This window comes from Bos indicus, chromosome X (genome assembly GCF_029378745.1).
Source record: "Bos indicus isolate NIAB-ARS_2022 breed Sahiwal x Tharparkar chromosome X, NIAB-ARS_B.indTharparkar_mat_pri_1.0, whole genome shotgun sequence".
In the NCBI taxonomy this organism is placed as follows: domain Eukaryota; kingdom Metazoa; phylum Chordata; class Mammalia; order Artiodactyla; family Bovidae; genus Bos; species Bos indicus.
The window spans coordinates 82,189,356-82,687,893 of NC_091789.1; the positions used below are offsets into that span (position 1 = coordinate 82,189,356).

The 498,538-nt window shown below is 39.9% G+C and overlaps 3 protein-coding genes, 1 non-coding gene and 2 pseudogenes across 6 annotated transcripts; 2 read left to right on the top strand and 4 right to left on the bottom strand.

Moving 5' to 3' along the window:
• Window positions 1-28,769: 28,769 nt before the first annotated feature.
• Window positions 28,770-28,875, bottom strand: LOC139181855 (U6 spliceosomal RNA). The gene has a single exon (XR_011565583.1). It is a non-coding gene; the product is annotated as a U6 spliceosomal RNA (small nuclear RNA).
• Window positions 28,876-72,883: 44,008 nt separating this feature from the next.
• Window positions 72,884-96,769, top strand: RLIM (ring finger protein, LIM domain interacting). 3 transcript variants are annotated; one of them, XM_019955997.2, is made up of 5 exons: window positions 72,884-73,108; window positions 74,923-74,983; window positions 87,461-87,653; window positions 88,503-88,586; window positions 89,805-96,769. In XM_019955997.2, the coding sequence occupies exons 3-5, from the start codon at window positions 87,485-87,487 to the stop codon at window positions 91,385-91,387; spliced, it is 1,836 nt and encodes a 611-aa protein (XP_019811556.1). In that variant the 5' UTR covers window positions 72,884-73,108; window positions 74,923-74,983; window positions 87,461-87,484; the 3' UTR covers window positions 91,388-96,769. The 3 variants fall into 3 exon arrangements, with proteins under 3 accessions (XP_019811556.1, XP_019811558.1, XP_019811557.1); XM_019955998.2 differs by lacking the exon at window positions 72,884-73,108 and adding an exon at window positions 73,133-73,328; XM_019955999.2 differs by lacking the exon at window positions 74,923-74,983.
• A 27,062-nt stretch (window positions 96,770-123,831) lies between these two features.
• Window positions 123,832-256,078, bottom strand: SLC16A2 (solute carrier family 16 member 2). Its single transcript, XM_019956352.2, has 6 exons — window positions 255,504-256,078; window positions 142,195-142,339; window positions 138,005-138,455; window positions 136,872-137,015; window positions 128,025-128,253; window positions 123,832-126,399 (listed from the first exon to the last, which is right to left on the bottom strand). The coding sequence occupies exons 1-6, from the start codon at window positions 255,919-255,921 to the stop codon at window positions 126,179-126,181; spliced, it is 1,608 nt and encodes a 535-aa protein (XP_019811911.2). The 5' UTR covers window positions 255,922-256,078; the 3' UTR covers window positions 123,832-126,178.
• On the bottom strand, window positions 160,689-160,803 carry LOC139181753 (5S ribosomal RNA; annotated as a pseudogene).
• A 1,588-nt stretch (window positions 256,079-257,666) lies between the features above and the next one.
• LOC109554856 (neurabin-2-like) lies at window positions 257,667-399,424 on the top strand (annotated as a pseudogene).
• An 18,219-nt stretch (window positions 399,425-417,643) lies between these two features.
• On the bottom strand, window positions 417,644-418,635 carry ZCCHC13 (zinc finger CCHC-type containing 13). Its single transcript, XM_019956486.2, has one exon. It carries the CDS (start codon window positions 418,331-418,333, stop codon window positions 417,818-417,820), a length of 516 nt encoding a protein of 171 aa, XP_019812045.2. The 5' UTR covers window positions 418,334-418,635; the 3' UTR covers window positions 417,644-417,817.
• Window positions 418,636-498,538: the final 79,903 nt, after the last annotated feature.

The window sequence follows — 498,538 nt, forward strand, 5'->3', positions numbered from 1 at the left end:
TGAGAGAAAGCTTGAGATGCTCTACTGGGATTCCTGTAGCACTGATTAGAGTTTGCTGCCTACAGAGTTTTGAATGTACTAGTCCTTAATTTAATTTCCATAAAACTGAATGCACCTCTTTAGTAAGTTACTGATTTATGGTGCTAAATAAAATGATTATCCCCATTTTTTCTCCTCTCCCAAGCCCCTTACACATTTAAGAAAATTTAAAAGTGTTAAAGGCCCTTTTTATGAATGTAACCTAAGTTTCTGTTTGACATATGACACTGCAACTTTAAAATGTTAGGAAATTATTTGCCTTTTTCTTTTAGAGTTAAACTTTATAAATAATCTGTAGAGTCAATCGAAGAATAAAGCTTAGGGATCACTCTTAAGACGCCTACAAAATCTTGTATATTTTTAAGTGTGCCAATTTGTAACATATTTTGTAAGTGTATATTTTTCTTAGAAAAGTGCTGTGAAGTGTCTGTATGTGAGAATTTTCCTTTTTCTGCACCACTAGGTGCTAATAAAAGGATATTTACTTCAAAGTTTCTGGTTTTAGAAACCACAATACAAAGAAAAAATACACTTTTGTTGGGAATTTTGTAACACAAAACATGTTGTGAACGAGTGTAGTGATATTGTGCAAAAGAAAATGAACATTTGTGAGCTTCTTGCTGTTTTATAGATTTTCTTGTAAATTATTCTTGTAACACCTCTGGTTTTGTTGTTCTTGTTGCAAAGGTTTTAAATATTTGTGATTGAGTGTATGGTGAAACTGTCATAATGTTACTTAGCTGAGTTTTGTTATTGTTTATGGAATAAATAAAAAAGAAAAGTTTAAAATACTGCTTTAGAATCATATGTAACAGAAACCAACCATTTCTAATTAAATTCTATGTCCCAAATAAAAAGTTCTTCATTGTCTAGATCAATGTTTCTCAAACTGTCTGTGATGAAGGACCAATGTTTTCCTCCAATCCATTAAAAACTAATACTATTATAAAACACAATAAGAGTGAATTTTTAAAAGTAAAATTTAAAACGATATGCAAAATAAAAGCTCTAATATATTCAATTCAATATGTAAAATTACATTTCAAAACAAACATAACATAGGAGAAAAGGAAAGAATTGCAAAAAATTGGTACCATATTTGAGACAAGTCCACTGTGTGTGAAAGTTGCTTAGTCGTGTCCAACTCTTTGTGACCCCATGGACTATACACACAGTCCATGGAATTCTCTAGGCCAGAATACTGGAGTGTGTAGCCTTTCCCTTCTCCAGGGGATCTTCCCAACCCAGGGATCGAACCTAGGTCTCCTGCATTGTAGGTGGATTCTTTACTAGCTGAGCCACAAGGGAAGCCTAAGAATACTAGAATGGGCAGCCTATCCCTTCTCCAGTGGATCTTCCCAACCCAGGAATCAAACAGTGATCTCCTACATTACAGGCAGATTATTTATCAACTGAGCTATCAGGGAACCCCAACAAGTCTATTGATCAATGACAAATTGCCATCTAAGGTTCTAACCATGCTTTGAGTAACACTTTGAATAGGAATAGGAGTATCACCATCATCTGAGAACTCACCAGGAATGATGAATTCCAGGCTCTACAACAATTCTACTGAATCAGAATCTCAATTTTAACAAGATTCCTAGGTGATTTGTGTTCATGTTAAAATTTGAGGAGCACTGGGTAAGTTCTGTGCAGAGGGGTTTTTCTACCCCTTGAGTTGGGGAATCATTTTCTAATGTGTCTAGTCTTCAAAGGAACAAATGACGTCCTTATTTTCTGATCCAGATGGATTTTACAGAGATACAGTCGTCTCAACGTGTCAAAGCTGTTTATTGGAAAGTAATACACGTTAATTTGCCTGGTACCCAAAAGATATCAGATTTTTCATAATTCTTTTAAACTGAGACTTTCTTAAGTTCTTGTCCCACGGTGCTCAGTATATTAATATTGGCTATGTCTAGAAAACGACTTTGCTTCCAAGTGCCCAGTCCATGTGAGCCACCTATGAGAGCCTAGAGCTCTGGATAACCACAAGGTCATTGTGGCACATACAGCCAACAGCCACTTCATTGGTTTTAAATATACTCAAGGAAATTGTGAAAAAAAAATGTGTATGAGAAAGTGACCCTCTATTCTCACTTAAGGATCTCATCCACTTCTACCACTTGAACTATCACTTAGATTCCCTCAAATCTCTCCTGCATTCCCATCCTATATTTCCAGTTGTAGGCTGGTTATATCCACTTGGACATTCTACAAATTCTTCAGACTTATGTATTCAAGATCATTTCATTATCCATATATCCACTGAGTATGTTCTTGCTCAGTGAATGGTGCTGCCATTCATCTAGTTAGTGACCCAAGCCAGAGAGCAAGGTTCACTAGCAATTCTTTTCTCTTCTATCCTCATATCCAATTGGCCACTCTCAATTCTCCTGCCTTTCTATCCCCCTGCTCAGTGACACTGCATTAATTCAAGCTTTCATGGTATTTCACCTGGACTATTGCAACATTGTCTTAATTCAATGGTTTCCAGACTTAGATTTCAGATTTGGGAAATTTTTAAATAAGGAAAAAGAGACGGAGGGGGAGTCTTTATAGTTACCAACTTTTTATTTTGGTAAGTAAAGACATTTAAAATAAAACTAGTCATTATCAATTCACAGAAGATCATTTTAACACCAAAAGACAATCAGGCAATCCTTTATTTAAATGCACTATATTGTCTTTTTTCTCTTCATCAGAACTATGAAAGACTGAAACCAAGGTCCCAAGCCATTGCTTTAAAGAACAAAAAGAGATTTTGAGATTCCATACCAAGGAAGTGGGGGAGGATAGAGAATGAGGGGCAGAGTAAGTAAAGCCCCCACAATTGGGCCCCTCTAATATTCTGAGTCTTTGCTTTTCCCAATTCCTATGAGTTTCCTATGTGATGGATATCACAAATGTATATTCTTCATTCTATGCAGGATTCAGAGGTGTATTCTGGTGACTATGGCCCTAGAGAAAGATTCCTCTTGAACTAAACTAATGGCATGATTGTTGTGAATAAGTGGTTCTATTCTTTTCCCAGTGATTTCACATCCTTTTCTTCCCAACTCCTGATCAAAGTTGGGACAGTACCAGAGCTCATGGGGAAGATGGCAAGTCCTTTGTCTAAAGACATTTGATACATCTTGTAGTTGAGCTTTTAATGGACTTAATTTGGGGGAGAGTGATAATCACACTCCTTTTATACAGTATTCTATTTAAACTAATTGGAGCTGTAGTTAATACATATTTCAGGCCACATACCACTTTAAGAATCTAATGAAATCAATGGGCCTTTGCCCCCTGAAAATGAACATACTCAAAAGTTTTCATAGAATTTCAGAGGATTCACAGGTTAGGAACTCCCATATTAGGGGCATGAATTCTCCAAAATATCTTCCCCACAGTATAATGGAGTTTTAGTCTATCTCCTCCTCTGCACTGATGCAAGATAATAGCTATTATTTATTGTCTATTATGTGCAAAGCACTTTAATGAATTAATATTTCTCACAACAACTCTGCAAAAGAGGCATTTTCTCCATTTTACATTTAAGAAAATTGGAACATGGAGAGGTATAGTAAACTTCCTCAAGATCATACAATGAATAGTCTTTAAAGATTTTTCACCCAAGCTGACAACGCACTCTGTGCTTGTCCCATCCAAGCCCATGTCTCTAACTCAAGACATTTATTTCTAGCATAAACTGTATTGCCTATACCACTTCAAAAATATGATTATAAGTATTAATACTGAAAATTATTCAATAAATATTCAGCTATGCCACATATTGTGCTAGATAGTAAAAAAAGAAAAGTTTAAATACACTTGACCCTTGAAAAACATAAATTTGAACTGTGCAGGTCCCCTTATATCCAGACTTTCTTCAGTAGGAGATACTACAGTACTATAGGGTCTGAGATTGGTTGAGTCCACAAATGCAGAACTGAAGATACAGAGTGCCCACTGTAAAGTTACATGTGGATTTTCAATGGGGCAGAGGGTCAGTTCCTCAAGCCCTGTGTCAACTGCATAAAGGACATGCCTTGCCTTCTAGGAGCTCACATATACAGCAGAGATATAATTTAATAAGAAAAACACCCACTGGTCAGTCTAATACTGTCACATATAGTTACTACAGGTATATACTTCAGAGATATTGCAGGCTTAGTTCCAGACCACTACAATAAAGCAAATATCACACTAAAGCAAGTCACATGAATGTTTTGGCTTCTCAGTGCATATAAGTTATGTTTAACTATACTGCAGTCTATTTCAAGTGTCCAATAGCATTATGTCTACCAAAAAAAGTACATATCTTAATTTTAAAATACTTTATTGCTAAAAAAAAAAAAAGTGCTAACCATCACCTGAGCCTTCAGTGAGTCATAAGAGTAACAATAATGATCACAGATCACCATAACAAATATAATAATGAAAAGGGTTGAAATATTGCAAGAATTACCAAAATGTGACACAGAGACATGAAGTGAACAAATGCTATTGGGAAAATTGTGCCGATAGACTTACTCTATGCAGGATTGCCCCAACTCTTCAATTTGCAAAAAATGCAGTATCTTCCAAGTAAGCTGAATAAAATGAGATCTACCTATAGTGATTTGCTGTGCTTAAGTACCTGAGCGGGGGGTGTGGGGAACCTTCCATTCATTGTTATGGAGGAAATAATGTCACAAAATGCCACTCCCAGTAATCAATATCTAATCTTCCACTCTACCCCCTATTTTGGAATCAGTTGAGAATGAGCCTAGATCCATTTAATAATTGCGAAATTTGTGATAAGTTACTTTGATAGCTCTGTATCCCAGAGTGTCTGCTTAAACAAAAAACAAACTAGTATAACAAGATTCGGAGAAGGCAATGGCACCCCACTCCAGTACTCTTGCCTGGCAAATCCCATGGACGGAGGAGCCTGGTAGGCTGCAGTCCATGGGGTCGCTAGCAGTCAGACACGACTGAGCGACTTCACTTTCACTTTTCACTTTCATGCATTGGAGAAGGAAATGGCAACCCACTCCAGTGTTCTTGCCTGGAGAATCCCAGGGACGGTGGAGCCTGTTGGGCTGCTGTCTCTGGGGTCGTACAGAGTTGGACAAGACTGAAGTGATTTAGCAGCAGCAGCATAACAAGATTATTGTTCCCATAGACTTATTGTGGATTAAAGATCACACTTGTGAAGTCTTGGAACCAAGTGGGCAGTCAGGTAATACTTATCACTTGCTATTGTTTAACAGGTATGTATAGGTGTTTTTTTTTTTTTTTAATTTTATTTTATTTTTAAACTTTACATAATTGTATTAGTTTTGCCAAATATCAAAATGAATCCATCACAGGTATACATGTGCTCCCCATCCTGAACCCTCCTCCCTCCTCCCTCCCCATACCATCCCTCTGGGTCGTCCCAGTGCACTAGCCCCAAGCATCCAGTATCGTGCATTGAACCTGGACTGGCATCTCATTTCATACATGATATTTCACATGCTTCAATGCCATTCTCCCAAATCTTCCCACCCTCTCCCTCTGCAACAGAGTCCATAAGACTGTTCTATACATCAGTGTCTCTTTTGCTGTCTCGTACACAGGGTTATTGTTATCATCTTTCTAAATTCCATATATATGCATTAGTATACTGTATTGGTGTTTTTCCTTCTGGCTTACTTCACTCTGTAAAATAGGCTCCAGTTTCATCCACCTCATTAGAACTGATTCAAATGTATTATTTTTAATGGCTGAGTAATACTCCATTGTGTATATGTACCACAGCTTTCTTATCCATTCATCTGCTGATGGACATCTAGGTTGCTTCCATGTCCTGGCTATTATAAACAGTGCTGCGATGAACATTGGGGTACACGTGTCTCTTTCCCTTCTGGTTTCCTCAGTGTGTAAGCCCAGCAGTGGGATTGCTGGATCATAAGGCAGTTCTATTTCCAGTTTTTTAAGGAATCTCCACACTGTTCTCCATAGTGGCTGTACTAGTTTGCATTCCCACCAACAGTGTAAGAGGGTTCCCTTTCCTCCACACCCTCTCCAACATTTATTATTTGTAGACTTTTGGATCGCAGCCATTCTGACTGGTGTGAAATGGTACCTCATAGTGGTCTTGATTTGCATTTCTCTGATAATGAGTGATGTTGAGCATCTTTTCATGTGTTTGTTAGCCATCTGTATGTCTTCTTTGGAGAAATGTCTATTTAGTTCTTTGGCCCATTTTTTGATTGGGTCATTTATTTTTCTGGAGTTGAGCTGTAGGAGTTGCTTGTATATTTTTGAGATTAGTTGTTTGTCAGTTGCTTCATTTGCTATTATTTTCTCCCATTCTGAAGGCTGCCTTTTCACCTTGCTGATAGTTTCCTTTGATGTGCAGAAGCTTTTAAGGTTAATTAGGTCCCATTTGTTTATTTTTGCTTTTATTTCCGATATTCTGGGAGGTGGGTCATAGAGGATCCTGCTGTGATGTATGTCAGAGAGTGTTTTGCCTATGTTCTCCTCTAGGAGTTTTATAGTTTCTGGTCTTATGTTTAGATCTTTAATCCATTTTGAGTTTATTTTTGTGTATGGTGTTAGAAAGTGTTCTAGTTTCATTCTTTTACAAGTGGTTGACCAGTTTTCCCAGCACCACTTGTTAAAGAGATTGTCTTTAATCCATTGTATATTCTTGCCTCCTTTGTCAAAGATAAGGTGTCCATATGTGCGTGGATTTATCTCTGGGCTTTCTATTTTGTTCCATTGATCTATATTTCTTAAAAGTTCTTATTTTGGATTCTTAGAAATCACTCCAACGTCTTACCCTCAAGTATTTGTCTTTTTATTAGGCTAAAAACTAAGAAAATTAGTAAACTAGCTCAAAAAACTTTTGATCTTTATTTGGAGAAAGATGCCACTTTAAAGATGAAATTGAAAGAGTCATTATATTAAACATAATAATATGTTTTATAATTGCATATGTGTAATAGTTCTGTCAGAGTTAATTTATTATCAGTAGCAGAATGAAGTAGTTAAATGTTATAAATTACTAATCAAGATACCTTGGTTCTCTTCCTGGTTTTGCCACTAAATTCAGTGTAAGAACTTAGACAAGTCACTTCCCTTCTTGGCCTCCATTTTCCATCTGGAAAATGAAGAAGTTGGGTTAGATGGCTTAGCATTTAAGAGCATGGAGTGTGAAGTAGAATGCCTGGAATTGAATTCAGTATTCCCTTCTTGTTAACAGTAAGGCTTACCTCAATTTCTCTATCAGTAAAATGGGAATAATTATGGTGCCAATCTCACAGAATTTGGGAAATGAGATAGCTATTAAAAACAGCACATTTGAATCACTTCTAATGAGGTGGATGAAACTGGAGCCTATTATACAGAGTGAAGTAAGTTAGAAAGAAAAACACCAATACAGTATATTAACACATATATATGGAATTTAGAAAGATGGTAATGATGACCCTATATGCGAGACAGCAAAAAAGACACAGATATAAAGAACAGATTTTTGGACTCTGTGGGAAAAGGCAAGCATGGAATGATATAGCATTGAAACATGTATATTATCATATGTAAAATAGATGACCAATACAAGTTCGATGCATGAAACAGGATGCTCAAAGCCAGTGCATTGGGACAACCCAGAAGGATTGGATGGGGAGGGAGGTGGGAGAGGGGTTTAGGATGGGGGACACATGTACACTGGTGGCTGATTCATGTAAACGTATGGCAAAAACCACCACCATATTGTAAATTAATTAGCCTCCAATTAAAATAAATAAATTAATTTTAAAAAGGAATTTAAAATAGTGGCTGGTACATATATAGGATACTTCATACATATCAGCTATTATTATATTGAGCTGCTGTGGCAAAATTAAAGATTACTGAAGCAACTATGGATACTTGTTCATTAATCAATTAAACAAATTATTTTGAGCACCTACTATGCCCTAGGAACTAGGCTAGGTACTGAGAATACTGATGGTGAGCAAAATTGGACTTTGACTTTCTCCTCATAAAACTTACACTAGTTTTTAAAAATCACTTTAATTATGATCATATGATTTCAAACTGATATAAGAGCTCTGAAGGAAAGGAACATAGTTTTATGAGAACCACTAATAAAGAAACCTGACCTGATACTTGGACTTGCACACCAAGGATAAGTAGGATTGACCTAGGTGAAGAGGAATATGGAAATGAGAGTAGGGAACTTCCCAGAAATACCACATACAAAGATCCTTTGGCAGAGAGAAATGTGCAGTACTTTAGGAGCTAGAAGACAGCTAGTATGGCTGGAAAGGAGTAGAGAGATGAGATCAGAGAGCAATGCTTCATGTTTTCCAATTTGATGACATTTTATAGGAATTTTAATTATGAAAATTTGAGATAGTACAATACAAAATATTGAGAGTTTGACGATGTGCAGCTTTTGAAATAGTTCAAATTTAAAAATTATCAGAAAGACCATAATTAGCTTCAAAATGGGCAAGTATGTGAAATAATCTGTTATGCTACTGTAACATTTTTATATTATTTTAGCCATTAAATAGAAATTATTTCCATCTTTAGTCAGAATTATACCAACTTTGAATTAACCACCCTTTCATGAACACACACATAAAATGAAGACATACCTCACATTGTCTTTGGGTTTGATCTTTTTTTAGATCCCACATACAAGTGCCCACTGGCTATTGTAAACAACACTGCCATGAACATTGAGGTGCATGTATATCTCCAAATTAGCACTTTAAAATATATATATATATATATATATATATATATATATATATATATACCCAGGAATGGAATTGGTAAATCAAATGGTCATTCTATTTTTCTATTTTGAGGAACTTCCATACTGTTTTCCGCAATGGCCACACCAATTCATAATCCCACCAACAGTGTACAAGGGTTCTCTTTTCTCCATATTCTTGAAGACATTTCTTGCTTGTGGATTTTACGATGATAGCCATTCTGACAGGTGTGAGGTGGTAGCCCATTATGGTTTGGATCTGTATTTCTCTGATGGTTAACAAAGTTGAGCATCTTTTCATATGGCTGTTGACCATCTGTATATCTTCTTTGGAAAAATGTCTATTCAGGTCTTCTACCCATTTTTTAACCTTAGAGTTAGCACTCTAATATATTTTTAGTTTTTTTTTTTAATTGGAGGATAATTGTTTAACAGTGTTCTGTTGGTTTCTGCCATATGACAATGTGAATCAGCCGTAAGTATATGCCTCCCTCCCACTCTCCCTTAATCCCACCCCTCTAGGTGATCACAGAGCACAGGACAGGGCTGCCTGTGTTATACAGCAGCTTTCCATTAGCTATTTTACATATAGTAGTATGTACATATGTCAATGCTACTCTCCTGACTTGTCCCACTCTTTCCTTCTGCTGCTGTGTCTGCAAGACTGTCCTCTATGTCTGCATCTCCATTCCCCCCTGCAAATATGTTCATCAGTACCATTTTTTCTAGATTCCATATATATACATTAACATACAGTGTTTGTTTTTCTCTTTCTGATTTACTTCACTCTGTATAATACGCTCTAGGTTCATCCCCCTCATTTCAACTTACTTAAATTCATTCCTTTTTACAGCTGAGTAAATATTCCATTGTATATGTGTACATTGTATATGTATACGTTTTTATCCATTCATGTCGATGGACATCTAGGTTGCTTCCATGTCCTGGTGATTGCAAATAGTGGTACAATGGACATTGGGATACATATGTCTTTTTGAATTATGATTTTCTCCAGGGTATATACCCAGTAGTGGGCTTTCAGGGTCATATGATAGTTTTATTCCTAGTTTTTGCCCATTTTTTCATTTGGTTGTTTGATTTTTTTGATATTGAGTTGTATGAACTGTTTATATGTGTTGTATTAATATATTAACCCCTATAGGTCATATAATTTACAAATGTTTTTTCCCACTCAGTAGATTGCCTTTTTGTTTTGTCAATAGTTTTCTTTTCTGTGCAAAAGCTTTTAAGTGTAATTAGGTCCCATTTGTTATTTTTGCTTTTATTTCTCTTGCTTTAGGAGACAGATCAAAAAATTATTGTAATGATTTATGTCAAAGAGTGATCCACCTATGTTTTCTTCTAAGAGTTTTATGATTTCAGGTTTTCAGTTCAGTTCAGTTCAGTTGCTCAGTTGTGTCTGACTCTGCAACCCCATGAACTGTAGCATGCCAGGCCTCCTTGTCCATCACCAACTCCCAAACTCATGTCCATTGAGTTGGTGATACCATCCAACCATCTCATCCTCTGTCGTCCCCTTCTCCTCCTGCCTTCAATCTTTCCCAGCATCAGGGTCTTTGCAAATGAGTCAGCTCTTCGCATCAGGTGGCCAAAGTATTGGAGTTTTGACTTCAACATCAGTCCCTCCAATAAACACTCAGGACTGATCTCCTTTAGGATGGACTGGCTGGATCTCCTTGCAGTCGAAGGGACTCTCAAGAGTCTTCTCCAACACCACAGTTCAAAAGCATCAAGTCTTTGGTGCTCAGCTTTCTTTATAGTCCAACTCTCACATCCATACATGACTGATGGAAAAACCATAGCCTTGACTAGAGGGACCTTTGTTGACAAAGTAATATCTCTGCTTTTTAATATGCTGTTTAGGTTGGCCATAACTTTCCTTCCAAGGAGCAAGCATCTTTTAATTTCATGGCTGCAATCACCATCTGCAGTGATTTTGAGTCCAAAAAAATAAAGTCAGCCACTGTTTCCACTGTTTCCCCATCTATTTGCCATGAAGTGATGGGACTGGATGCCATGATGTTAGTTTTCTGAATGTTGAGCTTTAAGCCAACTTTTTCACTCTCCTCTTTCACTTTCATCAAGAGGCTCTTAGTTTCAGGTTTTACATTTAGGTATTTATTTTTAGTTTATTTTTGTACATGGTGTGAGGAAATATTGTAATTTTTTTTTTACATGTAACTGTCCAATTTTCCCACTACCATGTACCAAAGAGACTGTCTTTTCTCCATTGTATATTCTTGCATCCTTTGTCATAGACTAATTGATCATAGTGTGTGGGTTTATTTCTGGGCTGTCAAGTCTGTTCCATTAATCTATGTGTTTGTTTTGTGCCAGCACTATGTGGTTTGATTACTGTAGCTTTGTAGTATGATCTGACTTCTGGGAACATAATACTTCTAACCTAGTTCTTTTTTCTCAAGGTTACTTTGGCAATTGGGGTTTTTTGTGGTTCTATATGAACTTCAGGATTATTTGTTCTAGTTCTGTGAAAAATGTCATGGATATTTTGATAGAATTGCATTAAATCTGTTTGTTGCCCTGGGTAGTATGGACATTTTAACAATATTAATTCTTCTGATTCAAGGGATACCTTTCCATATCTTTGTATCAACTTCAGTTTCCTTCATCAGTATTTTATAGTTTTGAGAGTGTAGGTCTCTCCTTAACACAATTATAAATGGAATTGTTTTCTTGCTTTCTCTTTCTGATAGTTCATTATTGGTATATAGAAAAGCAACAGATTTTTCTGTGTTAATTGCATCTTTCAACTTTTCTAAATTCATTTATTAGTTCTAGTAGTTTTCTGATGGAGTCTTTGGGGTTTTCTGTATGTAGTATCATGTCATCTGCAAATGGTGTCAGTTTTTCTTCTTTTGCAATTTTGATACCTTTTATTTCTATTACTTGTCTAATTCCTTTCCACTTAGCAGTTCATTCCACAGTTTATTTCTCTATGCATTAATCATAAACAGAAAAGAGAAACCAGGCCCTTTCTTCAGTACTTTGCTTGGAAATCTCAACTAAATCTCCAACTTTACTACTTGCAAGTTTACTTTCTGTCCAAAGTCAGAACATGATTCAGACAAGCTTTTTGATGCTTTATAACGACAATCACCTTTCCTTCAGTGTTCAATAACTTGTTCATTATTTCCTTCTGATTCCTTACAAGAAGTACCTTTAATGTTCATATTACTACCAACTGTCTATTCAATGCAATCTAGATTGTTTTTTTTTTAAATCAAGCACTTCAAAATTCCTCCAACCTCTATCTATTACCCAATTTCAAAGCCATTTCTACATATTTAGGTAATTTTTACTGCAGCACCCCACTTCCCACTACCAAAATCTGTATCAGTTTCCTAAGGCACAGTAACAAAGTACCACAAATTGTGTGGCTTATGAAAACAAAAATGTAATATCTAACAGTTCTTTTTTTTAATATAAATTTACTTATTTTAATTGGCAGCTAATTACTTTACAATATTGTATTGGTTTTGCCATACATCAACATGAATCCACCACGGGTGTACACGTGTTCCCCATCCTGAATCCCCCTCCCACCTCTATCCCCATACCATCCCTCTGGGTCATCCCAGTGCACCAGCCCCAAGCTTCCTGTATCATGCATCAAAACTGGACTGGCGATCTAACAGTTCTGAAGGCAGGGACATGCTCCAAAATCAAGGTGTTGGCAGGGACATGCTCCTTCTGAAACCTAAGGGAGAGAATCCTTCCTTTCCTCTCCCTAGTTATTGGTGATTTGTTGACAATCTTTGGCAATACTTGGCAATACATGTAGCTGTTAAGTGCTTCAATCCCTGCTGTCATCATTATGTGGAGCTTTCCTTGTGTGTGTCTCTGTTTCTCTGTCTCTTCTATTTTTATAAGGACACCAGTCATATTGGATTAAGGGTCCAGCCTACTCTGGTATGGCCTCATCTGCAATGACCCTATTTCTGAATAGGGTCACACTCTGAGGAGCTAAGTGGTATTATTTTAACATATCTTTTGAGGAAGCACAATTCAACGCATATCAGACATGATGACTGAAACAAAAAATTAAGACTCCATCTGATACTCAAAACAATAATATTTTAAAATTAGGAGGCTACAAGAACCTAAATGGAAGTAAGATTTCCACATTACAATTGAGATGTGATATCACCAGACTGTAATAAGTCGTGTATGGATAGTGTAATATCCAGAGCAACCACTAAGAAAGCTATAGAAAATAATACACCCCAGAGAACTACACATAAATAAATATAAAATTGTAAAAATTGGTCAAATAACCACAGGAAGGCAATAAGAGAAAGACAGTGGAATAAAAAACAGTGGAAATGAACAGGAAATAAAGAATAAAATGATAAACTTAAGTATTAACAAATTAATGATCATCTTAAATTTAAATGGTCTAAACACATTTAAATGGTCTAAACTATTCAAAAGGCAAAGATTGGGCAAGTAAATTAAAAATAAAATAAAATACAGCCCAACTATGTACTGGTTATAAGAAACTCACTTCAACTTTAATGATATAGATGAGTCGGGGGAAAAGAGATGGAGAGAGATATACCATGTAAACATAAATTAAAAAGAGCAGAAGTGCCTACATAATGTCAGATAAAGTATACTTCAGAGAAAAGACTATTACTAGATACAAATAAAACCTTTAAATAGAATAAAAAGGTAAATCCACCCAGATTTAATAATCCTAAATGTGTACACATCAAAAACCTAAGTCCAAGAATTCACAAAGCAAAAATTTATAGAGCCAAAATACGAAATAGACAAATCAACCATTAGAAACTCCCATATCTCACTCTCAGCAACTGATAGATCTACTTACTACACAGAAAGTCAGTAAGGATATAGAAGTACCCATCAACCAACAGTATCTAATTAGGATATATAAGACACCCCACCCAAAAATAGCAGAAATTTTTTAAGAGCTTATGGAACATTCATCAGGCTTCCCTGATAGCTCAGTTGGTAGAGAATCTGCCTGCAATGCAGGAGACCCTGGTTTGATTCCTGGGTTGGGAAGATCTGCTGGAGAAGGGATAGGCTACCCACTCCAGTATTCTTTGGCTTCCCTGGCTCAGCTGGTAAAGACTCTGACTGCAATGCAGGAGACCTGGGTGCAATCCCTGGGTTCGGAACATCCCCTAGAGAAGGGAAAGTCTACCCACTCCAGTATTCTGGCCTGGAGAATTCTATGGACTGTATAGTCCATGGGGTCACAAAGAGTCAGACAGGACTGAGCAACTTGCACTTCATTATGGAACATTTATCAAGGTAGACCATACCATGAAACAAACTTCAATAAATTTAAAAGAATTGAAATCCTACAGAATGTGTTCTCTGACCGCAATGGAGTCAAACTTGAAGTCAATAATAGAAAGACAGGGAAATCATGAAATGTGGAAATAAGACTTCTAAATAATTCATCAGTCAAAAAGGAAGTCTTGAAAGGAAAAAAAAATAGCTAAATGTAAATGGAAATACAAAATACCAAAATATGTGCAATGGCAGTTAAAGTGCTAAGAGGGAAATTTATAGCACTAACTGCTTACATTGGAAAACAGGAAAGGTCTCAGAGCAGTAATCCTACTTCTAACTCAAGAAACTAGAAAAAGAAAAGCAAAACAAAGCCAGAGTAAGAAGGAAGGAAATAATAAAGAGCCAAAATCAACAATATTGAAAACCTGAGCAAAATCTAGGTAAGAGAAAAGATCAATAAAACTGAATCTATATTGCACTTGAAAATATGCAGGTTATTTTCAAATATCTATTTTTTAATTAAATTTATTTATTTTTAAATGAAACACATATAAATATTTTTAATGATAAAAGGTACAATTCACAAAAGAGATGGACATCATAAACCATTAGACACCTAACAAAGAAACAAAGATACATAAAGCAAAAATCAGAAGAAATATCAGGGAAAAGCAAAAATCTATAATCATAGTGAGACATATTAACATTTCTCTGAGAATACTTTATCAAGTGCAGAAAAACAAGAATAGGAGGATCTTGAATTATGTCACTAATACTTTAAAAATAATAGATTTCTATTTAACTAATTTATATTAATCATATGCTACACAAATATATTTAAAATTTTGTATCTCATACATTGTTATTAGATTTCCATAGGACATTTAGAAAAACTGATGAAAAGATAAGCATTACTAAATTTCAAAAAATAGAATTATTTTTTGTGTGTGATACAGTTTTATATATAAGCACATATATTATTTTTGAAATTACTTTTCATTGACTATAGTTCCCTGTGTTAGACAGTAAATCTTTGTTGTTTGTTGCACATCTGTTTTATTAATTAGAAATCTGGCATTCTATTTATATTAAGTCAAACAAGTGGAATCAAAATGTCATAAAATTTTTAGCTAGGCAAAAATTCATAAGTTTTCTGAAATACATATATTATACACATTATGTATATATGTATACAAGAGCTTTTCTACTATGTGTGATAAAGGCTTGAGAAAGAACATCAAAAAAAAGAAGATATGGGGAAATTGGAAAGCATAAACTAAATGAAATGGGAGCACTGAATGTGAAATAGAAAAAGTGAAACAAACCAGATAAAAGTAAAAGATCCTCATAGAGTCCAGTTGTTTTTAAACATGACTGCTCATTAGGAACGTATCTGGAGTGCTGGTGAATAAAATGCAATTCCTGGGCATTTGTATTTTTCAAAAAATTCCAAGATGATTCTGATATACATCTAGATTTTTAAAAGTGATTACAGGTTTTTCTATTAAATGGTAGTTTTGGTCATATAGAGTTCTATTCTTTTTCTGTTAACCAACACAATGGTATTAAGTGAGTAATAGTTACCTAATCACAATAGTAAATGATGTTTATCAGTTTTCACAATCAATAACCAGACAAAAAATTAAAGATGATTACAATTGAAAGCCATAACGGGAATGTGACTAACCTAACAATATAAAACAATTACTTACAATTTTGGGGGTCAAGCAGAGTGATGTGGAAGTACATACATGCACATGTTTTCATCTGCTCAGCCAGTCTATGTCTTTTGGTCAGAGCATTTAGTTCATTTACATTTAAGGTTATTATCCATATGTATGATCCTATTATCATTTTCTTAATTGTTTTGGGTTTATTTTCTGTAGGTAGGGTTTTTCCTTCTCTTGTTTTCTGCCTAGAGAAGTTCCTTTAGCATTTATTGTAAAGCTGATTTGGTGGTGCTGAATTCTCTTAACTTTTGCTTGTCTGGAAAGCTTTTGATTTCTCCATCAAATCTGAAGGAGAATCTTGCTGGGTAGAGTATTCTTGGTTGTAGGTTCTTCTCTTTCATCACTTTAAATATATCATGCCATTCCCTTCTGGCTTGTAGAGTTTCTGTTGGGAAATCAGCTGATAGCCTGATGGGGGTTCCCTTGTATATTGTCATTTTCCCCTTGTTGCTTTTAATATTTTATCTCTGTCTTTAATTTTTGTCAGTTTGATTACTATGTGTCTTTGTGTGTTCCTCCTTGGGTTTATCCTGCCTGGGACTATCTGTGCTTCCTGGACTTGGTTGACTGTTTCCTTTCCCATGGTATGGAATTTTTCAGCTATGATCTCTTCAAGTATTTTCTCAGGTCCTTTCTCTCTTTCTTATCCTTCTGGGACCCCTATAATGTAGGGGACAGCACTTAATGTTGCCCCAGAGGTCTCTTAGGCTGTCTTAATTTCTTTTAATCATTTTTTCTACTTTCTGTTCTGCTGCAGTGATTTCCACCATTCTGTCCTCCAGGTCATTTATCAGTGCCTCTGCTTCAGTTATTCTGCTATGGATTCCCTCTAGTGTACTATTCATCTGTTTGTTTGTTCTTTAGTTCTTATAGGTTTTTGGTAAACATTTCTTGCATCTTCCCCATTGTTTTCCTGAGATCCTGAATCATCACTATCATTATTCTGAATTCTTTTTCTGGAAGGTTGCCTATCTCCACTTCAATTAGTTGTTTTTCTGGGCTTTTAACTTGTCCCTTCATCTGGGACATAACTTTCTGCTTTTTCATGCTGATAACTTTCTGTAATGTGATTTTTGTTTTAGTTGTTGTGAGACTGTGGTTGTTCTTGTTTCTTCTGTCTGCTCTCTGATGGAGAAGGCTAAGTGGCTTGTGTAAGCTTCTTGATGGGAGGGACTGCTAGTGGGAAAAACTGGGTCTTGCCTTAGTAAAGTTTTAATCCAATTATCTGCTCATGTGTGGGGTTGCACTCCTTCCCTGGTAGTGTTTTGACCATAAGTGACCCAGACCTCGGGTCTACCGGCTCTGTGGTTGGGTTAATGGTGACCTCCAAGAGAGTTTACACCATGGGGGATATTTCAGGACTGCTGCTGCTCGTGCCCCCATCCCTCTGGTGAGCCTCTGCCCACCCACACTTTCACAGGAAACCCTCCAACACTAGCAGGTAGTTTCTGTTCATTCTCCTGTGGGGTCACTGTTCCTTTCCTCTGAGTCTTGGTGCATGCAAGGTTTTGTTTGTGCCCTCCAAGACTGAAATGTCTGTTTCCCCTAGTCCTGTGGAAGTCTTGTAATCAAATCCCACTGGCCTTCAAGGTCAGATTCCCTGGGGATTCTCAGTCCTTTTGTCAGATTCCCAGGCTGGGAAGTCTTACATGGGATTCAGAACCTTCACAACGGTGGGAGAACTTCTTTGGTATTATTGTTCTCCAGTTTGTGGGTCACCCACCTGGTGGGTATGGGATTTGATTTTATTGTGATTGTGCCCCTCCAACCATCTTGCTGCAGTTTCTTCTTTGTCTTTGAACATGGGGTATACTTTTTTGGTGAGTTCCAGTGTTGATGGTTGTTCAACAGCTAGTTGTGATTTTGGTGCTCTTGCAGGAGGAGATGAGCGCATATCCTTCTATTCTGCCATCTTGAACCAGAATGGTTATTTTCAAATATCTTTTGATATTGATTCCTAACATAACTCCACAGTGATAAGAGAACAGACTCTATAGTTTCAATACCTTTAGACCATGAAACTTTTGCACCTTGTTTCATGTCCCTGGATATGTTCCAGTGTTTCCTGGTTTATACTCTATGGGGACTTGAATAGAATTTGTATCCTGTGGTTGTGTGAAAATTGTTTAAATATTAATTATGTTGAATTGGTTCATAGTGCTTTTCAGATCTGTATCTTCCTACTTTTCTGTCTATTCATTCTATTAATTGAGTTTGATATTGAATCTCCAATGAAAAATCTTAACTTATCTACTTAAAAAATAATTATAATATATTGTGGAACTATAAAAAAAACTGTGAATCTACACTATCTAAAAATAAAACTTTAATAATTAAAAATAATAAAGAAATAATTTTAAACGGTAAAAAGGCATAAACTATTATTGGAAACATAAATGATACTCAAATGCCACCTTTCCTAAACATCTTATTTAAAATCACACCTGCACAATTACATCAGTCAGGGTTCCCCAGGGAAATATAATATATATGTTTATATATATATAATTTTATTTTAAGGAATTAGAACATGTGATCATGTGATTGTGACTGTGGGGCCTGGCAAATCTGAAATCTGTAGACCAGGCCAGCAGGCTGCAAACTCAAGAAGAGTTGATGCTGCAGTCTTGAGTGGGATCTAGGGCAAATCCCGCAGGATGGAAATTAGGCAGAATGCAACACCTCAGCCTTGAGGCAGAATTTCTTCCTCCAGGAAATCTCAGTTTTTTCTCTTATATCCTACAACTAATTGATGAAGCTCACTCACATTATCAAATGTAATCTTTACTTCAAGTCAACTGATTGCATATTTTAACTACATCTAGCATACACCATCACCTATGTAAGTGCTTGATTAAATAACTGGATACAATAAACTAGCCAAGTTGATACATAAAATGAACTATCACAGTCCCACTCTTGTCCAATGGGTATCCATACACATATCTCTAAATAAATACAATAACAAAGTCATTTACAACTGAAAAATGTGCTAACTTTTTCACCATAAGAGTATGCAAAGTCTTTGAATCACTCCTCTCCTTGATATCCTGTAACTCAAATACTATGATGTAAATTTAATTATCGTTAATGCATCTCATGTTCTATGAGGAGATAATGGAGGGAGAAAGGCATTTGACATAAATATACACCCAAATATATTCATAAAAATAAGGATTATGTATTATAACAATTATAGCCATTTTTCCTGCAACTGGTCACATGGTCATAACTGGTGTTCATAACTACCTCATTCCACTTCTTAGTCCATATTCCTTTTGACCTTGGCAAGCACCTTAGCTGACTGTGGTTCTATGCCTGATGAAGCCATTCAAACCTTCGTTCCTGAAAGGTTTAAGCCATTAGTAGTCCCACCGAATTGAGTTATTATAGCTTTACATTGATTTTAATCACAAGAATAGTAGTATTAAGAGATGGATGCCTTAAGGAACCTAATGTATTCCATACAAGCTCTTCCTTACCTCCATTGTGTTGTAGAGTTCAGTTTCTCCTTAGTAATTAGGATCAATCACTTTAGCCAATAAAGTATCTCCCTTCATTGTCTGTTGATTCAAAGGCATGAGGAGCCCAAAGTGGCAAGGTGACACTCTTAACTACAAATACAATGAAGTCACTGTTGTGTCTCCTGGTGGAAGCATTCCAGTCTTTGGAACTAAGACCTGTAGATCTGCAGAGTATAAGGCTGCAGAAACAGAAAGCCAAATTTATGCTATTGGATAACTATGGTAATAATAGTGGTGCCACTCCCATTTCCACCCCTTGGGTCCTAGACCCATAAATTTTGGCTATAGGAGGAACAGTACCATGTATTGGATGCTGATTTAAGGTATGTACAAATTCCTGGAGAACATGCCTCAGCCCTGCAAATATTGTCACCCAGATGGTACTGTAATTGAGCCTTCATACAGCCATTCCATGGTTCTATCAATGCAGCTGCTTCAGGATGAGGGGAAACATGGTAAGACTAGTGAATTCCATGAGCATGGCCCTGTTGCCACACTTCAAGTACTATGAAATGAGATCCATGATCAGAAGCAATGCTGTTTGAAATACATGGTAGTGGGTAAGGTATTCTGTAAGTCCACAGAGTGTATTTTGGGCAGAAGAACTGAATGGTGGGAAGACAAGTCCATATCTAATGCATTTGTTCCAGTAAAACTAAAGGGCTGTCCCCTCTATGATAGAGGTGGTCAAATGTATTAATAAGCCACCTGCCACCAAATAACTGGCTTGATCACCCCTGGAAATTGTGTCTGATCAGAGACAAAGCAATGGTTTCTGCTGCTAACAGACTGAGCACTGAGCAGTGGGTGGAGACAAGTTGTCCTTGATGAGTGGAACTTGATGTTTCTAAGCCCATGCATAAATTCCATGCCTATCACCATGGTCACTTTGTTCATGAGTCTCTTGAGCAATGACAGGAGTGGCTGAGGAAAGTGGCTCATGGCTATCCAGGGAACAGATCATCTTATCCACTTGATTATAAAAATCCTCCTCTGCTGATGTCACTCTTTGGTGAGCATTCACATTGGATGCAAATATCCAGTTTTGTGAAGGGTTTTGCCCATTCAAAGAGGCATACCCACATACGTCTTCCCTGGACCTCTTCATCACCAATTTTCCAATCATGTTCCTTCCAAGCCCCTGCTTACCCATCTAAATCATTGGCTACAGTCTATGAATTGGTATATATACACTCATACCTCTGACCATTTCTGTTTCAAAGTAAAAATGAACAAGCATGTTCACTGCTCAAAGTTCTGAACACTGGAAAGATTTCACTTCATCACTGTCCTTCAGGGATGTCCCACAAAGAGGTTGTAGTGGTGGAACAGTCTACTTTTAAGTGTTGCATGCATTTCAAGCAGAACCATCTTGATATGCATGTATATCAAGCAGGCCCAAGTTTTCTCTTCTTCAGTCAACTGATTATAGAGAACTCCCCATGAGGCAATAGATATAGATTGAGAGAAAGGAGGTAATATAGGACTTCCCTGGTGGCTCAGATGGTAAAGCGTCTGCCTACAATGTGGGAGACCCGGGTTCGAGCCTTGGGTGGGGAAGATCCCCTGGAGAAGGAAATGGCAATCCACTCCAGTACTATTGCCTGGAAAATCCCATGGACAGAGGAGCCTGGTAGGCTACAGTCTATGGGATTGCAAAGGGTCAGACACGACTGAGCGACTTCACTTTCACTTTCATAGAAGTAGTAGGGGCCATAAGCATTTGAGACATTTATTTATTTTATTTACCTGTGCCTTCAGAGCCTGCTAAAGCATAATTTTATATACCACTTCTATTTGCTAGTGGAGTGCCAGTGTGCATAGCCAACATTATGGGTTTGTGTGGGAATCAATATCCACTTCATGATGAGCATCTCAGGTCTCATAGTAATTTTGTGGCTCATGGTTAAGTGTTCAGTCTCGACTAAAGCCCAATAGCAAGCAGCTAAAAGCTATTTCTCCAAAGGAGAGTGGTTATCTGCAGAGGCTCGCAGGGTTTTGCTTCAAAATCCTAAGTGCATACACTATGATTGACTTATAAGGTCCTACCAAAGGCCCCAAATAGAATCCCTATCTGCCACTGACAAATACCACTTCAAGTGACACTGGATCTGCTAGATCATATGGCCCAGTGGCAGAGCTGTTTGTACAGCAGCCTGAACTTGTTGCAAAGCTTTCTCTTCTTCTGGGCTCCATGCAGAGATAGTGGTTTTTTAGATCACTTGGTAAATGGATCAGAGTAGCACATCCAAATGAGAAACATAACTTCAAAATCCAAAAAGTCCCACTTGGCATTTGGTCTATATTTTGGTTGTAGGAGGGGTCAGATGCAGCAACTTAGCCATCCTAGGGATATCTTCACATAACACCATTGAGCCCCTAGAAGTTTCACTGAGATAGAAGGCTCCAGAATTTTGTAGGATTTATATCCCACCCTCTGACACATAAATGTCTTTCCAGTAAGTTTAGAGTGGTTTCCACTTCTGGCTCACCAGGTCCAATCAGCACAATGTCATCAATGTAATGAAGTAGTATGGTGTCTTATAGAAGTAAAAGGCAAAGTAAAAGATCTCTATAAAGTATGAAAATTAGGAGTAGAGCAATGGATATACTTGCAACAAGACAGTACTGCTGCTTTGGAAGTTGAAAGCAAACTGCTTCTGGTGGTATTTACTAACAGGCATTGATAAAAGGCATTTGACAGATCAACAACTGAAATATCCCCAGATACCAAGGGATATATTAGTTTTCTCAAGCAAAGAAACCACATCTGGAATAGCAACAGCAATTGGTCTCAACATCTGGTTAAAGTTATGGTAATCCTTTGTCATTTTCTAAGGCACATCTGTCTTTTACATAAGCCAAATAGGCAAACTAAATGTGGGTGTGGTGGTAATTAACACCCCTTCATCTTTCAAGTCATTAATGGTGGCACTAATCTCTGCAGTTCCTCTAGGAATGTGGTGTTGCTTTTGGTTTCCTATTTTTCTGGTAGAAGCAGTTCTAGTGGTTTCCTCTTGGCCTTTCCTACCATAATAGACTTCACTACATAGGTTAGGGAACCAATGAAAGGATTATGCCAGTTACTGACTATATCTGTTCCAACTATGCATTCCAGATCAGAAAAATAACCACAAGACAGATTTGAGGAACCACTGTGTCCACTGTGAGATGGACCTGAGCTATCCATTATCACTTGACTTGCATGAGCCTTACTCTGACTAGTGGAGTATACTGTTCTTTTGGTTCTCCTAGAATTAATGTCATTTCAGAGCTCATGATCAATAATTCCTGAAAGTCTGATTATTTATTTTTCCCCAGCGCCTTCTTTACCACTGTAAATAGAGTCATTAATGTATTTAAACCTAATAGATTAGAGAAGCAATTCCAGAAACTCCAGAACCAACTCATAAAACTTATCCTTGGGAGTTCCCTGGTGATCCAGTGGTTAAGACTCTATGCTTCCACTACAGGGGACACAGGTTCCATCCTGGTCAGGGAACTGAGATCCCATGTGCTGTGTGGCATGGCCAAAACAACAACAATAATAAAAATGAAAATTTATCCTTAAGATTCTGTCTTCTCAAGCCAAACTGTACATTTGTCATGGTTCTTCAGATAAACAGAACAAATAGGACATAATATATATATATATATATATATATATATATATATAATTATATACAATGCATTAATATATTTATAGTAAGACATTTATCTTTAGGAACTGGCTCACACAATTGCAGGGACTGTCAGTCATAAATCCATAAAGCAGGTCATCAGGCAGGAAACTGCAAGAAGTGATGCTGCAATCTTGAGGTAGAATTCTTTCTCCTCCAAGAAACTTCAGGTTTTCTCTTAAGACTTTCAACTGATTGGTGAGGTCCACCCACATTATTTAGGGCTTCCCAGGTGGCTCAGTGGTGAAGAATACACCTGTCAATGCAGGAGATACAATTTCAATCCCTGGGTCAGGAAGATCCCCTAGAGAAGGAAATGACAACCCACTCCAGTATTCTTGCCTGGAAAATGTCATGGACAGAGGAACCCGGCAGGCTAGAATTTCTGTTATTGCATCTTTTCTCATACAGAACTGAGCAACTGAGCATACACGCAAGCCCCCACATTAATTAGGGTAATCTTTAAGTCAACTAATTGTAGATGTTAACCACATCTGTAAAATACCCTCACAGCAACATCTAGGTTAGTTCTATTAAAAAACTGGGTAGTATAGCCTAGCCAAGTTAACAATTAAGATTAACCACCATTGCACTCTATATTCACTTTCCCAGTCTTATTTTTTTCTAATTTATCTGATATAACACATTCTGTATTTTCTTTAGATATTTTGAGTTTTGTCTATCTCCCCCAACTTCAATGTACTCTTCAGAATGCAGGAGATTTTGTCTTCTTTGTTCTCTCTTGTAACACAGCTCCTAGAATAGCGTCTGGCATATATTGTGGAGTAAATAAATATTTGTGCACTGAACTAACTGCTATTCAGAAAGTGAGTCATATTCAGTAAAATTGAAAATATGTACAAACCAGTGGTTATCAGTGGGGAGAAGTAAGCAGTGGGGGGAGCAATATAGGGATAAAGGATTAAGAGGTACAAACTATTGGGCATAAAATAAGCTACATGGATATGATGAACAACACCAGGAATATAACCAATATTTTATAATAACTATAAATAGAATATAACCTTTAAAATTGTGAATCACTATATTGTCCCTCTGTAACATATAACACATTATGATCAATAATAATTCGATTTAAAAATAGGATTAAAATGATCTGAAGCAAGTATAAAAAATGTCAACATTCAGTTAAGTCTAGCTAATAAAAACATGGGTGTCTGATTTTTTGTCCTTTTGTGTATTTGAGCTAATAACTGGTAATAAAAATATAATGGTAGATAATGTCCAGTTTCAAATGGCAACAATAAAAACCCTCAGGACGTAAAAATATGAAACTTAAAAGATCTGTATGAAGAAATCTTTTATATACTTTTGACAATCACAGAGTCTTCAATTTTCTGTTACTGGATGGGACTACTCATAGTACAAAGATGTTCTTTCTTGTATGTATTACTATATAAGTTTAATCTGACCTTTTAAAGACAACAATAGAATTTTTTGAAACTGAAAAACTGATTCTTAAGCTAATATAAAGAAAAGCTCATATCAAGAAAAGTAAGAAAAATTCTGGAAAAAATACTAATGAGGAGGAAATTGGTCTTATGAGATATTAAAGTATATTATAAAGATACAGAAATTAAAAGAGCTGTGTGGTACTGATATATGAATTAAATGCCCAAATCTTACCTCATCTATGACTTTTCTCTATTCTGCTCTAACTTCCTATTCTAAGCCACTGTTATCTCTCACCTAGATTACTACAATATCCTTACTCCCTACTTGCACCCTGCACACTACCCCACCATACAGTCCATTCTCCACACAGCAGCCAAAATGATCTTTTGAAAGCATAGACTATGTCATTCCTCTGCTAGAAACCATGAAGAGATAGTCACATCAGTGGAAAAAAGAGTTTAGAAATAGGTTCAAATACATAAAAGAGATTGATATATGATAAAGGTAAAATTTCCTATTTACCTTTTTTTATTATTTATTATTTAATTATAATAAATTATATTATATTATAATATTATTTATTTATTTATTATTTAATAAATGGTGTTGGGACAACTAACTAGTCATTTTAAAAAATAAAATGGGTTCCTGGATTCACTCTTCTCCCTAAAAAGGAGTTTTTGAATGTTATATTAAAAAATGGAACCTTATAAAACTAATTTACTACCTTGTGTGGGAAGGAACAGGTAGTGACTGTGTGGGAGTACCATGGATACTGTCCATGTTCTATTTATTGATCTGGATGCTGGTTACAGGGAAGTATTCAGTTTACAAAAATTCACTGAACTACATTTATGACATGTGATAATAATCACTTTTATGTACATTATATTTAATAAAATTTTAAAATAAGGAAAATAATGAAGTTACCAGAGAAAAGATTGATGAATTTGACTACATAAAAATCATGGGCTTTATTTCCTACATGCGAAAAATGCTATAAATAAAATCAAAAGGCACATGAGAAACTGGGGAATAGTTTGTAACACATATAACAAACAATTTCCTTAATATATAGTTAATAAGGGAAATTACCAAAATTGCTTAATAGAAAAATGGGCAAGGGAATCCCCCAATACTCCAGTTAGGACTCAGCACATTCACTGTCAAGAGCCTGGAACTAGGTTGGGTAACTAGAATCCCAAAGTCTCCAACAAAAAGAAAGAAAGAAAAATGGACAAAATATATGTTAATACTCATAGTAAAATATACAAATAAGTTTTCTTTAAAACTTTTTATTTTGTATCGGAGTATAGCCCATTAACAATGTTGTGATAGTTTCAGACGAACAACAAAGAGACTCAGTCATGCATATGCATGTTTCCATTCTCCCTCAAACTCCCCACCCATCCAGCCTGCCACCTAGCATTGAGCAGAGTTCCCTGTGTTATACAGTAGGCCCTTGTTGGTCATCCATTTTAAATGTAGCAATGTGTACGTGTCCATCCCAAACTCCCTCCCTTCCCCTCTTTCCCTTCCCCCAGCAACCACAAGTTTGTTCTCTAAGTCTGTGAGTCTGTTTCTCTTTCATAAATTGTTTGTTTGTATTAATTTTTTAGATTCCACACATAAGCCATGTCATATAATGTTTGTCTTTCTGTCTGGTTTACTTCGCTCGGTATAACACTTCCTAGGTGTATCCATTTGCTGCAAGTGGTATTGCTTCATTCTTTTTATGGCTGAGTTATATTTCTCTAACTCTGTTTTTCTTTCTCAAGATTGCTTTGGCCATTCAGGGTCTGTTGTGTCACCAAACAAATTTAAAAAATTTTTGTTCTAGTTCTGTGAAAAATGCCATTAGCAATTTGATAGGCATTGCATTGACTCTCTATATTGCCTTGGGTAGTATAGTCATTTTGAAAATATTCATTCTTCCAATCCATGAATATGATATATCTTTCCCTCTGTTTGTGTCTTATTCGATTACTTTCATTAGCATCTTACAGTTTCCAGAGTATGGGTCTTTTGTATTCTTCAGCAGGTTTATTCCTAGGTATTTTATTCTTTTTGATGATTAAATGGTTTTTATTTTTCAACTTGTTGATGTAGTGTACCACATTGATTGATTTGTGGATATTGAGAAATCCTTGCATCCCTGGTATAAATCCTACTTGATCATGGTATATGGTCTTTTTAACGTATTGTTGGATTCAAAACATTAGTAATGTGCAAAGGATTTTTGCATCTATGTTCATCAGGGATATTGGCCTGTAATTTTCTTCTTTTGTGTGTGGCATCTTTGGCTAGTTTTGGTATCAGCATGATGGTAGCCTCACAGAATACATTTGGAAGTTTTCCTTCTCTGCAATATTTTGGAACAGTTCCAGAAGGATAGGTGTTAGTTCTCTAAATGCTTCATAGAATTCACCTGTGAAGCCATCAGGTCCTGGACTTTGGTTTTTGGGGAGTTTTTCATCACAGCTTCAATTCAGTGCTTGTGATTGGTCTTTTCATATTTTCTGTTTCTTCCTGGTTCAGTCTTGGGATACTGTATCTTTCTAAGAATTTGTCCATTTCTTCCAGGTTGTCCATTTTATTGGCATACAATTGCTTTCTTATGTTGTTTTGTATTTTTGTGGTGCAAGTTGTAATTTCTGCTTTTTTGTTTCTAATTTTATTGATTTGGGCCCTCTCCCTTTTTTTCCTGATGAGTCCGGCTAAAGGTTTATAAATTGTTTGTCTTTTTAATGAAGCAACTTTTAGTTTCATTGATCTTTGCAATTGTTTTCTATGCCTCTATTACATCCATTTCTGCTCTGATCTTTATGATTTCTTTTCTTTCACTATCTTTAGGTTTGTTTTTGTTCTTCTTTGTCTAGTTGTTTTAGGTGTAAGGTTAGATTATCTATTAGAGATTTTTCTTGTTTCTTGAGGTAAGATTGTATTGTTATAAACTTTTCTCTTAGAATTGCTTTTGCTGAATCCCATAGATTTTGGACTGTTGTGCTTTCATTTACAAATATAAATGAAAATTACATTTTCATTTCCATTTGTCTATAGGTGTTTTCTGATTTTCTCTTTGATTTTGTCACTGATCCATTGCTAGTTTAGTAGTATAGTTTACTTGCCACGTATTTGTGTACATATGTGTGTGTGTGTGTCACCCCATGAACTGTAGATGCCAACCTCCTCTGTCCCTGGGATTTCCCAGGTAGGAATACTTGAGTGGGATGTCATTTTATTCTCCAGGGGGTCCTCCCAACCCAGAGGTTGAATCTGAGTCACATTGACAGGCAGATTCTTTACCGCTGAGCCATTTCATGAATCATAGCCTTATCATATCAAAGGGGCTTGTGTAACTCAAAAAAGCTATGAACCATGCTTCTCAGGGCCACCCAAGATGGATGGTTGAAAACGAAGAGTTCTGACAAAACATGGCTCACTGGAGAAGGAAACCACTCTAGTATTCTTGCCTGGAGAACACTTTGGATAGTATGAAAAGCAAAAAGATATTACACTGGAAGGTGAGCCCTCCAGGTCAGAAGGTGTCCAATATGCTACTGGGGAAGAGTGAAGGACAATTACTAATAGCTCCAGTAAGACTGAAGCAGCTGGGCCAAAGTGGGAAAAACACTCAACTGTGGATGTGTCTGGTGGTGAAAGTAAAGTCTGATGCTATAAAGAACAATATTGCTTAAGAAACTGAAACGTTAGGTCCATGAATCAACGTAAATTGGATGTAGTCAACCAGGAGATGGCAAGGTTGAGTATCAACATCTTAGGAATCAGTGAACTAAAATGAACAGGAATGTGTTCAATTCCTGGGTTGGGAAGATCCCCCGGAGAAGAGCATAGGCAACCCACTCCAGTATTCTCACCTGGAGAACACTGGACAGAAGAGCCTGCTGAGCTACAGTCCATGGGGTTGCAAAGAGTTGGACACCATTGAGTGACTAACACTTACCTACTTACCAATCTAATGGCAAAAAGTGAATAGGAACTAAAGAGTCTCTTTTTAAAATTTTATTTTTAATTGAAGGGTACTTGGTTAAAAATATTGTGTTGGTTTCTGCCATACACCAACATGAATCAGTCATAGGTATACATATGTGCCCTCTCTCTTAAAACTTCCTCCCACTTTCCACCCCATTCCACCACTCTTAGGTTGTCACAGAGCCCTGGTTTGAGTTTCCTGAGTCATATAGCAAATTCCCACTATCTACTTTACATATGGTAGTAGATATTTTTCCATGCTACTCTCTCCATTTATCCTACCCTTTCCTTCCCCCACGCTGTGTCCACAAGTCTGTTCTCTATGTCTAAAAATATGGAATGCTTCAGAAATTTGCGTGTCATCCTTGCACAGGGGCCATGCTAATCTTCTCTGTACATTCCAAATTTAGTATTTGTGCTGCCAAAGTGAACACTAAAGACCCTCTTGATGAGGGTGAAAGAGGAGAGTGAAAAGCTGGCTTGAAACTCAACATTTAAAAAATTAAGATCATGGCATCCATCCCATCATGTCATGGCAAACATAAGGGGAAAATGTGGAAACAGTGACAGATTTTATTTTCTTCAGCTCCAAAATCACTGCAGATGTTGACTGCAGCTATGAAATTAAAAGATGCTTGCTCCTTGGAAGGAAAGCTATGTCAAACCAGACATCTGTACATGACTACTGGAAAAACCATAGCTTTGACTATATAGACCTTTTTTATTTATTTTGTTTTTATTTTCATTATTCCAGGAGGTGCTTCAAAAAAGATCTTACTGTGATTTATGTCAAAGAGTGTTTTTCCTATGTTTTCCTCTAAGAGTTTTATAGTATCTGGTCTTACATTTGTTGTTGTTGCTGTTGTTCAATCACTAAGTCATGTCTGACTCTTTGTGACCCCATGGACTGCAGCAAGCCAGGCTTCTCTGTCCTTCACTATCTCCTGGAGTTTGCTCATGCTCATGTCCACTGAGTCAGTGATACCATCCAACCATCTCACCCTCTGTTGCCCACTTCTCCTCCTGTCCTCAATCTTTCCCATCATCAGGATCTTTTCCAGTGAGTCATCTCTTCCCATCAGGTGGCCAAAGTATTGGAGCTTCAGCTTCAGCATCAGTCCCTTCAATGAATATTCAGGGTTGATTTCCTTTAGGATTGACTGATTTGATCTCCTTGAAGTCTAAGGGACTCTCAAGAGTCTTATCCAGAGCCACAGTTTGAAAGCATCAATTCTTGGGAAAGCATCAATTCCTTGGTGCTCAGCCTTCTTTATGGTCCAATTTTCACATCTGTACATGACTACTGGAAAAACCATAGCTTTGACTATGCAGGCCTTTTTAGGTCTTTAATCCATTTTGAGTTTATTTTTATGTATGGTGCTAGGTAGTGTTCTAATTTCATTCTTTTACATGTAGCTATCCAGATTTAACAGCCCCACTTATTGAAGATACTCTCTTTTTTCCATTGTTTATTCTTGCCTCCTTTGTTATAGATTAGGTGACCATAGGTACATGGGTTTATCTCTGGGCTTTCTATCCTGTACTATTGATTTATATTTCTGTTTTTGTGCCAGTACCATACTGTTTTGATTACTATAGCTTTTTAGTATAATTTGAAGTTGGGGAGCCTGTTTCTTCCTGCTCCATTTTTCTTAAGAGTACTTTGACTCTTGGAGTCTTTTGTGTTTCCATACAAATTGTAAAAAAAAAAAAATTGTTCTAATTCTGTAAAGAATGCCATTGGTAATTTGATAAGAATTACATTTAATCTGTAGATTTCTTTGGGTAATATATTCATTTTCACTATATTGATTCTTCCAGTCCAAGAACATGGTTTATTTCTCCATCCATCTGTGTCCTCTTTGATTTCTTTCATTGGAGTATTATAATTTTATAAGTATAGATCTTTTGCTTCCTTAGGTAGATTTATTCCTAGGCATTTTTGTTGTTGTTGTGATGGTAAATGGGATTGTTTCCTTAATTTCTCTTTCTGCCTTTTTGTTAGTGTATAGGAATGCAAGAGATTTCATGCATTAGTTTTGTATCCTGCAAGTTTACCAAATTCACTGATTATATCCAATAGTTTTCTGGTGGAATATTTAGGATTTTCTATGTATAATAACATGTCATCTGCAAACAGTGACAGTTTATGTGTCTTTTCTTTGGACATATCCTTTCTCTTTAATACAATGGAATTATTTTGGATACCATAGTTTGTTTCCCCCTTTTTTATTCTGTCCCTCTGTCATGACTGTAAACTGAACTTTAGTGGGAGACAATTAGGCCTTTAAGTGTTTATAGTTGGTGCCATCTGCCCATATTATGTTGCTGCTTACCTTATTCTGTGTGACTTAGAGCCATACTTCTAAGGCTCTCTTTCCTGTTTCATAAGTTTGTGAATCCATTCTGGCTATCCCTCAGGTATACCATGATCCTTGTTGTTGATTTCGAAGACCCAAAGGATGGTAGACTTTGTTAGAAACCAAATCAAGAAGTGTGAAAGCCTTAAATACATGGAAGAATATGGCAGCTTTTACAATTAAGGTTGCAGGGGTGGAGGCTACAGTGAAATAAATTACCAAAAATTCAAAAGAAAAAGTCAGAACAAAAAAGCAATACACTAAAAGACACTGTGGCAGTTAATGCCTTGGCTTTGAGAATCTGGTTGGCACAGCAACAGCCTAAAGACGTTGGCAGCAGGCAGAGAAAGTACAGCATGTTGTAAATGAACAGAGAATCACAGCCTAGGAGACCATTTTAGATTTAGAAATGTCAGAAAGCAAACCATAGGTTTATCAGGAAATGAAGATTGAGAAGGCTTTGGTCAAATTTGGCTTACATGAAAAGGAAAAGAAGGATAACCCCGCCCCCCAAATGTCCCCAGGCCTAAAAGCTTTTTTGGTATAGAGTAGGAAAAAGGAGGGTATATGCTCTATTACTAGGTCAAGGAAGATAACTCAGGTCAAAGAGATTTAACAGAAAAAGAAAGATGAGAGTAAACTGGAATGACCTCTCATTGCCCCTCCTCTTCCCACAAACTATCCCAGGCCCAGAAAACTATTGATGAGTCCTCTGAGTATTACAGACAAAGTGTCATTAATAAGAGCAGATTATAGTCCTTCTCATGACAGATTACAAAATATTCAGGAAAAAAAATCAAGAGAGAAAGACCACAAGAGTGGCAAAGGATACTTCAGGCATTATTTAGTGAATTTCAGGAGACACCACTTGTGATTGGGGAAGCAGGTATAGTTTGGAGCAAAGAGGAAGATGCCCATAACACTTAGAGAGTTAGAGCTCTAAGGGAAGAGGAGAAAAGATGAAATCACTAAACTAGGATTTCAATATGTATGGATCTGGTGTAGGTTAGATATTGGAATGATGCAAAGATATCAGCTGAAAGAAATTCTTCTATTCATGGATGTGAAGATGGATAAGGTAGTTTTATTTGAACTATGAATGCTTTCTGCAGACTTAGAACTTCTTTTCTTCTTTTTAATATTTATTTATTTTTAGCTGTGCTGGGTCTTCATTGTTGCACCCAGGCTTTGTCTAGTTGCAGTGAGTGGGGACTACTCTTAGTTGCAGTTCATAGGCTTCTCACTGTAGTGGCTTCTCTTATTGCAGAGTATGGGCTCTAGGGTGCACGGGCTCAGTAGTTGTGGTGCTGGGTTCAGTAGTTGTGGCTTGTGGGCTCAATAGTGCTGGCTCGGTAGTTGTGGCATATGGGCTTACTTGCTCTATGGCATGTGGGCTCTTCCTGGAGCAGGGATCGAACCTGTATCCCCTGCACTGGGAGGCACACTCTTAATCACTCCACCAGGGAAGCCCCTAGAACTTCTTTTCTTTACAGTTCTTACTGTGGGAGGAATCCCCTAAGGTAAAGCCTGGAGTATGTTAAGAAAACAAATGTCTAAAACACAAAAGAAAGAGAAGGAAAAGGAAAGACAAAAGACAATAAGGTCCCACAAATAGTGTTAGCATTATGCATGGTAGGGAATGTACAGAACCTTAAGAAATAAATCAGGGAGAAATAGAAGGAAATAGAAATAGAAGCATATGCTACTACTTCTGGGGGTAGAGTGCAAAAGAATGTTATACTACAAGTTATTTAAAAACCAAAGGGAACTCAAGGTTTCAGGAAAGAAGACATGACAGCAGATACACTGGTACTCACTGAGTGGGTGAGTGCCTTTGGAAGTTACCAACAGCAGCCACTTGGGTTTAGGAATTTGTCGAGGGTGCTTCCCTTATTGGGTCATTTGTGAGAACAAGGGATGAACCTTCCTTAAAAGGCAGGTTTTGTAGTCTGAAGGAACCTGGAGCAGAGAGTGGTAACAACAGTCACTGTGACATAGAGCAAAATCCTCGGTATCTTGCTGGGGACAGAGATGTATATATAGATGAGCAAGAGATGGATACTGTGAAGACTGTTAGGCCATACATTTCACTCAGAGAGCTATCTTTTATAAATGTAAGGTACCTTCTCATAACTGGAGGAGGGTATGGCAATCCACTCCAGTATTCTTGCACAGAGAATTCCATGGACAGAGGAACCTGGGATCATAAAGTGTCGGACATGACTAAAGCGACTTAGCATGCACCTTCTCAAACAGGAAGTAGATGAGATTGTTAAGAATACAAGAGTCAAAGGGAAATGAAAATGAAAATACAGTTGACCCTTGAACAACACAAGGTTTAGGGGCACCAACACTCCCCTCAGTCAAAAAAACATGTAAATTTACAGCTGGAACCAATTCCTTATCCATGGTTCTACATCTTTGGATTCAACCACCCTTGGATTGTATCATGTACTATATGCATGCATGCATGCTAAGTTGCTTCAGTCGTGTCCAACTCTTTGCAACCCCATGAACTGTAGCCTGCAAGGCTCCTCTGTCCATGGGATTCTTCAGTTAAGAATACTGGAGTAGGTTGCCATGCCCTCCTCCAGGGATCTTCCCAACCCAGGGATCAAATCACCATCTCTTACATTGGCAGGTGGATTCTTTGCCCACTGAGCCACCTGGGAAGCCCATCAGGTACTATATCAGATCAGATCAGATCAGTCATTCAGTCATGTCCGACTCTTTGCGACCCCATGAGTCGCAGCACGCCAGGCCTCCCTGTCCATCATCAACTCCCGGAGTTCACTCAGACTCATGTCCATCGAGTCAGTGATGCCATCCAGCCATCTCATCCTCTGTTGTCCCCCTTCTCCTCTTGTCCCCAATCCCTCCCAGCACCAGAGTCTTTTCCAATGAGTCAACTCTTCGCATGAGGTGGCCAAAGTACTGGAGTTTCAGCTTTAGCATCATTCCTTCCAAAGAAATCCCAGGGCTGATCTCCTTCAGAATGGACTGGTTGGATCTCCTTGCCATCCAAAGGACTCTCAAGAGTTTTCTCCAACACCACAGTTCAAAAGCATCAATTCTTCGGTGCTCAGCCTTCTTCACAGTCCAACTCTCACATCCATACATGACCACAGGAAAAACCATAGCCTTGACTAGACGAGCCTTTGTTGGCAAAGTAATGTCTCTGCTTTTCAATATGCTATCTAGGTTGGTCATAACTTTCCTTCCAAGGAGTAAGCATCTTTTAATTTCATGGCTGCAGTCACCATCTGCAGTGATTTTGGAGCCCAGAAAAATAAATTCTGACATTGTTTCCACTGTTTCCCCATCTATTTCCCATGAAGTGATGGGACCAGATGCCATGATCTTCATTTTCTGAATGTTGAGCTTTAAGCCAACTTTTTCACTCTCCACTTTCACTTTCATCAAGAGGCTTTTTAGTTCCCCTTCACTTTCTGCCATAAAGGTGGTGTCATCTGCATATCTGAGGTTATTGATATTTCTCCCGGCAATCTTGATCCCAGCTTGTGTTTCTTCCAGTCCAGCATTTACTCCTTTTCCTATTTGGAACCAGTCTGTTGTTCCATGTCCAGTTCTAACTGTTGCTTCCTGACCTGCATACAAATTTCTCGAGGCAGATCAGGTGGTCTGGTATTCCCATCTCTTTCAAAATTTTCCACAGTTTCTTGTGATCCACACAGTCAAAGGCTTTGGCATAGTCAATGAAGCAGAAATAGATGTTTTTCTGGAACTCTCTTGCTTTTTCCATGATCCAGCGGATGTTGGCAAAATGATCTCTGGTTCCTCTGCCTTTTCTAAAACCAGCTTGAACATCAGGAAGTTCATGGTTCACATATTGCTGAAGCCTGGCTTGGAGAATTTTGAGCATTACTTTACTAGTGTGTGAGATGAGTGCAATTGTGCGGTAGTTTCAGCATTCTTTGGCATTGCCTTTCTTTGGGATTGGAATGAAAACTGACTTTTTCCAGTCCTGTGGCCACTGCTGAGTTTTCCAAATTTGCTGGCATATTGAGTGCAGCACTTTCACAGCATCATCTTTCAGGATTTGGAAACTATATAGTACATGATAAATATTTATTTTTAAAAAACCATATATAAATGAGCTCATGCAATTCAAACCTGTGTTATTCAAAAGTTAACTGTATTTTAAATATGTATGATGGATAATGAAAAAAAGGGGGGGGGCTTAGAAAGGATGTAGAAACTTGAGGGACCACTACAATGAATGTAATACTAAAAGAAGACAGAATGTGAGCCTGTTAAAACTTGTATTCTTAAGATCCAATTAGAGAAAATTTCCATCTATAAAAGAATTAGGACCATCTGATTCCCATGCTCTTATGGGGGCATCCACATATTGTACAGTTTCTTCTCACATAGTGACAGTTAAGCACAAAGTGAGAATAAAGAAAAGGATCACAGCTTCCTCACCTCTACTACCTCCCTCCAGAGGACCTAGTAATTTGATTGGATCCCTTGAGCTATGTTTGCTAGTGTGTTTAGGCTGGTCACTATGGATGAAAAGATCTTTCTCTTTAGTGCTTTTTTTTTTTTTGCCATTCAGAGATATTAAAACACTAAGCCAGAGTCTCCTGGGTGCCCAACCACCTTGCTTTCCTGTGTCCTTCACTTGATATTTCATGTAGTTAAGAGTTCTTATCAATTCAATGGTCAATTACTAAGGTTAAGACTTGGCAGGAGAATGTGAAGTCCTTTTTGGACCCTGAGCTGAGGTTATTTACTGAAACCTAGCTTTACAGAGAGCCCTGTACCAAAGTACTGGGCACTAACTCCACTAATCACAAAGTAATGTTTTAATTTCTATTTATCTTTGCACCCTGTGTTTATCTTTCCTTTATGACCTTTGCATGGGTTAAGTCATATTCCTGAATCCCTGCCTGTAACACCAAATTACTATCATAAAAAATCTTTTTTTTTTTTTTTTTTTTGCTGAGGGCAGTCATTTATTGTAGCAATATCTTAGAGACAATGCATATGTCTAATATCAAGATATTGGTTGAGTAATTTATGGTTACTCATACCTAGTTATGCAGCAATTTAATTTCTTTTTTTTTTTTTCATGGGAACTCTGTATTGTTGTCTCAATTTTCCGGTATTCTATTTTTTTTTTCTTTAATAGAAAATTATTTAATTAGTATACATGTGTTCCCCATCCTGAACCCTCCTCCCTCCTCCCTCCCCACACCATCCCTGTTAGTACCTAGCAGGCAGGACTTATGGGATTGGGACTTATAGGACTGACCACATCCAACAGGATATGATCAAGAAACAGACTAGAAGTTAAATGAGGTTGGTCCCTGGAACCATCATCGCTAATACTTTATTTTATGATCTCTAGTTAAAACTTGCCATAGAATCCTTTTCATCTGTAGTTCACTCTTTTTATGACCAGCTCCATCTAAAAGCCCCTGTATCAATGAAATCCTGGTGGAAATGAAGTTAGCTTATTATCATTAAGCTGGTCAATCATTTGGGGTTGGAGGGACAAAGTTAATTTCTCAGTAACTGGAAATAATGCTGCCTTTCTTTCATATGTCTACTGTTTCTTGTGGCCTCTTGCTGTAGAGATGACAAGTGACTTATTTCTTTTTATATATTTCTCCATACTTCCCAAATTTTCCAAACTGTATGCTTACCACTTTGATAATCAGGGAAAAGAAAAAAAAAGGAAAGAGGATTCCATAAATTTAAGAAATTGAATCAGAAGGGAAAAAGAAAGTTGCCTTTACCCATAATTCCAGTCTGGTCTTAGAAATAAAACTCATATCCCTCAGGGGAGAATGTCAGTATTGAAATTCCATGATAAGGGATGATGTTCATCATAACAAATGATAAATAATATACTATTTGCTCATTTAATTCTCATTTTGTCTTTAAATCTCAATGTGTCTTTAAATCATTTTTTATTCCTCCTAAAACAACCGTTTGCTGTCTCAAAGGGTAAATATTCTCTGAAAAACAAAACCAATTATTAAATTATATCTTAGTATCACTCAGTCTTGATTGCCCTTTTTATAGGTGATTGGGTTAGGTAAAAAGTATTTTCAAATATCTTGTATGCCCTTAAGGCAAAACATGGCCATTAAAAGGTTGGTGAAAAATCTCAGATACTGATAAGGTACAGGGCCCTGATAATGTCAGAGTATAAAATAGGAATACTAACATTTTTGGAGGATAGTTGCTTTACAATGTTGTGTTGGTTTCTTCTGTATGATAAAGTGAATCAGCTATAAGTATGTGTGTGTGTGTGTATGTATATATGTATGTATGTATGTATGTATGTGTATATATATATATATATATATATATATATATATATATCCTCCCTGTTGTGCCTCCCTCCCTCTAACCCTAGCATCTTAATAGAGCAAGACTGATTCATTTTCAAAAAAAGAGATTTGATGTCTAGGAGTTAAAAAAAAAAGCTTTTTAGAATTTATTCTATGAACATGGGCAGTATATATATTTAGATGGCATCAGAGTAAATAATACCCAATATAAATTTGAAGGGCTTTGTTAGTCTGGCTAAGAATTGGTTAGTCTACATTGCATCCCTAGAAGACAGAGTCTCTGAGGTGGCCTCCAGATTCTTCAACTGAGTTTTGTCTTACACCAAGTAGAGATGAAGCAGCCCTGGTTCTCATCATTAAAGGCAAGATGGGCTCTCTGGTTTTTATGAGGGTCTGGGATATGGGCTGCCTTGTTTTTTCAATCACCTAAAATTTTATTTTATGTCTACAGTTGAATCAGCACTGATATATACAGTCATATAACCACCACCCCAATCAAGATACAGAATTTCCCTAAATTGCTGCAGGCCTCATGATGGTCAATTTCCAGTGCTACAAAGCTATTGCTGTTTTCTGTAACTGTTGGTTAGTTTAATCTTTTCTAGAATTTCAGTATGTGAAATCATTCAGTATATACTGTTTTGTTTGACTTCTTTAAATCAACAGATAGCTTTTGAGATTCAGCCAAACTAGTAAATGCATTTGTGTTCATACTTTTTAAAAGCAGCTTTATTGGAGTATTATTTACATACCATGAAATAAATAAACAATGGTATATCCTTTCAGTGGAATACTATAAAGCAATAAAAAATACTGAATTAAGAGGAGAGGTAATGTGCCAAGTACCTCATGCCACAATTCTGAAAACCTAGCTTTATCTTGCTGCACATTTCATTTGTGTGTGTGTATGATGTTAAGTAGAGGTCATGGTTTGCCTTTTTCCCATACAGATATCCAATTACTCCAGCACTATTTATTGAAAATCCTATCAGTTCTCAATTGAATTGCCCTTGTACTTTTGTAAAAAAATCAGTTGAGAGAAGATATTGGCAAATCACATATTCAGTAAAGAATATATAACTAATTTTCTCAACTTAATAATAAACAAAGAACTCAGGGTTTTTTATTTTTAATGGGCCAAAGACTTGAACAGATTCTTCACCAAAGAAGATATACAGTTGGCAGCACATACAATAAAATCTACTAAATATTGGTTTTAAAAACAGTGAGAATCTCAAGTTCAATGACAGAAGCTCCACTGCAGACAGATGCATCCAAGAAGATGAAGATTTTCCCCAGGAGGGGTGGGCAACCAGCATTTCTTCTTGTCCCAAGACCTATTTTGAAGCTCTGTTTCATCTAAGCATGGTTGAGAGGATTGTGGCTCCCTTCCTCTAGCCAGCTCTAAATCATAGTATGGAAGCTCCAACCTAGGCCTGTCAGGTCAAAAACACTTGTCCCCAGCCACCCTCACTCCAGCTGACTTATAGGCTATTTTCCACAGCAAGAGAGGCCAAGACACACTGTGCTTGTAAAGTAGGTGTTTCATTCTGAAACAGACCGCTGATCCCAGTTCCAGCTCTGGAGCAGTGATACAGATATTTTCCCCAGGGAGAAAGGTGATCCATAAGAACAGTGAATTCTGATGCTCTCCCCAGGGGAACTGAGTTTATTGAAACATAGTATGGGGAAGTTCAAGCCAAAGGGTGCTTTTGAAATGCTGGAGATTTTGGTAGTAAGCAAAGAAGAGGCTAGTAGCTTCATGAGAATAAGCAAAACTAATCATAGACCAATTTACTAGAGAGAATGAGGGAAAGAAATAAGAAAAGTCCTCCTGTAGTCAGAACAAAACTCAAAGGCTGGCCTCAAAACCTACCTCTACAAAGGGGCACAAATTTAATTGGATTGGACTGAGGAGCAATATATGACACAGGGCAATCTCAAAAGCAGCAGGGTAATTACTTGGCAATTACTGATTCCTAATAACTCTGTGTGTTACCAGCAGAGGTAGATAGCTTAACAGAGACATCAGAGAAAGAGAAAAAAAGATCTCTGCTAAAACCACTGTCATCTCAGGGTGACTGCATGCATGCCCAAAGCTGTGCTTTTTGAGAAATGACATTAATGGGGAACTGCACACTATAGGGGAAATAGACTTCATTAAAATAGTCTATCCATATCACTAAACAAAGAAGCAAACAACAACAATAAACCCTGAGTAAGGGAGGGTCAGTACACAAAGCTGCTATAATTAGACATGCAAAAAAGGGAAAACAGGAAATATAACTCATACATGGGTTTTTCCCATACATGGGAAAAAAAGAAGAAACTGAAACTGCCAGTGAGAGGGCCTAGATATCAGTTGAGAAGACGAATATTTCAGAATTGGTATTATAGTAAATATATTTAAAGAATTATATAAAACTTTACTTAAAAAATTAAAGAAAGGTGTGATGACAATGTTTCTCTTTTTGAAGTTTTAATTTAACTTTTAAAATAAATTTATTTATTTTAATTGGAGGCTAATTACAATATTGTATTGGTTTTGCCATACATTGACATGAATCCGCCACGGGTGTACATGTGTTCCCCATCCTGAACCCTCCTCCCACCTCCCTCCCCATCCCATCCCTCTGCACCAGTCATCCCAGTGCACCAGCCCCAAGAATCCTGTATCATGCATTGAACCTGGACTGGTGATTCATTTCACATATGATAATACACATGTTTCAATGCCATTCTCCCAAATCTTCCCACCCTCGCCCTCTCCCACCGAGTCCAAAAGACTGTTCTATACATCTTTGTCTCTTTTGCTGGATGACAATGTTTCAATAAAAAGAAAATATCATTAAAAATATAAATTAGTTTTAAAAATCAAAATTCTGGAGTTTAAAAGTATAATAACAAAATTAAAAATTCACTATAAGAGATCTAGTAGGCTTCAAAGAGTGGACTTGAATTAGCAGAAGAAAAAAATGGTGAACTTGAAAATAGATCAATAGAGATTATGCAGTCTTCATAATAAAGAGAAAAAAGAATAAAGAAATGTTAACAGAGCCTCAGAGATGTGTACAACATTAAATGCCCCAAAATATGCACAAAGAGAATATCAGAAGGAGAAGAGAGAAGAAAAGGAGCAGAAAAATATTCAAATAAATAATGGCTGAAAATTTCTGAGTTTTGACGGAACACATTAATCTACAATCTAAGAAGCTCAAAGAACTGCAAGTAGAATAAATGCAGAAATCAATACCAAGACACATCATGGTAAAAATATTAAAAGACAAAGACAAAATCTTGAGAGCGGCAAGAGAAAAATGACTCCTCACATGTAGGGAACCCCAGTAAGATGAACAGGTGACTACTAATCAAAAAGCATCGAAAGTAGAAGGGGAGAGTAGAATAATATATTCAAAGAGCTGAAAGAAAAATTCTGTCAGTCAGTAATCATATATCCAGTAAAGCTGTCTTATAAGAATGAAAGCTAAATAAAAACATTCCCAAATAAGCAAGAGCTGAGAGAATTTGTTGCTAGCAGACCTACCTTATAAGAAATACTCAGAAAAATTCTTCAGACAGGAAGCAAGTGACCTCAGGAAAAAATAACTGGTCTGAATATCTCTTGTGACTGTAGATACAAAATCCTCAAAAACAAAACAAAACAAAACAAAACAAAACAAAACAAAACCCCTAGCAACTGAAAATTGGAATCCAGTGATATGTAGAAAGGATTATTTACCACAACCAAGAACCAAGTAGGACTTACCCCAAGAAATGAAAGTTTGCTTTAAATATGAGAATTAATCAATGTAAAATACTGTATTAATAAAACAAAGGACAAAACTACATGATCCTTTGAACTGGTATGGAAAAGCATTTGACAAAATCCAACACACTTTCATGACAAAAAAAAAAAAAACACAAACATCCAACTCATTATAAGCAGGAGATTCCTCAGTCTGATAGAGAATATCTACAAAAGTACCCATAGGTACTATTGTACATGATAGTGGAAGACCAAAAGATATCCCTCTAAGGTAAGGATCAAGACAAGGATGTCCCTTTTGTCATTTCAATGGAACATTGTACTGGAATTTCTAGCCAGGACAATTAGGCAAGAAAATTAAATAATAGACATGCAGACTGAAAAGGAAGAAGCAAAACTAACTCCATTTGCAGATGACACAATCTTGTATATAGAAAATACTAAAGAATCTCAAAAAAGAGAGGAAAAGAAAAGAAAAACCTATTCAAATGAATAAATGAGTTAAGCAATGTTGCAGGTCAATATACAAAACCACTGTATTTCTCTACATTAGGAACGGACAATCTGAAAATGAAGTTAAGAAAACAATTCTTGTTACAATAGCATCAAAATAAATAAAATACTTAGAAATAAATTTAACAAGAAAATGCAAGACTTGTAAAATGAAAACTACAAAATGTTGTTGAAAGGAATTAAATAAGACCTAAATATAGTAAGACATCCAATATTTCTGAATTAAGACTTAAATATTAAGTGGCAGTGCTCAAATTGACCATATTGCAGAAATTGACAAGCGAATCCTAAAATGTATGTGGCTGTTCAAGGGATTCACCATAGTCAAAATAATCTTGAAAAAAGGACAAAGTTGGAACACTCACTTTCCTAATTTCAAAACCTACTACAAACTTACAGTAGAGTAATCAAGACAGTGTGGTACTAGCATAAAGTTAAATAGATAGATCAACTGAGTAGAATTGAATGTCCAGAAATAAACTCTCAAATGTATGGATAGATGCTTTTTGACATGCAATCCAAGATAATTCAATTGGGGGAAAATACGTCTTTTCAACAAATAAATTTGGACTACTAGATATACACATGCAAAAGAATGAAGTTAGAGCCTTTCCTCACACCATACACAAAAAATAACTCAAAATGAATGAAAGAGCTAAATGTGGGAGATAAACCAATAAAGCTCTTAGAGAAAAATAGGAGTAAATCTTTGTGACTGTGAGTTCAAAATTGGTTTCTTAGATGTGACACGAAAAGCACAAGCAACAAAGGGAAAAATAGATAATTAAGACAACAAAATTAAAAATTCCTCTGCTTCAAAGGACATAATTTAGAAAATGAAAAGATCTACCTAAATAATGGGATTAAATATTTGCAAATCATATATATCTGATAAGGAACTGTACCCAGATATATAAAGGACCTTTTACAACTCAACAACAAATCAATTAAGAAACAGACAAATAATCTGAATAGATATTTCTCCAAAAGAGACATACAAATAGGTGATACACACAGGAAAAGTTGGTCGACATCTTTAGTTTTCAGGGAAATGTTAATAAAAACCACAGTGAGATACTGTATATCAACCACTAGGAATTCTATAGCAAAAAAAAAAAAGGTGGACAAGTGTTGGTGAGGATGTATAGAAATCTGAACCTTCATATATTTCTGTTGGGAATGTAAAATGATGTGGACACTTGGGAAAATTATTTGGCAGCTTTACATGCAGAGCACATCATGCAAAATGCTGGGCGGGATGAATCACAAGCTGGAATCAAGATTTCTGGGAAAAATAACATCAATCTCAGATATGCAAATAGTGCCACTCAGTCCATTCTAAAAGAGATCAGTCCTGGGTGTTCTTTGGAAGGAATGATGCTAAAGCTGAAACTCCAATACTTTGGCCACCTCATGCGCAGAGTTAACTCATTGGAAAAGATTCTGATGCTGGGAGGGATTGGGGGCAGGAGGAGAAGGGGACGACAGAGGATGAGATGGCTGGATGGCATCACCAACTTGATGGACGTGAGTTTGAGTGAACTCCGGGAGCTGGTGATGGACAGGGAGGCCTGGCGTGCTGCAATTCATGGAGTCGCAAAGAGTTGGACATGACTGAGCGACTGAACTGAACTGAATTGAATAGTAGAAAGTGAAGTTGAACTAAAGAGCCTCTTGATGAGGGCAAAAGAGGAGAGTGAAAAAGCTGGCTTAAAACTCAACATTCAAAAAATTAAGATCATGGCATCCGGTCTCATCACTTCATGGCAAATAGAAGGGGTAATAGTGGAAACAGTGGCAGATTTTATTTTCTTGGGGTGCAAAATCACTGGAGACAGTGACTGCAGCCATGAAATTAAAAGATGCTTGCTCCTTGGAAAAAAAGCTATGACAAACCCAGACAGCATATGAAAAAGCAGAGACATAACTTTGCTGACAAAGATCCATATATATAGTCAAAGCTATGGTTTTTCCAGTAGTCATGTATGGATGTGAGAGTTGGACCATAAAGAAGGCTGAGCTCCAAATAATGGATACTTTTGAATTGTGGTGCTGGAGAAGACTCTTGAGAGTCCCTTGGACAGCAAGGAGATCAAACCAGTCAATCATAAAGGAAATCAACTCTGAATATTCATTGGAAGGACTGATGCTGAAGCTGAAGCTCCAGTACTTTGGCCACCTGATGCAAAGATCTGACTCACTGGAAAAGACCCTGGTGATGGGAAAGACTGAGGGCAGGAGAAGAAAGGAGCAACAGAGGATGAGATGGCTGAATGGCATCAACGACTCTGTGGACATGAGTTTGAGCAAACTTTGGGAGAAAGAGAAGGACAGGGAAGCCTAGCATGCTGCAGTCCATGGGATGGTAAAGAGTTGGACATGGCAGTGACTGAACAACAAAAACAACAAAAAGTAAAACAAAGGAATACCATCTGAACTGCCATTTCCAAGAGAAACTAAGCATATGCTGACGAAAAATATCTACACAATGTTCACAGTAGCATTATTCATAATAGTGGGAAAAAATGAAAACACCTATATTGTCTATCAACTGAAAAATGGATACATAATATGTAGTACATCTATACAATAGAATATTGTTCAGCTACAGAAATTGATAAAGTGCTGTATAAAGTCAGGGAGCCTGAAACCTCCAGCTCCATGTTTCTTTTTCAGTATTGCTTTGGCCGGCTTCCTTGGTGGCTCAGTAGTAAAAAATCCACCTGCCAGTGCAGGAGAGGCAAGAGACTTGGGTTCAATCCTTGATCCAGGAAGATTCCACATTCCACAGAGCAACTAAGCCTGTGTGCCACGACTATTGAGCCTGTGCCCTAAAGCCTTGGAACCACAACTACTGAAGCCCGAGCACCCTAGAGCCTGTGCTGTGCAACAAGAGGAGCCACTGCAATGAGAAGCCCTCGCACAACGGCTAGAGAGTAACACCCACTTGCCTCTACTAGAGAACGCCCACACAGCAACGAAGAACCAGCACAGCCATAAATAAATTAAAATTAAAAAAAAAAAAAAAAGATTGCTTTGACTATTCGGGTTCTTTCGTGTCTCCATACAGATTTTGAAATTTTTTGTTCTATTTCTGTGAAAAATGTCATTGGTAATTTGATAGGGATTGTGTTGAATGAACTTGTAGATGCCTTGTGAAAGTGAAAGTTAGTTGCACAGTCCTGTCCAACTCTTTGCGATTCCATGGACTGCAGCCTGTCCTGCTCCTCTGTCCATGGAATTCTCCAGGCAAGAGTACTGAAGTGGGTTGCCATTTCCTTCTCCAGGGGATCTTCCTGATCCAGGGATTAAACCCAGGACTCCCTCATTGCATGTGGATTCTTTACCAACTGAGCCACAAGGGAAGACCTGATTCCTTGTAGACTGCTTGGGTGCATCTATGCATGCTCAGTCACTTCAGTTGTGCCCGACTCTTTGCAACCCTATGGAATGTAGCCTGCCAGGCTCCTCTGTCCATGGTATTCTCTAGGCAAGAATACTGGAGTGGGTTGCCATGCCCTCCTCTAGGGGATCTTCCTCATCCAGGGATTGAACTCAAGTCTCCTGCATCTCCTGTATTGCAGGCAGATTCTTTACTACTGAGTCATGGGTTAGAAGTCCAGATTGCCTTGGGTAGTATAGTCATTTTGACAATATTGAGTCTTCCAATCCATGAACATGGTATATCTTTCCATCTGTTTATGTCTTCTTCGATTTCTTTCATTAGTATCATATAATTTTCAGAGTACAAGTCTTTTGTCTCCTTACGTAGGTTTATTACTAGGTATTTTATTCTTTTTGATGCCATGGTAAATGGAATTGCTTCTTGAATTTCTCTTTCTGATCTTTAGTTTTTAGTATATAGAAATGCAACACAGTTATCAAAACAGTATGGTACTGGCACAAAAACAGAAATACAGATCAATGGAACAGGATAGAAAACCCAGAAATAAGCCCATGCACCTCAATTTTAATCTGTGACAAAGGAGGTGAGACTATGCAATGTTGGAAAGACAATCTCTTCAACAAATGGTGCTGGGAAAATTGGACAGCCACATGTAAGATAAAAAAAAAAAAAAGAAATTAGGTCACTCCTTAACTCCATACACAAAAATAAGTTTAAAATGGATTAAAGACCTAAATGTTAGACCAGACACTATAAAACTCCTAGAGAAAAAATGCTACTAGAGGAAAACATAGGCGAAACTCTCTCTGACATAAATGACAGCAACATATTTTTTAAACCACCTCCTAGAATAACGGAAATAAGAGCAAAAATAAACAAATGGGACCTACCTAAACTCAAAAGCTTTTGCACAGCAAAGGAAACAGTAAACAAAAGACAACCCACAGATTGGGAGAAAATATTTGCAAGTGATGTAACTGATAAGGGATTAGTCTCCAAAATTTACAAACAGCTTATGACAATTAATAGTATGAAAACAAACAACCCACTCAAAAAATGGGCAGAAGATCTGAATAGACATTTCTCTAAAGAGGACATACACAAGAATAGGCCATTCTTTTTAATGACTGAGTAATATTCCTATATACACCACATCTTTATCCACTGTTCATAGCCAATAGGCACATGAAAAGGTGTTTAAAATTGCTAGTTATTAGAGAAACGCAAATCAAAACTACAATGAGATATCAACACAGCCAGAATGGCTATCAAAAAACCCACAAACAACAATGCTGGAGAGGGTATGGAGAGAAGGGAACCCTCCTGCACTGTTGGTGGGACTGTAAATTGGTACAGCCACTATGGAAAACAGTATGGAGGTTCCTTAAAAAAACTAAAAATAGAGCTACCATATGACCCTGCAATCCCACTCCTGGGCATATATCCAGAGAAAAACATGGCCCAAAAAGATACATACACCCCAGTGTTCATTGCTGCACTGTTTACAAGAGCCAAGATATGTAAACAGCCTAAATGTCCATCAACAGAGGAATGGATAAATGGATAAAGAAGATGTGATGTATGTTTGTATGTATATGTATGTGTGTATATATATATGCTGCTACTGCTGCTAAGTCGCTTCAGTCGTGTCCGACTCTATGCGACCCCATAGACGGCAGCCCACCAGGCTCCCCTGTCCCTTGGATTCTCCAGGCAAGAACACTGGAATGGGTTGAGATATATATATATATATATATACACACACATATATACATATATATATATATATAATGTAATATTACTCAGCCATTAAAAAGAATGAAATAAGGCCTTTGCAGCAGCATGGATGGACATAGAGAGTGTCATATTGAGTGAAGTAAGTCAGATAGAGAAGGAGAAATATCATATGACATCCCTTATATGTGGAATCTAAAAAGAGATGATACAAATGAACTTACAAAACAGACTCACAGACTTAGAAAATGAACTCATGGTTGCTGGAGGCAAGGGATAGTTAAGGACTTTTGGAAGGTCATGTACACACTGCTATATTTTAAATGGTTAACCAACAAAAACCTACTGCATAGCACATGGAACTCTGCTCAATGTTCTATGCCAGTCTGGATGGGAGGGGAGTTTATGGGAGAATAGATACATGTATATGTATGGCTGAGTCCCTTCACTGTTCACCTGAAACCATCACAACATTGTTAATCAGTTATACCCCAGTATAAAATGTTTTTTGTGCTTAAAGAAAAGTAAAAATAAAATTAGGATAAATGATAAAGTGCTGACGCATGCTACAAAATGGATGGACCTGGAAAACATGCTAAATGAAAGAATCCAGTCATGAAAGACCATGTGTTGTAGGATTCCATGTACATTAAATGAGCAAGCAAATCCATGAAAACAGAAAGCAGATTAATGTTTGCCTAAGGCTGGAAAAAGGGAATGAGAGGAAAGTAGGAGGGAACATGCTAATTGGTATGAGGATATTTTATTGGGGTGATAAAAATGTTCTGGAATTAGTGGTGAAGGTTGCACAACTTTGTTAATGTACTAAAAACTACTGAAACTAAAAACTACTAAAAGGGTGAATTTTATGGTATGTGAATTTTATCTCAAGCTATTAAGAACACATACATAAAATGAAGTGTCAATTGTGGTAGGCTAAATAATGCTTCCTCTCCCACAATTTGCCTATGTCATAATCCCTGAAACCTGTGACTGTTATCTAACATTGTAAAAGGTGCTTTCCAGATACAAGCAAGTCAAGGATCTTGAGCTGGGGAGATCATCCAAGATTATCTGTATGGACCCAAAATAACCACCAGAATCCTGTTTAGGGAGAAGCTGGAGTATCTGTTGAAAGAAGGGGATGTGACAACAGAAACAAAGATTGGAATGATAAGCTTTGGAGATGGAGAAAAAGGCCAGGCATGAGCCAAGGAATGTAGGTGGCCTCTAGAAGATGGAAAAGGCAAGGGAAAGGAGTTTCTCTTGCAGTTTCCAGAAGGAAAACAGTCTGTCTTGTGCTTTGATTTTAGTCTTATGATACTCATTTCAAACTTCAGGCTTTCAGAATTGTACAATAAATAAATTTCTGCTGTTTTAAGGCATTAAATCCATGTTAGTTTGTACAGCAGCAATAGGAAAATAATATAACATTTCATAGCCAATAGATAAATAAATGGCTAAAACAAAAAATGTTAACCACACTAAATGTTTTTTATTGAAGAATAGCTGATGTACAATGTTATGTTTCAGGTGTACAACATAGTAATTCACAATTTTTAAAGGTTATACTCCATTTATAGTTATTATAAAATATTGCCTATATTTCCCATATTGTACAATATATCCTTGTAGCTTAATTATTTTATCATAGTAGCTTGCAGCTTTTAATCCCCTACCCCTAACTGGCCCCTCCCACCTTCCTTCTCTCCACTTGTAACCACTAGTTTGTTCTCTATATCTGTGAGTCTGCTTCATTTTTGTTATATTCAATAGTTTCTTTTAGTTTTAAAATTTCATATATAAGTGATATAACACAGTATTTTCTTTCTGTGTCTGATTTATTTCACTTAGTGTAATACCCTTCAAGTCCTCAATGTTGTTGCAAATGCAAAATTTCATCCTTTTTATGACTGAGTAGTATTCCATATATACTGAGTTGGTCAATATACATATCGCATTTTTTTTGGACTGAGGTGGTTTTTAAAACAAAAATACAATTGTTTTACAATGCTGTGTTAGTTTTAGCAAAGTGATCAGTTACACACACACACACACACACACACATATATATATATATATATTTGAGATTCTTTTACCATGGAGTTTATTACAAACTATTAAGCATAGTACCCTGTGCTATACAGTAAGTTCTTTTTGGTTATCTGTTTTATATATAGTAAAGTGTATAAGTCAGTCCCAAACTCCTTATTTATCCCTCTCCCTTCCTCAACTTTTATAAATTTTATTTATTTATCTGTGTTGGGTATTTGTTGCTGTGAGTGAGCTTTTTTTAGTTGCAGCAAGTGGGGGCTATACTCTATTTGCTGTGCATAGGCTTCTCTTTGCAGTGACTTTTCTTGTTGTGGAGCATGGGCTCTAGAGCACGTGGGCTTCAATAGTTGTGGTGCATAGGCTCAGCAGTTGTGGTTCGTGGGCTCTAGAGCACAGGCTCAGTGGTTATGGTGCACAGGCTTAGTTCCTCCATAGCATGTGGGATCTTTCCAGACCAGGGATTGAACCTGTGTCCCCTGAATTGGCAGATGGATTCTTAACCACTGGATCCCAGGGAAGTTCCCCGCTTCCCCTTTGATAAACATATTTGTTTTCTATGTTTATGAGTCTGTTTCTGCTTTGTATAGAAACTCATTCATACCAATTTTTTTACATTCCACATATAAGTGATGTAATATGATATTTGTCTTTCTCTGGCTTACTTCACCTAGTATGATAATCTCTAGGTCCATCCATATTGCTGCAAATGGCATTATTTCATTCTTTTTCTAGCTGAATAATATTCTATTAAATGATTATACCACACCTTCTTTATCCATTCCTGTTGATGGATATTTAGGTTGCTTGCATGTCTTGGCTATTGTAAATAGTGTTGCAATGAACACTGAGGTGCGTGTATCTTTTCAAATTATAGTGTTGTCTGGATATATGCCCAGGAGTGGGATTGCAAGATCATATAGCAGCTCTGTTTTAAGTTTTTTAAAGAAACTCCACACTGTTCTCTGGGGCTTCCCTTGTGGCTCAGTGGTAAAGAATCTGCCTGCAATGCAGGAGACGCAGGAGGAATGGGTTAGATCTCTAGGTCGAGTTAGATGCCCTAGAGTTAGATTGGTTAGATGCCCTGGAGGAGGGAATGCCAACCCACTCCAGTATTCTTGCCAGGAAAATCCCATGGACAGAGGGGCCTGGCAGGCTACAGTCCATGGGGTTGCAAAGAGTCAGACACAACTGAAACAACTGAGCACAAACACAGCACACACACACACAGTTCTTTACAGTATATCACATCTTCTTTATCCATTCATCTGTTGATGGACATTTAGATTGTTTCCATATATTGGCAATAGTGAATAACTAATGCTGCTATGAACATTTGGGTGCATTTATCTTTTCAAACTAGTGTTGTTTTTGTTGTTGTTGTCTTTTAAGATATATACTCAGGGGTGGAATTGATTGTTGGGTTAAATGGTAGTTCTGGGCTTCCCTGGTAGCTCAGCTGGTAAAGAATTCGCCTACAATACAGGAGATCCTAGTTCGATTCCTGGGTCAGGAAGATTCCCTGGAGGAGGACATGGCAACCCACCCCAGTGTTCTAGCTTGGAGAATCCCCATGGACAGAGGAGCCTGGTGGGCTACATACAGTCCACGGAGACACAAAGAGTTGGACACGACTGAGTGACTAAGCACCACACAGCATGGTAGTTCTATTTTTAGTTTTTTGAGAAACCTTCATACTGCTTTCCACAATGGCTGTACCAGTTTACATTCCCTCCAACTGTGAATGAAGGTATCCTTTGCTCCACATTTTTGTTCTTTTTGCTGATAGCCCTTCTGACAGGTATAAGGTGATAGTTCATGTGATTTTGATTTGCATTTCCCTGATAATTAGTGATGTTGAGCATCTTTTCACGTGATTATTAGCCATCTGCAATTCCTCTTTGGAAAAATGTCTATTTGGGTCTTCTGCTCATTTTTAAATTGGGTTTGTTTTTGATAATGAATTGTATGATGGATATATGCTGGATATTAACCTCTTATATATCATATACTTTGCATAAGTCTCCCATTCAGTAGATTGTCTTTTTTTTTTTTTTGGCAATAGTTTCCTTTGTTGTGCAAAAGCTTCAAATTCTCCCACACTCTGGGAGGTAGTGCAGAACAGAGAAGCCTGGTGTGCTGCAGTCCATGGGGTCACAAAGAATCAGACATGTTCAGTCGCTCAGTCGTGTCCGACTCTTTGCGACCCCATTGACTGCAGCATGCCAGGTTTCCCTGTCCATCACCAACTCCTGAAGCTTGCTCAAACTCATGTCCATCAAGTCGGTGATTCCATCCCACCATCGTCCCCTTCTCCACCTGCTGTCAAACTTTCCCAGCATCACCGTCTTTTCCAGTGAGTCAGCTCTTCGCATCAGGTGGCCAAAATATTGGAGCTTCAGCTTTAGCATCAGTCCTTCCAATGAATATTCAGGATTGATTTCTTTTAGGATTGACTGGTTAGATCTCCTTGCAGTCCAAGGGACTCTCAAGAGTCTTCTCCAACACCACAGTTCAAAAGCATCAATTTTTCGGTGCTCAGCTTTCTTTATGGTCCAACTCTCACATCCATACATGACTACTAGAAAAACAATAGCTTTGACTGGATGGACCTCTGTTGGCAAAGTAATGTCTCTGCTTTTTAATATGCATTCTAGATTGATCATAGCTTTTCTTCCAAGGAGCAAACGTCTTTTAATTTCATGGCTGCAATCACCATCTGCAGTGATTTTAGAGCCCCCCAAAAATAAAGTCTGTCACTGTTTCCATTGTTTCCCCATCTATTTGCCATGAAGTCATGGGACCGGATGCCATGATCTTGGTTTTCTGAATGTTGAGTTTCAAGCGAACTTTTCCACTCTCCTCTTTCACTTTCATCTAGAGGCTCTTTAGTTCTTCACTTTCTGCCATAAGGGTGGTGTCATCTGAGTATCTGAGGTTATTGATATTTCTCCTGGCAACCTTCATTCCAGCTTGTGCTTCATCCAGCCTGGCATTTGGCATGATATACTCTGCATATAAGTTAAATAAGCAGGGTGACAATATATAACCTTGGAATACTCCTTTCCCTATTCAGAACCAGTCTATTGTTCCATGTCCAGTTCTAACTGTTGCTTCTTGACCTGCATACAGGTTTCTCAGGAGGCAGGTAAGGCGGTTTGGTATTCCCATCTCTTGGAGAATTTTCCACAATTTGTTGTGATCTACACAGTCAAATGCTTTGGTGTAGTCAACAAAGCAGAAGCAGATGTTTTTCTGGAACTCTCTTGCTTTTTCAATGATCCAACAAATGTTGGCCATTTGATCTCTGGTTTCTCTGCCTTTTCTAAATCCAGCTTGAACATCTGGAAGTTCTCAATTCACATACTGTTTAAGCCTGGCTTGGAGAATCTTGAGCATTACTTTGCTAGCATGTGAGATGAGTGCAATTGTGTGGTAGTTTGAACATTCTTTGGCATTGCCTTCTTTGCGATTGGAATGAAAACTGACTTTTTTCAATACTGTGGCCACTGCTGAGTTTTCCAAATTTGCTGGCATATTGAGCACAGCACTTTCACAGCATCATCTTTTAGGATTTGAAATAGCTCAACTGGAATTCCATCACCTCCGCTAGCTTTGTTCGTAGCAGTGCTTCCTAAGGCCCACTTGACTTCACATTCCAGGATCTCTGGCTCTAGGTGAGTGATCACACCATTGTGGTTATCTGAGTCATAAAGATCTTTTTTGTATAGTTTTTCTGTGTATTCTTGCCACCTCTTGTTAATATCTTCTGCTGAACAACAACGTATTAAAGTAGTAATCCTTGTGTCAATCTTTTCTCAACAAAATATTTTTAATAAAATAAATTTAAATGACTGATATAACATAGCTCTACCTCTGGACCATTCTCAGGATTATGAGAATGACCTGCTTCTTTTTATTTTGCACCCAATGAACAGCAGTTATATCAGGGTAACTGCCTGTTTGTGTTAACTCCTCCTCGTCCTCCTGATATTTAATTCTCATTTAAGTTAGCTTTATGTTTCTCAAGCTGAACTCTGGGTTCCCTAAGAAGAATTATTTGTTTCTTTGAATTTAGAGTGGAAACAATATCCTAATAATCAAAACATAAGGCAAGTCTTTGATAAATTCAAATATGTTAAGATTAAGGATTTCTATTCAATATGAAGTTCCATGCAGAAAACTAAAAGAGAGATGATAAGGTTAGATAAAAAATTTCAATGTCTGAAACTGATGAAGGAATACCTGAAGTACACAAGAACTGGCAAATCAACAAAAAGTCAGCAACTTCATGTTCTATATCTTGACTGTGCTATTGATTGGTTACATGACAGTGTACATTGACAAAACTCTATACACTGAAAAGTGCAAATTTCACTGTGTGTAAACTATAACTAAATAAGCTTATTTTTAAAGTAAAAAGATCAGCAACTTTAGTACAAAAAGAGGCAAATGATATTTATAAGCAATTTACATAACAGAAAGCCCAGAAGACTAATAAAGCATATGTAGATATACTGAAGCTCATTTGTAATCAGATAGATGTAAATTTTAAAAACAATGAAATATCACTTTGTACCTATTAAACTGATAAAAATGAGAAAGTAGGGTCATGCCAAATGCTGGGGGAGACCTTCTCATGAAGGTAAGAGTGTCGGTTTGTACTGTCACTCTGAAGAATTAACTGGCAGGCAGTTAAATTTGCATGTCCCATGACCCAGCATTTTTCTCCTGAGTTGGTATCCCAGATTCTTACATGGGTTCATGCAGAGTTATGTTCACTGTAGTACAGTTCGTGGTAGTGGGAAGCTGAAGATGTTAGGAGAGTGAATACAGCAGACAAAAGCCATATGTTAGATGTACACATAGAAACATGAATGGAACTTTTAAATAATGTTAAGGAAGAAATGAGATATAGAACAGAATGCCACTAACATCAACCGAAAAAATATTCATATACACATTTTGCAAGAATACCTATAAGTGAAAAGATACACACTAAACTAAAGATACACACTAAACAAGACCAGGAGCTGACTGTGGCTCAGATTATGAACTTCTTATTGCCAAATTCAGACGTAAATTGAAGAAAGTATGGGAAAACCACTAGACCATTCAGGTATGACCTAAATCAAATCCCTTATGATTATACAGTGGAAGTGAGAAATAGATTTAAGGGCCTAGATCTGATAGATAGAGTGCCTGATGAACTATGGACTGAGGTTCATGACATTGTACAGGAGACAGAGATCAAGACCATCCCCATGGAAAAGAAATGCAAAAAAGCACAATGCCTGTCTAGGGAGGCCTTACAAATAGCTGTGAAAAGAAAAGAAGCAAAAAACAAAGGAGAAAAGGAAAGATATAAGCATCTGAATGCAGAGTTCCAAAGAATAGCAAGAAGAGATAAGAAAGCCTTCCTCAGCGATCAATGCAAAGAAATAGAGGAAAACAACAGAATGGGAAAGACTAGAGATCTCTTCAAGAAAATTAGAGACACCAAGGAAACATTTCATGCAAAGATGGGCTCGATAAAGGACACAAATGGTATGGATCTAACAGAAGCAGAAGATATTAAGAAGAGGTGGCAAGAATACACAGAAGAACTGTACAAAAAAGATCTTCACCACCCAGATAATCATGATGGTGTGATCCCTCACCTAGAGCCAGACATCCTGGAATGTCAAGTCAAGTGGGTCTTTGAAAGCATCACTACAAACAAAGCTAGTGGAGGTGATGCAATGCCAGTTGAGCTATTTCAAATCCTGAAAGATGATGCTGTCAAAGTGCTACACTCAATATGCCAGCAAATTTGGAAAACTCAGCAGTGGCCACAGGACTGGAAAAGGTCAGTATTCATTCCAACCCCAAAGAAAGGCAATGCCAAAGAATGCTCAAACTACCGCACAATTGCACTCATGTCACACGCTAGTAAAGTAATGCTCAAAATTCTCCAAGCCAGGCTTCAGCAATATGTGAACCGTGAACTTCCAGATGTTCAAGCTGGTTTTAGAAAAGGCAGCGGATCCAGAGATCAAATTGCCAACATCCACTGGAACACTGAGAGAACAAGAGAGTTCCAGATAAACATCTATTTCTGCTTCATTGACTATGCCAAAGCCTTTGACTGTGTGGATCACAATAAACTGTGGAAAATTCTGAAAGAGATGGGAATACCAGACCACCTGACCTGCCTCTTGAGAAACCTGTATGCAGGTCAGGCAGCAACAGTTAGAACTGGACATGAAACAACAGACTGGTTCCAAATAGGAAAAGGAGTACATCAAGGCTATATATTGTCACCCTGCTTATTTAACTTCTATGCAGGGTACATCATGAGAAACGCTGGGCTGAAAGAAGCACAAGCTGGAGTCAAGATTGCTGGGAGAAATATCAATAACCTCAGATATGCAGATGACACCACCCTTATGGCAGAAAGTGAAGAGGAACTAAAAAGCCTCTTGATGAAAGTGAATGAGTAGAGTGAAAAAGTTGGTTTAAAGCTCAACATTCAGAAAACAAAGATAATGGCATGTGGTCCCATGACTTCATGGCAAATAGATGGGGAAACAATGGAAACAGTGTCAGACTTTATTTTTTTGGGCTCCAAAATCACTGCAGATGTTGACTGCAGCCATGAAATTAAAAGATGCTTACTCCTTGGAAGGAAAGTTATGACCAACCTAGACGGCATATTCAGAAGTAGAGACATTATTTGTCAACAAAGGTCCGTCTAGTCAAGGCTATGGTTTTTCCTGTGGTCATGTATGGATGTGAGAGTTGGACTGTGAAGAAAGCTGAGTGTCGAAGAATTGATGCTTTTGAACTGTGGTGTTGGAGAAGACTCTTGAGAGTCCCATGGACTGCAAGGAGATCCAACCAGTCCATTCTAAAGGAGATCAGTCCTGGGTGTTCTTTGGAAGGAAGGATGCTAAAGCTGAAACTCCAGTACTTTTCCACCTCATGCGAAGAGTTGACTCATTGGAAAAGACCCTGATGCTGGGAGGGATTGGGGGCAGGAGGAGAAGGGGACGACAGAGGATGAGATGGTTGGATGGCATCACCGACTCGATGGAGGTGGGTTTGGGTGAACTCCGGGAGTTGGTGATGGACAGGGAGGCCTGGCGAGCTGCGATTCATGGGGTTGCAAAGAGTCGGACACAACTGAACTGAACTGAACTGAAACTAAAGTTATGATAATTGTATATGGAGAGTGGGAAAGTGAAACAGGAGTCTTATATGAGGATGAAGAGGAATAAACAAGGAATGGGCATTGGCTAGACCAATGACAACATGGAAACAAAATAACAGAATTTAAAAATATTCAGCCAGGAGGCAATAAAAGTAGCCAGTGTGCAGATTTCTACAAAGAACTGCAAAGGCCAGATTTCTGACTCTTCCAAAATCTGTAGGATAATTAACAAAAAAGGCAAAGTGAGTGGCTCAGCCTAGAAACTGAACTGCTAAAGAAAAATATCTAGAACTGATGCTCAGTGGTCACTTTTAGACAATCTCTCTTTTCAAGGGTCTGCTCCCTACAACTGGTCACACATTATATGATGGACTATATTTTGAAAGTTCATTTATACACAATTTAACACTACCAAGCATTTTAAAAATATGACTTCTCTAGAGTCACTTATTTATTTATCGGGTGAAACTCAGGATGAGTCACTAAATTAGAGGCTGTGAGTATATTCTATAAGGGTACAGACCTTGCTGTGGTATAGAAGTTTCACAGGACAAGGATGTGAGTGGGACCATAGCATCGCATTAGGAATGTGTTGCTTATAAACCTGTAATTCTCACTGACTCCTGTGCCAGTTCCCATGTTTTCATCAAAAGGGTACCCTCTGTATCTCCCCACAAAATGTCTGGTTGAGGGGTCTCAAAGTGGATTAGGGTTTTAATTATTCACAAATTAACACTTTGGTTAATTTGAAAGAGGAGTACATCTGGGTCACATGAGACCTCACTAGTGCTCTCTGCTATTAAATCTTTGCTGAATGTAGGTATCCTACTGCCAGGTTTTGGGTGTGTGAGACTTATAGGGCTTGCTGATGAACAGAAAGAATATAAGGTCTGCTGAGTAGCACTTTGGATTTTCATAGGGACATTTTATACCTTGACAGTGCATTAAATATGTAAGAAGACAGTGGTATTAGTGTGTCCCCCAGATACAGCCTCCAATGGGTTAACACTGTTGTTGTTCAGCCTCCCAGTCATGTCCGACTCTCTGTGACCCCATGGACTGCAGCATACCAGGCCACCACCTCCTGAAGTTTGCCCAGATTCATGTCCATTGCATCGGTGATGCCATCCAGCCTTCTCACCCTCTGACGACCTCTTCTCCTTCTGCCCTCAATCTTTTCCAGCATCAGGGACTTTTCTAATGAGTCAGCTGTTCACATCAGGTGACCAAAATACTAGAGCTTCAGCTTCAGCATCAGTCCTTCCAATGAGTAATCAGGGTTGATTTTCCTTAAGATCGACTGGTTTGATCTCCCTGCTGTCCAAGGGACTCTCAGGAGTCTTCTCCAGCATCACAGTTCAAAGGCATTAATTCTTCGGTGCTCTGCCATCTTTACAGTCCAGCTCTCACAACCATATGTGACCACTGGAAAGACCATAGCCTTGACTATACGGACTTTTGTCGGCAGAGTAATGTCTCTTCTAGGCAACACACTGTCTAGGTTTGTCATAGCTTTCTTGCCAAGAAGCAATCGTCTTCTGATTTCACGGCTGCTGTCACCCTCCGCAGTGATTTTAAAGCCCAGGAAGAGGAAATCTGAAACTTTGTCAAATCCCTATTTGCCATGCAGTAATGGGGCCAGATGCCATGATCTTAGTTTTTTTTAATATTTAGTTTTAAGCCAGCTCTTTCACTCTCTTCCTTCACCCTCATCAGAGGCTCTTTATTTCCTCTTCACTTTCTGCCATGAGAGTGATATCATCTGCATTATCTGAAGCTGTTGATGTTTCTCCTGCCTATCTTGATTCCAGCTTGTAACTCATCCAGCCCTGCATTTCTTATGATGTGCTCAGTGTATAGATTAAACAAACGGGGTGACAGCAGACTGCCCTGTCGTACTCCTTTCTCAATCCTGAACCAATCAGTTGGTTCCATACAGGGTTCTAACTGTTACTTCTTGACCCACATACAGGTTTCGCAGGGGACAGGTAAAATCGTCTGGTATTCCCATCTCTTTAAGACCTTTCCACAGTTTGTTATGATCCACACAGTCAAAGGCTTTAGTGTAGTCCATGAAACTGAGGTAGATGTATCTGGGCTGTAACTCAGATGCAGCCTCTAATGGGTTAACGTAATGAGGCAGTATAAATTCACAGATGGTCCATCTGCTCAGATTTCTAAACTCCCACCTCTGTAGTCACCACTTCCCTGTGTAAAAACATCCTACAAGAGATTTCAGAATCAATAATTCTCTATCAGAGGATTAAAGAAAGCAGAAGTACTACCCAGTTACCAGCTGTGTCTCTGAGGAAAGGCCTGGGCCATGATTAGGCCCCAACCCAAGTACTAGGCTCAGCTACAGCTATAATTAAGGATAAACCACAATCTACCTTTAAAATGTCTGTCACATTCCAAGCCTTCCTTGCACAGCCATAACTATTAAAAAAAAAATCAAATCATCAAGGACTCAAATTGGGTCTTTATTCTGTCCTATTTCTAAGGTTAAATGTATAAATCCTTAAGCTCTGCTATCTGATTCTGCAGAACTTTAAGAAATCTTTTAAAATAATTTAGTGGTTTTAGGGATTTTAATATTAATTCTCTCTTGGGCACCTGCTGATAACCTAAAGCACAAACTTTGTACTCTTGTCTCAGTTTTGATATGGAATATGGAGTTTTGGCGATGAGAAATGAAATGTGACTAAAGACACATACACCTGTCCTGCTTACCAGCTTCCCAACAGCTCAAAGCCCATATCACTTCAGCTGATTTAACACTTGCTTATAACTAGGAGCCCAGAGTGGGTACAGATAGCCCACTTACAGCTGGAGTTTTATTTAAATATTACAAATAAAATGCCCAGATAGACTCATTAGTAGAATTATAGAAAACTGGAACTAGAGCAAATATTATCCAAAGTGAGATAGCACACACAAAAAAATAACTGCTTGGGCTAAAACTGACAAGCTTCACTGGTATGCCCCCCAAATCTTTAATGGTCACTTTGTACTCTTAGCTTGGCAAGTATTTTCTTTTCCCAACATATGGTGAAAAGTCAGTAGAATTATGGCACTTAAAAAACAAACAACAAAAAAAACCCTGTCACTATTCATCTCATTATTGATGAGAAAGAAGTTGGCATATTTACACATGCCCACATAGGTACACAGACTTATATGTATGCACATGCATGAATGCAGTTAGTCAACATTTATTGAATGCAGAACTCTATATAGCAGGAAGAACCAAGGGAAATTACAAAAAAAACCACACACCTAATCTCTGCCCACATGATAGTTATACTCTAATAGACAATTTGAGATGCACAGGAAGATGAACAAAAATTGATTACTCTAGAGATAAAAACCTTTCTCTTCCATAACATTTACTTTTTCTTCCCTTCCGAGTACAAAAGTAATACATGTTTCTTGTAAAAACTTGGGGAAATAATCACCTGTAATGCCAGTATCCAGAAATATGTATGTATACATTTAAATATATATCCTTCCAGGCTTGTTTTTCCTGTGCTTATAAAATGTCTTTAAAGACTACATATGGTATGATTCCAACTATATTACATTCTGGAAAAGGAAAAACTATGGAGATAATAACAGGATAAGTGGTTTCCAGAGGTTGAGGGAGAAGGATGGAGGGATGAATAGAGCACAGAGAAGTCAGAGCACAGAGAATTTCAGGGAGTGAAAACACTGTTTATGATGCTATAACAATGGATACATGTCATTATACATTTATCCAAAACCACAGCCTGTACAACATGAGAAGTGAATCCTAATGTAAACTATGCACTTCAGGTGATAATGATGTGTCAGTTCCAGTTCATCAATTATAACAAAAGTACCACTCTGGTGAGTGATGTTGAAGTGGGAAAGGTTAGCCATGTGTGCAGACAGGGGGGTATATGGGAAAGATTTATATCGTCCCCTAATTTTCCTATGAAACTAAAACTTCTCCAAAAAAGTAAACTCTTTTTTTTTTTTTTAAACTCTTTTAAAAGCTTGTTTTACAGAAACAAAATCACAGACATAGAGAGCAGACTGGTGGTTGACAAGGGGGAGGGGGTTATGGGAGGGTTGGAGTGGGAGGTTGGAGTTAGTAGATATAGGCTTTTATATGTAGAATGGATAAGCAGCAGGGTCCTACTGTATGGCACAGAGAACTATGTTCATATCTTATGATAAAGCATAATGGAAAAGAATTTTTTTAAAAAATGTATAGGACTTCCCTGGTGGTCCAATAGTTAAGACTTCATGTTACCAATGCAGGGGGCATGGGTTCGATCCCTGGTTGGGAAAGATCCCGCATGTCATGTGGCATGGCCAAAAAGAAGAAAAAAGAATATATATGTGTGTGTGTGTGTATCTAACTGAATCATTTTGTTGTACAGCAGTAATTAACATAACATTGTTAAATACTTCAATACTTCAATAAAAAATTGTTTTAAATGTCTTTAAAACAAAATAGAATCATATTACGCATACCTTGCTATGAAATGATTTTTTTACCTGACATTATGTCACAAAGTTTTGCACGTCAATAATATTTCATAATAAAGTATGCCATAATTTATTAACAAATATCATAATTCACAACAATGTGAACATACTTAACACTACTAAACTGTACACTTAAAAATAGTTAAGATGGTTAAAATAACTTTAAAAACAAACCAAAAAACCCTAATTATTGAAGAGAGGGTACTTTAATTTTTCATTATTATGAATAATTTCATAGTGAACAATCTTTGAGTGTTATTTTGGTGCATGAAAATTGGTGCAGAAAATTTGGTGCAGAAAAATTCCTAGATTAGAACTGCTAAGCTAAAGGGTATGTGAAAAAATAGAAATATCTTTATTGTTTTTCCTAATTTTAAAAATAATTTGTGCTTGTCATTTTTTTTTCAGAAAATGTCCAAAAATATAAAAAAACAAAACAAAACAAAACTTACTTTTAATTCCAGCATCCAGAGACAAAGACTATTAATATTTTGGAGACTATCTAGGCTTTTTCTTTGAATATATAACTATATATATTTTAAAATAAGCATATTGTATTTGGTAACCTGGATTTTCATATTATAACATATCATGTGTCTTTCCATACCAATAAATAGGCATAATCATATTTCATTCTTGAAATATATTTCACTGTACAAGTGTACCATAATTTTTGTAACCAAACCGTATCTCTGAATATTTTGTTTCTAGTTTTGCATTATTATTAACAGTGTTTTCTGAGAATTCTACAACTTTGTGCACTTATGTGATTATTTCCTCAAGATAAATTTCTAAATGCAGAATTGCTAAGTAAAAGTATTTGTAAGGTCTGGGGGATATAATGTCGAATTTTACTTCAAAAAGGATGGACTAATGTATACTTTCACTAATTGCATGTTTCACTTTTTTTCAGGAGTTTCATTTTTTATACATAAAATGGTTTCATCCATACAGATATTATTTTTCTACCATTTTGTGCAAAGTTAATTGTCTCAAAATCACTGATTAAAAAGTAGTCTGTCATTCAGTTGATTTGAAATTCCATCTTTATCAGATATTTACTTGGAATATTTGCATATGGCTCAGGCTGTCTATACCCCCTACCCCAAACTTGTATCTGGCACTACTTTGAAATTCTCTTAATAAAATAATGTAATAAGAATATATCTGATTTGATTCCAATTAAATTCTTACTTAGGTACTGAAGTCTACAGAATTAACCTTGTCTGCAGTCACTGTGATTTGACAAATACCATCAAGCACTTCCATATGAAAATATCTTCCCCATCAACTTATTATTTCTCCCCCAAAAGACCTCTCTTTCAGTTATTCCAAAGTTCCCTAACAGGTTGCACATTCAAATTACTTATCTGGACTCCACCTTAGTTCTACTGGAATCAGACTCACCAGGGTAGGCTCTGGCCCCAATGATTTGGAGGTTTGGCAATCATAGGTTTCTAGAAAAAAGATAACAGTTATTTCAAGAAGGCAAGAGTTAAAACCCGTATGTATTATCTGGAGAGAATCTCTTCTAATCCTTCCCCTATGTTATAAATTGTCTTATTCAATTTGAGCTAATTATCCCCTTGGAATAGGCCACTAGAGGCTTGAGCCCTGAAAGGAAAAATATAGAACCGGCTTTTAATTTGGAAGGGAAGGAAGGAACATAATGCAGTAATAGCATCTGGACAGCATTGGGTTCCAGGCTAGGAATACCAGTCCATAGACAAAGTTTCTCTTGCTTATGTTAGTCAGCATATTAAATGCAATCAGCATGATCTTAGGTGATATTCAGGTGAACACTGTTTTACTAATTATGTACTGATTTTTCTGATTTTCTTCCATTTATAACAAGTGACACTGGTTTTCCATTTATAATAGTGATACAAAATATCTTTTAAATAAACATACATTTTAAAAGGTGGATAAGTTTAAAGGAAAACATCACTGATAGTAAGGGGATATAATAAACTTTTGACTATGACTAGAAATAACTGAAGTTCGCTAAACTCTGACAACGAGATTCCTGGGATAGATGGTTGGAAATTTAGTTAGGGAGGAATGCCAAAGGGAAAACTAAAATGAACTTGTTTGTCTGGCAAGCTTTGCTCATGGTTAGAGCTAATACCAACTGTATTGGTGTCTTTTCGGTAGGTTCCTTACCTCATCTCGTGCTGACTTTTACTATATTTACTCAATGGGCAACATGAACCAGTCAAACTGTACAATTCCAACTCTACACCAAGGGCAAGTGACCAGTCCAGCTACACTGCTGCCTAAGTCTGATATTCTGTTTATGACTTTAGGATTCTTGCTCAACCAAGCCCTGGAGCAAAGAAGCAGGTGAGCACTGGTCAGGCCTTCTTGAAGTCAGAGACTGCACTCTTTCTGTAGGTATTTCCAGGAGCTTTATGTCCTGCCAAAAAAAAAAATAAAAAACAAACAAACAAAACCCACAAACACACACAAAACAAGGAATTAACCTAAGCCAAAGAAATATGTGACTACCTGATTTCTGCGATTATCTGTGAGGGCGGGGTGGAGGGAGCTGAAAACTTTTATTTGAAAAGACCATTCCCATTCAATATCTTTAGTATTGTAAGATATATAGACCTTTGGGGAATATGATTTCCAGCAAAGTTAGGTTTTCTGTCTTTTCAATCATCTTTAAGAACACATTTTTTAATGTATTCTTCACTTGATCTCTGGTTTAGGAGCTTGGAGATCTGGGTTGTTAGAAGCAGCATGCACTTACACATAGTACAAATCTATCTTCATTATTTACCAGCTGTGTGATCTCATGCAAATTTTGGTTTTGCTGCTTTAAGCTTCATTTCCCTCAACTATAAAATGCTCATAACATCTCTTAAGATTTTTTTGGTAAAAGTTAAATGAGATAATGTGCATAATGTTCTTGGCACATATTAGGGACACAGTATTGTTTTAACTAAAGCCCATCTTCCAAACACTTCTCTGCAGATAACCTGCATCTGAATCTCCTAGAGAGTTTCTTTAAAATGAAGATTCCTTGGATAAAGATGTGATATATATATATACATATATATATATATATACATACATACACACACACACACACATACATATAATGGAATATTATTCAGCCATAAAAAGGAATGAAATTGTGCCATTTGCAGAGATGTGGATGGACCTAGAGACTGTCATACAGAGTGAAGTAAGTCAGAAAGAGAAAAACAAATATCGTATAATATCACTTATATGTGGAATCTAGAAAAATGATATAGATGAACTTATTTGCAAAACAGAAATAGAGACACAGATGTAGAGAACAAACATATGGATATCAAGGGGGAAGGTGGGGTAGGATGAATTGGGAGATTGGGATTGACATATATACACTACTATGTATTAATCTGATATAGATAACTAATGAGAACCTACTGTATAGCATAGGGAACTCTACTTAATGCTCTGTGGTGACCTAAATGGGAAGGAAATTTTAAAAAAGAGGGGATATATGTATATATATAGTTGATTCACTTTGCTGTATAGCAGTAACTAACACAATTATTGGAGTATGGTTGTAAATTCCAATAAAAATTAATAATAAATAAAATGCAAAGTAATAAAATGAAGATTCTTGGGTTCTATCCTAAAATTTCTGAATCAGATTATTAGAGTGAGGCCTAGGAATCTGTATTTTATCTAAGTGCCCCTCCAAACTCTCCTTCTGGGTTTGAGATATAAAGGCTTTGTGAGGAAAAACAAGTCTGCACTTGGTTTTTTATTTCTCAGTGAGTCTGGAGGGGAGAGGAGGTCTTTTGGAAGCTGGCACTTTTCAAAGTGCTGAGAAGGAGAGATCTTTCTATGAATAGACTGCGAAAGCAGGGGAGTGTGTTAATATTGAGTGTGCAGTCCCAGAGGGCTCCGTCAAAAGTGTTGGGAGGCTGTAAAACTGGACAGGTAGTAGTAGAAGTGTATTTATACCTGATCTCTATGGAAATGAAAGTTTAAATGGGTGTAGGACCAGATGAGCTTGAAGCTTTCATGATGACTGAAGAGGACAGAGATAAGCATGGACAGTCATCTCTCTAAACAGAAACTTGGTATAAAGTTGCTTGATGCCAGGGAAAGTGCATAGTCAGCTTCATCTATTTAAAATATTTAGTTAATTGCCATTTTAAATAATTGACCAAGTATTTATTAAAATAGATTAATAATTGGAGATAAGATGAGTATTTCTTCCCTAAATCCAAGCTTTCTGTCTTCTCTCTGCTATATTGCACTTGATTTGTTATAAGAAGATCAGTTCCTGGTTGTTTCTGGCATGAGCTGGAAAACTGCCCTGTGCTTTCTAAACCAGAACATCTGAAACACTGATATTTCAGTACATAAGATGCTTGATATTGCTTCCTTAGGCAGGTTATTTTTTATATCCCCCAAAAGCATAGAATGGAAAGGAAACTGTTTAGTTGTTGCTGTAATAGCTGGGGGAAAAAGATAAACAGTGAGTCTACTGAGTTACCCCACTACTAATGTAATTAACCAGGCATTGGTACATATTTTATTTCTACTATGTTTGAATATTTGCAATAACACTTCTTATTTTTTTTCTAGAGTATATTTTACTGGAGGAGAACAACCTCAGTTAATTAACTTACAGGGCATTGATTGGAGAAATCATACACATCACTATATACCTTTTCAAAGAGATGAACTGAGTTTTAGAGCAACTAGGTCTTAAATAGCAGTGCTGGTATAAACATGGCATTGTGCTGCTAGGAATGAAACCAATTGTAATCTTTTTAACTAGTCTAAGTCGAATATACAAGATGTTCTTAAGGTTTTTAGGTTAAAAATATCTTCCACAGATGGTAAGGAATAAAAGGGATTTACTCTTACACTTTTTGTGCTTTACTCTCTAATCTTTCATTTATTTTTAAGACCTCAAACACTCTATAAATACAAACTTGTGGCTGACTTCCTAAAAAGTGTTGCTGGGGCCCCTATAATGGAACCAACAGATCAGCTTTAGCTTCCACATATTGGCACAAAATGACTGCAGATTAAATATATCCTCCCAGGATGCCTTTCTTCTAGATTGTGAACTTCCTCAAGATAGAGACTATATCTTTTATATATGTAGCCCCAAGACATAGCACAGTGCCATGGCACACAACAAATACTGTTGAATGAAAGACTTAACTGAATCAATGAATAAATGAATGAATGAGCTCAGCTGTCTCTTCCCATCCTGTTGCCCCTTTCTCAGGGCAAACTGAAGAAAACATTTAAAATCCATTCATGTTTTGAATATTATTATGAACTCCTAAAGGAATGAACTTAAGCAAAATGGAAGTGCTAAGAAGCACATATTGGTTTTCTGGTTAATTGATTTTGTCCAGTAATTCCTGTGCAAAAAAATTTAACAAAGACATTAGAGGCAGTATCCAAACTAAATAAATAGATATTTGGGAGGATGCCACAAAGCCTGTTGAATTTCTTAAAAATAAAGGAGTTTGGACTCTTTAAATAGTAAATAAATCCACTATAAAGAAAATACAAAAAATAAAAAAAATTAACACATAGCAGCCATAAAGATTGCTTTTAAGTAATCTTTTTAAAACTCTTCAACAACTTCCCATTGCTCTGAGGATAAGATCCAAAATCTCTAATTTGGACCACAAGCTAATTCATTGATTTGGGCTTCCCTGGTGGCTTAGACTGTAAAGAATCTGCTTGCAATGTGGGAGACATGGGTTCAATCCTTGGGTTGGGAAGATCCCCTGGAGGAGGGGATGGCAACCCACTCAGATGGACACAACTGAGCAACTAAGCACAGTACAGCAATTCATTGATTCAGTCCAGAAATACTGATGAATGTCTATTATGTATTTCAGGCTTGGAAAATACAGTGGTGAAGGAGTTGGGCTAAGCCTCAGTTCCCACAGAACTTTATACTGGGAGTGGGCCAGTGGGAAGACTGACAGACTATAAACATAGAAATACAATCAGTAAACATCATAAGCAAATAGACAAGATAAATTCCAGTGTGATGAGTGCTATGAAGAAAACAGAATGATTTTCTAGAGAAAACAAGCTATTCTTTCAGTTTCCTAGTCTCTATTTTCTGACCCCAGGTAATTGGTATAGGTTATTCACTCCCTCGGGGCTCCTCCCTTACCGTCCTTCCCTCTTTAACCATCATTTTTCCTTCAGCTCAAGTCGGAGCTAAAAATGGCAACTTTTCTGGGTTAAATGTTCCTTTTACATATCCCTCCTATTGTACCCATATCTCCTTTGTAATGTTTATTCAGTTCATTTCAGTCACTCAGTCGTGTCCAACTCTTTGCGACCCCATGAATCGCAGCGTGCCAGGCCTCCCTGTCCATCACCAACTCCCGGAGTTCACTCAGACTCACGTCCATCAAGTCAGTGATGCCATCCAGCCATCTCATCCTCTGTCGTCCCCTTCTCCTCCTGCCCCCAATTCCCCCAGCATCAGAGTCTTTTCCAGTGAGTCAACTCTTCGCATGAGGTGGCCAAAATACTGGAGTTTCAGCTTTAGCATCATTCCTTCCAAAGAAATCCCAGGGCTGATCTCCTTCAGAATGGACTGGTCGGATCTCCTTGCAGTCCAAGGGACTCTCAAGAGTCTTCTCCAACACCACAGTTCAAAAGCATCAATTCTTCGGTGCTCAGCCTTCTTCACAGTCCAACTCTCACATCCATACATGACCACAGGAAAAACCATAGCCTTGACTAGACAAACCTTTGTTGTCAAAGTAATGTCTCTGCTTTTGAATATGCTATCTAGGTTGGTCATAACTTTCCTTCCAAGGAGTAAGCGTCTTTTGATTTCATGGCTGAAGTCACCATCTGCAGTGATTTTGGAGCCCCCAAAAATAAAATCTGACACTGTTTCCACTGTTTCCCCATCTATTTCCCATGAAGTGATGGGACCAGATGCCACGATCTTCATTTTCTGAATGCTGAGCTTTAAGCCAACTTTTTCACTCTCCACTTTTACTTTCATCAAGAGGCTTTTTAGTTCCTCTTCACTTTCTGCCATAAGGGTGGTGTCACCTGCATATCTGAAGTTATTGATATTTCTCCCGGCAATCTTGATTCCAGCTTGTGTTTCTTCCAATCCAGCGTTTCTCATGATGTATTCTGCATATAAGTTAAATAAGCAGGGTGACAATATACAGCCTTGATGTACTCCTTTTCCTATTTGGAACCAGTCTGTTGTTCCATGTCCAGTTCTAACTGTTGCTTCCTGACCTGCATACAGATTTCTCAAGAGGCAGGTCAGGTGGTCTGGTATTCCCATCTCTTTCAGAATTTTTCACAGTTTATTGTGATCCACACAGTCAAGGGCTTTGGCATAGTCAATAAAGCAGAAATAGATGTTTTTCTGGAACTTTCATTACATTTATAAGTATTTGGTCAATGTCAGTCTTGCCACAAGGGCAGGGACTTGTGGTTTGTCATTCACTGATCTATTCCCAGCCACCATTTTATATCTGGGAAATATAGCAGATGGTCAGTCTACCATAGACGATCATCATATAGTAGATGATCAATACATTTTGCTGAATAAATGAACAGAAGGAAAATTGTAATATTCTTTTATTTTTCTCTGTTAAGGAAGTGATAAAAATTATGTGAACATCACACAAATGTAAAAAACACATGAGAGAGATGTAATTAGGCTGAAGAGAAACTCAATAAGAATTATTCAGTGGTTGCTTACTTGGGTTCTAGTGTGGCACTGAATGCCATCATGGGATAAACTGTTTTGAGAATTCATTTCCTAGATGTTGGAAGTAAGCACTCTATGGCTTATAAAAACTTGAAAGAATACACAGGGGAAAGAGAAGAAAGAAAGAAAGAAGAGAGTAGACTTGTTGAAACATGGAAGGAATAAGTAGTTGGGGAGATATTCATTTTTGTTTTTTTTCCAGATTCAAACAGACTTTTCTTTCAAAATAAAAATTGCCCCTCTCCCAATACCAAGTAATATATGCATATTGTAAATATTCAAGACAAAACAGAAAGAGGTAAAGAAGTCAAAATGACTAAGAATCCTTTCATTTTATTTGCATGCATACTCTAGACTTTTTTCTATGTATATATACAGGTATCTTAATATAAAAATACAATATGTACTATTTTACAGATTCAGATCAGATGAGATCAGTTGCTCAGTCGTGTCCGACTCTTTGCAACCCCATGAATCGCAGCACGCCAGGCCTCCCTGTCCATCACCACCTCCCGGAGTTCACTCAGACTCACGTCCATCAAGTCAGTGATGCCATCCAGCCATCTCATCCTCTGTCGTCCCCTTCTCCTCCTGCCCCCAATCCCTCCCAGCATCAGAGTCTTTTCCAATGAGTCAACTCTTCGCATGAGGTGGCCAAAGTACTGGAGTTTCAGCTTGAGCATCATTCCTTCCAAAGAAATCCCAGGGCTGATCTCCTTCAGAATGGATTGGTTGGATCTCCTTGCAGTCCAAGGGACTCTCAAGAGTTTTCTCCAACACCACAGTTCAAAAGCATCAATTCTTCGGCGCTCAACCTTCTTCACAGTCCAACTCTCACATCCATACATGACCACAGGAAAAACCATAGCCTTGACTAGACAAACCTTTGTTGTCAAAGTAATGTCTCTGCTTTTGAATATGCTATCTAGGTTGGTCATAACTTTCCTTCCAAGGAGTACGCGTCTTTTGATTTCATGGCTGAAGTCACCATCTGCAGTGATTTTGGAGCCCAAAAAAATAAAGTCTGACACTGTTTCCACTGTTTCCCCATCTATTTCCCATGAAGTGATGGGACCGGATGCCATGATCTTCGTTTTCTGAATGTTGAGCTTTAAGCCAACTTTTTCACTCTCCACTTTCACTTTCATCAAGAGGCTTTTTAGTTCCTCTTCACTTTCTGCCATAAGGGTGGTGTCATCTGCATATCTGAGGTTATTGATATTTGTCCTTGCAATCTTGATTATATCTTTGCTTCGTCTAGCCCAGCATTTTATAAGATGTACACTGCATATAAGTTAAATAAGCAGAGTGACAATATACAGCCCTTTTGTACTCCTTTTCCAATTTTGAACAGATTGCCTTTCTATTTAAAAACATATTTCCAGATCTATCCATTTTTTTAGCTACTCATTTCTAATAGCTATGTAGTAGTCCATTATGTGGATGTACTGTATTTAACTAATTACTGTTGAATAGTTATTTTTCTGATTTTTCAGTATTTCAATACTATACAATTAATCAAGATTAACATCTTTATATATTTAATAGGTACATTTTTGCAAACTTGTCCACTTATTTTCCTTAAAATAAATTTCTATATGTGGACTTGTTGGTCAAACAATATGGATGTTGAGGCTTTTGATACATGTTGCCAGATTACCTTAAAATGGCTGTATCAGTTTGTACCAATAGCATACAAGTGTGCCCATTTCATACTATCTTCATCCACACTTAATATTATAAAATGTTTAATCTTTGACATTCTGCTAGGGAAAAAAAGGTATCGTTTTTATTTCTGATTACTCGTGAGGTTGATTACTCACTCTGATTACTATTATTGTTATGTTTATCAGCCAAATGTTTTCTCCTTCTTTGAACTGAATTCATGTCTTTTGCATATTTTTTAATTGGAGCACTTACCTTTAAAAACATTTATAATAGCACTTCATAGACTACAGATCTTCCTCAATTTATGATGGGATTATGTCCCCAAAAAATCCATCCTAAGTAGAAAATATCCTAAGTGGAAAATGCATCTGATGCACATAACCTACCAAACAGCATAGTTTAACCTAGACTACCTCAAACATGCTCAGATAATTTACATTAGCCTACAATTCGGCAAAATCATCTAACAAAAATCTATTTTATCATAAAGTGATGAATATCTCATGTCATTTATTGAATACTGAAATACAGAATGGTTGTGCGGGTACAGAATTGTTACCAGTATCTGGGTTATTAACCCTCAAGATGTGGTTGACTGGGAACTGCAGCTCACTGCTGCTGCCCAGCATTACCAGCATATCACTGCCCAGCATATCGCTAGCCCAGAAAAAGACCAAAATTCAAAATTTGAAGTACTGAATAAGTATCACTTTATACTATCTTACAGTGAAAAAAATTGTTTAAGTCGAACCATTATAAACTGGGCACTGTCTGTAGTAATATTAGCCATACATGCTTATCATATATTTATCATATATGCAGCATTTTTGCCAATTTCCCTTTTTATTATAAACCAGTACTAATCCTTAGCTATCATATTGAAATTATTTTTCTCAGTGTATCATTTGTCTTTTAATTTTATTAACGTTGTGTGTTGATATTCAGAAGCTTTCATTTATGAAGTTATATTTAACGATAATTCCTTTTGTGGATTTTGTGTCATATTTAGAAAGTCCTTCTACATCCCCAAAGCTATGGACATATACACTTACGTTTTCTACTTCTTTTATGATCTTATATTTTACATTAAGCCATGTTTGTCTGAAGAATATGTCAAGGAGTGGCTAATGTTATTGCCATAATCTCAATATCAAGCTTAACAGCAATTGCTGGCCACTGAAGAATTCACTTTACACTAGGTAAAAGTTCTAGTATATGATTATGTAATATAAGACACAGGCTGAGTAGAGACACAGTATCTAATCCACATTCCCATACTGTCAAAAACGGTAATATTAATATGCTTGAAGGTTGAGCAGGTAAGTATGAGGGATATTGTTGTAACTGCTTGGAATGAAATACATGTCTGGGTGATGAAATGGCCATCATGCTGAGGCTGGCACTCTCTCAAATAATATTTGAGGGCCTACTATGAGCTTGTTGGGGATATAACAGTGAACAAGAGGCTTACTATTAAGGGGGTGGGCGTAAACAAATATTTTCAGATGAATTTCTTTAAAGAAAAGTAAGCTGGGAAGTGGATGTTGTTGGTGTTGGGTTGCTAAGTCGTGTCCAGCTCTTTGAGACCCCATGGACTGGAGCCCACGAGTCCCCCATCCATGAGATTTCCCCAGAAAGAAAACTGGAGTCAGTTGCCATTTCCTTCTCCAGGGGAATGTTCCTGACCCAGGGATGGAACATGTGTCTCCTGTGTCGGCAGGTAGATTCTTGGCCATTAAGCCACCAGGGAAGCCCAGTAAGGGCATGGGGGAAGTTGTAATTTCAGATAGGGTGGTTAGGGAAGTGTTTTCTGGGGAGACGACAATTGAGAAAAGGTTTGGGTGATGAGAGCAAAGATATGAAGAGGAAAATGCCAGCCTAAGTAAAGTTTTAGAGATGGGAACAAGTTTAGAGCACTGGAAGAATACTAAGAAAGCCAGTGTAGCTGGACTGTTACCTGAAAACACAGAAAACAGAAAAATGAGAAAAGAAACGAGATAACACCCTAAAACTGTGGTTGTTTTTCTTAACTGTGAAAACCAGAGTTGTTGCTTGCTAGCTCATACTGTACCTTCTTTCATGCATTACTATCTAAGAAAGGCCTTCCTTGGTGGTGGTGGTGGTGGTTTAGTCGCTAAGTCATGTCCGACTCTTGGCGACCCTGTGGACTGTAGCCCGCCAGGCTCCTCTGTCTATGGGATTTTCCAGGCAAGGATACTGGAGTGGATTGCCATTTCCTTCTCCAGGGGATCTTCTTGAACCAGGAATCGAACCCAGGTCTCCTGCGTTGCAAGCAGATTCTTTACCGACTGACCTACGAGGGAAGCCCATGTAGTTGTTTTTCTTAACTGTGAAAACGAGAGTTGTTGCTTGCTAGCTCATACTGTACCTTCTTTCATGCATTACTATCTAAGAAAGGCCTTCCTTAACCGCCCTTAGATTCCAACGTTATCAGATTTTCCCACCCTTTTACAAACACCGCCCCTTCTCAAGAAATTCAGAATTACCGTCTGAGAGAGGCCACCTCGGACCACTCTTTAAAACTGCAATTCCCATTTGCCGCCACCGGGCTCTCTCCCACCCACCTTCCCTCGCCTTATTTTTCTCCCTAGCATTTATCATTAATTTTATATACTATATATATAATTATTGTCCCTCCCCCCAAGAATATAAAGATACACAAGAACTGGGATTTTGGCCTGCTTTAATTTGCGCTGTATCCCCAAAATCTATACTAGTGTTTGACACCCACAGTTGGCATTCGATAAATGTATTCGAATAAAAGTAGGATGCTGTATTAACCGGTCCTGACTGTGTGAATCGACGTCAGGTGAGACTAATATCGCGTTTCTCACTCTCTGAAAAGGGCTTCCAGCAGTCATACGGTGACGTCCTCCAGTTTTCAAAATGGGAAAGGTTCTCACAGTTCTCAGAACGCGAATTTCTCGCCACAATTCAAAATGGCGGAGGAGGGTGGGGCCTGTCACATGGTGGGCGGCACAACAGCTTTCCTTTTCCAGGCCGCGGCCCGCCCTGCCGCGTCGTCAGCCGGCCACCTCCTCCTCTCACCGAGGGTTTTTCGAGGAATCGCCTGGGATTGGATAATCGGCTGGGAGTGGATAATCGGCTGCGGCTGCGGGGCCAGGACGCGGCATCATCACTTCCTGTTGTGGGCAGGCGTTTCCTGTCGCTGCTTGGTAACAATGGGGAAGATAATGGCTGCCTGAGCAACGTCTCGGAGCAGGCGCTGGACTAGAGGCGGGTCTCGACCAGCGACTCATCGGAGGCGGGCTTGAGAACTGCGGCAGGGGAGGCGCGCAGGAGCCCCGGCGGCGGTGGCGGCGGCGGCGGCGGCCGAACCGACCGAGTCGGATCCCGACACCAAAACCGAGTAAGTGAAGCCTTGGGAAACGGATGGAGAGCGAGAGGAAGACAGCGAAGACCCATCTGCTGCTTTCTCTCAAAATGGCCTGACTGGTGCATCGTGGTGGAGGCTCAGCGCCGCCTCCGGACCCCAGGCACCGGTTGCTGTGGGGGGCTCCGTGGCGTAGTCTCCGCTGCCATTTTAGTTGGGTGTATAGTCGACAGGCTTTTTGAAGAAGGGGAAGGAGGTAGGTAGTACTTCCTCTCCGTGGCCGCGCGAGCCGCAGCTGGGGCCCTCCAAAACCTTAAGAATTTGGGGGAGGCGATTTTCGAGTGTTGGCCTCAGGCATGAGAATCTTTGATCGTCTCAGGTTTTCTTCTCCCCAGTTCTCTGGAGACTTCCTTCTCCTCATCCTCCTCCTCCCCCTTTCTTTTACATGGCGGGCTTGGGTTTAGGAAATGGGGAAAAAATCAGGCTGCTCTAAGTTAGATGCTGGGAACTCTTGGGCCTTTAGATTTCCCAGGATTTGCAAAACCCCATTTTGAGCCTTCTGCTTCTACAGGGCACTATCAATTAGGCGCCCCCTGAGGCCACGATGACATCTTCCCTGAGGATCTAAGACAAATGTGGTTTACTCCCTTGCTTGAATAACCCTGGCGTTTCCTTTGCCAGATACCACTGCACGGATTCCCCCCAAAAGGGAGGGAAAAGCCGTTGCGTGTTTGTTATTTTTCCCTGGCTGAGGGTGGGAATTGGGCCAAATGATTTTGAAGTTAATTTCCGTTCAATCCGTGCACAACCCAACCCCTCCCCCCTCAAAAAATGCCTTAGGGTCTCGGCTTCTGCGGGCGGTACCTGCCACGTACGCCATAGCTTTAGTAACTAGTATTAACCGGTTGGGCTTCTGCTTCCTGAATACTCCGTCCCTTTTTCCCTTATGCTGATTAATTTCAAGATGGAGGAGACAGCCACGTTCCTTCCCTAGACAGTTTCACCATACTTATTCCACAGGTTAGTCCGGGAATCTGAGGCCTAGCAGGCTTGTCTATTTAGGTCGTTCTTTCGTTTTGCAGAAAGAGGAAGCATTTATATTAGGTTGTCATTCAGTCATAGCAAGGCCCCACAATAATTATTTTTTTGCTGGAAATAAGGAGTCCGCATTTCCTGAATCAGAATTAACCGCAGTGGCTTTGGATGATTGAAAGGAGGAAGAAATAAACTACTTTTAGTCATTTTTTAAAAAATTCTTGTCATTATTGAAGACAAAATACACTTATCACCCCATCAGGTATATTATGTCCCTCCTGTATGACTTGAGAGCAGGCAGGCACAGTTATCGCTGCCCCAGAATCAGTTTTCTAAGTTGTAGAAATAAAATATCCAGGAAGCCCAATCTAAATATTTTTTAAATTTTGTTTTAGGATACTCTTCTCTTACTGAAAAAGTGTTTTTCTTTAGCCTAAGATGTCCTGATGATTTTTCATACTTTAGTTCCTGCCTTAGGCTAGTGTAATGTACCGAATAAGTTCTTGAAAGTAACTGTGAGAATCTGAAAATAATTACTGATCTGATGCGTAAAAGTCCATTTTAAGTAAGGTTATATTAAAAGGTAGATGGGTTGTCAGCCTTTAAAAGATATCTTCTATCTAACATATAAGATTGTTGGTTCCCTCTGACCTTCTTAGTCTCACCAAGTATCCTAATACTAATGTGGAATTAGGTTGATTATGGCGGGTGTGTATCTAAAATACATAGGATATGTAATTTTTAGGATGTGTCTGTTACAAAGAAAATGTCTATCTTATAAAAGAGGAAGAATAATGGATTCTTTTTTTTTCTAGAGCAGAGAGTGAAGAAAACTAAAATCCAGTTTATTGTATACAATACTATGTCATAAGTCAGGTAATTTTATTTTTTGTTGCGTCTCCTGATGATTTATGTGTAGAATGCATGTTTTAAAATATTTATTCTGTTTTGGGGGCCCTGTAATTGAATGGGCTTCTTTGATATATGTTAGTTGGTGTCGGGCGTTCTTAATGGTCAGAATGGGTGTTTTTCACTGGGAATTCAAAGGGTAGTGTTTCTGAGTAGCTGGAACCTCATTAGTGCTCTGTCAGTTTTCTTTTAAAATAATGTCTGAAATTTGCCAGTACCTGTATAGAACAGAAAGAACAAAATAGAAATTTGCTTCCTTTAATCACTGTTGGAATGGGATGAGTATAAATAAATAGTATTTAAATGTTTATTGAATAACTAAATGAACTAACAGTAGACTATATTACAGGAATATAATCTCAAGTTATTTTGTGTGACATTTGATATTTTTGCTTCAAGATCCGAGAAGTCATAATATATAATACTCTAATTGATATCAACCTCTTTCATCATCGTTGTTAAGATAACCACATAATTTATTGCCCTAGCTACGATGCTTTTAAGAAAAAAAGGAACATTATTTTCCTGGACAACAGGTGCAAACCAAGATTGTCCCATGCAAACTAGGATGGGTAATTAGCCTAAATTCATAATTAATTTGTATTGAATACTTATGTGTTAGGTCCTGTGCTTCACATGTGTGATTTTGTAATCCTTACAGCCAAGCTTCATGAGGATGTTACCTGTTTTACAGAGTGAGACTCAGAGGAGAGATTAGATAATTTGTTCTCTATTAAATAATTTGCTCAAAAAGCTAATAAGTGGTAGGAACCCCCATTTTAACCCAGGTCTGTCTGATGCCAAAATCAATAAACTTTTATGTCCTTAGAATTGTTATTAGATCAGAAATGCAAAAAAAAATGAAAGGTTGTAATAAAAAAAATCTATAGGTTAAGTTGCATCAAAAACTTCTGTTAACACTCAAAGGAAATTTGCTTTATGAAGCAAGTAAGACTTATCTAACGATTGCACTCTCTTTTTCAGTCTGTCAGGGTTCTTTGTTTCAGCTGTTACTGCCTGTAATATAATTTGATAAACAATTTAAAATTAGAAGTGGTTTTAAGAAGTAGCTTAATAATGAAGTGATATCTAGAAGTGTTAGGCTGGTTGGATATATTTTTCATGTTAGTGAACATGAGGCCTTATATACAGTAGATCAAATGGGACATTTGCATTTATCAAATTACAATGTGTGTATAAACATTTTGTAATACAGACATTTCCAAACCTTATAGCCCATTGATTTTTAAAAGTATCCAGTTTACATGATCCTTTGACATTTTGATACCCAGTGTAAGAAAGCAATAACACTTCTATTTTTTTTTTTTCATTTTTTTGAAATAGAAGTTTCCCAGATAATAAAGCAGTTTATTTTAGAGGTAAAAATCTTGACAATCTTAAACAGTTTGGGAGTATATTTGTGAACTTGTGGTTTTGCTCCTGAAATAGATACTTGATGTTTTTGCTGTACATAGTCTTACATTTTGGGTTTCCCTGGTGGCTCAGTGGTAAAAAAAAAATCTGCCTGCCAGTGAAGGAGAAGTGGTTCAATGCCTGGGTCTGGAAGATCCCCTGGAGAAGGAAATGCCCACTCCAGTATTCTTGCCTTGGAAATCCCATGGACAGGGGATCCTGGCGGGCTGCAGTCCATGGGGTTGCAAAAGAGTCGGACATGTCTTAGAGACTGAACAACAAATTCTTGTATTTTAGTGCTTCAACTCAAGGGTTTAATTTCATTAGTCAAAATATCACATATATATGTTTGGAAGACTAGTATCTGTAGATAATGCATGTGTGTATATAGATTTGTGGACTTACTGCAGTAATTTCACAGCAGCAGTTTGGACTGCTATTACAGTATTTATGTGATGATGAACATAATCCATTCTGTGGTGGGAAGGAGATATTTGTGTTCAGTGTTTTCAGATTTTTCTGAAATGAAAAATAGTCTTCTTTCCTCTTGCTCTACATTTGATTGTGTGAAGAAAGGGTTTAACTCGTAATTACATTTTTCATTTTGTATTGACCAAAGTTCCTGTTAGTGTCAGTTACATTTGAGGTCACCTTATCATTTATCCAAACTGGGACACTTTTAAGAGTGAAAGAAGGCCATATTAATAATCACTATAGGACAGCAGTTGTAGACTGCTACTCATATGGACAAACTGGGTATATATGGTCACCTTTGTCATCATTTCTCTGTAGGAGCACTGGTTCAGAAATCACAGTTGTCAATGTGTTTGGTTCTGTAACACAAAATTATTTTCCTCAGACAATATAGGAGTCATTTGTGTAGATGATATTTTTCAGTCACATGATTTTAAAATAGTTCATTTTTGGTGGGAAACTTATATCTTAAAAAATAGTACTTTATTTACTAACACCAGAATTGCCAGTAATCAATGACTTTTGCATTAAAACATTTTAAAAATAAGTGCATGAGCCTTTTGGGTTTTTGAGTAGAATTGAGTTAGTGTGCATAAGACCAAATTCTAATTTAGTGGCATAGCTTAATAGTAAAAGAACATGAACTGGGTAATCGAAGATTAAATTCCCTGTCTTAAGTACTTAAGTGAATCGAAATGTCATAATGGGTTCCTTTTTAAACTAACTTGTTCCTGTGAATTGGCAGCATTTGGCTTGGTCTCCATCCTTGGATTTGTTGACGTTCTTAATATTCTTTTGATTTAACTGTTTTAGAAGGTTGTTGTCATTAGAATTGTTTGTAAGCTGCACAATTCCTGCCTAGAGATTAAACACGTGCTGAATCCTTTTTTTTTCCTGATGTCCTTTTCAAGTGATAGAGAATACAAGAGACACTGTATTCAATGTCTCTTGAATTTTGCCATGCAGATACTTTATAATCTCATACTGCTCTAGTAGTATCAGCAGTGGCAGAAGTTTTAGTACCATCCTCCAATAGGCCAATAATGGAAATAAATTGTGTGGCTGGTGAGAGGTACTGTGCAGTAAGGCAGTGAAACATAAAGCCTACCCTATTTTTTAAAGAGGAATGCTTTGTATTTGTTTTTTAAAAATAAGATAGTCATAAAAAGAGAAGTGTACGAGTGAAGTAGCAGTGAGAAAAGCACAGCTTTTAAGCTTACATCCTAGTTATTCATGTTTCTTGACCTTTATTTTTCCAGCCTATATTGTAATGTGATGTGGGTTATATCATAGTCTGGATTCATAGAATTGGAAAGGTATCTTGTAGATAGTTTAATCCAGTACACTAATACTGATGGAGATCCTGAGATGCAAAAGGTTAAATAATTGGCCAAATTCACGTAGTTAATCTTACAGCCAAGACTAGAACCTAGTATCTTCTCTTTTTTCGTTTTCACAGAGCTGAATTCCACCCTGCTACTCAGTCAACCTTTGATTTGTTGGCTGCAAAAGCTGTAAAGTTTTAATCATTCTGTATAGGAAAAATTCCCAACACTTCTGGTAACTACATACACAATGGTATTTTATATCCAGACCTCAAATTCAGTAGTTCTTTGTGACTTGGCTTTTTTTGTTGTTTTTAACTATATTAAGTATTTTTCATTTTGATGATGGTATTATTGACCTGACATTTTCTTTATACACAAGGCTTGCCTGTCATTAATTCTCATATGCTCTACGAGGTTCTTAATGAAGAAAGAAACTCTGTTGCAAACAGAAAACAGAATAATGCCTGCCCTTTTTTCAGTATGACACATTTTTATGTTGATACCTATGATTTTTTTTTTTTGGTGTGTTGTACTTTAGGACACTATTGAATTTTGAAGCTTGTTTGAACACATCCAAAAGGTGACAATGCCCAAGATAACTTCAGTAGTTGGTTGACATTAGGTTATCTTGATTCCTCCCTCCTGTACTTCCTGATTTTTAAAAGAAGTGATTTCTTCCAGACTTAATGGATGTGGTCTATTTTAAAATTGATACCCCTACAACCTTTTGAATTTCAGAATTCATTTTTTTATGTCTTTTTTTAACTCTATATTTTGGTGCCTTAAATCTTAATTGATGGAGTATGTCCATTGAATATAGTATGTGTGCTTACATTTAGCACCAGGTCTCCTGACCCATTAATACTGAACAGTATGTTTTAAGTGACTTTTTGCCCTAACAAAACAAAAATACATGTTTTAAAGATTACTGTACGTGGGTTAGGAGAATTAAATACTTATAGCAGTGGTCAGAAACGTGCATAATTTATATTAATATATGATAATTACTATAGAAGAATTGAAATCACTAAAAATGCTTTAAAATTCTCAAGGTGAATAAAATCTGCTTTAAACACCCTAATTATAGAATAAATCTCAAGTTTGGTTTTCTTGCTGGCTTTTCCTCCCCAGAATTAAATTTACCTGACACAGTCATACAGTTACTGACCAGATGAGTAGTTTTTGAAATGACTGGGCAAATTTTCTAATTTGGCTACTTACTTTCCAGGACTGGATTTGGCTGTATTGGCACACAGTACCCTGAAAGAAATAAGGTTAATAACCTATGCTATGCATCTGAGGGGCAACTGTATTTAAAACAAAAATACTAAAAGTTGACTTGTTTAAAAAGAAGCCCTGCTGGGTTCATACTGCTTATAAAAGATATTTTGTCCTTTTGGAAGTTTTCATACCAGAAGTGAACATGAGCTAAGTGAAAGTAATGAAGTTGCTCAGTCATGTCCAACTCTTTGTGACCCTATGGACTGCAGCCTGCCAGGCTCCTCTGTCCATGCCTCAGGCAAGAATACTGGATAGGGTTGCCATTTCCTTCTCCAGAGGATCTTCCCAACCTAGGGATCGAACCCGGGTCTCCCACATTGCAGAGACTCTTTGCCACCAGGGAAACCCCAAACATCAACTAAAAAGCTGATAGTGAGGTTGAATACATTGGACATGCCTGTTAGGATTGAAGGAATGTATTTTTAAGGTATATGGTCTTAGGATATATTGGGATGCAGTTGACCATTTATTGAAAAGTTGACTGGATTTGGAATCAGGAGACCTGGATTTAATTGCTGGCTCTTTCCATTGACTAGCCTCATGGCCTTTGGTAAATGACTTCCTCTCTCTGTGCTTCTGTTTCCTATCTGTAAAATAGAGTTTGTGATTCCTACTTCATAGAATTGTTGGAAGGCTTAAATGAAATATAGGTGAAAGGGCTGTATGAAAAGGGCAATGGATATTACTTTTAACTAGGAAGAGACCTAAGTGATTTAAGAACAGTTACACATTTTTTCTCTTATGTTTTATTGGTTAAGTTTTCCATTAAAATATTTAAGTTTAAAATTGATGATAACCGTCTATTTAATCCAAAATTTCTGACTGTGCACATGAATATTATAACTCAGTATAAGGTAACTGAATGAAAAGATTTAAAATTTTCTCATTTATGATGATAGAAGGAGCCCAGGGGGTATGGGGATTCTTTTTTTCTCATACCACAGAGTAGAATCTAGAGACCCATTTTATTAACATGATCTTTTCACACCAAAATGGAGAGAGATCTGTATTTGATCATTTGAACTGCAGTCTCCTGACATCTTTGGCATGTTTTAACTTTCCGAACTTGTGATTTAGAATTATTACATTTTTTCATTTTTTTTTACTGCTTAGGTAGTGAAGGCACTGCTTAAAATGAGACCAGACTCACTGGGTGTATTTGTTCGTAAGATGATTTTACAAGGCATTTGAAGGCATTGCTTACATTCAGGATTTCCTTTTTTTTTTTTTTCCAAAATGTAATTAACTTCTAGTCCAGTGGACCTTGGCAGGTGTTAAAGCTGTAACTCTCTAAAGCTGTAACATCTGTCTTGCCAGTGCTGGAATCTCTTGACTTCCACTCCCAACCCAGGCAAATGCAGAATAAAGCAGAAAGAATGAATGCTTTGGGCAAAAGTAGGGAACCACGTAGGCTTTTTCTCTCCCTGTGCCTTAATCAACTGCAAGAAACGAACAGCATTTTAAATGGAAATCTATACCTTAGCAAAAAACATGGTGTGTTCTGTTTAATGAAGCCTTGCCAGTTTGATTGCAATTTTGAAATAAATGAGTGTGTTGCAAGGATGCCATGTAGGGAAAATAATTTCCTTTATTTTCTCTGGTGTAGGCAGGGGGAAGGGAGAGCAGCATGTTACTATGGAAGTAATAGTAATTTGGATTTGTTTACATGTTACTTTGTGTGTCTCATTGTTAAAATTTCGAATTGAAAAATAAACTAAAATAAAAATCCCTCTTGAATAGAATAACCCAACTTCTAAACTCATCAGGCAGGAGCTATTTAGGATTTAGCAGTCTCCAAAATCACAGTGTTGAGAGGGTTTTAAATAGAGGTATGGTGTTTTTTTTTTTTTTTTTTTTGGTCTCTAGTTTCCATGTAGGAAATATTAGAATTTTTAGGTCAAGAGTGAACTTGAAGATTGGTGATTGTAATTAAGAATCATCTATTCCATGTGTTTTTGTAGAGTATTCACTATTATCTTCCCTAGTGGCTCAGATGGTAAAGAGAGTGTTTGCAATGCAGGAGACCCAGGTTTGATCCCTGGGTGCGGAAGATCCCCTGGAGAAGGGAATGGCAACCCACTCCAGTATTCTTGCCTGGAAAATCCCGTGGATGGAGGAGCCTGACGGGCCCCAATCCATGGGGTCACAGAGAGTCGGATATGACTGAGTGACTAACACTCACCTCACCCTCACCATTATTATTTTACTTTTGAAAAGCATAAAGGGGATTCATAAATAGTGGGTTTATAGAGCAGAAACAATATATTGGGAACACTTTAGAGCTGTTTCCGTATGTGGAGTTTCTCTACCTTACGAACAAATTCTTTAAAGCTGCATGCATTGTCCGATATGGTAACCTCTAAGCACATGTGGCTACTGGACACTTGAAATGTCATTAATTAACTGGAACTGAACTTTTACTTTTCTTTCATTTTAATTACGCTAAATAAACAATGTAAATTTTTTCCATTAAACATGACTTTTGTTTCATTAGGACCATATTTCACTTTAACCATTGAAAATTTAGCATCCAATTTGAGATGTGCTGTAAGTATAAAATAACATACCAAATTTCTGAGACTTAGAATTTTAAAAAAGAATATAATACATCTCAATAATTTTTATATTGATAATATGTTGAAATGATCTTTTGGATCTGTTGGGTAAATAAGATATTAATAAAATTAGTATTTCAAAAATATAAAAGACCTTGTGAGGCAGGAAGTGACACTAGTGGCACAGGCAAATGCTGTGTGCAGAGACAGTTGAAAATAATTGCTACCTGAGGTAGTCAGTCATAGCTTCTTAGGTGGTAAGATTTCATTGAACCTTGAGGGGTGAGTGAAATGGGGAGAGACTAAATGGAGGGCTGAAGGGAGAGTATTAGAAGTGTGAAGGTAGTAAAGTACAAGATGTGTTGGAGGGAAAGGATGGGGCAATATAAAGTGGATTGGTCTTGTTAAGAAAATGTTATAACAAAATTGTGTCACTGGGAATATGTGGCTTAGTATGACCCTAGACCCAGAATAAGGAAACCGAGGGACTGTCTATCCTTAATGACATTTTAGTCCAAAGGGTCTTTTGAAATCAGTCTGTTCAAGCTCCTACCTAATATCTAGCCTCTACTTGAATACTTCCAGAAATTGGTAGTAGCTTACTTCAAGAGACGGGTTGCATCTCTACTTTTGGACAGTCTTTATTTGTTTCACTATTAAAAGACAAGAATTATTTGCTTCATATTTTTTCCAACTCTAGGCTCTAATTTGACCCTGTGGTTTGCTCTCTTATATGTTATAACTCCAAATATTTGAAGGTGGTAATCGTGTCCATTTTTAGTGTTGTCTTTGGGCATTTTCAAGTAATTCAGCCATTTATTTTATGGTATTCCCTGGCTTCTCACCATCTTAGTCACTCTAGATATTTTCTCGTGTTTGTCAGTGTCCTTTTGGATATATTTTTAATGTTTCAAATACTCCACATATAGTCTGAACAGCAAGTAGCATTGACACTACTACCTATTTTTATCTGAATACTGTGACCTAGGAAAGATTTGTCAACCTGTGACTCCAAGGTTTCTTAACGGTCAAGTGAAACATGCTTTTAACTGAGCTTTTGTTGACTAAAAACTTCAGGTCATCTTCATATTGCCAGGACAGGTCTCCCTGTCCCCATCAGCTTGATAACCCTTAAAGTGTTTAAAGTAGCACATTTACCATCATTTTTGTTGATTTCCACTCATTCTCACAGCCTACTGAGAATTCAGGATTTGTTTTTTTATTATATACATCTTTATTACCAACTGCCAGCATTGAGTTGTCTATAGATTTGGCTGGCATGTCTTTGACTTGGTTCTTTTCAAAATGCTTAAGACTGGGCTCTTTGCAGGTTAACATTGCTCCATAATCTTTTGAGAGTGGTATTCAGAAACTGTGAATCTGTTAAATTGTATTGTCATCAAGCTCCTTGCTACTCAAACTGATTCTAGGATTAGCAGCATCAGCATTACGTTAAGGCTTATTTAAAATGCATGCTCTCAGGCCTCACCCCCAACCTACTGAATCAGAACCTGTATTTTTACAAGATTTCCAGGTGGTTCGTTTGTATGTTGGAAGTTTGAGAAGCATGGATCTAGCCTATATTTCTCCATAAAATAGGATGCAAAAACTTTTCAGACTCTGGACAAAAACCAAGCCAGGCGTTTCAGCAGTATTATCCTGATGCCTCTATCAAAAGTTTCTCAACCCTGACTGTGCAGTGGAATTACCTGTGGAATTTTTAAAATGTCGCTGTCTGATTGGCCCCAGAGAAAGCTCCTCAGGTGATTTTAATGTGAGAATCTTGTAAAGCAAGTTCTGTGTGAAAGAAGACTATGTAATGCAAATGAGGTTAATTTGACAGTGAATTCCACTTGTGAACATGTTTTTCTACATGTTTGCAATATATCTGATAGTCTATAGCAGAATTCCATGCGCTCCCCCTCCCCAGGTTTTGTGCCAGATTTTGCTGTGTTAAAGTTTATAGACGTCACTTTCTTTGCAGATTAAGATCATCTGGTATCCCCTGTTCTCTGATTTCTCAAAGACTGGAAATTTTGCAGTTTGGATTTTGTTTTGTTTTTTTGAGAAACTTGGTTTTTTCCACTACTTTCAGTTGGAAGATGATTCTCCTTGCTGTATAAGATAGAAGTTGAGTGCCTCTACCTACCATCTTCTATTAATATACCATCTGTATCAGAGGCTTAGTGAAAGATCTCATTCTTATTTCAGATTTGTTTTTCAAAGCCATTTAAAAGCTCTTTCCCATACTTTTGAAAGTTTCTGTTCCTTGTGGGCTTTAACCTCTGACGCTATTTTTAAGGCTTTGTGCCATTCTTGTAACAGTCCTTGGTATGTGATTTTTCTGTTATCTTTGGTTCCTGTCCTTCAAATGTCAGAACTTATCAGAAATTTTTGCCTTCTTTGAAAGCTTTGCATTCTTAAAGCCTTTCAACCCTACTGAGCTTTCAGTTTTTAGAAATTTTCAGAACTATTTATTAATCAATTCCTTCATAAGTGGAATTGATCCTTTCATGTTACTACTATTCAGAATATTAACTGCTTAATATTAGCCTAGTGTGATTTTCTTTGGTTTGGGAAATTATGGCTGGACTTTCTTTGTGCTTTTCTGTATTTTTTTTTAATTAACTGTGTGCTATTTATTACCAATACTAAGTTGTAGAAAATTTTGGCTTGTTTTTTTTCATTGCCTGGTCCATATAACGTTAATGGGTGTTTTATTTAACCTATTGACTTCTAGTCTTATAGTTTCAAGTTATTTAAAAAACAGCATCTTTCAGAAATTTATATAGTTTAGTCTTACCAAAATTAAGAAATCTTAGTTACGAAATTAGGAAACTCCAAAAAATATTAAGGTCTTTCTCCCTTTCCCTTTCCTTGAGATAATTCATCTTGTTTGTTTAAAGAATGATAGACTAGTTCTAAGAATAATGATCTAAGAAAAACAGTGGAGAGCCAGATGTGCCCATGTATAGACTAAAATTTGTTTAGACTCATCAGATAGGTAGACAGTCTTCTTTGTTTTTTTAATATCTGAAAGATGGCTTGTTTTTATTTTTCTCTAGTATTGACATAAACATCCAGATACTTCGTGTTTTGTGTGTGGGATTAAATCGTAGTACCAACATAGATTACTACTTTTCCATAAATCAGATTTTCACATGTTTCTGAGTTAACTTTTGTCATTGTGAACTTGAGTCAATCTGGGGTTGGAAGGAAAAGAATATACTATATATTTCCTAGGGCTGTACAAATAGTGAGTGAGAATTAAGTTTTGGCTAGTTTTATGTACTATCCAGAGTAGGGGTTGACAAACTTTTTCTGTAAAAGGCCAGATAGTAATTTTTTTTTCACTTTGCTAATTAGAATTGAACATATTACGTAGTTATTTATATAAAAACAGAGAAGCCAAATTTCCACAAAGTTTCTCTTGATGTAATAATAAATGAGTACAGTGTTTTATAATACAGGTCTACTAATGAGAAGAATGGTATTCCTTTTGGTAGGATAACATTTTGCTAAATTGGGGCTAAACATTCTTTATCATCAGAATCATTTGCAGATGTCCATTTAGTGTTTTCTGATTTGAAATGAGATTTTACATATTTCGTCGTTGAAAATACCTTCACACATTAAGTATGCTGTCTAATCAATATACAAACATATAATTTTAATTGTAAATTTGCCTGACTCAATATATTTTTGCTCTATGCATATTTTTTTTTAACCACCATTTCAGTTGTAACACATCTTCACAGATTCCACCTCAGGTTGTGCTGAATTAGTGTTTCTCAGCTTCTTTGAAAATGATATCACCTGTAGTTAGTTGTTCCATGCAAACTATTCATAGAGACTACTGCTTTAGTCACTTCAAACTCCTCAAATAACTTGACTCCTTGAATAAGCAACTGAATAGTATCAGTTATATTTGTCAACTCCTCAAGAACCAAAGGGAACTACTCATTTGCTTCCTTGTTTTTCACTTGATGATTGATATATCCCAGTATTGTCATTTTTTGAGCACCTGTTCTCATTAAAAGGCTAATAATCTTAAACCAGTTAATTTTCTGTGGACTATTTGTTTAGCTTCTGCAGTCAAATGCAATTTAGTTAACACAGCATTGATAAATGTCTTTCCTTGCTTAGCCAACAAATGAGCCACTTAGAAACTTACTCTGGTTGAAGCTTCATTTTTTATTTTTATGAGGAAATATTTTGTGATATTTGTTTTAAATTTTCTAGTTTTTCAGACCATAGCCTTCCTGTGAATTGGAAATACTATGATGAGTGCTTAGTCTAATAATATTAATGTATATTTTATTATTTTAGCACAGTTTCAGTGTCATTGCATTATAAATAAAATATTTGCCATCTACTCTAATAAAATAATCCATACTCCACTGTGCCTTTAGAGATGGTATTCAGTGTTCATCAAGTTTTACTGGAATACAGCTGTACACATTCATTTACATATTGTCTGTGGGCTGCTTTCTTCCTATAATGGCAGAGTTGAGTAGTTGTGACAGAGACTATGTGGCACCGTCACTGCTTTGCACTGGTGGTCTGTGCACTGCAAGTCACGGTGATGCAATTATAACTTTACAGCATTTCAAGTGCCATGCTCATACTGTAACATTTTTCTAAATTACCAGTGCACACTCATCGTATTAAATGGAGAAAGTGGGCTTGACCATTAGCATTTTTAGAACTTCTGTTCTACATGGCATATCTCTGTGAGAGGCAGTAGAGCATAGAGAAACCTGAATTCAGATTGTCCGGGTTCAGCTTCTGGCCCTGTCACTTGTTAGTTGTGTAACCCTGATCAAGTTATATAACCTCTCTATACTTTAGTTTCTTCATCTGTAAAAAGGAATAACAACAACAACAGTGTTTGTGCACAGTGTCATTGTGAGGACTAAAAAACAAAAGCAATTATAGTGCCAAGAATTCAGTGAGCTGCTTGGGTCTAACCTTGTTGAATACACACCGTTCAATTCTTGCTACACTGCTGAATTCTTACCTGTATTTCTCTAACCAAACTTTTCTCTGGACAGGTAGCTAAGAATTTATTTATTGGATCTCATATAATTTTCACACATCACAAAATATTCTCTTAGAAAAACATTTAAAAGTGTAATAATCATTCTTAGATCTCAAGGAAAAAAATAGTCACCAGGGCTAAGTTTGGTCCATGGGCCATGGTTTGCCAACCCCTGACCTAGTCTTTTCCTAGTATGACAGTGCTTTTCAGTGTTTGTATTAGGAAGTTTCCATTCATAGGGGTCTTAAAATTCATGTCTCAAACTGAATTCTGGATTTTCACATAATTAAAACTGTTATATAGAAGATATACTGACTTTTGTTTTCAAGAGTGATCTCCTTTCTCCTTTTAGATAATTTTCCACTTGTTCATCAAGATGGAAAGCTCAGATTGTAACGATAAAGGAAGTGGTGATCAGTCTGCAGCACAGCGCAGAAGTCAGATGGACCGATTGGATCGGGAAGAAGCTTTCTATCAATTTGTAAATAACCTCAGTGAAGAAGATTATAGGCTTATGAGGGATAACAATTTGCTAGGCACCCCAGGTATGCAATGTGTAGTTTAAAGATTTACATATATATAAATTGCTGGTCTTTAAAAAAACAACTGTTTTTTTAAAAAAATGTTTTGTTTACCATTGTGAAGTATGATTTTAATACCAGGGATAGAGAATGAAATTTACTGCTGTACTTGCTACTTGATTTTGTTCACTCATATTTGCAATTATCCTATGTCAGGATTTATAGCAAGGAATTATATTATGAGTTTATAGTAAGCTGAATTGAAAAGAGTGGAGCTGAACAATCTTTTTGTTATTTATCTTTATTTAACTACTAGACAGTGGTCTGGAAGAGCTAATAGGAACTTTGGTTCTTAGGACAGACTTAACTCTGTTTTGTCATCTCTCATTCTCTGAATATGTCCCAATCATAATCAACCAGAGCTAGCCTTGGGTGAAATAGTCAGTTATTCAGAAATTTGTGCTTGGTTATTCTTTTTTGCCTCATTAGGTCCCACTTGATTCTAGTTAAAATTCATTATATCACTTCCTCCTCATTTCTGTTTAATTCTATTAACGTTTGAGCAGTTGCTTAAATTTTAAAAGGTAAGGTGTTAGCATGGTTATTATATTAACAAATCATCTCACTCACTCTGAGTTTCTTTGTCTTAAATGCAGATAATATCTGTCTCCCAGAGTTGCATTTTTAAAGAACGAGATATTGTATGCAAAAGCATATTGTAAACTGGAAAGGAATACAAATAAATATAAGTTGTAATGTCATGCTCTCAAATAGGTGAATTTTACTCAGGTTCCTACTCTTCGGTTGTCATCTCAGATGGATAAGTCATTGGATTTTATTTATAACTTCGCAAACATTTTAAACTGTTTTCAGGTGAAAGTACTGAGGAAGAGTTGCTGAGGAGACTACAACAAATTAAAGAGGGCCCACCACCACAAAACTCAGATGAAAATAGAGGTAAGTTTTTCTTGGGAGAGGGGTGTAAAGGATGAAATGGATAAGGAGCTTCCTAATGATAAATGTCAGCCAAAGATAATCCAAATCAGTAGCACAAATTAATTTGGTGTTAAGTAACTGCTCATAAAAAGAACTGGCATTTTCTTGATATTTGGTGAGAATGTTAACTTTTTTTTTCCCTGTTTCACCTGTGGGATTTTTTTGAGTGTTAATTGGGATATAGGAATTATATATAATGTGATCTTAAATGTGTCTTAAATGTGATCATTTTTCTTGATTTTCCACCTTCATTGAAATTTCCCTGTACCCACTGAATTATTCCTTCCTTATAAACCTGATTTCCTTACCAGCAGAAAGGTTGCATTCTCTAATCTAGTGCTTCTCACTGGGGTATAATGTCTGGAGACATTTTTGGTTGGGAGTTTGCTGTTTGCTCTAGTGGGTGGAGGTAAGGGATGCTGCTAAACATCCTAAAATGCACAGCACAGCCCCCACAACAATGAATTATTTGGCTCAAAATGTAAATAGTTGCACTGTTAAGAAATCTTGTTCTTCCCTCAGGTCTGGTGTTTCTCCTTCAGTGTGAAATATGATAACAGGTTGTTGAATGTGCTGTATATGTACTGTGCTAGGTTCAGACTCTTTACTTGTTCTGATCTCTGATTTCATGTTAATTTAAAATCTTGGTAACATGAAGAAGTAACCTATAAATCTTGTTTATATTTTTGCAATGTCTAAAGCAGTCCTGTAGTTTTTAAATGTCCTGTATTATCCAAGGCACTTAAGTCAAGAGCCCAAAGAAATGTTGTAGACTAATAAAAATCTAACCCAAAAAATGTAATTTGAACTAAAATACTAGCCCTGTACCTTAACTGGTGTTTTACCTTATTTGATTATGTTAATGTTTTGACAGTGGACTGAAAAATGTCTTCTGACAGTCCCCAGTGGTACACTAGGCTCTGTATACAATGCTAAAAATAGACTTCTTCCCAATTCCCTTTTTTGAAAAATGCTTTAAATTTCTCTAGAATTAGCCTGCTGTTTTAAAATGGAATTGAAAGTTTCCTGCTTTTACTTGCCAATCAGTGCAGTATAGTTTAAAAAAAATCTGTAAATTGAAATTTGTTCAGAATGTTTTTCTGTTAATAATATGACGTTTCAGAGTATGATTTCTTATTTTTAATAGTTCCTTTTCACCCCTCCCTTTTTAAAAAACAGGTGGAGACTCTTCAGATGATGTATCTAATGGTGACTCTATAATAGACTGGCTTAACTCAGTCAGACAAACTGGAAATACGACAAGAAGTGGGCAAAGAGGAAACCAATCTTGGAGAGCAGTGAGCCGGACTAATCCAAACAGTGGTGATTTCAGATTCAGTTTAGAGATCAATGTTAACCGTAATAATGGGAGCCAAAATCCAGAGAACGAAAATGAACCATCTGCAAGACGTTCTAGTGGAGAAAGTATGGACAACAACAGCCAAAGACAAATGGAAAATCCACGATCTGAAACAACATCTGCAAGGCCACCCAGATCAGAACGAAATTCAACTGAAGCATTAACAGGAGAAGCCCCACCTACCAGAGGTCAGAGAAGGGCAAGAAGTAGGAGCCCAGACCATCGGAGAACCCGAGCAAGAGCTGAAAGAAGTAGATCACCTCTACATCCAATGAGTGAAATTCCACGAAGATCTCATCATAGTATCTCATCTCAGACTTTTGAGCATCCTTTGGTAAATGAGACTGAAGGAAGTTCTAGAACCCGGCACCACGTGACATTAAGACAGCAAATAAGTGGACCTGACTTACTAACTAGAGGTCTTTTTGCAGCTTCTGGAACAAGAAATGCCTCACAAGGAGCAGGATCTTCAGACACAACTGGCAATGGTGAATCTACAGGATCAGGCCAGAGACCTCCAACCATAGTCCTTGATCTTCAAGTAAGAAGAGTTCGTCCTGGAGAATATCGGCAGAGAGATAGCATAGCTAGCAGAACTCGGTCAAGGTCTCAGACACCAAACAACACCGTCACTTATGAAAGTGAACGAGGAGGTTTTAGGCGTACGTTTTCACGTTCTGAGCGAGCAGGTGTGAGAACCTATGTCAGTACCATCAGAATTCCAATTCGTAGAATCTTAAATACTGGTTTAAGTGAGACTACATCTGTTGCAATTCAGACCATGTTAAGGCAGATAATGACAGGTTTTGGTGAGTTAAGCTACTTTATGTACAGTGATAGTGATTCAGAGCCTAGTGGCTCAGTCTCGAGTCGAAATATGGAAAGGTCAGAGTCACGGAATGGAAGAGGGGGTTCTGGTGGTAGTAGCAGTTCTGGTTCAAGTTCCAGTTCGAGTCCTAGTTCCAGTTCCAATGGTGAAAGTTCAGAGACTAGCTCAGAGGTATTTGAAGGCAGTAATGAAGGAAGCTCATCATCAGGCTCATCAGGTGCCAGGCGAGAGGGTCGACACAGGGCCCCAGTAACATTTGATGAAAGTGGCTCTCTGCCCTTCCTTAGTCTCGCTCAGTTTTTCCTCTTAAATGAGGATGATGATGACCAACCTAGAGGACTCACCAAAGAACAGATTGACAACTTGGCAATGAGAAGTTTTGGTGAAAACGATGCATTAAAAACCTGTAGTGTTTGCATTACAGAATACACAGAAGGCAACAAACTTCGTAAACTACCTTGTTCCCATGAGTACCATGTCCACTGCATCGATCGCTGGTTATCTGAGAATTCTACTTGTCCTATTTGTCGCAGAGCAGTCTTAGCTTCTGGTAACAGAGAAAGTATTGTGTGATTAAGGTCTGAACTCTCAGCTATGTATCTGGTATAGTGATGGGCAAACAGGAATCACTTGCTTTCTGTCCACTTTTTGAGTGGTGCTTAAATGTAAAGTAGCAACCAGAATTGAGTCATTGCTTTCTGAATGAGTCATTGTCCTTTCTCTAATTTCTGTTCCCAAAAAAAGGAAATATTTAAAAAGCAACATGTTAGGACGTAAAAATCTGACTTCAGTATCAGTAATTGTTATTACTGATGATTTATCATGTATTGTCAGTTTCTCCTTTGTTATCTTAAAAGGTCTGCCTTAGCAATGACTCTTACCTGTTTTCATATTGATCTTTAAAGTTTCATATGCCATAGGAAAGAGGGGTGAAGGAAATTCCCAGTTTAGACTCAGTTACAGTACATGTTTCCTAAGTGACTGCTTAAAGCTATACCGTTCCCAGTTATTAGTTGGCACACATTCAGCTACATTCTGAATATCATTTGTTCACCTTTCAGACAAGGTGATATTGGACTTATCAGTGTAAATAACACTAAGATTAGGATCTTCTAAGTGTATAACTGTCTTCTAAGCCCATCACTGTGGCACACTGTAGAGTGAGCTTATAGTTTAATTGAGATATTTATCTTGTGGAAATATTAAAAAAAAAAGCCTATGCTTGTGTAAGTGAAAAATCACATTCATTTGTTTAAAAATGTAAAGCTATTTTGTAGAGGCTCAGTACTTTTTCCAATGCACTGTTGTATTAATGCATTAAAAATTGTAAAGTACCATGCTTAGAAATGAAAAAACTGCTTTTTGTGAGCCAACATAGTAAAAAAAAAAAGAAAACACACCAAACAAAGTACAAAGCTGCTTTTGTAAGTGTGTAGATGTAAGAGCAGAACATATCTATAATATTTAATGTATGTGAACAGCTACTGTGACCTGCAAAGGAAAGGACAGAGTATGGATTTAGGCAGGAAATGAAAGAGGGAGTATAGAGAAAACTGCTTGGAAGAACTTAAACTTTTCATGAAGACAGTAATTCCACAGATCCTTGGCACAGTATTCTACTTGAGCAGATGAAGCAAATTTGGCAGAGTTTTGGTTTAAGAAAAACAAACCACTACCCCCTAGCACAAGTTACATTGATGTTTTTGCAAGTTTGCTTCTCAAAAAAAAAAATGGAGGAAAGAGACTGTAAACCACTTATTTAGCATAAGAAGTGAAGTTGGCACAGATGAGTATACTAGTAGGAAAGTCTCAAATTTGCATTGTTTTTGGTATTTGTTATTCAAGGTACCAGTGCACACTTGTTACTATCTCTAATACAGACCTAATATCTCATATCTAAAGACAAGATGAAGAACTAAGGGAGTTTTATTTTTTGTGGAAAGTGAGTCGTGTTGGGTTATTTGAAATTCAGATTTTAATTGTGCTGCCCATATTTGAAGATGAGAAGGCTGACTCACAATCTATGGGATATGCACTTTATGTTGTTTCCTTAGCTTTGTGAAGAACCCCAGTACTCTTGCCGACTTTCTTTTGAGGCTGGTTGGGGTTAGGATTAGTCTCACTGTGGAGGACTGTCTTTTTCTGGGAAACGCTAGTGGGCCCAAAGAGGGATTGAACACATCCTTGGCTCTTAACAAAGTGAGCTGATACCCAGGTATATGTAGTCAGATGCTCTACACAATAAATAAGTCTGCTTTAGGAATTATCTGGCTACCTTAAGTGTTACCAACTCAGCTGTAAAGATTATTTCAAAGCTCATTCTTTTATATTTTCCTCTGGCTTTCAATCCTACCTAAGTATCAAGGAAATTGTAAATATGGTAGTTGTTTACTAAGGATATGTACTGCTCTTGCAAGAAAATAATGTCCAAACAAAGCTTCACTTATTTTTTTTTAATATAAGCAGATTTTACTGTTTATGGCGCTTATGTAATACATTTTATCTTTCTAAAAAAATTGTCCATGTAAAAGTCAGGATTTGTTTATATTTGTGAGCCTCCTTGTATCCTTTACTAAGGGTGTAATCTACAGTTTTCAGATCTGCAGGGTAGTCCTGATTGGCTAAAAACAAACTCATTTTCCTCTTGGTATAAAATGTCCCATTATAATAGGGGTGTTCATTTTAAATAGTTTAAAAACAACTGCATCACATTCTAAGCATAAAAGAAAGTTATTAACAGGTACCTTCCTAACCTCCCAAGATGTATTATTACTCATTTGTGAAGTATTAAGAGGTAACTCATGCAGAATGCTGGTTATGAATGTAGATACTGAAGCTATTCATAAACACTGGAAATAGAATTTTAAGTTTTTAGCCTTCAATGCACATATTGGACATGTGCATGTGAAAACCTTTTTCAATAGCACTCATTAATTTCCATTGGACTGTGTAGAATGGATACAAATATTTTAGTGGAATTTGCTACTTGATTATTTTTTTTTGCAAGGTCCATGACCAATATGTACTTACTAGTATGGACATTGAAGACAAGGTCATTTGTAGGTGTCAGATGTACAATGGAGAACAAAAATCTTTTTTCCCACCTGCATCCAAACAACTGTTCTCTTGAGGGAGCATTTTCTTGCAAAAGACTTTACATTTCATTTTGTACCTTTGCACTTTTTCTTTATTACAGAAAGGTTCTGTCTTGAGGACCTAGTTTGAACTTCATGCAATAATAGGAACAAGAAAAAACAATGTTGGGGCATTACATTGTTCAAAGCATAGGGAAAAAGTACTAAAAATGAAATTTCTTGATTATTTCAGATTATTTTAAAAAATTCATTTACTAGTCTGAAACGTTTGAGGTGTTTAACTGCAAGCAGCTGACGTGATTGAGATTTATTAGTACTAAAAACAAAATTGAACAAGTTAGCTTTAAAGTTTGCAGACTTTAGCAACACTAGAAGATCAACCAAATTGTTAATTTGGAATATTTGCTCTAAAAAGAGCACATTAGTTATACCTTAGTGGTGGTAATGGAGGGTGGGGATTGAGAAAAGTGTTCATGTTAGTGTTGGAGTATAAGTAATCAATTGTATAAACAATTACAAAAAAACATTTAGCACCAGGATTGTGTGTGTGTGTATACATGAAATCTCTAAAAACATGATCGTGGGAGTTCATCCAAAATTTAAGGTTAGGAAACTGTTACAAGTGTTACCTCAAGTAATCCCCGCCCCCCGCCCCCTGCCAAAAACATGTTCTTTCCCTGCCAAGTATTCTCTCCTAATGTCAATGTCTCAAATTATTTTTATGAAGGGTTATCACTTAATATGCTTTGTATTTAATCACCTGCTTCTCAGATGTCCATGACATGAAATGGGGCAGCATCAGCCCTAACTTTTCAGCAGTTCTCAAAATACCCACATAATAGGAAAGTGAATGTTGCAAAATGCTTTTTTTAAAAGCCATTTTTACAGCTTGGTAGAATGCAGTGGCACCTTGTGGTTGTTTTTGATACTTTCAAAGATGGAGGATATTTTTATTCCCCCCTTTACTCCACCCCTTTTCTTTGCTGTTTGTGAAAAAGAAATATTTGTAATCTGCCTTATTTGAGTTTTTAAGTTTTACTGGCTTCCCTGTCAAATATATTACCAATACTAAATACATAGAAGCCACATTTGCAGGCACTTTTGTCTTATAATACTGTGCTGATTGCTACTTACTAAAGTATACTGTACCTTAGTAATGCAAGAGATTGATAAGGCACATGTTCAAATGTCAGGCATTTATTTTCCCTTAATATAATTCTTTAGTATGTGTAATATTCAATAATGGCTTCCCTGGTAGCTCTGTTGATAAAGAATCCGCCTGCAATGCAGGAGACCCAGGTTTGATCCCTGGATGGGGAAGATCCTTGGAGAAGGCAATGGCAACCCACTCCAGTATTCTTACCTGGAAAATCCTGTTGACTATTCAATAATTGTTATTCAGCAATATTCAGTAACTTGTAATTCATTAACAAGTAAATTGTTCACTTTTGAAAAAACATTTGAAAATGTAAATCAACTTATGCTTCATTTGGAAAGTTAAAATGCAAGGTCCAAGTAACTAGTATTTCATTTTTAAATTAGATTTTTAGAAAGCAGCTAAGAAACAGCTATGAGTTATATACCTACCCTTTACATTTTTAGCATTCTGAAAAGAGTGCTTAACTGGAACATTACTAAAATAGGAATATTGGAACAAGTAAGCAATCTCACTTGATTTGAGTAACTCCATTTTGTATCTAAAATGCAGTATATTTGAGTTGATGGAATGTTCAAGGAATAACAACAGTTTTATATCAGTTTTATGATTACTTTCATGTCTACATAGGTGTTCTAATTCAAATTTCAAGAAAATAGGCACACCCTCCCAACAGTCTCAAAATCACCAAAATACTTATTTTTGGTTAGGATTTGTTTACTAAAGACCCCCAGGCTTAGATTGACTGATATCTGAAAGATAGGCAGTGAAAGTGAACCCCATAATGAATGACTGTGCCTAGTTATTTCAGGGTTCCTCTATCAGTTCCTCATATTGCAGATTTTTCTTAATACCAAGATATGGCTGAACCAGCTGCCCAGCCATAACTCTTTTCAATGCCCCTTTGCTAACATTCTTTGAACTGAGTGATTTGTATGTGTTTTAACGTCCAATGTTTGGATTTTACCTCTTTATAGCTCCATTTGTTCCTGGTGCTGCTTTTAAAGATGTAGGGCCATGTGATCCAGTATCAAGTTGAGTAGGTACGCAATTGGCCTGATTATGTATCTGTGCCTGTTTTGTCTTCTCCCAAGAAGAGCTGCTTTGGTATAGATGTTTACTTAGATTCAGATAAAGAACTGGGCAGCGGTTTTGGAAAGCTTTCTGAAGCCTATAAGAATCTAAAGGGATATGGAGGGGGAACAGTAACAAAGGCGGCCTTTATGTCTTTCAAGATGAAGCACATAAATGTATGTTCTGTAAAGACTATAGTGATTGTTACACCAGGGCTTCCTGACCTCTGGGAGAGACTTTCAGAAAAGCAGAAAGGAGCACAAAAGTGAAATGAATTTGGTTGTCTTACTTTATCTGGTTTCTCATTTTCTTTCAATTTAAAGCTGAACATAACACCCTTTTCCAATATCTATCCAGCAGACTCCTGGTTGGGAAGCCCTGTATTAAACTTTGAGAATGTACCCAGTTTCCTTTTTTTTTTTTTTTTTTTGTACAGTGCTTTCTTTACACCTGCTAAAAATTAACTTGTTTAAAGCAAAACAAGACCTTGAAAGGTCAGTCATATTAAAGCTGGTTTGATTATTAATAGTTATCTTTTAGGAAGAAGCTTTTTCCCTATGTAAGATGTCATACTGCAGATTTAAAATATAGACTATCAATAAAATGCATGAAGTGATCATTTGTGCTTGATCATCTCTCCTTGGGTTTTTCTTTTAAAAGAGGAATCTGATAAAGATTCTGTTGCTTCACACCAATGTCAGATAGACATGGTTTTAAAAATCATGTAGAATTAGAGTGCAACCTTGATTTTGATTCCCCTCACTGTTTGAGTGTGGGCAGGTACTGGTTTATGAAATATAACTTCTGTCCTGTATTGTGTAATGGCTTAATCTTTCAGTGGTAAAATAAAAGATTAAAGTCTATTCGTATATAAGAATCCTGGAAACATTTGTGTAAGTGACATTTTAAGTAGGTGCATCTTTGATGTTTCTTGTATTACTATTGACCTGATGATTCCCTTGCTTGACCTCTGTAAGTATAAAGATTTGTCTAGGTATGCATATGTACTCAGACAGCTTTTGTCTTCCATTCCTACTTCCAGCCTTGCACACATGTTGCTTAAACCCCTAAAAGTCTTTGTTTCTAAGCAAGTCATCACATTCGGATATGTGGATTTGACTGCCCCTTGATACTGGTATTCATTTAACTAATGGTGACTTTTATCATAGCTTCATTTCTTCTAGTGCCTAACTACAGAACCCTATCATTGGCATAGGAATACGGTTCCTTGGAATAATTTTGGAGTGGTCAATGCTACTTTGCCTGATACCCTCCCAGGGTTTTACTTTTAGTGTTGTTCATGATTCTGTTTGTAGCTCAAGAATGCCACTGAAAAGTTCATATTCTAGATAACAAAGTAAGCCAGTACACAGGCATCTTATTGAGGGAAATTTAATGAAAAGGACCATTACCTAGAACAGAGAACCTGGTAGATTAGAGTGGATTATAAACTATGTTGTTACGAGAGCTTCCTTCATAGCTCAGTAGAGAATCCGCCTGCAATGCAGGAGACGCTGGTTTGATCCCTGGGTTGGGTAGATCTGCTGGAGAAGGGATAGGCTACCCACTCCAGTATTCTTGGGCTTCCTTGTGGCTCAGCTGGTAGAGAATCTACCCACTCTAGTATTCTGGCCTGGAGAATTCCATCGACTGTGTAGTCCATGGGGGTCACAAAGAGTTGGACACAACTGAGTAACTTTCACTTTCTTATTGTTAATGATCATTTAAAAAACAGGAAAGCTAGGGTCCAGTTTCTTTGAAGTCTTTAAATTCATTCAATGTTTAGACTGTGCAAATGGATTACGGATAGCTATGATATTTTCTGACTGCTGTAAGGTATTTTATTAAGTGTTATAAATTAATCCTCACATTGATTCTGAGGTATATTATTGCCACTCTATTTGATAATTTGCCCAAGGTCACATAGTGGCAGAGTATTTCCAAGTCAGATCTGATTTGAGAGCTTATTTTCACATTGTACTCTTAATTCTGCTGCCATAATACAGTCCCTAATTAGTTTTTTAAAATACTTGTCTCAAGTCCTAAGTATACCTAGAGTATACTTATGAGATATCATTTCTTAGAACAAACATTGGGGAAGTTTGCCAAGGAAAATTTAAAGGGCAAATCTGAGGAGGATTAAAGATCACATAGTGTAAATTCTGTAAATCACTTTGGGCACTGTGAGTATCAAGGGATTTCATTTCCAAAAGTTTGGAAGGAGGCAGGAATGTGTTTTACAAATTTTAATGTTAATGGTCATCTCAGTCTCATTAAATGTGCTCTTGGCCCTAGTTACAACGATTTGAAATAGGAAATGACTGGGAAAAAATTGCAGCCTTTTCTCTTAGTATGCCAACTACTTGATTGGCATCAAAGTCAATGCCCTTTGAAGTTGCTTTGGGCAACCACAGGCATTCAAAGAATGTCATTGTTGCTCAGAAGATATTTGGAACTTGTGAGCAACTGAGAGAAGCAGCCCTTATTCAGGTTTGTTCATGTTACTTCTATCCTTGAGATGAATCTTGGCTGTTTTGAAGAATTCTTTTTCTCCATGGAGATTTGCTACCAATAAGCAAATTCAGAAGAATACTATATGTACTCTGAAAGCAACCATGAACATGGCATTTCGAGTACTAGATTTAGACTAAGTTGCTGCCGAGGTGAGTGCTTTAAAATTATGATCACGTCTCACTCAACATTTAAACATGGAGAAATAGGATCCCTACTCACAGTTCAGTTCAGTCACTCAGTCGTGTCTGACTCTGTGACCCTATGACTGCAGCATGCCAGGTCTCCCTGTCCATCACCAACTCCCAGAATTTACTCAAAACTCGTGTCCATTGAGTTGGTGATGCCATCCAACCATCTCATCCTCTGTCATCCCCTTCTGCCCTCAATCTTTCCCAGCATCAGGGTCTTTTCAAATGAGTCAGCTCTTTGCATCAGGTGGCCAAAGTATTGGAGTTTCAGCTTCAACATCACTCCTTCCAATGAATATTCAGGACTGATTTTCTTTAGGATGGACTGGTTGTATCTCCTTGCAGTCCAAGGGACTCTCAAGAGTCTTCTCCAAAACCATAGTTCAAAAGCATCAATTCTTTGGTGCTCGGCTTTTCTTTATAGTCCCAACTCTCAAATCCATACATGACGACTGGAAAAACCATAGCCTTGACTAGACAGAACTTTGTTGGCAAAGTAATGTCTCTGATTTTTAATATGCTGTCTAGGTTGGTCATAGCTTTTCTTCCAGTGAGCAAGCATCTTTTAATTTCATGGGTGCAGTCACCATCTGCAGTGACTTTGGAGCCCCCCCCCCCAAAATAAAGTCTGTCACTGTTTCCACCATCTCCCCATCTATTTGCCATGAAGTGATAGGACCATATGCCATGATCTTAGTTTTCTGATCGTTGAGTTTTAAGCCAACTTTTTCACTCTCCTCTCACTTTCATCAAGAGGCTCTTTTGTTCTTCGCTTTCTGCCGTATGGGTGGTGTCATCCACATATCTGAGGTTATTGATATTTCTCCCAGCAATCTTGATGCCAGCTTGTGCTTCATCCAGCCTGGGATTTTCGATGATGTACTCTGCATATAAGTTAACTAAGCAGGGTGACAGTATGCAGCCTTGACATAATCCTTTCCCGATTTGGAACCAGTCTGTTGTTCCATGTACAGTTCTAACTTGCTTCCTACCTGCATACAGATTTCTCAGGAGGCAGGTTGGGTGGTCTGGTATTCCCATCTCTTGAAGAATTTTCCACAGTTTCTTGTGATCCACACAGTCAAAGGCTTTGGCATAGTCAATAAAGCAGAAATAGATGTTTTTCTGGAACTCTCTTGCCTTTCTGATGATCCAGTGGATGTTGGCAATTTGATCTCTGGTTCCTCTGCCTTTTCTAAATCCAGCTTGAACATCTGGAGAATTTTGAGCATTACTTTGCTAGAGTGTGAGATTAGTGTAATTGTGCAGGAGTTTGAGCATTCTTTGGCATTGCCTTTCTTTGGAACTGTAATGAAAACTGACCTTTTCCAGTCCTGTGGCCACTGCTGAGTTTTCCAAATTTGCTGGCATATTGAGTGCAGCACTTTCACAGCATCATCTTTCAGGATTTGAAATAGCTCAACTGGAATTCCATCACCCCCACCAGCTTTGTTCATAGTGATGCTTCCTAAGGCCCACTTGATTTTGCATCCCAGGATGTCTGGCTCTAGGTGAGTGATCACACCTTCATGATTATCTGGGTGATGAAGATCTTTTTTGTATAGATCTTCCATGTATTCTTGCCACCTCTTCTTAATATCTTCTGCTTCTGTTAGGTCCATACCGTTTCTGTCCTTTATTGTGCCCATCTTTGCATGAAATGTTCCCTCGATATCTCTAATTTTCTTGAAGAGCTCTCTAGTCTTTCCCATTCTATTGTTTTCCTCTTTGAATTGATCACTGAGGAAAGCTTTCTTATCTCTCCTTGCTATTCTTTGGAACTCTGCATTCAAATGGGTATATCTTTCCTTTTCTCCTTTGGCTTTCACTTCTTTTTGGAGAAGGCAATGGCACCCCACTCCAGTACTCTTGGCTGGAAAATCCCATGGACGGAGGACCCTGGTAGGTTGCAGTCCATGGGGTCGTGAAGAGTCGGACATGACTGAGCGACTTCACTTCACTTTTCACTTTCATGCATTGGAGAAGGAAATAGCAACCCACTCCAGTGTTCTTGCCTGGGGAATCCCAGGGACGGGGGAGCCTGGTAGGCTGCAGTCCATGGGGTCGCTAAGAGTCAGACACGACTGAGCAACTTCACTTTCACTTCTTTTCACAGCTATTTGTAAGGCCTCCTCAGACAACCATTTTGCCTTTTTGCATTTCTTTTCCTTGGGGATGGTCTTGATCCCTGCCTCCTATACAATATCAGGAACCTCTGTCCATAGTTCTTCAGGGACTCTATCAGATCTAATCCCTTGAATATATTTCTCACTTCCACTTCTACTCTGAAAGCAACCAAGAACATGGCATTTCAAGTACTAGATTTAGAATAAGGAAATTGCTGCCGAGGTGAGTGCTTTAAAATAATGATCACGTCTCATTCAACATTTAAACGCGGAGAAATAGGATCCCTACTCACAAGAAGCAGGTATTTCAATGGGGAAACGTGAAGTATTACAAAAACCTTAAAAGATACACATAGCATAATTATCCATCCCCATGGCAAATGGTGTTAGAGGGGAGCATTGAGGAGTAATGGAGTGAACAAGGGCCCATCTGAATTTAGAGTTTGTTTCCTCAGCTAATAGATAAATGTATGTTGTGCTCCCACTATGTACTAGGGATTGTGCTGGTCCGAGGTTTCTCTTCCCCTTGTTTTTGGCGGACCCAAAGCCTCTGAAATATTGTTGAATTTCTCAGTGGATAAGCTGACTGATGCAAAAAATGCAGTTTCCCCTATCTATACCAAATGTTCTAGAATAGTGCTGTCTAGTGGGAATAAAATGCAAGTCACATGTAATTTTAAAATCTGTAGCAGCTACATTGTTGTTGTTTAGTTGCTAAGTCATGTCCAACTTTGACCCCATGGACTGTAGCCCGCCCAGCTTCTCTGTCCATGAGATTTCTCAGGTAAGAATACTAGAGTGGGTTGCCATTTCCCTCTCCAGGGGATCTTCCTGACCCAGGGATTGAACCCATGTCTCCTGCATCGGCAGGCAGATTCTTTACCACTGAGCCACCTAGGAAGCTCCATCAGCCATGTTACAAAAGGAATAAAGATAATAGTTGCAATTAATGTTAATACTTTTATTTCACCCATTAAATAAAAATATTTAAATGTGATCCATATAAAAAGTAAGATACTTACATTGGGTTTTTTTCATAGTGAATCTTCAAAATCTGGTATTTTACACTTACAGTATGTCTCATTTTGGACAAGGCACATTCCAAATGCTCAACAGCAACAAGTGGCTAGTGGCTACCATATTGAACAGTGCAGTTCTAGAACAATATGGGAGAGATTGATTAAAGTGCAAATGGTGTTAAGTTTTAAAAGTTCACCTGTAGATATGCACACTTCATCTGCTCATCTACACTACCTTAGAACTAAACAGACATTATGCTGCTAATTGTGTATCAAAACTGTGGCTTAGAATGTCTATCCAAGCTTACAAAACTACCATCTTTCTTCTCCCCTTCTAGGGTTAAAAGAATACACTGCCTACCAAAGCTTGGACATTAATAATTAGCAAAATGGACTTCCCCTGGTGGTCCAGTGGTTAAGACTGAGCTTCCACTGCAGGGAGCATGGGTTCAGTCCTTGGTGGGGAACTAAGATCATGCATCCAACATGCCACATGCCACGCAATAAGAAAAAAAGTTTGAGATAAAATATTTAAACAATTAGCAAAAGACTGTAGCTGGTTGAGGGCTCTTATGATTAAAAGTTAGAGAGGCCCATCACAACTATAGTATTACATAGCAGCTAATAAACAGCAGTTGTTACATTTACTACATTTACTTATTGCAGAATAAGCACCCAAAGTTTCATGTACTTCTCTTAGTTATGTTAAAGTAATACAAATAATTTCCAAGGAGTGCTCTGTCCTCTGCATGGGTGACAAACCTATCTACAGCTCTTGAATCAGACTGCTTATTTGGAAGAAGCCAGAGGAGCACATCATTCAGCTTCTTTCAGGATCTTAGGTGTAGCCCCTCTAGATTAAAGGTGAAAATTAAGGAAGAGTCACTCTGTTTTGTCTTGGCCCTGCCCTTCCTGGGAGAAGGAAAAGAACGGAAGAGTGAGGCTCTGTTAACAAAGTACAGATTATTCCTAAGGAGAGACCAACTTGGCAACTAAGCCCAAATTCTGCCCTCCTGTTCAAATTAAAAAGAAAACATCCCTAATAATACTATCTTCTCCAGCATCTGAGTTAATCCCTTTTCTCCACATGTGAGGACCTGTAGCGTCTGTATTTTTAAACAGGAAAATCATTCAGCCTTATCTACTAAGTAGGAGTATATCCCAAGATTCATTTCAGCACTATTACCTAACAGCCCTTGTGCAGATATTGACTTCGCAGGTGGTGCAGTGGGAAAGAATCTGCCTGCCAGTGCAAGACGGTCCCTGGGTCAGGAAGATCCCCTAGTGGAGGAAATGCCAACCTGCTCCAGTATTCTTGCCTGGAGAATCCCGTGGACAGAGGAGCCTGACAGAGTCCATGGGGTTGCAAAGAATCAGACATGACTGAGCACAGCACAGCAGCATTATACAGATATAGGCCCTTTCTCCATTATTTTTTAAGTCTGAGGTCAAAATCACTTGGGGAAAAAGATGGAGAAGCCATTCTTGTTCTTTCTTTCCATCCCACCCCAAAATGTTCCCTTCAGTTCACGCTATTGGTACATTTGATTTTGAATACCTTATAAGTTAACTGTCCAGCATATATTAACTGTGCCTGGAGTAGACCTTATTTTCTGTTTAAAATGCCAGTGTATAAATCAGCCTAGAAACTTGAGTGGGCAAGATTCCTGACCCTGACATCTTCGGATGACCTGAAATATCTACACACAACTGTTACAGAGAGGTACTGGGGAACCCACTCCACACCGTGACTTATAGCACCCACCCTCCAATCACCAGTATTGTATACACACTTTGATTTCACTGAAAGGTTAATGTAAAGTGTCAGCATAGGCCTAAAAGGGAAAGGGAAGGAGAAATGGATATGGATTGAAGAACTGATAAATTCAGTTCAGTTCAGTTGCTCAGTCGTGTCCTACTCTTTGCCACCCCATGAACCGCAGCATGCCAGGCCTCCCTGTCCATCACCAACTCCCGGAGTTCACCCAAACCCATGTCCATCGAGTCGGTGATGCCATCCAACCATCTCGTCCTCTTTCGTCCCCTTCTCCTCCTGCCCTCAATCTTTCCCAGCATCAGGGTCTTTGCAAATGAGTCAGCTCTTCGCATCAGGTGGCCAAAGTATTGGAGTTTCAGCTTCAACATCACTCCTTCCAATGAACATCCAGGACTGATCTCCTTTAGGATGGACTGGTTGGATCTCCTTGCAGTCCAAGGGACTCTCAAGAGTCTTCTCCAACACCACAGTTCAAAAGCATCAATTCTTTGGTGCTCAGCTTTCTTCACAGCCCAACTCTCACATCCATACATGACCACAGGAAAAACCATAGCCTTGACTAGATGGACCTTTGTTGGTAAAGTAATGTCTCTGGTTTTGAATATGCTGTCTAGGTTGGTCATAACTTTCCTTCCAAGGAGTAAGCGTCTTTTAATTTCATGGCTGCAATCACAATATGCAGTGATTTTGGAGCCCAGAAAAATAAAGTCTGCCACTGTTTCGTCTGTTTCCCCATCTATTTGCCATGAAGTGATGGGACTGGATGCCATGATCTTAGTTTTCTGAATGTTGAGCTTTAAACCAACTTTTTCACTCTCCTCTTTCACTTTCATCAAGAGGCTCTTTAGTTCCTCTTCACTTTCTGCCATAAGGGTGGTGTCATCTGCATATCTGAGGTTATTGATATTTCTCCCGGCAATCTTGATTCCAGCTTGTGCTTCTACCAGTCCAGCGTTTCTCATGATGTACTCTGCCTATAAGTTAAATAAGCAGGGTGACAATATACAGCCTTGACGTACTCCTTTTCCTATTTGGAACCAGTCTGTTTTTCCATGTCCAGTTCTAACTGTTGCTTCCTGACCTGCATATAGGTTTCTCAAGAGGCAAGTCAGGTGGTCTGGTATTCTCATCTCTTTCAGAGTTTTCCACAGTTTATTGTGATCCACACAGTCAAAGGCTTTGGCATATAAAGCAGAAATAAATGTTTTTCTGGAACTCTCTTGCTTTTTCCATGATCCAGCGGATGTTGGCAATTTGATCTCTGGTTACTCTGCCTTTTCTAAAACCAGCTTGAACATCTGGAAGTTCATGGTTCACATATTGCTGAAGCCTAGATGTGTTGAATACCTACCTCTTTATTGACCACTGAACTAAGCCTTTTTCCCCCTACACTTCCCCTCTTATTTGATACAACAATTGGGGGGGCAATTGAATACTTTCATTTCATGACTGAAATAGAACCATGGGTTAAATAATTTGCTCCAGGTCCCACTGCTAGTACTGATTGTCAATTTTTTTTTTTTTATTGGCATCTATATCGCAAGTACCATTCTAAGTGTAAAGGATACAATGGTGAACAAGACAAAGGCCCTTGCCTTCATGGAACTTACATTTTATTAGGGAGGGGCAGATACATTCATAAACGTAAGTGAAGACAATGACTAAATGCTGGGGAAAAATTAAATTGTATGATGTGATTGTGACTGAGATGGAATAGGGTGTTTGGAGAAGACCTCTCTGAGGAGGTGATACAAACCAATACCTGAATGAAGAGGATTAGGGTTATTCCAGTCCCAGAAAATGAGCTCTGCTCATTATTTGGAGGGAGGAAAAGGAGCAATGTTGGAGGATGGAAACCTGTAACAGATGAGTAAGGGACAATTCTTGAGGGTTTTATAGCCCAGGGAAGGAAGATAGGATTTTATTCTGAGATGAGAAGCTGTTGGAGTCTTGATCATGGGAGTGAAGTGTTCTGATTTTAACTCCTAAGTGGCAAAATCAAAGACAGACCTGACTCTAGCTTGCCTGCATGTTCCATAATACCACGTAAGACTCTCTCTTCCCTGCCCCTTTACTTCCAAGTGTAAGTGCTGGAAAAACTAAGTCCATACTACCCTGTTGAAGTACATTATGCTTTTGATTTCTCTTTCTAGATTTCTTTGTTTTCCTAACAATGTGGCTTTTATGTTATTTTATTCTAATCTGATTCAAATGAGTGTTTTCTGCCATCACTGAGAAATTCTCAAGTAATAGAACCCAATGCCACAAATACAGTGTAACAAGCTCTTCTCGCTGAAAACTAGGCTAACGTTGCTCTGTTTTTCTTTGCTAGTACCTGTAGGGGGCAGGGTTGTCCATATAATGAGCCAAAGAGAAATCTGAGTTTTAAATGTTTGTGTAGGCTAAATTCAACAAGCTCAGGTGAATCTAGTAAATTTAACATACATTTATGGATTAGCTAATATGCCTTGGCATATTACGATTGACAGTCTCTCAGTTCAGCTGTCTGCATCTAGGCAGGTCTAAATTTAAACCATCCCAAGAGAATTGGTAGCTTAAAAATTGGGGACTCTGGATTGAAAGATTCCAGCTATTTATTGGACATAGGTCCCTAACCTAACCATGAGAAAAGGGGTCCCAACCTCAGTGTACAAGTTACTAGTTCATCTTCTGGGTTTCAGATATAGTGCCAAAGGAAAGGAAGTTCTGGACTATAGCATAGGAAAGAAGCCAAAATACACAGAAATTGGGTAGTTTTCTACTCGTTATGGTGACATAAATTGCTTCATTAGTCTAGTTGGTAGATCCATGTTGTAGTCCTATTACCTCATCTCTCTGCCATCACTAGTTGTTGGGATGGGTCTAACGGTGACTTCATAGCCATATTCCTCCTGGACCCAGCCAAGTCCAGAGAGATTTAGGGCTGTAGGTGAGTGCGCATGGAGCCTGGCTCACTTGCAGAGGTATCTCCTCAGATTAAGCAACAAGTTTTGGGAAGAGGCCCTAGTTCAATTTCTGGTTCTAACCTTGACCTAAGTTTATGTGACAAAGGACACTGCAAATAGCATATTTGACATGGACCCTAGTCCTGTGCAAGAAAGACACTTGGCTAGGAATTTTACCTCCTGGCAGCTTTTGCCCCACTGAAACTTCCCTCTATCTTGGCTCCTTCAGAAGAATCTATTCACCTGGAGATCCAACTGAATAATTATAATTCAGTTCAGTTCAGTTCAGTCGCTCAGTCATGTCCGACTCTGCGACCCCATGAATTGCAGCACGCCAGGCCTCCCTGTCCATCACCAACTCCCGGAGTTCACTCAGACTCACGTCCATCGAGTCAGTCATGCCATTCAGCCATCTCATCCTCTGTCGTCCCCTTCTCCTCCTGCCCCCAATCCCTCCCAGCATCAGGGTCCTTTCCAATGAGTCAACTCTTCTCATGATGTGGCCAAAGTACTGGAGTTTCAGCTTTATCATCATTCCTTCCAAAGAACACCCAGGACTGATCTCCTTTAGGATGGACTGGTTGGATCTCCTTGCAGTCCAAGGGACTCTCAAGAGTCTTCTCCAACACCACAGTTCAAAAGCATCAATTCTTCGGTGCTCAGCTTTCTTCACAGTCCAACTCTCACATCCATACATGACCACTGGGAAAACCATAGCCTTGACTAGATGGACCTTTGTTGGCATTTCTGGATAAATACACATGGCCCTAGGAACTTTAAAAGGCAATACAAGTGTTCAGGCCCTTACTGACAATGAGGAGCAATGATCCTATTGAGCAAATGGCCCATGAGAGAGGTGATTTGAGGACTTAAAGGTGTAGTGAAAAGAACCTGTGTTTAAGAGCCAGTTAGATTCATACGCTTCTTACAAGCTGTGTGCTTTTAGATGATACATCTTCTCTGAGTCTCAATCTTCCTTTCTGCAAAGCAGGGATAATGATGCCTAACTTTGTTGGGAAGCTTAACAATCACATAGGTAAATTCCCTAGTATTTTAATGGGAGAGACATTCCATTGAGTTATTAATAGCATGGGAGAGGTGGCTGAGCCAACCTCCAATGACTGTGAAATCTGTACATTTAATTTTGAGACATTTATAAAATGTTGAGCTGTGGCCTGGAAAACAACTTCAATAAAGAAGAATGCATCTGCCCAGTATTCTTTGGATGCTCAAAAAAACAAAACAAAACAAAATAAAAACCTAGGTGTGTGTGAGAGAGATGGGCAGGGGACAGATACAGTTGTTCTAGAATGAGATGGGACCTGTCCATTGTGAGACACTAGGGGGATAAAGGCTTCCCTGGTAGCTCAGTTGGTAAAGAATCTGCCTGCAATGCAGGAGACCCTGGTTAGATTCCTGGGTCTGGAAGATCCCCTGGAGGAAGTCATGGCAACCCACTCCAGTATTCTTCCCTGGAGAATCCCCATGGAGAGGAGCCTGGGGGGCTACAGTCCATGGGGTGGCAAAGAGTCAGACACGACTGATCAACTTTAACTTTCACTTTCAGGGGGAGAAAAGCCCATGTTACAGGTACCAGGTAAACCAGGATTACACCTAATTGCCTGTGAAGCAACAAGTCAATGGCTAGAGATTTGTTGTTATGGCAACTTCTTATTTTTGCTTATTCACCACCTAGCCACTATTTACAGGCTACAGCAGGGTCTGGATAGGCAAAGAATTAGATACACCAGGTGCAAAACTAATGAACAATAAAACCCCCACAAGCTAAAAAAACAACCAGGGAGTTCCCTAGTGGCCCAGTGGTTAGGACTCTGTGCTCTCACTGTGGAAGGGCACAGGTTCAATTCCTTGTCAGGGACCTAAAATCCTGCAAACCGAGGGCAGAGCAGCAAAAAAAAAAAAAAAAAAAAAAAATCTGCTGGTAAAATAGGAAAAGTGGCAAAACTTGCATTCTTCTTTTAAAATTTCCATGTGAGTCAACAAGGATTCCACATGTGCTGTGTGATACTAAAAAAGAAATCTTTGCTACAGTTGTAAAAGGGTCAGGAACATCCCCCGGAGAAGGAAATGGCAACCCAGTCCAGTATTCTTATCTGGAGAATGCCCTGGACAGAGGAGACTGGCAGGCTACAGTTCACGGGGTTGCAAAGAGTTAGACACAACTGAGAACACATGACATCAAATAAGTATACAATGATATCTCATTATGATCTTAGTTTATATTTCCCTAATGCAAGAAATGTTAAACATCTTTTCATGTGACTATTTGCCAAATGTATATCCTCTTTGATGAAATATCTCTTCACACTTTTTGCCTATTTTCAATTAGAAATTTTTTCTATTGAGTTTTATTTACATATTCTGGATATGAGTTCTTTGTTAGCTGTGTGGTTTGTAAATTTTTTCTCCCAGTGTGTAGCTTGTCTCTTCATCCTCTTAAGAGTCTTCTGCAGAATAAGTTTTTACTTTTCATAAAGTCCAATTTATCAATTTTTCCCTCTGGATTGTGTTTTTTATGTCATGTGTAAGAAACTCCTCTCCAAGCTCTAGGTCCTGAAGATTTTCTCCTATGTTTTCTTCTAAAAGTGTTATAGTTTTGAAGTTTACATTTAAGTCTATGATCCAAATATTTAGTAGGTTTTTTTTTTTTGCCTATAGATGTCCAATTGCTCTGACATTATTTGTTAAACAGATTATAAATTGCTTTTGCACATTTGTCAGAAATCAGTTGATCACACTTGTGTGGAACTATGTCAAGGTTTTCTATTCTATTCAATTGATCTATATAACTAGCCTACATAGCTAATGCTACACACTTGTGATTACTATAGCTATATAATGTCTTGAAATCAGAGGTAGTGATTCTTCTCACTTTGTTATTGTTTTTCAAAGAAGTTATTTTAATTCCTTTACCTTTCCATGTACATTTTAGAATAATCTTGTCCATTTTTCCAAAAAGTAATCTTGTTAGGATTTTGATAGAAATTGAGTTAAAACTATCAGTTTGGGGAAAATAGACATCTTTACTGTGTTGAGTCTTCCAATCCATGAACAGACTATGCCTTTTGATTTTTTTTTTTTAGCTCTTCTTTCAACAGCATTTTGACATTTTCAGCATACAGATACAGTACATGTTTCATTAAATGTATACCTAAGTATTTACTTTTCTTTGTTGTTGTTCTGTTCTGTCGTGTCGGACTCTTTGTGACTCCATGGACTGCAGTATGCCAGGCTTCCCTGTCCTTCACTATCTCCTGGAGTTTGCTCAGACTCATGTCTTTTGAGTCAGTGATGCCATCTCATCCTCTGTCACCCGCTTCTCCTGCCGTCAATCTCTCCAGGCATCAAGGTCTTTTCCAATGAGTCAGTTCTTCACATATGTTACCAAAGTATTGGAGCTTCAGCTTCAGCATCAAACTTTCCAATGAATATTCAGCGTTGATTTCCTTTAAGACTGAGTAGTTTGATCTCCTTGTAGTCCAAGGGCATCTCAAGAGTCTTCTCCAGCACCACAGTTCAAATGTATCAATTCTTCAATGTTCAGCCTTCTTTATGATCCAACTCTCACATCCATACATGACTACTGGAAAAAACCATAGCTTTGACTATACAGACCTTTATCAGCAAAGTGGTGCCTCTGCTTTTTAATGCACTGTCTAGATTTGTCATAGCTTTTCTTCCAAGGAGCAAGTGTCTTTTAATTTCATGGCTGCAGTCACCATCTGTAGTGATTTTGGAGCCCCCCCAAATAAAATCTGTTGCTGTTTCCACTTTCCCCCCATCTATTTGCCATGAAGTGATGGGACCAGATGCCATGATCTTAGTTTTTTAAATGTTGAGTTTTAAGCCAGCTTTTTCCCTGTTTTCTTTGTAATGATTGTAAATACTACTGTTTTCAACTTCAATGTCTGCATCTTCATTGATAGTATTAATATATAGAAATGTGATTGATTTATGTATGTTGGTCTTATCTACCATGCTGTTGCTGTACATATTAGTTCTGTAAGATTTTCATAGATTCCTTGGGATTTTCTATGTAGACAATCCTGTTATCTGCAAATACAATTTTGTTTCATTCTTTCCAATCTGTATACATTTTTTCCTTGTTTTATTGCAGTGTCTAGAATTTCCAGTACTATGTTAAATAGCAGTGGTGAGAATGGGCATCTTTACCTTTTTCCTGATATTAGCGGGAAGGCATAGAATATTTCCTTGTAAGTTTGATGTTGATTGTAGATGATCGTCATCAAATTGAATTAGTTCCCTTCCATTCTTAACTTTTGGAGAGCTCATAATCATGAATTACTGTTGGATTTTGTCAAATGCTTTTTCTGCACCAACTGATATTATCATGATTTTTCATCTTTAATTTATTGGTATGGTACATTATATTGATTGAATTTCAAACATGGAAATAGCATTATATTTGTGGAATGAATCCCATTTGGGCATGGTGTACAATTCTTTATATTATTGGATTTGGCTTGCTAATATTTTGTTGAGGAATTTTGCATCTATATTCATAAGGGAAACTGGTATATAGCTTTCATTTTTGGTTATTGTCTTTGGTTTTATTATCAGGGTAATGCTGGCCTCTTAAAATCAGTTGGGGAGTGGTTTTCATCTTAAGTTTTCTGGAAGAGAATGTGTAAAATTGCTGTTAATTCTTGTTTGGGTGTTGGGCAAAATTTTCCAATGAATCCATGTAGAATTTTCTTTTAGAGGAGTGTTTAAATTACAAATTCAATTTCTTTAATAGTATTATTCAAGTAGTATATTTCCTTTTGATTGAATTCTATTTTTTGGTTTTGTTTTGATTGAATTCTTGATTGAGTTCTTGTGGGGTTTGAGGAGTTATTGACATTATAAGTGGAAAGTTGTTCAAGTATTCCATTATTACCTTTTTAACAGCTGTGTGGTCTGTAATATCCTGTTTCATTTCAGATATTGGTGATTTAGATTGTCTCTCTTTGTATTCAATCTTACTAGAAGTTTATAAATATTATTGATGTGTTCAAAGAGCTTTCTGTTTTATTGATTTTATCTATTGTTTTCCTATTTTTCAATTTTATTGATTTCTGTGTTTTCTTTCCTTCCTTCTGCTTTCTTTGAGTTTATTTCACACTTCTCTTTCTAGTTTCTTGAGGTAGGAACTTAGATTATTGATTTGAGACCATTCCTAATTTATAAGATAAGCAATAAGTGCTATAAACTTCCCTCTCAATACTGCTTCAGCTCTGTCCCATGTATTTTGATGTGTTTTATTTTAACTTTCATTCAGTTGTCTGTATTTTTTAAAATTCTCTTTGAGACTTCCTCTTTGATCTATGCATGGTTAAGAAGTTTGTTGTTTAATTTCTACTTGTTTAGAGATTTTCCTGTTGTCTTTCTGATTATGATTTCTACTTTGATTCCATTACACTGGGAAAACACATTATGTATGATTTCAATTATTTTAAATTTGTTGAAGTTGGTTTTATGGCTTGAATATTGTCTATTTTGGTATATGTTCCATGAGTGCTTGAAAAGAATGTGTATTCTGCTGTTGTGATGTAGAGTGCTTTTAAAAGTTGATTAGATCTTACTGGTTGATGGCATTTTTAATTCTTCTATGTCCTTACTGATTTTTCTGTTTAGTTTTTCCTATCAGTTTTTGAGATACAGTGTTGGAGTTTGCAACTATAATATTTATTTCCCTTTTACTTTCTCAGCTTTTGCTTCAACAGTTTAGGATTGCTATATCTTCTTGGTAGACTAACCCTTTTATCATTATGTTTTGTCTTTTTCTCTTTTGATAATTTTACTTGGACTGACATCTACTGATATACTTTTTCCCATCCTTTTACTTTCAACCTACCTATCATTATATATTTGAGATGAGTTGTGTCATTTAAAAAATAACTCTAATCTGCTAGCTGGTTAGCTCAGTTGATTAGAGCATGGTGCTAAGAAATCCACTCTGCTAATCTCTATAATGCTGCTGCTAAGTCGCTTCAGTCATGTCTGGCTCTGTGCGGCCCCATAGACGGCAGCCCACCAGGCTCCTCCATCCCTGGAATTCTCCAGGCAAGAATATTGAAGTGGGTTCCCATTTCCTTCTCCAATGCATGCATACATGCTAGGTCACTTCAGTCATGTCCAACTCTATGTGACCCCATGGACAGCAGCCCACCAGGCTCCTCTGTCCACAAGACTCTCCAGGCAAGAGTACTGGAGTAGGTTGCCATTTCCTTCTCTGCTAATCTCTATAGTTGATGTGTTTACACCATTTATATTTCATATAATTATTGAAATATTATGGCCTAGGTCTGAGATTCATTGTTTGTTTTCTGTTTTTTCCCTCTGTATTTTATTTATCACATTTATTCCTGCCTTCCTGTGGGTTATAATTCTATTTGATTTTTGAGAATATCTGTTTGCATTGCTTCTTTAATGGTTGATGTGAGTATTACATTATATATGCATAACTTATCACAGTCAATTGGCATCAGTATTTTACCAGTTTCAGTGAAGTGTAGAAACCTTACCTCCTTTTTTGTCTTTTCACTCTCTCCCATTTATAATATTGTCTTAAATGATTTATCTACATACACTGAGAGCCACATCAGATATTATTATAATTTTTGCTTCAATTGTTAAATAATTTATTTTATTTTTTAAAACATAATTTAGAAAAACTGAAGATGATATGAGAAACCTGTTGTATTTACTTATTTTTTGCTCTTTTCATTGTACTTCCTTCCTTCCTGACATTTCAGATTTCTTCTTTTGTCACTTCTTTTCTATGGGAAGAGTTTCCTTGACCATTCTTTTAGGGTAGTTCTGCTGGCAACAAATTTTCTTAGTTTTCTGTCATCTGAGAATATCTTGAGTTCTTTTTAATTACTCAAGAATTTTTTCTGGATATACAATTCTGAGTTGATAGTTCTTTTTCTTTCAGTACTTGAAAAAATTTATGACTTCTTTTATCTCCCCACCATGGTTTTGGATGAGAAATGTACTGCCATTCTAATTGTTTTTTCTCCTATAATTATGGTATCATTTTTCTCTTACTGCTTTCAAGATCTTTTTTTGCTTGTGTTTAGTTTTCACATTTGATATGATGTATTTTAGCATAGATTTCTTTGAGTTTCTCCTGTTTGGGGTTTGCTCAGTTTCTTGAACCTGTAAGAATATGTCATTTACCCAATCTGGGGAGTTTTCAGTCATTAAATAATGACTTTGAAAACTTTTTCAGCCCCACCTACTTTCTCTTCTCCTTCTGGAATTCTGATTACATGAATATTAGATCTTTGATGTAGTTTCAGCAGGCCTCCTCTGGCAGTGCGCCAGTGAGAGAAAGGGTACACTGCATCATTACTGTCAAGTTGAGGTATTAACAGAAGTCCAGGTTTCCACTGGGCCTTCATTGATATGCAGATGCTGAAGGGCTTATCATTACTGCTTTTGGGGGTTCATTTCAGGCACCCACTAGGCTTCCTCTGATACTGCATGGCTTCAAGGGACAGGGATGCCTCATTACTATTTCCCACATTTTTCTGTCTGACTGGGATGAAAATCTGGACTCTATATTTGGCTTTCTGTGACACCACCATGGTGATGGAAGGGAGTGGTGCTTTGTTATAGCATGATGAAGGTGGAAATCTAGACTTTCCACTTTGCCTTTTCTGGCTGTGGTGGGGCCACAATTTTTCCAAAGGTGTTTGACTGTAGTAGAACAGTCATTATACAAAAATTTTCTATCTTTCTAGACTGTTGCTTTCCTAATTTTTTGGCTAGAGAGAAAAAAAAATTCATCAGGCTTTTTGTGTCATGCCCATTGCCATTTATGGGTTTCTAGCTTCTCCATCACCAACTCTGGGATATTAAGGCAAAACGGAAACCTGCAGCACTCACTTCAAGTGAATCACCCCTCAGGTTCTTCCTCAGGTTCTTCACTCCTACCTGGTCTGTGTTCTCTCCAACTTTCAGAGTCATCTTAGGTTTTATTTATATACGTGCTGTGCTTATTTGCTCAGTCGTGTCCAACTCTTTGCGACTCCATGGACTGTAGCCCGCCAGGTTTCTCTGTCCATGGGGATTCTCCAGGCAAGAATACTGGAGTGGGTTGCCATGCCCTGCTCCAGGGGATCTTCCAAAACCAGGGATTGAACCCAGGCCTTCAGCATTGCAGGCGGATTCTTTACCAACTGAGCCACCAGGGAAGCCCTTTTTTATGTATAATACCCAGCAATTAAGCTGTTCTTCACTGGAGGAATAGGGAAAACCAGACCCAGAAATTTTAGTAGTCTTTGAGGTACCTCTGTAAATCCCCCAAAGAGTCACAGAGTATAGTATGAAAATTACTAGATCAGAAGCTCTCCACCATTTCACTTCTGATCTTTGGGTCTTTGATTTCCTCATGGTAGAACAGTCCTTAACTGTGTTGATCAAGGACTGTGAAGAAAGTACTTGGTTGACTAGAAATAGGGAATTAAGTTAAGTTTGTTTATAGCCCCTGTGTTCTATCATTATAATGTTTAAGGTGCTTCTGAAGTTTACTAGTTACAACTATGTACACAGCTACTGAACTGGAACTAGCTTTGCCTAGAACTTGACTTTCTATGAAACTTGCCTTTCTTTGATTTCCAGGCCCAGTCATTGTGGTTGACAGGTGAGTCCTAACCTTGAAGGGATCTGATTTGGATGCTTGAAGCTATTTACCCTGAAGGAAAGGCTTAGGCTAGGATTTATCAGGATCTGGGAATTTAGAGCCCACCAAAAATATGGTACTGAGAGGTGGACGCTGCTGGATAACAAAACGCTCTCTTGCAGATACAGGGAATCCCTCAGCTGGGGGCAGGGGAGATGAGAAGTAGGGTAAAGGCCACAGTTGCTGAGAGGCATATATAGGACAAGTCCAGCTCACACTCACAAGTCCACCTCCACAAACCACTGAGGTTTGTGGTCAGGTTTTTAGGCATGTTCTCCACTTTTCCTTTCCCTGGGTGCTACCTTGTGAGCTCCCTTACTCTTAATTGCAGGATATTTGCTACCCCTGCTCCACTCCTGTCCACCCTGAATCCCCTGACTATAGATTGGCAAAGTACTAGAAGTTGAGAAGACAGGGAGCCTCTGAGCTAGTTGTGCTGACTACTTAGACACATTAATCCTTTTCCAAGAAAGCAAGGACTCCCACGAACAGATCCTTGCCTCCTATTCCCTCATAACTAGACCAGACAAAGGGTCCTTTAGGGGTCTATGGGAAGTTAGAAAGGCCATGGAAATTAGCCCTCACTGATGATAATTTTATTGAATAATAAGAGAAAGAATGAAGGAGTAAGGTATAGGAGAGCTGTTTGGAGTTTTATCCCATTTTGACCCGTTCATGGATCACAGCCTTGTCATGGAAAAGGGGCTTGTGTAATTCAATGAAGCTATGAGCCCTGCTGTACAGGGTCATCAAAGATGGATGGGTCATAGTGAAGAGTTCTGACAAGACGTGAGCCACTGTAGGAGGAAATGGCAGCCCACTCCAGTATTCTTGCCATGAAAACTCCATGAACACTATGAAAAGGCCAAAAGATATGACATGGGAAGATGAACACCCCACCACCCCCCAATTTGGAAGCTGTCTGGTTTGTTACTGTGGATGAGTAGAGGGCAACTACTAATAGTTCCAGAATTAATGAAGTGGCTGGGCCAAAGCAGAAACTATGCTCAGCTGTGGATGTGTCTGGTGGTGAAAGTAAAGTCCGATGCTGTAAAGAACAACATTGTATAGGAATCTGGAATTAGGTCCATGAATCAAGGTAAACTGAATGTAGTCAAGAAGGAAATGGAAAAGAGTGAACATTGACATCTTAGGAATCAGCGAGCTAAAATGGACCAGAAGGGTGAGTTTCATTCAGATGACCATTATATCTACTACTGTGGGCAAGAATCCCTTAGAAGAAATGGAGTAGCCCTCATAGTCAACAAAAGAGTCCAAAATGCAGAACTTGGGTGCAATTGCAAAAATGGCAGAATGATCTGGGTTCCTTTCCAAGACAAACCATTCAACATCACAGTAATCCAAGTCTATGCCCCAACCACTGACGCTGAAGAAGCCAAGGTTGACCAGTTCTATGAAGACCTACAAGACCTTCTAGAACTAACATCAAAATAAAGGGAGGGTTGTCCTTTTCATCATAGGGGACTGGAATCCAAAGTAGGAAGTCAAGAGATACCCAGAATAACAGCCAAGTTTGGCCTTAGAGTACAAAATAAAGCAGGGCAAAGGCTAACAGAATTTTATCAAGAGAACACGCTGTTCATAGCAAAGAACATTTTCCAATAAATCAAGAGATGACTCTACACATGGACATCACCAGATGGTCAATACCAAAATCAGCTTGATTATGTTCTTTGCAGCTGGAGACAGAGAAGCTCTATACAGTCAGCAAAAATAAAACCTGGAGCTGACTGTGGCTCAGGTCCTTATTGCAAAATTCAGGCTTAAATTGAAGGAAGTAGGGAAACTCACTAGCCCATTCTGGTATGACCTAAATCAAATCCCTTCTGATTATACAGTGGAGGTGACAAATAGATCCAAGGGATTAGATATGGTAGACAGAGTGCCAAAAGAACTGTGGACTATGAGAACTAAGAACTATGTTTGTAACATTGTACAGGAGGCAGTGACCAAAACCATCCCAAAGAAAAAGAAATGTAAGAAAACAAAATAGTTGTCTGAGCAAGCTTTGGTGGCTCAGTAGGTAAAGAATCTGCCTGCAATGCTGGAGATGCAGGAGACCCAGGTTTGATCCTTGGGTTGGGAAGATCCTCTGCAGGATGGCATGGCACCCCAATTCAGTATTCTTGCCTGGAGAATCCCATGGAAAGAAGAGCCTGGCAGGCTACACTGCATTGGGTAAAAAAGAGTTGGACACAACTGAGTGACTGAGCACAAGGAGGGTTTACAAACAGCTAAGGAAAGAAGAGAAGTAAAAGGCGAGGGAGAAAGAGAAAGATATACCCAACTGAATGAAGAGTTTCAGAGAATAACAAGGAGAAATAAGAAGGCCTTCTTAAATGAACAATGCAAATAAATAGAGGAAAACAATAGAATGGGAAAGACTAGAGATCTCTTCAAGAAAATTAGAGACATCAAAGGAACATTTCATGCAAAGATGGGCAAGATAAAGGACAGAAGCAGTAAGGACCTATTAATAACAGAAGCAGAAGAGATTGAGAAGAACTGGCAATAATACACAGAAGAACTATACAAGAAAGGTCTTAATGACCTGGATAACCACGATGGTGTGGTCACTCACCTAGAGCCAGACATCCTGGATTGTGAAGTCAAGTGGGCATTAGGAAGTACTACTCTGAACAAAGCTAGTGGACATGATGGGATTCCAGCTGAGATATTTAAAACCCTAAAAGATGATGCTGTTACAGTGGTGCACTCAATGTGCAATCAAATTTGGAACACTCAGCAGTGGCCACAGGACTGGAAAAGGTGAGTTTCATTCCAATCCCAGAGAAGGACAATGCCAAAGAATACTCACACTACCATACAATTGCCTTCATTTCATATGCTAGCAATATTATGCTCAAAATCCTTCAAGCTTGGCTCCTGCAGTCTGTGAACTGAGAGATTCCAGATGTACAAGCTAGTTTTGAAGAGGTAGAGGACCAGAAATCAAATTGCCAGTACTTGTTGGATTGTGGAGAAAGCAAGGGAGTTTCAGAGTCAAGAAAGATTGACTATGCTAAAGCCTTTGACTCTGTGGATCACAAACTGGAAAATTCTTAAAGAGATGGGAGTATGAGACCACTTTACCTGTCACCTGAAAAACCTGTGTGCAGGTCAAGAAGCAACAGTTGGAACTGGACATGGAACAACTGACTGGTTTAAAATTGGGAAAGGAGTACGTCAAGGCTGTGTATTGTCACCCTGCTTATTTAACTTATATGCAGAGTACATCATGAGAAACACTGGGCTGGATGAGTCACAAACTAGAATCAAGATTGCAGGGAGAAGTATCTGCAACCTCAGATATGCAGATGATACCACTCTAATGGCAGAAAGTGAAGAGGAGCTAAAGAGCCTCTTGATGAGGGTGAAAGAGGAGAGTGAAAAATCTGGCTTAAAACTATATTCAAAAAACTAAGATCATGGCATCTGGTCCCATCACTTCATGGCAAATAGAAGGGGAAAAAGTGGAAGCAGTGACCGATTTTATTTTCCTGGGCTCCAAAATCACTGCAGATGGTGACTGCAGCCATGAAATTAAGGGATGCTTGCTCCTCCGAAGGAAAGCTATGACAAAGCTAGACAGCATATTAAAAAGCAGAGACATTACTTTCCTGATAAAGGTCCATATAGTGAAATCTATGTTTTTTCCAGTAGTCATGTACAGATGTAAGAGTTGGACTGTAAAGAAGGTTGAGTGGTGAAGAAATGATGCTTTCACATTGTGATGCTGGAGAAGACTCTTGAGAGTCCCTTGGACTGCAAGGAGATCAAATTAGTCAATTATAAAGGAAATCAGTCCCAAATATTCATTGGAAGGACTGATGCTGAAGCTGATGCTCCAATCCTTTGGCCACCTGATGCAAAGAACTGACTCATTGGAAAAGACCCTGATGCTTCGAAAGATGCAAGGCAGGAGGAGAAGGGGACAACAAAGGATGAGAAGGTTGGATGGCATCCCCAATTCAATGGACGTGAGTTTGAGCAAATTCCAGGAGATAGTGGAAGACAGAGGAGACTGGTGTGCTGCAGTCCATGGGGTCACAAAGAGTTGGACACAACTTAACGACTGAACAACAACAACAAACAATTTTGAGCAAAGAGGAACCCAGAAGACAATACTGTGCACCCCCAGGGAAAGGAAAATCAGAGATTCCTAATTCCTCTTCCACATTCTCCTCCCTGTCCCATTCCCTCCAAAAGAGAGGCTGGGATATGTGGTTAGGACTCTGGCTCAGCTTTTGCTGCTTTCTATGCCTTTATCCTGAGATAAGCCTCGTGAGAGGCTGTAGTGCCACTCACTACCCAGTGCCTTCCTTGAAGGGTAGATTGGGCCTGGGGAACATCAGGTACTAACTCCAGGAGTAGCAAGCAGGCTTTCTGAGAAGTCAAGGGAAAAGAAAGACTTGCTTACTTCCATACTTTCTCTGAGGTGCAGTGGAAAGAGCCTTGGAGAAGGAGTTTGAAAACTGGGATTCAGTTTTTTCCGGGGCTTACTTTCCCTATCTGTAAAACAGACACAGGAGTAGCTGCCTTCCAGTGTTGGGGGGAGGGTCAGGTGTGATGAGAGATATAGGAGCACCTATGACCTGTAAACTGCTCCTCCTAACAGGTGAAGATGCCCTATTATCATTAAAGTGTCCTCAGTGTCCAAATATGCTGGGGGAAGGCTCTTGTGTTCTTGGAGCTCAAGGATGAAAGGAGTGTGTCCGTGCACATGTATGTGGGAGGTCTTGGACTGACAGGAGGAATCTCTGGCCTTTATAGGCTTTAAGGCAGAAGAATCTGCAAGGCTGGGCCTCAGAAGACTCCATCTTGGGGAGAGAAAGGATGTATGTGCATGTGTGTGGGAGGGCAGTGGAGATGGTTGCCCTGGCCCCCTCTTTCACCCCTTCTTAGGCAACCAGCTGAAGGAAGTAGGTTGTTGGAGAGTAAGGTGGAGGAGTGTTGGGTGGGGAACAAATTGAGGGGGCAGGTCTTAAAGTTAACCTGTTCCATTCCTGGTGATCTGTCCAGGTTTTAAGGAGGGTTCTGAACCCTAGGAAATCCTGCTAGTTCACCTGTGTGAGCCTAGGGCATCTGGTGGGTGCTCACCTTCATCTTGAGTAGGATCTGGGGACACTGTTTTGGGAGAGCCGGCCTGAATTAAGAGCTTTGATCAGCCAGTGTGGTTGTCCCTTGGGGGTTCTGGGACAACTTTTATGGGGACAGCCAACCCAGGGTTGGAGGTTGGAGAGAAGAGAGAGGAGGATAGCTGCTCTGGGCCAGAGCAGAGCATTTTCTGAAGGTAGTTCTTGCTTCTAGTCTCCTCATACTGGCAGGCCTCCTGCCTGGAATCTCTTGCATGTGAACATGCTAAGTCACTTCAGTCATGTCCAACTCTTTGCAACCCTATGGACTACAGCCTGACAGGCTCCTCTGTCCATGGAATTTTCCAGGGAAATACTGGAGTGGATTGCCCATTTCCTCCTCCATGGGATCTTCCCAACCCAGGGATGGAAGCACATCTCTTATGTCTCCCGAATTGGTAGGTGGTTCTTTACCACCAGCACCACCTGGGATGCCCTTAGGTCCTTGCTAGTTGCAGGTTGACCCCACCATCAGGACCTTGGGGACAGATCTGGTAGGGAGCCGCTGGGGTGGGGGGCTTGTTATTGGATGGCCCAGACAGAATCACCTCCAGGTTTCTCGACCCAAAGCTTGATGGGGGCGACAATGCTGCAATCCCTGGTGGTGGTGGCCCGGGCAGGGCAGTGGGAGTGGGGTACTGAGGAGGAGCTGAGGTCAGGACATGCCCAGCTGCTGTCTATCCATCTGGCTCCCCAGACAGTTGGCAGGGCCCGGAGTTGGGCCCTCCCACCTTCTTTCCCACCCTCTTCCTCTGAGAGGGAAGACTTGGTTTTCCTGGATGGGTCTGATTCCCATTTGAGTAGCAGGAGCAGATGCGTTTCAGTTGGCACGTCTCCCGGGTTCCGATGCCTTCCAGACAGGGAAATGGATGGAAAGCCACGGAGGGGGAAGAACCACCCACCACCCTGCTTAAAGTGACCCGAAGTCAGTGGGAGGACCAGGAGAGCAGCCAGGGCCGGTGAGCTGCCCCCCACCCAAGCCCCATCTCCATCCTCAGGCATTCTCCAAGTTGGAGTGGGCATGGGGATCTGGCGGGAAATGGTGCCGGCTAGCACTCACATCTGCAGATCCCACGGCCCAGTCCCCAGTCGTTGCGAGGGCAGTGTAGGGTGGGTGTGTGTTGGGGAAAGTAGGGTAGTGGTCGCCCCGCCCCTTTCTAGTTCCCCATCTCTGGGGCAGGTGGGACAGGGGAATGAGGAGGCCCTGGGCCAGGGTTGTCGGACAGCCGAAGTCAGACCCCCATGTCGACTGGCCAGCAGGAACACCCATGAGTTAGCTCTGTCCTTCTCTCCCTCCAGCTGGACGTGGGTTGACACTTGTTAGTCGTGAGCAATGGACTAATTTTATCTCGCCCCGGCTCAGCAAGAAACCAACGCTGAGGAGAGTGTAGTTCTTCTGAGAGGTTCTGGCCGGGGGAGGCCAGTCTTAGGGCAAAAGGGAGGGGGAAATGCTGAGGCCTCCATCCCGGAAGGGGCGTGGTGGCCCCTGCCTGTGCCAAAGGCTTTAAGGTCCATAGGCTCCAGGCACTGGGATCCAGAAGAGGAAAAGGCATCTTGGAAAGCAGGTAGTTCAAATTCCTTCTTGTGTTTCTTCTCTTTTTTCTCCACTTCTGTTCCTTTCATTCGCGAAATCCCTGGGTTCTAACAAAATGCCTGTCAAAGCAGGTCCCTAGAAAATATTACTGCAATGATTTGAAAACCAGGCATGGAACTTTGCTTCTTGTGACCACTAGAGAGAGCTGAAACGCAAGATTTGAAAGGCCTTCTAAAGTAAAGCCTTCTCAATGCCTGCAGAAGTTGGGTATTTAATCCCTTTTCTTATTCTTCTGGAGTCTCCTCTACATTTCAGCTTATTAGAATTTGAACTTGCTTCAAAGGCTGTGGTTCAAACCAGCACCCACGCTATCTAAGCACCAGCTGTCAGAGACCAGGGTTTTGCTGGAGGACCTGTAGTTCCTGTTAGCTGGCCTGCTCTGCTGCTGTGAAGAGGCAGGGAACTGCTGGTTGCCTCTTCAGACACGAAAAGGCTTTGAAATCTAATGATCCTGAGTGATCAAACACAGACTAGGGCCTTGGAGCTCCTAGAGGAGGGATCGAGGGGGCAGCAGACCTTGGGTGGGAGAGCCTGGGGCCAGGCAGCAGAACAGGGTAATTAGTCTCAGTGGGAAGAGATGAGGCTGGTGGCTTGAGGATGCCTGCACTGAGTCAGGGGAGAAACAATAGCCAAGAGCTGGGTGGTAAACCACCTTCTTGCAAAGGAAACCAGTCCCTTCCACTCCTATCCTGTCCAGTGTATAGCCACAGGGAGATTGGCTTTATTTGTATGTCTTGGGTTGCTGAGGCTAGAAGGGCAATAGGTGGGACCAGCTCTCCAAGGCTAAGGCTGCATGAAAGTCTGGAATGGCTTGAGAAGAGAGAATTCCAAAAGTGTATGTCAGTTGGAAGTGAGAGTTAATTGTGAAAAAATGGGCTATGCTAAAAGTCAGATTTGGCTCAGATTTCATTTTTGCTTGGAGCTGGTCCTGCCAACACTCATTTGCAGATGGGTTCGATATGTACTTGTTGAATGAAGTGGGCAAGTTATTTCCCCCTCCTTGTGTCAGATTCTTCATCTGTGAAATGAGAGGTTTGGACTGGACTGGAAGTCAGTGACCTGAGTTCAAAGTTTCAACCTACTCTGTCACTGATTTTCTGTGTGAACCTGCTGCAGTGCCTTTTATCCAGACATTAGTGTCCCCAGTTAAATTCAATGCAGAGTATGAACAACAGACATTCTAAGGTTATACTTTGTCATTGCTATAGATCTCTCTTCTGTGTTACCCTCAATTTTAGGCTGCTGCTTGGTTATATAACCCAACTATACTAGTCACTTCAAGTTACCCCATCAATAACAAGGGAGAAGAAAAGGGGCTTACACTGGATTATTGGCAAGGTCTTTGATAGTTTTCAACACGGCATTCTTGTAACAAGGTGGTAGCTTTGGTGGGACCTCTACTCCAACCCAGCCACTAACCATGTTCTCATTTTGTGAAGTAAACACTTTTTCACTTCAGAGCTCCCTAAAAATCCAATCCTAGTTGGATTAGTTCACCCAACTTCAAACCCCTATATAGCTCCTTCTCCAATTTCTGCTCTCACAAAATATAGACCCTGGCAGAAATTTGATGTGAAATGATTTCAGTTCTGAAGTTAAACTTCTGCTGTTAACCAGATTAGGACTATTTCACCAGTGTAGGCAACATACACACCAAAGCTGGATTTTTAGATTTGTTTATTTTGTTCCAAACCTTTTGAGTATTTAAATGTCCCAGATCTCAAGCTCCCAAGTTTTGTTCATTCTCCTTGATTTAACTGTAGTGCATAAGAAGCCGCATCTTACCCTAAATATTAATACTGTGCTGCTTTCACCAACCAACATTCTCCCCAAAAGTGCACAAGCACACACATGCACATGTACATGTGTGGAAGAAGTAAACTGACACCTTGCCATGTTATATGACACCTGATAGAGCAGATTTGTGACCCATGGATGTCTTTCCTTCATCTGGAGAGAAGTGGGTGGCAGCCTGATTCTTAAGAGCTGTCCACACCGTGAGCAACAAAAGAGGCCCTGCAGAACTGCCCTCAGGTGACTTGGTGGGGGTGGGCAGGGAAGAATGGAATCAGGAGCTTTGTTGCTCCAATATTTTCAGTGTCTTCTTCTGGGAGTTACAAAGCTCCTGGGGGCCAGCTTGTCCTGTTCTACTGCTGTTTGGGATAACAGGGTAGTAATTAGGCAGGCCCCTTCATGTTCACAGAGCCAAGAACCAATGGGTTTTCCTTTGGGGAGTTGATAAGAGCTGGACTGGGACCAATGGAGGGGGCTCCAGAGTTTGGCCTTGAATGAAGTCATCAGAGGCCAACCATGCCCCAGCTGCCTGTCTGTAACGGAAAAACTCATGGGTGGGGACCACTGTCTTCTTTGGAGCTCCTCAGGGGCAACCTAATCCTCCTGGCCCTGGGATGGCTCTGGCTCGGAATAGCAAGTCACTGTTAGCTCTAAGTGACAGCCAAAGTGCCTGGTGAGAAGATTAGGGTAACAGGAATACAACAGAAAAAGACCTAGAATGGGAGAGACACAAAGAGGCTGAATGAAGAAAGTGGGTGAGCTCCTAATAAGGTGAGTTGTGCTAGCTGGACACAGCCTGGCTGGAAATTCTTTTCAGCAAGAGTGCCAGCCAGAGCCTAGGCATAGGGAAGCACCTGGCACCTACTTCAGAGGATGAAGATGGTCCAGAGTCTATCTTCCCTGGCACCTTTAATTCCCACTAACTGAGTGGTCCAGGATGCCCAGCATGGGGGACACATTGGGTAGTAAAGGCTGTGATGGTTTGCTCTTCCTAAAAGAAGTTTTCCAACCCTATGTGCAGCTGCTGCCTCTACATTTGGGGGATCCAGGTTGGAAATACGATTTTCCCTCAAACAGTTCTTTTCCTGGCTTGGCCCAGGTGAAAATGTTGACCTGTCATGAATAATGAGCGATGGAGGAATTGGTCCTTCCCCAGGTCAATAATTATTGCCCCTCCCCCACCATGCCATTCCCCCTGTCATCAGTCTCCCTCTGCCTCCTGAGATGAGAGGAATTTCTTCACATTTTGACAGGTGGATATAAGGATGGGGAGCTGAGGCAACCTGCAGGTTAATGCATTAGCCCAGAAAATCTGTAAAAATCAGTGAATGGAACTTTATAGTGTTTAAGGTCCCTTTCCTATGTGATATTCTATTATTCCAGTTGATTATAGGAGCTTGAGCCAAACGGTGAGATGTGGCTCAGCCTGAGATGAGTTGAATTGATGCTAGTGTTAGGGGAGGGTTGGGCCAAGATGAGGGTTGATTGTTCCAGGGTCTGGGTCCCTCCTTTCTTCAAGCTCCCATTAGTCTATGACAGTTATGAAAAGAAATAGAGGTGAATGAGAAGGGAAAAGAGGCAGTGGAGGAATAAAAGGAGGAAGGAAAGAAGGAGGCAGACTGTTAACTAACCTTATGATGGAGAGACTCCCTATACACTTGTAAAATGATGTCACCCACACCTCTTGGGAAGCCACAGCCCTCAGAGACACTGAGGCTAAACAAGATTCCTTGTGTCATTTTACCTCTATGCCCTTTCTGCCACACCTCTCAATGCTTCCTAAGGAAAGATGTCAAGGAATTCCTCAGCACCCAGAGATTTAGATCTTCCCACCAGGCTCCTGGGGATACAGTAGCACCTTTGGCAGCTGCTTTTAGTGGGTGACTAACAAGCTGGGCCAGGAATTCCCATCCTTCTCCTCCCCCAAGAGTTACAAAGTTTATGGAGAGGTTCCAAAGGCCAGGGGGTGATCCCAAGCTTTCCTAAAGCCTGGAAGGAGACGACCCTGGCAAGTTTAAAGGCATTCATGGGGAGAATTTGGTTAATAAGTTTGGAACACCTGGAGCTTTGGCTCCAAGGGGATGGTCAGGTGGCTGAAATGCTGTGTGTGCAGGTTTGGGAACAAGTGTGCTGGTGGCAAAAATGTAAATGCCGAGCAGGGCAAGGTGAAGGGAAAGGTTTGGGGAGGAGCACACGATGGCAAATAAAAGGCATTAGATTGGTTCCTCAGGGGTAGAGGAGCCCGGCAGCAGCTCTCCATTGGGGTCTGGGTCAGGGGTCAGCATCTTATCCTTGCTGGAATCCCTTTGCTCTTTCTTGAACATCCTTTGATGCATCAGAGGGACGAACAAGAGGATTACTGCCCCAACGATTGGGGGTACACCGGCAAAGTAGAAGGCCACATGATAGTCCCCAAAACAGTTGCGGAGGAGGCCTGAAAAGTTAACAGAGACAAGTCAAGTTTAGCTTTGCTCTACTATACAAAGATGTTCTCTGCTTCTTTTAGAAGCCATCAAAATGCCTATCCAGAGAATCTTGGCCTGTACTGCCTTGACCTGGGAGCCCAACTCAGTTTAAACACTCCTTGATGGAAGACACAAAACCTCTATTACAAAGACAAGCAGCTCCTCCCTGAGCCACTGAGACTGTAGGCTCTTGAGGCAAATGCTTATTATGAAAGAGGCAAATGAAACTTCTCAAAGTTCTCCATTTTTTACTTTCATAAGCTACAGTTAACTTCTAGTCACTCCAAGGTATGGAGATAGGTATGGAGGGAGGCTATTTTAAAAGAACACAGAAGATGACCAAGACTTGTCTTGGTTCACAGCGATACACCTTCTCACACCCAACTTAGGCTAGAGTGTTCTTATGTAATAATTCAGCCAAGTTCCCTTTTTCCCTTTCTTTGAAGTGCCCATTTGCCCTAAGAGGAGGCTAGGGTTAGGGTTAGGGTTAGGGTATAGGTGTGTCTTTCCTTCAAGTTACAGATATGGTTGGCCCCTCTGGGTTCTTCTAGGTTGCCAGTGTGGTGAATGTGTTTGGCATGGTACATGGAGTCTTCTCTGCTCACCTCCAGAAGCTAATGTGGGATACCTCATAGGGAGGTTGAGCCCAGAAACAGTACTAATGAAAGGCAGGTAGGTCCTGGGGCTGCTTAGGAGGTAAGCAAGTGGAAAGAGATATGGGTTCTGGGATCCACATTTGGAATCAGGAGTTAGGTAAAGGCTCGCCTCCCCCAGTGGACAGTGTGGCCATTGTACAATGGCCTGAGTAGGAGCCTTTGTCACTGTAATGCAGTACAACCAGTGCCCTCACAACACCTGGCACTGAACTGGTATTCAAGGAATAATTGTTGAGTTAGCCTAGTTGGCTAGCTTAAGAGACACTATCCCATGAATCAATATTTGCAATAAATCATAAAGAGAGGAAATGATGTCTCTTATTAGTTTTCTTTGTTTCTTGTGTTCTCTAGGGTACAAACCATGCCCTCCTTGGAAGTAGAAAGAGAAATTAGGAGTGCTGAAAGATGGCAAGCCAACACTTTGCCTGTTGCCTGCTATAAGTGAGCTTCATTGGTCCAGTCTTGAGTTGTGGTCTTAATTAAATGTTTTCTACAGGCTCAGTTCAGAAGTTGGTAGGGGAAGGAGGGATGTCTCTAAGTATTAATAAAACCAGGGCCCACTTTTGTTTCTCTTCCTGCTCAACTACCTTGAAAATAATTACTTGCTTGTGAAGACAGAGAGAGAGAGAGAAGATTTGGGTTCAATAGAATGGTCAGAAGGCCAAACCCATTATTCTCTCTGCCCTCCTGGAATCAGCCATGCTGTCTACAATAAAAACTCACAGCCATGAAATGCCCATCCCCTCAAATGAATCCATGCACATATACTGTGCTTAGTCTCTTTCATCAATAGTGGTAAGAGGTTTCATGCACTCTGATGAGACTACTTGAAGAGAGAAGAGGGAGAAAGGGACTTTAAGCAGAGGCAATTAGGAGGGCTAGGTCCCAAGGAAAACAGGACTCCCCCACTCATGCTCTCCCTGCAATGTTAAACTCACCTGCAATGGGGGGTCCAGCAATCATTGGCAGGGCCATCATACCCAGGAGGTAGCCAATGGCCTGTGAGGCCTGCATTGGGCCCACCAGCTCAAATGCGATGGGGGCCATGATGGTGATGAAGAAGCCATCGCACAGGCCCAGGAAGAGGCAGACAACGATGAGGCCCCCGAAGCCCCGGCAGAGGGGAATCATCATGGACATCAGGCCCAGGAGCAAGAAGGAGATGACCTAAAGGAACAACAGCCTGAGGTCATGTTGTGCTTGCCCATGAAGCCCACATAGTAAATCACATCTCCTTCTCAGGGCCTTATTTATACAGTCTGTAAAATGGGGCAAAGTGTTAGTTGCTCAGTTGTGTCCCACTCTTTGTGACCCCCATGGACTGTAGCCCACCAGGCTCCTCTGTCCATGGAATTCTCCAGGCAAGAATACTGGAGTGGGTAGCCATTCCCTTCTCCAGGGGATCTTCCAAACCCAGGGATTGGACCCATGTCTCCCACATTGCAGGCGGGAGATTCTTCAGCATCTGAGCCACCAGGGAAGCCCATGAAAAATGGGACAAGGGGATGTCAACAGAAAGCCCAGTGGACTAAATAGTTACTTAAGTTCCTTCTAAGTCATTTAGAAGGACTTAGAATTCAAAGTTTTAAAGAGAGCCCCTATTTAACGTTGATTGTCAAGATTTTTAAAAGAAAGGACATGGCCCCTGTCCTCAAGAAGATGTCTTTTGACTAGACTCTGAGATAAAGGGAATTGCTGTTTCTGCTTTCTGATCCTGTGTTTGTCTGCCACAGGCATCAGGGTCTGGAACCAGACCATGCTGGTGTTTTCATATCCAAGTTAGATTTAGGAAGAGGAAGGGGAGGAAGTGAGGATGACTTGAATAATGATTAGATGGGGGCATGAATGGAAGGCACAGCTTCCTGAAATGGGGAAGGATCCAGTGCCCATTTTTGTGGGAGACTGCCAAAAGCAGTTTTCTAAAAGAAAACACCTTAGTATTAGGGAGACCACCAGGAGGTTCACCCAGGTTCTTTAGGTTTTAGGACATGGGACACACCACCATCTCAGATGCTCAAGGCAGTGTGGCTCTGGGGGCTTCTGGATTTGTCTGAGCACCCTGCCAAGGCAACAAAGGGGGCTCTAAGGAGAAGCAGGGCACTCAGAGGAGGTCTAGGGAGCCTGAAGCCAGCCTCGGGGACACTGACTTAGCCACTGGGCTTTCCTTGGGCTGAGTAAAATGACTCTGAAGTAATAAAGCTGCCTTTCCAGTGGTTGGTTTTTCCCTCTCAGTAGAGAGAAGGGCCACTGGAAACAACTGGTTTTTTAAAAAATAATTAGTTAATTTAAAATATGTATTTATTTTTAATTGAAGGATAATTGCTTTACAATATTGTGTTGGTTTCTGGCATACATCTACATGGAATCAACCACAGGTATACAAATGTCCCCTCCCTCTTGAAACTCTCTCCCACCTCCCACCCCATCTCACCCCTTTAGACTGTCACACAGCCCCGAACTGAGTTTCCTGAGTCATACAGTAAATCCGCCCCAGCTGTCTATTTTACATATGGTACTATATATGTTTCCATGCTACTCTCTCCATCCATTCCACCCTCTCCTTCCCATCCTCCCCATGTCTACAAGTAGGTTTTCTATGTCTGCACCTCCAGTGCTGCCCTGCAAAGAGATTCATCAGTACCATCTTTCTAGATTCCATACATATGCATTAACATATGATGTTTTTCTCTTTCTGACTTCACTATAATAGGCTCTAGGTTCATCCACCTCATTAGAACCAACTCAAGTGCATTCCTTTTTTGGGACTGAGTAATAATCCATTGTTTATATGTACCACAACTTCCTTATCCATTCATCTGTCGATGGACATCTAGGTTGCTTCCATGCCTAGCTATTGTAAATAGTGTTGCAATGGACATTGGGGTACATGTGTCTTTTTCAATTATGGTTTCCTCAGGGTATATGCCCAGTAGTGGGATTATTGGGTCATGCTGCTGCTGCTAAGTCACTTCACTCGTGTCCAACTCTTTGCAACCTATGGACCATAGCCCGCCAGGCTTCTCTATCCATGGGATTCTTCAGACAAGAATACTGGAGTGGGTTGCCATGCCCTCTTCCAGGGGACCTTCCCAACCCAGGGATTGAACTCACATCTCTTACATCTCCTGCATTGGCAGACGAGTTCTTTACCACTGGTGCCACCTGGGAAGCCCTTCCTTTGCTGTGCAAAAGCTTTCAAGTTTAATTAGGTCCCACTTGCTTATTTTTGTTTTTATTTCCATTACTCTGGGAGGTGGGACATAGATCTTGCCATGATTTATGTCATAAAACGTTGTGCCTGTGTTTTCCTCTAAGAGCTTTATAGTTTCTCATCTTACATTTAGGTCTTTAATCCATTTTGAGTTTATCTTTGTGTATGATGTTAAGAATTGATGCTTTTGAACTGTGGTGTTGGAGAAGACTCTTGAGAGTCCCTTGGACTGCAAGGAGATCCAACCAGTCCATTCTGAAGGAGATCAGCCCTGGGTGTTCTTTGGAAGGAATGATGCTAAAGCTGAAACTCCAGTACTTTGGCCACCTCATGCGAAGAGTGGACTCACTGGAAAAGACTCTGATGCTGGGAGGGATTGGGGGCAGGAGGAGAAGGGGAAGACAGAGGATGAGATGGCTGGATGGCATCACCGTGATGTTAAGTAGTGTTCTAATTTCATTCTTTTACATGTAGCTGTCCACTTTTCCCAGCATTTCTTATTGAAGAGACTATCTTTTCTCCATTGTATATTCTTGCCTCCTTTGTCAAAGATAAGGTGCCCGTAGGTATGTGGGTTTATCTCTGGGCTTTCTATCTTGTTCCATTGGTTGATATTTCTGTTTTTGTGCCAGTACCAAACTGTTATAATGATGGTAGCTTTGTAGTATAGTCTGAAGTCAGTACAGTTGATTCCTCCAGTTCCATTCTTTCTCAAGATTACTTTAGCTATTCGGGATCTTTTCCCTACAAATTGTGAAATTTTTTGTTCTAGTTCTATGAAAGATACCATTGGTAATTTGATAGGGATTACATTGAATCTGTAGACTGCTTTTGGTAATATAGTTATTTTCACAATATTGATTCTTTCAACCCAGGAACATGGAATATCTCTTCATCTGTTTATGTCATTTTTTTTTTCATCAGTCATATAGTTTCCTGTATACAGCTCTTTTGGCTCCTTGTGTGTGTGTGTGTGTGTGTGTGTGTGTGTGTAGCTCAGTCATGTCTGACTCTTTGCGATCCTATGAACTGTAGCCTGCCAGGCTCCTCTGTCCAAAGTATTCTCCAGGCAAGAATACTGGAGTGGGTTGCCATTTCCTTCTCCATTTGTCTCCTTAGGTAGATTTATTCTTAGGTATTTTATTCTTCTTGGTTGCAGTGGTAAATGGGATTGATTCCTTAATTTCACTTTCTGATTTTTCATTGTTAGTGTATAGGAATGCAAATTATTTCTGTGTATTGATTTTGTATCCTGTGACTTTACTAAATTCACTTATTAGCTCTAGTAATTTTCTGATAGTATATTTAGGGTTTTATATCTATAGTTTCACATCATCTGTGAACAGTGAGAGTTTTACCTCTTCTTTTCCAATCTAGATTCCTTTTATTTCTTTTTCTTCTCTGAGCGTGATAGCTAGGACTTCCAAAACTATGTTGAATAATAGTGGTGAGATTGGGCACCCTTGTGTTGTTCCTGATCTTATAGGGAATGCTTTCAGTTTCCTACCATTGAGAATAATGTTTGCTGTGGGTTTCTTGTATATGGCCTCCTCAGAAATGTAGATGACACCATCCTCATGGCAGAAAGTGAAGAACTAAAGAGCCTATTGATGAAAGTGAAAGAGTTAAAAAGTTGGCTTAAAACTCAACATTCAAAAAACTAAGATCATGGCATCCAGTCCCATCACTTCATGGCAAACAGATGTGGAAACAATGAAAACAGTGACAGACTTTATTTTTTCGGCTCCAAAATCACTGCAGATGGTGACTGCAGCCATGAAATTAAAAGATGTTTGATCCTTGGGAGAAAAGCTATGACCAACCTAGACAGCATATTAAAAACCAGAGACATTACTTTGCTGACAAAGGTCTGTCTAGACAAGGCTATAGTTTTTCCAGTAGTCATGTATGGATGTGACAGTTGGACTATAAAGAAAGCTGAGCACTGAAGAATTAATGCTTTTAAACTGTGGAGTTGGAGAAGACTCTTGAGAGTCCCTTGGACTGCAAGGAGATCAAACCAGTCAATCTTAAAGGAAATCAGTCCTGAATATTAATTGGAAGGACTGATGCTGAAGCTGAAGCTCCAATACTTTGGCCACCTGGTGCAAAGAACTGACTCATTGGAAAAGACCCCGATGCTGAGAAAGATTGACAGCAGGAGGAGAAGGGGACACAAGAGGATGAGATGGTTGGATGGCCTCACCAACTCGGTGGGCATGAGTTTGAGCAAGCTCTGGGAGTTGGTGATTGACAGGGAAGCCTGGCGTGCTGCAGTCCATGGGGTCACAAAGAGTTGGACATGACTGAGTGACTGAACTGAACTAATGTTGAGGTAGGTTTCTCCTATGTCCATTTTTAAAGAATTTTAATCATAAGTGGGTGCTGAGTTTTGTTGAAAGCTTTTTCTGCACCTATTGAGATTATCATATGGCTTTTACCTTTCAATTTGTTAATATGGCATATTGCATTGATTGATTTTCATATATAGATGAATCCTTGCATCCGTGGGATAAAACTGACTTGATCATGGTGTATGATCTTTTTAATGTGTTGTTGGATTCTGTTTGCTAGAATTTTGTTGAGGATTTTTGCATCTATGTTCATCAATGATATTGGCCAGTAATTTTCTTTTTTGTGTGTGTGATGTCTTTATCTGGTTTTGGTATCAGGGTGATGGTGGCCTCATAGAATGAGTTTGGAAGTATTCCTTCCTCTGTAATTTTTCAGAAGAATTTGGAAAGAATAGGCATTAGCTCTTCTCTAAATATTGGATAGAATTCACCTGTGATGCCATCTGGCCCTGGTCTTTTGTTTTTGGGGAGAGTTTTGATCACAGTTTTGATTTCAGTGCTTGTGAGTGGCTTCCTCATAATTTCTGTTTCTTCCTGGTCAGTCTTGGAAGGTTGAATTTTTCTAAGAATCTGTCCATTTCTTCCAGGTTGTCCATTTTATGGGCAAATAGTTCATAAAACTCTTGTATGATCCTTTGTGTTTCTGTGATGTCTGTTGCAATTTCTTTTTCATTTCTAATTTTGTTGGTTTGATTCATTTCCCTTTATCTTGATGAGTCTGGCTAGTCGTTTGTCAATTTTGTATATCTTCTCAAAGAACCAGCTTTTAGTTTTATTAATCTTTACTATTGTTTCCTTCATTTCTTTTTTGTTTATTTCTGCTTTAATCTTTGATTTCTTTACTTGTACTAACTTGGGTTTTTTTGTTCTTTTTCTAGTTGTTTTACGTGTAAAGTTAGGCCTGGCGTGCTGTGATTCATGGGGTCACAAAGAGTTGGACACGACTGAGCAACTGAACTGAACTGAACTGAGGCCTCCCTGTCCATCACCAACTCCCGGAGTTCACTCAAACTCACGTCCATCGAGTCGGTGATGCCATCCAGCCATTTCATCCTGTCGTCCCCTTTTCCTCCTGCCCCCAATCCCTCCCAGCATCAGAGTCTTTTCCAATGAGTCCACTCTTCACATGAGGTGGCCAAAGTACTGGAGTTTCAGCTTTAGCATCATTCCTTCCAAAGAACACCCAGGGCTGATCTCCTTCAGAATGGACTGGTTGGATCTCCTTGCAGTCCAAGGGACTCTCAAGAGTCTTCTCCAACACCACAGTTCAAAAGCATCAATTCTTCAGTGCTCAGCTTTCTTCACAGTCCAACTCTCACATCCATACATGACCACTGGAAAAACCATAGCCTTGACTAGATGGACCTTTGTTGGCAAAATAATGTCTCTGCTTTTGAATATGCTATCTAGGTTGGTCATAACTTTCTTTCCAAGGAGTAAGCATCTTTTAATTTCATGGCTGCAATCATCATCTGCAGTGATTTTGGAGCCCCCCCAAAATAAATTCTGACACTGTTTCCACTGTTTCCCCATCTATTTGCCATGAAGTGATGGGACCAGATGCTATGATCTTAGTTTTCTGAATGTTGAGCTTTAAGCCAACTTTGTCACTCTTCTTTCACTTTCATCAAGAGGCTCTTTAGTTCTTCACTTTCTGCCATGAGGGTGGTGTCATCTGCATATCTGAGGTTATTGATATTTCTCCCGGCAATCTTGATTCCAGCTTGTGCTTCTTCCAGCCCAGCGTTTCTCATGATGTACTCTGCATATAAGTTAACTGGTGGCAATTACTATCTATTGTATCTAGCTGCCTCTTAATATCCTCCATGAGGCTTTGCCAAGGTTTGGAAATTAAAAATCCCTCTTGGAACAAAGAAACAGGTTTCAAGATTTGACCCAAAGTGAGGTTGTCCAGCAAGTTGTCACTATTTGCTTTCCAACAGACTGTCCAGGGGCTTTACACCAGACACATGTGCCTCTCTGTCAGTAGTAGGAGCCAGAAGGTCTAGTGGATGACTTTTCTGAACCTGAAGCTATGTACACTACTTTCCTCTCCCAGACCTGTACTCCTGCTCTGACCCAGGGAGAAAGGGAGGCAAATTCTTGTGAGCAGCTCAAGAGGAAGAAGTTCATTCATTGTTTCATGCCCTCAGCCTAAGACACTTACCAGCACAATGTGTTTGAACAAATCACTTTCCCTCTCTGGGCCTCAGTTCCTCAGTTTATAAAATGAGGAATTTGGGACTATGAGTTGATGAAGATATGTTTCAGCTTTAAAGCTCCAAGATTATTTTTTTAAGTGGCAAAACTGGGTCAACTAAGAGTGAGAAAAGGGAGAGAATGTTGGATAGGTAGGGGAAATGGACAGCAGAAGCACTGAGCCATAAGCCTAGTACTGTTTCTGACTGGTTATTGCCTCTTCCTCCCTTGGAACAATAGAAAACAAGAGCTGCTTGGGCTCTACCTCTCTCCTAGGGAATATGTTGAGAAATTAACTATATGGGTAGGCAAAGGCTACTTCCACTCCTCAAGATAAAGCCCTGGCCCAATGCTAACTCGGAGAAGGCAATGGCAACCCACTCCAGTGTTCTTGCCTGGAGAATCCCAGGGACGGGGGAGCCTGGTGGGCTGCCATCTATGGGGTCGCACAGAGTCGGACACGACTGAAGCGACTTAGCAGCAGAAGCAATGCTAACTTACCCTGATTTCCAGCACCCTTTGGCCACAATGGGGACATGTGGAAGAAGCTGGGAAAGCCACACATAGTCCTATACAAAAAGCCACCCAGGTAAGGTCTTGCTGATATTGGCACAGGAAATTAAATTTTCATAATTGGTTTATCTCAATCACAGGCTTTTGGTTTGACCTTGGTCAAGTCACTTATCATGTCTGGGACTTGGTTCTGCCATCCATCACTTAGGGTAAAGCAGAATATGAAAAGAATGCTACATAGGAATTCAGCTCTGCCATGACTATCTGAGTCTTTTCCTTGGTTTCTCCATCACTGTAATGAGAGGTTGGATTGGATGGACCATAATGGCGCCCCTAAGCTCTGACAAAGCAGATTCACCAGCTCTTGCAAATCTAACACAAAGTTAAAAACAATAGGAAACCTTATTCATATCCTCATCCAAGATATATGAGGGTATTTAGGAAAAGAGTTGGGGCTATCAGAAGACAGAGAAATCCCTGCTGTGTGTAGTCAGGGCCTCTTAGAAGTGCTTTCAGGACATCTCCAGTAGAGTCATAATTCAACCACCTTCCTAATGGATTCCTTATGACCCATATGTTATCTGGGGCTGCTGTTACTCCTCCATAGGGTTCCACACTTGAGTACCTTCTGGTACACTTGCTACCTCTGCTGTAGCAAGAAGCATGGGCCAGGTCAGAAAGACAATATTGTTATCCAGTAGATAAAGACAGCTTGAGCAGTAGTCTGTATTCAAGCCAGACCAGAGCCTAGTTCACACAGAAAGTGGCCTCTCAAGCATGGATACTGCCCACAATATGAGGCTACCTGTGTCACTTTGAGAAAGAATATGAGTTTGCATAGTTAAAACATTTTTTACTTCTCAAAGCCTGGTCACATCTTTATTTCTTTTGATCCTCACCTGTGAGGTGAGATAGGAAGGAAAGAATTATTCTCATTGTACAGAAGAGGAAAGTGAGACCTGGAGAGGGCAAGTGAGGTCTGGCCTTTTCTGGCACTTTTTTTGTGTCCATCAAGAGGATGGCATTTGAGAGCCAGTGTTTGATGCCAAGTAGTTCTGGAGGTATAAGAAATGATGCACTTGGGCCTAGAAGAGAGAGACATTGGGCCACAGAGTACTACAGATGCCTAAGACCCTCCAAGAAAGAGTAAGGTGCCAATGAGTTCAGTCCTCAAGGCAGGCAACATCTAATTCCTGGCTTCAGTTTCCCTCTCTCAGATGGTAGAACTTCTATAAATAAATATTTTCTTTGAAAGTGTTCTTAGAGTTTCCATTTACAGTGGCTGCTCTCACTAGATCCTTATTCCATCTTGAGGAAGGAGCAGAACAGGGATGATGACCTTCACTTGAAACCTAGGGAAACTGAGGCTTTGAGACTTTAATTGATTTCCCATGTTACATAGCAAGCTGTGTCAGATATACCCTACCATTATATCCCAAAGGCTGGAGATAACCTAGCATCATGTGGAAGGCTGTTCTGTCCAGAGTAGACAGGGTGGTCACACTCACCTGCAAGTAGATCTTCTTAAGTCCAGGAATGGAGTCACTGACACGGCCTGACACAAGGCGCCCAAGGCCTGAGGTAGCCCCAATACACACCAAGAGCACCCAGGTCTGCTTGATTTCCAAGAATTCCTCTTCCACATACTTCATCTGAAAAGCATAACACCAGGCCCCCAGGATAAGAGGAAGAAGAAGATCTGACTGGTTAATTGTTGGCATACCCAGAATCCTCTACTGCTTACTTCCCTGGAACATAACAAGAGTGATTTCTCCTGCAGCCCCCTCCCCTGTAGCCTTAGCTCCAGAACCAGCTCTCTGGTTGTTTCCAACAGCTTAAAAGGCTGCATATCCCTTGGCTCTCTGGATTTTGGGCTTCTGAGCAACAGCTCAGTGGACAGTGCGTATCTCTAAGCCTCTTCCAAGCCTTGGCAGGACAGAATACAGCTTTAACAACTGAAAAAAATCTAGGAGTTCCTTTATTGTCTCCCCATTCCCTGACCCAGAACTGACAGCCTAGGGTAACAACAGGTCACCAAGGGAGAAGGATCCATCAGCTTCCAGGTAACACTCCAAAACTATGTTTTAAGAAACACAATGTCTGTGGAAGATAGCAGCTGGAAACAACCAACATTTCTATGATCATGTAAGTTGGGTAGATGCTGGTTAAACAAAGCTTAATAGAGTTTTTTACTGTATTTAGGGATCTTTTGGTACCTTTATAAGATTGTTACACATTATGAAGGTAGACAGATCTAGTATACATTATTTCCTAAACAAAATTACTTGACTACAAACACCAGCATTCCTTAAGACACTCTCTTAGAAAACCCTATTGTTGGTTCATCTAGGGGCAGTCTCCTGTATTTCAGTGATGCTTATCTTCTCTTGAGCATCCATCTAGATTTATCAGTAGGGGAAACCATAGGCATAGGCCTTTCCCTAAGGAACGTCCTCCATTTCCCACTGAGGTCTTCTCTCAGCCTGTGCTGTTTCCTACTCTCCAAATACCTCTTTTGTCTTTTTTCAAAGATCCTAGCTCTGCCCTTTCAATGTCCTCTGCTTCTACCCTCTGAACTTCAGGCAGATTACAGGCAGCTTTTTGGGGTCAGGTAGGGTAGACCCACCCTGGTATTTCTCACCAGGTGTACATAGGGAACGAAGTAGCCAAGGGCAGCAGCAGCGATCCCGAAGGCCCAGATGCGGTAGGTACGTTGGCGGAACACTCGCATGTTGAAGTACTTCCTGAGCTGAGCCAGAAAGCGTTGGCACAGGGTGTGGACACCTCTCTTGCTTGGGGTGTCTTGCGAGCTCGGCAGGAGGGGTCGGTAGGTGAGTGAAAGCAGCGTAAGAATAAACATAAAGGTACTCAGCACCTGGAAGGTTTGAGCGAGCTTGATCTTAGCCCCCAGTGTTTTGATGAGGAGGGGGAAGGATATGGAGAAGATGCTACTCCCAGCAGACACCACACCATTGGCCAGACCCAGACGGCGTTGGAAGTAATGGCCCAGGATGACGAGAGATGGCTGAAAGGCGAAGGAACAGCCACAACCAAAGAGAATCCCATAGGTGAAGTAACGCAGGCTTAGTGAGCTGTGGGAGAGACACCAAGAGCTATTCTCAGAGGCCTGACCAGCAATTTACCTGCCCTTCTCGGCTTCTCCCCCCCCCCCCCCGCCCCACCAACCAAGATCTATATCCCCCACCCTTAACCCACAGCCCCAGTTACTGCTGACCCTCAGAATAGACAAGAAATAGAACCTTCTGATCCCCATTTTATAGATAGGGAGACAGAGTTTCAGAGAAGTAATTTACCCAAGGTAGCATACTGGGTGCTTCCCTGGTAGCTCAGCTGGTAAAGAATCCACCTGCAATGCAGGAAACCCTGGTTTGATTCCTGGGTTGGGAAGATCCCCTGGAGAAGGGATAGGCTACCCACTCCAGTATTCTTGGGCTTCTCTGGTGGCTCAGATGGTAAAGAATCTGCTTACAATGAGGGAGACCTGGGTTTGATCCTTGGGTTGGGAAGATCCCCTGGAGGAGGGCATGGCAACCCACTTCAGTATTCTTGTGTGGAGAATCCCCATGGACAGAGGGGCCTGGTGGGCTACAGTTCATGGGGTTACAAAGAGTTGGACATGACTGAGAGACTAAGCACAGCACAGCATAACTGGGGATGAGCAAAGCTTGGACTTGTCTCTAGGCCTGTGTGACTCTAGTTTGAATTATAGGGCCCCATCAGCACTATTCAAAAGAAAGCCACAACTATCCTATGCAAAGTCTAGATGAGGGGCTACAAGAGTAAATTAGTGGCTTAGAGAGAACAGTTTCACTGCTCATCTAGACAACATAGGTAGGGTGGTAACTAAAGCTTTATCCCAAGTAACAAGAAAATTCTGCAAGAAGCCAAGATTCTGGATGTTTGAGACCCTCCATGGTACTTTTCAGTGTCTTTCTCCATGCTCAGGGCCCTTAATATTTCAGAGAGTGGTTGGTGGTATCCTCAGAGATACTCCTTCCCCAACCATGCCCATGGTCTGGATATCCCCAAACCCTTTACTCCAGGCCCTAAATAATCTCCATAGGGATCCTAAGATAAGGAGTTCCTTTAACTTCTGAAGCCTGGCTCCTGTTCCTGGACATTATATGGACTAGTTTCCCAGAGTAGCTTGGCTACTTGGTGGGAAATGGGACCTCAAAAAAGTTATTGGCCTGTCCAAGTAGGACAAGTTCTGGCTAAAACTCTTAGGCTCTGCTTTGGCCATAAGCTTCTATAACAGAAGGCAAAGTATCAGAATGGAAAAGGCTATGGGAAGGTCAGCTTGGCTGGCCATCTGCCATCAGATGACACTGGCATAAACTAGTAAAAAAATGTGTTTTCTTTTTGATACTTCCACATATTTTGCAATACTTTTTATCTGGCCACTTAATAACATAGTGCTTCCCATGGTCAGGCAGTTCCTCTTCATGAATAGACTAGTCCTCATACTAAAGGACTGGACCTATGGCACAGAGATGAAGTGGTGCTAGCTCTCATGACTCTAAGACAATCACCATCATCATTGCTTTCCATCTATTTGCATTCATTGGGTATGAGCAAGGGCTTTGGTTTCAAAAGGGTTGCCTCTGCTTAGAACACATAGCTAAGCCAATTGCTCCTCTTCTGTCAAATTCCTTGGGGCTTCCTTCCATTAGAATAGAGGTACCCTTTGGGATTGACCCAAGCTAGGGGCCTTGCTAAGGGAAATGCATTATGAAGGTCTGAAGCAGACATTCAGGGAGGGGGCCAGTGGGAGTAAAGCATGGGATTCTATTCAGGGAGCTGTGTAGTGGATCTATTTCTACCTGCACCCTGAGGCAGGAGGCCCCTGAGTAGGCTTGCTAAAGCCCTGCTCAAACTTCGCCCCATCTCACACCACCCAAAGGAACTCAGAGCCCTGATTTAGACACAACAGGAGAGATGACTTGGAATTCTAGCCATAAACAGAACCATATTCCACTGGATGTGAGGCCATCCAGAAAGTTTCTTGGCTCTAAAGATGTTCTTACAGAAAGGGCAAAGGGAGTGGGGGAGGAGCTTAAGGGCTGGGGAACAGTGTGCCTAAAGAAGAATGCCAGGAGAAAGCACATATGAGCTCTTTCCCCTCCTGTAACTGAGCTCATGTGGATTGGAAAGAAAATGGGATCCGTATGTTGCTAATTTGTTTACACTTTGCTCTGCTTGGCCTTAAAAACAGGCCGCTGCTGAGTAGCACTGAGGCTGGAGCTGCTTCTGAGGCCTAACTCCTTCCCACAAGAAGCAGGCACCAGCCTGCTGAGGGCAAATGAGGCCGGCCACCAGAGGGGTCCTGAAAAGATTTGGAGCTGCAGCCCTGGGAGGGCTGAGCAGATTACAGACAGGATGTGGTTTTCCCTGCCTCTGTTCCAATTGGATAGAACCAAGCCAAGAAACTATTGCAGGCCAGACCCAAGCTCTGCTGGAGGGTAGACTGGGCAGCCAGAAATGCTCAAGTCATAAAGTGGGCTCAATCTCACAGGGCCCAGTTGTGGCAGAACACGATTATCATTCTCTGCTGTGAGTGGATCCTTAGGCCTAGAGTGCATAACTATGGTCCTCTGGGAAGCCAAGCTCAGAAAACAGGTCTCTGACAAGTTAGCCATGTCTCCAGGTCAGCATTCTCCTACACCCGGAGATTGGAAGTAGGTGGTACCATAACTTCCAAAGTGTCTTTGGCAGAAAATTATTGGAGTTCTTTTGGAAAGCCATATTCCTCAAGCTGTGGTGGAGTGTTTTGCCTTCTCCCCTCTCCTACAGATATGCTTCTGGAGAGCAGCAGAGATAAGGAGAATATGAACTTGTAACCTACTGCTTGCCAGACACTGACCGAATTCTGCCAGTGGGATCTATGGGACCAGAATTTGAGTTTACCAAGTTTAGGTCTAGTTGGATAGCTGGGTGTTGGGTCTGTATCTCAGTGAGGGATGCTGCTGAATATCCTTTCTCATGCCCAAGATGTGAATCTTTATCTGTCCCAAACTGTCCTAACATTTGTTGTTGTTTAGTCGCTAAGTCATGTCCAACTCTTTGCTACCCCATGGACTGCAGCAAACCAGGCTTCCCTGTCCTTCACTATCTCTTGGAGTTTGCTCAAACTCATGTCCATTGAGTTGGTGATGCTATCTAACCATCTCAAGAACCCACTGCCACCCTCTTTTCTTTTTGCTTTCCATCTTTCCCAGTGTCAGGGTCTTTTCATTGCCATGCAGAAATGGAAAAGGATCAGAAATGCCAAACAGCCCTGGGCTCAGCTGACCTCTTTTTCAGCATAAGATTACCCAAGAATCCTCTAATGGTAGGTGTTCACATGGTCTTACTCTAGATTTTCATCCCTAGGAGGGCAGTTGAGGTCATGAGATGTGTGGCATATTGAAGGGAAATAGAATGGCAGAGTGGAAGACACACCTGAAAAGACCTGATCTAATTTCATGTTGTAGATATAAAAATTGAGGCCCAGAGAGGGAAATGATACTCATCAATTGTTCCATTGCCATTCAGTGGCCAAAATTGAACCTGGGCTCAGTTGTATGAATGCCCAAGCTTAAGCTTCTCTTACCACTTTGGAAATCTTGAGTCCTCTTTGGGTATATTCCCTACCAATATGTCCTTGGGGACTCTACTTAGATAAATCCCATTGAACAATAATTACTGGGAGCAAGGTATTTGAAGACCCTACATGGAAAAGGCCACAGGGGATTCTGTAATGAAAAGAGTGTCTCCATTTGAGACCCAGAAAAAAGCCAAGGGCAAATGGCCAGCAATTCCTAGACTTACCTGGTGAAGGAGCTGGTATGGAGGCCAATGAAAGCAACAGCAGCCCCTGCAGTTGCTGTGATTCGGCAGCCCAAACGATCAGTGAATATACTCACAATGGGAGAACAGAAGAAGATCATTCCCATTGACAGGGCTCCTACCCATGCTGCAGAGAAAAGAAGCACAAAGACATCTTAGTTTAATGTGGTACCTGGTGGTGCATCTGGTATGTCAGTTCTTCTCTGACCTTTCACAGGGGGCATTGTGTTGGCCTGCACTGCCAGCCTGTTAGTCCCTAATGGCCAGAGAGGTTAGGCAATTTTCAAAGTTCCTGTAACAAGGCAATGTGAGAACCAGGGGTCTAGTTCATAAGCATACCCAGAACTTCAAAGCTGGGGCAAGAGGCCTTTAAAGATCAAGTCTGTGGTAGAGATGTCTAGCTAGCTACCACACAGCTGCACTACATTTCTTAGCCTGTTTCCTGTGGCTATTTGGTATGACCATGTTACAGAATTCTGACCAATAGAATGTGGGTAAAAAGGACACATACCACTTCTGGGTTTGGACCATAAAAAGACTCCCATGATGTTTCTGTTTTCTTGGGGGCCATAATGGCAGTGACCTTGGATGCCATGTATTAAGACTGGAAGAACTGCCATCAGTTCTGTCTGGGACCCTGAATGGAGTAGAGTTCCTCCTTTCTCTCCAGTCTGGAACCCTTGCCCTGAACGTTACCTAAGAATTAAACTTCTTTTCCTTTAAGATACTGAATTTTCGAGGGCTATTTGTTATAGCAGTTAAATAAACACAAACTAAGACAAAGAGATTCCTCTACTACCATTTTATTGATAAAGAAACAAGTCTAGAAATGTGAAGGGACTTGCCAAATATCACATAGCAAGTTAAGTGGCAGAGCTGGGCCTCAGACCTAACTCTCATTTCTACTCCAATGTTCATTGTATTATATCTCTAATTAGGATTAATGAAGCTCCCATCATTGGAAGTGTGTAAGAGGCTAGATATAAAACAGGGGATTCAACCACTGGTGTCAGATTTGGACTAGCCAGCATTTCAGGCTTCCTTCCAGGGATACTAAGCCAGATTTATAGCCTTAGGCACTAGGCTACTTGGTTTCAGTGCCAAGGAACATGAAAGTTAATTAAGCCTTTAGAAGCTTAGGTAAGATTTGTCTTGGTCACTGGAACAGTCCTATGAAAATGCTAAGACTAAGGAGTAAGGAAGGCCACAGACAAAGGCCTCCTGGAATTGACACAGGGCAGGTTCAGGAGTCACACAAAGATTTATAAGGACACTGTACAAGAGAGTCATATAACCCTCCTGCTGAAATTCTTCATCAGAGCCCATGTTTGGCAAATCCCTGGGATGACCCAGAGGGATGGTATGGGGAGGGAGGTGGGAGGGAGGTTCAGGATGGGGAACACATGTACACCCGTGGCGGAATCATGTCAATGTATGGCAAAACCAATACAATATTGTAATTAGCCTCCAATTAAAATAAATAAATTTATATCTAAAAAGTAAAAAAAAAAAAAAAAGAAAAGAAGAGTTTACTCTGTTTATAAAGGCTCTTAAGTGCTTGTAACAATCCTCAACAGGGAGGAAGAGATTTGCCCTTTTACTTAGATTCTTGCTCAGCCATCAGAAAGAAAGCCCAAGCTTTTTTTTGTTTGAAGGCTGTTACCAAGTTTCATTGTGAGCCTCTCTTTTCTAGGCTAAATAATCTTAGTTTCCCTAACTTTTCTTCTTAGCTTTAATTCCTAATTCTGTAATTCCTTTGAGAGCTCTCCTCTGAGTATGTTCCAAGTCTTCATCATCATCAAAGAGTATTCACTGAGTGTCACCCGAACAGCAAGCCAGGCCAGCTTCTGGCTCTCTTGGATTGTGCAGCCCCAGAAGGGCCAGAGGAGTACAATCTGAGGTTAGACAAGTCTACTGTCTGTGTCTCTTACCTCAGTACCTAATAGGTTGTTCAGATCTCCACTGGGAATCTTTATTTTGCTAGGGGTGCCATCTTAAGTCTTAGTGGCTGGCTCCAAAAGCACTGGACTGAGACAGCAGGAGACCTGAACTCTCATCAAAGTTTTACCTTACACCTTTCAGTTTCACCTCTTATCAGCTATGGGACCTTGAGCAAGTCACACAGCACTCCTCTAATCCTCAGTCTTCTCATTTATAAAATGGGGATTGAAATTCTCCACATGCCTTCTTTAAAGTTTTTTTTAATGTAATGATTATCAAATGTGATCATATGTATGAGAGCTTTGTAGATATCAATAATCACACCATATATAAAAATTAATACAAATGGATCAAGTAAAACAACATTTTTAGAAGCGAGTATAGGGGAAAATCTTTCTAGCCTTTAGTTAGGCAAAGATTTCATAATTACCAAAAGTATGATCCATTAAAAAATCAACACTAGACTTCATCAAGATGTAAAACTTCTGCTCTTTGAAAAATACTGTTATGAACATGAAAGGGCAAGCCACAGACTGAGAAAAATATTTATGACACACTTGTCTTATAAAAGTCTGGTATCCAGAGTACAAGTGTGAGTTGACACTCATAACTCAGTAAGAAGACAGCAAACAATCCAGTTTAAAATATGGGCAAAAGATTTGAACAGACATTTTACACACACACAAATGCATGACATGAATAGCAATTGAGTACATGAAAAGATGCTCAATATTATTAATCATTCAAGAAATGCATGTTAAAACCAATACCCCTGTATAACCACTAAAAAAGCTTTTTTTTTTTTAAAAAAAAAAATGACAATACCTAGTACTGGTGAGGATGTAGAGGAACTGGAAATCTCATACAATGCTGATGGGAATGTAAAAATGGTATACCTGCTTTGGAAAACAGTTTGGCAGCTTCTTAAAAGTTAAACATACAATTACCCTATTATCCTGAAATCAGTCTCTTGGGTACTTAGCCAAGATAAAAAAAAAATTATATTCATAAAAAAACCTGTACCTAGATGTTTTTGAAGATTTTTCATAACTGCCAAAATGTGTCAATAACTCAAAATGTATTTCAACTGATGAATGGATAAATAAGTGAATATACATTAATATAGTGGAATACAACTCTGCAATAAACAGTAATAAACTACTGATACATGAAATGACTAGAACAATTATCAAAGGCATTATGCTAAGTGAAAAGAAGCCAGACACAAATGATTCCATTTATATGTAATTCCAAAAAAGGCAAAACTGTGTAGTCAAACAGATCAGTGAATGCCAGGAGGAAGGGTGAGGGGAAATGACTCATTATAGAGGAGTATGGGGGAACTTTTTGGGGTAATGAAATGGAGTGATGAAATGTTATATATCTTGACTGTAAGTAGTGGTATTCTTTTGTCAAAATTCATAGAATTGAGCATATAAAGAGTGACTATTACCATATGTAAATCATACCTCAATAAATCTGTTATAGAAAAAAGAGAAGAGCAAAAGGGGCAGAGAAGCAAGAAGTGTGAGTGGGTGATCTCATTTATGATATATGTATTTTTAATCTGGCCAGATTTAAAAAAAAATAGTTCAAATGTATTGAACAAAAACGAAAAATTAGTTAAATTTGGTAAATTATCTTACTCATATTTTATCAACTACAACTCACCATTATCTGGCCCTTCTGAAAATATCTAAAATACAATGAAAACTGATGATGATTGGGCTTTAAAGTATCTTTTGCACAGCCAAAGAAAGTTTAAATTACATTGGATATAGCTTTTTATGTTAATGACATATATTCATCATTATGATATCATATAGAATATTTTCACTGCTGTAAAAACTCATGCTCTGCCTATTCATCCCTATTCCCCTCCAAACCTCTGGCAAACACTAATCTTTTTACTGTCTTCATAGTGTTGCCTTTTCCAGAATTTTATATAATTGGAATCATATAGTAAATAGTCTCTTCAGATTGGCTTCTTTTACTTTCATACATTTAAATTTCCCCTATACCAAAACCTGACAAAGATGCCACAAAAAAGAAAACTACAGGCCAATATCACTGATGAACATAGATTCAAAAATCCTTAACAAAATTCTAGCAAACAGAATCCAACAACATATTAAAAAGATCATACATCATGACCAAGTGGGCTTTATCCCAGGGATGCGAGGATTCTTCAATATCCACAAATCAATCAACATAATATGCCACATTAACAAATTGAAAAATAAAAACCATATGATTATCTCAATAGATGAAGAGAAAGCCTTCGACAAAATTCAACATCCATTTATGATTAAAAAAAAAAAAAAAAACCCTCAAGAAATCAGGAATAGAAGGAACATTCCTCAACACAATACAAGCTATATATGATAAACCCACAGCAAACATTATCCTCAATGGTGAAAAATTGAAAGCATTTCCCCTAAAGTCAGGAATAAGACAAAGGTGGCCACTCTCACCATTACTATTCAACATAGTTTTGGCAGTTTTGGCCACAGCAATCAGAGCAGAAAAAGAAATAAAAGGAATCCAGATTGGCAAAGAAGAAGTAAAACTTTCATTGTTTGCAGATGACATGATCCTCTACATAGAAAACCCTAAAGACTCCACCAGAAAATTACTAGAGCTAATCAATGAATATAGTAAATTCGCAGCATATAAAATCAACACACAGAAATCCCTTGCATTCCTATACACCAACAATGAGAAAACAGAAAGATAAATTAAGGAAACAATTCCATTTACCATTGCAATGAAAAGAATAAAATACTTAGGAATATATCTACCTAAAGAAACAAAAGACCTATATATAGAAAACTATAAAACACAGGTGAAAGAAATCAAAGAGGACACAAGTAGATGGAGAAATATACCATGTTCATGGATCGGAAGAATCAATATAGTGAAAATGAGTATACTACCCAAAGCAATCTATAGATTCAATGCAATCCCTACCAAGCTACCAATGGTATTTTTCACAGAACTAGAACAATTAATTTCACAATTTGTATGGAGATACAAAAAAACCTCAAATATCCAAAGCAATCTTGAGAAAGAAGAATGGAACTGGAGGAAACAACCTGCTTGACTTCAGGCTCTACTACAAATCCACAGTCATCAAGACAGTATAGTACTGATTCAAAGAAATATAGATCAATGGAACAAAATAGAAAGCCCAGAGATAAATTGATGTACCTATGGACACCTTATCTTTGACAAAGGAGGCAAGAATATACAATGGAGAAAAGACAATGTCTTTAACAAGTGGTGCTGGGAAAACTGGTCAACCACTTGTAAAAGAATGAAACTAGAACACTTTCTAACACCATACACAAAAATTAACTCAAAATGGATTAAAGATCTAAATGCAAGACCAGAAACTATAAAACTCCTAGAGGAACACATAGGCAAAACACTCTCTGACATAAATCACAGCAGGATCCTCTATGAACCACCTCCCAGAATATTGGAAATAAAAGCAAAAATAAATAAATGGGACCTAATTAAACTTAAAAGCTTTTGCACAACAAAGAAAATTATAAGCAAGGTGGAAAAAAAAAAAAAAACCTTCAGAATGGGAAAAAATAATAGCAAACGAAGCAGCTGACAAAGAATTAATCTCAAAAATATACATGCAACTCCTGCAGCTCAATTCCAGGAAAATAAATGACCCAATCAAAAAATGGGCCAAAGAACTAAACAGACATTTCTCCAAAGAAGACATACAGATGGCTAACAAACACATGAAAAGATGCTCAACATCACTCATTATCAGAGAAATGCAAATCAAAACCACAATGAGGTACCATTTTATGCCAGTCAGAATGGCTGCTATCCAAAAGTCTACAAGCAATAAATGCTGGAGAGGGTGTGGAGAAAAGGGAACCCTCTTACACTGTTGGTGGGAATGCAAACTAGTACAGCCACTATGGAGAACAGTGTGGAGATTCCTTTAAAAACTGGAAATAGAACTGCCATATGACCCAGCAATCCCACTGCTGGGCATACACACCGAGGAAACCAGAATTGAAAGAGACATGTGTACCCCAATGTTCATCACAGAACTGTTTATAATAGCCAGGACATGGAAGCAACCTAGATGTCCATCAGCAGATGAATGGATAAGAAAGCTGTGGTACATGTACACAATGGAGTATTACTCAGCCATTAAAAAGAATACATTTGAATCAGTCCTAATGAGGTGGATGAAACTGGAACCTATTATACAGAGTGAAGTAAGCCAGTAAGAAAAACACCAATACAGTATAATAATGCATATATATGGAATTTAGAAAGATGGTAATGATAGCCTTGTATGAGAGACAGAAAAGAGACACAGATGTATAGAACAGTCTTTTGGACTGTGTAGGAGAGGGCGAGGCTGATATGGTTTGGGAGAATGGCATTGAAACATGTATATTATCATATGTGAAATGAATCACCAGTCCAGGTTCGATGCATGATACAGGGTACTCGGGGCTGGTGCACTGGGATGACCTAGAGGGATGCTATGGGGAGGGAGGTGGGAGAGGGGGTTCAGGATGGGGAACACGTGTACACCCGTGGTGGATTCATGTCGACGTATGGCAAAACCACTACAATATTGTAAAGTAATTAGCCTCCAATTAAAATAAATAAATTTATATTAAAATAAATAAATAAATTTCCCCCATGTATTTTCATGACTTGAAAGATTTTTTTTCATCACTGAATAATATTTCTTTGTCTAGATGTACCACAGTTTATTTATTAACTCACTCCCTGAAGGAATCTTGGTTGCTTCTACATTTTGGCAAATTATGAATATAGCTGCTATAAATAGATGTGTATAAATTTTTGTGTTGATGTATGTTCTTGACTCATTTGGTTAAACACTAAGGAGCATGCTAAATTGTATGTTTAGATTTGGAAGAAATTGCCAAGCTTTCTTCCAAAGTGGCTGTACTATTTTGCATTCCCAAAAACAATGAGTGAGAGTTCTTGTTGCTCTACATCCTTACCAGCATTTGGTGGTGTCAGTGTCCTAGATTTTGGTCATTCTGATAGATATGTAGTGGCATCTCATTGCTTTCATTTGTATTTTCTTTTTTTAATATAAATTTATTTATTTTAATTGGAGGCTAATTACTTTACAATATTGTGTTGGTTTTGCCATACATCAACATGAATCCACCACGAGTGTACACGTGTTCCCCATCCTGAACCCCCCTCCCACGTCCCTTCCCATACCATCCCTCTGGGTCATCCCAGTACACCAGGCCCAAGCATCATGTATCATGCATCGAACCTGGACTGGCGATTCGTTTCAGATATGATATTATACATGTTTCAATGCCATTCTCCCAAATCATCCCACCCTCGCCCTCTCCCACAGAGTCCATTTTCTTGATGACATATAGCATTGTGTATCTTTTAATATGTTTATTTGTCATCTATATATTTTCTTTGATGAGCTGTCTGTTAACGTCTTTGGGCCATTTTTTTTTTTTAACTGGGTTGATCATTTTCTCATTGCTGAGTCTCAGGAGGTCTTTGTACATTTTGGATAACAGTCCTTTATCAGATATGTCTTTTGCAAATATTTTCTCTCCATCTGTGGCTTAGCTTCTCATTCTCTTGACATTGTCTTTTGCAGAGCAGAAGTTTTAAATTTTGATGAAGTCTGGTTATTTCTTTCATGGATTACGACTTGGTCTTGAACCTAAAAAGCTGTAATCAAACCCATGGTCATCGAAGTTTACCCTAAGTTATCTTCTAGGAGTTTTAGAGTTTTGTGCTTTATATTTAAGGGCTTCCCTAGTGGCTCTGATGGTAAAGAATCTGCCTGCAATGTCTCCTGGAGAAGGGAATGGCCACCCACTCCAGTATTCTTGCCTGGAGAATTCCATGGACAGAGGAGCCTGGCAGGCTATAGTCCATGGGATTGCAAAGAGTCAGACATGACTGAGCAACTAACACTTTCACTTTCAAAGAACTAAACAGTGTTTATACTATAATAGTATTTCATGAAAGATATAAATTGAGTCATATAATCTGTGACTTTTTGAAACTGGCTTTTTCACCCAGCATGATTCCCTGGAGATATATATTTGAAGTTACTTGTAGACAGCTTATGGTTGGGGTATTTTTTTTCCTGCCAATCTCTGTTTTTTATTTAATGTATTTAGACCATTTGCAAGGACAATCATTGATTTGTGAGAGTTGGACCATAAGGAAGGTTGAGTGATGAAGAATTGATGCTTTTGAATTGTGGTGCTGGAGAAGACTCTTGAGAGTCCCTTGGACTGCAATATCAAACCAGTCAATCCTAAAGGAAATCAACCCTGAATACTCATTGGAAGGACTGATGCTGAAGCTGAAGCTCCAATACTTTGGCCATCTGATGTGAAGAGCCAACTCACTGGAAAAGACCCTGATGCTGGGAAAGATTGAAGACAAAAGGAGAAGCGGGCAGCAGAGGATGAGATGGCTAGAAACATTACTGACTCAATGGACATGAATTTGAGCAAAGTCTAGGAGAGAGTGGAGGACAGAGGAACCTGATGTGACAGAGTTCATGAGGTTGCAGAGAGTTCTTTCTTCCTTCTTGATGATCCAAGATTCCATTTTCTATTGTTTCCTTTCTGTTTGGAGAAATTCCTTTGGCCATTCTTTAAAGGTAGGTCTGCTGGTGGCCATTCCTTAAAGGTAGGTCTGCTGGTGACAAATTCTCTTGGTATTCATTCATTTGAAAATGCCTAGATTTCCTCCTCCTTTCCTGAAGCACAGTTTGACTGGATATGCAATTCCGAGTTGACAGTTTTTTCTTTTAGAGCTTGAAAAATGTTTTATCACTTCTTACTTCTGCCCTCTGTGTTTTGTTTTGTTTTGTTTATGAGAAATCCACTATCATTTGATGGCTTTTCCCTTAATTAGGGTATCACTTCTCTCTCAATATTTTCAAAATTAGTGTGTGTTTATATTTCAGAACTTTGACTCTGATGTGTTTTGGCATAGATTTCTTTGAGTTCATCCTCTTTGTAGTTCATTAGCTTCTTAATACTGTAGGTTTGTCTTTTGTCAAATTTGGGAGATTTTCAGCCATTATTTCTCTGAGTAATTTTTCAGCTGCACCTTCTTTCTCCTCTCCATCCAGCACTCTTATGATGACAGGAACATTACATCTTTTGTTATAGGACCACAGTTCTCTGATGCTCTGTTCATTTTTTAAAAATTTATTTCCCCCTCTTGTTCACATTAGATTATTTTATTGTTCTATCTTCAAGTTTACTCATTCTTTCCTCTGCCCTCTCCATTATTTAATGGAACTCATCCAGTGAAATTTTTAAAATTATCATTATTTCAGTTCTATGTTTTAGTTCTAAAATTTCCATTGTTTCTTCTTTATATTCTCTATTTAGTTGCTGAGACTTAGTATTGTTTCACTCATCTCAAGTATGATTGTAATTGCTTATTAAAGCATTTTAATAGTGGGTGCTTTAAAATGCTTGTCATGAACAAAATTTATATTTAAAATGTTTGTCAAATAATTTCAACATCTGTGTCATCTTAGTGTTGGTGGCAGTTAATTTTCTTTTCTCATTGAAGTTGAGATTTTCTTAATCTTTGGTGTGACAAGTGGTTTATCTGTTGTACCTTGGGCATTTTGAATATCATAAGGCTTCATGTCTTACTTAAACCTTGTGTTTTAGTAGGCCTACTATGACAGTGTGCCAGCAAGGTATCTCCTCATTATTTCTAGATAGGGTGGAAGAGATGGGGATGGAAGTCCAGGTTCCCTGCTTAGCCTCCATGGATACCATGGGGAGGATAGGTGCATTGTTATGGTGAGCAGGGGTTGGTGTTCAAGATCCCCACTTGTCTTCCTCTGATACTTAACTGGTTGTGAGAGGTAAGAGTCTTTTCTTATTATTTTCCATGTTGCTTCAACGGATCGTATACTGAGTGATGCTAAATGTCCTAGTTTCCTACTTGGCATTCACTGACACCATCTTTGTACCTCTTCAGAAGTGGGGGGAGAACTGGAGGTTACAGTCTAGCAAGGGTGAATGTCCAGTCTCCCTGCATGGTCTCCACTGACACAGTGTTTTAGGAATAGGCCTTGTTGCCACTAAGAGGGAATGAAATTTCTGGCTCCCTACTCAGTTTTCTCTAATACTACCTTGGAATGGTAGAGGGACAGATTAGGGCACCTTGTTACAACTGGGTGACTTTATAAGTCGAGTTTCCTTATTAGGCCTTTTTGGTAAAGGTCAGAAGAGACACATTTTTCCCCATGGTGTTTGGTTGGAGTAGAGTGGCTATTGTCTAAAACTTTTCTGTCTTGCTAGGCTGCTCCTTTCTTGGTCTTTTGGTTAGAGAAATCAGGATTTTCTTGGTGCTCATTTTATCTGTCCGTATTGGCATTTCCCAGTTGTAAGTTTCCTCAGCTCCCTGTATAAGATATATGAGGCAAAAAAAACCAAAACCAAAAACAAAACACAGTTAATTCACCACTGTGTTGTTCCTTGAGTCTTGAGATACTTAGTCCATCAGCTTTCTTCTCTTTACCTTTCAGTCTTCTTATATGTGTTTTATATTTAATGGCCAGTGCTTTTAGCCACACTTCATGGGAGGTATAATAGGGAAAATTACTTTGATATAGCTTTTGATGCTAAACGTACATTTTAAAATGAAGCTATTCATCTGTTTAACAGTTATTTAACATCCTCTCTGGCCCAAACACATAGCTATCCTACAGCACTGAGGGTGCTAAATAAGTGACATAAGGTCTTTGTGGTCAAGGATCTCACAGTAGAATAGGGGATACTTTTTACATAGAGCATTCCCTGGGTCAGGAAAAATCCCTGGAGGAGGAAATGGCAGCCCACTCTAGTATTCTTTTCAGGAAAATCCCATGGACAGAAGAGCCTGCTGGGCTACAGTTCATGGGGTTGCAAAGAGTCACATATGACTGTGCACCCACGCATGCACAAAAATGTATAAATCACATGGTTTAAGACCAGAATAAAATTTTTATTTGAAGATTTTCAGAGAGGTCAGACATTCTAAGTGAAAAGAAAAGTTGCTAGATTAAGGATGTATGTGTATGTGCTCAGTCACTCAGTCATGTCCAACTCTTTGTGACCACATGGACTGTAGCCTGCCAGGCTCCTCTGTCCATGGGATTTCCCAGGCAAAAATTCTGGAGTGGGTTGCCATTTCTTACTCCAGGGGATCCTCCTGATCCAGAGACTGAACCTGTGTCTCCTGCATTGGCGGTTGAGTTCTTTACCACTGAGTTGCCAGGGAAGCCCCTCAACTTCTAGTGTGTGTGTACATGCTAAGTTGCTTCAGTCGTGTCCGACTCTTTGAGACCCTGTGGATGGTAGCCCACCAGGTTCCTCTGTCTATGGGATTCTCCAGGCATGAATACTAGAATAGGTTGCCATGCCCTCTTCCAGCAGATCTTCCTGACACAGGGATCGAACCCACACCTCATTATGTTTCCTGCATTGGTAGGCAGGTTATTTACCACTAGCACCACCTAGGAAGCCACCAATTTCTAGTACCAATTCTAAAAAAGTACATACATATGCTCACCATAGTTCTAAAAAATGTGAAATCCTTGTATTACCAATAGATGCAGGGAACTTCACATTGCATTCTTGAAGAGGCAGAATTCCATTTGCAAGAGGGCCATCTAGTCCTTCTGCCTTGAATGGAACAGCTCCCTCCCTGCCCTCATGGTTCAGAGTACAGGGACCACAGGATGGGCTTTCTGAGCCACACACAGCACATGGTGAATCCTCAATACACGGTTGGCTTGCCATGAAGGAAAGAAACATCACACACACACAGCCCAAGCACCCAATGAGGAGGGGCAGGGCAGCAGGGAACAAGAATGTGGCTAACTGGAGAGAAATGAAACAGAGCAGAACTGCAGGATCACCTGCTCAGCTCCCGAAGGCATGATAGGACAAGCCATGACAGGAGGGTCAGACTGGTCCTTAGGGGCAAGGGAAGAACCATCTCAGTGGCCTGGAGATGACAAATCTTTTCCTTGGCTAAGAACATATGAGTCAGGGGCTCAAGCATCCCAAGGATGTTCAAGGCTGGACAAGGTCCTTCTTATCCCCTTGGGGCACCTACTGAGAGCCAACAGGACAAGAAGGCCACCTGAAAACCAGGCTGACAGTGCTCACCCCATTGCCACATAGCTGGGTCTCCTTTCCTCCTCAGAACAGTCTATCCTAAGCCCTCATGCCCCAAGTAATTCAACCAAAGAAGCAGTCCTGGAAGGGAGCAATGGCCCCAGGAGAAAACCCAGCTTGTGCCAGCCCCAGGATGCACTAATGACTATGCCCATTCCAAATCCTGAAAGATGATGCTGTGAAAGTGCTGCACTCAATATGCCAGCAAATTTGGAAAACTCGGCAGTGGCCACAGGACTGGAAAATGTCAGTTTTCATTCCAATCCCAAAGAAAGGCAATGCCAAAGAATGCTCAAACTACTGCACAATTGCACTCATTTCACATGCTAGTAAAGTAATGCTTAAAATTCTCCAAGCCAGGCTTCAGCTATATGTGAACCGTGAACTTCCTGATGTTCAAGCTGGTTTTAGAAAAGGCAGAGGAACCAGAGATCAAATTGCCAACATCCGCTGGATCATGGAAAAAGCAAGAGAGTTCCAGAAAAACATTTATTTCTGCTTTATTGACTATGCCAAAGCCTTTGACTGTGTGGATCACAAGAAACTGTGGAAAATTCTGAAAGAGATGGGAATACCAGACCACCTGATCTGCCTCTTGAGAAATTTGTATGCAGGTCAGGAAGCAACAGTTAGAACTGGACATGGAACAACAGACTGGTTCCAAATCGGGAAAGGAGTTTGTCAAGGCTGTATATTGTCACCCTGTTTATTTAACTTATATGCAGAGAACATCATGAGAAATGCTGGACTGGAAGAAACACAAGCTGGAATTAAGATTGCTGGGAGAAATATCAATAACCTTAGATATGCAGATGACACCACTCTTATGGCAGAAAGTGAAGAGGAACTAAAAAGCCTCTTGATGAAGGTGAAAGTGGAAAGTGAAAAAGTTGGCTTAAAGCTCAACATTCAAAAAATGAAGATCTGGTCCCATCACTTCATGGCAAATAGATGGGGAAACAGTGGAAACAGTGTCAGAGTTTATTTTTTGGGCTCCAAAATCACTGCAGATGGTGACTGCAACCATGAAATTAAAAGACGCTTACTCCTTGGAAGAAAAGTTATGACCAACCTAGATAGCACATTGAAAAGCAGAGACATTACTTTGCCAGCAAAGGTTCGTCTAGTCAAGGCTATGGTTTTTCCTGTGGTCATGTACGGATGTGAGAGTTGGACTGTGAAGAAGGCTGAGTGCTGAAGAATTGATGCTTTTGAACTGTGGTGTTGGAGAAGACTCTTGCGAGTCCCTTGGACTGCAAGGAGATCCAACCAGTCCATTCTGAAGGAGATCAGCCCTGGGATTTCTTTAGAAGGAATGACGCTAAAGCTGAAACTCCAGTACTTTGGCCACCTCATGTGAGGAGTTGACTCATTGGAAAAGACTCTGATGCTGGGAGGGATTGGGGGCAGGAGGAGAAGGGGATGACAGAGAATGAGATGGCTGGATGGCATCACTGACTCGATGGACATGAGTCTGAGTGAACTCCAGGAGTTGGTGATGGACAGGGAGGCCTGGCATGCTGCTATTCATGGGGTCGCAAAGAGTCCGACAAGACTGAGCGACTGATCTGATCTGATCTGATGTCCTTCCCTGGTTGCCCACCATGAAGAATCCTCTGCAGGATACTGTGACACAGTGGCCTCTGTCTCCACATGTCTCCTCCTTCTCTTGCTCACTACTGGATCTCTCTGTCTCAGGAGATCTCCCCACAAGTGATCAAGAGAACATACTCTCCCCCAAGTTCACCCCATAGCCAGGCGCTTGCTCGGACAATGGCTTACTAAGAAGGAAGGGGCAGGGATCTTGGGCCACTTCTGTCCCCCAACTTGGCCACCCACCCATCCTGGATGAGGCAGGAAAATGATACCAGACTCCATGCCCCTTAGTCTTTCACAGAGCTTGGAGGGGTAAAAAATGTAGCTGTGATTTGAGCTCCCAGAAATGGAGACCACATGAAATGTTTGTGGAGAACACAGCCAGAGGACCTACAGCACCATCAACACAGACCAGAGCTCTGGATAGCTGACTCCCCAGAGAATGGATGACAGCAAACATAACTTAATCAGAGGCAGAAGACTCACTCAGGCCCCCAGTGACATGCCTGGGAGAGATATGCCCACCTTCTCCTGGCCACGAGTGCAGTCAGATGCACTCAGCACAGCAGACAGGGGAAGGGCCGCCAGATAAAAAAGGTAATTTAATAGCTAGATTAATGACTGAAGAAAAATAGCATAATTGTTAGCAAGAAAAGTTATCAGAGGAAATTTTATAAGCAAAAAACAATCAAGGGATGACTATATTTAAAAAAAAGAACCAATAGTGATAATACAAATAATGATAATTATAACCGTGCTGATGATAAAAGAGTGCTATCAGTTATTCTTTATCTTTCTTGCACTTAGTTTCCTTTTTTGGAAAATACAAGACATGTAGAGGTTTTCTAGAATGCTTGACAGTCCTTGAATCAAAGCTAGAGAGTTTTTTTGTCCCACATATTACCCCTGGGCTTTCCTGGTGGCTCAGACAGGAAGAATCTGCCTGCAATGCAGGAGACTTGTGTTCAGTCCCTGAGTTGGGGAGATCCCCTGGAGAAAGGAATGGCAACCCACTCCAGTATTCTTGCCTGGAGAATTCCATGGACGGAGGAGCCTGGTGGGTTTACAGTCCATGTGGTCACAAAGAGTCGGACACAACTGAGCAACTCACACACACACATATTACCCTTGCTCTCATGAGGTAGACAAAGAAGTATTTTTGATGAAGTAGTTGAGATGTGGGAGAGTTCAAAGGGTGAAAAATAAATTTTAATGGGAGATATAGAGGGTCATTATAAAAAGGGTCTTTATATTTATAAAGGGTCATTTATAAAGAGGGTCTTTATAAAAAGACTTGGCAAAATCAGAGATAACACCCCACAGTGTTCTATTAGGCAGAAAGCATTTTTTTCCAGTGAGCAACTGTCCTAAGTGCTAAGCAAGTGCCTAATTTCTGACTAATAAACTTTCTGTACAACGTAGCCCAGGACTTTAAGGATTAAATATGTACAAACCTATCATTCACAATTTTCTGCCAATGAGTCCCAGAGTTCTCTTCAGCTTCAAGTACTACCCTTAAGTGAGTTAAGTACTCCCAAAAAGTTGGCCCCCAAAAGCTCTGTACCTGAAGTGAATACAATGTCTGTATTCATTAGGCACTCCCTCTTTTTTTCCTCTAAGCACCCATTGCCAGCTGGGTTTCTGTTGAGCCTGGGCAGTGCAAAAGCAGAACCCTGGCCTCTCCAGCTCCATTCTGGACCTATTGGCCCTCAAGTTTCCTTATATTCAAAGTCTTTTCACTCAAGTGCCCAATTAGTGCTCTGGCTCCTTACCCAGGCTCACAGGCTAAAGTCTTTGAAATACAGGGAGGCTGCTCAGAAAAGAACTCTAATGTGAGACCAGATTCCCCACTCCTTGGCTGCCAAAAGCCAAACTCTCTGAGCTCTCCCTCTGAGTTGGAAAGGGGGAGAGGGTATTCTAAGAGCCAAACTCTCCAAATAAATTACAGGCTTTCACAAATTCCTGTTACTGTGAGGGAACTAACAAAAGCTCAAATGAGGGAATGATGGAGCAAGGCCAAAGAAAAGGCAAAGCTGGGTAAGGGTGGATGAGAGAGAAAGGTGAAGGGGGGTGACATGAGGGCAAAGCTGTCCCCATTTAAGAGCCCCTGCTTCAGGACAAGGTGAACAGTATGATGAAAGACTAGCAAACAGTATTAGGAGGCCACACTCTGAGGCTTGCTTAGTACCCAATTTCTTAGTACTCAGTTACTGTAGTACCCAATGCTAAGCGGAGAAAATGTCACTATGAATTGGAGTCTCTGTTGCCAGAAATATTCCTGCTTCTGCCCCATCTCCACTGTTATTTAGAGTCCCAAGAACATAGTAAAGAGACTAAACCTAGTTGTGATAAGTGAGCCTAGTAGGAATGGCATAGATAGGGCATGGGGACCATGTGGGGTTGGTGGCAGGTAGCTCAGGACTGTGCTGATGGTATGCTGGCACATCTAGCCAGGTGATCAGCACACCTTAGTAAGATGACTGAAAGCACTGGTGGAATACATTTAAAAGGATGCAAATAAAAGCACTTTAGGGATCAGCTAGGGTGCTGTAAAGAAAAAAATGCAACACTTTGGTCTTCCTTAGGGAATGAGATGGCAGGAGCCCTGCCCATCATTCTCTCTGTGGCTGACTAGAGAGTGACCTTCAACTGAGCTTCATTTTCTGTTTCTTTAGCCTTGTACAGAGCTTAGAGTTAAGTGCTAGGTAGCTATTTTTCCAGGGAATAAATGTAATGCTCTTGTTCAGGAAAGCTGATTCCAAACCTTTTTCCATATTCTGATAAACATTATATTGAGAAGCTTTTACTTCCAGCTTTCAGCCTATCTAAGTCCATTTACTTTGATAGCTACTCACCATCCACTGTGTCTAGAACTCTTCTCCAGATCTGTAACAAGCCTTTATTTAAAAATCCCATAAGTGTTTTCATATTTGTCCTGGCATTTTTTATTTTTTCTCTTCGTTAGAATGTGATAATGTTTTTCTTGGTTGGCACAGCAGTACTGGAAAACATTCTTTTCCAAGCATTCATCATCTAAACAAACCCCATTTTTAACCTTCCACACTTTGTCTTAAAACATGCCAACTTTGATGGGCTACCTACTTTTGAATGTCAAAACTTGTAAAGTCAAATAATCACTGAAAACATAAGTTGTCTTACTACCCTCTTATTACTGTATTTAACCTCCTTCTCTGTGCTGCTGCTGTTTATTTACTTCCATTTTTGGAATCAGAAGATCTAGAAATCAAGTTTCTAATTTTACAAATAGACTGAAGCCCGGAGAGACTCACTTGGAAGTACCCACATAAGGTCTGAAAAGGCAGTCTTTCTAACTTCTGTCTCAGTCCTTAAGGGATGACAGGTTTTACTTAATGTCTTATGGCTACTGATTTGGCAACCACTGGTGTAGGACAGTGGTCAGTTATCTACTCTAATGGCTAATGTATATGAGTGGTGGTTCTTAAACCCAAATCATCAGTGCTTTAGAGGAACTACAGACTGAAACAGTTTCATCAGTTTTATCTGAGGGGGCTGGTTAGCACCTAGAAACTCTGATTATCAGACATGAATTCACCTGATAGAGTATGGAAAGGAGGCAGGAGTCAGTAACAGAAAATAAGGAGACAGAGAGATGCACATATCTAAAATGTGAAGATTGACGGTAAGCATCTTACTAGAACTGCAAAGTGTTAAAAATGAAAGGGCCCTCAAGAATCATAGAGGGCATGTATGGCAAAACCAATACAATATTGTAAAGTAACTAGCCTCCAATTAAAATAAATAAATTTATATTTTAAAAAAAAGAATCATAGACGGTTAACCAAGATGGCTTCACTGGTGAATTACAAACATTTAAGGAAGAAATAATAATAAGCCAACACAAACTCTTACAAAAAATAAAACAGGAGGCAATACTTTACAACTCATTCTATGAGCCCAGTGTTAACCTAATACCATAACCAGATAAAGACATCACAAGAAAGAAAACTTCAAATGAATTATCCCTCATAAACACAGTTGTAAAATTCTTAACAACATTTTAGTAAATTGAATCCAACAATATATAAAAAGGATAAAAATAATGACCAAGTGATATTTATTCCAGAAATAAGACAAGAAGAAATAGAAGACATACAGATTATAAATAAGAGCAACATAGTTTTACAACTATCTCTATCTACAGACAATATGATTGTCTATCTAGAAAACTTTAGAGACTAATAAAAAGCTACTATTAGTAGAAGTAATAAATGAGTTAAACAAGTTCACAAGGTATAATACAAAAAACAATTGTATTTCTATATATTAGCAATGAATAATTAAAAATTGAAGTAAAAATGCCATTTACAATACCATCAGAAACTTGAAATACTTATGGATAAATTTGATGAAAATAATGGACACACTTGTGGAAAATTTGACCTCTACAGTGAAAATTATAGAATTTTGATGAGCTAAATTGAATAAGACCTAAATAAATGAAGGGATATATTTTTTTCATACATCAGAAGACTTAATATTGTTCATATATTAATTCTCCCCCAATTTGTCTTATAGACACAATACAATCCCAATCAAAATCCCAGCAAAGTTTTTTTTTTCATAGAATCTGGCACTGATTCTCATATTAATTTGTAAATGTAAAGGATATATAATTGCAAACATAATTTTTACATTGAAGAACAAATTTGGAAGATATATAATGAGTTGATTTTAAGACTTTTTTTTTTTTTTTTAACCCGGTATTCCCAGGCGGTCTCCCATCCAAGTACTAACCAGGCCTGACCCTGCTTAGCTTCCGAGATCAGACGAGATCAGGCGCGTTCAGGGTGGTATGGCCGTAGACCGATTTTAAGACTTACTATAAAATTACAGCAATTAAGACATTATGGTATGGGCATAAAGATAGACATATTGTTCAATGGAACATAACAGAGTCCAAAAATGAGCCCACACATATATGGCCAGTTGATTTTCAATTAAAAATGTCAAAATAACTCAATAGGGAAGGATAGTATTTTTCAACAAATGGTACTGAATCAACTGAATATTCACACAGAAAAGAACAAAGTTGAACTAATATCTCACACCATACTCAAAAATTAACTCAAATTGGATAATAGACCTAAATGTAACATTAAAACTATAAAACTTCTAGAAAACATAGGATAAAATCATAGTGAACTTTGGTTAGACAAAGATTTCTTAAATAGAGCATGAAGATCACAAAGTATAAAAATAAATAAAATTGACTTTATCAAAATTTTTAAATTTATTCTTCAAATATACTTAAAAAAATTTTATTGCAAGATATTTGCCTTACAATATTGTGCTGGTTCAAATATACTTTTGAGAGAATTAAAAAACAAGCTACAGACTGGGAGAAAATATTTGGCAAAAATATATCTGATAAAGGAGGATTTATTTCCAGAGTTCATGAGAATAATTTCTTATTTTCAAAAACAAGAAAATAAAGAATCTGACTGAAAATAAGCAAAAAGATTTGAACTGACAGTTTTCCAAAGAGTGGTAAACAAACACATGAAAAAAATGCTCAACATCATTAGTCATTAGGGAAATACAAGTTAAAACCTAATGAGATGCCAATACACACCCATTAAAACATGTAACATTTTTTAAATTGACCATACCAAGTGTTAGTGAGGATTTGGAACAACTGGAACTCTCATAGTTGCTAGGACTGTAAAGTGGTGCAATAACTTTGGAAAACAGTTTAGAAATTCCTCAACTGGTTAAATATAGAGTTACAATGACTCAGCAACCCTCCAAAATGAAAGCATATGTGCACATCAAGACTTGTACATAAATATTTGTAGCAACTATATTTGTAATAGTAAAAAAACCTAGAAGCAATCATGTCCGTCAATATGTAAATAGATAAACACATTGTGGTATATCCACATCGAGAAATGGCACTCAGCAAGAAAAAGGGATGAACTACAGATATATGCAACAGGTTGGGTGAAACTCAAAACAACTGTAGTGAGCACAAGAAGGCGAATTTTAAAATGTCTACTTTTTATTCCATTTATATAAAAATATCTAGAAAATACATATTAATCCATAGTGATAGAAAGAAGAGCAATAGTTGCCTGTAGTTAGGAACAGGATTTTGGAGGATGATAGATATGCTCATTATCCTGAATATGGTAATAGATTAATGATGTATACATATATCAAAACTTCTCATTTTACACATTTTAAATGTGAGTTGTTTATTGTATGTCAATTATACCTGAAGAAAGCTATTCAAAATAAAGTAACATTTCCTTACTTTTAAAAACAGCTGCATATTTTCACAATTGAAAAATTGGAAAAACAAAGAAGGAAGGCAAAAAGAACTCCATAATCCCAATCACTTGAAGACAAGTATTTTTACCTTGATATGTATTCCTCCAGATTTTTCTATGTATATATATCTATATAATTGTTTCAAAGACAATATATATAGTACATGTGACTTATAAGCTGCTTTTAAATTTTTAAATATGTTTTGGAAACCTTTCCATGTTAATAAAATTTAACACCATCTCAAAATAAATAATGGAAGGAAAGAAGGAAGGTAAGAAGGTTGGAAAGAACAAACCAATGATACATGCAACAACATGGATGAATCTCAAAATAATTTTGTTGAGTTTTGTTGGCTTGAAACAATTTTGTTGGCTTGAAAGAAGCCAGAGCTTACCAAAAAATACATATCATATGACTCTAGCTATGCAAAACTGTAAAAACTACAGACTAATTTATAGTGAGAGAAAGCATATTAGTGGTTGCCTAGGGAAGGACAAAAAGTAGAGTGGGAGAGAGATAAAGAGACACAAGACAACTTTTGGGGGTGATGGGTATGTCCATTACTTTGATCATAGTGATGGTTTCATGAGTGTGTACACAGGTCAAAACTTGTCAAACTGTATCTTTGAAATATATGCACTTTACTGTATATTAATTCTTTCTTAATAAAGCTTTAAAAAACCATTAATGGGGAAATCAAGGCTCAGAGAGGACATAAACTATTCAGGAAGACATAGTAGGTCCGTTGCTGCTGCTGCTAAGTCGCTTCAGTCGTGTCCGACTCTGTGCGACCCCATAGACGGCAGCCCACCAGGCTCCTCTGTCCCTGGGATTCTCCAGACAAGAATATTGGAGTGGGTTGCCATTTCCTTCTCCAATGCATGAAAGTGAAAGTGAAGTCGCTCAGTCGTGGCTGACTCTTAGCGACCCCATGGACTGTAGCCTACCAGCTGAGCCAGAACTAAAACCCCTATCTTTGGACTCCTAACCTAGTGCTCCTTCCACTGTACCACAATGCCCAACAGGCCTCCAATGATCTGTCCAACCACCAGGCAAAAGCAGCAGGGATCAGATGGCTGACTTTCTAATCTTTGCTTTCAAGAATCATCAGCGCCTCTATCCTGCATCGAACCTGAACTGGCGATTCGTTTCTTATATGATATTATACATGTTTCAGTGCCATTCTCCCAAATCATCCCCCCCACCCCTACAGAGTCCAAAAGACTGTTATATACATCAGTGTCTCTTTTGCTGTCTCACATACAGGGTTATCATTACCATCTTTCTAAATTCCATATATAGGGATGGTATGGGGAGGGAGGTGGGAGGGGGGTTCAGGATTGGGAACACGTGTACACCCGTGGTGGATTCATGTTGATGTATGGCAAAACCAATACAATATTGTAAAGTAATTAGCCTCTAATTAAAATAAATAAATTAAAAAAAAAAAGAATCATCAGTGCCTTTGCAGAGCCAGAACAAGAAACAAATGCTGAAATGATGAGCTACTTCCAGCCCTGAGACTGAAACTAGATAGGGCTCTGCCCTCAGCTTTGAGAACACTCTTGAGCTAAGGAGGTAGCCAGTTTAGGTAGTTCCTTTGAGTAGGCAGGTGATAGCTCTGTGTCCAGAAGCAGCTCTCCCCATACTTGCAGTCCAGTAATTAGTAAGGAAACCTTGGATGGTAAGCCTGAGACATATGACAGGGTAATCAATCAACAGAAGTCTGGCTGATAGGATCAATAATTTTTTGATCCTCAAATCTGAGATAAACACTAATGTTAGTGACACAGTTAGGGACCTCCTGCTATGGCTTCAAGGATGTATGAAGGCCACAGTAAATCTCACTCCTGAGATTAGTCCATGTTCCTGCCTCTGAACAGGAATCTGCTGACAATCCCTAGCACTGCTGGATTCCTTATTAGAGCAGAGAGACGGGAGGTAGAGAAGATGGCAGAGGGAGGCACTGGGGAAACATGGTAGAACCCATTTTTCAATGTAAAGTACCTTTTCCAAGAATACTGACCCTTTCTATTGAGTATTTTATAAAAGAGATGGAGAAAATAAGGAAAAGAACAGAGGAAGAAAAATTAAGTTCCTGCATGCCACAAGTGGTTGGTAACCTTCTTCCCAACTGAGAAATTTCCTATAGCTTCAACCTGGCCATCCTGGAACCAGGCTGGGACCTGTACCACTACAAGGAAGATTCTGGAATGGATTACTCTTTCTATAATGTATAGGTTAAGAGTACAGTCTCTGAAGTCAAATAGACATGGGTTTAAGAACAAGATCTACTTACTTGCTGGTTGATGTTGAGCAACTTTCTTCATATCTCTAAGCCTCAATTTCCTCATCTGGAAAATAGATATTATAAAAGTGCCAACTACTGCCTGGATGGGAAGGCAGTTTGGGGGAGAATGGATACATGTATATGTATGGCTGAGTCCCTTTGCTGTTTACCTAGAACTATCAAAACATTGTTAATTGGCTATACTCCAACACAAAATAAAAAGTTTTTTTTAAAGTGCCAACTAAATGTTTGTTTTGTGAAGATTAAGTGAGGTACTATAAAATACCTGACATGAATAAACACATGAAAAGATGCTCAATATTGCTCATTATTAGAGAAATGCAAATAAAAACTATAATGAGATATCACCTCACATTGGTCAGAATATCCATCATCAAAAATTCTACAAACAATAAATGCTGGAGAGGGTGTGGAGAAAAGGGAACCCTCTTGCACTGTTGGTGGGAATGTAAATTGTTACAGCCACTATGGAAAACAGTATGAAGATTCTTTAAAAACTAGGAATAAAACCACCAAATCACCCAGCAATCCCACTACTAGGCATATACCCTGAGGAAACCAAAATTGAAAAAGACACGTATACACCAATGTTTATTGCAGTTCTATTTACAATAGCTAGGACATAGAAGCAACCTAGATGTCATCAACAGATGAATGCATAAAGAAGCTGTGGTACATATATGCAATGGAATATTACTTAGCCATAAAAAGGCACACATTTGAGTCAGTCCTAATCAGGTGAATGAACCTAGAGCCTATTATACAGAGTGAAGTAAGAAAGAGAAAAGCAATTATCATATATTAATGCATATATATGGAATCTAGAAAGATGGTACTGATGAACCTGTTTGCAGAGCAACAGTGGAGACACAGACATTGAGAACAGATTTATGCACATGGCTGGTCGGGGGGAGGAAGGAGAATGTGGGATGCATGGAGAGAGTAACATGGAAACATATGTTACCATATATAAAATAGATTGCCAATGGGAATTTTCTGTATGACTCAAGGAACTCAAATTGGGGGTAACAACCTAGAAAGGTAGGATGGGGAGGGAGGCGGGAGGGATATTCAAGTGGGAGGGGACATGTGTAAATCTACGGCTGATTCGTGTTGATGTTTGGTAGAAACCAACACAATACTGTAAAGCAATTATCCTTCAATTAACAATAAATTAATTAAAAAAGAGAGACCTGTCATGTACTAATAGAAATTAAATAGTGTCCTAGAGACAGCAGATGAAGACAGTCACTTCTCTCAGGCTGCTACTGAAGGGAATCCCACACCCAGACACATATATCTCTTCTTTAACCAGCCCAGATTTATTGAATGGTCATTATGCAACTGATCCTTGTGTGTGGAAGTTAATGACTGCTCAGAGCAGTGAGTCTTCATGGCATCCCATGGGTTCCAGCACACTCCAAAATTTGAAATGCAGCAGCAGCAACTAAAAGCCAGACCCTCAGCAGAGTTTCAAATCTCCTCTTCTAATTCAGTCTGCCAGGAGGAATAAATCATCATAATGGCAAGGATAGGTATGTAGGAGGGAAAGGAAATAGCCCTTCATGCCACCACTGAGCAAGCCAGATCTCACATACTCAGGATAAACCTCTTGGCAGCAAGAGGACCTAACACCTTTGTGTTTTAATTGCAATATCACCTCACTTTTGAAAAGTCCTTTTATGTTCCAAACCCTTTTCCAGCACTTATATCATTACATCCTCACAGCAAGTATATAATAACCTGATATAGATAAGCCAGCAAATGTCCTCCCCCAAGTCTTCCTTTTCTTCATAGTAGTAGTAGTAATAGCTGACACTTGTATAGTACTTACTATGTGGCAGGCACTAGGTTAAATTCCTTATGTATATTAGCTATGTCATCTCATTTAATCTTCATAACAACCTCATCAAGTGAATACTGTTAGTGCGCCCATTTACTTTCCCTGGTGGCTCAGACAGTAAAGAATCCATCTGCAATGCAGGAGACCTGGGTTTGATCCCTAGGTTGGGAAGATCCCCTGGAGGAGGGCATGGCAACCCACTCCAGTATTCTTGCCTGGAGAATCCTCATGGACAGAGGAGCTTTGTGGTCTATGGTCCATGGGGTCACAGAGTCGGACAAGACTGATCTACTAAGCACAAATAAGTAAACAGACCAAAAGGGATTTGGTGACTAGACTAGCACATTGCTAGTAAGTGGTAGAGCTGGGACACCAACCCAGGTCTATCTGACTTTAAAGCCCTTGCTCTTAGCTACTATGCTAAGGTACATAACCCTATTTTACAAAAGGAAGAAAATGAAGCCAGAGAGCTTGAGTGGCTTGCCCAAGGACACAAAACAAGCTAGTAATAGAAAGGGGCCTAATTTGGGCCTTCTGACCCTCAGCCTAGTGTTCACTCCCTTATTCACTTCCCAGCCATTGGCACTACATTGCAGGCACCCTGTGGTCACCATATACTTGGAATGCCACAGATCAGGTGAACATGCCATCTATCAGCAAGGTCAGAGTTTAATCTTTCATTGTTTCATGGTACCTGATCTATAGATGAGGTAACCAAGGTGCAAAGAAAGCAAATAACTTGCCCCAGATTTCCTGCTGTACCAGGAGCAGAGAAATTCCTTGAAGTTCTTAACTCTCAAGTCTGGGCTTGTTTCACTTGAATACCTATGTGTGTGCCCACAAGGCAGCAAGGAAAGCACTGTGGGTCAAAAGAGAATCAGATAAAAGAAAGCCAATATACTCCCTGTTTCCTTTTAACTGGATATGTGGAGCTCTCAGGGTTTGGACAAAGATCGCTGACACATAAATGAGGTTACTGAAGAGAATGGCAGGGGTTTGAAGGGATAGGACAAGAGAAGTTAAAAAAAAATCATATAATTTGGGTAGAGGTAGAGGGTAATGTTAGGGTCTTGAAGGCTTGGAGTTTCTTTTTGTAGAGGCTCTGAGTTGGTGGTGCTAATGGTAAAGAACCTGCCTGCCAGTGCAGGAGACATAAGAGATGCAGGTTCAGTCTCTGGGTCTGGAAGATCCCCTGGAGGAGGGCACGGCAACCCACTCTAGTATTCTTGCCTGGAGAATCCCACGGACAGAGAAGCCTGGTGGGCTGCAGGCCATAGGGTTGCAAAGAATTGGCCATGAAAAGCAACTTAGCACGCACGCATGTGTTATCTCTAAAGAGGGTATGGAGCGGACAGGAATACAGGCAGAGTTACAAGCACATTTCTATCCTGGTCTTCAGTCATGAAATGAACACTGTCAAAGAACCTGCCAGGGTTTTGGCTTCATACCAGAGCCTGAAGTGGCTATGAAGCAATTCAAGCCAAAGGTCTAGCCAATCCAAGTAGGAAGCTAATACACATATAAAGGGAGCTTGTCCAGTGATCCCAAATACCAGCCTGAGGACCATACTTGTCTGGCTGCATATAGCACCATCTAGGTAATTCAAGGGCACTGTCGAGTTTGGGAAGCTCTGGATTGGCTCAACTAGTAGTGTTCAGTGTCAGGGACCACATTGTGGGAAATGGTCAGAAGGACAACTTGGCAGGAGCTGTCATTCAGAAAACATCTCCAATGTAGACCCTATTAATCTTGTAATTGTCTTGTGAATGACATACATTGATTGCCTTGTATTTATGTGATGCATGTTGAAATGTTAGTTGTTAAAGGTAAATATTTCAAAACTTAGACAATTTCTGATAGCATATTTTGACAATTCCTTGTTTAAGAGTACCCAGAGACCCTCACAGGATGGATGTCTTGAACATTTCTCCAGCCCTGAGTGTGGAGAGCTTTGAATGGCAGGGTCGGGAAAAGGACCTGAATCTTTAGGTAAAGGAGACCCCTCACACAGTTGAAATGAAATGTTCAAAAGATAACTGTGGTAAAGTAATTAGCTTCCAATTAAAACAAATAAATTAATTTAAAAAAGATAACTGTGGTCATTGTGGCCATAAGAGTATGGAGGAAGGATTGGAAACCACCACTGATGAGGCCAATGTCAGAATTTTTTAGGGATGGTAGGAAGGAGCTTAAACTGGAGACCTGCCAATAAGAACAGACTTAAGACTGAATCACATACACAAGAGTTCAAAACAGCAACACTTAGTATTCATCAAAACCAACCTTCTCACTTTTATTGTTATGTTATGCTGTGCTCAGTCATGTTCGACTCTTTGTGACCATATGGACTGTAGCTGCCAGGCTCTTCTGTCCATGGGAGTTTCCAGGTAAAAACCAACATTCTTATTTTACACATGGAGAAACTGAGGCCCAGAGAAATTAAATGTATCACCCAAAGTCACTAATTTGTTAGAGCTTCAGGTAACATGTTATATATTTCTAGTACACAAGTGAAGTGAAGTGAAAGTCGCTCAGTCATGTCTGACTCTTTGTGACCCCATGGACTATACAGTCCATGGAATTCTCCAGGCCAGAATACTGGAGTGGGTAGCCTTTCCCTTCTCCAGGGCATCTTTCCAACCCAGGGATCAAACCCAGGTCTCCCGCATTGCAGGCAAATTCTTTACCAGCTGAGCCACAGGGGAAGCCCAAGAATACTGGAGTGGGTAGTCTATTCCTTCTCTAGCAGATCTTCCCAACCCAGGAATTGAACTGGAGTCTCCTGCATTGCAGGCAGATTCTTTACTGACTGAGCTATCAGGGAAGCCCTTCTAGTACACAAAGACTTAAGATATTAAAGAGACAGGATAGAGGAGAGAGCTGAGGAGGACTCCAAGGTTTCAAGTACGTACCTCTATCCCAGACAGTGCTTGGACCCAGGACCCTCCCACCCTATGGAAGATGAATAAGATTTCAGGGAACACTTCAAAGGAAATGGCTGAGGGCCTATCCCCAAGGGGATTTTCCATGAAGTGGGCTAAGGGTTGGTCTGGGCTCTGGGTTAGGATCCACACCTGATGGGTTATGGTGGAGCAGCAGGTATCTGTAAAACCCAGGCTACCCAGCTTCCACTGCAACCTGTTCCACTCTTCTATGTAGGTGGTATTCCCCAAAGGCCATGTAGGGGCAGGATGAACAAGCTAGGAAACACCAAAGTGAAGAGGAGCAGGAGCTATTTGTTGAGACATGTACTCCTTGGAGAGAGTAGCCTGATGCCAAGACAAACTCCTCCAAAAATAAATATGGTACATAAAAGACTAATTATGAGTTTGGACTTTGGGATTTAGTAGGAGAGAAATGACTCTGTTCAGCATGAACAGAGCAGTGCCAGTTGGCAGCAGGTGAACATGAAAGGTCAGGGTGGGAAGTGGTGTCTCCAGTACCCTTCAGCAGCTTCCTCTGTATGGAAAGTGATGCTTATCTAGGGGGAGACAGTTTTACAAAGTTGCTTTCACTAGAAACTGAAACAAAACAGAGCCAGAGCAGAGATGGAGCCCACCAGAGATGGCAGCAACTGCACTGGGTTCTTCCCTCCTGCCCTACTTGCCCAAAGGGCTTCAAACATATCCTCTCCAACCTTCTTCCTCAACTGGCTTGTGTTGTTGTCATCAGTGGCCATGAAAAATTTCTTCACCATCAGCCCTGGGAATAGTAGCCCTCTTACTCCTCCCACTCTGAGTTGGATATTCTCTGAGTTATCTGCCCAGCCCAGGCAAATACTATCTCCAACATGGCACAGGTGGAAGCCAGGTAGCTATTCTATACACAGCCTAGGCCTTTCTGGTGAGACACATTAAAGAATACTCTGACAATTAATGCCCAGCTATAGCTTCATCATTACCTTCTGTATAACTTCATACAATTAACCCCTTAAAATTAATTTTCCTACTCTGTAAAGTGGGGGTAATGGTAGTCATATTATAAGGTTATTAAAAGGACTATATAAAATAATACATATGACTGTCACTCTGTCTCCCCTAAAGAAAATAGAAGAAAATGTATATAAGGGAGAGCAGAATTGCCTCTTTCTCATTGGATATAAAGCATCTTGAAAAGCTGTTGCCAGGCCTCTGGACCTGACAGGACCCTATAACTCTTTACCTGAACTGTATTGGGCTGAAATAAGAGATAAAGATCCTAAAATCATCCATTGAATCTTCTTAAAACTGTTCCTAGAGACAAGATAGCAGAGTAAAAGGACATGAGCTTACTTTTCTCATAGAAATACCAAAATCAAAATTAACTGAACAACAATCAACAAAAAATGCTGAAAGCTACCAAAAAAGATACTCTATATCCAAAGAAGAAGCCACAATAAGATGGTAAGAGGGGTTCCAGTGCAATTAAATCAAATCCAATACACACCAGGTGGGTGAGTCACAAACTGGAAAATAATTATTTCACAGAAGTTCTCTCACAGGAGTGAAAGTTCTGAGCCCCACATCAGGCTTCCCAGCAATGAGAGGAAGAACCCCCAGAGAATCTAGCTTTGAAGTTCAGTGGGGTTTGATGGCAGGAATTCCAAAGGACTAGGGGAAACAGAAACTCCACTCTTGAAGGGAACACACAGGGTCTCATGTATACCAGGACCCAGGGGAAAAAGCGGTGACTTCATAAGAGACTGGGCCAGGCTTACCTGCTAGTATTGGAGGGTCTTCTGTGTAGGTAAGGGGTGGCTGTGGCTCACTGTGGGAACAAGGACACTAGTGGTGACAATTCTAGGCAGTACTCATTAGCATAAGCCCTCTTGGAAGCTGCCATTTATTCACCAAGATGTGACCCCACACAACAGCTTGTAGGCACCAGTGCTGGGATGTCTCAGGCCAAAAAACAAACAGGGCAGGAACACAGCCACACCTATCAGCACACACTATGCTTAAAGTCTTCCTGAGCACACAGCTGCCTGATAAACAACTCCTGACAAGGTTTCTACTCACTAGAGGGACAAGACCTAGCTCCACCCACCATGTGCAGGCAGTCACCATTCCCACCTACCAGGAAGCCTACACAAGCCCCTGTTCCAACCTCACTTACCAGGAGGCAGACACCAGAAGCAAAAGGAACTACAGTCTTGTAGCCTGTGGTAAGGAGATCACAAACACAGAAAGTTAGACCAAAGTAGATGACAAAAAAATATGTTGCTGAAGAATGATCAAAATAAAAACCCAGAAAAAACAATCACAAAAGACTATAGGAGACTACTGCAAGGAATTATATGCCAATAAAATGGACAACTTGGAAGAAATGGACAAATTCCTAGAAAAGTATAACGTTCCAAAACTGAACCAGGAAGAAATAGAAAATCTTAACAGACCCATCACAAGTGTGGAAATCGAAAATGTAATAAAAAATCTTCCAACAAATAAAAGCCCAGGACCAGATGGCTTCACAGGTGAATTCTACCAAAAAATTAGAGAAGAGCTAACACCTATCTTACTGAAACTCTTCCAGAAAATTGCAGAGGAAGGTAAACTCTCAAACTCATTCTATGAGGCCACCATCACCCTAATACCAAAAGCAGACAAAGATGCCACAAAAAAAGAAAACTACAGGCCAATATCACCGATGAACATAGATGCAAAAATCCTCAGCAAAATTGTAGCAAACAGAATCCAACAACATATTAAGAAAATCACACATCATGACCAAGTGGGCATCTCTTCCAGGGATGCAAGGATTCTTTAATATTTGCAAATCAATCAATGTCATATACCATATTAACAAACTGAAAGATAAAAACCATATGATTATCTCAATAGATGGAGAGAAAGCCCTTGACAAAATTCAACACCCATTTATGATTAAAAAAAAAAAAAAAACCTCTCCAGGAAGCAGGGATAGAAGGAACATACGTCAACATAAGAAAAGCCATATATGACAAACCCAGAGCAAACATTATCCTCAATAGTGAAAAGCTGAAAGCATTTCTGTAAAAACAGGAACAAGACAAGGGTGCCCACTCTCACCACTACTATTCAACATAATTTTGGAAGACCTAGCCATCGTAATCAGAGAAGAAAAAGAAATAAAACCAAATTGGAAAAGAAGTAGAACTCTCACTGTTTGCAGATGACATAATCCTCTAATAAATATAGTAAAGTTGCAGGATATAAAATTAACACACAGAAATCCCTTGCATTCCTATACACTAACAATGAAAAAACAGAAAGAGAAATTAAGGACACAATCTCATTCACCATTGCAATGAAAAGAATAAAATACTGAGGAATAAATTTACCTAAAGAAACAAAATATATATATATATATATATATATATATATAAAACTATAAAACACTGATGAAAGGAATCAAAGATGACACAAATAGTTGGAGAAATACATCATGTTAATGGATTGGAAGAATCAATATAGTGAAAATGAGTATACTACCCAAAGCAATCTATAGATTCAATGCAATCCCTATCAAGCTACCAATAGTATTTTTCACAGAACAAGAACAAATAATTTCACAATTTGTATGGAAGTACAAAAAACCTCAAATAGCCAAAGCAATCTTGAGAAAGAAGAATGGAACTTGAGGAATCAACCTTCCTGACTTCAGACTATACTACAAATCCACAGTCATCAAGACAGTATGGTACTGGGACAAAGACAGAAATATAGATCAATGGAACAAATAGAAAGCCCAGAGATAAATCCATGCACCTATGGACATCATATCTTTGACAAAGGAGGCAAAAATACACAATGGAGAAAAGACAATCTCTTTAACAAGTGGTGTTGGGAAAACTGGTCAATCACATGTGAAAGAATGAAACTAGAACACTTTCTAACACCATACACAAAAACAAACTCAAAATGGATTAAAGATCTAAATGTAAGACCAGAAACTATAAAACTCTTAGAGGAAAACATAGGCAAAACACTCTCTGACATAAATCACAGCAAGATCCTCTATGACCCACCTACCAGAGTAATGGAAATAAAAACAAAAATAAACAAATGGGACCTAATTAAACCTAAAAGCTTTTGCACAAAGAAGGAAACTATAAGCAAGGTAAAAAGGCAGCCTTCAGAATGGGAAAAAATTAACAGCAAATGAAGCAACTGACAAAGAATTAATGTCAAAAATACACAAGCAGCTCATGCAGCTCCATACCAGAAAAATGAAAAACCCAATCAAAAAGTGGGCCAAAGAATGAAACAGACATTTCTCCAAAGAAGACATATAGATGGCCAATAAACACATGAAAAGATCCTCAACATCATTCATTATTCAGTTTAGTTCAGTTGCTCAGTCGTGTCCGACTGTTTGCGACCCCATGAATTGCAGCATGCCAGGCCTCCCTGTCCATCACCAACTCATTATTGCTACTGCTGCTGCTAAGTCGCTTTAGTCATGTCCGACTCTGTGCGACCCCATAGACGGCAGCCCACCAGGCTCCCCCGTCCCTGGGATTCTCCAGGCAAGAACACTGGAGTGGGTTGCCATTTCCTCCTCCAATGCATGAAAGTGAAAAGTGAAGTGAAGTCGCTCAGTCGTGTCTGACTCTTCACGACCCCATGGACTGCAGCCTACCAGGCTCTTCTGTCCATGGGACTTTCCAGGCAAGAGTACTGGAGTGGGTTGCCATTGCCTTCTCTGAACTCATTATTAGAGAAATGCAAATCAAAACCACAATGAGGTGTCATATCACACCGGTCAGAATGGCCACCAGCAAAAATTCTACAAACAATAAATGCTGGAGAGGGTGTGGAAAAATGCAAACTAGTACAGCCACTGTGGAGAACAGTGTGGAGATTCCTTAAAAACTGGAAATAGAACTGTTACATGACCCAGCAATCCCACTGCTGAGCATACATGCTGAGGAAACCAGAATTGAGATACATGTACCCCAATGTTCATTGCAGCACTGTTTACAGACCTCAGAGACCTCTGGGACAACATTAAATACACCAACATTCACATTGTAGGGGTCCCCAAGGAGAAGAGAGAGAGAAAAGGCCTGACAAAATATTTAAAGAGATAATGACCAAAAACTTGACTAACACAGGAAAGGAAACTGTGACTGAAATCTAGGAAGCACAGAGAGTCCCAGGCAGGATAAACCAGGGAGGAATCTGCTGAGACACATAATAATCAAACTGACAAAAACTATAGACAAAGAAGAATACTAAAAGCAACAAGGAAAAAGAAACAAATATCATACAAGGAAATTCCAATAAGGTTACCAGCAGATTTCTCACCAGAAACTGCAGGTAAGAAGGTAGTGGCACAATATACTCAAAATGATGAAAGAGAAGAACCTATAACCAGAAGAATTCTAACAGGCAAGATTCTCATTCAGATTTGATGGAGAAATCAAAAGGTTTACAGACAAGCAAATGCTTAGATAATTCAGCACCACCAAGCTCCTGGGCATATATCTGGATAAAACCTGGTTTGAAAAAATACATGCACCCCAGTGTTCATTGCAGTGTTGTTTACAATAGCCAAGACATGTAAACTACATAAATGTCCCTTGACAGATAAATGGAAAAAGAAGGTGTGGTACATCGATACAATAGAATATTACTCATCCATAAAAAGAATGAAATAATGCCATTTCCAGGAAAATTGATGGATCTGGAGATTGTCTTACTAAGTGAAGAAAGACAGAGAAAGGTAAATATCATATCATTTCACATATATATGGAATTCTAAAAAATGATACAAATTGGATTTCCCTGGTGGTCCAGAAGGCAATGGGACCCCACACCAGTACTCTTGCCTGGAAAATCCCATGGACGGAGGAGCCTGGAAGGCTGCAGTCCATGGGGTTGCTAAGAGTCGGGCACGACAGAGCGACTTCATTTTCACTTTTCACTTTCCTGCATTGGAGAAAGAAATGGCAACCCACTCCAGTGTTCTTGCCTGGAGAATCCCAGGGACAGGGGAGCCTGGTGGGCTGCCGTCTATGGGGTCACACAGAGTCGGACACGACTGAAGCAATTTAGCAGCAGTAGCAGCAGCCAGTGGCTAAGACTCCACATGGCCGATGCAGACAGCCCAGGTCCGATCCATGATCAGAGAACTAGCTTCTACATGCTGTAACTCAGACCTGGTACAGTCAAATAAATGAATAAAATAAATATAAAAAATGATACAGATGATCTTATTTATAAAACAGAAATAGACTTACAGAATTAGAGAATGAACTTGTGGTCAGTGGCGGGGAGTGGTGAAGGAACAGACAGATTGGGAGTTTGGAATCAACATGTACATATTGCTTAAAAAAAGGAAAAATTAAAATAAAAAATAATATAATGCATATGAAGTAAAGTGGATGGTATGTAAAGAAGAGGAATGCTTAATTTATCATCCATACTATGCCAATTTTCACATGAAATTTTAATTTCAATAATAACAATGGAACAACATCTATAAATTATGACATCCAGTTATTCTATTTACAAAGGTTAGGTATTACTAAGAAAAGAGTTTCATTGTGCAGATGATCACTGGGGGACACTGAGAAAATGACTCTAGAATTTATCTATCTGTGAAATAGAATAAATAAAGTACAGGCTCAGAATTATATCAATGTTTATATTGATGTTTGTATTGACGTTTTGATGTTTATATTGATATACTGATGTTTATAATTGATCTTTTCAGATTCATCAGGATTGTACATTTTACTTCAGAATATTTAAAATTTAAAGCACTGGTTTAAATTACCAATAACTAAGTAAAATAGAGACTTTCAGCTTTCTGATCACTATACAAACAGCAAGTGCCCTGTGTTCCCTGGGTCTCAGTTTGCAGCTCTTAGAAATAAAGGGCTAGATGCCACCACACCTATGCTTCCTCTCTTATTCCAAAGTCTGACAGGGGTGGGGCACAGCATGGGGGCCAGAGGGAAGGTGTGGCCCCCCAAAGGACTGAAGACCCACAGGGATCATTGTTTTTCATGGACACAGGCCCCACATCAGGGTCAGTGGCAAAGATAGATCATCTCGACAGAGTCTGTGGGAGTGGGCCCCAGGGACCAAAGGGCCCTTCATCTTGTTTCCAGAACACATACAGCTTCTCAATACCTCAGTACTTATGAAACAGCCTGGAAACCAGAAGACTCGGAGGTCAAACAGCAGGGATGACTAGGCAGGTAAAATTAGGTGTTTTCTTATTTTTTTCCCTGAAAGTTAATCATCTCTGTGTGTCCCTGAGCTCAGTAAGTAAAGAATCCACTGGACATTTTCCCATATTTTCCCCTCTTCTTTCCTGTGTCACTTCCCCCCCCCCACCAACCCCCCCCGGCCCCCCCCCACACACACACACTCCCACATACATAGGAGAAGAGCAGCAGGGATGGAGAAAAGGGGCAGCCTTGTTTTCTACCCATTATGTCAATTGTCAAGGTCGATGGAAGCTAAATTGCAAACACAGGTTTGAAGAAGGAAATATCTCAGCCCTCTGCAAGAGGTAAGGGGTGGGGGACTGGGAAGGAAACTTTTTTCAGAACAGTTGAACTATTGCCATTCTTGGAGGCCTTGCAACCCACACTTGGCATCACAAAAGCCAGCAAGGGGAAGGGCACCCTGCTAATATGCAACTTCTGCTCAGAAGAGCTACTGAAGGCTCAACAGTGAGCTTGGGGGTCCCAGGCCACTACTTTGAGAACCTCTGGTCTGATGAAGGGGAGCCTCACCTCTTCTCCAAGCCCCAGAAGTTGCCCGGTTATCACTGACATGACAAAATGTTCCAGAGGGTCATCTTCAGCCTTGACCATGTCTGCCTGGCCTGAAGAGAGGAGACCAAGCCTCCCCAAGGCTACCTTCCCAATCAACCAGAATTGACTGTTCCAGAAATGGGCACAGGCAGCCGGGAAAGGGCCTGCAGCACAGGATGGTCCCTGAGCCCCTGAGCCCCTGAGGTGGGCTCCGCTGGATTCCCACTGCCCCTGGGGTGGGGCAGTTCCCTGGGTTGGACTCTCCTCTGGAGCACTTGCCCACCTGGCTAGGCTGCAAGCTCTGAGAGGGCAGGACCACATCCCACTTGTTCACTGTTCAGTTCCCAGTCACTCGGGTCACTATTTGTTGAATAAAAGAAGTAGCTAGGATACTCAGTGGCTCCTGGTGGGTAGTCAAGTTAGAGTCCCAGCTCAGGCACTTGGGAGAGTGAGGTGCTTATGACCTCTTTATGACTTATGTAGTGTGCACGCATGCATGTGTGCATGTGAGTGTGTCCTGTATTTGCCCAGGAGAACCCAGGAGCTTCCTGAGGGTGAGTGTCATAAACTAGTTTTAGTTCATGCCACAACTCTGCTCCTTAGGGGGCTGGCTCTCCACTTCACCATCAGCCACCCTGCCCAGGAAAGATCCCTCCTGAGGAGGTCCCCAGCTCTTTCCTACCCCAAGCTCCTCCCTGTCCCTGCTCTGTGTGGCCTTGGACAAGTCCCTGTTTCCTTATCTGGAAAGTGAGGATGTTGGGCTACATTAAGGGCAAGGAGCCACTTGGTGCCACAATTGCTCATCTCCATGATGTCTGAACACTGCTGCTTCCTGAATACCTCGGGGATTGGGAGCAGAGCCTTGAGGGTTCTAGAGCTCACTCTCCTACCATTGAGACCGAGTTGTGATGGAAATGGCTGTCACTGCCCAGGTACTTCTGGGTCAATCAAGAAGCTTAGCTCGATCCAGACCTCGGCCAGACAAATGAGGTTCAGAGACAGTAGGACACAGGCAGGAAGACCCTCTTGACTGTAAACATAATTAAAACCAGCAATCATTTACTGAGGAATGTTGTGGGTCTCCCTTTCCTGGAGATCACAGAAACATGGAAGCTAATGGGCCCCTGGAGATGGACGGGTGCAGCCCCCTCATTGTATAGATGAGGAAGCTCAGGCCTCCAGGGAGGAAGTAGCCCGCCCAGGGTCATGGAGCAGCGTAGAGAAAGAGCAGAGACCCAGACCTGTGACCAGGGCTCTCTGGCAAGAGCCAGTTTCATGACTCCAGACTGAGAGGCTTCCTGCAACTGCAGGGCAGCCCAGGCGAATCTCTGGAGTGTATTCTCTGCACACATGAAGACTTCCTGAGGTCTCGAGGGTAAATGACCTATGGGAGGGAGGAGTGAGGCCAGAGGCGTCTGTCTTCTTGATGCCCAAGTCCAGGCTGCTCCCTAGACAATCCCTTTCCTTCTCTGCAGGCAAGAGAGACCCCCTAACACTATGGAGTATATCTGATGGCTGCTCCAGCCTGGGATCCGGGATGTCCCCTCAAAGCCTCGCCTGTACATCCAGCCCACTCACCCTCCAGAAGGCCCTTCACTCAGGCAGGCAGTCAGTCAGTCAGCTGCCCTGTGGGGAGCACCTTCCAAATGACTGTGGGTGAGGCTCAGCTGGGGCAGGTCACATATATCCAGAACCAACATCCCTGTACTTGGCGTGCTTCTGGGTGAGGGAGAAACTGAGGTCCCTGCACCCAAGGGCAGACACCTGGGAACAGAGAGAAATGGGCCAGGGTGGTCAGAGGAGGTGGGAATGTGTCAGTCTTTGACATATTCTGGGTGGGACCTGGACTAGGAGGTGGGCGCAGTGTGGAGGCCTTCCCTACGTCTGGAGGCAGGACGGGTGGAGTGGCAGGACGTGGTTGTTAGGAGTTTAGGCTCCTGATGTGAGTTACCAGCCTGGCCTAGTGCCTCAGTAGCTGGGTGACCTTGAGTTCTTCATTTCATCACTTTGAATCTCAAGATTTGGGAATTAATAATGCCTCACATAACTCAAGGCAGAGCTCACAGGAGGCCTCCTGGGAAGAGCCCGGAGTTAGTGGTTTGCAGGGTAATTTCGCTTCCTTGTGATTTCAGCATACTGTTTGGACACAGTTGGGACCCAGAGTTGGTATAAAGATTATTTTAGCTGAAGACATTTGTGATTTGATAAACAACAGGGTAAAAAGCCTTTTTTGAGCTTCCTTTATCTGACTAAAAGCAGCAACTTCTAGGAAATGAAGCTGCCAAAAATTCCTTCTCGGGATCCACTTCTGGAAGGTAGAATAAAGTCTACTCCAAATTTTTTCTCTGAGTAACTTTGCGGCCCTGAAAAAGAAAGATCACTCACACCTATATAGACAAACATTACAGCCTTTCCTATCAAGTGTTTGTTTTCCTGAATATCCATGTATGTTTCCAAAAATCATTTATATTCCTGGCAAGGACCTTTCTCCCCCATTTCATCTAGTAAGTTGGCATGTAAGCCCCAAATTCCAACCACACCTTTGAGTTATCATCACTGAGTTCTTCTGTGTATATGGAAGTTGCACATGTAAATAAACTCTGGGGTGTTTTTTTTTTTCCCTCCTGTCAGTCTGTCTTTTACCAGTTTTCACTCACAGGGCCTCTGTGCTAAACCTAAGAGAGTAGAAGAAAAGGTTTTCCTCCCCCAAAATATTCACAAAGGGTAACCTCTAGATTTCTGTGTCCTTTTTTTAGATCTTGACTCAAGTAAACTGTGAAAAAAAAACAACAGTCAACACCTCATGATATTGATGAGGTGCTTGAACTTTGAACACTGCCTGGATATTTGATGACATTATGGAATTATTAATTACTTTAGGTGTTGTAATGACATTGTAGTTCTGTTAAAAGAGAGTTCTCATGTTTCAAAGCTACATACTGAAATGCAGATTCAATGATATGATATCTGGCCAGGGGTTGCTAATTATTGATGCTGGGTGATGTCCACAGGAGTTTCATTATGCTATTCTACTTGTATATAGGCTTGAAATTTTCCACCACAAAAAGCTTTTCATATGAAATAGAAAAGGGTGGATCAAGGAGATGTTTACCCAAATGTGGCTTAGCTGCCTGCCTTTGGAAGCGTTTTCATTATAGGGAACAACAATCACAAATTTAAGAAAAGCCTGGTATCTGTTTTGTGAGCAACAGTGACATATGACTAGAGACTGATTTCACCCCCTCACTTCAGCCCCCTCACTAGGCAGCATCTGTGCTGCTCCCCTCAGCCTGTGGCAGCCCAGTTTGGTTGCCAGGCGATAGAAGCCAGAAGCCCTTTTCTTGGGAGAGAGAAAAGGGAAAGGGAGGGAGAGAAGCAAGGAGTGGGGGAAGGTAGAAAGAAGTTGCCCAGAGGAAAGCTTGTCCCTGCCTAGCAGCCTGGCCCAGGGGGAGAGATGGGGGCAGGGTCTCTTGTTGGATGCTGGTTTCCCACAGCTCTCACTTTCCATGGTTTATTCTTGGGGGCAGCCTTATCATCAGAGCTTGAGGCTCCACAAAAGCAGGATAGGGGTGGGGTGGGTGCACATGTGCACCTCCTGCAAAGATTAGGGAGATCTGTGATTAAGTAAGATACCAGTTAGCACCCACTCAGAGTCAGAAATTTCAGACAGGCCTCCTCTGGGGGGATGTTCCTGAACTCTTACTGAGTTAAAAACAATCCTGGGAAAGCAGCTTGTCAAATGGAAATTCTGCACTGGTGATCACCCTCTGTTGGGGCCATTCCAGAAGGCAGGAGGGCAGGAGGCTTCCTCTTTGGGGTGGAGAAATCTGTCTTCTCTGTCCTTTGGGGAGAGAAGGCAGAAGCCTCTGGTGCTGCACAGTGGCCTGGCAGTCTCAAGGACGCTGACTGTGTTGGGGACCCCTGAGTTCTGATGTTGATTCAGACCCACCTCTCACTGGAAAGCTGTGTGGGCCTGAGCCCATCTCTGAGTCTCAGTTTCCTGATTTTTAGAAGCCTTGAGTGTGGAACCCTGCCTCCCTTCAGGCTTAGATGGGCTGGGATTACAATGCACTCCCCACCCCCAATTCCTGGGCAGGAATTGCTCTTACCTGGGGTGGGGTGAAAGGCGCCTGGCCCTCTCTACTTCCACCTACCAGGCCAGACTGGAAGAACCAACATAGCCAGCACCCTCTGAGAGACAGAGGGAGGGCCTTTCCTAGAGCCACCTTGCTGTGATCATGAGCTACTTCCTGCTGGCCTGGAAGGTGGGATTCAGAGAAGCTCTAGGCAGGTGGGATGGGGGGTGAGGTCAAGCAGCTGCCCGGGAGATCAGCCTTTCAAGACCCAGCATCTGAGAAGGCTGGCTATACTCAATGAGAAAGACATCAGGGAGGCAGCAGTCAGGAGCTGAGCAGGCGCAGGGCCCAGACAGCCCCTTTTCTCTGCAGCATCTTTGTGGCTCCTAGTTGCTAGGAGAAGGCTCTTCCGTTGCTAAGCAACTGAAGCCTGGTGGATTAACACCGATTTTCTGAGCTCACTGGAAGGGGAGGGAGAGAAGGTGCAATGCAGATGCCCTGGGGAAGTTCATTCCTGTCTCCAACCTTTGTTGGTGGATGTGAGTGGAGGTGAAGGGACCGATGAGATGCAGCTGGGAGCTGATCTCTAGGGAGAAGGTCGAGGGTGGGGCAGCTGGGGGCAGCCTATGCCTCAGGTATTCATTATAAAGACCAAAAACCAGAGTGAAACTGGCAATTAAATGCCAATTAGAGGACTAATGAATGCTAATACTGTTCCTTTTTGAAACCCCAGAAAAGGCCTGCAGTCCCTGGGGTGTTTCTGAGCCACCTAACCAGGCCAGATGGGATTGGGCAAGCTTTGTCCTCCAAAGATGTGGGGATTGGAGCATTTTAGGGTCCATGGGCCCCCAACAGTCCTGGGTTCCTACCTCCTGGTGAATGACAGAAGCCCCTCAACACACTGCCCTCTGCTTAGGTAATAACCCCCAGGTGACAGGGAGCTACTTCTTCCTGCAACAGCCCTTTCTGTAGCTTTCCCTTAGAAAGTGTTTTGCCCGACATGGCCCAAGTCTGTCTTCCTGTGGCTCTTTCCTGCAGGGGCCAAGGGTGTTATCCCAATCTGCTTTGCTGCAGGGACCTGTAGCCTCTCTCCTCTGTAAGGCCTACCTCTTACTCTTGCCACTACTCAGGGGACAGAATGGCTAGGGCCTCACCACGACTTGGTGCTTTCTGATTCCCCACCCTCAACCTGGTCTTTAGCCTCCTTAAGGAAGAAGCTACTAGGATGGACAAATTTACAAGGGGGTCCTGGATCCAATTCTTGTCCCAGGGTTCAGGCTTCTCCCACTATCTTGCTGAGATGAGATCTTGGGTCAGAAAGAAAAGAGTCTTTGTGTTTGTGTGTGTGTGTGTGTGTGTGTGTGTGTGTGTGTGTGTGTGTGTGTGTATGAGTGAGAGAGAGAAAGACACGTAGGAGGGTGTTTACAAACTTAAAAGAAAGGGTTCTAGTTCAAAAATGGTGGTGTGTGGATCCATTTTCTAGGGGAAAAGCCATAATTGGTACAATTCCTTAAATTTTATTAAGGAGCTGTTCTAATGACATATAACAAATGGAGAAGTATTTATTCAAAATACCATAACAAATCTTCGTAAGAACAGCAATAGCCCATGCAATTTGGGCCATGATTTACTCCCATCTCTGCCTTCTCCTGCTCAGTGTAATACAAGCTCTATTCCAGGTGACTGTGGCCACTAATAGGGAGCTCTGTCTTTCTCCAGGTCCCAGTATTGGTCTCCAGTGTGACTCCTGGAATTATAGGATACAGTTACTTCTCATCCCTCCCTCAGCTCTGTGTTATAAAATCTTTGTTCCAGACAAGCAGAGCCAGGAGGACTGAGGAGCCTTTCTGCCACTCAGCTCTTACTGGTATTGTGAGAGCTCTACTCCAGGCATGGCACCAAGAACATTGTCTCTAATTACCTCTGCCCTCAGTTCAGTTCAGTCACTCAGTCGTGTCTGACTCTTCCGGACCCCATGGACCACAGCACACCAGGCCTCCCTGTCCATTACCAACTCGCAGAGTTTACTCAAACTCATCTCCATTGAGTCGGTGATGCCATCCAACCATCTCATCCTCTGTCGTCCCCTTTTCCTCCTGTCCTCAATCTTTCCCAGCATCAGGGTCTTTTTAAATGAGTCAGCTCTTTGCATGAGGTGGCCAAAGTATTGGAGTTTCAGCTTTAGCATCAGTCCTTCCAAAGAACACCCAGGACTGATCTCCTTTCGGATGGACTGGTTGGATCTCCTTGCAGTCCAAGGGACTCGCAAGAGTCTTCTCCAACACCACAGTTCAAAAGCATCAATTCTTCAGTGCTCAGCTTTCTTTATAGTCCAACTCTCATATCCATACATGACCAATGGAAAAACCACAGCCTTGACTAGACAGACCTTTGTTGGCAAAGTAATGTCTCTGCTTTTTAATATGCTATCTAGGTCAGTCAGAACTTTCCTTCCAAGGAGTAAGCATCTTTTAATTTCATGGCTGCAGTCACCATCTGCAGTGATTTTGGAGCCCCCAAAATAAAGTCATCCACTGTTTCCACTGTTTCCCCATCTATTTGCCATGAAGTGATGGGACCAGATGCCATGATCTTAGTTTTCTGAATGTTGAGCTTTAAGCCAACTTTTTGACTCTCCTCTTTCACTTTCATCAAGAGGCTCTTTAGTTCTTCTTCACTTTCTGCCATAAGGGTGGTGTCATCTGCATATCTGAGGTTATTGATATTTCTCCTGGCAATCTTGATTCCAACTTGTGCTTCCCCCAGCCCAGCGTTTCTCATGATGTACTCTGCATATAAGTTAAATAAGCAGGGTGACAATATATACCCTTGATGTACTCCTTTTCCTATTTGGAACCAGTCTGTTGTTCCATGTCCAGTTCTAACTGTTGTTTCCTGTCCTGAATACAGATTTCTCAACCTCTGGTCCTAGTTCACTCATAAGTTGTAGGTTCCATGCTAGGAAAGACAAGTCAGAAAAATCAGGATCTACCATCTTGCCTAGCACCCTTCTCATAGAGTAATGGCACTCTGTGAATGTGGGATCCTCTCTCTACCTCGAGCTCAAGTACAATAAAGCAGAAGTTCAACCCAGAAGAAAGAAAGTATTTGAAGACTGGAAAGCCTCTTTAGCTCTCCCTAAAGGAAATAACTTTATCTAGAAAAAAGATTGGAAAAATTTTTGCTTTGTCAGAAATAATTTAGGTCTTGGTGATAAGCAATTAAGAAGGTCTAAGGGCTTCAGAATTTTTAGTAGGGGACTGTAAAATAGTAGACCAGCTAGAAGTTTAAAAGAGAGAATCAGGGAAAGAACTAAGAAGAACTATTCTAGAGTCTGAGCAAGCCTCAAAGACTGATAACACTTTACCCCTGCAATGGAGCAGCAGATTTAATTGGATCGGATTGTGGAATGACTTATGCCCACAGGCATCATTAAAAAAACAATAATGAAATTAAGGAGTAATTAGTAGAGGCTAATAGCTGGGTATGATACCACTAACTAGAGTTACATTACTCAGAAGCTAAATGGGGATCTCAGTGGAAGAAACAGAGTCCATTTGAAATCACAATAATCACTGGCTGCGACTTTAGAGGTTGTATAATGTAGGGAATAGACTTCACCAACCTCGTCCATAAAAGTCAGTAACAGTAGCTAGAGTTGCTACGGTATATTATCTGACTTGTTATATATATCTAGTTTTCAGCAAAAAGCTATGAAACATGCACAATTACAAAACAGGAAATTGTAACCCATAAACTGGAAAGAGATATTAGGCAATAAAACTGTCTTGAGGGGGCCAAATGTTAGACTTAGAAGATAAATCAGCTGTTATAAACATTTCCAAAGAACTGAAGGAAATAATACTTAAAGAAAAGAATGCATAACGATAATATCTCATCACAAAGAGAATATCAATAAACAGAAAATTTTTAAAAGAACCAAATAAAAATTCTGGAGTTGAAAAGTATTATAAGTGAAATGAAAAATTCAATAAGGAGCTGATCCATGTTGGTTTATGGCAGAAACCAACACAATATTGTAAAGTGATTATTCTCCAATTAAAAATAAATTAATTAAAAAATAAGGAGCTCAACAGTAGATTTGAGATGGCAGAAGAAAAGAATCAGAAAATTTGAAGGTAGATCAATGTATATATTATGCAAATTGAAAAAGGCTGAGAACATAGAATGAAGAAAAATGAACAGCCTCAGAGAAATGTGGGACACCAATAAGCTCACCAATACATATGCAGTGAGATTTTAGACTACATGGTGGCTCAGATAGTGAAGAATCTGCCTGCAATGCAGGAGACCCAGGTTTCATCCCTGGGTCAGGAAAGAATACTCAAAAATAATGAAAACTACTCAAATTTGGAGAAACCATTAATCTACATATCTAAGAAGCTCTACAAATAACAATAGGATAAGCACAAGGAGGGATACCCCAGAGACATCATAGTCAAAATGTTGAAAGCCAAAAACAAAGGGAAATCTTGAAAGGAGCAAGAGAAAAATGACTCATCATGGAGAAGAAAAACGCTACAAGCTTAATGGCTAACTTCTACTAAATAGAATAGAGGTCAGAAGGCAACAGGATGACATATTCAAAATGATGAAAGAGAAAACCTGTCAACCAAAAATATTTGCTACAGAATGTCCAGAATAGGCAAAATCCATATAGATAGAAAGTATATTACTGTTCACCAGGGGCTGGGGAATGAAGAGGTTGGGAAGAGATTGCTACTAGGAACAGTCTTCTTGGGGGTGATAAAAATATTCAGAAATTAGAAAGTAGAAATGGTTGGAAAACATTGAAAATATACCAAAAACACCAAATTGTACACTTTAAAAGGACAAATGTTATGGTATGTGAATTTTTATCTCAACAAAGGATTAAAAGAAAACAAAATCTCAAATCATGAACCTAATTTTCCAGCTAAAGGAACTAGAAAAGAAGAGCCAACTAAACACATAGCATGCAGAAGGAAGGCAATATTTAAGACTAGAACAGAAATAAATAAAAGAGAGAATTAAAAATGGAGAAAAACAATGAAACCACAAGTTGATTCTTTGAAATATCTACAAAATTGGCAATCCTTTAACCAAATTGATCAGAACAACAAAACAGAAAATTTTCATTAGTAAAATTAAGTACAAAGAGGGGCTATCACTACAGCCATACAGAAATAAAGGAGTACAAGTGGTTGCACCCATGAAATTAAAAGATGCTTACTCTTTGGAAGGAAAGTTATGACCAACCTAGATAGCATATTAAAAAGCAGAGACATTACTTTGCTAACAAAGGTCCATCTAGTCAAGGTTATGGTTTTTCCAGTGGTCATGCATGGATGTGGGAGTTGGTCTGTGAAGAAAGCTGAGAGCCGAAGAATTGATGCTTTTGAACTGTGGTGTTGGAGAAGACTCTTGAGAGTCCCTTGGACTGCAAGGAGATCCAACCAGTCCATCCTAAAGGAGATCAGTCCTGGGTGTTCTTTGGAAGGACTGGTGCTAAAGCTGAAACTCCAGTACTTTGGCCACCTCATGTAAAGAGTTGACTCATTGGAAAAGACTCTGATGCTGGGAGCGATTGGGGGGCAGGAGGAGAAGGGGACGACAGAGGATAAGATGGCTGGATGGCATCACCAACTCGATGGACATGAGTTTGGGTGAACTCCGGGACTTCGTGATGGACAGGAGGCCTGGTGCACTGCAGCTCATGGGGTCCGGAAGAGTCAGACACGACTGAGTGACTGAACTGAACTGAACTGAAGTGAATACCGTCAATAGCTGTGTGACACTAAATTAGACAACTTAGATGAAATAGACAAAGTCATACAAACCAAAAACTACCAAAATTATTGCAAGAAGAAACAAAGCACCTGAAGAGAAATATAACAAAAGATTGAATTAGTAACTGAAACACTTTTCACTCTATCAAAAATAAAAAATCCAAACCAAATGCCTTTACTAATGAATTGTGTCAAACATTAGAGAATTAATACCAATCTTCCCTTCACAATAGGGAAGAACATTTCTCAACTCATGAGGCCAGTATTATCCTGATATCAAAGCAAGCAAAAGCCTTCACAAGAGAAGAAAACTGTAGTTTTATCTCTTATGAATATAAATGTAAAAGTCTCAATGAACCGCTGCTGCTGCTGCTAAGTCACTTCAGTCGTGTCCGACTCTGTGTGACTCCATAGACGGCAGCCCACCAGGCTCCCCCGTCCCTGGGATTCTCCAGGCAAGAACACTGGAGTGGGTTGCCATTTCCTTCTCCAATGCATGAAAGTGAAAAGTGAAAGTGAAGTCACTCAGTCGTGTCCGACTCTTCGAGACCCCATGGACTGCAGCCTACCAGGCTCCTCCGTCCATGGGACTTTCCAGGCAAGAGTGCTGGAATGGGTTGCCATTGCCTTCTTCGAGTAAAACCCCTACATCACACCAAATATAAAATTACCTCAAAATGAAGCATAGTCTTAAATGTAAGAACTAAAACTATAAAACTCTTAGAAGAAGGCACAAAAGTAAATCTTCATGACCTTAGACTAGGCAATGGTTTCTTGCTTGTTACAACAATGAAAGCACAAGCAACAAAAGAAAACAGTAGATAAATTGAACTTCATGAAAATTAAGAATAATTTTTGGTTATATACTCAAAATAATTTTAAACAGGGATTTGAACAGATATTTGTATACTTATGTTCAAAGCTGAAAGGTGAAAACAACCCAAATATCAATTAATGGATGAGTGGATAAACAAAATGTGATATATACAAACATAGACTATTATTCAACCTTAGAAAGGAAAGAAATTCTGACATATGCTACAACATGGATGAACCTTGAAGACATTATGCTAAGTTAAATGAGTTTAAAAAGGACAAATATTGTATAATTTCTCTTATAATAAATTACATAGAGTAATCAAATACATAGACACAGAAAGTAGAATGTTGGTTGCCAGGGGGTCATAGGAGGATAAAATGGGAAGTTATTATTTAATGAGTATAGAGTTTCAGTTTGGGAAAATAACAAAGTTCTGGATATGGGTGGTGGTGATGATTGCACAACAATGTGAATGTACTTAATACCACTGAAGCATATGCTTAAAATGGTAGGTTTTATTATGTATATTTTACCACAATAAAATATTAAAACTTTTATGCTTCAAAGGCCACCAGCAAGAAAGTGAAAAGACAACCAACACGATAGGATAAAATATTTACATATTATTTATCTGAAAAGGGTTGAGTATCCAGAATTTATAAAGAACAGTTACAATTCAACATTAATATCCTAACAAGTAATAAAAAGCTGAACAAACTGAAAAATCAACAACTCTTCTTATATTCATTAGAGAAGTGAAGTCACAGGGCAAAGTACTATACTAAAATTATACTAAAAAATTACAAAGCATACTTAAAAGCCAAAACAGAGTTTAAAGAGACAGAGAGAGCATCAGAACCAGACAAGATATGGCTGGGGTGTTGGAATTATCAGACCAAGAATTTGTAACAACTATGATTAACATGGTAAGGGCTCTAATGGATAAGGTAGACAATATACAGGAACAGATGGGCAATGTACACAGAGAGAAGAAAATCCTAAGAAAATAAAAAAGATATACTAGAGATAAAAAAAAAAATAGTGTAACCTAAATGAAGAATGCCTTTAATAGTCTCATTAGTAGATTGGACATGGATGAGGAAAGTCAGTGAGATTGAGAGTATGTCCATCAGATCAGATCAGTTGCTCAGTCGTGTCCGACTCTGTGACCCCATGAATCGCAGCACGCCAGGCCTCCCTGTCCATCACCAACTCCCGGAGTTCACTGAGACTCACGTCCATCGAGTCAGTGATGCCATCCAGCCATCTCATCCTCTGTCGTCCCCTTCTCCTCCTGCTCCCACTCCCTCCCAGCATCAGAGTCTTTTCCAATGAGTCAACTCTTCGCATGAGGTGGCCAAAATACTGGAGTTTCAGCTTTAGCATCATTTCTTCCAAATAAATCCCAGGGCTGATCTCCTTTAGAATGGACTGGTTGGATCTCCTTGCAGTCCCAGGGACTCTCAAGAGTCTTCTCCAACACCACAGTTCAAAAGCACCAATTCTTTGGCGCTCAGCCTTCTTCACAGTCTAACTCTCACATCCGTACATGATCACAGGAAAACCATAGCCTTGACTATAACCTTTGTTGGCAAAGTAATGTCTCTGCTTTTGAATATGCTATCTAGGTTGGTCATAAGTATATCAATAGAAACTTCCAAAATTGAAAAGCAAAGAAAAAGAAACTGGAAAAAATGGAACAGAATATCTATAAACTTTGGGACAACTATAAAAGATGTAACATATACATAATGGGAATACCAGAAGGAGACAAAAGCAAGAAAGGAACAGAAAAAATATTTGAAGCAAAAAGGACTAAGAATTTCCCCAATTAATGTCAGACACCAAATCATAGATCCAAGAAACTCAGAGAACACAAAACATAATAAATGCTCCAAAATAATACCTGGGAATATCATATTCAAACTGTAAAAAACAAAGATAAAGAAAAAATCTTGAAAGAAATTATCCTACCTAAAGAAAAGTAAAGATAAGAATTATATCTGGATTCTACTCAGAAGTCATGTAAGCAACATGAGAGTGGGATGAAATATTTAACATGTTAAGAGAAAAAAACTCACCAACTTGAAATTTTGTATCATGGGAAATTAACTTCCAAAAGTAAAGGAGAAATACTTTCTCAGATAAAAATTGTAAAGTAATTAGCGTATAATTAAAATAAATAAATTTAAATTAAAAAAAATTGAGAGAATTTGTTGCCAGTGAACCTGCCATGCAAAAAAATCTTAGAAGAAGTGTTTCAGAGAGAAGGAAAATAATATAGGTCAGAACTTCTGATCTACATAAAGAAAGAAAGAGAATTGGAGAGGAGATGAGTTAAAACTTTTATTTTTTTTATTTTTAATTGATCTAACAGATCAATATTTTTTGCTCAAGATAATAATAGTAACAGTTTCAATACTTAATATATAAGTGAAATAAATGACAGCAATGGCAGAAGGGGCAGGAAGGAAGAATTAGGATTATTTTGTTTTTATAAGATACTTACACTACTAATGAGGCAGTATAGTGTTATATAAAAGGGGACATGGATTAGTTGTGAATGTATATCGCAAACTCTAGGGCAACCACTAGAAAAAGTAAAAAAAAAAAAGTATAATTTATCTGCTATGAAAAGAGAGAAAATGGAATCATACAAAAAGCTCAATTAAAACCACAAATGGCAGAAAAAGAATGGTAGACAAAAATTAAAATGAAGAACAAGAGCAACAAATAGAAAACAGTGACAAATATGGAAAATATTAATCTAATCCAACAATATCAATAATCACTTTAAATGTTAATGGTCTAAATATATCAATTAAATGACATTGCCAGAGGGGATAAAAAAATAAGATCCAACTATGTGTTGCCTACAAGGAACCCACTCTTAATATAAATACTCATACAGATTAAGAGTAAAGGGATGAGTAAAGACAAAAAAGAAATTAAAGAAAAATCTAAAAATAACTCCATGCTAACACTAAGCAAAATAAAGCTGAAGTAGCTATATTAACAGGGAAGGCAATGGCACCCCATTCCAGTACTCTTGCCTGGAAAATCCCATGGACAGAGGAGCCTGGAAGGCTGCAGTCCATGGTCGCACAGAGTCGCACACGACCGACTTCACTTTCACTTTTCACTTTCATGCATTGGAGAAGGAAATGGCAACCTACTCCAATGTTCTTGCCTGGAGAATCCCAGGGACGGGGGAGCCTGGTGGGCTGCCGTTGCTGGGGTCGCACAGAGTCGGACATGACTGAAGCGACTTAGTAGCAGCAGCTATATTAATTTCAGACAGGGTAAAAAAAAATTACAGACAGGGTAGATTTCAGAGCAAGAAATGCTCTCAGGAATAATATTTACATAATGGTAAAGGGGTCAATTCTCTAGGAAGACATTGCAATCCTTAATGTGAATATGCCTAACAACAGAGTGCCAAAATATGTGAAACAAAAACATAGAACTGCAAGGGGAAATAGATGAATCCACTATCCTAGTTGGAGAATTTAAAACCCCTCTATCAGAAATGGATAGATTCAGCTGGCAGAAAATCAGTAAGCACATAGTTGAACTAAATCAAATGAATCTAATAAACATCTATAGATTACCTCATCCAACAACAACAGAAGAGACCTTCCCCAGCTCACAAGGAACATTCATTAACATAGTCCATTTTCTGGACCACAAAACACACCTTAACAAATTTGAAAGACTAGAAATCATACAATATCTGCTCTCAGGACACAACGGGTTAAACTAGAAATAGATAAAAACAAAAAGGTGGAAAATATGAAAATATTTGGAGATTAAACAATGCAATTTTAAATAACATATGGGTCAAAAAGGAGTATCAAGAAAAAATTTAAATTTTGAATTAAATGAAAATTAAAATATATCAAAATCTATGGGATGCAGTGAAAGCAATGCTTATAGAGAAATTTGTAGCATCAAATGCCTATATTAGAAAAGAAGAAAAATCTATAAATCAACAACCTAAGCTTCTACCTTATGAAGCTAGAAAAAGAAGAGCAAATTAAATACAAGTAAGCAGAAGAAAAAATAAAAATCAGGTCAGAAATCAATGAAATTGAAAATAGGAAATCAATTGAGAAAGTCAATAAAGCTAAAAGCTAATCTTTGGAAAGATACATAAAACTGATAAGGCTCTAGCCAGGCTAACCAAGAAAAAAAAAAGAGAGAAGACATAAACTGCAAGTATCAAAAATGAAAGAGGGATGTCATTACAGATCCCATAGACATTACAAGGATAATAAAGAAATATTATGAACAACTCTATGGCACACATTTGATAACCTAGATAAAATAGATCAGTTCATTGAAAGACACAATTGGCCAAAACTCACACAAGAAGAAACTGACGATCTGAATAAGGCTATATCTATTAAAGAAGTTGAATCAATAATTAACAATCTTCCAAAACAGAAAGTTACCAGGCCCAAATGGGTTCACTAGTGAATTCTACCAAACATTTAAGGAAGAAATGATACCAATTCTTTGCCATCTCTTCCAAAAGATAGAAGCAGAGGGACTCATTCCTAGCTCATTCTGAGACCAGCATTACCCTATCACCAAAACTAGACAAAGTCATTACAAAAAGACTACAGATCAATATCTCTCAGGAACATATGTGCAAAAATCTCAACAAAATATTAGAATCCAACAATGGATACAAAGATATATACACCACAACCAAGTAGAATTTATCACAGGTATGTAAGGCTGGTTCAACATTCAAAAATCAATTAATGCAATTTATCATAACCAGACTAAAGAACTAAAATGAAATGAGCACATCAATAGATGCAGAAAAAGCATTTGACACAATCTGAAACCTGCTACTGATAAAACTCTGAGCAAACTCTAAATAGAGGGGAACTTTCTCAACCTGGTAAAGAACATCTGCAAAAGACTTATAGTTAACATCACACTTAATGATGAGAAACTAGAAATTTTCTTACTAAGATCAGGAACAAGGGAAGGATATTCCCTCTTAGCATTCTTTTTTCTATATTGTACTGCAATAACTCTAAAACTCCCATAAAATAATATAGGAAAACATCTTGACAACCTTAGCTGTGGTGATGACTTTTTAGATATGATCCATGAAAGAAAAAATTGATAAATTGTACTTCATTAAAATTTAAAACTTTTGTTCTGTAAAAGACAATATCAATAAATGAGAAAATAAGCCACAGATTGAGAGAAAATATCTGCAGAGGATATTTCCTCTGATAATCTCTGATAAAGAGAAAATATCCTCTGCAGATATTTTCTCTCAATCTGTGATTTTCTCTGATATTATCCAAACTGATAAAGGACTGTTTGCTATCCAAAATATAAAACTGATAAAGGACTCCTCCAAACTGATAAAGGACTGTTTGCTATCCAAAATATAAAAAGAACTGAAAATTCAACAAGAAAATGAACAACTCAGTTAAAAATTGAGCAAAAGATTTTAACAGATAACTCACTGAAAAAGATATATAAATGGCAAATAAGCATATGGAAAGACATTCCATATCATGTGTTATTAGAGAATTGCAAATGAAAACAATGAGATACCACTATGTACCTATAAGAATGGACAAATCCATAACCCTGACAACAAAATGATGGTGAGAATGTAGAGCAACAGAAACTGTCATTTGTTGCTGGTGAGAAGGCAAAATGGTACAGTCACTTTGGAAGACAGTGTGTCAGTTTCCTACAAAACTAAACATATGATCCAGCAATTATGGTTCTTGGTATTTAAGGAAATTAATCAAAAAACCTATGTCCATGCAAAAATCTGCACATGATTATTTATAGCACCTTTATTCATAACTGCCTAAACTTGGAAACAATCAAGATGTCCTTCAGCAGGTGAATGGATATGGTTCATCCAGAAAATGGATTATTCAGTGCTAAAAAGAAATGAACTATCAAGACATGAAAAAACATGGAGGAACTTTAAATGCACATTACTAAGTGAAAGAAGCCAACCTGGAAAAGGTAAATACCATATAATTTCAACTATATGACAGCACATTACTAAGTGAAAGAAGCCAATCTGGAAAAGGTACATACCATATAATTTCAACTATAAGACAGCCTGAAAAAGGCAAAACTATGGAGACAATAAAAGAATCAGTGGTTTTGGGGGCTTCAGGGGGAGGGAGAGAAGAATAGAGGATTTTTAAGGCTGTGAAATTATTCTGTATACTATAATGGGGGAGTTCGACATCTCTCAGAGTTCATAGAATGTACTGATACCAAGAGTGAACCTAATGTTAACTATGGACTTTGGATACTGATGACGTACCGATGTAGGTTCACTCATTGTAATAAATATATCACTCTGGTTTGGAATGTTTATAGTAGGGGAGGCTCTGTGTGCATTGAGGCAGGGGGTATATGAGAAATCTCTGTACCTTCCACTCAATTTTGCTGCAAGCCTAAAAGTGCTTTAAAAATATAGTCTTTTTCAAAATCAGACCAAAAAAATTTGGATAGACATTTCTCCAAAGAAGAAATACAATTGGTTATTAACTGTATGATAAGATGCCCAACATCATTAAAGAAGTGTAAATCAAAAGAAAAATGTAAAAGTGTAAAAAAAAAAAAAACACAAACTTAACCCTGACTAGGGTTGTTATAGGGCTTCCCCAGTGGCTCGGTAATAAAGAATCCACCTGCAATGCAGGAGACATGAGATCTGTCCCTGAATGGAGAAGATTCCCCTGGAGGAGAGCATGGCGACCCACTCATGTATTCTTGCCTGGAGAATCCCATGAAAAGAGGAGCCTGGCTGGCTACAGTCCATAGGGTCACAAAGAGTCAGACATGACTCAAGTGACTGAGCCCGCATACATGTAGGGTGGTTATAATAATAATTAAAGAGGAAAATTACAAATGTTGGTAAGGATGTGGACAAACTGAAATTGTCATTCACTCCTGGTGGGGATGTAAAATGATTCAGTTACTTTAGAAAATATTTTGGCAGTCCCTTAAAATGTTAAACATAGAGCTACCATATAATCCAACAATTCTATTTTTAGGTATATATTCAGGACAAATGAAAATATATATCTACAAAAAAACTTGAATATGTGTTCAGGGCAGCATTATTTATATCACCCAAATGGAAACAACCCCACTGTGCATGAATTAATGAATGGATAAGCAAAATGTGATATATCCATATAATGGAATATTCAGTCAGTTCAGTTCAGTCGCTCAGTTGTGCCTGACTCTTTGCAACCCCATGAATCACAGCACGCCAGGCCTCCCTGTCCATCACCAACTCCCGGAGTTCACTCAGACTTATGTCCATCGAGTCAGTGATGCCATCCAGCCATCTCATCCTCTGTCGTCCCCTTCTCCTCCTGCCCCCAATCCCTCCCAGCATCAGAGTCTTTTCCAATGAGTCAACTCTTCGCATGAGGTGGCCAAAGTACTGGAGTTTCAGCTTGAGCATCATTCCTTCCAATGAACACCCAGGACTGATCTCCTTTAGGATGGACTGGTTGGATCTCCTTGCAGTCCAAGGGACTCTCAAGAGTCTTCTCCAACACCACAGTTCAAAAGCATCAATTCTTCGGCGCTCAGCTTTCTTCACAGTCCAACTCTCACATCCATACATGACCACAGGAAAAACCATAGCCTTGACTAGACGGACCTTTGTTGGCAAAGTAATATCTCTGCTTTTCAATATGCTATCTAGGTTGGTCATAACTTTTCTTCCAAGGAGTAAGCGTCTTTTAATTTCATGACAGCAGTCACCATCTGCAGTGATTTTGGAGCCCCAAAAAATGAAGTCTGACACTGTTTCCACTGTTTCCCCATCTATTTCCCATGAAGTGATGGGACCAGATGCCATGATCTTCATTTTCTGAATGTTGAGTTTTAAGCCAACTTTTTCACTTTCCTCTTTCACCTTCATCAAGAGGCTTTTTAGTTCCTCTTCACTTTCTGCCATAAGGGTGGTGTCATCTGCATATATGAGGTTATTGATATTTCAATAATTTTAATAACTATTGGAATATTATTCAGCCATAAAAATGAATAAATTGATAATACATGCTACAACATAGGAGAATCCTGAAAACATTATACTAGGTGAAAAAGCCAGTCAAAAGAGAAGACCACATATTGTATGCTGCTGCTGGTAAGTCATTTCAGTTGTGTCCGACTCTGTGTGACCCCATAGACGTCAGCCCACGAGGCTCCCCCATCCCTGGGATTCTCCAGGCAAGAACATTGGAGTGGGTTGCCATTTCTTTCTCCAATGCAGGAAAGTGAAAAGTGAGAGTGAAGTCGCTTAGTCATGTCCGACTCTTAGCGACCCCATGGACTGCCCCCCACCAGGCTCCTCCATCCATGGGATTTTCCAGGCAAGAGTACTGGAGTGGGTTGCCATTAATGTATATGAAATGTCCAGAACATGAAAGACATGTAGAGAGAAAGTAGATTAGTGTTTGCTAAGATGCAGGAACGGGGAATTGAAGGGTGAGAGCTAAAGGGTATAGGCTTCTTTTTGAAGATGACAATGTTCTAAAATTGATGGTTGTTGTGATGGTTATACAATCCTGTGAATATACTAAGTACCACTGGATTGTATACTTAAGACATGTTGTTTGTATGGCATATGAATTTTGTCTCAATAAAACTGATATTTTTTAAAAGCTTAATAGAATAGAAGGTGATCTTTGAGTCCTGAAGGATAATTAAATAATCACAAAGTAAAGAAAGGATTTCAAGCCAATGGGACAGCATGAAAAATGGTTTGGATACTTGAAATATGAATGACATGAAGGTAAATGGGGGAAGGTATGTGTGGGTGATTTAGGTAGGTGTTGGGTGGAAGAATATGAGCCTGGGAAAGCAGCCTGGGAACTTGAATAACGTGCTCAGGAGTTTGGACCTAATCTTACCAAGTCAATGGAAATCCAAGATTTGTATCTGGGCTGGGAACTGACAAAGTCAGATTTCCACTTTATGGAGCATGCCCTGACAATAGTCAGTCTGTAGAATATATGAGAGGAGGCAGGAATACCAGTTAGGCTTTTGTAAACTGTGTAGACTGCAAAAGTTATCACTGGGAGCTTTCTCAATTGTCTTCTCTGAGTTGCCTCCCCCAGGGCCTGCCCTGAGCCTTGTTCCCACAGGGTCTCACTATACTAAGATTTTATTTTTGGAAAATTAAATATGCACAATTTTCAAGCTCCAAAAGAATTACTCAGAGGCGGCATCTCTGTTCCTGAGAGATACTTTTGTGCCAGTCCTAGGAGCCCACTAGGTAAATAGCAAACCAACTCTAGAGGTGGCCACGAAGTCCACAGTATGGGTCTTAACCTGTTTTCTGCATGCCCCACCCCAACCCCGCACACTTAGGATATTCTCTGTTTTAGAAGCTTCTTTCAACCTACAGCCCTCATCTCCAGTTAGCTCTACCACTAAGCTGCTCTGTGGCCTAAGTCAAGTCCTTTATTCTTCTAGACCTTTGTTTCTCTGTCTACATCACAAAGGATTCTGAAATTGTTCTTTAATGTATGGGCACAGGAAGAGCAGAGACGGAGAAAGACAGGAAAATAGATAAGAGGGGTAAACCGTTAAAGGGCCTTAAACCTGTTTCTCTGGCTGAGAGCTCACTGGGTATACAGTGACCTAGTTCAGCCTGGGAAGGGTGGGTACTGTCCCTAAGCCAAACATGCTACCCTCAATCTGGCATCTGCCCCTTGGGAGGATTCCACTTTCAAATTCAAAATGTACTTAATGTTTTCCAATGTTCTATGTGTCTCCAAATCAAGGAAAGCATTTTGTTTTGGGTAAGATAGGAACCTATAAGAAGCATACCCTTCATTAACCACCTCCACTGAACAATGGCAAGCAGACCAAAAGAACCTTGGCATTCAAGCTTAGCTTACTTGTGGTTAGGATCCTTGCCCTCATCCCACTAGACCATCTGGATTCCTGACCGTACTTCACAGAGGCCTTACAACTGGGGAGAAACAACCCAGAGAAGAAGGTCTACCACTCTACAAAGCAACCACAGTTTGAGAGACTAGTATGGCAGTGTCACAGAAACAGGGGAGCCAGGTTTGAAAGCAGCAAGTTGGGAGCATGGACTCATTCCTTGGGGCATGTAAATGGCTGATGGGAGCTTAGTGACCATCTATTCCAGTAGCCCCTAACTGAGAATGGTAGAAGGTAGTAAAGAGGGAATGGAAGGGAGGAGAGAAATCATTGAATGAATCCAAAACCCTCAAAGAAATTCTAGATTGACCCAAGATAAGGTGACATGTAGTACATGCTCACTAAAGTGTGAAATTTCTTTCTCTTTGCCTCTAACAGTCATTATCTTTACTGGTCAGAAGTTCTGATGGGCAGTTATGACTTAGGCTAATAAGATGAGGAAATAAGTTATCAGATAAGCAATATATTTATTGGTTAAAAAATCTTGCAAAATATATGGTCCAGGAGGGGAAATATTTTTAAGGTGAAAAGTTTGGAAAGAGTAAATAAAGGCTTCCCAGGGCACTAGTGGTAAAGAACCTGCCTGCGAATACAGGAGACATAAGAGACATGGGTTTGATCCCTGGCTTGGGAAGATCCCCTGGAGGAGGACATGGAAGCCCATTCCAGTATTATTCCTTGGAGAATTCCATGGACAGAGGAGCCTGGCAGGCTAAAGTCTATGGGGTTGCAGAAGAGTCAGATACAACTTAGGGACTAAACAACAACAACCTAGTGGAATCCAAATATTTAATTTTACTCATGAGGAAACTGAGACCCAAGGAAGAGAAGTAACTTGTCTAAAGTTACATAGTGAGTAGACCTGCCAGATGTGGAGCCCAGATCTAACCACCAGCCAGCACCCTGTTTCCTCTCCTCCACTTCAAGACTACCTATCCCTCCACAACAAAGTAGGTACTCAGGAAAGGTTTGTTGAATTGAATAAAACCCATCAGTTTTTCCAGGAAAAACTGGCTTGATTGGTTCCCTGGTCATTAAGTTATCTGGATTGGCAGAATTGGGCCAAGAAAGTAGAGCCTGGGCTAAAATACTCTAGGGAGAGTATTAATAAGTACACAATAAGTATTGTGTATTATTACAAAGCCATGGACTTCTGAACCATGCTAGACCTATGGCAACCATAACTTTGATCAGGATATCATGGTTTCAATCCAAATGATACATTTCAGATTCCCCGACCCCTCTTACCAGGTGATTTTTTAAATTTAGTTTTTATTGATGGATTAATTGCTTTACAGAATTTTGTTGTTTTCTGTCAAACCTCAACATGAATCAGCCAGTTCAGTTCAGTCACTCAGGTGTCCGACTCTTTGCGTCCCCATGGACTGCAGCACGCCAGGCCTCCTTGTCATCACCAACTCCCAGAGCTGACTCAAACTCATCTCCATTGAGTCGGTGATGCCATCCAACCTTCTCATCCTTTGTCATCCCCTTCTCCTCCTGCCTTCAGTCTTTCCCAGCATCAGGGTCTTTTCAAATGAGTCAGTTTGCATCAGGTGGCCACAGTATTGGAGTTTCAGCTTCAGCATCAGTCCTTCAAATGAATATTCAGGACTGATTTCCTTTAGGATGGACTGGTTGGATCTCCTTGCAGTCCAAGGGACTCTCAAGAGTCTTCTCCAACACCACAGTTCAAAAGCATCAATTCTTTGTGACTCAGCTTTCTTTATAGTCCAACTCTCACATCCATACACGACTACTGGAAAAACCATAGGTTTGACTAGACGGACCTTTGTTGGCAAAGTAATATCTCTGCTTTTTAATATACTGTCTACTGCTGCTGCTGCTAAGTCGCTGCAGTCGTGTCCGACTCTGTGCAACCCTAGAGACGGCAGCCCACCAGGCTTCCCCATCCCTGGGATTCTCCAGGCAAGAACACTGGAGTGGGTTGCCATTTCCTTCTCCAATGCATGAAAGTGAAAAGTAAAAGTGAAGTCGCTCAGTCACGTCCGACTCTTCGCGACCCCACGGACTGCAGCCTACCAGGCTCCTCTGTCCATGGGATTTTCCAGGCAAGAGTACTGGAGTGGGGTGCCATCACCTTCTCCGAATATAATGTCTAGGTTGGTCATAATTTTTCTTCCAAGGAGCAAGTGAATCAGCTATAGGTATACATATATCTCCTCCCTTTTGAACCTCCCTCCCATCTCCCTCCCCATCCCACCCCTCTAGGTTGATACAGAGCCCCTGTTTGAGTTCCCTGAACCATACAGCAAATGCCCATTGGCTATCTATTTCAGTAAGGTCTGTCTAGTCAAGGCTATGGTTTTTCCTGTGGTCATGTATGGATGTGAGAGTTGGACTGTGAAGAAGGCTGAGCGCGGAAGAATTGGTGCTTTTGAACTGTGGTGTTAGAAAAGACTCTTGAGAGTCCCTTGGACTGCAAGGAGATCCAACCAGTCCATCCTAAAGGAGATCAGTCCTGGGTGTTCATTGGAAGGACTGATGCTAAAGCTGAAACTCCAATACTTTGGCCACCTGATGCAAAGAGTTGACTCATTGTAAAAGACCCTGATGCTGGGAGGGATTGGGGGCAGGAGGAGAAGGGGATGACAGAGGATGAGATGGCTGGATGGCATCACCGACTTGATGCACGTGAATTTGGGTGAACTCCGGGAGTTGGTGATGGACAGGGAGGCCTGGCATGCTGCGATTCATGGGGTCACAGACAGTTGGACACGACTGAACTGAACTGAACTGAATGTAAGTTTCCATGTTACTCTCTCCATACATCTCACCCTCTCCTCCCCTCTCCTCACGTCCATAAGTCTATTCTCCATGTCTGTTTCTCCTTTGCTGCACTGTAAATTAATTCTTCAGAACCATTTTTCTAGAGCCTTTGGAGTGGGAGCCAGATGATGTTTTATTGTGCCTCCAATGTCATTGAACCAGTGCTCAGAGTGGCTGTAAGTGGGTTGGAGCTTGGAAAAGCAACTCAGGGAAGGGCAACTTTGTTTTCACCAGGCTCAGTGGGTCAATTTCTTTCTGTTGAGGATAGGCACAGAGAAATAATAGTCCTAGAAGAAGTGTGGGTCTGCAGCAAATCTCAGATAAAATACATTCAAGTGAGAGGAATGGCATGAAGGGAATCAGAGAAGTGCTGCTATTGCCTGAGTAGCTGTTTGGCTTTTGTAGCTCTTTAGAGGCAGGTCTAGAAGAAGCTCATAAAGACAAAGAAAGTAGAAAGTTCACACCAGCCCCCAAGCACCAAGGCTTTTGAAGCATCGGTGAGAGAGTATGGAGTCTGAATCCACCGCCCATCCGGACTCCTGGAACCCTGGGGCGTTGGATGGAGTCTGTATCCTTCTTCTTAGGTTTCCCCCAATGGCGTTGGGTTTGCAGTTCTCCTGGTTCCCTTCTCATTTCTCCTTGGAGGTGGTATTGACCAGCCCTCTCCCACCAGATAAGGACCTCATGTTCTTCCTGATCTAGGAGAGCAAAGCAATCCTCATTCCCTGGGGTCTGGGAGGGCCGGAGAGGGAAGTTCTAATGTTTGTAAGCAGATCAGTCAGTCTCCTGGGCAGCCCCAGGGGCTCTTCGTCCAGATAGCCTCCACCACCTCCTGTTTAGTCCCCTCCTCATCATTCCCCCCCTTCCCGTACAGCCTCTAGACTGCTTTGTTCATTGCCCAGAAACTTGCAGTTAGCCAAGAACAATGCATCCCACCTCCCTGGAATTGTCACTCCAGCATGGGGGTTGGCTGAGGAAGAAAAGTGCACTGTGCTCCTCACTAGGCCTCTCTCCAACTCTCTCCAGCCCTTTCCTGCCTACCAGTGGGGACTGTTCTGGTGCACAAACACTGTCTCCAACCTACAGGATGGCCTGAGCACCACCCCCAGCCTCCCTGGAAGCCTAGCATAGCAAAAAATACTTAAATAGCTGGTTTGAGCGGCCTTAAGGCCCAGGGGAAGAATCTGAAGGGTAAGCAAAGGCAGCAAGAACCTGGAGGGCTGCAGTTGCTGATGAGTCAGTGCTTTCTAAAGGGTTCTGTTCCTGCCTTTCTCTGTAGTAATTCATTCTCAGGAACACATGCAGGGACTCGAGTCCAAGGCAAAGTTTTTGTGCTTGGATTCCCCATTCCAGGCTGCCCCTTCTCACACTGTGACAAAATCTTCTCAAGCCACATTCTCCTGGACTGAGAGTTACTCTTGGTTTTCAAATAGTCCCATGAGGCCATTTTAAATTTTGTTAAGGAAATATAAACTTAAATAAAATACGAATGAAATAAAAGTATGGCAATTTCCTTGGAGATTCCTAGAAGGAAGACATGAGATAGATCTCATATTCCATTCTAGTAATAGTTCTATTAACAGATGCACACCATGTGATCTCTCTCTGAACCCCTTTCCTGACACAACAGCTGTTTGCTGGCCATGGGCCAGCCCAACCCTGAAGGCCACGTTCCTCTATGTCGCCATATTCTCTGGCTCAGTGACAGAGCAATAGGTCTGAAACTGATTATTTTCGGATTGTGTCCCCTCTCCCACTTATGGACTTCTAGTCTCTCCTAACTGAAGACCCTAGCCTTTGTCTAGGCCAGTGCCTTTAAAAAGAAATTAGTTCTGTCCTTTTTTGGTATTATTATTAGTTTGCTTTAGTAAACACATAATATTTACAAAAGTTTTGGCTCTCATTCCCAGCCCACCCCAGACAACTTCCTATATGAAAAGTTTTAAGTTTTTAATTAAAATTCTTCCTACATGGATGGGTTTTCAAGAAACCCATTCCTCATACGTGGGGAAGTGCTACTGTAGGGTCAACAATGTATAATAACATCAAAAGGATGTAAAATATCAACAACAACAAAAACTGCCAAAAATAGAATTGAGGACAAAAGAAAAACACAAATGCAACATTTGCCAAGTCAGTTTCTGCTAAACACATTTTGCAAATGGAAGTCATCAGTTAAAAGGTACTTGTAAATGACTTATACATGCATATAACAGCTTTATTTGTAATAGTCCGAAACTAGAAATAACCTAAACAAATGTCAACAAGTGATAAGTGTTATATCCATACAGTAGAATGCTACTTAACAATAAAAAGGAACAAAATGTTGATATACACATTATTTTGAATCTCAAAATAATTACACTTAGTGAAAGAATCTCTAAGACAAAAGAGCACATACTGTATGCGTCCATTTATACAAAATTCTAAAAACTGCCAGCTAATCTACAGTGACAGAAGACAGATCAGTGGTTGCCTGGGGATGGTGATGGAAGGAAAGATGTACTGCACAAGGGCATGAGGAAACTTTTGGGAGTGATATGTTCATTACCTAGACTATTGCAATGAATTCATAGGTACACTTATTGGCCAAAATTTACCAAATTATAAACTTTAAACATATACAGTTTATTGTACATCAATTATGGCTTCATAACCTATTAAAAAGTAATTAAATACAGAGCAAAAAAGTTTATTGTACCAGATGCTGCTGGGCTCACTCAATATCCATTTTAATTCTCTATTTCTGTCACTACTACAAAAGCTAATTGCTTACGTTTCCAGACTCCAAGCTAAAAGTTATAAAGTTAAAAATCTTTTTAAATCCGTGGAATCTCTTTTCCTTTCCAACTGCAATTTTACACTGAAGCACATTGTATAAATCATATAAAAGCAGGGCTGCATTAGTGTGATGGAGGTTCTTGTCAGGATACTGGAAACTCTACTCAGTCTTTTCTCATTTACTTTTTCCTCATCCATACTGTCCCTCTGCTGTAGTCTCTGAGGGGTTCTGAATAGTCTCTGGAGTTATATAGATCTCGTCTTTCTCAGGCTAGCTACTGTTTCACTATCTGTCCTAAAAGATGATGGAGCCTAGTCTCTTCATTTGATAGATAGGGAAATTGAGCCATGAAGAGGTGAAGGGACCTGCACATGGTCTCACAAGATAGAAGCAGACACTGGTGGCCGAAATGTTTTGGGAGTCCCAAGACAGATCCCTGTGTTGAGCCTGTGGGTGGTATTTCTGAAGGGCTTTTATTTTGATGGGATTTTCTTTTAGTTTCTTTACAGGTGTCTTGAACCCCTAATGAATTCCTGCTCCCCTAGTCCTAAGCACAGCTTCTGTGTCCCCTGCTCAGTCCTATAAAACCTTCCCCCACCTTTCTGGAGAAGACCTTTCTCCATGGATATGCAGCAGGTTTAACAGCAAAGTTGTGACATGCTGGGACAAGAGCACTAAACTGGAATCAAAAACTCTGGGTGAAACACTAGCAGTCAGAAGTCTCCCCAGGAAACTTGTACCTCAGTACAAGTGCCACTTTAAATGAAGAGAACCTCAAGCCTCAAAGTAGCCATGGAACCAGAAAACACAAACAACCTTGATTCCCAGTCGTTCTCTGGATGCCTGTAAGGGGCTCCACCCAAACTCAGAGGGGCCGCTCCACACTCCCCAGTATTCAAAGATACTGGGTTAACAGAGGTGGGGTTTCCACCACTAGGGAGAAGAAGAGACAGGAAGAGGGAGTCCAGGAGGAACAGCAGCTATGAAAGCAGCTGGCATGGCCTGGGCTGAAGGGCTCATGAAGACACACTCCACTGAGAGTAGCGGAGAGTGAAGGCCACTGCAGGGCACGGGCTTAGATTTAGAGAAATCAGGAGCTTGGAGCAAAGCACCTGGCCTCTCCATATGGGGCTGGAGATGGGATTAAGGCTGAATCTCTCCTAGGAGGAGTTGGAAGTGATTAAGTTTCAAATCTCTGGGGTGGTTTCTGGCAACATAAAGCTAAGAGCTAGAATGTTTTTCAACTTTGTAATTTCTTTAATTTGGTAATGATACCAGAGCTGCAGACCCTCTGTTCCATATATCTGTATCTGTCATTTAGTGGTAGATCCAACCCAGGCCAAGGAGCAAGGTAAAGAAGATTGTAACTACAAAAAGAGCCTTCTTGCAAAAGTAGGTCACCATGTGTGTTGCCTAGCACTGTGTGTGAGGGAACCGCCAAGCAAAGCTGGAAACAAGCTGCATGGAGGGGATGTCTCTTCCCACCCTACCCCACCCTTCTCACACATACACTGCACACACTCATTTTCCAACACATTGCTGTCCTTTAGAAGAACTTGAACACCATGATTTGGATAGGAAAAGACTGAGAAAATAGAGAAAAAGTGGTAGTGACAAAAAATAGTAGCTGAGGCCCAGGAAGGGAAGGTCATAGAGAGTGTAAGGATTTGTTCCAGGTGACATGGTTTGTTAGTGGCAAATTTGGAGATAGACTTCCCTGACTCCCAATCCAAAATGGAGATCAAGATGGAATGAATGTTTCTTAGGCAATACAATAGCTAGACTAAAGAAAGAGCTTCCTATGAAATCTTGCCATTTGTGACAAGATGGATGGACCTTGAAGGCATTATACTAAGTAAATTAAGTCAGAGGGGAAAAGATAAATACTATATGATCTCACTTGTATACAGAGTCTAAAAATAAAACAAAAAGCCAACCAAACAGAAAACCCCAGAGCTCGTGGATATAGAGAACAGATTGGTGGTTACCTGAAGCACGGGGTTGAGGTGGATGAAGAGGGTCAAAAGGTATACATTTCCAATTAAAAATGAATAAACCTTGGGGATGTAATGAACAACATGGTAACAATAGTTAATAATACTGTATTGCAAACTAACACAACATTGTAAAGCAATTCAGTTCAGTTCAGTTCAGTCACTCAGTCATGTCTGACTCTGTGACCCCATGAACCGCAGCACACCAGGCCTCCCTGTCCATCATCAACTCCCGGAGTCCACCCAAACCCATGTCCATTAAGTCCGTGATGCCATCCAACCATCTCATCCTCTGTCGTCCCCTTTTCCTCCTGTCCTCAATCTTTCCCAGCATCAGGGTCTTTACAAATGAGTCAGCTCTTCGCATCAGGTGGCCAAAGTATTGGAATTTCAGCTTCAACATCAGTCCTTCCAATGAGCACCCAGGACTGATCTCCTTTAGGATGGACTGGTTGGATCTCCTCACAGTCCAAGAGACTCTCAAGAGTCTTCTCCAACACCACAGTTCAAAAGCATCAGCTCTTCGACACTCAGCTTTCGTTATAGTCCAACCCTCACATCCATACATGACCACAGGAAAAACCATAGCCTTGACTAGACAGACCTTTGTTGGCAAAGTAATGTCTCTGCTTTCTAATATGCTATCTAGGTCGGTCAGAATTTCCTTCCAAGGAGTAAGCATCTTTTAATTTCATGGCTGCAATCACCATCTGCAGTGATTTTGGAGCCCAGAAAAATAAAGTCATCCACTGTTTCCATTGTTTCCCCATCTATTTGCCATGAAGTGATGTGACCAGATGCCATGATCTTAGTTTTCTGAATGTTGAGCTTTAAGCCAACTTTTTGACTCTCCTCTTTCACTTTCATCAAGAGGCTCTTTAGTTCTTCTTCACTTTCTGCCATAAGGGTGGTGTTATCTGCATATCTGAGGTTATTGATATTTCTCCCTGCAATCTTGACTCCAGCTTGTGTTTCCTCCAGCCCAGCGTTTCTCATGATGTACTCTGCATATAAGTTAAATAAGCAGGGTGATAATATACAGCCTTGATGTACTCTTTTCCTATTTGTAATCAGTCTGTTGTTCCATGTCCAGTTCTAACTGTTGCTTCCTGACCTGCATACAGATTTCTCAAGAGGCAGGTCAGGTGGTCTGGTATTCCCATCTCTTTAAGAATTTTCCACAGTTTATTGTAATTGTAAAGCAATTATATTGCAATAAAAATACTGTATTGCATACTTGAAAGTAGCTAGGAGAGTGGATCTTGAAATTTCTCATAATAAGAAAAATTTTGTAACATTTGGTGATGGATGTTAACTGGACTTATTGTGGTGATCATTTTGCAATATATACAAATATTGAATCATTAGTACACCTGTACATCATTATAGTACTGCTATAATGTTTATCAATTATACCTCAATAAAAAAGATGTTCCTCCATAAAAAGTCATATAAGACATTGAGTTAGGAAACTTGAAAAAACATATCTTATTCATATAAGATACTGATTTGGAATAAAGCAAGACAACACAAAATTTCTCTAAACCCTAGGGATTCTTCCTCAAAGTTTAGAAAAGTGTTGACTATTTTCTAAGGGTGGCCCATGTCTTCTCACTACAAAGGACCCTGGCTAAAGATCCAAACTCCAGGTCAAATCATTTGATTTCACATTGCCCAGAACCTGTGTTATTCTGGAGTTCCAAGAATCAGACAATGAAATAGGATTGAATGTTCAAGGATTTATTAAGGGAAATGAGAGCATGGAGAAGGGGGCCTGGGAAGGTTAAGACAGTCATGAGAATGTAACCTAAGTCTGACCCTGAACAAAAGGGAAAGGTAGAGAAGTTTGGGTAGAGGTGTCCCAGTCTGCTCTACACTCTAAGGAAGGTTTGAAAACGCCATCAGGGATTTATGTGACTGATGTCAGTAGGCAGTCAGAGGAGTTCTGTGTCTCTCATGAATGGGTCTACCTTAGTATCTGTGCCATGTAGTGGGCGCCTTAGCACAATTGCTGGGGTGGGTTTCAGAGCACAGCAATCCTTGGTCACTTTAGCTCCTTGTAGTCAGAGGTCATCAAGGTACATTCTCTCAAGTATCAAAGAACTCCATCTTTATCTTCAGTAGAAGATACCCCTTCTTTGCCCAGATACATATGATTTCCCCATATCCATAGGGCAACTGGAACCTTGAGTCTCTAGAGAGAAAGATCAGAAGAGGACCAGGGACCAGAGAGCCTCTCCCTGGAACAATGAAGTCAGACCACCTTGAGCCATAGGTTCTTTTCTTCCATGGACCTGCCCTCTGTCATGGGTTAAGATGTTCATACCACCCATGCTAGTTGTCGATCAAAGCCATTCAGTTCTAGCAGCCCTTACAAGTACCCTGAATGTATAAACTGTTTCTTATTCCAGTGAAGTGAAAGTGAAGTCACTCAGTCATGTCCAGCTCTTTGCAACCCCATGGACTGTAGCATACCAGGCTCCTCGGTCCATGGGATTTTCTAGGCAAGAGTACTGGAATGGGTTGCCATTTCCTTCTCCAGGGGATCTTCCCAACCCAGGGACTGAACTCGGGTCTCCTGCATTGTAGGCAGACGCTTTACCATCTGAGCTACCAGGGAAGCCAAGCATACTCTTGTACTTCCTTTCTCTAGCTTCTTAATCACCTGGGCCTGGAGAATACAAAGCAAACAAAGAATGGCCAAGGAGGTGGGGTGAAAGTTGGACAGAATGCCACATACAACTGTTTTCTTCCAATAGTGGGTGTTACTATAGGGATCAAGCCAACATTTTGCTGACTGTCCCCCTCCCCACCACTGCCAATAAACCTAACCTCCATTAGTCTATACACCTGTACTAACAGGCAATTAGTATACCTGCTTAGTGGATGAGAAAACTGAGGATACATGTAAGCCACTTTCATACAGTCACACAATTCTAAGTGACAGAGACCCTAAACTCATAACGGACCAAAACCTTGGTGGGAGGGGGCCCAAATTTTGTCCTTCAGTGGCTTTTCCCTCTTTCAGAACCACTGGAGGCCACCACTAATCTGCATTTTCTTTCTGGTAACTGCCATGCCTTCAACTCAGCTCCAGCCACTGGGGTAGCTACTGCCTCAGTGTCTCTTTCCCAGACTACCTCTCAGCTTCTAGACTTGATAGGAGGCAGGAAAAGTCCTGGATTAAGATCAGGGTCAGAGCTCAGTTATAGGTAGAGACCAAAGTGGAGGTTTGGAACTGGCTTGAGGGGATCCAGGCAGGGCTCTGGTGAGACAGGGATTGGAGTTTAGCTGGGCTTTCCAGGCACCCCAGTCTACCCACCACTTACTGGCATGAACAGAATAAACTATTCCCTTACAACACTGTGACTACCCTCGTGGCTCAGACGGTAAATGCATCTGCCTACAATGCGGGAGACCTGGGTTCAATCCCTGGGTTGGGAAGATCCCCTGGAGAAGGAAATGGCAACCCACTCCAGTACTCTTGCCTGGAAAATCCCATGGATGGAGAAGCCTGGTATGCTACAGTCCATGGGGTCACTCAATATGCCAGCAAATTTGGAAAACTCAGCAGTGGCCACAGGACTGGAAAAGGTCAGTTTTCATTCCAATCCCAAAGAAAGGCAATGCCAAAGAATGCTCAAACTACTGCACAATTGCACTCATCTCACACACTAGTAAAGTAATGCTTAAAATTCTCTAAGCCAGGCTTCAGCAGTACGTGAACCGTGAACTTCCAGATGTTCAAGCTGGCTTTAGAAAAGGCAGAGGAACCAGAGATCAAATTGCCAACATCCACTGGATCATTGAAAAAGCAAAAGAGTTCCAGAAACACATCTATTTCTGCTTTATTGACTATGCCAAAACCTTTGGCTGTGTGGATCACAATAAACTGGAAAATTCTGAAAGAGATGGGAATACCAGACCACCTGACCTGTCTCTTGAGAAACCTGTATGCAGGTCAGGAAGCAACAGTTAGAACTGGACATGGAACAACAGACTGGTTCCAAATAGGAAAAGGAGTACATCAAGGCTGTATATTGTCACCCTGCTTATTTAACTTATATGCAGAGTACTTCATGAGAAACGCTGGGCTGAAAGCACAAGCTGGAATCAAGATTGCTGGGAGAAATATCAATAACCTCAGATATACAGATGACACCACCCTTATGGCAGAAAGTGAAGAGGAACTCAAAAGCCTCTTGATGAAAGTGAAAGAGGGGAGTGAAAAAGTTGGATTAAAGCTCAACATTCACAAAACGAAGATCATAGCATCTGGTCCCATCACATCATGGGAAATAGATGGGGAAACAGTAGAAACAGTGTCAGACTTTAATTTTTGGGCTCTAAAATCACTGCAGATGGTGAATGCAGCCATGAAATTAAAAGACGCTTACTCCTTGGAAGAAAAGTTATGACCAACCTAGATAGCATATTGAAAAGCAGGGACATTACTTTGCCAACAAAGGTCCATCTAGTCAAGGCTGTGGTTTTTCCTATGGTCATGTATGGATGTGAGAGTTGGACTGTGAAGAAAGCTGAGCGCTGAAAAATTGATGCTTTTGAACTGTGGTGTTGGAGAAGACTCTTGAGAGTCCCTTGGACTGCAAGGAGATCCAACCAGTCCATTCTGAAAGAGATTAGCCCTGGGATTTCTTTGGAGGGAATGATGCTAAAGCTGAAACTCCAGTACTTTGGCCACCTCATGCAAAGAGTTGACTCATTGATTTATGTCAAATCCAATACAATATTGTAAAGTAATTAGCCTCTAATTAAAATAAAGAAATTTCAAAAAAAGAGTAGAATGCAAAAAAAAGAGAGAGAGAGAGAAAAGACTCTGATGCTGGGAGGGATTGGGGGCAGGAGGAAAAGGGGATGACAGAGGATGAGATGGCTGGATGGCATCACCGACTCAATGGACGTGAGTTTGAGTGAACTTGATGGACGTGAGTTTGAGTGAACTCTGGGAAATGGTGATGGACAGGGAGGCCTGGCGTCCTGCGATTCATGGGGTCACAAAGAGTCGGACACGACTGAGCAACTGAACTGAACTGAACTGATGGGGTCGCAAAGAGTTGGACACAACTGAGCGACTTCATTTTCACTACAACACTAGTCCAAAGGGATTTCTTTATTGTGCTAGCTTTGATTTTACATTTAAAAAGCCAACAGAACACCAGCCCAGGAGGTTTAACAAGCACATTCTTGGGCACTGGGTCATTGGTGGTAGGAGGTAGACGAAGAAGCAGAAATCTGACCAAGTCTTTTGTTGTAGTCAAAGACTACAGCATAGCAAAGTGTCCATGTTGCCAAACAATTATTGATATTACTTTCCAGCCTGATTATTTAAAGATAGGTATATAGAGTATGTTGAAGAGGATGTTCTTTTTATTCAGTATCACTAATGTTTCATTTTACTAGTAGATAATTCAATAAATTTTACTTTTCTGAAGAAAGGAAAAGACTACTTGGTGATGTGGGAAAACATATATATATCCCTCATTCCTGGGCAGGTCAAGCTTACACACAACTATGGGCCTAGAGCCAGCAAGAGAGCAAGCAGAGATGAACAGACATCAGAATTCCCAGTGCCCAGTGTCTCTCTTCTCCGTCCTCTGTGCTAACTCTCCCTAAAGTTCTGGTGCATAGGAAGTAGGCTCTGTGTGAGAACTGCAAGTAGATGAGGTAAAAGCTGAAGGATATTCTAGATTGCATGAGTCCTTTGGAGGGAGCCAGAGAAGAAACGTTCCTTATATGAGAGGCTTCCAAGAAAAGTCAGAAACTGGCCCAAATTGTTTGTGGGCTTCTCATTGGAGATAGGCAGTCTCTTCATAAGCATTTGTGATAGGTAAAGAAAGAGTAAAAAGGCTGGAAGTAAAAGACTTCTGATCTAGCATGAGGGGAAAGGTGATGACAAGGGGGTCAGTGGGGCTTAGGACAGTATCAGTAATTCTGAATCTCAGACTTTTAGACTCCTAGCTTCTCTATATTTCAGGATTCAGGGTCTTATTGAGGTGCAGGGTGACACAGAATCAATGGAGCAGAGGCTGGGAAGCCTGATTTGTTGGGAGTCTGTCCTTCAAGCCTCGCAGATATAAGGTTCGATTTCTGTAGAGCAAGTTTTTTTTTTTTTTTTTTTAAATCTTGACTGCACATTAGAATCACCTAGAGAGCTTTTAAAAATGTTGCTCCTCCACCCCCACTCAGAGATATTGATTCAATTGGTCTGGGATAGGGCAAGCCCATCAGCATTTTTTGAAGATCCCCAGGGGTTTCCCTGGTGGCTCAGATGGTAAAGAATCCACCTGCAATGCAGGAGACCTGGGTTCAATTCCTGTGTTGGGAAAATCCCCTGGAGGAGGAAATGGCCACCCACGCCAGTATTCTTGCCTGGAGAATCCCATGGACCGAGGAGCCTGGCAGACTACAGTCCATGGGGTCACAAAGAGTTGGACACAACTGAGCAACTAAGCACAAGGGATTTTGATAGGCAACTTGGATTGAGAACCATTGCTCTGGAAGAAGTCCATAGTCTCAGTATGGTGCCAGCTTAGGTAACAGGTCAAGTGACCTGGAGTTGGTAGAGACAGAGGGAAGAAGTAGCAAGAGATGGAGGCTGTAGAAAGCACACACTGGCCTATATGAGCCAGGAGACCTAGGTTGAGGACTTGTTTCTGCCACTGCTTTACTGTGTGACCATGGTCAAGATCCTGTCTCTCTCTGTGCCACTATATCTCCACCAGTAAAACAAAGGAGTTGGATTTCATGGGCCTCTAAGTGTTCTTCCAACTTCTTCAACATTCTAGGAATTTACCAGGCAGGAGAAGGGAGTGGGAGATGCTTTGCTGCTGCTGCATACTCAAGGCTTGACCTGTGGGGGATGCAAAAGAGCACTGCTAACCCAGCCTATGGAGAAAGGTTGGTCTCAGGGACCTGCCTATCTAGAGCTCAAATTGAAAGGAATCAAAACTATTCTCCTTAATCATGAGCCCACTAGGTAGAGGCAGTGCCTAAGTGCAGGCTCCTTTGATAGCATCACGTACATATTTATTAACAGTATTTGGAGCAATAGTAGTAGTAGTGATAATGATCTTAATTTGATATCTACATTTCCATCTCATGACAGCACAAGTGTGTCTGCAGTAGCATCCTAAAGAGCTTAAACCACTTCAACTGCATTTTCTTCTTCATTCTTATTATCTCCCCACTGGGAAGATGAAGGCCCAGGGAACCGAGGTAGAAGTGTATGTAGTAATTCCTATTTCAAGTCACTGTTTTCCAAGCTCAAATGTGGCCAAGACTCTCAGCCCACACACTGGACGCTAAGAATGGCTTGCTGCCCAGTTGGGAAGGGAGCAAAGTGTCTTCTTCCACCTCCAATTCAACTCATAACTTCTCTTCTCTGTACCTCCTTTCCCAGTCAGTAGGGCACTACTAGACTCCTGGCAGTTTCTTCATCCATTTCCTGCCTCTCCCTTGTAGCCCTACTCATGAACTACAACTACAGAACACAATCCATTCAATAACAATTTCACCATGCAACAATCACAACTCAGAAGTAAGTCAATTACTTAGACTGGAAGCTTCCTGGGAAAGAGATCTTGCTTTCTTTCTCTTCAGTCACGTACAGCTTAACACAGAACTGAGCAGCCAGTGCATACCTTTCACAAGAGGCCAGTTGGCTCATCTGATAAAGTTGCCAGGGCTAATCAATCAAGGATTGTAAAAGCCCAGTGCAATAGCCAGATATTCATGGATTTTGTGAGTATATATTTTCCCTGATGGCTCAGATGTAAAGCGTCTGCCTGCAATGTGGGAGACCTGGGTTTGATTCCTGGGTCGGGAAGTTCCCTTGATAAAGGAAAGGGGAACCCACTCCAGTACTCTTGCCTGAAAAATTCCCTGGACTGAGGAGCCTGGTATGCTACAGTCCATGGGGTCACAAAGAATTGGACACGACTGAGTGAATTCACTTCATTTTAGAATACAGGTCCAAAGCCTTGACTTGCCACTGCAGGCTCTTCTTGTCCCTCTTTCACATAGTACACTCCTACAGTACACAGTATATTCCTACCTGTGCCATAGAACTACTCCTGCCTGCTCCTCACATGGCTTTCATGCCCTGGTGCCTTCTCTTCAGGGTCATTCTCCTCTTGACTCAGGTCTTCTATACCAGCAGTAGAATGTAGAAGGAGCAACACTCCACCTCCTTTACTACCCCTCACCTTACTTGGGTCCACTCTGCCTGGAATGGCCTTACTCTTATCAAGGTTAGTACTACCCATTCCTTCTTCATTGCTTCCTCCTCATCATCACAATTCTTCCCTATTCTCCCAGCCAGAAGAACTTCTAAATTCCCAGAGGCCCTTTGCTCCTCTCTCTCATAAATTTTCTATTCTACTTTATAATTAACCCTTCAATAACACTAAGATAGCTCACTTGTTGTGTGACCTTTCAACAAGTCACTTAACCTCTCAAGCTTTAGTTATTCATCTGTAAAATGGAGATAACAATCTTTGCTCTAACCACCTCCCAGATTAAATGAGATAAAACATGTGAAATATATAGTACATAAGCATAATGATAGATAATGTTTATTACCTATCATTATATGTGCCAGGCACTATTCAAAGTACTTCATATGTATATCAATTCACTTAAACCACCAAGCAACCCTATGCAAAACTTACAATTATTATCCTGATTTTGAGGAAACTGAGACACATAGAGAGATAAAGTAATCTACACAAGGACACACAATTAGTCAACTGTAGAACTAGATTTGAATCTAGGCAGTCTAGCTTTTGAGTGCTCATGTATGACTTAGTAATACAACTCCAATGCAGGCAACAAGATATTAATTTACATATATACACACAGATGCATACATACATATATATTCTTACGAATTTTAATATTAAGTGTGATATAATAGGAAAAGAAATAGAAATTTAGAAATTCAGAGAATAGATTGATATGATTTAAACCTGTTGAATAAGGCATCATGGACTATATAGTGACTTAACAGGGAGGTCTGGCGTGCTGCAATTCATGGGGTCACAAAGAATCGGACATGACTGAGCGACTGAACTGAACTGAAGCTATGTCATGAAAGATGAATTAGAGCAAGGAGAGTATCATAAGATTAGTGTTTAGTGTAGTCAAAAGCCCAGAGGCAGAAGTATGTCTGAGCTACAGGGATTAAAACAGTGAGAACATCGAGTTGGCTGGAGTTGAGGCATAATGGAAGCCAGACAGTGAAAGGATAGGTGAACAGTAAAAGAAATGGCCTATAAAAAAATAAACATGACCTGTTGAACAAGAGCTATGTGGAGTTTAGATGTAGCTCTCTCTGGGCCAATGAAATCAAATTTACATATGCATGAGGATGGTCAAGGGTGAGATATGTAAGTGGATTCAAAAAAAGGTGAGTCAAAGTGAAAGGTATACTGCAACAAAGATAAATGACAGTTAATCTACTCAGAATAAAAAGAAACCTGCACAGTTGTAGAATGAAGGAGCTATGGCTTAATAGAGACCTATGAGAGATAGTTAGGAGTTTTAGACAATGACAAGTTTAACAGGTATCAAAGTTGTGATGTTCCATCTTACTGGAAATCTTGAGCTGAGTTGTCCAAAATGTACTGATCAGAACAAAGGAGGAGATAGTTGTTCTTTCTTCTGCTCTGAGCAGACTACCACCTGGAGGGATGCTGGGGTTCCACACACAAAGAGCAACTAGAATGTGTCTAGAGGACAGTAGACTGAGGACAATTGAAGTTATATGAGCATCAGTGAAAGAAGATCTGTGTATATTTGTATATCTATGTGTATTTATATGTACAAAATATATATGTATTACACATACCTATATATGTATATGCCACATTTGTGTCATGATGCAAAATATATATATATAACTAATCTATATTTTAAATATACATGTGATATTTACATATACTTTAAACAAATTTCACAAAACAGTAATTATTCCTACTCTATGTGACAAACTAACATTTTCTAATGTATTGTATTGTTTTTAAATGCAGAATGTGACCTACTAAATTAATTTCATGATCCACTAATGGGGTATAATGCACACTTTGAAAAACAGTATACTAGATAAATCTAGAGGGTCCCACATGCTATAGGTCCCTACCCTTCTGTGTTGCTCATTTCTTGCTTCCTAATCCAAAATGGTACCTGAACTATGGGCATGTCACTGCTTTTCTTTTCTAGAGCAGGAGCTAATGGTACCTGAATTATGGGCATGTCACTGCTTTTCTTTTCTAGAGCAGGAGCTATAAGACTGCCTGCATTAGGACAAAAGAGAAGGCTTGCCCCTTTCCAAGCTAGTTCTCAAATCCACTCTGTTGAGAATACGGTGGTAATGCTTCAGGAAAGAGAGCTGACTGGCGGTTAGAAAGGTAGTGGAAACTGGGTGGCCCAGCCTCAATGCATGTCCAGTTGGGGTGGGAATGCCTAGGGGGCTTACCAACTCCATTCTGGTCATTTTACCATGATCTGAGGGGGCTCCAGGACCAATCTGCTGCTAGTCATTTAGCTCAAATTGTGCTCTAACAGTGGACAAAGGCATTGACTTTTCCCTTCTTCATATAGAGGGCATCCTTGGACCCTTTTGCTAACTATGGGCTCCTCCTACCCTTTAATAATGGTACAGCCCTTCTCCTTCTGAGAGAGCATGACATACTTGAATCCAGCTTCATTCCCTCCTATTTATAACACCAGGAAAGCTAAATACACCAAAAGCATTTGATTGGTTTGGCACATTTAAACTGTCACATTCTCCAATGAAACATTTGTCCCATGACAGGTGGGAAACCCCCAGGGAGATGATATGTCAATGCAAATAGGCATATCACTATGAGAAATCCCCCCTTGTACACATTCACACACTTCCTTTATAATCCCTTTCTGAGCTACCGGGCCCTGAGGATTCAGAGTTTTCCTTGCTTCATAGCTTATCCCCTCATCACTAACCAACAACCTTCCATGTCAATTCATAGCCAAGCCTACCAAGGTCTAGCCATATGACATGGTCATTTCTTGAATAAAACATTGAAATAAAACATTGAAAATAACCTCAGAGATATCATTGGCAAACTGCATTTCAAGTCTGAATAATCTCATAAAGTCATAGAATGAACAGCAGAACTGGAACATACCTCAAATATTATGTTGCCTAAATCTGATGTTTGATCATGGAGCCTAACTGTAAATATGAGGGAAAGTGGGAGGTATGAGTGCTCAACTTTTCAATTTATTGATTACACTTTTTAGGCTATATACATACTTTGTCCAATGAATGTTTTTTTGCCTTTCCTCAGAAAGCTGCCTCTACCTCCCCTCTGAAACTCACCATACACTCACATACACACTGCCTAACCCCACCGCCAGCCTTACTTATCACACTCAAGGAATATACACAACCTTTTTGACTTCAGACTATACTACAAAACTACCATCATCAAGACAGTATGGTACTAGCACAAAAACAGAAATATAGACTAATGGAACAAGACAGAAAGCCCAGAGATGAACCCACACACCTACAGACACCTTATCTTTGAAAAAGGAGTCAACAATATATAATGGAGAAAAGACAGCCTCTTCAATAAGCAGTTTGAGAACACTGGACAGCTATATGTATAAGAATGAAATTAGAACACTTCCTAACACCATATACAAAAATAAACTCAAAATGGATTAAAGACCTAAATGTAAGACAAGAAACTATAAAACTTAGAGGAAAACATAGGCAGAATACTCTTTGACAAAAATTGCACCAAGATCTTTTATGACCCACCTCCAAGAGTAACAGAAATAAAAACAAAAATAAAAATGTAGGACCTAATTAAATTTAAAAGGTTTTGTACAACAAAGTAAACTAAAAAAAAAGGTGAGAAAGCAACCCTCAGAATGAGAGAAAATAATAGCAAATGAAACAATTGACAAAGGATTAATCTCCAAAATATATAAGCAGCTCACGTAACTCAATACCAGAAAAACAAACAATCCAATAAAAAAGTGGGCAGAAGACCTAAATAGACATTTTTTCAAAGAAGTCATACAGATGTCTAATAAACACATGAAAAGATGCTCAACATCACTCATTATTAGAGAAATGCAAATCAAAACTACAATGAGGTATCACCTCTCACCAGTAAGAATGGCCATCATCAAAAAATCCACAGATGATAAATGCTGGAGAGGCTGTAGAGAAAAGGGAACCCTCTTGAACTGTTGGTAGGAATGTAAATTGATATAGCTACTATGGAGAACAGTATGGAGACACCTTAAAAAACTAGGAATAAAACTACCATATGACCAACAATCCCACTACTGGGCATATATTCTGCTGCTGCTGCTTCTGTGTCGCTCCAGTAGTGTCTGACTCTGTGCGACCCCATAGATGGCAGCCCACCAGGCTCCCCCGTCCCTGGGATTCTCCAGGCAAGAACACTGGAGTGGGTTGCCATTTCCTTCTCCAATGCATGAAAGTGAAAAGTGAAAATGAAGTCACTCAGTCATGTCTGACCCTCAGCGACCCCATGGACTGCAGCCTTCCAGGCTCCTCCATCCATGGGGTTTTCCAGGCAAGAGTACTGGAGTGGCGTGCCATTGCCTTCTCCACATATACTCTGAGGAAACCATAATTGAAAAAGACCCAAGTATCTCAATGCTCACTGCAGCTCTATTTACAATAGCTAGAAAGGACATGGAAGCAATCTAGATGTCCATCGACAGATAAATGGATAAAGAAGCTGTGGTACATATATAGAGTTGAATATTACTCAGCCCTAAAAAGGAATGCTGGAGAAGGCAATGGCAACCCACTCCAGTACTTTTGCCTGGAAAATCCCATGGATGGAGGAGCCTGGAAGGCTGCAGTCCATGGGGTCGCTGAGGGTTGGACATGACTGAGTGACTTCACTTTCACTTTTCACTTTCATGCATTGGAGAAGGAAATGGCAACCCACCACAGTGTTCTTGCCTGGAGAATCCCAGGGACGGCGGAGCCTGGTGGGCTGCCATCTATGGGGTCGCACAGAGTCGGACACGACTGAAGCAACTTAGCAGCAGCAGCAGACAGCAGCAGCAGCAAAAAGGAATGCATTTAAGTCAGTTCTAATGTGGTGGATAAAACTGGGGCCTATTATTCAGTGTGAAGTAAGTTAGAAAACCAAATATCACACATCATGGTCAACAAAAGAGTCTGAAATGCAGTACTTGGATGCAATCTCAAAAATGACAGAATGATCTCTGTTCGTTTCCAAGGCAAACCATTCAATATCACAGTAATCCAAGTCTATGCCCCAACCAGTAATGCTGAAGAAGCTGAAGTTGAATGGTTCTATGAAGACCTACAAGACCTTTTAGAACTAACACCCCAAAAAGATGTCCTTTTCATTATAGGGGACTGGAATGCAAAAGTAGGAAGTCAAGAAGCACCTGGAGTAACAGGCAAATTTGGCCTTGGAATATGGAATGAAGCAGGGCAAAGACTAATAGAGTTTTGCCAATAAAATGCACTGATCATAACAAACACCCTCTTCCAACAACACAAGAGAAGACTCTATACATGGACATCACCAGATGGTCAACACCGAAATCAGACTGATTATATTCTTTGCAGCCAAAGATGGAGAAGCTCTATACAGTCAACAAAAACAAGACCAGGAGCTGACTGTGGCTCAGACCATGAACTCCTTATTGCCAAATTCAGACTTAAATTGAAGAAAGTAGGGAAAACCACTAGACCATTCAGGTATGACCGAAATCAAATCCCTTATGATTATACAGTGGAAGTGAGAAATAGATTTAAGGGACTAGATCTGATAAATAGAGTGCCTGATGAACTATGGTCGGAGGTTCGTGACATTGTACAGGAGACAGGGATCAAGACCATCCCCATGGAAAAGAAATGCAAAAAAGCAAAATGGCTGTCTGGGGAGGCCTTACAAATAGCTGTGAAAAGAAGAGAAGCAAAAAGCAAAGGAGAAAAGAAAAGACATAAGCATCTGAATGCAGAGTTCCAAAGACAAGCAAGAAGAGATAAGAAAGCCTTCCTCAGCGATCAATGCAATGAAACAGAGGAAAACAACAGAATGGGAAGCCAGACTTCAGCAATACGTGAACCGTGAAATTCCTGATGTTCAAGCTGGTTTTAGAAAAGGCAGAGGAATCAGAGATCAAATTGCCAACATCCACTGGATCATGGAAAAAGCAAGAGAGTTCCAGAAAAACATCTATTTCTGCTTTATTGACTATGCCACAGCCTTTGACTGTGTGGATCACAATAAACTGTGGAAAAGTCTGAAAGACATGGGAATACCAGACCACCTGACCTGCCTCTTGAGAAATCTGTATGCAGGTCAGGAAGCAACAGTTAGAACTGGACATGGAACAACAGACTGGTTCCAAATAGGAAAAGGAGTACATCAAGGCTGTATATTGTCACCCTGCTTATTTAACTTATATGCAGAGTACATCATGAGAAACGCAGGACTGGAAGAAGCACAAGCTGGAATCAAGATTGCCGGGAGAAATATCAATAACCTCAGATATGCAGATGACACCACCCTTATGGCAGAAAGTGAAGAGGAACTAAACAGCCTCTTGATGAAAGTGAAAGTGGAGAGCAAAAAAGTTGGCCTAAAGCTCAACATTCAGAAAACGAAGATCATTGTATCTGGTCACATCACTTCATGGGAAATAGATGGGGAAACAGTGTCGGACTTTATTTTTGGGGGCTCCAAAATCACTGCAGATGGTGACTGCAGCCATGAAATTAAAAGATGCTTATTCCTTGGAAGGAAAGTTATGACCAACCTAGATAGCATATTGAAAAGCAGAGACATTACTTTACCAACAAAGTCCGTCTAGTCAAGGCTATGGTTTTTCCTGTGGTCATGTATGGATGTGAGAGTTGGACTGTGAAGAAGGCTGAGTGCCGAAGAATTGATGCTTTTGAACTGTGGTGTTGGAGAAGACTCTTGAGAGTCCCTTGGACTGCAAGGAGATCCAACCAGTCCATCCTAGAGGAGATCAGCCCTGGGAGTTCTTTGGAAGGAATGATGCTAAAGCTGAAACTCCAGTACTTTGGCCACCTCATATGAAGACTTGACTCTTTGGAAACGACTCTGATGCTGGGAGGGATTGGGGGCAGGAGGAGAAGGGGATGACCGAGGATGAGATGACTGGATGGCATCACTGACTCGATGGACGTGAATCTGAGTGAACTCCAGGAGTTGGTGATGGACAGGGAGGCCTAGTGTGCTGTGATTCATGGGGTTGCAAACAGTCCGACACGACTGAGCGACTGAACTGAACTGACTGAACATATATATTTGGAATCTAGAAAGATGGTACTGATGAACCTATTTGCTGGCAGCAGTGGAGATGCAGACATAGAGAATGGACTTGTGGACACAGAGGGAGGAGGAGAGGTTGGGACAAATTGAGAGAGTAAGATGGAAACATATAATTACCAAATGTAAAATAGATAGCCAGACGGAATTTGCTTATGATGCAGGGAGCACAAACTGGTGCTCTGTGACAACCTAGAAGGGTGGGATGGGGTGGGAGGTGGGAGAGAGGTTTACGAGGGAGGTTCATATGTATACCTATGGCTGATTCATGTTGATGTATGGCAGAAACCAACACAATATTGTAAAGCGATTATTCTCCAACTAAAAATAAATATTTTTTTAAAAGGATATGCACAAAACAAACCACCTTTTTACTGGTTATATATTTGGTATCAGAATCATACATGTCAGGGATTGGAAAGTTTCTTAAAGGTTATCCTTAATAAAAAGCATCTTTAAAACTCAAGTGCTTTACCCACAGAGCCCTATAGAAACCCAATACAGAGAGAGGGACAGGAAAAGACAGTTAACTAAGAGAGATTCTACCTTTTCTGTCTTTTTACTGCTTAATTTCCTTCAATTCCAGACAGGTAAACCTGTATATATTTTACGGCTGAATGAGACTTTCAAAGTCAAGACAAGGATTTGTTCTTTCATGATGAAGACTCCCAGATCTTCAGGAACCTGCCCACCCCAACCACCACTGGAGCCCAGGGAACACCATTTGTACAAAATACTTCCCATGGGCCATCAAAGAAAGGGTAGGAAGGGCAAAAGTGGGGGACCTTGAATGTTGTGACTTTCACTCAGAAGTGAGACCTGATTAGTAATCTCCATTGTCAGGGAGGCAGTGCCTTGTCTGACTTTGAATTGGTCCAAAATCCAGAGTTACGTTCTTTTTTCCCACTAACTTGAGTCAAATACCATGTGATAAGTAGATGGAGGTTTCTTTCACTTCTTGTGGGTGGGCATTTGGTATTAGAGTTCAGATCACAGAGTCATAAACTGACAGAAATGGAAGATTTCTAAGGGACCACTGAACTCAGCATCCAATTCTATAGAGGGAGAGACTTAGACCCAGAGAGAGGAAGGAATATGATCAAAGTTTAAAAAAGAGTTATTGGCTGATCCAGGTCTTCTGACTCAGCTAGCACGATTTCCTTTGGTTTTCGGTCTGTTTAGTCTCCATTTGTTCAGTATTATTCATTCAACAAATATTTATTTAGTATCTATTATGTGCCAGTCAGACCTTGTGTTAGGCCCTGAGGCATACAATGGGGCATCCATAATTCCTCAATAGGAAGGGCATAAGGAAAGCAATTTGGCTGGAAGGAGGTGACTAGAGGACTTGTCTTGCTTGCTTATATAACGAGTGCATGAATTTTGCTTAGATTATCAATTTATTAATCATGACTCTGAGCAATGCTAAAGTTTCCCAAGGCAGCCCTTGTTACTGGTGGTAGAGGAAGGGTGGGCCTGTTTCAAGACAAAACCATCCCATTATCCCTAGAGGATTAGGGTGGAGGGTGAGGAGTAGGAGGAGGGAGGGAGGGTTATTGGGAGGAGAAGGGTTAGGCACAGGAGAAATCCCCAGAGTAAAATTGCCAAACAGAAGAGTTCCCCACAACAGGATGAATCAAGACCTTTCCAGTCAGAGAAACCACAGGCTGCCAGCAGGTGACCTAGTTAGAGGGGTGTGTGGCTAAGGCAGTCAGTATGCTAAAAAGCCCCACAGATGCTGCAGACCAGGCAAAAGACAGCCAGGGATCCTGAAAAGCGAAGTTAACTGTATCCTCAGGCTCTCATATCCAGTGGGAAAATCAATTTTCTGTTGTACCTGGCTGCCTTCAAGAAGCTGAAATATCTGAAATGCAATGGAGCCAGGCTGCACTGAGAGATCGCCCAGCTGAGGTCCACTGAAGCCAGCACAGTAGGACAGGGACATGTTAGGTAAATTGCTCTGGAGGTTAGATCTTGAACCTGGGGTAATCACACAACTTCTCCAAGAATGAACTGAAGATGTGGGATCAATAGGGCACCACGGGGTCAGGGAATGGTCAACACCTATTAGGGGACCCTACAGCATGGCTCTTAGCATCATTCAGTCAAAAGTGAAAGGTTCCAAGTACTACCTCTTCATTGTGTGGGTGGGGAAACAGACTTAGAAGGGTGAGGGCCTACTCTCCAGTCACATCAAGTAGTGGTGAGGCTAGAACCCAGGTCTAATGACAGTCAGCACTCTCTCTACCATACTCCCCTACCTAGCTTGGCACTGAGCTCACTTCAAAGAATAAAAATGCAAACAAGTCAGGCCTGCCTTGCCCTCCACTAGCCATCTTTCCATTCTACTTCCTAGCCTAGTCCTGAAGAAGAGCAGGTCAAAGCTGTGGGCAGCCCTGCAGACTTAGGCAGGGTGAAACACGGTGCTGTGAGAGTGATAAGCACAGCTTAAGATGTGGACATGCAGGAACAACTCCCAGGGTTTGCCTCAATGCTGCGTAATTGACGTTTGAGGCATTTTTCAAAGCATGTCATTATCCTTGCACTTAAGGCTGCCGCCAGCGATAGTGTGATGGGAATAAGGCCAAAATTCCCCAAGATATACAGACACTTAGCCCCAGCCTGAGCTTTAGGTAACCTGCTGCCACTAGACATTCCGCCTCCCTCAGCACAAGAACTGAGCTCCCAGCTCCCACACAGCTCTGGGCAGATCTCTGGCAGTACACACATTTGAAACTTTACAGCTGGCCCTGCTCTTTGAAGAAAGAGAGGTACTGTGGCTCCTACCTCAACCTTTTATCCCTGGAAAAATGAAGGTATAGAGGCAAAGAATATGCAGCAATCTGACTGTCTTCAAAGATCAAACTCAAGAACTTGGAGGTCCCAGAGATGGATCTGATTTTGTCCCATCATCAAAGTATTCATAATTCTGGAGACACAGAAAGATAAGTAATGGCAGAGTGCATGTGGGTGTTGTATGTAAGGAGGGCATGGTAAGAACCAAGCAGAATGTCTCTGCCCTTATTTTCATGTCTGGCCACTTTGCTGCAGGCCACTGACCCAAACCCAAAAGATTCAACCAAGCAGTTCCCAAGCCTGGTCTATTATCAGAATCACTTGATGAGATTATTTATAATACAGTACAGACTCTGGGCCCCACCTCAGAAACTGAATCACTAGATTTGTCTTGGGCCCCAGAGAAGCTGTATTTTTAACACATTCCCTAGATGATTTTGATGGTCAGCCAGGGCTAGGAACCACTGAACTAGATAACTGCTGTGGACCTTCCAGACCTGACTATCTATGAATCTAAGTCAGATTCGGACCAAGTACTTTATCATGATTATCAATGTTACCATCCAAAAAGCCTTTATCATGCAATTACCTTCACATGACTCAGATCTAGGCATTTCACATAGGGAGTTTGTGGGCGTCTCTGAGAACTCAAAAAGATTGAAATTGACCACGTATTCAGACCCAAAGGACATAACTATGGTCTCTTGAACACTGAAACTTTTATTTGAATAACTAAGTCAATAAACTTAAGAACCTTATTTAGGAAGAAAAGGGCAAAAGCTTATTGAGGGGTGGCAAAGGGAGAGGTATTCAATTACATGTTAGGGCAGGACTGGGTAGGGAGGAATGCATTCTCTATTGCAGTTAGGTAACTCTGTCATTCTGTCATCCTCATCTTCATCCAGGCCCTAGGCCAAAATCTGAACTTCTGACACTAAGAAAATAGATAGAGACCTTCATCTTTCTGGCATGACTGGAGGCAGGAAGCTGAATCCAAGGCATTATGGAGTACGGTATCTGTAACAATGTCTTAGAATTCTCTTTTTGCTCCAAGTTTACCTCACCAGTAATTTGGTCTTTGTATGAGAGGTAGGCAAGCTTAAAATATCAATCCTTAAATAATCATATGGACTTCCCAGGTGGCGCTAGTGGTAAAGAACCCAGCTGCCAATGCAGGAGAAGTAAGAGATGCGGGTTTGATCCCTGGGTTGGGAAGATGCCCTGGAGGAGGGCATGGCAACCCACTCCAGTATTCTTGCCTGGAGAATCCCACAGACAGAGGAGCCTGGCAGGCTATGGTCCATAGGGTTGCAAAGAATCGGACAAGACTGAAAGAACTTAGCATACAGGATAATTATATCAGAATCCACTTGAAGCTGGGATGCAATCAGCTTGCTCCACCCAAAGGTGTCACTGAGCAGACAAGAAAGAAGCCGGTCTCTGCCCCCCACCAACCAGATATTCTCATAAAGGGGAAAGAAAGCAGAGAATTGACTTAGATTGAGTCTGAAAAATGGGGGTTGGGAGACCAGGCTGCCCAGAGAAGGACAGAGCAGATGTCTGGAAAATTTACCTTGTCTAGCTGCCCCTGGAATACAGACAAGGCAAACGATCTTTGAGAATTCCAGACTCAGCCAGAGGATGGGTGAGAGTGTAGTTCTCCTCTGGAATTGAGAAACCTGATTTGTCCCAGAGGAAAGAGGCAGAGGGAGGAGTGGAATCTTGGCCCGACAACTAAAATCAGAGTTCATAGATGGGGCAAGGAAATGTGAAAGTCATTTGCCAGGCATCCAAGAGCAAAGTGAAGTTTGGGGGCTTCCTATGAGATTTCTTAGGCAGAGGGACATTGTCAATAGTCAAAGGAAAAGCCAAAATCTCAAACCTTGGCTGTTAAGAACAATGATTTGGAAAACAAATACATCCCACCTTTAAAGTAGCCTTGCAAATAAACCCTGAGAAGTTAGCAGTACATCCTGAAGTAGGGGGCCTGAAACATGCCCACATTGCATTAACCTTTCCCCAAACATCCCATGGTCTCCTACTTGTGTCCCTCATTTTTTTCAATACACATTTATCACACACTTACTATATATAGTGCATTGTGTTATGTGCTAGGATGACCATATCATTCTTTATAAATCACTCCACTCAATTATATGTCTGTTCATACAGACATGAAACATGAGACAGTTCTCTACTTCACCTTGATCATCTGATCATAGCATCTAGCGAAATGTGCTATATGTATTGTTGCTCTTGTTCAGTCACTCAGTTATGTCTGACTCTTTGCAATCCCATGGACTGCAGCATGCCAGGCTTCCCTGTCCTTCACTGTCTCCTGGAGTTTGCTCAAACTCATGTCACTTGAGTCGATGATGCCATCCAGCCATCTCATCCTCTGTCATCCCCTTCTCCTCCTGCCCTCAATCTTTCCCATAATCAGGGTTTTTTCCAGTGAGACAGCTCTTTGCATCAGGGGGCCGAAGTATTGGTGCTTCAGCTTCAGCATCAATCCTTCCAATGAATATTCAAGATTGATTTTCTTTAGGATTGATTGGTTTGATCTCTTTGCAATCCAAGGGACTCTCAAGAGTCTTCTCCAACACCACAATTCGAAAGCATCAATTCTTCAGTGATCAGCATTTTTTATGGTCCAGCTCTCACATCTGTACATGACTACTCAAAAACACCATAGCTTTGACTAGATGGACCTTCGTCAGCAAAGTGATGTCTATGCTTTTTAATACTCTGTCTAGGTTTGTCTTTGCTTTTCTTCCAAGGAGCAAGCATCTTTTAATTTCATGGCTGCAGTCACCATCTGCAGTGATTTTGGAGCCCAGAAGAATAAAGTCTGTCACTGTTTCCATTGTTCCCCCATCTGTTTGCCATGAACTGATGGGACTGGATGCCATGATCTTCATTTTTTGAATGTTGATTTTTAAGCCAGATTTTTCACTCTCCTCTTTCACCTTCATCAAGAGGCTGTTTAGTTCCTCTGCTTTTTGCCATAAGGGTGGTGTCATCTGCATATCTGAGGGTATTGGTATTTCTCCCAGCAATCTTGATTCCAGCTTGTGCTTCATCCAGCCCGGCATTTTGCATGATGCACTCTGCATATAAGTTAAATAAACAGGGTGACAATATACAACCTTGATGTATTCCTTTCCCAATTTTGAAACTGTCTTTTGTTCCACGTCCAGTTCTAACTGTTGCTTCTTGATCTGCATACAGGTTTCACAGAAGACAAGTAAGGTGGTCTGGTATTCCCATTTCTTTAAGAATTTTCCATGGTTTGTTGTGACCCACACAGTCAAAGCCTTTAGAGTAGTCAGTGAAGCAAATGTTTTTCTAGAATTCCCTTGCTTTTTCCATGGTCCAACAGATATTGGCAGTTAGATCTCTGGTTCCTCTGTCTTTTCTAAATCCAGGTTGTACATCTGGAAGTTCTTAGTTCACATACTGTTGAAGCCTGGCTTGAAGGATTTTAAGCATTACCTTGCTAGCGTGTGAAATGAGTGCAATTGTGCAGAAGTTTGAACATTCTTTGGCATTGCCCTTGTTTGGGATAGGAATGAAAACTGACCTTTTCCAGTCCTCTGGTCACTGTTGAATTTTCCAAGTGTATGGGCATATTAAGTGCAGCACTATAACAGCATCATCTTTTAGGATTTGAAATAGCTCAGCTGGAATTTCATCACCTCCACTAGCTTTGTTCATAGTAATGCTTCCAAAGGCCTACTTGACTTAGCTCTTGAAGATGGCTGGCTTTAGGTGAGTGACCACACCATTGTGGTTGTCCAGGCCATTAAGATCTTTTTTGTATAGTTCTTCTGTGTATTCTTGCCACCTCTTAATATCTTCTGCTTCTGTTAGGTCCATACCATTTCTGTCCTTTATAGTGCCCATCTTTGCATGAAATAATCCCTTGGTATTTAATTTTTTTAATGAGATCTCTAGTCTTTCCCATTCTACTGTTTTCCTCGATTTCTTTGCATTGTTCACTTTAAAAGGCTTTCTTATAGCTCCTTCCTATTCTTTGGAACTCTGCATTCAGATGGGTATATCTTTCCTTTTCTCCTTTGCCTTTCACTTCTTTTCTCTTCTCAGCTATTTGTAAGGCCTCATCAGACAACTATTTTGCCTTTTTGCATTTCTTTTTCTTGTGGATAATTTTAATCACCACCTCCTGTATGATGTTATGAACCTCCATCCATAGTTCTTCAGGCACTCTATCTATCAGATCTAATCCCTTGAATCTATTTGTCATTTCTACTATATAGTCATAAGGGATTTGATTTAGGTCATACCTGAATGGCCTAGTGGTATATACAGTGAAATAAAATAAGGCTTCCTGTAGGAACTCAAGCCAAATAAAGAAGAAGATGAAAAGGTAGTGCACAGTCAGTATCTTTTTGGTGCACTGCTTGACTTTTGTTAGGCTTACTGCCTGGTTTTATTTGATTCCTGGAGACTGATGGCTATCTTAATAGCTAATCCAGACTTTTTACCTCTCACATGCTTCCAGATGAACTTCCTGCCCACCTCAATACACACACACACACACACACACACACACACACACTCATACACACAACTTAGAACCTACCCCTTATTATCTATGTGCCCTTCACTTCTCTGAGCTTCAGTTTCCTCATCTGCCAAAATGGGCTAAAAACATACTGAGACAAGCTGCATCTTTCCAAATAGATTTCTCCCTACTGATTTGCACTGACTTGAGATTGCCACTGCTCTTATGGGTAAGGTGAAAAAGAATTTCTGTACAAAAAATCAGGCTAAGTTTGTCCTTGCATTAAGAAAGAGGGCCCTGTGGGAACCTTGTGATTCTCTGCCATAGACATAGAGAGTCTAGGAACAGATGACTAACTAATCTTCAGAGGAAGCATCAGAGGAGAACAGGACATTAGCTAGACTGGGTAACTTTTAATATATATGTATGGCAAAGCAGTTAGGGAACAGCGGGTATTAACAATAGCAGCTCCTCCTATGCAAACAGCACTTTAGAGCTCACTCAATATTTAGTTTATTCTCTCAACTGATTCTCAAAATAAGCAAAAGAAATGTCCTAGATATTTCTGCATACTTTTTATTTAAATCTTGAGTCAAACCTTAAAAAACAGTTTGTTTTTTCCTGTTCTACAGATAATGGAACTGAGGTTCAGGGCAATAAAGTACATCATTCAAATTCACACAGGGAGATAGTGGTGAAATTTGCAGATAGTAGTAGAACTCACATTTTCTGATTCCTTTCAGAGTTCTCCTTTCCCTATAACACATAACAAGGGTGGAGAAGTGGGGCAGGGGCAGGATACAATTCCAGGAAAGCAAGGTAGTATGGAGAAGGAAAGTAGCATCAAGATGAAAGAAGAATGGAAAGGTATCCAGACCATAGCCCTTCCACCCATAGTAACTTCTCAACTGCTGCTCAGGACCCTCCTCTGAGAACCCAGGTACATCTGAGTCCTCTCTAATTGGATAAATCAATATCACCTCCACCAGGTACCAGACCCTGACTAATATCATTCTGTGAGCCAAATTGCCTTCTTCTGATCAAGAAAAAGATGGAAAATTCATCATCACCTTCCAAGAGGAAAAGGTATGATGGAGCAAGCAGAGAAGGAAATATTCATCTCAGTCTACTAAAGAGATTCGGAATCAAGGTTGATCTCTATCTGGGTTAATATCCAAAATATATAAACAATTTCCACAAATCAACATAAAAAAAATCTCATTAAAAGATGGGCAGAAGAGCTGGATGGACATTTTTCTGCTGCTACTGCTGCTAAGTTACTTCAGTCATGTCTGACTCTGTGCGACCCCATAGATGGCAGCCCACCAGGCTCCCCCGTCCCTGGGATTCTCCAGGCAAGAACACTGGAGTGGGTTGCCATTTCCTTCTCCAATGCATGAAAGTGAAAAGTCAAAGTGAAGTCACTCAGTCGTGTCCGACTCTTAGTGATCCCATGGACTGCAGCCCACCAGGCTCCTCTGTCCATGGGATTTTCCAGGCAAGAGTACTGGAGTGGGGTGCCATTGCCTTCTCTGGGACATTTTTCTAAAGATATACAAATGGCCAACAGGCACATGAAATGATGTTCAACATCATTAATCATGAGAGAAATGCAAATTAAAACCACAATGAGATATCATCACCTCACACCTGTCAGAATGGCTACCATCAAAAAGAACCCCAAAAGCAAATGGTGGGGACGTGGAGAAAAAGGAATCCTCACATACTGTTGATGGGAATGTAAATTGGTACAGCTACTATGGAAAACAATATGGAGGTTTCTCAAAAAACTAAAAATACAACACTATGTGACCCAGTATTCCACTCCTAGATATATAGCTGAAGAAAACAAGAACACTAAATTGAAAAGATACATGCATCCCAGTGTTCACTGTAGCATTACATACAATAGTCAAGATATAGAAGCAACCTAAATGCCCATCGACAGATGAATGGATGAAGATGTGGTACACATGCACACAATGGAATACTACTCAGCTATAAAAAAAAAAAAAAAAGAATGAAATTTTGCCATCTGCAACAACATGGATGGACTTAGATGGTATTATGCACAGTAAAACGAGTAAGACAGAGGAAGACAAATACTGTATGATATCACTTATATATGGAGTCTAAAAAATACAATGAACTATGAAAATACAAAAAAGAAAACAGACTCACAGATGATGTAGAGAACAAACTAGTGATTACCACTTGGTGGAAGGAATATGGTAGGGGCAAAACAGGAGTAAGGAATTAAGAGGTAAAGGCTACTATATATACAAATGAATAAATAAATATAAATTATTCTACAAGGATATATTGTACAACATGGGGAATATAGCCAATATTATACAATAACTATAAATGTAACATAACTTTAAAAAATTGTGAGTGACTATGTTGTACACCTGAAACTTATATAAAACTGTATACCAATTAGGGGGTCACTAATAAGTTTTGTTTTTTAAAAGTTGACCTCTGTCTGCAATTCCTGGCTGTACCATACACCCAGAGAAATGAGCACACAAACACAGGCACAGTCACAGAAGGCAAGGAGGCAGCTTCTCTGTGCCCCTTTTGCAGGATTTTATCATTTGCCAATTTAAGGAGATATTTCCCATTTTTTACAAAGGGAAAGAATTACAGGGCCCAGGCCTAGAGCCCAGAGCAGCTTCTGAGGTTGATACAGAAAGCACCTCACCTGGTACTTGGGGTCAGCAGTGCAGGGGGTGAGTCAGAGCCGCAGGCCAACAGACTAAGCTAATCGGGGATCACTTGCTCACTCTTCCCTAGTGGGAAGGAGAGCATGGCAGGAGAATACAGCCAAGTGACTTAAGGCTGCTTGAGTTAGTGGAGAAGGGTTACCATAGAGTTGCCAACCTCTAGAATGTCAAAACTGGAAGGGGTTTTAGGAATCATCTTGGTGGGGAATCTGATACCCATGGTAGGTCAGGGGAAAAAACCGTAGACTTGGGAATCAACAGGCAATATTAGTGCTATAGTAGCACTAGACCCTGGATGAGTTACCTAGCACTTCTATTCTTCAATACCCGTATCTGTAAAAAAGGGAGGAGTATCCTCCCCATAGGGCTATTTTGAGAATTAAGTGAGATATGCTAGCTAAGTCGCTTCAGTCATGTCTGACTCTTTGTGACCCTATGTACTGTAACCCACCAGGCTTCTCTGTCCATGGGATTCTCCTGGTAAGAACACTGGAGTGGGTTGCTGTGCCCTCTTCCAGGGGATCTTCCTGACCCAGGGATCAAACCTGCATCTCTTATGTCTCCTGCATTGGCAGGTGGATTCTTTACTACTAGCGCTACCTGGGAAGCCTATCAAGTGAGATAATCCATGGAAAAATATTAGCATAGTGCCTGGTATGCAGTAGGTTCTCAATAATTTATTTTAAATGTAAATAGATTTATTACCACTAATCAAGCAAAGTTGTGGTTGAATTCTGATTTCCCCATTACTAGCTGCCTTAATTTAAGCAAGCTACTTTACCTCTTGGAGCTTCTTAATGAGATGAATCCTACTTCACAGGGCTGTTGTGAGTATTCAAGGAGATAGTTAACACAGGTAAAAGTTTCTCATGGTGCTAGGCACATAGTAAATGCTCAATAAATACTGACTGAGTCTGAATTGGCATATCACAACATGCGACCTGGGTTGTTTTCTCGTTGTGCTGCAGCACCCCATACTCTTTTGCTTTATCCTTTGTGTGACTGGTCAGGCAAATGCATACAACATGAACAGAAGCTTGAGAAAGGTGGATGTGTTCAAGTGAGGACTGAACCATGGTTTGGAATTTGGCTTCATTAACACTGGGATAATGCACAACTTGTACTTATCACTTGGGGTTAATGCACAGCTTGTACTTACTTGTACAGATAACTTCTCAGCCACAGATAGAAAAAGCCAGAGCTCATGAGAGAGTCCCCCAACCCTCCTGGGGGCACAAATTCCCATTCCAACAACTAACTCTAACACTCCTGGGGCCTCCCTAGCTATTTCCTTTGCCCAGATCCCAAAATGATGAGGACAGAAGCCGTATGGTCACAGATTAGAAGGGGAGAGGCTTTCCTGTCTTATTGCTCAGTCTGGGGATACTTTCAGCCTATGTCTAGCCCACATCCTATGAAGGCCTCTAGTGGGTCTTTACTATCTGAGTTCGTCTCCAAGGTAAATCTCATCTGTACATTGTATGTTTGGAGCTGGGAGGCTTTGTGTGATGTTCAAAACACTGGAAAGTTTCCATTATTTGAAAAGGTCCTTCAGGAAGGCAGGCTTAGGGGAACTGGCCATCTGTCAAATCTTCCCCTTGTGCCCAAATCTAGGCTTACAGGTACCTCAAGCTTACTCTCAAGCAGCTTCTTCCCACACTTGCCAAGCACCTGTTGTTTTCAGAAACCTTAAAGAAACAGCTAGGCTTTTACTCCAATGCATAATCCACTGGCAGGTGGCTCCCAATCAGGATTATTGTGATTGTCACTAGTCTACCCCCAACCACTGATAAGAAAAGAGTAAAAGTAGGTCTCATTACACATACCTCAGTTTCCTCACATGTAAAATGAGGTGGTGGTCTATGTGATTGTTCTCTGGAAGTTAAAAAGTTCACAACTTAATGAATTAGGGGGTCAGGCCTGGCAATCACATGCACACACATACACACACACATGCACACACATCTTTATTTATGTTCACCACATCCATGTTCAATACACTCACACGTCCATTCACATGTACACGCCCATAGATACACACAGTTACATATACTCATATTTCCAGTCACCCTCATTTGCTGTTTGTTGTTCAGTTACTAAGTCACGTCCAACTCTTTGCGACCCCATGGACTGTAGCCCACCAGGCTCCTCTGTCCATGGGATTTCCCAGGCAAGAATACTGGAGTGGTCGCTATTTCCTTCTCCAGGGGACATTCATACATGCTTTCAAAACTTTGACACACATACATACACACAATACACAAAAGTGCATACACACACAAAATGTCTCCTTTTCTGAAGCTGACTAGGAAATAAACATACTTGGGATAGAGTTCCATTATATATTTATGGACAACAACAATAAAAGGAATTTGTGTTTAGAATAAACAATCCCTAGTCTCAAGACTGAATCTCCCCGCCCTGCTCCCCACTACCCGACAACCCCCTCACACACATTTTTTAAGTCATACTTGTGAGGAGTCCTTACAGTGTGTCCTTTCCTGGAAAACTAGAGCAATATGGCCTAAATCTAGAATGAAAATCCATCTTGGTCTACCCGGGACAATCCTAGTTTATGCCTATTGTCTCAGAATAATATTCTTTTATTCTTAAATTATCACAGTATGGAACATAAATTATCTAATAGCCCTACCTAAAGCTCTCCTCAGCCTGGGCCATGATTAGGCCCCCTGGAGGGGGGCCCATTACACCTGGCCTGGGCTTGCTCTCTTCCCATTTTGTTCTTTAACTAAGTTTAACTTCCCAATTCTATCACTAGGGAGTCTTTTTTAGTATTTCCACCCCTCATACAAACAAAACCATTTACTAGCTCACATCTAGGTGATAAAGGGGAGGCTGGGGTAGTTTGCCATCCTAGATGGCCTCAAAGTAGGCATTAATCCACTTCCTTTAGGTGTCACCCCATTTAATTCCCCAGCTATATTCTTCCAGTTTATAATCCCAGAAATTCTAACTTTTTTCTTCTCTTTCTTCCCCTTCCTTCCTCCCAAAGAAGGCTTGATGACCACAGGATCTCTCTGAACCCAATACACGCCATGCGAACACAACTCCCTCTCCCCTTACCACTACCATGAGAGAGAGAGGAGGGAAAAGAAGGAGGAGACAGGGGAGGGGGGAGAAGAAGGAGGAGAGGAATAGGAAGAAGAGGAGGAGGAAGAGAAAAAAGGAGAGGAAATATTGATTGATTCAACCTCATTTAGGCTCTGACTAATTTTCATTAGGCTTTCTGCCTAATTTCTTTTAGCCTCAGGGCATGTGGGCCAGTGACTATTTTCATGGCTAGATTAACTTGTTTTGAAAAAATATGAAACAGCTGTCAAATATGGATAATAATATATTGTGCATAATAGAGTGCAATTCACAGAGCAACTGAATAAGGATCCATGTTCTCCAGACATGTGGATACCACATACTATGCAGCTGGAATTGTGGCAGCAGCTGTGCTAATCTGTAAACAAAATGGAAGCAAAGGAAGAAGCCCCAGCAAGGACAAAAGGGACAATTTCAGTATGAAGTGGGGGAATTAACAAACAGGACCTTTCTCAGACCCTTAGAAAAGTGAATAGTCTGAGGAGAAGCTGAAGGGAAGGGTATGCTCACCTGTACAGCTAGGGGTGGTACATATATGTACATATGCATGTAAAAACATACATAGATACATATACATCTGCTCATGTGTGGATATATATGTGACAGAAAGAGAAAGAGGCTGTCAATATAGATAAATGTGTATCTGTATGCCTATGTGTATGCTTTTAGTTGCCTATGTCATGATTATTTATATAGTTTTGTACATACAAGTGGTTTGCTTATACATATGTGTGGTTTTGGTTATGCCACAATTCAGCTCTACATGCATGAATACATGTGCAAATCTATAGATGAACTTCTGTACATGGCAGCCATGATGATAATCCATACATAAGGCTCAAATCAGTTTTCAAAGGACTGTCACATCCATCCTCTTATTTGAACCTCCTCACAAGACTGTGAGAGATTATTACTACCCCTCCCACCGCTGCTTTGCAGATGGGTAAATTGAGGCTCAGAGATGCCAAATGACCTGCCCATGGGTTGAAAATTAGGTAAATGACAAAGTTAAGACTCTAATGCTGGTCTGTCTGATGTCAGATCCTGTTCCTTACCCTATAACACACAACACAAGGAGAAATAAGGCAAAAGGGACTTGAACTTCAGGATCTTTTTTATGATCTCCCATTCCAAGGTAATCTTTTCTGTTAGTGTTGAAACAACTTCCAGGAAAAGAAAGAGGGCCTTGCTATGCTATGCTAAGTCACTTCAGTCATGTCCAACTCTGTGCAACCCCATAGACGGCAGCCCACCAGGCTCCCCCGTCCCTGGGATTCTCCAGGCAAGAACACTGGAGTGGGTTGCCATTTCCTTCTCCAATGCAGGAAAGTGAAAAGTGAAAGTGACGTTGCTCAGTCGTGTCCAACTCTTAGTGACCCCATGGACTGCAGCCTACCAGGCTCCTCCATCCATGGGATTTTCCAGGCAAGAGTACTGGAGTGGGTTTTAGGACCTGTACTATTCTCTGTTGAACCATGGTCTGGAGATTGGCTTTCAGGTTTCTGGTCCTGCCTGGAGATATGGCCAACTCCACTCATGGGACACATAAAAGCCATGGCTCCCTTGAGTGGGTGTTCGCTGGTGTTACCCTGGAGCCTAAGGGGAGGCTTCCTAGGGTTAGGAGCCAAGACAATAGATTTGTTCCTTCCTTATTCTATCCTCTGGCTGTCTGTCTTTCTCTTCCTAAAAGCTGCAGGCTCTCAACATCTGGTCTGACCGGTTCCACTGAGCCTTCCATGTTTGAGATACTTTGTGAATAGTGTAGGGAGCACAGGCTTGGCTAGGCTTGAATGTGAGTGGTGCCATCCCAGGGCAAAACAACAAATGAACCTGTTTGGGGTCCTGCTAACCTCATTTACCCTGGCCAACAGGTCCCTCCAGCTGGTTAACCAGAAGATTTTAAGGACAACTTGCTTTTGACGAATCTTTCCATAGGCAAAATCTAGGCCAAAGCAAAAAAACCACTATGGCTCTTGGAATACACACAACTTTCCTGTTGTTCAACATTTGAATGATTAGAACCTGGTCAAGAGTTGTAGAGATAATGTTAGTAACTCCAAATCTTCAGGATCATCAGTTTGAAGGTCCTGTAGAAGTCAGGGCTCAGGGAAGTGGGGAGGGTCTCCTAGTCATCTGGAGTCAGGGGATCCTCACCATTCCCTGTCTCTACTACTCAGTCATCCCAACTAGTCACCAGAATTTTAACCTGCTAATGTTTACAGCTTCCTGCAGGGGATCCCTCTTGGGACTTCCTGGCACCTGTCTTCCCCTCCCCCACCCCAGAAGATAAACCCTCTTTCCAAGTAATAGGACGGGATGTCCCAATGGGCAAGGAGGTCAAGGGGCTTGGTAGGATAAGCTCCTGGGAGGCAGGGCACAGAGCACCTTATTGTAGATGGAGTTGTTCAGGTTAAAAATTGTTGTATGTGGATGAGTAGATCATCCACAATCATTGGTTCCTTCCAGAATTGAGGGAGGAGCTTATAGGCTGATGTGGCCAGTGCAGGATTATCCAACAGGTGGGCTAAGTATAAGCTTAGGACATCAACAAAGCAAGGGCACCCAAAATGAAAAAATTACAAATTTATTGAATTGTTCCAGAATTTGGCAATTGGAAAAACAGTGCCTTGGGCCTCTAAAGGTATTAATCTGGTCCTGAGAATGACCAATATCAGAGCAGCCCAGACGGTGTCTTGAGAAGGCACATTTACCTTCAAAATTCCCGAATGAGTGGTGCTAAACTCCCTTGGGCTCACTTGGGGTTACACTAGCTTACTAGGGAGATAATAACAGCAAATGCTTCTATAGCACTTACTGTTCTGAGACATATATAATTCTAAGATATATATAACTCTTCTAACAATCTTACTGGTAAGTACTCTTGTTATCCTCCCCTTGTGCTTAGTTGCTCAGTCGTGTCCGACTCTTTGTGACCCCATGGACTGTAGCCCGCCAGGCGTCTCTGTCCATGGGGATTCTCCAGGCAAGAATACTGGGTTGCCATGCCCTCCTCGATCCTCCTCTTACACATGAGGAAATAGTGGTGCAGAGATGCTAAGTCCCTTGCCTAAGTACATAGCTGGTAAATGGTGGAGCCAGACTTCCCCAGGCAGTTGGGCTCCAGGGTCAGTTCTCACTCAAGAGGGCTACATGAAAGTATGACTTCAGTGGCACTTTGTCCATAAGACACAAACTCTCTTTTAAAAAAATAATAAAGCTAAGATCTTAGAAAAGTGATGTTAGTAGAGAATATTCAGGAGAGAGTTCTAGGCATTGGCTCAGCATATCATAACCTGTCCCACCAAATCTCAGTTTCACATTGAGGTACTTGCTCACTTGGGCATACATGTTCTCTCTTTGCCTCTCATGGGTGGAATTCTTCAAGAAGATAGAATAGAGACCATGGGATAACTACACTTCCCAAGACTCATCTTTTTCTCAAATCTGGGAGTATCTGTTTTCAATTTTCATCAGAGAAGTTGTCCCTATATCCTCTGACCCCTTGCCAGGGAGCACCCAATGTCTCATTGGTTTATATAAACCATTGGTTCTAAGCACCACTAAGTTTCTGGGAGGCCCAGCTTTCTTATCGCTTAAGGGGAGAAATCAAGGCCCAGAAAGTGGAAGAGACTTGTCAGGGTCACAAACACAGTAGTAGAGCCAGAAGTAGAACTTGGATCTCCTGACTCCCAGTCTGGTGCTCTTTCTTGACCTCAGCCAGCAGGTCTTAGTTATGCCCATATCCTTCCTTCCATGACCCTTGTTTCTCTCCCCCTTAGCTTTTTTATTCCAATTTGTTTCAGGCTGCTATCAAGTTAAGGGAAAACTGTTACAGGTTTTGGGGAGGCCCTACATCTCAGACCCCATGGAACATGGGATTGGGATCCCTGGTTTCTAGTTTCAGCTCTGTTAAATATTAAGTATATGACCTTCAATCTGCTCTCTATTTTCTGTAACTATAAAATGGGAATATGAATCTCTATACAGCCCTTCCCTGCCATGAACTTCTCCCTGACTAATACAAACCACACTGACTTTTCATTTTCCGGAACCTCTCAACATAGCACTTGTTATCAAAGATGTTGGCACATGATGAGATTCAATTGAGTACTTTATTTCATAACTGTCTCTGTTGCAAGGATAAACATCAATTAAGATGTAAATTACAATGTACCACATGGAGAAGGGATTATTATCACTCAGTTGTCTCCCCCTCTCCTGGGGCTCACAGCATCTGGACCTATTTGGGACTCAGGGTGCGGGGCTGAGAGCTTCTGCTATTTCTACTCTCAGACCATTTATCCTTCTTCTTGGACCTTTTAAAAAGTGCTTGGCTGCTGACATGGAAGAGCAGATGGTGTAAGCTGGGTGGGCTCTGCCACAAGCCACTTGCAAGCTCCTCATTTTGTGGCCTAATATCCAAACATCCCCCTTCCCCATACCATTTTCTCTAAATGTCCTCAGTATTTTCCTCTCCCCCTTCCTTTTGACACCACTCCACCTGCTGGGTCAGGGACTTCCAGAGGGCAAAGTAACAAATTTGAGTAACAATCTATCTGTCCAATTTGCAAGTCTCAGTTGACCACTACCCAATTCATAGGCTCCTCTCCACTTAGCTAAATCTCTTTTCAAGTTACAACTGTACTAGCAAAGCTCTTTTGATTCCTTTGGCCCTTACACTTACCTCTCCTTTTCCACAAAAGTGAAAGAAAGTGAAATCGCTCAGTCATGTCTGACTCTTTGCGACCCCATAGACTGTAGCCTACCAGGCTCCTCTGTCCATGGGATTTTCCAGGCAATAGTACTGGAGGGGATTGCCATTTCCTTCTCCAGGGGATCTTTCCAACCCAGGGCTAGAACCCGGGTCTCCGCATTGTAGACAGACACTTTACCATCTGAGCCACCAGGGAAGTCCTCCTTTTCCACATCACCACACCAAAATTGCATTCAATTTCACATATACATATTTTTTCTAGCTAGCAGTGACCTGTGGTTGTTTAGTATGTCATGTCTTCTCAAAGAAATTATAAACTTCTTGAGGGACACTTTTCCTTCTCTGGTTCATCCAAGGTCCAACCTAACACATAATAAACACCTGTTGACTTGAATTGAACCAATATCAACTGAACTGAAGGTGGAGAGTATGGGCAAGGCCTATGAGCAGGGCATGACTATTCAATATTTATTGAACCCTTAGTATGTGCCAGGCTGTATGCTAGATGTTTTATATGCTTCCTCTCATTTAATCTCCACCCCAATAATGACTGATATTATTATTATCTGTATTTTATACATGTGAGAACTCAAACTTCAAAAAGTTAAAATCTTTGTCAAGGCCAGCCATATAGTGAGTATTTGAATTTAGTGATGTTTGATTCTAAAGCCTATATTCAAAGATTGGTTATAGTTTGAATTTCTATTAGCAGAGTGCTGAATAAATAAATTACAGCATATCCATATAATGGAATACTGACTGTGCAGTTATTTTTTTTAAAAAGTGATGATTTTACAGACTTACTGTGTAATAATATTCAAGATATACAGCAAGGAGAGATAAAGACTTTTTAAGTGAGCAATGCAAAAAATAGAGGAAAACAACAGAATGGGAAAGACTAGAGATTTCTAAAAGAAAATTAGAGACACCATGGGAACATTTCATGCAAAGATAGGCTCAATAAAGGACAGAAACAGTACAGACCTAACAGAAGCAGAAGATATTAAGAAGAGGTGGCAAGAATACACAGAAGAACTGTACAAAAAAAGATCTTCACGACCCAGATAATCACGATGCTGTGATTACTGATCTAGAGCCAGACTTCCTAGAATGTGAAGTCAAGTGGGCCTTAGAAAGCATCACTATGAACAAAGCTAGTGGAGGTGATGGAATTCCAGTTGAGCTCTTTCGAATCCTGAAAAATGATGTTGTGAAAGTGCTGCACTCAATATGACAGCAAATTTGGAAAACAGCAGTGGCCACAAGACTGGAAAGGTCAGTTTTCATTCTAAGTCTGAAGAAGGGCAATGCCAAAGAATGTTCAAACTTCTGCACAATTGCACTTATTTCACATGCTAGCAAGATAATGCTCAAAATCCTTCAAGCTAGGGTTCAACAGTACATGAATGAAGAACTTCCAGATGTATAAGCTGGATTTAGAAAAGACTGAAGAACCAGAAGATCTAATTGCCCACATCCATTGGATCATAGAAAAAGTAAAAGATTTTCAGAAAAAAACATCTACTTCTGCATCACTGACTATGCTAAAGTCATTGGCTGTATAGATCACAACAAATCATGTAAAATTCTTAAAGAAATGGGAATACCAGCCCACCTTACTTGCTTCCGGCAAAACCTGTATGCAGGTCAAGAATCAATAGTTAGAACCAGACATGAAACAACAGACAGGTTCAAAATTGGGAAAGGAGTACATCAAGGTTGTATATTGTCACCCCTGTTTATTTAACTTATTGTGCAGAGTACATCGTGTGAAATGCCGGGCTGGATGAAGCACAAGCTGGAATCAAGATTGCCAGGAGAAATATCAATAACCTCAGATATGCAGATGACACCACCCTTATGGCAGAAAGTGAAGAAGAACTAAAGAGCCTCTAGATGAAGGTGAACGAGGAGAGTGAAAAAACTTGGCTTAAAATTCAACATTCAAAAAACAAAGATCACGCCATCAGTCCCATCACTTCATGGCAAATAGATGGGGAAACAGTGGAAACAGTGACAGACTTTATTTTCTTGGCCTCCAAAATCACTGTGGACGGTGACTGCACCCATGAAATTAAAAGACACTTGCTCCTTGGAAGAAAAGCAATGACAAAGCAGAGTTGGCAAAACCAACACAATATTGTAAAGTAATTAACCTCTAATTAAAATAAATAAATTTAAATTAAAAAAAATAAAATATGTACAAAGAAAAAAAAAAAAAGTAGAGACCTTACTTTGCTGACAAAAGTCCGTCTTGTCATAGCTATGGTTTTTTCAATTAGTCATGTATGGATGTGAGAGCTGGACAATAATAAAGGCTGAGCACCGAAGAATTGATGCTTTTGAACTGTGGTGTTGGAGAAGACTCTTGAGAGTCCCTTGGACAACAGGGAGACCAAACCATTCAGTCCTAAAGGAAATCAACCCTGAATATTCATTGGAAGGACTGATGCTCAAGCTCCAATTCTTTGGCCACCTGATGTTAAGAACCGACTCGCTGGAAAAGAGCCAGATGCTCGGAAAGATTGAAGGCAGGAGGAGAAGGGGACAATGGAGGATGAGATGGTTGGATGGCATCACCAACTCAATGGACATGACTTTGCGCAAACTCCGGCAGATGATGAAGGACAGGGAAGCCTGCCATGCTGCAGTCCATGGGGTCATGAAGAGTCAGACAATGACTGAGCGACTGAACAACAACATAAAAGGCAAAGTGGGGGATAATGTGAATTACAGGTTACCACTGTGTTTTTAATATAGGGTATACACATACATACACAATTGTTTGTACATATACAGAATATCTTTGGAAGAACACCCCAGATAACATTAGTGGCCTCTAGGGAAGGGAACAAGGTAGCTATAAGGTAATGTAGCTTCCCTGATAGCTCAGTTGGTAAAGAATCTTCCTGCAATGTAGGAGACCCCAGTTTGATTCCTGGGTCAGGAAGATCCACTGGATAAGGGATAGGCTACCCACTCCAGTATTCTTAGGCTTCCCTTGTGGCTCAGCTGGTAAAGAATCTGCCTGCAACGTGGGAGACCTGGGTTCAATCCCTGAGTTTGGAAGACCCCCTGGAGAAGGGAAAGGCTACCCACTCCAGTATTCAGGCCTGGAGAATTCCATGGACTGTATAGTCCATGGGGTTGCAGAGAGTTGGACACAACTGAGTGACTTTCACTTTTAAGATAATGTAGCAGGGAGACTTTTCACCATCCCACCTCTTGAATTTTGTCTCATATTAAGTAAATGAAATTACACCTATTACAACACAATACAGTCTCTTTATGCAACATAGTGCCTGTGGATTGACTTTAGAAAAGTTCAGGGAGACATAAAGTAGGCAGTATGCCAGTGATCGAACTGAGGAACTCCCAAGGTGCCAGGAGCATTACTTCTTACACCCATCCCCAACTACTCTTATAAACCAACCTTGACTACAATCATCTACCTGTAATACTGACTGAGGTTACATCTTTCCAGATGTCAGTTCTCCTATAAAATGGGAACCAGATAGATAGGAATGGGTAGTCTCTAAAATGCCTTTCAACTCACATGTTTAAATAACTGAAAATCAAGATGGTAAGTCTTGGTATATTTGAAATCTTGTCTCAAAGAAGGACTTGAGAATTTAGTATTGTTGTTTACAACAACAACAACAAAAGAGAAATATTTTCATCATGAGATGGTATAAATATTTGTCTACTAAATGGTCTTAATGGAAGTTCCTAAGTAGTTACTGAAATGCTGCTCAAAACTGCTATTGCAGGCCTCTTCCAGGCTTCTGGCCTTCTGTGGCCTCTGTTCTCTGGGGCTATCCTGTTTAGAACATAAGGAAATTGGCCCACTCAAAAACTGAATACAAAGGAGCAAGGTCCCTTCTTTGCTTAATGTCCCCTGGCCCAGACCTTCTGACCCTAAATATCCCTTTCCTTCTTTTCACTACCTGCAGGAGAACAGAGGCTCTGTGAGAGACCCTCGGGAGGAAATGACACCCTAACTCCACCCACCATCTGCCCCCAATGGCTAGTAATCCTTATTAAAAAAAAAAAAGAAAAAGAAAAAAGTCAGTCCTTGACTCAAAGGGAGGTTTGTGAGCTCCTGCCAAGAGCTGTAAATATTTCAACATGCCTTGTTTCCTTGAATGTATATGGCCTGGGATCTGGCCCCTCCTCTCCCTGGGCTCCTAGAGAACTAAGGAACAAAGGAAACATGGCCAGTGGCCAATCCTTAGCTATGAGACACCCGGGTAAAATTGCAGAAGAATACAGACAGGAGACGGAGACAAGATGGAGTGGGGAGGGATTGATTCCTCTTCCAGAAATATTTAGAGAAAGGTGTAACAACTCACTTTCTAGGAGCTGGAAAAGGCTACTGGATGATGATGATGATGAATGATAATAATAATACCAACCTCTTCACAACTGACAAATACCACTCACATACAGAATCTCATATGCTCCTTCACAGTCTTATAAAAGTAAATACTATCAATCTCACTATGAAGATGAGAACACCGAAGCCTTGAAAGTTTATGTGGCATTCAGGGTAACCAACTGAAAAGAGACAGTTTCTCTGGCCCTTTTTTGGACCCAATGACCTGTGACTCTAGGTAGAGTAAAATGAGTGGTTAGAAGAGTATACCACATATCACAAGACTGTCAGACTTTTGTTTACTAAGTCCTTTCATGGTCATCTCATATATCCCTTAATCATAAGGATGCCCGGAGGCTAAAGGAATGGAAAACTCTGTAGTAGTCATTCTTGGTACCTGGCCCCTCTCATCTTTAGATGTATTAAATGATATCTGGATTCATACTCCCTAGGTTCAAATATTGGCTCTGCCATTATTTGCTATATGAGCTGAAGCAAGCTACTTAATTTCTATGCATCTGTCTCTATCTGTGAAATGGAGGAAATAATAGTACCTACCTCATAGAGTTGCTCAGAATTGAAATGAGTTGTACATGTAAAGTGCTTAATATAATGTCTAGCACAGAATTGGGCTTCCCCTGTGGCTCAGCTGGCAAAGAATCCGCCTGCATTGTGGGAGACCTGGGTTCGGTCCCTGGGCTGGGGAGAAGGGAAGGGCTACCCACTCCAATATTCTGGCTGGAGAATTCCTTGGACTGCATAGTCCATGGGGTCTCAAAGAAGCACAGAATTAATTGATAAATGCTAAATAAAAGTTATCAATTACTATTATTATTATTATCAGGGTGCTTGATGGGACAAGCTAAATGTCAAAGAAATTTCACACTGTGAAAGAGCAGATACCACTAGGCTGTGTGCTTTGTTACTTTTTCCCCTGTAAGAAAGGTTTATAGGGAGTCATCTCCATACTTATACCCAGTCCTCTTGGAATCAGTGGCAACCACACATGAAGGGCATGAGTGGTGAACAGAAGAAGAGTTCTTTTCCTTGTAAGAAGCTCAGTAACCTAAACAAATGACTAAAATTGTGACCTGAATCTCATAGGCATCATATTCTAAGCAACTGTGCTAATTGGCCCAGACAGATATCACACACCCAGCTATACACACGTACCCACAGGTCTGGACACATGGGCACATGCACATACCCTTCTAGCCTGGGTAAGAAGGTGGTAAGAGCCACAGGATAAGTTAGACAAGAGATTCTGTGGGGACTGCTGGTTTAGTGACATTTCCTTTTTTCCCTTCAGTTGCAGGGAAGCAACTAACCTGGGAGTTTCATTTCCTCCCTCTCCATCTCACTAAAAGCACTTTAAAGTCTAGTGTGTTTGTCTCATCCCTCCTCCAACTCCTCTACAATCAATTCTGCAGTATCTTTTTTTTTTTTTTTTTGGCAAGAAGAGAGATTAATAGGGGATCAAAATAGAGTGGAGATTTCTATTTTATTCAGAACCCCTCAGGCTACTAAAAACCAATCTGAAGTCTCTAGAAGTTCAGTAGGCTCAGTAATTGAGGGACAATGATAGTGCAGATTTGAAGAGAAAGGGTGCAACTGATCAGGACATTTGTTGAATACTATTGAGTAAGACCTGCTACAATACTATCTCTTTGACTGGGGTCCCAGGGCTGTGAATCTTACTGCAAAAATCCAGAGGCGATAGCTTCTACACTCTTGAGTGTTCCATAGGAAGTCGCTCTTCCCTCAGAAAGTGGAGAGTAAGAGAGAGGGGAAAGGGGGAAAGAGACACTTCCACAGGGTGTGTGGGAATGGGCCTGAGATCCAGTCTGGAGTAAGGACTATACAACATCTGAAACCCTAGTTGTTCCTCTAACTGAGTGAGGGAAAGAAAGAAGAAAGAACAATACTAGGAGCAAAAGGATGGCATATCAAACATAGGTATTACAAATGCCCTATGAAAATAGGAGGAGCCAAGAAAATATATGGTTGGGATAGCCATTTTTATCCCTTCTTCTACCAACCCCAGAAAAAGCAAACAAGAAAACAGAGAAGGGCAAGACTACTAGGGTGAAAAAGCATGTACTTCCTCAAGCCACCCAAGCAGGCCACATTCTCCACCCACAGATAAGTGTCAAGTGATTTCATATTAGTAATCGCAATACCTCGACTTCAAGGCAAATGATTAAACATCCCTAGGCTTAGCCCTCTCTCACCCTTAAAATGGGAGAGGGCTGGAGTATCCTAAACCCTCTTCCCAATAACTTTTGAATGGGATGCAGGATAAGGGGAGGATGGAAGCAGAAAGAAACTTATATAAATGTTTCCAAGCACTACTATAGGGGAGTTGCAAAGAATCCATGCCAAGAGGTACAATCTAGGCTGACCATATTCTCTCCATCACTCCTCCTTAACAGTCTGGGCCCTTTGTACTAGTCTCACACAAACCCTACAGAAGCTTCTGTTACATTAAAACCTAATTCCATAAGCAGACAAGAAAAGACTTTTTCAGGCAGAATACTCATAATCCATGGCTTGAGGTGTAGAGTACGTGTATGTGTATGTGTGTGTATGCATGAACATTTTATGAAAAAAGTGTTTTCTCTAAGGTTTACTCATTCAGTCCCAGGTGAGACAGTTCCTTTCAAAATAGGAAATCCCACTCCATCTTTCACACAATATGAAAAGAGTAAATGATTCTTTTTTTTTTTTTCCAAAATGCAAAACAGGACTTCCCTGGTGGTCTGGTGGTTAAGAAGCTGGAGGCCAATGCAGGGGACACAGGTTTGATCCCTGGTCTGGGAAGGTCCCACATGCCCCGAGGCCACTAAGCCTGAGCTGCAACTGCTGAGCCCATGGGCCTAGAGTCTGTCTTTCACAACAAAAGAAGCCACCACAATGAGAAGCCCACGCAGCGCAACTAGAGAAAGCCCTGGCATAGCAACAGAGACCCAGCACAGTCAAAAACAAGATCTTAAAAAATGCAACAAAACAAAAAGATGCTGATGGGAAAAGTGGCACACTCTCCCGGGAAACTGGTCTGCTCAAAATGTACAGATGACATCCTTTATATGTTTCTGCAAATGCTGACAGTCCATCTGCTTATTTACTCTTCATGGCACTGGAGGAAATATTTCCAAAGCAAGTATAAATTCAGAAAAAAGAAAAGAGAGAGCTCTGTGCCTGCTACTTCAGTAGTCACTCTCAGTAAACCCTGAGTGAAACTGAAGTTGCTCAGAAATTGGGAATAATGAATATGGCCTTCTCTAGGATGACAAGCAGCAGCTCTCACACACCCAGTACCAGGCAGCAGCCCTTAGCTAGCTATAAGGATGCCCTGTCTGAAGTCCCCTAAAGGAAACCACTTTATTGAATTTATAAATCTTGGTTTTCTCTTCTATCCTGAAGTAACAGCAAACCAAGGTCACACTAACCATGCATTTCTGAGAAATGAGAATGAGCTGCAGAAAATTAAGTTTCAGGAGAGGGGTCCAAACTGAGGCTTAAGGGAATGCTTTCAGTTTAATGCTTTATAGGAATAGGCTCAAATGCTGGGAAACAGCAGCATACAGAACCACTCTGCTGGCCTGCAGCAGGCCAAGTTGAGAGAATTCTTTTGGAGGTCCAATTCTTTGCTAAGCAAGACATTCTGGGGGAAGTAGTTGTGAATCTGAAGTTACCATTACATACTGTGTTTTTTTAAGTGGGTCTTTTCAACCAATATTGGTACATATGAGTAGCATATGTACATACAACATGGAGAAATGCTGTCTGTATAGCTTTTCTTTGCTTTCCCAATCTCCTCCCAACACATTCAAATCCCCATTCAGGAAGATTAGCGTATTTCCATTTGTTTGAATGAGTCAAAATTTATGCCAAGTGAATAGTAAAGAATAAAATATCATATAATTTTAGAAGGATAGAACAGAAGAGCTAAGAAGTTCATCTAGTATTCATCTAGTCAAACCCTTTCACTTTACAACTAGATAAACTGAAGTACAGAGAGGTAAAGTGACTGCTCAAAGTCACAGAGCAAGTCAGGGGCACAAGTTATCTAACTCCTAGTCACTGCCCAGCTAGTATTACTGAGATCACCAATCCATTAGGATCCAGATTTAGACTTAGAATGAGCACTTGAGGTCACAAGCCAGGGATCTAACTTCAATTAGCCACTCCAGCTCAAACAAGCACCCCCCGGTTGGCTTCCAAATACCCCCAACCTCTCTTCCTCATCCCCTCCAGTATGAGTCAGGGTCTCAGTTTGGGACCCAGTTTGATTGGAGAGGAGTCAGAGGATTGGCTTGAAAGATGTCTGGCCCTGTGTCCCAAAGCTCCATAGCAGGCTCTGAGCCAACCTTCTATGGCTGACCAAGGTTGGTTCTCTGAGCCAACCTCTGTCTTCTATGGACAGTAGGCAAAGGCCTTCAGCCAAAGGCAGGACATTGGCATATTTGCTCGAAAGATACCTGGCTTCCAAAGTCAGCAATTTAGTGGTCATCCCAGTGAGACACTGAACTAAGCAATGAAAGCTTCTAAAACAAGGAAGAGAAAGATAGCCTAAATTGCCCCTGGTCTCACCTATCTTTGGGACTCTTTGCTCAAAGACAGAATGTATCATTTATCCCATGGCTAGAAATTCTGTCTCCATCAGAGTGACCCATGAGCATGAACTATCTTGTACCCAATAATGAACCTTCCTGACCATTATTACCCCTTTCTCTGGGTGGTGAGAGACATCCCCCCACCCCTACCTGGGAGACTACAAGGGTCATGCTTATAAACTGCCAAGGAAAAGATGCCTCCCATCATGTTTTATGACTAGTGCTAGACTGGAAGTCAAGGTGGAAAGTACAGGGTGCTGAGCTTACTCTAGGGCATGTCCAAAAAGACCTAAGCTTGGAGCCAGTGTTAACAACTCTGACTTGTTCTGCCTTGTCTTCTGGACCCCCAACCCTAACCTGCCTCTGATCAAACTCATTTAGGGTTCCAATAATGATCTGAGGCCTGCAACCAATGCTACCTTGCTCTTTCTTTCCCCCCAAAGTCTCCATTCTCATATCAGGTGGGCATTATAGACTTCCATCAAATTGTTGGGTTGCCCCTGTCTTCTATGCTGCTTGGTCTGGGTTAGGGGAACTCACAAATTTCCCACAAGCTCTACAAAAAGTATAGGCTCATTTCTCTCTTGATCTTTTCCTTTTTCCCCTAAACCAGACCTTGGTCACTTGCCTTTATGTCAAGGACTTTTTGCCTGCTGGTCCTCCCAGGCTTAGGACCCAGGGAAAGCTGGTTTCCTTTTCAAAATAGGTGAAGAGAAAGGACAAGATACACTGCCACCACAGAACTGTAGGCACCACAGAGTTCACAAAGACTGGACATTGCATGCTCTAGAATGCCCTGAATTCCACTTTCCTTACACTTTCTATGACTTTTTCCCATGCCCAGAGACCACTATGATGTGCAGTTAGCCCCTAAACATCAAAACAACCTTTTTTGGAGGGCACCTTCATAATAGTCCCAATGATCTGCAGAACCTTAGGCCCATTAAACCAATCAGCACAGCTTTAGGGCTGTGAAGATATTCAGTTCAGTTCAGCTCAGTCGCACAGTCATGTCTGACTCTTTATGACCCAATGGACTACAGTATACCAGGCCTCTCTGTACATTACCAACTCCCTAAGTTTACTCAAATTCATGTCCATTGAGTCGGTGATGCCATCCAACCATCTCATCTGCTGCCGTCCCCTTCTCCTCCTACCTTCAATCTTTCCAAGCATCAGGGTATTTACAAATGAGTCAGCTCTTCACATCAGGTGGCCAAAGTATTGGAGTTTCAGCTTCAACATAGGTCCTTCCAATGAATATTCAAGACTGATTTCCTTTAGGATGGACTGGTTGTATCTCCTTGCAGTCCAAGGGACTCTCAAGAGTCTTCTCCAACACCACAGTTCAAAAGCATCAATTCTTCGGTGCTCAGTTTTCTTTATAGTCCAACACTCATATCCATACATGACTGCTGGAAAAACCATAGCCTTGACTAGACAGACCTTTGTTGGCAAAGGAATATCTCTGCTTTTTAATATGCTGTCTAGTTTGGTCATAACTTTCCTTCCAAGGAGTAAGCGTCTTTTAATTTCATGTCTGCAGTCACAATCTGCAGTGATTTTGGAGCCAAAATATATAAGGTCTGCCACTATTCCCCATCTATTTGCCATGAAGTGATGGGACTAGATGCCATGATCTTAGTTTTCTGAATGTTGAGCTTTAAGCCAACTTTTTAACTCTCCTCTTCACTCTCACTCTACTCTGGTTCCAAATAGGAAAGGGAGTACATCAAGGCTGTATATTGTCACCCTGCTTATTTAACTTATATTCAGAGTACATCATGAGAAATGCTGGGCTGGAGGAAGCACAAGCTGGAATCAAGATTGCTGGGAGAAATATCAATAACCTTAGATATGCAGATGATACCACCCTTATGGCAGAAAGTGAAGAACGAAAGAGCCTCTTGATGAAAATGAAAGAGGAGAGTGAAAAAGTTGGCTTGAAACTCAATGTTCAGAAAACTAAGATCATGGCATCCAGTCCCATCACTTCATGGCAAATAGATGGGAAAACAGTGGAAACAGTGACAGACTTTATTATTCTGGGCTCCAAAATCACTGCAGATGGTGATTGCAGCCTTAAAATTAAAAGACGCTCACTCATTGGAAGGAAAGTTATGACCAACCTAGACAGCATATTAGAAGCAGAGACATTACTTTGCCAACAAAGGTCTGTCTAGTCAAGGCTATGGTTTTTCCTGTGGTCATGTATGGATGTGAGAGTTGGACTATAAAGAAAGCTGAGCACTGAAGAATTGATGCATTTGAACTGTGGTGTTGGAAAAGACTCTTGAGAGTCCCTTGGACTGCAAGGAAATCCAACCAGTCCATCCTCAAAGAGATCAGTCCTGGGTGTTCATTGGGAGGACTGATGGTGAAGCTGAAACTCCAATACTTTAGTCACCTGATGTGAAGAGCTGACTCATTTGAAAAGACCCTGATGCTGGGAAATATTGAGGGCAGGAGGAGAAGGGGACAACAGAGGATGAGATGGTTGGATGGCATCACTAACTCAATGGACATGGGTTTGGGTGGACTCCGGGTGTTGATGATGGACAGGGAGACCTGGCATGCTGTGGCTCATGGGGTCACAAAGAGTCGGACACGACTGAGTGACTGAACTGAACTGAACTGAACTGGACTCTGCATATAAGTTAAATAAACAGGGTGACAATATATAGCCTTGACGTACTCCTTTTCCTATTTGGAACCAGTCTGTTGTTCCACGTCCAGTTCTAACTGTTACTTCCTGGCCCTGCTTACAGATTTCTCAAGAGGCAGGTCAGGTAGTCTGGTATTCCCATCTCTTTCAGAATTTTCCAGTTTATTGTGATCCACACAGCCAAAGGCTTTGGCATAGTCAATAAAGCAGAAATAGATGTGTTTCTGGAACTCTCTTGCTTTTTCAATGATCCAATAGATGTTGGCAATTTGATCTCTGGTTCCTCTGCCTTTTGTAAAACCAGCTTGAACATCAGGAAGTTCACAGTTCATGTATTGCTGAAGCCTGGCTTGGAGAATTTTGAGCACTACTTTACTAGCGTGTGAGATGAGTGCAATTGTGCGGTAGTTTGAGCATTCTTTGGCATTGCCTTTCTTTGGGATTGGAATGAAAACGGACCTTTTCCAGTCCTGTGGCCACTGCTGAGTTTTCCAAATTTACTGGCATATTGAGTGCAGCACTTTCACAGCATCATCTTTCAGGATTTGAAATAGTTCAACTGGAATTCCATCACTCCACTAGCTTTGTTCGTAGTGATGTTTTCTAAGGCCCACTTGACTTCACATTCCAAGATGTCTGGCTCTAGGTGAGTGATGAAACCACTGTGATTATCTGGGTCATGAAGATCTTTTCTGTACAGTTTTCTGTGTATTCTTGCCACCTCTTCTTAATATCTTCTGCTTCTGTTAGGTTCATACCATTTTTGTCCTTTATTGAGCCCATCTTTGCATGAAATGTTCCCTTGGTATCTCTAATTTTCTTGAAGAGATCTCTAGTCTTTCCTATTATACTGCTTTCCTCTATTTCTTTGCATTGATTGCTGAGGAAGGCTTTCTTATCTCTCCTTGTTATTCTTTGGAACTCTGCATTCAAATGGGTATATCTTTCCTTTTCTCCTTTGCTTTTCACTTCTCTTCTTTTCTCAGCTATTTGTAAGGCCTCCTTATACAGTCATTTTGCTTTTTTCCATTTCTTCTTCTTGGGGATGGTCTTGATTCCTGTCTCCTGTACAATGTCACGAACCTCTGTCCATAGTTCATCAGGCATTCTGTCTATCAGATCTAGTCCCTTAAATCTATTTTTCACTTCCACTGTATAATCGTAATGGATTTTATTTAGGTCATACATGAATGGTCTAGTGGTTTTCTTTACTTTCTTCAGTGTAAGTCTGAATTTGGCAATAAGGAGTTCATGATCTGAGCCAGTCAGCTCCTGGTCTTGTTTTTGCTGACTTTATAGAGCTTCTCCATCTTTGACTGCAAAGAACATAATCAATCTGATTTCGTGTAGGCCATCTGGTGATGTCTATGTATTGAGTCTTCTCTTGTGTTGCTGGAAGAGGGTTTTTGCTATGACCAGTGTGTTCTTTTGGCAAAACTCTATTAGCCTTTGCCCTGCTTCATTCTGTACTCCAAGGCCAAATTTGCCTGTTCCTCCAGGTGTTTCTTGACTTCCTACTTTTGCATTCCAGTCCCCTATAATGAAAAGGACATCTTTTTTGAGTGTTAGTTCTAAAAGGTCTTGGAGGTCTTCCTAGAACCGTTCAACTTTAGCTTCTTCAGCATTACTGGTTGGGCATAGACTTGGATTACCATGATATTGAATGGTTTGCCTTGGAAATGATCAGAGATCATTCTGTCATTTTTGAGATTGCACCTAAGTACTGCATTTCAGATTCTTTTCTTGACTATAATGGCTACTCCATTTCTTCTAAGGGATTCTTGCCCACAGTAGTAGATATAATGGTCATCTGAGTTAAATTCACCCATTCCAGTCCATTTTAGTTTGCTGATTCCTAAAATGTTGATGTTCACTCTTGCCATCTCCAGTTTGACCACTTCCAATTTACCTTGATTCATGGACCTAACATTCCAGGTTCCTATGCAATATTGCTCTTTACTGCATTGGACCTTGCTTCCATCACCAGTCACATCCACAACAGGGTGTTGTTTTTGCTTTGGCTCCATTTCTTAATTCTTTCTGGAGTTATTCCTCCACTGACCTCCAGTAGCATATTGGGCACCTAACAATATGGGGTTAGGTGGAGTTCAATATGGGGAGTTCATCTTTCAGTGTCCTATCTTTTTGCCTTTTCATACTATTCATGGGGTTCTCAAGGCAAGAATACTGAAGTGGTTTGCCATTCCCTTCTCCAGTGGACCACATTTTGTCAGAACTCTCCACCATGATCCATCTGTCTTGGGTGGCCCTACATGGCATGGCTCATAGTTTCATTGAGTTAGACAAGGCTGTGGTCCATATGATTAGATTGATTAGTTTTCTGTGATTGTGGTTTTCAGTCTGTCTGCCCTCTGATGGAGAAAGATAAGAGGTTTATGGAAGCTTCCTGATGGTAGAGACTGACTGAGGGGGAAACTGGGTCTTGTTCTGATGGGCGGGGCCATAGGCCTAGCCAAAGAGAATTTGGGCTGTGGGGGTGCTTCCAAATATTTAATTCATAGATTTCTAGAGATGGAATGCATGTCAGACATTAATAGAAATAGACAATGCACTAACCTGCTTGATTGTATGGGTGTACATTCCATGTTCCCCAGAATGGCTATTAGGCAAACACTGACTAACAAAGATCTCAGCAAGCTTCTACTGGCTTCTTCTATCCCTTTGAGACACCAGTAACGTGGCACAGGTAGCTGAGAAATTCTGAGTAAACTGCAGAAAGTGTAGGGAGGCAGAGACATATTTGGAATCTCAGGACCTAAATGGCTGCTTGGGAAAGTTGAGGGGCTCAAGAAGGGTAGTGGTGAGGATAAGATTTTCTAGGAACTAAGGAAAGTAGTGGGGGGCTCCTGACATTTTAAAAATAAAAACTGAGGTGCTCCCCAGAGCCTCCAGTATCAAAAATAATTTTCATGAATTCAAGACACACACAGCAAGGACCCAAGCCAAAGTAGTTTGAGACCCTAGGGATATACCAAATTCCTTTCCATCCTTTCCTGACCCATACTCACCATAATTTAAACAAGTAACCCCAGCCCCTCAATGGACCTAGTCTGTGTCAGAGTACACACCAGCCACACCTCTGTACAGCTCACTGCCACCCCCACTTCCCAGTTTCACTGTGAGGTCTTGACCGGAAAGTCACAGCCAGCCCTCCCCCTGAGTCCCCTATGATCACCTACTTTGAAGTTTGTTCCCCAGCAGTGAACCTCTTCCTGGTAAAATAGTGGTTTTTCCAAGTTTTATTTCACATTCCCAAGGCCCCTGCTCTAGGCCTGCTCACTCACATGAATGCCAGGGTCTAACTTCAGCCCATTCCCCACGACCTCGCGTGAAGTTTTCCACAGACTTTACCACTGACCTAAAAGGCCAACAGCCCGTCTTTAAACACAGGGCAGTGTTCAGCAGGTGCCCTAAAAGGTAATCTAGGCAAAAGCCAGAGACCCTACCTTGGCTGCCTTCCCAAGAGCCCCTGAACTGCATCAAAGCAAGGAAAATGTAGTCCCAGGGGTGAGTGTGGTAGTGACCTTCTGCCCAGATGTTCCACACAGTCAGGAACCCCCTCCACTCAGGCATCAATGCAGCCTGGGAAGTCCTGTGAGTGCTTTGTACAGCCATTCACACGCACTCAAACTTTCAAGTGGGGCCTGCACATTAGGATGCCAATGGATCACAAGTCCAGGGGCACCAAGAGTCCCAAAACCTCTTTAAAGGCAGCCCAGCAAAGCTGCAAAGTAAAAAACAAAAGAGTCCTTGATTGAGAGCAGTAGGAGAGGCTCTCCAAGGGCTCAGAGAATCCACAGGTGGATGCCCACAGAATTCAAGGTTTCTATTTACTAAATAATCCCCAGTGCTCCTCAGAGAGCAGCAGAAGTGTGTGTGTTTGGGGGTGGGGAGAGGAGGGAACCCTTCAGTCCCAAGGCAACACATTCTGAGCTGCGTTTTTAAAAGCCACGTATTCTAAGCTTTGAACTTGCGACAGGTCTAGAGTGGAGCTGTCCTGAGGAGCCACAAGAGGGAGTGAGCCTTGAGGAAGGCATCCCAAGCCCTTCAGCTCGCTCCTGAGACTCCTCATCAAAACGGCTTACGGGCTTCACCGGCGGCTTGCTGAGAAAGCCGGATGGCTACTTCAACTTCTCTGAGTCCACGGGCAGGCTCAGTGGGAGGAGCACACAATCCTGTGGTCCTGCAGCCTGCTTTGAACAGCGAGAGCTATGCCCCCAGCCCTGTTTGTCTTAGAGAAGAAGACCAAGTCAGCACCACCCGAAGGCAGGAGGGGTGGAGGCTGGCTTTCTGGCTAAAGACTAACGAGGCACCCCGCGGATAGCGAAGAGGCGCGAGGCGCCAGGGAGGGCAAGGCTGAGGTTGGAGGCGGTGCAAAGTGAGTCTCAGGGCCCAGTCTGCCAGCCGCCTCACGCCTCTCTGGAGACTGCCTCCCTGCCTGGTTTGGGGTTCAGCTCAGAGGGCACAGAGATCCGCTCGCTCCCTCAGTGTGGCAGAGGACAGCCCGCCCTGTTAGGCAGTAATCACTGCGGGCAAATAGACGCGCGCACACCCCGCCACTCGCACTTCTTCCTTCCCTTCCTCTCTCTCCAACAGATACACACGCCTGCCATGTGTTTGACTCTTCGCTCAGTCATCAGGATTCCTAAAGTGCTTTTGACAGAAAACACCTCCACTTCCTGTACAGAAACAGAGGCTGCTGCGGACATCTGAGGTACGGTATTTCTCTCAAAGTCCTCCCAACCTTCCAACTCTCTCCTCTCTCCATGGCCTCACACTTCGCCTCCCCCCTCCCCCCGAAAACAAAACAAAACAACAACAATAACAAAAACCTTTCTGCAAATATTTCCCCCCTGTACAGACGCTCAGAGTACCTTAAACAAACCCGAAGGGTGCGTCTGGATATGTACCAGAACAAAAAAGTTCATTCTTTGTGTATGATCAACGAAGGTCCCAGGTCCCACCCCCCGGGATTTCTTGCAGCTAGTCTCCACAGCCGAGGCTGCCCAGAGCCAGGCAACCCGCGCCCTAGCAGCGCCAAGGGCTAGGGGTAACTGTGATAAGTCCAAGCGGCGCACTATAGAGGGGCGCTTCGGGCCAGGAGATACGAGATCTGCAGCAGCCGAACGAACACCCTTGCCTAGAACGCCAGGTGGGGCGCGCGGGGCCGCTCACCTGCTTGGAACTCCACTTGGCGATTTTTCTCTCTTTCCTCCTGCAGCAGCATGGAGTAAAGAATCCCGAAGGAGTTCTGGATGCCGAAGATGGAGCCGTTGCACCAGGTGGCAGCGAAGACCACCATCCAGCCGAAGCCACCTTCGGGGGGCTGGAAGCCACGCGCGGTGCCGCGGGTCTCCACCGTGGGTGTAGGGTCGGGTTCGTGCATCGGCTCAGGCTCAAACTCCAGCTCCGGCAGCGGTGCAGGGTCCGGTAGGGGCTGGGGCTCCGGCTGAGGTTCTGGCTGGGGCTCGGGTGGGGGCACTGGCACTGGCTCCGGCTCCGGCTCGGGGCTACCCACCGGCTCCTGCTGTTCCTGGTCTGCCTCCCGCCAGGGCCCTTTAGCTTCCTCGCTCGCCGGGCTTTGCAGCGCCATCGCGGCTGGGGGACTGTGGCTGCTCGGGCCGGAGGAGCCGCTCTGTGGCTGGTACTTGTTTCTGCTGCTGCTGCTCCAAGCGCTGCTGCTGCTGCCTCCTCCTCCTCCCGGCTCCGCGCCCCAGCTGGCCAGCCTGTCCCGAGACAGACGGTCCCTCGAGCCCTCTACTCCTCCTCCCCCGTCCAATCCCCCTCCTCCTCTCCCCATGTCATCTCTCTCCTCCCCCTCCTCCTCCTCCTCTCCCTCCCCCTCAACCTCTTCCTCCGTCAACAGGCAGCCCTACAGCCTCGCTCTTCTCTCCAGCCCTTCCTCCTCCTCCTCACACTTGCCTACCTCCTCCTCAATTCGCCACTGCCTTCCTCAACTCCCTTTCCGAACTACTGAATCCCGTTCTCCTAGTCCAGAAGCCCAGTAGAGGGATAGTTAAAATGGAAAAACGAGAGCATAAACTATACTGTTCTCCTTCCCTCTCCTCCCTGCAGGCTCCAAACGAGCATTGATCAACCCAGAATCCCCAGGGAAGACCCCGCCTATCCTTTACTCCCACTCTCTCTCCTTCCTCACAAGTAGCCTGGAACTAGGGTCTCCCCAGGGACCCCAGGACGAGAGATGGCCCCTAAGAACCCCATCTCGCCCTCAGTAGTCCCTATGTACCCCCCCTTGGGCTTAAGGGGGACTTGGAGGACACAGCCCAGGCTCAGACAGACGGTGGGCACAGTTTTCTCGAGCTCAGGAGCTCAGCCCCCACCCACAGTCCTGCGCAACAGCCCCCCCACCCCAGTCTCTCCCCCTCCGCCCCCGCCCTTCCCGGCAAATCCCTGGCGGGGCACGGATGGGAGGAGGCGGCCCGGCAGCGAGGCCCGCCCCTCCGGGCAGTCAATCAGGGCTTTGTTTGCGCCAACCTGGAGCCCAGAGGAGCCGTAGAGGGCCGGGTCTGGGCCGGGGGCCGGGCCAGGTAGGGAGGGAGGTTCAGTGGCACCGGAGGGGGCCGGGCCCAGGCGGGGCACGAGACCGAGCTCAGCGCTGGCTTCTCTCGGCTCTCTGTCCCGCATTGGAGAAGTAGGAGTTGGGGCCAGGTCGAGCCGCCAGTTTGGGCAAGGGCCGCTCTGCCCTCAACATCCCAGCTGGGCTGGTCCCTCGGGTCTCCGCCGCGGCTTTTCGGGCTCTCGAGAACTCTGCCGAGCCGCTAGCTGAGGGATGTCTTCCCAGCACCCACCGCGCCCTTCCGCCCACCTCTGGCATAGAGACACCAGAGTCCCGCTAAAAGTCCGAGACTAAGGCCCTAGCCCTGCGAGGGAAAGGGAGAGTTTGCTCCCTAGAGAATGAGAGGGTCCCGGTATGCGGGAGGGGTGATCTGCCCCGCGGGCGGCTGGGCTCCCTGCCGGAGTGCACGGCTGTTTCCAGCCTCGGCCCTCGGGGCCGGCCCCAGAGATCCCGGGAAACTCTGCTTCCCCTAAGGGCCCGCGCGTCTAATGCACTAATCAAGAATTCGTGGTGTGGTTACCAAGCTACTTCGCTCCCCACCAGCGGGCGGGCAAGCGCTAAGCCCTTTATACCCAGCATCTCATTAACCTTCTTGTTGGGTGAAAAGACTGCATGGCAGGTGAAAATGCAGCTCAGGGTTGCACCAGATGCCCAGGAACATAGGCAATAAGCAGCTGAAGGCGGGGTGAGCTGAGCGGGAGGATAGAGGTGTCCCAGGTAGCTTGCCATGCCATGAGAGGAAAAAGCCAAATTCACAAATCATGGGGCCTCCACCAGTCAGCAAAGCAGTCATTGCTAGAGGAATAGAGCACGTTCCTTACTGCCTGGAGGTGAGTGTTTTTATCGCCTGCTTTTTCCAGGCCAGAAGATTGAGGATTAAGGAAATATTTATTAGTCTAAGGTCATGGGACAAGTCAAATACAAGCTGAAATTCAAGGCAAAGTCTCGAGCTCCCTGAGCTTCACAACAGGCCACTGGGGAGGTACTCCCCGGGAGAGGGACAGAGGAAGGAAAGGCAGGATGTGGTTGAGTTATCACAGTAGGCTTCCGGAGGAGGTAGTGGCATAGATGGCCCTTGAATCTTGAGAAGGATTTTAACAGGCTGGGGATGGAGGTTGGGTGTCCCTACCTAAAAGGGACAAAGTAAAGAGGCATGAAGAATTCTACTCATAGAAAGAGGTAAATGAAAGCTAATCAGGCCAAAAAGTTAATATGTATACTGCCTCTCCCAGGAAACGTTTGCATTTTAATAAAAATCCTCAATGCTTCAGTCATGAGGAGTGACGAATCATGGACATTATGGGTACTGGTGCTTAAGATTTGATTTTTTAGTCAGCAGTCTTACAGGACCAACTATTGCCCTAGTGGAACACTAGCCTTGGCTTCCATTTGCAGGGAACTTGATTAAAATGCTGAAAAGGGTTATTTCCAAACACAGAACCAGGAATAGACCTTGGAGTCTTGTAGCCCATGTCAGACTCCTGTCTAAATTCTGTTCTCATTTGAATGGTTTTTGTTTTTTTTTTTTTTAGATCACTGGAATGGGGGTTGTGATGACACTAAGAAGCTCTTGTGAACCTAGAACTATGCTAGCCCTTTACAAAAATGATCTCATATGATCTTCATAACAATGCTATCAGATTGAAATGATTTGTCCCTGTCTCACAAGTGAGGAAGCAAGTGAGGAAACATCTTAAGTCTAGTTTTTAAGTCTACAAAGCTATCAAGAGGTTAGAACAGGAATCTTAACTCATTTGTATGAGCTTCACATTATGTGCTCCATCCAAAAGACAAGATGATGTAGCCACCATCTTACCATTCTCAAAACACATGCAGTGCCTACCATTTATTCCCTCTTTAGAAGGTATTTTATAATAGTAGAGCACTGGAATCTGGAGACCTGGATTCTAATCATGATTCTATCATTGTAAACTTGTGTAATCCTAAGCAAGTTGTTTTCCCTTTCTGAGCTTCAGTTTGTTTATCTGCAAAATGGAGTTAATACCCACATCACAAAGTTGTTAAATAGCATACTGAGAAGTATTAGATTTTATTTTGGATATACAAGAGAGCCAGTGAAGATTATTGAGTAGGCAACTAATATCAGATCTGCATTTTAGGGAAAAATCCATGGTGACAGTGTAAAAATTTACTGTGACTTGGAAAGATAAGAGGTAAGGAAACCAAGCAATGAACCAGGTAATAAAAAGTTTATGATCTCAAATAGGGCACTGACTAGGAATGAGGACAAAGGGATGGCTCTGTGAACTATTGTTATGGTAAAGTTGACAGAATAGATTTGGATAGTAAGAGAAAAAGAAGAAGCAAAGATGACGCTGACATTTCCTTCTTTTTTGAGTGAAGGAAAGGATGATAGTAGTGTTAGTGATGGAGAAGGCAATGGCACCCCACTCCAGTACTCTTGCTTGGAAAATCCCATGGATGGAGGAGCCTGGTGGGCTGCAGTCCATGGGGTTGCTAAGAGTCGGACAAAACTGAGCGACTTCACTTTCACTTTTCACTTTGATGCATTGGAGAAGGAGAATCCTAGGGATGGGGGAGCCTGGTGGGCTGCCATCTATGGAGTCACACAGAGTCGGACACGACTGAAGCGACTTAGCAGTAGCAGCAGTGTTAGTGAATATTGGAAGTTAAGAGCCAAATCAGATCTGAAGGTGCCTGTGGCTTTCTGTCTCTTCTTCTAAACAATCCTGTCAATTACAACTTTAAAATACAATTTTAATCATGACACTTCTCTGTTTTAAAAACTTTCAGTGATTCTCTCTTTGAGTTAAGTTTAAATTCCTCAACTAGGCATAAAAGTCCTTTATGCTTTGGGACCAGCCACAATTATTCAGCAAGTGTTTACTAAGAGCCTCTGTGTGTCAGACTATAGTATATACCAAGGACACAAAAAGACCTGGTACTTGTCTCTGAGACATTCACATTCAACCTGTCTAGTAGCTCCACTCTTTAACATTTTCTCCCTTTCCCTTTCTCCCATTCATGGCAGGCCCCAAACATACTAGATTATCCATCATTCCATGACATATGGACACCTGCTCTTCTCTCATCCCTCACCACCCATTTTCCTCACTATTCTCCAGTTGAGATTCTATGCCTTTCATGAATCTCCAGAGTGGGTTCAACAAAGTATATAAGAGGGTTAGTCTTTAACTGGGGAGATATGCCTCTTGCCTTTGTCATACCATTCGGTCATTCATTTCACAAATAGTTATTAAGCAAGTACTATGTGCCAGTCACTAAGTCAAGCCCAGGAACATACAATGGTCCTTGTCCTCTTGAGGAAAAGGAAAGAGAAGGATGTAAAGGATGAGACAAGGTTGAGAGTGAGGTGACAGAAATAGAGTTAAGGTCTCAAGATCAATGAAGTTTTCTCTACAAATTTCTAAATCAGACTTGGTTGACAGACATCATCAATATGAACAAATCATTAGAGAGCACCTACTGTGTGTTGTTGTTGCTGTTGTTCAGTCGTGTCTGACTCTGTGACCCCATGAACTGCAGCACACCAGGCTTCCCTGTCCTTCACCATCTCCTGGAGCTTGCTCAAACTCGTGTCCATTGAGTCGGTGATACCATCCAACCATCTCATCCTCTGTCATCCCCTTTTCATTCAATTTGGCTTATGCTCTTGAGAAGTGAGTGTGGCCCCTGTAAACTCTGTAAATTATTTTACTTAATCTGTCTGTGGATCTTAGAAAACCCCAACGGAGGTCTCTGATTTACACCCCAAGGTAAAGAACGTACTCTATTTCTGTCTCTAACAGAATAATCCCACAATGGAACCATTCCAATTACTTATGTCCTTGATTAATCATACAAGTGGTGAAGCAAAGCAGTAGTTCCCTAACCTGGTTACACATTAGAATCACCTAGAGACTTATGTACAAGTACTGACTCCTGGGTCCCTCTCCACACTGGCTGAATCAAAGCTTCTGGGGATGGGAGCCAGGACTTCCCTGGTGGCTCAGACAGTTAAGCGTCTGTCTATAATGCGGGAGACCCGGGTTCAATCCCTGGGTTGGGAAGATCCCCTGGAGAAGGAAATGGCAGTACTATTGCCTGGAAAATCCCATGGACAGAGGATCCTGGTAGGCTACAGTCCATGGGGTTGCAAAGAGTCAGACACGACTGAGTGACTTCACTTTCACTTTCCAGTAATATTACTGCACTGCCAGGTTTTGAAATCACTAGACCAAAGCATTAATAACCACAATTTTAGATCTCAAAGACTAGTACAATTTCTCTAAAATTTCTCCCAAAACTTTGGGGATCAACATAAAGATGTCAACTTTTAATATTGTCTTGTAAGGGCATGTATCATCACTATCATATTATTGTAATGATGTCTTAATACTGACATATAGAAAATGTAGTAAGGGCATAGTCTTTTACTGAGGAAAATCTTTCTCAAGAAAGATCAGTTGACAACAAGTTTTGTAGTGTCAGCAGACTGATGAAAATGTCACAGACTGCCATGGGTCTACAGATTATTGCTTGGGATTCGCTGGACCAGATGACCTCTGAAAGCCCTTTATCCCTGACGTTCTCAATTTCAGGCCAAAGGTGCTTGCTTGCATTGGGCCTCTTTTTTTTTTTCAATATAAGTCTCAGGCTGAATAAAACTCAATAGGTCATTCTATCATCCCTCTGTCCTGTGCCTAAATCATCCTAACTACTTGAGAATGAATGACATATTGAGAACTTTCTCAAGAAGCCTGTGTGCATGCTCAGTCGCTTGAGTCATATTCAACTTTCTGCAACCCTCTGGACTGTAGTCCATCAGGCTCCTCTGTCCATGGGCTTCCCCAGGCAAGAATACTGGAGTGGGTTGCCATGCCCTGCTCTGGGGGATCTTCCCATCCCAGGAATCAAACCTGCATCTTCTGCGTCTTCTGCATTGCAGGCAGATTCTTTACCCACTGAGCCACCTGGGAAGCCCTTCTCAAGAGGAGTACATAATTTTTCCTTCCTTTATTCACTTTTCTTTATTTATCTCTATAAGGGTAACTGAAGAGTTCTGATGACACGGCACCACCCTGTATCTGACAGCCAAGTAAGATTGATTGTGAAAAGGAGCCAGGATTCTTGTAGTGGCAAAAGAAATGGTGATGGCAAAAGAAGTCCAAAGGCAAAGAAGACTTAGGTTTTGTTGTCTAGAATCAGGAAAGAGTACTGATGGAAATCCTTATTACTGGGAAAGGAAATTGAATGTTGACACCTCCTAGGAGCCACAGTGGAGGCATGGAAGGAAAAAGATATTGGATGTAGCCTGATTTCAGTTTGAGCCAGCAGGCTATTCATAATAATAGGTACATTAAAAACAAATCAATTGACCATATGCATGAAGCCTGCTTCCTGAATGCCAAGGAAGCAATTCTGCTCAATCGTTGGTCTATTATTAGAGCAGGCATAGAGGAGAAAGATGACAGAAGCAGCAGGAGCTTTATAGAGAACAATGAGATGGGATTTAACCCTCTGAGAGCTAGTACAGAGCAGCAAAGCTTGAAGTGAGAGAAAGGGTGAAATGGATTGGTTTATTGATCGTATCCAAGGTAGAAATGGAATGGGTTTTTAAAAAGCCTTTTGTTAATTATTTTTTTCATTTATTCAAGAGTATTTATTGAGAATCTCTGTGTGTGTGTGTGCACACATGCGTGCTCAGTTGCTCAGTTGTGTCCAACTTTTGTGACTCCATGGATTGTAGCCTGCCAAGGTCCTCTGTCCATGGAATTTTTCAGGTAAGAATATTGGAGTGGGGTGCCATTTCCTTCAGGGATTTTCCTAGGTATCAAACCTGTCTCTCTTGCATCTCCTGCATTGGCAGGCAGGTTCTCTACCACTGCATCACTTGGGAAGCCTAACTGAGAGCCTACCATCTTCTAAACATTATGCTAAATCTTGGCTAAAAGATTCCCATCCTGAGGAGTGGCTCCCTTGTGGGACTGAAACAGAAGTGTCTTAGGTATATGGTTACCATGCAGTGTAAGGATGAGCCTTGCCCTTTATATTGGTTTCCTCTCCTAGTCTGTGACCTCCTTGAGCATAGGATCAGCATTATTTATCTTTATATCCTTAGGATTTAACACAAATGCCTGATACAAACAGGGTGCAATTAATTAATTAAACTATTTAGTGTAACAAAGCCCATACAGTAAGTACCCTACATACAAACCTTCAAATTGCGAACTTTCAAAGATGTGAATGTGTATTCCAACAACGTTAGGTGTGAGTGAAATTGCAGCTTTCCTTCCATCTCCTATTGCTGACAGTCCTTCAGCTCTACCATCTCCCACCTCTTCTCCCTCTTCCAGTCAGTAACTCTTCTTGCCTGTTCACTTGATGCCAGCCACTGTATGCCAGCCATTGTACTGTACTACTGTACTTTTCAAAGTACTGCACTGTAAGGTTAAAAATGTTTTCTGTATTTTTTATGTTTGTTTTTTATATATTATTTGTTTGAAAAGTATTATAAACCTATTACAATACAGTGCTAGATAGCTGATTGTGTTAGTTGGAAACCTAGGCTCACTTTGTTAGACCTATGAACAGATTGGGCTTATGAACATGCTCTTGGAACAGAACTCATTTGTATGTAGGAGACTTACTATAAACAATAGAGAAGAGGCTTATTGTTAAGGTTTATTGTGAGGATGAGAAATAAAATATGGAAAGCAGCTGGCACAGCACCTGGAAATAAATGTTAGCATGTAGTAAACACTCAATAAATGTTAACAACAAGATGGTTTGCAGAATGCTTTCATTGGAAAAAGAAGAATACAGCATAGTATGTTCTTTGGCATTGGTTCAACTCCAGAATCTAGAGCCTAGCTGTCAGAGCTGGAAGGTACTTCCACAAAATCCAGTCTCCTCATTATACAGATGGGAACATTGAAGCCTAAACAAGCAGTAGGACTTACTTAAGGTGATGTCTAAATTATCTAAGCTTTTCCTTCTAATTACTTCAAATCCTTGTGAACAGCAATATGACATACATACATATAAGGCAGGGGCATCATTTTACAGTTAACACAGGGAAAAGTTAAATCATTTACCCAAGGATCTATGATTCACACTGTGGCAGTCTAGCTCCAGAGTCTGTGATTTTTAATCACTAACACTTCTTTATCACAGCACTTATGAAATTGTATTAAAATTATCCATTTAGCACATCTCCTCATTAGAACCTAAGTTCCTTAGGGATAAGAATGGTGTCTCTCTTCCATTGTGGATAGGTATTCATTCACAAATATTTATTGAGCAACTATTATACAATCAGGAATTGCTAGCCTTAAGATCAAGCCATATATTTGAAGCCAGAATTATCTAGCTTTGTGGTACTGTTGGATTTTATTTCCCTTTTGTTAGTTCTTTCCCTTTTCTAGTGTCTTGCTGAACATTTCAGTTTAGTCTCATCTGTTCTTTGGGGCATGAAGTTCTGTGCCAGGCTTTGGATCAGACTATTAAAGGAGAATAAACAGTGAGAAACTTCAAGAAGAAAGTGTAGTGTCAGAGACATGTTGAGATATGAGAGTTCCTCATCACATCAAGGGGCTTCTTTTAGTAAAGTCTTTGGGGTATTACATTTGGCAGGTTTTTGTTTTGTTTTGTTCAATTTAAGAAGTGCTCTGGCTTTACAGGATCTTTTGTCTGCCCCATGCCCATTTGTCCTTCTAAGAATTCAGTCTAGCCAAAAAGGTAAGTCAAACACATTCAGAAATATAACTCTCTTAACACCAGGTCAGTGGTAGAGACACTAACTGCTGAGGAGAGTATAGGAGGGCCAAATGGGGGAGACCTGGGTGGGGATAGGGTGGGGTTCAGGTTAGCAGTGGGAAGGCTTGGAGCAGACAAAGTGTGTCTGCATTCTCAGACATTTCCTGGTCCATTTCTTTGGGGTAGCTTTTCAGACTCTAAGATAGCCACAGACCTAAGGCCTTTAGAAACCTCAAGGCCCTTACACAGGAAATTTCTGGAGAGTAAGAGACAGAGGATGAAACAGTAGTGAGCATTAAGGCTAGAATCAAGTATCAGCAGCTGAATTAGAGGAAAGTGACTGGTATGCTCTGGCCCAGAGGCCAAGTTTCAAGTCTAACTTGCTGATCTTGCAGGTAAAGAAAGCCAGTTAAATGGCAGGAAAAAATCATTCAAATGGAGCAGGGGCAAGGGTGCAAGGGGCAGGGGCAAGGGATTTGGGTGGAGGGGAAGGACAAAGAAGAAGAAGTTTATTTTTCTCCTTCAGTACATATTTACAGAGTTCCTTCTGTGCTCAATTAAACTCAGTTTCCCAAGGGCCTTTTTTTTGGATGGAGGAGAAGACAAAGGAGGAAGAGTATATTTTGTTGAATCTTTCTGAGACTTGGAGGTATTAATCCACTTGCCCAAGGTCATGCTGTAAGTGAGACCAGAAACATTCTTTCTTAGCTCTTAATCACAGAACATTTCTCCATGCCACACTACCTCTTATAATGTCATTTAACTCCTTAAAAATCTGAAATGATTCCTCACTGCCTAAAAATTAAAGTCCAGACTCCTGAGCTGCCCCACTGGGCCCCTCCGTATCTGGGGTCTGGTCAATTCTCTAATTTGTTTCTGAACCAATTCCCAGAGCTCTTTCCTTTCCGCCAAATGCCTTTGTCTCCTTTTTCTCAACTCGACCCCCCAAAATTGAAATACATTTACCATGAACACCTGTATACTCATCACTGGATTCTACATTAACAGTTTACTCTATTCGCTTTATCACATATCTATCTACCCAATTCTCTGTTGGTCTATCAATCCATATTATTTTTAATGCATTTCAAAGTAAATTGAAGACATTAGTATACATTTTCCCCTCAATATTTCTGTATGTATATTATTAGAGTTCAATTTTCTTGCAGTTTTTTCCTTTTGGGGTAAAACTTACATGTAGTATAATACATAAACCTTAGGAAAACATTTGCTGACTTTTGAAAAGTACTAACCCAAACCCCTATCAAGAACATTACCATCACCCTGCAAACTTCCTTCATGGGCCTTCCCAGTCAAACCCACCCCCTCTCACCCTCAAGAGAACCACCATGGATTAGTTGTGCCTTTTTAGAGACTCATGTAAAAGGAATAATTCAGCTTGTAGGTTTGTGAACATAGTATCTTTCACAGCATAATGATTTGAGATTTAGCTGCATTGTGCTGGGTAGTATTCCACTGTATTTGTATTGTATTCACCAATTGATGGGCTTCTGGGTTGTTTCTAGCTTACAGCTTTTATGAAGAAGGCTGCTATGAATTATTTTTTCATGGCCATGTTTTCATTTCTTTTGGGTAGATGCCTAGAAGTGGAAATGTCAAGTCATAGAGTAAGATAGGTGTTCAACTATATAAGATGCTGTCAGCGCTGTGTCAGAATACGTTGTTCCATTTTATACTACTGCCACCAGCAGTGTGAGTTCCAGTTACTCCATATTCTCACCAGTGTTTGGTTTTTTCATTTTAAGTGAAATTAAATTAATTTCACTTACTTTTTTTTCATTTTAAGTGAAATTAAATTAATTAATTAATTAAACTAATTTTCACTTAATTTTTTTCATTTTAAGTGAAAACCACTACTCATCTAGAGTAGTGGTTTTAACTTGAAATTCCTTGATGACTAATGATGTTGAGTATTTTTTTTTCATGTCCTTATTGGCTTTATCTTTTGTGAAGTGTATATTCAAATATTTTTACATTCTTAATGCCAAATTTATGTATTTTTTTTTAAAAATTCTTTTATTTCTTGGCTATGCCACGTGGCTCATGGAATCTTAGTTCCCCAACCAGGGATTGAACCTTGGCCACCACAATGAAAGCACCAAGTCCTAACCACTGGACTGTGAGAGAATTCCCTGTGTACTTTTAAATTAGATTGTCCATCTTTTATTATTGAGTTTTAGGAGAACTTTACATGGCCTGAATCCTTTGTCAGATGTATGTTTTGCAAATTTTTCTCCCAGTCTACAGTTTGGTTACCAATTTTCTTGACAATGCCTTTTCATGAGTAGATGTTTTTAACTTCAACAAAATCTAATTTAGTCTCTTTTTTCTTGTTTGGGTATTCTTTCTGTGACTTGTTTAAGAAATAAATGCATGTCTGCAAGTCATATATATTCTCCTATGTTTTCCTCTGAAAGCTTTATGATTTCAGATAATGTGTACAGACACTCAGTCATGCCTGACTCTTTGTGACCCCATGGACTGCAGCCTACCAGGCTCCTCCGCCCATGGGATTTTCCAGGCAAGAGTACTGGAGTGGGTTGACATTTCCTTCTCCAACGCATGAAAGTGAAAAGTGAAAGTGAAGCTGCTCAGTCATGTCCAACTCTTCGTGACCCCATGGACTTCAGCCCACCAGGCTCCTATGCCCATGGGATTTTCCAGGCAAGAGCACTGGAGTGGGGTGCCATTGACTTATGATCCATTTCAAATGAATATTTGTGTGTGATATGGATATCCTATTATTCTTATACTATTTGGAAAAACTTTCATTTCCTCCATTGGACTGTTTTGGTTTCTTCTCTTTTTACTATTAGCTCATCTGTGTAGAAAAGTGAATGTGTACATATCATTGGATTTCACAAATGGGACACTCCCATTTAACCAGCCCCCATATCCCAGTAACTGTATCATTACTGGCAACCTAGATGCCCCCTTTGTGCCTACTTAGAGTTACAACCTCTCCTTCTGCTGTGGTGGTAACCACTATCCTGATCTCTGTTAGCACAGATTAATTTTACCTAATTTTTATACTTTATATAAACAGAATCATACTTGTGTCTCTTTTGTGTCTAGCTTCATTCCTTCAATTCTATGTTTCTGAGAGTCATCAATTTTGAGTATAACCATAGTTCATTCACTTTCACTGCTGCATATTATTTTATTGAATGAATATACTACATGGACTGGGAAAAGTCAATCCTCATCCAAATCCCCAAGAAGGGTAGGACCAAAGAATATGCTAACTATCAGACAATTGCACACATCTCCCATGCTAGTAAGGTCATGCTTAAAATCTTGCATGCTAGATTCATGTATTATGCTTCATGATATTCATGTATTATGTGCTTCAGTATTATGCAAACCAAGAACTTCCAGATGTCCAAGCTGGGTTTAGAAAAGGAAGGGGAACTAGAGATCAAATTGCCAACATTTTCTGGATTATACAGAAAGCAAGGGAATTTCAGAAAAATATCTATCTCTGTTTCATCAACTATGCTAAAGCCTTTTACTGTGTGGATTATGACAAACTGTGGAAAGCTTTTAGAAAGATGGGAATACCAACCAGACCATCTTACCTGTCTCCTGAGAAACCTGTATGTGGGTCAAGAAGCAACAGTTAGAACCCTGTATGGAACAACTGATTGGTTCAGGATTGAGAAAGGAGTATGACAGGGCTGTCTGCTGTCACCCCGTTTGTTTAAGCTATGTGCTGAGCACATCATGAGAAATGCCGAGCTGGATGAGTTACAAGCTGGCATCAAGATAGGCAGGATAGGCATGAAGATAAACATCAACAACTTCAGATATGCAGATGATACCCCTCTAATGGCAAAAAGTGAAGAGGAACTAAAGACCTCTTGATGAGAGTGAAGGAGGAGAGTGAAAGAGCCGACTTAAGATTAAATATTAAAAAAAAAAAAAAAAACTAAGATCATGGCATCCAGCCCCATTACTTCATGGCAAATAGAAGGGGAAAAGGTGGAAGTAGTGACAGATTTCCTCTTCTTGGGCTCCAAAATCACTACAGATGATGACTGCAGCCGTGAAATCAGAAGACAACTGCTTCTTGGCAGGAAAGCAATGACAAACCTAGACAGTGTGTTGAAAAGCAGAGACATTACTCTGTTGACAAAGGTCCGCTATGGTCTTCCCAGTGGTCATGTACAGTTGTGAGAGCTGGACCACAAAGAAGGCAGAGGGCTGAAGAATTGATGCCTTCAAACTGTGATGCTGGAAAAGACTCCTGAAAGTTCCTTGGACAGCAAGGACATCAAACCAGTCAATCTTAAGGGAGATCAACCCTGAATATTCACTGGAAGGACTGATGCTGAAGCTGAAGCTCCAGTATTTTGGTCATCTGATGCAAACAATTGATTCATTGGAAAAGTCCCTGACACTGGGAAAGATTGAAGGCAGAAGGAGAAAAGGGTGTCAGAAGATGAGATGGCTGGATGGCTTCACCAATGCAATGAACATGAACTTGAGCAAACTCTGCGAGATGGTGAGGGACAGGGAGGCCTGGTGTGCTAGAGTCCATGGGGTCACAAAGAGTCAGACATGACTGGCAACTGAACAACAACAACTACATGGACATGGATGTTTGGGTTGTTTCCAGTCTTTGACTATAATGACTGGTGTCACACATATGTCTGCATTTCTGTTAGATGTATACTTAGGAAGTGGAACTACTAGCTCATAAGGCATGCATATCTTTACATTTTAGTTGATGCTGATGAACAGTTTTCTGAAGTGATTATTTCAATATGTACTCTCACTAGTAGTCACTCTACATCCTTGACAATACTTGGTATTGTCAATCTTTTTCATTTTATTTATTCTGGTGTAAATGATATTATGGCTTTTATTTTATTTCACTGATTAAAAGGTTGAGTACTTTTAATATATTTATGAAACATTTATTTATCCTCTTGGAATTATCATCTTTTTACTTGTGACCATTCTGGTGGGTGATTTACTTCCTTTTATACTTACTAAAAATATATTCTACCTTTAAGATTCAGCTCAAATATCACCTTTTTCATAATGCTTTTCCCATTTTATATGCCTCATAAATGTCTCCTCAAAATTATCATAGCACTCGCACCCAATTATATTTCACTTTTATTTGGCATCTATTTTCATGCGTTACTGGGTTAAACTGTTAAGGCAATACCAGATTTGTGTCATGGGCCTATCTTCTTGTAATTACCTCTTTTACTTGGCTAGAAGCTCTTCAAGGACAGAAATTCTACCTTGTTTAATTCTGCACACCCTTCTCCATTTACTATTCCCACACTTATAGAGTGACAAGCACATAGTAGCTTCTCAATAAACATTTGTTGAATTAAATGCATGTTATTGAATATATGACACATTACTTTGGATCTACACAGGACCTCAGCAAATGGTTGATAATGTCAAATTAATGCTAAAATACATTTTGTGTGGAAAGGATTAAATCAAGTCATTGAAAGCTTTTCCATAGCCGTTAGGCTCAGAACTAGACTTTGGATTCAGTTTCCTAGGCCAGAAGGACAGGGGCAATTTTTCTTAGGTACCTGCCATGCTCCTAGGATGTCAGTTTCATGGGAGCAGGGACTATTATCTCCAGTATCTAGAAGGATGCCTAACGCATGGTGAGTGCTTAATTATTGACTGTCACATGATTGATCAAGTCACAAAGTGGCTTGAGCCTCCACCGTCTATCCCATCCTGTCCTGATGTTTAAAATGCTGTATTAATGGCTGGTTCCTTCAAGTTATGCTCTTTCAAAATACCAGTGCCCAAAGAGATGTGACTCACTTAACATTTCACATGCATATTGTGATTGGCTCTTCACAAAGCAACTTCATGTCCAGTATCCCCTTTGATCTGTACAGCAGTTTTCTGAGGTAAGTGGGTCAGGGGTTATCATGCCTGTTTTGCAAAGAAGAAACTGAGACTCAGAGAGGTGAAATTATTTTGTTCCAAGTTACACAACTAGGAAGTGAAAAAGCCAAGACTTTTTCATTCCTGTTTGGAGAGTGAGTCCTGTATTTGCAACCAATATGAAGGAGTAGGGTAAAGGAAGGAACATTGGTGACAAATGTCAGTGGTTAAAAAAAGCAAAAGACTCTATGGATATGGCCTTGCAACTCTAGACTTCGAAGGGTATTTAACACCTATCAGTCTCCACGGTTGAGAGAAGAGAAAACCAAGCCTTTGGACTAGGGCTCCTGAAGTTGTGTAGGGCAGGGCTTGTGCCCACTCTCCTCCCCCTCCCCACTTTCATCAAGCCTTTCTCTGCTCTTGCAGCAACATACGTTCCCCATCCCAACACTCTAATCAGCTGTTTGCTGAGATGTTTCACCCACTGGAATTTAAGCTCCTTTTTATCTTCTCAGGCATGTAATAGGTGCTCTACAATTTCATGTTGTGTGTATGAGCAAATGAGCCTAGGATTTAGAAGATGAGACCTCACAGGTAGTTGACCTAGAGGGACATGGGAAATCATTGTACCCCACACCTGCCTTTGGACTCCAGAGTCACAGGTTCTGTAGCAGTCCCGTTTCAATAAGCAAACAGCATTTCTTCTTCCTTTCATTCCTTCTTTCCCATGGGGGGTTCTGGATAGTGAAGGGGCTTCCTAATAACCTTGGAATATGATATAGTGAAAGGAACAAAGGACTGGGAGTCAGTAGACTTGGGTTTAAGTCCCAGCTCTGTCACTGTGTGACCTCAGATAACTCCCTATCCTTTCTGGGTCTTTTAGTGTCTTTCCCTGACAATAGAATGAACTAGGACAAGTACTTTCTCAACTGTGTTCTTTGGTGCCATAAGGTCATTTCCTGAAGTGCAATACAAGGACAAGAGACAATTTTCAGATCAGATCAGATCAGTCGCTCAGTCGTATCCGACTCTTTGCGACCCCATGAATCGCAGCATGCCAGGCCTCCCTGTCCATCACCAACACCCAGAGTTCACTCAGACTCACGTCCATTGAGTCAGTGATGCCATCCAGCCATGTCATCCTCTGTCGTCCCCTTCTCCTCCTGCCCCCAATCCCTCCCAGCATCAGGATCTTTTCCAGTGAGTCAACTCTTCGCATGAGGTGGCCAAAGTACTGGAGTTTCAGCTTTAGCATCATTCCTTCCAAAGAAATCCCAGGGCTGATCTCATTCAGAATGGACTGGTTGGATTTCCTTGCAGCCCAAGGGACTCTCAAGAGTGTTCTCCAACACCACAGTTCAAAAGCATCAATTCTTCGATGCTCAGCCTTCTTCACAGTCCAACTCTAATATCCATACATGACCACAGGAAAAACCATAGCCTTGACTAGACGAACATTTGTTGGAAAAGTAATGTCTCTGCCTTTGAATATGCTATCTAGGTTGGTCATAATTTTCCTTCCAAGGAGTAAGCGTCTTTTAATTTCATGGCTGCAATCACCATCTGCAGTGATTTTGGAGCCCAGAAAAATAAAGTCTGACACTGTTTCCACTGTTTCCCCATCTATTTCCCATGAAGTGATGGAACCAGATGCCATGATCTTCGTTTTCTGAATGTTGAGCTTTAAGCCAAATTTTTCACTCTCCACTTTCACTTTGATCAAGAGGCTTTTGAGTTCCTCTTCACTTTCTGCCATAAGGGTGGTGTCATCTGCATATCTGAGGTTATTGATATTTCTCCCAGCAATCTTGATTCCAGCTTGTGTTTCTTTCAGTCCAGCGTTTCTCATGATGTACTCTGCATATAAGTTAAATAAGTAGGTTAACAATATACAGCCTTGACGTACTCCTTTTCCTATTTGGAACCAGTCTGTTGTTCCATGTCCAGTTCTAACTGTTGCTTCCTGACCTGCATGCAAATTTCTCAAGAGGCAGATTAGGTGGTCTGGTATTCCCATGTCTTTCAGACTTTTCCACAGTTTCTTGTGATCCACACAGTCAAAGGCTTTGGCATAGTCAACAAACCAGAAATAGATGTTTTTCTGGAACTCTCTTGCTTTTTTGATGATCCAGAGGATGTTGGCTATTTGATCTCTGGTTCCTCTGCCTTTTCTAAAACCAGCTTGAACAACAGGAAGTTCACGTTTCACGTATTGCTGAAGCCTGGCTTGGAGAATTTTGAACATTACTAACGTGTGAGATGAGTGCAATTGTGTGGTAGTTTGAGCTTTTTTTGGCACTGCCTTTCTTTGGGATTGGAATGAAAACTGACATTTTTCAGTCCTGTGGCCACTGCTGAGTTTTCCAAATTTGCTGGCATATTGAGTGTAGCACTTTCACAGCATCATCTTTCAGGATTTGGAATAGCTCAACTGGAATTCTATCACCTCCACTAGCTTTGTTTGTAGTGATGCTTTTTAAGGCCCACTTGACTTCACATTCCAGGATGTCTGGCTCTAGGTCAGTGATCACACCATCGTGATTATCTGGGTCGTGAAGATCTTTTTTGTACAGTTCTTCTGTGTATTCTTGCCACCTCTTCTTAATATCTTCTGCTTCTGTTAGGCCCATAGCATTTCTGTCCTTTATTGAGCCCATCTTTGCATGAAATGTTCCTTTGGTATCTCTGATTTTCTTGAAGAGATCTCTAGTCTTTCCCATTCTGTTGTTTTCCTCTATTTCTTTGCATTGATTGCTGAAGAAGACTTTCTTATCTCTTCTTGCTATTCTTTGGAACTCTGCATTCAGATGTTTATATCTTTCATTTTCTCCTTTGCTTTTCACTTCTCTTCTTTTCACAGCTATTTGTAAGGCCTCCCCAGACAGCCATTTTGCTTTTTTGCATTTCTTTTCCATGGGGATGGTCTTGATCCCTGTCTCCTGTACAATGTCATGAACCTCATTCCATAGTTCATCAGGCACTCTATCTGACAGAATGTGGTCCACTGGAGAAGGGAATGGCAAACCACTTCAGTATTCTTGCCTTGAGAACCCCATGAACAGTGTGAAAAGGCAAAATGATAGGATACTGAAAGAGGAACTCCCCAGGTCAGTAGGTGCCCAATATGCTACTGGAGATCAGTGGAGAAATAACTCCAGAAAGAATGAAGGGATGGAGCCAAAGCAAAAACAATACCCAGCTGTGGATGTGACTGGTGATAGAAGCAAGGTCTGATGCTGTAAAGGGTAATATTGCATAGGAACCTGGAATGTCAGGTCCATGAATCAAGGCAAATTGGAAGTGGTCAAACAAGAGATGGCAAGAGTGAATGTCGACATTCTAGGAATCAGCTAACTGAAATGGACTGGAATGGGTGAATTTAACTCAGATGACCATTATATCTACTACTGTGGGCAGGAATCCCTCAGAAGAAATGGAGTAGCCATCATGGTCAACAAAAGAGTCCGAAATGCAGTACTTGGATGCCATCTCAAAAACGACAGAATGATCTCTGTTCGTTTCCAAGGCAAACCACTCAATATCACAGTAATCCAAGTCTATGCCCCAACCAGTCACGCTGAAGAAGCTGAAGTTGAACGGTTCTATGAAGACCTACAAGACGTTTTAGAACTAACACGCAAAAAAGATGTCCTTTTCATTATAGGGGACTGGAATGCAAAAGTAGGAAGTCAAGAAACACCTGGAGTAACAGGCAAATTTGGCCTTGGAACATGGAATGAAGCAGGGCAAAGACTAATAGAGTTTTGCCAAGAAAATGCACTGGTTATAACAAACACCCTCTTCCAACAACACAAGAGAAGACTCTATACATGGACATCACCAGATGGTCAACACCGAAATCAGATTGATTATATACTTTGCAGCCAAAGATGGAGGAGCTCTATACAGTCAGCAAAAACAAGACCAGGAGCTGACTGTGGCTCAGACCATGAACTCCTTATTGCCAAATTCAGACTGAAATTGAAGAAAGTAGGGAAAACCACTAGACCATTCAGAGACAATTTTAAGTGCTATCAAAAATAAATCTTAAATTTCAATAGTTGTGGATGTATTTTAATATGAATTAGAAAAATATGCTTAGGACATTAAATCTATATTACATAGTATGATGCTGGATTTATTTAAGGAAAAAATGAGTCAATTTAAAGAAACATATTAAATAAATAATTTCACACTGGCTGGTAGATAATGCATAATTATATAGGCGCTCTGAGTAGGACTTAAGGTTGGACCACACTGCTGTACAGTTCTGAGGCATCTCTTCAGGCCAAGGTTGAGCCCAGGTCCTCCCCCTGTCAACCATCACCACTATCCTTTAATCAAAAGACTTGCATCTTATTTAAAGAATGAAAAAACAAAAACAAATCTCCAAGCCCCCGAACCTGGCCCAGGTGATCCTCCAAGGGTCCCCCAGTGCAGACATTCTAACATTCTAACACAACAGCCAGACTTGGATATTCTGTTAGTCCAAGGAGTAACTTGATGACGATGTCTGAATCGTGTGATTTGAAAAGCTGCCCACTTTCCTGCAGTGCACTTCAGACTCCAGGGCAAAGTTCTCAGAAGAAATTTGGAAGCCGCCATTCAAAACTAGTTTTGAGGGGGCAGGGTGGTGGTGTAACAGTCTCCAAAACCCAGCTGCCCCCTAGTGGCCATAGGATAGGCATCAATGTACATGGATAGTGAGATCCTTTTGACCCAGATTGGCATCCGTTCAGAGTAGATAGTTCCAGAGCACAGTGGTTTTCAATAAACCTCAGAGACCATGGAGGACAGCAGTGCAGGGCTGAGAGTGGAGTATGAAAAAAATCTGAGAAATCTTTAGAGCTCTGGCTGTTACACCTGAGTCAGCTATATACTGCCTTCAGCCCCCAAACTGAATGATAGTAAGACTCACTAAACCCTGGACTTAACCCAATATTCAGACAGTTTGCTTGACTCCCAAGTCCATCTCAAGAAGGGACTATTGTTATTTGACCAGGCTCATCTTCCTATCCTCACATGTAGTCTTAGAAGCAGCTCCCCAGTCAAGGAACCACTTGCTATTTCCACAGCACTGAGGCCTGTGAAGGATTTAATACCTTGCCACATAATTTCCATCAGTTCTCATGCATCCATGATATTAAAAAATGGTGTTTTCTCAAATTTATGCAATGTGCTTCACAAACATGTCTGAAATAAAAGTTCCCTAGTCTGTTTCTCTAACCAATACCCTCTGTCACCCCTAAAAATTGACAATTTGGAAATTCTAGAGCCACTTCAGTCCTTGGATTGCAAGTAGCACTCATAACTAGCAGGGGATAGTATTTCAAGAATTAGGATATATCAATCACTGAAAATTATGTAATAGGGCACTCCAGGTACACAACCCTCCCCAAAAGCAACAACTAAGCTAGAAAAACTATCAGAATTAGCTTTAGAAAAGCTCTGCAATCTAGTTAAAAAAAAAAAAACTTCCAATGGGACTTAAAACAAAAATTTGCTAAAGAAAGATATTGCTTTGTAGTAAGAAAGTGCTCAGAGAAGGCAATGGCAACCCACTCCAGTACTCTTGACTGGAAAATCCCATGGGCGGAGGAGCCTGGTAGGCTGTTGTCTATGGGGTCACACAGAGTCGGACACGACTGAGCGACTTCACTTTCACTTTTCACTTTCATGCACTGGAGAAGGGAATGGCAACCCACTCCAGTGTTCTTGCCTGGAAAATCCCAGGGACGGGGGAGCCTGGTGGGCTGCTGTCTATGGGGTCACACAGAGTCGGACACGACTGAAGCGACTTAGCAGCAGCAGCAGCAAGAAAGTGCTACGGTGTTTTAAATCATTCACTTACCATCCACCACACCCTGGATCAGCAGCAGCTGTGAGGACAGTACCTGGAGCAACTGATGCAAGTTGATAGTCCCAAAGGGAGCAATATGGACCTTACTTTTAAAGAATTGTGTTATAGATCTCAATCTGTCTAGAGGCTCCCTCAGGAACTGGTAAAAAGGTTTCTTTTTATTTTGCTTGACTCAAAGTCTCCACTAGAGTCAGGTAGCTTCCAGGGAGGATATTACCAAAAGTCTTTAAATACAAAGGTATTGGGCACAGCAGCCTGGGACAAAGGACAACATAGACAAACAATAGATCTAGAAGCCTGGGAAGGAAGAGACTGCACAGGAGATATGTGTGAGAATAAGGACTATCAAAAGGTTTTATGGGGGAGAACAAGATGGAGGAGGAGTAGGTGATCATGGAGTACATCTCTCTCCACTGATACATCAAGAACACACCTTCAGACAGACAGAATTGCATGCAGAACACCAGTTGAGAGCAAACAGGAGTACCTGACCAGCAGAAAAGAATATATAGACCCACGCAAAACTCGAGATCAAGCCCTGAGCCTTTGGAGTGGGAGCACTGACTCCAAGACCCTAGACCACCAGAGAACTAACTCTAGGGGGTATAAAATAGTGAGAATTCACACAAAGGAAACCACTGGAACACAAGACTTGACATCACCCACCACCAGTAGCACCCTGTGTAGGACATCTCACCTAAACAACAAACAACACAAAAATACAAACCCAGTCACCAACAGACAGGATTACCAGCTCACTCAGCCTTGCCCATCAGAAGAAAAACAAACAAACAAAGACTCAGCACAAATCTCACCCTATAAGAAGCTTACAAAAACCACTGGACCAACCTTAGGAAGGCAGAAAACAAAAGGAAGAAAGAATTCAACCTTGAAGCCTGGGAAAAGGAGACCTCAAACACAGTAAGTCAAAAAATAACAATAGTAATGAAAAGGCAGAGAAATGCTACACAAATGAAGGAACAAACTAGAAACATAGAAGTCCAAATAAATGAAGAGTAAATAGGCAAACTACCTGAAATATAATTCAGAATAATGATAGTAAAGATGATTTTAAAAAAAACCTTGAAAGAAAAATGGAGAAAATGCAAGAATCAATTAACAAAGACCTGGAAGAATTAAAGAATAAACATACAGAGACAAACAACACAATTACTGTAATTAAAAATACTCTAGAAGGAACCAATAGCAGAATATCTGAAGCAGAAGAACGAATCAGTGATCTGGAAGATAAAATGGTGGAAATAACTTCTGAAGAGCAGAATAAAGTAAAAAGAACGAAAAGAACTGAGATAATCTCAGAGACCTCTGGGACAATATCAAAAGCAACAACATTAGAATTATAGGGGTCCCAGAAGAAGAAGAGAAAAATAAAGCTTATATGAGAAAATTTTTGAAGACATTATAGTTGAAAATTTCCTCAGCATGGAAAAGGAAATAGTCAATCAAGTCCAAGAGGCACAAAGAGTCCCATACAGGATAAACTCAAGGAGAAACATGCCAAGACACATACTAATCAAACTAACAAAGACTAAACACAAAGAAAGAATATTAAAGGCAGCAAGGGAGAAGCAACAAGTAACATACAAGGGAAACCAAATATGCTTAACAGCTGATCTTTCAGCAAAAACTCTGCAGGCCAGAAGGGAATGGAAGGATTTATTTAAAGTCCTGAAAGGGAAAAATCTACAACCAAGGTTACTAGGATCTCATTCAAAATTGATGGAGAAATAAAAAGCTTTTAAGACAAGCTAAAGTTAAGATAATTCAGAGAAGAGCATTAGATGAGATGGATCTCATTGATATCTTCAGGACATACCATCCAAATGCAAAAGAATACACCTTCTCAAGTGCACATGGAACATTCTCCAGGATAGACCACATCTTGGGTCACAAATCAAACCTCCAGTAAATTAAAGCTGAAATCAAACCAGCTTTACAACAAATGATAAACTTACATAATCAAGAAATACAGGAGAAGAAGAAAGATCTACAAAATCAACCCCAAACAATTAAGAAAATGGCAATAGGAACTTATATATCAATAATTATTTTAAATGTGAATGGATTAAATGCTCCAACCAGAAGACACAGACTGGTTGAAGGGATAAAAAAACAAGACCCATATATATGCTGTCTACAAGAAACCCACTTCAGACCTAAAGACATATATAGACTGAAAGTGAGAGGATGGAAAAATATATTCCATGCAAATTGGAAGTAAAAGAAAGCTGGAGTAGCAATCCTCATATCAGATAAAATAGACCTTAAAATAAAGACGATAACAAGAGATAAGGAAGGACACTACATAATGATCAAAGGATCTACCCAAGAGGAAGACAAAACAATTGTAAATATCTATGCACCCAGCATAGGAGCACCTCAATACATTAGACAAACACTAACAGACATAAAAGGAGAAATTGACAGTAACAAAACAATAGTAGGAAACTTTAACACCCCACTCACACTAATGGACAGATCATCAAAACAGAAAATTAATAAGGAAACACAAGTCTTAAATGACACATTAGATGAGATGGATCTCATTGATATCTTCAGGACATACCACCCAAATGCAGAAGAATACACCTTCTCAAGTGCACCTGGAACATTCTCCAGGATATACCACATCTTGAGTCACAAATCAAACCTCAGTAAATTAAGAAAATTGAAATTGTATCAAGCATCTTCTCTGACCACAATGCTATGAGACTAGATATCAAGTACAAGAAAAAAAAAACTGTAAGAAACACAAACACGTGGAGATTAAACAGCACGTTTCTGTATAACCAACAGGTTGCTGAAGAAATCAAAAGGGAAATCAAAAAATTTCTAGAAACAAATGACAGTGAAAACACAACTCAAAACCTATGGGATGCAGCAAAAACAGTCCTAAGAGGGAAGTTTATAGCAATACAATCCTACCTCAAGAAACAAGAAAAACACAGAATAAGCAACATAACTTTACACCTAAAACAACTGGGAAAAGAATAACTAAAAAACCCCAAAATTAGTAGAAGGAAAGAAATCATAAAGATCTGAGCAGAAATAAATGAAAAATAAATGAAAGAAACAATAGTAAAGATTAATAAAACTGAAAGCTGGTTCTTTGAGAAGATAAACAAAATTGACAAACCTTTAGCCAGACTCATCGAGAAAAAAAGAGAGAAGAATCAAATCAACAAAATTAGAAATGAAAAAGGATAAGTTACAACAGACAATGCAGAAATACAAAGGATTATAAGAGACTATTATGAACACCTATATGGAAATAAAACAGATAACCTGGAAGAAATGGACAGGTTCTTAGAAAAGTTCAATCTTCCAAGACTGAACCAGGAAGAAATAGAAATTATGAACAACCCAATTACAAGCACTGAAATTGAAGCTGTAATAAAAAATCTCTCAAAAAACAAAAGGCCAGGACCAGATGGCTTCACAGAAGAATTCTATCAAACATTTAGAGAAGAGCTAATGCCTATCCTTCTAAGACTCTTTCAAAAAATTGCAGAGAAAGGAACACTTCCAAACTTATTCTACAAGATCACTATGATCCTGATACCCAAACCAGACAAAGACAACACACAAAAAGAAAACTACAGGCCAATATCACTGATGAACATAGATGCAAAATTCCTCAACAAAATTTTAGCTAACAGAATTCAGCAACACATCAAAAAACTCATACACCATGATCAAGTTGGGTTTATTCCAGGAATGCAAGGATTCTTCAATATATGCAAATCAATCAATATGATACACCATATTAGTAAATTGAAGGATAAAATCATATTATAATCTCAATAGATGCAGAAAAAGCCTTTGACAAAATTCAGCACCCATTTATGATTAAAACTCTTCAAAAAATGGGCATAGAAGGAACCTACCTCAACATAGTGAAGGCCATAAATGATAGTGAAAAGTGAAAGTGAAGTCTCTCAGTCGTGTCCGACTCTTTGCGACCCCTTGGACTGTAGCCCTCCAGGCTCCTCCATCCATGGGATTTTCCAGGCAAGAATATTGGAGTGGGTTGCCATTTGATAAGCCTACAGCAAACATTGTTTTCATTAGTGAAAAACGGATCCCCCTAAGATCAGGAACAAGACAGGGGTGTCCACTTTTACCACTATTATTCAACATAGTTCTGGAAGTTCTAGCTACAGAAACCAGGGAAGAAAAAGAAATAAAAGGAATCCAGATCAGAAAAGAAGTAAAGCTCTCACTGTTTGCAGATGATACAATACTGTACATAGAAAACCCTAAAGATACTATCAGAAAATTACTAGAGTTAATCAGTGGATTTAGCAAAGTTGCATGATACAAAATCAATACACAGAAATCACTTGCATTTCTATATACTAACAATGAAAAATCAGAAAGAGAAATTAAGGATTCGATCCCATTCACCACTGCAACAAAAAGAGTTAAATATCTAGGAATAAACTTACCTTTTGTAGCTCAGTCAGTAAAGAATCTGCCTGCAGTGCAGGAGACCTGGGTTAGACCCCTGGGTTGGGAAGATCCCCTGGAGAAGGAAATGGCGACCCAGTCCAGTATCCTTGCCTGGAAAATCTCAAGGACAGAGGAGCCTGGTGGGCTGAAGTCCATGGGGTTGCAAAGAGTTGGGCATGACTGAGCGACTAACATTTACTTACTTACTTACTTACATAAGGAGACAAAAGTACTGTACACAGAAAATTATAAGACATTGATGAAAGAAATCAAAGATGACATAAACAGATGGAGAGATATTCCATGTTCTGGGTAGGAAGAATCAATATTGTGAAAATGACTATACTATCAAATGAAATCTACAGATTCAATGCAATCCCTATCAAATTACCAATGACATTTTTCACAGAACTAGAACAAAAAATTTCACAATTCATATGGAAACACAAAAGACCCCAAATAGCCAAAGCTGTCTTGAGAAAGAAGAATGGAGCTGGAGCAATCAACCTTCTTGACTTCAGATTATACTACAAAGCCAAAATTATCAGGACAGTATGGTACTGGGACAAAACCAGAAATATAGACCAAAGGAACAAGATAGAAAGCCCAGAAATAAACCCACGCACCTATGGGCACCCTATTTTTGACAAAGGAGGCCAGAATATACAATGGGGCAAAGACAGCCTCTTTAATAAATGGTGCTGGGAAAACTGGACAGCTACATGTAAAAGAATGAAATTAGAACTCTTCCTAACACCATACACAAAGATAAACTCAAAATGGATTAAAGACCTAAATGTAAGACCAGAAACTATACAACTCTTAGAGGAAAACATAGACAGAACACTCAATGACATAAATCAAAGCAAGATCCTCTATGATCCACCTCCTAGAGTAACAAAAAGAAAAAGAAAAGTAAGCAAGTGGGACCTGATTAAACTTAAAAGTTTTAGCACAGCAAAGGAAACTCTAAGCAAGGTGAAAGGACAACCCTCAGAATGGGAGAAAATAATAGCATATGAAACAACTGACAAAGGATTAATTTCCAAAATGTACAAGCAGCTCATATAACTCAATGCTAGAAAAACAAATAACCCAATCAAAGAGTGGGGAAAAGACCTAAACAGACATTTCCAAAGAAGAAATACAGATGGCTAACAAACACATGAAAAGATGCTCAACATCACTCATTATTACAGAAATGAAAATCAAAACCACAATGAGATATCACCTCACACCAGTCAGAATGGCCATCATTAAAAAGTCTACAAACAATAAATGCTAGAGAGGGTGTGGAGAAAAGGGAACACTCTTGCGTTGTTGGTGGGAATGTAAATCAATACAGCCACTATGGAAGACGGTATGGAGATTCCTTAAAAAACTAGGAATAAAACCACCATATGACCTAGCAATCCCACTCCTACGCATATACCCTGAGGAAACCAGGGTTGACAAAGACACATGTATCCCATTTTTCATTGCAGCACTATTTACAATAGCTAGAACATGGAAGAAACCTAGATGTCCATCGACAGATGCATGGATAAAGAAGTTGTGGTACATATACACAATGGAATATTGCTCAGTCATAAAAAGGAACGCATTTGAGTCAGTTCTGATAAGGTGGATGAACCTAGAACCTATTACACAGAGTAAAGTGAGTCAGAAAGAGAAAGATAAGTGTCATATTCTAACACATATATACGGAATCTAGAAAAATGGTACTGAAGAATTTATTTACAGGTCAGCAATGGAGAAACAGACATAGAGAATAAACTTATGGACATGGGGAGAGGGGAGGAGAGGGCGAGATGTATGGAAAGAGTAACATGGAAACTTACATTACCATATGTAAAATAGATAGCCAACTGGAATTTGCTGTATGGCTCAGGGAACTCAAACAGGGGCTTTGTATCACCCTAGATGGGTGGGATGGGGAGGGAGATTGGAAGGAGGTTCAAAAGGGAGGGGATATATGTATACCTATGGCTGATTCATGTTGAGGTTTGATGGAAAACAACAAAATTCTGTATACCAATTATCCTTCAATAAAAAAAATAAATTAAAGAAAAAACTTTTATATATACCAGGGAATTTAAAAAAAACCCATGTGTATAACAAGGGCAAGACACATGCTTGAAAAGGCCTGAGAAGACCCTAAGCTTTAATTTCTGACTGGTCTTCAGGCTTGACCCAAGTAGGAAGTAGAAGCTGAGGCAGAGTTGTAAATGACCCAGCAAAGCACTGAAGGAGGGCCCCAATACCAAACCAATAAGCAGAGATTGTGAGAGTATTTTTTTCCTTTCTTATTTTTCTTCTTTTTTGCATTTCTCAGCTCCAGGTTTTTAGGGTAACTGTAAAAACAACAACTGATCATTAAGCTAACAGAACACAGACTTCAGTAAGCATACAACAACTAATATAGACTTAATAAGATAGTTTAGAAAAGTCACTATACAAGTAAACAACAACCCACAATAGTCACCAGAAACAAACCCTGAAGAGGAGAGAGAATCTGGTTTCCAGAATGTCACATTATATTGACATATATAATGTCACATAATCTGACATATATAATGTCCAGTTTTCAGTAAAAAATCAGAGGCATCAAAGAAACAAGAAAATGTGGTCCATTCACAGGAAAAAAGACATGAGCATAAGTTTTCCATAAAGAAGTTCAGGCATTGGACTTACTATACGAAGACTTTAAATGTATGGTTTTAATATGCTTAAAGAAATGAGACCATGAACAAAGAACAAAAGGAAATCAGGACAGTGATGTCTGAGCAAATAAGGAATATCAACGAAGATGGAGAAATTATAAAAAGGAACCAAATAGAAATTCCAGAGCTGAGAAATACAATTATTGGGAGGGGTTCAAGAGCAAAAAGAATCAGTAAAGTTGACAATAGTCAACCAAGATTATCTATTTTGGGGAGTAGAAAGAGAAAAAAAAATGAAGAAAAATGAATAAAGCCCAAGAGACCTGTGGGATAACATCAAAAGTACCAGATTGCACATAATGGGATTCTCAGAAGGAGAGAAGAGAGAGAACAGAAAGTACATTTGGAAAAAAATATGACCATAAACTTTCAAAATTTGAGGGAAGACATGAATTTATACATCTAAGAAGCTCAACCAACTCCAAGTAGTGTGAAATGAAAGAGATCCATACTCAGATATATTATATTCAAAGTGACCAAAGACCCCAAAAAAGGCAACAAGAGGGAAGTGACTGAACATGTCTAAGGGATCCCCACTAAGATTAAAAGCCAATTTCTTACTAGAAACCATGGAGGCCAGAAGGCAGTGAGATGACATATTTAAAGTGCTGGGGGCAATGTTTATTGCAGCACTGTTTACAACAGCCAAGACATGGAAGCAACCTAAATGTTCATCAATAGAGGGAAAAATAAAGAAGATATGATACATAAGTACAATTGAGTATTGTGTTAGTCGCAAAGTCATGTCCGACTCTTTGTGACCCCATGGACTGTAGCCCACCAGGTTTCTATGTCCATGGAATTCTCCAGGCAAGAATACTGGAGTGGGTTGCCATTTCCTTCTCCAACAATTGAGTATTACTCAGCCATAAAAATGAACGAAATAATGCCATTTGCAGCAACATGAGTGAACCTAGAGATTGGCATACTGAGTGAAATAAGTCAGACAGAGAAGGAGAAATATTGTATGACATCTCTTATATGTGGACTCTAAAAGGAAATGATAGAAATGAACTTACAAAACAGAAATAGATTCACATACTTAGAGAGAATGAACTATGGTTGCTGGGAAGAAAGATGGGGGGAAGGAATAGTTAGGGAATTTGGGATGGACATGTACACACTGCTATATTTAAAATGAATAACCAACGAGGAGAAACTATCGCAACCTTGTTAATTAGTATACCCCAATACAAAATTTAAAAGTTTGAAAAAAAATTAAAAATACAGGTAAAACATTTTCTAATAAATAAAGTGCAGGTGGAAAAATCAAGCAAGGAGTATATATTCAGCAAAAAATAGCCTTCTAAAATGAAGAAAAGACACCTACTTTCCAGTACATGTATGGAGCTTGCAAATCATCAGTCTAAAAACAACTAAAAAAACTGAACAAGTTAAAAATCAATAACTCTTGGGAACTTCTCTGGTGGTCCAGTGGTTAAGATTATGAGCTTCCAATGCAGGGGGCATGCTTTTGATCCCTGATTAGGGAACTAAGATCCCAAATGCCAAGCAGCATGGCCAAAAACAAACAAACAAACTGAAAAGCAACAACTCTTCATAGATCATCAGAGAGAATTGAGGATACAGGACAAACTGAAGTGCCCCAAATTAGAGAGACAGGCAGATACGGAGAATTACATTTACCAGAACAGAAACCCAAAGTGGAAACATCCATGTAGACCAGTTCTGGGGTAGGAAAACCTAAACTATAAGTGACGAATAGCTGGTAGCTCAGTGTGGGCAAGTTTGAGAGTTAAAAATTCCAGAGAGTCTAGTCATAGAGATGCCCTAACACTTTTGTGATTTTTCCCTTCAGAAGCCCTACCAAGTTCCCATAAGGAAGATCAGAGAAAAATATCCTTGTGCTTCTAATAGAAAAATGGGAAAAGGAGCCATTTGGAAATATGCCCAGAGCATTCTGTTCTTCACAGTGAGGCTATACCTTCCAAACTATTTTATCAGGGTGTAACCTACTGGGCTTTTATCAGAGACTACCCAACCTGGGGAAAAGGAAATATCCAACTTCAGCACACTCTGACCTTCCTGACCCACATAAGGGGAAGAAACAACTGAGAATCACTTGTGAAAGCCATTACCCAGGAGCATAAGCTCACTAAAAGACTGAGACCTAATCATAGGTCTGTAGAATGTTTCTCTCCCACACCTTAATACCACATCAGTAAAAGCCAGTTTGCATCAGTCCCTTTTACCCACTACATCACATATGGTTTTTGACAACAAATTGCAAGGCATTCTAAAAGGTAAAAAACACACTTTGAAAAGAAGCCAGACAAACCAAACATTAGATCCAGACTTATATGGCAGGGATGTTGGAAGTACCACATGAGTAATTTAAAATAAAACATGCTGGGACGTCCTTGGTGGTCCAGTGACTGGGATTCTGCACTTCCAGTGTGAGGGCCCCAGGTTCAGTTCCAGTCAGGGAGCTGGATCCCACATGCCACAACTGGGGGGTCCCACATGCTGCAAAAGAGACCCAGCACAGCCAAATAAATAAATATTTTTTAAAAATATAAATAAATAAATAAAGTATGCTAAAGGCACTAATGAATAAAGTAGATAGCATGAAAGAACAGATGGGTAATTCTAAGCAAAGAGATGGAAAATCTTAAAAAGAATCAAAAGAAGTGTTTGAAATTTAAAAAATAGAACACTGTAATGGAAAAGAAGAAAGCATTTGAGAAAATAATCCAAATGTCCATAAACAAATGAATGGATAAAGAAATATTATGCACACACATGCATGCACATGCATACAAACACAATAGACTATTATCAAACTTTTAAAAAGAAGGAAATCCTGCCATTTGCAATAACATAGATGAACCTGGAGGACATTATGCTAAATGAAATAAGCCAGTCAGAAATACACATATCACATGATTCCACTTATATGAGGTATGTAAAATAGCCAAACTCTTAGAAACAGAAAATAGAATAATGGTGTCTAGGGGCTGAGAGAGATGTAAATAAAGAGTTGTTGCTAAATGGATAGCAAGTTTCAGTTACACAAGATGAATAATTTCTAGAGATCTGCTTTACAACTTAGTGTCTACAGTTAACAATACTGTACTGTGTATTTAAAAATATAAGGGGATAAATCTCATGTTAAATGTTCTTACCACAAACAAAACAAAACAAAAAGGCACAAGAAATGTTTGGAGATGATGAGTATGTCTATAACTTGATTATGGTGAAGGCTTCATGGGTGTGTGCATATGTCCAAATTCATCAAGTTGAATACATAATATAGGTACAGCTTTCTGTATATCAATTATATTTCAATACTGTTTTTTAAAAAGCAATGTATTTGATAAGCTCAGTAGTAGACTAGACATGGCTGAGGAAATAGTGAGTTTGAAGATATATCAAATTTCTAAAACTGAAAAAAAAAATGAAAAAAGGAAAAGAACAGATACCCAAAAACTGTGTGACAACAATTATGAAAGGTGTAACATATGCACAATGGAAATACCAGGAGAAGAGAGAAAGGAACAGAAAAAAATATATATCTGAAACAATGATAACTGAAAATTTTGTAAATGTAAAAACTAAACCCAAAATTCAGAAATCTCAGGGAACAGCAAGCAAGATAAAAACCAAAAAATCCACTCCTAAGCATATCACATTCAAACTGCAGAAAACCAAAAATAAGGAAAAAATCTTGAAAGAAACCAAAGGGAAAAAAACACTTTACCTATAGAGAGACAAGGATAAGAATTACATCAGACTTCCCCTCAGAAACTAGTCAAGCAAGAAGAGAGTGTGGTGAAATAGTTGAAGTATTGACAGAGAGAAAGGAAAAAAAAAGCACCAGTATAGAAATCTATACCTAGTGAAATTATCCTTCAATAATACCAAAGAAGTTCTCCCATTGTTATTAAGGTTCTGAGCCCCATGTCAAATTTCCCAGCCTGGAGACGCAGCAGAGGGACTAGGAATCCCCAGGGAATCTGACTTTGAAGGGCAATGGGATTTGATTGCAAGACTTCCACAGGATCAGGGGAAACAAAGACTCCACTCTTGGAGGGCAAACAAAATCTTCTGCACACTAAGACGCAGGGGAAAGGAGCAGTAACCCTACAGGAGACTGAACCAGACATATTTGCTGGTGTTGGAGGGTCTCCTGTGGAGGCATGGGGCGGCAGTAGCTCAACACAGGGACCAAGGCACTGGCAGCAGCAGTTATGGGAAGTGCACATTAATGTGAGGCCCACTGGAGGTCACCATTAACCCCAAAATAGAGCCTGTAGACTCAAGAGCTGTGATGATTTAGGTCAAACAACTAACAGGGAGGGAGTGCAACTCTACCCATCAGCAGACAAGTGGACTAAAGTTGTACCAAGCTGCCCCCCTCTACTGGAGTAAAGCCCAATTTATACCATGGCCAGTCCGTCCCATCAGGAAGCTTGCACGATCCTCTTAGATAGCCTTATCCAGTCAGAAGATGCAAGAAGAACTACAATATTGCAGCCTCCAAAACAAAAGCTGCAATCATAAAATGTTAATCAAAATGAAAAGTCAGAGTATCATGTCTTAGATGAAGAAATAAGATAAAACTGCAGAAAAACAGCTAAATGAAGTGGAGATAAGCAAATTTCCAAAAAGTTATTCAGAATAATGATAGTGAAGATGATCCATGACCTCAGAAAAGGAATGCAGAAGATGTAAAAAAAAATGTTTACCAAAGACCTAGAAGATCTAAAAGAACAAACAAGCAGAGAAGAAAAATACACTAGAAAGAATCAATAACAGAATAATTAAGACAGAAGAATAGATAAGTGACCTGGAAGACAGAATGGTAGAAATCACTGCCACAGAACAGAATATAGAAAAAAGAATGGAAAGAAATGAAGACAGCCTAAGAGACCTCTGGGACAACATTAAATGCAATAACATGTGCATTATAGGGATCCCAGAAGGAGAAGAGAGAGAGAAAAGACCTGAGTAAATATTTGAAATTATAATAATGGAAAATTTCCTTAACATGGGAGAGGAAATAGTCAACCAAATCCAGGAAGTGCAAAAAGTGCCAGGCAGGATAAACCCAAGGAGGAAAACACTGAGACACATAGTAATCAAATTGTCAAAAATTAAAGATAAAATACTAAAAGCAACAAGGGAAAAATAACATACAAGGGAACTCCCATAAGGTTATCAGTTGATTTCTCAACAGAAACTCTGCAAGCCAGAAAGGGGTGGCACTATATATTTATTAAATTGATGAAAGGGAAGAACCTACAACCAAGAATACTCTACCCGGCAAAGCTCTCATTCAGACTTGATGGAGAAATAAAAAGCTTTATAGACAATAAAAAGTTAAAAGAATTCAGCACCACCAAACCAGCTTTACAGCAAATGCAGAAGGAACTCCTTTAGGCAGGAAACATAAGAGAATGAAAAGATCTACAAAAGATAAACTTAAAACAATCAAGAAAATGGTAGTAGGATCATACATATCAATAATTACCTTAAATGGAAATGGATTAAATGCACCAACCAAAAGACATAAACTGGCTGGGTTGATACAAAAACAGGACCCATATATATGCTGTCTACAAAAGATCCACGGTAGACCTAGGGACACATACAGACTGAAGTGAAGGGATGAGAAAAGGTATTCCATGGAATTAAAAAGAAAGGTGGAGTAGCAATACCCATATCCGACAAAATAGACTTTAAAACAAAGAGACAAAGAAGGACACTACATAATTATCAAGGGATCAATCCAAGAAGACATAATAATTATAAATATATATGCAACGAATATAGGAGTATCTCAATATGTAAGGCAAATACAACAACTGTGAAGGGAGAAATAGACAATAACACAATAATAGTGGGAAACATTAACACTTCACTTTCATCATTGGACAGATCATCCATACAGAAAATAAATAAAGAAGCACAGGCCTTAAATGACACATTAGACCAATGGACTTAATTGATATATAGAGCATTCCATCTAAAAACAGCAGAATATACATTCTGCTCAAGTGCACACGAAACCTTCTCCAGGACTGGCCACATGCTGGATCAAAAGAGAAGCATTGGTAAATATGAGAAAATTGAAATCATACCAAGCATCTTTTCCAATTACAATGCTATCAGATTAGAAATAAAGTACAAAAAAAAAAAAACTATAAAAAACACAAACACGTGGCAGGTAAATAATATGCTACTTAACAACCAATAGTCACTGAGGAAATAAAAGAGGAAAAAAAAATACCTAGAGGCAAGTGAAAACGAAAGCACAATGATCCAAAACCTATGGGATTCAGCAAAAGCAGTTTTAAGAGCTAAGTTTATAGCAATAAAATCTTACTTCAAGAAACAAGAAAAATCTCAAATAAACAGCCTAACCTTATACCTAAAACAACTAGAGAAAGAAAAGCAAACAAAACCTAAAGTTAGTAGAAGGAAAGAAATCATAAAGATTGGAGCAGAAAAAATTAGTTGAATTTGAGATGAAAAAGCTAGTTCTTTGAAAAGGTAATCAAAATTGACAAACCTTTAGCCTGACTCATCAAGAAAAAATAAAAAGGACTAAAATTAAAAAACTGAAAGTGAAAAAGGAAATACAAAGGCTCATAAGAGACTACTATAAGCAACTGTATGCCAATAAAATAGACAACATGGAAGAAATAGACAAATTCTTAGAAAAGTACAGTCTCCCCCAACTGAACTAAGAATAGGAAATATGGACAGACCAATCACAAGCACTGAAACTGAAACTGTGACTAAAAAACTCCCAATAAACAAAAGTCCAGGTCCTGATGGCTTCACGGACCAATTCTATCAAACATTTAGAGAAGTGTTAACACCTATCCTTCTGAAACTATTTCTAAAACATTACAGAGGAAGGATAACGTCCAAACTCATTCTATGAGGCCACCATCACCCTGATACCAATACCAGACAAAGACACCACAAAAAATTAGAAGTACAGGCCAATATCACTGATGAACAAAGATGCAAAATCTTCAACAAAATGCTAGCAATCTGAACTCAACAATATATTAAAAAGACCATATACCATGATGAAGTGATATTCATCTCATGGATGCCAAGGATTTTTCAATAACCACAAATTAATCAATGTGATACACCACATTAACAGATTGAAGAATAAAAATTATACTATCATCTCAATAGATGGAGGAAAAAGCTTTTAACAAAATTCAGTACTCATTTATGATAAAAACTCTTCAAATAGTGGGAATAGAGAAAACATGTTGTTGTTGTTTAGCCACTTAGTCATGTCCAACTCTTTTGCAACCCCATGGACTGTCGCCCACCAGGCTCCTCTGTCCATATGATTTTCCAGGTAAAATACTGGAGTGGATTGTCATTTCCTTCTCCAGGGTACTTTCCAACCCAGGGATCAAACCGACATCTCCTACATTGGTAAGTGGATTCTTTACCACTGACCCACCAAGAAATCCCCAGAGGGAGCATACCTCACCATAATAAAGACCACATACAACAAAACTACAGCTAAATCATACTCAATAGTGAAAAGCTGAAAGTATTCCTTCTAAGATAAGAAACAAGACAAGGATGTCTACTCTCACCACTTTTATTCAACATAGTTTTGGAAGTCCTACCTATGGCAATAAGAGAAGAAGAAGAAATAAAGGCAATCCAAATTGGAAAACAAGAAGTAGTACTGTCACTGTTTGGAGATGACATGATATTATACATAGAAAATGCTGAATATGTTACCAGAAAACTACCAGAGCTCATCAATGAATTTGGTAAAGTTTCAGGTTACAAAATTAATACACAGAAATCTGTTGCATTTCTATACACTAAGAACAAAAGATCAGAAAGAGAAACAAAGAAATAATTTCATTTACCATCACATCAAAAAGAATTAAATACCTAGGAATTAAACTTACCTAAGGAGACAAAAACGATAAATGATCTCAAAAACAATAGGATGATTTCTGTTCGTTTCCAAGGCAAACCATTCAATATCACAGTGATTCAAGCCTATGCCCCAACCAGTAACACTGAAGAAGCTGAAGTTGAACGGTTCTATGAAGACCTCCAAGAACTTTTAGAACTAACACTCAAAAAAGATGTCCTTTTCATTATAGGGGACTGGAATGCAAAAGTAGGAAGTCAAGAAACACCTGGCGTAACAGGCAAATTTGACCTTGGAATACGGAATGAAGCAGGGCAAAGGCTAATAGAGTTTTGCCAAGAGAACACACTGGTCATAGCAAATACCTCTTGCAACAACACAAGAGAAGACTCTACACATGGACATCACCAGATGGTCGATATCGAAATCAGATTGATTATATTCTTTGCAGCCAAAGTTGGAGAAGCTCTATACAGTCAGCAAAAACAAGACTGGGAGCTGACTGTGGCTCAGATCATGAACTCCTTATTGCCAAATTCAGATTTAAATTGAAGAAAGTAGGAAAAACCACTAGACCATTCAGGTATGACCTAAATCAAATCCCTTATGATTATACAGTGGAAGTGAGAAATAGATTTAAGGGACTATACCTGATAGACAGAGTACCTGATGAACAATGAACGGAGGTTCATAACATTGTACAGGAGACAGGGATCAAGACCATCCCCAAGAAAAAGAAATACAAAAAAAAAAAAAAAAAAACAAAATGGCTGTCTGAGGAGGCCTTACAAATAGTTGTGAAAAGAAGAGAAGCAAAAAGCAAAGGAGAAAAGGAAAGATATAAGCATCTGAATGCAGAGTTCCAAAGAATAGCAAGGAGAGATAAGAAAGCCTTCCTCAGCGATCAATGCAAAGAAACAGAGGAAAACAACAGAATGGGAAAGACTAGAGATCTCTCCAGGAAAATTAGAGATACCAAGGGAATATTTCATGCAAAGATGGGCTCAATAAAGGACAGAAATGGTATGGACTTAACAGCAGAAGATATTAAGAAGAGGTGGCAAGAATACACAGAAGAACTGTACAAAAAAGATCTTCACGACCCAGATAATCACGAAGGTGTGATCACTCACCTAGAGCCAGACATCCTGGAATGTGAAATCAAGTGGGCCTTAAAAAGCATCACTACGAACAAAGCTAGTGGAGGTGGTGGAATTCCAGTTGAGCTATTTCAAATCCTGAAAGACGATGTTGTGAAAGTGCTGTACTCAATATGCCAGCAAATTTGGAAAACTCGGCAGTGGCCACAGGACTGGAAAAGGTCAGTTTTCATTCCAATCCCAAAGAAAGGCAATGCCAAAGAATGCTCAAACTATTGCACAATTGCACTCATCTCACACGCTAGTAAAGTAATGCTCAAAATTCTCCAAGCCAGGCTTCAGCAATACGTGAACCGTGAACTTCCAGATGTTCAAGCTGGTTTTACAAAAGGCAGAAGAACCAGAGATCAAATTGCCAACATCCGCTGGATCATGGAAAAAGCAAGAGAGTTCCAGAAAAATATCTATTTCTGCTTCATTGACTATGCCAAAGCCTTTGACTGTGTGGATCACAAGAAACTGTAGAAAATTCAAGAGATGGGAATACCAGACCACCTGATCTGCCTATTGAGAAACCTATATGCTGGTCAGGAAGCAACAGTTAGAACTAGACATGGAGCAACAGACTGGTTCCAAATAGGAAAAGGAGTACATCAAGGCTGTATATTGTCACCCTGCTTATTTAACTTATATGCAGAGTACATCATGAGAAACACTGGGCTGGAAGAAGCACAAGCTGGAATCAAGATTGCCGGGAGAAATATCAATAGCCTCAGATATGCAGATGACACCATCCTTATGGCAGAAAGTGAAGAGGAACTAAAAAGCCTCTTGATGAAAGTGAAAGTGGAGAGTGAAAAAGTTGGCCTAAAGCTCAACATTCAGAAAACGAAGATCATGGCATCTGGTCTCATCACTTCATAGGAAATAGATGGGGAAACAGTGTCAGACTTTATTTTTGGGGGTTCCAAAATCACTGCAGATGGTGACTGCAGCCATGAAATTAAAAGACGCTTACTCCTTGGAAGGAAAGTTATGACCAACCTAGATAGCATATTAAAAAGCAGAGATATTACTTTGCCAACAAAGGTCCATCTAGTCAAGGCTATGGTTTTTCCAGTGGTCATGTATGGATGTGAGAGTTGGACTGTGATGAAAGCTGAGTACGAAAGAATTGATGTTTTTGAACTGTGGTGTTGGAGAAGACTCTTGAGAGTCCCTTGGACTGCAAGGAGATCCAACCAGTCCACCCTAAAGGACAGTCCTGGGTGTTCATTGGAAGGAGTGATGCTGAGGCTGAAACTCCAATACTTTGGCCATCTCATGCGCAGAGTTGACTCATTTGAAAAGACCCTGATGCTGGGGAGATTGGGGGCAGGAGAAGAAGGGGACGACAGAAGATGAGATGGCTGGACGGCATCACTGACTCAATGCACATGAGTTTGGGTGGACTCCAGGAGCTGGTGATGGACAGGGAGGCCTGGCGTGCTGCAGTTCATGGGGTCACAAAGAGTCGGACACGACTGAGTGACTAAACTGAACTGAAGGAGACAAAAGACCTGTATTCCAAAAATTATAAGATGCTGATGAAAAAAAAAAAAAAACAAAAGAAGACACAACAGATGAAAAGATATATACCATGTTCATGGATTGGAAGAACCAATATGGTCAAAATGACTATATTACCCTAGGCAATCTACAAATTCAATGCTGCTGCTGCTAAGTCGTTTCAGTCATGTCTGACTCTGTGCGACCCCATAGATGGTAGCCCACCAGGCTCTGCCATCCCTGGGATTCTCCAGGCAAGAACACTGGAGTGAGTTGCCATTTCCTTCGCCAATGCATGAAAGTGAAATCGCTCAGTCATGTCCAAGTCCTAGTGACACCATTGACTGCAGCCTACCAGGCTCTTGCATCCATGGGATTTGCCAGGCAAGAGTACTGGAGTGGGTTGTTATTGCCTTCTCCAACAAATTCAATGCAGTCTCTATCAAATTAACAATGACATTTTTCATATAACTAGAACAAAAATGTCTTAAAATTTGTATGGAGACACAAAAGACCCTGAATACACAAAGAAATCTTAAAAAAAAAAAAAACGGAACTGGAGGAATCTCTGACTTCAGAATATACTACAAAGATACAGTCATCAAAAGAGTATGGTACTAGCACAAAACTAGACATATAGATCAATGGAATAGGATAAAAAGCCCAGAAATAAACCCATGCAGCTATGGTCAATTAATCTATGATAAATTAAAGAATGCAAGACTGCAATGTTGGGGGGCCGGTCCTAAGATGGCAGAGGAATAAGACGGGGAGACCACTTTCCCCCCCCCCAAATTCATCAAAAGAACATTTGAACGCTGAGAAAATTCCACAAAACAACTTCTGAATGCTGGCAGAGGACATCAGACACCCAGAAAGGCAGACCGTTGTCTTTGAAAGGAGGTAGGACAAAATATAAAAGATAAAAAGAGAGACAAAGAAGTAGGGATGGAGATCCATCCCAGGAAAGGAGTCTTAAAAGAAGTTTCCAAACACCAGGAAACACTCTTACTGGCGGGTTTGTGGGGAATTTTGGAATCTGCTGCCCTCTGATAACCAGGAGGAAAAATAAATAAATAAATAAATAAAACCCACAGATTATGTGCCTAATGGCAACTCCCAGTGCTCACAGCCACCACCAGAGAGTGGGGCTGAACAGAGAGGCACAGGCTGCATTGCTTAGGGTAAGAACCGGCCCAAATGCCCTGAGGGCAATCTGAGGGAACTAACTTGAGATAGCAATCCAAACTGTGGAATAGCCAGAGAGAGAGAGGAAAAAAAAGAGAGAGAGAGAGAACTATGCCACGAAATGCCCTAACCTAAGGCACTGCCAGGCCTGCCCACAGAACAAAGGACTGAGCGAATAACAGAGGAGAGCTAGCCGGCTGTGGACCGGCCCATCCCCCACCAGAAACAAGCAGGCAGGGGGCAGCCAGAGCCAGAAAGGGGCAATCTCAGCCCAAGAGGCATCCTCTACCAAACTGCAAGCAGGCTCCATTGCTAACCAAGACTTCTTGGGATTCTGGATGGTTGACCTCTGCCAGGAGGGTTGCAGCCAGAGATCAGCTCCCCAGAAGAAACACACAGCACACCTAGGAAGGCGTGCCTGCTACGCACCCGGAAAACTGAGCAGCTGGGACAAGGGAGGCGATAACATGCACCTCCAACTTGGGGGAGACTGTGCTGGCCAAGCACCTGGTCTCCTGAGCTGATCGGACCTGGGAAGGGCACAAAACGCAGGCCAAACCAAGTCTGCGCCTTTGTGGAGTACCTGAGAACCTGAACCTGAGCGGCTTAGACCTGGAAAGTATACACAACCCAGGGCCCGCCTCAGACAGTTCCCCTGCAGAGCAACCTAGAACCTGAGAAGTGTAGACGATGAAAGCACACACGCCGTGAGTGGGGGCAAACCCAGTGTGGCCAAGACACAGTGAGCACTCCCCACACACGCCAGTGACATTTGTTTGCAGTGTTCCTCTCTCCCCACAGCAGGACTGAACAAGAGAGCATAAATAAGTGACCACCTTTGCCCCCTTGTGTCGGGGCAGAAATCAGACACTGAAGAGACGAGCAAACAGAAGAAGCTAAAATAAACAGAGGGAACTGCTTTGGGAGTGACAGGTGCAACAGATTAAAGCCCTGTAGTTAGCACTGACTACATTGGAAGGGGCCTATAGATCTTGAGAAGTATAAGCCGAATCAAGGAACTATCTGAAACTGAACTGACCCCACACTGTCCACAACAGCTCCAGAGAAATTCCTAGATATATTTTTACTATTATCAGTGTTTTACATTTTTAAAAATATATTTTAAAAAATTTTAAGTCCTCAATTGCTCCTTTAATTTTCATTTTTATAACCTACTATTACCTTGCAAAAAAAAAAAGACCCTATTTTTAAAGCAAACCATATATATATATATATATATATATAGTGATTTTGCTTTGTTAATATTGTATTTTTGAGAGTCTAACCTCTACTCTAGATTTTTAATCTTTGCTTTTTGGTATTTATTATCAAATTTTGTTCCTTTAAGAACTCAATCTTCAGTACTGAGATTTACTTAGGAGTGTGATTACTGGCTTGATTGCTTTCTCCCCCTTTTGACTCTCCTTTTTCTCCACCAGGTCACCTCTATCTTCTTCCTCCACCTTCTCTTCTCTACCCAACTCTGTGAATCTCTTTGTGTGTTCCGGGCTGTGGAGAACACTTAGGGAACTGATTACTGGCTGGATCTGTCTCTCTCCTTTTGATTCCCTCTTTTCTCCTCCTGGTCACGTCTGTCTCCTTCCTCCTTCTTATCCTCTCTGTGTAACTCCGTGAATATCTCTGAGGGATCCAGACTGTGGAGAACACCTAAGGAATTGATTACTGGCTAGTTTTCTCTCTCCCCTTTTGATTTCCCCTCTTCTCCTGGTCACCTCTCTCTCCCTCCTCCCTCTTCTCTTCTCCATGTAACTCTGTGAACCTTTCCAGGTGTCCCTCACTATGGAGAAACTTTTCATCATTAACCTAGATGTTTTATCATCAGTGCTGTATAGATAGAGAAGTCTTGAGGCTACTGTAAGAATAAGACTGAAAACCAGAGGCAGGAGGCTTAAGTCCAAAACCTGAGAACACCAGAGAACTCCTGACTTCAAGGAACATTAACTGATAAGAGCTCATCCAAAAGCCTCCATACCTACACCGAAACCAAGCACCACCCAAGAGACAACAAGATCCAGAGCAAGACATACCATGCAAATACTGGAAACTTCATTGCACTCCAGAGAAAAGAAATCCAGCTCCACCCACCAGAACACCTACACAAGCTTCCCTAACCAGAAAACCTTGACAAGCCACCCGTCCAACCCCACCCACAGAGAGGAACCTCCACAATAAAGAGGAACCACAAACTGCCAGAATACAGAAAGGCCACCTCAAACACAGCAATCTAAACAAGATGAAAAGGCAGAGAAATACTCAGCAGGTAAAGGAACATATTAAATGCCCACCAGACCAAACAAAAGAAGGATAGGGAATCTACCTGAAAAATAATTCAGAATAATGATAGTAAAAATGATCTGAAATCTTGAAAACAAAATGGAGTTACAGATAAATAGCCTGGAGACAAGGATTGAGAAGATGCAAGAAAGGTTTAACAAGGACCTAGGAGAAATAAAAAAGAGCCAATATATAATGAATAGTGCAACAAATGAGATAAAAAAAAAAAAAAAACATTCTGGAAGTAACCAATAGTAGAAACATGGAGGCAGAAGATAGGATAAGTGAGGTAGAAGATAGAATGGTAGAAAGAAATGAAGCAGAGAGGAAAAAAGGAAAAAGAAAAGAATAGAGGACAACCTCAGAGACCCCTGGGACAATGTTAAATGCCCCAACATTTGAATCATAGGAGTCCCAAAAGAAGAAGACAAAAAGAAAGGCCATGAGAAAATACTTGAGGAGATAATAGTTGAAAACTTCCCTAAAATGGGGAAGGAAATAGCCACCCAAGTCCAAGAAACCCACAGAGTCTCAAACAGGATAAACCCAAGGCAAAACACCCCAAGGCACATATTAATCAAATTAACAAAGATCAAACACAAAGAATAAATATTAAAAGCAGCAAGGGAAAAACAACAAATAAGACACAAGGGGATTCCCAAAAGGATAACAGCTGATCTTTCAATAGAAACTCTTCAGGCCAGAAGGGAATGGCAGGACATAAAGTAATGAAAGAGAAAAACCAACAACCCAGATTGCTGTATCCAGGAAGGATCTCATTCAAATATGAAGGAGACATCAAAAGCTTTACAGACAAGCAAAAGCTGAGAGAATTCAGCACCACCAAAGCAGCTCTTCAACAAATGCTAAAGGATCTTCTCTAGACAGGAAACACAGAAAGGGTGTATAAACTCAAACCTGAAACAACAAAGTAAATGGCAATGGGATCATACTTATCAATAATTACCTTAAATGTAAATGGGTTGAATGCCCCAACCAAAAGACAAAGACTGGCTGAATGGATAAAAAATAAGACCCCTATATATGTTGTCTACAAGAGACCCACCTAAAAACAAAGGACACATACAGACTGAAAGTGAAGGGCTGGAAAAAGATATTCCATGCAAGAGACCAAAAGAAAGCAGGAGCAGCAATACTCATATTAGATAAAATAGACTTTAAAATAAAGGTTATGAAAAGAGACAAAGAAAGACACTACATAATGATCAAAGGATCAATCCAAGAAGAAGATATAACAGTTATAAATATATATGCACCCAACATAGGAACACCATAATATGTAGGCCAAATGCTAACAAGTATGAAAGTGGAAATTAACAATAAAACAATAATAGTGGGAGACTTTAATACCCCACTCACACCAATGAATAGATCAACTAAACAGAAAATTAACAAGGAAACACAAACTTTAAATGATACAATGGACCAGTTAGACCTAATTGATATCTATAGGACATTTCACCCCAAAACAATGAATTTGACCTTTTCCTCAAGTGCACATAGAACCTTTTCCAGGATAGATCACATCCTGGGCCATAAATCTAGCCTTGGTAAATTCAAAAAAATTGAAATCATTCCAAGCATCTTTTCTGACCACAATTCAGTAAGACTAGATGTCAATTACAGGAGAAAAACTACTAAAAATTCCAGCACATGGAGGCTGAACAACATATTGCTGAATAACCAATAAATCACAGAAAAAATCAAAAAAGAAATCAAAATATGCATAGAAATGAATGAAAATGAAAACACAACAACCCAAAATCTATAGGACACTGTAAAAGCAGTGCTAAGGGGAAGGTTCATAGCAATACAGGCTTAACTCAAGAAACAAGAAAAAAGTCAAATAAATAACCTAACTCTACACTTAAAGCAACTATAAAAGGAAAAAATTAAGAACCCCAGGGTTAGTAGAAGGAAAGAAATCTTAAAAATTAGGGTAGAAATAAATGCAAAAGAAACAAAAGGGACCATAGCAAAAGTCAACAAAGCTAAAAGCTAGTTCTTTGAGAAGATAAATAAAATTGACAAACTATTAGCCAGACTCATCAAGAAACAAAAGGAGAAGAATCAAATCAACAAAATTAGAAATGAAAATGGATAAATCACAACAGATAACACAGAAATACAAAGGATCGTAAAAGACTACTATCAGCAACTACATGCCAATAAAATGGACAATTTGGAAGAAATAGACAAATTCTTAGAAAAGTACAACTTTCCAAACTGAACCAGGAAGAAATAGAAAATCTTAACAGACCCATCACACCCAGGGAAATTGAAACAGTAATCAGAAATCTTCTAGCAAACAAAAGCCCAGGACCAGACAGCTTCACAGCTGAATTCTACCAAAAATTTAAAGAAGAGCTAACACCTATCCTACTCAAACTCTTCCAGAAAATTGCAGAGGAAGGTAAACTTCCAAACTCATTCTATGAGGCCACCATCACCCTAATACCAAAACCAGACAAAGATGCCACAAAAAAAGAAAACTACAGGCCAATATCACTGATGAACATAGATGCAAAAATCCTTAACAAAATTCTAGCAAACAGAATCCAACAACATATTTAAAAGATCATACATCATGACCAAGTGGGCTTTATCCCAGGGATGCAAGGATTCTTCAATATCTGCAAATTAATCAATGTATACACCACAGTAACAAATTGAAAGATGAAAACCATATGATTATCTCAATAGATGCAGAGAAAGCCTTTGACAAAATTCAACATGAAGGAACATACCTAAACATAGTATAAGCTATATATGACAAACCCTCGGCAAACATTGTCCTCAATGGTGAAAAATTGAAAGCATTTCCCCTAAAGTCAAGAACAAGACAAGGGTGCCCACTCTCACCACTACTATTCATCATAGTTTTGGAAGTTTTGGTCACAGCAATCAGAGAAGAAAAAGAAATAAAAGGAATCCAGATTGGAAAAGAAGAAGTAAAAAAGATGGTAACAATAACCCTGTGTACGAGACAGCAAAAGAGACACTAATGTATAGATCAGTCTTATGGACTCTGTGGAAGAGGGAGAGGGTGGGGAGATTTGGGAGAATGGCATTGAAACGTGTATAATATCATGTATGAAACGAGTCACCAGTCCAGATTCGATGCACGATACTGGATGCTTGGGGCTGGTGCACTGGGACGACCCAGAGGGAGGGTATCAGGAGGGAGGAGGGAGGAGGGTTCAGAATGGGGAACGCGGGTATACCTGTGGCGGATTCATTTCGATATTTGGCAAAACTAATACAATATTGTAAAGTTTAAAAATAAAATAAAATTTTAAAAAAATTAAATTAAATTAAAAAAAAAAGAAACAAAACACCTATATATAGAAAACTATAAAACACTGGTGAAAGAAATCAAAGAGGACACAAATACATGGAGAAATATACAATGTTCATGGATCGGAAGAATCAATATAGTGAAAATGAGCATACTAAGCAATCTATAGATTCAATACAATTCCTACCAAGCTACCAATACAGTATACTAATGCATATATATGGAATTTAGAAAGATGGTAACGACAACCCTATATGCGAGACAGCAAAAGAGACACAGATGTATAGAACAGTCTTTTGGACTCTGTGGGAGAGGGAGGGGGGATGATTTGGGAGAATGGCATTAAAACATGCATAATATCATATAAGAAACGAATCACCAGTCCAAGTTCCATGCAGGATACAGGAAGCTTGGGGCTGGTGTACCTAAATATAGACATTTTTCAAAAGAAGACATGCAGATGCCTAACAGGAACATGAAAAGATGCTCAATATTGCTAATCACTAGAGAAATGCAAATCAAAACCACAATAAGGTATCACCTTACACAAGTCAGAATGGAAACAGTCTAAAAGTCTACAAATAATAAATGCTGAAGAGGGTGTGGAGAAAAGGGAACTCTCCTGCACTGTTGGTGGGAATATAAGTTGGTGCAGCTATTGTAGAAAACAGTATGGAAGATCCTTTAGAAACTAAAAAATAGAGCTACTGTACTATCTTGCAATCCTACTCCTAGGAATATACCTGGAGAAAACCATAATTTGAAAAGATACATGCAGGAGAAACAGAGCAGGTGAGCCCGGGGAAAAGGCCTGAAGCCTGAGGGAGTGCAGGCTTGCAGGCCCGCTCTGGGCCTGTGCATCAGTTCCCTGATTTCTGCTCCCTGCAGGAGGATGGGGACACACCAGGTAATCTGTGCTCCTGATGGCATTCAGGACAGCTCACCCCAAAACACTCCACTTTAGCACATTTATTGCTCTGAGTTAAAGAGACTTGAGAAACAAAAAAAAAAAAAAAGAAGAAGAAGAAAAGAAAAGATACATGCACCCTAATGTTCACTGCAGCACTATTTACAATAGCCAGGACATGGAAGCAATCTAAATGTCTATCAACATTGTTGTTTAGTTGCTAAGTCATGTCCAACTCTTTGTGACTCCATGGACTGTAGATCACCAGGCTTACTGAATAGAGTAGATTGTGGTACATATATACAATGGAATATTGCTCAGCTATACAAAAGAATGAAATGATGCCATTTTCAGTGAGATGGATGAACCTAAAGATTGTCATACTGAGTGAAGTAAGTCAGAGAAAGATAAATATCATGTGATATCATTTATATGCGGAATCTTTAGAAAAGGGGTACAAATGAACTTATCTACAAAACAGAAATAGAATTACAGATGTAGAAAATAAACTTATGGTTATCAGGTGGTAATGGTGGGAGGGATAAATTGGAAGTTTGAGACTGACATATACACACTACTATGTATAAAATAGATTACTAATAATGACCTATTGTATAGCACAGAGAACTGTACTCAGTACTTTGTAATGGTGTTTAAGGGAAAAGAATCTAAAAAAGAGTGAATATATGTATATGAATAACTGATTCACTTTGCTGTATAGCAGAAACTAACACAATATTGTAAATCAACTATACTCCAGTAAAAATTAATTTAAAAAACAAAAATAAAAAATAAAATTTACTCTTCACGGCTTTCAAAAAAAAAGAAAGTTGAACCTAAGGAGGAGAACTGCCTATATATAGCAGGTTGATCAGAAACATAGGTGATAACCTGGCCTTGCAACTGACATCCTAAAGTAAAGGTAGGGGCTGTAAACTTTAACCTATGATCTGATGCTATTTCCAGTAGATCATGTCCAAGAATTGCTTTGTGGTATAGTGGAAAACCTCACACATTTGGTGACCAGAAGTGAAGTTTTCTGTGTGAGTAGTAAAGTAAAATCACAAGAAAGAAAAAAAAGATTCACAAAAAAGTAGGGAACAGCTGTGTTTTTCCCTATATAGAAGGTGAAAGACCAAGGTTTTCCCATACAATGTCAAAGTCAGATAAGGATACCATAAAAAAAATAAAATTACACACCAATATCCCTGATGAGTATGGATGCAGAAGTTATGAACCAAATACTAGCAATCTGAATTCAACAGCACAGTCATAATATCATACACCACGATCAAGTGGAACTTATCCCTGGGTTGCAAGATGAGTCAACATACACAAATAAATGAATGTGATACACCACATTAATAGATAAAAATCATGTGATCATCTCAGTAGATGCAGAAACATGACAAAATTCAGCATCCCCTTATCATGAAAATCTTCAACAAATTGAGTATAGAAGGAATTGACTTCTAAATAGTAAAGGCTATATGTGACAAACACACAGCCAAATTTATATTCAATGGTAATGGGTTGAAAGCTTTCCTTCTAAGATGAGGAACAAGATAAAGATGCCCACTCTCACCACTGTTATTCAGTAGTACTAGAAGTCCTAGCTAGAGCTAACAGTCAAATAAAAGAAAAGGCACCCAAACAGGAAAAATAGAAGTAAAATTAGCTTTGTTAATAGATGATATGATCTTACATATAGGAAATACTAAACTTTCTAAATAAAAGAAAACCCTAACTGTTAGAACTAATCAATGAATTTGGTAGAGTTGTAGGACAAAAAATCAATATACAAAAATCAGTTGTGGTTTCATATACTAACAAAACATCTGAAAAATAAAGAGAACAATTCCATTCACAATAGAATCCAAACCAATAAATTACTTAGGAATAAATTTATCAGGGAGGTGAAAGATCTGTACATTTGAAATCTGTACATTCCTTTAATGAAAGAAATTGAAGAAGACACAAACAAAAAGATATCCAGTGTTCATGGATCAGAATTAATATTGTTAAAATGTCTTTACTCCTCAAGGTCATCTATACATTCAGTGCAATCTCTATCAAAATTCCAATGGCATTTTTCACAGTAGTAGAAAACACAATCTTAAAATTTGCATGGAACCACAAAAAACTTCAAATAGCCAATGTAATCTTGACAAAGAATAAAACTGCAGGCATCACACTTCCTGATTTCAAACTATACTACAAAGCTATAGTAATCAAAATAGTATGGTAGGCATAAACATAAACATATAGACCAGTGGAACATAATCGAGAGCCCAGAAACAAACCCTCATATATCAGTCAACTAATATTTGACAAGGAAGCCAAGAATATGCAATGTGGGAAGAGATTGCCTCTTCCATAAATGGATACAGAAGAATTAAATTGTATCCCTATGTTACACTGCTGCTGCTGCTGCTAAGTCACTTCAGTCATGTCCGACTCTGTGCGACCCCATAGAGGGCAGCCCACCAGGCTCCCCTGTCCCTGGGATTATCCAGGCAAGAACACTGGAGTGGGTTGCCATTTCCTTCTCCAATGCATGAAAGTGAAAAGTGAAAGTGAAGTCACTCAGTCGTGTCTGACTCTTAGCGACCCCATGGACTGCAGCCTACCAGGCTCCTCCGTCCATGGGATTTTCCAGGCAAGAGTACTGGAGTGGGGTGCCATTGCCTTCTCCACTAGTCATAGAAATTAACTCAAAATGGACAAAGACGTAGATACAAGTTCTGAAACTGAAACTTTCCTAGAAGAAATACCAGGAGGAAAGCTCATTGACATTGGTCTTGGAAGAAATTTCTTGGATATAATACAAAAACACAAGAAACAAAAGTAAAAATAAATAAGTGGAACTACATCAAACTAAAAAAACCTCTGCACAGCAAAGGAAACAATCAACAAAATGAAAAGTCAGCCTATGAAAAGGGAGAAAATAAATGCAAAACATATATCTTAAAAAGGATTACTATCCAAAATATATGCAAATAACTCATTTAACTCAATAGCAAAAACATAAACAAAGTTATTTAAAAATCAGCAGAAGAACTAAATAAACATTTTTCCAAAAGTGAGTGAAAGTTTCTCAGTTGTGTCCAACTCTGTGAGACCCCATAGACTGTAGCCACCAGACTCCTCTGTCCATGGAATTCTCCAGGCAAGAATACTGGAGTGGGTTGCCATTTCCTCCTCCAGGGGATCTTCCTGATCCAGGGATCAACCCCCAGTCTCCTGCATTGCGGGCAGATTCTTTACCATCTGAGCCACCAGGGAAACTTATTTTTTCTGAAGAAAATATACAAATGGCCAATATGTACCCAAAAAGGTGCTTGATATCACTAATTATTAGGGAAGTGCAAATCAAAACCACAATGAGATACCACCTCACACTCATTAGGATTATTAGTATCCAAAAAACAAAAAACAAAAGAAAGAAAAAAAATGAGTTTTGTAAGGGAAGAAATTATAGCACTTGTGCATTGTTGGTGAAAATATAAAATGGTGTATGTAGTTGCTACAGAAAAAAAATAGAATTATGACATGATCAGCAATCCCATTTCTGGGTATTAAAAAAAAAAAAAGCAAGATCTTGAGTTAATTTTTGTTATTAGGTAAGAGTCCAACTTCATTTTTTGCACGTTCACTTTTTAGTACCATTTATTGAAGACACTGTATGATGAATGATTTCTTTTGTTAAAAATTAGACATTTTCATATTATGAATATTTTTAGCAACTTGAGAGATCTCCAAAGTTCTCACCACAAAAAATAAATGGTAATTATGAGAGGTGATGGAGGTGTTAACTAACTCTACTTTGGTAGTCATTTCACAATATATGTGTATCAAATCATCACATTGTACACCTTAAAATTATACAATGTTATATATCAATTATATCTCAATAAAGCTGGAAAAAAATTCACAGGCTTGCATGCAAAAAACATGATTTTTTAAAATTGTACTTCATCCAAATATAAAACTTTTGCTGTGTGCAAGATCTTAATGAAATGATAAAAAGACAAGCTACAGATTGGGAGAAAATATTTGCAAATCAGAAATGCAACAAAAAAACTGTGTCTAGATTACATAAAGAACCACTGAAAACAACAGTAATAAAGCAAACAACAGTACTAGAAAATGGGCAAGAGACATTTCATCAAAGAAGATATATAGATAGCAAGTAAGCACACAAAACATATTCAACATTACTAGCCACCAGGGAAATGCAAATTAAGACTACAGTGAAATATCACTACACATATATCAGAATGAGTAAAACAGGTCTCAATAAATTCAAAAAGATTCAAGTCATACAAAGTATACCCTCTGACCTCAATGAAATTAAACTAGAAATCAGTAACAAAAGATTCTTGGAAAATCCCCAAATATCTGGTAACTCAATAACACACTTCTAAGTAACAGAAGATCAAAGAAGTAAAAAGGGAAATTAGAATATTTTTTATACTGAATGAAAATGAAAATACAAAAATATCAAAATTTGTGGGATGCCACTAAAGTAGTATTTCTTAGGGGAAATTTTAAAACACTAAAAGCCTATATTAGAAAATAAGAAAAGCTTTTATTCAATAACCTCAGTTTTCATCTTAATAACCTAGAAAGAAAGAGCAAATTAAACCCAAAGAAAATGAAATAAAGGAAATAACAACGGTTGAGTAAAAATTAGTGAAGTAAGAAACAGATAAACAATTGAGAAAACCAATGAAAGCAAAAGCTGGGGGTTTTTTGAGAGCATGAATATAATTGATAAAATTTGATCAGAAAAAAATGAGAAAAGACACAAATCACTAATATCAGAGATGAAGGTGATGATATTTTATAACTATTAAAAGGATAAAAAGGGAATATTATTAGCAACTTTATGACAACAAGTTCAACAATTAAGATGAAATTAGACAATTCTTCAAAAGATACAATCAAAGTTCATTGTTTTCCTCTGCTCTCATCTGGAGCTTATGGTCCAAGCTCACTAGTTGTTGGCAAAATTTATTTCTTTGCAGTTTTAAGACAGAGATTCCCATTTTCTTGCTGGATATTGGAAGTAGGTCACTCTCTGCAACTAGAGGTTGACCTCACATTCCAGCCACATTGCCTTCTCACAGCATGGCACCTTATTTCTTCAAAACCAGCAGAATATTTCCCCAGTGTGCTAAGACAGTATATTGTCAAAAGAGCGACTGTCCCATCACCTTTGCCATATAATATAACCTAATTAAGGTGGTGGTTTTCACATCATATTCACAAGTCTAAGCCACATTTAAGGGCAGGGGATTTATACAGAGAATGTATAACAGGGAGAAGATCCTAGGGACCAGTTTAGAATTCTGCCCAACACAATCAGGAAAGAATAGATAAACTGAATAACTTTACATCCAATTTTTAAAAATTGAACTTGTAGTTAATAATCTTCTCACAAAGAAAATTTCAGGCCTAGATGGTTTCATTGGAGAACTCTGCCAATAATTTAAGAAAATAACAACAGTCCTACACAACTGTCAAGAAAATTTTTTTTGGAGCACTTATTGTGAATTTTATTTAATTAAATTGTCTCTGACAACTTAAACTGCCATTAAAGAGTTAGGTGATGCTAGTGGTAAAGAACCCTGCCAATGCAGGTTAGACACCAGTTTGATCCCTGGTGGGGAAGATCCCCTGGAGAAGGGAATGGCAACCTACTCCAGTACTCTTGCCTGGAGAATCCCATGGACAGAGGAGCCTGGTGGGATACAGTCCATAGAGTCGCACAGTCAGACACGACTGAAGAGACTAAGCAAGTCACAAATTTAGTGCTGAATATTTTTAACCTTTCAAACGCCTGAAAGAGTACATTAACCATTCTTAACATATTAGGGCCTTCCAGAGAAATACAGACAATAGGAGATATATGTATATATAAAACAAGATCTACTATGGGGAATTGGCTCATGCAATTATGGAGGCTGAAAAGTCCGGCCGAGTACAGTCTACAAGTGGAGATCCAGGAAAGTTAATGGCATAATTGATCTGGAGGCCTGAAAATCAGGTGACTCAATGATGCAAATCCCAGTCAAAGGGCAGAAGACAAATGTCCCTTCTTCCACTTTTAGTTCTATTCAGGCCCTTAGCTGATTGAATTATATCCACCCACCTTGGAGAGGGCAATCTACTGAGTCCACCAATCAATTCAAATGCCAATCTTAATCAAAACATCGTCACAGGCACACCCAGAAATGTTAACTTGGGACATCCCATGGCCCAATCAAATTGTCACAAAATTAACCTTTAAAAGAAGCAATATTCAACTTCAATATAAACTGTGGACTTTAATTAATAATAATGTGTCAATATTGGCCAATTTAATTTTAACATATGTACCAAATTAATGAAGATGTTAATAATAAGGGAAAATGTACAGGGGAGTGAAGGAAATGGGTGTATGAAAACTCTACTTTATGCTCAATTTTCCCATAAGCTTGAAACTTCTTTGGAAACTGAAATCTTTAAACAAACAAACAAAAATTAAAGTGAGGAAATATTCCCCAACTCATTTTATTAGTAGACCAACAGATTTACAATAAAACAAAAGCAAACAACAACACTAAAGAAAACGATAAACCAATAACCCTCAGGAACTTGATGACAAAATCTTAAAAAGAAATTTAGCAAATCAAATGCAATAACAAATTAGAAGGATAACACATTACAAGTGGAGCATATCACAGGAATGGAAGATTGGTTTAACATTTGGAAACCAATCATAGAAAGTCACCATATTAGCAGACTAAAAATAAAAAACTATATGGCCATCTAAATAGACACAGATGAATCATCTAAGAAGGCCAACATCCATTCCAGATAAAATTTCTCAACAAAGGACTGAAGGGAATTTCCTCAATCTGATAAAAGGCATCTACAAAATATTTACAGCAAACATGATTAATGGTGAGAGACTGAATGTGTTTCCCCTAAGATTAGGAATAAAGCAAGAATGTCTGCTTTCACTACTACTATTCAATATTGTACTGGATACTTTACCAGTAAAATCAGGGAAGGAAAAGGGGGGAAAAGGCTCGAAGATTGGAGAAGAAGTAAAACTGCATTTATTCATATGATTATCTATATAGAAAATCTGATGAAGTCTAGAAAAAAGCTATTAGAACTAATAAACAAATTTAGCAAGCTTAAAAGATTCAATAGTCAATTGTTTTTCTATATAATAACAACAAACAATTTTTAAAAACCAATGCCATTTACAGTAGCATCAAAAATTTTGAATAACAGAGGTAAATCTGACAAAAGACATGAAAGACTTGTACACTGAAAACTAAAACATTGCTGAAAGAAATTGAGGAAGACCTAAATAAATTGATAGATATACTGCATCCATGATTTGGAAGATTCAATAACAGCAGATGTCAACTCCTTTCAAAATGATGTACAGATTCAATGAAATAGCAATCAGAATTTCAACAAGATTTGTGTGTGTGTGTGTAAATTGACAGGATGATTCCAAAATTTAGATTAAAAATAAAAAGGACCTAGAATGACCAAAACAAATTTGAAAAAGAACAAATTTGCAGTAGAAAACACCAATTGATTTCAAGATTTATTATAAAATGACATTAATCAAGACAGTGTGATAGTGGTATAAAGGAGACAAATAGATCAGTGGAACAGAATAGGAAGTCCAGAAAAAGACCCACACATATATGGACAATCAACATGTGACAAGGTTGTAAAGGCAATTAAGTGAAGAAAGGAGAGAGAGTCCTTTCATCAAATTCTGCTAGAGCAATTGAATATCTGTAAGTAAAAAAAAATTCAATCATAACTTGCACCACATAAATAAAAATCAACACAAAATGGACCATAGATCTAAATGCTAAATCTAAACCTATAAAATTTCTAGAAGAAAACATAGGGCAAAAAATCTGTGTGACCTGGTATTTGGCAAAGATTTCTTATATACCACACTGAAAGTTGTTGATGTTGTTCAGTCGCTCAGTCATGTCTGATTCTTTGTGACCCCGTGTACCACAGCATGCCAGGCTTCCCTGTCCTTCACCATTTCCCAGAGCTTGCTCAAACTCATGTCCACTGAGTTGGTGATGTCATCCAACCATCTCATCCTCTGTTGTCGCCTTCTGCTCCTCCCTACAATCTTTCCCAGCATCAGGGTCTTTTCTAAGGAGTTGGCTCTGCATCAGGTGGCTAAAATATTGGAGCTTCAGCATCAGGCCTTCTAATGAATATTCAGGATTGATTTCCTTTAGAATTGTCTGGTTTGATCTCTTTGCAGTCCAAGGGACTCTCAAGAGTCTTCTCCAACACCACAGTTCAAAAGCATCAAATTTTTGGCATTCAGCTTTCTTTATGGTCCAACTCTCACATCCATACATGACTACTGGAAAAACCATAGCTCTGACTATATGGACCTTTGTTGGCAAAGTAACATCTCTGCTTTTTAATACGCTGTTTGTTATAGCTTTTTCCCAAAGAGCAAGCGTCTTTTAATTTCATGGCTGCAGTCACCACCTGCCGTGATTTTGGAGCCCAAGAAAATGAAGTCTGTCACTACCCATAAAAGATCAAACTGATAAACTACACTACATTACAATTTAAATCTACTCTTCAGGGTTAAATGCTTCATTTAATTTACATGATATTCTTGGGAAAAAACTATCATGGCAGAGAATCAATCAATGGTTTCCAAGGATTATAGTGGGAGGTACAATAGAATGTGGCTTTAAAAGGACAGCATGAAGGAGATTTGAAGAGTAGTGGAAACAATTATGGTGTTCTTTACATGAACCTATACATGTGTTAAAACTTATGGAACTGCTATAAATATTCAGGTACAGGTTTTTGTGTGAACATTAAGTCTTTATTTTAAACTTCCAGAAGTGTAATTGCTGAGTCATATGGTAGTTAAATGTTTAATCCTTTGTTTTGTTTTTAGAAACTGCCAAACAATTCATCATCCCATCTTACATCCCCACCAGCAACGTATGAATGATAGTGTCTCTGTATCCTTATCACTATCACTTTTTAAAATTTTTGTTTATTTTTAATTGAAGGATAATTGCTTTACAGTATTGTGTTGGTTTCTACCAAACATCAACATGAATCAGCCATAGGTTTACCCATGTCCTCCTCCAACTTGGACTACAAGGAAATCAAACCAATCAACCCTAAAAGAAATCAATGCTGAATATTCATTAGAAGGAGTGACGCTGAAGCTGAAGCTCTAATACTTTGGCCACCTGATGCAAAGAGTCAATTCATTAGGAAAAGACCCTGGGAAATATTGAGGGCAGGAGGAGAAGGGGACAACAGAGGACAAGATGGTTGGATGGCATCGCGGAATCAATGGACATGAGTTTGAGCAATGGGAGATGGTAAAGGACAGAGAAACCTGGCATGCTACAGTCCATGGGTCACAAAGAGTTAGACATGACTGAACGATTGAACAACAACCTCCCACTTGAACATCTGTCCCATCTCCCTCCCCATCCCACCCCTCTAGGTTGTTACTGAGCCCAGTTTTGAGTTCCCTGAAACATACAGCAAATTCCCATTGATTATCTATTTTACATATGGCAATGTATGTTTCCATGTCACTCTCTCCATACATCCTACTGTCTCCCTCCTCCCCCACCCCAAGCCATGTCCACAGGTGTATGGTACTGTCTCATTACAGTTTTAATATGCATTTCTCTGATGGCTAGTGATTTTTTTAGTTCAGTATAAGAAAGACTTTACTGGTATTTAGACTTATTCAGAGATGGATCGGGCATCTTTGGTAATTAGCAAGCTATTTATGGGAGTGTGTAGGCACAAATGTGTTATTCACAGACATCAGATGGAATGGTGGAAGCTTAGATTTTATCTAGACCAACTCCTACATCATACAATTGAAGAAATATATACCTAGAGACACACAGGACCTTGCTCAAGGTCAAGCATAAATTCAGCAGCAGAATCAACATTCATGACATCCATCCAGAGTTACCTGTTAAGGAAGTTGAGGTATTAGGACACAATGTCGTAACTGTAATAGTTACATAACTGCATAACTGTTGTATAACTGTTGAGTCACAGATTTCACTGAGATTGGTCATGTTGTTTGACTTCATCAATTCATTTACATAGAAAACATATTGTACACCTTTAACATGAAAGTCACTGTGAAGCTTCTTAAGATGTAATATTTAGTATATATTAAAGTTACTTCATCTTTAGTTTCAATGTTATAAATTAATTAACAAAGAAAGTACAGTGCTATGATCAGTTGTGATGGCTAATGACTTTTTTTATTAATTTATTTTAATTGGAGGCTAATTACTTTACAATATTATAGTGGTTTTTGCCATACATTGACATGAATCAGCCGTGGGTGTACATGTGTTCCCCATCCTGAACCCCCTCCCACTTTCTTCCCCATCCCATCCCTCAGGGTCATCCCAGTGCACCAACCCTGAGCACCCTGTCTTATGCATCGAACCTGGACTGGCAATCTATTTTACATATGATAATATACATGTTTTGATGCTATTCTCTCAAATCACCCCACCTTCACCTTCTCCACGGAGTCCAAAAGTCTGTTCTTTACATCTGTGTCTCTTTTGCTATCTCATTTATAGGGTCATCATTACCATCTTTCTAAATTCCATATATATGCATTAGTATACTGTATTGGTGTTTTCCTTTCTGGCTTACTTCACTCTGTATAATAGGCTCCAGTTTCATCCACCTCATTAGAACTGATTCAAATGTATTCTTTTTAATGGCTGAGAAATACTCCATTGTGTATATGTACCACAGCTTTCTTATCCATTTGTCTGCTGATGGACATCTAGGTTGCTTCCATGTCCTGGCTGTTGTAAACAGTGCTGCAATGAACATTGGGGTATACGTGTCTCTTTCAATTCTGGTTTCCTGGGTGTGTATGCCCAGCAGTGGGATTGCTGGGTCATAAGGCAGTTCTATTTCCAGTTTTTTAAGGAATCTCCACACTGTTGTCCATAGTGGCTGTACTAGTTTGCATTCCCACCAACAGTGTAAGAAGGTTCCCTTTTCTCCACACCCTCACCAGCATTTATTATTTGTAAACTTTTGTATAGCAGCCATTCTGACTGGCGTGAGATGGTACCTCATTGTGGTTTTGATTTGGATTTCTCTGATAATGAGTGATGTTGAGCATCTTTTCATGTGTTTGTTAGATGGCTAATGACTTTAAACTTGTTTTTGTGTGCCTATTTGCCATCTGTATAGCCTCTTCAATGAAATGTCTCTTTAGATCTCTTGCTCATTTTCTAATTGAATTATTTGGTCTTTGTTTTTTTACTTTTGAGTTTTGAGAATTTTTTATGTAATCTAGATTCTATTCTAGTGTTGCATAGTTTGTTGGGAATATGGTTTGCAAATATTTTCTACAATTCTGTAGTTCATATTTTCATACACTTAGTGAGATTTTACACAAAGCAAATGTTTTTAATTTTGATGATGTTTAATCTACTTTATCAATATTTCTTTTTTGGATTGTGCTTTTGAAGTTGTCATAGAACACTTTGCCTAGATCTGAACATTTTTCTCTAAATTTTTTTCTAAATGTTTTATAGTTTTACATTTCACATAAGTGAGACTTAGGCTGAGGTTCAATTTTTGCCTATGGATGTGTATTTGCTCCAGCACAATTTGTTAGAAAGCCTACCTTTCCTCCATTGAATTGCTTTTGAGACTGTCAAAGGGTATTTTAGTGCAGGTCTATTTTTAAGTTTTCTGTTCTGTTCCATTCATCTATGTTTCTATCTCTTCACCAATACCACACACTCTTAATTATTGTAGTTAAATAATAAATCTTGAAATTGAGTAGACTGATCCCTGCCACTTTGTTATTCTTTCTCAAGATTGCTTTTTCTATTCTAGATCTTTTGGTTTAGCACACAAATTTTAGAATTGTCTATGCCTGCTGAAAATCTTGCTGGGAAGAAAATAAATAAAATAAAAATAAGTAAAGAAAATCTCTCTGGAATCTTGATAAGAATTGCACTAAACCTGTATATCAGTTAGACAGAATTGAAATTTTTACTATATTGTCTTCCAATTCATGAACAGAATATCAGTCTTTTAAAATATTTATTTATTTTAATTGATTGACTATTGCTTTACAATATTGGATTTCTGTCATATACCAATATGAAATAAACATAGGTGTACATATGTCACCTCCCTGTTGAATCTCCCTCGCACCTCCCACCCATTCCCACCCCTCTAGGTTATCAAAGAGCTCCAGTTTGAGTTCCCTGAGTCATACAGCAATTTCTAATTGTTAGTGTATATGGTTCCATGCTACTCTCTCAATTTATCTCACCCTCTCCCTCTTCTCCCCACCCTTGTCCATAAGTCTTTTCTCTATGTCTGCATTTCCATTGCTGCTGTGAACAGGTTCATCAGTGTCATCGTTCTAGAGTCCATATATACGTGTTGACATACAACATTTGTTTTTCTCTTTTTTACTTACTTCACTCTGTATAATAGCAAAGAATCTGCTCTTGTAGGTTCAAGAGCATCAATTCTTTGGTGTTCAGCTTTCTTTATGGTCCAACTCTAATATCCATACATGACTACTGGAAAAAGCCATAGCTTTGACTATACAGACCTCTGTCAGCAAAGTAACGCCTCTGCTTTTTAATATGATGCCTAGGTTTGTCATTGCTTTTCTTCCAAGGAGCAAGTCTCTTTTAATTTCATGACTGCAGTCACCATCTGTGGTGATTTTGGAGCCCAAGAAAATAAAGTCTGTCACTCTTTTCATTGTTTCGCCATCTACTTGACATGAAGTGATGGGACCAGCTGTCATGATCTTTGTTTTCTGAATGTTGAGTTTTAAGCCAGCTTTTTCACTCTACCTTTTCACTTTAATCAAGAGGCTCTTTAGTTCCTCTTTGCTTTCTACCGTAAGAGTCGTGTCACATGCATATCTGAGGTTATTGATATTTCTTCCAGCAATCTTGATTCAAGCTTGTGCTTCATCCAGCCTGGCATTTCTCATGATGTACTCTGAATATAAGTTAAATAAGCAGGTGACAGTATACAGCCTAACAAAGATCATGGCATCCAGCTGTACATTTATGTATGTAGTTTTCTGTTTATACTATATTAAAAAACAAAAATCTAAAGTGAAAAGTAAAGAAGAATAGAAATTGATTGAAATAGAGGCAACTGTAATGGGAAATTCTAAGAACTGAGCCTTATGATGTAACTAGAACTTGTTGACTGGGGATTTTATTAAAATGTTATTTTGAGGGAATTACCTGGTGGTTCAGTGGTTAGGATTCCAAGCTTTCACTGCTGAATACCCGGGTTCCATCTCTGGTCAAAGAACTAGGACCCTGCAAGCTACATTGCATGGCCAAATAAAATAATAAAATGCTATTTTGAGAAGATTCACCATCAGATCAGATCAGTCGCTCAGTCGTGTCCGACTCTTTGCGACCCCATGAATCGCAGCATGCCAGGCCTCCCTGTCCATCACCAACTCCCGAAGTTCACTCAAACTCACGTCCATTGAGTCAGTGATGCCATCCAGCCATCTCATCCTCTGTCATCCCCTTCTCCTCCTGCCCCCAATCCCTCCCAGCATCAGAGTCTTTTCCAATGAGTCAACTCTTCGCATGAGGTGGCCAAAGAACTGGAGTTTCAGCTTTAGTATCAGTCCTTCCAAAGAAATCCCAGGGCTGATCTCCTTCAGAATGGACTGGTTGGATCTCCTTGCAGTCCAAGGGACTCTCAAGAGTCTTCTCCAACACCACACTTCAAAAGCATCAATTCTTCAGTGCTCAGCCTTCTTCACAGTCCAACTCTCACATACATGACCACAGGAAAAACCATAGCCTTGACTAGACGGACCTTTGTTGGCAAAGTAATGTCTCTGCTTTTCAGTATGCTATCTAGGTTGGTCATAACTTTCCTTCCAAGGAGTAAGTGTCTTTTAATTTCATGGCTGCAGTCACCATCTGTAGTGATTTTGGAGCCCAGAAAAATAAAGTCTGACACTGTTTCCACTGTTTCCCCATCTATTTCCCATGAAGTGGTGGGACCGGATGCCATGATCTTCGTTTTCTGAATGTTGAGTTTTAAGCCAACTTTTTCACTCTCCACTTTCACTTTCATCAAGAGGCTTTTGAGTTCCTCTTCGCTTTCTGCCATAAGGGGGGAGCCGGTGAGGCATTCCACTGGTGGTGTCATCTGCATATCTGAGGTTATTGATATTTCTCCCGGCAATCTTGATTCCAGCTTGTGTTTCTTTCAGTCCAGCGTTTTTCATCATGTACTCTGCATATAAATTAAATAAGCAGGGTGACAATATTCAGCCTTAATATACTCTTCTCCCAACTTGGAACCAGTCTGTTGCTTCCTGACCTGCATACAAATTTGTCAAGAGGCAGATCAGGTGGTCTGGTATTCCCATCTCTTTCAGAATTTTCCACAGTTTCTTGTGATCCACACAGTCAAAGGCTTTGGCATAGTCCATAAAGCAGAAATAGATGTTTTTCTGGAACTCTCTTGCTTTTTCCATGATCCAGCGGATGTTGGCAATTTGATCTCTGGTTCCTCTGCCTTTTCTAAAACCAGCTTGAACATCTGGAAGTTCACAGTTCATGTATTGCTGAAGCCTGGCTTGGAGAATTTTGAGCATTACTTTACTAGTGTGTGAGATGAGTGCAATTGTGCGGTAGTTTGAGCATTCTTTGGCATTGCCTTTCTTTGGGATTGGAATGAAAACGGACCTTTTCCAGTCCTGTGGCCACTGCTGAGTTTTCCAAATTTGCTGGCATATTGAGTGTAGCACTTTCACAGCATCATCTTTCAGGATTTGAAATAGCTCAACTGGAATTCCATCACCTCCACTAGCTTTGTTCGTAGTGATGCTTTTTTAAGGCCCACTTGACTTCACATTCCAGGATGTCTGGCTCTAGGTCAGTGATCACACCATCGTGATTATCTGGGTCGTGAAGATCTTTTTTGTACAGTTCTTCTGTGTATTCTTGCCATCTCTTCTTAATATCTTCTGCTTCTGTTAGGTCCATACCATTTCTGTTCTTTATCGAGCTCATCTTTGCATGAAATGTTCCTTTGGTATCTCTGATTTTCTTGAAGAGATCCCTAGTCTTTCGCATTCTGTTGTTTTCCTCTATTTCTTTGCATTGATCGCTGAAGAAGGCTTTCTTATCTCTTCTTGCTATTCTTTGAAACTCTGAATTCACCATAATCTGTTGGTAAATAACCATTGAAATGTAATAAAATGGGGTTGGAGTGCTGAAAACTGTTTCTAAGAAGCCAAATCTGGCAGAAGTGATGAGAAACTGGAAAGCCAGCCAAGAGACCACTGTAATAAGGTGGTAATGATAAGGTAATGATGATAAAGATTTAATTGGGTGATGCTTGTAGGAACAGAGCTAAAATAACCACTATTATGTTAGGCAACAGAATAGTCAGCAATATTAAGAGACAGATTAAGTATGGCTGGTAAAAATAAAAACATTAGATATAAACTCATATTGTCTATTGAGGAGGTACTGGGGTATTCTGTAAGAATAATTCTTGGTGATCAGGCTAGAGTAAAATCTGCTGTTTCATCTCATGTTGTATGCAAAATCCCAAAGAAATGGTTGCTAGATGAACTCATATGCTAGTTTTATTACACTGGAAAGAACTTTCTGAACTTATGCTCAGTAACAGTTGGGGAGCAGATGTTCTTGCCTTATTCCCCAATTTAAGGGGCACACATTCAGTATTTCTCCATTAAATAAAGTGTTAGCTTCATGTTTTTTATAAATAATCCTTATCAAGTTGAGGAAGTTGCCCTCTATCCCTATTTTCCTGGGAGCTGTTATCATGTATAGGAGGTTAACTTTGTAATCCATTGATAAGATCTTATGATTTTTCTTTTGTCTTTCAATATGGTGGGTTGCACTTATTGATTTTCAAATGTTGAACCTGCCTTACATCCATGGAATAAACTCCACTCAGTCATACTGTATAATTCTTTTTATGTATCACTGAATTCTATCTGCTAATATATTGTTAAGGATATTCATGAGGGAAATTGTTCTGTCCTTTTCTCTTTCTGCACTCTTTGTCATGTTTTGGTATCAGGGTAATATTAGTTTTATAAAATGAATTTGGACATATTCTTTCTTCTCTTTTTCTGGAAGAATGTGTAAAATTGGTGTTAATTCTTCTTTAAGTATTTGGTAGAATTCTCCCATAAGAGCATCTGAGCTGGAGGTTTCTTTTTTTTTTTTGAAGTTTTTTGTTTTTTATTAAGTCAAAATTTCAATGTAAATCTTTTGCATCTCTCACATAGAATAATAAAATAGTTTTTAAAATTGTGATGAAATATATATATATATATATATATATATATATATATATATATATAAAACATAAAACTTGCCATTCTATCATTACATGGAGTTCAAGGAGGGAGAGTAAGGAGTTTGTACAAAAAGGATGCAAAGTTTAGAGATATGAAACCATCTTGGAAACAGATAGTGATGCTGGTTGTACAACATTGTCAGTGTAATTAAAGTCATTCATTTGTTACTGAAAAGTGAAGGTTTCTTTTTTCAGGAGTTTTTAAATTGTGAATTCAGTTACCTTAGTAAGTATAGGGCTGTTCAAGTGATCTATATCATTTTATGAGTTGTGATATTTTGGGTTATTTGAGAAACTGATCAATTTTGTCTAAATCATGAAATTTGTGTCTCTAGAGTTTTCATAGTAATCCTTTATTACACTTTTGATGTTTGGAGTATATGTAGTGATACTCCATTTATTCCTGATTTAGCTATTTTGTATCTTTTCTCCTTTTCTCTTTTTCAGTCTTTTTAGTTTGTCAATTTTATTAAACTGTTAAAAAAAAAACACAGCTCTTTGTTTCACTTATTTTTCTCCATTGTTTTGCTATTTTCAATTTCACTGATTTTTATTCTATTATTTCCTTCCTTTGCTTGCTTTTGGGCTTATTTTGGTCTTATTTTCCTAGGTTCTTGATGTGAGAGCTTAGTGATTCAAGATGGTTCCTCTTTACGAATGTATGCATCTACTGCCATAAATTTCCCTATCGACATTCCTTTAGCTGTGTTCTACAAACTTTGATGTGTTGTGTTTTCTTTTGCATTCACTTCTATATACTTTTTACTTCCATCTTTGATCCATGGATTAAAACTGTGCTGTTTAGTTGCCAAGTGTTTGGAGATGTTCTTCTTCTTTTCCTCTTACTAATTTCCAGTTTGATTCTACTGTGCTCTGAAATCGCAGTCTGTATGATTTAAGTTCTTTAAATTTATTGAGGTTTGTTTTAAGGCCCAGGATATGGTCTACCTTGGTATATGTTTCCATGAGCACTTGAAATGAGCGTGTATTCTGCTATTTTGGGGTAGATTGTTCTATAAATGTCAGTGAAATTATGTGGGTAGATAGTAGTATTAATTCTTGTATATTCTTACTGATCTTCTGTTTAGTTATGTTATCACAATTGTTTAGATAGGAGGTTTGAAGTCCCTGAGCATAATTGTGCATTGTTATATTTCTACTTTCATCTATTATGATAGTTTTTACTTCACATGTTTTACAGTTCTTTTGGGGGGATGCATAACATTTAGGATTATTATGTCTTTTTGGTAGATTGACATTTTTATCACTGTATAATGTCCTTATTTGTCTTTCGTAAGTTTTTTGCTCCAAAATCTACTTTATCTGATGGTGTAGCCACTCCTGCCTTCCCTTGATTAATATCTGCATTATATTTTTTCCATTATTTTCTTTTCAACCTGACTATATGTTTATAGTTGAAGTTAACTTCTTTTAGTAGCATACAGTTGGGTAGTAATACTTTTTAATCTCTATCATTTAATTAGTGTATTTAGACCATTTGTATTTCTTATAATTATTGTTATGTTAGCACAGAAGTATACCATTTTACTTTTTTTATCTCTTTCATTTTCCTTTCTGTTTTCTTTTTCTTGCCTTCATGTGGGTGCCTTGAAAAGTTTTTAGAATTACATTTATATTTATAGTCTTTTAAAGTGCACTTCTCTGTATATTTTTATTTGTGGTTGCTCTAGATATTATATTTCCTAAGCATAAAGCCTCTTGATGAAAGTGAAAGTGGAGAGTGAAAAAGTTGGCTTAAAGCTCAACATTCAGAAAACAAAGATCATGGCATCCGGTCCCATCACTTCATGGGAAATAGATGGGGAAATAGTGGAAACAGTGTCAGACTTTATTTTGGGGGGCTCCAAAATCACTGCAGATGGTGACTGCAGCCATGAAATTAAAAAACGCTTACTCCTTGGAAGGAAAGTTATGACCAACCTAGATAGTGTATTCAAAAGCAGAGACATTACTTTGCCAACAAAGGTCCGTCTAGTCAAGGCTATGGTTTTGCCTGTGGTCATGTATGGATGTGACAGTTGGACTGTGAAGAAGGCTGAGCGCCAAAGAATTGATGCTTTTGAAGTGTGGTGTTGGAGAAGACTCTTGAGAGTCCCTTGGACTGCAAGGAGATCCAAGCAGTCCATTCTGAAGGAGATCAGCCCTGGGATTTCTTTGGAGGGAATGATGCTAAAGCTGAAACTCCAGTACTTTGGCCACCTCATGCGAAGAGTTGACTCACTGGAAAAGACTCTGATGCTGGGAGGGGTTGGGGGCAGGAGGAGAAGGGGACAACGGAGGATGAGATGGCTGGATGGCATCACTGACTCATTGGACGTGAGTCTGAGTGAACTCCAGGAGTTGGTGATGGACAGGGAGGCCTGGCCTGCAGTGATTCATGGGGTCGCAAAGAGTCAGACATGACTGAGTGACTGGACTGAACTGAACTGAACTGAACTGAAGCATAGCCTATCACAGTCTACTGGTGTCATCACTTTACCAGTTCCAGTGAAATATACAAATTATACCTTCTTTAATGTCCCTTTACTCACCCTTGTTTATAATATATTTGCTTAAAAATTTTCTCTACATACATTTAGAACATCAGGCAGTGCTATGTTTTTTTGTTTGTTTGTTTGTTTTGAAGATCAAATATAACTTAGAAAACTCAGGAGGAGAAAAAAAAAGCCTATTGTATTTACTCATATTTTTGCTTACTAGGTTCTTTCTACCTTCCTATGTGCCAAGTTTCCTTCTTATTTTTTCCTTTCTATTTAGAGAATTTCCATTAGATTTCCTTCAAGATAGACCTGTCATTGACAAATTATGTTAATTTTCCTTTATCTGAGAATGTCTTGATTTCTCCTTTCTTACAAAAGGATATTTTCAATGAGTATTGGATTCTGGGTTAACAGTTCTTAAGCATCTGAAAAATAGTGTGTTAATTCCTTCTCATTACCATGGTTTTAGATGACAAATCCATTGTCACTCCAATTATTTTTCCACCATAGATAAGGTGCTGTTTTTATTTGGGTGCTTTTAAAGGCTTTTTTTTTTTTTTTTGTCTTTCATTTTCAGAAGACTATTTAGCATGTGTCTTTGTATGGATAACTTTGAATTTTATCTGTTTGGAGTTTGTTCTGATTCTTAAGTCTTTAAACTTGAGGTTTTCAGCCACAAATTTTTGAGTATGTATTCAGCCTCACCCTCTTTCTCCTCTCCTTTTGGGTCTCTGATGACACAGATGTTAAATCTTTGTTTCGTTGTTTCCCATGTCCCTGAGTCTCTTTTCATTTTTTTCAGTATTTTTCTCTCTGTTGTTCAGATTGGGTCATTTCTGTTGTGCTATCTTCTAGTTCACTGATTCTTTTGTCTGGCTCCTCTATTCTGTTGTGGAGTTCATCCACTGAGTTTTTTATTTCAATTACTGAGCAGTTTTTTACTTGCAAAATTTCCATTTTGTTCTCCTATATGTCTTACATTTTTGTTGGAACTTTCTTTTTTATGTGTCTCAGGTGTGTTTGTCTTTTCTTATTGAAGCATTTTTATCAAGACTGCTTTAAAATTTTTGTCAGATAATTCTAACATTTCTGGCATCTAGGCATTGGCTAGACTATTGACTATTTTTTTCCATTAACTTTGATATCTTCCTATTTCTTGGTTTGATAAGTGATTTTAAAATTAAACCTGGATATTTTCATATTATGTTATGAGACTCTGGACATTATTTAAAATCCTCTATTGTAGCTGGCTTTCTCTGATATCACTCTTGCAGAGGAAGAGAGGTACTGCCTTATTACTTCTAGGTGGATGTAAATAGAATTCCCACTGCCTTACTTGGATTCCATTGACAGAGGGTGGGGGATATGCTCATTACTGATAGGTGGTGATGAATGTTCTGGCTCCTCATGTCTTCTCCATTGACAACATAGTGCAGATGTTCTTGTTACTACTCAATTATGGTGAAATCCTGACTCTTTCCTAGGCCTCTTCTGATACCGCTCCAGAGGGGAGTGGGAGAGAAACTTCATTATTGCCAGGGGAAACGGAAGCCCAAGTTTTCAACATGGTCTCCAGTAACACCATCGGGTGGGCAGCTCATTATTTGCTGGTAATGAAATGCTGAGGTTCCTTACTTGACCTTCCCCAAACTGATAAAGATGGTTCACTATTCATAGACTGTAAAAATGATTAAGATAAGATTTATGTTGCATACTTGTTTTTTCTTCTGGGAGTCTGGGATTTTGGTATATGCTAGACAAAAGGTGTCTATGTGACCAGCTCCAAATGAAACCCTTGAGCACTGAGTATTCAATGGGCCTCCCTTGGCAGAAATGCAGTGCATATGCTGGTGCAGTTTGTCATTAAAGGAATAGTGCTCTTTGTGTGACCACTAATGGGAGGGAGAGAGTATAAAGAAGCTGCATAGAGATTCCTCTAGTAAAGTCTATTTTTTCCCCATAATGATCATACTATCCATCTTTACTACATCACTATAATAAATCTGTCATGAGTAGAACTATATACAGTGTCCTGTGAATCCTTCTAGTGAATCTCCAAATGGGATGGTCTTGGAAACCAATTTTGAAGCAGTTTTGTAGTTACTGTTAGGTGCAACATACATCTACTATGCAATCAAATCATTCCACTCCTAGATATTTTCTCAAGAAAGCAAAGCATATACCCATACAAACATTTCTAGGTAAGTGTTCAAACATTTCTAATAGCTCAAACTTGAAACTACACACTTGTCCACCAACAAGTGAATGGATAACAAAACTGCAGAATCAGTTCAGTTCAGTCACTCAGTCGTGTCTGACTCTTTGTGACCCCATGAATAGCAGCACACCAGGCCTCCCTGTCCATCACCAACTCCTGGAATTCACTCAAACTCATGTCCATTGAGTAGGTGATGCCACCCAGCCATCTCATCCTCTGTTGTCCCCTTCTCCTCCTGCCCCCAATCCCTCCCAGCATCAGAGTCTTTTCCAATGAGTCAACTCTGCACATGAGGTGGCCAAAGTACTGGAGTTTCAGCTTTAGCATCATTCCTTCCAAAGATATCCCAGGGCTGATCTCCTTCAGAATGGACTGCTTGGATCTCCTTGCAGTCCAAGGGACTCTCAAGAGTCTTCTCCAACACCACAGCTCAAAAGCATCAATTCTTCGGTGTTCAGCCTTCTTCACAGTCCAACTGTCACATCCATACATGACCACAGGAAAAACCATAGCCTTGACTAGACAGACCTTTGTTGGCAAAGTAATGTCTCTGCTTTTCAATATGCTATCTAGGTTGGTCATAACTTTCCTTCCAAGGAGTAAGCGTCTTTTAATTTCATGGCTGCAGTCACCATCTGCAGTGATTTTGGAGCCCAGAAAAATAAAGTCTGACACTGTTTCCACTGTTTCCCCATCTATTTCCCATGAAGTGGTGGGACCAGATGCCATGATCTTAGAATATTACTCAGCAATAAAAAAATAATGATTACAAAGCAGCATGAAAAAACTTTGGGGTGATGAATATATTTATTATCTTGATTGTGGTGATAGTTTTTTGGGTATATCATATGTCAATACTTACATTATATACTTTAAATATGTACAGTTATTTGTGTGTTAGCTGAACCTCAATGAGGATATATGCCTTGTATGTTGTATATATTTTATGACTGTTCTTTATTGACTCAAGATTTAATAAATCAGTTCAAAAATACATACATTTTCCCTATCAATTCTTTTTGAAAATAGATGAACATATATAAACATTCAAGAATATTCACTTATGAGTTTGTTCAAGAATATTTATTGCTGCATTATTTAAATAAATAAGAAATTAGAAATAACTACCCATAAAGTAATGTACACAGCAATAGGGAATGTATACTGTTAATATATAGCAAGTTCTTCAAAATCAATATGAAAAAGACAAATAACCCAGTGAAAAATAGGAGAAAATACTTGACAGGCCATTCATAGAAAAAAATGTAAATGGTCAATTAACATATATATGAAACATTCAACTTCACTTGTAAGTTAATAAATGTAAATTAAAGCAACAATGAAACATCTTTTTCCAATGGACAAAGATAAAAGTTTTGATAGTTCCCATTTTTGATGAAGGAGTAGTAACCACTCAGTGTCATACAAAAGCTGGTCATGTAAAGGAAAAGATTGATCAATATATTAAGTCAGAATAGTGGTTACCCTTGAAGAGTGAAGTATGACTGGAAGGAGCCTCAGGGGACTGTTGGAGTACAAGAAATGTTATGTATGATCTGGATACTGAGTCTAGGGATGACTTAACATTGTAAAACATCATCGAGCTATACATTTATGACTTGTGTATTTCTCTGTATGTATAATATAGTTCAACAAATTTTTTTTCCTTAATGCAAAAACAGGATGTAGAAAAAGGTGTCTATCTGGAAAAACACACATCAAATGCTATTAGAGGTTATTGCTGGGAGTTGAGATTTAGGGAAATTTTTTAAGTTTAATTCTTATACATTGATATATTGTTCACATTTCCCACAATGAGTCTATATATTTTTACTGTAAATTCATAAATGTAGTCATATATATGCCTTTTTTAATGTTTTTTCTTCCCATTTTTTCCTACTTTCTCTCTTCTGAAGAGAAGAGAGCATATCAACATGATCCCCCACCCTACCATTGTTAACATATTTTTAAAATTTTCATAACATTCCATATTTTTAATATCATATATAGATATATACACATATATTAGGGGTACTTTAAGTTCTTGCTTTACCAAAAAAACAGAGGTGGGAGAGATGACAAACACACTTTTCACATATTTCTATTTCCATTAATTATACAATACAGACATCCAGATCTAGGAAGCACAGAGAATTCCAAGCAAAATCAACCCCAAAAGGTCCACACTAAGAAACATTATAATTAAAATGGCAAAAATTAAAGAGAGGTTATTAAAAACAGTAAGAGGCTTCCCTGGTGGCTCAGCGGTAAAGAATCCACTGGCCAATGCAGAAGAGACAGGAGACATGGATTCAATCACTGAGCTGAAAAGAGTTCCCAGAGAAGGACATGGCAACCCACTTCAGTATTCTTGCTGGGAAAATCTCATGGACAGAGGAGCTTGGCAGGCTATGGTCCATGGGGTTGCAGAGAGTTGGACATGACTGAAGTGACTGAGCATGCATGCATTAAAAACATTAAAGGAAAAGCAACTACTTATATACAAAGGAACTCCCATAAGACTATCAGCTGATTTTGCAGCAGAAACTTTGCAAATCAGAAGGGAGTGACAGGATATACTTAAGCATTAAAAGAAAAAAAAGCCTACAGCCAAGAAAACTTTACCTGGGAAGCTATCATTCAGATTTGAAGGAGACTATAGTTTTATAGACCTTCAAAAGCTAAGAGTTTAGCATCATTAATCTGGTTCTATAAAAAATGTTAAAGGGGGTTCTTTAAATGGGAAGGAAAAGATAACAATTAGAAATGTGAAAATAATGGAAGAAAAAGTCTCATTGGTAAAGGCAAATATATAGTAAAGTAGATCAATCATTTATAAAGCTAGTAGGAAGGTTAAAAGACAAAAGTAGTACAATCATCTGTGGCCACAATAAGTAATTAAGGGATACACAAAATGAAAAGATATAGAAGATGATGTCAAAAATCTTGAATGTGGGAAAGGGAGTAAAAATGCAGGGTTATTAAGATGTATTTAAATCTAAGAGATCATCAACTTAAAATAATCACATACAACTCCCTAACATCATACAAAAAAATAAACCCAAAGTGTTTAAGAGACCTAACTGTAAGGTCAGCCACTATAAAATTCATAGAGAAAAACATAGGCAGAACACTCTTTGACGTAAATTTCAGCATGATCTTTTATGACCCACCTCCTAGAGTAATGAAACTAAAAGCAAAAATAGCAAATGGGACCTAATTAAACTTAAAAGCTTTTGCACAGCAAAGGAAACTATAAACAAGATGAAAAGACAACACTCAGAATGGGAGAAAATATTTGCAAATAAAGCTTCTGACAAGGAATTAATCTCCAAAATACTCAAACAGTTCATGTAGCTCAATACCAAAAAAACAAACAAGCCAATCAAAAATGGGCAGAAAACCCAAATAGACATTTCTCCATAGAATACACAAAGATGGCCAACAGGAACATGAAAAGATGCTCAATATCACTAAATATTATAGAAATGTGAATCAAAACTACAATGAGGTGTCACCTCACACCAGTCAGGATGTCCATCATCAAAAAATCTACAAACAATAAAGGCTGGAGAGAGTGTGGAGAAAAGGGAACCTCTTAGACTGTTGGTGGGAATGTAAACTGATACAGCTACTATGGAGAACAGTATGAAGGTTCCTTAAGAAACTACAAGTAGAACTACTATATGACCCAACAAGGCTACTTCTGGGCATATACCCAGAGAAAACTATAATTCAAATTACATGCACCCCAATATTCATTGCAGCACTATTTAAAATAGCCAGCAATGGCTATTGTACAAGGAGGCAACCTAAATGTCCATTGACAGATGAATGGATAAAGAAGATGTGGTGCATATATAGTGGAATATTACACAGATATAAAAAGAATGAAATTGTGTCATTTTGCAGAGATACAGATGGACCTAGAGACTGTCATACAGAATAAAGTCAGAAAAACAAATATCATATATTAGCACATATAAGTGGAATCTAGAAAAAATAGTACAGAAGAACCTATTTGCAAAGAAGAAATACAGACACAGATGTAGAGAACAAACATATGGACACCAAAGAGGGAAAGGGGAGGACAAATTGGGAGATTGGAATTGACGTGTACACACTACTATGGGAATCTTACATGATACCACTGTACCAGCAGTACGCTTACACAATATAACTAATGAGAACCCACTGTGTAGTGGGAGGGGGAGGGGGGAGGTATAATCTGTTTGTAGGACATATATTAAGTTAACCTTAAAAATTCATTACAATATACAGTAGGTACAGATAAATACTGTATGATTCCACTTATATGAGGTATGTAAAATAGTCAAATTCATAGTCAAAAAGTACATTGGTAGATGCCAGGGGCAAGGGGCTGGAGGAAGGGAATGGGGAGTTAGCTTTTAATGGGGACAAAGTTTCAGTTTAAGAAGGCGAGAAATTTGGGAGATGGATGATGGTGAGAGTTGTACAACAATGTGAATGTACTTAGTGCCACTGAACTGTACAGTTAAATATGTTTAAAGTAATATACTGCATATTATTTTACTTTTATCACAGCAAAAAAACAGTCAAAAATAATAATCACATACATATGTATAGTCTGTTATATGTAAACATCATGGTAAGCACAAACTAAACTACCCATAGTAGATACACACACACACACACAAAGAGAAAGGAAACCAAACATAACACTAAAGATAGTCATCAGATTACAAAGGAAGAGGGCAAAAGAAGAGGAAAGGAACAAAAAAGAACTACAAAAACAACCTTAAAACAATTAACAAAATGGCAATAAGTACATACCTATCAATAGTTACTTTAAATGTAAATGGACAAAATGCTCTAATCAGAAGTCAAGGAGTAGCTGGATGGATTAAAAAAAAAAGATTTGCCTACATATATTGGGCCAAAAGAAATTCACCTCAAATCTAAAGACATTCAGAGACTGAAAGTGAGGGGATGGGAAAAGATATTCTATGAAAATGGAAATGAAAAGAAAGCTGGGATAGCAGTACTTGTATCAGACAAAGTGTTAATCACTCAGTCACATCTGACTCTTTGCAACCCCATGGACTGTAGCCCCCCCCCCCCCCCCAGGCTTCTCTGTTCATGGGATTCTCCAGGCAAGAATACTGGAGTGGTTGTCTTCTCCAGGGGATCTTCCCAACCCAGGGACTGAACCCACATCTCTTACATTTCCTGCATTGGCAGGTGTGTTCTGTACCACTAACACCACCTGGCTTTAAAACAAAGACTGTAAAGAGAGACAAAGACTGTAAAAAGAGCATTACATAATGATAGGACTTCCCAGGTGGTGTTAGTGGTAAAGAATCCACTTGCCAATGCAGGAGACATGAAATCTGGGTTTGATCTCAGGGTAGGGAAGATCCCCTGGAGGAGGGCATGGCAACCTACTCCAGTTTTCTTGCTTGGAGAATCCCATGCACAGAGGAGCCTGGTGGGCTACAGTCCAGAGGGTCACAAAGAGTCAGACATGACTGAAGTGACTTAGCACACACACACACACACACACACGCATAATGATAAAGGAACTGATCTAACAATAAGATATAACAATTCTAAATCTATATATGCACCCAACATAGGAGTACCTAATACAAAAAGCAAATATTAACAAACATAAAAGTAGAAATTGAAAAGTAGCTTGAAAATAGTAGGGAACTTTAACACCCTACTTATATCAGTGGACATATCATCCAGACAGAAATTCAATGAGGAAACACTGGTCTAGACCAGAGGGGATTAATAAATATGTATAGAACATTCCAACCAAAAGCTGCAGAATATGCATTCTTTTCAAGTGCACATGGAGCATTCTCTAGGATAGATCACATATTAGGCCATCAAATAAGTCTCAATAAATTTAAGAATATTGAATTCATATCAAGCATCTTTTCCAACTGCAACATTATAAGACTAGAAATCAATGACAAGAAAAAACTGCAAAAAACCACAAACACATGGAGGCTAAACAGTATGCTACTAAACAACCAATGGGCCACTGAATAAATAAAAGAATATGTAGAATAGATCCTGGGCTTCCTAGGCTTATACCCTTTCTCTGTTATTTATTTTTTCGTAAGTTTAGGTAGTTACTCTTTGGGCTTCAGTTTCTTCATCTGTACCATTGGGTTAATAATAACTATTCTTCAGAGATAATATGAAACCAGAAATGAGTTAATAAATATAAACTGCTTTGTCCAAAGTAGAATATAAGTAATGTCCCTATAAGGGAGTCCCATCACAACTGTTCTACTGTTTGGGTCTAAAGACCTTTCTCAACCTTAGATTGAAAAATCAACCAGTATCTCAGCCATTTTCCTTCCTCCCACATTATGGCACATTCCACTCTCTTATGCTGTTCTGGATCTTTATAATTTTCCTACATGGATGTGTTTATTAAGGTACTAGAATTACCCACACCATACTCTGAGTGAAACTGCCTTGCCCACCACTGGTATTGGCCATGTAGCCACATTTTCTACCCCTCGTTCTTCTTCCTCATGCTGCAACTAAATTTTTTGGCAAGGGAGGGAAAAAGACCTTTTACAAGGGCATAAGCTGGTCTATATAAACTGACTTGAGAAAATTAGCTGGGCTAGTCAGATACTTTATTTCCTAAATATAAAATATGAAACAGAAAGCAGCAATAATAAAAAAAACTGAATTGTTATAGCTAAAAGATCACGAGGTATATTTGGGGTTGGAGAAGCCATGATAGGCTATGTTAGGGAGAATTATGAGTAATAATAAATAATTAGAGGCAGTCAAGTGGCAGTGGGATGGAAAGAAGCAATCACTTAGTCACTAGAATAAAGACTCTAAACACTTACTGAAATTCTTTTGTGCTACCTTAAAGCCAAAACTATCCCCCAGTCTAATATTGATGATATTCATTCCCATCACAGTGTTTGTTCTTGTATTTCTACACTACTTCTACACCATTACTTTACTTATTGCCTTAGAATAAACTTAACTTTGTATGAGTTAACTTGAGTGAGTTTCTTGTAACCATTTGAGCCTAAGTAAACTCTCTGTTCTTCAATTTTTCATGGATTATAATGGGACATTATACTTTGGATAAAATTACCAAATATAAAGTTGGATTTCATTTACACAAAATTTGCACCAAATAATGATAGATATTAGTTGCAAGCACAACTGTAATAAAATCAGATGGAATGAAATGGGGCTCTCTGATAGAATGCATGATCATTTGACATAGGTTGAAGAGCTGCAGTGACAATTAGAAAGGGTCTCATCCAAATCATGTTGATATAAGTATGGGGGTGGGAGTGTGATCTTCCAGAAATAATCAGGAAAGCCCAAGTCACTGCCTTTAAACCTCTTGACTCTTCTAGCTATATCAGCACAATATGGGCTACCCTGTCTGATTTGGCTGACCTCTAGATATATCAACAGGTTCTTAAATTGATGCTTTTAGAATGTTCTGATTTGTCTCTAGGGTTTTCTACCTCATTTTTCTTCCATCATATCACCTTATACCTTCAAATTTGCCCCTCCCTTTCCCTGCCTTGGACTTTTTATCTTTTCTGGTTGCTTATTCTTTAGCTGTTTGTTACATTTCTGCCCTCCCTGTCTCAGAAGCAAACATACACATTATATAGCAGTTTACTTATATGACAACTTAATTTTTGGAGAATTGACCTAGAGTTCTCTGCTCTATCCTTTCTGAGATCCCTGGCTGAGATCCTATAGATTGTCTGATAAATGTGTTTTATTCCTCTACAGATTTGGTGTCTATGTTCACACTGGAACTCTCCATCCTTCCACTTCCTCCACAACAACCTCCCAGCCTATTATAAATTCATATATATAAATCATCCACTGCTATAGACCAGAAACGAACACAACTACTTTGCTGGCATTGATCTGTGGCTTGGCTCTACCTCACCTACTGGAGTACTAGCAAGAATAACTGAACTGCAGCATGTTAGCCAGTGGAAAGAAAGGGCCTGGAGAATGGACTAAAGCAGAGGGTAGAAGGCATTCTTGAACATTGTTTGGACAAGGTGTTAAAAGACAAATTAAAGGAAATTAGTTCAGGGACTTAAGTATAATGTTCAACCTGACTAAGCATATTGAAAAGCAGAGACATTACTTTGCCAACAAAGGTCCATCTAGTCAAGGCTATGGTTTTTCCTGTGGTCATGTATGGATGTGAGAGTTGCACTGTGAAGAAGGCTGAGCACCGAAGAATTGATGCTTTTGAACTGTGGTGTTGGAGAAAACTCTTGAGAGTCCCTTGGACTACAAGGAGATCCAACCAGTCCATTCTGAAGGAGATCAGTCCTGGGATTTCTTTGGAAGGAATGATGCTAAAGCTGAAACTCCAGTACTTTGGCCACCTCATGCAAAGAGTTGACTCATTGGAAAAGACTCTGATGCTGGGAGGGATTGGGGGCAGGAGGAGAAGGGGACGACAGAGGATGAGATGGCTGGATGGCATCACTGACTCGATGGACGTGAGTCTGAGTGAACTCTGGGAGTTGGTGATGGACAGGGAGGCCTGGAGTGCTGCAATTCATGGGATCGCAAAGAGTTGGACACGACTGAGCGACTGAACTGAACTGAAGGTGTCTATACTAAGATTCTTCAGCTACAAGTAACAGAAACCAATGAAAGCTACTTCAGGAAAAAATAGGGGAATTTATTTTAAGCACTTAGGGGTGTCTCACAAAACCCAAAATCAAAACCATTACTGGATCTCAGGAATGGACTGGAACAAGCAGCTACAAAGTCTTCAGAAAATCAGAAAATATCATTTATCCTTCCCTTTATAATGTTTCTTTTTGTTTCACTCTCTGATGAACAGCTCCTCTGCTTCTCAGAAAGCATGGGGAAATATAGCTTCCCTTCAGGGTCATGGTATTATTGTTTACTTTCTAAGGCTCAGCCTCAGAAAATAAACAAACTTCCCTCTCTCTCACCACTGTAATTTCAGACTCCTGGAAAGAGCTTCTAAAAACTCACATGCTCATCCTTGGGCCAACTGACTTAAGCCTAGGATTGGAACAACAGTTATAAACTGTATTCACTGCCACAGTATCATCCCCATAAGGAAGAGAGTGGAAAATGGAGGACAATTTAAGGAATTATATGCAGTACGCAGATACTTCAAAAGGGATTCATCACAGCAGCCAAGCAGTTTCCTTTTAGCACCAAAGTGCATGCATCTGAGAACAAGCCCTAAAGGCCTCTGCTTCCTTGGCAACTTCTCTCAGATTTTAGTCCTCTAATAGTAAAGAAGACAGAGATTTAAATACAAAACGAAGTTAAAGTAGTGAAATAAAATGACTAGTAGCCTGCTTAGTGTGTTCAGTCAAAACAAAATGTGCCTGTCACATAATAAGCACTCAAAAAAATTAGTTGTTATTATGGAAATCAGAAAAGGCTGGGTATAGTTAGACTCTGAGCAAAAGGAATTGGCTAATCTTTACAGATAGTTCCTGCAGAATACAAAGGAACCTGGGAAATATTTGCACTCCTTAGTGGAATATACCTTTATAAGAACCAAGATTTAGATCTGCCATATACAACTCTCTTCCTTGCACAGAGCTGATCAACACTGACAAATTCTTGGATGTTTTTCAAGATTCTGTGTAAACTTCCCTTTTGTTATGACAACACAACAATGACCTCATCTTTCTTATGGTTGAACCCAAGACAACTCCCCTCAATGAATTCCATTCCAATCACTTCTACTTCAGAATCAGCCTGATTGAACTTGGAAGGCTTTTGATGTCTTTATGTTTAGAAAACATGTAATATACTTTATTGAAATGTGGGAAACACTCAAGTAACAATTTTATAAGCCTATACTTTCTCTCCAGGTTGGCTAAATGTTGTTAATCTCCAATTCCTATTAATTCTTAATAATTTGAGTTTGAGAGGCATTTTCTGACTTTGTATCCAAAAGTACCCTTATGGGGGTGTGTGATTTCCTGTGGATAGTAGAGTCACATTATATACACATGTGGGAAAAAAGAAAATTGGAATGAATCCACCTACCATTCCACTCAGTAAGTCTACGTCTTAGTAAGGATTGGGAGACTTGAATCTGTCCTTCACTTAGGTGATGTCAGGTCCTGTGTGCTTCTCATAGTGTAAGTATGTCACCACCATTAGTGTGGTTTTTAGTGTTTAAACATACATAGCTTTCAGGCAACAGGACTTTAAACTCAACCCACCTACTTAATCTGGTATTCAACTGAAGAAACAGTGATCTGTTGCAATTCTGGTCCTATTGATAGACATTGTGTGGGTCTTTTGCATGTAACTTTCAAAGATTATTTTGACTATATGTGATTTTCCCTTAAAAATCTGATCCCCTTTAGAATTTGACCTCAGCATAAAATGCAATTTCACCGCACTAACTATAGTCTACTGGTTTGGAAAATGACTTTTGTCTCCCAGCTAACTGAGAGTGTGTTTTGGAAGCTACTAAAAAGGAAGCATATCGTAGAGAGGACAGGAAAAGCCTTGGTCATGTACATCAATCTTCTGAGCACTTGACAAGTGATAGTGAAATTACCCAGTTGGTACTTGGAGATGAGGATTGGAGATGGATGTTGTATCCTTGTATCCCACTTTGCAACTCAAGATTTCATTCTGTCAGTAGAGCAAAATTGTATGGAAAAATCATGAATTTATTGTTTAGTTGCTAAGTCGTGTTCAACTCTGCGATCCCATGAACTGCAGCACACCAGGCTTCCTGTTCTTCACTATCTCCCTGAGTTTGCTCAAACTTATGTCCATTGAGTAGGTGATGCCATCCAACCATTTCATCCTCTGTCGCCCCCTTCTCCTCTTGCCCTCAATCTTTGCCAGCATCAGGGTCTTTTCTAGTGAGTCAGCTCTTCACATCAGGTGGCCAAAATATTGGAGTTTCAGCTTCAGCATTAGTCTTTCCAGTGAATATTTAGGGTTCATTTCCTTTAAGATTGACTGGTTGATCTCCTTGCTGTCCAAGGGACTCTCAAGACTTCTCCAGTACCACAGTTTGAAAGCATCGACTTTTTGCTCAGCCTTCTTTAAGGTCCAACTCTCACATCCATACATGACTACTGGAAAAACAACAGCTTTGACTATATGGACCTTTATTGGCAAAGTGAATCTGCTTTTTAATATGCTGTCTAGGTTTGTCATAGCTTTTCTTCCAAAGAGCAAGTGTCTTTTAATTTCTTTTAATCATGAATGGGGTAGTGCATTTTCAGATCAGGACCCAAGAAAAAGACAAGGGCAAAAAATGTGCAGGATGAGGGCTGAGGAGTAAGATGAAGTTCTGTTCAAACGAAGGCACTGATAAGGAAGGAATAAGATCCTGAAAATAGGAGTGGGGGCCTATGGGAAGATTCCAGTGAAGCTGGGCATGTCAGATCCCTAAATTCTACTGAGTCTTCTCACCAGCCTTTCCACCTCTTCCTGTGATGGTTAACTCTGGTTTGCCCAAAAAATCTGTAAGGACCTCCCTTAAGGTAGTATCCTTGCAAAGCACTGCTAACTCTCCTCAGCACCTACCTCACAACCCCTCTTTGCTTTTAGATATATACCTAGACTCAAGTCCCAGAAGACCTTGAAGAGTGACCCACTAAAAGGTGTGCTACACACCAAATCAGGTGCATGATTTTTCTAATTTATATAGATATAAAACTAGAGTATATGTGTGGGGATAGATATTAAGAGGGTGGGATAATGATGGAAGGAATATAAAATTGAGTCAGGCCAAGTGTATTGATATATACCCAGTAAAATGAAATTATGAATTCAATGTTTTACCTCAAGGTGTTAGAAATGGCTCTAACAATTCAATTGTTTGGCTGAAAATGGGCCAAAAATTACCTATTTAAATAAAGTTGAAACACCAGAACTTCCTTGGTAAAGGAAGGGATCCAGAAGCTTAGGGAGACCAGAATGTTATAGTGAATTTATCATTTAAGGTTCACTCATCCACCCTAGAGGTCACACCTTTCACCATGACTGTGAGAAATAAATTTGTGAGGGAAATTCTAGCATCACTGAAGTACTCTGTGGTCACTCTACTCTGTAGGTCAGAAGTTACAGTGGAAACTGCTGTCACTGAACTAGAATCTTTAAATATAATGAGGATAATTAGATCCTAGGGTTGCAGGTGCCAAAAGGAATTTAATTACCAAAGACAAGATGGGCTTGGTTGCCATGACTGACTGGAGTCAAAGCAGTGAACAGAATAGTCTAACTTACAGAGACCATTGGCATTGCCTAGTCAATCATTGTGTCCCTAGAAAAGAAATAGATGGGCAATCTACTAAATTCTTATTTGATCTGTATAAGTGCAAGAGTTCTAGTTTGAGTGAACATCTAATTTGAATCACAAAAAGAGAGATTAATTGTCTTTCAATCAATTTCCAGACTTGAGTCAGATGATAGAATCAGAATTCTTTGAATGAAGAGGAGGCATGTTCCTTTAAGGAAAGACCCTTCTATACTGCCAAACGCGTACACTTACACTGTAAATCTTTCTCCCAGCTTTCCTCAAAGGAACCTATGGCCATTTACCAGGAGATTATGCATTGGGCTGCGATGGGCACGCTAAAGCGCAGGCGGCTGTGACGGGCACGCTAAGCGCGGCCGAGAGGAACCACCCCACATCTGAGGTCAGGGGCAGAAGCCAGGAGGACCCCATGCCCGAAGGGCGGCGGCCAAGAGGAGTTACCTCACATCCGAGGTCAGGGCAGCGGCCGAGAGTACCAGACTGCGACGGTGCAGGAACTGCTGAGAGGGTCAGGGGCAGCAGGAGGGAGGAGCTGCGCCATGCCCAAGGCCAGGGGCGGTGGCCGGGAGGACCAACCCCACATCCAAGGAGCCATGGCTGTGCGGGCACAGGAGGGCCTGGAGAAGCTATCCCACGTTGAAGGTCAGGAAGGGCGGTGGAGAGGACATACCCCTCCTCCAAGGTAAGGTGCAATGGCTGCGCTTTGCTGGAGCAGCCCTGAAGAGATACCTCACGCCCAAGGTAAGAGAAACCCAAGTAAGACGTAGGTGTTGCAAGAGGGCATCAGAGGGCAAACACACTGAAACCATACTCACAGAAAACTAGTCAATCTAATCACACTAGGACAACAGCCTTGTCAAACTCAATGAAACTAAGCCATGCCCATAGGACAACCCAAGACGGGTGGGTCATGGTGGAGAGGTCTGACAGAATGTGGTCCACTGGAGAAGGGAATGGCAAACCACTTCAGTATTCTTGCCTTGACAACCCCATGAGCAGTATGAAAAGGCAAAAGGAGAGGATACTGAAAGAGGAACTCCCCAGGTCAGTAGGTGCCCAATATGCTACTGGAGATCAGTGGAGAAATAACTCCAGAAAGAATGAAGGGATGGAGCCAAAGCAAAAACAATACCCAGCTTTGGATGTGACTGGTGATAGAAGCAAGATCCAATGCTGTAAAGAGCAATATTGCATAGGAACCTGGAATGTTAGGTCCATGAATCAAGGCAAATTGGAAGTGGTCAAACAAGAGATGGCAAAAGTGAATGTCGACATTCTAGGAATCAGCTAACTGAAATGGACTGGAATGGGTGAATTTAACTCAGATGACCATTATATCTACTACTGCGGGCAGGAATCCCTCAGAAGAAATGGAGTAGCCATCATGGTCAACAAAAGAGTCCGAAATGCAGTGTTTGGATGCAATCACAAAAATGACAGAATGATCTCTGTTCGTTTCCAAGGCAAACCATTCAATATCACAGTAATCCAAGTCTATGCCCCAACCAGTCATGCTGAAGAAGCTGACGTTGAACGGTTCTATGAAGACCTACAAGACCTTTTAGAACTAACATGCAAAAAAGATGTCCTTTTCATGATAGGGGACTGGAATGCAAAAGTAGGAAGTCAAGAAACACCTGGAGTAACAGGCAAATTTGGCCTTGGAATACGGAATGAAGCAGGGCAAAGACTAATAGAGTTTTGCCAAGAAAATGCACTGGTCATAACAAACACCCTCTTCCAACAACATAAGAGAAGACGCTATACATGGACATCACCAGATGGTCGACACCGAAATCAGATTGATTATATTCTTTGCAGCCAAAGATGGAGAAGCTCTATACAGTCAGCAAAAACAATACCAGGATCTGACTGTGGCTCAGACCATGAACCCCTTATTGCCAAATTCAGACTTAAATTGAAGAAATTAGGGAAAACCACTAGACCATTCAGGTATGACCTAAATCAAATCCCTTATGATTATACAGTGGAAGTGGGAAATAGATTTAAGGGCCTAGATCTGATAGATAGAGTGCCTGATGAACTATGGAATGAGGTTCGTGACATTGTACAGGAGACAGGGATCAAGACCATCCCCATGGAAAAGAAATGCAAAGAAGCAAAATGGCTGTCTGGGGAGGCCTTACAAATAGCTGTGAAAAGAAGAGAAGCAAAAAGCAAAGGAGAAAAGGAAAGATATATGCACCTGAATGCAGAGTTCCAAAGAAGAACAAGAAGAGATAAGAAAGCCTTCTTCAGCGATCAATGCAAAGAAATAGAGGAAAACAACAGAATGGGAAAGACTAGGGATCTCTTCAAGAAAATCAGAGATACCAAAGGAACATTTCATGCAAAGATGGGCTCGATAAAGGACAGAAATGGTATGGACCTAACAGAAGCAGAAGATATTAAGAAGAGATGGCAAGAATACACAGAAGAACTGTACAAAAAAGATCTTCACGACCCAGATAATCACGATGGTGTGATCACTGACCTAGAGCCAGACATCCTGGAATGTGAAGTCAAGTGGGCCTTAGAAAGCATCACTAAGAACAAAGCTAGGGGAGGTGATGGAATTCCAGTTGAGCTATTTCAAATCCTGAAAGATGATGCTGTGAAAGTGCTGCACTCAATATGCCAGCAAATTTGGAAAACTCAGCAGTGGTCACAGGACTCGAAAAGGTCCGTTTTCATTCCAATCCCAAAGAAAGGCAATGCCAAAGAATGCTCAAACTACCACACAATTGCATTCATCTCACATACTAGTAAAGTAATGCTTAAAATTCTCCAATCCAGGCTTCAGCAATATGTGAACCGTGAACTTCCTGATGTTCAAGCTGGTTTTAGAAAAGGCAGAGGAACCAGAGATCAAATAGCCAACATCCGCTGGATCATGGAAAAAGCAAGAGAGTTCCAGAAAAACATCTATTTCTGCTTTATGGACTATGCCAAAGCCTTTGACTGTGTGGATCACAAGAAACTGTGGAAAATTCTGAAAGAGATGGGAATACCAGACCACCTGATCTGCCTCTTGACAAATTTGTATGCAGGTCAGGAAGCAACAGTTAGAACTGGACATGGAACAACAGACTGGCTCCAAATAGGAAAAGGAGTTCTTCAAGGTTGTATATTGTTAACCTACTTATTTAACTTATATGCAGAGTACATCATGAGAAACGCTGGACTGAAAGAAACACAAGCTGGAATCAAGATTGCTGGGAGAAATATCAATAACCTCAGATATGCAGATGACACCACCCTTATGGCAGAAAGTGAAGAGGAACTCAAAAGCCTCTTGATCAAAGTGAAAGTGGAGAGTGAAAAATTTGGCTTAAAGCTCAACATTCAGAAAACGAAGATCATGGCATCTGGTTCCATCACTTCATGGGAAATAGATGGGGAAGCAGTGGAAACAGTGTCAGACTTTATTTTTCTGGGCTCCAAAATCACTACAGATGGTGACTGCAGCCATGAAATTAAAAGACGCTTACTCCTTGGAAGGAAAGTTATGACCAACCTAGATAGCATATTCAAAAGCAGAGACATCACTTTGCCAACAAAGGTTCGTCTAGTCAAGGCTATGGTTTTGCCTGTGGTCATGTATGGATGTGAGAGTTGGACTGTGAAGAAGGCTGAGCGCCAAAGAATTGATGCTTTTGAACTGTGGTGTTGGAGAAGACTCTTGAGAGTCCCTTGGACTGCAAGGAGATCCAACCAGTCCATTCCGAAGGAGATCAGCCCTGGGATTTCTTTGGAAGGAATGATGCTAAAGCTGAAACTCCAATACTTTGGCCACCTGATGCGAAGAGCTGACTCATTTGAAAAGACCCTGATGCTGGGAAAGACTTAAGGTGGGAGGAGAAGAGGATGACAGAGGATGAGATGGTTTGATGGCATCAGTGACTCAGTGGACATGAGTTTAGGTAAACCCGGGGAGTTGGTGATGGACAGGGAGGCCTGGTATGCTGCAGTCCATGGGGTCGCAAAGAGTCAGACACGACTGAACAACTGAACTGAACTGAAATGAGCAGCCATAAGAAATCAACAGTAACACAGTAACAATGAGGGACTTTAACATCCTGGTCTTCCCTTGTGGCTCAGCTAGTAAAGAATCTGCCTGCAATGCGGGTGACCTAGGTTCAATCCCTAGTTTGGGAAGATCCCGTCAAGAAGGGAAAGGCTACCTACTGCAGTAATCTGGCCTGGAGAATTCCATGGACTGTATAGTCTATGGGGTCACAAAGAGTTGGACATGAATACATGACTTTCACTTCATTTAATATCCTGCTTTCACCAATGGACAGATCATCCAGACAGAAAACCAATAAGGAAACACAGACCTTAAATGACACGTTAAATCAGATGACTTAATTGATATTTGTAGAACATTTCATCTGAAAACAGCAGAATATATATTCTACTCAAGTGCACATTCTTCAGGATAGATCACATGCTGGTCCACAAATCAAATCTCGGTAAATTTAAGAAAATGGAAATCATATCAAGCATCTTTTCTGACCGCAACACTATGAGATTAGAAATCAACTAAAAGAAAAAAATTGTAAAACACACACAGACACACACACACACAAACATGTGGAGGCTAAACAATATGTTACTAAACAACCAGTGAATCACTAAAGAAATCAAAGAGGAAATCACAATACCTAGAGACAAATGAAAACAAAAAAATTACAACCCAAAATGTACAGGATGAAGCAATAGCAGTTCAAAGAGGGAAATTTATAGATAAAACCATACCTTAGGAAACAAGAAAAATCTCAAACAAACTAACTTCACACCTAAGGAAACTAAAGAAAGAAGAACAAACAAAACCCAACGTTCATAGAAGGAAAGGAATTATAAAGAGCAGAGAAGAAATAAATGAAATAGAGATGAAGAAACTAATATAAAAGATCAATAAAACTAAAAACTTGTTCTTTGAAAAGAAAATTGATAAACCTTTAGCCACACTCATCAAGAAAAAGGAGAGGGTTCAAATCTACTAAATTAGAAATAGAGAATTCCCTGGCAGTCAAGTGGTTAGGACTCTCACTGCCAGGGGTGTGGGTTCAGTCCCTGGTGGGGGAAATAAGATCGTGCAAGCCATGCACTGAGAATACGTGTACACCCGTGGCGGATTCATGTTGATGTGTGGCAAAACCAATACAGTATTGTAAAGTAATTAGCCTCCAATTAAAATAAATACATTTAATTAAAAAATATAAATAAAATAAGAAATGAAAAAGAAGAAGTTACCATTGAAACCACAGAAATACAAGTCATCATAAGAGATTACTACAAGCAACTATATGCCAATAAAATGGACAACCTAGCAGAAATGGACAAATTCTTAGAAAGGTAGAATCTTCCAAGAATGAACAAGAAGAAATGAAACTATGAAAAGATCAATCACAAGTACTGAAATTGAAAGTGTGATGTAAAAATACCAAACAAAGACTTCACGTGTAATTTCTATCATACCTTTAATAAGAGTTAACATCTATCCTTCTGTAACTGTTCCCAAAAATTGCAGAGGAAGGAACACTCCCAAATACATTCCATGAGACCATCATAACCCTGATATCAAAACCAGACAAAGATACCCCTGAGAAGAACAAACATAGACACAAAAATCCTCAACAAAACACCAGCAAGCAAAATCCAATAATACATTAAATGGATCATGCACCATGAATAAGTGGGATTTACCCCAGTGATGCAAGAATTTTTCAGTATCCACAAATCAATCCTGGGCTTCCCTTGTTGTGCCAGTGGTAAAGAGCCCACGTGCCAATGCAGTAGACTCAAGAGATGAGGGTTCGATCCCTGGGTTGGGAAGATTCCCTGGAGAAGGGAATGGCTACCCACTCCAGTATCCTTGCCTGGAGAACCCCATGGACAGAGGAGCCTGGCAAGCTACAGTCCATAGGGTTGCAAAGTGTCAGACATAACTGAAGCGACTTAATACAAATCAATCAGTGTAATACACCACATTAATAAATTGAAGAATAAAGACTATATGGCCATCTCAATAGATGGAGAAAAAAAATTTCGATAAAATTCAGCACCGATTCATGATTAAAAAAAAAAAAAAACCTCCAGAAAGCAGGCATAGAGGAAACATACCTCAAAATAATAAAGGCCATATACAACAAAGCTACAGCTAGCATCATACTCAATAGTGAAAAGATGAAGGCATTTTTTCTAAGATCAGAAACAAGACAAAGATGTCCACTCTCACCACTTTTATTCAACATAGCTTTGGAAGTCTTAGCCATGGCAATCAGAGAAGAAAAAGAAATAAAGGGAATCCAAATTGGAAAAGAATAAGTAACATTATCACTCTTTGCAGATGGCATGATACTATACATAGAAAATTCTAAAGATGTTACTGGAAAACTACTAGAGCTCATCAATGAATCTAGTAAAGTTACAGGATACAAAATTAATTCACAGAAATCTTTTGCATTTCTATATACTAACAACAAAAGATCAGAAAGAGAAATTAAGGAAACAATCTCATTTACCATCACATCAAAAAGAATAAAATACCTAGGAATAAACCTACCTCAGGAGGGAAGAGACCTGTATTTCAAAACTATAAGATACTGATGAAAGATATCAAAGGTGGCACAAAAAGATGGAGAGATATTCCATGTTCTTGGGTTGAAAGAATCAATATTGGTAAAATGACTATACCATAAAAGGCCATCTGCAGATGTAATGCAATCTCCATTAAATTATCAATGGCATTTTTCACAGAACTAAAAAAATTTAATTTACATGTAAACACAAAAGACCCTGAAAATCCAAAGAAAATCTGAGCTGGAGCAATTAGACTCCCTGATTTCAGGCTATAGTACAAAGTGACAATCTTCAAAATAGTCTGGTACTGACATAAAAACAAAAATACAGATCAGCAAAACATGATAGAAAGCCCTCACATTTATCAATCAATCTATGACAAAGGAGGCAAAAATATACAACGGAGAAAAGACAGTCTCTTCAATGAATTGTGCTAAAGAAACTGGACAGCAGCATATACAAGAATGAAATTAGAACATTCTATAACACCATACACAAAAATTAACTCAAAATGGGTTAAAGACCTAAATGTGAGACCAGCTTCCATAAAACTCTTAGAAGAAAACATAGGCAGAACACTTTTTGACATAAATCACAGCAGTATCTTTTTGGATCCGCATCCTAGAGTAATAAAAATAAAAACAAAAGTAAACAAATGGGACCCAATTAAACTTAAAAGTTTTGGCACAGCAAAGGCAACCATAAACAAAGCCAAAAGTCAACCCAGAGAATGGGAGAAAATATTTGCAAGTGAAGGGAGAGACAAGGGATTAATCTCCAAAATATAAAAACAGCTCATGTGGCTCAATATCAAAAAACAAACAATTCAATCAAGAAATGGGCAGAAGATGTAAACAGACATATTTCCAAAGAAGACATACAGAATATACTGTGGGGGAGTGGGAAGTAAAAATTAATGAGTATAAGATAGGTTACAAGGGTGTACTGTACAATATAGGAAATACAGCCAATATAGTACGATAACTAAATGGAGTGTAATCTTTAAACATTGTACAAAAATTTTAAAAATAAATTTTAAGTTATTGTTCAACATTCTTAGCATTACAATGTAATGTCAGATTTTATATTTATTTAAATAAAATAAATGAGATATATCTAAAAATATTCCAAAAAGACATACAGGTTGTCAAAAAGCACATAAATAGATGTTCAACCTTTCTAATTATTATAGAAATGCAAATCAAAACTACAATGAGTCAGAATAGCCATCATCAAACAGTCTACTGCTTAAGCTGGTTTCAAACTCAACATTCAAAAAACGAAGATCATGGCATCGGGTCCCATCACTCCATGGCAAATAGATGAGGAAATAATGGAAACAGTGACAGACTTTATTTTCTTGGGCTCCAAAGTCACTGCAGATGGTGACTGCAGCCATGAAATTAAAAGATGCTTGCGCCTTGGAAGAAAAGTTATGACCAACCTAGGCAGCATATTAAAAAGGAGAGATGTTACTTTGCTGACAAAGGCCCATCTAGTAAAAGCTATGGTTTTTCCAATAGTCATGTATGGATGTGAGAATTGGACTATAAAGAAAGCTGAGCACCAAAGAATTGAAGCTTTTGAACTGTGGTATTGGAGAAGACTCTTGAGAGTCCCTTGGACTGCAGGGAGATCCAACCAGTCTATCCTAAAGGAAATTAGTCCTGAATACTCATTCGAAGGACTGATGCTGAAGCTGAAGCTAAAATACTTCGGTTATGTTTCAATGCCATTCTCCCAAATCATCCCACCCTCTCCCTCTCCCACAGAGTCCTGTGGTGGATTCATGTTGATATATGGCAAAACCAATACAATATTGTAAAGTTAAAAAATTAAATTAAATTAAAATAGCTGAGTAATACTCCATTGTGTATATGCACCACAGCTTTCTTATCCATTCATCTGCTAATGGGCATCTAGGTTGCTTCCATGTCCTGGCTATTATAAACAGTGCTGCAATGAACATTGGGGCACACGTGTCTCTTTCCCTTCTGGTTTCCTCAGTGTGTATGCCCAGCAGTGGGATTGCTGGATCATAAGGCAGTTCTATTTCCAGTTGTTTAAGGAATCTCCACACTTTTCTCCATAGTGGCTGTACTAGTTTGCATCCCCACCAACAGTGTAAGAGAGTTCCCTTTTCTCCACACCCTCTCCAGCATTTATTGCTTGTAGACTTTTGGATCACAGCCATTCTGACTGGCGTGAAATGGTACCTCATAGTGGTTTTGATTTGCATTTCTCTGATAATGAGTGATGTTGAGCATTTGAATCAGTTCTAATGAGATGGATGAAACTGGAACCTATTATACAGAGTGAAGTAAGCCAGAAAGAAAAACACCAATACAGTATACTAACACATATATATGGAATTTAGAAAGATGGTAACAATAACCCTGTGTACAAGACAGCAAAAGAGACACCGATGTATAGATCAGTCTTATGGACTCTGTGGGAGAGGGAGAGGGTGGGGAGATTTGGAAGAATAGCATTGAAACATGTATAATATCATGAATGAAACGAGTCGCCAGTCCAGGTTCGATGCATGGTACTGGATGCTTGGGGCTGGTGCACTGGGACGACCCAGAGGGAGGGTAGGGGAGGGAGGAGGGAGGAGGGTTCAGGATGGGGAACGCGGGTATACCTGTGGTGGATTCATTTCGATATTTGGCAAAACTAATACAATATTGTAAAGTTTAAAAATAAAATAAAATTTAAAAAAAAAGAAAAATAAATTAAATTAAAATAAAATAAATTAAAAAAAGAAAAAAATAATAAAATAAAATACTTCGGCCACCTGGTGCAAAGAACTGACTCATTGGAAAAGACCCTGATCCTGGGAATACCTGAAGGCAGGAGGAGAAGGGGGAAAAAGGATGAGATGGTTGGATGGCATCACCAACTCAATGGACATGAGTTTGAGCAAGCTGCATGAATTGGTGACGGACAGGGAAGCCTGGCATGCTGCAGTCCATGGGATCACAAAGAGTCAGACACGACTGAGTGACTGAACTGAACTGAAACAGTCTACAAACAATAAATGCTGGAGAGGATGTGGAGAAAAGGGAACCCTCCTACATTGTTGACAGGAATGTAAATTGGTGCAGCCATTGTGGAGAACAGTATCGAAGTTCCTTTAAAACTGAAAATAGAACTATCATATGATCCAGCAATTTTATTCCTGGGCAGATATCCAGAGAAATCCATACTTCAAAAAGATACATGCACCCCAATGCCCACTGCAGCATTATTTACAATTGCCAAGACATTGGAAGCAATCTAAATGTCCATCAACAGAAGAATGGATAAATATGATACAGTTCATATAAACAGTGGAATATTACTCAGCCATAAAAACAAATGAAATAAATGCTATTTGCAGCAGCATGGATGGACCTGAGAGAAATAAGTCAGAGGAAGACAAATATCATATGATATCACTTACATGTGGAATCTTCAAAAATTATATAAATGAACTCATTTATATACTCATTTACAAAATAGAAACAGACCCACAGACTTAGAAAACAAACTTATAGTTACCAAAGGGAAAAGTGAGTGGGAAGAGTAAATTAAGAGTTTGGATTTAACATTATACACTACTGTATATAAAATAGATAATCAACTAAGGATCTACTGTATAGTGTAGGGAATTCTACTCAAAATTCTATAATAATCTATATGGGAAAAGAATTTCTAAGAGAATGGATATATGCATACATATAAGTGAATCACTTTACTGCACACCTGAACCAAACACAACATTGTAAAACAACTATACTCCAATATAAAATAAAAACTAAATTAAAAAAAAAGAAAACCACAACACTCTAAACAAAATGAAATAAAAATTGGATGCTTAAAATTTGTGTTTGGTATGGCGGGCTTTTGAGCTTATGGTCCAAGACTGCTGTGAAGAAGTAAACATAGGGGCCATCTTTAGTTTATTTATGTAACAGTTGTGACAATCCTGTTTCTGTTATAAACTTTATTTCCTGGTTGATATCAATGGCACACCTCTTCAGGAGGATTCTTCCAGCATTCGGTCACATGCACTAGTGTAATGATTCCAGAGAAACAGCAAACCTTTTAAGCTTTGGATTTGATCATTAGTTTTTTTTTCCATTATATCAGATAAGGAACTCTAAGTTTATAAATCTTCCCCAAAAAATAAGTCAAAGGAAGAAAGAAATACCATACCTGCCAGAGGAAGTTGACCTTATTTTTAATAAAACCCAAGGAGAAGATCTGGGCCATTGTAAGCTGACTTCTTGAAATTATTTAGTCAAAGAATTCTTTAGAGTGTAGTTCATTTGTTCCTCTTGTCCAGAAGACTGAGTATGATAAAGGGAAAGTGAAAGTCACTCAGTCGTGTCTGACTCTTTGCAATCCCATGGACTATACAGTCCACAGAATTCTCCAGGCCAGAATACTGTAGTGGGTAGCCTTTCCCTTCTCCAAGGGATCTTCCCAACCCAGGGATCGAACCTAGGTCTCTTGCATTGCAGGCAGATTCTTTACCAGCTGAGCCACTAAGGAGTATAGTAAATTACTGGCTAAGATTTTACAGAGCTCCTAAATTATTATAGAAATGAAATGACTTTCTCTTTCAGATTCCAGATATTCAGGAATTCCAATGGTTCAGTTCAGTTCAGTCACTCAGTCGTGTCTGACTCTTTGTGACCCCATGAATCACAGCACACCAGGTCTCCCTGTCCATCACCAACTCCCAGAGTTCACTCAGACTCACATCCATTAAGTCAGTGATGCCATCCAGCCATCTCATCCTCCGTTGTCCCCTTCTCCTCCTGCCCCCAATCCCTCCCAGCATCAGAGTCTTTTCCAATGAGTCAACTTTCGCGTGAGGTGGCCAAAGTACTGGAATTTCAGCTTTAGCATCATTCCTTCCAAAGATATCCCAGGGCTGATCTCCTTCAGAATGGACTGCTTGGATCTCCTTGCAGTCCAAGGGACTCTCAAGAGTCTTCTCCAACACCACAGTTCAAAAGCATCAATTCTTCGGCACTCAGCTTTCTTCGCAGTCCAACTCTCACATCCATACATGACCACAGGAAAAACCATAGCCTTGACTAGACAGACCTTTGTTGGCAAAGTAATGTCTCTGCTTTTCAATATGCTGTCTAGGTTGGTCATAACTTTTCTTCCTTTTAATTTCATGGCTGCAGTCACCATCTGCAGTGATTTTGGAGCCCAGAAAAATAAAGTCTGACACTGTTTCCACTGTTTCCCCATCTATTTCCCATGAAGTGATGGGACCAGATGCCATGATCTTTGTTTTCTGAATGTTGAGCTTTAAGCCAAGTTTTTCACTCTCCACTTTCACTTTCATCAAGAGGCTTTGAGTTCCTCTTCACTTTCTGCCATAAGGGTGGTGTCATCTGCATATCTGAGGTTATTGCTATTTCTCCCGGCAATCTTGATTCCAGCTTGTGCTTCTTCCACTCCAGCGTTCCTCATGATGTACTCTGCATGTAAGTTAAATAAGCAGGGTGACAATATACAGCCTTGACGTACTCCTTTTCCTATTTGGAACCAGTCTGTTGTTCCATGTCCAGTTCTAACTGTTGCTTCCTGACTTGCATATAGTTTTCTCAAGAGGCAGGTCAGGTGGTCTGGTATTCTCATCTCTTTCAGAATTATCCACAGTTTATTGTGTTCCACATAGTCCAATGGTTAGAATGATATAATTCAATAAGTTCTTGAAACACTAAACATCTGCTTTAGCTGCTAGGAACACTTCTGGCAATACAGGCATCATACCAAACATTACTGATAAATCTCTCTTATGCTATTGACTGAATGTTTTCTCACAAAATTTCTATGTTGAAACTTAATTACCAATGTGATTGTATTTGGAAGTAGGGTCTTTGGGAGGTAGTTATGTCATGAAGGTGAAAACAACATGAATGAAATTAGTGCCCTTATTAAAGAGACTCCATAGAGCTCTCTCACCTCATGCCAGATGAGGACTCAGTAAGAAGAAAGCTGTTTATGAAGCAAGAAGTGGACCATCACCTGACATAGAATCTCCCAGCACCTTGATCTTGGAGTTCCTAGCCTTCTGACCGATGAGAAATAAGTTTCTGTTGTTCATAAGCCACCCAGTCTGCAGAGTATTCTGTTATAGCAGCGCAAATGGATTAGGACATTCTATATAAAGTCCATTTGCCACCAGATCCCAGGTAACTATGTATTCAGTAGATTTCTTTGCCTTACCTTAGGTGTTTTCTGTAAATAATTTTCCTGACAAGTGGCACACCTTTGTATTATTTCTTGAATTATATGATCCTTCTTCCAAATGTGGTAGGATTCCAAGGTTTTCAGTATATTCCTTTTGTTCATGGCATGGAAAATCCATCCAAGCATATAACAAATGAGATACAAAAACACTGCTATAACATGAGTCCCATATTCATATGATATTCTTCATAGCTCCCCTTGGTTTCCAATGTTCTAAATCTTACAGAGTTGTGTATTTCTGAAATTGTGAATAAGAGTTCCTGGATAGAAGTAATGAGGCTTCAATCTGCCCAGTTAAAACCTAAGTAACACTTTCTGAGTCTTGGTGTGTAAATTAATTTCCTTTAGATATGTCATCTTGTTGTCCAACATGAGTTCTACAATAAATTTCAGAAATCTGTTGGAGAAGCTGGGGTGACCCTAATAAATCAGCAACTATGTTTCTAGTGTGATACTTCAGTCACCACAGCTGTGAGAAAGTTCCCTCTATTCCTCCACATTTGTTCCATAGCATGACAGACACCAAATGCATATTTACTTTCAGTATAGATATTCACTTTAAGATTGATGGCTGCTTTACAAGTTTGTATAACAGCTAAGAGTTCTACTTCTTGTGCTGACTTTAGAGGATAAGCCTCTAAAACCTCTTCAGGATTGATTACTGTATATGATGCTTTTCTATTTCTCTGTGAGTCTCTCACTCAAACTTCATCAGTGAACAATAATCAATAAAGATTAGGAAAAGGAATATTAGCTAAATCAAGTAGTTTGAGTATCTTTTCTAACTGTGAGGGAATCATGTTCATCTATTTGGTCAGGATTTTCAACAGAGTAGCTAGTTTCAAAAGGTTACACCTTCCTAGAATAACATTAGGATTAGACAGTAAGACTTGCTCATACCTAGTCCAGTGGCACAGTAACAATGTTGTATCTCTTTTTTAGTTTTTTTTTTAAATTATTTAATTTATTTTAATTGGAAGCCATCCATCAACATAAATTAGCCACTGGTATACATGTGCCCCGCCCCGTCCTGAACCCCCCTCCCAGATCCCTCCTGACCGTGTTATATCTTATGAATTTATAAAATGGCAGTAACAGCATGAGGTGCATATAAGTAAATTAAATATTCCAGAGTCAAAGCCTGAGCCTTTTCAATTAGAATACCAATGGCTGCTAAGGTTTACAAACACCCTGGCATTTCCAGAACAAAAGAATCCAACAACATATAAAAGTAAGCAATTAGCCTATGATCGGAGCTTAACTTTTAAGAAAGTGCAACACTAGTAGCTCCCTTGTTTTCATTACAAAAAAGGAGGAATATTTTGTCAGTTAGAAACTCTAAATACCACTGGGTTACTCTAAGGGTTTAAAAGCCTTCTCTAGCTTGTTTGGACTACAGTAAAGATTCTGGTGATGCATCATGTGATATCTCAATATCTGGTTAATATTTTCAGAAAAGGTAGAGATACATTGTAATACCCAACCAACACCCAACATTGGTGGGTTTTTTTTTCGTGGTAGGTTATTTCACTTATAAATAGGCTGACTTTGGGCTGGAACTACCTTTTGTCTGTTGACTAATATCAAATGTCCCAAATATCTGACTTCAGTTGGACGGTACTGAAAGGTTGTTGCTGAACCACAAAAAGACGCCAGGATTCTTGGCCTCTGGAGGAGAAGAATTCAATCTGGGGCCAGAGACGAGGCTTGATCGCTCAGAGCTTTGTGTAACAAAGTTTTATTAAAGTTTAAAGAAGATAGACAAAGCTTCTGACATAGGCATCAGAAGGGGGCAGAAAGAGTACCCCCTTGCTAGTGTTAGCCATGCAGTTATATACTCTCTAATTATTTATTCAGTTCAGTCACTCAGTCGTATCCGACTCTTTGCGACCCCATGAATCGCAGCACTCCAGGTCTCCCTGTCCATCACCAACTCCTGGAGTTCACCCAAACTCATTTGCATCCAGTCAGTGATGCCATCCAGCCATCTAATCCTCTGTCTTCCCCTTCTCCTCCTGCCCCCAATCCCTCCCAGCATCAGAGTCTTTTCCAATGAGTCAACTCTCGCATGAGGTGGCCAAAGAACGGGAGTTTCAGCTTTAGCATCAGTCCTTCCAAAGAAATCCCAGGGCTGATCTCCTTCAGAATGGACTGCTTGGATCTCCTTGCAGTTCAGGGGACTCTCAAGAGTCTTCTCCAACACCACAGTTCAAAAGCATCAATTCTTTGGTGCTCAGCTTTCTTCACAGTCCAATTCTCACATCCATACATGACCACTGGAAAAACCATAACCTTGACTAGACGGACCTTTGTTGGCAAAGTAATGTCTCTGCTTTTGAATATGCTATCTAGGTTGGTCATAACTCTTCCATGGAGTAAGCGTCTTTTAATTTCATGGCTGCAATCACCATCTGCAGTGATTTTGGAGCCCCAAAAAATAAAGTCTGATACTGTTTCTACTGTTTCCCCATCTATTTCCCATGAAGTGGGGGGCCAGATGCTATGATCTCAGTATTCTGAATGTTGAGCTTTAAGCCAACTTTTTCACTCTCCTCTTTCACTTTCATCAAGAGGCTTTATAGTTCCTCTTCATTTTCTGCCATAAGGGTGGTGTTATCTGCATATCTGAGGTTACTGATATTTCTCCCGGCAATCTTGATTCCAGCTTGTGCTTCTTCCAGCCCAGCCTTTCTCATGACGTATTCTGCATATAAATTAAATAAGCAGGGTGATAGTGAATCAAAAGAATGTCTGGAGGTTGTAAAGACCTCACTAGACCTACTCCCATTATTTATACCTTAAGATAACAGGATTAGCCAGAAGGCTTTTTCCAGAGACTGTCCTCAAGCAGGATACATTATTGTTATATAATCCTAAGGAATGTAGAGAGACAAAAAAGTTTGTCCTTTCTTCCTCCTTGAGAATTCCAGATCCCTGTCTCCTTGGGGACCCCTGGACTTCTTATCAATCTGCCTAGGAATTGACTCTCTCAGTACTACAATTTATCTAGGAAGGTTTTATGTTCTTCAGCAGCTAAAAATATTAAGAAAGCCAATCTATATTCTTTATATGTATGTGAAGTCTTGTGTGTGTGTGTGTGTTAGTCTCTCAGTCATGTCCATATTTTTCCTATCCCATGGACTAGGGCCCACTAGTCTCCTCTGTCCATGGAATTCTTCAGACAAGAATACTGGAATGGGTTGCCATCTCCTTCTCCAGAAAGTCTTAACAATTATCAATAAATCATTCTCATATTAAACTAGCATGGGCCACCGTGGTGAATATTCAAGTTCATTTATAAATGTCTAGAGAATATAATAAGCAAATCTGAGACATTCGTTGCCACAAATATTAAAAGCTTCAATAGGTAAACACAAAGAACCATGATTCTTCAACTAAAGATGAGAAGAGAAAGCTGAATATAAGTCTATTACAGAAAAATGTTTAGCTGATGCAGTACGAATGTTAAGATAGTAGCATGGATGTATATAAGAGATAACAAAGAAATGACTAACTTCTTGTACAAATTTATAAATTGAAATTTTCATGTCAAATTTTTCTTTTTCTTTATAGGTACATGGCAAATGTCCCCATTTTTTAATTATGTCCTATCTTTCTAGTTATCTAATTGCAGTTTCTATTTCTTCTATTTGAGCTAGAGAGAAAGGCTATTGTAACCATGGCCATGGTTTTCATTTGTTGTAAGCTTTAACATTAATATTAATCCCTTTTATTATTATTGTATCATTTGTTCCTAGGATTTTTAAATCCTAATTCCTAAAGATGAATCTATTTCCTATAATTCTGAGTGCTTTTCCAGCATTAGACGAAACTGTCTCTCTCTCTCCTATCCTTTGTTTCAGAAGGACATATTTACCAAACTCTCCATCCAGAGTAAAGAATATGGTAGCCCTTAGTTTACAGACCATGTTCCCTCCCATCTGATTAACAGGCACAACAGGAGACAAGAGAAAGGCCTGTTCCTCTAACAGATGACTTATTTGCACAGGAAACAGAGGAGAAAAAGAGGCAAAACTTGTGTGGAGACACTCACAACTTGCATATTTGTATGGGTATTAGAAAATACAGAATATGTGCCTCCAGTATCCATAAGAACAGTTAGGGAAAGATTAAGGTAGGGAAAAGAAACAGACATAAGTTTTTCCCATTCTCAGCTCCAAAGTCTCCCCCAGTATGGCAATCTTGCTCATTAGTTTGCACTACTTGCCAGTTATTTCCTGTGTGATTTCCTGGGGTTAATATCTTTGAGGCAATTGTAAAGCTTCAGAGCTGGTTTCTACTCCTTACATATTCTTCAGTCTCTTCAGGCATTCATTTTTCTGATGCCTTGTCTTCTTATAACCTTACTGACCTTACATTAGGGGACTCCCTCTCATGAATGAATGACTTGAGATAAGAGTCTCTTCCTTTTATGAATAATTAAAACTGAAAAGCTAACACTGAGGTCTTAATTTTTTTTCGTCTTCATCTTTCTCTATATTTTCCCAAAACTGAATGCTGCCAATATCTTAGAAACTGCCCTTGCCATCCATCTACTTTTTCTCTGACTTGTGCTTGATTGCTAGGCAAAAAGCCTGCCACAAAAGTAGAGAGGACCAAGGGCTTTTTCTAACCTTCCCCTGAATCCATCCTTGTAAATTTAGATAATGACTAATAAATTACTCCTTGGAAGGAAAGTTATGACCAACTTAGATAGCATATTCAAAAGCAGAGACATTACTTTGCCAACAAAGTTCTGTCTAGTCAAGGCTATCATTTTTCCTATTGTCATGTATGGATGTGAGAGTTGGACTGTGAAGAAGGCTGAGCACCAAAGAATTGATGCTTTTGAACTGTGGTGTTGGAGAAGACTCTTGAGAGTCCCTTGGACTGCAAGGAGATCCAAGCAGTCCATTCTGAAGAGATCAGCCCTGGGATTTCTTTGGAAGGAATGATGCTAAAGCTGAAACTCCAGTACTTTGGCCACCTCATGCGAAAGTTGACTCATTGGAAAAGACTCTGATGCTGGGAGGGATTGGGGGCAGGAGGAGAAGGGGATGACTGAGGATGAGATGGTTGGATGGCATCACTGACTCGATGGACGTGAGTCTCAGTGAACTCCGGGAGTTGGTGATGGACAGAGAGGCCTGGAGTGCTGCAATTCATGGGGTCGCAAAGAGTCGGACACGACTGAGCAACTGAACTGAACTGAATAAATTACTGGTGAAAATCAGTGAAGATTTATCCAGTTTATTGAGTGCAGCACTATAGTTCCTTCCAGTTCACCCTCTGCAGAAAAGCTTCAAGGATTGCCAACATTAATCCCTTATACTAAGTTTTGAAGGCATGAAGATTAAGTAGCCCAAGTTGTTCAAGGACGCAAACAACATTTCCTGAAGCATGGTAGTCCTTGATAACAGGAGTTATTATTTGGTCCTTGTTATGAGTTATATTATGCCCTCCAAAAAGATATGTTGAAATCCTAACCCCAAGTAACCTGTGAATGTAACCTTATTTGGAACTGGGGTCTTTGCAAATGTCAACAAGCAAAAGGCAAGATCTAATTCAATGTAACTGGTGTCCTTTTAAGAAGATGAAAACAGTGTGTGATGACAGAGACACACAGAGAGAATGCCATTTGAGGACAGGAGCAGAAATTAAAATGATGCAGCTGCAATCCACGAGTACCAAGGATTGACAGTCACCAGCAGAAGCTAGGAAGAGACAAAGAAGGATTCTCTTTAGTCTCAGAGAAAGTATGACCCTGCCAACACCTTTATTCCAGATTTCTAGCCTCCAGAACTGTGAAAGAATAAATTTCTATTGCTTTAGGCCACCCAATTTGTGGTACTTTGTTATGGTATTCCTAGGAAACTTAACAGAAGCCCATTATGCTCATTACTTTAGTTGAGCAAGTCAGCCAATATCAATAGTTTATGCAGCAGCCTGTGTACATCCCATGCATAGGGCTGTGGATTGAAAACACTCCATGGAGCACCTCAGAAAAAAATTACAGATCTTCCTGGACCACTGGAAAAGAGCTCTTAAGATAGTAATATCATCTGGTAAAAGGACATATGGACTCATCATTTCTAGTCTTCCTAGTAGTCCTGGATAACTTATAAGAAGCATTTGAGTCTTTGGAGCTCCAAAAGAGTAGGATTTATTTTCTTCATGTTGAGGTTAGAAAATTGAGAGTAATTAGCATTCAATTAAAATTAATTTTTAAATTTTATTTTAAAAAATAGAGAGGTTTGGAAGGCATTCTAGAGTCCATTCTCATTTTGTCATTTTAGTAGCCTTGAGGCAGGAGGTACATGGGCCCCAAGCTGAACCATTAAAATTTGTCCCTGTGGACAGATACTCCAAGATGAAGAGGAAGAGAAGCTAAGCCCTGCCCAGATAAAAGACCACATATTTCTCATTGTCCAGGTCAAGGAGACCTCCCTGACTACACATTTGCAGAATGGCTCCTTGAAGGTCATAAAGGGAATGATGTCAATCTACATATAGGCCTCTTTACTAGAATCCTTCTTGGCTAAGAGATGTACATGCACATGTGGGAGGACCCTGAGATAAACCAAATATTGACTCAGAACCAGGCAAAGCAAGATGATTGACCAAAGGAAACCTGGAGGAAATGCCCCATATAAGTTATTCAAACTACTATGGGGGCATGACTGTCCCTCTGAACCCACCTGTGTGTCTATCCACACATATCCTTTCCCTCCTAACAAACACTTTGCTTATTTTACTACTTTTCATCTCCATATGGAAATTCATTTCTATACAGCTGATAGGCCAGGGCCTTGTCACTGGCTACTGGTCCATGGTGGTCTAATGGTTAGTTCAGCATTCTTACTGCTGGGACCTAACTTCAGTCTCTGGCCAGGAACCAAAATCTTGCTCCAAGCAACTTAAGGCCAAGGCCACCTGAGTCAACCTAACTGCTTTTTAAAATTTTTTATTGCAAGTTACTAGGGCAACCATTTACCAATCCAACATCTTCATTCTAAAGCACAGTCTCTTATTCAAATTCTTAATGACTCCTTGTTTTTTTCTTTAATCATTTTTGCTTCCCTAACTATGTTTATATGTTTGGTTTTCTGAGAATCTCAGAGGTGAAATTGATACTTAGGCAGCCTATATCAGGATATTGAATAGGGCTGGCAATTCTTCCCCTTCCAAAAAGGAGTCATCTCAGGGTCTCAGAGCCACTAGAAACCACCCATCCAAGAGGCCATTACCTACCTTCTCTCAAGTCTTGGACTGAAGTAACGAAAGGTAAAAGGAGAGGGCACCAGTAGGGAAGAACTGTGAACTAGGAGAAAGAATTTTCCATTTATTAATCTCTTCCTCCACTATATTAATTGTTTATGGCTACCCAACTCATTCTTGTCTTTACTTCTTGAGAAATATTCATCTCAGAGATATCAATAATCCATTTGGTTGGGTCGGATTTTTCTAAAAATTCCTATGAAAGTGAAAGCATTAGTCGCACAGACATGTCCGACTCTTTGTGACCCCATGGATTGTAATCCACTAGGCTTCACTTTCCACAGGATTCTCCAGGTAAGAATACTGGGGTGGGTTGCCATTCCCTTCTTCAGGGGATCTTCCCAATCCAGGGATCAAACCCAGGTCTCCTGCATTGCAGGATAATTCTTTATCATCTGAGCCACCAGGGAAGCCCCAAAATCCCTTTAAGTACACTAATTTGTCTACATCAAAAGAGTCTTCCTCAGACCATTGAAATATAGAGTTTCAATAAGTATCCCCATCCCAGACATTACAGAGTGAAATCAATCCTTTAAGAGAAAGACTTGCCAGCAACATTTTGAGCTTCCCATATTTTTCTACCTTTGAAGCAAATAGACTCTTAGAACATGTATTTTCTAGTTTGCTCAGCAGTAACTCAAATTTTGCCGGGGGGTTTGGCATTTCCCCCAGGAACCCAAACTCACAGAACCAAAATAATTAAAGGGAGAATGTTAGTAGAGTCTTATGTAATCAAAAATGGCCACAAATCCTCTGACAAATTCATCCAGAAGAATATCTCACTCAAGGAATCTTAGCCTTATTGCTAAATTATTAGCAGGAGACTAAAGAAAGCAAGATATAAATGTATCTTACATAAATATAAATATATATCTTATATAAATATAAATAAAGAAAGCAATAACCTCAGATATGCAGATGACACCACCCTAATGGCAGAAAGTGAAGAAGAACAAAAGAGCCTCTTGACGAAAGTGAAAGATAAGAGTGAAAAAGTTGGCTTAAAGCTCAACATTCAGAAAACTAAGATCATGGCATCCAGTCCCATCACTTCATGGCAAATAGATGGGGAAACAGTGGAAACAGTGGCAGACTTTATTTTGGGGGGGCTCCAAAATCACTGCAGATGGTGATTGCAGCCATGAAATTAAAAGACGCTTACTCCTTGGAAGAAAAGTTATGACCAACCTAGACAGCATGTTAAAAAGCAGAGGCATTACTTTGCTATCAAAGGTCCATCTAGTCAAGGCTATGGTTTTTTCAGTAGTCATGTATGGATGTGAGACTTGGAATATAAAGAAAGCTGAACACCAAAGAATTGATGCTTTTGAACTGTGGTATTGGAGAAGACTCTTGAGAGTCCCTTGAACTGCAAATAGATCCAACCAGTCCATCCTAAAGGAAATCAGTCTTGAATGTTCATTGGAAGGACTGATGTTGAAGCTGAAACTCCAATACTTTGGCCACCTGATGCAAAGAGCTGACTCATTTGTAAAGACCCTAATGCTGGGAAAGATTGAAGGCAGTAAAAGGGGACGACTAATTCCCATGGTTGTCCCTGACAGTATATCTTGTACATATAATTCATCACACCCATCAATATTCTTCCATAAGGTTAAATTCAATTTTTCTCCCCCCAAAAACATGATTTTTAAAATGGTTGCATGATACTCCATCACAGGGCCATGCCATAATTTATTTTAACACTATTTTCCTCTTCTTGGAACTTCTTATGACTGCAAATATTTTTCCATTATAAACAATGTCATGACAAATATCCTTATGCATAAAACATGATACACATTTCTAACATTTTATTTAGGCTACCCAGAAGTGGATGCTCACGAGGATGAATACTTTTAAGCTTTAGTACATATTCATACAGCACCTTTGAGGAAAACCATGCTAATTTATACTCCCATGGGCAGTGAATGAGAGAACTTGTCAAAGGTATACATAGCCTCGTGTTGCAGAAAGGGAAAATACTGGTAGTCTTGATAGGAGAGAATGAAAGAATGAGATCCTGATGATTAAAGCTGGAAATATTTGGCATATAATATGAAATTACCTGTTTTCAATATGACAATTGGACATGGGCAATTTATCAGTGAGAATTAAATATAGAATGCCTGAAAGAAAGAGTGTTAGGTGATCACATGACATAGGTCCATATGACTAAGTCAAGTTGACAGATATACGGTAGTAACTGAGGTTGCCAGAGATGATTTGGTAAGCTGGCTTTTATTTTTGAGGTTTAAAAATTGTATCTAAATTTTAAATTTTTAATAAAAGCATTTAAGTAATACATGTTAATGGTATAAAATTCAAAAGGCACAAAAAGGTACATCATGAGAAATAAGTATTCTATACCTTTCCTTTCAGTGAGCCAATTGTCCTTCCATGGTTACCAATTTCTTTATCTTCTCAATGACATCCTGAGAATTTACAAAAATAAATTTCTTTTTTATATACTTCTGTCCTTCCATACAAAAAGTACCTAATGATACATACAGTTCTGTACTTTGCTTCTTTTTATTCATCAATTTAGCTTGGATATCATGACATATGAATACATAAACAGCTTGTTGATATGTGAAAACATATATTGATTATTTAGCATACATTTGTTGAATACTACTAGATGTCAGGTCTATTCTACACACTGAGATAGGACAATAAATGAAACACAGAGAAATCTCAACCCTCAGGGAACTTATGTCATCATGTGGAGAAACGGAAAAACAAAACTTATAAATAAAACATATATTATGTGATGCAAAGTGTTATAGAGAAAAAGAAAATGCTTGTTCAGCACTAGCTGAATGTGCCCTTGATCACTGGGAGGCACCTACATGGGGAAGTTGTCTGCTAATCAGGTTGAACTAGCAAAACTCAGGCAGGCTCAAGCCTAGAGAGCAGCCATGCTCAGGAAGCAGGAGCTGAGGCCAGAAGACATTCTGGATCAGAGCACAGATACCGAGCAGGGAGAAAACACAGTGCTCTCTTCCTCTGACCAGAGCCAGCTCTTCCCAAAACAGAAACCCTACCAGAGGGAGGAAATGCCTGCATCCTGACTGATGAAGTCCTGGGAAAGAAGGTCTTTACAGTAAGTATAACAGTGGGAGAAGCCTGGACCCTGGGACAGGAATTGGATCCAGGACCCCCTTGTAAATTTGTCCATCTAGTAGCTTCTTCCTTAAGGAGGCTAAAGACCAGGCTGAGGGTAGGGATCAGAAAGCACCAAGTCATGGTGAGGCCCCAGCCATTCTGTCCCCTGAGTAGTGGCAAGAGTAAGAGTAGAGGTAACCTTAAGGAAGAGACAGGCTACAGGTCCCTGCAGCAAAGCAGATTGGGATAACACCCTTGGCACCTGCAGGAAAGATCCACAGGAAGACAGACTTGGGCCATGTCAGGCAAAGCACTTTGTGTGGGAAAGCTACAGAAATGAAAATTACAGGAAGAAGTAGCTCCCTGTCATCTGGGGGTTATTACCTAAGCAGAGGGCAGTGTGTTGAGGGGCCTCTGTCATTCACCAGGAGGTAGGACCCCAGGACTGTTGGGGGCCCATGAACCCTAAAATGCTCCAATCCTCCCATCGTTGGAAGATAAACCTTGCTCAATCCCATCTAGCCTGGTCAGGTGGCTCAGAAACACCCCAGGGACTGCAGGCCTTTTCTGGGGTTTCAAAAAGGAACAGTATTAGCATTCATTAGTGCTCTAATTGGCATTTAATTGCCAGTTTCACTCTGGTTTTTTGGTCTTTATAATGAATACCTGATGCATAGCCTGCCCCCAGCTGCCCCACCCTCGACCTTCTCCCTAGAGATCAGCTCCCAGCTGCATCTCATCGGTCCCTTCACCTCCACTCACATCCACCAACAAAGGTTGGAGGCAAGGATGAGCTTCCCCAGGGCAACTGCATTGCACCTTCTCTCCCTCCCCTTCCAGTGAGCTCAGAAAATCGGTGTTAATCCACCAGGCTTCAGTTGCTTAGCAACGGAAGAGCCTTCTCCTAGCAACCAGGAGCCACAAAGATGCTGCAGAGAAAAGGGGCTGTCTGGGTCCTGCGCTTGCTCAGCTCCTGACTGCTGCCTCCCTGATGTCTTTCTCATTGAGTATAGCCAGCCTTCTCAGGTGCTGGGTCTTGAAAGGCTGATCTCCCGGGCAGCTGCTTGACCTCACCCCCCATCCCACCTGCCTAGAGCTTCTCTGAATCCCACCTTCCAGGCCAGCAGGAAGTAGCTCATGATCACAGCAAGGTGGCTCTAGGAAAGGCCCTCCCTCTGTCTCTCAGAGGGTGCTGGCTATGTTGGTTCTTCCAGTCTGGCGTGGTAGGTGGAAGTAGAGAGGGCCAGGCGCCTTTCACCCCACCCCAGGTAAGAGCAATTCCTGCCCAGGAATTGGGGGTGGGGAGTGCATTGTAATCCCAGCCCATCTAAGCCTGAAGGGAGGCAGGGTTCCACACTCAAGGCTTCTAAAAATCAGGAAACTGAGACTCAGAGATGGGCTCAGGCCCACACAGCTTTCCAGTGAGAGGTGGGTCTGAATCAACATCAGAACACAGGGCTCCCCAACACAGTCAGCGTCCATGAGACTGCCAGGCCACTGTGCAGCACCAGAGGCTTCTGCCTTCTCTCCCCAAAGGACAGAGAAGACAGATTTCTCCACCCCAAAGAGGAAGCCTCCTGCCCTCCTGCCTTCTGGAATGGCCCCAACAGAGGGTGATCACCAGTGCAGAATTTCCATTTGACGAGCTGCTTTCCCAGGATTGTTTTTAACTCAGTAAGAGTTCAGGAACATCCCCCAGAGGAGGCCTGTCTGAAATTTCTGACTCTGAGTGGGTGCTAACTGGTATCTTACTTAATCACAGACCTCCCTAATCTTTGCAGGAGGTGCACATGTGCACCCACTCCACCCCTATCCTGCTTCTGTGGAGCCTCAAGCTCTGATGATAAGGCTGCCCCCAAGAATAAACCATGGAAAGTGAGAGCTGTGGGAAACCAGCATCCAACAAGAGACCCTGCCCCCATCTCTCCCCCTGGGCCAGGCTGCTAGGCAGGGACAAGCTTTCCTCTGGGCAACTTCTTTCTACCTTCCCCCACTCCTTGCTTCTCTCCCTCCCTTTCCCTTTTCTCCCTCCCAAGAAAAGGGCTTCTGGCTTCTATCGCCTGGCAACCAAACTGGGCTGCCACAGGCTGAGGGGAGCAGCACAGATGCTGCCTAGTGAGGGGGCTGAAGTGAGGGGGTGAAATCAGTCTCTAGTCATATGTCACTGTTGCTCACAAAACAGATACCAGGCTTTTCTTAAATTTGTGATTGTTGTTCCCTATAATGAAAACGCTTCCAAAGGCAGGCAGCTAAGCCACATATGGGTAAACATCTCCTTGATCCACCCTTCTCTATTTCATATGAAAAGCTTTTTGTGGTGGAAAATTTCAAGCCTATATACAAGTAGAATAGCATAATGAAACTCCTGTGGACATCACCCAGCATCAATAATTAGCAACCCCTGGCCAGATATCATATCATTGAATCTGCATTTCAGTATGTAGCTTTGAAACATGAGAACTCTCTTTTAACAGAACTACAATGTCATTACAACACCTAAAGTAATTAATAATTCCATAATGTCATCAAATATCCAGGCAGTGTTCAAAGTTCAAACACCTCATCAATGTCATGAGGTGTTGACTGTTGTTTTTTTTTCACAGTTTACTTGAGTCAAGGTCTAAAAAAAGGACACATAGAAATCTAGAGGTTCCCCTTTGTGAATATTTTGGGGGAGGAAAACCTTGTCTTCTACTCTCAGGTTTAGCACCTAGGCCCTGTGAGTGAAAACTGGTAAAAGACAGACTGACAGGAGAAGAAAAAAAAAAAAAACCCAGAGTTTATTTACATGTGCAACTTCCATATACACAGAACTCAGTGATGATAACTCAAAGGTGTGGTTGGAATTTGGGGCTTACATGCGAACTTACTAGATGAAACGGGGGAGAAAGGTCCTTGCCAGGAATATAAATGATTTTTGGAAACATACATGGATATTCAGGAAAACAAACACTTGATAGGAAAGGCTGTAATGTTTGTCTATATAGGTGTGAATGATCTTTCTTTTTCAGGGCCACAAACTTACTCAGAGAAAAGATTTGGGGTAGACCATCTGAGGTCAGAGGCGGCGGCCAGGAGGAGCTACCCCACGGCCGAGGTAAGGGGCGGCGGCCGAGAGAAGCAACCCCACATCCAAGGAGTGGTGGCTGCGCGGATGCAGGAGGGCCGAGAGGAGCTACTCCACGTTCAAAGTAAGGAGGGGTGGCGGTGAGGAGATACCCCTCGTCCAAGGTAAGGAGCAGCGGCTTCGCTTTGCTCGAGCAGCCACGAAGAGATACCCCATGTCCAAGGTAAGAGAAACCCACATAATACAGTAGGTGTTGCGAGAGGGCATCAGAGGTCAGACACACTGAAACCATAATCACAGAAAACTAGCCAATCTAATCACATGGACCACAGCCTTGTCTAACTCAAGGAAACTAAGCCATGCCATGTGGGGCCACCTAAGACAGGTGGGTCATGGTGGAGAGGTCTGATGGAATGTGGTCCACTGGAGAAAGGAATGGCAAACGACTTCAGTATACTTGCCTTGAGAACCCCATTAACAGTATGAAAGGCAAAATGATAGGATACTGAAAGAAGAACTCCCCGGGTCAGTAGGTCCCCAATATGCTACTGGAGATCAGTGGAGAAATAACTCCAGAAAGAATGAAGGGATGGAGCCAAAGCAAAAACAATACCTAGTCGTGGATGTGACTGGTGATAGAAGCAAGGTCTGATGCTGTAAAGAGCAATATTGCATAGGAACGTGGAATGTCAGGTCCATGAATCAAGGCAAATTGGAAGTGGCCAAACAGGAGATGGCAAGAGTGAACATCGACATTCTAGGAATCAGCAAACTAAAATGGACTGGAATGGGTGAATTTAACTCAGATGACCATTATATCTACTACTGCAGGCAGGAATCCCTCAGAAGAAATGGAGTGGCCATCATGGTCAACAAAAGAGTCCAAAATGCAGTACTTGGATGCAATCTCAAAAATGACAGAATGATCTCTGTTCATTTCCAAGACAAACCATTCAACATCACAGTAATCCAAGTCTGTGCCCCAACCAGTAATGCTGAAGAAGCTGACGTTGAACCGTTCTATGAAGACCTACAAGACCTTTTAGAACAAACATGCAAAAAAGATGTCCTTTTCACTATCTGGGACTGGAATGCAAAAGTAGGAAGTCAAGAAACACCTGGAGTAACAGGCAAATTTGGCCTTGGAATACGAAATAAAGTAGGGCAAAGGCTAATAGAGTTTTGCCAAGAGAACGCACTGGTCATAGCAAACACCCTCTTCCAACAACACAAGAGAAGACTCTACATATGGACATCACCAGATGGTCAACACTGAAATCAGATTGATTATATTCTTTGCAGCCAAAGATGGAGAAGCTCTATATAGTCACCAAAAACAAGACCAGGAGCTAACTGTGGCTCAGATCATCAACTCCTTATTGCCAAATTCAGACTTAAATTGAAGAAAGTAGGGAAAACCACTAGACCATTCAGGTATGATCTAAATCAAATCCCTTATGATTATACAGTGGAAGTGAGAAATAGATTTAAGGGTCTAGATCTGCTAGACAGAGTGCCTGATGAACTATGGATGGAGGTTCATGACATTGTATAGGAGACAGGGATCAAGACCATCCCATGGAAAAGAAATGCAAAAAAAGCAAAATGGCTGTCTGGGAAGGCCTTACAAATAGCTGTGAAAAGAAGAGAAGCAACAAACAAAGGAGAAAAGGAAAGATATAAGCATCTGAATGCAGAGTTCCAAAGAATAGCAAGAAGAGATAAGAAAGCCTTCTTCAGGGATCAATGCAAAGGAATAGAGGAAAACAACAGAATAGGAAAGACTAGAGATGTCTTCAAGAAAATTAGAGACACCAAGGGAACATTTCATGCAAAGATGGGCTCGATAAAGGACAGAAATGGTATGGACCTAACAGAAGCAGAAGATGTTAAGAAGAGGTGGCAAGAACACACAGAACTGTACAAAAAAGATCTTCACAGTCCAGATAATCACGATGGTGTGATCACTCACCTAGAGCCAGACATCCTGGAATGTGAAATCAAGTGGGCCTTAGAAGGCATCACTACAAACAAAGCTAGTGGAGGTGATGGAATTCCAGCTGAGCTATTTCAAATCCTAAAAGATGCTGCTGCTGAAGTGCTGCACTCAATATGCCAGCAAATTTGGAAAACTCAGCAGTGTTCCACAGGACTGGAAAGGGTCAGTTTTCATTCCAATCCCAAAGAAAGGCAATGCCAAAGAATGTTCAAACTGCCGCACAATTGCAGTCATCTCACACGCTAGTAAAGTAATGCCCAAAACTCACCAAGCCAGGCTTCAGCAATATGTGAACCATGAACTTCCAGATGTTCAAGCTGGTTTTAGAAAAGGCAGAGGAACCAGAGATCAAATTGCCAACATCTGGTGGATCATGGAAAAAGCAAGAGAGTTCCAGAAAAACATATCTTTCTGCTCTATTGACTATGCCAAAGCCTTTGACTGTGTGAATCACAATAAACTGTGGAAAATTCTGAAAGAGATGGGAACACCAGACCACCTGACCTGCCTCTTGAGAAACCTACATGCAGGTCAGGAAGCAACAGTTAGAACTGGACATGGAACAACAGACTGGTTCCAAATAGGAAAAGGAGTACATCAAGGAAGTATATTGTCACCCTGCTTCTTTAACTTATATGCAGAGTACATCATGAGAAACGCTGGGCTGGAAGAAGCACAAGCTGGAATCAAGATTGCTGGGAGAAATATCAATAATCTCAGATATGCAGATGGCATGACCCTTATGGCAGAAAGTGAAGAGGAACTAAAAAGCCTCTTGATGAAAGTGAAAGAGGAGAGTGAAAAAGTTGGCTTAAAGCTCAACATTCAGAAAACAAGATCATGGCACCTGGTCCCATCACTTCATGAGAAATGATGGGGAAACAGTGGAAACAGTGTCAGACTTTATTTTGGGGGGCCTCAAAATCACTGCAGATGGTGATTGCAGCCATGAAATTAAAAGACACTTACTCCTTGGAAGGAAAGTTAGGACCAACCTAGATATCATATTCAAAAGCAGAGACATTACTTTGCCAACAAAGGTTCGTCTAGTCAAGGCAATGATTTTTCCAGTGGTCATGTATGGATGTGAGAATTGGATTGTGAAGAAAGCTGAGTGCCAAAGAAATGATGCTTTTGAACTGTGGTGTTGGAGAAGACTATTGAGAGTCCCTTGGACTGCAAGGAGATCCAACCAGTCCATTCTGAAGGAGATCAGCCCTGGGATTTCTTTGGAAGGAATGATGCTAAAGCTGAAACTCCAGTACGTTGGCCATCTCATGCGAAGAGCTGACTCATTGAAAAAGACTCTGATGCTGGGAGGGATTGGGGGCAGGAGGAGAAGGGGACGACAGAGAATGAGATGGCTGGATGGCATCACCGACTCGATGGACATGAGTTTGAGTGAACTCTGGGAGTTGGTGATGGACAGGGAGGCCTGGCGTGCTGCAATTCATGGGGTCGCAAAGAGTCGGACACGACTGAATGACTGAACTCAACTGAACGTACTCTACCTTCCAGAAGTGGATCACGAGAAGGAATTTTTGGCAGCTTCATTTCCTAGAATTTGCTGCTTTTAGTCAGATAAAGAAAGCTACAAAAAATGCTTTTTACCCTGTTGTCTATTGAATCTCAAATGTCTTCAGCTAAAATAATCTTTATACCAACTCTGAGCCCCAAGTGTGTCCGAACAGTATGCTGAAATCACAAGGAAGCAAAATTACCCTGCAAACCAGTAACTCCGGGCTCTTCCCAGGAGGCCTCCTTTGAGCTCTGCCTTGAATTATGTGAGGCATTATTAATTCCCAAATCTTGAGATTCAAAGTGATGAAATGAAGAGCTCAAGGTCACCCAGCTACTGAGGCACCAGGCCAGGCTGGTAACTCACATCAGGAGCCTAAACTCCTAACAACCACGCCCTGCCACTCCACCCGTCCTGCCTCCAGACGTAGGGAAGGCCTCCACACTGCGCCCACCTCCTAGTCCAGGTCCCTACCCAGAATATGTCAAAGACTGACACATTCCCACCTCCTCTGACCACCCTGGCCCATTTCTCTCTGTTCCCAGGTGTCTGCCCTTGGGTGCAGGGACCTCAGTTTCTCCCTCACCCAGAAGCACGCCAAGTACAGGGATGTTGGTTCTGGATATATGTTACCTGCCCCAGCTGAGCCTCACCCACAGTCATTTGGAAGGTGCTCCCCACAGGGCAGCTGACTGACTGACTGCCTGCCTGAGTTGAAGGGCCTTCTGGAGGGTGAGTGGGCTGGATGTACAGGCGAGGCTTTGAGGGGACATCCCAGATCCCAGGCTGGAGCAGCCATCAGATATACTCCACAGTGATAGGGAGTCTCTCTTGCCTGCAGAGAAGGAAAGGGATTGTCTAGGGAGCAGCCTGGACTTGGGCATCAAGAAGACAGACGCCTCTGGCCTCACTCCTCCCTCCCATAGGTCATTTACCCTCGAGACCTCAGGAAGTCTTCATGTGTGCAGAGAATACACTCCAGAGATTCGCCTGGGCTGCCCTGCAGTTGCAGGAAGCCTCTCAGTCTGGAGTCATGAAACTGGCTCTTGCCAGAGAGCCCTGGTCACAGGTCTGGGTCTCTGCTCTTTCTCTACGCTGCTCCATGACCCTGGGCGGGCTACTTCCTCCCTGGAGGTCTGAGCTTCCTCATCTATACAATGAGGGGGCTGCACCCGTCCATCTCCAGGGGCCCATTAGCTTCCATGTTTCTGTGATCTCCAGGAAAGGGAGACCCACAACATTCCTCAGTAAATGATTGCTGGTTTTAATTATGTTTACAGTCAAGAGGGTCTTCCTGCCTGTGTCCTACTGTCTCTGAACCTCATTTGTCTGGCCGAGGTCTGGATTGAGCTAAGCTTCTTGATTGACCCAGAAGTACCTGGGCAGTGACAGCCATTTCCTTCACAACTCGGTCTCAATGGTAGGAGAGTGAGCTCTAGAACCCTCAAGGCCCTGCTCCCAATCCCTGAGGTATTCAGGAAGCAGCAGTGTTCAGACATCATGGAGATGAGCAATTGTGGCACCAAGTGGCTCCTTGCCCTTAATGTAGCCCAACATCCTCACTTTCCAGATAAGGAAACAGGGACTTGTACAAGGCCACACAGAGCAGGGACAGGGAGGAGCTTGGGGTCGGAAAGAGCTGGGGACCTCCTCAGGAGGGATCTTTCTTGGGCAGGGTGGCTGATGGTGAAGTGGAGAGCCAGCCCCCTAAGGAGCAGAGTTGTGGCATGAACTAAAACCAGTTTATGACACCCACCCTCAGGAAGCTCCTGGGTTCTCTTGGGCAAATACAGGACACACTCACATGCACACATGCATGCGTGCACACCACATAAGTCATAAAGAGGTCATAAGCACCTCACTCTCCCAAGTGCCTGAGCTGGGACTCTAACTTGACTACCCACCAGGAGCCACTGAGTATCCTAGCTACTTTTTTTATTCAACAAATAGTGACCCGAGTGACTGGGAACTGAACAGTGAACAAGTGGGATGTGGTCCTGCCCTCTCAGAGCTTGCAGCCTAGCCAGGTGGGCAGGTGCTCCAGTCCACCTCAGGGGCTCAGGGACCATCCTGTGCTGCAGTCCTTTCCCGGCTGCCTGTGCCCATTTCTGGAACAGTCAATTCTGGTTGATTGGGAAGGTAGCCTTGGGGAGGCTTGGTCTCCTCTCTTCAGGCCAGGCAGACATGGTCAAGGCTGCAGATGACCCTCTGGAACATTTTGTCATGTCAGTGATAACCACGCAACTTCTGGGGCTTGGAGAAGAGGTGAGGCTCTCCCCTTCATCAGACCAGGGGTTCTCAAAGTAGTGGCCTGGGACCCCCAAGCTCACTGTTGAGCCTTCAGTGACTCTTCTGAGTAGAAGTTGCATATTAGCAGGGTGCCCTTCCCCTTGCTGGCTTTTGTGATACCAAGTGTGGGTTGCAAGGCCTCCAAGAACGGCAATAGTTCAACTGTTCTGAAAAAAGTTTCCTTCCCAGTTCCCTACCCCTTACCCCTTTCAGAGGGCCGAGATATTTCCTTCTTCAAACCTGTGTTTGTGGTTTAGCTTCCATCGACCTTGACAATTGACATGATGGGTAGGAAACAAGGCTGCCCCTTTTCTCCATCCCTGCTGCTCTTCTCCTATGTATGTGGGAGTGTGTGTGTGTGGGGGGGGGGGGGGGTGGGGGGTGGGGGGGGTGGGGGGGTGGGGGGAGGGAAGTGACACAGGAAAAAAGAGGGGAAAAGTATGGGAAAGTGTTCTGTGGATTCTTTACTTACTGAGCCCAGGGACACACGGAGATGTTTAAGTGAAACTTTCAGGGAAAAAAATAAGAAAACACCTTATTTTACCTGTTTGACTTCCAAGTCTTCTGGTTCCCAGGCTGTTTCATAAGTACTGAGGTATTGAGAAGCTGTATGTGTTCTGGAAACAAGAGGAAGGGCCCTCAGGTCCCTGGGCCCACTCCCACAGACTCTGTCCATATGGTCTGTCTTTGCCACTGACCCTGGTGTGGGGCCTGTGTCCGTGAAAAACAATGATCCCTGTGGGTTTTCAGTCCTTTGGGGGGCCACACCTCCCCTCTGGCCCCCATGCTGTGCCTCACCCCTGTCAGACTTTGAAATAAGAGAGGAAGCATAGGTGTGGTGGCATCTAGCCCTTTATTTCTCAGAGCTGCAAACTGAGACCCAGGGAACACAGGGCACTTGCTGTTTGTATAGTGATCAGAAAGCTGAAAGTCTCTATTTTACTTAGTTATTGGTAATTTAAACCAGTGCTTTAAATTTTAAATATTCTGAAGTAAAATGCACAATCCTGATTAATCTGAAAACAACAATTATAAACATCAGTATATCAATAGAAACATCAAAACATCAATACAATTCTGAACCTGTACTTTATTTATTCTATTTCATTGATAGACAAATTCTAGAGTCATTTGCTCAGTGTCCCACAGTGATCATCTGCACAATGAAACTCTTTGCTTAGTAATACCTAACCTTTGTAAATAGAATAACTGGATGTCATAATTTATATATGTTGTCCCATTCTTATTATTGAAATTAAAATTTCATATGAAAATTGGCATGGTATAGATGAGATCTGAGATCCAGGGAACACAGGTAGCTCCTAATGAATTTAATGATAAGCTTAGATGTTTTTGAACAAGACAATATAATGTTAATCTTCCATCTATATATGTATATATATGTACATATATATATGCATTTATCTTTTTTTAAGGCCCTAAAACGAGGCCTCTTTGAAGAAATGATCTTTGAGAAATCACTTAAAGTATGTGCAGGAATATGCTGTGTGATTATCTAGGGGAAAATATTCAGGTAGGAGGAATAATAAGTCTCTGAGATATATTTGAAAAATAGCAAGAAGACTGGTGTGCTTGTAATGAGGATGTTCAAATGTTGGGAGAATGATAGCAAAGAATTGGAGTGACAGAGTCAGGTTATATACAGCCTTGTCAGCTGTGATGAAAAACTTTGGCTTTTATTCAGTGAGGTGGGAGGCATTACATGATCAGGATACAACCAAAATTACATTTAGTCATTAAGTGAATCACTGTGGTAATTGTGCCAAGAATGGGCAGTTTGCAGGCAAGATCACAGTAATAAGACCACTCAGAATGTTATTATCATGAGAGTCTTACTGACATTCCCCTGCCATTAAACTTGGCAACTAACATTGCCTGATAATTTAACCCTCTTCATTTGTATTGCCATCAAAGGCAGTATTGGAACTTGGATTAGGCTCCAAGCCATGTGGTCTTGCCCTACATAACCTTTCATTGACATTGCCAATAAGGTGAGAAAAAGTGATGGAACAGGCAACATTGAAGACTGGCTCTGGAGGTTTAGGCATAACACTTTAAAAAAAAAGGGAAGAGGGTAAATTTCAACAAAATACCTATAAAAAATAATGGTGATTTTTATTACTGTTTGCTGAGAGATATTGGACTTGCTGATCAGTAACCATTTCTGGGGAACTACTATGGATAAATGATAATGTTAAAGGCTTTAAGAATTCATCTTTAGGAATTTGGACATCCTGGTCAAGAACAAAAAGGATTCTTTGACACCTCACTTCTCACAATTTAAATTTGGAAATGGGAAAGAGAAAAGAATAAAAGTTATGCATAGGTTTTGACTAATGTTGGGATTAGTGTATATTTTTTGCTTATAGAAAGAAAGCAGAATTTCTCTGTTGATAGTGACCAAGACTCTCTGACCAAACTTTAGTCAGGCTCTTCTGAGCACTCTTCACAACTAGGCCTTGAACTTTTCAAAGATAGACTTTTGTGTCCATCTTTGCATTACTCATTTTTAGCAAAAATCCTGCTAAAATGGATTAGCAAGGATCTCCACATTCAATATCTGATCACCCTCGATATCAGATTAAATTCTTCATCCCTCACCCTTGGCATCTGGCCACCCTGGCCTGCCTTCAGCAAGAATCCTATCAAGTCAGAATCCCCCCTCACTTCTGATGTTTCCTCTCAGTAATTTTCTACCCACTGACCCCTACCTTGCTCCTTGGCTATAAATCTCTACTTGTCCTTGCTTTATTCAGACTTAAGCTCGATCTCTCCCTCCTGGTGCAAACCCCACTGCAGTAGTCCCTTGAAAAAATCATCATTACTATTCCTTAGTAAAGTGTCAGAACAATTTTTCTTTAACAACATGAAAGGCAAAATGCACTAGACAATTAAGGAGATGCTTTTATTTATGCTATTGCAATACGGAGAATGTTCATTTCTGTGGAAGAATGTTTCAAAGAAATGGAAGAGGGCCTAAATTTATGGAGGCAGATAAACAAGGGAGCTATGGAGGAAATGTGAATAGCAAATTTTATTTAACTTGTGAAGAAAAATGGAGGAGAATATATGAGGAAAGGTTGGCCCTTTGTGGTTAGCCATTTCTCAGAACACAAAATGGTGAGGGGATTTCTAAATTGTGTCTGTAATTCCAGAGCACAAATCTCAAATAGAGTTAAACATTGTTACTAGTTTTATCCTATCATCTTGATTTAGGAAAATTATTTTCAGGCTGCATTATTGTCCAGAGTTTTTGAGATGATATTATGGAGTACACACATGCTAACATATGCACAAACATGTTTCTGGAAGAATAAACAAGAAACTATTATTAGTTCCTTTACCGTTGAGGAGGAAACTGGGGAGCATGATGATGAAGGGAAACATTTCTTTCTTTATATCCTTATATTATGTGTGAATTTTCTGGCCATATGTATGTATTCGTTGTATTATTAAAAATGCTATCATTGGAAAAACAAATATAGATCAATGGAACAGGATAGAAAGCACCTATGGACACCTAATCTTTGACAAAGGAGGCAAGAATGGGGAAAAAACAGACAATGGGGTGAAAAGACCAAAAAAGGACAATAGGAAAAAGTATCTTCACTAAGTGGTGCTGGGAAAACTGGAACGCTACATGTAAAATAATGAAAGTAGAACACTTCCTAACACTGTTGCAGAAATGGGGACCCCTTCCAGGGCCCAAAACTGGGCTCTTGTCTAACACTCGGAAATGAATTGTCCAAGGAGACACGTGTGCTGACAAAGCAAGAGATTTTATTGGGAAAGGGTACCTAGGTGGAGAGCAGTAGGGTAAGGGAACCCAGGAGAACAGTTCTGCCACATGGCTCAAAGTCTCAGGTTTTATGGTGATAGGGTTAGTTTCTGAGTTGTCTTTAGCCAATCATTCTGACTAAGAGTCCTTCCTCGTGGTGCACGCCTTGATCAGCCAAGATGAATGCCAGAGAGAAGGATTCTGGGAGGTGGTCGGACATGTGGTGTCTCCTTTTGACCTTTCCTGAACTTCTGGTTGGTGGTGGCTTATTAGTTCCGTGTTTCTTACCAGGACCTCCTGTCATAAAACAACTCATGCAAATGGTTATTATGGTGCCTGGCCTGGGTGGCTTCAGTTAGTGTGCTTCCCCTAACAATACCATGCACAAAATTAAGCTCAAAATGAATTAAAGACCTAAGTGTAAAACCAGACACTATAAAACTCTTAGAGGAAAACATAGGCAGAACACTCTTTGACATAAACTGCAGCAAGATCCTTTTCTTTTTTTTTCTGACCCACTTCCCAGAGTAATGAAAGTAAAAACAAGAATAAACAAATGGGACCTAATTAGACTTAAAAGCTTTTCCACACCAAAGGAAACCATAAACAAGATGAAAAGACAACCCTCAGAATGGGGAAAATGTTTGCAAATGAAGCAACTGACAAAAGATTAATCTTCACAATATATAAGCAGCTAATGCAGCTCAGTATCAAAAAACACAAACAACCCAATCAAAAAATGGGCAGAAGACCTGAATAGATATTTCTCCAAAGAACACATACAGATGGTCAACAAACACATGAAAAGATGTTCAATATCACTCATTATTAGATAAATTTAATCAAAACTACAGTGAGGTATCACCTCTCACCAGTCAGAATGGCCATCATCAAGAAAACTACAAGCAGTAAAACGCTGGAGAGGGTGTGGAGAAAAGGGAACCCTCTTACACTGTTGGTAGGAATGTAAGTTGATACAACCACTATGGAGAAGAGTATGGAGGTTCCTTAGAAAAACTAAAAATAAAATTACCATATGACCCAGCAATCCCACTACTGGGCATAGATCCTATTGTTGATGTTCAGTCACCCAATCATGTCTGACTCTTTGAGACCCCATGGATTGCAGCACACCAGGCCTCCCTGTCCCTCACCATCTCCCAAAGTTTGCCCAAATTCATGTCCATAGCATCGCTGATGCCATCTAGCCATCTCATCCTCTGATGCCCTCTTCTTCTGCCCTCAATCTTTCCTAGTATTGGGGACTTTTCCAATGAGCTGGCTGTTAACATCAGACAACCAGGATACTGCAGTTTCAGCTTCAGTATTAGTCCTTCTGTTGCAGGAAGGAGGACCCCTCCCAGGGCCCGAAACTGGGCTCTTGTCTAACACTCGGAAATGAATTGTCCAAGGAGACACATGTGCTGACAATGCAAGAGATTTTATTGGGAAAGAGCATGTGGGCGGAGAGCAGCAGGGTAAGGGAACCCAGGAGAACAGTTCTGCTACATGGCTCAAAGTCTCAGGTTTTATGGTGATGGGGTTAGTTTCTGAGTTGTCTTTTGCCAATCATTCTGACTCAAGAATCCTTCCTGGTGGTGCACGCCTTGTTCAGCCAAGATGAATGCAAGAGAGAAGGATTCTGGGAGGTGGTCGGACATGTGGTGTCTCATTTTGACCTTTCCTGAACTCTTCCGGTTGGTGAAGGCTTATTAGTTCCACGTTCCTTACCAGGACCTCCTGTCGTAGAACAACTCATGCAAATGGTTACTATGGTGCCTGGCCAGGGTGGGCAGTTTCAATCAGTGTGCTTCCCCTAACACTTCCAACGAATATTCAGGGTTGATTTCCCTTAAGATTGACTGGTTTGATCTCCTTGCTGTCCAAGGGACTCTAAGGAGTCTTCTTCAGCACCACAGTTTAAAGGCATCAATTCTTTGGTGCTCTGCCTTCTTTACAGTCCAGCTCTCACAACCGTACATGACCAATGGGAAGATCATAGCCTTGACTATACAGACTTTTGTCAGCAGAATATGCCTCTGCTTTTCAACACTGTGTTGAATTGAGAGAGTAACATTGACATATATGCACTACCATATGTAAAATAGATAGCTAATGGGAAGCTACTGAATAGCACAGGGAGCTCAGCTCAGTGCTCTGTGATGGCCTAAAAGGTGGGGATGGGGAGTGGGTTGTATGTATACATGTAGCTGATTCACTTTGTTCTACAACAGAAACTAACACGTTGTAAAGCAATTATACACTAATTTAAAAAATACTGTCAGACGTTTATCTGGCCAGTGAATTTTAGGTCTTTTATTTCTTCTTTATATTTTTCTGCTTTTCAAACCTAATAATCTTTTAAAGAGTGATATGGAAAAATTTTTACTGCAAGTTTGGTCTATTAAAAGCAGCCCCAAGGGGGAAAGAGATGCCAGGAGGAATTATATGGATTGTCCTAGGGGTTGGTCCCTGGATGCATTTTTCTCCTATTGCCTAGGTGAAAGGGCAAAAAGTTAATTAATAAAGCATCAAGGTTCTCAATCTCTTCTCTTCTCTCCTTCAAGGAAGTAAAGAGATGTAGTCTTTCCAGTTTAGCAGCCCCCACCAGGAGACCAATTCAGTACCTGGTGAGTTCTGGAGCTTTTGTGATACAGAAATAGATAGTGAACTGAGGAAGACAATGTCTCAAAGGTGGGCCAAGAAGAGGAAGTATGTAAAGAGAAGAAGCTAAACTAATCTACATAATAAAGAAAGGAAAGATATTCAGCAGAAAGAGAGGGAAAAGAGTATTTGAAGGCATTTTTGCAAATGAGCAGCTCCAGAGATATTAGGGTGGGAGGTGTAAGAAAACTGAAAGATAAAATAGGATATAAACAAGTATTGTTGGTATAAACTGGATTCCATTCTATATTCCAAAGGGGACATAAGATAAAAATGGAAATATTTTAAAATTATTTAAGCTGTTCTGAACATACGTCTTTGAGTATAACTCCTTGCAGCAATTGGACCACATGGGTCCAGTATTCATATTGGTTACCTTCTGGAGGCTTTTCCATGATAATAGAACAATGAAGTTAACTTCAACTCTGCTGCTGCTGCTGCTGCTGCTAAGTCGCTTCAGTCGTGTCCGACCCGACTCTGTGCGACCCCATAGACGGCAGCCCACCAGGCTCCCCCATCCCTGGGATTCTCCAGGCAAGAACACTCGAGTGGGTTGCCATTTCCTTTTCCAATGCATGAAAGTGAAAAGCGAAAGTGAAGTCGCTCAGTCATGTCCGACTCTTAGCGACCCCATGGACTGCAGCCCACAAGGCTCCTCCGTCCATGGGATTTTCCAGGCAAGAGTACTGGAGTGGGGTGAACTTCAACTCTATCCAAATCTAAATATGACTTAGGTCTGAGCCCTGGCATCCATATTGTTAGAAAAATCATGCAAAAAAATTTAGATAAACTCAGCATAAGTAGTAATGGTGCTTGAAATATTCTCCCAAGTGGAAAGAGATATGAGAGAGAGTTGAATTCTTTCCCTTAGAGTCACTGGGTGAAGTGACCTTCAAGAGGGAGGGCTTCAAATAGCAAGTTGGAACTGTTGCTGAGCAATATCTAAATAAGATCCCAAGGAAAGGTGGCCCACATAAGGCTGTGTGTACACATGTGTTGTCTAACACAATGTATCTTTACCTTTTGTCTTTAAAAAATGTAAAACTTCTAAGTTTTCTTGTAAATGTTAATGTAATATAAATATGAAACTTTTAAGTTTTCTGTAGAAAAATTGCAATAATAAAACAGGGAATTCCTCTATTACTTATCCTATTATTATTGCTGTTTTAGTTATTATTATTAATAAACCATTTGAGGATAAATGATAGATGTCACGGTCTTTGCTTCTTAAATATTTAGTTACGATGCAAATGTTTAAAAGAAAGTTAAATTGCTTCTAGAGAGCGTGATCACTCACCTAGAGCCAGACATCCTGGAATGTAAAGTCAAGTGGGCCTTACAAAGCATCACTACGAACAAAGCTAGTGGAGGTGATGGAATTCCAGTTGAGCTATTCCAAATCCTGAAAGATGATGCTGTGAAAGTGCTGCACTCAATATGCCAGCAAATTTGGAAAACCCAGCAGTGGCCACAGGACTCAAAAAGGTCAGTTTTCATTCCAATCCCAAAGAAAGACAATGCCAAACAATGCTCAAACTACCACACAATTGCACTCATCTCACACGCTAGTAAAGTAATGCTTAAAATTCTCCAAGCCAGGCTTCAGCAATACATGAACCGTGAACTTTCAGATGTTCAAGCTGGTTTTACAAAAGGCAGAAGAACCAGAGATCAAATTGCCAACATACACTGGATCATCGAAAAAGCAAGAGTGTTCCAGAAACACATCTATTTCTGCTTTATTGACTATGCCAAAGCCTTTGACTGTGTGGATCACAAGAAACTGTGGAAAATTCTGAAAGAGATGGGAATACCAGACCATCTGACCTGCCTCTTGAGAAACGTATATGCAGGTCAGGAAGCAACAGTTAGAACTGGACATGGAATGACAGACTGGTTCCAAATAGGAAAAGGAGTGCATCAAGGCTGTATATTGTCACCCTGCGTATTTGACTTATATGCAGAGTACATCATGAGAAACGCTGGGCTGGATGAAGCACAAGCTGGAAGCAAGATTGCCGGAAGAAATATCAATAATCTCAGATACGCAGATGACACCACCCTTATGGCAGAAAGTGAAGAAGAACTAAAGAGCCTCTTAATGAAAGTGAAAGACAAGAGTGAAAAAGTTGGCTTAAAGCTCAACATTCAGAAAACTAAGATCATGGCATCCAGTCCCATCACTTCATGGCAAATAGATGGGGAAACAGTGGAAAGAGTAGCTGACTTTATTTTTCTGGGCTTCAAAATCATTGCAGATGGTGACTGAAAGTGAAAGTGAAGTCACTCAGTCGTGTCCGATTCTTTGCGACCCCATAGACTGTAGCCTACCAGGCTCCTCTGTCCATGGGATTTTCCAGGCAATAGTACTGGAGTGGATTGCCATTTCCTTCGCAGCCATGAAATTAAAAGATGCTTACTCCTTAAAAGGAAAGTTATGACCAACCTAGACAGCATATTAAAAAGCAGAGACATTACTTTGTCAACAAAGGTCCGTCTAGTCAAGGCTATGGTTTTTCCAGTGGTCATGTATGGATGTGAGAGTGGGACTATAAAGAAAGCTGAGAGCCAAAGAATTGATGCTTTTGAACTGTGGTGTTGGAGAAGACCCTTGAGAGTCCCTTAGACTGCAAGGAGATCCAACCAGTCCATTCTAAAGGAGATCAGTCCTGGGTGTTCATTGGAAGGACTGATTGTGAAGCTGAAACTCCAATACTTTGGCCACCTGATGTGAAGAGCTGAGTCATTTGAAAAGACCCTGATACTGGGAAAGACTGAGGGCAGGAGGAGAGGAGGATGACAGAGGATGAGATGGTTGGATGGCATCACTGACTCAATGGACATGGGTTTGGGTGGGCTCCAGGAGTTGTTGATGGGCAGGGAGGTCTGGCGTGCTGCCATTCATGGGCTCACAAAGAGTCAGATACAACTGAGTGACTGAACTGAACTGAGAGAGGTAAGGCATACACATAAGCATTTTAGTAGAGGTAGGAAGACCCTCAGAGAAGGCAATGGCACCCCACTCCAGTACTCTTGCCTGGAAAATCCAATGGACAGAGGAGCCTGGTGGGCTGTAGTCCATGGGGTCGCTAAGAGTCGGACACGACTGAGGGACTTCACTTTCACTTTTCACTTTCATGCATTGGAGAAGGAAATGGCAACCCACTCCAGTGTTCTTGCCTGGAGAATCCCAGGGACGGGGGAGCCTCGTGGGCTGCCGTCTATGGGATCACACAGAGTCAGACATGACTGAAGCGACTTAGCAGCAGCAGGAAGACCCTAGTGTTGCAGGAAGGAGGACCCCTCCCAGGGCCCAAAACCGGGCTCTTGTCTAACACTAGGAAGTCAATTGTCCAAAGAGACTCATGTGCTGACAAAGCAAGAGATTTTACTGGGAAAGGACACCCGGGTGGAGAGCAGTAGGGTTAGGGAACCCAGGAGAACAGCTCTGCCACATGGCTTCCAGTCCCAGGTTTTATGGTAATGGGGTTAGTTTCCGGGTTGTCTTTAGCCAATCATTCTGACTCAGAGTCCTCCCTGTTGGTGTATGCCTTGTTCAGCAAGATGGATGCCAGAGAGAAGGATTCTGGGAGGTGGTCGGACATGTGGTGTCTCCTTTTGACCTTTCCTGAACTCTTCTGGTTGGTGGTAGCTTATTAGTTCCATGTTCCTTACCAGGACCTCCTGTCATAAAACAACTCATGCAAATGGTTACTATGGTGCCTGGCCAGGGTGGGTGGTTTCAGTTAGTGTGCTTCCCCTAACAACTCCCCCCAGAGACTTCATACTCAAGATACCTCTTGGGAATTGGGACGGAGGTCTCCTTCTTCTGTGACTTCTTCCTGCTGTGCATGGTCATAGGCCTGCCTAGCAGAGCAGAAGTCTTTCTCTACCTGATCTAAGTCAAGGTATGTTTTTTTTTTTTTTGCCTGAAACCAGCATTCACCCTTGTAATAACAGCAATTTAGTTTGAAACTGTTGGCTCCTCTCAGAGATGAAATAGACAGGGGCCAAGCAGGAAACCTAACAGGATGGTCATCACTGTTCCCCAGAAACAGAAGGCAACATTTGGGGTGAGGGCTGCAGGGTTTGTGACTTTTTTTGATTGGTTGGTGGTGAGGCAACAGAGCTGTGCTCCATGAATCTTGTGTTCAGTCTGAAGTTACCATTCTCCACCTGGGTGGGGGCCCCAGTTCTATAGAAGAACTCAAAGACATTGTTTTTTGTTTGTTTGTTTGTTTTTGAGTAGGAACCAGGAGCCTGTCTGAAGGCTGTACCACCATTTGATTGTTTCTCCTCTGTTTCTGTATCCCCTCCCTTCCCCGATTAGCAATTATTTGAATCCACCTTTTGGAACTCAGGGAAGGTCAAGAAGGCTGAATGAAGCCTATATCTTACAGACAAGAAATGGAGAACACAGAGCAGATTTGTACTCCAGAGCCCCACAGAGTCTTGCTCAGTTTTAATTTAGGGAACTGGGCATGACTGTGATAACTTCCTGTCAAAATATGGCATAGGACTGCCTCAGCTTAGAGAATAGACACTAAATTGGAAGTATTCCTGAGTTCCAAGTCCTAGATCTGAGCCTTGTATAATTAAAATCTCAATCCCTTGGTCTGCCATTTTGGTGTAACAGACCCAATTAGAAGTAGCTGGAGGAGTGATAACTGGAATTTTAATAGACAAAATAAATCTCATTTCTTTTTAGAAGAATAGGCCTGAAACCCAGTCTGGACCTGGCACTTCGGGGAGACTTGTAGCCAGGTAGCCAGTTGCCTAGTTTTATAAAAAGTAAGGTTGAAGTTAGTAGCTTCTAACAGACATTGTTTTGAGAATGGTGGCATCCAGGCCTAACACGACTCAGAAAACTCAAGTGTTTAGCAATACAAGGTCTAGTCTGAAATTACACCCATAGTATCACCTAATTATTTCTCAGGATGTCTGAACCATAGCTACTCTATTTTGACTGTAAAATTTTCTGTAAATTTTCTGTAAATTAACTGTAAAATTTTCCTTAATAGCCAAAGCAGATGTCACCATTAATGATGTCAGTGCTTTTCTAGGTATGAGAAGATGCAAGAATTGGGACTCATAAAATCTTTTCCTGAAAAGATCTAACTATTTGAAGGCCTGTTCTGCCAGTTTTTCCCAGAGTACAGAGTGCCTCATTCCTGATTTTCATCCTGAACTCCTTTCAGGAGAGTTGAAGGTCAGCAGTTGCAGTGGCCATGATTTAATCTTTGTAGACGTAGATGGCAAGTGTCAGTTTTCAGTTGGTAGAGCCCCTTTTTGCTCATAAACTTAACCATGATATTGAGGGAGGCATTTCATGACCATTTTATCCCATGGTGCTGAGAATGTCCATTCTCAGGTTTGGCAAAGATTTTGTTGACAGGCCACTCAATGTGCTGTTACTGGACTAGGCCATAAAACAGTAACCAAAATTCTCTGGATCACCTGTCTTACTAGCCTCTTGGTCCAGGAAAACATTCCCTCTTATTGCTTCTTCCCATATATAGAGTTACACTGTTACCATCATCCATCTCATATGGGAATACATATTATTTTATCAGAGGCCTCAGTCACACATTTGGCAATGTAAGAAACAGCAATTTTATAGGACAGGTGAAATACGAATAACACAGCCAGCAGTATTAGTAAAGTCACAAGTAAGACTTAAGAGCTTCCGTTGGATGTAGCCCAGTATATCCCAGGTCATCTGACTTAGTCTACTCTGTACAAATCTTTATCTTCCAGGGAAATTATATATTGGCACTGTCTATAAGGCACATAGCCCAGTTTTCTAGTGTTATTAGACTGATTATCCTTAGTATGATTTAATTGTTTCCAACATAGAGGAGACTTTAAACCTAAATTACCATAGCCTGGTGTTATCTATATAAATCCATCCCATAATTGTGGGAGATTTTTTTCCTTTGCTGAAACTTTGCTTGTTGCTCTGATTGAGCTTGAGTAATAGAAGAAAACTCAAATTTATGGCCAGAGTCAGAGCAGGCATTATTAATTGGCCCGGTGAGGGAATCCCATCTAGTAATATCAATAGGGACCTGAATATGACTATAATTTTTTTTTAAGTAAATTTTCTCAGGGCCAACCAGTTAGAACCTTGTAGTAGAGAAATTTACCAAGGTAACCCAGAACTAGACACAGGTAATTGGTCATAAATTCAACAATTGGATTGATTTCTAAAATTAGCATACAATCAGGCCTATGATAGAAAAGCATGTGATTTATATGCAAAGGTCTAAGAAGTCAAGAAAACATTATAAATGGTCATACGAATCAGGCTCAGGATCTTGGGCAAGCTGTCTGCCTCTGATGTCGTCGTCTTCTCATCCTGGTGTAGTGTAGTTTCTCCTGATAAAAAGGTCCTTCCATCCAGGTTGGAAACGGAACCTTAAATTATGTCTTTTTCCAGTCCTAGTTGCAGGTCATGAGGCATCTGATCTTCATTCAAAGACAGATTACTGAGATAAGCTTCAGAAACAAACAGGGTGTTCTTTAAGAATTCAATTAAATTTTACACTAATATCGCATAATAGCAAAGAACTATCCAAGAAATGAGTCTTACTAGATGCAGACCTCCATTAACAAACTGGGATTTAACATTTATTGAAACATCTTTTTCTCCTTAAAATTATCCTCATTTTTATCAAATACAACCAAATCAAGACTAGCTTGTTTGCAAAATAGGCCTGCTATCACTAATTTTGGCTTGATGATTTATATAATCATAACTGATCATAAACTTTTTGATTCGCTGACACATTTATAGAGTCTCAGACTGAATTTTTAAAATAAAGCAGGGCTGGGAAACTCACACCAAAGGCTTATCACAGGTTTCACCTAACAAATCTAGGTGAATTCTCCCCTTTTTAAGGTCTCAAAAATTCCTGGAGATTTTTGTACCTGTTAGTGAGATAATCTTCCTAACTCATTTAATAAACTTACTGGAAACCTAAGAGTTTCCAATTTCTGGAGGAGTCAGATAGAGAGAAAATATATTTGTTTTGTTTATAACATATAATTTTACCAAATTACTGTCATAATTAGTTTGAGAGGAAGATTTTCCCTACTCCCAGAAAACACAAGATTCAAACCCATAAGTTTTCAGATAGAAACCATAAAAGTTATAGGGATATTAGCTGGTTCATTCAGTCCTTTTGTTAACTTTTGTGAAGTCATCAGGTTTTCCATTAGAATACCAGGACACATCAGAATGCTAAGAACTCCATATAATTTCTAGGATATCTATATTAGTACTTTTACCATACATTATAACATGAGAGGATTTATTATTTCATAATATTTTTCATGTAATTTAACCAACCAAATAAACACAATTAGTTTAATATCTCTCTTTGGGATGTTTCAGGAGCACTCTGAAGCACCCCAAAGTTAGCTAGAGGTCAAAGGAACTTCAAAAGAATTCTATTTAGGAGGTTTTGTCAAAAAAAATTAATTAAAAGGGTTTAGAACATTTGGTCAGATTTAGTCAATGTTGATGGGTATATCATTTAGCTTGTTGATATGTCACAATGGGTGTAAATACAGCTCAAGGTCTAGTGAAAGTCAACTCCGCCATCTTGAACCTAGTTGGCTCTAACCAATTTTCCTATGGCTGTGTCATTCCTAACAAAATCCGTTTATCTAACTAATTGTAATCCAATTTTAGAAAATCCTGATTACGCATAACTCTTTTTAGTATTTTTTCATAACTTTTTTTTTTTTTACTGAAAGCACACTTCCTACTTTCCTTTAGCAACCAAGAACTATCTTTTATATCAGCATTTTATAGATTGGTGAGCATAGATATCAGTGATAATTTCTAAAACTTTTGCTTTCTTAGAATATTTTAGGATGGCACCAAATATTATTCATTTATAGTCCCAAATCTCTTTAGTTTCTCTGTAAAAGGAAATTAGTGTTTAGCAGTAAATGTTTCAAAATCTTATCTGGAAATGACCTAACTATTCAATAGACTTTCAGCACTTCATTTAGCACAACCCTTAGAAATTCAAGTTATCCCAATCTTGAGAGACTATTTTAGAAAGATATTCCTAAAGCATGCTGCTGCTGCTGCTGCTGCTAAGTCACTTCAGTCGTATCTGACTCTGTGTGACCCCATAGACAGCAGCCCACCAGGCTCCCCATCCCTGGGATTCTCCAGGCAAGAACACTGGAGTGGGTTGCCATTTACTTCTCCAATGCATGCAAGTGAAGTCGTTCAGTCGTGTCCGACTCTTTGCGAACCCATGGACTGCAGCGTACCAGGCTCCTCCGTCCGTGGAATTTTCCAGGCAAGAGTACTGGAGTGAGTCCTAAAGCATAATTACTCTTAATAGAGTTTATCTAAAAGCTCATATCTCATTTACATTTTTTTTAGAAGTTTCTTCACTCAAGGTAATTTCCTTGTTGACAAACTTGTAACAGATATGATAATATTTAACTTATATATTAAACCGAGGTACAATGAAAATATTCTACTTAATGTTAATTACTCTAAGACATGTCTATATTAGATAAGTCAACAAACAAACATTAATATCAGGTATTTAATACTGAATATCTCCCAGTTCACATGAACCTGGAATTTATTGTTTAATTTAGAATTATTTGATTTGTAAGTGCTTACTTTTCTTTAAGCCAATTAAATAGAACTCATTTACAAATTAACCTCAAAAATATTACCCAGAGACAAAGACATACCAAGACATACTTAGACAGACACAAGGCAAGATCTAGCTTCATTTTCTAAGCTTAGTCATAAATTAGATATTACAATATAAAATTTACTAGTTTATAAAAAACAGTTGGAATAAATAAAAAATTTAAAGGCTTTTTCCCATTTTTCCTCAGTCTCGGTAGTTAGAGATGGTCTAGATAAGTGTTTCTGAGAACAGAGCCAGAGCCCTGGTCTCAAGGCACAGGGAAAGAAAATCAAGTTCTAACAAAATGGTGGCAGGTATAAACCAAATGGTGGCCAGACAAAGCAAAATGGCCGTCAAAAGTCACAACACAGAACACAGAGTTAAAACACACACATAGACCTGGCAGTTCTCATCAGACACTCCCTTAAATACAAGAATGCAGTCTCTCAGAAAACCTCCCATAGAGACACAGAACTTCAGATCCAAGAACTAACAGAGTAAATGAAAATATCTCAAGTCTTCAAAGATTTCAAAGGGAGGAAAGGAAGCCAGATTGAAAGAAGAAGGGGGAGGAGGTGGGAGAGGAGGGCAAAAAGTGTGGCCTTACACACGTCTCCTGCCACCTGCAGATACCCAGACATTACAGGATTTTACCCTGGGCCTCAAGAGATGAGAGGACTGGAACTCGACCCTACCAGAAACCAGACCAGCACAGAACCAGAATTCAAGTTCTCTGCCAAGAGGTGATCAGTCTCCAATCCTCACCTCAGGCTGAGGCCCTTCGACCAGATTCCTGCGTCCAGGACTGGGGGACTAGAAAAAAGGGAAAGGATAGGAAAGGTTAAGGAGAGGAGAGAGAGAGGGAAAAGAAGAGAGGTCAATAAAGTCTCTTGTTCCTTACTAGTTGGGGCACTCTGGCCAGTTGTCTGTGACAGGAGGAGACCAGGGACAAAAGGGTCCCAGTCACAGCTGCTGGGTCTGATCCATCAGTGGGGAAGCTGGTCCCTGAGTACCCGAAGCGGTCAGGATGTCAGTCGCAGCAAAGAAGAGTCCCCGCCAGAGTCACCATTTGTTGCAGGAAGGGGGACCCCTTCTAGGGCCCAAAACTGGGGTCTTGTCTAACACTCTGAAATGACTTGTCCAAGGAGACACATGTGCTGACAATGCAAGAGATTTTATTGGGAAAGGGCACCTGGGTGGAGAGCAGTAGGGTAAGGGAACCCAGGAGAACAGTTCTGCCACATAGCTCGAAGTCTCAGGTTTTATGGTAACGGGGTTAGTTTCCGGGTTGTCTTTAGCTAATCATTCTGACTCAGAGTCCTTCTTGGTGGTTCATGCCTTGTTCAGCCAAGATGGATGCCAGAGAGAAAGATTCTGGGAGGTGGTCGGGCATGTGGTGTCTCCTTTTGACCTTTCCTGAACTCTTCCAGTTGGTGGTGGCTTATTAGTTCCGTGTTCCTCACCAGGACCTCCTGTCGTAAAACAACTCATGCAAATGGTTACTATGGTGCCTGGCAAGCGTGGGCAGTTTCAGTCAGTGTGCTTCCCCTAACACTAGCACGTACCAGATCTGGAGGCAGCTCAGGATTTTGCTAACATGATCAAGTGGATTCCAGAGGAGGAAGACTGAACTATGAAATAAATATGCTAAGGAAATGTTAGAGAAATGGAATGCTTGGGTTTAAGTTTCCATTTCCATGAATGGACTCTGTTTCCTCCAAATTACTTCCTCTGCTTTTTTATTTTGGTCTCTGTCTTTCATATCATTCATATTTTTATTTTCTTAAGTGAATGATGATTCTGGGTTGTCTATTTGTATTTAAGATTTGAGTACTAGAAAGCTGAAAACTCTGTGCATGTAGATGGGACTTGAAGACTAGTTTACACTGTAGAGTGTTCTAATTGCTCCATTTCTTTGGGTAAGTCTGCATGTTTCTTTGGGTAACTCTGCATCTTTTAGTCTTTTCTGTTGAGGTATTCAGATTCCTCACAAGTCTTCCAAAATTTCCCCTGTAGTAAGCTAAATGGAAGTAATCTCAGCGAGTAGGATGAGGTGGCTGTTATTATTGAGTATGTAAACTTTCATATAAATTAATTATACTGTTTTAAATATAATACTCTTCACTTCAACTGTGTCAGGGTTCCCTGGTCCAGAAATTGTATTAGTCTCTCCAGGGAATGAATCACTGATCTTTAGGCCAGGGAAAAGAAAGGTAGTTGACTGGCTGTGCTCTGTGGCATGGGGTCCAGGAATCTAACTGATTTCGGATAAAATTTAGACAACCAACCCTTCATTGTTATCACTATATTTATTCCCACTTTTAGAAGTACTCAGTGTTACCAAATTCCTGACCTTTTCGGGGGTTTCTCAGGGTGAATGGGATTTCAGTTTTCTCCATGCTTGTGGTTCAGCTTTCTCATATATGTGAAGTCAGCTTCACTGTTTCCTTCTTCCTCTAGGTTTTAGTAGATTTATGCCTTCATAATAGCCCATTAATGTAATTTTTGTGAGTTTTCTAGGGTATTTATTTTACTATCTTTAACTAAAATCCTCAGATACTATCTAACATTTTTCAATCATTCTATGAATGGCATCTGTTCCCTTCCAAAACATACTAGAATTGGGAATTTGTGGCATAAGTGCAGATAACTTAGGGTTAAGGCGTAGAAGGGGTTATTTAGGGGAGACCAGGTGTGCACATTTCTCTATTGGACAACTCGGTTTCCACAGGCTGAACAGGATGTGCTACATTCACTGGGAACACTTTCAACTCATTAGTATTTTGGCTCATTGTTGACATGTGCACCTCTATATATTTAGTTGTATTCTATATACTCCATGAACTGACTAGCGCATACCCTGCTCAGCATGAGGCAGTTTCTAATATGCCCAGTCAGAAGGTTCATGGGCTTCCCTGGTGGCTCAGTGGTAAAGAATCTGTCCACAATGCATGAGATGCAGCAGACATGGGTTCAATCCCTGGGTTGGGAAGATCCCCTGGAGGAGGGCATGGTAACCCACTCCAGCATTCAGGGACGTGAGTCTGAGTGAACTCCAGGAGTCGGTGATGGACAGGGAGGCCTGGTGTGCTGTGATTCATGGGGTCGCGAAGAGTCGGACATGACTGAGCAACTGAACTGAACTGAACTGATCCATATGTACAAAAAGCAAAGATTCCCCTTTTATTCATTTTTAAAAAAGATTCCCCTTTTAAAACATAATCAGAATACTATCATCACACATACACATGACTCAAAATCAACAATAAGTAAAGTAATTTTAAAAAGTAAGCTATGAGCTTTTTCTATAGTTCAATATGGCAGAGTAGAAGGACATGCGCTCATCTCCTGCAAGAGCACCAAAATTGTAACTAACTGTTGAATAACCATTGACAGGAGGACACTGGAACCCACCAAAAAAAGATACCCCACGTCCAAAGACAAAGAGGAAGCCACAATGAGATGATAGGAGGGGCCCAAACACGATAAAATCAAATCCCATACCTGCTCGGTGGGCCACCCGTGGACTGGAGAACAGTAGTACCAAAGAAGTTCTCGCACTGTTGTGAAGGTTCTGAGCCTCACCATCAGGCTTCTCAGCCTGGGCAACTGGCAAAGGAACTGGGAATCCCCAGGGAATCTGACTTTGTAGGCCAGTGGGGTTTGATTACAGGACTTCCATAGGATGGGGAAGAGACCACTCTTGGAGGGCACAAACAAAATCTTGTATGCACCAAAACAGCCTGAGACCTCTGGGGCAATATTAAATGCACCAGCATTCATATTATAGGGGTCCCAGAAGGAGAATACAGAGAGAAAGGAAACTTCTAATCCAGTTTTGGGAATGTAAAGAAATACTATGTTGTTTAAAAAAAAAAAAGAAGAAATTAACAAGTGATAAATTCTTGGGCTTCCCTGGTGGCTCAGTCCGTAAAGAATCCACCTGCAATATAGGAGACCTGGGTTCAATCCCTGGGTTGGGAAGACCCCCCCCCCCCGGAGGAGGGCATAGCAACCTGCCGGGAGCCGGCATATTGCATATTGAGTGCATATTGCACATTGCATATTGAGTGCAGCACTTTCCACAGCATCATCTTTCAGGATCTGGAATAGCTCAACTGGAATTCTATCACTGCCGGTAGCCAGAGTGAGGTACTCCACCCATGGCAAAGGTCATGAGGAAGGAGGCTCGACATACGCAAAGGCGGGATCGAGCCTCAGGAGTCCCCCTGGAAATCCTCGAGCGTCTACCCCCATAACCAGAGCCTGCCTACTTTACTACTTTGTGCTCTTACCTACACCTCTGACTTTACGGGGGGCTGTCCCCCACCACCTCTTTCGGAGAAGGAGTTAACCTAGAGCTCCAGTCAATAAAAACTCTTGGGTGTGACAAGAGTGTTTTAACCTACAAACTCTTCTGAAGGTTCTCTAGCCTGCCTGACAGGCTCGTCCGGCCACATGTGATTGCTCACAGCCTCCCAACCGTGAGAGGCACGAGATGCTTTAAACCCTCTAAAAACAGGTTCTTTAGAGAAGTTAGAAAACTATAAGTATAGTATAGTGGGCTAATTAGAAATTGTGTTGGTGAAGGGTTTTTCATTTGTTGAGCCAATGTTTGTTGCTACGTCTCCACATCCTCTGCCCTTACACACATTAATGAATATATAGAAGGAATAAGTATTAACCTTTGATATTAATCACGTTAGACCTTAGGCTAAGTAAATTCTTTCCTTAACTAAAACCCACTACACCCTCACCCTGTAGGAATGTAACTTTATTTGGGTGGCGTCTGTTTTGAGAATAATCAGCCCTGGAGAAATAAGTGTCCTGATTGACTGACCGCTGTCACAAGGAGAGGGTCGTAAATTGTCAGCAGGCCCCCTTGGCCAGAAGATGATGTAACACCCCTAAGACCTCTGTATACATTTGTATGAAGCACCTGACTTTGATAAAAGTCAGGACTGCTGACCCCGCGTGACTTTTGCATAACATCTCAGTGTATAAAAGTAGACCATGGAAAATAAAGAATTGGGATCAGTTTCTCGAAATACTGGTCTCCCCATGTCGCTCTCTCTCTCACTCTGGCTGAGTCTCCATCTGGAGCACGGAACCCACCATGCTTACTAATTATGCCTGGGCTTCTAAGATCCGACCGGGGAGGCCTCAGTGTCTCCTCTCCTTCGGGAGAACAGAAGGACGCCTGCGGCCTACGTAAGTGGTGCAAACTTCTTGTCTTGAAGTTTTATTGGTCTCCCGCGTAAACCAAGCTACTCAGCCTCTTTTCTCCACTGAATTTTCCTCACTGAGCTATCCTCATTCTATCACTCTTTATATCCTTAATTAACATTCAATTAAGCATTGTTTCCTGATCTTCGCCTACGCCATCTCTCCTTCGAATACCCTGGATCAGCCGGGGCTGGTCCCCAGCAGCAACCCACTCCAGTATTCTTGCTTTAAGAATCCCCATGGACAGAGGAGCCTGGCGGGCTGCAGTCCCTGGGGTCACAAAAAATCAGACATGACTGAGGAACTAAGCACAGCACAAGCACAGTAGCACAGTATTACTAACTACAGATTTTGTTCAAATTTTACAAAATTTTATGCTAGTGTTCATTATTTGTTTTTATACCTTATTTAAGACTTCACAGTATATTTAACTGCATTGAGCAGCTTCAGCTACATGCAATATATTCTGGTTAATTCTCTTTTCATTTTCATTCTATTACAAGTATTTTTAAATTTTCCTTGTTACAGCTTCTTAGATACACCCATAATCTAAAAGTGGGCATTTAATTTCCAAATACATAAGATTTTGTTTAAAATATCCTTAACATAAATTTCTCATTTTGATATTAACTTCTCATTTAAGTGCTTTCTTCTCTGTAATCACCCTCTGTGTTTTTTTCAGTCTAACTTTACTGAGGCTTTTGACAGCTAAGTCAAAGATCTTTCTTGGTAAATGTCACATTGTACTTGAAAATATGTGGGTAATTTTCAAATATATTTTGATATTGATTTCTAACATAATTCCACAGTGATAAGAGAATAGACTCTATAATTTCAACACCTTTAGACCATGAAACTTTTGCACCTTAGTTTATGTCCCTGGATATGTTCCAGTGTCTCCTAGTTTATAGTCTATGGGAACTTGAATAGAATTTGTATCCTACTGTTGTGTGAAAATTCTATGTCTTACTTATATTGAATTAGTTCACAGAGCTTTTGGGGTCTACTATATCCCTCTACTTTTCTGTATATTCATTCTATTATTTTTTGAGAGTTTGATATTGAAACTCCAACTAAAAATCTTAATTTATCAACTTAAAAAAATAATTGTAATATATAGTGGACCTATGTCTTCCCTGGTGGTTCAGATGGTAAAGAATCTGCCTGCAATGTGGAAGACCCAGGTTCAATCCCTAAGTTGGGAAGATTCCCTGGAAAGGGGAATGGCAATGCACGCCAGTATGCTTCCCTGTAGAATTCCATGGACAGTGGAGCCTGATGGACTACAGTCCATGTGGTTGCAAAGAGTCAGACACGACTGAGTGACTAACACACACCCCCCCACACACACACAGTGGAACTATATGTAACTGTGTTCTGTATTTTCCAAGTCTCCTGTAAATGTGTTATCACACTTTCATAATTCAAAAAAATAGTTTCGTTTTTTTTTTTTTTTTTTAAAGGTAAGCTATGAGCTAGAAGTAAAGTTTACTCCATCCATGAATAGAATTTAGAAAAGTACAAATAGTATGATATGGTCCTTACCTTTTCAGGAACATTCAAGAATCATTTCAGTTCAGTTCAGTTCCTCAGTTGTGTCCGACTCTTTGCAACCTCATGAATCGCAGCATGCCAGGCTTCCCTGTCCATCACCAACTCCCGGAGTTCACTCAAACTCGTGTCCGTCGAGTCGGTGATGCCATCCAGCCATCTCATCCGCTGTCTTCCCCTTCTCCTCCTGCCCCCAATCCCTCCCAGCATCAGAGTATTTTCCAATGAGTCAACTCTTCACATGAGGTGGCCAAAGTATTGGAGTTTCAGCTTCAGCATCAGTCCTTCCAATAAACACCCAGGACTGATCTCCTTTAGGATGGACTGGTTGGATCTCCTTGCAGTCCAAGGGACTCTCAAGAGTCTTCTCCAACACCACAGTTCAAAAGCATCAATTCTTCGGTGCTCAGCTTTCTTCACAGCCCCACTCTCACATCCATACATGACCACTGGAAAAACCATAGCCTTGACTAGATGGACCTTTGTTGACAAAGTAATGTCTCTGCTTTTTAATATGCTGTCTAGGTTGGTCATAACTTTCCTTACAAGGAGTAAGTGTCTTTTAATTTCATGGCTGCAATCACCATCCACAGTGATTTTGGTACTCAAAAAAATAAAGTCTGATACTGTTTCTACTGTTTCCCTATCTATTTGGCATGAAGTGATGGGACCGGATGCCATGATCTTAGTTTTATGAATGCTGAGCTTTAAGCCAACTTTTCCACTCTCCTCTTTCACTTTTATCAAGAGGCTCTTTAGTTCTTCTTCACTTTCTGCCATAAGGGGTGGTGTCATCTGCATATCTGAGGTTATTGATATTTCCCCTGGCAAACATGATTCCAGCTTGTGCTTCATCCAGCCCAGGGTTTCTCATGATGTACTCTGCATATAAGTTAAATAGGCAGGGTGACAATATACACCCTGTTACTATACCTGTTACTACTCAGGACAGGTTTAATTATTCTATTGTAACAAATAGTTAAACCCCAAATTAAAGTATCTTAGTATAACAGAAGTTTATTTCTTGCTCATCCTCTACAAAAGGAAATGCTCACCAGAGGATTTTGTTCACTGTAAAAATAGAAAGCCTGGAGATAAATCCACATACCTATGGACACCTTATCTTTGACAAAGGAGGCAATAATATACAATGGAGAAAAGACAATCTCTTTAACAAGTGGTGCTGGGAAAATTGGTCAACCACTTGTAAAAGAATAAAAGTAGAACACTTTCTAATACCATACACAAAAACAAACTCAAAATGGATTAAAGATCTCAATGTAAGAGCAGAAATTATAAAACTCCTAGAGGAAAACATAGGCAAAACACTCTCTGACATAAATCACAGCAGGATCCTCTATGACCCACCTCCCAGAGTAATGGAAATAAAAGCAAAAATAAACAAATGGGACCTAATTAAACTTAAAAGCTTTTGCACAACGAAGGAAACTATAAATAAGGTGAAAAGACAGCCTTCAGAATGGGAGAAAATAATAGCAAATGAAGCAACTGACAAAGAATTAATCTCAAAAGTATACAAGCAGCTCCTGCAGCTGAATTCCAGAAAAATAAATGACTCAATAAAAAATGGGCCAAAGAACTAAACAGACATTTCTCCAAAGAAGACATACAGATGGCTAATAAACACAGGAAAAGATGCTCAACATCACTCATTATCAGAGAAATGCAAATCAAAACCACAGTAAGGTACCATTTCACGCCAGTCAGAATGGCTGCTATTAAAAAGTCTACAAACAATAAATGCTGGAGAGGGTGTGAAGAAAAGGGAACCCTCTTACACTGTTGGTGGGAATGCAAACTAGTACAGCCCCTATGGAGAACAGTGTGGAGATTCTTTAAGAAACTGGAAATAGAACTGCCATATGACCCAGCAATCCCACTGCTTGGCATACACACCAAGGAAACCAGAACTGAAAGAGAAACGTGTACCCGATGTTCATCGCAGCACTGTTTATAATAGCCAGGACATGGAAGCAGCCTAGATGTCCATCAGCAGATGAATGGATAAGAAAGCTGTGGTACATATACATAATGGAGTATTACTCAGCCGTTAAAAAGAATACATTTGAATCAGTTCTAATGAGGTGGATGAAACTGGAGCCTATTATACAGAGTGAAGTAAGCCATAAAGAAAAACACCAATACAGTATACTAACGCATATATATGGAATTTAGAAAGATGGTAATGATAACCCTGTATGCAAGACAGCAAAAGAGACACAGATGTATAGAACAGTCTTTTGGACTCTGTGGGAGAGGGAGAGGGGATGATTTGGGAGAATGGCATTAAAACATGTATAATATCATATAAGAAATGAATCGCCAGTCCAGGTTCAATGCAGGATACAGGAAGCTTGGGGCTGGTGCACTGGGATGACCCAGAGGGATGGTATGGAGAGGGAGGTGGGAGGGGGGTTCAGGATGGGGAACACGTGTACACCCATGGTGGATGCATGTTGATGTATGGCAAATCCAATACAATACTGTAAAGTAAAAAAATAATAATAATAATTAAAAAAAAAAAAGAAACTGGAATAATTTTTGCCTAGTCTAAACTAATCATGGTAACTTCATTTCCTTGGTCAGTGATTGGTTTAGGAAAGTGCTTTCTGGGTACAATTTCTCTGGGCTTACCAAGATTGAGGAGAAAAACCTTTTTCTATTTTGGGATATTGCCGTCTACATGCTATGTGAATGTTGGTAACAGTTATTACGGGGTCATGATGAAAGTCAGTTTTAGAAGACAAATCAATAGAGTGAGAATAACATAGCGGAAATACAGAAAGGATTTGGGTCTTTCATAATGTCATAAATCACTCAGTTGACCAGTGCTGAAACCATCCTATCTCTGAAGACTTTGGTATATGAGATACTAAATTTCCTCATCACATAGGGCATCTGAGTTGGTCTTCTCCTATTTTCAGCTGAAAGTATCTTAATTGATACAAAGTGCAGTAGAAATTAATCTATTTCATGCTATAATTTGTTGCTGGTGATGGTGGTGATAGTCACTGGTTGTGACTAACATAATGAAAAGGCTGGGGAGACTCAAAAAAAAATTTGAACCTTTGAATATTTTGGGGAGAAGGAGGGAAGAATGTGTGGTATGGAGTTAGATGAACAATCAGGAGGGTAAGACTTTCTTTTATTTGAAATGTCTAGGATTATCAATTACATAAAAGAATTCCCTGGGAAGTTGCTGAAGACAGAGGCCTATGAAAGCTGATCTATAAAGTCATATAATACCATTAAATTAAAAATCCTCATTCCTTGAGGGGATATTCAAGATCCTAGTTGGAGTAAGCAAATTCAGTTGAGGGTTACTCTTTAGTTTCAGAAGATACCTTAAAAATTCCCAAAATTTGTCTTGGACATAAGAATAAATATTGTTGATATTATCCACACTATTACTGAGGGCATTCATTGTCATAGTTGTGATGATTCTCAGTTGAGTACTAATCTAGTACCAGGGAAAGATGCCTGCATGGACTTACTTATAAGAATGCTCTATAGTGACAAGTATAACAGGTAGAAAAATTGTTTGAATGGTTTGAAGTTTTAGGGGCAAACCTAACCTGCAGGGCCCAGTACAAAAGGAAAGTGGGAGACTCATAGTTCAAATATTATTAAGAATTTCAGGTATTACCGAGGAAACCAGAATTGAAAGAGACACATGTAACCCCAGTGTTCATTGCAGCACTGTTTACAAGAGCTAGGACATGGAAGCAACCTAGATGTCCATCAGCAGACAAATGGATAAGGAAGTAGTGGTACATATACATGATGGAATATTATTCAGCTATAAAAAAGAACACATTTGAGTCTGTTCTAATGAGGTGGATGAAACTGGAGCCTATACAGAGTGAAATAAGAAAAAGAAACACCAATACAATATATTAATGCATATATATGGAATTTAGAAAGACAGTAATGACGATCCTATATGCAAGGCAGCAAAAGAGACACAGATGTAAAGAACAGACTTTTGGACTATGTGGGAGAAGGCAAAGGTGATACGATTTGAGAGAATAGCATTGAAACACGTATATTACCATATGTAAAACAGATGACCAGTGCAAGTTTTATGCATGAAGCAGGGCACCCAAAGCCAGTGCTCTGGGACAATGCAGAGGGATGGGGTGGGAAGGGAGGGGGGAGGCAGGCTCAGGATGGGGGGACACATGTGTACCAGTGGCTGATTCATGTTGATGTATGGCAAAAATCACCACAATATTGCAAAGTAATTATCCTCCAATTAAAATAAATTAAATAATTAAAGAAAAAAGATTTTCAGATGTTAGAGAAAATGGAAAAGTAGGAGGCTTCAAGCACCTATCACTTCTTGGAAACACCAAAAAAAAAAACTAAGCAAAGTTGTCTGAATCAACTTCGTCAGAACTCTGGAAAGTAGTCAAAGGATTGCAGCAACCAAGTGAATGACGAATTGGGAAAAAGTCCATTTTAACATGGTAGAAGAACTTTTTAGTTTTAACTTAGCCTTGCTCCAAACTCCTCCCAGGTGCAGTGACTGTCTTGATGACAGCCTGTGTTCCTCTTGTGGGTATCTGGTTCTGGAAGGAACAGAGCAGGCATTGCCTTTATTTTTCTCAGTTTGGAAAAGTAGCTAAATAGAGGTCATTCCTGGAAAATATTGAAAGGTAAGTGAACAAATTGTTGTTATCTGTGGCAAAAGAGTACAATTCCATCAGAAAATATGCATGCTAAAAGTCTGGGAGGAAAAGCTGGGGGAGGGAACAACTTTGGGAACTAAGGCCTTCAAAAGCATCCACTTAATAAGAGGAGGTGAAAAGCCATGCCCATGCCCTTCTGCTTCTGTTGTCATTACCATTTCTGAATACACAGAAGAACTGTAAAAAGGAAAAAAAAAAAAAAAGGTCTTAGTACCTGGATAACCATGATGGTATGATCACCTCACCTAAAGCCAGACATCCTGGAGTGTGAAGTCAAGTGGGTCTTAGGAAGTATCACTACAAACAAAGCTATTGGAAGTGATGGAATTCCAGTTGAGCTATTTCAAATCCTAAAAGATGATGCTGTGAAAGTGCTGCCCTTAATATGCCAGCAAATTTGGAAAACTCAGCAGTGGCCACAGGACTGGAAAAGGTCAGTTTTCATTCTAATCCCAAAGAAAGGCAATGCCAAAGAATGTTCAAACTACTGCGCAATTGTGCTCACTTCACATGCTAGTAAGGTAATTTTGAAAATCCTTCAAGCTAGGCTTCAACAGTAGGAGAAGGCAATGGCACCCCACTCCAGTACTCTTGCCTGGAAAATCCAATGGAAGGAGGAGCCTGGTAGGCTGCAGTCCATGGAGTCATGAAGAGTTGGACATGACTGAGCGACTTCCCTTTCACTTTTCACTTTCATGCATTGGAGAAGGAAATGGCAGCCCACTCCAGGGTTCTTGCTTGAAGAATCTCAGGGACAGAGAAGCCTGGTGGGCTACCGTCTATGGGGTCACACAGAGTCTGACATGACTGAAGCAACTTAGCAGTAGCAGCAGCAGGCTTCAATGGTATGTGAACCGAGAACTTCCAGATGCACAAGCTGGATTGAGAAAAGGCACAGGAACTAGAGATCAAATTGCCAGCATCCATTGGATCATAGAAAAAGCAAGCAAATTCCAGAAAAACATCTGCTTCATTGATAAGGCTAAGTCTTTGACTGTGTGAATCACAACAATCTGTAGAAGTTTTTTCAAGAGATGGGAATATCAGACCACCTTACCTGCCCCCCGAGAAACCTGTATGCAGGTCAAGAATCATCAGTTAGAACCGGACCTGGAACAACAGACTGGTTCAAACGTGGGAAAGGAGTACGTCAAGGCTGTATATTGTCACTCTGCTTATTCAACTTATATGCAGAGTACATCATGCAAATGCCAGGCTGGATGGATGAAGCTCAAGCTGGAATCAAGATTGCTGGGAGAAATATTGATAACTTCAAATACGCAGATGACACCACCCTTATGGCAGAAAGCAAAGAGGAACTAAAGAGCCTCTTAATGAAAGTGAAAGAGGAGAATGAAAAAGCTGGCTTAAAACTCAACATTCAAAAACTAAGATCATAGCATCCCTTCATCCCTTCACTTCGTGGCAAATAGAATGGGGGAGAAATAGAAACAATGACAGACTTTACCTGCTTGGGCTCCAAAATCACTGTGGACAGTGACTGCAGCCACAAAATTAAAAGACTCTTGCTCCTTGGAAGAAAACCTATAACAGACCTAGACAGCATATTAAAAAGCAGAGACATCACTGCCAACAGAGGTCTGACTAGTAAAAGCTATTGTTTTTTCCAGTAGCCATGTACAGATGTGAGGGTTGGATCATAAAGAAGGCTGAGTGAAGAAGAACCGACACTTTTGAACTGTGGTGTTGGAGAAGACTTGAGAGTCCCTTGGACTGCAAGGAGATCAAACCAGTCAATCCTAAGGGAAATCAACCCTGAATATTCATTAGAAGGACTGATGCTGAAGCTGAAGCTACAATACTTTGGCCTTCTGATGCAGACAGTCCACACACTGGAAAAGAGCCTGATGCTGGGAAAGATTGAGGGCAGGAGGAGAAGGGGGCAACAGAGGATCAGATGGTTGAATGGCATCACCAACTCAATGGACATGAGTTCGAGCAAACTCACGGAGATAGTGAAGGACAGGGAAGCCTAGCATGCTGCAGTCCATGGGGTCACAAAGAGTCGGACACAACTTAGCAACTGAACAACAACAACCCATGCCCAGGGCTGGTCATATCTCAGAAAACACCTGAGAAAGCCCTGAATGTTTACTTTCCACTGATCTTTAGGCTCATAGCAAGGGGGAAGTAAAGACTAAACCAGAGTTGTAAATGGACTGGCAAAGAATTAAAGGCTATAGTTTTTCCAGTGGTCATGTACGGATATGAGAGTTGGACTGTGAAGAAATCTGAGTGCCGAAGAATTGATGCTTTTGAACTGTGGTGTTGGAGAAGACTCTTGAGAGTCCCTTGGACTGCAAGGAGATCAAACCAGTCCATTCTGAAGGAGATCAGCCCTGGGATTTCTTTGGAAGGAATGATGCTAACGCTGAAACTCCAGTACTTTGGCCACCTCATGCGAAGAGTGGACTCATTGGAAAAGACTCTGATGCTGGGAGGGATTAGGGGCAGGAGGAGAAGGGGACGACAGGGATGAGATGGCTGGATGGCATCACCAACTCGATGGACATGAGTTTGAGTGAACTCCCGGAGTTGGTGATGGACAGGGAGGCCTGGCATGCTGCAATTCATGGGGTCGCAAAGAGTCAGACACAACTGAGCGACTGAACTGAAGAATTAAAGGAGTGTCCTGACACAGAACTAATCTATAAAGACCAGGGTAGATTTTTCCTTTTCTCCTTTTACTATACTTCTTTCAACTCTGAGAGTTTAAGGACATCTCTGTTAAATCACTAGCTGACCACAGGCTAACAGAACAGAGACTTCAGAGGCCACATTCAACAAAGCATATACAGGAAGCAGGAAATAAATCCTGAGGAGGGAAATACTTTCATTTCTAGAGTCACCACATTATTATATTCAAAATGTCTAGTATTCAACAACAAAAATGACAAATTATGGAAAGAAACAATGAAGTAGGTCACATTTATGGAAGTGAAAGTCTTAGATGCTCAGTTGTGTCTGACCCTTTGCAATCCCATGGACTGTAGCCTGCCAGGCTCTTCTGTCCATGGAATTCTCCAGGCAAGAATACTGGAGTGGGTAGCCATTTCCTTCTCCAGGGGATCTTCCAGACCCAGAGATCGAACCTGGGCTTCCTGCATTGCAGGCAGTTTCTTTACCATCTGAGCCACCAGGGAAGCCTGCATTCATAGGGAGAAAAGTCACATTCATAGGGACAAAAAAAAAAAAAAAAGGAAATTAATAGCACTGAGAAAGCACATGCACTGGACTTACTAGACACAGGTTTTTAAGTTAATTGTTTTATATGTGCTCAAAGAGCTAGAGGAAACCATAAACAAAGAACTAGAGAAACCCAGGAGAATGATGTATCACCAAATAGAGAATATCAAAATTATAAAAATAAGCCAAATAGAGACCTTGAGCCTGACTCAAGGACTGGCCTCCATTGTGGGTCCAGGCTGCCCAGGGCAGGGGCCAAGGGGGCTCCCCAGGTCAACTTGAAGCTGGTCAGCAGGTGGTCCCTGGTGTTTCAGCCTCCTCTGCTACTGCCCATCCCATTGGGGAATGTCCCAGCCCAGGAGTGTGTCCCTGGAGGACAGCAGCCCCTGCAGCACCGAGTGGCCCCTGCCTGGTGCCTCTCAAGCCCCAGGAGGGGCTTCATTAAGCCTGTGGAGGTGGAGGACAGCAAGGAGTTGGAGGCCGGTCAAGTGGCACCTGCGGAAATGATCCAGGAGGAGGTTACAGCCCATGCAGCCCTGGAGAATGGCTGTGCCTTGGAAACTACTGCCAGCCCCTGCCAGAGGGGCAGAAGGCCCAGGCAACCCCTGAGGAGGAGGTGGCAACCCTGGTGGTTTCTGAGAGAGGGGTAGGTGATGGCTGAGCCAGGACATGATCCCCAAAGAGGTACGAGTCCTAGAAGGAGGACTTGGTGGATGTGAGTGCCTACAGTGGGACTGGGGAGGACTCCCGGGGGCAATAACCTAGAGGAGGACAATGAAGAAGATGAGGAAGAAGTGAAGCCCCTCTATGAGCCAAATCAAGGTGCATGGAGATCCCAGGACTCTCAGAGGGAAAAGACCCAGCCCTGAGCCAGAAGACCCATTTCAGCATGGAGCCCATTCAAGTGTTCAACACCTACTCCAACGAGGATGACCATCATTGCAACAAGGACGTGGATCCCATGGTGAGTACATCTGGAGAAGCAGGTGGAGAGGTTGGAGCTGTATCCTGTGGAATGGGAGGACGCCGAGGGCCTGGGCATCAGCATTGTTGGCATGGGGCATGGACAGACATGGGCCTGGAGAAGGTGGGCATGTACATCAAGACCGTGACTGATGGCAGTGTGGTCCATCAGGACAGCAGGATCCAGGTGAACGATCTCTTGATGCAGATGGATGGAATGAATCTGTTGGGAGTGACCCAGAGCTTCGTAGCCGCCATGCTCTGGAACACCAAGGTCTGTGTGCAGTTTATGATTGGCCAGGAGTAGCTAGGTGAGGTGGCCCAGCTAACTTAGCAGACCCTGGAAACAGGTGCAACGGCAGCAGAAAATGATGGAGCAGAGATATGCTCAGCATGGGGAGGGGAAGGATAACAAGGAGATGGGAGAGTGTGCCACTGATGAGGTTGAGGAGCTGAGCCCCATGTTCCCAGGTGGCAACATGACCATTAAGGTGTTCAGCTGGCAGAGAACCAGGATGCCTTGTCCCCTGTGGACATGGAGTCTGAGAAGCTGTGCATAAGTTCAAGGAGCTCCAGATTTAGCATGCTGTGACTGAGATACAGATCCAGCAGCTGAAAAGAAAACTGCAGAGCCTGGAGCAGGAGAAGGGGCACTGGTGGGTGAAGAAGGCCCAGCTGGAACAGAGTGTGAAGGAGAAAAAGGATCACATGGAAAAGTTGGAGGGCTATGGGGGCGAGGCCCAGGGCCCATGCAAGGCTGTGAGTGAGCACCTGCGGGAGGCCCAGGCCCAGTACCAGGCCCAAGAGCACAAGTACAGCAAGGCTGAGTGCCTCATCAAGGACTACCAGCAGGAGACCAATTTCCTGAAAAAGAAGACAGCATAGCACTGGGTTCTGCAGGAGTCAGAGCTGCTAAGGAAGGAGGAGATGGACAAGCTCCTGGACAAAGTAGGCCCAGGGGTGCCCTAGGGGCAGGAGGCAGCAGCAAGTCAGCCCCTCTCTAGCACCCATCCTGTGGATTCTGGAGGGAGAAGGAGAAGTCATGCTGCTGTCTGGGAGCTCAAGGTCATGTCCCCTCCAGGGGGGTAGGAGGGGCAGGGCCCATGCCCATGCTTAAGCCTGACTCCTTCTTTCCCTTATTTTTCAGATCTTGGAACTGGAAGGAAACTTGCAAACTGAATAATTCCAATTCTACTTAACAGGAATCATCCCTTCACTGGACAATAATTAATCCCCTCCAATTGTCCTCCCTCCCCTGTCATCAATACTTCACCCTGCCCTCTACCAGCCTAGAGACAGATTTCCTGCCCTACCAGGGCCACACCTTGGAAGCCTTGTACTGACATCCCAGAGATTCAGCCTCATCCCACTCACACACACAGTATTCCAATGTTTTGACTGGAGGACAAAATTTTACTATTTTTCATCTTTTGGAGACCAGAGCTGTGCTGCTGGCAGCCTGATTTCTAAGTGATATCAACTCCATTTCCCCACTTTAACCCCAAACTTAAAGGGGCTTCGACCAAAGGAAGTGAGACCCCTCTCAGGTCCCCTTCCCTTTCAGAATCCATCTCTCATTTTACCTTTTCCCCATTTCCCTGCCTCAGCCTGGGTTTTTGTTCTTTTTTTAAAGAAAAAATAACCCTTGTTCCATTTTGGCTTTTCCTCATCCCCTGTAAATAGATCATGCCATTGATCAGCATTTCTCAGCACCTTCTTCCTTCCCTCAGATGTGCGTGTACCCACTGAAAGAGCTGACTGACTCAGTACCTAACTCCTCAGCCTCAGCAGATGGAGGGGGCGGGGCCCAACTTTACAGAAACGCTTCTCTGTGTATAATATATATGTATGGATTGTTCCTAGTATTCTATAACCCGTGCCCTCTGTTAGGTTGTCCCCATAAAAGCAGGCCCAAGAGAGAAACAACAACAAAAAAGAAAACAGACATTCTTTGGCAAAAGCTAAGAGAATTGTCACTAGCACACCTTCACCCAGTCTGAAAAAACAGATAGTAACCTAAGACTACAAAGAGATAAAGAACACTGGTAAAGGTATGATATAAATAGAAATGAGTCAGTATTGTATTTTAGGTTTGAATCTTGACTTTTTCTGACATAATTTAAAAGACAAATGCACAGGGCAAATTACCTGATTAGACATTTCTCTAAAGACGATACACTAATGGCCAATAAACATACGGAAATACACTCAACATCACTAATTATTAGATTAGTACAAATCAAAAGCACAATTAGATACCACTTTATAACAATTAGGATGAATACTGTTTTAAAATAATAAATCAAAACAGAAAATAACCAGTGTTAGTGAGGATGTAGAGAAATTGGAATCCTTGTGTGTAGTGCAGATGTAAAGTGGTGCAGGAAAACAGTATGGCAATTCCTAGGAAAATCAAATATAGAATGACCATATGATTCAACAAATTCACTTCTAGGTATATATCCAAAAGGACTGAAAGCAAAGATTCAGACATTAGCACACCAATGTTCATAGCAGTATTATTCACAATGGCCAAAAAGTAGGAACACCCCAAATTTCCACTGACAAATCAATGGATAAACAAAACGTGGTGTATCAGTTTGGTTCAGTTCAGTAGCTCAGCCATGTCTGACTCTTTGCGACCCCATGGACTGCAGCACCCCAGGCTTCCCTGTCCATCACCAACTCCTGGAGCTTGCCCAAACTCATGTCCATCGAGTCAGTGATGCCATCCAACTATCTCATTCTCTGTCGTCCCCGTCTCCTCCTGCCTTCAATCTTTCCCAGTATCAGGGTCTTTTCCAGTGAGTCAGTTCTTCACATCAGGTGGCCAAAGTATTGGAGTTTCAGCTTCAGCATAAGTCCTTCCAATGAATATTCAGGGTTGATTTCCTTTAGGATTGACTAGTTTGATCTCCTTTAACTCCAAGGGACTCTCAAGAATCTTCTCCAACACCATTTCAAAAGCATCAATTATTCGCCACTCAGCTTTCTTTATAGTCCAACTCTCACATCCATCAGTCACTTCAGTTCAGTCACTCAGTCGTGTATGACTCTTTGTGACCCCATGGAGTGCAGCATGCCAGGATTCCCTGTCCATCACCACTTCCCAGAGCTTGATCAAACTCATGTCCATTGAGTCAGTGATGCCATCCAACTGTCTCATCCTCTGTCGTCCCCTTCTCCTCCTGCCTTCAATCTTTCCCAGCATCAGGGTCTTTTCCGATGAGTCAGTTCTTCACATCAGGTATCCAAATTATTGGAGTTTCAGCTTCAGCATCAGGCCTTCCAATGAATATTCAGGACTGATTTCCTTTAGGATGGACTGGTTTGATCTCCTTTCACTCCAAGGGACTCTCAAGAGTCTTCTGTAACCCCACAGTTCAAAAGCATCAATTCTTCACCAGTCAGCTTTCTTTATGGTCCAACTCTCACATCCATACGTAACTACTGGAAAAACCATAGCTTTGACTAGACAGACTTCTGTTGGCAGTGTAATGTCTCTGCTTTTATTATGTTGTCTAGGTTGGTCATAGCTTTTCTTTCGAGGAGCAAGCATCTTTTAATTTCATGGCTGCAGTCACCATCTGCAGTGACAGAGGCCCCCAAAATAAAGTCTGTCACTGTTTCCATTGCTTCCCCATCTATTTGCCATGAAGTGATGGGACCAGATGCCATGATCTTAGTTTTCTGAATGTTGAGTTTTAAGCCTACTTTTTCACTCTCCTTTTTCACTTTCATCAAGAGGCTCTTAGTCCTTCTTTACTTTCTGTCATCTGCATATCTGAGGTTATCAATATTCCTCCCAGCAATCTTGATTCCAGCTTAAGTTACACCCTGTTCAGCATTTTGCATGATGTACTCTGCATATAAATTAAATAAGCAGGGTGACAATATTCAGCCTTAATATACTCTTCTCCCAACTTGGAACCAGTCTGTTGTTCCATGTACAGTTCTAACTGTTGCTTCTTGACCTGCATGAAGATTTTTCAGGAGGCAGGTAAGGTATTCCCATCTCTTTATGAATTTTCCAGTTTGTCGTGATCCACACAGTCAAAGGCTTTAGTGTAATCAATGAAGTATAAGTAGATGTTTTTCTGGAATCCTCTTGCTTCTTCTATGATCCAACGGATGTTGGTAATTCGATATTTGGTTACTCTGCCTTTTCTAAAACCAGCTTGAACATCTGGAAGTTCACGGTTCAAGTACTGTTGAAGTCTAGCTTGGATAATTTTGAGGATTAGCTTGGTGGCATGTGAAATTAGTACAATTATGCAGTAGTTTGAACATTCTTTGACATTGCCTTTTTTGGGGATAGGAGTGAAAACTGACCTTTTCCAGTCCTATGGCCACTGCTGAGTTTTCCAAATTTGCTGGCTTATTGAGTACAACACTTTCACAGCATCATCCTTTAGGATTTGAAATAGCTCAACTGGAATTCCATCACCGCAACTAGCTTTGTTCCTAGTTCCTAAGCCCCACTTGACTTCACATTCCAGGATGTCTGGCTCTCGGTGAGTGATCACACCATCGTGGTTATCTGGGTCATCAAGATCTTTTTTGTATAGTTCTTCTGTGTATTCTTGCCACCTCTTCTTAATATCTTCTGCTTCTGTTAGGTCCATACCATTTCTGTGGTATGTACATATGTGGTATATACATATGATGTGGTATATACATATGACGAAATATTAGTCAGCCTTAAAAGTGAATGAAATTCTGATGCATGCTTCATCATGGATAAACCTTGACTATATTATGCTAAGTGAAATATCAGATCAGTCGCTCAGTCGTGTCTGACTCTTTGAGACCCCATGAATCGCAGCACGCCAGGCCTCCCTGTCCATCACCAACTCCCGGAGATCACTCAGACTCACATCCATCGAGTCAGTGATGCCACCCAACCATCTCATCCTCTGTTGTCCCCTTCTCCTCCTGCCCCCAATCCCTCCCAGCATCAGAGTTTTTTCCAATGAGTCAACTCTTTGCATGAGGTGGCCAAAGTACTGGAGTTTCAGCTTTAGCATCATTCCCTCCAAAGAAATCCCAGGGCTGATCTCCTTCAGAATGGACTGGTTGGATCTCCTTGCAGTCCAAGGGACTCTCAAGAGTCTTCTCCAACACCACAGTTCAAAAGCATCAATTCTTCAGCACTCAGCCTTCTTCACAGTCCAACTCTGACATCCATACATGACCACAGGAAAAACCATAGCCTTGACTAGACGGACCTTTGTTGGCAAAGTAATGTCTTTGCTTTTGAACATGCTATCTAGGTTGGTCATAACTTTCCTTCCAAGGAATAAGCATCTTTTAATTTCATGGCTGCAGTCACCATCTGCAGTGATTTTGGAGCCCAGAAAAATAAAGTCTGACACTGTTTCCACTGTTTCCCCATCTATTTCCCATGAAGTGATGGGACTGGATGCCATGATCTTCGTTTTCTGAATGTTGAGCTTTAAGCCAACTTTTTCACTCTCCACTTTCAATCCAGACTTAAAAGGACAAATAATATATGATTTCACTTATGTACCTAGAAGAATTAAATTCATAAATTTGGAAAGTACAATAATTGTTACCAGGACCTGAGGTAAGGGGAAATGGGGAGTTATTCTTGAATTGGTACAGAGTTTCAGTTTGGGAATATAAAATAAAGTAGGCTTTAAGAATAAAAATTTATGAGAGTCTAAAAAGCCATTATATATTGATAAAATGGTCAATTTATTGAGAAGATTTAACAACGATAAACATATATATATATATACACCAAATAACAAAGTCCAAAAAACACATAGCAAAAACTTACAGACTTAAAAGAAGAAATAGACTCTTCTACAAAAGTAGTTGAAGAATACAATAATTCATTCAATAATTAATAGGACAGTTGATAAATTATTAAGATATAGAGTTTTTTAACGACACTATAAACAAACTAGACCTAAAAGTGTGTACATAACATTCTTCCTGACAACACCAGAATACGTTCTTCCCAAGTGTAGATGAAACATTCTCCAGGATAGACATGTTAGACCACAAAACAAGTCTTATACATTAAAAAAGATTGAAATCATTCAAAATATCTCCTCTATCCACAATAGCATGAAATTAGAAATCAATAACAAATAAAATTTGAAATTCACAACTCTGTGGAAATTCACACTCAAATAATGAAGGATTCAAAGAAGAAATTAGAAAATAATTTCATGAATGCAAAAATAGAAAAATTTATGAGATTTAGTTAAAGTAGTGCTCAGGGGAAATTTTATAGCTATGAATGCCTATGTTAAAAATGAAGAAAGTTCTCAAATTCATTGCTTGATTTTAAGGAACTAGAAAAAGAAGAGAAAACTAAATCCAAAGATAGCAGAAGCTAGGTATAATAAAGGTTAGTGATAAATGAAAGAGAGAATGGAGAAAATCAATAGACATTAAAGTTTTTTTTTTTCTTCAAAAACTCAATAAAATTGACAAAATATTAGCTAGGCTGACTATGAAAAATGAAAGCATACTCAAATTACTAAAAAATTGGAAATGAAAATGAGGGCATTAGTACTAACATTACAGAAACTGAAAGATTTATAAGGAAATACTATGAACAATTATATGCCAACAAAATAGATAACTTAGATGAAATAGAAAAATTCCTAGAAACACACAAACTATAGAATATCTGAACAGTCCTATAATAATAAAGAGATAGAATTTGTAATAAAAGCCTCCAAAGAAAAGTCCAGGACCAGATGACTTCACTAGTGAATTCTACCAAACATTTAAAGCAGAGTAACACCAATCTTTTCAAATCCTTCCAAAAAGAGAAGAGGAAGGAACATTTTGGAAATCATCCTATGAGGCTAGCATTATTCTGATTCTAAAGCCAGATAAAAGTATTACAAGAAACAAAAATAACAGATCAATATCCCATATGAGTATAGTTCCAAAAATCCTCAATAAAATAATCCAGTATGGTATTGAAATGATTATATCTATGACCAAGTAGGAAATATTCCAGAAATGCAAGAGTGGTTCAACACACACAAAAAAGCTAGCAGGGAAAAGCACATGATTATCTCAATTGATGCAGAAAAGCTATTTGTCAAAGTCCAACACCCTTTAACGTTAAAAGCACTGAGTAAAAATTTCCTCCTAGTTGCTTTTCTTTTTCAGATATTTTCTGCATCTTTTTACATATATATATTTCCCTAAGAAATCCGATTGTCTACTTAAAAATTAACAATCAAATAAAAAACCATGTAGGTCTATCTGTTGGGATTCTGTTAAATTTCTAAATTAGGGGAAATTAACATCTTTATAAACTACTAGCTTTCCAAAAAAATATCATTAAGTATTTCATACATATAGCATATTTTTAGCATGTATAGCTTAAGTAATAATAACAAATCAATATTTACTCACTACTAGAGTACTCTTGCCTGGAAAATCCCATGGACGGAGGAGCCTGGTAGGCTGCATCCATGGGGTCGCTACGAGTCGGACACGACTGAGCGACTTCCCTTTCACTTTTCACTCTCATGCATTGGAGAAGGAAATGGCAACCCACTCCAGTGTTCTTGCCTGGAGAATCCCAGGGGTGGGGGAACCTGGTGGGCTTCTGTCTATGGGGTCGCATAGAGTCCGACACGACTGAAGCGACTTAGCAGCAGCAGCAGAGATACAATTAGAGATATTACTTTTACTATTATTTTTAATTGTGGTAGTATACATATAACATAATATTTACCCATCTTAACCATTTTCCCCAGCTTTATTGAGGTTGTTGTTTAGTTGTTAAGTCATGTCTGACACTTTTGCAACCCCATAAACTGCAGCTGGCGGGCTCCTCTGTCCATGGGATTTCCCAGGCAAGAATACTGGAGTGGGTTGCCATTTATTCCTCCATTTATTGAGGTATAATAGACAAATAAAATTATATATATTCAAAATGTACTAATTGATGATTTATACACATTGTAAAACAGTCACCATAATCAAGCTAATCATCTCACAGTTACCTTTTTGTGTGTGTAAGAATGCTTAAGATCTACTCTCTCAACAAATTTAAAGTATACAATACAGTAGTGTTAAGCTATAGTTACCATTCTGTACATTAGATCCTCAGAAGTTAGCCATCTTATACCTGAATGTTTGTACCCTCTGTCCAACATCTTTCCATATCCCCCACCCCCAAGTCCTTGGTAACAGCTATTCTATTCTCTATTTCTATTAGCTTTTCTTTTCTTTTTTTAGATTTTACATATAGGTGATACCATTCAGTATTTGTCTTTCCCTATCTAGCTTTTTTCACTTAGCATAATGCCTTCCAGGTTCATCCTTGTTGATGTAAACAGCAGGATTCCCTTCATAACTGAATAATATTTCATTATACCAGTAATATACCATTTTTATGGTATATAGATACCATAACATTTAGGTTGTTTCCTTAAATTGGCTATTGTGAATAATGCTGCATTGGACGGGGGGTGCAGGTAGCTCTTTAAGATCCTGCTTTTATTTTTCTTGGATGTATATCCAGAATTGGGGTTGCTTGATCATATAGTAGTTCTACTTTTAATTTTTTAAGAAACTCCACAGTGTATCTATAAAGGCTGTACCAATTTACATTTCCACCATTGTACAAGGGTTCCATTCTCTCAGCAACACTTGTTATCTTTTGCCTTTTCTATATTAGACTTTCTAACAGATGTGAGGTGATATATTATTGTAGTATTGATTTACATCTCCCTGATAATCTCAAATATGCAGATGACACCATCCTTACGGCAGAAAGCAAAGAGGAACTGAAGAGCCTCTTGATGAAACTGAAACAGGAAAGTGAAAAAGCTGGCTTAAAACTCAACATTCAAAAAACTAAGATCATGGCATCTGGTCCCATTGAATTGAGTTCACTTGCTCAGTCGTGTCCTACTCTTTGCGACCCCATGAACCACAACACGCTAGGCCTCCCTGTCCATCACCAACTCCCGGAGTCCATCCAAACCCATGTCCACTAAGACGGTGATACCATCCAACCATTTCATCCTCTGTCGTCCCCTTCTCCTCCTGTCCTCAATCTTTCCCAGCATCAGGGTCCTTTCAAATGAGTCAGCTCTTCACATCAGGTGGCCCAAGTATTGGAGTTTCAGCTTCAACATCAGTCCTTCCAATGAACACCCAGGACTGATCTCCTTTAGGATGGACTGGTTGGATCTCCTTGCAGTCCAAGGGACTCTCAAGAGTCTTCTCCAACACCACGGTTCAAAAGCATTAATTCTTCAGCACTCTGGTCCCATTACGTCATGGCAAATAGATGGGGAAATAGTGACAGACTTTATTTTGGGGGGCTCCAAAAATCACTGCAGATGCTGACTGCAGCCATGAAATAAAAAGATGCTTGATCCTTGGAAGAAAAGCTATGACCAACTTAGCATATTAAAAAGTGGAGACATTACTTTGCCGACAAAGGTCTGTCTAGTCAAAGCTATGGTTTTTCCAGTAGTCATATGGGGATGTGAGAATTGAACCATAAAGAAAGCTGATTGGCGAAGAACTGATGCTTTTGAATGTGGTGTTGGAGAAGACTCTTGAGAGTCCCTTGGACTGCAAGATCAAACCAGTCAGTCCTAAAGGAAATCAGTCCTGAATATTCATTGGAAGGACTGATGCTGAAGCTGAAACTCCAATACTTTGGCCATCTGATGCAAAGAGCTGTCTCATTTGAAAAGACCCTGATGCTGGGAAAGATTGAAGGTGGGAGAAGGGGATGACAGAGGATGAGATGGTTGGATGGCATCACTGACTCGTTGGACATGAGTTTGAGAAAGGAGTTGGTGATGGACAGGGAAGCCTGGCATGGTGCAGTCCATGGGGTTGCAAAGAATTGGACACGACTGAGCGACTGAACTGAACTGACTGATGATTAGTGATGTTGAACACTTTTTCATATACTTGTTAGCCATTTGAATGTCTTCTTTGGAAAAAATTCTATTCAAGTCCTTTGCCCATTTTTAATCAGATTATTCTTTTTGCTACTGAATTAATTCTGTAAGTTCCCTATATATTTTTTATTAACCCTTTATCAGACATACAGTTTACAAATATTCTCTCCCATTCTGTAGATTGGCTTTTCATATTGTGGAGTCGTACAATATTTGCTCTTATGTGTCTGGATTATTTACTGAGCATAATGTCTTTAAGGTTCATTAATGTTACAGTATGTATCAGAATTTCCTTCCTTTTTATGGCTGCATAACCATTCATAGCATGTTTATAACAATTTTGATTATCCATTCATCTGTCAATGGACACTATAGTTGCTTCTGTCTCTTGGCTGATGTGAATAACTCTGCTACGAATTATATATGCTATGTACCAACGTGTCTTCAGGATTATCAGTTCAGTCAGTTCAATCGCTCAGTCGTGTCTGACTCTTTGCGAACCCATGAACTGCAGCACGCCAAGCCTCCCTGCCCATCACCAACTCTCAGAGTTTTCTCAAACTTATGTCCATTGAGTTGGTGACGCCATTCAACCATCTAATCCTCTGTCATCCCCTTCACCTTTTGCCCTCAATCTTTATAGCATCAGGGTCTTTCAAATGAATCAGCTCTTCGCATCACGTGGCCAAAGTATTGGAGTTTCACCTTCAGCATCAGGCCTTCCAATGAACACCCAGGACTGATCTCCATTAGGATGGACTGGTTGGACCTTCTTGCAGTCCAAGGGACTCTCGAGAGTCTTCTTTAACACCACAGTTCAAAACCATCAATTCTTCAGTGCTCAGCTTTCTTTATAGTCCAACTCTCACATCCATACATGACTACAGGAAAAACCATAGCCTTACCTAGACGGATCTTTGTTGACAAAGTAATGTCTCTGCTTTTGAATATGCTATCTAGGTTGGTCATAACTTTCCTTCCAAGGAGTAAGCATCTTTTAATTTCATGGCTGTAGTCACCAGCTGCAGTGATTTTGAAGCCCCCCAAAAATAAACTCAACCACTGTTTCCCCATCTGTTTGCCATGAAGTGATAGGACCAGATGCCATGATCTTCGTTTTCTGAATGTTGAACTTTAAGCCAACATTTTCACTCTCCTCTTTCACTTTCATCAAGAGGCTCTTTAATTCTTCTTCACTTTCTGCCATAAGGGTGGTGTCATCTGCATATTTGAAGTTATTGATATTTCTCCCAGCAATCGTGATTCCAGCTTGTGCCTCTTCCAGCCCAGCGTTTCTCATGATGTACTCTGCATATAAATTAAATAAACAGGGTGACAATATACAGCCTTGACATACTCCTTTTCCTATTTGGAACCAGTCTGTTGTTCCATGTCCACGTTCTAACTGTTGCTTCCTGACCTGCATACAAATTTCTCAAGAGGCAGATCAGGTGGTCTGGTATTCCCATCTCTTTCAGATTTTCCACAGTTTCTTGTGATCCACACAGTCAAAGGCTTTGGCATAGTCAATAAAGCAGAAATAGATGTTTTTCTGGAACTCTCTTGCTTTTTCCATGATCCAGCGGATGTTGGCTATTTGATCTCTGGTTCCTCTGCCTTTTCTAAAACCAGCTTGAACATCAGGAAGTTCACGGTTCATATATTGCTGAAGCCTGGCTTGGAGAATTTTGAGCATTACTTTACTAGCGTGTGAGATGAGTGCAATTGTGTAGTAGTTTGAGCATTCTTTGGCATTGTCTTTCTTTGGGATTGGAATGAAAACTGACCTTTTCCAGTCCTGTGGCCACTGCTGGGTTTTCCAAATTTGCTGGCATATTGAGTGCAACACTTCAGCAGCATCATCTTTCAGGATTTGAAATAGCTCACCTGGAATTCCATCATCTCCACTAGCTTTGTTCGTAGTGATGCTTTCTAAGGCCCACTTGACTTCACATTCCAGGATGTCTGGCTCTAGGTGAGTGATCACACCATTGTGATTATCTGGGTCGTGAAGATCTTTTTTTGTGTATTCTTGCCACCTCTTCTTAATATCATCTGCCTCTGTTAGGTCCATACCATTTCTGTCCTTTATCAAGCCCATCTTTGCATGAAATGTTCCCTTGGTATCTCTAATTTTCTTAAAGAGATCTCTAGTCTTTCCCATTCTATTGTTTTCCTCTATTTCTTTGCACTGATTGCTGAGGAAGGCTTTCTTATCTCTTCTTGCTATTCTTTGGAACTCTGCATTCAGGTGCATATATCTTTCCTTTTCTCCTTTGCTTTTCGCTTCTCTTCTTTTCACAGCTATTTGTAAGGCCTCCTCAGACAGCCATTTTGCTTTTTTGCATTTTTTTTTTTCATGGGGATGGTCTTGATCCCTGTCTCCTGTACAATGTCATGAACCTCCGTCCATAGATCATCAGGCACTCTATCTATCAGATCTAGTCCCTTAAATCTATTTCTCACTTCCACTGTATAATCATAAGGGATTTGATTTAGGTCATACCTGAGTGGTCTAGTGGTTTTCCCTACTTTCTTCAATTTCAGCCTGAATTTGGCAATAAGGAGTTCATGATCTGAGCCACAGTCAGCTCCTGGTCTTGCTTTTGTTGACTGTATAGAGCTTTTCCATCTTTGGCTGCAAAGAATATAATCAACCTGATTTTGGTGTTGACCATCTGGTGATGTCCATGTGTAGAGTCTTCTCTTGCGTTGTTGGAAGAGGGTGTTTGCTATGACTAGTTCATTTTCTTGGCAAAACTCTACTGGTCTTTGCCCTGCTTCATTCCGTATTCCAAGGCCAAATTTGCCTGTTACTCCAGGTGTTTCTTGACTTCCTACTTTTGCATTCCAGTCCCATATAATGAAAAGGACATCTTTTTTGCGTGTTAGTTCTAAAAGGAAGGTCTTCATAGAACCGTTCAACTTCAGCTTATTCAGCATTACTGGTTGGGGCATAGACTTGGATTACTGTGACATTGAATGGTTTGCCTTGGAAATGAACAGAGATCATTACAACGGCACACACAGTGCGGCGGCTGGGACGGTGCATATAGTGTGGCCAAGAGGAGCTACCCCACATCTGAGGTTAGGGGCAGAAGCCGGGAGGATCCCATGCTCAAGCAGCTGTGGCCAAGACGAGTTACCCCACGTCCGAAGTCAGGGGCAGCAGCCGTGAGTGCCAGGCTGCAACGGTGCAGGAATGGCCAAGAGGAGCTACCCCGTGTCCGGGGCCAGGGGTGGCAGCCAGGAGGATCAACCTCCAAGGAGCGGTGGCTGTGCGGGCGCAGGAGGGCCTAGAGGAGCTATTCCACATTCAAGGTCAGGAGGGGTAGCAGTGAGGAGATACTCCTCATCCAAGGTAAGGAGCAGCGGCTGCGCTTTGCTGGAGTAGCCGTGAAGAGATACCCCACGTCCAAGGTAAGAGAAACCCAAGTAAGAGGGTAGATGTTGTAAGAGGGCATCAGAGGGCAGACACACTGAAACCATACTCACAGAAAACTAGTCAATCTAATCACACTAGGACCACAGCCTTGTCTAACTCAATGAAACTAAGCCATGCCCGTGGGGCCACCCAAGACAGGTGGGTAATGGTGGAGAGGTCTGACAGAATGTGGGCCACTGGAGAAGGGAATGGCAAACCACTTCAGTATTCTTGCCTTGAGAACCCCATGAACAGTATGAAAAGGCAAAATGATAGGATACTGAAAGGGGAACTCCCCAGGTCAGTTAGGTGCCCAATATGCTACTGGAGATCAGTGGAGAAATAACTCCAGAAAGAATGAAGGGATGGAGCCAAAGTAAAAACAATACTCAGTCATGGATGTGACTGGTGATAGAAGCAAGGTCTGGTGCTGTAAAGAGCAATATTGCATAAGAACCTGGAATGCCAGGTCCATGAATCAAGGCAAATTGTAAGTGGTCAAACAGGAGATGGCAAGAGTGAACGTCAACATTCTAGGAATCAGCAAACTAAAATGGACTGGAATGGGTAAATTTAACTCCGATGACCATTATATCTACTACTGCGGGCAGGAATCCCTTAGAAGAAATGGAGTAGCCATCATGGTCAACAAAAGAGTCTGAAATGCAGTACTTGGATGCAATCTCAAGGTAATGGTGACCTCCCTCAAAAGATCCCATGCATGTACTGCTACACCCAGTGCCCCCAACCCTGCAGCAGGCCACCACCAACCGACGCCTTCACTGGAGACTCCTGGACACCCACAGGCAAGGCTCCTGTGGGGTCACTGTTCCTTTCTCCTGGGTCCTGGTGAACAAGGTTCTGTTATGCCCTCCAAGAGTCTATTTTCCAGTCCTATGTAAGTTCTGGCAGCTCTATGGTGGGGTTAATCACCACCTCCTCCAAAAGGACTTATGCCATACCCACACCCAGAGCCCCTGTCCCTGTGGCAGATCACCGCCAACCTGTACCTCTACAGCAGATGCTCAAAGACAGTTCTATCTCAGTCTCTGTGGGGTCCCTGGGTCCTGGTGCACACAAAGTTTGTTTCAGCCCTCTGAGCGTCTCTGGTGGGAATGGGGTTTGATTCTAAATGCAACTTTGCCCCTCCTACAGTCTTTCTGGGGCTTCTCCTTTGCCCTTGGATGTGGGGTATCTCCTCACAGTCCCATGAACAGTATGAAAAGGCAAAAAGATAGGACACTGAAAGAGGAACTCCCCAGGTCAGTAGGTGCCCAATATGCTACTGGAGATCAGTGGAGAAGTAACTCCAGAAAGAATGAAGAGACAGAGACAAAGCAAAAACAACACCCAGTTGTGGATGTGACTGGTGATGGAAGCAAGGTCCAATGCTGTAAAGAACAATATTGCATAGGAACCTGGAATGTTAGGTCCATGAATCAGGGCAAATTGGAAGTGGTCAAACAGGAGATGGCAAGAGTGAACGTTGACATTTTAGGAATCAGCAAACTAAAATGGAATGGAATGAGTGAATTTAACTCAGATGACCATTATATCTACTATTGTGGGCAAGAATCCCTTAGAAGAAATGAGGTAGCTGTCATAGTCAACAAAAGAGTCTGAAATGCAGTACTTGGATGCAATCTCAAAAACGGCAGAATGATCTCTGTTCATTTCCAAGGCAAACCATTCAGTATCACGGTAATGCAAGTCTATGCCCCAACCAGTAATGCTGAAGAAGCTGAAGTTGAATGGTTCTATGAAGACCTCCAAGACCTTCTAGAACTAACATCCAAAAAAGATGTCCTTTTCATTATAGGGGACTGGAATGCAAAAGTAGGAAGTCAAGAGACACCTGGAGTAACAGGCAAATTTGGCCTTGGAATACAAAATGAAGCAGGGAAAAGGCTAACAGAATTTTGCCAAGAGAATGCACTGGTCATAGCAAGCACCCTCTTCCAACAATGCAAGAGAAGACTCTACACAGGGACATCACAGATGGTCAATAGTGAAATCAGATTGATTATATTCTTTGCAGCCAAAGATGGAGAAGCTCTACAATCAGTGAAAAAGGGACCAGGAGCTGACTGTGGCTCAGATCATGAACTCCTTATTGCCTAATTCAGACTGAAATTGAAGACTGTAGGAAAAACCACTAGACCGTTCAGTAGTTGGACACGAGTTTGAGCAAACTCTAGGAGATAGTGAAGGACAGGGAACCTTGGTGTGCTGCAGTCCATGGGCTTGCAAACAGTCAGATATCACTGAGAAACTGAACAACAATCTCTCTGGCTCCGGCCTTTTTTCCAGATACATTTTCACATTCCTAATTTCTATATTTATGCATTCCTTCCATTTAAAAAAGTACATGTATCTTCTTCAGGTTTTTCTATTTTAAATATATTTATTTTGTTCAAAGAAGCTGATTCTTTATCAGTTCTAAATTATATGTTTTTAAATTTTTTTTGGTTTTAATCTTTTTTCATTTCTCTAAGTTCTGCAGTTTTGTCTAAGTTTTTTAAAGAAAATCTGAATTATAATGTAATAAAATATTTTTCTTTGATATACTGTTTTTGGCTGGAGTCCATAAACTTTGTTTCCATCTTCTAAATTGCTGGCCATTTTCATTGTGATTACCTTTTTGAACCTACACTTATTTAGTAAGTGATTTATACATTTTAAAATACCTAGGGAGTTTAAATTTTTTAATTTATTTATTTTTGGCATTTACTCTTGTTTTAGAAAGTACAATCAATCAGAGCTTTTATAACAGGAAAAATATCTATGTTACAGTGTATGTACTATTTATTTGATAGCCTGATCATTTCTCTGTGTCAATAAACATTCTGCTATAACATGATTTTTAGTAGCAGCAATGTGTTTTATCTTATACATGTGTCAATGTGTCCCATTTTAGATTCTATGCCCTTTAAAGATAAATGTTTCTTGTGTATCAGTTCAATAAATAATGTTGAGGTGAACACTAATTTTAATATACGTTTTGAGTATATATCTATGATCATTCTCTTAAATTTCTAGAAGTGTAATATTTGTTTCAAAGGATAAAGACTTTTTAAAGGTTTTTGACCTATAATGCCAAATTGACTCCCAAAAATGTTATATGAATTTTCTGCCCCCAGTGGTAATGTATGGGGTCCTCATCCCTCCATACTCTGGCCAATAAGATATAACTATGCTGCTGCTGCTAAGTTGCTTCAGTCGTGTCTGACACTGGGTGACCCCATAGACAGCAGCCCAGCAGGCTCCCTTGTCCCTTGGATTCTCCAGGCAAGAACACTGGAGTGGGTTGCCATTTCCTTCTCCAATGCATGAAAATGAAAAGTGAAAGTGAAGTCACTCAGTCGTGCCCGACTATTAGCTACCCCATGGACTGCAGCCTACCAGGCTCCTCTGTCCATGGGATTTTCAGGCAAGAGTACTGGAGTGGGGTGCCATTGCCTTCTCCCAGATATAACTATATTGAACCTTTTATTAATGTTGTGTGAGTCACTCAGTCGTGTCAGACTCTTTGCGACCCCATGGACTGTAGTCCACCAGGCTCCTCTGTCAATGGGATTCTCCAGGCAAGAATATTGCAGTGAGTTGCCATTCTGTTCTCCAAGGGAATCTTCCTGACCCAGGGTTCAAACCCAGGTCTCCTGCATTGCAGGCAGATTCTTTACCTTCTGAGCCACCAGGGAAGCCCTGGTGACAAGCGTTTTATTAATACATAATGTCTTTGTTTGTAGACTTTTGGTTTAAAGTCTATTTTGGCTGATATTAGTCTAGCCATCTCTGTTCTCTTGGTTACAATTTGCGTGGATTTCCCCCCCATCTTTTCACTTTCAATGTATTTGTGTCTATGGATATAGAATGAGTCTCTTCTAGACCACATGTAGTTGGATCATGTGTTTTTATCCATTCTTTCAATACCGGTCTTTTCATTGGAGAGTCTATTGATTGACAATTTAAGTAATTACTGATAAAAAAAAAAAAAGGACTTTTGTCATTTTGATATTTGTTTTCTGTATGCTTTATAGCTTTGTCCCTCATTTCCCTGCATTACTGTCTTCGTGTTTAGCTGATTTTTTTTTTTTTTTGAAGTAAAGTGCTTAAATTCCTTCCTCATTTTCTCTGAAGTTAAAGAGGGAACTTGTGACTTGGCTAGAGGAAGAGAGCGCTGCTTACCTCCAGCTAAAAGTTTCCACACAGAAATGGGTGCCTATTGCTTCCTGATCTTTGGCTTTGTTCCAAAAAGAAGTAAAAGAATTTCCATGGGAAATGTTCCAATTTTTAGATGTTGGCATCTAATGTTGATAACGTGCAGGTCAAACATATTGTGGACCTGATTCAGTAAGAGGGCTACCATTTTGTAACTTCTGGCACAGGGTACTGGTGAGTCAAAATAAGGCTTCCTTCCTCTGAGATTAGAAAAGATGCCTAAAGGGAATTTAAAGAGGCCTTCATTGATGTGTGTCTCCTTAATAAAGGGACATTGCCTCTTTTCCTCCTCCAACTCTGGGCCAAGATTCTGAGGGCATGGGAAATGAAGTACCAGATGGTTGCGGGGGAAAGGGGGTACAGAATTCAAAAGCAGATTCCTGTGTTCCTCGGCTAAATAGAGCTCAGCACCATGATGAGACTCAAGAATTTGTTTGGCTCAGTGTGATATAGGAGTTTTCAGCTGTGTTTTGACAGACTGGACTGAGATTGCCCCAATTGCTCCATTGAGAGGCTAGTAGTGTGATTGAGTTTATCTTGTTTAGACAGCACAGAGAGCGACAGAATCAATTTCTAGGAACGAAAGAGGGTCACAAAAGGTCAGACTCAGCTGAATTGAAAGAGTCTTTCAGATGGGGATGAAAGGTTACACATCAAGTCTTATGGACGTTCAAAACAGAATGTGTCTTCAGTTATAAAACCAGATACATTTCTTTGACCATTTGAGTTTATGGATCATGAACTGTACCCCCTACACTACCTTTTCTGATATAAATTCTATCACATTCTGTTTGATATGTAGTATTGTCATCATCGTTATTTTGTAAGTCATTTTTCATTACAACTTCAATTTTCTTTTGACACCAACAGTTACCACTCCTCATCCCAGGTTTTATTTAAAATCTAAAATTGCCTTTTCTATTTTGTAGAACTTCAGTTTTTCAGATCTGATTTTTAAAAAATGGACCGTAGCATATGAAATTGAACATATTCATATCTGTGAAAATGTATTTTTTAGAAATTCCTAAACATAATATTCATACCTGCAAAAATGTGTGTTTTTGAAATTACCAAAGCCCCAATCTATGTTGAATCTTAATGTTTACACCTGTTTTCTTAGATTTTTAAAAATATGTATGTCTAAAGTAATTAGCTTCTAATTAAAATAAATTTAAATATAAAAAAATATGTATGTCTAAATAATCACCAGTATCTTTATGTTCACAATCTGCTGCTATGGTTTTCTTTGTTTGGTTGTTTCCTCACTGTTCTCTTTCAAAGCTACTTATACACATTATACATATTTTTCTGGGTTATTGTCATTAAACTATACACTTATGTAAGACCAGATAGAGATGTATTTCAATGTCATTTAAAAGCTAATGAGTTCAAATAAATCAAAGCAATCAATACATAACTAAAGTTAAAGCTACTTGGCAAGATCATAGACATTTCTAGGATCAGCTTTATTTGTGCAACAAGTCTCTGAGGAAATGTCACCTCCTCAGGGTGCCTTGTGTATCTAAGACAGAAATATATGTCCCCCCACACACATTCTCTATCCTTTTACCTGGTGTTTGTTTTTTTTTCCTCTATGGCAATTTATCTTCATCTGACACACTATTTTACTTGTTAATAGATTCTAGGCCTGTGTTTGCAAACTTGGTCTGATTTATTCACTGATATGTATCCAATTCCTCAAACAGTGGCTGGCACACAGTGGCTCTTAAATGTTAAATCAAAATGCATTCAAAGAATCTAGAAGTTGCCTAACGCTCAGGATGTTCAATGATCCGAGTCATCAGTGACGCAGAAACATTAATTATAAGACATCTACAAGTGAGTAACTTTTTTGAGATTTTTATTTTTTAACCAGCCCTTTCCTCTTTTAACATGGTAGTTAAAATTCACTGACCCAGAAGTAGCCTCAATCTATCAATCTTTGGTCAAAGAAGAGGTTTCAGAGACAATAATACAATTATGAGTCAGCAAAAAGAGGTGGGGAACAAAGGGAAAAATTAAGTGTTAGCCTCAATTGGGCATTCCCGGGTTAGATGTCCGGATTCGCCACAGCGGTAGCAGTTGACCTCATTCATCTTTCTACAATTGATGGCCACGTGGCCAATCTCGCCACAACGGTAGCACTTGACTTGGGTGCAGTATTTTTGAATGTGGCCACTTTTGCCGCAAGAGTAGCACTTCCGCTCTTCCTGACGGTCACAATCACGAGCCAGATGGCCTGGTCTGCCACAGGTGTAACAGCAACGCTCTCCCTCTCGCTTAGGCTCGGCACAGTCTTTGGCAATGTGGCCACTTTTCCCACAGTTGTAGCAGATGTCATCGAGAAGGTCACAGTCCTTAGCATAATGACCAAATTTACCACAGCGGTAACAGATGACGGGTAGGGTGGTTGAACTACACTGAGCTCCACGGCCACGGCCTCTAGCTCCACGCCCCCGAGCTCCTCCTCCTTTAGAGCATGCCGGGGCCCAGTGGCCAACGCGTCCACACTTGAAGCACTCCTTACTGCTCATGGCTGTGGTGGGATCTGCAAGTGAGTGGGTCCACTGCTGCCCCGGAGGCCCCGGCACAACCTCTCCTTACGGCGGCTTAGACAGAACTGGCAGTTTTTCTCTAGGGGCCTCAGCGACGTCACAAAAGGCTTGCGCACAGTCCCATTCTTATGTCACAGGCTTTCCAGCAGCCCCTCCCACCTGACTTTCCTCCTGTAGTTGAAGCCCAAAGCACAGCTGGGTGGTGTTTTCCGTTTTTGTTTAGTTTTCAATTAAATAAACGTTTCTTGGGTCTTGAAGTTTGAGTTTGAATCCCTTCTTGTTCAGAAAATGTACCCTGTAGGATTTCATATAATCAAGTCTTAGGTCTGCTTTGTGGTCTAGTAGATGACCAGTTTTTATACATGTGCTATAGACATAGGAAAAACATGTGTGAGATGTATCTAATCCAGAAACAAATTATGACAAATTAGAGTAATTCATTTGCGGGGGTTAAAAATGAAATACAAATGTCTATAAAGATATGATATACATAAAATGGAAAAAAAATCTGTAAAATGCCACAGGAAGATTTACTCACAATTTAGCCTATTGCAAGAATCTTAGTTTTCAAGATCATCATAACCATTTAAGGTACAAAACATATATGATTGAATCACTCAGTATGAAGAACATGATATTCCTTGGAAAATAAATTACAAAACCTTAATTTAAATACTGGACAGTATTCCTCTCTGTTTCCTAAGTTGTTTATATAATATATAAAACTCATAAGGATTTATGGACATGTCCATTTATATAGATACAGAAACAAGTATAGAAAGCTAGACACTGAAATATAACCTCTAGCTATTTTGGAGCTATATGATTCAATAAGACTTTTTCCTCTTTATTTTCCTTCTCTAAATTTTACAATTTTTGAAATAAGGTTTAAGTTGTGTAATTTTAAAAATCCACAATAAATATTTTTCTTTAAGTTACTAGTTAGCTATACGTTTTGTATGTGAATTTTTTTCAGGAAGCCAGTACAAATGTATAGACATAAGAATAGTGAATGTAGCAATTGCCCTTTAATTTCAATATGACTTGATCGGAATGTACAACTGGTTTCATAAATGCAACCACAAAGAAAAATGTTTTCAAAAATTAATAAAAGTTATAGATAAAGAGCATGTGCACATGCCAAATATAGAGTAATGTAATGAACTTTATTCTTAAATAATTAAATGGTGCTTCATAAATTGTTTAAAATGGCAAAAATTCTGTTTTAAAATTTGATATATGTTCATTAAATAAACCATATTATCATGTTTAAATTCCTTTATAGGTTTATATTTTTATTAAAGTAATGCATGCCCATAGTTTAAAGTATAGATTTTCAAACAGGTTTAATTGAGACAGGAAAGAATGAAGGGAGAAATTTATTTTACATCACAATAGAGGGTATGTATGTGAGTGTGTGCTATAACTCAAGTAAGTTTAAAAAAAAAATAATTACTCTTAATGTCTACAATGCACTTTAAAATTATGTTGGCCATAATAGCCATATGTAGGATTATGACTATACAAGCCCATGTAGGGCTTCCCTGGTGGCTCAGTGGTAAAGAATCTGCCAGCTAATTGAGGATATGCAGGTTTAGTTCCTGGGTAGGGAAGATCCCCTGGAGAAGGAAACGGCACCCCACTCCAGTATTCTTGCCTGGGAAATTCCATGGACAAAGGAGCCTGGCGGGCTATAGCCCATGGGGTCACAAAAGTCAGACATGACTTAATGACTGAACAACAACAACATATATATATGTTGCTGTGCCACACAGCTTGTGAAACCTTAGTTTCCTAACCAAGGATTGAACTTGGGCCCTCCACAGTGAGAGCATGCAGTTCTGACCACTGGACTACCAATTCCCTGCAATGCATTTTTTTTTTCTTTCTGGCTGCACTGTGCAGCATGTGGGATTTTAGTTCCCTGATCAGAGATCTAACATGAGTCCTTTACACTGGAAGCATGAAGTCTTAACCACTGTGCTGCCAGGGAAGTCCTCTTGCAGTGTACTTTGATGTTTTCTGTCATGTTGTAAAAAATGCTGGTGGTGACCCATTAATCTTTCAATTCATTAAATGATTTTAACTCATAGTTTGGTTCATAACTATAAATAATGCTTATATTATGGCTTCTTGATATTTCCATTTTAGACATTATCTATGATTTTCCATTTCAGAGAATAAACATTTAGCCCTCTTTTACCTACATCATCTTTTGGTACACTTAATGCTCTAGCACTCCACTTGCCTTCCCCCACTTTCACCTTTCTCCTAATATTGATTTGGTCAATATCCAACATTTACATAATGATAACCATGTAAATGCAACTAGTGGCTCAGCCATATTGAATTTTGTCAAATGCTTTTTCTACATCTCTTGAGTTTGCCTTGATTTCTTACATTTGCTAGAACCACCATTAAATTGCCAAACGTAAGTTGTGAAAGTGCACATCTTATCTTGTTCCTTATCTTAAAGGGAAAGCTTTGGTCTCAACATTCTTAACAATTAGAAAGGATGATGTACACATTTTACAGGTCTCAGAATTTATGGAATTGGGGCGGGGGGGAGGCTTAAATTTTGGTATTTCCAAACTGGCTTTCTTAGAAAGCAAGAAGAACCAGCCACCAAAGTAAAACATCATAATGGGAAACAAAACATTATTTTGTATTCTCTGCTTCTCAAATTCAAGGAGGAGTCTATTTCAGAGTCTATTCAATACACTTCTCTCAAAATTACTACGTGAACTTCTCACAGAAGACAAGCCTTTAACATTGAAGGACACTGAACAGTATTTTTAATGGCCAGACAATACCAGGGTTATGAAGAGAAAGAAAAAGGTGTTGCATACTCCTTCTTACCCCCAAACTAATTGAACACCCTTTCCCTTTATGCTCTGTGCATAAGGTCTTTTGGTTCCCTGCCTCTGAGTCTCCTTCGTTGGTTCTTCATCAACCAGGCATTGTTTGCCCAACACTAGCTAGTTGAGAGCTCTTTTGGAGCAGTTTGAGAGCTGCTTTGGAGAAGATTGTGAGGGTATAATACCTTTTAAACAGTATTTTTTGCCTTTTTTTTTTTTTTTTACAGTTTGCAATATCAGACACGCAAGGGGATGAGTAAGAGGACCAATAGGGCTGCAGATCAGGCAAGGCCAAGAATACAAGAATAGGCCACTAAGGATAACCGAACAAAGGCAGCCAAGGGGGAGAATGGCATTGAAATGGTGGGCTAAGAACAGGAGAAGGATACATGAGGAAAGGGGCTGAGGGAAAGGTGGCGGAGGCCTGTGTGACTAAGGGGAGAAAATGTTGAAGAAGCAGGATGAGCTACGGACCTGCGTAAGGGTGAAAGGGTGAAGACCGCCGAAAAGTTTGCCTTGGAGAGAGCTAGGCTTGAGTGGGGGCGGGGGTCGGGAGAAGAGGGCGTGCTCGGCGCATGCGCCTGAAGCACATTGCAGCTATCCTGGAGGCGGTCCTCTCTGGATATCAGCGTTGCGGCTGGAGGCAGGGCTGGTCCTCAGCCTGCTGTCCACTGCCACCTTGGCCTGCTCTTGCGCCGCGAACTCTGTGCCGTCGTTCCCTTTCACCATATTTTGGGACGGCCGGCGCTAAGAATTTATGCTATGACCTTCGATTCAGCCAGGAGGTAAAGGAACGACATAGGGGAAGAACATGGAGGGTGGAGGAGGGAACTCGGGCCAGGGGGATCCTTAATTTGTGTGTTCTCCCCGTTCACGAGAGGAAAAAATGGGGGACAGTACGGGCCTCAGACCTACAAAAGGATGTTGACCATTTAGTTCCCATTGTAAAAGTAATACAGGCTTCTTTCCTTTAATCAAGGTTGTGCACCTGAGCGTCGGCATTTTCCATAATGTTCCCTGCATTAAAATTTCTTGGATTTCCTCATATGCAGTAGAAGATGTATTTAAAGGTCGGGGCTGTAGTACTAGGCGATTATGAGAGCTTTCTTTGCCTTTGTTCAGGGTGGTAGGTCTTATTACGGAAAACCGAGGGTACTCTAAGCCCCTCCCTGGGAGTCAGGGCGGATTCTATCTAGATCTGGCATCTGCTCTGAACACCTGCAAGCTTTGACGTCTTTCCCGCATTCCACTTACCTAGTTTATCACACCTACCCCTATCAAGTAAGGCTGGTAATGACTCTTCTTTATTGAGCACTGGGGGCACAATTGTAGGGAGAAGCACATCTAGATATCATCAGGCACTTATATATAAAAAACGGAGGTCGGGGGACAGACGCAGTGCGCAAATATACTTGAGAGTGTGAGGATGCACGACGCGGTAGCACGCAGATATATAGTCGTGTTTTGGTAACCGTGGGGGATTAGTTCCAGAACCCCCGCAAAGACTAAATTCCGCGGATGCTCAAGTCTCCTATATAGAATGGCTTAGTACAGTTAGTCCATCGTATCCGCGGAGAGTCCACTGTATTTGTGGTCTGATGTGCGGGGTGGGGGTGGGGGGCGGGGACGCTCCACTAGGGACAGCCGGAGATACGCATGCGCAAGGCTTGGGGCGCGGAGTGGGTATCGAATGCGTATTTAAGAAAGGAAAGTTGTTGGTAGTTGGTACCCGCGGGAGTGAAGCTGCGCATGCGCATTTGAGACGACATTGTGAAGGTTGGATTTAACGCGAGGGGGAGAGGGGCGCATGCGTATTTCAAGCGAAATGACGCGAGGAGGCGCGCAGCGTACGCGTAATTAAGATTGCAAAATGGCGAGGGGGGAGGTAAGTTGTCTTTTTGCTTGGCCATCTTGGTCTAGGAGGGCCTGCCGAGGAGCAGATCGACCTTTCTGGTTGGGTGAGGGGATCAGCCTGAGTCGGAGCTGTCCTAGGCTGTGGCTAGATCCACTAGATACTGACTCAGAATCTTAGCCCCTCTCTGGCCTATGAATAATGCGGGTTCAAAAATGCGGAGGCGATGATGATTTTACAAAAGGTTGCAGCAGCTGGCTGTGTGTAAGAAATGCGTAAAACGCGAGCACTTCGTGACAAGGCCACGTTCGGGCAGTACGCCTCTGGAGGGCTCTCTGTTGGACACGGAGATAGTGGGCCGGTGTCCTTGGCTCCGGACACCTTCTCTCATTCCATCAGAGTAGCAGAACTCAGTGGTTGCAATACTGTGAGAATCTACAGTTGGTCAGAAGCCCTTGATTTTCTCCCCTTGAGGTTGTAGGGGTGAGGATTTGGCTGTTTCCAAGTCCTTGTTCCACTTTGCTTTAAACCTGGGATCTAGGCGAATGGTGACGGTAGTATGTAGGTGACCTGGGTTTCACACCTTGTCTTCTAAATTATTATTATTTTTTTTTTTCTGTAGAACTTTGAGCACAGTTTCATCTAGGGGGACGGTTTTGTTTTATTTTGTTTTATTTTTAGGCAGCAGCACTGTCATGGCTCTTAGAGGGCTGTCAGTAAAGATCTATTGTTAATCATCGCTAAAACTAGTAATTTAGCAGTTAAATATGTAGAAGAAAAGGCACAGGATTCAAAATTGAAACAGGCCTTTTCACTAATCCTAGCTGTGATCTAATACTGGTCTTTATCCTTCTCGGGCCTGTTTGCCTAACTATAATAATAATTAAACTTAAACGTATTTGGAGCTTAAACTATGTGTCAGATACTGGGTCTATATGCTTTTACACATGCCTTAACTAATTTAGTACTCTCCACAGTCTTATGAAATAGCAGTACCATTATTCATCTTTTACAAATGAGAAATCTGAGGGATACAGATAAAGTAAATCCAAGGCTTTATATCCTTTTGAGTGACTGAGATTGGATTTTTATTCAGGTAGTATGGCTTCAGAATTCTGTGTTCTTAAACATTATATTTATCCACCAAAATGATGCGGCAAATTTAAAGGACCCTCCACTTATGATTTCAAATTTTATTCATAACTTAACCTATGCTATTTAAGAAAGGAGACCTATTTGCTAATTTTTACTCAGTGCATTGTATAAGGTTACATATGTGGAAGACAAAAAGTAAAGTATTGATCTGGAGCCTAGTGGGGTGGTCATCCTTACCTACCCTTGTCTTCTATGCTTTTTGTTCTGCAGAGGGTTTAAAATGGCCGACTGCGGCAGGCTGGACACACCCTTCTTGTTTTGCCAGATTTGAGGTCTGGTCTCATGCTTTGAGACAACCAGTCATTTGCTGCAGTAGAGATTTTTTCCTTACCCATTGTTAATATTTTGGTGTTTGATAGCAATGTTAATTGTAAAGGAAAGAAAATTGTAATTTTCTTTCTTATAATAAAAGACAGAAAATACATGGATTTCATTTATTATTTGGTTGGGATAGATACATTTGAAGTGAAATTACTATGTCAAAGGATATGAACATTTTTAACACTTAATATGTATTGCCAAGTTTCTTTCTGAAAAGATTGTACCAATTTACACAAGCATTGAGTAGTCAAAAACGTTATTTCAATGGATTAAAAACCAGTATTACTTTAATTTTGCATTTCTTTGGTTTTAAGTTTGGATTCTTTTTTCCTCCATATGTTTCTTAGTAGCTTGATTTTTCTTTCATATGATGGTAGTTCATGTCTTAAATGATTTATCAGTTGGAGTTTTAGTTTTATTTTTATTATCTATTTGAATGTGTTCTATAAATAAAGGCTATTACTCAAATTTCTGTAATTTATAAATATGTACTCCAGGTTATTGTTTGCCTCTTAATTTTTGTATTTAAATTTTTGGTTAGTAGAAATTTGAAATCATGTGGTCAAATCAGTCAACTGTTTTGTGGTTTTTCTTCCATTAAGTTTGAATAGTTCCGTCAGTCTAGAAATGTGGTCAATATTCATTGTAGCTTCGTCTGAGGGGAAAATATGAGGGAAAAAGATCCATAATTTCACCTCACAGAGATAACCAGTGTTAATAAATGTATTTGCTTCTTTTCATTCTTTCTGGATTTTTCTACAGGGATCATATATTTATATTATTTTATGTCATGTTTTGAGTTTATAATGTGCATTTTTCCATGTTAAATATTTTTGTAATTGTCATTGAATGGTTTCATGATATTTTATTGTGTGGAAGTACTTAAGATTTTCAGTATTTTAAGTTAATGATTAATGTCTTTTCATTTAGTTTTTATTGTTTCTCTTTTGAGTTATTCTTTATATTATAGAGTTAAGAATTACAATTACTCATCAAAAACTTTGAACATTTTAAAGACCTGCCATAATAGCATTCCAAAACATTATGTCAATTTTTGTACCCATTTAGTTACATTAAGAAATGGCAACCCACTCCCATGATTCTTGCCTGGAGAATCCTATGGATAGAGCAGCCTGGCAGGCTACAGTCCATAGGGTCTCAAAGAGTCAGACATGACTGAAATGACTTAGCAGCAGCTACATAATTTTTTTTTTGTAATTTTACATGTATAAGAATGGTATCTTTGATTTATGGTACATTTCTCTGTATTATTGATGAAGCTGGATTCTCAAATGCTAATTATTAGCTATTATTTCCTTTTGTGAACTATTCAACTTGGGTCTGAATGCTGTATATTTGTAAGAGCTCTATATTATGTGCTCTATATAAAGAATCTATTACCCCTTGTCATTTGTTGACATACACACCTGGTATATGTTTGTTGCTATTGAGTATGAAAAAATAAGACAACTACTGCATGGAATACATGTGAAATTCTTGGTAGCCATTTTGAGAAACATTTATCTGTTTTTTAAATAGATAGCTATTTCTTTTTATCTGAAAAGAAAGCACTGATTGCTGCACAGCAGTGATGCTCCCTGGTTATGGGTGTGGGGAGAAGACATGGCAACGTTTTGCCTCTAATAAGACATGGCAACCAACATAGATAAGACACAAAATGGTAGCCTAGCCACCCTTCCCGCATCCACTGGGGGATTGATGTTATTATGAGTGATCTGGGGGAAGATATGTACAAGGTGTAATGTTCACATTTGTAGATGACATGGAACTCTTTGGAGATGTAATGTGGTAAAAGGAACAAACTGCAACACCTGAGAAGACATTGTGCATGTGGGCTGACAATCGGCAGAATGAAACAGGGAAGAAAAGAGCAATGTAATGACTTTAGGGGAAAATGGTATGTTAAGTGTAGAAAATAGTGGCCTCAGAGACACTGGGTCCCAAGACAGGGATCTCAGTGTAAATGGAAACAATTTATTGATGTCATCAGTTCAGTTTGCTGGTGCAGAGACAAAAGAGCCATTAAAAACCTAGGCTTTAAGAACTGTGTGACACACAAAAATTCCATCCTATCTTTGTATAAAATCATGTGAACCAAATGACTAGTTAACACTAGTAATCTCTCCTCAAGGAGTCTCTTACTACCTCTCACTGAATTTTGAGAAGGTGTTGGGAAGAGTGTGTTACCTGTTTTTTATTTTTCTTATTTCTAATACGGAAGTGATTTAGATTATATATTCTCAAAGATCTTGGAGAGTGGTAAGGTATTTTATTTTGGTTTCCTGAAACTGTGTCTGTTATTTATGGTTCAGAATCTGTTTAATTATATTTACTAAGTAGAACGTTCTAAATTATTATTCCCACTCCATGAGCTATATACTATCTCCTTTATATTTAGTCACATTCTAATTTTTATTTTTTCAGTTAAGGGGGATTATTGGATATAGAGGTGTCAAGTGAGCCATTACTGCTTTTTGTTACCTAGTTTTATGGAATTAATCTAGTTGTAAATTCCCATTTTTCAGCATTTTTTCAGCTAGTTGAAGAATAGGCTTATGTGTATGGTGGGAAGGTTGGAGTATAATAAGCAAAATGAAACAAAGTAACAGCAACAAAGCTTGTTTTGTAGAGGTGATTGAGAAGGTCCTTTACTGGAGGTCTGTACCTACCTTAAGAGTGGGAGTCCCATTTTATGTCATGCCAATACTTAGTTCCCAAATTCATTTATGATCAGGAGTTAGGGAGAACCTGCATATTTGAAATAGCCCAAAAGCACTTAACCTTTGATTTCTTCAGTTTGTTCTTCCCCTCTCTTGATGTTACAGCCCGCAGCAGCCTGGAGCAGCGCCCCCTGGAAATGAATTTTACATCGGCCATTATAATACAACCTGATAAGTGTTACAGCACTTATCAGGTTGTATTGTAATTGTCTGTGTATATGCCTGTCTCCCTTCCTTTGTTATCAGTTAGACTGTGAGCTCCTTGAGGGCAGGGACAGTGTCTTCATCTCCAGAGCCCAGCCTGGCACATTCGTAGGCCTCAGTAAATGTTTATTGGATGAATAAATGAATGGCTCATCAACAAACATTTATTGTGTGCCTGCTAACGTGATCTCCACAGGCTCTGAACTGTCAACTGTTTCTTCAAAATGTGTGTAGTCAGAAACTTGCTGTTTCTTCCTAGTTATGGATATATCTTCTCAAGAATTTCTCATGAGATAATGCTGTTTTTGTGTTTGGATTTCAGTCCTTGGTATTTACAGATGTTGCTACTATTGCTGCTGCTGACAGTCTCTTCCTTGGTGGAACCTGGGTGAAAGCTATCAGATCAGGAGCCTCATCCTTACTGTCTGGTGTTTGCTAAATGGTTCCTATATGTAGACTCATCCTCTTTTCACTCCTCCTCAGGTCCTCCAAATGGTATTCCTATGTAGGCTTCACATTCTAGATCAGAGGTGGACAAATACAGTTCATGGTCTGCATAGTTGTGCAAATAAAGTTCTGTTGGAACACAGCTATGCTTATTTGTTGATGTTTTGTCTGTGGCCTCTTTGACCTACAAGAGCAGAGTGAGGCGCCACATCAGAGACATGGTGACCCTCAAAGCTTAGCTCTGGAAAAAGATTGCCTATCCTATCTTGGATCATTACTCAACAGTCGTGGCTTCATTCCCCTCCCCATTCACTAGAGATACTTTTAACATCTCAGAAACTCATTTATTTACCTCATTGATCATTATGATGAGTCTTCTTCCTGTTTTACAGATGGTCCAATCAGGACACACTTCAAACTAGGAGATTGATTATAAGGCTTTCCCCAGAGTCCTGCAGTCTGTCAGTTGTACCATGTCCTTCAACATCGAGTTTTGAGCTTCAACCCTGGAAATTAAAATTCCTTTTGTTATATCTTAACTTCAAGCATATGGGCATATCATGCTTTGGTTCCTTATCCCTTGCCCCCCTCCTTCCTACACAGCTCTTTGCAGTGAGAATATGGAAAATAAGGAATTCATATGAGATAAAGCAGAAAAGTAGGCTGAGGCAAATGTTTAGAGGGTCTGAATGTTAATTTTTAACTGAGAAATGGGATTTCTGAAATAGTCACTTATTCAGACATAACAGGTGGTGAGCCTGCACTTCCAGGAGCTTAGGGTCCTCCTTTCTCAACCTTCCCTAACCTACCACATGTTGTGTTGGTAACCTGCCTGAGTATATTGTCATTCATTTCACTTCATTAAAAAGTTGGAGAGCTCCAAGTCTGATGCAAGAAATCTAGATCTAAAAAAGCAAAATTAAGAGAATGAGTGTCTCATTCTAGCAGTAAAATGGAGGGAAAGACCTTACAGCATTATTTTCAAGCTGCTTGCTGAACTTTTTGCAGCATTTTATGAAAATTTTCATACAGAAAGATTGGAAGAATTGACAGTGAAAACTTGTATACTCACCACCTAGATAGTGCAATTAACATTTTGCTGTATTTGCTTTATTGCCTATCCCTCCATCTTTGTTGGGTGGGCTTTTAAAAGTATTTGTGTTGGCATCTATTTTGATTTCATCTGTATCTGACCCATCATGGTGCTGAAAAGTAATTTCTTTTGATTCTTATCTGTTATTTTCCAAGTTGGCATGGTTATAATGTATAAACATATTTGCCTGGGAATAAGGCTCTCAAGAAGAGAAGATATTTTGTTTCCTAAAGAAAATGACTGCAGCTCATCATTGTTTACTGGAAATAGGAGAAGGAAAAATGGAAGTTCAGATCCAGCATCAGTAAATGCTTCCAGTAATATACTGCCCTACACTTAATTCACTTCACTGGCTGGCGGGGAGAGGGAGCAGGTTGTTCCCTGGGCAGCTTCCACTTGGTTCTTTCCTTTAAGAACTGAGGAAGGAGAAACAACAAAGTGATAGCAAGTGCCACTGATGTGATAGCATTAGCCCAACTCCTTGGAATTTTAGTAAATGGATTTTTAAAATTGGGGCTGCTGTTTAATAATATTCTCTTGGACCTTCTCTATTGGCAATAGCTGCAGACTCAAAGGAGGCTCCATGAACTGAAACCTTTTTTATCATGAATATGATAATAGTAAATGTTACCTGTTTGTGTCTGTTTCCTTTCATTTAAGTTCAAAGGCAGAGGCTATATCTTGCTTATCTTTGTAATTCTCTTAAGTAAAAAATATCTGTATTCATAAAAAAAAATGCAGTACTACCCTTAACATGTATCACATGGGCAAAGGTTTTAAAATGTTACACTAGCGTTGGTGGGATGGAGAAGGCGATGGCACCGCACTCCAGTACTCTTGCCTGGAAAATCTCATGGGTGGAGGAGCCTGGTAGGCTCTAGTCCATGGGGTCGCTAATAGTCGGACACGACTGAGCGACTTCACTTTCACTTTTCACTTTCATGCATTGGAGAAGGAAATGGCAACCCACTCCAGTGTTCTTGCCTGGAGAATTCCAGGGACGGGGGAGCCTGGTGGGCTGTCGTCTATGGGGTCGCACAGAGTCGGACACGACAAGCGACTTAGCAGCAGCAGCAGCGTTGGTGGGATAGATCCAATTTCCATGTAATCCTTTGTAGGAGCAATTTGGCAGTATATATTAGTGGCCACAATAAATGTTGCATATCCTTTGACCTAGCAGTTTCATTTCTAGGGCTATACTCTAAATATTCTAAATAAATTTTAAATGTTCTTCAAAAATATTCTAAGGATATTTTAAAAGATTTAGGTACGGGAATGTTCATAGCAATAAAAAATGGAAAAAATTTACCATTCTTTAATAGGAATTTGAATAAATTTTTTGGTGTATTCATGTAATAATACAACACAGGCATTAAAAATAGTCTTGTAGATGAATTTTTGACTTGGAAAGATGTACCCAGTATATTAATTGAAAGAAAGGCCATGGTTTCATCCAGCTTGTTAAATAAAATGCATGCATATGGAATGTAGAAAGATGGTACTGATGAACCTATTCACAGGGCTGCAGTAGAGACACACGTGAACAGACTTGTGAACACTGGGTGAAGGAGTGGGTGGGACAAATGGAGAGAGTAGCACTGAAATACAAACATTACCGTATGTAAAATAGATGGCAAGTGGGATTATGCTGTGTGACACAGGGAGCTCAACCCAGTGCTCTGTGACAATCTAGAGGGATGGGATGGGGAAGGAGATGGGAGGGGGATTCAGGAGGAAAGGGACATATGTATACCTGTGGCTGATTCATGTTGATGTATGGCAGAAACAAACATAATATTCTAAAGCAATTATCCTTCAATAAAAAGAAAAAATTCATGTTTGTATGTGTACATAAAAGTTATAAAGAAGAATATATCCCAAGTGTTAAACTTTCTGGGATTCTATGACTTTTGCTTTCTATTCTTAATGTATTTCTGGAATTTTTTTTCTCACAGTGTGTTTATGACCAGCAAAGTTAAGACAAACATTGAAATGATTTCTATTTAGAAATTTGCTGACCTGAACAGAAGTGGAATAAATGGGTTGGTGAGGAAGCTGGGAACTGGAGCAGTTTAGTTTAGAAAAGAGCTGGGCCAGGTGGAAATAGGGTATGGTGGAAATAAGACCTCTATCTTTAGAGAAAGGCACTAACTAGTAATTATTCTTGGTTCCTTAGTGCAGGCATTTCATGAGTCAGGCTTTACACTTACTGTGTATTTCCCAATTAGGACCTATACACATTCCTTTCCCACCCCTGCCCCTTTGGACTTAATAAGCTAAAAAATCGCTGATGGGAACAGCTGCTTATGGGTGTGCAGCAATGGCTGCTTTACTTTATCCAATAAAGAGAAGGCTCAAACCCATCAAAGCTGCCTCATCGTCATCCCCCAACACTTATACTATCCAGTAGGAATCTTCCTAACTTACGGTGGGAGAGCTTTCTCTTGGGCTTCATTATTACTAGTAAATTATAGGACACTGTATTCTGTTTAACTGTAGGTGAAACAGTTAAAAATAAACCCTGAGAAACTGCTCCTTGGGTCTTCTGGGATTTGAAGGTTGCCTGCACTTCCCTGCAGTAAGAGGAAGTCTAGTTATAGTAGTTGGTGTTGCCAGCATCTAATGGTAATTAATATCCTGGGCTTTGGGTCATCACTGAATTGCTAGATTTCTGGGTTTGCTTTTCATGCAAAGCAGCTAGGGACTGGGAAACTTAAAGGCAGTAGGCTGCTTCCTTACAAAGAATCCTTTGGGGACTTTGGCTTATCCTGTGTGGGTCTCAGGTCTCAGAGCCGCATTCCTCCTCGTGGTTGGGTCTTGGAGGTAGAGGACTAGCCATGGGCCTACCTAGCTCCTCGTGATCCTTTTGGTAATGCACACAATTGATATGGGTAAGGTCAGTCCTGGTGGGAGTTGAGATTGTAAATGACAGGCCTTGGTCCAGAGCCCACGGTTTTGTTACCTTTCCTTATCAGTGTGAACCAAGTGCTATATGATGATTAGATGGAGGTTTAGTTCACTTTTAGTCAGGAATATGGAATAAAATGGCAACCCACTCTAGTGTTCTTGCCTGGAGAATCCCAGGGACAGAGGAGCCTGGTGGGCTGCTGTCTATGGGGTTGCACAGAGTCGGACATGACTGAAGCGACTTAGCAGCAGCAGCAGCATGGAATAAAAAGTCATAATTGCCATAAGGGCCCCTAAGATACCAAGTTTACCTCCATTCAAAGATAGGATATTGATTGAGCTCTAAAGAGGGTAGGCAGCTAGGAGGATCAGCATTAGTTCAGATCTGAGTTCTAATGCTTTGGTATATTTACTTGGTGCCTCTGTACCCAAGATGTCTCATTTTAAAAAAAATAAATAAATATTTAACCCATAAAAAAAATAGAGGCAAGGATCCTTATTAAATGTGTGTGTTGTAAGAGTCTTTGCCAGATAAAGAAGATAATTGTGATGCTAATAATAGTGCTTGACAAGAGTGAATTCTGAGGTCCATGGTGTGGACCTAGATGACTTGTCTTAAGGTGGTAAAAGTAAAATTAAAGCTAGATGTCATACTTTGACTGTTCTTACCTTTGTTTCTTCTTCCTTCTCTCTATCCTGCAGGTGACACCAAACTTGATCAGAAACCATGCCACAGGTGAAGAGGTATATTGAGCCCTGCCTGGCCAGTGAGGTTACTAGAGAATTGGAAGAGGCTCAAGTCAGCATCCTGCACATGGTTATCAAACCATTGTGAAGTCTTAGTAAGTGGTCAGTAGCTCTGGTGGGCTTGCCCAGTTAGTGGGAAGGGCCAGGAAAAGTAGTCTTACTAGGCCTAGACAGTTACTTCATATCTTCCCATTATGACATGAAAAAAGGTCTTAAAGTATTCAGACTATACTAGAGACTACTGAGCCTAACTCTCCTTCTCCCATTCTTGCATTTTTGTAGATGATCTCTTACAAGATCATAGCTGGTTGGTGTAGAAAATAGATTTGAATCCTAGCCCAGTACTGTGTCTTCCACCTAGTGCTTTCTCTAGATTCCATCTAAGTCCATGTAGGCCATGTGAGACAAACATTTTTATTCCACACTGTGAAAGGTTTTTTAAATAGCCTCTGAGATTGTGCTCCTCTAATAAAGGAAATGTCCATGATGTAATTTTTTTATTATTCATATAGTCACCTGGGATACTTGTTAAAAATGCAGATTCTTGGGCAGCTAGAAACCTTGTCACTGGTCAAGAGCAACAAGTAACAAGACCTACTTGTCACTTATCCTGAGGCATCGTGCCCAGTGGGTTTACCAGCAAACCAGAATAAAGCATCATTGCCCTGGATGTCCTTGTGAGATGGTTGGGAAGTCTTGGTAAGTTGCTGGTGGTTTGGTGGGGTTCCCCAGTTGGTAGAAAAGAGATGGTTCTGATGTGGCACTTCCCCTCTTCCTTCAACATATATTTATTAGGTGCTCACTGAGTGCTGGAGACTGTTCTAGATATTAACAAAGTCCTGCCATCATGGGACTTTCATTCCTGTGAGAGTAGACAAAAGAATAAATAACCAATAAATAGTGTATCATAAATGTTAAATCAGAAGTTTTTCCATTTTGGTGTAAAAGTGGCATTAAAAGTTGTTGAGTTGGACCTAAAAATACTGTGCTTTTCTCCCCGCTTCCCATTCTCCTGTTTAGTACCTTCCACCCTCTCTCTCAGTGCAATAGAGGCTGACCAAACTGAGTATAGGAGGGTCAAAGATGATGAAAGCATCTTTTTCCTTTTTGTAACCCCTCACTAGGCTGAACTGTGGAGAATATCTTTGAAAAGTGTTTTAGAGAGTCTACCAGATTGGCCATGTGAGTGCCTGTGCAGCAGAAGAGTGGGTCTTCTCAGTGGTTAAGGTAACAAAGTGATTAAGGTAAGTGAAGGAGGAAAGATTGACATTGTCTTGACTCCTATTAGGGAGGCTTGTAGGAATGTCATTTCTAGGGGCCAGTAATTTTAAAGCCTGTAGTTTATTCTACAATATATCCTTCTCAAAACAGTTGGGGTAGGTTATATGCTTACCCAGTCTGAGATCACCCCTGCAGAGGATCAGAAGAATTGAAATGGTTCCTAAGTAAACTAGGTGGCATAAGCTGCATGTCATAAATAATCTCAGCATGCACTGATTACAGTCCCTTTGGTGAGAGTCTATTCTTTCAAACCAGACTTATTGAGAGTTTTTCTTTATCAGCCTATGGAGCTGCATACATCTTGTCAAAAGCCAGCTCATTAGCAGAAGCTTATTATTTAAGCAGCAGACAAGAATATAACACTTTGAATTAGTAATTTCAGAGGTAGCAGCATCTTTTAGTATAATCCATTTAAACTGGACTAGCATTCATTTTTGGCTTCTCAGGCATTGACCCCCTAATAGGCTTCAAGGAGTACTGAAATGGTTCATAATTAAACGAGGCAGCATCTATAAAATGGCCATTCTTGGGAGATCTCTGCAGAAGCCACCCCTATCTTAAGCTCCTCTATCCAAAGTTAATACCCAAGGGTCAGATCATTTCTTGGTATCTGCCATTTTTCATGGAAGCAATAAAAGTCACCTTTTCTCATAGGGATGGTCTTGAGATGGTGCCTTCATAACATAATGTTCTTGGTTTTTCTCTGGTGTGTTTGGATAATTCTGTTGGCATAATTAGGTAGGTTAGCCTGCACAGGTAACCTGAATGATAGAAAAGCGGTCTTTTCCCTACAGAAAAGTCGGAAATATTCATTGATACAAAGAGAGTCCCTGAGTTCAGTGTCATTTACCACAACGTATTTTGAAACGACACCGTTTACATATAAGGATATGAATGTTAGCATGCAATTTAAAAAGTCCTGTCACTTTCTCTATATGGGCCCAAATGCATTGTATAAATTTGACTTTTCCTGTCTGAATGCCATTTCTTTTCCTAGTACTTCTCTAGCCATGTTATCCATCCTCTCTTGCTTTTGTGATAGCAGGTCTGTTGTTTTTTCTTTTTCTTTTCTCTTTAGGCTAGTCATCTAGCACCTACACACAGCTTTTGGAAATTTCTGAAATCATATAATATTAATAGTAGTGCTTATCAGTTATAGGCACCTTTTATGTTCTAGGCAAGTGCTTTACACATATTTGTTATCTAATTTTAAGTTAACTCTGGGAAGGAGGATTTTTTTCCCTACTTTATAGATAATGAAACTGAGGATTGGAGAGGTGTTGCCACCTGTGTAAAACAGACAGTCAGTGGTAGAGCTGGGTGTCACACTCTCTAGCATGAAAACAGTCATAGACAATATGGAAACAAGTGGGCAGGACTGTGCTCCAATATAACTTCCTTAACAAAAACAGGTAGCAGCCCAGATTCAGCCCATGGACCATAGCATGCCATCCTTGCTCTATAATATATATACATAAAGTCTTTAAGACAGGAAGACTTGAGGTGATAAAGCAAACATTCAAGGTGATTTTTATTTAAAATACTTGTAATAACAGTAACACAGCTATACTTGAGTTAGCACTGGAAAGTGTCTCATGATCTGTGCATTATGTGCATGACTTAATAGTCATCTAGATATTGGCTTGAGTTCTTGGTAGAATAATAGAATCTTCATGGACCATGTTGTTAATATTATCATCCCTTAAAGGATCCTTTTCCTTGCCACATGTCTTTCTTTGCATGACTTAGAAATGACTGTCTGTATGTTTGTTATTTCTTCTTCTTCTTACATTATCATTTCCAGTGTTTGCCTTCTTCAGAATGTCTTCTACCCTACGTAGGCCCAAAAGTGAATCTGATTCACAGGTTACTTGATATAATCACTCTCCTAGCAGTCAGTGTAGGGGGCTACGGCTTTGGTAATTTGCTATATCAAACCCTAAATGGCTTTCAGGATTAGGAGGAATTAATCCTCCCATTGATGTCTCAAAATGTGATCTGGACCTAATAACAGGGATCTCAGTCAAATAAGCGTTAAACATGGAAGTAAATCTTTTTTTTGCCCTTTTTGTTGTATTTGTTATATTTAATACCTTTCCTTGTAATGAAACTACTTTGTATTTCCAGAATAAAATTTCCTAGTTTTCAATAATATTGAATTAGGTCTGCTACCTTTGCTATTTTTAAATTTTACTTTCTATTTGATTTTTTACTACTTTGTTTCTATGTTCAAAGTGAGGTTTTGGTTGGAGTGACAGTCTGTCAGTTGTTGATGTTAGGGTCATTAATGAAACCTTGTTGCCTAAGCTTTTAAATTCAGCAGATCTCAAGCATGTCCCATGCCATCTTAAACATCTGTTTAATAAAAAAAATTAATAATAAACTGAACTTCCCTGGTGGCTCAGTCAGTAAAGAATCCACCTGCAATGTGGGAGACCTGGTTTGATCCCTGGGTTGGGAAGATCCTCTGGAGGAGGGCATGGCAATCCACTCCAGTACTCTTGCCTGGAGAACCCCCATGGACAGAGGAGCCTGGCGGGTTGCAGTCCAGGGGGGTGGCAAAGAGTTGGACACAACTGAGCGACCAAGCACAGCACAGCACAAACATATTTTAATTGGCATTATAATGTAAAAAAATAATTTGTATTTGGGTGTTTGTTCAATTGCTGCCCTTCTAAGTTTGTGTGAATAATGCTTAATGTGAACATCCTATAAATAAGTTTTTGCACATATCCATGTTTGTTTCCTATGGCTGGATTAAAAGTATAATTCCTTTGATGTATGAAAATACCTATTTTTTCCCACATCCTTACTAATATACTATATTATGGCTCTTAAAAATCTGCCAGTTGCAAAGTGAGAAGTGGTCTCCCTTGATATTTTAATTTATTTGATTCCTAATGAGATGGAACAGTTAATATCTTTCTTGGGACTTATTTTTGAGTTTATTTTTTGCACTGATTTTTAATCTTCCATATATGTCATGGATATATTTTCCTCAATTTGACATAGAAGTTGTTTATGTATCTCAAGTATCTTTTTTGTTTATGGTTTATTTTCCCCTTGCATTTCATAGTAAAGATAAATATAGTTTATCTTTGTAGTTTCATATAGTTCATGCTTTATTTACTTTTAAATACAAATCTTTTCCCCCTGAGGATCTTCTCTTTGGTTTGTGTTATTTAGTTTGTCTAAATGTCCAGCAAATTCAGGGTTCAGGGGGTAATAGTAAGAGTACTAGTGGGGATCTCAGCAGAAAAATTTTCAGAATCTTTAGTGTTCTGCTTTTTAACATGACAAATATTCTTTCTGCCCCTGTTTCTCTTTTATGACTTCTCAGTTTTGCTACCACTGGCCTATTCTGTCCTCTGTGGCAGAAGTTGGCAAACTTTTTCTATAAAGGGCCTGATAGTAAATATTTTAGGCTTTGTAGACCATGTGGTTTTTGCCACTGTAGTGAAAGCAGCCAGAAACAGTACATAAACGGACAAATGTGGCTGTGTTCCAGTAAAACCATATTTATATAAAAAGGAGGGATGGTGTTGGATTTGGCCTGTAGGCTGTTTGCCAGTATCAGCTCTGTGTTGTTCTGCTTTAATAACTTTTGGTCTCAAAGTTTCTGCTTAGTCATAGTTGATTTCCTCATGTTCATGACTCATCTCCCATCATAACCTCTTAAAGCAGTGTTTCACCTGTAGTCTCCACTACTGATCACCTGTTTCTGTCCATATTTCACAATTTTAAGTGTCTGAGCACACAGGTGATACCAAAAGGATTTGCTTGGCTGTCTACATTGGTGGCTCAGTGGTAAAGAATCTGCCTGCCAATGAAGGAGACATGGTTCAATCCCTGGTCCAGGAAGATCCCCTGGAGAAGGAAATGGCAACCTGCTCCAGTATTCTTGCCTGGAGAACCCCATGGACAGAGGAGCCTGGCGGGCTACAGTCCATGAAGTTGCAAAGAATCTACATGACTTAGCTACTGAACAGCAACAACCACAAACAACTACCTTATTGCTTCAAAATAACCAACTCCACATTATATTCCTTTTCAGGGTTTATTCTTTGCAATCCAAAATTTTTTGTAAGAAATGGGCTCATTTGGATCAGTTTAAGAAGTTTACAGAACTCGACTCCATTGTGGTATTATTAATGTGATTCAGTTTATTTCTCTGATTTTCTGCATGTCATCTTATTTCTACTTCCATCTGATTTCCTCAGTACTCTGTACTCTGGTTTCCTCTGCCTCCTAGCTACTGAATCAGTTCAGTTCAGTTGCTCAGTCATGTCCAGCTCTTTGCAACCCCATGGACTGCAGCATGCCAGGCTTACCTGTCTATCACCAACTCCCAGAGCTTGCTTAAACTCATGCCCATCAAGTCAGTGATGCCATCCAACCATTTCATGCTCTGTCGTCCCCTTCTCCTCCTGCCCTCAATCTTTCCCGCCTCAGGGTCTTTTCCAATGAGTCAGCTCTTCACATCAGGTGGCCAAAGTATTGGAGTTTCAGCTTCAACATACGTCCTTCCAATGAATATTCAGGACTGATTTCCTTTAGGATGGACTGGTTGGATCTCTTTGCAGTCCAAGGGACTCTCAAGAGTCTTCTCTAACACCATAGTTCAAAAGTATCAATTCTTCAGCACTCAGCTTTCTTTCTAGACCAACTCTCACATCCATAAATGACTACTGGAAAAATCATAGTTTTGACTAGATGGACCTTTGTTGGCAAAGTAATGTCTCTGCTTACTAAGCTACTGAATACTTAGGGTTTTTTTTTTTTTTCTTTTTCTCATTTATAACTTGAGCTTGTGCAGTCTCTGTAGATGTGACCTCCATTCTATATCATCTTTCTCTCTGCAAACTATCTGTTTGTGCTCTTGTTCTCTGTGCTGCCCAGTTGTCATTAAATTGTGAATCTGTCTGTGGGTTAAGTTTCCTGAGACTGTAGAGGCAGTTGTTATTTGGCAGGTCTAGGACATTCCCCCTATTGATTTCTATGTGGAAATGTCATGCCTATCACATGCCAATTCACTTTGTTTTACTTTTTTCTCTACCTCATATTTTTAGCTTATTCATAGATTCTGCTTACTTAGAGCTTCATCTCCCCGCCCCCCCACCCCCACAAAGAATTGTATACTGTATTTATTTTTGTTAGCTTATAGTTGATTTCTAAAGTTGTGAGGGCTTTACCTTGCCATAAGTTTTGCTTGCTTTTGGCCCTTGAAGCCTCACCTGTCTTCATTGTGTTGGCTTGCTATCTATCCTTTCAGCTTCAGTTCACATAGCTAACTATTAGTACTTTTGATAGCCCAGTTCTAATTCCTAAGAATACAAATGTGTGTGTTAACTCACTTAGCCATGTCCAACTCTTTGCCACCCCATGGACTGTAGCCCACCAAGCTCCTCTGTCCATGGGATTCTCTAGGCAAGAATACTGGAGTGGGTTGCCATCTCCTTCTCCAGGGGGTCTTTCTGACACAGAGATGGAACCCAGGTCTCCCGTATTGCAGGCAGATTCTTTACCAGCTGAGCTATAATGGAAGCCCTTATAAGTGTACCAGGCCTGACTTATCCCATTTTAGTTAGATATTTATGTACCAGCAGCAGGAGTTTTTGGGTCTTTACTTTTGTGTTCTGCAGTTGCAGTTAGTATAATTAATGCACTTAGTCTCTGTTTCTTTTACTTTGCTTCATTTCTTCTAGTTTCCATCCTTGGTTTCAGGGGTTGCAATTGCAAATGCATGCAAGGTCACCTGGGACATTTATTCCACCTGGGAATAAATGTATAAGATGGTTTTGATATTTAATTTCTTGAAACTTTGCTTTTTGTTTTGTTTTGGTTTTTGTTCTATTGATCTGCTTTTGATAGACAATGGAACAGAGAATTCTCTTAAAAGAAGAAAAGAGTTCAAATTCAATGGTAAAGAGCATTTGATGCTTCTAAGGGGGAATGTTTGGGTTTATGGTCCACTGGAACATGAACCTTTCATGCCAAAGGATGAAAGTCATTTAATTGCTCTAAAATTAGAAGGCAATCCAGTCATGGGTTGGCTCCTTGGCTCCTGTTGATTTTTGCCCAGTAAAAATGCAGCCCAATATTGACATAATTTCCACAAGGAGCCTGAGTTTGAGCCATTAGTTTAAATTTGTTTAAATGCTGCAGGCCAACACAGTGTGTTTATAAATAAATGTTTTTATAACCCCACAGCTTCTGCTTCTTTATAATTTTGATTTGTTTGAGGTGTTACCTTTTTCCCATATGGTGTAAAACATGAGTGTGTTAGTTTGGCTTGTGGTTAACAGTTTTCCTTGGGTACTATTAAAACTAGGCCATAGTTTTAAACGGAATTGTATAGATTAGAATAGATTAGGAAAGAATAGATGAAGATAGAATTTAAAAATGAAAAAAATATTATCCTCCATCTGGCAAAGGGTAAGTATTTTGTGAAATTTTTGTTCCAGCTATATGTTTGTATGTATGTGTATCTTTGATCCAATGTAATTGTGTTTCTTAGTGTAGATTAGACAACTTTATAAGGCACTGCATGGAATAGTGTGAGCAAGCTGGCATCCTCTGAGCTAAATCCCTTCTATAGACAGATCTCCTTTGGCACAGTGTTTCTTAAATATCTGATGGTTGCCAGGAGCTGAGGGGATGGGGGAAATGAGGAGTTGTTTCACAGGTATAAAGTTTGAATTTTGCAAGATGAAAAAGATACAGAGATTTGTTGCTCAACAGTATGAATATACTTAATGCTATTGAACTATACACTTAAAAATGGTTAAGATAGTTTAAAAAAAGAACAGGAGTAGTCCATTAAACAGAAAGTTTGCTGTCATTAGAGTATCCTTGAGTATGTTAAATATAATCTTTCAGGTTAAAAAATACCTGCATGACCATCTTTGTTACAACCTTCCATTTCCATATATTAAGAGTCAGCAAAACTATGGCCTATGGGCCCACTACTTGTTTTGTTTTTTTTTTCTTTTACAGCCTATGAGTGACAAATGGTGTTTACATTTTTTAACAGTTGAAAAAATTCAAAAGGAGAATAACACGTTATAATGTATGAAAATTATACACAATTCAGATTTTAGTTTTATTGGAAAATGGCCACATATTCATTTATGTATTGTCTCTGCTTTTATGCTACAGTGGCAAAGTAGTTGTAACATAGACCATATGGCTTGCAAAACCTAAAATATTTACCACCTGGCCATTAAAGAGAAACTTGGAAGTTACTCTATTGCAACAGTTAGCAGTTCCCAGATCCCTCACAGCCTCATCTTTGATGGTTTTAAATGCCTAATTAGCAGCTTTATCATGTAGAGTTTCCACTTATAGTTCTGGAGATGAACTCCAGAGTGGCTATTATCATTCTATTCTAATATAGGGGGGGGTTGGCGGAATTCTCACTTCCTTATCTCCTACTGTGACACTAACCAGTTCCAGCAGACTCACATTTTTGGGGAGCTTCAGTTATGGCTGGAATCCTGTTAGCAATTTCTGGTATTGTAGCCTCTTTCATTTTCAAGAAACAGACCTCTCTTGGGTCAGTGAGGCAATTTGGACCACCCATGACTATGCGTGGCCAAGTTCTAAGGTAGACAAAAGTTTCATAGGAGTCCAAATAAAGAAAATCCTGTATTTGAATAAGAAAATTAAAAACTAAAGAAAATGAAATAATTCCTCCTTTTCTCTGCTTTTTTGCCTTCTTCATTATCGAGCTTTAGTTTACTTCCTAGATTTATTTGTATTCTGCTTCCTCATAAATTTTCAGTTATTCATTACTAAACTTTGCTTATTGCACCAGTATCCTTGGCTGTACCTCATGTTTCCCAGCACTGTCATTTAATATTCAGCTCCTTCTGCTTCACTCTTTTTGCATTTCACAAAGTTTATTCCTCAATGCAAGGATTTAAGTGACTTAACTCACCCCTGGTTAGGTAGTCAGGTTTTGAGTCATGTAATGACACAGCACTTGGGTAGTGTGTCTCACACCTGGTACATTCTGCTCTGGATGACAGGATAGGTCATATACTAAAATTCATTGCTCTCTGAGACTGCCTCATCTCCAGAGCTCTGTGAGTGGAACAGGTTGCCTTGGATGAGACTGAGCGTAGCCACCACTTGATTCAGGTGTGATTGTATTGCATTTCTATATCTTGGACCACTAAACACATGTGACCCTCATCTCATTTTCTCGTTTCTAAAGATACTTATGTTTATACTTTTCCAGCTCTTACTTAAGCAGAAATGTTGGAGAGTAAGTCTAGCCAAATGCTACAGTCTGAAGTGATATCATGAGGCCACTTTAGAAATTTCCCTGCCAATTTTAGAATTATCCACCTATCTGTGATCTTTTTGACCTCTTTAGTTTTCTCTGTTGTGATTGTACCAAAACCTAACTTCATTGGATGTGTGGTCCTGTGACAATAACTGAGTTCCTGTAGGCCCTTAACATTCTAGCCTCAGTTGTAGTGGGTCTGTCTATTCTCTGCCCCACCACCAAGTAATAACCAGGTCTAAATATTTTACTTCCTGCCAAAGTTCTGGTTATGTATCCCAACTCTACATTATTTTCTAAATTACATAGGATTTCTGGTTTCAAGAAATAAGACCTAGCACCTACGAGTGCCACCTCCCCTTTATTCATAAACACATACACTGACAGATTTCCAGTGCCCCAAAAGCTTTCTTTTAATCATATACTCACATGATATACTATTTTATGTATTTCAAGCAATTGTATTTTAGGTGAGTGTGTATTACAGGGTGCAGAAGGTGGTCAATTTTTCAATTATTTAACTCTATGGACTTTTGACTATTTAGTTTTCATTCTGATAAAGGTAACAACTAACAGAGTTCTTACCAAGTTCCAGGTACCATTCTAAATTGTACATAAACATGGCAGACACATTGTACTGTGGGAAGAAAAATGTTTGCGTACATGAAGAAGATAGATTAAAGAATATGTAGTCTTTTGCAAAAATAAGAACTTAAATCCATTTTTCATTTTATAACATCATTAAAAACTTCACATTGAAAATAGTTTTTAAGAAAGACACAGGTTTAGCTCAAGATATAGACATTTAACATATAGATACACAGTAAGATATCCACAGTAAGGAAGATAGAGATTTCATAGGAATCTTACAATAATGTGGCATCAAATTATATCTGTGGTGGCTCTAGGCACTTAAGCACATTGAGTTTGTAGACCTTTTCCATTGTGCTGTTGACTTGAATTAAATCAGCTGTTTGATCTCCTATTCTACATTCTATTCTCTACTATTTTTTTTCTTCCTCCTGAATGACTTTGCCACTACCCTACTTTGATGAGGCTTTCAGCTTCAGCTTTCACTGGTAATGACCTAGTTTTCATTGTTTGTACTTAAATTCCAAAGAGTGAGAATGTAATTGGCCTAGTTTGTTTTTATTTGTGCAGTGCCTTTTCATGTTTAGGCATGTCATAAGCTGCTGGCAATGTATGGATTGGTCCCATCAACTGTGCTTAGTGGAGAGGATGTAACACTAGATAATGTGAAACAACAGCTGGTCATTAGGGCTATGCTACAGCTGTGACAATAGATAGGGTGGTGGTGTTTAGAAGGATGTGAGAGTATATTTGTAAGAGCCTGAACACTGGACACATTTAGTCCAATGGTTCTCAAACTTAGTAAACTATGATCTAATCCATGTTATTCTATGCCTATTAGAATGGTAACTGAGCACCATGTCTAGCTATAACAGATACAGTCATGCTTTCCAGGGTCAGCACCTTATGGTTATATCGGAATTTGCACATCATTGTCAGAAGAGAAAAAACTGTCAAACCCTACTTTCCTTATTTTTTGTAGTTGCTATTATACAGCCACTACCAATTGCCTCAGTGCTTCACCCTAAGTGGGTATATATATGAGTCACAAAGGCAATTGTCTGATTAGTGGCTTTGGTACAGCATAACCTGGACTTCTAAAAGACATTGAATCCTGGTGTCTTGAGGGAATTGTGTATGATTTTTCACTTTACTGTCATATTCTAACAATTTCAAATGTTTTATATTTCTGCTGGGGGTCTGTTTCATGCGACTGTATTTCTGATACAAATTTCTGAACTATATTGGCTCTTTTTGTCTCAAGAAATGAAAAATCACTTAGCCTATCTCATTAACAGGGGTTTATTGTATATAAATACGTTGAACAATGTGGAATATGGGGCTTTAATGGAAATTTAAATATAGGAACAACATTGATTATGGGAACTGGATTCAAACATCTCTGGATTCGAACCTTAACAGCAGGTTAAAGTTCATTCATTAAGGTTTGGTTCATTACTCTTGTGCTACATCATTGACATCACTCAGCTACTCTGCATTTGCTATTCCTCCTAGGTCAGTGCTTCTCTATCAGAGCTGTACATTAGAATCAACTGAGGAACTTTAAAAATAAACCAGGGTAGAACACTGTGATTTAGTTGCCTTGGGCATCAGTATTTTTAAAGTCCCTTATTATTGTTCATACTTCTTTTGCTATTCACTGACTTCTCAACCTTTATTTTTCTACCTTCCAGCTTCTGTACTTGTGGGTATTCATGCATTGTATTTACCTTGTAAATTAGCCTTCTCTTGGCCTTCGTGCACTCCCTTAGAAGCTCTTAGAGAAGAGTCTATGGACATGACAGCAAAGTTAAAGTACCTATTGCAAGAGTAAAATTTTCTGTAAAATTCCAAATAGCAAATATATGAGGCTTGTGGGCCACACAGTCTGTTATAGCTATTCACTCAGGGAATCAATCAGAGACAGCAAATGCAAAATTTGTCTGCAGCCAGGTTTGACCCATTGGCTATAGTTTGCTGACCCCTGTTCTGTTCCTTCCTTGTTCATAGCAAATCTTGTTTTATTCTTTTGCAGTGTCTACTTAGCTGCTGATCTCCAATTCATCATTAACTTGAATTTAAGAATTACTTTGTAAAATTCTGCTTCATTTAAAAAAAAATAAACTCACTTAAGAATAGTTATTGTAAATAGCATCTGATTTATAAATTCATTTGGTAAGAATTAACATGCTTGTAACAGTTCTTCTAGAGACATCTAGTCAAGTTTTTTTTATGTCCTAATAATCATAATTTTCATCACATAGATTCCCTCCAATATTTGTTATGTTATTCCTTAGGAATTTTATGCCATATGTAGCCACAATTTTCTATTAATTTTAATAGCTGGTTATTTTTCCTAGCTTATTTCAAAATGGAAGTACTTTTTTTTCCTGGTTATAATATAGAGAGGTACTATTATTTTATAACCAATTCAGATAATACAAGGATATAAAGAATGCAGTTAAGATAAGCTGTAATCCCATCATTCAACTAAAATCACTGTTAAATTTTTGGAGTATAGACATGAATGTCTTTGATGTTATTGAGCACATATTTTCTTTAATTATGCCTCCTGTTCAGATTCTGTCTTGATTAAACAATTTCATGATTGTAATTTGGCTACTAACAAAGAATATGCTCCTTGTTTGGAAATAAATATCCTGGTTAGATAGATGGGTATGTTTCTTGTAGTAAATTAAATTGGCATGTTGAAGATTATTTACCTCTCATTATATGTTGGCTATGATGATTATCCTTGTAATTTATCTTTGTACAGTTGACTCATTGTTTCCTTAACAAGCATAATTTTTAGTCACAGAAGTTGCAATGGATTCTTTCAGGGCCCTTAAGCCTGGTTTCTTTCCATGGAAAAGAGCATGACAAAAGACTGAGTGTCGACATGTCCCTGGCAGCAGGCATGAACGTAAGTACGCATTTGGAGAAGTATTGGAGAATATGGTAAAAATCAGTGGTCAAAGCTTGTTAGGAGAAACTCCCTCATTTTCTAATTGTACCTAGAGAATTACTTTAGTCAATTCAGATATAGCAGCATGTATATGCTTTGTCTTGTTCCTGAGGCACAATTGCTGGAGGTTGGCTACAGTGGGCCACCAAAGGATTTTTACCCTTGTTGAAGTCATTCAGCTGATAGCTTACGGTGAACAGTGCTGAAGTTCGTGGTCTCCAAAGGAGAGGAATTCACTCTGGGACCAAAGATGGGGGTCTCAGTCACTCAGAGCTTGGTGCAACAGTTTTATTAAAGTAACAGTGATAGAGAAAGCCTCCAGCGAAAGGCACCAGAAGTGGGTAGGAGAGTACCCACCCTCACTAGTTTAAGCAGGGCATTATATACTTCTCAACTAGCTGCTGAGAATATATACAAAGAATACCTCAAGATTGTAAGAGTTCCACCACACCCTTTCCCAAGGCATACATCCTGAGATAACTTCCATACAAGATTAGCCAGGGAGGATGGTTCCAGGAAAGATACACTGTTGATGTATAATCAGGGGTACAAGTCTTAAGAAACAGGTTCCCAGGCAAGATTTTTTACAATTACAATCACTAACATAGAGTCTGAGAAAGGCATAGCCATGAGTAAGCTGTATTATTGTGCTGTGTAATCATTAGTTCCAGACCTAAAGAAAGACCAGGTCTCAAGCGAGATATATTGTTGCAGTACCTGTTGCAATACCTGTTCAGGGGCTTAAAAGAAGCATCTCCTACATGACTAAGGAAAAAAATTGTGAAAAAGAATGTTCACCTCCTCCTTAAAGGGGCCTTGACTCCCTATCAACCAGTCTCAGTTAACTCTCTCACAACTAGAGAGGATTACATGAAATATTTGTAATTGAAAAGTATGCATACCTGCTTTTAGTAGCCTGGAACTTGATAGTAATGTCATTAACTGAAAGTTGGATATAAGATATTTTAACTGCAAATAACAATTTAATATCTAAAAAGAACTATCACTAAGAAGAAGAGTGTCTCACTGGGAACAAGTTTAGGAAACAAATATACTTTTTTTTTTTTCTTTTAGGGTAGCCCTCTCAAAAACAAAACAAGACAAACCTGCCTAGCTGGGAAAGTGCATTATTTTGCTTAAACACCAGCTTGACATTTTGTTCTAAGTCAGAAATAGTTACTAAGTTGTAAGTTATATGATAGATGTAGCCTCATTTATTGATAGTTCTAATCCAGTGATTTAATTATAACCAAAAAATCTACTTGTTAAAATGTAAATATATTTAATCTTGGTTGTAAAATGCATTTTGAAACATCAAGGAAAACACAGGTGGCCTGTATGATTTGGCTACTTAATATCAAAAAATGGATGATGTGTTGGGAGTCACTAGATCACAGGATTCAGCATAAGGTTATGGCTAAGATAGTAAGGATATGTAGCCTTTCTAAAATTAGCATAAGGAATTTTATGGAGAAGTCCTATGCAGGCTTCCCTCTGCTTTCTCCCTCCCCTGAGCAGTCACACAGAGCATCCCCAGCAATAGAAGCACAGTAACATGTGTGCAGTGTTTCTGCCAGGGAAGCCTGTTATGCAACTCAGCAACCAAGGCTTTTATTGTGTGCTGGTCATGTAGGCCCTTTCTGATTAGCATGTACCAAAATTCCAGACTTCCAGAAGGAAAGTAAATATTCACTGTGATCCACATTATTTTTATAAGCAATTTAGGCATAGTGAGCCACCCTTATCAGTTAGGGAAAGTTTGCTATCCGTGTAGGGAACTGTTTACCAGTAAAGTTTCCTGGTGCCACCCAAGGGCCAGCCATGCAAGCAGGCCATTCTGAGTAGTTTCCTGAAGACTGCTTTCCCTTTAGTAGTTTTAGGCCTGCTATGTTAACTCTTTTCTGTGTACTTGGGCTGAATCTATAATAATAGATCAAAATTAGAGCATTCAATAATTGATCACATTCAGACTCAGCTTAAGGGAAGAAAGAGGGCCCGATAAGAGTGAGTTTAAATATATGATTTCTGTTCTCTTTGGGACATGTAAAATTTTTTGATGAGTGTTTTAGGTTATGTCAAAGGGTGACTTAAGCTTACTTGTATTTTATTTATTTATTTTTTTTATTTTAATTGGAGGCTAATTACTTTACAGTATTGTGGTTTTTGCCACACATTCACATGAATCAGACATGGGTATATGTGTGTTCCCCATCCCGACCCTCCCTCCCACCTCCCTCCCCATCCTATCCCTCAGGGTCATCCCAGCGCACCAGCTCTGAGCACCCTGCCTCATGCATCGAACCTGGACTGGCGCTCTGTTTCACATATGATAATATACATGCTTCAATGCTATTCTCTCAAATCATCCCACTCTCACCTTCTCCCACAGAGTCCAACAGTCTGTTTTCTACATCTGTGTCTCTTTTGCTGTCTCGCATTATAGGGTCGTCATTACCATCTTTCTAAATTCCATATATATGCATTAATATACCATATTGGTGTTTTACTTTCTGACTTACGTCAATCTGTATAATAGGCTCTAGTTTCATCCACCTCATTAGAACTGATTCAAATGTATTCTTTTTAATAGCTGAGTAATATTCCATTGCTTGTATGTACCACTGCTTTCTTATCCATTCGTCTGCTGATGGACATCTAAGTTGCTTGCATGTCCTGGCTATTGTAAACAGTGCTGTTATGAACATTGGGATACACGTGTCTATTTCAATTCTGGTTTCCTTGGTGTGTATGCCAAGCAGTGGGATTGCTGGGTCGTATGGCAGTTCTATTTCCAGTTTTTTAAGGAATCTCCACACTGTTCTCCATAGTGGCTGTACTAGTTTGCATTCCCACCAACAGTGTAAGAGGGTTCCTTTTTCTCTGTACCCTCTCCAGTATTTATTGTTTGTAGACTTATTAATAGCAGCCATTCTGACTGGCATGTGATGGTACCTCACTGTGGTTTTAATTTGCATTTCTCTGATAATGAGTGATGTTGAGCATCTTTTCATGTGTTTGTTAGCCATCTGTATGTTTTCTTTGGAGAAATGTCTGTTTAGTTCTTTGGCCCATTTCTTGATTGGGTTGTTTATTTTCTGGAATTCAGCTTCAGGAGCTGCTTGTATATTTTTGAGATTAATTCTTTGTCACTTGCTTCATTTGCTATTATTTTCTCCCATTCTGAAGGCTGTCTTTTCACCTTACTTATAGTTTCCTTCATTGTGCAAAAGCTTTTAAGTTTAATTAGGTCCCATTTGTTTACTTTTTCTTTTATTTCCATTACTCTTGGAGGTGGGTCATAGAGGATCCTGCTATGATTTATGTCAGAGTCTTTTGCCTATGTTTTCCTCTAGGAGTTTTAGTTTCTGCTCTTACATTTAGATCTTTAATCCATTTTGAGTTTATTTTTGTGTATGGTGTTAGAAAGTGTTCTAGTTTCATTCTTTTACCAGTGGTTGACCAGTTTTCCCAGCTCCACTTGTTAAAGAGATTGTCTTTTCTCCATTGTATATTTTTGCATTGTATATACTGAAGAATCCTTGCATCCCTGGGATAAAGCCCACTTGGTCATGGTGTATGATCTTTTTAATATGTTGTTGGATTCTGTTTGCTAGAATTTTGTTAAGGATTTTTACATCTATGTTCATCAGTGATATTGGCCTGTAGTTTTCTTTTTTTGTGGCATCTTTGTCAGGTTTTGGTATAGGGTGATGGTGGCCTCATAGAATGAGTTTAGAAGTTTACCTTCCTCTGCAATTTTCTGGAAGCGTTTGAGTGGGATAGGTGTTAGCTCATCTCTAAATTTTTGGTAGAATTCAGCTGTGAAGCCATCCGGTCCTGGGCTTTTGTTTGTTGGAAGATTTTTTTTTTTTTTTTTAAATTTTATTTTATTTAACTTTACAATATTGTATTGGTTTTGGGAAGATTTCTGATTATGGTTTCAATTTCCGTGCTTGTGATGGGTCTGTTAAGATTTTCTATTTCTTCCTGGTTCAGTTTTGGAAAGTTGTACTTTTCTAAGAATTTGTCCATTTCTTTCAAGTTGTCCATTTTAATGGCATATAGTGGCTGATAGTAGTCTCTTTTGATCCTTTGTATTTCTGTGATGTCTGTTGTGATTTCTCCATTTTCATTTATAATTTTCTTGATTTGATTCTTCTCCCTTTGTTTATTGATGAGTCTGGCCAATGGTTTGTCTATTTTGTTTATTTTCTCGAAGAATGAGCTTTTAGCTTTGTTGATTTTTGCTATGGTCTCTTTGTTTCTTTTGCATTTATTTCTGCCCTAATTTTTGTGATTTCTTTCCTTCTACTAACCCTGGGGTTCTTCGTTTCATCCTTTTCTAGTTGCTTTAGGTGTAGAGTTAGGTTATTTATTTGATTTCTCTCCTGTTTCTTGAGGTAGGCTTGCATTGCTATGAACCTTCCCATTAGCACCACTTTTGCTGAATCCCATAGGTTTTGGGATGTTGTGTTTTCATTTTCATTCGTTTCTATGCATATTTTGATTTCATTTTTTATTATTTCTGTGATTTGTTGGTTATTTAGAAGCGAGTTGTTTAGCCTCCATATGTTTGTATTTTTAATAATTTTTTTTCTGTAGTGGACATCTAATCTGACCGCATTGTGATCAGAAAAGCTGCTTGAGATGATTTCAGTATTTTTGAATTTACCAAGGCTAAATTTTTGGCTCAGGATATGATCTATCCTGGAGAAGGTTCTGTGTGTACTTGAGAAAAAGATGAAATTCATTGTTTTAGGGTGAAATGTCCTATAGATATCAATTAGGTCTAACTGGTCCATTGTATCATTTAAAGTTTGTGTTTCCTTGCTAATTTTCTGTTTAGTTGATCTATCCATAGGTGTGTGTGGAGTATGAAAGTCTCCCACTATTGTGTTACTGTTAATTTCCCCTTTCATATTTGTTAGCATTTGCCTTACATATTGCAGTGCTCCTATGTTTGGTGCATATATATTTATAATTGTTAAATCTTCTTCTTGGATTGATCCTTTGATGATTATGTAGTGTCCTTCTTTGTCTTTTTTTCATGGCCTTTTTTTCAAAGCCTATTTTATCTGATATGAGTATTGCTACTCCTGCTTCCTTTTGTTCTCCATCTGTGTGAAATATCTTTTTCCAGGTCTTCCCTTTCAGTCTGTGTGTATCCCTAGGTTTGAGGTGGGTCTCTTGTAGACAGTATATATAGGGGTCTTGTTTTTGTATCCATTCACCCAGCTTTTGTCTTTTTTCATTGGGGCGTTCAACCCATTTACATTTAAAGTAATTATTGATAAGTATGATCCCATTGCCATTTACTTTGTTGTTTTGGGTTCGAGTTTATACACCCTTTCTGTGTTTCCTGTCTAGAGAAGATCCTTTAGCATCCGTTGAAGAGCTGGTTTGGTGGTGCTGAATTCTCTGAGCTTTTGCTTGTCCATAAAGGTTTTAATTTCTTCTTCATATTTAAATAAGATCCTTGCTGGGTACAGTAATCTGGGTTGTAGGTTTTTCTCTTTCATCACTTTAAGTATGTCCTACCATTCAAGTATTTTCTCATGCCCTTTCTTTTTGCCTTCTTCTGGGACTCCTATGATTCTAATGTTGGGGCGTTTAATGTTGTCCCAGAGGTCTCTGAGGTTGTTCTCGTTTCTTTTAATTCTTTTTTCCTCTCTGCTTCATTTATTTCCACCATTCTATCTTCCACCTCACTTATATATATTTCTTCTGCCTCAGTTATTCTACTGTTGGTTCCTTCTAGAGTGCTTTTGATCTCAGTTATTGCATTATTCATTATTGATTGACTATTTTTTATTTCTTCTAGGTCCTTGTTAAACTTTTCTTGCATCTTCTCAATTCTTGTCCCCCGACTATTTATCTGTAACTTCATTTTGTTTTCAAAATTTTGGATCATCTTTGTCATTCTGAATTCTTTTTCAGGTGGACTCCCTATTTCCTCCTTTTTTGTTTGGTTTGGTGGGTTTTTATCATGTTCCTTTACCTGCTGAATATTTCTCTGCCTTTTCATCTTGTTTAGATTGCTGTGGCCTTTCTGTATGCTGGAAATTTTTGGTTCCTCTTTATTGTGGAAGAATTTTTGGTTCCTCTTTATTCTTCCTTGTGGGTGGGGTTGGACGTGTGGCTTGTCAAGGTTTCCTGGTTAGGGAAGCTTGCACCAGTGTTCTGGTGGGTGGAGCTGGATCTCTTCTCTCTGGAGTGCAATGAAAGGTCCAATAGTGAGTTTTGAGGTGTCTATGGGTTTGGTGTGACTTTTCGCAGCCTGTATTTTTGTTCCCAGGGTTATGTTCCTGTTTTGTTGCAGAATTAGTGTGGTATGTCTTTCTCTTAAACTTGTTGGCTCTTGGGTGGAGCTTGCTTTCAGTATAGGTATGGAGGCTTTTGGATGAGCTTTTGTCGATTAATGCTCCCTGGAGTCAGGAGTTTTCTGGTGTTCTTAAGTTTTGCATTTAGGCCTCCTGCCTCTGGCTTTCAGTCTTATGCTTATAGTAGCCTCAAGACTTCTCCATCCATCAAGCACTGATGATAAAACATCTAGGTTAATGGTGAAAAGATTCTCCACAGTGAGGGCCACCCAGAGAGGTTCACAGAGTTACATGAAGAAGAGAAGATGAAGGAGGGAGATAGAGGTGACCAGGAAGAGAAGAGGGGGAATCAAAAGGGGAGAGAGCAGTCTAGCCAGTAATCAACTCCCAATTTGCTCTCCACAGTCTGGAACACTCAGAGAGTTTCACGGAGTTCCATAGAGAACAGTAGACAGAAGAAGGCGATAGAGGTGACCAGGAGGAGATGGGGGGGAGTCAAAAGGAGAGAGATCAGTCTAGCCTGTGATCAGTTCCCTAAGTTTTCTCCACAGCCCACAACACCCAAAGAGATTCACAGAGTTAAGTAGAGAAGAGAAGGGGGAGGAAGGAGATAGAGGTGATCTGGGGGAGCAAAAGGAGAGTCAAAAGGGGAGAGAACAATCAAGCCAGTAATCACACTCTTAAGTAAAAATGGGTACAGAAAATTGGATTCTTAAGGGTACAGAATTGATAAGAAATACCAAAAAACTAAGATTAAAAATCTAGAGTAGAGTTTAGACTCTCAAAAATACAATATTTTTTTTTTAAATCACAAAAGGTATATGAAAAAATGAAATTTGCTTTAAAAATAGGATCTGCTTTTTTTTAAATAGTAGGTTTTAAAAATGAAAATTAAAGGAGTAATAAATAACTTTCAAAAAATTGAAAAATGATAATAGTAAAATATATCTAGGGATTTCTCTGGCACTGTTGAGGGCAGTGTGTGGTCAGTTCAGTTTCAGGTAATTCTTTGTTCCACCTTATACTTCTTCTCAAGGTCTATAGGTCCGTTCCAGTGTAGCCAGTGCTAACGATAGAGTTTTAATCTGTTGCACCTGTCAGTTCCAAAGCAGTTCCCTCTTCTTTATTTTGGCTTCCTCTGTTTGCAAGTCTCTTCAGTATCTAACTTCCGCCCTGACACAAGGCGGCGAAGGTGGTCATTTATTTGAGCTCACTTGTTCAATTGTGCTGCTGGGAGGGATGAACATTGCAAACAAATATCACTGGTGTGTTTGGGGAGTGCTTGCAGTGTCTTGGCCACACTGGGTTTGCCCTCACTCACGGCATGTGTGCTTTCTCGGTCTACACTGCTCAGGCTCCAAGTTGCTCTGCTGGGGAACTGTCTGAGGTGGGCCCTGGGTTGTGAGCACTTCCCAGGTCTAAGCCGCTCAGGTTCAGGTTCCCGGGTACTCCACAAATGCACAGACTGTGTTCGACCTACGTTTTGTGCCCTTCCCAGGTCTGAGCAGCTCAGGCGACCAGGTGCTTGGCAAGTGCACTCTCCCCATGTACAGACCAGGTGCTTGGCGAGCACACTCTCCCCAGGTACAGTGTGTCTTATCACCTTCCCGGTCCCAGCTCCTTGGTTTCCTGGGTGCGTTGTCTCAGGTGTGCCATGTGTCTCCTCTGGAGAGTTGATCTCTGGCTGCAAGCCTCCTGGCTGATGTCAACCGTCCAGGATCCCTGGAAGACTTGGTTAGCAACTGGAAGCCTGCTTGTAGTTTGGTAGGGAATGCTGTCTCTGGGGACAAGTTTGCCCCTTTCTGTCTCTGGCTGCCACCACCACCACCACCACCGGCGGGGGATGGGCCAGTCCGCAGTGGGCTAACTCTCCTCTGGTATTTGCTCAGTCCTTTGTTCTGTGATTGGTCCGGCAGTGCCTTAGGTTAGAGCTTTTCATGGGAATGTTCTCTCTTTCTCTTTCCTCTTTTTTTTTTCCTCTCTGGCTATGCCATGGTTTGGGTTGCTATCTCAGGTTAGCTCCCTCAGTTTGCCCTCAGGGCATTCAGGCCCGACCTTACCCTAAGCAGTGCAGCCGGTGCCTCCCTGTTCAGTCCCCACTTGCTGGTGGCAGACACAAACATCTGGCGTACTTCTCCACTGGGAGTTGCCATTAGGCACATAATCTGTGAGTTTTATTTATTTTTTTCCTCCCGGTTATGTTGCCCTCTGAGATTCCAAGACTCCCCACAGACCTGCCGGTGAAGTTTCCTGCTGTTTGGAAACTTCTCTTTTAAGACTCACTCCCCAAGATGGTTATCCATCCCTAACTCTTTTGTCTCTCTTTTTATCTTTTATATTTTGTCTTACCTCCTTTTGAAGACAATAGGCTGCCTTTCTGGGGGTCTGGTGTCCTCTGCCAGCGTTCAGAAGTTGTTTTGTGGTATTTGCTCAGCGTTCAAATGATCTTTCGATGAATTTGTGGGGGAGAAAGTGGTCTCCCCATCCTATTCCTCTACCATCTTAGGACAACAAAATCTTTGATATATTGACTATTTTTTTCCTTCCCTTTTTCCTCATCATACTGTTGCAAATAGTTAACTGAGAGAAGTATGTTAATTTTAAAAATTGGGTGTCATTCCTTCCCCACACATTAATTTGGAAACTGGTCTTCAAGGAACCATTCTTTATGAAAGAAACCCAAGGGAATAGTAAAGTTTTGTTCTATGGTTTCTCATGAATTTAATTAGAAAACTGAGAGTTACAACAGTTTAAAGTAACAGGCCTCTCCATTTCAGAAGATTTAAAAACTGATTGTGCTAGATGGACATAATTCAAGCAATACTATTTTTTTCCCTTATCAGAAATTGAAGAACTTGCTATAACCCCTTTGATGCATTTTTCTGCATCAAAATTTAAAATGTTGACATTTGTCTAGACACAGAATGTTCACATTATCTTTTTTTTAAAAAAGTTTTTAAAAATTTATTTTTCAGTTGGAGGATACTTGCTTTACAATATTGTGTATATTAGTTATCTTTTGAGACAGGTGTAAATAAGTAATTATTATTTCTTCTGGGATGTTTGGTTTCTTTGATTTTTTTTTTTCTTAATGAAGACATAGTATGTTGGGAAAAACTCAGTAATTTAGTTAGTTGGTAGGTTGACAGTGAGAGATTGATACTGTTCTGACACTAGCTTGCTGACTCTCTGACACCACCTGGCTTTAATTAAATTCTGATGCTAACTACCTCAAATTAACACCTGATCCAAAAAGTGTTTGTGAAGACCTCATTCCCTTTATTAATTCTTAGGGCAACCTAACCTTCTGACTAGTGAGCTAAATTTAGGGATTCCTGTGACCATCTTGGGTTTGTTAATTTGGGAGAATAATTTCCAAAACTCCCTGAAAGTACTATACTTATATTTACAGTCTTATTATAAAGGATACAACTCAGGAGCAATCAAGTGAAAAAGATACATAGGACAGAGTCTTGGAGTTTCCATGCCATCGCCCCTTGGGCTCAGGATATGTCACCTTCTTGGCACATCAAAGTGTTCACCAACCAGGGAGCTCCTTGAGCTCTGGGTTTCTAGAGTTTTATTTCGGTCTTATTGGCCACTTAGTTCAGCCTCCAACCCCTTTCCTCTCTCTGCAGGTCTTAGAGGATAGGGCTGAAAGTTCCAACAATCTACTAGTACGCTTGGTTTTCCTGGCATGGCACTTCCCTCTCTCTGGAAACTAAGAGCCCATTTTGAGTCACTTTGTTACCATAAATTCAGGTGTGCTCAAAAGGGACTTCTTATGAATAACAAAAGAACATACCATCACTCAGGCTTTTTGGGAGATCTGTGCTTGGAACAGGGTTTAAAGACCAGATTTATTATACATTTTTATATTTTATCTCTATTTTTGTAAAGTTTTTGTTACAAGCAGCACAAATGATAGATCCAATGAGGGGATCATAATTTTCAAGGCTGCAGAGGATCGTAGGCTGTAAGGCAGTAAGGGAGGTAAGAATTTTACTGGAAACCAGCCAAAGGAACTGGTGAATGGCTGACCCTCTGGCATGGTAACTAGGAGGCCACCAGGAAATGGAGGAATCTGGAGAAATCCTTTATTTATTTTTTAAATAGGGCATATTCTGCATTTTTTTTTCCTTTGGCCACTCAGCATGGCTTGTAGGATATTAATGCCCCAAGTAAAAGTGAAAGTGAAGTCACTCAGTCGTATCTGACTCTTTGTGACCCCATGGACTGTAGCCTACCAGGCTCCTCCATCCATGGGCTTTCCCAAACAAGAATACTGAAGTGGGTTGCCATTTTCTTCTCCAGGAGATCTTCCCAGCCAAGGGATTGAACCCGGGTCTCCTGCATTGCAGGCACACGCTTTACCATCTGAGCCACCAGGGAAGTCCATTTTAATGCCCCACCCAGGGATCAAACTCAAGTCCTTGGCAGTGAAAGCACAGAGTCCTAACCACTGGACTTCCAGTTCTTGTTGTTATTCAGTCATTCAGTCATGTCCGACTCTTTGCAACCCCATGGACTGCAGCATGCCAGGCTTCCCTGTCCTTGACCATCTCCTGGAGCTTGCTCAAACTCAGGTCCGTTGAGTTGGTGATGCCATCCAACCATCTTGTCTTCTGTGGTCCCCTTCTCCTCTGGCCTTCAATCTTTCCCAGCATCAGGGTTGGCTCTTTGCATCAGGTGGCCAAAGTATTGGAATTTCTGCTTCAGCATCAGGCCTTCCAATGAATATTCAGTGTTGATTTCCTTCAGGATTGACCAGTTTGATTTCCTTGCTGTCCCAGGGACTCTCAAGAGTGTTCTCCAACACCACAGTTCAAAAGCATCAGTTCTTCAGTGCTTAGCCTTCTTTATGGTCCAACTCTCACATCCATACATGACTACTGGAAAAACCATAGCTTTGACTATATGAACCTTTGTTGGCGAATTGATGTCTCTGCTTTTTATTTATTTTTTTAATTTTATTTTATTTTTAAACTTTACATAATTGTATTAGTTTTGCCAAATATCAAAATGAATCCACCACAGGTATACATGTGTTCCCCATCCTGAACCCTCCTCCCTCCTCCCTCCCCATACCATCCCTCTGGGTCGTCCCAGTGCTCTAGCCCCAAGCATCCAGTATCGTGCGTCGAACCTGGACTGGCATCTCATTTCATACATGATATTTTACATGTTTCAATGCCATTCTCCCAAATCTTCCCACCCTCTCCCTCTCCCACAGAGTCCATAAGACTGTTCTATACATCAGTGTCTCTTTTGCTGTCTCCTACACAGGGTTATTGTTACCATCTTTCTAAATTCCATATATATGTGTTAGTATACTGTATTGGTGTTTTTCTTTCTGGCTTACTTCACTCTGTATAATAGGCTCCAGTTTCATCCACCTCATTAGAACTGATTCAAATGTATTCTTTTTAATGGCTGAGTAATACTCCATTGTGTATATGTACCATAGCTTTCTTATCCATTCATCTGCACGTGTCTATGCTTTTTAATACGCTGTCTAGGTTTGTCTTTGCTTTTCTTCCAAGGAGCAAGCGTCTTTTAATTTCATGGCTGCAGTCACCATTCACAGTGATTTTGGAGCCCAAGAAGATAAAGTCTGTCAGTGTTTCCATTGTTTCCCTGTCTATTTGCCCATGAAGTGATAGAATTGGATCTTAGTTTTTTGAATGTTGAGTTTTAAGCCAGCTTTTTCACTATCCTCTTTAACCTTCATGAAGAGGCTCTTTAGTTCCTCTTCACTTTCTGCCATAAGGGTGGTGTCATCTGTGTATCTGTGGTTATTGGTATTTCTTCCAGCAATCTTGATTCCAGTTTGTGCTTCATCCAGCCCAGGATTTTGCATGATGTACTCTGCATATAAGTTAAATAAACAAGGTGACAGTACCTTGAGGTACTCCTTTCTCAATTTGGAACTAATCTGTTGTTCCATTACAGTTCTAACTGTTGCTTTCTGACCTGCATACAGATTTCTCAGGAGGCAGGTAAGGTGGTCTGGTATTCCCATCTCTTGAAGAATTTTCCATAATTTGCTGTGATCCACATGGTCAAAGGCTTTGGTATAGTCAATAAAGCATAAGTAGATGTTTTTCTGGAATTCTGTTGCTTTTTCTATGATCCAGTGGATGTTGGCAATTTGATCTCTGGTTCCTCTGCCTTTTCTAAATCCAGCTTGAATATCTGGAAGTTCTCGGCTCATGTACTGTTGAAGCCTGGCTTGGAGAATTTTGAGCATTACTTTGCTAGCGTGTGAGATGAGTGCAATTGTGTGGCAGTTTGAGCATTCTTTGGCATTGCCTTTCTTTGGGATTGGAATGAAAACTGACCTTTTACAGTCCTGTGGCCACTGCTGAGTTTTCCATATTTGCTGGCATATTGAGTGCAGCACTTTAACAGCATCATCTTATAGGATTTGAAATAGCTCAACTGGAATTCCATCACCTCCACTAGCTTTGTTCGAAGTGATGCTTCTTTTGCACAGTGGTCTTTAAACTAATGTTCTAATAAGAGGTTTTCTTTTTAAAGCTATCTTCACTCATTTTGGAGAAGGCAATGGCACCCCACTCCAGTACTCTTGCCTGGAAAATCCCATGGATGGAGGAGCCTGGTAGGTTGCAGTCCATGGGGTCACTAAGAGTCAGACACGACTGAGCGACTTCACTTTCACTTTTCTCTTTCATGCATTGGAGAAGGAAACGGCAACCCACTCCAGTATTCTTGCCTGAAGAATCCCAGGGACGGGGGAGCCTGGTGGGCTGCTGTCTACGGGATCGCACAGAGTCGGACATGACTGAAGTGACTTAGCATAGCATAGCATAGCATCACTCATTTATTCTTTTTGATTGGCTTTTTATTCAACTTGTATGCATTAAATGCCTCTTGTACCATGGATATAGTTCATAATTTATACATGCAGTAGGTTCTAGGTTTTCTCCAAGAGATGAGAAGCTAGGGGATGTTTAATAAAGTACATGGTACATAGAAAGGAAGGTTACCTAACAGTATAGAAGATATGAAGCCAAGATAAGAAGAGAGAGGAGGACTTTGCAACATTGAACTTCAGGGGAATTTTATCACCAAATTTGTATCCTAAGGCAGAATCCATATTTGGGGCCAAGTAACCAGGACTTTGGCCGCCTCATGCAAAGAGTTGACTCATTGGAAAAGACTGTGATGCTGAGAGGGATTGGGGGCAGGAAGAAAAAGGGACGACAGAGGATGAGATAGCTGGATGGCATCACTGACTCGATGGACGTGAGTTTGAGTGAACTCTGGGAGTTGGTGATGGACAAGGAGGCCTGGCGTGCTGCGATTCATGGGGTCGCAAAAAGTCGGACATGACTGAGTGAACTGAACTGAACTGAACTGAACCAAGCTAACACTGGTAGCTTGTGTTTTCTAAAGGACTTTTGGTATTGTCACAGTGGACTTCCTACCATATACATTGCGACCTAGAGGCTTAAATTCCAATTATTAGAAGTTCCAAGGAACCTACTTTTGTCCATTAGATGTTCTTGCTAAAATTATTATAAGTCTGGGTCAGGAATCCTGTCAGTCATAAATACAGCCTTTTTCACAATATCTCTAGATGAATTTTGTCCTTTTTTACTTCATGTTGTTGATCATCATCCATTCCTTTCTCTTGGAATCATGATACCATGGCAGCCTGGCATCATTTCCAATTTATTTCACTTTGTAGAAGCTTAAAAATGTGTTGAAGTAATGTTAAGTGTCTGGCTTAAGTTCTGCTTGAGGGGTTCCTTTGAACCAGAATGTTCCCTCTGATGTTAGACTAAATCTAGTGATCCAAGCCCAAGGGATCAGTGTATCTTGTAGAAATTTTAGTGACTGATCTATAATTGGTAATTAGATACTTTTGGTTCTATTATTTTATAGTTAAGAGATTATATGATATGTCTGTCAGTACCCAGGATTGAACAGTTGGCATATCATACAAGCTTTGCAACTTGGGTCTGAAATTACATTGTAATTTAGGGTATAGACTTACCTACTTTCAACATCTTTAAAACCAATGAATTTCTACCAGAGTCATGGAACTCAAAGGTATATAGTAGAATATGTAGGCATCTGTTAAGAATTAACACCTGAGACTCAGATTAGATTGGAATAACATAAGGTGGCCTGCCATCTTGCATATTTCCTTATAACCCCTGATTAATTGGCAGCCTAGTGGCCATTTGGTTGTTGCTGCTGCTGCTAGGTAAGCTCCTTGTTGATACATACAATGGTTTGTGTCTTTATAGACCAAGCATCTTTGTCCTTTCAGAATGGTGTGATTCCATCTTTTAAAACTGCATGTTACTTAGTAGGTGCTCATTAAATGTTGAGTAAACATTGGTATGCATGTAATACCAATATGGATACAATACGATGTATGTCAGCCCTACATGCAAACAGTGTGTTACACATTCATTTCTATTTTTATGTATCTCATACACTTGTTGAGGGGTACTTGCAGTAGTAATTCTGTATGATAATTTATGAGTAAAGACAGTATGCACATTTATTATTTTTTTGGCTGTGCTGGGTCTTTGTTGCTGCAAGTGGGCTTTTTGTAGTTGTGGCATGCGAGCTTATTTGCCCTGTGGCATGTGGGATCTTCCTGGACCAAGGACTGAACCTGTGTCCTCTGCATTGACAAGCAGATTGTTAACCACTGGACCACCAGGGAAGTCCAAGTATGCACATCTAATAAATCTGATTCATTAGGTTGCTAGATTGCCCTTTGAAAATATTCCAGTTTAATTGTCACTGACAGATAATGTGACACCATTCCATATACTCTAAATTTCTTGGTTCTATATAATACTTTGGCCACCTGATAGGAAGAGGCGACTCACTGGAAAAGACACTGATGCTGGGAAAGATTGAGGGCAGGAGGACAAGTGGGCAACAGAGGATGAGTTTGTTGGATGGCATCACCGACTGAATGGACATGAATTTGAGCAAACTCCAGGAGATAGTGAAGGACAGGGAAGCCTGGCGTGCTGCAGTCCATGTGGTTGCCAAGAGTCGGACACAAGTTAGTGACTGAACAACAACAATATAATAATATTTGTGTCAATGACTATTTATCTAGAGTTGTCTCCATCTGAGTTTTTTCATCATTCTATTTTGTGTCAATTCTACCCAGTTTTTGTTTTTCCCAGCTGCTATTATATATTTTTTTCCTGTCAGCTGTACCATAAAGATGTCATATGACATATATATATACATACATGGACTTTTTAACAGGAAAATTTACATGTTAAAATTAATATGCAGGGTGATTTTAATCAGAGTATGCATAACAGAAGAGCTAGAGCAGAAAGAGTACTATGTTTCATGATCTGTGCTTTCTTGCATGCCTGTTGCTGCAAATTGCTTGTGTTCTTGGTTGAGATAGTTTTATCAAAGTAATATTCATGATATGTTTCACAACTATAATATTCATAGTCCTCTGTCTTGCCATGTGTTTTTGCATACCTTAAACAGGACCCCTTGTCATACACAAGTCATTCAATTCCAGGTTCTAAAAATTATCAGTATTGGCATATAACATGTGACACTGGACTATACATCAGAATACTTGGCTCTTAGTTTGAAAATAAAATTCATGCCTAGTATAATTTAACAGTTTAAAGCATTTTGTTCCTTTCACAAATAATGATACAATGAAAACATGATCCATGTTTCCTTCTGTGAGTGTTTCTATATGGTTTTCCTATGTTAGTATCTTTGCGAAAGTTGGTAAAAATATGAACAATTTTTATTAAAGGTGATCTTCATTGCCCATCCAGAAATGTTTTAGTGTATATACTACAGTGTTCTTATTTAACCATTTTATAGTTGCTTAAGTAATTTTCTTCAAAATATACAAAACTGTGGATTCTTTAACCTGTATTTTAGCACTATACCACAAAAATTATCCCCAAGTTTTCCTTGCACCTCAGGGGTCTCAATAAGGATATTATAAACTTGATTCATTTTCCTTCCTCAGACTGTAATAAGTCTGATTTTTAGCACATGGAAAAATCAAAGTGTGTGGTAACCTATTTATAGAGTAAAATTTAAAGGAAGGTGGATATCATTATTCTGATCATTTTTAAAATAAACTTTTTGTTTTTAGAACAGTTTTCAATTTGCATAAAAGTTGCAAAGAGTTCTCATATATCCCCTACTCAGGTTCCCCTATATTAGTTACTATGGTACATTTGTCATACTCCCTCTCTCCCTAGTGCCTGGTAACTTCTAATCTACTTTCAGTCTCTGCGAATTTGCCTATTCTGGGTACCTCATATAATTGGAGCAATATAATATTTGTCCTTTTGTGTGTGGCTTATTTTACTTACCACATCTTCAAGGTTTATCAGTGTTGCATGTGCCAGAACTCTATTGCTTTTTTTTTAATGGCAAAATGATATTTCGTTGTGTGTGTATGTAATACATATGTCACAGTTTATGCATTCAGTTTGTTTATATGACACATTTTGTGTTTATATATCATATATTAGTACATATTTGTTTACATACACAGTTTGTTTATAAACCACATTTTGTTTACTATCTAATGGATAGTCCTACTCTACAACATACATGTAATGTGTTTGGTCTCCACATTTTATTAAGCTCATCAAATTACTCATAGTAAACTTTAATAGAGAATTATTTAACTCTTGCAATAAAAATCTTGAAATTGGCCCTGCAGTACTAAGATAAAACTTTGGGTCTGCTGGAATTATGAGGCATCAATACTGATATTAGCACAGGCTCTCCAAAAATTAACAAAAATGTATTCTTATTTTAGTTAGGATACCTTTGGCATCAGTGTCTATTTTTTTAATTAAAATTACACAATACCACTAATTGGATAAATAGTTTTATGTGATTTTAAATATATTTTTCTTTAGCAGTAATTTTTAATAGAGATCAGTATGTGTTGTGTAGAATTGTCCATTTCCTGAATATTTGCCTTTTACATTCTTCTTTTCCCTCTTATTTTCGTATTTTTTGGGGACCTTTACAGAGAAGGCAATGGCACCCCACTCCAGTGTTCTTGCCTGGAGAATCCCAGGGGTGGGGGAGCTTGGTGGGCTGCCGTCTACGGGGTCGCACAGAGTCGGACACAACTGAAGCGATTTAGCAGCAGTAGCAGCAGCAGGGAGGAATAAGTTCAAGTCTATATCTATTACTCAAAGAATAATTTCCCCCCATTATACAATGTATTAAACATTATGAAAGGCATAAGTATTCATTGTAAAAATTTGAAATAAAATATCTTAGCACAATTAAAAGAATATCCAAAACCACTCTGATTTTTGGTTCATTTCTTTTTAGTATGTGTATATATGCTGATAACATTTTTAAATAGCTCTTAAATTAACAAACTATTTCCCTGTCTTTAAATGTGAACGCATACTAATCTCAATTGAGCCATGATTTTTTTGTATAACATCTACCTCTTTATTAGACATTAGAATTATTTTAAGTTTTTTAAAAACTAAAATCTGAATATTATCAATGCAGTTAACATACTTATGGCAATATCTTGTGTACATATCTCCCTGATAATTTCTTTTATTATAAACTGGTTAGAAACCTGATTATTTTCTGTTTGTTTTGTACCTCTTGATAAGCTGAAAACAAGAGGTCAAGTGTAAAGTAATTAGACCCTTATTCAAGAAACAGATGTTGTCCATATAACCCTACATCCTTTCACAATTTAGTCTCACCTCTGACAAAGGTAATCATTCTGTGCCCTGCTGTCATCTACTGTCTTTGGCCTTCCTCTTTCAGTCCTGTGTTATGAGATGCCTCTGTCCCTTTGACTTTCACTGGTTGATAACACTTTTAATGGTTGAAAGATTATTTTAACCTTTTAATGTTTTCCTAGCACTTTCTGCCAAATATGACTAATCCTTCTCAAATACTGCTTTATCATATCTTACCTATTTGTTCTATTCCACACAGCAGTCTATTTCTTTTGTAACAGTCTTTGGATAGCAGTAGTTCACATTAGCAGAGCACATGGTGTTATACACTTTCTGTGTGTGCTTTGACTTAGTTTTAATGGTGAGGAAGTAAAGCTAATATCTCTTTTTTTTTTTTTCAGCTTCAATAATTGAGGTGAGTTAAACTCGGTAACATTGCTCCCCAGTTGTCACAGAGTGACTCAAGCAGTTCATCCCTAGAGTCTTGACTCTGTAGACTCCCTCTCATCATCAGTGATGGTTTCAGTTTCAGTTCAGTTGCTCAGTCGTGTCCGACTCTTTGCAACCCCATGAATCGCAGGACGCCAGGCCTCCCTGTCCATCACCAACTCCCGGAGTTCACTCAGACTCAGGTCCATCGAGTCGGTGATGCCCTCCAGCCATCTCATCCTCTATCGTCCCCTTCTTCTGCCTCCAATCCCTCCCAGCATCAGAGTCTTTTCCAATGAGTCAACTCTTTGCATGAGGTGGCCAAAGTACTGGACTTTCAGCTTTAGCATCAGTCCTTCCAATGAATACCCATGACCGGTCTGATTTAGGAAGGACTGGTTGGATCTCCTTGCAGTCCAAGGGACTCTCAAGAGTCTTCTCCAACACCACAGTTCCAAAGCATCAATTCTTTGGCGCTTAGCTTTCTTCACAGTCCAACTCTCACATCCATACATGACCACTGGAAAAACCATAGCCTTGACTAGATGGACCTTTGTTGGCAAAGTAATGTCTCTGGTTTTCAATATGCTGTCTAGGTTGGTCTTAACTTTCCTTCCAAGGAGTAAGCGTCTTTTAATTGCATCGCTGCAGTCACCATCTACAGTGATTTTGGAGCCCCCCAAAATAAAGTCTGACACTGTTTCCACTGTTTCCCCATCTATTTGCCATGAAGTAATGGGACTAGATGCCATGATCTTGTTTTCTGAATGTTGAACTTTAAGTCAACTTTTTCACTCTCCTCTTTCACTTTCATCAAGAGGCTCTTTAGTTCCTCTTCACTTTCTGCCATAAGGGTGGTGTTATCTGCATATCTGAAGTTATTGATACTTCTACCGGCAATCTTGATTCCAGCTTGTGCTTCTTCCACCCAGCGTTTCTCATGATGTACTCTGCATGTAAGTTAAATAAGCAGGATGACAATATACAGTCTTGACCTACTCCTTTTCCTATTTGGAACCAGTCTGTTGTTCCATGTCCAGTTCTAACTGTTGCTTCCTGACCTGCATATAGGTTTCTCAAGAGGCAGGTCAGGTGGTCTGGTATTTCCATCTCTTTCAGAATTTTCAACAGTTTCTTGTGATCCACACAGTCAAAGGCTTTGGCATAGTCAATAAAACAGAAATAGATATTTTTCTGGAACTCTCTTGCTTTTTCTATGATCCAGCGGATGTTGGCAATTTGATCTCTGGTTCCTCTGCCTTTTCTACAACCAGCTTGAACATCTGGAAGTTCACGGTTCACGTATTGCTGAAGCCTGGCTTGGAGAATTTTGAGCATTACTTTACTAGTGTGTGAGATGAGTGCGCTCGTGTGGTGGTTTGAGCATTCTTTGGCATTGCCTTTCTTTGGGATTGTAATGAAAACTGACCTTTTCCAATCCTGTGGCCACTGCTGAGTTTTCCAAATTTGCTGGCGTATTGAGTGCAGCACTTTCACAGTATCATCTTGTAGGATTTGAAATAGCTCAACTGGAATTCCATCACCCCCACTAGCTTTGTTCGTAGTGATGCTTTCTAAGGCCCATTTGACTTCACATTCCAAGATGTCTGGCTCTAGGTGAGTGATCACACCATCATGATTATCTGGGTCGTGAAGATTTTTTTTGTACTGTTCTTATGTGTATTCTTGCCACCTCTTCTTAATATCCTCTGCTTCTGTTAGGTCCATACCATTTCTGTCCTTTTTTGAGCCCATCTTTGCATGAAATGTTCCCTTGGTATCTCTAATTTTAGTTGGAGGTAAATTGAGGTCGTTTTCAATGTCCAGGGATAATGGTGCTCCTAGAAAGATCAGGAACTCTTTTAAGATTTGCCCACTCGTTTAGGTTTAAATGCTGGACTAGCAAAGTAGATGCACTCAGAAGGTTAACTGGGATGCCCTTCTAATAGAACACCTGGATATGACATTTATCTTCCCATCTGTTTTTCTAACATGGCAGGCAGTGAACCATATAGAAAAGACCTTTAATAAAGGCCATTTCCTCCCAGGTTGGTTCATTTTAGAGATAACCAAGCCTAAAATTGTTCTAATTGCTTTTGATGTAGTAACCTCATCAATTCTGGAGCTAGTTTCATTTTTATTACATTTCAAAGACAGGTTATCAAACTAAGAGAAGTTCAAAACTAAGCCAAGAATGGCCAGCCAGTAAACTGTAGACTCCCTTTTTGAACCTGTGTCTTCTGATGGAAGAGCCTAAGCTTTTAGTTGCCCCAAGATACTACAGCATCATCTTTGGACTTTCTTAATTAACCTTTACCTCTCTGGTATTTTCGCTTGTGGTGTCTCTGTCCTAACAACCTTATTATACACATGTTTTTGCAACTTAACTACACTTTATAGAAGAAGCACTTTAATTTTTTAAAAAAATTTATTGGCGTAGTTGATGTACAATGTTGTGTTAGTTTCCAGTGTATAGCAAAGGGAATCAGTTATACATACACATAAATCCACTCTCTTAGATTCTTTTCCCATATAGACCATTACAGACTATGAGTAGAGTTCCCTGTGCTACACAATAGGTCCTTATTAGTTACCTATTTTATATATAATATATATGTATATGTGTGTGTCAATCCTGGTCTTCCAGTTTATTCCTTCTCCCCAAAGTACTTTAGAATGAGACTTGTTCCAGAGTATTCAGTTGACTTCCCAAGTAGAGAGCTGCCTTTTGCTTCCTTTATCTGGCTACCGAGATAGAGATTCCTGGGAGTCAACCTGCCATCAAGTCAACTGTTTTGCCTCAGATGTTTCAGCCCAGGTTCAACTTTGGAAATTCAGATTCTTCTGTCTTCAGGTTCTGAGCCTCTGTTTGACTTTCCATCTCCTCCACTGAGGATTGTAGAGTTAAGTTAGGTGAGCAGTCATTCAACCCCATTGTCTTTCATGTTGCTGGGAAGAGAGCTGTGCTGTCTTTCTATCAGAGAGGGAAAGTTTTATTCCTTTAAACTACAGAGTAATTTATAAACTACAATGCACAGTCCAGTTGGTTAAAGGAAATCCATTAAAACCAGAGCTTTACTGTGCCCAAATTGAATTATCTGTGTCTGTATTCCTGTTATTACCTCTCATAGGCCTTGGAGATACTATCTTTCCCACATCCTCTGATAAATAAGTTATCATTGGTGTTAATAGCACGTACATCGTACAGATAATCAAAGTGAATTGGAAAGAAAATAATGTTAACAAGACCAGAATGCTTTTTAAGTTATACTTTGAAGGCTCACTTCATAGCATTTTACATTCCAAGGAAAGCTTTGAATTGTTTGGGATTCAGTTAACTCACAGTTAACAAAGGAAGAGAAGCCTGGCTAACCTTCAATGCTATGAAAATTTCCCAATATTTGCTTGGCAACAGATGACCCGTATGCACTTAGATATTTGTTCAAGAAATACCTGTGGTTTCTCAGCAGATAAACCTTCGATTCAGCTAAAGGGCAGTTAGCCTTCTACAACAGGACAGTTTTTTCTAAATGAGTTCTTTTTTTTTTTTTTTTTTAATAGGAAAGAAAATGGCTGTGCACAGAGGGAGAATTGATCACTGTCTGTTCTTCAAAGACGCTTCTCTGGCAGTGGTTGGGGCTGTTAGCGCTCACTGCCCTAACAGAGACCTGCTTCAACAGGGTACGAAGGTAGGCTTTGGGTATCAGACCTGTATCTCCAGATTTGGCTGCAGCCTTTTTGAATGGCTTTACTCCTTTTCCAGGGACTCATTTGGGATTGAGAAGCTTTCTATTTATTGGCCCTCAGCTTTGACATGGTCTTGAAGTTTCTGAATTTCTAGATCTCAAGTTTTTTCATGTTGACATTTAAATATACTTAATTCATGTACATGTGAGTCACTTCCGTTGTAATGTGCACAAGCCCTTAGACCTGGCACAGTTTCTTTCCTGGTCACATGGCCCTAGTGAGAATAGCATCACTGTGTCAGGACTGAAACAGCAAAGAAAACAGAGTGACTGATAGACCAAGATTGCTGAAGCCTAGATTTAGAAGCAACTAACGTTAATTAGGTAGTTCCTGTGTTTTAGACACTGTTCATTATTATGTTATTATTAAAGCATTTAATACTGACTTAAAGCATTTAATTTAGGTGCTATGAGTAGTCTTACCCACATTTTACAGGTGGGAAAACTGTAGCTTACAGTCTTGTCAAAGGTCTTTGATGACTTTTCAAAGGTCAGACAGCAAGTCATTTGCAAAACAGGGATTTACACCCAGGTGATCATACTGCAGTGTCCACACTCTTAGCCCTTATTCAAGGCCCCTTGTAGATTCATGTTTCACTCTCCTTCCCCTGGTACATACAGTTATTCCTTCTTGCCCCTTTCATTTATCTGAGTCTAATACTTTTTTTTTTAATCTTCCTTCTCACCTCCACTTTCTCCAGCCCTTCATATTCAGAGTTTAACCACCTGCCTGGGAAAGGTGGCAGGTTTAATACAATAAATAAATCCTCATAAAATTCTCAGCAAAGCAGATGGGAGTATGGTGGGGGTCATTTATCCTTATTTTGGAATATAAGTGTGGGGTAGGGATCACCATCTCTGGGCCTCATTATCTCCTGGGAGCTTGGGAGCATCCGTGATTCAGCTATAATTTCTGGTGTGCTGGCTTTTGGGAGTTCCTGTCTGGAGCCAGACAACTGAGGGGTTTTATGGAGTCATTGAAGAGTGAATTATGTGCCTCTTGGTGCCTCATTTGTATAATCTTAAGACTTCTCCTGGAGAAGGCAATGGCACCCCACTCCAGTACTCTTGCCTGGAAAATCCCATGGGTGGAGAAGCCTGGTGGGCAGCAATTCGTGGGGTTGCAAAGAGTCGGACACGACTGAGTGACTTCACTTTCACTTTTCACTTTCATGCATTGGAGAAGGAAATGGCAACCCACTCCAGTGGTCTTGCCTGGAGAATCCCAGGGACAGGGGAGCCTGGTGGGCTGCTGTCTATGGGGTCGCACAGAGTCGGACACGACTGAAGTGACTTAGCAGCAAGACTTCTCCTTTTACCTTTAAAATGGTGGTTGTGTGGTTACCTTTAAAATGGCTTACTTGTTGAAGGCTTCTGTTTTTAGACTGTGGCTTATTCTCTGTGCCTTACCTTCCTGCTTTTGCCTATGAGGCTTTAACCCCAGGTAACTGAACTAGTTTAGTAGCAGCTTGGCTGTTAAGTAAATAAGTGTTCATGACAGCAGGAATTTTGATGACAACTGACCTACTAAGAGGGTGAACAGGGCAATTTAGGGTGCCCTTTGTAGGTTTCTCCCATTAATCTTTAGTCTTGTACCATACCACTAGTGAGCTCTCATTTCACAGTGCCTATGAATTAGTTTAGTCTGTCTAGGAAGTTACTTATTTCACTCTGGCCTCCAAGGAATGCCAAATATTGGGAAATGTAATCACTTACATTTGTTCTGCTATTGGATGCGTAATATCCCCTCACATCAAACTGTAAGGTAGTTGCAGGCAGAATCTGAGAGATGCCTTTAGGTCCAAGGAGCAGGGTGGTAGGACTAGGACTCAGTTGGCATTATTAGACTTTGCCATGGTTGACAGCCTGGTACTGTATCAGAAGAACTTATACATCTCAGAAGATGATTGACATTGATTAAGTTCTTTGGGGCTGTTGTTAACACCAGAGCTATTTTGGGGTGGATGGTGCCACTCCCGAGCCTCAAGATAAGGGATGTATGGTTAATAGAAGAAATACAAATCCATATTCTATAAAGTTGAATAGACTAATTGCCTGATTAGGCCCTATCAGTTTCTATGTGTGAACACTGAGATCTAGGGGTTGGCTGTGGGTGGCTTGTCTGGCCTGCCCTTAGCTAGATTGAAAACTCAGGCAAACTGTATGAGCTCTCTTAGTACTTTTGCTTTTGACGTTTCAGGGATTTTGGAGTCTTGGCTTTTTGTCTATTAAGAAACAATTAAGAGAAAGATAAGGAATAGCTGTGGGGTAGTCAGTATTTCCTGTCGTATAGTTTGATGCTATTAGGTATTGTATTTGAGAGTTGGTGGCTCATATGGTAAAGCGTTCTGCCTGCAATGCGGGAGACCTGGGTTCAATCCCTGGGTTGGGAAGATCCCCTGGAGAAGGACGTAGCAACCCACTCCAGTACTCTTGCCTGGAGAATCCCATGGATGGAGGAGCCTGGTGGACCACAGTCCACGGGGTCGCAAAGAGCCGAACACGACTGAGCTACTTCACTTTCACTTTTCATGTTAAGGTAAAGGAGATAGCTAGGAATAAGGGTTTGAGGGAAGAAGTGGAGGGATGGAAGATCTATCTGGAATCAGTTTCAAAGAAGACAGCATAGTGCTTTGAAGAAATCAGTCATCAGTCTGACATCATCACATGATCTCAGTAGCTATCTTCATATCATCCCATCTTCTTGGCAGGGCTCAGCCTCACCACTGCCCCCTTAATGCCCGTCCTGGTTCTGTGTGTTTTGGGAGCCAGTGATTGTGTACACTCTGAGTGAGTTCAAGTGCTAGAAGAGGGACTGCTTGTGGCTGCCATTTTAGGCCACCAAAGCAGTAGGGAAGGGGTGGTTTCCTGTGGAATGGGAATGTGATATCAAGCTGATGAGCAGCAGAGGAAGTATTTGGGGCAGCATGGAGGGAAGGATGCATATCTTGTAGAAATCACGGGATACAGGTTTTTGTCACCTTAGTGGGGGATGACCCCAGCTCTATTATACAGCCCTATTGGTACTTTGGCCACCTCATGTGAAGAGTTGACTCATTGGAAAAGACTCTGATGCTGGGAGGGATTGGGGGCAGGAGGAGAAGGGGACGACAGAGGATGAGATGGCTGGATGGCATCACTGACTCGATGCATGTGAGTCTGAGTGAACTCCGGGAGTTGGTGATGGACAGGGAGGCCTGGCCTGCTGTGATTCATGGGGTCGCAAAGAGTTGGACATGACTGAGCGACTGAACTGAAACTAATACTGATTGAATAGTCTTCCCTCATAGCTCATAGCTCAGTTGGTAAAGAATCTGCCTGCAAAGCAGGAGACCCTGGTTTGATTTCTAGGTTGGAAAGGTCCCCTGGAAAAGGGAAAGGCTACCCACTTCAGTATTCTGGCCTGGAGAATTCCATGGACTGTATAGTCCATGGGGGTCACAAAGAGTCGGACACGTCTGAGCGACTTTCACTCACTCACTCATTGAGTGAGTGAACTATAGTGAACTATAATCACTATAGTTATTAGCAGTGACTTTGAAAAAAAATTATTCTTTTGCCTCTTCTCCGTTTCACTCCCAAGCTCTTCACTATGTTGAAAATGGACCTCAGGGATGATCATCTCTATACAGAAAGTTCCAAACTTGAAATGCCTTTATTATTACATCTGAGAATCCTCTCCACTCTTTTCCTGGCTTCTCATTCCTGTGGGATTGATGTGCCAGCCTGTGTCCTAATAGTGTTTCCTTAGTGCTTACCACTATTCAATTTGGGGGTTAATGGGAGAGGGATTACAATGGGTAATCAAGTCTGTTAAGATCTTAAAGATTTTTTTGTGGATTTCAACAAGCCTCAAAGAATCTTCCTGTCTCATAGGTACAGGATAGTTAAGCAACATACATAACTACAGACATTAGATTGTAGGCCATCTGCTTCAGTAACTTGACTTTAAGCACTTTTTAGTTTCCATGTTTTACACTTGAGGATAAGGTTAAGAGAAGTTAACCTATTGAGAAGTTTCAGAGGCTACTGGAACTAATGTTCACTTAATAAAGGAAGCCAGAACTCTTTAAAGGTGAGAATTCCCCTACTGGACAGTAGGAAGCAACATTCGACATTTGTTCCCCAAGACAAGATTCTGGGTCCCCTGAGGGGTCTCCTATCATAGTATTGGTGAAATTCCAGCTGTCCCTAGGGATGGGATGTCTTTGAGTTCACTGTACTTTTCACTGGCTTCTGCTTACCATGGCCAGAAGGCTGTCCAGACAGATGTTTAACTAAGTGCAGTAGTTCAGCATGGACTCTACAGTTAGGAAGTCTTGGATGAGACTCCAAAATAAAAGATTTAAGAAATCCCATACCTTATGTTAGGACTAGAGCAGGATGTAGTGAGATGGTTTAACTAGAAGGATGGTTGCGGGCATTGACCTCAAGAATCATCTCGAACAGGTTTGCATTGAAGGCAACAAAGATTATTCTTGCTTTCATTGGGAGGAGGAATGAGCCTGATGCCTTTAGTTTGTGTTATACATAGCCCATGGAGTTTTGTGATGCCCACAGACATTGATATAGGTAATCTTTTATCACTGCCAGAATGTCCACTGCACTTTGCCTTTATTACCCTGTATTGAGTTACCCATCCTTTGGATGAGTTGCTTTCTGTGCTTAGTTTTTAAGGTTCCTTTGCACTTCCTGGTTCACATCTAACCGTCAACCACATATTAAAAGCAGTCAAGAAAGGAAAGATTTGGTTTATTTTAAGCTTCTAAAATGACATACTGGCATAGATGGGAATAAAACCATCTGCTGAATCATCAGTTTCAGATTCTAGCACACATACACACAAATGGAGTTTTTAAGTGAAAACCATATGGTTTTGTACATGTGGGAACTATGAACAGGGTCAGGTTTCCACAAGGTGCAGGGGGAGGGAGAGAGAAATACTTTTTATTGTATCCATGGAGTATTGGTGGGATCCATGAATATACTTCCATGCCTGGCTTTTTCAGTGATTTGAAGGAGTACCATGCTGTGACATAATTGGAAGTGAAGGTTAGTTTGCCTTTGCTGCTCCCTCTATATTGTGCTAGAGTGTGTGAAGTAGAAACATAGGTCTCATTATAGTTTGTCCTAGACCGCATCCATACAAAGGCCCTTTTCTAGAACCTCTCAGCATATTGTGAAATGCTTTCCATCATGCACCCCAGTACTTAGAAGAAACCAGAATTGCCTAATGATAGCTTTGCTCATACGTAACAATCTTTTAGATGGTGAAATTCTTTAATGCCTAGTTAGTAATAGTGCCTGTCTTCAGTGAACTTGTTATCCAGAATAAACTAACATAATTTTGTCACCCATAGTGCTCCTACTCTTTGTGAATCATGTTTGCCATAGATTCTCCACCCATTGGATCTAAGGGCAGTTTTCCTATGAGTGGACAAGAAGCTGTTGTATAGTGCTAGCACTTTTTGTCTTAGCTAACTAGGATTCTGAATTTTGTGGTTCTCAACTATCCCCTGATGGACTGGGTTGTATTTTCCCAGATAATCTCTGTTAATACTAGTAGTAGCCATTGCTGTTCCTTTTAAGCATTCTACTGGCTAGATACATGTTACTTGAATTTTCATTAAGTTAAGGTTATATGGACAATTCCCTACATTGGTAGTATGGATGGGCTTTCTTAGTTTTAAAAAAAAATGTCTTTGAAGTACTTGGTTCTTTGAAAGCACATAACCCCTTTTCTAGTTGTCCATCTCCTAAGTATACTCCTGTAGACTGCTGTGTTATAGACAGCCACTGCTGGGGAATTGGCTGTCCTGAGGTAGGATAAATGTCTTAGACGTGATGCTACTCCATTTTTCTAGTTTAATTGATTCTTTAGATGTAATGTAACACCCAACTAGCAGCTAAACTCAGCAAATCTTCCCATGCATATGATTGTAACAAATTTCCAATTTTCATTTCTCTATGGACAAATGAGCAAGAAAATCAAATGTAATGGCACAATCTCATCCTTTGCAAATCTCTGGTGCAGAGCATGATGTTCCAAAGTTTAGCCCTAATAAAATTTTTGGTAAAATTCTAATGCTTATTGAAAAACTCATTGTATTTTAAGGTCCTTTATTTCTAGGAACTATATATATTCATGAGTATGTGTATACTAAGCCAGTCAGTGTTTTTTGGTGCAATGGTAATTTACCTGGTTGGGCTACTTCCATCTTGTGCTAATAGGCAGTACAGTCAAGTTGTTCAATAAAGTCACAGATTTGGCACCCATCTTTGAAATATTGAACCACTAATTGGAATTTGTAGTGCAATAATGTAGCCATTTGATATTACTAGGATGTCAGTTTTCTATGAGCAGTTTGGTCTTATCACTTTATGGCAGAGATAGCTATCCTTTACATTAAGTAGTGCTACTACTGTAATATACCTAACAGTATGAGTGTATGGAGTTTCCCAGTTGCCTACTCTGCTTTGCCCCTGTAGAGGTGATATTACAAGTCAACATCTCAGGGGCTCTTGCAGTTGTACTTTATTAGGATCCCTTGATTCTATGCCAGTACAATAAGTTTTTTTTAACAGGAAAATTTGCTAGGTATCCTTAGGTGCCTGTGTGCTTTTTTAGGGAGTCATTTTTGTCTGAATATCTGGCAACTACCCATCATATCTTTCGTAAGTCTTGATAGATTTGGTGCTGTGTTTTGGACAAAAAGACCCATTACCATGGATTTGTATATTTTGTTTGTCCTTATAGTATTATCCTTTATAAGCTATTAGATGAATTTTAAGAAAATTACTCCTAGTAATGCATTGCTTGTAGCGTTGGAGATCAGCACGTCAGTAATAAAGGCACTTGGTGGAGAAACAGTTATATTATGTATGCTGTTGGTCCTTTATGCTGAACATTTCATAAACATATTTGATTTTTTACCATTATCATTTGCAAATTATTTTACAACACTGCCCTCTCCAACATATTGATAGCTACTTTTATCCTGGCATATTTCTAAATATTAGGTTTGGGACTGTCTCAGAGTTAAATGATATTTTGTACTAAATTTACCCACACTGCTATTTGTCAGGTGATGAGCTTGCATTCTAAGTTTGGTTCTGAAGGGACCTTTGACAAGTCAAATTACATAGGTAACTTTAGTTGTAAATATATGCATCATTCTCTGGGCTCCAATATTTTATGACCCTTGTTTCGTTATTAATTCCACTGCCTGTTAAATCTGAGGTAATAGTGTGACATTTTCATAGGTTGTAATGGGCATTTCCAGATTTGTAACTCAACTGTAGACAAGTTGTCACTAATCCAAACTTGTATTCAGTTGGTACATGCATCATTGCCCTTTGGGAATTTAGATGGTTTGATGTTCATATAAATGTAGGCGATAAGTGTCATCAGCAGTGCAGTTTAGTATCTCTGTTATGTAACCAAATGTTGAGATTGGTAGGAATTTGGCGCCATCTTGTGGACACAAGATAACCACTATAATAGCTTTTATGTCATACCTCATTCGTCTACCTGTCAGCACCCTTTGTGAAATCACTACAGACCAGAAATGCTCCCCAGTTTTTCAGTAACATTACAGTATGGTTCCTCCATTCTGAGTCACTGATATGTTTTAGGATTGTTGTTGAGTGTCTTTTATTGTTAGACATTTAAGTAATTTTAAGGAGTAATAGGATTTTAAGGTCCAATAGTTTGTTAAGTTTGTGTTTTCTGGTTGTTGAAGATATTAATAAGGCTGTTTACTGGTCCCTTTAGTGTCTTACTCAACAATTTACCGTATACCTCTAAATGTTGTGTATTTCTTTGAACAAGAAGCGGTGATTGTAGAAATTTACCAGTACTTAATTTTCCACAGCTTGTATTGGTGGTATTGGTTGCATACTTCCCTTCAGGGATTATTACTCTCAATGTAATGCTCCACTGATGGTAAGAAAACCATAATATCGTAAGGTTCTTGAGGGCACTGTGATTCTCAACTGTGGTAGGTTATATATGGCATGCATATTATCTACAGTGTGATTTTCTTATTTGAGGATCACTTTGATCATCAGATATGTAAAGTAGTGGTCTTGCCAATTACTGTAGATCCTCCATAACATGATAGGAGTGAGGTTTTCACTCATATAACTCCAAGAAAAGTTAATTCAGAGTTTACATAGTTTAATGGACAAAGAGCAGACGAAATGGAAACTCTGTTACTCAATTTACCCATAATATGATGCCTTTCAGATATGTTAGGTTTATCACTCTCATCAGAAGCTTGGTCTCTTACTCTCTTCCAGAAATGAAAGTTGTTAATGGTAACTTCCATTAACTTCACAATCTAATAGTACTAAAGAGTCAAAAATATTTTTGTGTTGATTAAAGCTGTTTATTTCATTTTAAAGTCATTAACTTTATCTCTACATTCACTGAGGTATGTGACATTTTTAAAGTAGATTAGTGTATGTTTTATGTTTATTACAGTGGCTGTTTTCCTATAATTTTAGGTGTCTTGCTCCTGAATTTATGGGGGTTTTTGTGTCGGGAAATATTTCAAAGTTTGTTGTCGCCTTATGGACACAAAGGTCCCCTCTCCCCGCAAGACTCTAGTACTGTATTAATACACAACATATCACCCTTTTGCTTACATCACAAGTATGGTTTTGATTGAGAGTACAGTAACCTAATGACTATGCAGTTAGCCAAATATTCATTTGAGAAATTTCAAGGGTTCTTGTTTCATTTCTTAATTTTGTTCAGTTATAGGTTCTGGCTTATAAAGTATGACATCAGTGTTTGTGTGCAGTATAGTATAGTGCTGATATACAATTGGTTTAATTCAGTATCCTTACTTTTAGCTTTGTTACTCTGGTTTGTCACTAGCAATTTTTAAAATGTAATAACAAAATAAAAATACATGGATGATGTCTTTACATCAGGTACTAAGGACTGTGTTTCTCCTAAAACCAGTTGACGTCACTGGAGTACATTACTCCATATATGAAAAAAATTCCTGAAGGCGTATATTGTTAAAGACTTAATGTGCTATTCCAAAATTTCCAAGTGTTGTTATAATATACTTTTTTTTTCAGTATTTTATTTACCATTTTTAATTTTTTTTTAATTTTATTTTATTTTTAAACTTTACATAATTGTATTAGTTTTGCCAAATATCAAAATGAATCCGCCACAGGTATACATGTGTTCCCCATCCTGAAGCCTCCTCCCTCCTCCCTCCCCATACCATCCCTCTGGGTCGTCCCAGTGCACTAGCCCCAAGCATCCAGTGTCGTGCATCGAACCTGGACTGGCAACTCGTTTCTTACATGATATTTTACATGTTTCAATGCCATTCTCCCAAATCTTCCACCCTCTCCCTCTCCCACAGAGTCCATAAGACTGTTCTGTACATCAGTGTCTCTTTTGCTGTCTCGTACACAGGGTTATTGTTACCATCTTTCTAAATTCCATATATATGTGTTAGTATACTATATTGGTGTTTTTCCTTCTGGCTTACTTCACTCTGTATAATAGGCTCCAGTTTCATCCACCTCATTAGAACTGATTCAAATGTATTCTTTTTAATGGCTGAGTAATACTCCATTGTGTATATATACCATAGCTTTCTTATCCATTTATCTGCTGATGGACATCTAGGTTGCTTCCATGTCCTGGCTATTATAAACAGTGCTGCGATGAACATTGGGGTACATGTGTCTCTTTCCCTTCTGGTTTCCTCAGTGTGTATGCCCAGCAGTGGGATTGCTGGATCATAAGGCAGTTCTATTTCCAGTTTTTTAAGGAATCTCCACACTGTTCTCCATAGTGGCTGTACTAATTTGCATTCCCACCAACAGTGTAAGAGGGTTCCCTTTTCTCCACACCCTGTCCAGCATTTATTATCTGTAGACTTTGTACTATTATTGCAGTAACTTCAGCTTACTTTTGTTAAACATCACATTGCCCTAGTAAGCATATGCCCTGAGACAATCTGATATGGGTTCCAAAAAGGATAATATGTGTTAATGTTATATTTAACATTTAGTTATGCCCTGTTTTCCAAATTATTACTTTAAAAAATTATCCAGCATCCATATATATAATGTAGTGATGAATGTTTTAATTTAGCTGGTATTATCTAGCAATGACTATTGTTTGCTAAACTACTTTCAGCTGTGTATCATTTGTTTTCAGAATTTTTTTTAATTTAAAAAATTATTTATTTATTTATTTTAATTGAAGGCTAATTACTTTACAATATTGTAGTGGTTTTTGCTATACACCCACATGAATCAGCCATGGGTTTACATGTGTCCCCCATCCCAAACCCCCCTCCTACCTGCCTCCCCATCCCATCCCTTAGAGTCATCCCAGTGCACCAGCCCTGAGCGCCCTGTCTCATTCATTGAGCCTAGACTGGTGATCTATTTCACATATGGTAATATGCATGCTTCAATGCTGTTCTCTCAAATCATCCCACCCTTGCCTTCTCCCATAGAGTCCAAAAGACTGTTCTTTACATCTGTGTCTCTTGCTGTCTCACATATAGGGTCATCGTTACCATCTTTCTAAACTCCATATATATGCGTTAATATACTGTATTGGTGTTTTTCTTTCTGACATACTTCACTCTATATAATAGGCTCCAGTTTCATCCACCTCATTAGAACTGATTCAAATGCATTCTTTTTAATACCTGAGTAATATTCCATTGTATATAAGTACCACAGCCTTTTTATCCAGTCATCTGCCGATGGACTTCTTGGTTGCTTCCGTGTGCTAGCTCTTGTAAACAGTGCTGCGATGAACATTGGGGTACACGTATCTCTTTCAATTCTGGTTTCGTCGGTGTATATCCCAAGCATTGGGATTGCTGGGTCATATGGGAGTTCTATTTCCAGTTTTTTAAGGAATCTCCACATTGTTCTCCATAGTGGCTGTACTAGTTTGCATTCCCACCAACAGTGTAAGAGGGTTCCTTTTTTTCCGCACCCTCTCTAGCATTTATTGCTTGTACACTTTTGGATAGCAGCCATTCTGACTGGCGTAAGACGGTACCTCATTGTGGTTTTAATTTGCATTTCTCTGATAATGAGTGATGTTGAGCATCTTTTCATGTGTTTCTTAGCCATCTGTATGTTGTCTTTGGAGAAATGTCTGTTTAGGTCTTTGGCCCATTTTTTGATTGGGTCATTTATTTCTCTGGAATTAGTTACAGGAGCTGCTTGTATATTTTGAGATAAATATCCTTGTCCGTTGCTTCATTTGCTATTATTTTCCCCCATTCTGAAGGCTGTCTTTTCACCTTATTTATAGTTTCCTTCATTGTGCAAAAACTTTTAATTTTAATTAGGTCCCGTATGTTTATTTTTGCTTTTATTTCCATTACTCTGGGAGGTAGGTCATAGAGGATCCTGCTGCGATTTATGTCAGAGAGTCTTTTGCCTATGTTTTCCTCTAGGAGTTTTATAGTTTCTGCTCTTACATTTGGATCTTTAATCCATTTTGAGTTTGTTTTTGTGTATGGTGTTAGAAAGTGTTCTAGTTTCATTCTTTTACCACTGGTTGACCAATTTTCCCAGCACCACTTGTTAAAGAGGTTGTCTTTTCTCCATTGTATATTCTTGCTTCTTTTGTCAAAGATAAGGTGTCCATAGGTGCATGGATTTATCTCTGGGCTTTCCATTTTGTTCCATTGATCTATATTTCTCTTTTTGTGCCAGTACCATACTGTCTTAATGACTGTAGCCTTGTAGTATAGACTGAAGCCAGGCAGGTTGATTCCTCCAGTTCCATTCTTCTTTCTCAAGATTACTTTGGCAATTCGAGGTTATTTTGTATTTCCATACAAACTGTGAAATTATTTGTTCTAGTTCTGTGAAAGATACCATTGGTAGCTTGATAGGGATTGCATTGAATCTATAGATTGCTTTGGGTAGTATACTCATTTTCACTATATGGATTCTTCCGATCCATGAACATGGTATATTTTTTCATCTATTTGTGTCATCTTTGATTTCTTTTATCAGTGTTTTATAGTTTTATATATATAGGCCTTTTGTTTCTTTAGGTTGATATAGTCCTAAGTATTTTATTCTTTTTGTCGCAATGGTGAATGGAATTGTTTCCTTAATTTCTCTTTCTATTTTGTCATTGTTAGTATAGGAATTCAAGGGATTTCTGTGTGTTGATTTTATATTCTGCAACTTTACTGTATTCATTGATTTAGCTCTAGTTATTTTCTGGTAGAGGCTTTAGGGTTTTCTATGTAGAGGATCATGTCATATGCAGACAGTGATAGATTTACTTCTTTTCCAATGTGGATTCTTTTATTTCTTTTTCTGCTCTGATTGCTGTGGCCAAAATTTCCAAAACTATGTTGAATAGCAGTAGGGAGAGTGGGAATCCTTGTCTTATTCCTGACTTTAGGGGAAATGCTTTCAATTTTTCCCCATTGAGGATAATGTTTGCTGTGGGTTTATCATATATGGCTTTTGTTATCTTGAGGTGTGTTCCTTCTGTTGTGCTTTCTGGAGGGTTTTTATCATAAATGGATGTTGAATTTGGTCAAAGGCTTTCTCTGCATCTATTGAGATAATCATAGGGTTTTTATCTTTCAATTTGTTGATGTGATGTATCACATTGATTGATTTGCAAATATTGAAGAATCCTTGCATGCCTGGGATAAAGCCCACTTGGTCATGATGTATAATCTTTTTAATATATTGTTGGATTCTGTTTGCTAAAATTTTGTTAAGGATTTTTGTATGTATGATCATCAGTGATATTGGCCTTTAGTTTTCTTTTTTGGTGGCATCTTTGTCAGGTTTTGGTATTAGGGTGATAGTGGCCATATAGAATGAGTTTGGCAGTTTACCGTCTTCTGCAATTTTCTGGAAGAGTTTGAGTAGGATAGGTGTTTAGTTCAGTCGCTCAGTCGTGTCCGGCTCTTTGCGACCCCATGAATCGCAGCACGCCAGGCCTCCCTGTCCATCACCCAAGTCCCACAGTTCACTCAGACTCAGGTCCATCGAGTCAGTGATGCCATCCAACCATCTCATCCTCTGTCGTCCCCTTCTCCTCCTGCCCCCAATCCCTCCCAGCATCAGAGTCTATTCCAATGAGTCAACTCTTCGCATGAGGTGGCCAAAGTACTGGAGTTTCAGCTTTAGCATCAGTCCTTCCAAAGAACTCCCAGGGCTGATCTCCTTCAGAATGGACTGGTTTGATCTCCTTGCAGTCTAAGGGACTCTCAAGAGTCTTCTCCAACACCACAGTTGAAAAGCATCAATTTTTTGGCGCTCAGCTTTCTTCATAGTCCAACTCTCACATCCATGACCACTGTAAAAACCTTAGCCTTGACTATACAGACCTTTGTTGGCAAAGTAATGTCTCTGCTTTTGAAGATGCTATCTAGGTTGGTCATAACTTTTCTTCCAAGGAGTAAGCGTCTTTTAATTTCATGGCTGCAGTCACCATCTGCAGTGATTTTGGAGCCCCCAAAAATAAAGTCTGACACTGTTTCCACTGTTTCCCCATCTATTTCCCATGAAGTGATGGGACCAGATGCCATGATCTTTGTTTTCTGAATGTTGAGTTTTAAGCCAACTTTTTCACTCTCCTCTTTCACCTTCATCAAGAGGCTTTTGAGTTCCTCTTCACTTTCTGCCATAAGGGTGGTGTCATCTGCATATCTGAGGTTATTGATATTTTTCCCAGCAATCTTGATTCCAGCTTGTGCTTCTTCCAGTCCAGCATTTCTCATGATGTACTCTGCATATAAGTTAAATAAGCAGGGTGACAATATACAGCCTTGACGTACTCCTTTTCCTATTTGTAATCAGTCTTTTGTTCCATGTCCAGTTCTAACTGTTGCTTCCTGACCTGAATACAAATTTCTCAAGAGGCAGGTCAGGTGGATAGGTGTTAGCTCTTCTCTAAATTTTTAGTATAATTTAGCTGTGAAGCTATCTGGTCCTGGGCTTTTGTTTTTTGGAAGATTTTTTATTACAATTTGATTTCTGTGCTTGTCATGGGTCTGTTAAGATTTTCTATTTCTTCCTGGTTCAGTTTTAGAAGGTTATCCTTTTGTAAGAATTCATCCATTTCTTCCAAGTTGTCCATTTTCTTGGCGTATAATTGCTGATAGTTGTCTCTTATGATCCTTTGTATTTCTATGTTGTCTGTTGTGATTTCTCCATTTGCATTTCTCTTTTTGTTGATTTGATTCTTCTCTCTTTTTTTCTTGATGAGTCTGGCTAATGGTTTGTCTCTTTTATTTATCTTCTCAAAGAACCAGCATTTAGTTTTGTTGATTTTTGCTGTAGTCTCCTTTGTTTCTTTTTCATTTTTTTATGCCCAGTTTTTATGATTTCTTTCCTTCTACTAACCCTGGGGTTCTTCATTTCTTCTTTTTCTTCTTCATTTCTTCTTTTTTCTTGCTTGAGATGTAAAGTTAGATTATTTATTTGATTTTTCTCTTGTTTCTTGAGGTAGGCTTGTATTGCTATCAACCTTCCCCTTAGCACTGCTTTTACTGAATCCCATAGGTTTTGGGTTGTCGTGTTTTCACTTTCATTCATTTCTATGCATATTTTGATTTCTTCTGTGATTTGTTGGTTATTCAGAAGCATGTTGTTTAGCCTCCATATGTTTGTATTGTTAATAGTTTTTTTCCTGTAGTTGACATCTAATCTTACTGCATTGTGATGACAAAAGATGCTTGAAATGCTTTCAATTATTTTGAATTTACCAAGGCTAGACTTATGGCCCAGGATGTGATCTGTACTGGAGAATGTTCCGTGTGCACTTGAGAAAAAAGGTGAAATTCGTTGGTTTGGATAGTCCTATACATATCAATTAGGTCTAACTGGTCCATTGTATCATTTAAAGTTTGTGTTTCCTTGCTAATTTTCTGTTTAGTTGATCTATCCACAGGTGTGAGTGAGGTATTAAAGTCTCCCACTATTATTGTGTTACTGTTAATTTCCCCTTTCATACTTGTTTGCATTTGCCTTACATGTTGAGGTGTTCTTATGTTGGGTGCATATATCTTTATAATTGTTATATCTTCTTCTTGGATTGATTCTTTGATCATTTTGTAGTGCCCTTCTTTGTCTCTTTTCACAGCCTTTATTTCGAAGTCTATTTTATCTGATATGAGTATTGCTACTCCTGCTTCCTTTTGGTCTCCATTTGCATGAAATATCTTTTTCCAGGCCTTCACTTTCAGTCTGTATGTGTCCCTTGGTTTGAAGTGGGTCTCTTGTAGACAGCATATATAGGGGTCTTGTTTTTGTATCCATTCAGCCAGTCTTTGTCTTCTGGGGAGCATTCAACCCATTTACATTTAGGGTAATTATTGATAACTATGATCCCGTTGCCATTTTTTGTGTTGGGTTCGAGTTTATACACGTTTTCTGTGTTTCCTGTCTAAAGAAGATCCTTTAGCATTTGTTGAAGAGCTGGTTTAGTGGTGTTGAATTCTCTCAGCTTTTGCTTGTCTAAATCTTTTGATTTCTCCCTCATATTTGAATGAGATCCTTGTTGGGTACAGTAATCTGGGTTTAGCTTTTTCTCTTTCATCACTTCAAGTAGGTCCTTCCATTTCCTTCTGGCCTGAAGAGTTTCCATTGAAAGATCAGCTGTTACCCTTATGGGAATCCCTTTGTGTGTTCTTTGTTTCTTTTCCCTTGCTGTTCTTAATAGTTGCTCTTTGTGTTTGATCTTTGTTAATTTGATTAATATGTGTGTTGGGGTGTTTCACCGTGGGTTTATCCTGTTTGGGACCCTCTGGGTTTCTTGGACTTGGGTGGCTATTTCCTTCCTCATTTTAGGTAAGTTTTCAACTGTTATCTCCTCAAGTATTTTCTCATGGTCTTTCTTTTTGTCTTCTTCTTCTGGAACTCCTATGATTCGAATGTTGGGGGCGTTTGACATTGTCCCAGATATCTCTGAGGTTGTCCTCATTTCTTTTAATTCTTTTTTCTTTTTTCCTCTCTGCTTCATTCATTTCCACCATTCTATCTTCCACCTCATTTATCCTATCTTCTGCCTCAGTTATTCTAATGTTGGTTCTCTCCAGAGTGCTTTTGATCTGAGTTATTGCATTATGCATTATTGACTGACCCTTTTTTATTTCGTCTAGGTCCTTGTTAAACATTTCTTGCATCTTTTCAATCCTTGTCTCTAGTCTATTTATCTGTAACTCCATTTTGTTTTCAAGATTTTGGATCATCTTTACTATCATTATTCTGAATTCTTTTTCGGGTAGACTCCCTGTCTCCTCCTCTTTTGTTTGGTTTGGTGGGTTTTTATCATGTTCATTTACCTGCTGAATATTTCTCTGCCTTTTCATCTTGTTTAGATTGCTGTGTTTGGGGTGGCCTCTCTGTATGCTGAAACTTTGTGGTTCCTCTTTATTGTGGAGGTTCCTGCCTGTGGCTGGGGTTGGACGAATGGCTTGTCAAGGTTTCCTGGTTAGGGAAGCTTGCACCGGTATTCTGGTGGGTGGAGCTGGATCTCTTCTCTCTGGAATGTAACGAAGTGTCCAGTAGTGAGTTTTGAGGTGTCTATGGGTTTGGTTTGACTTTAGGCAGCCTGTGTTTTAATACTCAGGGCTATGTTCCTTTGTTCCTGGAGAATTAGCATGGTATGTCTTGCTCTGGAACCTGTTGGGTCTTGGGTGGAGCTTGGTTTCAGGGTAGGTATGTAGGCTTCTGGGCTTCCCTGGTGGTTCAGCTGGTGAAGAACCCACTCTTGTCAATTAACGTTCCCTGGATTTGGGCGTTTTCTGGTGTTCTCAAGTTTTGCATTTAAGCCTCCTGCCTCTGGCTTTCGGTCTTATTCTTACAGTAGCCTCAAGACTTCTCCATCTATACAGCACTAATGATAAAACATCTAGGTTAACATTCAAAAGATTCTCCACAGTGAGGGACACCCAGAGAGGTTCACGCAGTTACCTGAAGAAGAGAAGACGGAGGAGGGAGATAGAGGTGACCAGGAGGAGAAGAGGGGCAATCAAAAGGGGAAAGACCAGTCTAGCCAGAAATCAGTTCCCTAAGTGTTCTCCACAGCCCAGAATACCCAGAGAGATTCACAGAGTTAAGTAGAGAAGAGAAGGCAGAGGGAGGAGATGGAGGTAACCTGGGGGAGAATAGTGAGAGTCAAAAGGGGAGAGAGCAGTCAAGCTAGTAATCACACCCCTAAATAAAAATGGGTACTGAAGATTAGATTCTTAAAGATACAAAATGATAACAAATACCAAAAAGCAAAGATTAAGAATCTAGAGTACAGGTTAGACTCTCAAAAATACAATATTAAAAATATAAAACCAAATCAATAACAAAAATTATAAAATGTATATGTGAAATTTGGTTTAAAAATAGGGTGTTTTTTTGCAAGATAATATTAGGTTATAAAAATGAAAATTAAAGGAGTAATAAAAAACTTAAAAATAAAAAACTTTAAAAATTTCCAAGTCTCTTCAGTGTCTAATTTCTGCCCTGACGCAAGGGGGCGAAGGTGGTCACTTACTTAGGCTCTCTTATTCAGTCGTGCTGTGGGGAGGGAGGAACACTGCAAACAAATATCACTGGCGTGTGTGGGGAGTGCTCACAGTATATGGACCACACTGGGTTTGCCCCAGCTCATGGCGCCATTGGAGAAGGCAATGGCACCCCACTCCAGTACTCTTGCCTGTAAAATCCCATGGACAGAGAAGTGTGGTAGGCTGCAGTCCATGGGGTCGCAAAGAGTCGGATACGACTAAGCGACTTCACTTTCACTTTTCACTTTCATGCATTGGAGAAGGAAATGGCAGCCCACTCCAGTGTTCTTGCCTGGAGAATCCCAGGGACAGTGGAGCCTGGTGGGCTGCCGTCTATGGGGTCGCATAGAGTCGGACACGACTGAAGTGACGTAGCAGCAGTAGCAGCAGCAGCAGCATGGCGCCTGTGCTTTCCCAGTCTACACTGCCCAGGCTCCAGGTTTCTCTGAAGGGGAACTATGCAATCGGGCCCTGGATTGCGTGCACTTCCCAGGTCTAAGCTGCTCAGTTTCAGGTTCTTGAGTACTCCACAAAGGCACAGACTCTGTTGGGCCTGCATTTTGTGCCCTTCCCAGGTCTGAGGAGCTCAGGCCACCAGGTGCTTGGCGAGTGCACTATCCCAGGTGTGCAGTGCTTCTTATCACCTTTCTGGTCCCAGCTGATCTCAGGCTGTGACTCTCCTGGCATATGTCAACCGTCCAAGATCCTAGGAAGACTTGGTTAGCAAACGGGAGCCTGCTCACAGTTCGGAGGATGCCGTCTCTGGGGCCAAGATTGCCTCTCGCCTTCCAGCTCTGGCTGTCGTCCACCTGCCTTTCTCCCTCCTGCAAGGCAGTGGGCCAGTCCACAGCCAGCTAGCTTTCCTCTGGTATTCACTCAGTCCTTTGTTCTGTGAGCTGGCCAGGCTATGACTTAGGTTAGAGCTAATTGCGGGAAATTTCTCTCTTTTTTTTTTTCCTCTCTCTCTCTTTTTCTCTCTTTTTCTTTTTCTCTCTCTCTCTGTCTCTGGTTATCCCACAGTTTGGGTTGCCATCTCATGTTGGCTCCTTCAGATTGTCCTCAGGACATCCAGGCCTGGTCCTTACCCTAAGCATACAACCTGTGCCGCCCCCCCCCACCTCCCCCCGCTCACTGTGGCAGATGCGAGCATCTGGGCTATCTCTACTGGGAGTTGTAGTTAAGGCATGTATTCTGTGGACTTTTTTCCCCCGCCTCCCAGTTATGTTGCCCTCTGAGATTCCATAACTCCCCACAGACCTGCTGGTGAGAGAGTGGTATATGGAAACTTCTCCTCTTTCATGACTCCCTCCCTAGGATGGCTCTCCATCCCTAACTCTTTTGTCTCTCTTTTTGTCCTTTATATTTTGTCCTGCCTACTTTCAAAGAGAATGGGCTGCCTTTCTGGGTGCCTGGTGTCCTCCGCCAGCGTTCAGAAGTTGTTTTGTGGAAGTTGCTCAGCATTCAAATGATCTTTTGATGAATTTGTGGAGGAGAAAGTGGTCTTCCTGTCCTATTTCTCTGCCATCTTAGGACCGGCCCCCAGAATTTTTTTTTTTTTAATGGCAAAACTTGTTTAGGTGGTATGCTTTAGTGTTGTCACCTGAGTTGCTCAGTATATTATACTGCTTTACATGCAGAACTTTTCATGGTTTACTTTTAGTTCAGTGTTGCTATTTAGACTGGGCATATTCTAATAGTATTAACCATTTAGCCTTCATTTGCTCCTCCAGTTTACTGCGTGGAACTTTGTTAACTAGCAAAATAATTTGGTATTAGGATCTGTCAACCATGGACTGATTGGTTCTGGAGGTCCTGTTACTTGCTATATTATGAAACTACAGTCCTATGATTTGTTATACTGCCAATATTAGTTTAATCATGATAAAAAAAATGTATCCCTGAGTTTTATATTGGTGAATGGTCATTATTTCTGTCTTGCTGTTGTTATTTGTTGAACAGCATTAATCTAAACCATAGTCACCAAGGTGATTCAAATATATTTGGTAGGTCTTAGACTTTTTCTGGGGGCTTCCTGGGTAGCTTAGCTGGTAAAGAATCTGCCTGTGATTCAAGAGACCCCAGTTTAACTCCTGGGTCAGGAAGTTCCCCTGGAGAAGGGATAGGCTACCCACTCCAGTATTCTTGGGCTTCCATGGTGGCTCAGATGGTAAAGAATCCTCCTGCAGTGTGGGAGACCTGGGTTTGATCTCTGGGTTGGAATGATTCCCTGGAGAATGGAATGCTACCCACTCAGTATTCTTGTCTGGAGAATCCCCATGGACAGAGGAGCATGGAAGGTTACAATCCTTGGGGTCGCAAAGAGAGTTGGACATGACTGAGGGACTAAGCACAGCACAGACTTTTTCTACCATTAAGGAAAAAAAAATTTTTTTTACTGCCTTGCATTGGTACAGAATTGTCATGTTTTCCTGTTACTAAAAATAAGTGGCTAGTTGTTGGCTCAGCAACCCCTCTGTATTATAGATGTGGTCCTGCTAAGATTTTTCACCACCTGTGGTCAAATGTGGTACTTTTCTGGTTTTGAAGTTCTTTGGTGATGGTTTTTTACAGTGTTGCCTCTGCTACTTCTCTGCTAGATCCATCATTTGGCCCAGCTGTATTATGGGATCATCTGACTTCATGGTGTCATTGAAAGGCTTACGTGTGCTAGTGGATGAAAATATTTCAACGGTAAGACTAATCTCCATGTGGTATTTTATCTCAAATCTTTGCCAACATGCTTTGTGCTACGTGTAACACATATTGGGAAGTTTGATGCTGGCACACTTAATTTACCTTAACTTATGGCCAAAATAGGTGAAGGCAATGGCACCCCACTCCAGTACTCTTGCCTGGAAAATCCCATGGACGGAGGAACCTGGTGGGCTGCAAGTCCATGTGGTTGCTAGAAGTCAGACACGACTGAGCGACTTCACTTTCACTTTTCACTTTCATGGATTGGAGAAGGAAATGGCAACCCACTCCAGTGTTCTTGCCTAGAGAATCCCAAGGACGGGGGAGCCTGGTGGGCTGCTGTCTGTGGGGTCGCACAGAGTCGGACACGACTGAAGCGACTTAGCAGCAGCAGCAGCAGCAGCATGGCCAAAATACTGGTAACCATTATTTGGTGTCAGTCTGGATTTATAGCTAACAAGGGTCATTTCAGTTTTGTAATAACAAGATTAAATGTTTTATAGTAAGAACACTGATGTTAGCAACCCTGCTAATCAGTGCGACTCTGAGTAAGGCAGTTAACTTCTTTAAAAACGAAACAAGACAACTATATTGTGACATAATTAATATACTATAAAAGTTACCCTTTTAAAGTTTCAGTAGTTTTTTGTATATTCATAGAGTTCTGCAACCATCATTATTGTCTTACTGTAAGACATTTTCATTCCCCCCAGAAAGAAGCCCCAGACCTGTTAGCAGTCATTCCTCATTTTCCCTGTTTGCTAACCCTGGAAACCACTGATCTAACTTTTTGTTTCTATGAATTTGTCTCTTCTTGTCATTCATATGAGTGGAATCATACAATATGTAACATTTGTGTTTGGCTTCTTTTACTTAGCATGTTTTGGTGATTTAGATGCTGCTATGTGGTGTCAGCATATTGGGCACCTACCAACCTGGGGAGTTCATATTTCAGTGTCCTATCTTTTTGCCTTATCATACTGTTCATGGGTTTCTCAAGGCAAGGATACTGAAGTGGTTTGACATTGCCTTCTCTAGTGGACCACGTTTTGTCAGAACTCTCCACCATGACCCGTCCGTCTAGGTGGCCCTACACAGCATGGCTCATAGTTTCATGGAGTTGACTGTGGTCCATGCCATGAAACAAGGCAAATTGGAAGTTGTCAAACAGGAGATGGCAACAGTGAACGTCGCCATTTTAGGAATCAGCAAACTAAAATGGACTGGAATGGGTGAATTTAACTCATATGATTATTATATCTATTACTGTGGGCAAGAATCCCTTAGAAGAAATGGAGTAGCCATCATAGTCAACAAGAGTCCGAAATGCAGTTCTTGGATGCAATCTCAAAAATGACAGAATGATCTCTGTTCATTTCCAAGGCAAATCATTCAGTATCACAGTAATCCAAGTCTGTGTCCTGACAGGTAATGCTGAAGAAGTTGAAGGGTTCTATGAAGGCCTCCAAGACCTTCCAGAACTAACACCCAAAAAAGATGTCCTTTTCATTTTAGGGGACTAGAATGCAAAAGTAGGAAGTCAAGAGATACCTGGACTAACAGGCAAATTTGGCCTTGGAGTACAGAATGAAGCAGGGCAAAGTCTAATAGAGTTTTGCCAAGAGAACACACTGGTCATAGCAAACACCCTATTCCAACAACACAAGAGAATATGCTCCAGAGTCTTCAGACTCTGCAGACATTACCAGATGGTCAGTATTGAAATCAGATTGATTATATTCTTTTTAGCCAAAGATGGAGAAGCTCTATCCAGTCAGCAAAAACAAGACCGGGAGCTGACTATGGCTTAGATTATCAACTCCTTATTGCCAAATTCAGACTGAAATTGAAGAAAGTAGGGAAAACCACTAGAGCATTCAGGTATAACCTAAATCAAATCCTTTAGAATTATACAGTGGAAATGACAAATAGATTCAAGGGATTAGATCTGATAGACAGAGTCCCTGAAGAACTATGGACGGAGATTCATGACACTGTACGTGAGGCAGTGATCAAGACCATCCCCCAAAAAAGAAATGCAAAAAAGGCAAAATCATTGTCTGAGGAGGCCTTACAAATAGCTATGAAAAGAAGAGAAGCAAAAGGTAAAAGAGAAAAGGAAAATATACCTATTTGAATGCAGAGTTCCAAAGGATAACAAGGAGAGATAAGAAAGCCTTCCTCAGTGATCAATGCAAAGAAATAGAGGAAAACAATAGAATGGGAAAGACAGAGAGCTTTTCAAGAAAATTAGAGATACCAGGGGAACATTTCATGCAGAGATGGGCACAATAAAGGACAGAAATGGTATGGACCTAAACGAAGCAGAAGATATTAAGAAGAGGTGGCAAAAATACACTGAAGATCTATAGAAAAAAGATCTTCATCACCCAGACAATCATGATGATGTGATCACTCACCTAGAGCCACACATCCTGGAATATGAAGTCAAGTGGGCCTTAGGAAGCATCGCTACAAACAAAGCTAGTGGAGGTGATGGAATTCTAGTTGAGCTATTTCAAATTCTAAAAGATGATGCTGTGAACGTGCTGCACTCAGTATGCCAGCGAATTTGGAAAATTTGGCAGTGGCCACAGAACTGGAAAAGGTCAGTTTTCATTCCAGTCCCAAAGAAACATAATGCCAAAGATTGCTCAAACTATTGCACAATTGCATTAGTCTCACACTCTAGCAAAGTAATGCTCAAAATTCTCCAAGCCAGGCTACAATAGTATGTAAACTGTTAACTTCCAGATGTTCAAGCTGGTTTTAGAAAAGGCAGAGGAATCACAGATCAAACTGCCAACATCTGTTGGATCATCGAAAAAACAAGAGAGTTCCAGAAAAGCATCTCTTTCTGCTTTATTCACTATGTCAAAGCCTTTGACTGTGTGGATCACAACAAGATCTTTAAGAGATGGGAATACCAGACCACCTAACCCACCTCCTGAGAAATATGTATGCAGATCAAGAAGCAACAGTTAGAATTGGACATGGAACAACAGACTGGTTCCGAATTGGGAAAGAAGTTTGTCAAGTCTGTATAATGTCACTCTGCTTATTTAACTTATATGCTGGTTCATCATGAGAAATACTGGACTGGATGAAGCACAAGTTGGAATCAAGATAGCCAGAAAAAATATCAATTACTTCAGATATGCAGATGATACCACCCTTATGGCAGAAAAGCAAAGAAGAACTAAAGATTCTCTTGATGAAAGTGAAAGAGGAGAGTGAGAAAGTTGGCTTAAAACTCAACATTCAGAAAACTAAGATCCTGGCATCTGGTCCCATCAGTTCATGGCAAATAGATGGGGAAGTAATGGAAACAGTGACAGACTTTATTTTGGGGGCCTCTGTCACTGCAGATGGTGACTGCAGCCATGAAATTAAAAGATACTTTCTCCTTGGAAGAAAAGTTATGACCAACCTAGACACCATATTAAAAAAGCAGACATTACTTTGCCAACAAAGGTCCGTCTAGCCAAGCCTTTGGTTTTTCCAATAGTCATGTAAGGAAGTGAGAGCTGGTCTATAAAGAAAGCTGAGCGCCAAAGCATTGATGCTTTTGAACTGTGGTTTTGGAGAAGACTCTTGAGAGTCCCTTAGACAGCAAGGAGATAGAATGAGTCCATCCTAAAGGAAATCAGTCCTGAATATTCATTGGAAGGATTGATGCTGAAGCTGAAACTAATACTTTGACCACCTGATGTGAAGAACTGACTAATTTGAAAAGACCCTGATGCTGGGAAAGATTGAAGGCGAGGAGAAGGGGACGACAGAGGATGAGATGGTTGGATGGCAGCAATGACTCAATGGACATGAGTTTGTGTAACTCTGGGAGTTGGTGATGGATAGGGAGACCTGGTGTGCTACAGTCCACGGGGTCACAAAGAGTCTGACACAAGTGAGCGACTGAACTGAACTCATGTAGTGTCAGATTCCAGGGCACAGGATGACACAGACCCTGCCCGCCTGCAGCACACACTTAGGGGATGGGGGTGGGGGACAGACATGCAAAACAACCGCTGCCTAATAAGAAAATTGCTGTAATGAAGCAGAATATAAAATGCAGTGGGGATATCTCTGGGGTCGCACAACAGCACACCACTGTCTCAATTGAGTTGAGTGGATTTTTGTCCATTTACTCTTCAAGGAGGACATATGCTTGTGTCCATATCACCCAACTTCTCCATCATAGGTGACGTTTTTCCAAGTGCCTCTCATTAAGATTGGGCTTCCCAGGTGGGTCAGTGGTAAAGAATTCCCCTGCCAATGCAGGAGACACTGGTTCGATCCCTAGGTTGGGAAGATCCCTTGAAGGAGGAAATGGCAACCTACATCAGTATTTTTGCCTGGAAAATTCCATGGACAGAGGAGCCTGGCAGGCCATAGTCCAAGGGATCTCAGAGAGTAAGACACAACTGAGTGATAGAACACACATACACACACATAGTATATGTTAGTACTCCATTCCAGTTTTTAGCTGAATAATATTCCACTTTATGGATTAACCTTGTTTTATCCATTCATCAGTTGAACGATATTTTGGGTTTTGTGTGGACATTTTCCTCAGTTGTTTACTTTGTGTTACAATTGCTTTGTAATATGGCAACTCTCCATATACTCTTTTGAGTAATTGACAGGCTACTAAAGTAACTGCATCATTTTACATTTTCACCAAGAAATTTATGAGGATGTCAGTTTATCTCCATTCTCACTTTTCTTTTATAAATGGCCATCCTGGTGGATGTTAAGTATAGTTCACTCTCGAACAGCACAGGGGTTGGGAGCACTGTTCCTCCTCACAGTGCAAAATCTACATGCAACTTATAGTGAGCCCTCCATATATGCTATTCTTCCTGAGGTTCCTCATGTGCATGGATTATCTAGTACTACAGTATTTAGTACTGAAAAAAATCCATCTATAAATGAACTCATGTAGTTCAGACCCATGTTGTTCAAGGAACATCTGTATCTTGTATCTCATGTGGTTTTGCCTAGTATATCTCTGTTGAGCAACTTTTTGTATGCTGATTGGCCATTTGTATTTCTTTGGAGAAATGTATATTCAAATCCTATGTTCACTAGAATTGAGTTATATATCTTTTTATATGTTGTTTACATTTTCATTCATAATAAATTCTTTTTTAAAAAATTTTATTTTTTAATTGAAGGATAATTGCTTTACAGAATTTTGTTGTTTTCTTTCAAATATCAGCAGGAATCAGGCAGGTGCACCCATGTCCCCTCCCTCCCGAACCTCTCTCCCATCTCCCTCCCCATCCTACCCTTCTAGATTGTTACAGAGCCCCTGTTTGAGTTCCCTGAGTCATACAGTAAATTCCCATTGGCTTTCTGTTTTACATGTCATATTGTAAGTTTCCATGTTACTCTCTCCATATATCTCACCCTCTCCCTCCTTTCCTCCCCCATGTATATAAGTCTGTTCTTTTTATCTGTTTCTCCATTGCTGCCCTGCAAATAAATTCCTCAGTACCATCTTTCTAGATTCCATGTATATGCATTAGGGTACAATATTTATATTTCTCTTTCTCACTTACTTCACTCTGGATAATAGGCTCTAGGTTCGTCCACCTTATTAGAACTGACTCAAAGGCATTCCTTTTTATGACTAATCCATTGTATATATGTACCTCAACTTCTTTGTATATTCATCTGTCAATGAACATCTAGGTTGATTCCATGTTCTAGGTATTTTAAGTAGTGCTGCAATGAACACTGGGGACATGTGTCTTTTTCAACTTTGGTTTCCTCAGGGTATATTCCTAGCAGTGGGATTGCTGGGTCATATGGTGGTTTTATTGCTAGCTTTTTAAGGAATCTCCATACCGTCTTCCATTGTGGCTGTATCAATTTGCATTCCCACCAGCAATGCAAGAGGGTTCCCTTTTCTCCATACCCTCTCCAGCATTTATTGTTTGTAGACTTTTTGATGATGGCCATTCTGACTGGTAAGAAGTGGTACCTCATTGTAGTTTTTATTTCCATTTCTGTAATAATGAGCAATGTTGAGCATCTCTTCATGTGTTTGTTAGCCATCTGTATGTCGTCTTTGGAAAAATGTCTGTTTAGGTCTTTTTTCCCACTTTTTGATTGGGTTGTTTGTTTTTCTGGTATTGAGTTGTATGAACTGCTTGTATATTTTGGAAATTAATTCTTTGTCAGTTGTTTCCTTTGCTATCATTCTCTCCCATTCTGAGGGTTGTCTTTTCACCTTGTTTCTACTTTCCTTTGCTGTGCAAAAGCTTTTAAGTTTAATTAGGTCCCACTTGTTTATTTTTGTTTTTATTTCCATTACTCTAGGTAATGGGTCATAGAGGATCTTGCTTTGATTTATGTCATCGGGTGTTCTGCCTATGTTTTCCCCTAAAAGTTTTATAGTTTCTGGTCTTATATTTAGGCCTTTAATCCATTTTGAGTTTATCTTTGTGTATGGCATTAGAAAGTGTTCTAATTTCATTCTTTTACACATTGCTGTCCAGTTTCCCCAGCACCACTTACTGTAGAGGTTGTCTTTGCCTCATTGTATATTCTTGCCTCCTTTGTCAGGGATAGAGGAGCCTGGTGGGCTGCTGTCTATGGGGTCACACAGAGTCAGACACAACTGAAGCAACTTAGCAGCATAGATGCATGGGTTTATCTCTGGGCTCTCTATCCTGTTCCACTGGTCTATATTTCTGTTTTTGTGCCAGTACCATACTGTCTTGATGACTGTAGCTTTGTAGTATAGTCTGAATCCAGGAAGGTAGATTACTTGAGCTCCATTCTTCTTTCTTAAGACTGCTTTGACTATTCAGGATCTTTTGTATTTCCATATGAACTGTGAAATTTTTTGTTCTAGTTCTGTGAAAAATGCCATTTGTAATTTAATAGGGATTGCATTGAGTCTGTAGATGGCATTTGGTAGTTTAGTCATTTTCACAATATAGCAAAGATTAATAACACTTAAAGCCAGTTCTTTGAGAAGATCAACTAAATTGACAAACCACCAGCCAGACTCATCAAGAAAAAAGAGAGAAAAATCAAATCAACAAAATCAGAAATGAAAAAAGAGAGGTTACAACAGACAACACTAAAATACAAAGGATCATAAGAGAATATTATGAGCAACTACATGCTAATAAAATGGACAACATAGAGGAAATGGACAGATTTTTAGAAAAGTTCAACTTCCTAAGACTGAACCAGGAAGAAATAGAAATTATGAACAAGCCAATTACAAACACTGAAATTGAAACTGTGATAAAAAATCGCCCAAAATACAAAAGCCCAGGGCCAGATGGTTTCACAGGGGAATTCTATCAAACATTTAGATAAGAGCTAATGCCTATGTTTCTGAAACTCTTTCAAAAAACTGCAGAGGAAAGAACACTGCCAAACTCATTCCACATGGCCACAATCACCCTGATACAAAAACAGGCAAAGACAACGAAAAAAAAAGAAAATTACAGGCCAGTATCATCATTGAATATAGGTGCAAGAATCCTCAATGAAATTCTAGCAAACAGAATTTGACAACACATTAAAAAGCTCATACACCATGATCAAGTTGCGTTTATTCGAGGGATGCAAGGATTCTTCAATATATGCAAATTGATCAATGTAATACACCATATTAACAAATTGAAAGATAAAAACCATATGATCATCTCAATAGATGCAGAAAAAGCCTTTGAAAAAATTCAGCACCCATTTGTGGTCAAAGCACTTCAATAAATGGGCATAGAAGGAAACTGCCTCAATGTAGTAAAGTAAAGGTATATATGATAAGCCCACAGCAAATATTATTCTCAATGGTGAAAAACTGAAAGCATTCAATCTAAAATCAGGAACAGGACAAGCGTGTCCACTTTCACCACTATTATTGACTGTAGTTTTGGAAGTCCTAGCTATGGCAATTAGAGAAGAAAAATAAAAGGAATCCAGATAGGAAAAGAAGTAAAACTCTCAGTATTTGCAGATGACATGATACTATACATAGTAAACCCAAAACAATCAGTGAATTTAGCAGTCATGGGATACAAGGTTCAGTACACAGAAATTGCTTACATTCCTATTGATTTCAAAATGCTTCTTCCATCCTGCAAGCTTCTGGGAACTCTGTTTATTGTTTATAGTATATATAACCATTACAAATCTTCAAACCCTCCAGTGTGGAGGTAACTGTGTTTTCACTACAAAAAGCTTAGAGCCTCATAGAGATAAGAATCCTTTTCCACTTGATGGTTTTGCTTCAGTTTTAAGAGCAACTCCCTAAGAGGTAGCTAAAGGAGACCATCTAGGATACAGAGAGGTATTAAGTTTAGGTCCTATGAAAAGCATTAAAGGAATTAGAGTCATTTAGATTCTGGGAAACAACTCCAAAATGGAGAGTTTGTTTTCAGATGTCTTATGCAGTCAAGGATAGTTGGTTTTGTTGCATAAAGGCAATTCTAGTTAATGGAGTAATAGATTCAAGAAGGTCCAAAGATGAAAATACTTTTGGAAGTAATAACCTAGTGGAATTTGAGAATCTCCCCATATGAAAGGTTCGATTACATGCACTTTAAGGTCACGTTTAAGGAAGAAATGTAAGGCTTTAGGTAGCAGGTCATAGAAGATATCTTGGGTTATGTGGTTCTACTTGGTGGCCTTTAAAGCTTTTAAAGTATTTCTTCCTTCAGGGTCAAGGGTCGCCTGGGAAGCAGGCCACTGGAAAATGAGTTATATTGCACAGTCTACTAATGAATAGGAATAAAATAAGACCTCAGCAGTTGTCCAGAGAGTCTCTGGTCTCTGGGAGCCACCATTCTCTCATGGGCTCAGAGTGATGGCTCTTTTGATTATAGCATAGGTTGTAGATTTAGAACTTCAAGGATGGAAGGACCTTTAAAAAAAAAAAAAAATCTCATATCTAAAACAGGTTATTTTAATTTGACCCTAATTCAAGTTCTTTTATAATATACCCAAGAAACAGTCTTTTAGCCTCCAAGTAGGGGCACTTAGTAGTGGGGAACTCCCTGAGTTAGTTTGACTCTTCTTTTAAGAGCTCTTTGCAACATTGAGCTAAAGTATATCTTTCTACAGTTTCAACTCACTCATTACATTTGTATTATGCCTCAGTTCAAGAATATTGCTTTATTGTTCTCTCTTCTGCATCTTCAGCTTCTCTCTGCCGTCTTTTTGCTGCCATACACTGTGCTGGGTGATGGGGATATGGAGATGAATTAAACATGATTCCTGCCCTCAAGGAGTTCTCAGCCTAGTGAGAGTTTGACATGTACACAAAGAATTACAACAGTATGGTATGCTCTACAATGGAGGTATGTACAAGATACTGTGGGATTCAGAAGAGAAATCATTTGACTGAATCTGGACATGCAAAGGTTAGAGAACTGATGATTAAGTTGAATCTCAAAAAAAGTAAAGATTGACTAAGCAGAAAAAGTATGGAGATTAGAAATAGAATGATAAATTGGGAATTATAGTTAATTCATGAAATTAGGTTGTAAATGTGGGCTGGGAATAGACCTTTATATAGTGTGAAATGAATCAAGTGAAAGTGAAGTTGCTCAGTTGTGTCCGACTCTTGTCGTGTGTGACCCCATGGATTGTAGCTCACCAGGCTTCTCCGTCCATAGGATGTTCCAGGTGAGAGAGTATTGGAGTGGGTTGCCATTTCCTTCTCTAGAGGATCTTCCCGACCCAGGGTTTGAACCCAGGTCTCCCGCATTATAGGCAGACACTTTACTGTCTGAGCCACCAGGGAAGTCTTATTTTGAATCAAAGCAAATTAAATTTGGATTTCATTTTGAGTGTTTTAAGAAGGGGATGCTTTTGATGGTCACTGAGATGGTAGTAAGTTATGGAAGATTTTCAGATCTAGACAGGGAGATCAGTTAGAAGGATACTATAGTAGTTAAGATGATAAGTGATCTAAAGCTGGAAGGAGTGACAATGAAGATAACCTCTTAAATACAATGTTAAACAAATTATAGATATAATTAGAACATGGGAAAATTTAGGCTTTCAGACTGGCAAATGGGTATCCTCCATCCCCACCTTGACCTTCATGAAAGATCCTTGCATGTTTTATTATTTAGGTGTTGCCATTGGTTTCTTCAAGACCAGGGCTTGGCTGCATAGATTTTGCAAGTTCTTTTAGGGGGTGGGGCAGCCATATGTGAAATGTCGACTCTAAGAAAGACAACTGAAGAGCCGCAGACTTCTCATAGTGTTACTAAGTTCTTGATCCTTCTCATCAG

Bases quoted from the DNA above. Each gene is read 5' to 3' on its own strand.
- RLIM (XM_019955997.2), top strand. From the start codon at position 87,485: ATGGAAAGCTCAGATTGTAACGATAAAGGAAGTGGTGATCAGTCTGCA. The intron at 87,654-88,502 runs GTATGCAATGTG...AACTGTTTTCAG, and splicing joins CAATTTGCTAGGCACCCCAG to GTGAAAGTACTGAGGAAGAG. The intron at 88,587-89,804 runs GTAAGTTTTTCT...TTTAAAAAACAG, and splicing joins AAACTCAGATGAAAATAGAG to GTGGAGACTCTTCAGATGAT.
- SLC16A2 (XM_019956352.2), bottom strand. From the start codon at position 255,921: ATGGCGCTGCAAAGCCCGGCGAGCGAGGAAGCTAAAGGGCCCTGGCGG. The intron at 142,340-255,503 runs GTGAGCGGCCCC...TTTTCTCTGCAG, and splicing joins CCAAGTGGAGTTCCAAGCAG to CATGGGTAGGAGCCCTGTCA. The intron at 126,400-128,024 runs GTGAGTTTAACA...TTAACTTTTCAG, and splicing joins TGCTGGACCCCCCATTGCAG to GCCTCCTCCGCAACTGTTTT.
- ZCCHC13 (XM_019956486.2), bottom strand. From the start codon at position 418,333: ATGAGCAGTAAGGAGTGCTTCAAGTGTGGACGCGTTGGCCACTGGGCC.